The sequence below is a fragment of the Pristis pectinata genome, chromosome 18 (genome assembly GCF_009764475.1).
Source record: "Pristis pectinata isolate sPriPec2 chromosome 18, sPriPec2.1.pri, whole genome shotgun sequence".
NCBI classification, from domain to species: domain Eukaryota; kingdom Metazoa; phylum Chordata; class Chondrichthyes; order Rhinopristiformes; family Pristidae; genus Pristis; species Pristis pectinata.
Window position 1 is genome coordinate 8378254 of NC_067422.1, and position 576716 is coordinate 8954969.

At 41.1% G+C, this 576716-nt stretch overlaps 3 protein-coding genes and 1 non-coding gene across 4 annotated transcripts; 2 read left to right on the top strand and 2 right to left on the bottom strand.

Annotated features, from left to right (window-relative positions):
- Positions 1-235: 235 nt before the first annotated feature.
- Positions 236-33266, bottom strand: chmp6b (charged multivesicular body protein 6b). Its single transcript, XM_052032798.1, has 8 exons — positions 33001-33266; positions 13529-13638; positions 11993-12080; positions 10163-10249; positions 9953-10018; positions 9760-9840; positions 5004-5067; positions 236-2172 (listed from the first exon to the last, which is right to left on the bottom strand). Exons 1-8 carry the CDS (start codon positions 33220-33222, stop codon positions 2120-2122), a joined length of 771 nt encoding a protein of 256 aa, XP_051888758.1. The 5' UTR covers positions 33223-33266; the 3' UTR covers positions 236-2119.
- Positions 33267-99284: 66018 nt separating this feature from the next.
- On the bottom strand, positions 99285-445097 carry rptor (regulatory associated protein of MTOR, complex 1). The gene is given in 36 exon segments (XM_052032980.1): positions 99285-100099; positions 102427-102556; positions 107999-108115; positions 108520-108606; positions 110718-110845; positions 114379-114485; positions 137788-137892; positions 142454-142578; positions 142676-142790; positions 148639-148744; positions 170604-170714; positions 175571-175757; positions 182925-183028; positions 199428-199546; positions 224055-224212; positions 231250-231366; positions 231368-231392; positions 232829-232949; positions 234413-234553; positions 239654-239845; positions 242045-242074; positions 242076-242111; positions 243638-243712; positions 263590-263700; positions 265724-265807; positions 271780-271881; positions 275342-275417; positions 282256-282400; positions 283101-283201; positions 318246-318305; positions 334138-334313; positions 350381-350527; positions 356875-357033; positions 404575-404657; positions 418456-418558; positions 444617-445097. Coding segments are annotated over 36 exon segments (4005 nt in total). The 5' UTR covers positions 444770-445097; the 3' UTR covers positions 99285-100030.
- Positions 445098-461346: 16249 nt separating this feature from the next.
- Positions 461347-461440, top strand: trnai-uau (transfer RNA isoleucine (anticodon UAU)). Its single transcript has 2 exons — positions 461347-461384; positions 461405-461440. It is a non-coding gene; the product is annotated as a tRNA-Ile (tRNA).
- Positions 461441-493964: 32524 nt separating this feature from the next.
- On the top strand, positions 493965-500324 carry LOC127580108 (neuronal pentraxin-1-like). Its single transcript, XM_052033320.1, is given in 6 exon segments — positions 493965-495045; positions 495453-495536; positions 495539-495665; positions 496660-496904; positions 497894-498073; positions 499069-500324. Coding segments are annotated over 6 exon segments (1308 nt in total). The 5' UTR covers positions 493965-494595; the 3' UTR covers positions 499291-500324.
- Positions 500325-576716: the final 76392 nt, after the last annotated feature.

Below are 576716 nucleotides of genomic sequence, written 5' to 3' on the forward strand. Positions count from 1 at the left end.
AGTTAGAGTACATCAGTAATTTGAAGAACATTAGCCTTACATTTTCCCTCATTTCAATTCTGACAGCAATTTCCACAACTTTCTCTGAAAATATAATAATGTTGCTTTGAACAGCAGTGGATGCAAGAACATCATTTCACCTTCCAACTGAATGTGCCCTGCACTGAATGACTAAAGCAAAGGAGTGCTTAATCTTTTATTTGAGAGAACACATTTAATTGTAAGAAATAAAAAATCATGGTTAAATTCTTTTATTCTACTTTGCAATATCAAAGACAATTTGTAGAAATTACAGAGGTCAAAGGGGTTTGCATCTGAACATTTTAAAGCACGGTAGAAGAAAAAGTCATAACACCCAAATAAGGCATTTGCCACAGGTGTTAAAATCAACCTTGATAGAAATTTACATTTTGATCTGCAAAGTTCAGCTGGAGCACAACTCAAAAAGATCCTTTCCATACACGAGATCAAGTAGGTATACTGCTGAATACATGCCCAGTTTATAAGTTGGGTGCTGTGACAATTTTCATTCAAACTATGATATTCAAAATTTGTATAAAGAAAAGATTTTTGGTATGAAAGCAAGCTTACCTCATCGACTACAGAATTAAAAAATATAGAAGTAATTTTACCAATTTGTGTCTCAGTTTGTAATGATCACCTTTCACCATATGCGCCAGTGAGGCACACACCCGGCACTTTGACCATGATAACCTCCAGCTGCCTTCCATAGGGACAGCTTGCTTCATGTTATCTACCTCACATCCACTTATGGCTCATGCATGATTATGTGCCTCAATGGTGCCGTTTCATCTGGTGTTTGCCATTTAGCCAATTACAATTTTACCTCCATTTAAAGGCTTATTTAATGGCAGGACAAAATATTTAGCAATAAGACATTATGCACAAAGGGAATTTGAACACTTAGGGCAAAATTGAATGACATCATTTCGGGAGGTAGTTTTTTTTGAATAGATTCTCCAAGTGAAAAAATTGAACTGAGAATACTGATCAATGCAGAAAGTACAAGTCAAGAAACAATCTATCCACGAGATACAAAACTATTCCGTTTGGTGCTCAAGGAAATCAAGTTAAAATAAAATGTTTAGTTTTTAAACATGATTATGAAACGGAACATTGACAGCTTGGCTAGCAGCTCAAAAAAAAATCATTATCTGTTTTTTTAAATAAATATAAATCCTTCCAAATCCAGGACCACTGAGCGATTTTGTTTTAAAAAAGGAAAGTACATGATGGAATTGCACTGTAGATCCAAGGTATGCATGTGAGTGATTCTTTGTTAAATGGATAACTACAGTGGAAACCATATGAAAACTCGATTAAGTTTTGTAACTGTTATTTCAATTCCTTCCATTTAGAAATCTATAATTACACTTAGCCCAAAGTAATATATGGAGAGGATTTCATTACAATGCTCCAGGATGTTCAATTTAGGCTCTTGTATGGAGATTCTGGAGACAACAGCATTTTGCAATTCTGCTCAAGTCCCATAAATTAAAAATCTTCGGTACAAGCCATCTTAAATATAAGTCAAACTGTTTCATGTCAGAGAATGTTAAAAGGACAATATTTACAGTAATCATACCATCAATGCCGAATCTGCTGCATCTCCAGCAACTCTACCGAGTGAACTCTTCTCAGGGGCTGTTTTCCTTTCTGTTCTACTCAACAGAATTATTGAAATATTCAAAAAATTCATGTTTTATAGGCAGATGTTTGTCACCTTACTTATTCACTACATTACTATATCAGTGCAGACTTAAACCATTCCAAATATTAGACATGAGCAGGTACCAAAGAATTGCATGCCGGCTTTGATTGACAAGAGATCCCATTTAGGAATGCTGATTATGGATTCTGATTCTTCAAGTTCTGAAGCACTACTCATTTTTGGAATTTTTTTAAAAATACAAATGTAAAAGGAAGTAAACATGGAGCCTGCATTTTTAAAAAGTAAATAATTCCACGAGAATAAAAAAAGGTTCTTCTTATAAGTGTGTAGAGCTGAACTTTCCAACCCTCAAAACGGGATTGTGAATCATGATCAACTCTAGAAAACACATTGAAGACATACGTCACTGAAGAGTACAAATTTCAGTTACGAAGCTGCCACCATCACTTGTTTCTGCAGGTTTTTAACTGGTTCTTTGTCTGTTTGAGAAACAAATAAAATGTTAAGTCCTCAATAAAATGATTTATGAAGGAACACAAATATTTTAAACTCTACATCTACTGACCCTGAACTTTTAAATCCTAGGTCAATACTAACTTCTCCTAGTTGAAGACCAGGAAACAGCTCCTTACCACCGTATAGCAAAGGGACATGCTCCAATCGTAAAAGCATTCTGTCCTGCATCAACGTATCAGTTCCAACTCCTGTCCCAGCAATCCAGTGAATTAAAACCCAGTGTTCAAGTATTTCTTGGTAGAACTACACATATTTAGTAATATACCAAGCCATATTTATGTAGTGGAATTTAACAATCAAAAATTGACAAATATTCAACAATCTTCATTGATTATTTTGAAGCGCTGAGAGTTATGAGCCTACTTGTGGAAAACCGTACACACTAAAAGTTAACTCAACATTACAAGCAGAGAATAGAGTCAAGTATTTTATGTTATACAATTTCTGTGTAAATTTACATTTAATTTGCTTTTGTCATCTTTGGTCACTCAAGTTACTGATCCATTATTGTTCTTTCTTCCGGAGATGCATTGTAAAGAAGTTGAGAAACTCAATCTACCTCACACTGCACTGAGTTAACACATTAAAAAAAACCTTCTGCTCCTCTTAAACCAAAAATAGATTACTATTAGATCTCACAAAAGCTTATCGACTGAACCCATGCATGTGACAACTTCCTAATTTCACTTGAAAAAGGAACATACTGGGTTCTGGGGTACTATTCACTTACCAACCTTGGTTATTTAAAAGCTGGCATCCAAAATCAGATCTCACGAAATGGCACTGTTCACTCAATAGTTCCTACGAGATGTATTTTGTCCACATAAAAGTGGGTAATATTTCAGATAAACGTTGGCCATTAAGGCAGGGAACTTAATTGGCTGTTGCACAGCTGCTTTTCAAGTTTAACGCACAAGCTGATAATATTGGTAGCAATGGAAACAGAGCACCTCCAGCAGAATGAAGGACAGAGAAATGAACATTGCAAAAGATGGAGGAAGTACAAAGTAAGAGTGGGCAAATTGATTAAAAGAAGAAATAAATGGTGTGGTGGCTTTGCTGCTTTATGGACACGTTAAGGTTGTTGAGGAGGTGATCAATAGCATTTACTGAGGAATACATATCTACCAAAGCAATGGTAAATGGCAAAACTGTCAGAACACTGGAAGGAGACAAAAATAAAGAGGTACCAGAATGGACCAACAGTATTACATGTACTGTAGTTCCACATTCACCCAGACATGCATCCCAAGAAGTGAAGGAAAGGAAGGATAGAAATCTGCAGATTTGCTGACCAAAATCTGGTACCTTTATCATATAACAGAATGATAACAAAAGCCTAAGGGAATGCAATTATACTCTGAAGAAAAAAAAATAAGCCAGTTAATTTAACATTAGTTGTTGGAAGCTTTTTGAAAATAATAACATAAAATTGAAGAGTCAGTTAGATTAATGAAGGAGAACAAAAGATTTTAACAAGTTTGACTGACTCAATTTGGGCGGCACAGTAGTAAAGGTAGTAGAGCTGCTTCCTCAACTCTAACAATCCCAGCCTCTGGTGCTGCCTGTGTGGAGTTTGCAGGTGACCATGTAGCTTTCTCCCACTTCTCAAAGATGTGCCTTTTGGTAGGCTAACGAGCCAATGGAAATTGCCTCTGGCAGTAATAGCGTAGGGGCGTGGGTGGGGGTGAAGTTGATGGGAACATGGAGAGAATAGATTGCAGGGAAAATTAGTGCTGAATAGGTTTGCTGAGAGCTGCCATAGACTCAGTGGGCTGAAATAGCCATCTTCTATGTCTCAAGGAAAAATGGAAATATGGATTTAGTTTATCTGTCAAGATACCAGATGGCGGATGACAACAATGTCATAGATGTATGACATCTTTCAAATGATCATTTTCAATTTTCAAATCATCACTTTCAAATGATGGATACAGATTAAACAGTTTTCTAAAGAAAATTAGATAAATACTTGAGAGAAAAAATTAAGGATATTTGTGAAGAAATATGTGAAGTGAAACTTAATTATCCTGTGAAAGAGCTGGTGCAAACTTGATGGGCTGAATGGCTTCTTCCTGCACTGTAGTACAATACTATAAAAATATTGGACTGAGAGATGAAAAAGGTTGAAATCTGAATAAATGATGCCACACTTTGAATAATTAGACTAATGAAGGAGAACCACTGACAATAATTAACATTATGAAAAGTTACTTAAATTAGAATGCACATGATTTGCTTCTGTGGTAAGCAGAGCTTTCTTCAGTTCAAATGCAGAAGATTCATGGAATTAAATGCCTTTCAAATGGTGTGGTAGCAGGGTGGTAATACCACAAAGCAAATGGCAAGCAATACATTTCTGCCAGCAACAATGGTTCATGAGTTTAACAACACTATCTGCCCCTGGCCTGATGATGTTGAACTGTTTGTACATAAAGATCTCAGTGTGGCACTACACTATTACTTTAATATATTATAGTCTATTCAAATAGTCACAACAGAATACAACAAGAAAACAAAATCAGGCAGTTTCCAGAACTACAGCTACAACTATATTTAGAGCCACAATAAATTTAAAAGGATGTTAGATATAAAGCCAAGTTACATCAATTTTCTATCAGAATATTACACACAACTAAATACATTTGCTGGTCATATAACTTTCATTGTATACCTAAAACAAAAAACCTACCGTTTAAGATATCCAAACAAACCACTGAAGGTTTCTAAAAGTCAGAGTGTGGAATGACTTCTTATAAACAGAATTTAGTTTGGTTAGAAATCTCAAGGGTACCTTTTTCACTTGCAGGAATACTTGGTAGTGCTTCTGCAGGAACTTCTGGAAGTTCGATGGCTTCCTGAAAAGGTGAAACAGAAGAACGTAAGAGTTTGGAGCAGGAAGAGCCTGCTTTTCCATTCATCAACTCATGGGTGATCTTCTGCCCTAGCACCCTCTTCCTGCACCATCTCCATAACCCTCGATTCCCTTAATATCCAGAAATTCATTGATCTCAGTTTTTAATGAATTCAATGCCCGAGTCTCCACAGCCCTCTGGGGTGGAGAATTCTAAAGAATCCTCATCCTCTGAATGAAGAAATTTCTCCTCACCTCAGCTCTGAACAGCCTGCCCTTAATTCTGAGACTGCCATCCTTGGTTCTAAACACCTGAGCCAGGGGAATCATCCTGCCTGCATCTAGCCTATCAAACCCTGTAAGAATTTTGTAAGTTCCAATTAAATCTCCCCTCTTTCTTCAAAACTCTAGAGATTACAGGCCTAGCCTACTCAATCTTTCCCCATGTGGCAAACCACCATCCCTGGAACCAGTGAAGTGGATCTTTCCCTCTGCAGCAAACACATTTGGCATGGAGGCCAAAACTGTGTGCCAAACTCAAGGTCTGGTCTTAAGCAACTGCAGTGAGATTTCCTTACTTTCGTATTCAAACCCTCTCATAATAAAGGTGAACATATAATTTGCCCTCCTGAACATCTGTTGCACCTACAAACTGGCTTTCAATCACTTATGTATAAGCACGCCCAAGTCCATTTGAATATTTATATTACCTAAACTCTCACCTTTTTAAAAATACCCTACCTTTCTGTTTTATACATTGAAGTGTATGACCTCATTTTTCCACTTGTAGAGTCATAAGAGTTATAGAGCATGGAAACAGGCCTGTCAGCCCACACATCCATCCTGACCAAGATATATGTTTGAACTAGTTTCATTTGCCTGCATTTGGCCCATATCTCTCATGACTTTTTCTAATCACAACCTGTCCAAACGTCTTTTAAACATTGTAATTGTACCCGCCTCTACAGCTTCCTCTGGAAGCTTGTTACATATACGCACCACCCTCTGTATGAAAAAGTTGCCCCTTGGGTCTCTCTTAAATTTTTCCCCCTCACCTGAAATCCACATCCTCTAGTTTCAGAGTCCCCTACCAGGGAAAAAAAGACCATGATCATCTACTTTATTCACTCCCCTTATGATTTAATATACCTCTACAAGGTCACCCATCAACCACCTGCACTCCAGGGAAAGAAGTCCCAGCCTACTGAGCCTCTCCTTGTAACTCAAGCCCTCCAGTTCCAGTAATATCCTTGTGAATCTTTTCTGTTATAATATTCAACAGATGGAACATAAGGTAGAAAAATCTGAGGTCACCTATTCATTCAGCATGTCCCTATCCCCTGAAGCCTCTTTACATTCTCGTCCACACTCACAATCTTGCAGTTTAAAATTCTACAGCTAAATGTGAATTTGGTCCAATGAGCCAAATCATTGCTATAGATTGTGAACAGCAGGAGCCCACGCTCTGCAGTACTCCACTAGTCACAGCCTGCCAACCTGAGAAGGACCCTTTATTCCCACTCTTTGCTTTCTGGCCTTTAACCAAATCCAAATATTATATCACGTGCTCTAACCTTGTTGCTCCAACCTCCTGTGTGGAACCATATCGAAAACCTTCTGAGAGTCCAAATACATTTCATCTACTGTGTCCTCCTTATCTCTTCAACTAACCACATCCTCAAAGAACTCTAGCAGATTAGTCAAATGTGAAAATCTCTTCATAAATCCATGCTAACTATGCTCAATCCTATTAATCTTTTCAAGGTGTTCTACTATATTCTTCATGATAGATTCCAGCATTTTCCCTAGTACTGACATTAGCCTCACAGGTTGGTCTGTCCGTCTCTCTCCCTTCTTACAAAGTGAGAGTCATATTTGGTACCCTCCAACACAGGAACAATTCCAGATTCTGTAGAATTTTGGAGAATGACAACCAGAGCATCCTCTATCTCTACAACCACCTTTTTCAAAATTTTGGGATATAGAGCTTCAGGTCCATGGCATTTACTGGTTTTCAAGTTTACCAACTTTTCTCGCACTTTTTTTTTTGACTAATAATTATTTCTTTCATTTCCTCATTCTCATTGGAGCCTTGGTCCTCTCATCCTTCTAGCAGGACTATTGGTTTTCTCCCATGAAGTCAGGCAACATTTAATCCATTTCATTACTCCCCATCATAAATTAAACCATCTGTCTATAGGGGACCCACATTTACATACAGGCACAGTAGTGCTGGGGCAGGCACAGTAGTGTTGGTAGCGGTTAGCATGGTGCTATTACAGCACCAGCGACCCGGGTACAATTCTGGCCACTGTCTGTAAGGAGTTTGTATGTTCTCCACGTGACTGCGTGTGTTTCCTCCAGGTGCTCTGGTTTCCTCCCACATTCCATAAAGACATACGGGTTAGGAGTTATGGGCGTGCTATGTTGGTGCCAGAAGTGTGGCGACACTTGCGGGCTGCTCCCAGAACACTCTACGCAAAAGATGCATTTCACTGTGTTTTGACGTACATGTGACTAATAAAGGTATCTTATCTTACAGATGCACTAACTGTCCATGTTTATGTCTCTCACCAATCTTTTCCGAGATTCTATCTTGCCTTCTTTTAAAATCAATTTCTTGATCCTCCTTTGTCAAGTTCTAAAATGCTCCCAATTCTTGTGCTGTTATTTCTGGCAACTTCCTTTCAGTTTATGTCATCTTTAATTCCTGATGTTGGCTTCATGGAGGAATTGTTTTCTCTTTTGGGTTTTTGTGCCCCAAAGGATTTACTTCTGCAATTTTTGCATTATTCTTCTAGCCATTGCCCGTCTACCATCAAACCTTTCAATACATTTTCCCAATCAACCACAGCCAACTCTCCTCTCATACCTTCACAGATCCCCTGTTACATTTTAAGACCCTAGTTTCAGTTTGAATTACATCACTTTTAAACTCAATGTAAACCTGTTGTAATGTTATGGTCACTCTTTCATAAAGATCCCTTCACAACAACTTTATCAATTAACCCTCTTGCATTGCACAAAACAAGATCTAAAACAGCCTTCTCCCTAGTCATTTCCTCAACAGTCTCATCTAGAGCCCATCTTGCATACATTCTACAAATTTGGCCTGAAGCTCATTAATTTGACTTAACCAATCTATATGTAGATTAGACCCCTTATGATTACTGCTTTACCCCTGGTACACACAATTCTGCTTCCCCAATTTATACCATGCCCACTATTTGGTGGTATACACACAACTCCTTCCAATATTTTCTGCACTTTGCTATTTCTTAGCTTGAATCAAATTGATTCCAATTCTACATTATGATCTGGCAAGCCAAGATCATTACTCATCACTGCACTGATCTCCTAACTAATTAATAACACTACACCACCTTATCCTTTTTGTTTGTCCTTCCCAAACCCAAACACCTTTGAACATTCAGCTCCCAGTTTTGGTCACCCTGTGGACACACTTCCATTTTGCCAATTAGACCATGCCTACTTATTTCTATGTGCTTCACTAATTCATTTAACTTGTTGCAAATGCCTCAATTAGATATACCACCTTTAATTTAGCCATTTAATTTTTTTTTGCACTTTGACCCATTTGCTGCTTGCTTTCCTTTCTGCTGCCTGCTTGCTATTTTTCTAACTTCCACTTCCTGCTTTGTCTCTCCTCTTCCTGAATTCCCTATGAGGTTCCAATCCTTCCCGATAGCCCCAACATTATTTTCTATTAGAAACAGATGTCAGAGCACTGTTTTGAAATTCAAATGTTTACTGCAAAGAATTAATAAAATCACTGATATTTTTCTAACAGAGCAACTCTCATTTGAAGGGAGACAAAGTTAGAAAGGAAAGTGTGAAACTATTGTGGTCTGGAGGAAATGAACAGTGCTGTTCAATATGTTTACAGCTGCCCAAACCTTGGAAGGTATAAAACAGCTAACTACCCATTATTGGGAAGTCTGATCCTTTGGGGCTCCCTAAAGCAGATCTGTGGTGTGTCGGCAGGAAACAACAGCATGCCTGCTCAACCTGATTGAAGAATCCGCGACATAAAGTAGGAAGTTCAATTGGTTGTAAAATTATGTATAGGAAGTGACAAAGTGACACACCAAGAAAGTAACAAAATATACACATCACACAGAAACAAGAACAGGAAAAATTTACAACATTGAATTCTGAAAGATCAAAAATTAAACCAAAGGAATTGAACAAAATACAACAGGAGAAGCAGAGACAGAGTTGGAAAATACCTGTGCCAGAACAGTTATGTGACATAAGATTTAAGGCTATTGAAAAATCCACTTGCACTTGAATATGCTAGGCCTACCTTTCTCTGGTGGATTTAATGGGTAGCTAGTGGGCAAGAATGCAACTACATTCTCTCACACACGTACCAATTCCAGTTCTTTTAGCAAGGTCCCAGATAAACATTGTTTGTAGATTTCCACATTCACCTCATGTGCTCTGGGAATGGCTGTTAGCCTCACCGTTATTCAGACACAAAATCTAGATCAATATCTTGGGTTAACCTTAATTTCAGTGTGAACTTCAGTATTGAATATTAACAATTCATCATTTAAGTGTCCATTTACTAAGAATAAATTAATGAAAATTAGAGGAAGGCAGGTTCTGTGGTGAAAGAATGCCAATCTTCAGATGTTACTCATTGAATAATTAGATAAATTATTGTCCTCACCTGAGTGATGGCATCTAACTCCGCCAGAATGGCATCTTCATCATCTTGAGACAAACCACCAGCTAAAATTTCATCAATTTGCTGAAATAAGAACAAGCCATGTTGTTCAGAGCACATTTGATAACCTTAGATTGTTTTTGTTTTAGTTCTATATATTCATGCATTAATATAGTTTTGGCAGCATATTTCTCACCCGCTGGTATTCAACAGCTTCTTGGGTTTCATCCATTATTCGTTCTACTTCTTCAATAGACATAACCTAAAATAGGAACAAATTCAATAACTGTGGTTGGAGCCAGTTTTGGAACTTGTACATTATTGCTACCCAAAAAAGGCAATTATTTTTAGTGCCTCCAAGAAATTTAAAATTCACCAATTAGAACAATAATTTCAACATACATACCTCATGCATTTTCTTAAGACAATCATTTCCAATTTTCAGACCTTCTATAACTTTCATTTCTATTTGAGCAAATTCAATGTCTTGAACCTTTAAAACAGGAAAAATGCATTACTTTCATACTAAAAATGGGACAGGTTTTATTCATCACAGCTGGATTTGTATTGGAAAAGGCAGAAAAGAGGCAGAAATTAAGTGGGCAGGGAATATCAGCTCACCATCAGACAACTAAAATGGAAAATATTTTTTCCTAACCATCAAGCAACAAATTCAGTTCCAACTTTAAGGACAAACCATCTTTTCTGTTCACATGCTACTGAAGGTGAAGAACATTACTGTTATACAACTTATTTCCAACATTCAGCACCGATATTGAAAAAAAATCAAAAACTGCAGATGCTAGAAATCTGAACTAAAAACAGTAAATGCTAGAAAAACATAGAACATAAAACAGTGCAGGAACAGGCCCATCCACCCACAATGTTGTGCCAACCACTTATGCCAACCTAAACTAATCCTATCTGCCTGCACATCTACATCCGTCCATTCCCTGCATGTCCATGTGCCTGTCTAAATATTGAACACTGCTATTGCATCTGCCTCCACCACTTCCCCTGGCAGTGCATTCCACGCACCTACTGCTCTCTGTGTAAATAAAAACTTGCTTTGTAAATCTTAAAGATTCCCCCCCTCACCTTAAAGCTATGCCCTCTAGTATTTGACATTTCCACCCTGGGAAAATGACTATCTACCCTATCTATGTCTCTCGTTATTTTATATACTTCTATCAGGTCGCCCCTTCAGCCTCTGACACTTCCGAGATAGCAATCAAGTCCGTTTAACACCTTCTCATAGCTAATACTCTCCAATCCAGGCAACATCCTGAAGCTTTTCTGCACCCTCTCCAAATCCTCTACATCCTTCTTGTAATGTGGCAACCAGAACTGCATATAATACTCCAAATGTGGCCTAACCAAAGCCTGCAACATGACACTGTGGTTTTCATAAACATCCTGACCGATGAAGGCAAGTATGCCATACATCTCCCTTACCACCCTATCTGTCTGTGTTGCCCCTTTCAGAGAGCTATGGACTTGCACTCCAAGATCCCTCTGTATATCAATGCTCTTATGGATTCTGCCATTTACTGTATACCTCCCTTGTGCATTTGACCTTCCAAAGTGCAACACATCACACTTGTCTGGATTAAGCTCCACCTGTCATTTCTCTGCCCATATTTCTAGCTGGTCTATGTCCTACGGAATTCTTTGACAAACTTCCTCAAATAACTCCACCAATTTTTATTTAAAGGATCTTGCAGTGCAAGTCAAGACAGCATCTGTGGAAGGAGAAACAGTTAATGTTTCAGGTCAAGTTCTATTGAAGGGTCTTCTACCTGAAACATTAACTCAGTTTCCCTTTTCATAGATATTGCCTGACCTACTGAGTTTTTCCAGCATTTTCTATTATTACTCTTTATTGACATTCCCTGGATAAATCTACATCACAATTTGATGCACTTTCCTGTGTCCTGGGAAAGCATTCTCTCTCCACTGCATTCCAATGAAGTGCTTCACTGCATCAGTGTGACTGTTTTCCATTTCCCATAATAGCCATTCTGAGCAAGTGCCAAATTATGGGTGCTTTTGTATTGGCCCCCTTACTGAATAGGAATAGGATGTATCTACTCATTGTAGAGAAGATATCCCCAGCCAGATTTTAACTACTTAAACCTTACTGTGCTTAAATCAAGAGCACACCAACAAGTTATTTTTACTTTCATGATCTGTTGCATTTATTGCCCGTGTTAATGGAACCAAAAAAATTCCTTACCATTTGTTCAAGATTACTAATCTGAACTTCAGTTTTATCAAGAAGTTGCTCCTGATATCTTTTTTTCTTGAGCAGGAGCTTGGCTTTCCTGAGAAACAAAAGATTTTTTTATGGGCAGCATTCAACTCCAAAATGATGCCAGTTTAGCAGTTTTGACTTTAAATGTGCAACAAAGTAAGTTTGTCATGATCCCTCCCGGCATATTTTTTTAGAAATCTTTACACTTATTGGAACATCTGGATTATGAACTAACTTGTATTGAAAATACATCAACTGAATCCTTATAAGCTCTGACCATTGCTGAGGGTGAATGCTAAAGGTTGCTATTTCCTGGAAGAAGCAACCAGAGTGACTCAGGCATAAAATGTGTGCTAGATTGGGAGAGGGGTGGGGATTCAAAATTCATCATCACAAGTAGCAGCAATACTGACTGAGCTGACAAGTCACATGCACATAGTTTTCAGACATTTGCTGCAGGTGGTGAATGAGCCAACATGAAGGGGAAGACCTACTTGACCTCTAGCTCATCAACCTATTCTACACCTGCCTGGATGAGTGTAGCTCTAACAACTCAGGAAGCTCCACACCATCCTGGACAGGCAACCTGCTTGACTGATACCCCAAACAACAGCCAATAATTTTTACTATCTGTAACGATGAGGGCATCAGTTACATATAAAGGTCACTATCAAAGTTACACATCATCCAATAAAGGATGATCTAAATCAACCAATTAGGCTTCTTTATCTGCACTTATTTTTGAGAAATCAGATACTAAAGCTCAGGAGAGCTCGGCTCACGTACTTTTGAGGACAAATCTTCAAAGGTAAACTGACACAAGCGTTGACCGAGCATATGAACTAACATGAGCTGCTCCAACAAAGCCAGCATGGGTTTGTAAAAGGTACAATGTTCAATGCATCTCAGCTGCTCAAAGTTCTAGGAAGGACTTTGGCTTGAATACTACATTTGGTTGTGTACATTCCATTTGTGATGATGTGGGTCTTGAAAAGAGGTGCACCAGAATAATGCTACAATTCAGAAGGATTAAACTTTGAGAAAATGATGAATAGTCTAAACCTTGACTCCTAATCGCCTACTTTCCAGTGAGTAATCTAAATGCAGTGTTTGAGATCATTAAAGGTTTTGGCAAGGAGTGTCCAGAATAAGGAGCCATAAATCCAAGACTAGAACTTGGCTGTTCAAAGGTGTAGAAGTGCCTCATACAGATCTTAGTATCTCCTCCAAAAACCTGTGAAGGTTAGGTTGAATCAAAAGTTCAAATGGATAGGGGTGGATTTTTTCCAATTCAGGAAGTGAATTGCCTCCTCTTGTTCTTGTGTGAGAAAAGGAATTTAATCAATTTAAAAGGAAGAAATAGTGAAGATTTGCAATCCAAGGATTATAGTATCTTTTCTGAGATAAATATGGTAATAAGCCACCACAAGACTGACGTTAGGCACTGTGAAAAATTACCCAGTTTAATTACTAAATTTTAACAAATAATTAAACTTCTAGAAATCCAGCAATACCCACTCTCTCTTGCCAGCATGTAGCAACTGCCGCGCAAGCTCCCGCTCCTTTTCTAGTTGAATACCAATCCTTTTTTGGTACTGCTTCAGTTTGTCACGTTGTTGTTTTAATTGCTAAAAAAACAAAATAAAATGTAAAGAATTAACAAGAAATAAAGTATTAAAATAAATCTATGTTTCACCAAGCAATTTAAAAGGTGGCAGAATGTAGTTTGGTTTAATTTATTTGATTTCAAAGAGTCCCTGGCTTTAATTTCAGGGCTAGTGGGAGAAGACAGAAGAGTGCAACTAACTGGACTGCTCTTACCTGGAGATGGTTGAACATATATCCAGAGGAAGGAGGCCTTCTAAACTCAACCACTGAGGAAAACAACTTCCACCTACTAATGCATCCATATTAACAAACATACCTGAAACTATGTTACCAATCAAATAGGATATCATGCTCGAAAACCATGGTCTTGTTAATATCAAGTTGGAGAAAAAGCTTGTTGATCCAAGATCCAGTATTAGATGGCAGACATATACCATAGCTGTAGTCACAGTCAAGGATATTATTCAAGGTAGAGTCTATCAAATATACAGAAGCTGACATCATGCCTACCAAGGGCAAACTCAGCACGCAGCTGGGATTAAGCTAGGGCACTGCACTGTTTGTAAACTGAAGTTATGCTGAGTACATTGGCAGGAGTGGAGTCAAGCACTGGTGGCACCATGCAATTGGATTATAAAAGGAACCATGGAGCAAGATGAAAAGGTAATCAAGTCAATCAAATGCCATAGAGGGTAGCTTATTATTCTTACAATCATGTGGGATGTCTCGATTTTGAATGTGGGACTGCAATCAAACTAAAGGCTGAAATCAAACTATAGATTTAAACATGGTATAACAAAATATATAAACACTGCGCTGCATCAAGAAGTTTCAGCAAAGTCTCATTATAGAAAGGATGTGGAAGCATTAGAGAGGGTGCAGAGGAGATTTACCAGGATGCTGCCTGGATTAGAGAACACGTCCAATGAGGAAACGTTGAGCAAGACCAGGCTTTTCTCTTCGGAGCAACACAAGATGAGAGGCGACTTGATAGAGGTGTTAAAGATTATGAGAGGGATAGACAGAGTGGACAGCCAGCACCTTTTTCATGGGGTGGCAATGGCCAATACCAGAGGAAACCGGTTTAAGGTGAGTGAAGGAAAGTTTAGTGAAGATGTCAGAGAGTGGTGGGTGCCTGAAACGCACTGCCGGAGGTGGTGGTAGAGGCTGATACAATAGGAACACTTAAGAGACTCTTGGATAGGCACATGGATGTAAGAAAAATGGAGGGTTATGGGCTGTGTAGGAGGGAAGGGTTAGATTGATTGTGGGTTAGGTTTATATAGGTCGGCATAACATCATGGGCTGAAGGGCTCACACTGTGCTGTACTGTTCTATGTTCAAAGTGGAATCAAACATGGGCATTTTATGGATTGATAGTGGGAACTCCAAGTAGGTCTCAAAAGAGAAATTAAGTGGGAAGTTAGAAAGATACATAACTCACAACTGATAAATGAATAAAGAAATGGAGTTTATTGCTATTGGTTTATTATTGTCACTTGTACCGAAGTACAGTGAAAAACATGTCTTGCATACCGTTCGTACAGATCAATTCATTACACAGTGCATTGAGGTAGTACAGGGTAAAAACAATAAAAGAATACAGAGCAAAGTATCACAGCTACAGGGAAGTGCATTGCAGGTGGACAATAAGGTGCAAGGTCGAACAAGGTAGACTGTGAGGTCAAGAGTCCATCTCATCGTATAAGGGAACTGTTCAATAGTCTTATCACAGTGGGATAGAAGCCATCCTTGAGCCTAGTGGTATGTGCCCTCAGGCTCCTGTACCGTCTGCCTGATGGGAGAGGGGAGAAGAGAGAATGACCCGGGTTGGTGGGGTCTTTGATTATGCTGGCTGCTTCACCAAGGCAGCGAGAGGTATAGACAGAGTCCATGGAGGGAAGGCTGGTTTCCATGACGTGCTGGGCTGTGTCCACAACTTTCTGCAGTTTCTTGCGGTGCCGGGCAGAGCAGTTGCTGTACCAAGCCATGATGCATCCAGATAGGATGCTTTCTGTGGTGCATCAATAAAAGTCGATGACTGTCAGAGGGGACTTGCCAAATTTCTTGAGCCTCTTGAGGAAGTAGAGGCGCTGGTGAGCTTTCTTGGCCGTGGCATCTACATGGTTGGACCAGAACTGGCTATTGGTGATGTTTAAAGTTTAAAGAAAATTAAAGAGACAAGACAGCCAAGTTCAATGCTGGTGATGAAACAATTAGAGATATGAAAAAAAGTAAGCGAGAGATCTTTTGCCTATACAAGTTTCATGTCCTCAGAATGTGCCAGTCTTTTGCTCCCAACTCATTAGTTCTTTTAGAAGACTTGACTATATTGCCAATTTAAACAAAAGTCCAAGATAAGGCAAGATGAATCATCACTTCCTCCTTGAGAGAAAATATTAAAGTACCTGCATTTACACAATGCCTTTTACATCTTCAGGATGTCCTTTATATTTTTTTTAGTGTGATTGCTGGGCAAACATGACAGCAAACTCTGCAACAGTCGCAAAGTCCCACAAACATGAAAGTGATAAATGATCAGTTATGTAATATTAGCTGAAAGATAAGCATTGGCCTGGAGTTGTTTTCCACTACAAACCTTTTATTTCTTCCCAAGCAGGTAAACAGGACCTCAGTTTAATGCTCTTCTGGAACACGACATCTTTATAAATGCAGTACTGCAGTGAATCAGTCTAGCTTACATGCCCAAGTCTCTGGGAAGACATTTGAGCCCACAACTTTTAGCTCAAATTGCCCAAATACAGCATAGAAATTGAATAGAATGATCCATGAACATGGAAACAATGTAAGCTTCTTCACTCATCAACTGTTTGAAACAATCGCAATAGATAATCCTTCAGCCTCCGAGAGAGAAAAAAAGATAAATGTTCAAAATGTAACAAAGTGAGATCTTGAACATTCCAAGGTCAGTTTTGATATTCAGGCTTCGTCTCATGTGCATTTATCTATTTGATTCTACTTGCTGACTGGGTAGATTCACCAAGAATAAAGAGCTACAATCAGCTAGACGTCATTCAGCACAATATCAGAATGCCAACCAGCTCAAAGCCATTTGGATGCAGAGTAGGTTTTTAGTGAAGTCAACAGCATCCCCCAGTGGTAAGAAAGTAAACATACAATTTAAATTGGATCTCCTTATAACACTAAGGAGCACAAAACAAGCATAAATGTGACAATGTTTAATCAAAAAAAGCAAACTACAGATTTCATTTCATAGTACAAAACAATGCTTCAAGTGCAGATATTAACCAGCAGTGAAAATGCACAATGTGTGGTCAAACTTGCAATGCATACCATTCTGGTCACATTACAGGAAAGAGGTGATTCCACTGGAGGGTGCACTGTGATTTGGGTTTGTTGTCACAACTGAAAAATTGTAGCTATGAGGAAAGATTGGCCAAGCAAGGGGCATCTTCTTTGAAATAGAGGTAAACTGAGGTGTACAAAATAGAGTAAATAGGAAGGACCCACTTCCCTTAACAGGATATAGTTTCAAAGTAATCTGGTAGAAGGTTAGAAGAGAGAGGAGGAGAAAAAAAATTCCCAAGAGGTACTAGGGATTTGAAACATTGCCAGAAAGGGCTGTAAAGGCAGAAGCACACATTACATTTAAAATATACTTGGGACATGCACTTTAAGATCCATGACCTGCACTGCTACGGACCTGGTGCTGGATGGTGGGAGTGGACTGGGTAGCACTTTTCCAACCAGTACATGAAGAATGGGCCAAATAGTATCCTTCAGCAGTGTAAATGTTCTACGTTGTTGGGGAAGGGGATAGGGCTTTTAGAGAAATAAGACGGATATTAAAGACAATAAGTCATTGATCACAATGTTATTTGAGAGAGTTTGTTGTGGACAAATTGGCTCCCAGATTTTCTATATTTCACTAGAAAAAGTATCTTTTTCATGTACAGTTCTTCAGAACATGTTTACATAAATATTTTTCTTCTTTTAATATGGTCTGCCCTACATTGTTAAATACGATTAGAAGAATGAATACAATCTTTACATGAAACCAACTAATGGGTTACATGTCTCATCTGAAATATCTCCATGGAAAAAAGCCACATCAAAATTTGAAGTACAAAGGGAAAATAACATTGAGAGAAACAAAGGACCGCAGATGTTGGAATCTAGATGAAAAACACTCTGATGCTAGAGGAACTCAGCAGGCCAGGTAGCATCCGTGGAGAAAAGCAGGTGGTCAACTTTCAGGGTTCTGACCTGAAAGGTTATCACCCGCTTATCTCCACGGATGCTGCCTGGTTTTCCTAACATAGAGAGATCTGTACGAAATGTCTCTTGAATTCATCACCAAATGTTGAACAAGTCAGTTTGGGTCATTTGGCTCCACTTTTGCTCCCAGAAATGATTAGTGCATTAACCCATGGTTGAATCTTAACTGCCCTCTGAATTCCCCTGCAAGTATCATGGTTCAAGGGCTGGGGACACCAGTAATGCCCACACCTTATAACTGAATAAAAAACAATGACATTGAACAAGTTAAGGTACTGGAATAAGAATCAGTTAGGTTTAACAAACACTGAAATTCTAACAAAACTTGCCTGCTTCAATCTGTTCAGTTACTCAAGTCAAATCAACATAAGAGAAACAGAAATGAAGTCTGATATATTTCAGTAAACATGAAATAAGAATGTTTTAACAGTTCAGATTTTGCCACCTCTATTTCCCCAAACTTAGCTTGCCCCAACAGTCCTGGAGTTATGCAGCAGCAGGGCCTCAGATTACATAATGGAGTGACAGGGGTGGACCAGAATGACTCTCATTCACATAATCCCTGACCCACTGGTAGTGTTGTCAGGGCTTTAAAAAATGGAGACACAAGAGACCGTAGATGCTGGAATCTGGAGAAACACAAAAGACACCAGAGGAACTCAGTGGGTCAGAGAGCATCTAGGGAGGGAAATGGACAGTCAACATTTTGTGTCGAGACCCTACATCTGGACTCAAGTGAAGGGTCTTGACCCAAAATGTCGAATGTCCATTTCCCTCCATAGATTCTGCCTGACCTGCCAAGTTCCTCCAGTGTCTTTTGTGTAGAACCTTAAAAAAGTTTCTGAAAGTTTAGCATTCAAAAAATTTCAAAAGCTTAAAAATTAGAGAAATTAAAATTTAATAAAACCATTCAAAAAGTAATTTTAATATGGAATTTACATTATTCTTCCATAAGACCAAGGAGCAGAATTAAGCCATTTGGCCCATCGAGTCTGCTCTGCCATTTGATCATGGCTGATTTATTTTTCCCTCTCAACCCCATTCTCCTGCCTTCTCCACATAACCTTTGATGCCCTTACTAATCAAGAACCCTTCAACCTCTGCTTTAAATATACCCAATGACTTGGCCTCCACAGCTGTCTGTGGCAATGAATTCCACAGATTCACCACCCTCTGGCTTAAGAAATTTCTCCTCGTCTCAGTTCCAAAGGAACATCCTTTTATTCTGAGGCTGTCCTCTGGTCCTAGACTCTCCCATACTGGAAGCATCCTCTCCACATCCACTCCATCCAGGCCTTTCAATATTCAGGAGGTTTCAATGAGATCTCCCTCATTCCTCTGAACTCCAGCGGGTACAGGCCCAGAGCCGTCAAACACTCCTCATATGTTAACCCTTTCGTTCCTGGGATCATTCTTGTAAACCTCCTCTGGACCCTCTCCAACACCAGCACATCCTTCCTTAGAAATTCATAGAATTATAGAAGGTACAGCATAATACAGGCCCTTTGGCCCACCATGTTGTGCCGACCTTTAAACCTTGCCTAAAAACTATCTAACCCCTTCCTCCCACATATCCCTCTATTTTAAATTCCTCCATATGCATATCTAGCAATCTCTTGAATTTGACCTATGTACCTGCCTCCACTACTGCCCCATGCAGCGCATTCCATGCCCCAACCACTCTCTGGGTAAAAAACCTCCCTCTGATATCTCCCTTGAACTTCCCACCCATTACTTTAAAGCCATGCCCTCTTGTATTGAGCATTGGTGCCCTGGGAAAGAGGCATTGGCTGTCTACTCTATCTATTCCTCTTAATATTTTGTATACCTCTATCATGTCTCCTCTCATCCTCCTCCTCTCCAAAGAGTAAAGCCCTAGCTCCCTTAGTCTCTCCTCATAATGCGTACTCTCTAAACCAGGCAGCATCCTGGTAAATCTCCTCCGCACCCTTTCCAACACTTCCACATCCTTCCTATAATGAGGCGACCAGAACTGGACACAGTACTCTAAGTGTGGTCTAACCAGAGTCTTGTAGAGCTGCATCATTACCTCGTGGCTCTTAAACTCGATCCTACTACTTATGAATGCTAACATCTCATGAGCTTTATTAACCACCCTATCCACCTGTCAGGCAACTTTCAGGGATCTGTGGATACGAACCCCCAGATCCCTCTACTCCTCCACACTGCCCAGAATCCTGCCATTAACTTTGTACTCCGCCTTGGAGTTTATCCTTCCAAAGTGTACAACTTCACACTTCTCTGGATTGAACGCCATCTGCCACTTCTCAGCCCAGCTCTGCATCCTATCAATGTCCCTCTGCAATCTTTGACAGTCCTCCACACTATCCACACCACCACCAACCTTTGTGTCGTCTGCAAACTTGCCAACCCACTCTTCTACCCCCTCATCCACGTCATTAATAAAAATCACAAAAAGTAGAGGTCCCAGAACCAATTCTTGTGGGACACTGCTTGTCACAGCCCTCCAATCTGAATGCACTCCCTCCACCACAACCCTCTGCTTTCTACAGGCAAACCAATTCTGAATCCACATGGCCGAGACTCCCTGGATCCAATGCCCTCTGACCTTCCGAAGAAGCCTACCATGTGGAACCTTGTCAAATGCCTTACTAAAATCCATGGAGACCACATCTACTGCACTACCCTCATCAATCTTCCTGGTCACCTCCTCAAAGAACCCTATCAGGCTTGTGAGACATGATCTACCCTTCACAAAGCCATGCTGGCTGTCCCTGATCAGACCATGATTCTCTAAATGCCCGTAGATCCTATCTCTAAGAATCTTTTCCAACAGCTTGCCCACCACAGATGTAAGGCTCACTGGTCTATAATTCCCTGGACTATCCCTACTTCCTTTTTTGAATAAGGGGACAACATTTGCCACCCTCCAATCCTCCAGTACTATTCCCGTGGACAACGAGGACGAAGATCCTAACCAATGGTTCAGCAATCTCCTCCCTCGCCTCACGGAGCACCTGGGGAATATTCCATCAGGCCCCAGGGACTTATCTGTCAAATATTGTCTAACAGCTCCAACACATCCTCCCTCTTGATATCTACATGGAACCTTACCAACACTGTCCTCAGCGTCATCAAGGCCCCTCTCCTTGGTGAATACTGAAGAGAAGTATTCATTGAGGACCTCACTCACTTCCACAGCTTCCAGGCACATCTTCCCACCTTTGTCTCTAATCGGTCCTACCTTCACTCTCGTCATCCTTCTGCTCTTCACATAAGTGAAAAAAGCCTTGGGATTTTCCTTAACCCTACTCGCCAAGGCCTTTTCATGTCCTCTTCTTGCTCTCCTCAGCCCCCTCTGAAGTGCCTTCCTTGCTACCCTATATTCCTCAAGAGACCTACCTGATCCTTGCTTCCTAAACCTTATGTATGCTGCTGCCTTCTTCCTAACTAGTTGTTCCACCTCTCTTGTCACCCATGATTCCTCCACCCTGCCATTCCTTCTCTGCCTCACCGGGACAAATTTATCCCTAACATCCTGCAAGAGATCCCTGAACAACGACCACATCTCCATAGTACATTTCCCTTCAAAAATGACATCCCAATTCACACTCGCAAGTTCTAGCCTTATAGCCTCATAATTTGCCCTTCCCCAATTAAAATATCTTCCTGTCCTCTTTGCTCCTATCCTTGTCCATGACAATGCTAAAGGTTAGGGAGCGGTGGTCACTGTCCCCCAAATGCTCACCCACTGAGAGATGTCACCTGACCCAGTTCTTTACCTAATACTAGATCTAATATGGCATTCCCTCTAGTTGGCCTGTCAACATACTGTGACAGGAATCCATCCTGAACACACTTAACAAACTCTGCCCTGTCTAAACTTTGGTACTAAGCAGGTGCCAATCAATATTTGGGAAGTTGAAGTCTCCCATGATGATAACCCTGTTATTCTTGCACCTTTCCAAAATCTGCATCCCAATCTGCTCCTCAGTATCCTTGCTGCTACCGGGGGGCCTATAGAAGACTCCCAGTAGAGTAACTGCTCCTTTCTTGTTCCTAACTTCCACCCATACTGACTCTAGAGAGGATCCTTCTACATTATCCACCCTTTCTGCAGCTGTAATAGTATCCCTGACCAGTAACGCCACCCCTCCTCCTCTTCTCCCCCTCCTCCCTATCCCTTTTAAAACACTGAAATCCAGGAATATTCAGTATCCATTCCTGCTCTGGTGACAGCCAAGTCTCTGCAAGAGCCACAATATCATAGTTCCACGTATTTATCCAAGCTCTTAGTTCATCATCCTTATTCCTGATACTTCTTGCATTTAAGTAAATGCACTTTAGCTCATCCACCTTTCTACCCTATATTCTGCTTCTCTTTCCTCAAAGCCTCTCTATATGCTAGATCTGACTTTACTCCTTCCACTGACCTACCCCTCCGGTTCCCATCCCCCTTGCAAATTAGCTTAAACACCAGCACATCCTTCCTTAGATATGGGGCCCAAAATTGCTCGCAATGCTCCAAATGTGGTCTGAGCAATGCTTTATAAAGCCTCAGCATTACATCCTTGCTTTTATATTCTAGTCCTCTGGAAATGAAGGCTAACATTGCATTTGCCTTCCTTACTACCGACTCAACCTGCAACTTAACCTTTAGGAAATCCTGCACTAGGACTCCCAAGTCCCTTCGCATCTTCAATTTCTGAATTCTCTCCCATTTAGAAAATAGTCTACGCCTTTATTCCTTCTACCAAAGTGCATGACCATACACTTCCCTACGCTGTATTCCATCTGCCATTTCTTTACCTATTCTCCCAATCTGTTCAAGTCCTTCTGCAGACTCCTTGCTACCTCAACACTGCCCCTTCACCTATCTTTGTATCCTCTGCAAACTTGGCCACAAAGCCATCAATTCCATCATCCAGATCATTAACATATAACCTGAAAAGTAGCAGACCCAACACCAAACCCTGAGGAATACTACTAGTCACCAGCAGCCAACCGAAAAGGTCCCCGTTATTCCCACTCTTTGCCTTCTGCCAGTCAGCCAATCTTCTATCCATGCTAGTACCTTTCCTGTAATACCATGGGCTCCTATCTTGTTTAGCAGCCTCATGTGCGGCACCTCATCAAAGGCCTTCTGAAAATCCAAATGAAGAACATCCACTGACTCTCCTTTGTCTATCCTATCTGTTAGTTCCACAAAGAATTCCAACAGATTTGTCAGGCAAGGTTTCCCCTTAAGGAAATCGTGCTGACTTCGGCCTATTTTATCATGTGCTTCCAAGTACCCTGAAACCTCATCCTTAATAATTGACTTTAACATCTTACCAACCACTGAAGTCAGGCTAACTGGCCTATAAATTCCTGCCTTTTGCCTCCCTCCCTTCTTAAAGGGTGGAGTGACATTTGCAATTTTCCAGTCCTCTGGAACCATTCCTGACTCTAGTGATTCTTGAAAGATCACTACAAATGCCTTCACAATCTCTTCAGCTACCTCTTTCAGAACCCTAGGGTGTAGTCCATCTGGTCCAGGTGACTTATCCACCTTCAGACCTTTCAGCTTCCCAAGCACCTTCCCCTTAGTAATAGTGACTACACTCACCTCTGCCCCCGACTCTCTCAAATTTCTAGCACGTTACTGGTGTCTTCCACAGTGAAGACTGATGCAAAAAACTTATTCAGTTTGTCCGCCATCTCTTTGTTTCCCATTCCTACTACTCCAGCGTCATTTTCCAGTGGTCTGATGTCCACTCTTGCCTCTCTTTTATTCTTTGTATATCTGAAAAAACTTTTGGTATCCACTTTTATATTATTGGCCAGCTTACCTTCATATTTCATCTTTTCTCCCCTTATTGCTTTTTTAGTTGCTTTCTGTTGGTTTTTAAAAGCTTCTCAATCCTCTGGCTTCTAGCTAATTTTTGCAATATTGTATGCCCTCTCTTTTGCTTTTATGCTGTCTTTGACTTCCCTTTTCAGCCATGGTTGCCTCATCCTCCCTTAAGAATGCTTCTACTTCTTTGGGATGAAATGATCCTGCATCTTCCGAATTACTCCCAGAAACTCCTGCCATTGCTGCTCTATTGCCATCCCTGCTAGGGTTTCCTTACAATCAACTTTGGCCAGCTCCTCTCTCATGCCTCTGTAGTTACCATTACTCAACTGTAATACCGATACATCCGATTTTAGCTTCTCCCTCTCAAACTTCAGGGTAAATTCCATCATATTATGATCATTTCCTCCTAAAGGGTTCCTTTACCTTAAGCTCCCTGATTCATTGCACAACACCAAATCCAGAATTTCCTTTTCCCTAGTGGACTGAACCATAAGCTGCTCTTAAAAAGCCATCCCGTAGGCATTCCTTCTCTTGGGATCCAGTGCCAACCTGATTTTCACAATCTACTTGCATATAGAAATATCCCACGAGCACCATAACATTGTCTTTCTTACATGCCTTTTCTGTCTCTGCAAATCTACAATCCATTACAAAGGGGAAGGGAGGGGGGAGCGGGGGAGCGGGGGAAAGGGGGGGAGGGGGGAAGGAGGGGGATTTCAGATTCTGTGCCAATCTAACCTGGTGCAGGACCTCAGAAAAGATTCCATAGCGTAAAAGCAGGAGAATCCCAGCACACTCCTGCTCTGCTACTACATTCCGTGGGCTCAATTGCTTAGGAGGTTCGACAGTCACTGGCATTTACCCAAGAAATGCTAACCATCCTTGCTGAAAGTCAGCATTTACCAGGAAAATCCAGGTCATTATGGCTTTGAACGTAATCCTTTCTTTATTTTTAAATAATGTGAATTCCACTACTCATAGAAGTAGAAAGAACATAGCTGTTTAGAAATCAAATCCACTGATTACACGAGTCTGAATGGACATCAGCTATCACTTTGGATTTCTGATAAAGACAGGAGTCTTGACAATGTGCAGTTCTGAGACAATTAGAAAGCTATTTGGCAAACCAGGACAGATTATCTTTATATTTTGAAATGATGTATTCAAATACACCCTGTTAGTTGAACTCGTATCAAATACATTTTTTTATATATACAGGTGACCTCCACATTCTGGCAGTTCAGGTAACGGAAATTCGCCCTTACAGAATTCACAAATCACTCCCAAAAAATCCAGGACACAGAATAAAAATTCACCTTTAACGAAACTTATGTTTAAAAACAAAGTAAATAAATAAACAAAAAAATTTATTTTCAACCTACGTTTCTTGATGTGCACAGATGACGCAGCTTTCCATTATGGAATATCACTATGTGGACCACTTTCTAGGAATGTAAACCATTCCACCCCCCCCCCCCCCCCCAAAAGAAAACACGGAGATCACCTGTATTCTCTCAGGTTCAGTTTCATTTCTCACTTGCATTCCTTCAGTCTAAGGGATACTAATTTGTAGTCAGTGGTCGCAATACCATTCTCACACTGTATATTAGATCATCCAAAGTATTTCAGTCCAAAGGCAATCCTTATCAAGAGAAATTAGTCTGAACAACTAGCTTTACTTAGACAAAAAAAAAGCACATCAATAATGACCTATATATTTCTTAAGTCTTAGCTTGCTGTTTCCATAAATAAAAATGATGACTGCAAATTCATTTGATCCTTGTGAACAGACTATCCTGGTGAGCAGACTATGCAAAAGCCAGTCAGCAATTTTTCTTGCTGTCGAACTGAAACAGTCTCTGTGCAATCTGTAGCAATACACAAAAAGCTAGAGGAACTCAGCGGGTCAGGCAGCATCAATGGAGGGAAATGGACAGTCAATGTCTCGGGTCAAGACACTTCATCTGTGCAATCTGTAGTTGGTCTCAAATCATCCATCAGAAAACAACTACAGTAAGCAGACAAGATCCCTTCATTACGCACAAATCAAAACTACCATTGCAGCATAAGAGCTGATCAGTTGTCAGATGACAAGTGGCAAGCTACCAGTAACATAGTTGTAATAAAACAAAGTCCTATCAACTACAATGTCAGTTCATCCATTTTAATTAAGCTGTCCAACTTGCAATTGAATATAATGGCTATACTTGATTTTAAGTATCTCAGACAACCTTTGTCTTGGTCATTGAACTTGGGCTTCGCAGAATTCTCAGCCAAAAAGTATCTGGTCAGAAGTAATGGCTTTTTGTAGTACACTGTTTCCCCACTGCTTCCAACAATTGACAGAGACACAAGAAATTCTGCAGATGCTGGAATCTGGAGCAACACACACAAAATGCTGGAGGAACTCAGCAGGTCAGGCAGCATCCATGGAGAGAAATATACAGTCCATGTTTTGGGCCAAGACCCTTTATCAGAACTGGAAGAGGGCAGAAGCCAGAATACGAAGGTGGGGGGAGGGAGAGGAGCACACACAGGCAGGCGATAGGTGAGTCCAGGTGATCGACGAGTCTAGGTGAGAGGGGGAAGGGAGGTGGGTGGGGAGGGGAAAGATGTAATAAACTGAGGTGATAGGTAGAAAAGGGCTGAAGGAGGAGGAATCCGGTAGGAGAGGGCAGTGGACCATGGAATAAAGGATGGAAGAGGGGAGATGGGCAGGTCATCAAGGCAAGGGAAGGAAGCCACAGGAATAAGGAGTGGGGGGGGGGGGGGGGCGGTGGTACTGGAAGTTAGAGAAATCGACGTTGAGGCCATCAGGTTGGAGACTCCCAAAGTGGAATACGAGGTGTTGTTCCTCCAACCTGCATCTGGCCTCAACGATGCAGTGGAGGAGGCCATGGATAGACACATCAAAAGTGGGATGTGGAATTGAAGTGGGTGGCCACTGGGAGTCCTGGCTGTTGCAGTGGACGAAGCGAAGGTGCTCGACGAAGCGGTCACCCAATCTCCGTTGGGTCTCACCGATGTAGAGCAGGCCGCACTGGGAGCACTTTATGCAATAAATGACACCCTTGGACACACAGGCGAAGCGCTGCCTCACCTGGAAGGATTGTCTGGGGCCCTGAATGGTGGTGAGGGAGAAGGTGTTGGGACAGGTGTAGCAATTAGTGCAGTTGCAGGCATAAGTGCCAGGGGGTTATCGGTGGGGAGGGACGAGTGGACAAGCAAGTCGGGGAGAGAGCAGTCCCTGCAGAAAGCAGAGAGGGGGGTGAGGGGAAGAAGTGGTGCTAGGATCCCGCTGGAGGTGGCGGAAGTTGTGGAGAATAATCTGCTGGATGTGGAGGCTCATGGGGTGGTAAATTAGGACAAGGGGAACCCTGGCCCTGTTATGTCGGGGGTGGGGGAGAGGGGAGGGCAGATGTGCGGGCACTGGAGGAGATACGGGTAAGAGCAGCATTGATGGTGATGGAAGGGAAACCCCAGTTACTGAAAAGGACGGACATCTCTGATTTCCAACAATTGGCTCCCAACAATTACCCAAGTTGGGAAGAGATGGGATGAGCAAGCAATTTTTTCCCCTACAAATACATTAACCCACAAACAACTAAGAAAGAATGGACGGAGATTTTCTGCCCTCGTAGCAAGGCCACTCAGTCAAAAAGCAAATGTGCATTCAGTTTGCCAACTAACAGGCTTGAACAAAAGCACTGCAGGGGAAGAGGGACCCTGCCGCCCTCAAAATAAATCTTAAGAACAGATGAAAGCAAATGTTTATTACACTTGTTGTACCTCAATCCTTTAAGTAATGGGTATTTTTTGGTGTTTAACATTAAGTAATGTTAAACACCAAAAAATTGGAGGTAATTTGCTTTCTCCTCTTGGACTAAGCCGACTGTTCCACATATTTCTCCTCTTCGAGAAATAAATTCCTTTCACAAGTTATTTATAGACTTTGGCTAGAACTTGGAACAATAACTGTTAACCAATCTTCTCTAACCTTTGCTTTATTACTTAAATTAATATTTTAAAAAACATTTAAAATGTGTTGTAGTTCAATGCAAATTACTGGTGACACATGTACAAACAAGAACATTTCTTAAAATTGAGAGGCTGAATGTCTATTCCTGCTTTTATTTCCTATGATATTAGGAAAACAGTACATTGGTCTTTACCACAAGAGGATTTCAGTACAAGAGACATTTTGCTTCAATTATACAAAGCTGCAATGAGACCTCATCTGGAATATCATGCACAGGTCTGGTCTCCCTATCAAAAATATATACTTTAGACAGATGAAACACAGAAAAGATTCCTGGGCTGGTAAGTTTATTGTATGTGCGATGAGGCAGACCACGCCAGTACTTTGTCAGTTTTAGAAGAATGAGAGGTGATCTCCTTGAAATAGGGGCTTGACAGGGTAGATAAACAGTTGATGTTTTCCCTGACTGGGATGTCTAGAACCTTATACTTTCAATATAAGGGGTCAGCCATTCAGGACTACGATCAGATTTCTTCACAGAGGAAGGTGAATCTTTGGAATTCACTACCCAATAGGGCTGTGGATGCTCAGTCACTATATATATATATTCAAGACACATTTTAAACAGATTTTAAAAACTGGAATAAAGGGATTATGGGATTAGTGCAGGTAAATGGAGCTGAGATAAGAGATCGGCTGTGATCTCACCGAATGGCGGAGTCGACACAAGGGGCTGAATGGTTTACTCCCATTTCTATTTATGCTTTGTATACTGGAGAGGATGTCTTTTCAGCATTACTTTTCAGGATGTCTATAATACCAATGGAGACATCCTTGTGACTTTCTACTTAAAATTCCTCGTTCACACATTTCCTTTGTCTACCAATGATCAAACTAAATTCAATATACTCAGCAGATCAGGTAGAATCTTAGAAGATAGATAACATGTAAACAAAACAAAGTAAGTTAATGTTTCAGGTTGATGACCTTTCATTGGAACCCCATGACTAAGATGCAACAAACAAATAAAGGGTCAGGGCCAGTGCCTCAACCCGAGTTTGAGTATACTTACAATTAATTCTGAATAAAGATACTGAACTAAGGATCTTGGGCTTTGAGCTCAGGTCACACTGGAAAGAACTGAGTCTTTACAAAAAGTTAGGAAGGAACAATCATTGCGTTTGCTATGAGAATCATTCTTCCTTGGCTCCAAAGTCTAATGGTCTGGTCAAAATGAACAATTTTAGACTCATTTCATGCCTAGTTCACTCATCCTTAGGCACTTCTGAGTTGTAATTAAAGATGGAAATTATGGAAAATTAAAAGGTTTTAGTGGTTCTAATAAGAGGTGGATAAATGGTGGGGCAAAGGAATGAGAGATGCACAAAATGTCAGAATCAAAGTCATCTGGTGAGTGTAAAACTACAGATGATTAGAAATAATTCTACAAATGTTAAGCTGTAGTATAAAGTTCAATAGAAATGCAAGGTGTTGAGATGATAACTGCAAAAGTTTGATATAAATTTGAAACTAAAGCCCAAGTACAAAGTTTCATTTTTAAATGGAAAACTTGGAGGACCAGACAACACAAGTCAGGAGGAGAGAGGATGAGTGACAGTTTGCCAACTTCATGAAGAAAGGAGAGTTTTGGATGAGTTAAAAGGTGAAGATCACACAGTATGGAAAGTGCTATGTCAGGCAGGACTGCAAAGAAATGGGCATGTCTGGGGGTGGCATTGATAGTTTGACACAGGCAATGTTAGTGGTAGGAATCAGAGTCATAGAGCTCTACAGCATGGAAACAGGACCTTCGGTCTAACTCATCCATGCCAACCAAGTTGCCTATCTGAAAAGAAAGCCAGCATGGATTTGTTAAAAGCAAATTATATGTAACTTTTTAAATGATAGAGGGTTCACCAAGAAAGTGCAGTTGATGTGGTATACATAGACATCCAAAAAGTATTTGGTAAAGTGTACAAAATAGACTTGTTATCAAGATTGCAGCCCCAGGAATAAAACGGGCTATAATAGCAGAGATAGAAAGTAAAACTGATAGCAAAAGGCTGCTTTTTGGATTGGAGAAAAGTGTAGCGTTTACCAAGGGTTGGTCCTAGAACCTCTAATCTATTCTGAAGATTTGGATGTATAGGACACAATGACCAAATTTGCAGATGACAAAACAAAACCTGGAGACACTGCGAACCCTGAGAAGGATGACATTAGGCTTCAATAAGACAAAGACAGGCTGCTGGAATGGGCAGATGGGGATGTGACAGATGAAAATTAGCACTGGGAAATGCAAAGTGTCACATTTTGGTAGGAAGAATGAGAAGCAACAAAATAGATAGAACAATTCTAAAAGAGATACAGGAATAGAGAGATGAGGAGGGGGCACACATGCATTGTCTGCTGAAAGTAGCAGGGCAAGTAGTTAAACTAAGCAGCATGCAGGAACCTGAGTTTTATATATAGAGCCATAGAATGCAAGGATAATGAAGTCACAGTGCACCTTCATACAGTATCTGTTCAGCTCTCAATGGAGTATTATATCCAGTTCTGGCACCACACTTTGGAAAGGATGCAAAATGTATTTACTAAATGGATTCCAGGGATGAGGGACTTTATGAGGATAGACTAAAGAAGATGGAATTGTTCTCCTTGGAACAGAATGGTTGCAAGGGGACCTGATAAATATATTTAAAATCAAAAAGGGGATAAACAGTATATAGAGAAATTGGACCTTTTTCGAATCCTCTTCAATAACCTTTGAATATAGAGGAGCGGAGCTGACGACATAAGAATGTGTTTTTTTTAAATCGAAGAAATATCAGTCCAGTTTTTTTTCTTTGAAGTTTTTGGTTTGCTTTTGTTTAATATTATACTTTTTTTTTGATTTGGGGGGTTTTCTCTTTATATAATTAAATTTCTTTTCAATTTTTTTTTCCATCATGTACACTTAGCAAGAGTGCGGGAGGTCTAGATTACATATTTTACTCCTTGTGAGTATAAATATTAACTGTCATTGTTATTCCAATCTCTTTGTATCATATGTATAATTATTAATGTTATGTATATCAATTTGAATTAATTTGAAATTCAATAAAAAGATTGAAAAAGAAAGAAAGAGAAATTTTTCTCATTATTAACAGGGTCAGGAACCAGAAAAAACAGAATGTAGGTGATTGACAAAGTCCAAAGGGACATGAGGGAAAATTTAAAAAAGAGGCTCGAGTGTTCTGTGCATTTCTGATCACTGCACTAAAGGACATGATTGCACTGGAAAGGGTGTAGAGGATATTTAGGATGGGATGGAACATTTCAGTTATGCAGAGAGACTGTATAAACTGGGTTTGATTTCTTCAGGGTGCAGGATGCTAGGCAGAGGGGTTTGCTTGAATGAAGCATACAAAATTATGAAGAGCACAGAAAGCAAAGAAACTTTTCCCCATAGCAGAGGTGTCTAAAACCTGAAGGTATAGGTTTATGGTAATGGGTAGGAGGTTTAGACATGACCAAGGAATAATTATTTTCAGCCAGAGAATGGTTGGAATCTGGAACACACCGCTCGAGGGAATGGTGGAGGCAGGGTCTCTCACAAGATTTAAGTATTTATTCAAGCACTTGAAATACCAAGACACAGAAAGCTATAGATCAAATGCTAGAAAATGGGTGTAGAAAACAAATAAAACTGAAGATGCTGGAATCTGAAACAAAAACACAAATGCTGGAAGAACTCAGCCAGTCAAGCAGCATCTGTGAAGAGAGAAACCAGTTCTGATGAAGGACCTTTGACCTGAAACATTAATTGGTTTCTCTTTCCACAGATGCTGCTTGACTAGCTGAGTTCTTCCAGCATTTCTGTTTTTGTTATGGTATAAATGGGTATTCGATGGTCGGCTTGGACGTAAGGGCACGTTTCCATGCTATGTGACAATATAAATCAAATGCAGTACTGTGGAGGCAGATTCAATTGCTGCGTGAAATCCTTAGGGAAAAATTTGCAGGGCTGTTGAGAAAGAGACTGGCAGGACTGCTGTTACATGGAGTCAGTGGGGACTCAATGGGCCAAATAACCTGTAAACCATGCAGTGATTCAAAAGTGCTTCACCACTTGTAAGGAGCTGAGGCATGACTGACAGGTGTAAATGCCAGACCCTAAGTCAGTAGGGGCCTCGGAGAGAGGATAAGCAAGGGGAGGGGGGGGGGGAGGGGGGGGGGAGGGGGAGAGGGGGGGGGAGGGGGAGAGGGGGGGGGAGGGGGGGGGGAGGGGGGGGAGGGGGGGGAGGGGGGGGGGGGGGGGAGGGGGGGGATGGGAGGGGGGGGAGGGGGAGGGGGAGGGGAGGGGAGGGGGGGAGGGGAGGGGGGGAGAGGGGGAGAGGTGGGAGGGGGAGGGGGGGAGAGGGGGAGAGGGGGGAGGGGGGAGGGGGGGAGAGGGGGAGAGGGGGAGGGGGGGAGAGGGGGGAGAGGGGGGAGAGGGGGGAGAGGGGGAGGGGGGAGGGGGGAGGGGGGAGGGGGGAGGGGGGAGGGGGGAGGGGGGAGGGGGAGAGGGGGGAGGGGAGGAGGGGAGAGGGAGGGAGGGGAGGGAGGGGGAGGGAGGGGGAGGGAGGGGGAGGGAGGGGAGGGGGAGGGAGGGGGAGGGAGGGGGAGGGAGGGGAGGGGAGGGGAGGGGGAGGGAGGGGAGGAGGGGGAGGGAGGGGGAGGGGGAGGGAGGGGGAGGGGAGGGAGGGGGAGGGAGAGGGAGGGGAGGGGGAGGGGAGGGAGGGGGGAGGGGGGAGGGAGGGGGGGAGGGGGAGGGGGGAGGGGGAGGGGGGAGGGGGAGGGGGGGGAGGAGTGGAGGGGAAGGAGGGGGGAGGAGTGGAGGGGAAGGAGGGGGGGAGGAGTGGAGGGGAAGGAGGGGGGGAGGAGTGGAGGGGAAGGAGGGGGGGGAGGAGTGGAGGGGAAGGAGGGGGGGGAGGAGTGGAGGGGAAGGAGGGGGGGGAGGAGTGGAGGGGAAGGAGGGGGGAGGGAGGAGTGGAGGGGAAGGAGGGGGGAGGGAGGAGTGGAGGGGAAGGAGGGGGGAGGGAGGAGTGGAGGGGAAGGAGGGGGGAGGGAGGAGTGGAGGGGAAGGAGGGGGGAGGGAGGAGTGGAGGGGAAGGAGGGGGGAGGGAGGAGTGGAGGGGAAGGAAGGAAGGAAGGAGTGGAGGGGAGGGAAGAAGAAACGAAGGAACGGAGGAGGCCCGGCGGCTGAAGGACGGAGAGGGGCGGAACACCCGGGCGGGCGCCTCATTCCCCCACACCCAGGCCCCCGACAGTCCCGGGCCGCCTCCCCTCCCCTCCGCTCACCAGCACGGCCTTATCCTGCTCGGTCACTCGGGACCGCTTCTTCTTGCCGAACAAGTTTCCCATTTGCGCTGCGTCAGGCCCGAGCCCAGCCACATCCCCGTCCCAAGGAGAGCTCAGCTCCGGCTTGGAAAAGTCGCCAAACGCCCGGCGGCTCGACCCAGGCCGCACCGTCCCCCCGGTAACCACGCCCGGGCTCCGGCTACGGGGAGCTGCCAAGGACATGGCGCACGGCGCGCCGTCAAAATTCGAAATCCCGCTCCTACTCCAATCACAGAATTCATTAACCAAGACTCAGTATATTAACGATAATAGTGATTTATGCAGCTGTGGGTTACTTTTTTAAGAAATAAGAGAAAGGATTACGAATGGGAACAATTGCAATTACACAAAACTTTGCTTTTTTGACTTTCTGAAAAAGACCAACAATTTGCATGGGATTACACAGGAATACAACCCAAAATAGGCTTTTCAGTATAACCATCCTATGCTGGTGTTTATGCTCCACTCCAACACAACCCTCTAATCCTTTCTCTCACATATGCTTGTCCAGCCCTCCCTCGAATGCATTCACACTTTTCACTGCAACCTCTTCCGTTGTGAGTGCGAGTTTCACATTTTCATCACTCTTTGTTTAAGGAAGTTTCATCTGCACTGCCTTATTTCTCAGATTCCAGCATCTGCCCCTTCCTTCCTCCCTTCTTATCTGCTTCTTCCTATCTCCCAACCCCATTACTCCCCCACCTGGCTCCATCAGCCCCTGCCTCACCCCTTCCTCTCATCTCTTTATACTGCTTATCTCCCCTCTATACTCTCAATCCTGATGCAGGGTCTCAGCCCGAAACTTCTACCATCTCTCTGTCTCCACAGACGCTGCTTGACCTGCTGAGTTCCTCCAGCAGTTTGTTATTTGCTCCAGATTCCAGCATCTACAGTCTCTCGTGTCTCCTGAGCTCCCTATTTGAATTTCTTGTCTTATTTTGATGGCCTCTAGCTTACTTGCGTGTCTTTTCTCTATCTACCCATTTTTTGTTTCTGTTTACAACTCACCTGGTTATTGGATTTCTAAAATGTTTTATTCGCACTGAAAGCAAATCAGTTACAGCTTAAATAATTTCCTCTGTGTATAATGGATCTTTAACTGCACTGGAGATAGAAGCAACTTCCTATTTGGAAACTTACAGAATCTCTGACAGTGAAGCAGAGTCTAGGTGATTGTGCTGGAACATTAGCCTTGATTGTGCTCAAGTCAGTGAAGTGCATTGTGAACCCCAAACCTTTTGAGTCTAGAGTGCTGCAACTGAACTACAGTTAAGTGGTATGGTAGCACACCAGCAGCACTGTCAATCCGACAGCTCACACAAATGATCTGAAGACCACAGCAGCTTAGTGGCACGGCTAGAAAAGCTGCTACCTCATAGCACCAAAGACATGGGTTCAATCTCTACTTCAGATGTTGTCTGTGCTGAGTTTGCACACCCTCCCTGTGACCACATGGGTTTCCTCCGGGTGCTCCGGTTTCCTCCCACATTCCAAAGACGTGCCGGTTAATTGGTCACTGTTAATTGCTCCTATAGCGTACTTGAGGACCAGAATCTGGGGGAAGATGACGCGAATGTGTGAAGAATAAATAAAAAGAAAATGGGATTAATGTGGGATTAGTGTAAATGGATAGTTGATGGTCAGCACAGTCTTGGTGAGCCGATGGGCCTGTTTCCATGCTGTATGACTCTGTGACTTTAACGCAGACATATAAAGCTGAAGCCAGGTGAACTGTAGCTTTCCCCAAGGCCACTGTTGAGACCTCTCCTTTTATTTGATAAAGATAGGTAACTCGGATTTTGATATAACCCTTGGCTATTGAGTCTGTAAGTGTCAATAAAAGTAATTCAGTTGGTCTACTCTGCCATCTCTACAAAGACAGCAAACTCTTTCTCTTCAGACTCTTATGTTTTTTTTGTCAGCTTATTTTTGGTTCTTTTGCCGATCACCATCATTCCATGCCTCTTACACCAACGGGAACAGCTTCTCTTTTGTCCATACCTTCCATGATTTTCAATAGTTCTATCAGATCCCCTTGCAAGTTCTGTTTCAGGGAGAACAATCCAATCTTCTCCAGTCTGTCCACATAACCAATGTCCCTTACCCCTGGAATAATTCTTGTAAATTTCTTTTGCATTTTCTCCAGAGCCATTGCATCTTTCCTAAGTTAGGCATCCAGAAGTGGATGCAATGCTTCTATTGTGACTGAACCAGTGTTTGATGAAGGTTCATCATGATTACCTTGCTCTTGATATCTGTGCTTTTGTTAGAAGTACCCAGGATCCTGCTTTTTTAAGCACCTTTACAACCTGCATTGTCACTTTCAACACACTGTGGACATATACCCCTAGATCTCTCTATTCTTGCACCCCTTTTGTTCCCTCTAGCTTTTAAACCCAAGTGTATATTAGTATATATTAAACAAATTAATGGTCCTCATACCAACTCCAGGGAACTCCATGGTGTACTTCCCTTTTGTATGAAATACAGTTTTTCATTACTACTGTTTATTTTTTGTAATTTGGCAAATTTCCTGTTCCCTGGCCCCATTTATTCATAGAACCATAAAACACTACAGCACAGAAAACAGGCCATTCGGCCCTTCTAGTCTGTGCCAAAACTTTATTCCGCTAGTCCCATTGACCTGCATCTGGTCCATAACCATCCAGACTCTCCCATCCATGTATCTATCCAATTTATTCTTAAAACTTAAGAGTGAGCCCGCATTTACCACGTCAGATGGCAGCCCGTTCCACACTCCCACCACTTACTGAGTGAAGAAGTTCCCCCTAATGATCCCCCTAAATCTTTCCCCTTTCACCCTAAAGCCATGTCCTCTCGTACTTATCTCTCCTAATCTAGGTGGAAAGAGCCTACTTGCATTTATTCTGTCTATACCCCTCATAATTTCGTAAACCTGTATCAAATCTCCCCTCATTCTTCTACACTCCAAGGAATAAAGTCCCAACCTGTTCAATCTTTCCCTGCAACTCAAATCCTGAAGACCCAGCAACATTCTAGTAAATCTTCTCTGCACTCTTTCAATCTTACTGATATCCTTCCTATAGTTAGGTGACCAGAACTGCACACAATACTCCAAATTTGGCCTCACCAATGACTTATATAACCTCACCATAACATCCCAACTCCTATACTCAATACTTTGATTTATGAATGCCAGGATGCCAAAAGCCTTCTTTACGACCCTGTCTACCTGTGTTCCATTGCCTTCAATCTTGATGACATACCTATCATGTAGCACTTTATCAAGCGTCTTCTGGAAGTCCATTTTACTCATCGACCCTCTCCACTACTTCTGAAAATACTATTGACTGAGTTACATGAGATTTATCTGTAACAAATCCATTCTGGCTTTCTTTAATCATTCCACACTTGTCCAAATGATTGTTAATTCAAATTTTCAAAGTTGCAAGGTCGAGGTTATTGTCATATGCGCAAGTACCTGTGTGCACAGGTGCAATGAAAAACTTACTTGCGGCAGCATCACAGGCGCATAGGATCAGATAAGCAGCATTCACAATAAAAACATAAATTAAACATACATTGTACACAATTTTTACAATTGGAACAAAAAAAACAAAGTCCATTTTAGTGCAAAGTGATCAAAGTGATCATGGTTTTGCTAAATTGTAGTGATTAGGGTTTTGCTGGTTGGTTCAAGAACTGAATGGTTGAAGGGAAGTAGCTGCTCTTGAACTTGGTGGTGTGGGACTTCAGGCTTCTGTACCTCCTGCCCGATGGCAGCTGCAAAAAAATGGCATGGCCCGGTTGGTGGGGATCTTTGATGATGGATGTTGCCTTCTTGAGGCAGCACCTCCTGTAGATACTACCGATGGTGGGGAGGGATGATTCTGTCCCTGATGATTGATTTTAGAACTTTCCCACCACCAAGGTTAAATTGACTGATCTATGGTCATTGGGTTTATCCCTATACCCCTGTGTGAGTAACATTTGCAATTTTCCATCAGGCACCATTCTCAAATCTATAGACATTCCTGTTTCTATATTTCTATTAAGACCATGTATAAATTTTTCAGACATTCTTCAAGGAGAAACCACAAGATGGCACTAAAGGATTTGTGTTTGAGTGTTTTTTCATTCACTGACATGCTGTGCAAATGCACAACTTTTTTCAAGTTGAACTTAAAACGTAGAACGCTCCAATTTCATATAATTCCAAAATATGAAACCATGTTAATGAATGTTGTTATGGACTCAGTGAAAGTCCCTTTAAGATAGAGAGTGTGTGTGTATGTGTGTGTGGGGCGTGCTTACGTCAATAGAAGATAAAGGACGTAAGGACGTTGTTGAAGAAGTAAGAAGAAGAAGAAAGAGAGAGAGAGAAGGGAGAGAGACACCAGCCTGCTTGTTTTCTCTATCGATGGATGAGAAACAATAACTGTGTTTGCCACTGAAATCCATGTATGGAAGTTGGAAGTAATCCGGTGGAGTTCACTTTGTTGCTGACCTGTAGAAGGAAACAGGTATTTGTGTGTGGACGACCACGGTTCGGATGCTTTTCGGGGTGAGGAAGTCACTACCGAGTAAACACTGAAGTGTCGTTTGGGTTCCATCGTGGAACATTTGGATTTCGTATGTACTCTCTCTATGTTTTTCTACATCTACACTTATCTTCAGACAACGGTGGTTGTTGAAGAAGCCCTTGCTCATGTTTCACCTTATGGCTTGCGGAACTGAACTTTAAGAACCATTCAGGAACTGGGAGTTTTGGACTTTGTCACACACACACACGACGAGTTTAGTTTTGGGGTTAACGTTCGAGGTTTAACATTCTTGAATTCTAACATACTAACATTTTTACTTTTATTTTACGTATTATCATAAGTAGTGATTAATAAAATAGTTTTTAACACTGAATCATGCTCAGTGTGTTTCTTTTGTTGCTGGTTTGTGACAAAATTGGGGGCTCGTCCGGGATAGTTCCCAAGATTAACGAGTGTCGTCTGGGATCGTTCCCCAGATTGACGAGATTTGTTCGGGATTCAATCCAAATTCTTTTTAATTGGCTTGTGTGTGTGGAAACCAGCAGCAATGGATATTAAGGCATTTTTGGAGTCACCAACCCAAAAGGGATTGGAGGTGGCGAAAAAGGATGATTTGATAAAGATTGCTACAAGGCTAAACCTTACAGAAGTAAAGCAGTCTATGAGAAAGGCAGATATTCAGAGACTGATAGCTGGCCATTATGTGGAAAAGAAAGTGTTTGAGAAGGAAGTGTTAAAACAGTTTCCTGGCAGTGAAATAGCAATTTCTGAGGCACAGGTGCAGCTGGCAAAGATAGAGGCTGAACGAGAACAAAATAGATTAGAGGCCGAACGAGAGCAAACCCAGTTAAAGATAGAAGCTGAACGCGAGCAAACCCAGTTAAAGATAGAAGCTGAACGAGAGGAAAAGAGATTAGAGGCCGAACAAAAGAAATTAGAGGCCGAACGAGAGATAACTCGGATGAAGTTAGAGGCGGAACGGGAACTAATTCGGTTAAAGTTTGAGGCAGAGGAGAAGGAAAAACAGAGGCAGCATGAGTTACAAATGAAGCGTAGGAGTTCGGAGTCTGATTCTGATGATGGTTTTTCAGCCAGCAGGGAGGTTCGATTAGTCCCTCCTTTTGAGGAAGATCAGGTTGATCAGTATTTCCAACATTTTGAAAAGGTTGCTGTGAGTTCAAACTGGCCAAGGAAAGGATGGGCTCTTATGGTACAGAGTGTGATTAAAGGTAAAGCTCAAAAAGCTTATTCTGCTTTGTCTGTTGAGGATGCAGCTGATTATACCAAGGTAAAACAAGCTATTTTGAAGGCCTATGAATTGGTCCCTGAGGCTTATAGACAAAAATTCAGAGACTTGAGGAAATCTGCAGATCAGACTTATATGGAATTTGCCAATGGAAAGAGAATATGTTTTGAACGATGGTACATGGCTAAAAATGTAGATGGGGATTTTGATAAATTGAAAGAATTGATACTAGTGGAAGACTTTAAAAGATGTGTTCCAGCTGAATTAACAACATATTTAAATGAAAAGGCAGTGGAAACTTTACAAGAAACTGCTAGGTTGGCAGATGATTATGCTTTAACCCATAAATCCAAATGGGGACAACCTAAAACCTTTCAAAAGAGTTACAAAGACAATCCAGGTAAACCGGAGATTAAATTGGGAGGTAATCAAAAAGGAAAAGATGAAAAGAAGCCAGGGCTGGAGAAACCTGTTGAGCGTACTTGTTATTACTGTAGGAAACCTGGCCACGTGATATCTAATTGTGCCCTTTTGAAGAAAAAGAAGGAAGCTGGGCCCAATGCTTGCTTTCAGGCAATTAAAAATCAAAAAGGTTTAGGAGATGCTGTTAAAGATCAGTCCTTGCAAGAGGGAAAAGCGGAAAAGTTGGAGGAGGTGAGAAAAGAATTCCGTTCGTATGTATCAGAGGGTTTTGTTTCACTGAATGATGAGTCACCCCAGGTGCCAGTGAAAATTCTTAGAGATACTGGGGCTAGTCAATCTCTCTTGCTGGACAGTGTTTTAAATTTTGGTGAAGAAAGTGACACTGGTGAAGTAAATCTAGTACGAGGCGTTACAGGTGAGACCATGTCTGTCCCTTTTCACAGGGTGATTTTAAAGTCAAAGTTCGTAGAAGGACCAGTCGAGATAGGGATAAGACCTAGTTTGCCAGTGGAAGGAGTTTCTTTGTTATTGGGAAATGACCTTGCAGATGGAGAAAGTGATCCTGTGGTACGGTTAACAACCAAACCAAGGATTGATGAGTCTGAGGATGATTCAGATGTTTACCCATCATGTGCGGTGACTCGAGCTAGAGCTAAAGAATTAGCCAAGACAGACAGTCCGGTGCAGTCTGATGTAGTTCCTTGTGACAGTCCTAAACAGGAAGAAAATTTTGATGCCTTATCTGAGACTTTTCTGTCTTCACTGGAGGATCAACATCCTTACAGTGAGCCTGAATTTAAAGATTTGTCTTTGTCAAGGAAGGATTTTATGGTCGAACAGACAAAGGACCCTGAGTTGACAGAATTGAAAGAAAAAGCTCTCTCATGTGAGGAGATTGAAAAAGTGCCAACTGGATACTATGTCAAAAATGGAGTGTTAATGAGGAAATGGAGACCTCCTCATGTTCCTGTTACTGAGGAATGGGAAGTTATTCATCAGGTTGTTGTTCCAAAAGTTTATAGGGATGAGATTTTAAACCTGGCCCATAGTATGCCTTTGGGTGGTCATTTTGGTGTGAATAAAACTGTAGGGAAGATCTTGAAACAATTCTATTGGCCTGGTTTGAGAAAAGATGTGGTGATGTTTTGTCGAACCTGCCACACATGTCAGATGGTAGGTAAACCAAATCAAAAACCCCCTGTGGCTCCTTTGAAACCAATTCCTGCTTTTGGTGAACCCTTTTCGAAGGTGATTGTGGACTGTGTTGGCCCCTTACCAAAGTCTAAGACTGGAAATCAGTATTTGTTAACCATCATGTGTGCCACTTCTAGATTTCCAGAGGCAATACCCCTTAGAAATATTAAGGCCAAGACGGTGTCAAAGGCTCTTATAAAATTTTTTACCTTGTTTGGTTTGCCAAAAGAAATCCAATCTGATCAAGGTAGTAATTTTATGTCAAAAATTTTTCAACAAATAGTCTATGAGCTGGGAGCAAAGCAGATTGTATCATCTGCATATCACCCAGAATCTCAAGGAGCTCTGGAGAGATTTCATTCTACTCTCAAAAATATGCTGAAGACTTATTGCTTTGAAAACACCAAGGATTGGGACGAAGGTATCCATTTACTTTTGTTTGCTGTTAGAGAATCGATCCAGGAGTCAATCGGATTTAGTCCGTTTGAGCTTGTGTTTGGACATAGGGTGAGAGGACCTTTGGAGTTGTTAAAAGAGCAATGGGTTAATGAGGAAGTTCACTTGAGTCTGTTGGACTATGTCCAAAAATTTAAAACTCGGTTGGAGAGAGTCTGCCAGCTAGCGAGAGAGAATCTGAAAACAAGCCAGATAAGAATGAAGACATATTTTGATAGACGTGCTCGGCCTAGGACATTCGCAGTGGGGCAAAAGGTGTTGGTATTTTTCCCTAGCCAAAATAATCCCTTGCAAGCTCGTTTTTCTGGACCCTATGTTATTGAATCTCGAGTGACTGATCTAACATATATAATCAAAACACCAGATAGACGCAAGAAAACACAACTCTGTCACGTAAACATGCTAAAACCTTATTATGAGAGGGATTCAGTTGTGGCCTTGGTGGATGGTGAAAAGGTTGTTTCTAGAATGCCTGATGTTGATGTTGAGGAAGGCCAATTTAGACCAAATATTGTTCCATCGAAACTGAAAAACCAAAATATCATGGAGAACCTTGAAACGAAGTTGGACCATTTACAAGTTTCACAAAAACAGATGACAGAATTAATTTTAAAATTTAAAAATCTGTTCCCAGATGTTCCAAACAGAACATCGATAATTACCCATGATGTTGATGTTGGGGATGCAAAACCAATCAAACAACACCCATATCGAATGAATGTGGAAAAAAGTAAACTTGTTGATCAGGAAATAAAATACATGTTGGAAAATGATATTATTAGACATTCTAGTTCAAATTGGAGTTCGCCCTGTGTTATTGTACCTAAACCTGATGGAACTGTTAGATTTTGCACAGATTACAGGAAAGTGAATGCTGTAACAAAGTCAGATGCTTACCCTATTCCTAGGGTGGATGATTGCATAGACAGAGTGGGAAAGGCAAAATTTCTTACAAAGATTGACCTATTAAAAGGGTACTGGTGTGTTCCATTAACAGATAGAGGACGAGAGATTTCAGCCTTTGTAACCCCTTCTGGATTGTATGAATACAATGTTTTGCCATTTGGAATGAAAAATGCTCCGGCAACATTTCAAAGAATGATTAATTCAGTGATTCATGGGTTAAAACATACAGATGCCTACATTGACGACTTAGTGACTGGGAATGATACATGGGAGGATCACATCTCTGCGTTAGAAAGGTTGTTTGAAAGACTTTCCAAGGCTAACCTTACAGTTAACTTGGCTAAAAGTGAATTTGGCCATGCCACTGTGACGTATCTTGGTTATGTTGTAGGTCAAGGCAAGCAAGCTCCTGTTCAGGCAAAAGTTCAAGCAATATCTGAGTTCCCTATTCCCACAGGTACGAGGACTGTTAGAAGATTTTTGGGAATGGTTGGATATTATCGAAAATTTTGTAAAAATTTTGCTGATATTGCTCTTCCCCTAACTAATCTTCAGAAGAAGGGAGTAAAGTTTGTTTGGACAGATTCTTGTCAAGAAGCATTTGAGAAGCTGAAAGCCATTTTATGCTACCATCCTGTGCTCAGAACACCTGACTTTGAAAAGCCATTTTCATTAGCAGTAGATGCCAGTGATGAAGCTGCAGGAGCTGTGTTGTTGCAGAAGGGTGACCTTGATGATATTGACCATCCTGTAGCTTACTTTTCAAAGAAATTTAATGAGCATCAAAAGAATTATTCCACCATAGAGAAAGAATTACTGTCGCTTGTTTTAGCCTTGCAACATTTCAGTGTATATGTTTGCACCGCTCAGAAACCATTGACTGTGTATACAGATCATAACCCATTGGTGTTTCTGAGCCGAGTCAAAAACAAGAACAGAAGGCTGTTAAACTGGAGTTTAATTTTGCAAGAGTTTGATCTCATGATAACTCACATTAAAGGCAAAGATAATGTGATTGCTGATTGTCTTTCCCGATGTTAAATGGGAAACATGTATCTGTACTAATCTGATAGTCTGTAGTTGTGTAGCGTGATAATTATTAACATTACTAACTCTATGCGCGGTTAAAATTTTCTTGGGAAAATTTTTTTTTAGGTGGGAGGTGTTATGGACTCAGTGAAAGTCCCTTTAAGATAGAGAGTGTGTGTGTATGTGTGTGTGGGGCGTGCTTACGTCAATAGAAGATAAAGGACGTAAGGACGTTGTTGAAGAAGTAAGAAGAAGAAGAAAGAGAGAGAGAGAAGGGAGAGAGACACCAGCCTGCTTGTTTTCTCTATCGATGGATGAGAAACAATAACTGTGTTTGCCACTGAAATCCATGTATGGAAGTTGGAAGTAATCCGGTGGAGTTCACTTTGTTGCTGACCTGTAGAAGGAAACAGGTATTTGTGTGTGGACGACCACGGTTCGGATGCTTTTCGGGGTGAGGAAGTCACTACCGAGTAAACACTGAAGTGTCGTTTGGGTTCCATCGTGGAACATTTGGATTTCGTATGTACTCTCTCTATGTTTTTCTACATCTACACTTATCTTCAGACAACGGTGGTTGTTGAAGAAGCCCTTGCTCATGTTTCACCTTATGGCTTGCGGAACTGAACTTTAAGAACCATTCAGGAACTGGGAGTTTTGGACTTTGTCACACACACACACGACGAGTTTAGTTTTGGGGTTAACGTTCGAGGTTTAACATTCTTGAATTCTAACATACTAACATTTTTACTTTTATTTTACGTATTATCATAAGTAGTGATTAATAAAATAGTTTTTAACACTGAATCATGCTCAGTGTGTTTCTTTTGTTGCTGGTTTGTGACAATGTGTCAAAACCTGAAGCATTTGCCATTATTCTGATCACAAGCCTGGGTTGGGTACACTGACCAAATGGGAAACCAAGGAAAATAACAGTGATGTTCAAACATGGAGACGGCACCTGGCTGCACGGTGGGGCTCCAAAGAGTGCAGGCATTCTTATAGCTCATCCTGGGCAAGGTGGTGACAGGCACTCAACACCTCCCTGGGAACCTCCTGCCATGAACACCAGACTTTCTCCAGTTTTATATTCATTTCTGATTTGATGAACGTGAAAAAACTTCCCTTTTTGCTGAACTTCTTCTGGCACTTCCAGCCATTTCCTGTTGAGGGGTACATGCTTAGATGTGGTGATTGGGATCTTGCTTTTGGTCAGTTCACCCAAACTCTGTTTGGTGGCAGCAAGAGTGGTGTGTCAAATAACACTCAGTTTGAGCCTTCAATGTTAATAACATTTGTTTTCTTCTGCAGGAGAACAGACCCAATAATGGTTCAGACCAACGTAGTTGAAAATCTTACCCGAAATGACTTTTAGCCAAAAAGACTATCTATCGTATCTATGCTCCTTATAATTATTTGTACCTCTATAAAATAAGATAAGATATTTTTATTAGTCACATGTACATTGAAACACACAGTGAAATGCACCTTTTTGCTTAGAGTGTTCTGGGAGCAGCCTGCAAGTGTCGCCATGCTTCCGGCGCCAACATAGCATGCCCACAACTTCCTAACCTGTACGTCTTTGGAATGTGGGAGGAAACTGGAGCACCCGGAGGAAATGCACGCAGACACGGGGAGAACGTACAAACTCCTTACAGACAGTGGCCGGAATTGAACCTGGGTCTCTGGTGCTGTAAAGCGTTATGCTAACCGACACCTCAGCCTCCTATCTTCCAGCAAGAATAAACCCAGCCTATCCAATCTCTCCTGATAACTACAGATCTCAAACTACAGATCTATTGAATCCCTTCTGCACTCTCTTTATTGCGATTGCATCCTTCCTGTAGAACAGCCACCAGAACAATACATGATACTCCAAATGTGGTCTCAGAGTCATAGAGAGATACAGCAAAAAAAAAGGTCCTTTGGCCCACCAAGTCCGCACCAACCATCAACCAACCCTAAGTCCATAAAATCATAAGACATAGGAGCAGGAGGAGGCCATTCGGCCCATCAAGTTTCCTGTAGTCTACCCTATCTATAACCAATGTTTTGTACAGCTGCAACATGACGTACCAACTTTTAATTCCCCAGCACATGAGGGCAGGCAACCCAAAATGCCTTCTTCACTATTCTATCTACCCATGTCACCACTTTTAGCGAGCTATGGACTTGCACCCCAAGGCCACCCTGTACATCAATGCTCCTAAGGTCCCTGCCATTTACTCTGTGTGCCTCACCAGAATTTGACATCCAAAAGTGCATCACCTCACACTTGTCTGGATTAAATTCCATCTGCCACTGCTCTGCTCAACTTTCCAGTTTATCCAGATAAGATATTTATTTATTAGTCACATGTACATCAAAACACACAGTGAAATACTTCTTTCTGCATTGCTAAGAATGTGCTGGGGGCAGCCTGCAAGTGTCGCCACTATTCCGGCGCCAACATAGCATGCCCGCAGCTCCTAACCTGTACGCCTTTGGAATGTGGGAGGAAACCTGAGCACCCAGAGGAAACCCAAGCAGACACAGGGAGAACGTACAAACTCCTTACAGGAGGCAGCGGGAATTGAACCCAGGTCGCTGGTGCTGTAATAGCGCCACGCTAACCGCTATGCTACCGTGCCTCGCTGTATCCTGAGATAACCTTCTTTATTATCTATGACCCCACCAAATTTCATGTTGTTTGCAAACTTGCTAATAAGGTGACCTAAATTCTCATCCAGTCCATTTATATATATTACAAACAACAAAGGTCCCAACACTGATCCCTGTGGTACACCACTTGTTACAGATTTCCAGTCAGAAAAGCACCCATCCACCTCCCCATCACTCAGCCGCTGTTGGACCCCGTTTGCCAACGCACCTCAGATCCCTTGTGCCTTAACCTTCCGGACCAGCCTACCATGTGGAACCTTATCCAAAGCCTTACTTAAGTCCACGTACACCACGGCTAGCACACCACCTTCATCAATTTTCTTCATAAACGTCTCAAAAAGCCCAATCAGATTTGTAGGACATGATCTCCCCTGCACAAAACCATGCTGACTCCTCCTAATCAGTCCCTGCCTTTCCTGTCCTCCGGCATCTTGTCCAACAACTGCCCTACCTCTGATGTAAGGCTCACTGACCTGTGGTTTCCAGGATTACCCCTACTGCCCTTTTTGAATAAGAGGATAACCTCAGCTAGCCTCCAGTCTGATGGTATTGGTATTGGTTTATTATTGTCACTTGTACCGAGGTACAGTGAAAAACTTGTCTTGCATACCGATCGTACAGGTCAATTCATTACACAGTGCAGTTACATTGGGTTAGTACAGAGTGCATTGATGTAGTACAGGTAAAAACAATACAATACAGAGTAAAGTGTCACAGCTACAGAGAAAGTGCAGTGCAATAAGGTGCAAGGTCACAACAAGGTAGATCATGAGGTCATAGTCCATCTCATCGTATAAGGGAACTGTTCAATAGTCTTATCACAGTGGGGTAGAAGCTGTCCTTAGGTGCTTTGCCTATGGCGAACAAAGAAGCAAAAAGCTCCATCAGGGTCCCGTGCAGAAAGAAATCTACTGTCCTTACCCATGACCCACGAATGAATAAATAGAGGTTCTCTCTAGTGCTCTAGCCAACGTTTATCCCTCAAATGTGCTCAGAAATGGATTAGCTGGTCAAGTTCACATTGTTGTTAGAGGAAGTTTAAACGTAGCACATAGAACAGTACAGCACAGAACAGGCCCTTCGGCCCACAATGTTGTGCTGACATAGCTAATCCCTCCTACCTACAGAATGGCCATATCCCTCCATTTTCCTCTCATTCATGTGCCCATCCAAGCCCCTCTTAAAAGCCCCACCACCCTATCTGGCAATGCTGTGCATGAATTAGCTGTTGGGTTTCCTAATGTGGCTTAATAGTAGTTGTTAGGTTAATTGCCCTAAGTGTGGTTGGCTGGTGGGGGCGAGGAGGGTGGGATGGGGCTTTAGTGGGCAGGTGTGGAAATGAGAATAGGATTGATCTGAGAGCCAGCATAGACTCCATGGGCCACATAGCCTCCTGCTGTTTTGTAAGGAAATATGAAAAATGTAATTATGACTGCACTTCAAAAGTTGGGCCTCCTAGATTTTGTAAAGGCAAGAGCGTAAACAAACACATGTTCCTTCGTTGCCAGCCAGTCAAGTAATAAGCAGCTATACACAAATGTGTATTGTAGAGATTGTAATTTCACAACAGTGCCAATCCTAAGGATTAATAGGAGATAGAGTACTGCTAGTTTTATAGCAGAACTGCCATATGGAATTGCAAGAATTATACATCAGTTGTAAAACCAAAAAAAAATTCAGTCCCTCGAGCCTGTTCTGCCATCAAAAAGTCATGGCTGATCTAACTGTCCTCAATAAAATCAGAAAATACTGGAAACATTCAGCGAGTCAGGCAGCATCTGTGATCAGGGAAACAGGGTTAATGGTTCAGGTCAAAGACCCTTTGTCAGAACTGGGAAAGAGAGAAAACAAGTTAATTTTAAGTTGCAGAGGCGATCAGGAGAGATGCATATAAGTAAATATCTCTGACAGGTTGAGTATGTTCTACACAGCTTGCCTTTCTCCCTATCATACACAAATATGGTTATAGTACATTTACTCCCTTTAACTTATAAATGTATGTTTTAAATAGTTGCAGTCCTAGGGCTGATTTCTGCGACTAGTTACAGGTTGATAACCTAAAAATGGCCCCCTCATTCCCACTTGCTATTCCCCGCTAGTTAGCCAATATTCTATCTGTGCCAATATATTACCTCCAATGACATGAGTTCTTACCCAGTTCTTACCCTGTGTGCCACTTTTTCAAATGCATTATCAAAATCCAAATATATTACATCGACTGGCTCCCCTCTGGCTGATCCTTCCTTAAAGGACTCAAATAAATTTGCCAGATATGATTCCCTTTCTTGAAGCCACGCTGACTTCGCATGATCAGATTATGACTTTCCAATTTTTTTGTTGTTACATCCTTATTAATTCTCTAACATTTTCCATTAATAGATGCAAGACCAGCCCGCATATAGCTGTCCATCTTTTTGCCTCCCATCCTTCTTTGAATAAGGTTTTCACAAGATCACAAGACAAGGGAGCAAAAGCAGGCTATTCGGCCCATCGAGTCTGCTCCAAGGAAAAGGGAAAAAAGAAAAAGAAATGAGAAATGGGGGGGGGAGAAAAAAAAACTATTCTAATTCCAATTTCCGGCCTTATCCCCATATCCCTTGATACCCCAACTATTTAGATATCTATCTATCTCTTCCTTAAATGCCTCCAATGATCTGGCCTCCACTGCTGTACCTGGCAAGGAATCACCATAAATTAACCACCCTCTGGCTAAAGAAATTTCTCCTCATCTCTGTTTTAAACCTGTGCCCTCTAATTCTAAGATTGTGCCCTCTGGTCCTGGACTCACCCACCAAGGGAAACAGCCTAGCCACATCTACTCTGTCCAGTCCTTTCAACATTTTAAATGTCTCTATGAGGTCCCCTCTCATTCTTCTGTACTCCAGTGAGTACAGTCCAAGAGCCGACAAACGCTCATCATATGTAAGCCCTTTCATTCCGGAAATCATCCTCGTAAATCTCCTCTGAACCCTCTCCAACATCAGCACATCCTTCCTAAGATATGGGGCCAAAAACCATGCACAGTATTCCAAATGAGGCCTCACTAGTGCATTTCTTCAACCCTTCAGTATCTCTCCAGAGTCTAAGGATTTTTGGAATATTACCTCCCAATGCATCCACTATCTCTGCAATCCTTCTCCTGTAGGGTGTAAACAATCAGGTCCAGGGGACCTATCAACCTTTAGCCCCACTAGATTGCATGAAGACTAAAGTCTCCCTTAATTAGTCCACCATTCTTTATACATGCCCCCATTATTTCTCGATCCATTCTCTTCCCTACAGTGTGTCTACTGTTTGAGGGCCTGTACACTATTCCTACAACTAATTTCTTTCCCTTGATATTTTTAACGTCACGCAGATGATCCTACATCTTCTGAGCCCAGACTGTCTCTCGCCATGGCACTTATTTCATTTCTTATTAACAGAGCTACCCCACCCCAGTAAGCATGGAGTCCCCAGCTTTGATTTCCTTGCACCATGTCTCCGTAATGGTGATCAGACACGTTTATCTCTCATACAATGTTTACAGTCTGGGTGTCTGAAAATGGTGGTCAGAACATCCAACAATGTACATTAAAGCTAAGCAAGTTTCCACTGAGCTTAAATAATACAATACAGATTACAATGCTTAGAGAGATATTGTGGTGCTAATACAATTTTCTCAAGAAGCCTATTTGACAGTATTAGTTGGCCAGCTGTTTTCCGAACACCAGTTTATTTCCCTTGTGTTCTGTGAAAGGGAAGTGAGAGTGAAGCTAACAAAATGTAGCACCAATCCCAAAAAATTAAGATGAGATAAGGTAAAATATCTTTATTAGTCACATGTACATCGAAACACACAGTGAAATGTATCTTTTGCGTAGAGTGTTCTGGGGGCAGCCTGTAAGTGTCGCTGCACTTCCAGCGCCAACATAGCACGCCCACAACTTCCTAACCCGTACGTCTTTGGAATGTGGGAGGAAACCGCAGCACCCGGAAGAAACCCACGCAGACACAAGGAGAACGTACAAACTCCTTACAGACAGCGGCTGGAATTGAACCTAGGTCACTGGCGCTGGAATAGCGTTACGCTAACCGCTACACTACCGTGCCTGTCCACAAGGGTGATCCTGATTGGCCCTGAATCAGCAGCACAGGAAAAGTCCATTTAGCCCACTGAACACTGGTACAATTGTCCACTATGGTGTACCTTCCCCATTCCCCAACATTTTTCCATTCCAAGTATTTATCCCACTGCAAGATACAAAGAGAGAACTGTCTGCTTCCAAGTAAATAGCTTATGCTTCTGTCAGACTTTGTGGGTCTCTATCCAATTCTTTCCCTTATTTACTGTATTGCTCCCATTTCTGCTATCATACGTGACAATACCGCTCCGTGTTAGAAAGCCCTTCTGCAAGGAAAATTTGCCAGAAGTCATATTTGATTCCTCCTTGGTATGTGCAAAAGTGTATAACACAAAATGGTGTTAATCTGGAATGTGGGAATGTTTTGAGAAAGTAAAAGAGTACCAGTCCACAGCCTTGAGAGTAGATAATGATGAAAACATGCTCGTCTAGGAAAGGAAAATGATGTGCAGGTACCACCTGGTACCTACCATGGGAAAGTACTAGGGTAAGGGGTTTTAAGGGTATAAAAAGGGGTTACTTCTTTGTGTAGGGTACTCTCATTTTAGGCTGGAGTCACAACCAGACCAACAGGGCAGACTTACGGGGAGGTGGTGGGGGGGGGGGGGGGGGGAGCTAGAGAGAGAAAGAGAGAGAGAGAGAGAGAGAGAGAGAGAGTGAGGGGGGGGAGGGTGAGGAGGAGGGGGAGGGAGAGGGAGAGAGTATTCTATCGTACAGTTTTTGAAGTGGTTAATGAGTAGTTTTCGTATCATCCTAATAAAAAGTGTCTTTATAACCTTTAACACGTGTGCAGTATCTCTTTTGTTTTGTGAACACCTCTTGCTGCTGAAGCAGAAAAGAACAAAGGATGAAATATATTTGTTACACCAGCATGACAATTTAATCTAGGCTGCTGAGAACTCAAATAATTTGCAGTTCCACAGGAAGGAAGGAAGCTCACAAAATCTGTAGGGAACGCCCAATAAACATCTATTTTTGTCAACAGAACACATTGCCATGACGATTGCTGCATTGACTCTATGGAGGGAAATGGACAGTCAACGTTTCAGGTCAGATATCCCAATGAAGGGTCTTGACCCAACTGTCTGTTCCCCTCCACAGATGCTGCCTGACCTGCTGAGTTCCTCTAGCACTTTGTATGTTGCTCCAGATTCCAGCATCTGAAGTCTCTTGTGTCTCCAGGTGTGATTCTCCTCCTGATCTACATCTGTAGAGCCAGCTTCAATCTGAGGGCCAACTTAATTCAACGTTCTCAGCAGCTGCAGGAGAAATGCTCCAAGGTTCTATGTATGTATAGTAGTTCTAGGCTGTGAAAAATGAAGTCATCACAAAATCATCCTCACTTGTGTGTCTAATGTTATCATTACGAAGAACAAACATTCTATGATTTGTGTGATAATTTACACTGAGAATGCAGCATGAATTGAAGATTTGCTCATCCGTTATGGAACTAATTCCCCAAAGGTGGAGAGAATGTTCACTAATCATCACTCCAATCTAGCTGCTTTTAGTTTAAATCTGAGTCTCTGTTTACAGAGCCCTGATTCTGCAGTCTCCCAATTGTTTTTCTCGTCGAACTATTCAGGTTTTTTAACCAAATGGTGCAGCGAACAGCAACCTTTCTCAACTGCATCTTGTTGAGAAACACGCTCAGACTCTATGTAGGAGCATTATCAAAACGAAAAGATTGAGCCATACATGAGGAATTAGCACAGATGATCAAAAGCTTGCTCAGAGAACCAGTTTGTAAAGAAGCACCTTAAAGGAGGAAAGAGAGGTACATTGATGTGCCTGTGTCCATCTCCGTCAGTGTAATGGTGAAACATCGCATTCAATATTTATGTATTCCTCTTTGCTTGGATGTATCCCATATCTGTGTAGAGGGATTGTAATAATCACAAGGGATTTTACTCATCTTGTAGATTGGATAAGCCAAATTGGCAAGGATTGCCTTGAGGATTAGTTCATGGAATGTACTTGGGATGGTTTTTTAGACCAATATGTTGAGGAACCAACCAGGGAACGAGCTATTTTAGATTTGGTATTATGTGAGCAAATAGGATTAATTAATGATTGCACAATAAATGACAGAGACACAAGAGACTGCAGATGCTGGAATCTGGAGCAAAAAACAAACTGCTGGAGGAGCTCAGCAGGTCGAGCAGCATCTGTGGAGAGGAAGGAGTTGCTGGCACTCTCAGTCCTAAAGCAGGGTTATGACCCGAAACAATTCCCCCCCCCCCCCCCCCCACAGATGCTGCTCGATCCGCTGAGTTCCTTCAGCAGTTTGTTTTTTCCCTCATGATAAGGATCCCGAGGGAAAGAGTGATCATAGCACGGTAGAATTTCCAGTTTAGTTTGAGGATGAGAAACCTGGGACAAAAGCTACTCTTAAATTCAGGGCAATTCACTGTTGTAATGAAATGGTCTGTATGGATGGCACACAAGACAAGTTTTTCACTGTAGCTTAGTACATGTGATTTTTTTTTATTTAAAGCGTGGTAACAGGCCCTTCCGCCCCAATGAGTCCACGCCGCCCATTTTAAACCCAAATTAACCTACCCGTACATCTTTGGAATGTGGGAGGAAACCGGAGCACCAGGAGGAAACCCACGCAGACACGGGAGAACGTACAAACTCCTTACAGACAGCGGCGGGAATCGAACCCCGATCGCTGGCGCTGTAATAACGTCGCGCTAACCGCTACACTACTGATAATAATAAACCAATCTACCAATGAATATAAGGAAAGTAGATGAAGGGGTTAGACAGTAGATCAGCAGTGGCAGATGTTTAAGGAATATTTTATAAATCTCAACAAAGATATATGCCAGTGAGAAAGAAAGGCTCTATGGAAAGAAATAATGGATGGAATCAAATTGGTAGACAGTGTTGTGAAAATTCGTGATAAGCCAGAGGATTAGTAGATTTTTAGAAACCAGCTAAGAATGATTAAAGAATTATTAAGAGGATGAAGGCTGAGTATGAGAGAAAATAGCAAGTAGTATAAAAACAGACAGTAAGAGCTTCTACAGGAGTATAAGAGGAGAAAAATTAAGTAAACGTTAACCCCTCAGCAGCTGAGATTGGGGAATCATAATGGGAATTGGGAAATGGCAGGGGTTCTAAATGACATTTTTGGATCAGCTTTCACAGCAGAAGATGCTAAAATTGTCCCAATAATATAAGATAATCAAGGGGGCTACGTTTAGTGAGGGAGAAGTTGGAAACATGATAGAGATTGTTTCCAACTTCTCCCTCACTAAACGTAGCCCCCTTGATTATCTTATATTATTGGGACAATTTTAGCATCGGTTTGACTCATACTTCTTTTCTCATGATAGAGATTAAGAAGTATGAGTCAAATCGATGTGGGGCAAAAGGCCGATGTCCCCCAGACCTGATGACCTGCATCACAGGGTCTTAAGGAAAGAGGCTGCAGAGATTGTGGATGCATTGGTTGTTAGCTCCTAAGGTTCTCTAGATTCACAGGAATCCAAGAGAACTGGAAAATTGCAAATGTAATTCCACCATTAACAAAAGGCAGAAGACAGAAATCTTGAAACTGTAGCCTGTCATTGGGAAAATGCTGGAATCCATTACTGAGGATGGAATAGCAGGACATTTAGAAAATCATAAGACTACTAAGCAGAATCACATGGTTTATGATTTGACAAATTTTCTAGAGTTCTCTGAGGACCTAACAGGCTGGATAACGGGGAACCAGTAGATGTAGTGTATTTGGATTACTAAAGTTACTGCATAAGGTAAAGCACACAGGGTTGGGGTAGAGGATGGATAGGGAGGTGACTAACTAACAGAAAGCAGAGTTGGGATAAATGGGTCATTTTCGGATTAGCAGCGTGATACTGGTTTGAACCCTGCTGACTGTGGCCACCTGATTTGAATAGCTGGGCTCACCCTCACAAGCTGAAGTAAGTCCTGTACTTATAAGTACAGGCTGCGAGTCTGAGATTTATGGTCACTAGGCCTGGCTGCTGTATTCCCCAGTGATGACCCTCCATATTATTGGGACTGCCCAGCATTACAAAGGGGAGTTGCCACTTGGATCGTGCTCCTCTCAGACCTGGTGTAGGCTCTGAGATCCCACTGATGTCAATTGGCATTCAAGACCTGCCGATAAGGAGGCAAAAATTACTTTTAACATTTTGCTTTAATTTAATTACTTTGAAGTGTTTTTAGTTTACCTTAAAAGAACACAAACTTTCAACAATATTTGGTTCCACGTTAATAGCTTTTAAATATATAATTGTCAGAAACTGTGTTAAAGTCAATGACAGCTTTGACTGGATACCAAGCTCTGTCCCAGCTTTGCCCTGTCACAGGCTGTCAGAGGTGTCCTGGGGGCAAAGCCTCACCAAGGTGCCCACTGCCCATTCACTGACTGACTACCTGACTCGAGGGGCGGAATGGGCACTCTGCATCCAGTCCAGAGTGTGCAGATCCACGGAGTTTTACTGTATATTGATTGTAGATGTCAGTGACCTCATTCAAGTGAACGGCGCTGCATTGGGTGTGCGGGATACTGCTGGTGTAACACTGAGGTGACAGATACACAGCTCAGTGCATCACGGAACCGTTGCTGGACTCAGCGTGGATTTGTGGCAATGCATCTGGTCTCCACTGTGTTCTGTGCAGTGCGCGCGCGTGCGCGCACACACACACACACACATCTGAAACATGCGGACGCACTCAGCTGGCTAGAACTCTGTGCAGAACTTTGTGAAGAGGTAGTCAGGCATTACATTTCCTTTCTGATGCCAACAACACTGGCAAGTTTGGTATTGCCATGAGGGGGCAGCAGTTTTATATTATTTATTTTCACAATCTGGGCATTGCTGGCAAGGCCAACATTTATTGCCATCCTTCGTTGTCCTGGCCGAGTTATTTCAGAGGGAATAAAACGTCGTAATTGTATCTGATTCCACTACCTCCTCTGGCAGTGCATTCCAGACATCAACCACTCTGTGTAACTAAATAGGGCGCACGGTAGTGTAGCAGTTAGCATAAGGCTATTACAGCGCCAGCGACCCAGGTTCAATTCCGCCCTCTGTCTGTAAGGAGTTTGTATGTTCTCCCCGTGTCTGCATGGGTTTCCTTCGGGTGCTCCGGTTTCCTCCCACATTCCAAAGGCGTATGGGTTAGGAGCTGTGGGACTCTATGTTGGCGCTGGAAGAGTGGTGACACTTGTGGGCTGCCCCCAGCACATTCTCAGTAATGCAAAAAGATGTACTTCACTGTGTGTTTCGATGTATCGGTATTGGTTTATTATTGTCACTTGAACCGAGGTACAGTGAAAAGCTTGTCTTACAAACCGATTGTACAAGTCAATTCATTACACAGTGCAGTTACATAGAGTTAGTACAAAGTGCATTGATGTAGTACAGGTAAAAACAGTAACAGTACAGAGTAAAGTGTCACAGCTACAGAGAACGTGCAGTGCAATAAGGTGCAAGGTCACAACAGGTAGATCGTGAGGTACATGTGACTAATAAATAAATATCATCTTATCACTTACTCCTAAGATCCTGTTTAAACCTTCTTCCTCTCACCTTAAGACCTCCTCCTCTGAAGGACATTGGGGAGAGCAACCTTCCAGCTTCCTGGAGACACAGCAGTCCTGATACAGGGTTCCGACTCCAAACATGGACCATTCCTTTCCTCCTGCAGATGCTACTCCGCCCATTGAGTTCCTCCAGCAGATTGTTCATTGTTCCAGTGTGTTGGGCCCATTCAGATAAAAATTAACACATAGATGCAGACTGGGTAAGAACAGCAGTGCTTCTTCCTCCATGTGAACTAATTGGGATTTTACGACAATCCAATATCTTCACAGCCGTGCCCATTGACACCAGCTTCGTACTTGTTTTAAAACCCCAAATTCCAATTCTCCAAGTGACCTTGCGAGAACTCAACCCGGACACATGGGATTATTAGTTTGCAATATCTGATCACCAGTCCCAGCAACAGCACCAACACACCACTGTGCAATCAGCCACCAATTTATTGAGCAGTAACATCAACTACACTAGTTAAGGTGATCCTTTAACAAAGAGAAAGAAGTCTGACGTCCAATTAACGAGTAATTATAACCGTAGGGAGCTTACTTTAAGAGAACGAAACCTGCTTTCTCAAAGTGACACCTGACTGCAATGAATGGCAAAATAGATTAAGTGCTGCCTAATAAAATGCCCCTGTCCTTAATAATGGGTTATGTGAGTGACTCACAGTGACAGCACCTGTCCATATTAAATCATGATGACTTACTCTGAGAATGCAGAGGAAGACATACTAATTTACATATGTAATCAGGCCTTACTCCTCTGCAAACTCAGTGAGGACAAGGATTTCAGGTTATAATAATTTATTAAAGGCAGCAAGTGCACTGAGGATATTTAGTCAGCTAGAGGTGAATTAAGTGCAGAGCTACTGAGCTCAAGTTTGCTCTTCTGTTTAAACTGATAACACATCCAAAGACTTCTTAACAAATTCCTCTCACATCAGTGACAAGGCCTTAATTAATATGGACACTAGTTATTAGAATCATGAAGTCAAAGAGTTATACAGTACAGAAACAGGCCCTTCGGCCCAACTCATCCATGCCAACCAAGAAGCCTTCCTGAGCTAGTCCCAGGCTATGTTGGCGCCGTGGCGACACTTGCAGGCTGTGCAAAGATGCATTTCACTGTGTGTTTCGATGTACATGTGACTAATAAAAGATAAAAGATATCTTATTTGCCTTTGTTTGGCCCATCTCTCTCTAAACCTTTCCTATCCATGTACCTGGATACGTCTAGGGGTGGGGGAAAAGGGTGGGGGGTCCAGTGTGGTCTGGGGGAGTGGGTGGCTGGCATCAACATAACACGAAAGGTGCACAAATGGTCCCAAAACATTGCAAGTTGTTATGGGTAAAGTACGCTGCCCGGAAATGAATCCAAATGGAAAGCTGTCAGCTGGATTGGCCTAGAACAAGACCTGGAATACACGGCTGATTCAAACTAGTCTGAGAGCCTCCAGAGTGAACATTTGCAAAGGGACCTGTCTTTTACACATTGTAATTGTACCCGCCTCTTAGCACTTCCTCTGGCAGCTTGTTCCACATACCCACCATCCCATGTGAAAAACTTGCCCCTCAGGTCCCTTTTAAATATTTCCCCTCTCACCTTAAACCCATGACCTCTAGTTTTAGGCTCCCCTAAACTGGGACCGTCCACTTTGTTTATGCCCCTCATGATTTTATAAACCTCTGTCAGGTCACCCTTCAGCCTCCTTCACTCCAGGGAAAACAGTCCCAGCTTGTCCAGCTTCTCCTTATAACTCAAGCCCTCCAGTCCCGGTAACACCCCTGTGAATCTTTGCTGCACCCTCTCCAGCATAATCCCATCTTTCCCAAAGTACGGTGACCAGAACTGCACACAATATTCCAAGGGTGGTCTCACCCCACTGTCTTGCAGCTGTAACATGACATCCCAACTCTCGTACTCAACCAGAGCCAATAACCCAAGGAGTTAACGTTCTGCAAGGGAAATCCCTCTTAAAACGTCTCAGTAACATTCAACAGTACAGATTTCAAAACCATTTTGATAAGACATGCCTGAGAAAGCAGCAAATCTTTTGCTTCAGTTTTTGAGTAAGCAGGCACCTTCCGGTAAAAGAACCACACTGAACACAATTCACATAGTCCAGCGGTTAGCGTAACCCAATTTTCAATTCTGGGTTCAATTCCAGCCGCTGTCTGTAAGGAGTTTGTACGTTCTCCCCGTGTCTGCGTGGGTTTCCTCCGGGTGCTCCGGTTTCCTCCCACATTCCAAACATGTACGGGTTAGGAAGTTGCGGGCGTGCTATGTTGGCGCCGGAAGCGTGGCGACACTTGCGGGCTGCCCCCAGAACACTCCACGCAAAAGGTGCATTTTGCTGTGTGTTTCAATGTACATGTGACTAATAAAGAAATCTTGTCTTGTCTTATCTCTTACTTCAAGTCGTTGGATCTGCACAGGTATTTAAATATACTAGCTTTTGGTGTGTGTTTTTATGGGCTGTGGGAGAGCAACAGCCCAGTGGTTGGGAGGGAATGTGAACTTATCTTTGGCGATAGAGCAAGCCTGTTCTTTGATGGGATAGGAATGTGCCCTTGGCAGGGTGTGCAATGTCTAGGGGTGGGGGAAAAGGGTGGGGGGTCCAGTGTGGTCTGGGGGAGTGGGTGGCTGGCATCAACATAACACGAAAGGTGCACAAATGGTCCCAAAACATTGCAAGTTGTTATGGGTAAAGTACGCTGCCCGGAAATGAATCCAAATGGAAAGCTGTCAGCTGGATTGGCCTAGAACAAGACCTGGAATACACGGCTGATTCAAACTAGTCTGAGAGCCTCCAGAGTGAACATTTGCAAAGGGACCTGTCTTTTACACATTGTAATTGTACCCGCCTCTTAGCACTTCCTCTGGCAGCTTGTTCCACATACCCACCATCCCATGTGAAAAACTTGCCCCTCAGGTCCCTTTTAAATATTTCCCCTCTCACCTTAAACCCATGACCTCTAGTTTTAGGCTCCCCTAAACTGGGACCGTCCACTTTGTTTATGCCCCTCATGATTTTATAAACCTCTGTCAGGTCACCCTTCAGCCTCCTTCACTCCAGGGAAAACAGTCCCAGCTTGTCCAGCTTCTCCTTATAACTCAAGCCCTCCAGTCCCGGTAACACCCCTGTGAATCTTTGCTGCACCCTCTCCAGCATATTCCCATCTTTCCCAAAGTACGGTGACCAGAACTGCACACAATATTCCAAGGGTGGTCTCACCCCACTGTCTTGCAGCTGTAACATGACATCCCAACTCTCGTACTCAACCAGAGCCAATAACCCAAGGAGTTAACGTTCTGCAAGGGAAATCCCTCTTAAAACGTCTCAGTAACATTCAACAGTACAGATTTCAAAACCATTTTGATAAGACATGCCTGAGAAAGCAGCAAATCTTTTGCTTCAGTTTTTGAGTAAGCAGGCACCTTCCGGTAAAAGAACCACACTGAACACAATTCACATAGTCCAGCGGTTAGCGTAACCCAATTTTCAATTCTGGGTTCAATTCCAGCCGCTGTCTGTAAGGAGTTTGTACGTTCTCCCCGTGTCTGCGTGGGTTTCCTCCGGGTGCTCCGGTTTCCTCCCACATTCCAAACATGTACGGGTTAGGAAGTTGCGGGCGTGCTATGTTGGCGCCGGAAGCGTGGCGACACTTGCGGGCTGCCCCCAGAACACTCCACGCAAAAGGTGCATTTTGCTGTGTGTTTCAATGTACATGTGACTAATAAAGAAATCTTGTCTTGTCTTATCTCTTACTTCAAGTCGTTGGATCTGCACAGGTATTTAAATATACTAGCTTTTGGTGTGTGTTTTTATGGGCTGTGGGAGAGCAACAGCCCAGTGGTTGGGAGGGAATGTGAACTTATCTTTGGCGATAGAGCAAGCCTGTTCTTTGATGGGATAGGAATGTGCCCTTGGCAGGGTGTGCAATGTCTAGGGGTGGGGGAAAAGGGTGGGGGGTCCAGTGTGGTCTGGGGGAGTGGGTGGCTGGCATCAACATAACACGAAAGGTGCACAAATGGTCCCAAAACATTGCAAGTTGTTATGGGTAAAGTACGCTGCCCGGAAATGAATCCAAATGGAAAGCTGTCAGCTGGATTGGCCTAGAACAAGACCTGGAATACACGGCTGATTCAAACTAGTCCGAGAGCCTCCAGAGTGAACATTTGCAAAGGGAAGCAAGTACCTGGTCAGGAAACACAGAGCCATGTATTTCATGTGTGATATCACTGTATGGCTGCAAGTTGCATCTGCTGGAACCTCTTGAACTCCTGATCTGGGCTGATGGGGAGATCATCAGATAACCTGGGCTGTTCTCGCTCTGGTTCAGCTGGAGAACTGGAGCTAGTCACTCTCTGATCGTTGGACCAGTACAGAATGTGGACTCACAGCATCATGGAGTCATACAACACAGAAACAGCCCCTTCAGCCACTATATCCACACCAGCCATCTATCAACCATCCCATTCGCCAGCCCTAGGTTCAAAAACTTCTGCACATTGTTGATTCGAGTGCTCGTCCAGATGTTTCAGAAGTGTTGTGAGAGTGCCTGCCCCCAACACCTACATGGGCAGTGTGTTTCAGATTACAGCCACTCTCTGGGTGAAAACCACATCAGATGCTGGAGGAACTCAGCAAGTCAACTGTTCATTTCCCTCCACAGATGCTGCCTGACCCGTTGAGTTCCTCCAGCATCTTGTGTGTTGCTTCAGATTCTAGCATCTGCAGTCTCTCATGTCTCTGGGTGAAAAAGTTCTTCCTCGGGTCCCCTCTAAATCTCTTACCTTAAGTGTATGCCTTCTAGTTTTAAGATAAGGTAAGGTATCTTGATTAGTCACATGTACATTGAAACACACAGTGAAATGCACCTTTTGCGTAGAGTGTGCTGGGGGCAGCCTGCGAGTGTCGCCACGCTTCCGGCACCAACATAGCACGCCCGCAACTTCCTAACCCCTATATCTTTGGAATGTGGGAGGAAACCGGAGCACCCGGAGGAAACTCCTTACAGACAGCGGCTGGAATTGAACCCAGGTCGCTGGAACTGTAAAGCGTTACGCTAACTGCTACATTGTTGGGGAAAACTATACAAGGAACTGTGTAAGATCTTCTACAATGGACATTTGATTAATTGTTGCACTTTTGTATGTTACATATGTTAAAGGACAGTGTTTTAACCCCAGTGCTATGTAAATGCAGCCCAAAATCCGACTATCCTTTCTTTTGTCATTCAGTTCCACCACCCTTCACAGATATTTTTATCCTCCTGCTGCTCATTTCCCAGTCTCAGTGCCTGCAAATAGACTGTTAAACTTCTTCCCATCGATCTGGAACATTAACGACCTCTCTGCAGATACTATCAGGGCATTTCCAGCATTTACTTCAGAGTACAGAGAATTAGGTTTCGGTGGTGAAGCTTTGGTTCTGGATGCCAGAACCTACCCATTGAGTCCTCACTCTCTTCAGTGCAAGATTGCCCTCTGTTTGCCCTTTCACTCTGGATTTTCCACCAGAAAATTAGAGAATTTATGCAAAGTTGGCATTGGTATGAAGCCTTGCTTTCCCAACCATGGGCAGCACGGTAGTGTAGCGTAATGCTATTACAGCACCAGCGACCCAGGTTCAATTCCCAGGTACATTCTCCCCGTGTCTGCATTGGTTTCCTCCGGGTGCTCCGGTTTCCTCCCACATTCCAAAGACGTAGAGGTTAGGAAGTTGTGGGCGTGCTATGTTGGCGCCGGAAGTGTGGCGACACTTGCGGGCTGCCCCCAGAACACTTTACGCAAAAGATGCATTTCACTGTGTGTTTCGATGTACATGTGACTAATAAAGATATCTTATCTCTTATCTCAGTGTAATGTGAAAATATCAGGAGATTTTAACACAGCAAATCCATTGGGTGGCAGCAAAGCCACAAGCAGCAAAAAAATCAAATGAGACCAGAAACATTGCAGATCACCAAGAAAATTAGACCATTGTTATTTACTTTGAACATACTAAGAGCAGTCTATTGTCCACCTGATCTCCTCTCAGCATGTCTCATCTGTAATTGTCCATGACCCTGTTGAATGGAAGAGTCATTGTTCAGTTCTCGAGGAGATGCAGTCCTGCCTTCAGAGACATCATACCATGCAGCACCAGCTCCCTGCGGAGGGGTGATGGACTCAGAGCTGATCTAGCAGCTCAACGTCTGCCTGTGAGGAGCTTGTACGTTCTCCCCGTGTCTGCGTGGGTTTCCTCCAAGTGCCCTCAGAACATTCTACGCAAAAGATGCATTTCACTGTGTGTTTCGATGTACATGTGATGAATAGCGATATCTTGTCTTATCCACAAAGTGATGTAGAAGCAGAACCACATGGTACCTCATGGCCTAGCACATCCTGGACTCTGCCATTAACAGTCGACAAAAGGACCAGCCCAGGCTCCGTGTGGAGAGAGGAAGTGCGAAGCCGGATGGCACCAGGTGTAGGTAAAACTGAGGTGGCAGCTTGCTGAAGATATGACACAGGACGATGTCCACGCCAAATGGTGTGGACAGCTGATGCAGTGAGAAGGCTCCATAGTCACCTCCTCAGTCACGGCTGAGCCCAGCAGATGACAGCACAAGACAAAGCTGAAGGTTTGTTAAGCCCACTTGCTCCTCTTCAGGTAAGACCTCATTTCTGTACCACAACCATTTAAACTTGAGGCCAGTGAATATCTGATGCTCATTTCTGCAGAGGTTCCAGTACTCATACATTGTAAACTGAGAGCCAGGTGAAGCCACTTTCTCCATCTGCATCACGTGTTAGCTCTGGCTCACTGGGTACCATTCCTGTCCGAGTCTGGGTCCTGAGTTCAAAATCAGACACTCGAGCCCAAACAAATCAATGCTGACTCTCCACTACAGTACTGAGGGGATGCAGCCCTGTCACAGGTGCTGTGCTTTGGACACAAAATTAACACAAAGCTTTTCTCTGCTGTCTCGGTTGGACATAAAACACCCTGAGGTACTGTTCAGAAGAACAGAAGGGAAATTATCCCTGGTGACCTGACCAATATATATCCCTTAATCAATAACATTAACAACACATGCTTCTTGTGGAACTTAATGTACATAAATTGACTGTCACATCTCCTTTCACTCGCCAGTGACTAGACTTCAGAAGTACTTACTTTAATAGTTGTGAAGCACTTTGGAACATCTTGGAAAGTCTTACACAAAACCTAGTTTGTATTTTGATGCATAAAAGAGATTAAAATTTATTGTCATGGAAAATGTCATTAGAATATGGGATGTATTATTACAAATGTCATCAAATCTGATTTGAGCATGGTATTTAACAGGGAATTAGAAGGATATTTAAAGAAGGAAAATATGAAACAGTGCTTTCAGATTCCAAGAAATGTTTTCACACAATTGGTTATCTAAAATGGAAAAAGAAGTGATCACCCAGGCAGATTCATCATTAAATTGGTAAATTGGCTTATTATTGTCACATGTACCGAGGCACAGTGAAAACTTTTGCATGTCATCCATACACATAATTTCATCACATCAGTGCATTGAGGTAATACAAGGGAAAACAATAACAGAGTGCAGAATAAAGTGTAACAGTTACAGAGAAAGTGCAGTGCAAGCAGACAATAAGGTACAAGGTCACAACATGGTAGATTGTGAGGGCAAGAGTCCATCTTATTTTACTAGGGGACCATTCAGTGGTCTCATAGCAGTGGGGTAGAAGCTGTCCTTGAGTCTGATGGTATGTGCTTCCAGGCTTTTGTATCTTCTGCCTGATGGGAGGGGGAGAAGAGAGAATGTCTGGGATAGAAAATATAACATTACAGCACAGTACAGGCTCTTCAGCCCACAATGTTGTGCCGACATTTTATCCTAGAGTATCTATCCAACCCTTCCCTCCAACATAGCCCTCCATTCCTCTATCATTCATGTGTCTTTCTAAGAGTCTCTTAGATGTCCCTAATGTATCTGCCCCCACAACCTCTGCCGGTAGTGTGTTCCATGCACCCACCACTCTCTGTGTAAAAAACTTACCCCTGACATCCCCCTTACACCTTCCTCCAATCACCTTAAAATTATATCCCCTCGTGTTAGCCATTGACGCTCTGAGAAAAAGTCTCTGACTGTCCACTCAATCTATGCCTCTTATCATCTTGTACACCTCTATCAAGTCACCTCTCATCCTCCTTTCCTCCAAAGAGAAAAGCCCTAGCTCACTCAAGCTATCCTCATAAGACATGCTCTCCAATCCAGGCAGCATCCTGGTAAATCTCCTCTGCACCCTCTCTAAAGCGTCCACATCATTCCTATAATGAGGCGACCAGAACTGAACACAATACTCCAAGTGTGGTCTAACCAGCTGGAACATTACTTTGCAGCTCTAGAACACAGTACCCCGACTAATGAAAGCCAACACACCACACGCCTTCTTAACAACCCAATCGATCTGCGCGGCAACCTTGAGGGGTGTGTGGGGTCTTTGATTATGACGGCATTAAAGAGAATTAGGGAAAAATTAAGAATATTGTAGTCAAGGGATAATGTAAATAAACAAGGAAGTTATCCCGCAATATAAATATTATACTTATCCTCCAAAATATACATATGAATTTTCAGATGGCAGTGTGTGCAGTTCTGGTCACACTATGGGAAGGATGTGATTGTGCTGAAGAGGGTGCAGAGGGGATTCACCTGGACTTTACCTAGATTGGAGAGCTTCAGTTATAGGGAGAGATTGGACAGGTGTGTTTTCCCTGGAGCAAAGGAGACTGATGGATGACCTGATAGAGGTGTATAAAATTATAAGAGGCACAGATAGGGTAGATGGTCAAAATTTTTTTTCTCAGGGTAGCGGTATCAAAAACAAGAGGGCATGGGTTTAAGGTGAGAAGAATGAGCTTTAAAGGGGGATTTGAGGGGAAAGTTTTGAGGATGGTTGATATCCAGAGGAGGTGGTGGAGTCAAATACAATCACTATATTTAGACCATAAGACAAAGGAGCAGAAGTCGGCCATTTGGCCCATCGAGTCTGCTCCGCCATTCTATCATGAGCTGATCCATTCTCCCATTTAGCCCCACCCCCCCGTCTTCTCACCATAACCTTTGATGCCCTGGCTACTCAGATACCTATCAATCTCTGCCTTAAATACACCCAATGACTTTGCCTCCACAGCTGCCCGTGGCAACAAATTCCACAGATTCACCACTGTCTGGCTAAAGAAATTTCTCCGCATCTCTGTTCTGAATGGGCGCCCTTCAATCCTGAAGTCGTGCCCTCTTGTACTAGACTCCCCTAACAGACGTTTAGACAGGCACTTAACAGGCATTTAGACAGGCACTTGAAGAGGCGAGGCATAAAGGGATAGGGACATAATGTGGGTAAATGAGATTAGTGTAGGTGAGCTAAATCCTTGACATGGAGGTGGTGGGGTGAAGGGCTGCTATTGTGCTGCACAACTCGATGACTCTAATTGAGATAAAAACATCTTTGTGTGAGATCCTTGGGTAGTCTTTCTTTTATGCAGAATTGCAAAAAGGTTGATTGAAAATTGGCAGCTTACACAACACCTCTCCTGATTGTTTTTAATTGCATTTAATTTGAATTCATTCCTTTTAGCCATTGCACATTTTAACCTCATGCTCTGCTAGTGCATTGGCCCACGTGGAGGGCGTAGTAATGATATTCTTATACAGGGAGGGTAGAATAGCACATTCTATTCCCCTCAAGCCTTGGGGAGGTCAGGGCTACAAAGCACAGAGTGATCATGCTAAGCTAATGATGTCAGCAACGACAGATCACAAGCTCATATCCAATTGATTGGCTCTGTGCTGATATTTGTGTGCTCAGAGATTCAGCCCTCACAATGTTGTTTGCCTGGGCCCTGTTCTCAGAAGCTTTTAGACCATCCGTGTGAATTACTTTGTCCCAACAAAGGTGTTTGAACATTCAGAGGTGTCTCCCATTGTAGATATAAGATAAGATTTCTTTATTACTCACATGTACATCAAAACACACAGTGAAATACGTCTTTTGCATCGAATGTCCTGGGGGCAGCCTGCAAGTGTCGCCACCATAGCATGCCCACAACTTCCTAACCCATACATCTTTGGAATGTGGGAGGAAACTGGGAGCACCCAGAGGAAACCCATGCAGTCATGGGGAGAACGTACAAACTCCTTACAGACAGCGGCCAGAATTGAACCGGGGTCGCTGGCGCTGTAATAGCATTACGCTAACCGCTACACTACCGTGCCTGCCCTATGTAACCCAATGGAAGCATTGTGAGGCTCAAAATATTGAAGTAAATGATGCCATCGTAACTATTGAAATTGTATTGAATCACCTGCTGTTACCTTTGATCTTAAGGGTATAAAAAGGTGATGCACTTTGAGTTTGGGAGACTCTACTGAGAGGGTCTCAAGGAGAACGTCTCTCCGGTGACTCAGATCGCAGTCACCACGGACGAGATGCCTCAGACTGACTCTCACTTCCTTGTGTTATGCTGGAATCCAAACCAAACCAGCTAAATGAAACCCACCTTTCCCAGTGCCTGCAAAACCCCAGGTTCGAGCAGTTTAGTGGCTTAAACCTGGAGCCTGAGTCACAGCTCAAATGTGACCACAGCTGACCACAGGGTAAGAGATTTGCAAACCTTCACTAAGAGGCCACAGAAGGTGGGTGGGACTTGCAAATGGATCCATTTCACACCAACCCTGGTCTACTTTGAGATTAAAACTTATAATTGCTATTTCTCTGCCAGTTCAGAGAGACGGTTGCGATGGATCTTCAATGTCCAGCAGTGCCGTGGCCACTCCAGGAGTAACTGATACTAGAGCAAAAAACAACCAGCTGGAGAAACTCAGCAGGTCAGGCAGCATCTGTGGGGATGAGGGGGCGAAGGAACTGTCGACGTTTCGGGTCGAGACCCTGCATCAGGACCGTAACTGGCGCTAAGAGGATTTAATATCTATTCTCAACCCTTCAAAGGCCTTTGGGGTTGATCAGTTGAGGAAAAAAAATACATTCCTTTGGCTCACTCACACCTGTTTCAAAATCAAATGTGAACAAGACGGGGTTTGGCTGAGAGAAAACATCATAGGCTCATATCACTGCCTGACATGTAATATTGGGAGGCCTGCCGTGATCTTAAAGCAAGAGTAGAAAGTGCTGGGGATACCCAACAGGTCAGACAGCGTCCGTGAGGAGAGAAGCAGTTGATGTTTCAGGTCAATGATCCTCCATCAGTGTTTTTATTTCAGATTTCCAAGACCTGCAGTTCATTGGTTTTCAATATTCTTAAATCAAGAATCTTTCCCTCAATGTCAGCAAAACAAAAGAGCTGGTCATTGACTTCAGGAAAGGGGGTGGTGTGCATGCACCTGTCTACATCAATGGTGCTGAGGTCGAGCGGGTTGAGAGCTTCAAGTTCCTAGGAGTGAAGATCACCAATAGCCTGACCTGGTGCAACCACGTAGGCACCACAGCCAAGAAAGCTCACCAGCGCCTCTACTTCCTCAGGAGGCTAAAGAAATTTGGCATGTCCCCTTTGACACTCACCAACTTTTATCGATGCACCACAGAAAGCATCCTATCTGGATGCATCATGGCTTGGTACGGCAACTGCTCTACCCAGGACCGCAAGAAACTGCAGAGAGCTGTGGACACAGCTCAGCGGGTCATGGAAACCAGCCTCCCCTCCATGGACTCTGTCTATACCTCTCGCTGCCTTGGTGAAGCAGCCAGCATAATCAAAGACCCCACCCACCCGGGTCATTCTCTCTTCTCTCCTCTCCCATCAGGCAGAAGATACAGGATCCTGAGGGCACGTACCACCAGGCTCAAGGACAGCTTCTATCCCACTGTGATAAGACTATTGAATGGTTCGCTGTAGCCGTGACACTTTACTCTGTACTCTGTTATTGCTTTTACCTGCGCTACCTCAATGCACTCTGTACTAACTCAATGTCTCTGCACTGGGTAATGAATTGACCTGCACGATCGGTATGCAAGACAAGTTTTTCACTGTACCTCAGTACAAGTGACAATAATAAACCGATACCAATAATTATTGCTCTGGAGGAAGGTATCTTTTATGAACAACATAAATTATAGCTGGGAAACAGTTCTACTTCCTTTGCCAGCCTCTAATGCTCATGGACTTACTGCCTGTCATGATTACCAGAGGGAAGGAGTTTAACTGGTTCCATGTTCATGGTCTAGGGGGAGATTTGGGTTCCCCACCCTCTGAACAAGTTAAGCAGCACCGGCAGGTATCCACAATGAGCTGTCAATAGGAATGTGTTGAAGTTTACCATGGAACGATTTTGAGAGTAACAGAATCTCAATGATTTTACTTTGTTACACAGGTTAGGTAGTGCAGCGGTTAGTGCTGGGTGCCTCACTGCTCCAGGAACCCCTGTTCAAACCTGACCTCGAGCGCTGTCTGTGTCAAGTTTGCAGGTTCTCTTGTGACTGCAGGGGTTTTCTTTGAGTGCTCCAAGTTTCTTCCCACAGATGTGTGCATTGGGAGGTCAATTGGCCACTGTAAAATGCCCCCATCATGTAGGCAAGGGGCAAAAGAGTCAAGTGGGACTTGAGCATGTGAGAGAGAGTAAATTGCAGGAGTCAATGTTCAAGAGGTGACTTGATAGAGGTGTACAAGATGATAAGAGGCATAGATCGAGTGGACAGTCAGAGACTTTTCCCAGGGCAAAAATGGCTCACATGAAGGGGGATAATTTTGATTGGAGGAAGGTATAAGGGGGATGTCAGACGTAAGTATTTTTTACACAGAGAGTGGTGGGTGTTTGGAATGCACTGCTGGCAGAGGTTGTGGGGACAGATACATTAGGGACATTTAAGAGACTCTTAGACACATGAATGATAGAGAAATGGGAGGGAAGGGTTAGATAGATCTTAGAGCAGGATAAAATGTCGGCACAACATTGTGGGCCGAAGAGCCTGTACTGTGCTGTAGGGTCCTCTGTTCTAGGGCTAAAGGGTATAAAGGAGAGGGGAATGGGATAACTCTGATGGGAGCCATCATGGACATGATGGGCCAAATGGCCTCCTTTTGTGTCATAGCAAGTCTGGGCCCCAGTGTAATTCTGCACAGTCCATTGACAGGAACACTCTGATGATGTGGTTTTATGTGGTACTGGGCTTGTCAGTGAAATCTATAACTGTTGTGTTCACTAATCTGAAGTGAAGAGTTAAGTCAGTACATGGTTAAAGCTTTAGAGTGATTACCACAGCACAAAGAGATTACTCAGGATGCCAATCACATTGCAAGGCAATGTTCTTTCTGTACAACCTGACAACGGCTCTTGGAAGCAGTGGGAATGTAGATTCAAGACTGTTGACTTTGCACATCCAACAAGGAGACATGACTGAAGGAGGGATACTAAATCACATTTAGTTCGGCCTCCAGTCTTCCAACTCGATGACACATTTTAATAAAGAAGTGAAAGACTAAGAAAGGGTACAGAGGAAGGTACAAGGGGTGAAGAGGTGCTGGAAAAGTTTGGACCATTCTCCTCGGATCAGAGGAGGATAAGAGATGATCCAACTGAGGGCTACAGGAGTCTTCAGAAGCGATGACTGGGTCAATAACGATTGGTCAAAATCATTGGCAGAAGGTACAGAGGCCAGGTGAGAAGAACGTTTTTCATGGAGAATTATTGGGACCTCAGGCCCCCTGATAAAATGCACAAGCTGATTCCAAAAAAAATATTAATAAGTGGGACACACACTGTGGGACAAGGAAATTATGGGGTTATGTTCAGAGTGCAATGCACAGGGGGTGGTGTTACTGAGCACAACTATACGTCACTCAGTGATCCAGTTAGCCACCAGGATTGGTCACTCAGTGAACCCCTGGCATGGTAGTGACAAACTGAATAGTCCCCTTCCATTTCACCCACAAATATATTTGTGTGTTGGTTGTCGACAAAAGCCAGCAGCAGTGGAGAATGAAACCTACGTAGACGAGATGACGAAGGCATGCTCAGTTTGAGTGCGGCTTTTCCACAGTAAAAATGGATATCAAGTTAACCTGTGGTCTGATTTATGCCCTGAGCAGAAGCTTAATTACTGAGACCCGCAGGTCTCAGAACAAGCCTGTGATTCCATCGCTTTCACAAGGGGATCAGCACTTAAGGAAAGGAAATGGGGAGAGAGAAGTGGCACATATTTTGTCACTGCTGGAAGTGCAGATGACAATTTATAAACGCAAGCCTCACCCATGACTCCACAAACTGCTCTGCAATGTATCAGTGATTCACAGCACAAAGCAAGGGCTCAAATGATTAAGACACTTAGCTACAGCACAAGCTCCACTCAGCCTCCAGAAACGTTTTGACATGTTTGATATTCTTGTGAAACCGTAGCAAAAATATCCATCAGTCTTGTCAAATTCTTAGCAACAACATCACCATAGTTTCCAGCATCCAAATGCAAGAAGCGTCACTAGAACCACCTCTGCAGGCAGATCAGGAAGCTGGCATGTAAATCCGACAGACTTAATCTCTTCAGAGATAATATTTATTCAACCCAAAACTTCTGAGCCTTAAGGCAGTCTATTAAAAGGAAGACTGTAACACTTAATTGGTTAACAACCGATGGAGAAGTAAAACAGATGAGGAATCTGCTTCCATCAGCTGTCAGCCTCTATGGAAGTTATGGGGAATTCATGGACCAGGGCTTTCCTCAAAACGATTCTGAGTGGGATGGGTCAGGGACCAGTTCATTCTGGACAGACAGATTGGTCATTCGGCACATGGATTGACCAATCAGGGAAGCAGTAAATTCTAGGCCGACAGATTGGTCATTCGGCACATGGATTGACCAATCAGGGAAGCAGTTAATTCTAGGCCGACAGACTGGTCATTCGGCACATGGATTGACCAATCAGGGAAGCAGTTAATTCTGGGCCGACAGACTGGTCATTCGGCACGTGGATTGACCAATCAGGGAAGCAGTTAATTCTGGGCCGACAGACTGGTCATTCGGCACGTGGATTGACCAATCAGGGAAGCAGTAAATTCTAGGCTGACCGATTGGTCATTCGGCACGTGGATTGACCAATCAGGGAAGCAGTTAATTCTGGGCCGACAGATTGGTCATTCGGCACGTGGATTGACCAATCAGGGAAGCAGTTAATTCTGGGCCGACAGATTGGTCATTCGGCACGTGGATTGACCAATCAGGGAAGCAGTAAATTCTGGGCCGACAGATTGGTCATTCGGCACGTGGATTGACCAATCAGGGAAGCAGTAAATTCTGGGCCGACAGATTGGTCATTCGGCACGTGGATTGACCAATCAGGGAAGCAGTAAATTCTGGGCCGACAGATTGGTCATTCGGCACGTGGATTGACCAATCAGGGAAGCAGTAAATTCTGGGCCGACAGATTGGTCATTCGGCACGTGGATTGACCAATCAGGGAAGCAGTAAATTCTAGGCCGACAGATTGGTCATTCGGCACGTGGATTGACCAATCAGGGAAGCAGTAAATTCTGGGCCGACAGACTGGTCATTCGGCACGTGGATTGACCAATCAGGGAAGCAGTTAATTCTGGGCCGACAGACTGGTCATTCGGCACATGGATTGACCAATCAGGGAAGCAGTTAATTCTGGGCCGACAGACTGGTCATTCGGCACATGGATTGACCAATCAGGGAAGCAGTTAATTCTGGGCCGACAGATTGGTCATTCGGCACATGGATTGACCAATCAGGGAAGCAGTAAATTCTGGGCCGACAGATTGGTCATTCGGCACATGGATTGACCAATCAGGGAAGCAGTAAATTCTGGGCCGACAGATTGGTCATTCGGCACATGGATTGACCAATCAGGGAAGCAGTTAATTCTGGGCCGACAGATTGGTCATTCGGCACATGGATTGACCAATCAGGGAAGCAGTAAATTCTGGGCCGACAGATTGGTCATTCGGCACATGGATTGACCAATCAGGGAAGCAGTTAATTCTGGGCCGACAGATTGGTGACTCAGTCACCTCCTGTCCTTGCAGACAACTGCAAAAAGATTGTAAAACTGTCAGCATCTTGGGGTTCAACAGTCTAAAACCACATTCTGGGAATCCTACATGACACCAGTTTGTTGTTCATTAGGGTGAGAATATCCAGTAATGACTTCTATTTACATTAAACTAACAGTTGTTGTTCTTGGACAGCATTTCACAAAACACTTACTCACGATTTGACATCAAGATACCAGTTGTGGCCCTTTGTCACCTCCACCTATCATCTCCCAGCTTCTGGTGCTATTTCCATCTCCCCTCCTCCATCTGCCTATCACCTGGATCCACCTATCACCTGCCAGCCCTTGCTCCACCCCTTCCCTCCACCTTTTATACCGGCTATTTATGTCTTTACGTCTCGCACTGTACTGCTGCTGCAAGACAACACATTTCACAACACGTCATTGATAATAAACCTGATTCCGATTTGTCCATTTCCCTCCACCGATGCTGCCTGATCCTCTGAGTTCCTCCAGCATCTTGTGTGTTGCTCCAGATTCCAGCATCTACAGTCTCGTGTGTCTCCATTAGAGATAGTAGGACAGATGATCAAACCTCGACACAGAGGTAGATTTTAAGGAGCAAATTAAAGCAGATGGGGAGAAACTTGGGAACAGAATTCCAGAAGTTAGGACTGTGGGGGCTGAAGGTCTGGCCACCGACTGATTAGTGGTGAAATTTGGAGACATGACAAGTGTAGAATTGGAGGTGTTTGGGTTGTTCGAAGGTTGAGGATTGGAAGAGGCCAATGCCCTCTCTGTGAGGGCAGAGGCAGGGATAAACTGGAAAATAGGGACGAGAATTTTAAGATTGAGTTTCTGCTGGACTGGGAGCCTTCAGAGCATTCAGAGCTTGGTCACATGTAGAGCTATATGGCACAGAAACAGGCCCTTCAGACCAACTTGGCCATGTTGACCAAGGTGCCTACCTGAGCTGGTCCCATTTGCCTGTGTTTGGCCCATGTCCCTCTAAGCCTTTCCTATCCATGACTTTGTGCAAATGTCTTTTAAACATTGTTTTAACCACCCCTATCACCTCTGGTAGCCAGGCACAGTAATGTAGCCGTTAACATAATGCTATTACAGTGCCAGCAACCCGGGTTCAATTCTGGCCGCTGTCTGTAAGGAGTTTGTACGTTCTCCCTGTGACTGCGTGGGTTTCCTCCGGGCACTCTGGTTTCCTCCCACATTCCAAAGACGTACGGGTTAGGAAGTTGTGGGCATGCTATGTTGGCACCGGAAGCGTGGCGACTCTTGCGGGCTGCCCCTAGAACACTCGACACAAAAGTTGCATTTCACTGTGTGTTTCGATGTACACCTGACTAATAAAGTTCTTATCTTATCTTATCTTACCCTCTGCTTTAAAATCTTTCCCCTCTCACCTTAAACCTATGCCCCCCAGTTTTGGACTCCCCTACCCTGGGGAAAACACTGTGACCATCCACCTTATCAATGCCCCTCATGGTTTTACAAACCTCTATAAGGTCACCCCTCAGCCTCCTTCACTCCAGGGAAAACAGTCTCAGCCTATCCAGTCTCTTCCTTTAACCAAATAAGATGGACTAACCGAATAACCGATGAGATGGACTCTTGACCCCTCAATCTACCTCGTTATGACCTTGCACCTTATTGTCTGCCTGCACTTTGCTTTCTCCGTAGCTATGACATTTTACTCTGCATTCTGTATTGTTTTACCTTGTACTGCCTCAATGCACTGTGTAATGAGTTGATCTGTACGATCGGTATGCAAGACAAGTTTTTCACTGTATCTCCGTACCAGTGACAATAATAAACCAATTCCAATTCCAAAGCTCTCAAGTCCCGGCAACAACCTTGTGAATCTTTTCTGCACCCCCTTGAGCTTAATCACATTCTTCCTATAGTACGACGGCCAGAAGTGCACACATTCTCACATTATATTTCAATTAAACATACAGTATTCACAGTCAGTCAATGCAACATTCCTTCATTTGTTAGAGAAAATTACATTTAATGTTGAGAGCACTTTACAATTATTTATCATTTTATCCAACAATAAAAGCTTCTTCTGTACGTTTCCAACTCATTTATTACCCAGGAAACATTATCAGCAATAACAATGATGGAAGAGGTCCAGACTGATTGTCCGCTCTGTGGAATGGATCAAGTGCCAAGCGACACAAGGACTGAGCAGCAGGAGGACTGTCAACCACATAAAAACGCAAAGAGCTGCAGAACATGTTAACCACTGCATGTTAACCACTGCAGTGGACACTTGAAATGGACCCTAAGTACGATTGGGTACATTGCAAAAGGAAGGAATGACCTGACAGGAAGTATAACATGAAGGCAGGCTTGAGAGTCAGGAAGGGAATTAGTTGGAGCAAACAACCTTTATTCATTTCTTACAAACCTGTATTCCTTGTTCTGCATTTCCAGGACATCTCCTGTACCTAAAGGAACCACTTTGGAGGAGGAGGGAATGGGCAGAGGCATGATTGATAACAAAAAAAAGCATTTCTATAGTGTCTTTCACATCCCTTTTAGAGTGCTGCAAAATGCCTTAAAGGCAATTAAGTACTTTTGATGTATTGTCACGTAGAAACCACAACAGCCAGTCTGAGCACAGCAACACTCCCAAATATCTGAATTATTATCACTGACATATGACATGAAATTTGTTGTTCTGTGGCAGCAGTAGAGTACAAAGGTATAAAATTACCATAAATCACAAAAATAAATAACTAGTGCAAAAAAAAGGAATAACAAGGTAGTGTTCATGGACCACTCTGAAATCTGATGGCGGAGGGGAAGGAGCTGTTCCGAAATCGTTGAGTGTGGGTCTTCAGGCTCCTGTACCTCCTCCCTGATGGTAGTGACGACAAGAGGGCATGTCCCTGATGGTGAGAGTCCTGAGTGATAGATGCTGCCTTCTTGAGGCACCGCCTCTTGAAGATGTCCTCGATGGTGGGGAGTGTTGTGCCCATGATGGAGTTGGCTGAGTCTACAACACACTGCAGCCTCTTGCGATCCTGTGCATTGGAGCCTCCATACCAGGTGGTGATGCAACCAGTCAGAATGCTCTCCGCCGTACATCTATGGAAATTTTGTAAGAATCTTTGCTGACATACCGAATCTCCTCAAACTCCTAATGAAGCAGACTGCTGGCGTGCCTTCTTCATGATTGCAATGTGTTGGGACCAGGATAGATCCTCCGAGATGTTGACGCCCAGGAACTTGAAGCTGCTGACCCCTCAATGTGATAATGAGCAGATAATCTGGTTTTTAGTGATGCTGGTTGGTCAGGACTCTGGCAATAACTCCACTGCGGACACTGGATTTTTCCTTTACATTCAGCTCAGAGCTCAGATGGAGTCTCACTCTAGAAAGGCAGAAGCCACGGCAGTGTGGTACTCCATCTGTACTGCACCCAAGCATCAGCCTGGATGCTTATGCTCCAGTCTCTGGAATGGGACAAAAACTCACAACCTTCTGACTTAGAAACATGAGTGCTGCCTGACCCTGGACAAAGTCATCGCCCCACTCCACTACCCACGCGCACCAACCCCCCTCCCCCCCCACCCACCACCACCACCACCACCAGAGCACTCCCTGGCTTCGGAGGGAGATTAGAGAGGTTGTGGCAGGCTTATTCTTGTGGCCATGAACAAAGTATACAAGCAAGATCCTCCATGCAGGGACCGGCAGATCAGCACAATGTATCATCCACAGTGTGAAGCAAAGGGAGACCTTTCTAAATATTTTATCTTAGACTATAGAACATCGAACAGTACAGCACAGGAACAGGCCCTTCGGCCCGCAACGTCTGTGCCGAACATGATGCCAAATTAAACTAAATCTCTTCTGCCTGCACATGATCCACATCCCTCCATTCCCTGCATATTCATGTGTCTAACTAAAAGCCTCTTAAATGCTACTATCGTATCTGCTTCCACCCCCACCCCTGGCAGCCCGTTCCAGGCACCCACCACTCTCTGTGTAAAAAAAACTTGCCCCACACATCTCCTTTAAACTCTCCCCCTCTCACCTTAAATGTACATCCTCTAATATTTGACATTTCTACCCTGGGTATAAAATTCTGACTGTCTACCCTATCTATGCCTCTCATAATTTTATAAACTTCTATCTGGTCTCCCCTCAGCCTTTGTTGCTCCAGAGAAAACAACCCAAGCCCTGACCAAATAACTCCAGAGAAAACAGCTCAAATGACTATAACAGTTATTTGGTCAGTGCCAATACCGTAAACGTAGTTAATAATTCTCAGGCATCTCATACTGACTTAATGAGAATCTTTACAAAATATTACCAGCTGCAGAGAAAAAACATTTGAAAACATGAGACAATTTAGGACTGCTGTGAGCAATACACTGATAACAGATACAATACATAGTTGGGAAATGTCAAAGTGTTAAAGTGAGTAATGCTGCCATTTAAATTTCTCGCCAACTTCACTAATTCACGATCATTCTGTGAATGAGGCACTTTATTTTGAGTGGATCTATCAAACAACATCACAATAATTACTGGGATAAAATAAATAGACAGTGACTGAAATAAACACAGGGCATTTTTTAACATGCAGATAAATAAAACAAAACACCCCATACATGGTCATTCATACTTTCCCATTATCACTTGCAAAGAAATAATGAGTTCATGGGGGGATTCTCTCATTTCAGTCAGAATTTTTGGCACAGAAATTCGGAGTTGGATGTCTGAGGGTTTAAATCCCACTCTAGAGACCAAGGAAGAAACTCCAGCCTGATATTAAACCAAGTCTGCCCTCCCTGAAGGAGATAAAAGATCCTGTGCATGATTTCAGTTTGGAACAGGGGAGCTCTTCCAGTGTCTCAGCCAACACCTATTGTTCAATGGCCAACCTGCTCATTGTCACGTTGCTGTCTGTGTGAGCTTGCTGTGCATAGACTGGTGCTGCTTTTCCAACATCACAAGAGTGACCACACAATGAAAGTGGATTGCAATGCTGTGGCACATCCTGATATTGCAAAACCACAATGGTTGCATTATATAAGATTTCTTTATTAGTCACATGTACATCGAAGCAGTGAAATGCATCTTTTGCATAGAGTGCTCTGGGGGCAGCCCGCAAGCGTCGCCACGCTTCCGGCGCCAACATAGCATGTCCACAACTTCCTAACCCGTACGTCTTTGGAATGTGGGAGGTAACTGGAGCACCTGCAGGAAACCCACGCAGACACGGGGAGAACGTACAAACTCCTTACAGACAGCGGCCGGAATTGAACCCAGGTCTCTGGCGCTGTAATAGCGTTACACTAACTGCTACGCTACCGTGCCTGCCAACTATTTCTGTTGCCATGTATTGCAATAAATAACCACTGTGTGGGGATCTGGCACAATAACTGGGAGCTGCATGTGACCCCACATGCTGAACTCAATCGCCAGCAATCAGGATCAAAAATCCAGATAGATTAGGCAAAGATCTACCAAAAAATCTCTGGCCTATTGACCTCTTCGTGCAGATCATTGATGTAAATTTTAGATGGCTGAGGCTCAAAGTCAATCCCTGCAATGACCCACTAGTCACAGGCTCCCAAACCGAAATTGGCCCATTTATTCCTTCTGTGTTCTGTCTGCCAACCAGCCCAGAGGTCCCACTGATTTTAACCTAAGCCACCTGGTAGGAATCCAATTCGGTTAACCTACCAATCTGCACATCTTTGGGGAAGTGGCAGGGAACAAAAATTCCTGGGGGACACCCATGGGGTCACAGGGAGAACGTGCAAACTCCACACAGATATCACCAGAGATCAGGATTGAACCACATCGCTGGAGCTGAGGCAGTGGCTGTACTAGCTGCACCGCTGTGTCACTCTGCTTCTTTGGATTTTCTTGTATTTCAACCTGCAAGTATTTCTTCCGTACTTTAAAACATAAGGAATAGGAACAGGAGTAGGTTATTCAGCATCCCCTCGCCTGCACAGCTATCGAGGCTGATTGTTTACTTCACCACCACCTCCCTGCACTAACCCATATTCCCTTCATATTAAAAATTCTATTGATTTGTATCTCAAACATGTTCATCACTTGAGCCTCTGCACACTTCTTGGGGAGAGAATTCTTAAGTTGACTATGTATTGGGTGAAGAAATTTCCTTCATCTCTGTCATGAAAGGCTGACCCCTTTACTTTGAGACTGTGACCCCTGGTGCCAGACTCCACAGCCAGGGAAAAAATAGTCCATTCATCTCTCCTATCAAGATCAATTATGAGAGAACCTCCATGTCATCCAAACAAGAATGTAGGCCAAGTCTGCTCTCTGTCTCCTCAAAAGGCAAATTTGCCATTCTGGGAATCAATCTGGTGAACATTTGCTCCACTCTTCCTATTACAAGTGTAGCCTTTCTTATGTAGGGAAACTAGATCTACACACAAAGCTCCAGACTCAGTCTGACCAAGGCTCTATATACTCAGAGCAAGACTTCTCAACTCTCATAATCCTTTTGCAATAAAGTCCAAAATATCATTTGCCTACCCAATTGGTTACTGTATCCCCATGTTAACTTTGGGATTCATGCACAAAGATCCCAAGTCCTTTTGAACACCAGTACCTCTCAATCACACGTCATTTGAAAAATACACCTACTTTTTTCTCCCAAAGTGGATAAGCTCATTCTTTTCCACATTATATTCCATCTGTCATGTCCCTATCCATTCATTTAGCCCGGCTATACCCCTTGAGGTCTCTGCATTCTCCTCAAAGCCCACACTGTCATCCAGCTTTGTACTGTCAGCGAACCTGGATGTATTATATTGACCTCTCTGCCCAAATCATTGATGTCAATTTTGGACGGCTGAAGCTCAAAGTCAATCCCTGCAATGACCCACTAATCACAGGCTCCCAAACCGAAACTGGCCCATTTAATCCTTCTGTCTGCCAACCAATCCACATATTTCTCCCAATACTGTGTTTTGTTTAATGATCTCTCGTCAAAGGCCTTCTCACAGTTCAAACACATAATATCAACTGGTTTCCTGGTATCTATTCTGCTCGTTACAACCTCAGAAACTACAACAGATTTTTCAAACAAGATTTCTCTTTCATAACTGCATGTCAAACCTGACCAATCCTTACATTATTCTCTCAGTGACCCTGTCACCACTCCCTGAATAATAGATTCCTGCTTATTCCCTCCTACTGCCATCAGGTTATTTGGTCTATACTTCTCTCCCTCTTTGCTTAAATGGTAGGGTCATATTTGCTATCCTCCCCTAGCTGTTACACCAACTTTATCCGAGTTAGTTTATGACAATTGAAGTCTTCCAATATTTCTGTTGTACTGCTTCAGTGCTTGGCAGAACTTTCCCAAGAATACACTTCCATCTCTCCTGGACTGTCTAACAGCTTATAGTACATCCCCAACAGTGTGAGAGGCCCTTATCTGTGTTTTAGTTCGATCCATATAGCTTATGATGTTCCTCCCAACACACCATCCCTTCTCACAGCTGTGAGTTGCATTGACATCGAAAGGCTGAGACACAGGTCAAGTGGATGGACAGGATCTGTTCCCTATTGATTTTTCATCTACAATGTGAAGTTAAGAGAAACTCTGACTGGTTGCATCATGGTCTGGTACAGCAATTTGAATGCACAGGAACACAAGAAGCTGCAGAGAGTAGTGGACTCAGCCCAATACATCATGGGCACATCCCTCTCCATCATCGGTAGTATCTACAGGAGGTGCTGCCTCAGGAAGGCAACAACTATCATCAAGGATCCCCACCATCCGGGCCATGCCATCTTCTCGCAGCTACCATCAGGGAGGAGGTACAGATGCCTGAAGTCCCTATCCACCAGGTTCAGGAACAGCTACTTCCCTTCAACCATATGGTTCTTGAACCAGCCTCGTTATTCCTCTTTTGCATCGTTTACTTATTTTTGTAACTTCCTGTAATTTTTATGTCTTGCACTGTACTGCTGCTGCAAAACAACAAATTGTAGCAGCTAGCTACACACTACTAAATCGAGACACAGAGTCGCTGGTTTCGAAATTGAAGGTCTAATGCCGACCGGGGCGCGGTGCGCCTTTAGTAGCTGAGCAATTCCCGCGCTACAGTTCCTGCGCTGATGTCACGCGCATGTCACCTGACTTTCCTGCGCGCGGGCTTTCCCAGCCCAATGCTGGGGAAGGAGGAGGGCCCCGTGCCATCTTGGATCGGGGCCTCCGATGACATCGCGACGTTGGGAGCCGGTTCGATGAGTTGCTACAAAATAATAAACCTGATTCTGAACAACCCTAATCACTACCTAAATATAGCAACACTATGACCACTTTACACTACAATGGACTTTGTTTTCTTTGTTCAAATTGTGTTCCGTCTGTAAAAATTGTGTATAATTCATGTTTAATTTATGTTTTTCTTGTGAATGTTGTGTATCTGATGCTATGTGCCTGTGATGCTGCTGTAAGTTTTTCATTGCACCTGTACACACATGGACTTGTGCAGATGAGAATAAACTCGACTTTGACTTTAACTAATCAACCTAGTCTTCTAACACAGTATTGATTCCAAAGGGCCTTATTGCTCAATAAATTTACACCAGTTCTCCAGCCAAACCATGTGGACTATGTCTCATTGGGTTTCTCTGCACAACCCAACATTGCAAGTTCCAGACCCACTCCGGGGATTCGAACACAAAATCAAGGCCGTGACTTCAGGGCAGCACCGAGGATGCACGGCGTTGTCAGATGTGCCATCATTCTATGAGACATTAAACCGAGGCTCTGAAGGTGAAAGATCCCATTGCATTATCATGAAGAGCAGGCATCCTGACCAGCAACTGAGGACACTCACGAGACTGCGGCTGCTGGAATCTGCAGCAAGAAACAAAACTGCTGGAAGAAATCAAAAGGTCGAGCAGCATCTGTGGGGGGAAAGGAATTGTCGACGATTTGGGTTGAAACCCTGCATCAGGACTCAATTATTCAATTGACGTCACTTATAAAAAGCTGGCAGCTTCTGGAAGTACTAAGCAGCTCAGGCAAAATGTGCCACAGACCACATCCCTTCATTCTTTCCTCGCCTGCTCCTTTTACCTGCCCCTGGACCGAGTGAAAATCTGATACATGCCCAACATGTTCCAGTTCTGATAAAAGGTCACCGATTTCAAACATTAAATGATTTAGTCTCCACAGATACCGCTTGACCTACTAAGTAGTTTTTTTTCATGCTCTACTTAAGAACCAATACATTATCTGGCAGGTATCCTGATTCTAATGGTGGGACCTTGTTATGCTAAAATCAAAAAACAATTCCCTATATTTACAACAATGACTGCACTGCAGCAATGCCTCACTAGTGCAGAATTCTTTTTAAATGCAGGCCTTTTCTTCTTTCAGGTGCAGTGAATGGTTTGTCCATGTAGTTCCCACCACACAGACATTATTTATACTACATGACTGGGGGTTCCAGACAATGCACAAGGTCAAGGTTTGGTTCATTGCAACTGCACCTGCCCTCTGAGGGTGACCCTTGTACTGAGAATGAAGGAAATGTCTTTGGAAGGATCACAACACTCATCTTCAGCTCCTTCCGTCTCTCCTGACCTGGCTCCCATCTACGCGACCTTCCAGGGGCAGCACAGAGGTGCAGCTCATGGTGCAGATGCCTCACAGCACCAGAGACCCCTGGTTCAATCCTGACCTAGGATGCTGTCTGTGTGGAGTTTGGAAGTTCTCCCTGTGACCTCTTGAATTTCCTCTGGTTTCCTCCCACATTTCCAATACATGTAGGTCGGGAGGTTAATCAGCCGGTGTAAATTGCCCCTAGTGTGTAGGTGAGTGGTAGAATCCGGGGGAGCTAATGAGAACGTGGGGAGAATAAAATAGTTAAGGATTAATGTAGGATTAGTGTAAACAGGTGGTTGACGGCCAGTGTGGACTCGATGGGCCGAAAGGCCTGTTCCCATGCTGTATCTCTCCATGATTCTTGCTAACTCCATCACAATCCATGGACATGTTATGCTCTTCTTGTTCCAACCCAGTCCACTGCATCAGTACAGTTTCTCCTCTGTCAGCTCACACTGATGGATTCCAGAGTTCTAAGTTTGCCCTTTCCTGTTCACTATTTAATTTAGTCTCAACTGCATTCATTACCACATGGTTTCCTATGTTAATTAGCTTCAAGACTGTCACAATATTTGCTTTTGAATCTCTGTTGAACATCATATTATGGATGAGCCAACCTGCTTACATCCAGTGCCAGCAAAAGGAACGTCAGATTGATCAGCATTTTTATTGCTTCATGGATATCAGCATCAGGATAATGGGTATTCCAGCCTCCCTTGAGGAGAGTTGTAAACAAGGTATTAATAAATTGGATATGGCAAGGTAGAAAGGTGGTTAGTTCATTGACCTTGTATCCAGAGGCCTGAGCTATTGATTCAGATTCACAAGTTCAAATCCAGCTCTTGAATTTGGATAATAAATCTGGAATAAAAAGCTTGTGTCATTAATGATGACCATGAAATTAGCAAATTGTCATAGAAACCCTTCTGCATCACCAATGCCCTTTAACGGAGGAAATCAACTGCCCTTTTCAGTCAGGTTTATTTGTGACTGCAGTTGCACCATTGTTAACCAGCTACTCAATCGGGTGCAACAAGGAATGGACAATAAACGTTGGCCTTGCCAATCATGTCCATACTTTATTGATGAATAAAAAAAATGGTTATTATTTGACATTAACCCAGATGTTTTACCATTGCTGATAGCTCGATATTTAATTAACTGAATTAAGATTCTTCAGCTGTCTTGGAGGGACTTGAATTTGTGCCTCTGGGACACTTGGTCTAGCCTCTGGATTACGAGAATCAGAATCAGGTTTATTATCACCCAATTACATGCCAGTTCAATTCCGGCCGCTGTCTGTAAGGAGTTTGTACATTCTCCCCATGTCTGCATGGGTTTCCTCCGGGTGCTCCGGTTTCCTCCCACATTCCAAAGACGTATAGGTTAGGAAGTTGTGGGCATGCCATGTTGGCGCCGGAAGCGTGGCGACACTTGTGGGCTGCCCCCAGAACACTCTACGCAAAAAGTTGCATTTCACTGTGTGTTTTGATGTACATGTGACTAATAAAGATATCTCATCTTAAAATTTGTTGTTTTGCGGCAGCAGGTCAGTGCAAAGCCACAAATTACTATAAATTACAAAATAAATAAACAGTGCAAAAACAAAAGGAATAACGAAGCAGTGTTCACGGGTTCATGGACCGTTCAGAAACCTGATGGCGGAGGGGAAGAAGCTGTTCCTGAATTGTTGAGTGTGGGTCTTCAGGCTCCTGTACCTCCTCCCTGATGGTAGTAACGAGACGAGGGCATGCCCCAGATGGTGAGGATCCTTAGTGATGGATGTCACCCACTAGAGGCACTGCCTCTTAAAGATATCCTGGATGGTGGGGAGGGTTGAGTCTACAACCCTCTGCAGCCTCTTGCGATCCTGCACATTGGAGCCTCCATAACAGGCTGTGATGCAACCAGTCAGAATGCTCTCCACCGTATAGAAATTTGCAAGAGTCTTTGGTGACATGCCAAATCTCCTCAAACTCCTAACACAATCATTGTGCCACAGTAACCCATTTCATTTGGTGGCATCCACAGGGGCTGGTGTCCAGGAACCTCCCAATTGTCCTGTCATCCGACATCTAGCCCGACACCAAAGCTGCTCCTCCCTCTGGTTTCTACTGATTTCTGCCCCTCCAACTCATAAGGCTTCACTTTTCTCTTCTCATCACTCTTACTTTTACACCTTTCCACATGTAGCTTATATCTTTTCTGGTCCCAGCTGAGATCTGCTCCTTCACGACATCCAGAATCACAACATAGGTCATCTAACAACCAACTTCTTAATTCATTGTCACTTATGTACTGTTTCTATATTTATAACTGTATGTGCATCAGTGAACACAAGTATCAGTGGTAGGGACTGAGTCACTGATTCTTCCCCTGCCTCTTCCGTATTGTCCTATGTAATGGGAGCACTTGTAATAGAAATGAGTCAACACTGACATTCCTTCAACTTCCTACTTGCAGTAAATTACCAATTGTTTCAGTGGACCAGACACCAAATTTCTCCCTCCACCACCACATTAAACTTGGAGAAAGGAATGCCTAACTTTTCAATCCAAGGCCAGTAATTTGGTTAGGGAAATCTCAGGTCAGGTCTGCCCACTGGCTGGGCTTCATAGCACAGACCTGGGCAGAAAATAACTGCTGATCATAACAGAGGCTTGGATCTATGGCCTTGGTCATTACTGGAGCCCCTACCATTAAATTCAGAATGGAGCACTGGGAGTTAGTGAGTGGCTCCTTCTGTATCTCTGGCATGGCTACGATGGGCTAATGTTGACTACAGATGTTTGCATTGTTTTTGCCTCTTCAGGGACATTCCACAGGCACCAATATGGGGCTCTCCGTCTCCTTTTGAAACCTTTCATGGTATAGGCATCTCTCAGAGAAAAGCTCAGAATAAGCCCACTGTCAGTATCTGCTGGATCACTGCAGTGGTGCTGGTTTATAGAAGACACACCAGCCAAACCTCAGTTGCAGATGGGGTGATACAGCATAGAAACAGGTCCTTTCACCACCAAGCTCGAGCCAACCTTCAAACACCCACTTCAACTAATCCCATTTTATTTTCTCCACATTCCCATCGATTCCCCCCGGATTCTACTACTCATCTACAACCACCAATTCAATTTTGATCAATGCACATCAAGATCAATATTTTCCTGAAAATCCAATATAGTTTTGAGTCAATGGAGACAAAGATGTATGGGGGGGGGGGGTTGCCCCACACTTAACCTTCCATAATGTGGGTGTCCAGGGTCAGATGTTCAACAGATGATGTGACCTAGAGGCAGATGGCTCTGACAGATTGCATGTAACGAATAGACTCGAGGCTGTCTCATAATTGTCACCCTCAGGATAGAATTGACAAATGCCATTTTCATTCAGAGCGCCTGCCTACTCCTGCCAATAATCACACTGCATACGACAGTAGCAGCAAGCCTGTTTTTCTGACCTCACTGCTTGCAACACAATTAACATTTTCAGAAACTATAATTCAATGCAGGAATCATAATTTTCATTGGCTTCATGATCATCCTGAGGTCAACTTTGCTATATAAATGAACACCTTAGTTAGATTCAGATCAGTTTATAGTCACATACACCAGGGTGCAATGGAATTTCTTGCTTGCGTGAAGCTCACAGTATACATGGTAATAATAAATCCAACAATAAGTACGGCAATGAGCGTAAAAATAACAGAATGGTGCACTGTGCAAACTCAGGTAATGCAAAAAGAAATGCTCAGGTGACGATAATGGAGGAGGTAGAATTAAAGACTCAAGAACAGGGCAGCAGAGGATCTGAAAGAGGTGGAGTCACAAGGGACTGAAGATGCTGGAGGAACTCAGCGGGTCAGGCAGCATTGATGGAGGGAAATGGACAGCTGATGTTTTTGGTCTAGACCCTTCATCTGGACCCAGCGCAGATGAAGGGTATCGACCCAAAACATCTACTGTCCATTCCCCTCCATAGATGCTGCCTGACCCGCTAAGTTCCTCCAGCATTTTGTGTGATATGAAAGAGGTGATTGGTTCAGGAGTCTGATAGCAGTGGGAAAGCTGTTCTTGAGTCTGGATGTCTGGGCTTCCAAGCTCCTATATCTTCTCCTAGATGGTTACCAATTCAAATTGCTTCCACCTGCCTCACCAGACAATTTTTCAGTGCATGCCCTGATTTAAGAGCCCTGATAGTGACTTTCTACTTTCAAGTAAAGAGAAGTAAGCATGCATCCCAACAATCAAGTAACCCACAGGCAAAAAGGCACATTTCACTGTGTGTTTCGATGTACATGTGACTAATAAATAAATGTCTTATCTTATCTTCACTGCCTAAACTAATCCTTTTTGCCTGCACAAGTCCATATTCCACCATTCTGTGGGAGATGGATGTGGGAGAGAACAAGATTCAGATTAGTTTGTCATACACACCGAGGTGAAATGGAATTCCTTGCTCACATGAAGATCCCAGAGTAAACAGTATACGTGGTAATAATAAATGTGACAATGAATACACTACAAGTGCAAAAGAACAGAACGGTGCAAAGACTGTAGTGCAATCTGAAGTAGTGCAAAATGAAATGCTAAAGTGTCAATAATGAAATAATAGAGAGGCAGAATTAAGTGTCTGAGAACATCACGGGGAAGGGGATGTGAAAATGTGCTGAATATTTTTATATTAAGTTGTTCAAAGACAGAGGTTATATCACACAACCTGATTTAAGTGATTCAGTGAACAGGGGGTTCCTTTCTGTCTTCTGCCTTCTTCCTTTCCAGTCCTGATGAAGGGTCTCCACCTGAAACGTCGACTGTTTATTTCCCTCCATAGATGCTGCCTGACCTGCTGAGTTCCTCCAGCAATTTGTGTGTTGCTCCAGATTCCAGCATCTGCAGAATCTCTTATGGCTTCTTTCTGTAGCTTGATTGCTAATCTACTTTGGGTCAATCAATTGCATTTATATAGTGCTTATTGTGACTTCAAGGACATTCAAAAGCATTTTGCAGCCAATTGAATATATTTTTTTGAACTTTTATAATCCAAGTCAGGCTATTTGCATTCAGCATCTCCAACAGAGACTGAAGTGATGAGATAATAATAGGGTAACTTGTTCAGAGGTACTGGTTGAGGGTTAAATATTGGCTGAACCACTGGAGAGTTTGAACATCGGTTGGGAATGCCTGCTTGTTCTTTCCAGCTGATGCCAGCCCAGCTGTTTCCATTGAACAGCTGCGTGCCTTTTAACGTTGGCAATGTGAAGATACCGGTGGCAAGAGACTCTTCCACTTGGAGCAGAAACACCCACAAAACAGTATAGGCAACTGATCTCAGTTCAGAAAGATCAGTGCTGGATCTAATTGGTGACACTCCCACTCCAGCCCTGTGACGATCTGGGCAAAGATTCCCAAAGTTCTCACTCCAGGCCCTGATTACAAATGCAAAATACCACAGATGGTGGAAAGCTGAAATAAAAAACCTGTGGAGACAGAAACAAAGTCAATGTTTCAAGTCAATGACTTTTCATCAGCATTGATCAATGAAAATGCATTAGATTAGATTTCTTTATTAGTCACATGTACATCGAAACACACAGTGAAATGCATCTTCTTGCATAGAGTGTTCTCGGGGCAGCCCACAAGTGTCGCCACGCTTCTGGCGCCAACGTAGCATGCCCACAACTTCCTAACCCATACATCTTTTCTGGAAAGTGGGAAGAAACTGGAGCACCTAGAGAAAACCCACGCAGACACAGGGAGAACGTACAAACTCCTTACAGACAGTTGAACCCGGGTCTCTTGCACTGTAATAGCGTTATGCTAACCGCTACACTACCGTGCCTGAAAGATTAATTCTGGAAGATCAACCTGAAAGATTGTTTCTTTCATCACAGAATCTGCCTGACCTGCTGAGTATTTGCAGCATTTCCTTCATTTATTTCTGGCCTGGAAGTCCTGGGGTGCCCTTCATCCTTTCTTGGGATGACATTATACTGAGATACTTGAACAGGAATAAATACAACATCCAAGTGCAGAGGCAGCATGACCTGTTAATGACATCAGCCTACACTGGGAACAGAGGTGCCAAGAATTATTCTCAGCGATGTTTCTCAGAGTGCACAGATTTAATGTCAGGGACTGTGGCCAATTTGGGGCGGGGTGTGGGAGTGGGAAGCTTGTTGACATTTCACTTCAAAAGGAAACTCAATGGTCTGATCCTTCCTTTGACTTTTCCAGGGCGCTCACAGCTGTGCCCAAGACATGATGTCACAGACCTCTTTCCAGTTTTTATTTTTATTTCAAATCAATACCATTGCCAATTTTACATAAAAATTCTATTTTCTACATTCCCATTAAAACCTATAGACTCCCACTCTTGCACAAGGCCCAATGAGGATTTTTTTTAACGAACCACAGAATTGAGCTGGCTGTGATTTCTCACTCTTGCATTGGGCTTATGAATATTTAAGAACACAGGAAAATTTCAACAGTAAAACTCAGATAATCTGGTATCTAATTGTTCACAAGTCCCAATGGTTGGGCATCCAATTCACTCATTAATCCAGAGTGTGAGCCAGGGGTCTGGACTGTGTGCTGGGAGTGCAGTGGGGTCTGGGGTTATGGTCGGGAACACCAGGGGAATAAGGGTAGGGTTGACAAGCTGAAATCTACAAGCTGAAACCCCCTGGGTCATATTTCCTGCTCCCTTTGAACTCACTAGAGTTCAGTTTCCAACTCTCTTTTAAACTCACTTGGTTCACTTGAAAATTTATACTACTGTGTAAAAAATGATAGCAGTAAATTGGTAAACTGGTTTATTATTGTCACATCTACTGAGGTACAGTGAAAAACTTTGTGGATTGTTTCATCACATCAGTGCATTGAGGTAGTACAAGGGAAAACAATAACAGAATGCAGAATAAAGTGTTGCAGTTACAGAGAAAGTGTAGTGCAGGCAGACAATAAGGTGTAAGGCCATAATGAGGTAGATTGTGAGGTCAAGAGTCCATCTTATAGCATTAGGGAACCGTTCAATAGTCTTTTAACAGCGGGATAGAAGCTGTCCTTGAGCCTGGTGGTACGTGCTTTCAGGCTTTTGTATATTCTGCCCGATTTTGGGGGGGGGGGGGGGGGGGGAGGACAGAATGTCTGGGGTGGGAGGGGTCTTTGGTTATGTTGGCTGCTGTCCCAAGGCAGTAAGAAGTATAGACAGAGTCCATGGAGGGGAGGCTGGTTTCCGTGATGTGCCGAGTTGTGTCCACAACTCTCCGCAGTTTCTTGCGGTCGGGGCAGAGCAGTTGCCGTACCAAGCTGTGGTGCATGCTGATAGGATGCTTTCTGTGGTGCATCTATAAAAACTGGTGAGAGCCAAAGGGGACATGCTGAATTTCTTAAGCCTCCTGAGGAAGTAGAGTCACTGGTAGAGTAACATCCAATAGTCTGGAAAATCTGTTACTCTGGTGCCACAAAAGTCCTGAGGGTGCCAGATTATCTATTGTATTGGAAACAGGAGACCAGTTGGATACTGAAACATGTCCAATGGGATTTTTTTTCTTCCATACATAGGATTTGGGTGCCACTGGCTCAGCCAGCGTTTGTTGACCATCTATCCCGTGCTTGGCCAATTTCAGGGGACAGTGAAGGGTCAACCACATTCTGGGGTCACACTTAAGCCAGACCAGGGCAAGGACAGCAGATACTTTTAGAGAGACGCAAGTGGCTGCAGATGCTGCAATCTGCAGCAGTAAAACAAACTGCTGGAGGAACTTGGTGGGTCGAGCAGCATCTCAGATACATTTACCCCTGAAGGTCATGAGAAGGGCTTTTTACAATAATGCTGGTTTCAACACTAACGTTACTAAAACTAGATCTTAATTCCTTACCTATTTAAACAATTGAACACATTCTCGAGCTGCAATGTCGGGATTTGAACTCATGCTCCCAGATCAATACACTTGTAACTTGATCACTATGCTACCATACCATGTATGATCTGGACGATCTTCATATCTATTAATACAAAATAACGTATTAATGCAATGCCTCCAAGGTAATGAAACGTACTGAAGTACAAAAATCTGTTGACAACACTGGGTTCTCCACAAACATTTCAAACAATTCTATCTTTGCTGGGTAGAAGATCTTGTCTCAACTAAAATCACAGCTAGATCTCGTGGCCCAGGGTTTCAGCAAGCAGGAGACTGGTTTGAGATCCCTGTCATCCCACCAATGAGTCTCGTATGGTAATACTGAACACTGCATGGTGACTGGAATAAGCTGGAAGTGCAACAAGATGGTAACTAAAAGAAACCCATTGTTATTGAGTAACACAAGTATGCATTCTAAAATAGCAAACTATATTATGTACATTGGAATGATTAGTTAATATAAAAGGCCAAATCCATCTTGCTTGTCTTCAATCACGCTGGTTACATGATACAGTAATGGAACTGTTGTCTAGTAACAGCAATCAATTACAATCAGGTAGCCTTGAACAGACCTACCTAATGATGGAATCATACATTCATGTCGGTCACTGCTCCCAAGTAAACCACACTTACCAAAGGTCACAAATAACTTGTATGCATCTCAAAATCCTATTTGAAAGAAATCTAATTTACAATGGAATAAAATCAATGCTATCTGCTTGTACTGTCTCTCCAGGGAGCCCAGTCCACTGATTTGGCAAATTGCAATATTGTTTCCATGTATTAGTCTTGAAGGATTTGTGCAGCAATGTTAAGCACTTTGCATTTTTTATCTCAGATTTCATCTGTCACTTGTTTATCCAAGTATATTCAAATCACCTTGCAGCTTATACCGTTCAGTTTTGAAGTCCTCCATCGCCAGCCTGGGCAAAGTCAGCTACTGTGCTTCTGACTCTCAGTTCCAGATCATGGTGCAGACGTGAAGCAAAAGGCCAGCAAGTAAGTTCCCATAGGATCCCAGTGGTAACATCCATCCTGGTTGCTGAGGGTTCCTCTACCACTGCAGTTTGTCATTTGTAAGATTCCAGGAATACCTCAAGAAAGAAATTTCACCATCATTGAGCGCTTTGAGGGTTTCGATTTATTGTCGGGAGACACAAGAGATGCTGGAATCTGGAGCGAAACACAAAAAGTAGATGAAGGGTCTCGACCTAAAACATTGACAGTCCATTTCCCCATAGATGTTGCCCAAGTTCCTCCAGCGTTTTGTCTGTTGTTTTGATCTATCGTCACTGATCAAATCTCATTCATTCCCCTTTCCCTTATCGTCTCTCCACTTAATAATGAGTCCCTGAATTTTCTTTGTGTTCAATAAGTGGCAAATAAAAAAACTGAAACTATAATTTTGTTGGACAAGTTCAAAAGCAATCGCAGGATAACACAAACAGCTTATTTATTGAATAGTACCCCAGGAAGCCATTTTGTTTCAAGAAGTTTCTTCAAGAAAGTTAAATGTTAGCCATTGCCAGGAGTTCACCATCTGCTTCTGCGGGTGAGGATTCCTGCTCTAAGTAAGTCTTCTTTCACTTAGAGCAATGTGATCAGTTTTCCTGCTTTAGTGTGAGCGGGCAAGACCAAGTCAAGATGACCCCCTCACACACTGCAAGGGGTCCAATGCGTTCCACAAGTGCACGATTTCAGTAAACGACTGAGTAACAAGATTCGGCAGCAAGGTAAAGACTGTCACACTAAGCGGATCAATTGTGTACCTAACCATCCAACCACTGTACTCCTGGCATCAGAGTTTTAAATACTCCAAGCATGCCCCAGTCAAAGTAACTACCACTGGTCTAGAGATCATTAAGCACTGGTACTGTCCGATCGAGTGTCATTTATTTGCCCCATGACTTGCACCTTTATTTATCATTTTCCCTCCTGCTTTCCATCTTAACCCAGAAGCTGCCTTTCTTTCTCCCCTCCCTCTTCCTCTACACTTGCTTAATACCTTACACTTCTGCTTTCATCCAGTCCATCAACCTGAAATGTTAACTCTATTTCTCTTTCCATTGATGGTGTCTGAACATTTCCAGCATTGTATTAATCTTATTCCTCAGTTCATCCTTTCCACTTCTTCTATGTCAGTTATAATTTCCTTCCACCAAATCTTAATTCTTTCAGGACTTGGAGCAGCGCTCCAGAATCTGGAGAGGATCCAGCAACTTTCACGCACTATTGGACAGGATCAAAGGATAAAACCGCTGCACCAACTTCTGTACAATAGCTGTGCTGCTGGACTACTCCTGCACCGAAATCAAGACCCGTCACTCCACAGAGCCAGAGTACAGCAGAGGAAGATGCCTTTCGACCTGTGGAGTCCGTCTCCTACACCTTCCTTCCCCATGGCCAATACAGCAGACCTCACTTTCTCAGTCATGCATTCTAAGCTAGCTGCCTAGATGCTGAGGTCAAGGTCCTACATGCAGCCTGAGAAAACTACTGATGCAAAATGTCTTCTTGCAGAACCCCTTGAGGAAAGTGTACAAACCCATTGCTGGTCAAACTGGATTACTGAGGCGTCTGCTGACTTTCTACTGCAGTTGCTTATAGGGGACACAAGGGGCAGAAAAGTAGGTCGCTAGCCCCTCAAGCCTGCCCTGCTATTCAATGATTGCAGCCGACCTCTGCTTTCAACTTCTCTTCTCTGCTATCTCCCTATAGCCCTCAATTGCTCCATCTTTTAAATGTTTATCTATCTCCATCTTGCATATTTCTAATGATCTAGTCCACACCACCCTATGGGGCAGAGAATTCAGAAGATTAACTATCCTCAGAGAAGAAATTTCTATGCACCTCAGTTTTAGATGGCCTGGCCCTCACTTTACAACTATGTTGTATGGGACAGAGGCAGATGGTCCCCATTGGAGACTAAATGGGGGCACACAATGTCAAAAAGAATGAATGTGAATCATCCAGAGACTTCAGCACTCAAGCTCAGCATCTCACAATAATCATTCCCGACTCACCTTTCAGCTTGGTGGTGCTCCATAGGATGTGCCTTCATTGCCCACCTTCCCCTAAAACCAGCTCTAAAGGAGGGGTTTTTAGCTGAGCCTGATTGGGATGGAATACCAGGATCTGTGTTCAGCTTCATATCTGAAAGGTTTGTAGGCTGATTGGGTTGCAGTCTTCAGCAATTTATGTAGGCCGCCTCATAAGTCTACAAGGTATTCTCCTCAGACTGAAGTCTGAGTTTTAGCTTCATTGTTGGTGCTGTGTTTCACGGACAGGATTCAATTACCGATCAAAGCAGAAAATGAACTTGCATTCTCCCTGCTCACAGGTTATGGGCCTCTGTTAATGACTTCAAACGAGGAATGTTAGTGGAGACATTCAGTGAAGAGTGGCAGATCATGGACAGCAAGGCCAAACAGAGGGCACAAGTCACCGCATCCAACAACATGCCTCCCCTCAATTCATAAGAAATCTGTGAACTGAAACAAATACGACTTTAGTAATCATCTGTCTTCGTTTACCAATTGGGAAAGAATGCAAAGGTGGGCTTGTCTTCTCTTGGTGAAGAAAAACCTTGGGGAGTGGCCTGATAGAAAACAGAATATTATGAAAGGATTTGATAGAGAAAGAGTGAAATGAAAAGAGAGACACAAGAGACTACAGATGCTGGAATCTGGAGCAACACACAAAAAGCTGGAGGAACTCAGCGGGTCAGGTAGCATCTGTGGAGGGAAATGGACAGTGACGTTTCATCAGGAGTGGAAAGAGGGGAGATAGCCAGTATAAAAAGGTGGGGTGAAGGGGTGGAGCAAGAGGGATCTTGACCCGAAACGTCGACTGTAGATTTCCCTCCAAAGATGCTGCCTGACCTGCTGAGTTCCTCCAGTTCCTTCGTATGAAATAAAGAGAGACACTGGTCCCATTTGTCAAAATAGCAAACCCAGAGGCCATAAATGCACATTAAGAAATGAAGTAGAACATGTAGAAGGTCTTTACTCAGAGAATGTGACAGTGAATCTCCAAATGCAGCATGCAAGACAAACAGTATAGACGAGTTTCAGGGAGGTGCAAGGGAATACTGATGGATGAGGAGGCTATGAGTTCAACATACTTCAATGTTTGGTTCTGAAAGGTGTGATGCCTTCTTTTACTTTTCCATCCTCATGCACTCAGCTGACAGCATGGGTGAGCATGTTGCTCTCAGCTGTGGGAGTGGCAGATTGATAGCCACAGCTTTCCACGGGGAAGTGATTGCCCTTCATTTGGTGTCTTTCCCTCCGCACATAATGGTGACTGGGGAGTCATCAGGGGAAGGGTAGCAGTCACCCTGACAAAACATCTCCACTGAAACAGAAACATCTTCTTGTACTAATTAGCAATTTCCACCCAGCCACAAATCCCCCATGCATCTCAAGCAATGGTTGAGAAGGACAGAAGAAGTTTAATGATCTCTCCAAATGAGTTTAATGATTCTTGTCTGGTAATTGGATAACAGCCACATCGAATCATGTTTCAGCTCGTAATATAATTGAAAACAAAATCAATTAGAGCTTAAAACAGAAATCAGAGCCTCCAATTAATTAGTGCTAAAGCCTCTTTCCCCATCCCAAAATATGAAGAGGCTGAGTTTCATCTCTGATTAACGACTGGGATGCAACTTGTTTGAGGGTCTTGTGTGTTGGATGTGGAAACAAAATTAGGGCCTTCATCAGTCAGGGCATTGAGTATAGGAGTAGGGAGGTGATGTTGCAGTTGTGCAAAACATTGGCGAGGCTGCACCTGGAGTACTGTGTACAGTTTTGGTTATTCTATTATAGGAAAGATGTCATTAAGCTGGAAAGAGTACAAAGAAGATTTACAAGAATGTTGCCAGGACTGGAGGGCCTGAGATACAGGGAGAGGGCTGGGTAGGCTAGGATTCTATTCCTTGCAGCTTAGGAGACCAGGGCCAGGGGGTGGGGGGTAGTGTTGTGAGACAAGTTCAAGTTCTCGAAGGACAAGGACTCTAAATACAGTCTTAGAATTAAATGATTTATTCACAAAGGTAAACGCGGGGAAAAGGTAACGGGGCGACACACACGCGCGCACCGGTGATAACGAGTGTGAGAAAATTGCAACAAGGGTAAAATACACACACACACTCACACAACGAACTGGGTACAAACAATCAAGGAAAAGCAATACGCTACCCGCCACCCCTTGACTCAGTGCTGGCACAGCTCCACGCCACCGGGAATCCTAACTTCGGATACTTCTAACCCTGTCGAAGTGCACAGCTTACCAGTGGTCTCTCCAGCGTTGTTTCACGATTCCTCCGGGACAACAAAGAGGCAGAACCAGCACATGGGGCACTCTTTATAGTGCTGGAAGGTTGGGGGTGGTCCAGCCCAGGTAGTTCAAAAGGGCCAATGGCCCGGTGCCAGCAAGAACTAATTGATCACCGGAGACCAATGGCCTGGGGCCAGGTACAAAGGTGCTTAAAGAGGCCAATCGTCAGGTGTGCACTGATGGGTGGGGTGGAGCCAGGCCTTGATTGACAGTGGTGTACCTTTCGACCAGGTGCTGGGCCGTGCTGTCATGTGACAGTGCCAGCCCTTCACAATATAGCCAGTGACCTTATAGAGATGTATGAAATCATAAGGGCCTCAGATGAGATGAATGCAGTGTCTTTTTTTCCAGGGAAAGGGGATACACATGGAAGCAGGTCTTCACTGCAGGGATACACACGGGAGCAGGTCTCCACTGCAGGGACACACACGGGAGGTGGTCTCCACTGTAGGGACACACGGGAGGTGGTCTCCACTGTAGGGACACACACGGGAGGTGGTCTCCACTGTAGGGACACACACGGGAGGTGGTCTCCACTGCAGGGATACACACAGGAGCAGGTCTTCACTGCAGGGACACACACGGTAGCAGGTCTTCACAGGGCATTCAAAAACTGCTAAAACTGAAGTAGAATATTAAAAAGTTAACAAATACACCTAAAAAGACTTATGAATGATTAAAACCATAAAACTGATGATAATTAAAGAGTAACTTCCCCTTCGTTGCTAATCTACAGCCCTACAATCCCAATTGATACAAGACACGGTAGTGTAGCGGTTAGCATAATGCTATTACATCCCCAGCGACCCGGGTTCAATTCCGGCCACTGTCTGTAAGGAGTCTGTACGTCCCCCCCGTGTCTGTGTGGGTTTCCTCCGGGTGCTCCGGTTTCATCCCACATTCCAAAGACGTACGGGTTAGGAAGTTGTGGGCATGCTATGTTGGTGCCGGAAGCGTGGAGACACTTGCGGGCTGCCCCTCAGAACACTCTACGCAAAAGATGCATTTCACTGTGTGTTTCGATATACATGTGACTAATAAAGAAATCTTATCTTATCAATAACTCCACAACTTCCACACTTGGCAGCACTTGCTCTGAAGTATCAGACTCATTTGCATCCAAATGCTGGTGGACCCATTAGGAACCACAGGCATTAAGCCAGCAAGATCCAGTCCAGTGTACTCTTTTGTGCTAGAGGCTTTGCCGGTTTCATTTTTCCCTCCATACACCAGCACCCTTCACCACAACCTCCCCTCCCCACAGACTCATTGGCTACCAGCAGAGGGGGAAACCGAAGCAGGGGAATGAAATAAACCCAGAAATCTTAACAGGGCTTGTGAGTTAAACGATAAGGTTTCTTCCAACAAACACAGTTTAGCACAACTCAGTCAGAGACCAATACAAGTCCCAACTGCTGCCCGTATGCGTGCGAGAGAGAGAGCGGGTTTCTGAATGGGCCAGGCAGGGAGGATACAACTCAGTCAGAGACCAATACAAGTCCCAACTGCTGCCCATATGCGTGCGAGAGAGAGCGGGTTTCTGAATGGGCCAGGCAAGGAGGATAAATCCAACATAGATCACAGCACAAGGGGGTACTATTTTGGATATGTATCTTGAAGCACACTGGTGTAACAAAGCACAGATGCAAACAAAAAATGGTTTTATCTCCTGCACTGGCATATTTCACCAGTAAAAGACAATATAAAAAAAAGCAAAACAAAATCTTTTAAATAAAAAAGGCACATCAATAAAAACTGAACCAATGTCACAGATATGATTGGCTTCATGTACTGTACATGGATTATACATGACACATTCTATGAAAAAGTCACAGCTACTCACCACTTAAGCAGATTTGCAGGAAGAAAGCTTCTAACGAATCTCTTTACACAAAACCAATCGCATGTAAAATTATAAATCTTTAGCTGATCATCTTCCAGTAATCACCCAAAAGCTGCAACCTGTATCAATCTGAGATGTCACAGCTGGTGCTGTTGTTAACTGGATTATATTCATGGGCAAACTGCAGTTGAATGTAACAAAAAGAAATAGGAACCACAATGCAACAAAGTTATTAAATTTTACTTCAACAGCAGGTTATTGATGACAAATGGGAGCTTACTTTTATTAAAAGACCTAAATGTAACTGTTGATAGGAACTACAACTTCCTCCCTTCGCTTTCCAGAACATACTCCATTTCCAATCCAGAAACTCAATTAAAATTCTCAAGTTGAAGAAGATACAGACCCAGATATATTTGATTTATTTGCCAATATAGTTTTAATTGTGAATTTTCATCTAAAAAGCAGACATTCAAAACAATGGTTCATGAGGTATTACATCAATATATCCTCCCTCAATGAATTAATACCCAGCATATGAACTCCATATGCAATCAATAGACAGTAACAAGTGGACGAAATGAACATTCTAACAGAAACTAAATAGATCACACAAAATCAAGGTTAGTGAGTTCAAAACATCTATACACGTTCATGTTAGCTTCATCTGAGTGAGGTATTCAAAAGGGAAAGGATTGATGCATTTGTAAGCTTGCCTTATGACCAAACCCATTTTGTTAAATTCTACTTTTTTTCCCCCCTCCACCAAGGCAAAATAACCATTTGAGTTACAGTTTGGAATAATCTATTCAGTTGTTTCTAGGGAGGTCTTCAACAGAATGCAGCTCTGATTCTCAGAAAAAGATTCCCCTAAAAGGCAGACAATCAAAGTGAAAATGTCCCATATTAGTATAAGGCAAACTGACATGCACCTAAAAAGCTAGTCATTTTTAAACAAACTCGCAAGTTTATAAAGAATCACTTATTAGTAAGAGGTGAGGTGCCAAATTGTAACAGGAGTGTTCTTAACCACCAATTATCCTCATTAGGAAGAATTACACACTTGTAGTAGAGGTTTGATAAGAGTAACCCTTGACTGTGGATTTCTAATGCAAATAATTGAATGTGGAAGAAGCTAAATGCTGAAAAATTGGAAGAGTTACTGTAGTTACATCCTTAATTCACAACAATACATTCTCATCAGTGTGTATATGCATACACATTTGAAAAAAAATACAACTTTCAACTTGACAGTGACTCATAATTTGTTTCCCTAGTTACTAATATATTTAAACAGAACTTATGGGAATTTTGCTCCAATATGGACAATCTAATTCCATTCTTTTTTGTGAATTTCATTGTTCCACATCAGGTTACAAAGCGAAGCACTGCTAGATGAGGTCTGCCTGTGAACTGTCACCTAATCCTGAATACATATCATTCTGTTTCAACCATGAAAATTACTTTAACATGCTCACAACAGGGTCTTTTGGGATAACAACTATTAGTTTAAAAAAACCTCCAACTAAGGTACATTTATTTAAAAGCAGGAGGGATGCCCAAACTGTGCCTGAGTCAGCTGTGGACCCTAAAAATCTAATGATCCAGTTCCTAAATGCCATGTAACACAACTTGTATCTGGGCTTACATTATTTATTAGCTAATTGATCTTATTTGTACCTCCTTGGACTAAAGTCTTGGGAAAGTCTGTGGTTGCAACTGCTATCTCTGTAGTACATGGCATTAAAATCAAGCCATAACCCAAGTATACAAGTTAGTGGGAGCATTGGTTTTAACTCCTGGACATTACTTGACGTGCTTTGCAATGCACATTTTCCAGAAACCTTAAGTGTGCTGTTATAACTTGTACCATTTTTAATGGATCAAAAAAGTAGCAAAACTACGAGAATTACAAAAATGTTGTGCGAGGTGTTGCAGTTTCAGTTTAATTATTAGTGACTAATAATAAGAAAAATTACTTTGAATAACCCCAAGAGCTTCTTTTATAAATGTTCAGCCTCTAAAGATTTCATTCTTGCTTGCATTCCAATATATTTGTACTTAAGTAACTTCAATGTACAAAGGCTTTATCAAACTTTAGATTTCCTTCAATTCTAAAAATACGTATCAATTTTGATAAAGATGTTCAGGATTCCAGTTACAATTTTGTCTGCTCTCTGGAGTTTAGAAGAATGAAATTCTGAAGGGACTTGGCTGGGTAAATACTGTGAAAATGTTTTCCAAGGAGCCTAAACAGGAGGAGATAATTGCAGGGTAAGGGGTTGGCCATATTAGACAGAGGTGAGGTCAAACTTCTTGCAGAAGACTTAGAATCTTTGGACTTTCTCCCCCAGAGGGCTGAGGATGCTGAATCATCGAGTATATTCAAAGCTGAGACCGATACTTGGACCACAGGGGAAACAAGGGTTAATAGGAATTGGGCAGGAAAATGGAGTTGAGACAAAGATCAGATCAGTCATAATTTTATTGAATGGAAGAGGAGGACTGAGGAACCACTGCTAACTGCTTCTCTGTCTTCCTATGATCCTCAGCTAATTTTATTCTTATGGTTCTTATTATAAGAAAATGCTGCACAAGATGGCTTTATTTCAGAACTAAACATGCTACTGAACTGTAGCTAGTCAGCACATTTGGCTTAATTGCGTAAACAAAAAGCTTTTATTTTTAACTATTCAGTACTGAGTTCACAAGGGACAAAAATGGACCTCTGTTTCTACTAATCAGCCCACATTCAAGTCTTCTCAATGTAGCTGGTCAGCTGAGAAACAGCGGCTAATGCAACATAGTAATGGGGTTGGATAACTTGGAATTTACACCGTTTCCATTAAAGGAAAATTCTAATTCAGTATGGATTGAAAAAAAAAGTAAGGCACCCTGATCTATGCGTAATCTTTAGTCCATGAATGCAAAAAATACTGAATTACATGTTTAACAAAAAAACTCCCATTAAGAGATGGCAACATAAAACCCAATACTGCAAACTGATTGAAAAGCATTAAAAAATAGTCAACTTTCCAATTTACTATTCATTTGTGTTCAGCAACTACTTAGCTACTAGTGTATTATTATTGCCTGGGATTAAACAAAAGACAGTGTTAAATTTGTTTAAAGTTGTACATAATAAAATAATACTGTATTTAATTCACAACATAGCTTAATAAATGTCAGATCATAACATGCATGTTGCATCAGCTTTATATTAAAAATAAAGACAAATAAACAACAGTATCTCATAACTCTCGGCTTTTGCAGATCCAACTGGTTTACAAGTCTGAAGATTGGAAGCATTAATATCACTAGGAAAACAATCACAGATCAGTTTCCAGTTCCTTTAATGGTTTCATTTACATTCAACAACAGATAAGAGTGTATCACTCAGGTCCTGCTCAGGTCTCTTGTCCCATCATTGGTTATTTGTACGAGTTGATTGGAGTTTCCTATTACAACCAGCAATTATTGAGCAAAATTAAATCACAAAAGAAAAACAAATTGGGAAGAACACCCTGTACAATATTTCAGAATAACATGATTTTCCTACTGTGGGCCTGCTATAGTCTATGGATAAAATAACGCTCACAAAAGCAACACCACATTAAAGATGTGAGCTTTTTAACAGTCCTTCGGAGCAGCTACTAGTAACGTAATATGGGTGGTGAACCATCAGTCTTCAACATTTTTTTTAACTGAGGAAGCTGAGAGGATTTGTGATTTATATACAGTTGTTAGGCCATCTGAGGCAGTCACTACATGGTAAATTATATTAATCTGAATTCTAAAATCTAGTTCACAAAAGAGAAAAAAAACATTTTGAAGGTTTAGACAAGTCTTCGAATAAAAGTTTGGCAGCCATGTTCTTACAAGACAAATCGTGGCTGCTGCCGTGAATTGTGCTACAGCAGCTGAAATATATAATGGAAAATTTGTTCAAGTCATGACTTGCAGCAGCTGTCACCAGACGTTCAAGTAAATAATTCGATATGTACATTTGAAGTAATATACAGCATCCGACTATACAGTCAGAATCTCCATAAAGTGGATATGCAGGGCTGCGTGATTCTGTGTTATCTGATACGTTTCTCGGCTGAATATATAGACATGTAGTAGTCATTGCTTCCAACTGCTAAGTGAGGCTGTTGAGAAAAGCACAAAATAATCAATGGTCACTAATTAGAATGTATGAAAAGATGAGGCAGTAGTAAGAAATAATTATCAGTAGCAGAAAACAATTGAACTTAAAAGACCTACCTACCCTAGTTTATGATGTCCATTACACAGACAGCAGAACAGAAATCAAAGTAAATAACAAGTAGGCTTATAGTTGGGAACAATGAGATTTTTCCTCACAGAATTTTATTACATTATATTAATGACCTGCAGGACCTTTGAAATAAAGAATATTGCTTATTAAATAGAAAAAAAATCACTTAAATTGAGATCATATTGGCAAGAGACGGCCTGGCTTGGGAATACAGGGGAGGAAAAGCTGGCCTACTACAGGACAATACAACCTACAATGGTTTCTGAGGCAATGTGAAAGGGTTCAAATAATTTCAATGTTCTTGGAGGTATTCATCTTTGAAAATGTGGATTTTTAAAATTTCCTTCAATTGCTATGATTTTGAACTACAGCAAACTCACAGTAAAAGGACATTAGCTTCATTTGGGCCAGGTATGAGATAAAGTACAATGTACACCAGGACTCAAGATAGATTAGTTGCAGCAAGGAAGCAATGAAAGTGCAAAGAGTAGGATTATTTAGTGTTTCTAGAGAACCATTTCGAGTTGCCAGGCAGGATGACAGAGGATGATAAGCTCTGGCAAGAAGAAGAGTGACAGTTTACAGCTATAGCATCAAGTTACCACACTAAAGCCTGTCTGGTTTAGGAACTCTGCACAAAAATCAAGACATGCAAGCCTTAAAAGTCACTTCAATGCACTTTGTAAATCATTGATTTTAAAAGTTTATGCTTTGAGGAAGAAACTGAATATTGAAGGATACTTCACACAAAATGCTGGAGGAACTCAGCAGGTCAGGCAGCATCTATGGAGGAAAATAAACCGTCGATGTTTCGGGTCGAGACCCTTCATCATTTCCCTCCTGATCTGGTGAGTTCCTCCAGCATTTTGTGTGTGTTGCTCCAGATTCCAGCATCTGCAGAATCTCTTGTCTCCATCGAAGGACAATTAGTCACTTAATATGTAGAAAAGAGAATCTGCAATTCCTTTGAGGTTTTGAGGAAAGGAGCAAAGAATTTAGGTATGCTGAGTGAATAAGGTAGAATGGATCCCAAAATCTGCCAAACCCGCATCTCCCACTCGGTGACACTTCTGTTTGGTCGGATGACTTTTAGACAATTTCACACAGGATAACATTGATGTCATTTGCAGGCTTTAATATTTTATCAGAAGATGGGAGGCTTCCTGCTGTATGCAACGATCTGAGTTTTTCATTGAAAACAAAATGCCAGGCTTCCCTGTATCTGTCTGAACATTTGCTCTTCCTAAACATAATGCAGAGTTTAGCTGGAGTAGGCAATAGGCCAAGCAGCAAGAAAAGTAAAATCCATTTCTACCATCTTTACAGTTCCTTTTAAATTCACATTGCACGTAACATATACCAACAAGAGAAGTGTGAAATTAGTCTCCATTCTTCCAGACAGCACAAAACACAAACCAGTGTTGACTTTCCAATATATCCAGAACAGTACAGCAAAAGAGAATATTTTCTTTGATTCTCTAATATGGAGATTAAATTCATCTTTGGTAAATCCAGTTCTGAGAAAATATTTATGCATAATCCATCATTGTAGGGGAGATGGTAACAGGAATTATGGACAGAATTGACGCAGTTCCTGCTAACTTCACTAAAACTATGGATCTTTAGATTGTAAAATCCCTCTGTATTATCCTCCAAAACTGTAATGCTTTACAGCACCAGCAACCCGGGTTCAATTCTGGCTGCTGTCTGTAAGGAGTTTGTATGTCCTCCCCGTGTCTGCGTGGGTTTCCTCTGGGTGCTCCGGTTTCCGCCCACATTCCAAAGATGTGTGGGTTAGGCAGTTGTGGGCGTGCTATGTTGGCGCCGGAAGCGTGGTGACACTTGTGGGCTGCCCCCAGAACATTCAACACAAAGGTGCATTTCACTGTGTGTTTCGATGTACATGACTAATAAAAATATCTTATAAAAAAAATCATTGAAATAATTTATTTTCTCAAGATCACTAATAACTTTCTGAGAGCTATTGAAAATTGATTAGACAGGGAGAGGGCACTTAGTTACTGATTCATTAGACCATGATAATATAGTTAGAACTACTACTTATGAAGAGAGGTGGCAACTTTGACCTTGTTTGTGTCTGTGCCATGACATGCTGCACATGCTGAAAGGTAATAGTTATGTTAAAAGGACAATGGATCAGGAACTGCACGGACGGAACAGCTCCGAAAAATGACTTACCCAATATGGGTGGAAAGCCAGACAGCTAATTGCTCCAATCCTCTGCCCCATAAACCCGTCATAGTATTTAATATTGCTTATCACTTCTCCGCTTGCATTATATACAGCAATGAACTGGTTCATAGAGCCACTGAAAGATGAAGAACACATTTATAATTTGGCATTATGTGAAATGTTTTGGATGATAGAACACTGAATGTATGCACTTTCACTACACAACCATGCAGTTAAATAGTAATGCTGTCCCGGGAACAGGACTAACGTGAATTTAACAATTTACTAAGAAAAAGACTGCCGCTGTAGTAGCCTAACCACTGAACTAAAGCAGAAGAATACCTGAAGGCTTACTTTGAAATTACAGGAATAGCACCCGACTTCATTTATTGACTGTATTGTTGGACTGAACTGCACCTCTTTACATTATATACATGTTATTTACATATATGATTGACAAGAGTTGAAACGTTAATTTTTTTCTCTTTCCACAGATGCTGCCTGACTTGCCAAGTGTTTCCAGCATTTTCTGTTTTTATGACATTACAGTATTGGGGCAGCAGAGTGACCAGAGCTGGGAGCTGAATGTTCAAGGATACTTGACGTTTAGGAAGGGCAAACAAAAAGAAAAAAGAGCAATGCAGAACTATTGATAAGAGAGGAGGAGGGTGTTCTGGTAAGAAATGATCTTGGTTTGGTACATCATGAGATAGAATTAGAATGAATTTGGTTCAAGCTATGTAAAACCATTGGTATAAGTTACTCATGGTATTTATAATACTGGGCATGGCATAAATCAGGAATTAAGAGGTGTGGGCAACAGGGGTAAAACAGTAATAATGAGGGACCTTAACCTACATACAGATTGAACAAGTCAAATTCGAAGCACTACGATGAAGGACAATTTCTGGAACATATGCAAAATTGGTTTCCAGATAAATATGTTAGGTAGAAGTCTACCTTAAATTTTGCACAGTGAGAAAGGATTGAATGATAACCTTGTTGTAAAGTGACCATAAGGAAAAGTGACCATAACATGACAGAGTTTTGCATTGAGTTTGGAAGTGATGCAGTTCAAACTGAAAATAGGGCCTTAACAAAGGAAAGTAGGAGGGTAAAAGGGGAGAGTTTGCTGCGATTGATGAGAAGATACTTTCTTAGGTTTGACAGTGGGCGAGCAATGGCTAGTATTCGAAAACATAATGTATAAAAGTAATTCCTTTAGGGCACAAAATCCCAAAAGAAAAAGTGATTCATCCATGGCTGACAAAAGAAATTAAAGATAGTATAAATTGAAAGGAAGTGGCTTACGGAAAATTGCCAGAAATATCAGTAGACTTGAGGATTGGGAGCATTTTAGAACTCAGCAAAGGAGGACTAAGAACTTGATTAAAAAAATGGCAAGGTAGAATATGAGACTAAACTATTGAAAAACATACAACTGACTGTAAGAGCTTCTAATATATGTAAAATGGAAAAGATTAGCAAGGTGATTTGGTTAATATGATATCTGATATGCCCTTGTGGTTTTTTAACAATGTTAGGCTGTCTCTGTAATACTGCGCTGACCCTGACAACAAAGCAAGACCTCATAGATCTGACGAAGCAAGGGTGATGGCCTCTAGATCAGTAGTACAAGATGTTACAATGTGGATATTTAGCCAATGAAATATATCAGAATGTTAGATTCTTTGGTACACTTCCAGTTACTAAACAAGAGAAGCCAGAACTCTTGTCTTTTTATTAAAAAAAACACTGCTTCTGGTTTTGTACATAACAATAACTTTGCTGAAGTAAATATTGATTTTCTTGGATACTCTAAGGGGAAGAAAATGTTGCTATCGAGTGCTGTCATTTCTCCCTGCTACAGAACCAGACTTTCTTTGCTAAGTTTGGGATGTTGAGTGCCAACTGGTGTTAAAGAAGTTGCTGTTTCATTGAATGGTTGAGCTTCTTTGGTCTTTGAGAGAATGTGCATGATGCAAAGGTATTTGAAATAATCTTTTCATTCCTATGCAAAATGCTGAATTTAATAAGAGGTGTCGAGAACCAATGCAAAGTTACTTGTGCTGCCCAAAAAAAATCAACTGCTTGAAGAGGAGCATAGTCTGAGACATTGCCTCCTACAGCACAGATATAATTAAAGCAAGGTCAGAGAAACGAGGCCTCCGAGTAGAGGACTTCATAACAGAACCAATTTTCTATGTACTGGATAATTTTACCCTCTCTCCCACACACAAAAAGACCCAAAGAAGTAACAAAACAGAATGGAGCCTGGCATTAACCTAGTGTAATCCTTTCGACTGATATGTCAGTTATATGGCTACTCCCAAGTTATCATGTCATTTCAGGTTAACTTTGCAATAGAAAGTGTATGTTTTAAGCTGTTATGTTTGCTTACACAAATGGGAATACTGGTGTCAGCGTGTGGGAAGAAAAGATCAAAGTCAACCACAGCAATGACGTGAGGAAGGTCAGAAATCATTAGACTTACAAAATCATGAAGGCTTACAGTTGTTATGGAAATGAAAATGGACAAGGAACAATCAAATGTGAAAATATTTAACCGGAGGAGATCTAATTTCAGCACGTTGAGAGGGGATTGAGCGAACTGCAATCTAGACCCTACGGGTAAAACAGTAATTGAGGAATGGGAGTCTTCCAAACAAGAGTGGTCAGGATACAGATGAGACACATTCTTGTGAGAGGGGAAGGGACAGCAACCTAAACTAGAGTTCACGGGATGATTAAAGATAAAACAATTAGAACAGAAAAGGAAAATATTACAGAAAGTACAGATAACTGGAAAAGAAATTGCTAGTAAGAATACAATGGGCAGATGGGACTAGCTTGCTGGGCAACACAGTCGGCATGGATGAGTTCAGATGAAGGGCCTGTTTCCGTGACTCTAATAGATTACAAAGCAACATTAAAGGAAGAACGAAAATCTTCCTACATACATCTGAAATGCTGGCAACATCCAAGGTAGAAATGTCACCTGATCTGAATGGAATGCATCTAAAGTTACGGAGGGAAAAAGGAATGGCAGCCTTCCAATCATCCTTAGATATGGGAGAGCTGCCATGACATTGGAGTGTGGTAAATGCTACAAGTCCTGATTACAACTGGACCAAGGGGTAAACCTGGCAACTATAGCCCAGTTAGGATAACATTGATGATGGGGAAACACTACATATGGCTGCAGAGTCTCTCAAACCGGTGCTACCATCTACTAGAATCATAGCTGGTCCTGTGAGAAGCCCACATTCTTAGGTCACTCCCCATATCTTCTGATTCCCTCAAAGTACATAACCTTTCTCACTCTTGAATATATTTAACAAATGAATATCCACAGCCTACGGAGGTAGAAAGCTCCAACGGTTCACAATCCTTTGCATAATTTGTCCTTATCACACTTCAAAATGATTGTTTTCCTTACCCTGAAGTTGTGCCCCCTAGTTCTAGACTACTCAGGCTGAGGAAGTCTTCTCATCTCCCATGTCAGGCCCTCATGAATCTTGTATGTACTAATAAAATTATTTTGTCTTCTTCTAAACTTCTTCTGAATTCCAGTGAATACAGGTCAGGCTTACTCAAACCCTCTTTATAGGAGAAAGCTCTCTGAGGAATCAATCTCAAATGTACACTGCACCAACTCAAAGTATATCTTCTTTTGATATGAAAAGAAAAACTGTATTCCAAATTTCTATACAACCTCAGCAAGTGTTTTTTTAAATAAAAGCAGAAAATACTGGAAATACCTAGCAGGTCTGATAGCACCTAGGGATAGGAAAAGTGTGTTCCTGCTTCAGGTCAATGATCCAAAATGTTAACCCTGTTTCACTTTTTACCAAACACTTTGTTTTTATTTTACATTTCCAACATCTGCATTCTTTTGCTATTGGCTTGGAGAGAATAGTACAAGACAAAATGAAACGTTACAGGAAAAAAGATGGGGAGCAAATTATAACCTATCAAGGAGATACCGAAGTTAACTTTAAATGCATTTTTCGATGAATTGATGGGAGAGAGTTGATGATGGTAATATGGTTGATGTGTAAATGGATCTTCAAAGGCCATTGAATAAAGCACCATATGAAAAATCCGGCAAAATTGAAGTCCTTGGGGGTTAAAGGTCTACGTAGGTGTGAACTCAAAATTGTCTGCAGAACAGAAAGCACTGAGAATTGTAGTGTTGAAATTATTTTTCAGACAGAAGAGAATTAAACAGTGGTATTTCCCAGAGGCTGATATTTTATTAATGACTTGATTTTGAGATACACTGTAATGTCAATGAATGTGGAAATGTAGCAAACTGAGAAGGATACAAATAGGTTTCAAGCAATGATGAAATGGCTAACGGATGACAGAGAGGATGTTTTGCCAGGTTTGGTTTGAGGTCTAAAACAAGGGAGCAAAACCTGAGGATCAGGGGTCAACAACTTATCATGGTAATGAGGAGGGACTTCTTCCCTTGGGGGATATGAACCTCTGGAGTTTTCCATATCAGAGAACTGTTGAAGATCAGCCAATGAGTACATGTAAGGTTGAGATTTTTAGAATGTAGGGGAATTCAGGGTTCTGTGTATTGAACAGGAAAAAAGAATTGAAACCAAAGATCTGGTCAGCCATGTTACTGAATGACAGAGCAGTTGGAAGGGCCATGAGAACAACAACTGTCCTTACTGCTTCTGTTCTTAGATGAAATATAACACAGTTTGTGCACTGGCAGATCAAATAAGTGACACAATTTCAAATGGGTCATAGGAACCAAGGACAGATCTCTACAAATCATTGACAGTGAGAGCACAAAGGTGAAAAAGTTGTCAAAAAGGAATACAGGGCTATTGGCTTTATAAACTGAAGAGTATAAATGCAAGGAAATGATACAAAACCTTCAGAAATCACACTACACTTCAGGAAGGATGTTAAAGTCCGAGACAAAGTATATGGAAGTTTTAATCGAGATGTACAAAATCTACAAGATCGTTACCCATTGTGACAAGTTGTGGGAGTTGCTGAAAAGGCAGTAGTCATTGCCTACACTAAGTGCCAGTAAACTGAATGAATTCCTAGGCTGCTTCAGAGAGCTTGGGTCTGAGTCACCAGGCAGATTAATGAATGTCCTTTAGGAAAGGGCAAGAAATGAAGGGGAGATGAAGAGGATTTGTTTTAAGGCAGTGAGTTATGATTAGGAATGCAATGAGTTCAGTTTGTGTTCATGGAGAAAGAGCAGAGAGGAGGACAAACTAGATGGGTCTTCCAAAGAGGCACAGTATGCATTAGGATTCAAATTCAGTTGCAAGATGAAAAAACAATTCAATGAACAAACACCACTCAGTCTTTGGACTAGTCAGACTCATGGCGATGACAGAGGAACTCAGAGTGAAAATATAGCATGCTGTTTGAGGTAGGTAATGAGGGTAATTGGAGGTTAGGTCAGAATTATAGTTAATACCACCAATCTCTATTAATATTTATTCTTTTTAAATGGCAAATGAATAATGCCCCTATCTGTTAATTCACCTCGTATAAATGGAAATAAAATTAGCTATGTTGACCATTTGAATTCACTTACCAAGCAAACAGATTAGCTTGGGGATGGAAGTCCAACGCTGTCAGTCCTTTTACAGTCTGAATAACATTCAATGACTCTGGCATCCGTGGGTCAAAGAACCGCACATCTCCATTTACACTTAGTAATTGAACAAGGGAGAGGACATTAAGTGTCACTAATTTCTTTGAGAAGGACCACATGCAAGAAACAGATTGTAGTTGATCAGTATAACAACTGGAATCCTGTTAATATTTCACTGACTTTACCCATTCAATGAAAGATTTATAAACGAGTTTCCCATGTGATGACAGTGCTCAAACACTACACTGCTGCAAAATTAAATTAAAAAACAAAGCTCCTGTCTCTCTTAATTAAAAAAAAAGCTAGAGATCTTTAATTAACAATTAGCCTCATCTCAAGTTAAATAATTCACAACATATTGCAAGCTCATTATAGATGTAATTATACACATTTGAAGTACCTTTGGAAGTTCAAATAGTCACTACAACAAATTTAAGAAAGTAACAGCAATCTTACGTTACCTCACAGTGATGATACTGCCTTCTGAGGACTTCTGTAAATAAGTTTTTACTACCCATGCAGTATGTTCCCTGTATGTCATTACACGGCTGTGGAAACAAGCACAATGACAACAGCCAGATTGTCATTCCAGTACAGAACACATTATATTAAGGATATTGTGCTCATCAAGTGTGGGGAGAGTCAATGCTGACACTGAGAAACCTCACCAGCTGTGCTCATTATTTGCATTAATTATACTCAGGTCAGACCCAGCACTTCTTGGATGCAGGGTCAAACTCCTACCAAATATCCCAAGATTCATCTCAAATCCAATTGATTTCTTTCTCAGCTAGGAAGGTATTTCCATTTTTCATCAAGAACCATAGAAATCTATGGACCAAATGCAGGTGAATGGGATTAGCGTAGATAAGTACAATGGTTGGCTGAAGGGCCTGTTTCTGTGCTGTAAGACTCCATGACTATTTAGTACTACATTATGGAATTGTTTCTAATAGCAATTGAATTAAACTGTGGCTAATCATTTTCACCCAATGGCCCACCAAATGCCAGTGAAATGGCTTGTTCCTGTGTCATCTTCACCTTAAATCAGATGAAAGAGCAATGCTGTAATCAGTTATGTTAGAAAAAAGATTAATGTTTAGGAATAAAAATTAGCAGGTTAATAAAGTTCTCAAATACAAATAATTAATTTCTGAGGGAGTTTAGCAGAAGTTATTTCAATTTATAAGAATGGAAATCTTACACTAAGTTTAATTTATCACTTAGTCACTGGCCCAGGTCAGCGCTAACTCTGAGTTCTCACAGATCTTGGATTTGAGTGTGAAGCATAGGACGACTAGTGCAGTATAGAAGGTTCTGATAAAGGACCATTGACCTGAAATATTAACTGTTTCTCTCTCCCTAGATGCTGCCTGACCTGCTGAGTATCCCCAGCAGTTTCTGTTGTCACTCAGGAGGAACATACATTGTCACAGGTGGTGACATTTAGAGAAGATTTAAAGCCAAGACTCCATCTAGTTGTTCAGCTGTATTCAAAAAGGAGTAGGGGTATTCTCCATGCGAAACAGATTAAGTGCTCATTAATTTCATCCTTGTGTATAAGTTGGCTGAGGTGATACCCTACATAAGTCACCAATCTTCAGATATAATTATCTGACTTTGAAGCATTTTGATTATTCTGCAGATGTAAAAAAAAATCTTTTAGCTATTATGAATCATGATTTGGATGATATCTGACTCCAGACCACCAATGGGGTAGGCTTCTAAAACTGGCCTCTGAAATAGCCGAGCAAGTCACTCAATTCTGGGTGCAATAGTTGCTAGCCTTGCCAGTGACATCCATATCACAGGAAAGAATAAAGTTGACTTCACCCTCTTTATTGTTTGGAAGTAAACTGAAATTGTACTAAATGTGATTCATCTCACAGAACAGATATGAAACCTAAATAATGTATGGACTTTATTAAGTATATTTGAAAATAATGCATGTGCTTGGGTAACAAAACTAAATAAGAGAAGAATGGAAGCTCACTTCTAGCTTTTGAGTGGGGAACAAACTGAATTTTGCACTGAATCATATCACAATAAAAAACATCCAATCAACTGAATTGTCCCATGGCAACAGTACCTTTCCAGACCATTATCTGCTTAATTCTGTTTCTTAAACAGAAGCTAATTTTCAGTTCAAATAAGTAGTAGAATTACTGCATATTCTTCATAACATTTAGAAAAAAGAAACCAGAGAAACACTGCTTGGAGTAAAAATGCCTAAATTTAAAGGAATTAGTGCCATATTTATATTGCAATATATATTCCTGTAGCAGGCAATGCCCTGTCCATTATAAAACTGGATAACAATGTTCCTAAGCAAGTCCCACAGCTGGCAAGAGCATCCAAGAGAAAGGTGACTATGTCAGAATAGTTTGGGACTAGAAATCAGAGTTGCGCATTTTCTCCAGTAGCTCGCACAAGTCATTTGAGGCTCCCCAACCACCGAGGGCAGAACACATGCCTCCTCTAATCTCAAAATCAGTTCAATGTAATGATCAGGAATGGCTCTGCCTCTTGAACTGCGATTGGACTGACATCAGCTGCAGTGCAGTAAGTGGGTGGTTGCCTGAGTAGAGTTAAATTTCAAACACTTGGCTCTGCTGTACTATATGAGTGGAAGATTAAAACAAAAGTAATGTGAACCTACCATTCATTAGGAGCCATTCTCTTGTCATAGATACGAACTGAACCATCACCAAGGCCACCCACAATCAGGGAACGATTAGAATCGCAGGAAAGACTGGTCACACAACTGTCTGCCCCAGTTGGAATGTCCTACAAAAGAAACAAAAAAGGGTGATGCTGGAACAAAATAGAAAGAAGAAAATATTTCTATGTATACAGAGCTTTCCACCTTCTTGGGAAACTCCACAGGTAATGAATTACTTTTAAGTGAGGTTACTCTTATTCTAGAAGTAAAAGTGGCCGTCAGTTCGTATCAAGTCTCACAAATAGCAACTCTGATGAATGACCAGCTACTCTTTATTTGGAGATGTTGACTGAGGAAGGACTGAAAGCCAGGATGCTGAAGTTAATTCCTACTGAGTTGACATTTGCACTAGATCTTCAATAGGAATAAACTCACTACATTACTTCTGCTCAAGGGAAAACATGGCAACTGAGAAATCGGTGCACTCAGTGCGCACTATCCACGTCACTGACAGATGGTTACATTCAAGTTTACCAATGCTTTAATCATATAAGCCAAGAACAAATGAGCATGAGCCTTAAATGGTGGGGGAGATGAAACAAAAGGAAATACAAAGACCTGATCATTCTGAACTTTTAATTGCATTCAAGTGAAGGTAGCAGCTCACTTACTAACCAACAGAGCAGATCAGCACAGTTGAAACATCTGAGAATATCCTCTGGTTGTGAAAGGTATTACATGAACTCTCTCTTTCATTCTCGAGAAAATCACACCTAAAAATGGATTCATCCCTAGAAAGACTTTTACACCTGACTGAGTAATTATGGATTTCCAGTTCCTGAATCTCACTGTATCTAATGTTGAAGTAAAATTGATTCACATTGTACTGTGCATGGCAGTCAAATCAATTGTGTTAGAATTTCAATAGTCACACATTTTATTTTAATTTTGTATTTTGGATACGAGAATAAGATTTCAACTTCTTGCCATTCAGAGTTCTGTTATTCAGAGTATAGACTGTCTACCCACTTAAGTCTGATGGAACATGACTAAAATGGCTGGGTTTGAGTTGGGTATGAAAAATATTACTCGCCCATGGGTTGAGTCAGCTGTGCAGACTTAGGATTTCACAGCTTTGTGGTGAGTACTCTGTCACCACACAGGCATCTTCTCTTGGAGTGGATACATCCAACCAGGTGCTGGGCAAAGAGGCAGAGATTTTGGAGGTGACTCAGACTTGAGAGGTTTCCTGGACAGAGAGATAGTGAGTGGAAGAGGAGATAGAAAAGGAAGTCTTTGAACTTGGGATGGCTTTGGATTTGCATTGGCTGCAGTCCAGTTGAATGTTTATTTTATTTGCAGGCAAATCACTAATACAGACAGGCAGAGAACTGCTAAGTACTCCAGCAATGTTTTGTCAGATTCACTTTTTTCAGCAAACATATAATACAGAAAGCACAGATATTTTCCTGTTCTATTTATACCTGCAAAAACTTACTTTGGTTGAAATATACAATAAGATATTGCAAAGCTTTTTCCCCTGTCAAATTTGGAAAGGTTGAATTAAAATAATTCAGCATAAATATCATGAAAATAAAGTTAACATTACTGAGATTTCTTTAAACCAAACACTGGCATAATGAACTGGTATTTGAACAAGTCTATGTGAGCAGAGCTTTGTATGAAATGACCCAAGGTGTATTCTCCAAAATTTGGGAATGCTACCTGAAGCAAACTGTTAATGAATTGACAAGTAGTTCAACCCACGTTCAACTCACTGACTTAATCTGGATGCTGCATCAGTTAGCTAAAGGTTATACATATCTGCATAATCCACAGATGAACCAACAAAATGGTATTATGCCTCTTCTATTAAGTGTATCCTTATCCCTGTTGTGACTCCAGGTCCGTAAAATGTAGCAACGTCCTCAATTCAGTTATTATGGTAACATGAAGGATATCCAAATGACAAACAATGACCTATGGAAACATGGGTTGAGCCGCTGAGATCTCTGACCTACAATCCTTCATAAAATGGAAATCAAAGTGATAAAATAGCACTTTGTGTTAGCTATAATTCCAGCAATATTTTTGCGTAACCTGGTTGCAGTAATACAATAAAAAGTGAAGAGATTTCCATCATCCAGGACACGATGATGATAAAACTTCAGTTATGCTTCATGTGTGCTTTGATTACCCATAGCCAAACAGGCCATCAATTGTAGTGTTAAATCTCCATCTAGCAGAAGAGCAACTGAAAACTATTGCAGCTTTAAATCAAGTTTCCTTTTCCTTGGCAAGGCATTTACCAGCACCAGCTTTGAGAATGAGGCAAGTGCAGACTGTGGACATGATCTATTACCGTAGGGTTATGAAATGAAGTCATGCATCGATGTAATATCAGACACAACATTGCTTTTCAGAAGTCTCATTAGTAGACATCACAGTAAGAACCAGGAACCTGCACCTTTCAAATCAAAGGTGTCCCAAGTATGGAAGAAAGACCAATATTTGCAAAGTTGAACCTCAAACATTTTAAGTAGTTTGAGAAGTGGCAGATTACTGTTATAATCTTGAAACCACACACATACTTAATTACATCTCCCGATCTGTCATCAGTTACCAAAATGTGATACACAACTGCACAATGCACGGATTGTCAAGCAAAATGGGCAACTGCTGTCTTAATTATGTTTCTTCCATTAAGTGCATTATTAGTTCCACTGAGATTCCAGGTAATGAAATGGTTTTAAAAAAAAAAGGAACAACTCCAAACCAGCAATTATAGTGTTATTGAGGAAAACCAACTGCCAAACAGCAACTAAAATGTAGGCTGAGCCTCTGAGATCTCTGGCCTGTGGTTTAAAATCACCCGTAAAAGGAGCTCTGCTTCTTAACTTCAACCGCTGTGTCATCAAACTCTTAACAATGATCCAAAGGAAAATGTTTCAGATAAAGGAAATCTGAAAATAAACCAGAAAGTATTGGCGACACACAGCAGAACAAGTAATGTCCATGGAGAGATAAACAGAATTAACATCTCAGATTCTGATGAGAGGTCATGGATCTAAAATGTTAATTCTATTTTTCCCTCCACAGATACTGCCTCACCTGCTGAGCAGTTCCAACATTTTCTGCTTTTATTTCTTTAACATTCTGCAGTGTACTTATCAGAGAAGTTAGCTTTGTTCTACCAGATCCTATACTGTTTCATGCCAAGTACATTTCTCTGCTGTAGAATCCATAGCTGCACGATGCCCTCGAAGACCATCCAAGTGTGTGTGAAACTCAACCTTGAGGGACTCAGAGCTTACTTTGTACTCTTGTGTAGTTAAGCATATATGTCCCTCATCAGTCACAAGGGTTTCTTTAACTGGTCTGTAAATTGACCACTTCAAGCAGCAAACCAAGTCACTACTAACATCGATTTCTGAAGTTCCTTTTTCTCGGGCATCTGCTGCACTTTTGCATAGATCAATGTCCTGGGTTCGTGAGACATATATGGAACAGCACAACATATAAGGAGTGCATCTCAACAATAGTAACCTAGCAAGCTGTGTAAGGGAAAAAAGCATCCCGTCAGTAATAGCTTGTCATATAATACCACATTGTCTGTCAAATTAAAATACATGATAATTACACAAAGAATAGATTTTACCTGTACTTTCATTTCTCGGTCTGTGTCCCAGATTCGAATAATGCGAACATCTCCAGAAGTCATTAAGAGACCAGTTTCCTGCTCCCAGTCCACCACCATTCCAGCACCTGAACAGAAAGCAAGGCCTTCACTGGGTGAACAGCACACAAACTGCAAGGAAGTTTAGAATAAACCACTGGATTTTATTTTTCGTTGTCACCACATCTTAAATAGCATCAAAGTAAATCACAAAACTGCAGATGCTGGACATCTGAAATAAAAACAGAAAGTACTGGAAAACTTACGCAAGTCAGACAGCATCTGTGGAGCGAGAAATAGAAATAATATTTCATGGTTGAAGACCCTTCATCAGAATTAGGAAAGTGAGAAATAAGTTGGTTTTAAGTTACAGAGAGGGTAGGGTGGGGTGGGGAGTGGATGAATGGATAGGACAAAGGGAATATCTCTGATAGGGTGGGGGCAGGATTGCAGTGGTGATAAACTGTTGAAGAAGTCATCTGGTTAATAAGTTAATGAGGGCAGTTACAGAGGGAGAATAAAAGGGGCACATAAAGGCCGTGAAATGCAGGTCGGAGCTGTAGGAAATGCCCAGCAGATCATGGAGAGAAATAAATAGTGTTAATATTGCGATTTCCTCCAGCTTTAGTGAAAATCCACCACTGATTTCCCTTTGTCCTATAAATCCCACCCTACCTTTTCATCAATTTAAAACTAACTTGTTTTCTCCCTTCCACAGTTCTAAAGATGGTCTTCCATGTGAAACGTTCATTCTGTTTCCCTTTCCACAGATGTTGCCTAAGCTGCTAAATAGAATCTGAATACTTAAATGCACTTTTCTAACTTTAACTTTTGACAAAGTATCTTAACCTTGCAGGTTATTTTATTTTTTTATAGAAATATTTAACTTAATCTCTGCTTAAAAGAAAAAAGTCTATACTAACACAGCAAAAGTAACTGTGAATTTTGCATGACTTTTTACACGTCACATCTGCATTGATGACCTCAACTTTATATTTTAAGGGAAGTGATCCAATACACACTTGTAACACAAAGAAAGTTACAGAAATAAGTATTCTACTACTCAAGCTTCTTTTTAATCAAAATGGTCTGTTGCATTTCTTTATATCAGAAATATGATTGAGATGATTCAAACATGACACAAGCACGATAATTCCGTCCTGTTTTTCATTTCATTTATGAATACCTGCCATGAATTCAATTTCAAATATTTTTAAGCCCGTTGATACAGAATTAAAGTCAGCATCACGTGACGATGCAAAGCTAGATGAAAAACACTATGATGCTGGAGGAACTCAGCAGGCCAGGCAGCATCTGTGGAGAAAAGCAGGCGGTCAACGTTTCGAGTCAGGACCCTTCTTTTCTCCATGAATGCTGCCTGGCCTGCTGAGTTCCTCCAGTATTATCATGCTTTTCACCTAGATTCCAGCATCTACAGTCCTTTGTTTCTCTACAATGCAAAGCTAGTAGGGAAAGTGAGCTGTGAGGCGGACACAAGGACACTGCAGAGATTTAGACAGGTCCTCCAACTGGACAAGGTGGCAGATGGAATGCAAGTGTGGGGAAGCATGTGATGTTATTCACATTGCTGGGATGAGGAGAAAAGGGAATTTTTTTTAAACTTTAAATAACAAACATTGGAAGCATTAATGATCAGAGGAATTTTGGTATGCTAGATTTTGAAATGGGAGGTAAACAGGATGGAAAATGATATTTGTCTTTAAATGATGAGGGTTGGAGGACAGGAGTTGCTGCAAAGGGAGAGGGTTTTGGTGGGATTACACTCGGGGTATTTTATGCAATTTTGATCTCCAAACCTCTATAAGAGGATATATTTAATGTGGAGGTGGTAAACTGTGGATTCACTAGGGACGAAGTACAGGAGCCCAAAGACCCACACTCAACAGGAACAGCTTCTTCCCCTCCACCATCAGACTTCTGAATGGTCCATGAACACTACCTCATTATTCCTCTATTACACTATTTATTTATTTTTGTAACTTATAGTAATTTTTATGTCTTTATGTCTTGCACTGTACTGCTGCCGCAAAGCAACTAATTTCACGACATATGTCAGCGATAATAAACCTGATTCTGATTCTAATTCCCAGGATGAGGAGGGTGACCTATGAAGGGAGACTGATGAAGACTGGTCCATGTTTACTGGAGTTTAGAGAAACGAGAGGTAATCTTTGAGGCATACAAGGGTGAGAGGGAACCTCAGGGTAGGTGTTGGAAATCCTACAGCCTGGAGAACCCAGAAATAGTGGGCCTTGGCTCAGGATATGGGGGCAGCCATCTAGCCCCGAGAAGGCAGCAAATGTCTTACTCAGAGGGTTGGAACGCTTTGGATTTTTCTACCACCATAAGCTGTTGATGCTCAGTCTTTGAGTATGTTCAAGGCTGTGTTCAATAGAATAAGAAATCATGTCCTAAGGGAATCAGGACCAGTGATATTGAGCAGAAAAGTGGAAGGGTAGATCACCACCCATGATACTGAATGAATGACTGGCCAGAGTGGTGGGCTGTGATCTGCTATTTTTTATGCCTAGATTAAGAACATATTGAACATAATTAACTCCTGAAATTACTAAATACAAGAAACCAGAAGAAAATAGGTTTACTTTGAAAACAGCCAATGATAGATAAATATTTTAAAGCATGTCACTATCACAAATATCTTCCACTTGCTTTACATAATATTGATTTCACAGATTTTTTCCCTCTCCTCCAAGTGTTATCAAAGTCAATTTCTTTTGTTCTTTTAGAAGGCATACCTACACCTAGATAACATCCAGAGAGAGAGGGAGGGGGGGGGGAGAGAGGGGGGGGAGAGAGAGACGGAGGGGAAAGAGAGGGAGAGGGAGGGGAGAGAGAGGGAATGTTTGCAATGTGGACTCATTTTCCCTATTTTCTTTCCTGAAGACAAGGGGTTGATTGAAATCTGGAAGTCCTTTCAATAATGGCAGAGAACTGTATCCCTACCCCATCATTGCAGTGCAGCATACATCATAAGCACATTAATGTCTTGCACCCCAGAGCATTTAGTATTTAATAGAAATACAAACTAAAAAGAAATGTAAAGAAATGCACTATTTAAAATTCCTTAGGGCATCCTACTCATGATGCATGCAGAGTGTGGGCGGGCAGTGTGCTGAAGACTGGGGAATCCCTGTAGTACTCCTGCAGATGAGTATGAGCTCTGTGTTGTAACTGATTAATTCGTACAGCACCACTAACCACCCACACAAAATAAAAGGTTTTAAGAGCCAGAGCAGAGCTCCTACACTATTCATGATGCATTGCCTTGGCAGATTTATCTATCCAGCCATTGAGCTATTTACTACATTGCTTTAGATTTGGACTCTCAGAGTTAAGGCTACCACAATTAAATATGCCTATTCAAGAAAAAGAGTGCCATTTGTTGGTAGCTATTCCAGTAATAGAACACAAAACTACAGCAGCATTGCTTAAAAATTAATTTAAATAACTAAAATGGCACATCTATACTTGAAAGGGGATTTATCACAACTGCAACATTTCACGGCAACTGGCTTGCTTGGAAACAACAGCATCAAATAAATGTTTTATGCCACCTTCAACAAGCATGTTATCAATTCGGTCTTTTTTAGCTCATGTAACACCACAAACAGAACAAAGCCACAGAACTAAACCATCTCCACAGTTTGTCTTCTTGCTGTTTCTCTTCCCATAATGCTGGCCTTTGAGGAGTTGCAGCCTCAGGCTCTATAGAGATTTCCAAATGACAAACCACAAGCATTCGTGTCCCCTTTCCTTCACGTTTTCAATTCTATACCTTTCAGTTCTGACCAAGAGTCCACATCCAACAATCTTCTCAGGAACTAGTTTATCCGTCAGTGTACTTACAGCCATTTGCTTTTATTAATAACTGTTAATTGGTGCTCTATTCAGAATAGTTTTATTACTGGATGGAGGAAATCCACTTCATGAACTAGTCTACGTGAGTACATTGAGATGATAATGTTTGTAGTGCAGATGTCATCACCTGTTAAACTGGGCGAGTTTAACTACTGCCAACTGAGGGACGGCCCATGTCCAACATGTTCAATCTACTTACTGTTCGACAGTTCAAGTGTTCACTTATACCATATATAACTCCTTGCATTAATATGCACTGCATTTAAAAATGTGGTCCATATTATTAAAGAATGAAGGTTTTCTTTGGGCTTTCACTATATTCAAACTCAAATTTGAGTGAAGAAATTAGTAAATTTCTCTGGAGTGGTGGAGGCTGAGAGGTGATCTGTTGGAAGTGTATAAAATTATGAGGGGCATAGATAGGGTGGACAAACAATATCTTTTTCCCATTACTGAGCGATCCAATACCAGAGGGCATGCATTTAAGGTTAGAGGGGGTAGGTTCAGAACAGACGTGAAGGGTACGTATTTTTACTGAGAGAGTGGTGGCTGCCTGGAATGCGTTGCCTGATGGGGTGGTGGAGGCAAATTCATTGGGGGCTTTTAAGAGGGGCTTGGATGGGCACCTGAATGAATGGAAAATAGAGGGGTATAGGCATTCTGTAGGTAGGAGGGATTAGCTATGTCGACACAACATTGTGGGCCAAAGGGCCTGTTCTGTGCTGTACTGTTCTATGTTCTAAATTGGTTTATTATTGTTACAGGTACCGAGCTACAGTGAAAAACTTTGTTTATTATCCCATCCATACAGATCACTCCATCACATCAGTATATTGAGGTAGTACAAGGGAAAACAATAACAGAATGCAGAATAGTGTTACAGTTACAGAGAAAGTGCAGTGCAGGCAGACAAGGTGCAAGGTGACAACAAGGTAGATTGTGAGGTCAAGAGTCCAGCTTATTGCACCAGGGGACTGGTCAATGGCAGGATAGAAGCTGTCCTTGAGCTCGGTGGTATGTGCTTTCAGGCTTGTGTATCTTCTGGGAAGGGGGAGAAGAGAGAATGTCTGGGGTGATGATTGATTATGTAAGGCCTTGAGAAGTGTAGATAGAGTGCAGAAAGGATGACACTCTAACTATGCACCACTCACACTTAAATACTTGCTTTGTTTTTCATAGCAATGCAACATCTTGCACCCTATTGAAGACAATTAACCTAGACAGGCCACAAATCATTCTCTGGTTGTTGGCATTCACCATCATCTCAGGGATTAGAATAAGCAGCCAGATCACAGCTTGGTTAGCTCTCATTATGTGACCCTCCATTAAAATGTCATGTCATATCAAAAATTTTCAACGAGTTGTCATTTAAGTCACAAGGTGCAAAACAAGGTGCTAACAACAGTGTGGATAATGAGATCGTACTCTTCAGACCCTTTTGCTATTTTGTTTCTATCTCAACCAGTTGCGCCTTGAATCCTAATAAACTATGGTAAAGGCTAGAGACTATCCCCAACAATGTACCTCATCCTCTGTAAGTAGTCACAGAGTCATACTGCACAGAAACAGCCCAACCTGCCCATGTTGACCATCAAGTGCCCATTTACCAGCATCTGGTCTTGGCGATTCAAGTGCTCAACTGGATACTTCTTAAATGCCGCGCGCGTCTCTGCCTCTACCACACTCTCAGGCAGTGCACTCCAAACTCCAAACACCCTCGGGATGAAAAAGATTTTTTGTTTTAACCCCTCTAAACCTCTCGTTCCTTAACTTAAAACCATCTGGCTAGACAGCTTTGCAATAGGGAAACATTAAAAATTGGCCTTATAATTTTGTACACCTCCATCAGGTCGTCCCTCAGCCTCCTATGCTCCAAGGGAAAAAAAAGTCTACCTGGTTTCCTCATAAATCCCAGCAAGCATCCTCTGCACCCTCTCCAGAGGGCATTCTGGTATGTAAATCTCAGTACAATCAGCAAATCTTGAGAAGTAACAACTTTAGATTCTTGTTGACAATTAGATGTTCCTACTTGCAAATAAATATTGCCTCAACAACTTGCTCTTAACAACTATATCTTTAACTAAACATTCTCAGGCACTTCACAGGAGTGACAGCAAGCAGAATATGACAATGTGCCACATAGGACATTTTAGGAAAGGCTTGGTAAAAGGCTTGAGGAGCATTTTAGAGAGAGAGATAGAGACATTTAAGAAAATAATTCCAGAGCTGCAGGCCTTCTATGGTTGTCAATGAAAATTAATGATGAGCAAGAGGTGTAATTGTTGTAGAACAGATATCTTAGGAGGATGGAGGGTTTTGGAAAATAAGAACCTTGAAGATACATTTAATACAACGTCTAACTCTTCCTTCTTCTGATGAAAGATTATAGATCTGAAATATTAACTCCTTTTCTCCCTTTACAGTTGCTGCCTGACCTGCTGAATATTTCCAGCATTCTCTGGTTGTACCCTAAATCGTACCATTCTTATCAGCTTATACCTGCAGTGGAAAGATCGTTAGTCTGGCAAAATATTTTAAGATCGAGGCTTACATACATTTGTTTCACCGGATGAAAGTCATTTCTATTTCCAGACAAGCCAATTAAGGGTGGGAATAGGAGGCAAAAGAACGCATCATCAGTCTACCCATTGGGTTTGATGCAAATTTGCCGAAATATCTATTGAAGCTGCTTAAAGAGAAAGAGGGAATGGATCTTTAATTATGCATAATTAATCTAATTTTCAAAAGATCCAAATATGATTACAAACAGAAAGTGGCAGACTTCCAAGTATTCTTAAGATTAACAGACTGACAGTATGATGCAGTCATCCACCTTTAATTTCAACACAACATCTTTTGTGAAGGCACAGATAAAGGCTGAAGGCTGCAGACTTGATATGTACACTGCGCATAAAAACATTGCTGAAAAATACTGCTTAGGAAATAAATATTTGTTTGAAGAGATAGTCATTGTAGAAATTCCTAAACAATGGAAGAGTGTATTTCTATAGATGTGCAGTGGAGAGCATTCCAACTGGTTGCATCACTGCCTGGTATGGAGGCTCCATCGCACAGGATCACAAAAGGCTGCAGAGGGTTGTAGACTCAGCCAGCTCCATCACAGGCACAACCCTCCCCACCATCGAGGACGTCTTCAAGATGTGATGCCTCATCCACCACTAAGGACCCTCACCATCCGGGACATACCTTCTTGTTACCACCATCAGGGAGGAGGTACAGGAGCCTGAAGACCCATACTCAATAATTCAGAAACAGCTTCTTCCCCTCCGTCTTCAGATTTCTGAATGGTGCATGAACCCATAAACACTAGCTTGTTATTGCTTTTTTTTGCACTACTTAGTTTTGTAATTTATAGTGATTTTCTGTCTTCACACTGTATTGGTGCTGCAAACCAACAAATTTCATGTCACTGAGGTCAGTGATAGTAAATCTAACTCTGATTTCGATGAGAAAAGCTGAACACAATTAATTTGTGCAATTGTTTGCTTGCTACTTCCTGACTGGGTAAGGGCTCATCAGACATAATTGACATGGAGACAATTTCACAAGGTTTTCAAATAAATTACCCAATGTAGAAATAAAAACATGGCATGACTGACTTTCAAAAGGCAATTTTATGGAACACTTAAAAACCTTATCTGACTATGATATTAAAGATGAAATGAACAGGAAATAGTTTAAAGTTAGAAAATTCAGAATAGGAACATATAATAAGCAATGATGTGGTTTTGATCCAATGGCCATGATGAAACCTTTCTTATTTACATAAATGATTTGGCGATAGTTCAGATAGATCAACATCAAGATTTGCACTTGGGCACTATGGTAATCTATCAGAATCCACAGGAAGACAGGTAGAGTAAGGAAGTGGTAGGTATGACAAATGGAATTTAAAATGGATATGTATGCTGCAGTACATTTTAAGGGAGAAAAATAGAATAGAATTGGAGTATAACCAAAACAGTACAACTCTCAGTAGAATGAAGAGAAAGAAAAACCTTGCTTTACAGATGTAGCTACCTTTTTAAGCTTGATTAATGATAGGTAATCCATTAAAGTTAATTGGGATTCTGCTTTGGCTTTGAATAATCACATATTGTTTACAACACAAAAACAGGCTACTCAGATATTCATATTTAACATGAGCTCTATCTAATCCTATCACCAAATCCTTCTATTCATTTTCCCCTTTTGTGATTACCTAGACCTTCTTGAATCTATGTGTGCAGAAACTGTACAAGATATTGATTAGGCAACTGATGGAGATGTGTGTCCACTTCTGAGGACCACAAAGTAGGTCACTAAAACCATGCAAAATCTGATAATGGATAGGTTAAGAAGAGAGACTTGAAAAACTAGGGATGTATGAATTACAGCAGAGAAGATAATTTTTCAAGGAGGTGAAACTGCGAAATTAATTTTAAGATTGCTAAAAATTTAAAGAACTCCATTAGAATAACTTATTCATGCAAAGATTTTTTTCCAACACTGCAGTAGCCCATGAAGCTGAACCAACCTCATGTTTTAATAAGGAATTACATAAACATTTCTGTCAAAAAAAAAAGGAGAAAAGGCAGGGAAATGGGATACAGGGAGGAAATTCTTATGCCATTGCTCATTGCATATCAAGTGCAGAGCAGTGCCTTGCTGAATCTCCATGAATCTATGATCTTACATTGTCAAATGTAAATAAGGTAGACATCATTCACCATTACTGAGTCAGACACACCCAAGATTTGAGTTGACAAACTATTAAATTCCTGTTGAGCATTAATATTCACTGGTATGCATTTCCTATAATGCTCTCTGGAAACTATGGGGCTGTTAAAAGCTTTTAACATCCGATTCAATTCTTCTAACACTTCTTTTCCATTCCCTTTTCTTCCCACAGCATGTCACCTCTGGTTAAAAGCAAAACACTCAGTCCATTACATAACAAATCATCTCAGTTCAATACCATTATACTATTCACTACTCAGTATGTTGAGTTACCATCAAGCTTCTTCAAAAATACTAATAGGTTGAGTAAAAATGAAACTTAATTGATTTCTAGTTTCTTCTGTCAGCTTCATATTAATTAACTTTCTCCAATTGCCTCATTGCCCACAACATTCACTACGAACACAGTTATAAAAGTTTTTTTGCTTCAGCTTAGTGAAGGCCTGAATTCTGCACACAATACCAACTATGCAGATTTTACCAGCTAAAGATGCCTGAGAGAGCGGGAAGCAGTTTGAAAAGGCAGGCCCGTTGTTGTTCTTGCTGCTGTGGCGAGTTGATAGGCCTGTTGGTTAGCTAATTAGCCAATAAAAAGTCAGGGTCAAGCGGAACAGCCATTGTTGGAGTGGACAGTGTTAGAGTAGGGAGCTGAGGCTCTGGCGAAAGAGGCTTTGGCGTGAAGAGGTGGAGTAGGTAAGTGGAGGCTTCTGGTAGGTTCTCTTTCTTTCGCTGTTATTTGTAATTTTCTTTGTATAGAACAGTGGGAATGGCAGTCAGGGCAGAAGTATGCTCCTCTTGTAGGATGTGGGAGATCAGGGAGATCTCCTGATGACTGCACTTACAGGAAGTGCGTCCAGCTGCAGCTCCTTACAGACCACGTTAGGGATTGCTGCCAATCCAGATCTCTGGATTGCTGCCTGTGCCACTCACCAGGGAGGGAAAGAATAGAAAGATACAGCAGACTAATGAGTGGCTGAAGAGTTGGAGCAGGGGGCAGGGGTTCAGATTTGTGGATCATTGGGATCTCTTCTGGGGTAGGTGATACCTGTATAAAAGAGATGGGTTATACCTGAACTGGAGAGGGACTACTGTCCTTGCAGGCAGGTTTGCTGGAGCTGTTGGGGAGGGTTTAAACTAGCTTGGTACGGGGATGAGAACTGGATTGTCAGAATTGGCAGGGGATGGGGCATAAATGCAATCAGTTAGATGGGTTGAAATGTGTTTACCTTAATGAGAGAAATGTTAATAATAAGGGTGATGAACTTAGAGCATGAATCAAGTAGGGTTAAGGAAAACCCTAAGGTGTTCTACACATATATGAGGAACAAGAGGATGACTAGGGTGAGGGTAAGACCCCTCAGGGATAATGGGGGAAAAATGTGTCTGGAGGCAAAGGAGGTAGGGGAGGTCCTAAATGAATATATTGCTTCAGTGTTCACCAGGGAGAGAGACTTAGATGAATGTGATGTTAGTATAGAACAGGCAAATGTGTTGGAGCATGTCGAGGTTAAGAAAGAAGCAGTGTTAAAGCTACTAAAAAGCATTAGGATAGATAAGTCCCCGGGTTCGGACAGGATATACCCCATGTTACTATGGGAAGCGAGGAAAGAGATTGCTGGAGCATTAACACTGATCTTTGAGTCATCCCTGGCCACAGGAGTAGTACTGGCGGATCGGAGGACGGCAATGTTGTTTCCATTGTTCATGAAAGGTAAAAGGGATAATCCCGGGAATTATAAGACCAGTGAGTCTTACGTCAGTGGTGGGCAAACTATTGGAGAGGATTCCTAGGGACAGGACTTATGAGCATTTGGAGAAGCATAGTCTTATTAGGGATAGTCAACATGGCTTTGTGAAGGGCAGGTCATCCTTCACGAGCTTAATAGTTTTTTTTGAGGAAGTCACAAGACAAATTGATGAAGGTAGTGCGATGGATGTGATATTTATGGATTTTAGCAAGGCGTTTCACAAGGTTCCCCATGGTAGGCCCATTCACAAAGTCATGAGGTATTGGATCCATGGAAAATTGGCTGTGTGGATTGGAAATTGGCTTGCCCACAGAAGGCAGAGGGTGGATGTAGAAGGGGAGTATTTGACCTGGAGGTCGGTGACTAGTGGTGTTCCACAGGGATCTGTTCTGGGACCCCGGCTCTTTGTGATTTTTATAAATGATTTGGATGAGGAAGTGGGGGGATGGGTTAGCAAGTTTGCAGATGACATGAAGGTTGGTGGTGCAGTAGATAGTACAGAAGGTTGTTACTAGTTTGCAACGGGATATAGACAGAATGCAGAGCTGGGTGGAGAAGTGGCAGATGGAGTTCAATCTGGAGAAGTGTGAAGTGATACACTTTGGAAGAACGAACTTGAAGGCGGAGTACACGGTTAATGGCAGGATTCTTAGCAGTGTGGAGAAACAGAGGGATCTTGGGGTCCAGGTACATAGATCCCTCAAAGTTGCCACACAAGTGGATAGGGCGGTTAAGAAGGTGTATGGTGTGCTGGCCTTCATTAGGTGGGGGATTGAGTTCAAGAGCCGAGAGGTAATATTGCAGCTGTACAAGACTCTGGTTAGACCACACTTGGAATATAGTGTTCAGTTCTGGTCACCACATTATAGGAAGGATGTGGAAGCTTTGCATAGGGTGTAGAGATTTACAAAGATGCTACCTGGGTTGGAGAGCATGTCTTATGAGGAGAGGTTGGGCGAGATAGGGCTTTTCTCTTTGGAGAGGTGGAGGAAAGTTCAGGATAGATGTCAGAGGTAGGTTTTTTGTTTACACAGAGAGTGCTGGGTGCCTGGAATGCACTGCTGGGGATGGTGGTAAGGGCCGATACAATGGGGTCATTTAAGAGACTATTAGATCGACACATGGACGAAAGAAAAATAGGGGGCTATGGGAGATGAAGTAGAGAGTGGGATAGATTGAACAGGGATAGGGTTTATATAGGTCGGCACAACATCGTGGGCGGAAGGGCCTGTACTGTGCAGTACTGTTCTATATTCTAAAAACCCAAGTACACTCTTCACTGTCTGTATTAAATTCCCTTGGCATCACTTGCTCATTAATTCTTCAGGATGATTCATTATTTCCAGTTTATACACAAGATGCTGGAAAGTAAAAGGAATTTCCTCTCTAATGTACTACTTGCTAAATCAATAATATATGCTCAGGGCCCCCTCACTCAACTAGGCAGGCTTTTATGTACTTTCCTCTTAGATCGTGCAAACTTTCAGCTATCTCAGGACCAATATCTTTACTAGAGTTACTAGACTGAGTTTAGTCACGATTGCCATGGGTGACTTCAACTTCCTTAATATTGATTGGCACCCCCTTAGAGCAAAAGGTTTAGATGGGGCAGTACTGTTCTATATTCATGCCTCAAATTTCCCTCCGGCAGATGGAGTCATAGAATTATGAAGCACAGATGTACTGCTGCATCAACCCACTCTCAATCATCAGCCAAGTGACGGAAGGTGTTATTGACAGTGTTATCAAGCACCACTTACTTATCAATGACATGCTCATCATTGCTCAGTTTGCATTCTGCCAGGACTACTTGGACCAGCTTCACAGTATTGGTCCAAGCTTCAGACGCGAGGTGAGTGAACATCCTTGATGTCAAAGCAGCATTTGATTGTACATGGGATCAAAGATCCATGGAACTCAATGAAAATTAAAAGGAAAACTCTCCGATGGATTTGTATCGAGCTCAAAGCGAGATGTCCAGCATCGGTGGAGGATAATAATCAATCCATTAGGGCTCAGTTTCAGGAGTTACTTAGCATAGTGCTCTGGGCCCAACCACCTTCAGTTACGTTATTAATGATCTGCTCACCGCTATGGCAAGGGGAGGGATGTTTGATGATGATCGTAGCATGTTCAGTTCCATTCAGAGCTCCTCAAACAATGAACCCACACACACACATTTGGTGTGGGCTGATATAGCACCAATCACACAAAATAAATGCAAGGTAATGACAGCCTAACTCCCCACGAAATTCATTGGCATAACTACCAAGGTTACAGGAGCTGGTCAGAAATAGGTCTCTTGAAACAACTGACTCAACTGATTCCCTGGAATTGTTCAACTATCTACAAGGCTAGAGTGCGGTTGAATCTTCTCTACTTACCTGGATGAATGCAACCTGAACAACCCCTAAAACCTCATCATCATCCAGGTCAAAGCAACCCACTTGACAGGCAATGTGTCCATAACTCTGAATATTCACTCCCTCCACCATGGTTGCAGTGTACGTCACTTACAAAATGCACTTCAGCAACTCCCCCAAGCTTTTTTGACTGCACCTCTCAAACCCACAACCTACACCACCTAGAAAGATGAGAGCAGCTAGTGCCATGGAACACCATCATCTGCAAGGTGCCTTTCAGGTCATTCACCATCCTGACTTGGAACGTCTTACCCAACAGTGTCTTATGGGCAATACAGGAATGAGGTGGCAATAAAGGCTGGGATGACCACGTTGCATGAGAAAATTAAAAATAAACAAGAGAAGCTAATTCCTCAAGTGATTACAAATTTGAGTAAAACAATGAACAGCATGCCAGAGCTCTCAAAATAATAATTTGTCCATAATGACATCAGGTCCCAGCTGAGAAAACTTTTCCGACACTGACTCAACTTGGGAAGAATTAGAAGAAATAAATAATGTATTGAAGCCTCTTTGGCTATGCAGATAGAAACCTTGCCTTCCACATCCAGCACATTACCCGTGATGTTACAACCAATGAAGAGCACACTAGTATTTTTAACATGTATTTAATATTATAAACTAAATTATTTACTTTTGAATGTGCTTTTCAAGTTATTGCCCATATACTAATAAACAAGCTTAATTATACAAGACAAATTGGTGCTATTTTGTCATTTGAAAACATCAATATTTCTTGGTTACGCCATCTGCATTGGATATAAACCATCTACCAATGGTTACAAATTTTTGTTCTTTTCATAAACCTAAAGCTTCAGATCAAATGAAGGAGCTCAAAGATCATGTAAGTGTGTAGTGGGGTAGAACAGGCAAGGGCCAAGTTTGGAGAAGCTTTTTGCTTTGGGAAAAACAACAACATAGGCTTCATTTCCATTCACTTCTTGTTTGGCAAAAGCCGAAAGCATTGTAATACATGATGAACAGCATAAGCATGGGGATAAACATGTGCACCAAAGGAAAATTAATTTCTTGACGGTAATATATTCCTTCTCAATAAATAATCTAGTCAAATATTAGTAATTATGTCTGTGCTTCTAGTCTCTCTTTGTGAATTGCATAATACAGAGGCTGGCTGAGAAAACCTCAACATCCATTTGTGGAAGAGATTTAGAAGATCCAAAATCAAAAGGCATAAACAAAAGAAAGTGGTGCTGATCTTGGCTTGGACATAGAGAAACACAGGACATTTTCCTTCAAAGGCCTTGAGGGGTTTCGATATCTGGTCTTATGAGCAAACACACTGGGCATAATAGATGTATTATGTTGGCTTTCCCCTCTCTGAATGAAAAACTGGACTTTTGCATGGTAATATATTGCATAAACTTGCCTGCTGGGGATCTACAAGTACAAGTTCTAATCATTCTAGTTTCTGAAACAACATGTAGGCACACAAACAAACCAATGGAATATCAATGGAGACACAAGAGACTGCAGATGCTGGAATCTGGAGCAATAAACAAAATGCTGGAGGTACTTAGTGGGTCAGGCAGCATCTATGGAGGTAGGGGGGATGGCTGACGTTTTGGGTTGAGACCCTGCATCAGGACTCTGTGTACATGACCCTGATGCAGGGTCTTGACCCGAAATGTTGACCATCCCTCTGACTGACCCGCTGAGTTCCTCCAGCATTATGTTTTTTCCTGCAATATCAATGCTTCTTTAGCTTTGCTGGAAGGAGCATTGTTAAGATAGACTACTTATTTTGAAGTGCATCAGAAAACTTAAAATCCCAACGAAAATACCACCTTATGCAGCATTTACGGATCCCCACAGAAATAAGTTTGTGAATGAAACTAATTGCCTGATTCATAGAAGACCGACAATACAAATGACATTTAAAATTATATTCAACATTAAAGCTATTAAAGTGGCAGTTCTTTGTTAACCTGCATAAACGCAACTTTCATTTTGAATCTGTGCAGAAGTGACTTCCCTTCTGATAAAAAATTATATCAAGTGAAGTGAAATTTCTTTAATTTATTCATGTGACTGCTCACTCATGACCAAAGCCTTAATTTTATTTGGAAGATGCCCGGGTGGGTGGAGATGAAAGGGTGATGAAAATGAGCATCCAGTCCCTAGAAATTATATTTCTTTTCTTCCACTATTCAAAGACCTTAATGAGATCAGTTAGCTATGAGAAAGTTCAAAATAAAAGGCCATCATTTTCAAGCAATATTGCTTGGAATCAGCTTGGTAGAATCTGATAGATAAATTACTATGGGGAAAATTCTCTTGATGATATTTACCCTTTTCCATACAGAATTTTAAATCAGTTAACTACTTTCCTTTATCTTTAATAGTAACGTGGGGAGGGGGGGGGAATGCGATTAGATTGTTCAACTACAACACTGCAGAGCACTTATAGAGCAATCAAATAAAAAATTAAATAGTAGGCTTGATGCTGCAATTAGATTACACTGGTAGAGCAGTTTTGCAATGATTTTTGGCACAATTTGATTTTCAGCTATATCTTTCGTATACAGAGCAATCTTAAAAAGAATCACTAGAGTTTTGCTGGACAGCTCTGGAGAGAGAAAAATCAGAAAGTTGGTTTTTAAATTTGGCAAAATATACCTGTAATACGTAATATGTAAAATTGCACATATTACTTTTAATTTTAAAAAATGTTAAGAGGCAATTATATAACTTTTCAATTAGTTATAGCCTCATAATAAGCTGCACCATTTGAACTACAACATGGTGCATCTGTTCTAATGACTACATACAGATCGATGGAAGCATTCACCGATTACTTTGTATAAAAGCATTTACTTGCTTCCATTTACTCTGTGCTGAATAGGTATTAATAATGGCAAAATTTGGAAATCTGCATATGACATTAAATGATAATTGAGACTTTAGTATTAGGAGGTTAAACATATTAGCTCAAGGTAAGTCATGAATACCTCAATTTTCTCTCCTTCCTTGACCAAGGCAGACATACAGAGGGAGTGCACAAGTGTAGAAAAGAGTCATCTTCATTAACATACAAAAATCCCATAGAAACTCACAACCCCTCACTTCCTGAATAATAATCTTCATTAACATTTGGATCATTCCCTGCAGTGCAAAATGTTGCAGAAACACATTCACACTGAAATATTTAATCCTATCATTGGGACAGGTTTGCAGGAGTTTGCGGTGTGCAAATTGGTTGCACCTTTTCATACATTACTACAGCAGTGCATTTTGACAGTACTTCATTGGCTGAAAGGCACCTTGACTCAAGGCTGTGAACAGCAGAAAATAAAAAGTGGTTTCTCTTTGTTTAAATGCATTTAGAAGGTGCTGTAATCAGACTGAGCCATCATGAAATAGTGTTATTACAAATCAACATGCATGGTCTGAAGATAAATCCTGGTTAGTGTAAGAATCATAGTTATTGAGATTGTCTTGAGATTTTATGTAAAAAGCTGGTGTGAATAACAGGTTAACAAAAAGGTTACCATTATGCATTATAAAGCATGTTGAAAACTCGTTTCACCAACACCAGCCTCCAAATTTCAAGTTAATTGCAAATTATATCCATGCAATAATTATTTCCATAAGAATAAATCTACATTTACATACTTTTATTAGTATGTGCAAGTTTTCACACGCGCTACAAGGTTCTAATTGACAGAAGTCACAGTGTTAACAGTATGGAAGGGATAATACATGAGTAATTAAAATAGAGTGAAATTGTTTTATGTAAATTTGATTAGGTTAATTAGGTTCACCAATGCATTATTATTGAGGGGAGAAGCAGGGAAAAAAGAACATTAATTATTGCTTTAAACTTTTGCTGACCTTTGAGTTATTGCACAGTAAAGTATGTGTGCAATCTTAACTACAATATACAGGAAATGAATTTGTGGTAAACATGCAAAACCACTCAAAGAAGCCAAGATTTTAGTTGTAATTACTGAAGCTATTGCTAAGTTGTGAAAATAGAATTATGAAAAAAAAAGAAACATAACCAAATTCAAATACAAATTTACATTATTACAATTGGGAGTGAATACCTGCCTGGAAAACCATAATAATAAAACAACAGTCTGCAGAAATTCTCCAAGAAATCTTCGCACTAAGATCTGGTTATGTGGAGGGTAATCACTAATATGGATTGATTGGGCTGAATGGCCTGTTTCTGTGTTGCATTTTAAATGTAATTCTATGTAATAATTCAAAAGGAAACCAGTTGGTACCCAGATTGAATGAGACATGGAGTAGAAACAGGTTTAATTACAACTTCTTGTTCAGTTAGAGCACATTTAATGTAAAAATTAAATGATAAATAACCACAGCATCAAGTTCCTGCTTTGGTACAGTAAGTACTTGACAAAGTGTAAGTTTTTCAAACTCGTTATCAAAATAGAAAATTATGAACTCTCATGAATCTTTTACCTGAGGTGAATAAGAATTTTAATTCTGAGTGCATGAAGTGGAAAGTAGCTCAGCTCCCAGCCTTAGAGAATACCCAATAAACCAAGAAAAATATGCCTGGTTTGCATTATAATTCTTCAGTTTACAAGAAGCCATCCTCTAAAAAAAGATACTCCCACAAGGAGCTGGGTGGATATACCAGCAGAGGGACCCTTTACTGTACTGTCAGTAAGTCAAGGTAGCAGGTGATACTGGACAGCACTGATATTTTCTCATATTTAGATTTTATTTCATATTTCTACATGTCAAGTCTGTCCTTGCAAGTCTGCACCTCACATTGCCCTCTTCTAATGAGCTGCTGCACAGTAATCAGATGGTTCTAAAAGATTACTAAAAACTATTCTGCACATTTAATTGGCACCAATGACAGTCAATAAAATAAAGCTCCAAATATTTCTTCCACATAAATTATAAGGTATAGTGGTTATGTACCCACTTAATAATGCAGAGCTAGAACTAATGAACTGGAAACTACCATTTGCACCAATCCCAGCACAGTAGGTGGGGAATTAAAATTTAATTAGTTAAATAGACTTAGAAAACAATCTAGTTCTGCTAATGGTGACCATGAAACCATTGGATTGCCATAAAAATTCAACAAGTTCACTACTTTATGGATGAAAACTTGTTTTTACCCTGTGAGTCTATATGTGACTCCAGTCTTAAAACTATATGGTTGACTTCTCCCTGCACCATGAACAAGCAAACTGTAATGTTGACTTAGAACATCTACATGTTGCGGTAGCACCTTCTTCACATGGACTCAACGGGATCAAGAAGGTGTCTTGCCACCTGCTCAAGGGGGAAGGAAATAAGGGCAGGCCTCACCTGCAGTGCCCATAAACATAAATAGATCTTCGGAGTACTACCTCAAGGCAAGTCATAAACTAAAACAGAATTCAATAAGGAAGCATATTAATCCTAACTTCAAATTAGTTTGGAACCATTATGGAATAAGTGGAGGCCATTCAATACACTTCAGTTCCTTGTAGAACAATCAGCTACAAAGATGAGGTTACTGCTTTCAAGTGGCTTATTGGAGAGTTTCCTTTCACCCGAAGAACTGGTTCCAGGATACCTGGTATGTGGAACCATTACATTTGCAGTGGATTGCTTGGATACCTGCAAACCCCGCTATGCAGTGTTTGTTCTTTGCTCACCAATCACTAAAACAGGATGGCAACCGGCAGTTACTTCAATAAATAAGGTAAACTGAAAATTTCTCCTGATTCTTCTGCACACTTCCCATCATTTAGCTTCAGAGTGACATCAGTGGAAGCTGGTTGCTGATCCACAGGCAATGAATGTACTTGATACAGCTTTACTGAAAGGGGGTGACTATTAAAACCAAGAAGCCCCAGATCCCAGGGAAAGCAATGACTCCTCGAGGCGGCTGATGAGCAGCACAAGCAACTCCAATTAACTGAGATCTGTGGAACTACCCATAGAAACAAGATTGTCAGATGTGTGCACATATAACAAATCCTTCAAAATGCAGGATGTCAAAGCTGGTGAAACAATTAATATTTAAAATCCCTTTCTATGCCTTGTTTAATGAATGAATCATTCAACAGCAAAAGATATTGTGGTTTACATGTTAGACATGTTGTACAGTGATAGCAGTTCAGTACACAAAGGTCCATTGATTTCCAAGGCACTATAAACTTCCCATGAGATGAGCAGCACACAAGATGCTGGAGGAACTCAGCGGGTCAGGCTGCATCATTGGAGGGAAATGGACAGGTCCAGACCCTTCACCTGGACTTCAGAAACATCGACTGTCCATCTCCCTCCATAGATCCTGCCTGACCCAGAGAGTTCCTTCAGCACCTTGTGTGTTGCTCCAGATTCCAGCACCTGTAGTCTCTTGTGTCTCCACTCTAAAATTCCCAATATTCTCACAAACATTCTGTGTGAAAGGCAATGGGTAGTTTGCTTTTCAGTTTTTCTTTTGCATAGGGTCAGTTTTCAGAATTAACAATCATTTGTCATCATTCTACATAACTGAGCTTCGTCTTAATTCACTAAATCAGAAATCTCCAACACTGAAGAGGGCAGATGGCCAATTGTACCAATGCCAGCCAAAAATGGTCAATGGGCTAAGTGCCACTTCCCAGCTCTTAATTTGTAGCCCTGCTGGTTAGGTCTCTTCAAGTGTTCACCCAAGTAGTTTTTGAATGTAGTGAGTGTTTCTGCCTCCACCACCCTTACCGGTGGAGAGTTCCGAACTCTCAGACTTCCACCACTCGAGTGAAATCATTTTTATCCTCAGTTCTATTTGACGAGACCAAGTGACGGGGGAAAGGCCATCATTCAGGCCACAACCCAGGCTGAAAGGAAAAGTGAAGGGAAAGGGGATAATAAAGCCTGGAACTTTAGAAAGGCTTTTTTTTTGTAACATGTACTGATTTTGGCTGGGAGTTTCAAAGGTTTTTAAGCCCTGGGGAAAAAAAAAAGTCAATTTTAACAGAGTAAGAATGTGCGAAGATCAGGAAATACAGCATTTTTCCTGAGGCACAGCAAGTAAGGAGCGTTCTGGGAATCTGAGGGGACTCCTTTAAACCCAGAGAATGGCAGGTACCTGGAATACACTGCTCGAGAGAGTGCTGGAGGCAGAGTCACTGACAGCTTTTAAGAAGTGTCTCGACGAGCACTTGGATCGCCCAGGCATAGAAGGCTGCAGGCCAAGTGCTGGAAGATGGGATTAATACAGATGGTCAGCATGGACGTGGAGGACCCAGTGGCCTGTTTCCATGCTGCATCACTCTATGACTCTAAGAACAACGAGCAGGGTGCTTTTAATCATTGTTTTTGACTTTTTAATTAAGGGATAAATAAAATGTGCACAAAATATTTCACAGCACTTCAAGCTTTATGACAAGTTATTAATATACGAAATAGGAGCAGGGGTACCTCATGTGGCACTGCCATTTAATAAAACCATGCATATCTGACTGCAACATCCAATCGCTGATCATGCTCAGTCAAGCTCTTTAAGAGTTGAAATGAGCAGAACAGGTTAGTACTATGTCCCACAATGGTGCACAGGTGTAGTACAGACCAACAAAGCCAGGGTTGAGATTGCAGATTTCAGCTAAACATCAGTTCATTCTGCTGTTCTATGGCCACTGAGGAGAATTGGCCAAAACACTTGTTGCTAATACCAGAAGGCGTACACATGAACAGATGAAGGGTGAATTCAGCTGTTGTCACCATGTGTGTATCCTCCGTATATCAGCACCTATGACAGCTGGGTGATGAGATTATTCAGAAGCTGGTAGATCATGTGTTAACAAGAAAATTTATGAATTAAGCGTTACAGGAGTCTGGAATCGTCAAGGAAATGGGTAGAAAATTAGATCTGACTCTCAGATATTTTTAGGAGCTCCTGAACACTTATCTCAACACTCAAAAATTATACAGAAGTTCAGCAGATGCAATGTTAAAAAAATGCAACAGAATTTTGAGGAATGTTGTTGCAGTTCTCACTCAGAATGTTACAAGTGAATTGAAAGTTGAGCATCTAGCAACTAGAGATCTGTATTCTCCTCTTTCGGTTTCTCCCAGCGTGAACTACCTTGGTTGGAAGTAATTTTTATCAACCAGTGAGACAATTCAGAGCAATCTCTCTAATCAGTGGGCATGTGAGTCACATATAGCTACATTGATAAACCTCGGAGGGAAAAAAAGTGGGTGATAAAAGTCACTTTGTAATATTTCAGATGAGTCATTCACAGAACAAGAGGAGCTTTAAAACATATATTTCTATCCTGCCACAATATGACAGGATGGGTTGGAGGAGAAAGACAACATTAATTTATAAGATCCTTTGGAGACAAAATCTTCTAACAAAAAAGCAGCAGCATAAGTTTAATAGCTAGTAGGAGGATCCAAGATCAATTGAACCTAATTAAAGCAATTTTTAATAATAGGTGAGAAGAACAAAGGCAATACAAGATTAAGGATTTAGAAAAAAATAATACATTATGCAAAAATTGTTAAGATTTGTTGATATAATCTCAACCTTTTGGAAACGACTGAAAAGCAAACTAGTTGGCGCGTACCATTTCAACTCCCTTCCTACCTTGACCAATCTCTACTTTAAATCAGCCAAGGTGACAGACTTGAAAGTTGTCGTGTCTGCATGAGATGTAGTACTAAAATGCACGTTTACTTTGGGAGAAAGTTGGGGGTGAGGAGAGAAACAAGTAGCCAGAAATATGTACATTTAAGCTTAACGTTAAAATTCTTAAAGCAGACTACTGGCAATAAAAGTGCTAATATTGCAATTTAAATGGTGTCATCAGTGAGCTCTTACTGATATTGCTTCCAACCTTTTGCTGCGTAAAACAATAATTGCTTAGGTTTAAAACATCCTATGCAAAAGATGCCATTTTCAGTCAACAGTGAATTTTTGTACTTGATTAATGCAGATATGCTGATGAAAATTTTAAAGTAAATACAATGGCACACAACATACAACAGTTTTCCAGTTCACTTGCCGACTAGATACTCTCTGGAGATAGTCACATCAAGTACTTGACAAACACAATTTGTTGTGAGTGAGTCAATGCTTTGAGGCTACTCTCTTGAGGCAGTAATTCTGTGACTTTCATTGTGGAAAAAGCTATTTAAAAAATTGGGGAAACTAATCTCAACACAAGGCATGCCATTTACAAGAAACTAGGACCAAACAAAGCAGTTTCAACACAACTAATTATGCATGCTTCCCTGAATTACATGGGTCAACCTTGATGTCATATTCTCCAAAACAATTCTCTTTCTGTGCCACAGAGCACAATCTTTCAGTTACTGCCATGCCAAAACTGCCAAGTAAATTCAACTGTTAAAACTTGCTTTTCAACCATAAGAACAATTATGCTGAAGTCTCTATTACAAACCAGATCTACTGGTGGATTAAATGCATTTTCCTTGGTTAAAATGTGGGCAATGCATAAATTGTCCAAAAGCCTTTGTTCTGGTACATACAAATAAGCGTGTTCACATGAAACAGCAGTAAGCAGAGAGATATTTAGCTTACAATGCCAAGTTAAATCAGCCATACAATTTAATTAATTACCGCCTAGCTTCCTTTCCATCAGAGTGTAGCGTAGGTATATGGAAGATAATCTTAGGAAGGTTGCTACACTCAATCTATTACTCAATCTGTGATCATTAAGTCTATGGAGTAAACAGACCCTGTGGATCTCAAAGCTTAGCCTTCCAGTCCACACCCTAACATTAGCATCATACAGCTCTCCAATCTTTAAAAATTGCATAATACTTCATCTCTAGCTTGCATTAGCAATTTACAAGAACCAAATGTAGTACAAATCCATTCAAAATGGCATAATTCAAGAACTTGTTTCATGGCTTCTACGAGGAATGAATTGTAGTCTGGTCGAAACACGACTCTAATGCATGACATGTTAATGTATTTTTTCCTAGGCAGTTAAACTCAATATTTTTCCAACAAAATAAATTTCTATTAAATTTCTCCCATGATTTATTAAACCTTTTAAGTTATATTTCAGGGGAATTTAAATACATTTCCATAATAGATGCATTTTAAGCTAAATTTATCAATGTGATGAGACATAACAGAATTCTGCTGCTCTTTTTATTTGTCTTAAATGTGACACAGCAGCATTTAGATAAAATTCTAAACATTTGGGCCTTCCTCAAATTCTGGGAAATCTACACAGGGAACAACAGATAAAATGTTGAAGGATCACCAGGCAAATAGCATATTCAGGAAGATAATACCCAGGAAGTTAATACCCAGGAAGTTCAGCTGTTCTTTACTTACATCGTATAACAACAAAATACTCCTAGACCATGTTGGTACTTTATCAACTGTTTAATTTTAGTACATTTAACTATGGCACATTGTAATCATAATAAAATTAAACATTAGAACATTTAAAAAAAAGATAATATTGTAGTCTGTGAAGTTGATGTCTAACTCCCAGTAATCCAGAGAGCCTGGGAAAAGCCTTTGCTATATTCAACTGAGGAACAGTGCAACACGTCCGGTTGTATGAAGGAATTACAATAAAATGACAGAACCCATTACAATGTGGCAAACTAACCTCTGGTGGTCGGTAGCATATCAGATAATCCTTGCCATGCAGTCACCATCTCAGGATTCTTTTCCAAATCTGCAAAGTTCTTCCAAACTCGGATAGCCCCATCATCTAAAAAAAAATGAAATTAATAATTCTGAATACTTTGGTTAAAAAACAAATGCAACAAAATATTTGCTCATCGCTAAAATGGGTCAACCTAAATTGGCAGTGTTTAACGAGTGCTTGCTACTTATTCATAGGGAATAAATACATTAGGTAAGATAAGGTAAGATATCTTTATTAGTCACATGTACATCGAAACACACAGTGAAATGCATCTTTTGCGTAGAGTGTTCTGGGGGCAGCCTGCAAGTGTCGCCACGCTTCTGGCACCAACATAGCATGCCCACAACTTCCTAACCCGTATGTCTTTTGGAATGTGGGAGGAAACCGGAGCACCCGGAGGAAACCCACATAGACACGGGGAGCATGTACAGACAGTGGCTGGAATTGAACCTGGGTCACTGGCGCTGTAATAGCGTTACGCTAACAGCTACACTACCGTGCCTGCATTACATAGTGTGGACTAAGATTTCAGGACTTAAGTTCAATTCCTGGACCTTGGTGTGCAAGGCAACTGCAGACAAGTTGAAGTTGAAATACCAACCAGCTTCATATAAACCTGCATTGGTTTACCTGTATATCGTGATCTAATGTCACTAAAGTAACCCAATTGCAAAGTAAACTCCATATAGAAACTAAACAGATTTCTAAAACTTGTAAGGGGATTCTGAATAAGTTCAAGAGCTAAATTTGTTCAAATCTTCTTAAGTTCACAGCTAGCTCTCAGATGTCAAGAGATTATAATTGCTGCTGAGATGCAAGTTTATTAATAGCAGTTAAAACATTTCACTCTCAATTCAACTATCACAACCCACTCAAAACTACACTTCAAGCACTCTTTCCAATGGTATCTTTGGTAACTTTTCAAGCAAGTACATGTTTTCACTCTGACGAGTGACAACATCGGGGGAACTGACAGGGAAGGGTCTCTGAACACAAAAGTGAAATCCCTTTTCAAGTTTTACCAATCTGATCACATTTCTGTTATAATGCAGCACTTTATGCATACAGATGCATTATTGGCTATCAAGTACTATCAGTATCACCAACAGTGATACCAGATCCATTTAGGAATGTGGTGCTTTTAGAAGCAAGCTAAGTGCTGATTGCACCTCATAAATGTGTTTACTAGGCCTGGAGTTGGTAGGGATCTATAGTTTCTCTTTGATGGTTGATCAGTTATTGATAGTCAGGTTTTATATGGTTTACACTGAAAACATTTAATTTTTCAAATAATAATTGTGAGCTTTTCTCTTTAAAACACAAATTAACTGGATGTAGATAATGCTAGTTCTGTTTGTATACTGGGGAAACCTGTGAACCTGCAAATTCCACCACCAAAGTGGCCTAGGGCAGCAGACGCATTACAGCATCACAACCTGCAGGTTCCCCTCCAAGCTGGGCACCATCCTGACTGGAAATATTCCGCTTTTCCTTCACGTTGCTGGGCATAAGTCTTAGAATTCGGCACCTAAGAGTACTGACAGTACTTTCACAACAAGGACTGCAGCAGTTCAAGATGGCTTACCAGTACCTTCTCAAGGGCAACTTGGCCTGGAAATAATGTTGGCTTTGTCATCTGGATAAATGAATAATTGAGAAAAAAAAGACTGGTCCAAAGAAATATGGATCTTGATTTTTCAACTGTGTTAAAACACTTACCAGTAAGAATCTTGATTCAGTTTGGAACTATCACACAGCTAATTTGCTATTCTTTATTGTACAATTGCTGAATACAAGTTTATGATTTTAAATCTTTCACATAACATTTGGAAGCTAAATGATACTTGTCAATTTTAAGTTCAAATTTATTGCCATAGGCAGACATACCCAGGGTATAAATGCCATAAGAATTAGCTTCTTGCAGCAACAGCACAGTGCATTACAAACATAAGTTAACATAAACTTAAATTAACATGAATTATACTAACTTATATGATAAAATAAACTTAGCAATGTTAGTGCAAGTTGAGAGAGAGAGAAAAAAAATAGTCTGAGGTAGCGTTAGGGTTTTTCAGGTCAGTTTAAGAACCTGATTGGCAGTGGGGAAGACTTGAGTATATTCAGGACCAAAATATACATCTGGGGAAGTTGAATGAACAGACAGGAAAGTGGAGCTGAGGACAATATTAAATCAGCCATGATCAGCTCCTGCTCCCATTTCATGTACAGTCAAAACTTAAATTTCATGGAGAGAACTTAAATTACACAGGTGAAACAAGAAAATGGAAAGGTATTTCAATTACCAGAAAATTCTGCTCAGAAATAATTTTAGATAATCATAATTACATTTATCAGATCAAACTCAACAATAACAAATATTACATTAGTGGCTGGTAATAGGAACTAATGCCTTTTCTTTAAAAAAAAGTAAACTTAAAAGCCATTAACCAATATAGGAGTACAAAGCTTAAATCCGCAGTTATTTTTAACTGTATATGAAATGGGAGCAGGAGTTGGTCTCGAGTCTGCCACACCATTCAATCAAATCACGGCTGATTTGATATTGTCCTCAGCTCCACTTTCTTATCTGTTCGTTCAACGTCCCTGTGGACAAAATGTATATTTCGGTCTTGAATATACTCAGTGATTCAGTCCCTGCAGCTCTCTGTGACAGACAGTCCCAAAGATTCAAAACATGAAATTCCTCATCTCCACTATAAATGGACAACCTTGTTTTCTGAAACCATTCCCTCTAGTTTTAGATTCCCTAATGAGACAAAACATCCTCTTGGCATTCTCAAGCTCCCTCAAAATCTTGTACATTTGGGTAAGATCCCTTTTCATTTTTCTAAGCTCCAGTGACAATGCAATAACATGTAACAGTAAAATAATATAACTGTCCCTAACTTTTCAAGGATTACTCCAGGGTGCTCCAGAAAAACCGTTTCCCATCTGAAGACTGCAACTGTGAACAGCCTTGAGTGATTTTGATCCTTCCTTCTGCAATTTCAAATCTCTGTGGAAGATTTGTGCCTGCCAGGTTCCTTTACACCATACACTCAAAACATATGCAGGAGTATAACATGTTCATCTTTCAATTAATTGGGACTTAGTTAGCAAGCAAAAAAGAAAGAAACAACTTTCTCCACAGACGGTAGAGTGGGAACTAACTCCTAGACAGCTGAATTAAAATCTTTGAATAGATTGATTCTTGCGTATGTTGACTGACCCCAAGATGGATTAGAGGAGGAAGTGTACCATTACAAATGGAAGCATTACGGTACTCCACTGGCTACCTCCTCCCAGCTTGGAAAAGACCAACTGTGTCTTCTATGCCATAATCAATCTTCAATCCATGCCAACACACGTCCCTAATGCCATGTGTTCTTATCTTGTGCACCTTGTCAAATGACTTCTCGAAATCCAAATACACTACATCTACAGGTCCCCCCCATCAACTCTGCTTGTTACATCCTGAAGAAAAACCAAGCGCTCAATGAACAGTACTGACCAGAGAAATATTCTAGGAACCCTATATTTTGAAATCTCTTTCTAATTATACATGAAATGTAGAAGGGAAAGTGAGAAACCTGCATTTCCACCACAGAAGAAAACTTAATAAAATGGTGAAATACAATGATTAAAAATATGTAATTCTGAAAAGGACGATTAATTATTATTTTAAAAACGGAGTCTTGGTAACGTCAAGTTAAGAGGCACACACATTGATAATGATGTCAGGAAGGTTAATGCAATAAATCTTGCGCTCTGCGTTGGTGGGTCCATCTTCAAATTACACTAATCTTAAAATCAGAAGCATAAAAGAGCCATAATCTCCATCTGTCAACACTGGGCATTTCAGTGGTTTAACAATCAAACCTGGTATAGTTATTAAACAAAATCAAAAAATGAATTACCGACTTAGCATGAAATAAACAAAACAAGTTCCATTCTGAAAATAAATGCTATTTAACAATTTAGTTTCATTTGTCTGCACAAGAACACTTGAACAAACCGTAATCTTTTGACGTCAAGCCCTTAAGAGTAGATTGCAAATAAACAATGCCCAATTCAGAAATTTCCAGTAATTTTCTGATGTGCTTAAAGAGAAAAGAAAATCAATCTACTTCATTAAAGCAGGCTTTTGTGCGTCATTCTTCAGGTCAAAGTAAGATTGTGCAAAAGTGAATCATCCTTTTTAATTGTAGGAAACAAACAGAGAAAGAAAAAAATCTCTCTCATCTTGAAATAAAAGGACAAAACAAAAGCATGATGGGAATCCTGTGGTGATATTCTGAAAGCGGATTCCTAGAAATGGGAAGACATGTGAGAACACTCACGTTGTCAGTACTGATCACAATAGCTATTGCATAAGGACTCAAAAAGTGTTTGCAAATAGTCAAAGTTACAAGCAAAATGGTGAACACCCAACAGCAAATATGTTTCAGGTTCGTATTAAGGCTGTAGGCATCTGAAAACATTGAGTCTTATGTTGGAAGTTTTAGTCTGAGCTATCCTAGCAAATACCTAAATTCACATGAAGTTGTGACAAAATCAACAGATTATCTCCTGTGCAATTTATGCAAATTTTTCATATGACAATGTTTCATTAAATTTACTTCACCTGTGGCTGAGAGGAGCAGAGAGAAATCCTGCCCATTCAGGTATTCCATAGCAGTAATCCTTGTGTACCGGGGATTTCCATTGTGAAAATAGTCAAGCTTTTCTCCTTTCTCCCAATCCCAAAAACTTCAAAAGACATAACAAAACAGAACAGAATGTTGAACAAAAGCTGGAATAACTTGTGCATTTGAAATTATTTGCTGTAGATTTAAGTTGGAGTTACCATATACTGTCTTTATCAGCCACTGCTATACAGGGAGTAAATGGATGGAACTTCACGACGGAAGGTACGCCTGGATTTCTGTTGATAAAGATTTGGTCATCTAGTCTTGTAATACCTAGGTCAGGGAGAATAAAAAAAAGGTAAAATGACATTTTGGAAAGAAATAGCAACACACAAAGCGCTGGAGGAACTCAGCAGGTTAGGCAGCATCTATGGAGGGAAGTGGACAGTCAACTTTTTGGGTCGAAACCCTTCATCTGGACTGAAACGGGGAGATAGCCAGTACGTAAAGGTGGAGGGAAGGGGTGCAGCACGAGCTGGCAGGTGATAGGTGGATCCAGGTCAGGGGGTGATAGGCAGATGAGGGAGGGAGGAGATTGGGAATGACGTCAGAAGCTGGAAGGTGATAGGTGGAAGTGATAAAGGGCTGAAGATGATGGAGACCAATAGGAGAGGAAGGTGGAGCCTGGAATTAAGGGTGGGAGCTGGGGACGAGAACCAATAGGAGGAGTATGGGGGTGATGGGCAGATGGAGAGGGCAGGGGAGGGGGAAAGAGAGGCTGATGGGGGTCAGGTGGATCAAGAGGAAAGGGAAAAGGGACAGAGGGGGAATGGTTACTGGAAGTTTGAGAATTCGACGTTCATGCTGCCAGGTTGGAGACTTGCCCAGGCGGAATACGAGGTGTTGTTCCTCTAATCTGTGTTTAGCCTCAACTTGCCCTTCTCAAGGCCGAGGACAGGCAGTCGGTGTGGGAATGGGGAGTGGAATTAAAATGGCTGGCCACTGGGAGATCCCAGCTGGCAGGGCAAATGGAGCAAAGGTACTCGACGAAGCGATCCCCCAAGTCTGCGTCCGGTCTCACCGATGTAGAGGAGGCCACAAAAGGAGCACCGGATGCAATAAATAACACCACGGTATTCACATGAGAAAGACTGCCTCACCTGGAAGGGCTGTTGAGGGCCCTGGATGTGGTGGGGGAGGTGGTAAAGGGGCAGGTGCAACATTTTTTGCAGTAGAATGCCTGGGGAGGGATAAACAGACAAGGGAGTCATGGAGAGAGTGATCCCTGCATGAAAGGGATGGAAGGAATCAAAAAAATCTTCATAGTAATGTTCCCATCTCCTCCTAAATCACAATGTCTCCAGGAGCACCAAATGTTTCAGAGAATCAATCAAGAGATTGTCATCACACCTCAAGAATCATTGCTCCCTTCTATTCCCTCAGTCAATCACCTTGAGTTGTTCAGAAATGTCTATTTTAAAATATTTCCCCATCTTCTTGATGCTGAGGTTTGTTCCAACATAGCAGTAATACTCGTCAATGCATTGTCATACTTGAACATAACTTTTCCACCAGTTATCCATTCTCAGTGATGTACTTGCTCTCATCCTCTAATTTACTCTCTTTGCCAAAGATTAATTTATTTTCTTTTCTGTTTCAGACTGAATGAATTTACATTGTTTTCCATTTCTAATTGGATTCACTTCTACTCTCTGTAGTTCGTGCTCCTCAAAACAAATTCCAAAAATTAATCACTTATGCAAATTTATATTTTCTCCTGAACAAACTCACATTATAAATTCCCAGCCTACTGCCTGAAAGGCTGTGTCCTCAGCCACCTACTCTACTCTCTATACACTCATGACTGTGTGGTCAGATTCTGCTCTAACTCCATCTACAAGTTTGCAGATGACATCACCGTGGTGGGCCAAATCTCAAATAACGATGAGTTGGAGTACAAGGAGGAGATAGAGAGGCAAGTGGTATGGTTTCATGACAACAACCTTTCCCTCAATGTCAGCAAAACAAAAGAGCTGGTCATTGACTTCAGGAAGGGGGCGGTGCACATGCTCTTGTTTACATCAATGATGCTGAGGTCGAGAGGGTTGAGAGCTTCAAGTTCCTAGGAGTGAACATCACCAATAGCCTGTCCTCGTCCAACCACGTAGACGCCACGGCCAACTCACCAGCGCCTCTACTTCCTCAGGAGGCTCAAGAAATTTGGCATGTCCCCTTCGACCCTCACCAATTTTTATCGATGCAGCACAGAAAGCATGCCATCCGAATGTATCACGACTTGGTATGGAAACTGCTCTGCCTGTGACCGCAAGAAACTGCAGAGAGTTGTGGAAACCAGCCTCCTCTCCGTGGACTCCATCTACACTTCTTGCTGCCTCGGTAAAGCAGCCAGCGTAATCAAGGACAGAATCAGAAGATGTCCTTGAACACTCCAGCCAGTTGGTCGGCACAGATTTTCAGTACCCTGCCGGGTACAGAGTCGGGACCTGACGCCTTGCAAGAGTTCACCCTCTTGAAGGATGTTCTGATGTCAGCCTCCAAGACAGAGATCACAGGGTCGCCAGATGCTGTGGGGATTCGCACAGGTGTAGCATTATTCTCCCTTTCAAAGTGTGCATAAAAGGCATTGAGCTCATCAGGTAGTGAAGCATCACGGCCATTTATGCTGTTAGGTTTCGCCTGAAAGGAAGTAATGGCATGCAAACCCTGCCACAGCTGTCGTGAATCGGATTGTGTCTCTAACTTCACATGGAATTGCCTTTTCGCTCTCACAATGGCCTTCTGTAGGTTGTACCTGGACTTCTTGTAGGGTACTGGATCACCGGTCTTGAATGCCACAGGTCTAGCCCTCAGCAGACTGCGAATCTCCTGGTTTATCCAGGACTTCTGGCTTGGGAAAACTCAGTACGTTCTCAACGGCGCACATTCATACACACAGGTCTTGATGAAGTTGGTGACGGCCATGGCATATTCATTCAGATTCGAAGAGCAATCCCTGAATATGGTCCAGTCCACCGATTCAAAGCAGTCCTGTAAACGTTCCTCCGCTTCCCTTGACCAGACCTTCGCTGTCCTCACCACTGGCGCTGTGGTCTTCAGTCTCTGCCTACATGTAGGGAGTAGAAGTACAGCCAGGTGGTCAGAGTTGCCAAAGTGTGGGCGCAGGATGGCACGGTAAGCGTTCTTGATGGTGGTGTAGCAGCGATGAGTGTGTTGACTCCTCTGATTCCGCAGGTGACATGTTGGTGGTAGCTTGTCAGAGACTTCTTCGAGCTGGCCTGGTTGAAGTCCCCCATGATGATCGGGAAGGCGTCAGGGTGCGCTGTCTTGTGACTGTTGACCACGGTGCTCAGCTCCCACCCACCCCTGACATTCTCTCTTCTCCCCCCTCCCATTGGGCAGAAGATAGAAAAGCCTAAAGGCACGTACCACCAGGCTCAAGGACAGATTCTAACCTGCTGGTATAAGACTATTGAACGGTCCCCTAGTACAATAAGGTGGACTCTTGACCTCGCAATCTACCTCGTTATGACCTTGCACCTTATTGTCTGCCTGCAATGTGCTTTCTCTGTAGCTATGACACTTTATTCTGCATTTTACCCTTGTACTACCTCGATGCACTGTTGTAATGAAATGATCTGCATGGATAGCATGCAAAACAAAGTTTTTCACTGTACCTCGGTACATGCAACAATAATAAACCAATTTAATCAACCTCCTTCCAAACCTTTCCTTCTCCCTATCTCAATCGACTTTCCATTTCTTATTCTCTTCCACTCCTAAATCTGGTCTCTTTCCTCTCAACTATTGTTTTCTATTCTTTCCTCAAGCATCTGAGTAAGCTTAACAAAACATATTCATCTTCCACACCTTTCCTACAAGCACACCACTTTCTTATTATTTGGTGGCTCAGTTTTTAAACAACAAAGCCTCCCCCTCACTTTGAGGAAGGTTATAGGAGATCTGTTCGAGGCTATAGAAATCTGACTGTTAATTTCACTATATGTACAACTGTGGAACAAATGTAAAGTCAGATTTGGAAGGGATGTCTGTGTGCATGTCTGTGTGCGCACACGTATACCTGTGTTTTTAGAAAATAAGGACAGATGGTGTTGGTGGCAATGCACTCTGGTGAGGTTTACACACCAGTGTGAAAAGCGAATAAATTAGTCCTGTTAGGTCTAGAAGAATTAGACATTGACTTTTCAAAACATTACTTGCTGGTGCATGGCTTTTCAAGTTTGTTCATATTTTTCTTAACTTGAAGAAACGAGACAGGAAAGTATAACAGTTCAAAAAATAGTGTTTCAAAGCCAGAATTGATTTTTCTATTCATAATTAACCTAATATGCTAAAAGGGAAAAGGTAAATATATTTTAGATTGAAGAAAAATGTTTTTCTAAAACAGAAGTCCCAAAAGGGAGAGTGACTTAAACAATGATTTTTTTTTAAATTGGACAAAAAGTCGCAGGGTATGGATGCCACTGGGATTTATAGTCAGTGCTGAATTATCCTATTGTCATGGTGGAGGCCAAATCTGTAACTGCTGGCATGCAGGACAATGATACCATCTCAGGGTTGTCAATTAGGGAGTTTGCAACTGAGTCGGATAATTGTTTGATACAACTGAAAAGTGCACAAGAGTCAAACACATAGCACAGACCGGTTGAGGACAACGTGTTTCCTTCTCTGAAGTACATTAGGGAATGAACCAAATTATGTGTAAATAATTACAAGTGTTTTGAAGCATTAAAAAAAATTTAAAAGACACTTGGACAGGTGCACAGTAGGAAAGGTTTAGAGTGATATGGGCCAAATGTGGGCAAATGGGACTAGCTTAAAGGGACACCTTGGATGGCATAGACTAGTTAGGCTGAAGGGCCTGTTTCCATGCTGTATGACTCTATGACACCATTATTCATAAAGTGCTAGACTTATCATATGGATAATTACTTAAAAAGTGCAATTATGTTCACACTCAGTTACTTTTTCTTTGAGAGACTGAGTTATTGTCGCTGACTAATTTAAAATGTAATCTGTAAAATCAAATACAAACCATCAGCTAGATCATGTTCACCTGTGGCTGGCAGTTCCATTGAGAGCTGCCAACTTCATGGTCCTTGCAGGTCAGCTCACTGCCACTGATGTATTTGCTGCATCCAGGGACACAGCAATGAACTGAGGAGCTGGACCCACTTCACATTTGGCCCTTCAGCTTTATGCAAGGAATAGTTGGTGCAAGTACTGAAACCCTGTTTATTTGTTTGGTAAGTGGTTTACTTTTATTTTACTTATCCTTTTTAAAACTAATTTACAGAGCTTACTTTTAATTAAATTTATTAGAGCAAAGTGCCCTCAATACACACACCCTCATCATTTGCAGGTCAGTTGTTCCAGAGGCCTGGCTGCTGTGCAAATGGCAACTAGGCTTTAGGTAGTGAATCCCAAATCCCTGCCCCAGGCTTTCCTAATGACCTTTGGAACGGTTTTTAAATGTCCATGTTCAGGGACATTTAAAAACCGTTCCAAAGGTTATAAATAAATAAAAAATATAAAATAAGAACTTTACTTCAAGCTCACTCAAATAATAAGTTGATTAAAAAGTTATATAAAATGTATCTGCACTTTCTTTTCAATTAAAAACAGGTGACCCCATTCAGATGAATGAGGTCAAACTACATATGACAGCCAGATATGATTTAAGATTATTTGAACTGCAAAGGTTTGAGGCTTAGTCTCTGCCTGCACACTGCCATGCTTCATGGGATGATTCAGCCAGGCAGCCTTCAGTATCCTGATCAGGTTAGTGTGGCAGGGCATAAACAGTCCAGCCCATTATATCCTGTTGCTGTTCAGATGAAAGGTGGCTTTACTTAATGAAATGGGTTTTCCTTATCGCATCTTACAGATTCACATTAAAATCTCCTAAAATATGTGATATATTTGTGATATATTAAAGTAATTCTGGTCATTGCACATTAGCTGCCCTAGTCATAAAGCTAGGTGATAAAGCACCAATGTTGTGTTTCTGAAATTTGGCACTTGATATAAAATCAGGACAACGATCCTTAATGTACATGTTTATTTAAAAAAATAGATCCCATCTCAATGCATCTTAATTGAAAGCAATGGCTGGATTAATTACAACCAGTAGATGACTCACCCTTTTCCATGATCACTGCTGCACGTTTTCTAACCAACCCGTTACGCAAGAATCTCCATTCTCGCTCCTTGCGAACCAGGCTCTCGACATCATGCTCTTCAGGAATCTGTACAGAATCATTGCATTATCAGCATTCATTAGGTCAAAAGCTTTGCATCATCACAACTTAAACTGGAACCTGGTCTATTTCTACATAATTATATTAATAGGATTGTCAAACAATTAAAAAAATGTCACGATTAAAATTTCAGTTTTAATGATATTTTAACTTTAACTGGCAAGTCACGTTAATTTTCACAATTACCAGAGCAAATATTAGGTACACATTTAAATTAAAACTTCAAAATAAGAAAAATTATACATTAGGCTTTGCATGTCTTAGAACAACTTCTGAAAATTGTCTAAAAACATATGGACCACGGACAATGGTTGTTAAGGATCCAATGCAGAAAAGTTAATACATCTTTTGCAGATGTTCAGGAAGGTTCAACTATTTGATGAGAGTAACAAGTGCACATCGAGAGATATTACGCAGACAGTGGTTTAGTGTGCTTTTGCTAAAATTAGGAAACATAATTGAGATCTATGGATTAAATGCATCCCTCGTTTCTACTAAAACTTCCCGACTGTACTCTTCCCAATCTAATTAGGTTTGTGCCTCCTCAGTAGCAAAGGTAAAGCGTCTACTCAATAAAGAGGAAGACAAACAACACATAACCTTGCTGCAATGTAAAAGACTTCAGCAGTATGTTACTCGTTGGCATCTCACTTAATCAATTTTAATTAGATTCTTGATCAATAATTATTGAGAATAGCAGAAGATTGAAAAAGTTAAATTGCATGTCTTTGAGCATTCTCCTGACAGATACTTTGGAGAGTCCATACAAAAAAATCACATGGCATGAAAATTGGTACAAATAAAAGGAGGACAACTACATCTTCAATTAAAATTCGCTACATGTATAAGCACAGAGTAAGTGTAGTGGCCAGGTCATCGACTGAGAAGTTCAAATCCCATCGTGATTGCTGGGGAACTTAAATTCACATAATTATATAACCCAAAATAAGTAATGGTAATCATGGAACTTAAAATAAAATCAAGTCTTAATGCTCATCACTAATGTCCTTCAGGGAAGGAAATTTGTCATCCTTACCCAGTCTAGTCTATATGCGACTCCAGACCACTCACAACTACTTCCCATTAGTGGGTAATTAAAGCTGAATTACCAGTTCAATTTCTATCCCTTGAACAGATAAATGCGTAAATGCTCACTGGAAGTGCAGTGATCAAATTGGTAAATTGGTTTATTACTGTCACATTTACCGAGGTACAGTGAAAACTTTGTTTTGCATGCCGTCCATACAGATCGTTTCATCACATCAGTACATCAAGGTAGTACAAGGGAAAATAATAACAGAATGCAGAACATTATGTTACAGTTACAGAGAAAGTGCAGTGCAGGCAGACAATAAGGAGCAAGACCATAATGAGGCAGATTGTGAGGTCAAGAGTCCATCTTATCGTACAAGAGGTCTGTTCAATAGTATTATAACAGCAGGATAGAAGCTACGCTTGAGCCCAGTGGTATGGGCTTTCAGTCCTTTATATCTTGATCAGATACCAAATTAAAATTTAAAAAAATGCAAAAACTGGAAATCTGAAATAAAAATAGAGAATGCTGGAAACACTCAGTGGGTCAGGCAGCATCTGTGGAAAGAAAATCAGAGTTAATATTTCAGGTTTCCAGCATTTTATGTTTTTATAAAACAAGGAATTAGATCAGCTTTATACTTTCCTTCCACTATATTGTTCTGAAGATTTCTAAAGAACATTGTGTGCTTGTAAGAACTAAATTGTATCTGCTTTGATCTAAAAGATTAAAGGACATTTGTTGTACAATATCTTTATTACAATCTAATTGGTATTGGTTTATTATTGTCACTTGTACCGAGGTACAGTGAAAAGCTTGTCTTACAAACTGATCGTACAGGTCAATTCATTACACAGTGCAGTTACATTGAGTTAGTACAAAGTGCATTGATGTAGTACAGGTAAAAACAGTAACAGTACAGAGTAAAGTGTCACAGCTACAGAGAAAGTGCAGTGCAATAAGGTGCAAGGTCACAACAAGGTAGATCGTGAGGTCATAGTCCATCTCACTGTATAAGGGAACCGTTCAATAGTCTTATCACAGTGGGGTAGAAGCTGTCCTTAAGTCTGGTGGTAAGTGCCCTCAGGCTCCTATATCTTCTACCCGATGGAAGAGGAGAGAAGGGAGAATGTCCTAGGTGGGTGGGGTCTTTGATTATGCTGACTGCTTCACCAAGACAGTGAGAGGTAAAGACAGAGTCCAAGGAGGGGAGGCTGGTGTCCGTTATGCGCTGCGCTGTGTCCATAACTCTCTGCAGCTTCTTGTGGTCCTGGGCAGAGCAGCTGCCGTACCAAGCCGTGATACATCCAGATAGGATGCTTTCTATGGTGCATAGGAAAAGTTGGTGAGAGTCAAAGGAGGAAGTGAGGAAGATGGTAGCTGCAGTTTTTTTTTACTTCCTAATGAGTGCTTTACATAACTGAACTCAATCCCAATATTGGAGGGAAGAGAAATTTGCATGAGAAAGTATAATTCCAATGCCCGGTAGCAATAGCATTCAATCCAATCACCAGGGCAATGGATAAAGCTTTAAACTAAATAGTTGGTGGCAGGGAGGAATCTGGATGAGGGGAAATATATTGAAAGTTAATGAGGACAATAGAACAGGGTAGTGACAGGGGTGATGATAACCAGGATATGGTTGGAAGGGCAAGCAAACTTTACAGTGGAGCTGGAAGTAGAGTCAGTATAGGAAAAAAATGGTAAAATGACTAAATTGAAGGCTCTTTATTTGAACTTCTGCAGGATTCGTAATGAGGTGGATGAATTAAGTACAAACTTTAAATAAATGGGATTGAAATGTTGCAAAGAGACTATGGATTGAAAATGAATTTTACAGGGCATCTGGCATTTTGAAAGGAAACGAAGGTAGGGTAGCTATGTTAATAAAGGAGTGAGAAATGATATTAACTAAAGATCAAGACGTAGTTTGGATTGGGATAAGAAATAGTAAGGAAAAGGAGTCACGAGTGGCAGGCATTTATAGACACCAACCAACAGTGGTTGCACTAGAGGACAGCATAAATCAAGAAATAATGGAGGCTTGGAATGCTCATGGGTGACGTTATTCTTCATATAGGTTGGGCACATCAAGTCAGCAAAAGGAGCTTTGAGGACAAGTTCATTAGAACAATACCTTGTGAAACCTTGTTCAACCAACCAGCAACAAGGCTATTTTTTGATCTGGTCACATGACAGGATTAAGTAGTAATCTCATTGTGATGGATCCTGCATTTCATTTTCAGTTTCTGAGTGAGAAACTTAAAGCTGGTGGCTTAAACTTCAAAGTAATTGCAAAGGTATGAAGGTAATGTTGACTAAACTGGATTGGGAAAATAGATTTAAAAATACAATGATAAATAAGCAATGGCAGACATTTAAAGAGATGTTTAAAACTCTCACCTAAAAAATAAAAAAAAACTCTGAGAAAGATAAACCAAATGCGGGTTAAGTAAGTCAAGGATGGGATCAAATTGGAAGAAATGTCACATAATGTTGTGAGCAAAAGTGGCAGGGCAGAAGATTGGGAAGGGATGATTTAAAAAAAGTTATGAGAGAGAAAATATTTCTTATGAGAATAAACTAGCATGAAATATAAAAACAAACAGAAAGGGCTTCTACATAAAAGGAATTGGATAGCAAAAATAAACACTGACAACTCAGAGGATGAGATTGAGGAGTAATAGGAAGGAAGTAGCAGAGACTTGGAACAAATGTTTCACACCTGTCTTCAGTGTAAAAGGCACTAAATACATCTCCGTGATAATTGTAAATCATGGGGGTGGGGGCAAGAAGGGGATGAACTTAAAATAAATATCACTGGACAAACTAATGGGACAAAAGGCTGACAAATCCCCTGGATCTGACAGCCTGCATCTAAGGGTCTTAAAAGAAATGGCTGCAGATACAGTCATGGTTTCCCAAAACTTCCCAGATTCTGTAAGGATGCCAGTTGATTGGAAAAATGCAAAAATCTAACACTCTTAATCAAAAAGACAGACAGAATTCAGGAAACTGTAGGCCAGTGAGTCTAACATGCTTCATTGGGAAAACATTGGAATCTATTACTAAGGCAGGAGCAGTAGTGCATTTAGAAAATCAAATACAATAGAGTCAACATGGGTTTCCTGAAGGATTTTAGTTAAGATGCTACATGAAATGTTACTTACAAACCAAGGAGTCACAGCAGTGGGACTAATATATGAACATGGAAAGAGGACTTCTTAGCAAACAAGAAAGAGTGAGGATAAAGAGGTCAATTTCAGGCTGGCAAGCTGGAAGTAGTGGGGCGCCACAGTAATCAATGCCGCATCAAATATTTACAATCATTAGAAATAACTTGGATGAAAAAAATGGGTGCATTATAGCTAAATTTGCCCAAGAAACAAAGATATGTGGAAAAGCAAGTGCAAGGGGAAAAAAGGGTTTGCAAAAGGGATACAGACAAGTGGTCAAAATTTTGCAGAGAATAATGTGGGGAAATGTGAGATTATCCACTGTGATGAGAATAAAAGAAAAGCAAAACATTGTTTAAATGGGGAGACTACAAAATGAAGGAAGTAATTAAGATAAACTGAATGCTGTCCATGATTGCAAAAAGAATGGAGTATAAAAACAGGAAAGTCTTCCTACAACTGTACTGGCACTAGTAGAAGACACCTAGAGTATGGCATAGTTTGCATTTCCTTATTTAAGGAGCAATTGTTGGGAGTTCAGGAAAGATTCACTAGGTTGATTCCCAAGATGAGGGAATTGTTTATGAGGAGTTGAACTGATACTTCTCAGGGGGAAGTAACCCTTTAGAAATTCACTATCCCAGAGGCTGAGATGAGGTAAATGGAGTCAAAGGTTGTGGTGAACTGTGAGGAAAGTGGAGTTGAGCCCAATCAAATCAGCCATCATCTTATTGTTGGGCTTAGCAAGCTCATGGGACCATATGACCTAATCCTCATTTTACTTTGCTATGTTCAAAGGTCTTGAGAAACTTCACTTTTAAAAAATGACTAAAGCACATAGAAATAATTTTAAAAAGCATTAAGGAACTTATAACAACGTAACTTACTTTACCCTTTATCTCCCAAAATCTATTCTCTCAAATCCCATTGAAACCCTTGAGATCTCAAGTGTTACATCAGGCCTGACCTAGTTTAGGATTCTAGTAGCAACTCCATGTAAACTGGTAAATCTCAGCAAGTCTGCACTTCAGAAAGTTATCAATAGTTCCTGCACTTCTGCCATTCATTGTGTGCACAAAAAGCAAGGATTTACCTTAGGTTGAATGCTAGCACTTCTTCTTGGAACCACAGCCAGCATGATTCAGCCCCTTTGTCCTACAAGGCTGTGTGTTATCTCCACTGGCAATTGGTGGCAAGAAAAGTGGGATTACTGTTGGAGATCCTGTTTCTCTCTATTATTTGAGCATCACATGTGTATTTTGTGGCATCAAAAGCCATCAAGGTGAATTTCTATTCAACTCTAATCTCTGGTCTCACACCAGCATCATTAGAGAGAATAACCTAATTCAGAAAAACACTGCAATTGTGGACAATGCACAAATTATTTGGGGGTAGATGCTTAAGGTGGGAAAGAGGTAGTAATATCGAAGAAATCAAACTGGAAGAACCAGTCTGCTAATTTGACCAATTTCCTATATTTGAAGTACTGTGGTCCAAAGTCAATACTGAGAGCGTTTCCAGTGCTGCACCTTCTAAAGAAAGCAACTTACCAATAGAAATTGGGTTTTTTTTTGTGTGATCACTGAGGTGCTAAAGGAAGATTTAGATGCACAAATAGGAACGCTAAAGAATTGCGGGGTTTCTCACAACATATGTGATTATAAAAAAATGTTGAAGTGCTCAGCCATGTAACTGTGGCTGACCATTTTAGTCAGGATTAGGAAAAATTTCTTGCAATTCCTGCACTGCCATGAATGATTTAATAGTTACATAAATTTGTACAATGTCATACCACGGAGACACTCCATTGACCACTTATTAAAATATTATGATAATCTACAATAATTATAATTTATCAGCTCTTGGTGGATTACAAGAGTCAGTATTTTTCCTTCCAATCCACATTTTTTCTCAGAATATTTTATGAGCGCTTCATTTTGTAACCAGCTGCATCTCCTAACAAACTCTGAAAGGTCTAGGCTAACATCTCTGTCACATCAACTTATTCAAAGATTATGCTGATAAATGAAGGATTCTTTGCTTAAAAGTCCTTTGTATTATTTTCTCTGCAGGATAAGATTCTCCAAGTTTCAAAGGACTAGCAGTAAAGATTTGTAAACATCAGCTGCAAGATCATCTAGTCACTGAAGAACATGAGGAGAGCAAGGCTTACTGCTTCCCAAGGTGATGCAGGGGTTGCTTTTCTACATTCATTCCACACTCCAGCTGTGTATTCAATTACTCAGTACATTGGTACAGACTTACAAGATCGAATTATGAACCAGAAAACAGAAAATTCACAATCTCACCCAGAGTTGGATGGGAAGTGGGCAAAACTGAGAAGGTTTATTGATGGAATAGTGCAGGATTTAGTTCAATTTCCCTTCCATCTACATGGTTGAGTTGAGAAACCATCCTTACTGAGCCCATTTTAAGAAAGAGCTCCCAGTTTCCAGTAGACAGTATGAGACTGTATAGCTGAGCATCATTTTCGCTCAGAGGAAAATTTTTGATGGAAAGTCACTGACCTGAAATTTTATTTCTTGTTTTTCTCTCTCTCTCTCTACAGGTGATGGTGGAGCTTTTATGTTACTTTTCCAGCATCTTTTTTCAAAGGGGATATTTTCCATTCCATGCATCAATATTCTGACATTGAGCGTATGAAATGGCACTTCAGCAGACTGTGTTTTACTTTTGTTCAAGCCATACTAACTGTGCAAGGATTCAACAACGAATATTGAAGACATTCCATTTGTGAACAATGGACACAATTCTTTGATGCATAATTATCAAGGACTCAATCCAAAATAGGAGTAATCAAAATAATTCTGAAATTAGAACCTTGAATTGAAACAAAGCCAATTAGGGAGTATTAGGAAAGGGATGGCTGAGGTTGATTAAAAAAATTAGAGGATAATTCATACTTCTCAATACATATACATTCATGTGAAAAATGAAAACCTCCCTAGTACAGTCACAGCATACTAATATTAAATTAAAAGAAACTAACAATTTTGCCAGAATGTAATAGATCTGTGGATTAGTTTTATACATCAGCAAAGGGTGACCAGAACCAAGAGAAAATAGCACGAGTATAAACTACTAAGAAATTTGAACAAATTGCATGTGGTTTTGTAAGCAGATAAAAAGGAAGAGAACAAATAGCATTCACGCCACAGAAGTCCCAGGCAATGGCCACCTCCAGTAAGAGCAGCTCTTCCTAACTTCTAAGTTTCAAGTGATCAATGTTGACCAAACATAAACAACAACAGTACAGCACGGGAGCAGGCCCTTCGGTCCATGATACCTGTGCCAACCATGATGCAGATTGAAACTAAACATCTGCCTGCACGTGGTCCATATCCCTCAATTCTCTGCCTGCTCATGTGTCTGTCTAAATGCCTCTTAAACGTTGCTATCATATCTGCTTCTATCACTTCCCCTGGCAGCGCATCCTAAACACCTACCACTCTGTGTTAAAAACAAAACTTGCCATGTACATCCCCTCACCTTAAAGCTATGTCCTCTAGTATCTGACATTTTAACCCTGGGGGAAAAAAAACATCTACTATCTGACTATGACTATCTAAGAACTTTTCACCGTATCTCAGTATATGTGACAAAAATAAACCAATTACCCTCTCTGTGCTTCTCATAATTTCATACGCTTCTATCAGGTCACCCCCTCAGGCTCCAACGCTCCAGAGAAAACAATCCAAGTTTGTCCAACCCCTCCCTGTAGCTAATACACTCCAATCCAGGCAACATCCTGGTGAATCTCTTCTGCACTTTTTCCAAAGACTCCACATCCTTCCTGCCATACAGCAACCAGAACTGTGCACAATACTCCAATGCAGCCTAACTAAAGTTGCAGCTGCAACATGACTTCTCAATTTTTATACTCAACATCCTGACTGATGAAGGCAAGCATGCTGTACACTTTTCTTTCCCCACTCTATCTACTTGTATTGCCACATTCAGAGAGCTATGGACTTGGACTCCAAGATCCCTCTGTACATCAATGCTCCGATGGGTCCTGCCATTTACTATATATTTTCCTCTTACGTTTAACCTCCCAAAGTGCAACACCTCACACGTGTCCAGATTAACCCGCATCTGCCACCTCTTTGCTCACATTTCCAACTGGTCTAAATCCTGCTGAATCCGTTGATAACCTTCCTCACTATCCAGAACTCTGCCAATTTTTGTGTCATCTGCAAGCTTACTAATCAGCCCACCTACATTTTCATCCTAGTGATGAAATCTACCAAGATCAAATGACAGCTTTCAAGATTAGATCTACCAAGTCTCCACGGATCCCACGGTTTTCTGGATCAGCCGATCATGAGAGACCTTGTCAACTGCTTTATTAAAGTCCATGTATACAACACCCACTGCCCTCATGAATCATCTTCATTACCTCACCAAAAAACTCAAATCAAGTTTGTAAGACATAACCTCCCCTGCACAAAGCCATGCTGACTCTGCTTTCCCAAATGTGAGTAGATCCCATCCCTAAGGATCTTCTCCAAAAAATTTCCCTATCACTGACGCAAGGCTCACCAGCATATAATTTCCTGTTTTTTCCTCTACCACCCTTCTTAAAAAAAGGAACAACACTGGCTATTCTCCAGTCCTCTGAGACCTCACCTGTGGCTAGAAGATACAAAGATCTCTGTCAAGGAGCTCAGTCACTGTATTTTTGAATAATCATATTGAAATAGGTGAAAAAAATTTGTTGGAAGGCTTAACAGGGTAAGATTGCATAAATACTGTTTTCCCCAGTTGGGAAGTCTAGAATTAGAATTGGGGGGGGATACTTGGGTTACGGAGTTGGCAAATGAGGACTGTAACAAGGATAGTTTTGTTACCTAGAAAGGAAAGTGTGTGCTCGTGTTGATGAGTACATTCAAGGTTGAGAATAAGCATGAGAAATATTTGACCACTAAGGGAGTCAAGAAACATGGGCACAGGGTGGAGAGTGAAATTGATTTAGGAAATTTGTCTTAATCTTATTAATGTACTGCATAGACTACTTTGCTTTTTTTATGTTCTTGCACCCATCAATTTCTAATGTATTAAAACAGATTAAGACAGACACATAGAAGCACTTAAATACATATCACTCCTGTATCCTAGATGTTATGAAATGTTAGAAAAGCTCTTTATCCTAGAATTTTTTTTCTTCGTGTCCACATTAAAAATCTCCACAATTATCAACAAGTAGGACATTTTTTTTTAAATCTGCATTTAAACAGTGGAATGTTTTCATATTAAATTTGAAAGAAAGTGGTAATCAACATGAAATAACATAAAACCATCCAACAGAAAAAAAACACTGCCAGTGGTCACCTCCGCAAGGAATAAAGATCTGTAACCACAGAAAGAGGATTCGATTTGATTTACTGCTGTTGGCCGCTAATAGTCACATTAAGTGGCCATTATTCGTCAAGAGATACACCATAGTCATAAAAGTTGATGAGCTGAGTGTCTGGATAGAAGCTGTTCTGCAGTAAATTATACATGCTCGGCAAGACATTTGCAGCAAACTGCAGTCTTGGGGAAAGATCCTCACTGACCCCTCTTACCAAAGATTAGCTGGCAGCATGCTTGCCTGAGACAGAAGGTTATGTGTTCAATACCACCCTAGACCTGAACTCACAAGTTTAGCCTGAAGCTCCAGTGAAGTACTGATGGACTGCTACACTGGCAGAAGTGCCAACCTTTGAATAAGGCGTTGACCTCAGGTGGACACAAAAGATTCCCTGCCACCTTTTCAAACAACAGCAGCAACAACTCTGTGACCCAGCCAATAATCACAATTTCATTCAACATCACTAAACGAGATTATTAGATTGATGTTCCTTACCGTGTGTAAATTAGGTTCCATATTTCTGACATTATAACAGTGACTACATGACAAAGAGGACTTTATTGTTTATTTAGCACTTTGGTGTTTCATGGCAGTGGTCGGAGTGGATGGGAAGCTCAAAAATTCAAGTTGTTTTCATTTTCCCACCTGCTCAGAATTGCCAACATCCTGTACTGAATCAGCTAAAATTTCCTCCAGCAAAATACCAGTAAGAAGAAGGTCAATGCCTCCTTCACAAAGTTCTTGCCCTACTGACCATACATGCCCTGACAATTGGCTGAAATGGAGTGCTCACAACTCGAGTGTCATATTTAATCCTTAAGTGAGCTTTGGACCACACCATCATCCACACACTGATTTTCACCTCTGTGACACCCACCAACTCCACCACTCAGTTTATCTGCTGCTGAAACTCTCATTCATGCCTTTGATTCTGTTGGACTTGACCCTTGCCAAGGCTTTGACTTTAAGCATATCATTTTCAATACTCTTGGTGACATAGCTCTTTCCTCTAAACTCCTCCAGTCTTATAACTCTCTAAGACATTTGCACTCCTCTAATTCTGTCCACGAATTTAATCACTTTATCATTGGTGTCCTTGTCTTCAGCCCTACGCTCTGCATTACTCTCCTTGATCCTCTCTCCTTCTTAAACCAACCTTTTCAACCAAGCCTTCGGTCACTACTCTAATAACTCTGTCTGACACACTGTCAATATTTGTTTGATAAAATTCCAGTGAAGCATCTTGAGTCATGTTGGGTCATGAGATCTGATGGGCAGGTTTTTCCCCCACACAGAGGGTGGTGAATATCTGGAATGAGATGCTTGGAGGGAGGAGGTGGTGGAGGCAGACATAATTACAACATTTGAAGGACAAGTACTTGGATAGGAAGGGCACAGGGGGATACAGGCCTAATGCAGGCCAAAAGGGGCATCACAGTCAGCATGGAAGAGGTGGGCTGAAAGGGCCTGTTTCTGTGCTGTACGTTTTTGACTGATAGATGCTATAAAAATACAAAAAGTTACTGCTATAATGAATATAGAATGAATGCAGTATTCTACTGTTAAACACACAGCTGGATTCATATAACCCAATATAGCTTCAGTGTTGGCATGGATTCAGTCAGAGTTAAGGTACTTGCTGGGATAAGCACTTTTGCTACATTACTGAACCGAGGCACTGTTTCATTGCACCTTCACAGGCAGATTAGGTTACTCATTATCAAAATTTCCTCACTGCAATTTGTTTTTTTGCCGGTGCACTACAGTAACCTATAGGCACTGTATTTTGGACAGAATTCTTGCACGTACAAGTCACCTGTTTCTGTAAAGACAAAAGGGCACCAGTTATCCCCAAGACACTTTCCACACCAAGCCAAATGATTAACTTCCAAAAAAGTCTTTCTTAATCTGTCTTGCATCTATTCAGAATGTTAACTGCTTCTTGCATATAACTTGGATGAAAAATGTCTGGGACCTGGCTGAGAAACAACACGTACGAGCTTTTAAAATTCCATACTTCATTTCATCCTTCTGTTTTACGCCAATAAAAAGCTAGGTTCCTGCAATAGTCATTTATTCATAGGGAAGACATGTACACTTAAAACTTTGGAAATACCTCACCTGCTGTGATTTAATTAAATTTGTATCCAGAGTTATGCAAAACTGTTCCCACTACACCAGATTTCACAGCTTCAAAGTTCACTGCAATGCTAATTATGAAAACCACCAAATGGTCAGATCAAAATAATAACCGTAGCCTTTTTTCCTCCTTCACCACCATTCCTCCCCCAACCACCCATCTTCAAAACCTCCTTCCAGTAAACAGAGTTGCGTGTGAACCCTTGAGGCGATGTGGGTGTTGAAGTACTGTTACATGATTAGGATCATGAAACACCACAGATTTCTCACATCTTCTATCTCCCACTCAGCCAGAACCAGATCAGTGTTTTACTCCTTCAGTTTGTTGAGGAAAAGACAATTAACTCGTCTGGTTTAACTCTCTGAGCACTGTAACCACTGCTTAACATGGAAAATGAGAATAGCTCAGAGTACCCTTGCGTAGTTGGTGTAGGTAAAAATGATAGTTCAGAAGGCCAAGTGTTCTAGTTATGCTGTTTATAATCCCTGCTCCAATAATCATCCTTTCCTTACATAGTCCCTCAGTTTCAAGAATTATTGTCACATGTACTGAGATACAGTGAAAAGCTTTTGTTTGAGTGCCATCCAGGCAGATCGTGCCACACACAAGTACATCGAGGTCGTAAAAGGAAAAACAGAATGCAGGATATAGTGTTTCAGCTACAGAGGAAGTGCACAGAAATTAAATGATTCTGCCTGGGTTTTGAGAGTTCTGACATGACTGAAGAAGCCAGTGTGAGAACTGCAGACCCTTTTGCAGATGGGCAGGAGGTGCCTGATTGAGGTGGGCAGGCGGGTAGTTTGTGAGGTACCGTGTTGCCTCTACTGCTAATGCAGAGGTGACAACATTCCCATTTGAGTTTGCCCCACCAGAAGGAAATGTACCCCTGCCTTATTCTTTGAACTGGCCATCTCCTGCCAATTATGTCTCACTCAGTACTGTGATGTTAACGTCAAAGTTCCTGAGCTGTGATAGCAGAGTGGTGTTCTGGTCTGTCACTACTGGGAGAGTCCATGAGACAGTCCAGGTCCCAGACTTCAGGTTACAGGGTGGAAGTTGCCTTTGAGCTGTTTCTTTTAAGGCAGGATAGCCATTGCGCACCACTAGGACAGAACGAGGTCTTGATCCAGTGGCAAGAGGACCAAGATGACTGAAGACCAGGCTCTACTCACTGCTGCTGGATGGCTATGAAACTTTGTTTAAGATTAAAACTTAAATGTGAATTTTGAAACTTTTGAAAAGTTAAATTACTAGCTTCAACAAGAATTTAGAACATAGAACATTACAGCACCGTACAGACCCTTCGGCCCACAATGTTGTGCCGACATTTTATCCTGCTCTAAGATCTATCTAACCCTTCCCTCCCACATAGCCCTCCATTTCTTTATCATTCATATGTCTATCTAAGAGCCTCTTAAATGTCCCTAATGTATCTGCCCCACAACCTCTGTCAGCAGTGTGTTCCACACACCCACCACTCTGTGTAAAAATTTACATACCAGATTCAGAAAATTCTCTATCTTGAGAACACAATGCTTTCCAGGAACTGAAAGTAATCTACTTCACACCTTGTAAACTCTCCCAAATGACAACCTGAGACTTTCCTCCATTTCCAAACTGGGGATCACGTGTAGCAAGTATGTATCCTTGAACTATTTGAAGATAGGAAGTTTGAGCACACTGCACAAGATACAAAATATTCTAGGTTTACTGTACGTCTGAGCAATTCCTGTCCACACCTCAAGGTACATTTCTCTTGCTGAGATGGTGAGAGAAGAAGTCTGTCTCATGGGAAACACCACAAGGTATTGGACAATCAATAAATCAAACACACTCTTCATACATGTCAAATAAAAGTTAAAAAAAAATATCTTTAAGGGCATGCTATGTTGGCGCCAGAAATGTGGCGACACTTGCAGGCTGCCCCCAGAACACTGCGCAAAAAGATGTATTTCACTGTGTGTTTCGATGTACCTGTGACTAATAAAGAGATATCTTATCTTAAGCTTCATCTGCCATTTCTCCACCCATATCTGTAACTGATCTATATCCTTATGTATCCTTTGATGACCTTCTTCACTGTCCACAGCTCCACCAATCTTTGTGTTGCTTGCAAACATACTAACCCACTCATCTACATTTTCATCCAAGTCATTTATATATATCACAAACAACAGAGGTCCCAGCACTGATCCCTGTGGAACACCACTGGTCACGGACCTCCAGCCAAAATAACTCCCTTCCACCACTGCCCCATCTTCTATAGACAAGCCAATTCTGAATCCAAACTACCAAGTCACCATAGGTCCCACGCATCTTAATCTTCTAGATCAGCCTACCACGAGGGACCTTGTCAAATGCGTTACTGAAGTCCATGGAGACAACATCCACTGCTCTACCTTCATCAATCACCTTCGTCACTCCTCAGAATACTTAATCAAGTTTGTAAGACATGACCTGCCCTGCACAAAGCCATGCTGACTATCCCTAATCAGGCCATGCTTTTCCAAATGTGTGCAATCCTATCCCTTAGAATCCTCTCCAATAGCTTCCCTACTGCTGATGTGAGGCTCACTGGCCTATAATTTCTTGGATTATCCCTATTTCCCTCCTTGAACAAAGGAACAACATTTGCTACTCTCCAGTCCTCAAGACCTTGCCTGTTGCTAGTGAGGATACAAAGATCTTGGTCAAGGCCCCAGCAGTCTCCTCTCTTGCCTCTTTCAATAACCTGGGACATATCCCATCAAGTCCTGGGGACCTATTCACCTTGATGCTTTTTAAGAGACCCAGCACCGTCCCCTTCTTAAATGCCCTAGCATGTTAGCATACTCCACACTGCTCTCACTATCTTCCACGTGCAATAGGACATAGTTATTAAAATACTGTCGGAATGAATGCACCATAAACACCAGATAAGTTTCTTCAACTGCACATCATGAAGTATTAATGTTATTCAAAGTGGAATCAGCAAAGAACCTCCTTTGCGAGTGAGTAGAAGAGTGTTGTGGGGAGAAAATAAACTAGTGCCACAGCCCATGCAGCTGCCTACATATCAGCTGGGACAGAAAGATCCATTGTAAAGACATCTTGTTACATCCAGGGAGGATGGTTTAATGAATCAGAATCACTGAGAGTGTAATTCTCGACATCTGAAGCCCACCTCAATACTGGCTGGATTTACTTCAGGAGTTGTTACTTGTTCCTTAATAAACCTTAACACATTATTCTTCTGTTGGTATAATGCTAGACCATGCATCATTCACTAAGAACGGCTCACAGTAAGTAATATTTCTTTCTTAAAGATGATTTAGAATCATAGAAATTTAAAGCATAGAAGGATGCCACTTGGCCCATTGTACCCATGTTGGGTCAAACCAGGTACTTTTTAAGCCTGATGATTGTTTTTGCTCTCATCACATTTCCCAGAGTGAAGTGGCTGGGACACCCGAGACCTTGAAAGATGCTTCATAAATGCTAGTCTCGCTCTTCCATCAGAAAAGATTTTCATTTCCCCTTTGATACATAATTTTTCCTGACACAGAAGACATCTGTCTTGGAAAGGTAGAGAATGAGAAATTCAGTAAGTAGTATTTATGATGTGCTTTAAAAGAAATATTTACTGCCTTAATGACTGTTAACTTCTATTTGAAACTCAGGTTATCTCTCTTCATTTAGAGAGGTTACAAATTCTGAATTGAAAATCTTGTAGTACACCAGTCAATGGAAAAATACATTTACACATGCTAAATTTTCCCCACATAAGTAGATGAAAATATTAACTTCAGGAATTCAGTATATGATTTGTGATTATTTCCATTAACAAATCATAGACCAAAGTATGAAAGATCAGAAAAACATTTATTCCTGTTTAATAAAGTTTTAAATCTTTGACTTCAATAGAGAAGGAAAAAACATACAAATATGTTCAATGAAAAAAAATCACTATTCACAAGACGGTCAATACAAAATTTGTATTAAAATGTTTATCAGTGACACCACACAGGAAACGTCCACCTCAGTGAAATGTCACATTGTTCTCAAAGGCTTTACATTATTGGTTATTTTGATTTAAGATCATTCAATAAAATTGTGTCAAGAAATGCAACTGTCAGCTCAAACATTGGCAAGGAAATCAGTTGTTGATTACCACCTACCATCCTTCCTCCCAGATGAATCAGCACTCCCCCATGTTGAGGAAGCACTGAAGTTAACAAGAACATAATATGTACTTCAGATGGGGGACTTCAATGTCCATTATCAAGAGTGTTGGGCAACACCACCACTTCCGAAGCCTCAAGGGCATAGCTGTCATTGGCTTTGCACCAAGTGTAGGAGAACCAATAGAAAGGATAAACAAACTTGACCTGATCTTTAACTATCTACCGATTGCTAATAAATCTTTCCATGACCGTACAGGTAGCAGTGACTGCCAGAATTCTCACGGAAGCAAAGCCCTGCTCTCATACTGAGGACAAGTCCGAGCAGTACATACAAAATAAAAGAAATTAAGAATAAACTTAGCAGCTCAAAATTGGGTATCCATGAAGTGTTGTTAGACTTCAGCTGCAGCAGAAATGCATTCTACCAGAATCTGTAACCTGCAAACCACAACCAACTGTTACAGACTGGCACATTCCAAGGTACAGGACGACTTGCTATGGAACAAAGGCTCTGGGGGAATGACCACGAAGACTCTAGCAACAAGTTGAGAGGCTGGAACCTGTGTAAAAACCTCTCAATTTATTGCTAATGGAACATTTATCAAAGAAAATTGATTCCATGTTGACATAATGTAATAATATGCTAGGTATCGTGAATGAATGAAATGGAAAAAAAAGCAGTGCTGGACACAGCGAAGGCTATGGGACTGTAGTGCTAAAACCTTGTACTTTCCTCCAGCCAGGCTGTTCCAGTGCAGTTAGACACAGGCATGCATCACACATTACTCAGGTAGTTCTAATCATAAATGGCAGGAGAAGTGCAACCCAGCTAATTTACAGTCTCACCTGGCTACTCTCAATTATCAGCAAAATGCTGCAAGATGTGAACAACACTGCTACTGAGTGCTCATTAATGTTCACTTTGGATACCTGGAGGGCCATTCAGCTCCAAATGTCCTTGTAGTCTCGGTCCAAATGCAGATAAAAGATGCGAATATCAAAGATGAGGTCAAAGCGACTGCTCTTGACATCAAGGTAGCAAATGATGAAATGAAGCATCAAGGAGTCCAAGGAAAACTTGCGTCAAAAGTTTTCACCTGCCTAAGTGATATCATGCACAAAAGGAAGATGGTAGTTGCTGGAGTGCATTCAGCTCAGCTCTTCGCTGTGGCGATTCCTATGCCAACCATTTATAACTGCTTTGTCAATGGCTTTCCTTCCACTATAAAGTCAGGAGCAAAATGTTTGCTGATAACTAGCTCCCCAGTTCCATTCACAACTCATCAGGCCTGTCCCTGGACAACATGCAAACCTGGCTGGTAAGTGTAAAGTTACATCTTTGCCACACAAGTACCAAGCAAGGACAACTCCAACAAGAGAGAGCGTAACCAGACATTCAACAGATTTATCATTGCTGAACACCTTACTATCATTAACTTTATCGGAGTAGTCATACAAATACCATGGTTGCAAGAACAGCTCAGACGCTAAGTATTCTGCAGTATGAGACATCTCCCAACTCCTCAAAATCTCTCCAGCAGTGATGCACATTTTCCATTAATGAAATAAAAGATTGTGACACAACAGGGACTAGGAGAATGCCAGGTGTATAGTCTTGAGGAACAAATAATGACTTCAGCTCTTTTTCTTAAGGTGTAATCACTGTATTTTTCTGATATGCTAGCATCAAGGACTTAGGTGATAAATATAAAGACTTTAAAGACTTGAGGATTTAACAGTTCACATCTTGGTAAAAATGGAAGAAAACTGGGTCCTGCTCTGCAATTAGTCAACAGCTTATTAAATCAAAAGATCACACTGTTTTTAAATGTTTGATTTAAGAGAACGCCAACTTGTTAGTGACACTGAAGGAGAAATAACTAATCATGATGCACTTACAAACAGGATACTGTAATGCTTCTCCTGTAGCTTAATCGAATTCAATTAACCAGGGTAAGTTAAGTTTGATAATTTAGCTGTGGAACTGTTGCTGAAAAAATCTGAACATCAATAGAGAAAAAATCCCAATTAGCTATAAGGCTCCAAAATGGTAATAAGCACAGAAGCTGAGCAGGGAGAGTCACATTTGCATAAGCGGAGCAGCAAATTTGTGTAGGAAAGGGGAGTGCAGACCAAGGAAGATGTCCACTATTGCTTGCACTTCATAGTTAGTTGACAGAAGTAACTGAGAAACAAAGGACTGCAGATGCTGGAAACTAGATGATGCTGGAGGAACTCAGCAGGCCAGGCAGCATCCATGGAGAAAAGCAGGTGGTCAATGTTTCGGGTCAGGACCCTTCTTCAGGAAGTAACTGGTTGTGCAAACAGAATTAGCACTAAGATGATAGGTTATAGATCTTTGGGTGTTGGTTGCCCATGGCACAACCACTTGAGTCCAATGAGCTTATCACAGTGGGAGACATTACAGACACAAACAAACCTTATGAAAATTGACATGCACCAATCCACAACAGGAGTTGTTGGATAGAGATCCAATTTTGGTTGTCCAAACCTACCTGTGGAATCCTATTGCAAGAGTCACTATCCCTATCACTATAGTGATGTGGATTGATCAGGTATTGAATCAAAAACATTCTTGTTACACCAGTTAATTTTGCAAACTATTTTTATACCTGATTAATCTAAATTGTTAGTTCTAATTCATCAAGGAGTATGCTGAAGGATAAGGGCAAAAGATATTGATATTGCTAACATGACCATAATTCATTAATAAACATCAAAACATCTGATTAGTTCCAAACGACTTAATAGGGATCAATGGGGAATGATATTCCTAAGCTACAGTTTTATACTGACCTGGAAATATTTTGCAAATTGCATTTTATAATTATATGAAACTATGTTTCACTCTCACATAATACAGAAAACCAACAAGAAACAAAGATCAAATCTGAAAGTTGAGTGCAACTAATAGTTAAGTGTAAATATACTTCTGGCAATTCAATCACTTGAAACAATGCAATTTGACAAAGTGCTTTTGAAACCATCTTATGTTATACAAATTACCATGTCCATTCTCCATACACTTAATCTAACCTTTACAAAATCTAAAATAAAGCAAAGCATTACACACTTTCCCCCACCACGAATTAGGGTGCGGTATAAAATTTAATTCATCAGTAATCACCTGGGAGGTCAGGGGAGGGGACTGGAAGGTTGGAACTTGCAGGGAATATTTCTCTACACAGTTGTTTTTGCACAGAAATCTTTCTTCCTTGAGGAGGGAGTGGGCAGAGTGTTAGGAATGGGAATCAGTAATGCGTGAGCTCTGTTCTATTGGGAATCAAAATATAGCATCTATAATATTTCATCTTACATCAGCACGAAATGTAGTTTGCACACTGGTTTGGTGGTACCAGTGTAGAACTGCATGTAATTGTTTTAGATTTCTAAGCACCTGATGCAATGAGCAGCTAGTGTCTATCAATACAAATACAGGTTAAGTTTATCCTGAACACAATGGAAAGAAGATGAGGCACAGCACATCCCTTCCAATGTTCTGTTCACCAATTAACACACTGGTTAAATGAATATTGGGTGAGTGTATTAAATCTTTTCTTTGTTACTTCTTCTCGTAGGGTAGGTCCTTTGTACTTTACATTCACAATATTTTGTCCTCAAATGGAACTAAATCAACAATTTTAATGAATTGGGAGGCTATTTGGGTTGAAACAAATACATCCACTAGTAGAGATCAGATCCCATAATTCACAAAGACACCAAGGAGATTTATTTGGCACTTTCCATCATTTTGAGGAACTTGCCAACCCTGATGAACATTTAGTGGACTGAAAATATGCCGATATTGAAGGCTATATTAAAAAAGGATTGCTAATCAGAAATGATCCCATTAGTCTGCTTGCATTTATTGTAAAACCATGAGTCATGCTGTAGGTTTTCTTTATTAAGATAGTAAATTATAATGAAAGCAGTGGCCTGTAAGGTCACCTTGAGAGTCTTTGGGGTTCATAAGAAAGTTGCCCTTTACACTGAAGATTGCCACTCAAGTGATCTCACCAATTTATCATGGAGACACAAGAGAGTGCAGTTGCTGGAATATGGAGCAACAAACATCCCACTCGATCCACTAAGTTCCTCCAGCAGATTGTTTGTTGGTCACCAATTTATAATCCCAGATTCTGGTCAAAGGTACAGTTATAACTCAGCTTCAGTTAGCACTGATTTAACACACTACATGAATTTCCTGTACAGCCACTACTAGTAATTCTGTTACATAATTCATTCAATTTAAGATTTTCCAGTTAACTGCTAAGTACATACAGGCATGTCCATTAACCAATATTAAGCACAAATTACAATTTATAACAGAAGTACTTATTGCATAAGCTGTGGTCTGGGTTCTTTGCTGAAAACTTGGCAGGACTCAATTCACTTAATTAGAAGTTGAATTGTAACCTTGATGAAGGCTAGTAAATTAAATTAATATTGACCAGAACAAGTGAGCCCAAGATAGATTGTCAGGACTCATTCATCACTCAATCACAGTCAATTCCATAGCAAAGAGGGAATTCAAGGTTTCTATAGCTTCTTGAGATCTCTCTTTCATTCGGGATGATGTACTGAAGCCCAGGCCTTTTACAACCAGAGTCAGCAAAGAAAAAGATACCTTCATCTAAACTAGGAAAAACTGTTGAAGGCGCAAATTGGAAATTAGAAAATGTAGAAAATACTCTGCAGGCCAGATAGCACTTGCAGGGAAAGAAAAAGATATGGTAATATTTCAGGCTGATAACCTTTATGCATTATACCATGACCTCCTAAAGACATGGGACAAGGTTCCAAATGAATAGCTTCTGGCTGAAATCAAACATGCGGGCCTCAGGAAAGCTCTGCAGATAACGGCTAAAGAACACTAAAGCATGTGGACTTGTGTTCAGATGGCAGAGATTGCATTATTTTAGGGAATGACGAGAGTTCAACATTTATACAAGGGACACATTCAAACATGAGAGAAAGTGCAGAGAACAGCCACAAAGCTGATCCCGGTTTTCCGAAGGCTAAGATAGAATGAAAGGTTTATAGATTGGAAAATATATACTGGAGAAAAGATCTTGGAGAAAAGGGGGTGGGAAAGGTAAATACAGAATATTACCTTAATTAAATTAGGAGCAGATTCAGGGAAGGAAACGGTAAACGGAGATGATAGATCTTTTCATGCTGAGTTATTGACATATATAAAGAAGAAATCCTGGGAAATTTTAAGGATGAAGGACAACTCATGTTGAACTGAGGATCTATTGGAGCATTCCAGAATCATAAGTGACCCACTGGTGTCACAAAGATCCTGTGATCATGCAAGCCAAAGGGGATAGGGTCATATTTTTCTCCATACTGGAGAAGGAACCCATGAGAAGTTATTAAGCATGAACAATGGACAGTGGAATGGACTAGGAGGCAGTCTTCACACACCAGCTATCAATCTTTTGACCAGGAATCAATTGCTTTGCCACTTCAGCCAAAAGGCATTTCTAGCTTTAGCGCCAGATGCCTTCATTACAATGTGGAAGTGGATTGGTCCTGGATTTCCCCATATAACTTCACTCTTTGTATCTTACTGGTGTGAAGGACACAAACCATTTGAGGCAGTTTTCTAAAATTGTTTTCAAGATTCTAACATGAGGACGTAATTCAGAGGGAAAAAAAATCACCACAGCAGGAGTTCAGCAATGTATCACAGTAAATTCTGAGATAATGTAATTGGACTAATTGATTACAAGGTGTTAATGGACCTAAATTAAGCTCCAAGGTTTTCAAGGTTACTAGAATACAAGTATCAGAAAGGAAAGAAGCTCTTCTGTTACTCTGCTAGCTTGATGGGACTTTTCACCAGAAATTCGTTCACTCCGGGATTACAATAGCTCATTTGATTTGCTAACAGGTAAATCAGAAACCATTATTAATCAGTAAGTGGTTAAGTACCTTCATCACTGGTTGTGCGAAATATTTTGCGCTCCAATCACAGAACCCCGTTTGCATAGTTGTGGATATGAAACTTTTGTGTCCAACCCCATCCTCTGAATCTTCAACAGTCTGAAACGCAAAACAAGTTTTAATACCGTTCTACACTTGCAGTAATAGGTTTAATATTTGTCCTGTGAAACAACTGCTGATTTTGGATTTTGTCTTCCTCATTTTGACAAGTTATGTTCATCTTTGAACTGCTGGCACTCATCAGTCAATCTGCTTCAAAACTCTCTAGTTTTAAGTGGGCCAAGTCCATTCTCCTCAAATGACAAAAAACAAATTTACTAATTTCAGATCTCTCAGAAGCACAGTTTGCTGATCTAAACACGGTGCACATCCCTGCAGCAATTTTGGCTTTAAAAGATCTTGTTATCATATTTAATAAAAGGGCAAATTTATGTCTTAAGTTGAAATCAAAGCAAGAGTCCAAAGTAATAGAATTTGGGAGTCACAAAATCACCTCATCACGTTAAAACTAAAACAGAAAATTATAAACTGAAGCATAATAGAAACTTACTAATGAATATATAAAAACATAGAATCTACAATGGATCAATCAGTCCGATGGACAGAGAAAGGTTAGCATTGTGGATAGGACTCTTCATGAAATGCTTCCGATACTAATTGTCCACATTTTTCCCCAGTATTGTTTGTTATTCTTTGCAAGATAATTCATTCCCCTTATGAATCCAACAGCCACTTTGGAAGCTATTCCAAATACACTGTACCATTCAAAAAAGTTTGGTAGTGTACATCCTGGAATTTATAGCATTTTCTTCTAGGATTGACAAACATTGTTAGCTCTTTTGTCTTATACCAATGTATAACATTTCCTAGGTGCAATCCAGTCTGCAAATTGTGCAGTTTTTGATGAAGAGAGTATAATAGTTTGCATAAAGTCACTAAATGGCACAGGAACAAAGAACCCAGAGACTTGTGTGTTTATCCCATGGAACTCAATTGCAAATGTCTAGACTCATATTAACTTATGCTTCAAAAATATAGTATGAGCTTGATAGGAAGAATATACCAAAGTTTGCTACCTTCCAACAGTAAAGCAAATCTTTTTGAACTATGAAGGCTGGAGTAAAAGGCATCAGATTGGCTCAGAGGTAGAACTGTTGCCTCTGAGGCAGAAGATCATGAATTCAGACTGAAGTGCAAAGATCTGAGTAAATGATCTTGTTTGCTACCTCTTCTCACTGCTGTTTGTGAGAAGTAGAGCTTCCTCCCCTCCGCTTCATCAAACAAGGCCTCCAAATCTTTTGGAAAATCAGGGTGCCCACTCTCAATTGTGCGTAGCCAGACTTCCAATAAACTCCAATGACTGGGTGGTATGACTTTCACCTCTGGATGCAGCCAAAATGCTTCCTTTTTCAGCATGGTTCTAATCGGTCCTCAATAGCTTCAACAGATGTGAGGGACTTGCAGTTAGGTCCTGCAGTTAAGCAGCAAAGCACAAACTGCACAATTTGTTGCTGACTGGTTATTGGAATTATGGTAATGAACTTACCACAGGAACTCTGTGTGTGGCCTTCCTTAGGTTAAGTGGGTACAATTTAGTCATGCTAAGCAATTCCAGCGCCATTCAATTTAGCCCCCTTTATCTGCATTTATCTAAGACAACACAGATGTCTCTAATATAGTGTATTATCAGGTTCCTGGTTCATTGTATTGTGGAGTGCCTGACCTTACTTAATGGAGAACCTGAATTCCTACTCCCATCATTTGTTGGAATGAACAGTTACACATGTTGTGTACATGAACTCTTGTGACTTGCCAGTCCCTCCAACAGCATTTCCCAAACCTGTGATCTCTACCTCCAAGGGTGCCAGCATTAGCTGGCACATGGAAATACCACCACACGTAGGCTCCTGTCTGTACTCACTGGAGTTTAGAAGGATGAGGGGAGATCTCATTGAAACCTACCGAATACTGAAAGGCCTGGATAGAGTGGATGTGGAGAAGATGTTTCCAGTAGTGGGAGAGTCTGAAACCAGAGGGCACAGCCTCAGAATAGAAGGACATCCCTTTAGAACAGAGATGAGGAGGAATTTCTTTAGCCAGGGGCTGGTGAATCTGTGGAATTCATTGGGTCAGACAGCTGTGGAGGCCAAGTCATTGGGTATATTTAAAGCAGAGGTTGATAGGTTCTTGTAAGGGTGTCAAAGGTTATGGGGAGAAGGCAGGAGAATGGGGTTGAGAGGGAAAAATAAATCAGCCATGATTGAATGGCGGAGCAGACTCAATGGGCCGAATGGCCTAATTCCACTCCTATGTCTTATGCTTCCCTTTCTAGTCTCAGACCATCCAGACTTGGAAGTATGCTGCTATTCCTTCATCATTGGTTCTAAATCCTGGAGCTCTCTACCCAGCACATTATGGGAGTACCATCAGCAGAAAGATTTCAATGGTCCAAGAAAGTGACTCACCATTACATCACGGGCAATTAGGGATGGGCAAGAAATGCTGGCCTTACCAGCAACTCCCACATTCTGTAAAATAATGGATTTCCTACATTTGAAAATAATACATATATAAGGCCAGAATGCTAGTCGGAGGAGAAAAACCCCTTCACAACTCGAGTTATAATGTTTTACAGGCATCAGTAATATGGTGTCCTGATGACCATCTGTAGCTCAAAGAAGCTAATGAATTTACTGTTGCTACGAACTGGGTTACTGTAGGTGAATGTCCCTTTAAGATAGAGCACAGTGGTGTGTGTGTTGGCGTGATGACGACAACAGAAGATAAAGGATGTAATGACATTTTTGAAGCAGTCAGTCGGAATCAGTCGGGGGGGGGGGGGAGAGAGAGAGAGAGAGAGAGAGCCCAGCTTGCTAGTTTCTCGATCGTTGGATGAGAAACAATAATTGTGTCTGTCACTACAATCCACGTATGGATTTTTGGAGTAATCCGGTGGAGTTCACTTTGTCGTTAACCTGTAGAGGGAAACAGGTATTTGTGTGCACGGCCATGATTCGAGAGCCTTTCGGGGTGAGGAAGATGCGGTGGAGTGGTCACTGCTGAGTAAACACTGAGATGTTGTATGGGTTCCATCGTGGAACATTTGGATTTCATAATTACTCTCTATTTTCTCTCTACATCTACGTTTTATCTTCAGTCAACGGTGGTCTTGAAGAAGCCTTTGCGCACATTTCACCTTATGGTTTGCTGAAATGAACTTTGAAAACTATTCCTGGACTTGGAGTTTGGGAATTTGCCACACACATACTTCAAGTTTAGTCTTTGAGGTTAATGTTTAAGATCTAACATTTTTACTTCTAACATTTTAACATTTTTACTTTTATTTTTCTTATTATCGTAAGTAGTTACTAATAAAATAGTTTTTAACACTTATACATGACTCAGTGTGTTTCTTTTGTTGCTGGTTCATAACACTGTCTTAATACATATTCAGTGTCCCTGATTACATAGGAATCACAGTTTTGAGCACAATCAACCGTCTTTCAGAGAAATTTGCTTGCAATCCTTAATTTTATTTTAATTATACCAATCTTTCTTAGTAAACAGTTGGAAGCTGTAATGGTAAATTTGGAAGTTTTGAAACAGTGCTGAATTTAATAATTAGGATAGAAAATAAATTTTGAAGATAGGAAGAATACCAATTATGTTACCAAATTAGGGTAAAAAACATTTGTATAGCCATGCGATATGTGCTGCGTCATAGGTTTTTCTACAAGTTATTTTTTAAGGGAAAGCATGCTTTTTCATCAGAGCAGACCCTCACAAACTTCCCTTTCGACTTAATTGGAACCACATGCACAATGGCAGATAGCTGTCAAGTAATTTGATTTACAAAATATTCTGTACTGCTGTCAGTTTAAAAACAAAAATCACATGACGACACAAAGTGAAAGGTTGTAAGATTGTCTCAGCTGAAGGAATATAAAAATTGATTCAGAGGTGCTGCTTGCTCTCAACAGGAGCACAGTGCTGAACCACTAAAGGGAGAAATATATGGGGGCAGCCGGCATTACTGATAGTGATTTCAAGTCACACTTTTCATTTATATTGAAATTTCACAGTACTCAAAAGGTGCCACAAAGACAGATCTGGAATTTACTAATGATCCAGACTTTCACTTACTTCAATTGCTGTAACATTACCCAGCTTTTCCCTTGGCTCAGCCCATCTGTTCTTGTTACGCACAGACTCAGCTATTCCAAGATTGCCTGCCTCCAATTTTCTATAAGCTCGAACTAGTCCAATATGTTGCTATTCTTACCAAAACCTGCACCATATCTAGATCATCTCATGTTCATTGCCCTGTGTTGGATCCACCACCATGGCCCTTCCAAGAACATGTTCCTCTGATGCTGGTCTCCATGAATCCTGCACTCTCTTCTTCAAATCAATGGTGCTTGGAAGTGAATTCCCTTTCATTCTGCCATTTCAGCTCTTTCTCCTTCAAAGAGCTTCCTGAAAATGCATGTCTTTAACCAAGCCTTATGCATGTCTTTAACCAAGCCTTAATATCTCTCCCACTAATATTTCTCTCTTTGGCAGTTCCATTTCATTAAAAGACAAATTATTTAGCATTTTGAATTTTGTAATCTCTTCCTGCACCACAAGCCTTTCAGATTGCTTCTCCAAATTTGACGTCTTGAGCACTTCTCATTTTAACTACATCACCAATGACTTGTCTAAAGCTCTGCAAGTCCCTTTCTAAAATTCTCAGCCTCTCTATATTTGCATTTTAAGATGCTCCTTAAAACTACACTCTGACCAAACCTTTGATCATCTACCCCAGCCTTTTTAATCACAGTTTGCTGTCAAATTTGTCAATTTTTTGATTGGTAATAATCTGGTTAAGTGTTCTGGAACATTTCATTGGAAATTCCACATATAAGAAAAGAGCAGCAGCATGTGTGTTATTTTCTATTCAACCGATTTCTTACCTGATCTGGCCCCTTATCAAACATTTTTCGTGTTCTGGAAAACTGGTGAGAATGTGGAGTGTATGGCACACCTACGGTGGGAACAATTCCTTGCCTTGATGATGATGAGATATCTCTGGGTCCTGCCTGTTTACTCACATCATTGGTTAGGCTTGAACTACTTGTGCTGGGTATGGGAGGTGAACCCCTGGGACAGAAAATCAAATGTAAAGTTCAGATAGAATTTTCCACAAAATGATAATATTTACTTTCATATTAATACCCTTACTACTTGGAAAGAAACGATAACTCTTTATAAAAGAGTTTAAAAAGGAAGAGAAAAACCGTAATTAACAAGCCAATTAGTTACAGTTGGATGGGGCAAATTATTGGAATCAATTTTGCAAAATAAAACTTTCATTTAGAAGCTACAGAATAATCGGAGATAATCAGCATAAGGGAAGGTTGTATCTGTTGAACAAATGATTTTTCTTTTTGCGGGGGTGGGAACAAGGAATGTCGATGAGGGCAGTGCAGTTGATTTAGCCCATCTGAATTCTAGCAAGGCTTTTGTGGTAAACTGGTCATAAAGGTAGAACCTGTTTAATCCAAGGGAGAATGGCGAATTGATCTGAAATTACCTTAGTGGGAGTAAGCAAAGGGTAGGTGCGCTTGTCAACACATGCCTTTGTACACTGTCCCTTGCTTTTGTGGTATGTACCAATAATTGAGACATAAATGCAGAGGGCACGATAAAGAAGTTTGCAGGTGATTCAGAAGTGTTGATAATGAAGAGGAAAGTTTTGGATGATATAGAGCGCCTCCTCATTTGGACAGAGAGGTAACTAGTGCAATTTAATCCAGAGTAGTATGAGGTAATACAATGAGAGACTGGAAGTTGTGGAGAAACAGAGGGACTTTTGAGTATATGTCCACAGATTCTTAAAGGAACCAGTACAGCTTAATAAAGTGGTCAAAAAGACATACAGGATGCTTTTCCTTGTGTTGTTACATTCTACATGTCAGCTAAGATATAATGCTAGAAATAAATACATCAGTTATATCACAGCTTGACTACTGCATATAGTTCTGGTCACCACATTACAGGAAAGAGGTATTTGCATAGGAGAGGATGCAGAAGAGATTTACAAGGATCTTGCCAGGACTAGAAAAATTGAGCTATGATAAATGATTGGATAGGCTGAGGTTGTCTGTTCAAACAGAGAAGACTGAGGGAAGACTTAATTGAGTTGCAGAAAATTATGACCGGGCTAGATAGAGAGATTCTTAGATAGGCACATGAATGTGCAGGGAATGGAGGGATACGGATAATGTGCAGGCAGAAGTGATTAGGTGCCATTAGCTTAATTAGTTTGCATCACATTGCAGGTCAAAGGGCCTGTTCCTGTGCTGTACAGTTCTATGTAAGTAGGAAGGACCTATTTCCCTTCGCTGAGGGATCAAAATTCAGGAGCAGCAAATTACAGGAATGGGTAAGAAATAAGGACTTTTTTTTCCCCCACCCAGAGGGTGATAAGGGTCTGGAACTCATTGCTTAACAAGGTGACTGAGGCAGAAATTCTCATCACAGTTAAACAATACCTGGATGTGCAGTTAACAACAGAATCATTATGACTTAGGAGGAAACCAATCAGCCCACTGAGACCCTGATACTAAATTCAGGCCTGACCCAAATATTAACTGGGATTGCCTTAGTGTAAAAGGCTCAGAGGACGCAACATTCCTGAGGTATGTCCAGGAGACCTTTTTGACACAGTATGTAGGTAGACCAATGAAGAAAGGAGCATTACTGGATTTTTCCTTGGGGAATGTAGCTGGTCAGGTGGAGGGAGTGTTAGTGGGGGAGCATTTTGGAAACCTTTTATTCCTGGTCTTTTCCTACCTTTTTCCACAACTCAGTATATAGAAGAAGACAGGGAAAGACCAGGAATAAAGGTCTAACTTGCAGGAAGGCCAATTTCATTAAAATTCAACAGAACTTGGCAGAGGTAGACCGGGAGTATTAACTTTCAGGTAAGTCTACATCTGCACGGTGGGAGGCATTCAAAGGAGAAATTGTGAGAGTTCAGGGTCAACATGCCCTGAACATGAAAGGCAAGGGTAACAAGTACAGGGAACCCTGGATGTCGAGGGATATCAAGGATTGGTCAAAGAGAAAAAAATACATAAAGCAGAACTAAGATGCGGGAGGCCCATCAAGAGTATAAAAAATGTAGGGAGAAGTTTATAAAAGAAATTAGGAAGGCAAAGAGGTGTCACAAAATAAATCCTTAATCATGTCTACCAGTGACATTTTGTAAGTGTATTAAGGACAAAAGAATAACCAGGGAAATAGTAGGGCCTCTTTAGAGACAACAGGGGCAATATGGGCATGGAGCCATAAGGTTTATGATGGTTCTACATGGATACTTTTCATCGATATTCACAAAGAAAATGGACTTTGTAGTTGGTGGACCCAGGGAAGGGGAAGGTGAAATTCTAGTGCAAGTTTCCATAAATAAAGAGAAGTTACTTGATGCCTTGGCAGGCGTAAAGGTGGATAAATCCCCAGGGCTGCACAAGTTTCAACCCTGACCAGGGAAGAGATTGCCGAGGCTCTGGCTGAGATTTTTAAATCTACACTGGCCACTAGGGAGGTACCAGATGATTGGAGGATGGCAAATATGGTTGCCCTTTTCCAGAAGGGCAGCTGGGAAAAGTCTGGCCTGTGAGATGAAAATCAGGAGTAGGGAAGTTACAGGAAAAAAAATTCTGAGGAACAGGATTAACAATCACTTGAAAAGACAGAGACTGATCAGAGATAGCCAGCATGGCTTTGTCAAGGGCACATCTTGTCTGACCAATGTAATTGAATTTTTTCAGGAGGTAAAGTGCATTGATGAGGGCAGTGCAGTAGATGTGGTTCACATGGGCTTCATTAAGGCCTTCAACAAGGTCCCAAATAGTTCAGGCCCATGGGATCCAGGACAAGTTGACAAACTGGATCCAAAATTGGCTTGGCAATAGGAGACAGAGGGCTGATTTTGTAATAGGATGCCTGTGACTAGCAGTATTCCACTGGGATTGGTGCTGGAACCCTTGCTGCTTGTAATATACATTGATGATTTGAATGTGGATGTAGGAGGCATGCCGAGTAGGTTTGGAGATGACACGAAGATTGGTGGAGTTGTTGACAGTGTAGAGGGTAGTCTTAGGCTACAGTGTGATATCAATAAGTTGGTGAAATGGGCTGAGAAATGGCAATGGAGCATAATCCTGAAAAATGTTAGGTGATGTACCTTGGGAGTACTAATGAGGCTAGGACATACACCATGAACGATAAAGTTTTAGGGAGCACTGAGGAACAGAGGGGCCTTGGTGTGCAAGTCCAAAGATCCTTGAAGGTGGTAGTGCAGAGAGATAATGTGGTTAAGACAGCATATAAGATTCTTGCCTTCATAAGGTGGGGTATTGAATACAAGAGCAGGCAGGTTATGCTCCAACTTTATAAAACAATGGCCAGACCTCAGCTGGAATACTGTGTGCAGTTCCAGTCACCACACAATGGGAAAGATATGATCGTGTTGGAGAGGGTGCAGAGGAGGTTCACCAGGAAGTTGCCTAGGATGGAGCATTTCAGTTACCAGGAGAGACTCGAGATACTGGGTCTATTTTCCCTGGAGCAGAGCAGGTTAACAGGGAACATGACTGAAGTGTATACAATTACGGGAGGGTATAGAGAGGGTAGACTGCAAGAAGCTAATCCCCATATTGGAGGTAGATAAACTGAAAGGACATAGAATTAGGGTAAGGGGTAAGAAATACAGAGGGGGTCTGAGGGGAATGTTTTTCAACCAGACAGAGAGTGGTGAGAACCTGGAATACACTGCCAGAGAGAGTGGGTGGAAGCAGAATCACTAACAGCAGTTAAGAGGTGTCTAGACAAGCACTTAAACGGCCCAGGCATAGAAAGCTACAGGCCAAGTGCTGGAAGATGGGATTAATACGGATGGGTGCCTACTGGTTGACATGAATGTGATGGGTTGAATGGCCTGTTTCAGTGCTGTATAACTCCATGACAGCTGTTTGTCGAGCAGCCGTCAGTCCATTCCTCAAATCCTTCTCTGTTGCCCTGCAAATCAGTTTTTCTCAAATGCACCTCCAATTCCTTTTTGCTTCCTCCACCTTTATTAAAGGTAGTTACTTCTATAACACATTCATCCTCTGTGAAATAAGACTTTCCTCACATCCCCTGTAACTTATAGATTCAAAGAACTGAAACAATGCCTTTCCATGGTGGGTTGAGACTGCATGCCCATTTCGCACAGGGCTTCTATAGCAAGTGACCAAAGAAAATGTTTACCCCATTTATGTGAATTGGATGTGAAGCTAGGTGCTCACAGTGCAAGGGTAGTGTGTGAGCAAACAGCATGAATTAGAGCTCTATAAAAGTTTATTGTACAGGAAAGTTTGGTTAGTTATGCTGTCAGTCTTGAATATTTTACAATTTTAACAGTCATTTCATGTAACTAAAACTTGAAGACATGAAACAGACCTTTCAAACTTTAGAAATTACATTCAAGTCAGTGAACAAAGGAGCTATTTATATTATATACATGGGACAAATGATTCTTGGGAACAAAACTAATATGGCATTGCTTGGATAAAAGCTGATGGAAGAATTACACCAACAAAAGATTTGATGCATTTTATAGTTCCTCAATCATATTTATTTCAAAGAGCCTCACATGCATTATATATTTTGAAGTGGAATGATTGCTGTGTTGGCAACTGAAACATTATATGAAAATCAAAAAGCTGTAGATGCTGGAATTCTGAAACAAAAACAAAGTACTGGGTTCTGAAGAAAAATCTTTGACAAGAAATGTTAACTCTGTTTCCCTTTCCACAGATGCTGCCTGACCTGCTGAGTGTTTCCAGCATTTTCTGCTTTTGAAACGTTACTGAATTTGGTTCAAGGATGGTATGCTTCAAATTTATCCCAACTGGGGGCTGCTTTAGAGTCTTTTTCATTCAATTGTACTACAGTAATATGCAAATCATTCAACACCACCCAATGAATCCCTGCAGATTTTAATGCGGTGGGCACATGCTTAATAAACTACATCGAAATTGCTACAGGTCAGACAAGAGTAGATTCTCTCCAAAATGGAGTACAATATACATCAAATAACAATTCCAAAGCAAGGGCAGGGTGTCCAAGTAATGATCAACGGTTACTATGTTCTCCAGGAATCCAGCACATTAATTTCACCAACTCATGATTTCATAATTTTCACAGGTCTTATGGCTTAACTGTCTAGACTCAAATATAAATCCTGGTCCTAAGTTATTTAATTAGTGGCACTATACCCAGTTGCTATTGATCACCTTTTCCCTTGATATCTGGCCTGAAGGAGCTAAATTGGTTCTGCATTTATGGGACCAGCAATATTCATTTTTACTTTAAACATATGAAAATGGTGTAACATTGAAGGCTCATTTCTTGAAGGGTGATTGAGTGTAGAACAAGGGAATACAGATGATTTTTCCAGAAGGCTTTTGGTAAGATGCCTTTGTAAGAGGACTGGTGGAAAAAGGCATGTGCACAGAAGGATGGGAAGTTAGTGGACATACAGAGAGCAACGAGATGTGGCAGATGGAGTGCACTACAGGGCCCACTTTTGGTCTATAAAGGTGATTTGAACTTGGGAACACAGCAAACTTGACAATTCTTCATTCCTTGAGGAAATAGTGAGTACAGTCATCAAGGGTTGAATCACACCTTTTGTTTCATCCTAACTGATGTTCAGTATTATAGATTATGATGGTAAGCTCTTCATTTTGTTAAACTTCGTAAAATAGTTCATACCTATTGCAACCCATTCCTATTTTCTTATAAACTGCAGAATATAATGAAAATAATTTGTCATAATTGCACAATTTTCACCTGAAATAATAAAGGAACCATTTCAGCACTGAATAATAATGGGACACCCGGACAAGAAGACAGGGACCGCCATAATTGCTCTTAAAATGAAATATACCCTAGGGTTGTAATTAAGTTAAATTAATAAGCAGTCATTTACTTTATTTTACTATCAGTCATTCTGCCCACATAGTGTCAGATTAATAAAACTATTTGGCTAAGCCAAGTAATTTTTCATATGCTTAGAATCAGAGGAGAATTAATGAAAAAAGAAAATAGTACTCTTTAGAAAAATATTAATTCATCAAGTACCGATACAATCCCTCTTCAACATGGCAACAGTTACTGAACTTAGCCCAAAGTGGAAAATCCTCTTTTGGGAATTTTTGCTCTCAACATACAATCTTGATTCAATGGCCAACATTGTCATACAGACTGACTGCATCACAATCTACATTTAATATCAGTGGATCTCCTATTATGTGGCCCAAGGAAAGTTAAACAGAAAGCCTCAGCCTACCAATTACTTACTGACTGAGCTTTGCTGCTGCTCTTACAATTATCCGTTCTCCACCCATTTTCCTTTCTGTTTTCCGGGTCGGACTTGGCACAGTGTGGAGTGATGAAGTGAAAAGGCTTGAAACCTCCCTGTCTCCATGTTGCCCACGCAAAGGCGTGCCTTCTGTGCCATCCTCTTTGCCCCAGCGAAAATGACAGAAGGTCAAGAAGCCAAACAAAAGGCATCAGACTGTGGTCCAGACTTGGCAGGAGCGGTGACTAGATATGCTGGGGTTTGAGGAATAGCTTGGGATGCAAGATGGATGAGGACTAGGAGGCTACAATGGCTGGCAATCTAGACTATGCAGAAAGACAGGAAGAAACCAAGAGATAATGGTGGAGGTATGAAAGCATGGGGTGAAACCTTACCAGCCTCATAGAACAGGTAGCAATGATGGGAGAAGGCAGAATAGGGGAGGGGGAAATGGGGTAGTGCTGGAAGGGAGAAAATCTGAATTTAAATATCTATTAGCAGAGGTAGTTTAGACTGACAGACACTTCAGGCAGGTGCAACTGCACTGTGTATCTAGAAAACTAAAAGTTTTATTTTGCAAAACTCTGCTGATAACATTAATGGTGACTCACAGCATTTGTATGTAAATGGAATACATACAACACTGCAAGTATGTTAATGGAACTGAATGCCATGAGTAAAAACAACAATACAGACCTCTGAAAGTCAAGGGTAAACAAAACGAGACCTTTCTTAGACTACAAGAAGGGATTAAATTTCCATTGTATCTTGACATGGTTATGCATACACCTATGTGCAAAATTTCATTTGTTGCAAACTCTGGAAAAAACTAAATACAACAGTCTTGGCATGTACAACTCGCTGCAAGAATGTACCATCTCAGAGAAGTATTTCACCCCACCTCAGTGACTTACCCAACTTGATGAATGTGTGCTCCCTTACTGGTAGGGCTGGCTGGTGCTGACTGTGTAAGGTTTGTGGAGTCCAGGATGCGCTGTGGTCGGGCATTAACTGTAGCCTGCAGGGAAGGAGCCAGAAAAAGAGTCACATTTTAATAGAGTGATGAATTCATACACCAAATATTAAAATATTAATTGGTACTAATTGCTTTCGTTTAGCTATTCCATTTTACTGGAAAAGGGCTGAAGACTCCAAACTTTAGAAAGAAACAAGTCCAATTATTTTGGAATAATATGCTACCTATGAAAACTGAAACAAACAACAAAGTGAACTAAAAAAAGTATCTGTTCTGAAAAATGTTCCTGCAAGGCAAAATTCAAAACATTAAGTAAAAAGGCTTCAATTCCACCATCTGGCAGTTCTGAGCCATGAGGTAGACTGATGGATGAACTGACACAAACTTTCCTTATCCACAGCTATTTTGGGATCCTGCAAAACACAAGAGCTAATAATGGGACGAAAACATATCTAGTCTGCATTCATGAACCACTTGGGCCATCTTGATTGCTGAATGTCAACAGACCAAGTCTTCTTCATTATTACCATGACAAGTCAGCAGTATTAGTCATAAGTTAACAAATTTATGCAGAAGTACTCTGCAAGTTACATTTTGGGTTCCTTCAAGATCACTATCTCGGAGTCAAGCAGAACATTCCTCAACATCCGTTCCCTGTTAGAATGATACAGCACACAAACAGACCCTTCAGCATCCCGAGTCATCAAGCACCACTTTAGATTAATCCTACATTAACCCTTTATTTTCACCATATTCCCATTAAGTTCCCCCTACCACTCACCTGCACAGTAGGGGCAATTTACAAGTGGCCAATTTACCTACCAACCTGCACATCTTCGGGATGTGGGAGGAAATCAGAGCACCTGGAGGAAACCCACAGATCACAGGGAGAATGTGCATACTCCATACAGATAGCACCTGAGGACTGTACCTGGGTTGCTGGAGCTGTGAGGCAGCAGCCCTACTTGCTGTAAAACTGTTCCTTCTGAAAACCAGGAAATCTTATAAAAAGCTATCTACAAACAAACCAGGGAACAAATTCTTGGGAGACTCCATTGTCTTAATTCTAACCATTATCAGCACCTCTCCACGTTGGCCAACAATATGTTATTTTATCCAGATGATTTTCTAGTTTAGCTGGCAATCTCTAAAGAGAAAATTAAAGCATAGTTTCTGAAAGCAAGTATTTAACTTAATCATATCAATCTCAGTAACCAAAGATCACTTCTTGTATCAATAGTTGTCTCAGTTGATATGGAGTGCAATAGTTTGGAAAGAAAAGGAATCCAATTGATGGACAGCGATCAACTAAACCAGGGTGCTATCATCTGCTCTTTCTACTCTCATAACAATTAGAATCAGTCTTTGGAGTGCCTAATTTTTAAGATATTTAACATTATTTTTAAAATAATACATTGCTGGAATATCTATATTCATTTCATAACCAATTTGTTTGACATAACTGTACCATGTAGATAGCTAATTTTAGAATTTAACCTCCCTTCTATAAATCTAGTTTGTAACACTAAATTCAAATGTAAATCCTGTAAATGAGTTTCTGACAGAATAATTAAGAATACTTCAATTTTTTTTCTGTACCATGAATCTCAATATTTGGGCATTAGGAATAACTGGATTAAGCCACTATTAAAACTTGCATAAGCAAACACATGAATGCAATAAAGACAGCATGAAGCTGAATTTAAAGATGCAGTAAAATGACAAAACACAAATTGCTTGCATCTTAAGAGACATTCTCATATTTTTTGCCCATCAGTAAACATCACCTATTTGATAAGAGCACAATTTCACAGAACCAATGTTGATTTCCATTGCAAGGAAAAAAGAACATCTCTATAATGATTTAAAAATCTATTGTATGTGCACTACAATTGTGGTCAATAAAGGTGTAGCTCCTACAAAAAAAGCCACAATTTACACTGCCATATTTCCTTCTCTTAATGGAGTACAACGTTCTGCAGTGCTTTGTTACTTGACAATAAGTTTCATTGTAATTTTTCTCCTCATTAGATATCTGGAGGAGGAATATACAGGCAGCTGGTCAGCACTACCTGCCAAGTTTGTACTTCTCATTTGTATTTTTCATAGAAGGTGTCTGTCTCCAGACACCGAAATAAAGTGCAGATTTGTATACATTCATGATTCATGAAGTAGTTTGCCGTTTTTCTTCATTAGTTTTTAATTTACTATATTTTTCAAACTTAAAATTGCTGAAATTTTAAAAATGCCTCATGATATAGAACATTACAGCACAGTACAGGCCCTTCAGCCCACAATGTTGTGCCGACATTTTATCCTGCTATAAGATCTATCTAACCCTTCCCTCCCTCATAGCCCTCCATTTCTCTATCATTCATGAGTCTATCTACGAGTCTCTTAAATGTCCCTAATGTATCTGCCCCACAACCTCTGCCGGCAGTGCATTCCAGGCACCCACCACTCTCTGTGTAAGAAAACTTACCCCTGACATCCCCCCATACCTTCCTCCAATCACCTTAAAATTATGTCCCCTCGTGTTAGCCATTGTCGCCCTGGGAGAAAGTCTTTGACTGTCCACTTGATCTATGCCTCTTATCATCTTGTACACCTCTATCAAGTCACCTCTCATTCTCCTCCTCTCCAAAAAGAAAAGCCCTAGTTCACTCAATCTATCCTCATAAGACATGCTCTCCAATCCAGGCAGCATCCTGGTAAATCTCCTCTGCACCCTCTCTAAAGCTTCCACATCCTTCCTATAATGAGGTGACCAGAACTGATCACAATACTCCAAGTGTGGTCAAACCAGAGTTCTATAGAGCTACGACATTACCTCGCGGCTGCTTCACTATAACAAAAGAGGCCATTCAGCCATCAGGTTCACATTGGTTGCAAACAGACCTATCCATCAATCACATTCCCTTGCACTTTATTTTGCCTGTAGCTCTGCAACTTATTCTCTTTCATGTACCTTTAATTCTCTACTTAATCCTTCTACCACTTACCTAACTAAGGGGTATCTTACAGTGGTCAATCAACTAAGTAGCACATCTTTGTGACATGGAAGGACCAGAATATCTAATGGAAATCCAGAGTACAGGGAGAACGTGCAAACTTCAAACAGACAGTACCCAGTGCCAGGACTGAAACTTGGAACCATGAATCAGAATCAGGTTTATCATCACTGACATACAGTACGTCGTGAAATTTGTTGTTTTGTGGCAGCAGTAAGTGGAAGACATAAAGACAAAAAAATTACTACAAGTTACAAAAATAAATAAATAGTGCAAGAGGAATAATGAGGTAGTGTTCGTGGGTTCATGGACCATTCAGAAACCTGATGGTGGAGGGGAAGAAGCTGTTCCTGAAATGTTGAGTGTGGGTTGTCAAGCTCTGTACCTCCTCCCTGATGGTAGTAACGTGAAGAGGGTGAAATGTTGAGTGTGGGTTGTCAAGCTCTGTACCTCCTCCCTGATGGTAGTAATGTGAAGAAGGCATGTCCTGGGTGGTGAGGGTCCTTAATGATGGATGCTGCCTTCTTGAGGTACTGCCTCTTGAAGATGTCCTTGATGGCGGGGAGGGTTGTGCCCATGATGGGGCTGGCTGAGTCTACAACCCTCTGCAGCCTCTTTCAATCCTGTGCATTGGCACCTCCATACCAGGCGGTGATGCAACCAGTCAGAATGCTCTCCACCGTATATCTGTAGAAATTTGCAAGAATCTCTCATGACATACCAAATCTCCTCAAACTCCTAATGAAGTAGAGCCACTGGTTGTGCCTTCTTCATGACTGCATCAATGTGTTGGGCCAAAGATTGACCCTCTGAGATGTTGATGCCCAGGAACTTGAAGCTGCTCACCCTTTCCACCGCTGACTCCTCAATGACGACTGGTGTGTGTTCTCCCGACTTCCCCTTCCTGAAGTCCACAATCAACTCCTTGGTCTTGCTGACGTTGAGTGTGAGGTTGTTGTTGTGACATCACTCAACCAGCCGATTTAATCGCACTCCTGTACATCTCCTCAACACCATCTGAGATTCTGCCAACAACAGTGGTGTCATCAGCAAATTTATAGATGGCGTTTGAGCTGTGCCTAGCTACACAGTCATGAATGTAGGGACAGTAGAGCAGTACTAACTGCTGTGCCACTGGAATGCCCCTTTTGATTTTAACTCAAGATTTAATAATTTTTTAATTAATTAGACACGTCACCCTGGGAATGAAACGCTTTGAGTATCCAACCATTCTCAGGCCATTTATTGCATTAATTAGGTGGATCACAAAGTTTCTGTTCTGCCAAACAATAGGGCTCAACTCAAGTCTGAGTCACACTGAATGTGAAGCACATCAAAGATTAAAAAAAGTGCTACACATATGCAAGTTCTTTCTTTCATGTGTACTGGCTTTGAATTCAAATTTATGAGGTGTCAAAACATACTAACCCACTGATCTTGGCCAGCCTCTGCTTTTTCTATTATAAGTGATAACCTTTTCTGAAGTAAATGTCTGGGAGTTAAAACATTTGCCCAATACACTGCACTGAAATATATCAGTCTCATTCAATGTTATAAAATCAATGTTAAAAGGGTGATTAGATAGTTTTACACTATATTTTAACCTGTATATTTTGAAATCCTATTTTACCTGCAAAACAAAGGTACATGGCCAAGCCCCATTGTGCAAGTCATCAAAAGAAAAAATGAAGTTAATAAGTTCCTTGAAGATGCCCAAGCTTCTCTTTAAACAGCCCAAGGATTACAAATAGACAGATGGGACGGGAGGGGCAAATAGCATCCAGAACCACATTCTGTGCAATAGGAGCAAGAGATGAAACTCTGCCATTATTTCAAAGACACAACAGGACTGTTGTTTTATGATGTGGGTGCCACCACTTTCTCTTAAGTGGCAAATTATGCCGTGGTTTCTGACTCCTAATGTTTGGTGCATTTCACAATGAAGCAGAATTTAATTTTACCAAATGAGTTTGGTCCAAAAACAAAACTTACACATAACAACAAAATATTGCTGCACTCACAATAATACTGGTCAATTTTTCAACCTGCAGTGGATATGGGCACAGCAAGAGGTCAGAGATTAGCTGGCAACATGGGAAGATGAGCCCAGAGAGGGAGGCTGGTGTAAGAGTTGAAGGGAGGGAATCTGAGAGAGAGTGGAAGGAGGTAGGGACAGAGGGTTTGACACTTGAAGACAAGGGGTCCAGGGACAGGGGGAACTGAGGGTGTGAAGGTTCAAGGGGAGGTTGGGTGAGGGAAGTGAGGGAGGAGGCAGTGGGCAAGGACATATGTGCCTTAGCCCATATACATTAGAGTCGAGACCCATGCAGCAAGTTCTAGTCTCTAGTCATCTTAGTCCCCTTGTTACCAGGTCAAGATCTCAACGTATTTTAACTGGTGAGCAATGGCACACGCAAGCAACTTCCACTCAATGGACAATGCCTAGCGTCAGGCATCGCAAACTATGTTAACACCACAGACACGTCACAAATGTGGTCCTAAACTTTTAACAAAGGACTTCCAAAAAGAGTACATCCTTCTTGATTTCTCATGGCGGCTGAAGCAATATTGCTCATAACCCTTGAACAATAAGCACCAGGCTGCTGAACAAAGTAAGAGTGCATTCCAAGTGTTTCAATTTCTTTTTGTGAAGCAAAATACAGATAATGATTACATTCATGCGTGGGAAACTGCAAGTCAAACAAAGGAATGAGATACTTGATATTAGCTGTGATGTTCACATTGTTCATAACTGTCTACAGACAGTAGCTGACTGTCCTCCACTTGGAGTACTTTAATGCTCATGTAGAAGAACTGAGGGACTTCTGTCAGCTTGTGAGCCTTGACTATTCTAGATTGCTAGTACAGGAATACATGGTTCCTATCTCATGGACCAGCTCTGGGCAGAACTTTGTTGATTTTTGAGGGACTGAAAGGCTATTTCTTATTACATGGAAACATTAAAAAAAACTTCAATGACTGTAGCTTGCATTTGCTGGTAAATAAATAGCCATAAGTTTGTAGAGGCTGTGGAGAAAATTAATCACTAGGACTGTGCACTGCAGACTCATGTTCTTCAAGAAAATCTAGCACAGGTGCTTAGAGAAAGGTTTGTCACATCAGAGACAAATATAATCTAATATATCTATTATATTTTCTCATATTTTCATACAACTCGGGAGGCCACTATTCGATCCATCGAGTCAATGCCAGCTCTCAGAGCATTGTCATCATTTCAATTCACCCATTTAGTTTCCCTGTAAACTATTCTTCCTCACAAGCCCATCAACACTGCTCTGATTCTTGCATCACCAACCTACACTGGGAGTTATTTAAAGTGGCCAATTAACTTACCAACCAACATGTCCTTGGGGTGTGGAGGAAACTGGAGCATCCAGAGAGTCATATGGAGAATGGGCAACACAAACAACACCAGAGGTCAGGATTGAACCCAGGTCAATGGCGCCATGAGACACCAGCACTATCTGCTGCGCCACCCATGGTCGAGGATGTGAAAGGGGATTCTATAATGCAGTCGAGAACTTTTTCCCAACAGCACCCCGAGTTACCTGACCCTTACACCTTGCCAGATGGATTGGAATGAGATATAAAGCAGCCTTGGTACCTGCCAGTCTAAAATTAATAGATGAGAATTGTCTTTTTGATGAATGGGTAAGTGCAAACCCAATAATCTCCTGGCTGGTGCCTGAATGGACCGCACAGAATATACCAGTTCCTGAAAGATGGTGCAATGTTTTTCAGGGAGTGGACAGAGATGTGATGAAATACTCAAACATGGCAAAGACAACTGAGTTCATATCGTCCACCTGGCAGTACAGCCGAGTCTTTTCCACACTGAACACAGTTGTCACCTAAAAAGTCTCGTCTCAGTATTTCGATAAAGGTTAATTTGTTTGTGGAAGTAAATTTTGACCTTGACTACATGGCCTTCTATGATAAATCGATGAATAGCAAACAAATCCTATAAAAGGTTTCTTCAAAAGAGAAATACAACACACAGGAAGCTTTGCACTGCATACAGCATGGTGACGAGAGGGTGCCCCTTTTAAAAATCAATAGCTGCTTAGTTTTAATATTAGCAGAGATTTTTTTCTTTCAGGATTTTGATATTGGATGGAAGGTTTGGGTTTCGTTTTTGCATTTTTTCCAACAATTATTACAATGCTGATGTGAGCAGTGGAGCTAGGAGGTATGGTTGGGTATTTAGTCAGGATAATCTTTCTCAATTTTCAAATATTGGTGCCCCGTACTAAAACAGTGGAAAGTTGGTCATCCTAAGGGCAGGACAAGAGCAAGATGGTAAGAGCAAGATGGTGTGAGCAAGTGGGAGGAGGAGCAGAGAGCAACAAAGCCAGAGCAAGAGCACAAGGAGAATAGACAGGAATGACTGTGAAGTTGAAGAATGAAGTGGAAGCTGGAGGCAAGAAGTGACAAGACTAAAATCATGTTATATACTATCCAATATCACAGGAGGGGTCCAGGCAAATCTTTATTGACATGGGAACAGTGGTCAAGTCTGGATGACATTGGGTTTTAGAACATGTTATTTTCTAAAAAAAATTACAAGGGGAAAAGAGTTTGCATTAATGGAATTAAGTTTGTGTTTCCTGATAGCGATAAAATAAATTTGTATTTCAGAAGCAGACCAAGAGTGACTTCCAAGTTACTTTACACAGGGTATACTTGCAACAGAAATCCCAAAAGGTCATCTTGCCTGTACAACAGCTATAGCAAAGCAACATCTAAACTATCAGTGTGTCACTTTTGGTGAATCCGCACTGTCAGTTGCCTCCCATTTCCTGCAGGCTCACTTGATGTAGTTGTGGCCTGTTGCCCATTACTGCAACACTGCTAAATACAGGATTTCTGTCTTTAGTTTTAGATCAAACACTAAGGATTAAATGAACTGAGAAAAAACATTGAGGACTAAATGCGGCAGAGATTTACAAGGATGCTGCCTGGACTAGAGGGCCTGAGTAAGAGTGAGAGATTGGCCACACTGGATGTTTATTCCTTGGAGTGTAGGAAAATGAGGAGTGACCTGGTAGAAGTTTATAAAATCAGGAGGGGTATGGATAAGGTGGATGGTCATAGTCTTTTCCCCAGGGTTGGGGAGTCCATAACTAGAGGGCACAGATACAAGGTAAGAGGGGAGAGATTTAAAAGAGACCCGAGAGATAACTTCTTCACTCAGAGGATGGTGAGTACCTAGAATGAGATGCCAGAGGAAGTGGTTGAGGGAGGTACAACTGCAACACTGAAGAAGCATCTGGATAGGTACATGGAGGAGAGGGACTTGGAGGGTTATGGGCCGAACATGGGCAACTGGGACTAGCAGGGAGGATGCTGTGGTTGGCTTGGACCAGTTGGGCTGAAGGGCCTGTTTCTGTGCTGTATTACTATATGACTTATGACTCTATGAATTAATTGCAAAATGGAAGATAGCAGCGTAAGCTCTCACTTCTGTTGATCAGAAATCAAGGTTCCCCACTTAACATGTAATTGAACTTGATGCTACAAAGGCCATAAAAGCTATGTATAACTCTTACAACATCATCACATTCTAACTTTGATCATAACATTGACTCTGCTGTTCAAAAAGGAAAGGCATTAAGATGCCTTTCTCTGAACTGGACACTATTGCTCTTCCTTCTGTCCCAACTATGTTGCTTCCTGATATAATCTTCAGGTCTTTAAAACTGGGGAAGGGGTATGTAAACTGAAGCCCAACTGTTCGGCAGCAAATGGCCATCGTGTTGCCATTTTACATCAAGCTTATTTTAGAGCATGGCTTTAATAAAGATTTGAAGTTGCAGCCACTTTAGTTTTGCAAGTCACAGATAACAGTTCATTGGTCAGATTTTGTAATATACAGCCTTGGCTGAATTTAACTTTCCTTGAGTTTCCTTCCCTCAACAAACTGGTTGCCCTGAACTTCTCCCTCAATCTTCACTGAGGGTTTGATGGTCCCATTGACAATCAACCACTGGATACTGCTTTTGTAGTTCATGATATGACAGGGAAAATGGAGAAAAAGCATCAGCAGTCAGGGCAACAAAGTAGACATAGCAGAGTTGGATCAGTGATTCAGATTGCTCAAGGGATGCTTTTCCTACAAAGTACGCAAGCTTCTCTTAAGTAGACGGGAAAAAAAATTGCCCTTTTCAAGGATGAAAGGTGGCTGAAGTTTTATTTTAAATAAAACTTCAGAAAACAGTTGGGAGATATCAATGATCCTTAAAGCTGAGTCCCAACTGTTCTTGATATATCAATAAAGGAGTCAAATGAAATATGGTCAACAACAACAGAAGCAGTTCCCTGGAATTAAGGATGATCTGGTTCCAGTTCAGTTCTGTAGGCTCTGAGGTGGCTGATGAGACTAATGTGGGACTTGGTGACTCTGCTATAGGTGGAGAAGGGGCCTGATGGACGAGTAGGTAAGTAGCTTGGGAGGTGGTACACTTCTGCCATTTACACTGGGCTTCTGTGTGTTCCCGATGAATGGTCAACGATTTCAATGCCATCCTGAATCCTCCTACTCTACAGACCAAGGATTCCCATGAGCTGTGGGGAATGTTACATTTTTTCCAAGGCGGCTTTGAGAACATCTACAAAACCTTTCCTCTGTCCACCCAGTAATCTCTTACAGCAGTGGTGCTCAGAATAGAGTGTGTGTTTCTGCAGCTGACCTAGTGCAATTAGGCCCTCAATGTAAATACCACACAGTTAGCAATGTCACAAGAGTGATGGTGAAGACTTGCAGTCAGCATCTGTGGACAGAACAGACCAGTTATCACTTCAGATGTGAAGAGAACCAAGATTTGCTGATTTGGGGTTGGTGGCAGAAAGGAGGAAAGGTCAAGTTCAAATCATCCCCACGTGTGAAAAAAATGGAATGACGTGTGCATGTGAAGGAAACTAAGAGTGACGCAAATCTGTAAAAGGAAATTCACATCAAATAGTGAGAAGCAAGCGAATTATACACTGAGGTGCCTTTCAATTTTGTGACTCCAGACCGACTCCTGGCTGCCCTCTGAACTGACCAAAGCAACCACTCAGTTCAAGGACAAGTTGAGATGGGCAATAAATGCTGGCAGAGCCAACAACGCAAACGCCCCATGAATGAATAAATAAAAACAATTAACAGCCAGAACTTGACCTTTAAAAGTACAACTTGACTTTTAAAAATAGAACATGCATTAACAAGTTTTTCGCCTACAAATGCCATTAACAGCCAAGTCTAATCTCATTTTGTTCAGATATTTACATGCAGGAACTTTGCAGCATGTGTGCCTGGACTGCAAATGTGACTCCACAGGCTAGTCTTCCCCTGGCTGCTGCCAGTACAGTGTTCCTGCTACCAGAGGCCACTGATAACAAGAGTGCAGAGCAGTGATTGAATCCCGGACATTGTTTGTTCAGATGTGTACCACTTCATTTACATGTGAAGCTATTAAGCAATTCCGGATTATATTGTTTAGCAGGAGAAAAGGAAGGGAACACTTGCCAGTACCTTCCTTCACTGCTTGGGAAAAATGGTAGGATTTAGTATCCTCAGGAAAACAAAGAATAGCAGCCGAGAAATTTTTAAGTGCTATTTTCTGGGCATTAGAATTACGTTTACAATGCTCTCTAACACTGTGGTAAAAAACTCTTACAAAGATTGCAAAACTCATCTGTGCCAATTAAAAAACAGACCCCCTTATGTGAAGCTACTCTGTTTCAGGAACAATGGGCCAGTGGTGGAACTGCTTGCTCTTGCTTGCACTTAGACACACAGCTGAGGGCTCTTTGGCCAATCCTTAAAGGCACAAGCACATTAAACTTCTAGTATTCTTCCAGCCAGTGGAGAATGGTGTTCACTTCACCCTGGCTGCTCCAGTCACTCAGGAGGGCAGGAGCATTTTACTCTGCTTACTTACAGGGATCTCAAGAGACTAAGAGGTTAAGTCACATGCAGGAGGGAGGTCCTTTGTTCAAAGGAGCCATTCTGACAGAGAAACACCAAGTACTTTGCACAACAATGAACTGTTTTTTTTTGTTCTAATTGTGTTGTTTCTTGTAACAACTGTGTGTAATTTATGTTTTTCTTGTGAATGTTGCGTACCTGACGCTTTGTGCCTGTGATGGTGCTGCAAGTAAGTTTTTCATTGCACCTGTACATATATGTATATGACAATAAACTCAACTTTAACTTTAAGGATACAATCAGCTGCTCATGGCTGGAAGTTGCTAGGGATGTCTCTTGGATGCAATGAAGTATTTGAGAGGTGGCAGGATTGGAGGTGAGTGTAAGCAAGCTGTGAATGTGGTATATAGAAGTCTGACTATGAATGCTGGTTTATAGTCAGTTCAGTATGAGTCTTCAATGTTACTAAGAGTTGGGTCTTCTGTGGGTAAAAACACCTATCATTTTTTTTTGATACCAATATGATTGAAAATCTTGCTGCAGATGAATTTTGGGTGTTGCAGTACTGTTATCAAGCTGGATGCTGAAAACCAGCAGTAAAGAATAAGAAAATCTTACAGCAAAATTACCACGAGGCACTAACACACCTAGGGACATGTGCAAAATTGAAAAATATGCCATTAACATGACTTTCAATCTTGCAAAACTTGCTTTTTCCAGGATTTCATAGATAAATTTCTAGGTCAACATTCCTGTTATATTACTTGCTAGTGCATACTGAAAATATTCAGAAACTTTTCAATATTCTAGTTGAAATGAATAAACTACACAATAATAATTTTCAGATGTGAAATATTTCCCTGACAAAAACTTCCATTTTAATGATTCATTGGCTGCAGAATTTCAACTTTATCTGTACAAGCAAAGAAAGACAGATGAGTAAAACCACTTGCAGCTTGCCACAGCTCTGAATTTTGAAAATAGTTCTGATCTTCTCCTCAGTACCACAGGAGACAGCTTCTCCACTTTCAAAGAGGTGGCAGAGATTTCTAGAGCTTCAGGTGTATGAGTGTGCACAAACATATATTCAACATGGGACTCTTGCACTGCACAGTTCACTTATCATTGTCTTATTCAAAACAGACAGGCACATTCATCCAGTACAAGATCTTTCACAAGGCCAGAATCTACTGAACCAATAGTCCCCACTCAAGTCTCTAGCCACAGGCGAGGTCCCAGAGGACTGAAGAGTAGCCAATGTTGTCTCTTTATTTAAGATGGTCCACAGTGATAATTCAGCAATTTCTAGGTTAGTGAACCTTACATCAGTGGTAGGGAAGCTATTTGTGAGGATTCTTAGGGATAGGATCTACTTGCATTTGGAAAAGCACAGGCTTATTAGGGATAGTCAGGATAGCTTTGTGTGGGGCGGAGATGATGAAGATGATTGATGAGAGTAGGGCAATGGGTGTTGTCTATATGGACATTTGACAAGGTCCTTCATGGCAGGCTGATTCAGAAGATTAAGACAAATGGGATCCATGGAGACTTGGTAGATTGGATTCAAAATTGGTTTGGCCATGGAAGATAGAATGTAGTGGTGGAGGGGTGTTTCTCCAACTGTATGTTTGTGACCAGTGGTGCTCTGCAGGGACTGGTGCTGGTACCTCTGTTGTTTGTGAAATATACAAATGATTTGAGTTTGCAAATGACACAAAAATTGTGCCTCGTGAAGAGGGCTGTCATAAGGATACAGCAGGATATAAATCAGTTGGAGATATGGGTACAAAAATGGCAGATGGAGTTTAATCCAGACAAGTGTGAGGTGTTGCTCTATGGGAGGTCAAATGGAAGGGTAAGGTATATAGCAAATGGCAGGACCCTTCAGTGCATTGATGTACAGAACAATCTCGGGGTCCAAGTCTATAACTCCCTGAAAATGGCAACAGAAGTGGATTGGGTGGTAAAGAAGGCATATGGCATGCTTGTCTTCACTGGTCGGGGCAGAGAGTATTGGTATTGGTCTATTATTGCCATTTGTACCGAGGCACAGTGAAAAATTTGTACAGATCAATTCATTACACAGTGCATTGAGATAGTACAGAGTAAATTGTCACAGCTACAGAGGAAATGCAGTGCAGGTAGCAAGGTCATAACAAGGTAGATTGTGAGGTCAAGAGTTCATCTCATCGTATAAGGGAACCGTTCAGTAGTCTTATAACAGTGAACGGTTCCCTTGTATGATGAGATGGACTCTTGGAATTCACATTGCAGCTGTATAAAACTTTGGTTTGGCCACATTTGGAGTATTGCATGTGGTTCTGGTTGTTGCAATACAGGAAGGATGTGGGGGCTTTGGTGAGGGTGCAGAAGAGGTTTCACCAGGATGTTGCCTGGATTAGAGACTATTAGCTACGTATAAGGAGATGTTGGACAAACTTGGTTTTCTCTGGAGTGTTGGAGGCTGAGGCGAGACCTGACAGAAGTTTCTAAAATTATGAGAGGCACAGATTGGGGAGATGGTCAGAGTCTTTTTCCCAGGGTGGTACTGTCAAATACTAGAGGGTAGAGCTTTAAGGTGAGAGGGGGAAAGTTTAAAGGAGATGTGCAAGCTAAGTTTTTATACACTGCTGGAAGCAGATACTATGGTGATACTAAGAGGCATAGTGGCATTTAGGCAGGCACATGAACATGCAGGGAATGGTTGGATATCAATCATGGGCAGGCAGTAGGGATTAGTTTAATTTGGCATCGCGATTAGCGCAAACATTGTGGGCCGAAGGGCCTGTTCCTGTGCTGTACTGTTCTATGCTCTAAGACGTCAGTTTAGTCCCATCAGACCGTCAGGTTTATGATTACGCTCTCAGAATGGTGGTCTTAGTGATGTGGGGGAAGATGGTTGTGAAACAACATAAGGCGTTACTATAGAACTAAGCCCTGTCCTCAAATGGGCTGACAGATTCAAATTAGGATTCTCTCATGACAGCTGAACCACCACAGTGGAGACAATGAGAGATAGCTTAACATTCTAGTGATCCTTCACACTTTTGCTACTATGACAAATCCGTCAATAGAACTCAGCAGGGTTTTTTTGTCAGATCTGCTGGCGGATTTAGCTCTCAGATGGGATAGTCAGTTAGACGGTAAGCAAATGCTGAAGGCAGGAAGAATGCACAGGCTTAAGGCCAGCACTCGGGTCCCACCGGCCAACGGCTGAATTTTGAAAATAGAAATAAAATAGTCTATCAATGTCAAATTGATAAACAAGTTCATTATTTTCCTAAAGTACGGAAAGCTAAGTAAAGCCAAGTGGGATAAAGAATTTTGATTATGACCGGCACTCTCTACATCCACATGCTGTGAAATAAAGCAGTCAGTTGATTCAGATCTTGTCTCACCTCACCAAGCATTTAGTCCATCAACCTTAGGAGATATTATGGAAGCATTCATGCAGGAGACACATTTACCCAGCGGCAATCACAGAGGGGCATTATTGTTACAACCACGGGTTATGCTATGGTATGAATTGAAACAGTTCATCGAGGCACAAGCCCTTCGGCCCATTGAGTCCGCACTAACCATCAAGGCCCATCTAACCTCATTTTGTTATTCTCCCCATATTGCACTACTCACCAGGGGCAATTTACAGAGCTTAATTAATCCAGCAGCCTGTACTTCTTTGGCATGTGGGAGGAAATGGAGCACCCAAAGGAAACCCACGCAGTCACAGGGAGAGCATACAAACTTCACACACATACAGTACCAGAGGTCAGGATCACTAGAGCTGTGAGGCTATTCCACCGCTCTATGACTCCAGCGTTTCTGCTGTCACCCACTACAACCGTCCACTTGTTATTTTTTTAAATAAAAGTTGAAAGCCTTCTGCTCTAGACTCAGAATTTATTTTATTGGAACAAGTCAAATACTGACAGTAACTGGAAAACTCTAGTGAACAGATTGTGGGAGGATATTCAGCTTTAAGAATAGATGTGTGTTTAAGTGTAACCTTTTCTCGCAAGACAGAATTAGTGCTCTCATGACTGATGAGTCATAAAAACTAACTGCATCTTGCAAGCATCATCGTAAAAGCAATTAAAATTGTGAGGGATACACATACATGTGCATAAGAACATGCAAATTATTGAGTAGATGCATCTTTTGGCACAACTCAGAAGCCAGGTCTTAGAAAGGGAATGGGTGGGCTGGCTTGTGAGGAATGGTTGGACAAGTGAGGCTTGTATTGCTGGAGTTTAAAACACAGGGGAGGATTGAAACATACAAGATCCTGAGGAGTCTGACAGGGTGCAACTGGAGAGGATGTGGGAAAATCTAGAACTAAAAGTCACTGCTTAAAAATAAGGGGTCACCCATACGAAACAGATGAGGCATTTTTTTTCAAAGGGTGATGAGCATTCAGAATTTTCTTCCTTAAAAGGGCAGAGATAGAGATTCTTTGGATATTTTTAAGTTTGAAGTAAGTAAATACTTCATAAGAGGGTGAAAAGTTGTGGACGGGAGTGCTGAGTAGTGAGAGTTGCTGGGTTAATTAAGCACTGTAAATTGCCCCTGGTGAGTACTGCAATATGGGGAGAACAACAAAATGAGGTTAGATGAGCCTTGATGGTTAGTACAGATTCAGTGGGCTGAAGGGCTTGTTTCTGTGCTGTATGACTGTATAAGATGCTACACTTGCAGTGAGGAAATATGTCAAGGCTGCACCAACTATTAATACTTGAGGTGTTCTGTAAATACCACCTTGTGTTCAGTGGTGCCAGTCACTTCTGCACACAGTCTCAAGAGTATTATCTTTATATGAATTGTGCCTCAATGAACTGTTTCAATTCATACCATAGCATAACCCATGGTTGTAACAATAATGCCCCTCTGTGACTGCCGCTGGGTAAATGTGCCTCCTGCAGGAATGCTTCCATAATATCTCCTAAGGCTGATGGACTAAATGCTTGGTGAGGTGAGACAAGATCTGAATCAACTGACTGCTTTATTTCACTGCATGCGGACGGGAGTGCAAAGCGGACATCACGATCAGCTCAGCTACCATCTTATGAAATGGCAGAGCAGGCTCGAGGGACTGACTAACTACTCTTGCTGCTAATTGATATGTTCATATGAACTAGAGAAACATGCTTCTTGATCATAAACTGTAGATTAGAAAGAGAAACCTTGTATTCTGAAGGGCAGACAATTTTGTACATAAAGCTAACTGCCCAGTTTTTACGTAATGTCATGACATCCTTTCACATTCACCTGAACCAAAAGAACAGGCAGAGGATCATCATCTAACATCGCATCCTGAGGATAATGTAGTACTTCTTCAGATTTATATCTTTAAATGTCAGCCCAGGTTATGTACTTGGGAATGCAGCCTGAACACGTAATTTCTGGTTCAGCTGGAAACTGAAAATTGGGTACTTAATGGGAATCCAATATGACACTTTATAGTCATGGTATTTGATTTCAATGCCATTAAAGACCACCATACCTTATAAGCAGTGTTGTTGAGCACCTTCATAGCAAGGTCAGAGACTTCTGGGAAAGGATCCGCTGCCAGGTGAAGCAGAACACGCCAAATCTGAGTGTAGACACTGTTAAATGACACGCCTTTGAAAAAGAAAATGGTAATTTTTTTTAACCAATTAGTGATAGTAAATTCACAAGTCATTCACACATCAACATAACGTAGCAAAATCGAACTCTTGTAGAAATTCATCCTTTATGTTATAGGGTTACACTAACATGTTGAGGTTTGCTTTTGAACTTATGAAACACTGAAGTCAATGGAACGAAATCCCTGAAGCAGACTTTACAGTGTAGTAGTTATTGTTTGGCATGTTTAGCACAAACACTTTGAGAGGGGCTGTGAGGTGGAAGTGCTGCTCTTTTGTCCAAGTGCAGGCTTCTGTGAACGTCAGCTTCAGTAAGGAGGGTCAGGAGTGAGCAGGTAAGGTTTTTTTTCTTCTTCTCTTCGCAGTAGGGACTTGGGATACAGGGCAGTGGTTGGAGGCACAGGGTAGTAGTGGAAGGACCTTTTTCAGATCGTTAGCCTGTAATCACTAGTTTACCATAGGGATTGGTGCTGGAACCCCTGTTTGTTGTATATACTAATGACTTGGATGTGAACCTAGGAGGTACAATGAGTAAGTTTGCAGATGACACTAAAGTTGTTGTTGTGGATAACAAGGAAGATTGCCAAAGGCTACAGCAGGATATAGATCAGATAGAAATTTGGATGGAGTGTTGGCAGATGGAACTTAATCCTGATAAGTGCGAGATGATTCATTTTCTGAAGTCAAATAGGGGTAGAACATATACAATACATGTTCAGGCGCTAAGGAGTGTTGGCGAGCAGAGGAACTTTGGGGTTCGTCCATAGTTCCCCTGAAAGTGGCAACACAGGTAGATAGGGTGGTGAAGGTGGCACATGGCACATTTACCTTCATAGGGTGAGGCACAGAATATAAAAGTTGAGATGTTCCATTGCAACTTTACAAAACACTGGCTAGTCAGCAATTGAGAGTATTGTGTGTAGTTCTGCTTGTCACACTATAGGAATGATGTGGTTATGCTGCAGAGAGTGCAGAGGAGGTTCATTAGGATTGTGCCTGGATTGGAGACTTTATGGGGAAAGACTGGACAGGCTGGGCTTGTTTTCCCTGGAGTGAAGGAGGCTGAGGGGTGACCTGATAGAAGTACATAAAATTATGTGAGGCATAGAGTAGATAGCCAGAATCTTTTCCCACACAGTAGGGGTATCAAAAATAATAAGGTATTGGTTTAAGGTGAGAGGAAAGTTTTAAAGGGTATTTGAGGGGAAAGATTTTTTTTAAAACACAAAGAGTGGTTGATATTTGGAATTTGTTGCCAGAGGAGGTGGTAGAATCAGATGCAAGCACTAAGTTCAAGAAACATTTAGACAGGCACTTAAACAGACAGGCACAGAAGGATATGAACCTAAAGCAGGCAAATGGGATGAGTGTAGATGGGCAAGTTAGTTGGCAAGGGCCTGATGTGTTGTAAAACTCTACGACTCTAAACAGTAGAGGATGAATTTAGCACCACTCAAATACGTCTCCTTAATTGCCAATTATCTTTGTATTAGTTTAGTAGCTAATACTTGATGTGCCAACTTATAACTTTATTCTCAAATGCACTTCTCAGCAGAACTTCCAGTTTTAAAATGCCGTGTACAAGAAATGTCACCAATTCCCCCCAAATTTCTGACAAACCTTACCAGTGAAGTAATTAATGAAGCGTAATGTTACAAAGACCACCAATACCTTTATTCTACACTTTTATGGAACTCATTAGTTGAGCGCTTAGAGCCAATTCTCTCCTAACCCAGTAATAACACAGATTCTAACCTAATACATCACTTGCAGCACTAAGAACACATAATTATTTTCATGCTGTAGGATATATATATAAATAATTCAGCAGCCAAGCAATTGATAATGAAGCTGCAACAATCCTTGTGCTGTGAAGAATTTAATAACTAAGGGTGTTGCAGAGTCGAATGTATTAAAATTACACACCAATAAACAACCATTTAGGAATGGATATTAAAATTCAATTATAAATAAGTTTGTCAACACTTGACACTGAGATGACCAAAACAAATACTCATCTGAGATATTGCACTATTTATAAAGAAAAGCAATTTGGTGCACATCATCAAGGGATTGTTTGGGATGCAAGTGAAAGAGTTTTAATGGCACAAGCCAATGAGTTGAAGGGGGAGAGGGGGTATGATTCACTGCAGTCTGTTACAAAGTCAATTTACTCCAAAAAGAGAGAGTTTATTTAAAGAGCAGAAGAAACAAACTGCAGCAACCTTTTCCAATTAAAGCAGGACAATTTCTGCAGGCACCTGGGTAGCAAATCACATCAAACACTTTATGCATTTTAATTTTGTGGGGTGGACTGCATGGATGAAGGTGGTACCAGCAGCATGGACGTTGGTTAAAAACACAAAGGAGGTTAGGTGAACAGTTTGCTTTCAGATTGGAAGAAAGCACAGTGCCTCTCAGGGATTAACATTAGGACTACTGCATATTTTGGTATTTATTAATGACTCAGTCACTGGTAAAAGGTTATAATTTCAACATTTTTACTACAGTAAACAGCGGCAGACTTTAGAAGAACACAGAGTGGATCGGCTGGTGAAATGGATTAGATGTACGAGGATCTAATGCAGAAAAGTGTGGAGAAAAGAATGAGAGTCAGTACTGAATAAATGGCATAATTTTAATGGGGAGTTGCATGAAGAGACTTGGAAGTGTATATGCATAGATATTAGAAGGCAAGAGATCAAGCTGTAAAAAGCATACAATATTATTGTTTTTAATCACCAGCACCATGGAACACAAAAGCAAGGGCATTATGCTAAACACTTTATTAATATTACTGGGTAGACTGCAGATAAAATACTTGTGTTTTATTTCAATAAGGATGTCAAGGCCATGAAAATTCTGTGGAGGAGAATTACCAGAACAATACAAGGGTGATGGGAAAACTAGAACTGTTGTACTTGGAGCACATTGGGTTAACCTATGATATAATGTTGGTGTTCCAAAATATGCTTGGTTTTCCTAGATTAAATCAAGAGAAACCGCTTTCACATGAGGGTCACCAGGGGACCAAATGTATGATCATTAACAAAAGAATCAGAAGGGTGATAACAGAACTTGATTTTTCTACATAGCAAGTCAATCGGATCTGGAATGCACGGCTCTAAGTGTGGTGGAAACAGATTTAATAATAACGTAAAAGGAAATTGGAAATAAAAAAGACTGGATGCTGGGAATCTGGAATAAAAACAAAAAATGCTTTGACATGTAACATTAACACTTTCTCCTTCCACAGATGCTGCCTGACCTGCTGAGTGGTTCCAGCAAGTTTTGTTTTATATTAAAAGATAGAGAATAAAGTATGTTCAGAGCTATATAAAAGAGTAATTCAGAGAGATTTCCCTAAACAATGAGAAGAAAGGCTATTTTACTAACATAAAGGCACAATCCTATCAGTCTAAGTTATGCCAAACCAACAAGTGGCAGCTTTTATGAACGAGTCTCACTGTTGGATAAGCAGAAGTGGTGGAATAGCAAAATGTTATAATATTTTAAAAGTAAATTAATACTCAGATAACAGCAGAATAAAATATGCTGTGCATTCTCCCCGCATACGAAATAGGAGCAGGACGTGGTTATCCAGCTGTTCAAGCCCACTCTGCCATTTGTTAAGATCACGGGAGATCATTTATATAACCCAATGACTGAACATAATAGCTCCCTGGGGTAGGGAATTCCAAGCTTTACTACCCTTAATGAAGACATTTATCTGGATCTTAAGAACAAAAATGGTCAACCATATATTTTGAGATTGTGAACCACTATCACCCGCCATGTACCCATGGTTATAGATTTCCCCATCCAGGTGAAGCGTCCATCCACATCTATCATTTCAAGGCCTATACTCCAATCCCTTTCCAAGGCTCAAACATCATTTGCTAACCTTATTGCTAGCTGTATCTACACATTAACTTTCAGATGTTATTCATCTAAAGGTCACCTAAACCCAACCGAATGTCAGCATTTCCTGGTCTCTCTCTCATGAGAATATATCCTACTCTAATTTTTCTTAATAATGATATTTCCCTGCATAATAGTCTACCTGCCACATTGCAACCTATACTTTTTTACAGATCCTTTCACATCCTCTTTACAGCTCACTTTCCTACCAAGCTTCATTTCTTCAGTAAGCTTTGATACATTACACTCTGCCCTCTTGTTTAAGTCATTGATATATACTGTAATTAGCTGAGATGAAGACCCAGCCCTCGGAGTACCTGACTTGTTGGTGCATATCAACCTGAAAACAGCCTGTTTTTTCTGCTATTTTCTGCTTTCTGTATATTAGTTGAAACTTTAGGCATGCTAATATACCATCCCAACTGCATGAGCCCAAATTTTCTGCAATAGTTATATGATGAGAGGATTGTCCTATCAAGAGATGTTAAACAGGTTGGGACTGTATTCTTTGGAGTTCAGAAGAATATGGGTAACTTTATTGAGACATACAAGATCCTGAGGGGGTATGACAGGGTGGACATGGAGATGTTTTCACTCGTGGGACAGTCTCAAATGAGGGGACACAGCTCCAAGTTAGGGGGCCGGGCACATAAAATGGAAGTGCATAGGAATTTCTTCTTGCAGAGGGTGGTGATTCTCTGGAATTCTCCACCCAGAGGGTTATGGAAGCTAGCTCTTTAGGAGTATTTAAGGTGGAGGTAGATACATTTTTGGAAGATCAGGGAATAAACCGTGGTCACAGGCCATCCACAAGCCTCCCACCATTAAGCTACCTGATTGTTATTTCCAATGAGTATAAGGGCAAACTACCTTATATTACAGTGACAAGGTCTGGAGATTAGGTTAAATCATGGATCAAATAAACTCAGTAGGAACCAGCCTAATCAACAATCACAAAGTTAAACTCAGTAAACCAAGGAGATGACTATTTAAAAAGATCAATCTGAACATGGCGGTGGATAGATGATCTTCCCAAATGGTCCATTGGGAGCATTTTTCCAGCAAAAGATTTAGGGGAAAATCACAAGATTTTGCCATTAATCAGAAAGTTTTTGCAATCAAATTTACAAGTCTGTGGATGTGAGAATGTCAGACTACTGGGAAGGCAGCCAAGTTAGTGTCCATTGTAACCACATGACAAATATAAATGATTACATTTTCTTCAGAAAAAAAGGCAAGGTTAAAACGGGCTGATAACTGTGTATATAAGATTTCTGGTAGTTATTATTTATAACCACAGGTTCAAATCTAGTATATTTTTAATATTCGTTAAGTAGCGATACTTTATAGACTTGCTCATCTTTAAAAGGATCTGCAAAGCCCACTCCCGTCATCAAGAGCTTTATCATCAATTAAAATTTCTGTGGAATGGAGAGAGAACATTGAGTGAAGGGAGTGTCTGATCAGAGTGCTGAATATATGCCAATCTTACTTCTGCAGGAAATGATAAGCTGCCAAGACACCTTTAAAAGTTAGTGTAATCGAGTTGTAAGTAGTTGATTATACCAAATTCAGGTAGGATATATGAAAATACAGATAGAATTGGTTGGTATATAGACCAAAGCCTGCCTCAGGTGTGATTTGGAGCAATCATTGTAGATTTGTCTAGGAATTAGTATTGCAAAAAACCCTCTGGAACTTTTTGACACTTACATGTATCTCTATTTTTTACAAGGTGTTTGAGATAATATAACAGTTACAGAAAGGAGAATAGGTCTCATGGAATTAGTTAAAGGAGAGAGGTGAAGGAAAGGGGAGTTAGAGGGAGTAACAAAGTCTTCAAATTTATCAAGGCCCAACAGAGAGATGACGTGATCAGCAAGAAATGAATCGCAGAGTGGCCAATGCAGTTAGCTGGTAGTCAAACTCCCCTCACTCTTTTAGAATTGAGTTGTCTGTGTAACCTGACCCAAGACTGCATCACTACAAATGAATTACAGAACTTCCATTCCAACTCTTGAGATTTTTTTTCAAGAAGGCATACACAGGAATAATTTGAACGAAGCACACTTAAGTGGGCATATCACCAGGGTTCAACTTGCCTCTGCCTTTAAAGTATTTTCCAATACTGGAGCAGTAGTCTCTTCTATTTGTAGTAAATCCCAGAAACTTCAACACCTATTTTCTACCTATATGTTTTAAATTAGGTATCAGTTAGAATTCTTTTGCACCAACTCCCAAGCCTGGATATCCTAACTCGCACTTCAATGACCAAAGTAAAATTGCACAGCAATTGGGAACGTTGTCCGCAGTCAAAACTCATCCTTCAGATGTGGGCATCAGGAAACTAACTGCAGTGCCATCTTAACACAGCACCTGCACAGGGTTATTTTTCTGGAAGTGGATAGTGAAATCTCGCAACTTTTTTTGTTCCTTCTTGACCTAGGGACAAGTTAATTACAGTGGATTGCCATTGTTTGGCTAAAGTTTGCTGACACAACACTGACCTTCAGGGCTTAGAACATATTATTTTACCAGGTTCAGAACTGTGGCCTCAGGTTGAGTGAATGTAAGTTTTAATGCTGAAGTCCAATGCAAATCAACATTAAGATACCAAGAGTTGTAAATACAAGTTGAGAGTGCTTCAAGACTTCAATTTGATGGTTTACTTTCACATGGATGACCAACGCATGACTTTTATAAATAAAAAATCAGGAGTCAATGCAGAAGAACAGGATGGCCAGTGGTGTCCATGAGAGTTTAATTTGGATCCAGTAACTCCTGAGATGAGATGAAACCTGCAGAATGCACTAGATCTTCGCATATTGCAAAAAAAAGGCTGGGAAATGAGTGGCAGTTATACAACTGCTAGCACTGCAATGTCACAAAATTCAACTGGCACAGAGTAATGCAGCACACAGCAGAATTTCTGAAATACTAATCCATATTCAACCGGCTGCCAATCAATCATACCTATTATCATAAATGTATCAACTTTCGTCTGTCTAGAGGAAAAGCAATTAGATTCATTATTGTACTGAGCAGGGAGAAAGCAGCTTACACCCCTGCATATGAATATTTAGCAAAAGCGTCTTATTTACATGATGGTTGGCTTGTTAAGTGTGAAAGATTGTCAAAATGATGAATTATGCAGTTTTTAGGTTTCCCATGGTGTAGTAACTGAATATTTAAAACAGTTACATAATGTAAAAATGAAAGATTTCTGTTTGATAATGCAGTGTGTTTACATAATAAAGGCACAAGGCAGTTTAATGTTATGCCCTTGTAAACTTCACAGTCCTATGTCAAAGAATGTAGGTTTTCAGAGTGTAGTATCGCCAGCTTGACACAAATTTGCATCTACGGTGTCCTACAACTCTTATTCATTTCTAAGACTGCCATGTGTGGTCTTGGAAATTCATCCTGATCTGAAGAAAGCGAGTCTTCACAAATGAAAGGACTAACACAGGATCAGCATGGAACTGCAGCAGTGGTTTGCGGTCTCAATATACATTTTTGCCGACACTCTCTCTAGACTCTCTACAAAAAAAATAAAAAGACAACTTCAGATAAAATAGTTCTAACCCAGCATAACTTGTCCAGTCCAACTGCTGAAAAAGTTGACATCAACTAGCTTCACTGCCACTGTAAGGGACCCCATGCAAATGGCAACCTCATCTGAAAACTCTGACAATGGGCCCATCACTATTGAGTTTGATCTTCTCATCTGATAATTGAGGCAGATGATGCAGTTATGCTAAATCTTAACAAAATACCTATTAGAACCTAACTGAAGTCCAGTGTTGGGCACCAGCTTTTGGACAGATCAAGATCTTATAAAGGATCAGGATTTGATGAATTTTGGCAGCAGCACCAATGAAAGACTATATCTTTGAGCAAGGGCTTTCTCCAGATTAAAGGTTTAGCAATGGGAATTTGCAAGCACCAAAGCTATGCCTGTCATTTTGTGGGATATGTGGAAATGTCCTTGTTTCACTCCTACTTGGGTCCCCTCCCTCAACTTTTTACGCAGTACATTGACAACCGCACTGGTGCTGCTTCCTGCACTCATACAGAACTCAACAATTTCACTCTTGCTGCCAATTTCAACCCAGATCTCACTTTCACATGGTCCATCTCTGCCTTTTCTCTTCCCTTATTGGATTGCTCTGTCTAAGGGGATAGGTTAGCAACAAACATCCATTGCAAAGCCACAGATTCCCACAGCTATTTCTACTATACCTCCACCCAACCTGCCTCCCGTATGGACTCCATCCCATTCTCCCAGCTCCTCCACCTTCATCGTATCAGCTTCAACAATGAAATCTTCCACACATGTCTCTGACATGTCTTCCCCTCCATCATGGCTAATACAGCCCATGATTGCTTCTCATGCACCTCTGCTCTCATTCCCTTTCCTCCTGGATAAAACAAGGAGATGGTGCTCACCTTGCGATTTCCTTTGCAATTTCCACTACCTTTGACAAGATTCCACCACAAAAAAAACACCATCCCCTTCACTCACCTTTCAACAATCTGAAGGGACTATATTGGTGGTGGGATCCATTAAGTGCAGATGCTGGTGGAAAACCAAGGGAACTATTCTGCCTCCACCCACCATTCCCCCTCCCATTGCAACTGCAGGAGTTGCAACACCTTCCCTTTTATCTCTCTCGATCCCACCATCCAGGGACCCAAACAATTCCAGGTGAAACTGCAAATCACTTGCACTTATTCCAATCTAGTTTATTGTACTTATTGCTCAAGATGCACTCTCCTCCACAAGGAAGAAACCAAAGGAGATTGGGTGATGGCTTTGCAAAACACCTGCTTTCAGTCCTCAGGGGCGACCCTGAGCTTCCAATTGCTTATCACCTTAATTCTCCTTTCCACTACCATGCTGATACGTCAGTGGCCTTCCGCATCGTGCTTTGAGGCCTAACGTAAGCTTAAGGAAGAATGCCTTATCTTTTGTCTAAGCACACAGCAGCCTTTCAGGTTCAGTATCAAATTTAACAATTTGAGGAAACTTGCCTTCTGTTTGTTCTTCTGTTGTAGGTCATGCACCCACAATATTGACCCATTTTTGTCCCTTCATTTACACAGCTTGATCAGCTGGGCATTTTTGACAAACCTGACTTGCATTTCACCATTTTTACATATCCCTTTATTTATTTTCTAACTTCTCCCATTGATCTATCAACTCGATGGCTACATCAACAGCTCATCACCACAGCAACATGGCCTCACCCTATCAGATATTCCCTTTGTTTAATCCATCCTTCCCCCACCCTCTCTGCCATTTGGCAACTGCCCTGCCCATGACTGCAAGAAACTGCAGAGAGATGTGAACACAGCTCAGCACATCATGGAAACCAGCCTTCCCTCCATGGACTCTGTCTATACCTCACTGCCTTGGTAAAGCAGCCAACATAACCAAAGACCCCACCCATCCCGGACACTCTCTCTTCTCCCCTCTCCCATCGGGCAGAAGATACAAAAGCTTGAAAGCACGCAGAACCAGATTCAACAGCAGCTTCTATCCCACTGTTATAAAACTATTAGTACGATAAGATAGACTCTTGACCTCACAATCTACCTCATTATGACCTTGCACCTTACTGTCTACCTGCACTGCACTTTCCCTGTAGCTGATACACTTTATTCGGCATTCTGTATTGTTTTACCTTGTACCACCTCAATGCACTGTGTAACGAATTGATCTGTATGAACAGTATGCAAGACAAATTTTTCACTGCACCTCAGTATAAGTGGCGATAATAAACCAATACCAAATGTAAACCAATACCAATTTAAAACCAACTTGTTTTCTTTCTTTCCCATTAGAACATAATAGGAGCAGGAATAGACCACCAGCCCCACAAGTCTGCTCTGCCATTCAATATGGTCATGGCTGATCTGCCCCAGGCTTCAACTCCTCTTTTGTGCCAGTTCCCATAGCCCTCAATTCCCCAATCTTTCAGAACTTTATTCACTTCTTCTTTAAATACCTCTAGTGATTTAGCCGCGACGTTACAGGGTAGAGAATTTCAGAGATCAATCACTTTCTGTAAGAAGAAATTTCAACCACCCCAGTTTTATATGATCACCCCTTTATCTTGTAACTACATCCCCTTGTTTCAGACTCTCCCTTTAGTGGAAACACGCAGCTTGCATTACAATAAGATTAAGGATCCAACTTTTTTAACTGTTCGTGACAGAACCCTCTTGTACCAGGAATTAGTCAAATGAATTTATTCTGAACTGCCTCCAATGCTGGTATATCCTTTCTTAAACAGAGGAACTACAATTATACACAGTATTCAAGGTGTGGCCTCATCAACATCCTGTACAAATGCAACAATACTTCCCTATTTCTAACTTCCAATCCCCAAGCAATAAAGGCCAACGTACCATTTGCCTTCCGAACCACTGGCCTGCTAAATTTTGATTCATGCACAAGAGTCCCTGGATCCCCAGGTACTACATTGATCTGCAATTGCTCCCTATTTAGATCAGTCTGTTTTCTGATTCCTCCAACCAGGATGCATGCCCTCACACTTTCCCAGTTCTGAAGAAAGGTTGTTGATCTGAAACATTAACTCTGCTTCTCTTTCCACAGATGCTGCCTGAGCTGCTGAGTGCCTCCAGTTTTTCTGTTCAGATTTCCAGAATCCGCAATTTTTTTTGATTTTCAAGGTTAAAGGATGATTTGATAGAGATCTTCAAAACCCTGAAAGGTATCGATAGATACATATGGAGAAACAGTTTCCAGTGGCATATGGGTGAGTAACAGGAGGACAAAGATTTAAGGAATTAGTAAAAGAAACCGATGTGAGATGAAGAATTATGTTTTATGCAGCAAGTTGTCACGATCTGGAATGCACCAGTTGAAAGGGTGGTGGAAATTTGATAAGTACTCGAGAAGTACAAATTTAATGAGCTATGGGGAAATGGAGTTAACACAGGCAATAATGAGACAAATGGCCTCTTTCTAAGCTGCTATCCTTTTGTGACTCTAGAAATGTAAGCATGCCAGCAAGAGCCAAAGGTGATCAAAAGCTGAGAACCTGCCCATTCCCCCCCCACTTTCTATCTCTGGCTGAGATCAGCTAACTCAGTACAGGTTCAAATGTGGAAGTTTTCCCAACCTGCACTTGAAACTTAAGTTGACAACAGTCAATTTAAATTTCAAGCTAAAATCAGGAAGTCAGAATGAAGCTGAAATGGAGGTTGACATTAAATGCATTGCTCAAGTGAGCTGCCATTCCATCCTTGCTCTTAGGAACTTTATATTCAATTGTAACACGTCAAAAGGTCTGTGTGACAATTATTTAATTCATATTAATCAAACCTTACACAGGAAACCATATATCCTGCAACATTAAAAATATCTTGCAAACTACATTCATGTCAATCAGTTCAATTAAAAAGCTTGTTAACTTGGTCAACAGTTCTAAATTAGATTATCTGGGCATTATCACACTGCTGTCCGAAAAAAAACAAATAGAGTAATTCAGCATGGAAGCAGGCTGTTTGAACCACCTAGTCCAGCCTGACCATCTAACATTCATGTACACTAATCCTATGCTAATTCCATTTTACTCTCCCTACAGCTCCCTCACCTTCCCCAGATTCTATAGCTCACTGACATATAGGAGCAACAGCAGTTACTGGATTAAAATTAACCCCACGTGGACAGTGGAAAATCAATTTATCAACCTGCCTATCTTTGGGAGGTGGGAGGAAACCAGAGCACCGATATGAGACCCCCATGGCCACAGGGAGAACGTGCGAACTTCAGACAGACAGCACCGGAGGTCAGGATTGAACCCAGGTTGCGGGAGCTGTGAGGCAATAACGCTCCCAACTGTCCACTGTACCACCCCTATGGCTTAAGTAAAGCTACGAAAAGGTTTGAGATAGAAAAGCCTCTTCACTTTTAAAGCTCAGGTGCTCTTTGTGCACTGTCCTGGACCACTCCACTGTCCTGGCACAGTTCTCCTTGTCAAATAATTAACCTGACATATTGCCTGGGCTCACAATAAAAATAATACTTTTACTTAGGCAGAAGTTGGTTCTGACAATATTTCAATAGAAGGTGGCAATGCAGATTCCTGGCAAGAGATGAAGGAGGTTGCAGAAGTCAAAGAGAAATCATTCGTCAGCATTGAGCTCCCTTTGAAAGCTTGGAAGCTATATAATCTAGAAAGACAGCAAGATCAATGTCGCTGGAAGACACTCTCTGGAAAGGCCAGGTGGCAAGATATGCAGCTCCTGAATCCAGCTACTGCCAAATTCACTGATATGAAATGACCGGAGAATTTGGAATGAAAAACAAACTTCAGGATAGAAGTATTCATGCTGGCTAATCAAAGCAGAGCTTGGGCAAAGCCTGAACCTCTGACAAAAACCTATAATTAAGCATAACCTAAATAATATAAAGACAAAAGATTACCTGGTATCTAATCATGATAATTAAGGAAGATAAAACCAAACTGAAAGCAACAAATTTGTTCTCAGTGATAGCCAAAAGTCACAGATTTAAAGGTAATCGATAAATTACCAGAAACAACAGGAGGAAACTTTTCTCTTATATAAATACTGTGATACAGAATGCACAATTTGAAAGGATGGAGGAGGCAGATTCACCAATAACATTCAAAGCAGAACTGGATAAGTACAAAAATATTATAGGGCTGGATAGCTGGGTAATGGAATTAATTGGATAGTTCTACCAAAGTGCTGACACAGGCATGATGGGTCGAATGGCCTCTTCCTCTGGTGTATGATTTGAAGTAATGGGAAACCAACATGAAACTGCTGCTGACAGGAGAAAACAAACGTTGCTCTTCTGGACAACCAGGGAGTCATTGAGACACTCTGAACATTTTTGTCAGCAATGGCATACCAGGAGCACCCCTGACTCTAGAGTTAGGAAGTCATTGTTTAACTGCTCTAACATAAAAAAAACAGGTTGACAGACCAGTGCACTTTTCATTACTTATAAATAGACTGCATTTGTATGGCAAGACTAGCGTTTATGGAACACCTTTAAGAGCTGGTGGCGAACTGTCATTGAACTGCTACAGTATTTATGGTGAAGGTTCCTCCTACAAGGCCGTAAATAAGCAAATTCTAAGAACTTGCCCCAGCAACTATGAAGGAAACGTGATTCATATCCAAGCAAGATGCCCTGTGATTTGGAGGGATTTTGCAGCTTTGTGAGGTATTCTTGCAAAAGCCTTGGTGAATTGCATCATTTAGGTGGTACACATGTGCAACCATGATATACTGGAAGTGCAGTGGGTAACAGTGAAGCAGGCTGCTTTGTCTTGAGTTCTCTCAAGCTTCTCAGGCTTTGTTGAAGCTACTGTCATCCAAGCAAGCAGAGAAAGTATTCCATCACCATCCCTCTAGTTTATACATACAGAAAAGCTGTTGAAGACTTGGGGTTCAGGGTGGAGGTGTGGTGATGTGATCAGGACATGAGTTAGTCAACACGCACTGCCCAACTCTGGCATGTTCTTGTATCTCCAGTATTTAAAAGGCTGGACTGATTAGTTCAGTTATGATTGCCTCATTACAGGAAAGATGTGGAGGCTTTGGAGAGGAAGCAGAAGAGGTTCAACCAGGAAGTTGCCTGGATTGGAGAGTATTAGTGCTGAGGAGAGGTTGGACAAACTTGAGAAACAAAGGACTGCAGATTCTGGAATCTAGATGAAAAACACAATGATGCTGGAGGAACTCAGCAGGCCAGGCAGCATCCGTGGAGAAAAGCAGGTGGTCAACATTTCGGGTCAGGACCCTCCTTCAGGACTGAAGATAGGACAAGGGGAAGCCCAATATATAGGAGGGAAAAGTAGAGCAGTGATGGGTGGACAAAAGAGGGGAGGTGGGGCGGGCACAGGGAGGTGATAGGTAGATGCAGGTAAGAGATAGTGATAGGCAGGTGCAGGGGAGGGGAGAGCAGATCCCCCGTGGGATGGGTAAAAGCTAGGAAAGGGAAGAAGAGAAGAAGAATGGTGGGGGACAAACTTGGATTGTTTCCTCTGCGGTGCTGGAGGCTGAGGGGCGACCTGGTAGAAGTATACGAAATTATAAGAGGCATAGATAGGGTAGAAAGTCCGAGTCTCTTTCCCAGGGGAGAAATGTCAAATACTAAGAAGTTGTCAAGATTATGAGAGTCGTAGATAGAGTGGACAGCCAGCACCTTTTTCCCAGGGCAGCAATGACCAATACCAGAGGACATTTGTTTAAAGTGAGTGGAGAAAAGTTTAGGGGAGATGTCGGAGGTTGGTCTTCTTTTTACACAGAGTGGTGGGTGCCTGGAACGAACTGCCGGGGTGGTGGTAGAGGCTGATACATTAGGGACATTTAAAAGACTCTTAGATAGGCACATGGATGTAAGAAAAATGGAGGGTTATGGGCTGTGTAGGAGGGAATGGTCAGATTGATCATGGAGTAGGTTTACATAGGTTGGCACAACATTGTGGGCTGAAGGGCCCGTACTGTGCTGTACTGGACTATCTTCTATGTAAAGGGTTCAGCTTAAACGTGAGAAGGGGAATGTTTAAATGAGATTTACAAGGCAAGTTTTTTTTTACACAGAGTGTGCTAGAAGCTTGGAATGCACTGCCAGAGCAGTTGGTGGAAGCACAATCCCACAATGTTTAAGAAGATTTTAGACAGGCACCTGAACAAGCTGGGAATGGGGGGGGGGGGGGGGGGGGGGTGCGGGGATATAGACCACATGCTGACAGATGGGATTAGTTTAATTAGGCATCATGGTCAGCACAGACATAGTGGGCTGAAGGGCCTGTTCCCTTGCTATGTTCTACATTTTGTCAACATTGATCACTTGGCAGATGTTGTTGTAGATTTCATGGATGGTAATCTCATCGAATGTTAAGAGAGCATCTCCTTTTGGAGGTGGCCATTGCCTGGCACTTCTGTGGCATGAACAGTATTTGGCACATTCTAGCTCAAGCATGATATTTCCCAGAGTCCTATAGCAAGCCAGATGGCCTGTTTTATTATCTGGAATTGAACACTGCGCAATTAACATTGCCACTTTTGATGGTCATTGATGAAAGAGCTGAAGATAGCTGTGTCATCCACTTTTTGATCCAAGTCATTAATTTAGAAACAGCAGTACCCGCATTAAAGGGACCTGAATTACCCCACTCAGCATTTCCTTTCCACCCCATACAATGCCCTTGAGTACTCACTGGCTGCCATCCTTCTGTCAAACTTGTGGCCATTTCGAAGGCTTACCCTGAATCCCTAAAGGCTCTATGTTTAACTAATAGTTTAATCAAATGTTTTTCTGAAAAAATCTCAAAACAGCTTGTCTAATGTACTTGCACAGTTCCCTTCTCAGAAGTCAGGGAGGTTAGATGGTCAGAATCTTCCTCTTCCAATTCCTGACTGCTTATTTAACAGGTTATTATTGTATGAATATTCCTCAGGTTCACTCCGATTGTATCATCAGATTGATAGTGAGAATTATGGATTGGGAATTATCATTTTATGAAAGATTATTACATTTCTTCACCTGCAATCTGCTACTACTCCAACAAGCACTAAATAAGAACAAACTTGCATCATACGGGACCTGCCTTGACTTTGTAGCATTTCAATTGCCATAGGGAAAGACAATTTTTTTTTCAGTGCAGTCACTGTTGTAAGATTGGGAAATGAGTTAGTCAATTCACATATTACATAGACCCACAATGAAACAAATTGCATGATCACAGGCGAACTGAGGGGAAAGTGCTGAAGATGACAGGAGAACTCTCCTGCTCATCTGATCTCCAGAGGATCTTTAACATCCATTTTAGAGAGTGGATGGTCCTTGGTTTAATGTTTTATTGGATGGCATGCCTGACAATGCCTCATATTCCCTTAGCACTGGCTGGGTTATGTAGATAAGATATCTTTATTAGTCACACGTACATCGAAACACACAGTGAAATGCATCTTTGCGTGGAGTGTTCTGGGGGTAGCCCACAAGTGTTGCCACGCTTCCAGCGCCAACATAGCATGCCCACAACTTCCTAACCCGTTCGTCTTTGGAATATGGGAGCACCCGGAGGAACCCCATGTAGACACGGGGAGAACGTATAAACTCCTTACAGACAGCGGCCAGAATTGAACAAAGGTCGCTGGCGCTGTAATAGCGTCACGCTAACTGCTACACTACTGTGCCTGCCAGTGCTCGAGTCTCTGAAGTGTGTCAATCCCCCAGCTTCCCGACTCAAAGGCAAGTGTGTTACCACCGAGCCAAAGCTGACCTGACACAGTGGCTCTCAGCTCCTCACAAGTTACACTCCCAGTTTTGCTCAGTACTCTTGGATAAAATATCATTTGCCTCGGGGAAATTTATTCGTCGAGCCCTTTTGGGCTGTCTCGGAATTTCAAAAGTATTACTCTTAATTGAGTACTCATTGTTGACTGTGGACAGTCTTTATGAAAAGATGGGGAAATTAATCAGTCACTTATTATGAATACTGACTACTTTGAGCTCAGTCTTAATTAATGGTCAGTTTCTAGCCTCTATAGTTTTCAGTTAATCAAGATGTGCTCTGGCATCTTAGCTGTGTTTAGCTAAGCTCCTCTTTTCCTCTCGGATCGTCTTTTTAAAGGTGAGGGACAATGATTCTATAAATGAATAGTTTCATGTGGTTCTGGAACCCGGGACAAGAAGAATTGGCTATTTTCCCTACCACGATGCTTACCATTGGCTAATAAATAATCTTTAATTTCCTGAAAACCACGGTCTCCTTCCAGCACGTTTCAGAGGAAGTTCATCAGTTTAACATTCAGGAAACCGAACAGCAAAATGATAAAAATACAGGGGCATCCAGAAAAGCTAGGATTGTCTCCATGATCCAAGATGACATCACCATCAGTTTTTTTTAAAAAGATGCACAGAATCATAAATATTCACATCCTTCTGTTACTCTGCATCTCTGCTTCAAAAATATTTTCATGAAACAGAGAACTGATGACATCAGAGGACAGAGTTGGAAAAGTTACTGAACTCCACAGAATGGAATTAAAATCAGCAGTGGGTAAGACTTGGGAAACCATCAATTTTAAAAATGTTTTATGTTTCTCATTCATTGTACATCTCCAGATTGCCATCACACTGTGTTTCACTCCATGTAGAGATGTTATTATACAACAATTCTTGGAGAATTTAATTTTAAAAAGCTGAAAACTGCCATTCACTGTCGAGTAATCCTATCTTGATCTTTGTATCAATTTGTTTACGTACAAACCTTTTGTGAAATCATGACTATTCACAATTTTAAAGTTATGACAAATATAAATTTTAAATGAAGAGCAGTCTGATTACTGCAGACACATCCCATAATATTACTTGTTCTGCAACAGTGGGCGAGACAGCTGGCTCTCCCCCATAAACACAGCATAAGATTAACTGTTAGGTCTTAGCTCGGCACTACTGGGAGCACTCATGTTAATGAGTCAGGCAACTGTGGGTTCAAATTCTACTCCAGAGACTCGAGTGCAAGATCCAGGCTGACACTTCCGTACAGTACTGATGGACCTTGGGGTGTCAGAGGTGCTGATTCCCAAGCATGGTGTTGCATCAAGGTCCTGTCTACCCTCATAGGTCGAGGTTAGTTCATACAAGTTGCTGTATTCTAAGTGCCCTGGCCAGTAGTTTTTGCTCAATCAACAGCCCTAAAACAGAATATTTGCTGATGTTCGTAGGGTCATGCTGCATGCTTACATATACTCTGAGTAAGCCTGGACCTATGCTGATGGAAGAAGAGAACTGAAGCACGTGGTGAGGAGCAGGTGAGATGTAACATAGAACTGTACAGAACAGGAACAGGCCCTTCAGCCCACAATGTCTGTGCCAACCACGATGCCAAATTAAACTAAATCTACCTGCCTGCATATGATCCATATCCCTCCATTCCCTGCGTGTTCATGTGCCCACCTAAATGCCTCTCAAATGCCATTATTGTGTCTGCTGCCACCACTGCTGCTGGCAGTACATTCCAGGCACCTACCACTCTGTGTAAAAAAAAACTTGACCCACACATCTCCTTTAAACTTTCCCCCTATGTCCTCTAGTATTTGACATTTCCACCCTGGGAAAAAGACTATCTTATTCTTTGTATCTCATAATTCTATACACTTCTATCAGGTCTCCCCTCAGCCTCCAACACTCCAGAGAAAACAATCCAAGTTTGTCCAACCTCCCCCTGTAGCTAATACACTCCAATTCAGGCAACATCCTGGTGAACCTATTCAGCACTCTCTTCAAAGCCTCCACATACTTCCTGCAATACAGCAACCAGAACTGCGCACAATACTCCAATGCAGCCTAACTACCAACGTGACTCCCCAAATTTTATACTCAACATCCTGATTGATGAAAATTACAGCAGTACCTTCAGCGTTTTGATCGGCGGCGAGAGCCAGTAATTAATGGAGTGCGAGTGTTTTTTTGTCCTTAGCGTTCGGGATAGTGGCGAGTGACTGCACAGGCGCGTGACGTCACTCGAAAGCACGTGGGCTATTTAAAAAGACTGCCATATCCAGCAGGGACCGTCGGAGCGGGCAGCAGAGTGAGAGGGAGCAGAGTGGTTGCGCTTTGGCTCAACGGGCTTCGGCGAGACCGGGTAAGAGGCGAGATTTATAGAGCAGGTGTAAGTCACTGGTTTATTTATCTCAGTAGTATAGTATTGGACAGTGCCATAGCAGTATGCATCTGGGATTAGTCTTATGTTTGGAGTGCCAGATGTGGGGACCCTGGGAGACTACCAGCCTCCCCGATGACTACATCTGCACAAAGTGCATCGAGATGCGGCTCCTCAAGGAACGTGTTGAGAGTCTGGAGCAGCAGCTTGATGACCTTCGGCTGATTAGGGAGAGTGAGCAGGAAATAGACAGAAGTTATAAAGAGTTTGTAGAGAGTACCTCTGTGGCAGTCCCCCTCGAAAATCGGTATCTCATTTTAGATTCTGTTGGAGAGGATGACTCGACAAAGGAAGACCACAGCAACCGGAACTTTGGCACTGTGCCTGGTGCTGTGGTCCAGTGGGGAAGGAGTAATGCAGTGGTTATTGGGGATTCTATAGTGAGGGGAACAGATAAGAGATTCTGTGAACCCGACAATGAATCCTGGATGGAGTGTTGCCTCCCTGGTGCCAGGGTATGGGATGTCACGGACCGGGTCCAGAACATTCTGAGGGGAGAGGGTGATCAGCCAGAAGTCTTGGTACATGTAGGTACCAATGACATGGGTAGAAAAAGAGAAGGGGTCCTGAAGGAAGATTACAAGGAGTTAGGAAGAAGGTTGAGAAGTAGGACCTCTAAGGTAGTAATTTCAGGATTACTACCTGTGCCACATGCTAATGGATCATTGGGACCTTTTTTGGGGGAGGCATGACCTACTCACTAAGGATGGGTTACACCTAAACTCCAAGGGGGTCCAATTATCCTGGAGGGAATATTTAATTTAGCTGTTGGGGAGGGTTTAAACTAATCTGGCAGGGGGATGGAAACCAAGATGTTAGGATAGAGGAGGAGGTTTATAGAAACAAGTCCAAGATAGTGTGCAGTGAGGATGGTAAGAAGGACAGGCAGGTGAAAAGTCAGGATAATTTGCTGAACAATAGAAGTACAACAAAATCAGTAGCAGATACTGGCCTAAATGTACTATATTTAAATGCACGTAGCATTAGGAATAAAGTGGATGACCTAGTGGCACAACTACAGATTAATAAATACGACATTGTGGCAATCACCGAGTCATGGCTTTATGACGGATGTGATTGGGAACTGAATGTCCGGGGTACACAGTGTATAGGAAGGATAGGCAGGTAGGCAGAGGGGGTGGTGTGGCCCTGATGGTTAGTAATGATATAAAATCAATAGAAAGGAAGGACATTGGGTCAGAAGAAGTGGAATCTTTATGGGTGGAGCTAAGAAATAGTAAGGGTAAAAGGACAATAATAGCAGTTATATATAGGCCCCCTAATAGCAGTCAGGATGTGGACTATAAGTTACAGTTAGAAAAAGCAATGTCAGAGTGACAATGTTAAGATAATTATGGGGGATTTTAACATGAAGGTGGATTGGGAAATCCAGCAAGGCAGTGGATCTCAGGAGAGTGAGTTTGTGGAATGTCTAGGGGACGGCTTTTTGGAGCAACTTGTTGATGAGCCCACCAGGGGATCGGCTGTTTTGGATTGGGTGCTGTGTAACGAACTGGAGGTGATTCGGGAACTAAAGGTAAAGGAACCATTAGGAACTAGTGATCACAATATGACTGAGTTCAGTTTCAAATTTGAGAAGGAGAAGCTGATAACTGGTGTATCGATATTTCAGTGGAACAAAGGAAATTACAGTGGCATGAGAGAGGAGCTGGCCCAAATTGATTGGAGGAGTAAGCTAGCTGGAGGGATGGCAGAGCAGAAATGGGTAGAATTTCTACAAGAAATAAGGAAAATGCAGGATAGATATATTCCAAGAAAAAAGGTTTTGAATGGAAAAAAGGCACAAATGTGGATAACAAGAGAGGTTAAGGCTAAAATAAGAGCAAAAGGAAGGGCATACAAGGAAGCAAGAATTAGTGGGAAAACAGAAGACTGGTAAACTTTTTAAAACCTGCAGAAAGAAACTAAGAAGGTCATTAGGAAAGAAAAGATGAATTATGAAAGGAAGTTGGCAGATAATATTCAAAAGGATACTAAGAGTTTTTTTAAATATATGAAGAGTAAAAGAGAGACACGGGTTGATATAGGGCCAATCGAAAACAGTGCGGGAGAGATTATACTGGATGATAAAGAGATGGCAGAGGAACTAAATGAGTATTTTGCATCGGTCTTCACTGTGGAGGACATCAGCAATATACCGGATAGTCAGGGGTCTCAAGGGATGGAACTGAGTTCAGTTAAGATTATTAGAGAGAAGGTGCTAGGAAAGCTAAATGGACTAAAGACAGATAAGTCTCCTGGACTGGATGAGGTGCATCCCCAGGTTCTGATGGAGGTGGCTTTAGAGATTGCGGAGGCACTGGTGATAATTTTCCAGGAATCGATAGACTCCGGCATGGTTCCGGAGGACTGGAGGCTCGCAAATGTAGTTCCGCTGTATAGGACAGGTGGGAGGCAGCATAAAGGAAGTTACAGACCTATTAGTCTGACATTGGTGGTGGGAAAGTTATTGGAATCAATCCTCAAGGATGAGGTTATGGAATACCTAGAGGTGCAAGACAAAATAGGTCCAAGTCAGCACAGTTTCGTGAAGGGAAGATCCTGCCTGACCAACCTATTGGAGTTTTTTGAGGAAATCTCAGGTAGGGTGGATAAGGGAGAGGCGGTAGATGTTGTGTATTTAGACTCTCAAAAGGCCTTCAACAAGGTGCCGCACAAGAGGCTGATTAATAAAATGAGAGGTCATGGAATTACAGGTAGGATAGTAGAATGGGTGGAGCATTGGCTAGTTGGCAGAAAGCAAAGGGTGGGAATAGAAGGATCCTGTTCTGGTTGGCTACCGGTTACTAGTGGTGTTCCACAGGGGTCGGTGTTGGGGCTGCTTCTTCTTACTTTGTACATTAACGATTTGGATGATGGAGTAAATGGTTTTGTGGCTAAGTTTGCAGATGACACCAAGATAGGTGGAGGAGTACAGAGTATTGAGGAGACAGGTAGGTTGCAGAGAGACCTAGATAGTTTAGGAGAATGGGCAAGGAAATGGCAGATGAGATTCAATGTTGAGAAATGTGCCGTTGTACACTTTGGAAAAATAAATAAATGGGCAGATTATTATCTAGAAGGGGAGAACATTCAAAGTACAGAAGTACAAAGAGACTTGGGGGTACTCGTGCAGGATACCCTAAAGGTTAACCACCAGGTCAGATCGGCACTAAGAAAAGCGAATGCTATGTTGGCATTCATTTCGAGAGGTATAGTGTATAAAAGTAGATTAGTGTTGATGAGGCTCTACGGGGCACTAGTGAGGCCTCATTTGGAATACTGTGTGCAGTTTTGGGCCCCATATCTTAGGAAGGATGTGCTGATGTTGGAGAGGGTTCAAAGGAGATTTACGAGGATGATTCCTGGAATGAAAGGGCTTACATATGATAAGCGTTTGTCGGCTGTACTCACTGGAGTACAGAAGAATGAGAGGGGACCTCATAGAAACATATAGAATGTTGAAAGGACTGGACAGAGTAGATGTGGCTAAGCTGTTTCCCTTGGTTGGTGAGTCCAGGACCAGAGGGAACAATCTTAGAATTAGAGGGTACAGGTTTAAAACAGAGATGAGGAGAAATTTCCTTAGCCAGAGGGTAGTGAATTTATGGAATTCTTTGCCACGTACGGCAGTGGAGGCCCGATCATTGGAGGCGTTTCAGGAGGAGATAGATAGGTATCTGATTAGTCAAAGTATCAAGGGATATGGGGATAAGGCCGGAAATTGGGGCTAGAAAGGAATAGTTTTTTTTCCATTTCTTTTCCCCCTTTCTTTTTTTGTTTTCCTTTAGCTCTTGGAGCAGACTCGATGGGCTGAATGGCCTATTTCTGCTCTCTTGTCTTGTGATCTTGTGAAAGCAAGCACGCTGTACACCTTTTCCCCCACCCTATCTACTATGTTGCCACTTTCAGGGAACTATGGACTTGAACTCCAAGATCCCTCTGTACATCAATGCTCCAAAGGGTTCTGTCATTTACTGTATACTTGCCTCTTACATTTGACATCCCACTAGTGCAATACCTCACACTTGTCCGGATTAAACTCCATCTGCCATTTCTTTGCCCATATCTGTAACTGATCTATATCCCGCTGTATCCTTTGACGACCTTCTTCACTATCACCAACTCCACTAAATTTTGCGTCATCCGCAAACTTACTCTGTATCCTGTTATTGTTTTTACACTGTACTACCTCAATGCTTTCTGTACTACCTCAATGCACTGTGTAATGAATTGATCTGTCAGAACAGTATGCAAAGCAAGTTTTTCACTGTACCTCAGTACAAGTCACAATAATAAACCAATACCAATATTAATAAGCCTATCTATAGTTTTGTCCAAGTTATTCATATATATCACAAACAGAGGTCCCAGCACTGATCCCTACTGGTCACAGACCTCCAGTCATAATAACAGGCCCCCACCACTACCCTCTGTCTTCTATGGCCAAGTCAATTTTGAATCCAATTTATCAACTTTCCATGGATCCCATGCATCTTAATCTTCTGGATCAAAAGGACACTAATGTTAAACAAAGGCAGAGTTTCAAAAATGAATAAACATCAGATAAATAAAAAGATGCAACAAAACCGAAGGAAGTGAGAGGATGACTCAATAAAAACAATTGGTGAGTAAAGGTGTAATGGAACAGCATGACATGAAGGATCGTCATTCAAAAAGGGCAGACCAATACCTTTGCTTATTTCGACCTAAGCAGCTTTTCCAATTTTAGTAAACTAATCAATTTTCTAATTGATTAGATGAGAGATCAACTGGCTTGAAAATAACAAGCAAACTGTCCAGTAACAGCAAGTTACAGACAGCTGGCATCAAAATGTACAAAAAACTATAATACTCCCCACTAATAAGTTATGTATTTCTCTAAAAAAGATGCTGCTTTAAATAAATTCTATGAACAAGTTCAGTATCTCCCATTGGCTTTGTGTCTTTTCTCTGTTAAAAGCATTATATAAATGTGAGTTGCTCTCATTACAACTATGCATGAGCTTACCCTCAGTAGTGTCCATAGGTATCCTGCCTTATCAAGGGACACAGACGTCAATTGCAGTAATCATGTGGTCAGAAACCCTGACCACACAACTGACCCTCGTTTAATTGATCCTTCACATCTTGAGTATAAAAATGTTTTACTTTAGCACAGCGACCTACGTGATGACTGTGAATTGGTCGTGCATCAAATATTCGCCTGGCACAATAGGAGATCTTTATCACCATTATTGAACTTAAGTCAGGTAAAGCAGGCCCTTAAGTAGGCTATTAAAATATTCTGCTAGATGTCATGATAGTAGCAATGAATAATGAATAATGATGCTCACTGCAGGATAAAAGAAAACCTGCCGAGGAAGGATGCGATACTAAACCCTTTATTTTGAGAAAGATACACATATTGCATTCTGCACATCTCCTAAATAAAGTCTTTGTCTTCCTGAGTCTGCTTGGCTACATGAGACCCCCCAGCTGATATACAGTAACCAACATGAAATATAAATCACATGAGGAAGAAAAGCAACTGCATTGCTTACTCTTGCAGCAGCCAACTATTGGAGACATTAAATAACATGGAAAGCTGAAAGAATTGAATTTATTCACAGATAAAACATGTCTCAGATTTTCTCAAGGGGCAAAACCAAATAATGCTTCCCAAGGTCTACAATGAAGAGTGAGGTATTGGTCAAATTTGATAACTGCTCTCTGACTTTAATCTTGGTAAAAAAAAATTCCTGCTATAAAGATGACAGGAATTCAGAATTCATTTGGCCCCTTAAAGAATGAATAACATTGAAAAGCAATCCTGTTAGAAACTGAAATTCGAAGTCTTACCTATCAATGAGTTCAAGGAGCTGTAGGAACTGACTCTCCTCATTTTATCTATAGTTTCAAATGAAAGGATGTACTCGTCATTGTCAGGGCTTCCTAGGGTACTGCTGGCACTACTGCTGGTGCTTAGATACCCAGGGGAGAAGGGGTTTGAACGCCAGCTGAAAAAGAATCAAGATGAAGAACTAAACACCTTTTGTAACATAAATTTACTTGCATCATTTCTTAACTCTAAATCAATGAAAAAATATTTACTTGAGAAGTACAAATCAATTCATCAGAAGCTGTGAACATAACTTCAAATTTGTAATATAAAAGGCTTTTATTCTCTTATTAATTTCCAATATTCTTTTCTCTACAATGCTCAGGAAATTGTTCTCCTCTTCCTTCATTTCCTTCCCTGGCAATTTACTCCTTCAAGCAGCACACACTCCACAAACTGCCCGAGTTTTCATAAGACAACCTAGATACAGAATTCATTACAAGATTTTTAGTTCCCCATCAGCAGCCAAGAGGTTGGGCAAGTGTCCTGTTCCCATGTCTCAGCCTACATTACTCTGCACCATGCTGTCATAATCAACTTTAATTCATAAGTTTTATTCAGAGACACATGATGGTGACCAGTGTAATTTCATTTTCTCCTGGCAGAGAAGCATTTAGATGGTTCCTTTAGAAACAATTTAGAAACAAGATTAGTTTCTTGTTATCTACACCGGGGTGCAATGAAATTCCTTGATCACACGAAGCTCACAGAGTAAACAGTGTACATGGTAAAAAATAAATACAACGATAAATATGACCAACGGGCACAGAACAGCAGAATGGAGCAAAGACTGTAGTGCAATTTAAAGTAGTGTAAAAAGAAATGCTAAAGTGACAATACGGAATAACCAAGAGAGGTTAAGAGTCCAAGAACATGGCAGGGTCACCAGGAAGGGGATGTGAAAGACGTGATTGTTTTACAATCTGATAGGAGTGGGGAAGAAGCTGTCTGGACATCCGGGCTTTCAAGCTCCTATATCTTCTCCCACAGGGTAGAAGAGTAGAAAAGGGAATGGCCAGGGTGGCAGGCATCCACTACTAGCCTTCCTGAAGCAACGCACTAGGAAGATGGGAAGTCGATGGAAGGAAGTGATGAGCCTTTGATGGACTGGGCTGTGTTTACCACTCACTGCAGGTTCCACTGGTCAAGGGCAGGACAGTTCTAATTAATGTCTCTTGCACTGAATCTTGGAAAGGCAAAACACCCCATCCCTAACTTGTCTGTTCAGGCCATGTTCCAACAATTAAATGTAGGAATGGGGAATTAACATGAACTTAGTTGATACTTAGTCATTTTATATATTAATTTGGAAAACATTAATATAGAAAAACTTGCATTAATATAGTACCTTTTCTGATCTCTGCCATTCCAAAGCACTTCACAAATTTTTTTTTGAAATGTGGTCACTTTATATAAGATAGAAATGTTGGCAACATAGTAAGCTCTACTATTGGCAGTAATCTAAGAACGTGCCATTATTTTAACAATGTCACAGCACCAAAGAGGGTTCACAGAAGATTTACGAGGACGTAGCCTCAGATGGAGAAGTTCAAATTTATGAGGAAAGTGGTATAAGTTTTCTGATTCCACAGCACATGATTACATAGTTAGTTAGTACTCAAACTTTGCCAGGATTGTTGGTAAAATGCCAAAGCAAAAGCTTAAATCTTTACAGTAAACAAGGAAAAAATAATTCAAAGCAGAACATTTAGGCTTTTTCTACGTAACATAGCACTTATGCCTGGGGAAACGTACAATTCCCTGACAGAAATTTTCAGAGGAGTATTTACATCCCCCTTCAGTATCACTTGCCTTTAAACTGAAGAGATGTCACTTTACAATTATCTAATGAGAGCAATCACAACTGAATGACACTTTAGAAAAATTGAAGTGACAGCTTCATTTGGAGCAGGTTGAAGATGTCGGGCTTGTCTGCAGTTGCACTAATTGTGATAATATCCACCTTCAGAGATGAATACACTGCGTTGGATGAATGAATATTCATAAGGTGGTTTGAGATTTCAATTGCAATATTACTTATTGCAGTGGTATAATTTGGCACATTGGCAGCATTAATAAGAAACTACTGCATTACTAAACTAATTCCTTTTATAGCTAGTATTACATTTGAATTGATCAAGCACCAATTGACAATCAAAGGAAAACATCAGATATTACAGTCCCCTGTTGAACATTGGGCAGAATCATACTTACTGGCAGCCAGGAAATTGCTGCTGCCAGATCTTTGATGTTCAGTATATTTCAAACTTCCATTGAAAAGTGGATGTCTGAGACAAGCAGAGTTCAGGTGCCGCTGCATCTGAGTGTCTGCCCTGCTGCTGGACTAACCAATGCACTTTGCATCCAACCCCTCAGTCTTATGCTAGGGAAGGTTGGCAAACAAATTGAAACCTCACTCTGAATCGGTCAAGGACCCTATGGGAAAAGGCAAGTGCAATTAATCGGACAAGCTATTTCACTGCTTTTGTTAATATTTTGTGTCTTTAAGTTATTTATTTTTTAATTTTAACATGTGCATTTTTAAAATTCTTTTCACATTTAAATCTATTTGAATAGTTTTCAAATCCCTCTGGAGGCCAAAGACAATTGGAAACACATTGCCAGTTTTTCCTCAGATCCAGCATCTTCCTAAATAGGTTGGAATTCAAGGCCATTCAATTGAGGCTGACAGTTGAATTAATTTGTGCCGGGTGCCAGAGAACAATTTTGTTTTCTTAGTGCAAGAAAATTTGTATGTAATATAAATTTTCAAAGTTAATTTGGATTTGTGTTATTAATTAAGTTATGGTGACAATTCTGGTTTTCACATTTAAAAAATGGTGCAAATGGTGAATCCTTTCGGCTGTACATTGAAGAATAAGCCAATTATTTAAACAAGAGTAATACATTGTGTGGGATATTGGTTCATTCAGGTTTGGACATCTGATGATGTGAAGAACTAATGGTGTCATAGAGTCATACAGCATGGCAACGGGCCCTTTGGCCCAGCTTGTCCATTCTGATAGTGTTGCCCACCGAGCTAGTCCCATCTCCTGTGTTTGGCCCATAGCCCTTCAAACCTCTCCTATCCATGTACTTATCTAAATGGATTTTAAATGTTGCTGATGTGCCCGCCTCAACCACTACTTCTGGCAGCTTATTTCAAATACGTGAAGAAGTTGTCCTTGTTGTCCCTTTTAAATCTCTCAGCTCTGATCTTAAACCTATGCCCTCTTGCCTTTAGCACCCCTCCCCAGGAAAAAGACTCCCTGGGAAAAAGAAACATAAAATGATAGGTGGGTAGATAAAATTTCAACTACTTTGGTCAGTTTAAAATTAACTGAGAAGCCATGTTTGCATCCAAATTAAGATGCTTAATATCTAGTCAATAGAGATGCAAGAGTAAAACAATAGTTGGAATTGTTGGTTTCTTACAAGCATGCCATAATTTAATTGACAAGAGTTACTTGCTCTTTTCCCAGGATTTTTTAGGAATCCAGTAAGTGACTTTTAGCAAACTGGCTACAGATAAGACACACTCATTTCCTTGTAGATTCATCAGCTACAATCTGGCCAGTGCCCTATCTGACCAACGATATGCTTATGTGTGTGTTACTAAGTACAAGATAGATGGCAGGGATTAAGAAGCCATGATTAAATCCTAGGCTGTGCAATAAGACATCGAATTCTAGTTGAAAGCTGTAAGACAGCATGATGTGCAACAATCCATCGACAATTGTGATCAGAACTCCTACTGATCTTACAAGGATGAAACATCAACTGAGAAATGGTTGTCAATAGCCAATCTTCTACAGCTCAGATTGTCCGCATTCAATCTATCTGTGTTAGGAAGCTGATCATTCTGCCTCATGATTTCCATTACTACTATAAAGCTTTTCAGAAGGAACAAAAATAAAATAAAACTGCAGATGCTGGAAATCTGAAACAAAAACAGAAATGCTGCAAATATTCAGGACAGGCAGCATCTACGGAAAGAGAAATGGTCAATGTTTCAAGTTAAAGTCCCTTCGTGAAAAGGAACATGTAATGTACCATGAGATATCCAGATTTATTATTTCTTTTTTAAAAAATTTTGATTCAGTTTTAGATATGTTCAAACTAAAATTAATATATGAGATATTAAATCCCTGGCATGTTCAAGATTTATTGTTTACTCTAAACTGCAATTTGTCTGAAGCAATTTGACTCAGAACTGTGAAAGATAAAGGTCAGTATTAATATTATGCCACTAGATGATAATATATTGCAAAAACAGGACTAGTCATGTATACTACAAAAAATTATGATTAATAAATCATATATCAACATGTATTTATAATAGAGTAGAACATTCTAAGGATTAACATACAAAATTAGCAGTTATTTTTAAGCAAAATTTGGCACTGGACCACACAGAGATTAGGATTGGTGTAGAACTATGTTTTAAGGAATGTCTTTGTAAAGGAGGGAAAAGTCGAGAAGTAGTGAGATCTAGGAAGGAATGGCAGAGTTGAGGACTTTGGCTGCCAGAGACCTGGTTCTGAAAGTGGAGCTAAGAAAATTGGGAACGTGCAAGAAACCACACTTGGAGGTGCGCAGAAATCTTGGGTTGCTGTGGGATTGGAGAATGTTACCACTATAACCAGGGATAAAGACATAGAAGCATTTGAAAATAAGGATAAGAATTTTAAAACAGAACCAATATAAATATCTAAACACAGGGTTGATGAGTCAATGAGACTTTGTACACAGAAGCTTGAATGAGCTCAAGTTAAAATAAAGTTTGCAAGTAGGAGGCGGCTAAAATAACACTGAGTGGAGAAGAAACAAGGGAGTACAAGTAGGGTTACGTTACAAAGATATAAATGGGAGTTCTTGTTGAAGTTAAGGACATGGAGTTGGAAGCTCAGGGCTTAGGACTTCAAGATTGTGGAGCAGTCAGGTCCAGCCCATACAGTGTTTGGGGAAGGAGTTTGTCACAGAAACCAAAGACAATGACTTTGCTTACTGCAGTATTTAACTGGAGGAAATTTATGCTCATCAGATAATGGATGTTGAAAAAACAGCGCAATGTGTCAATAATACTGAAGGGGTAGAGAAGGGCAGAGATGTAGAGCTATGTACCATTAGTCTGCACTGGAGCCTGATGTCCTCTTTGGATTGTGTCAATCCATATAAAGAACAGACAGAAGTGGGGCAAAGTCCTTGGAGTGAAGGAGGCTGAGGGGTGACCTTATAGAGGTTTATAAATCAAAAGGGCATAGATAATGGATGGTCATGTCATTTTCCTAGATTAGGGTAGTCTAAACATGTAGGGCACAGATTCAAGGTGAGAAGGGAGAGATGTAAGGGGGATCTGAGGGCAGGTTTTTCCACACAGATGGTGGTGGGTATGTGAAACAAGCAGCCAGTGGAAGTGGTAGAGGTGGGTACAATTACAACGAGTAAAAGATATTGGACAAGTACATGGAGAGGAAAGGCTTAGAAGGATACAAACCAAATGCAAGCAAATGGGACTAAATCAGGTAGGCAATTGGTTGGCACGGATAAGTTTTGGGCTGAAGGGCCTGCTTCCACGCTGTATAACTCTATGACAAGAGCTAACAGTGTGAGAGCATGAATAGAACCTAATGTTGGTTATTCTTTGTTCACAGTTGACTAGGCAAGAGTCAAACTAGGTAAATGCAAAGTGTATAAACAGAAGAGACACAAGCAGGGAATGGTAAGGATCAAGAACAGAAAAGGTGAGTACAGATTTGGGAGAATACATTCAGGAAACTGAAGAGGAAAAAGAAGATTGGAGACAGGCACTTTGAAAAGACATAGGGTTCAAAGTTGCAATTTTTGATGTCTGGGGAGATCAATGCAAATTTGAAGGTGAAGGCTGTAGCAGCCAAACAAATGGAATCATACTGGTATCAGATAGCGCAGGAATCGGGAAGGAAAGCTTGATTGCTGGCAATTTGGTGGGTAGTAGTGCTGCAGGACAGGTGGTAGGTTGCATGAGCAAGGTGAGCCAGGAGAGAACACAAGGGGAGATAGGAGAGAACACAAACCTAAAAGATACGAGGTTGGAGCGGGGGCAAGTGACTTGGGGAAGCTTGGCTTGTGAGCTAGAGGAAGGAGGGGAAGAGGCAACTAAATCAGCAGTGAGACTGACAGGGTAGTCCAAGAGCTCCTGGCACTTGTTTTGGGAAGTGAAGGTAGAAGACACAGAAAAAAAGGTCAAGAAGGGAACTCTGGTATAAAAAGAATCAGAGGTTAATTCTGCTGTTTGGGATTATCCTGATATAGGTGAGCAATTTTGGGCAGAGGCAAAAGGGGTTCATGTGACCCTGCCAATCAAATGATCATTTTGACCACCATAAACATTTGGGTTTAGATCCCTTGGATTGGACAACTGACAAGATCCTATATTAATCTAATTTTATTCTCCACACATTCCCATTAACTTCTCCCCAGTTTCTCCCACTCACGTATACATTTAGGTCAATTTACCTACTAACCAACACATCTTTGGGATGTGCGATGAAACCAGAGCACCCGGAGGAAACCCACGCAGTCATAGGGAGAACGTGTAAACAGCAAAGAAGTCAGTTTGAACTCGGATTGCTGGAGCTGTGAGGCAGAAGCTCTGCTAGCTCCACCATCGTACTAACCCTGTATTGACCCAAGCAGCATCATCCAGCTTGGTTTAGGCAGCTGTACCAGCTTCAATTGCATCTGTAAAGAGAATGAACCTTTCCTATAAACATAAAGCTCAAATATAACTGATAACAAGTTTCAGGTGAAATAATGGACCATTCTCTGATTTAAGGAAAGCCATGATCACTGCTAAGTATGATGCTCAGTTTAGTTAGCTGAAACATCTTGGGAGAAGGAGATACTGAGCCATGGAAATTGAAATGTTAGAACATTGAACATTTTTCCAATCTTTTTTATTACTGGTAAAGCAAACAAAGTTGATGCCTTTTTGTGGAGAACAGATTCAGTTTACCTTACAATTTGTCAGTATTGTACCCGGTGGGTTTTTCAGTCAAGTTCAGCATGACAAAATTGTAATTAGACTGTCCTATAACAAGTTCTGAACACATAGGAACTTGCATATTCATTATCTTCCCATTTATATCTGTTTATCACCTTCTCTAGTCAAACTTACTTTCTTCGTTTAAATTAAGATTTTGGAGAGACTTGTTCAAGTTCCGAACTGAAGTGGCTGCACGGATATTCCCATAGGAACTCACGGTACGAAGTCTCGGGACAGCTGGCCATCACGTACTGTGTGAAGTTCCCAGGTTCTGCAAGTCCAATAACGCAATAAATTAGTACAATAAAGAGATGACAGTTAAAAGTAGTTATCACATCTGTTTAATTTAGATTTTCCTGCTAAATATTCTTAACATATTTGGGGGGTGGGGGGGGGGTTGGTGAAGGAAGAGGGAGGAAAAAATCAGAGCCAGACAGAGCAAAACAAAAGCAAAATGAAATTAAAAGTTGTCACACTTTTACTCATTGGCTTGTGGATTCCTAATGGGCTGGACTTTCAAAAGTAGGGGAATTCATATCTTTTTCTGTCCTCTGCCCAAAGTACAGTGTCTGGTACAGGGGAGAGACCAGCAATCAAGCCATAATGTTTTTGAGGGTACAGCAACCTCTGAAATGGCAACCAGAAAATTTGCATCTCATTACAAGGTAAATAAAACCTGCGGGATATTTGAAAAACAATCTAAAATGCAAAGAACACACAGCATCAGTGAAAAGAGATCATGCCTGTCCTGCTGAGCAATTCTTGCACTAACTGTTTTTATTTGAGATTTCCAGGATTTGCATTTTGTTTTATTCTTGCAATGACATGGTTATATTAATTAAATATGGTAAAGTTAGTGGAAACAAGTTAGTAATTGGACTACTAGGTTTTCTTTCACAGCTTTTAAACCTTCTGTGGTTTTAGCACTTTATTTAATGGACAAAGGAGTTAGTTTGTTAAGTAAGATATGAAACATGCTATATAGATGGAATAGTGGGACAATGATAGTAAAAAGTTAAGGCCATGGTAACTTATGAGAATGAATGGCTTGTGAAAATTTCTTATGGTAACTAAAAAAAAGTTTGGAAGATTTTTGAGACTCTTCATCATTCAAGATCATCTCTGCGAAGTTTTTTTTCAATGAAGGGTGTTCTGGATTAAGTTTGACAATGCTTATCACAAAGCATTTCTGAAATTTTGCTTTTATTATAAATCTGTCCTGTGCCAGTAGAAGGACAACTATAACACTATACTGGATGGATGTGTTCCCTATCTGTATAAAAACAAAATTTAGTTTTGGGGACTCATGGAAAAAAAAATCCTTTCAACCATGGCTACAATGACTTTGTCCTGTTTAAGGACCTGTGCATACTGACAACAATCATAATGTTGGTCTAAAGTCCCTTCAGGAAAAAGAAGTTGTTAATATGTCCAACTTTATCCAGTCCAGTCCATCACTTATGCTGTGGACTCTTTGACAATGAAGTGAAAAATTCCAGTGCGAGGGGATAAACAACAGCCGTGTTAACAGAGTCTACGTCTGAAAATGAAGCAAGAGTGATTCCTTAATATTATCAACTTTCTTGACAAGCTATATTCATTTCACTCAAATAAGGGGAGCTTAATTTACTATATACCTGAAAATAACATTTCTGTATCACACTGACTTTCACGTTAAGCTCAGAAGAACATGTTGAAAAGATCTACCTATTACACTAGCGGGGGAGGGAAGTGGGTAGTTCTTCTCTTCTTCCATGAACTGCAATGCCACCGTGCAGAAATTGCTTTCATACTGAACGACAAGATGACTGAATGCCACAACCAATTCCTGCCAATTAAAAAAAATAAACCTGTCAGCTGAATAAATTAATCATGGAATAACTTCAACAATATAACTTGGGTTTATGTCTTTGCCCAAGAAATGAGTGATAGCAGCAACTTTTAAGAAAGGCATCAAGGAGCACAAACCCAAATAAACCACTACTACCACAGTAAGTCCATGCAAGAAAAAGATCAGAAATCATTTACATCCTTTTGTCAACATCATCATCATGCAGCAGGGCCACAATTAAATGACACAAACTCAGTCCTCACTTGAAATACCAGAGCATGAAGGTGCAATTACCTATCATATAAAGAGGAACACCGATAGGGAAAATAAAAAAATTGGAAGTATCTAAAGGGGAACAGTCTATGGAGTTCAATGATGTTAATAAATCTAAGACTTTTACATGAAGACATTGAGTCCTGATGCAGGGTTTTAACCTGAAACGTTGATTTACACTTTTTGCCACCACAGGCACTGATTGATCCACTGAGTTCTCCCAGAGTCCTGCTTTTTGTTTAAATCAAAGCTCTTTGAATTCTGTTTACAGCTTTTTCAAGTGAGGTCCTTTCAAAAGGACAGGTAATATCATTTCTCAACAGACTTTAAACTTTGTAAAACTTATGTGAGAGAGAGCTTCTAAAGCATCCTTTACCAGCAAGAGAACCTCTCCAAAATGCTCAATTCTTATAAGGAAAGCTGTAACAGGTCAATCAAACCAAGGTGAACTTTGGCGATCCTGCAAATATACACTTCAGTTTTATGATGTGACATACTTTCAACTCACAGCCTTTTCATGCATGGTTCAGATTATCTATAGCCTCATTTAGGTTAGACAACCTTTTCCTCACAGCCTGAAGATATATTTACTCACTGTCAGTGGGATACTGCGGCAATTGAGCAAATATCTCAAGAGAGACAATGCTGACTTTCAAAGGACGTGTTTAAAACAACTAAAAACCACAAAAACAGAAACAAAAGGACAAAAACCCCACTTGGGTCAAATCAATCAATGCTTTACTTAACCATATCAAAACCAACAGCAACAGTTCTGACAAAGGATCTTGGACCTGAAATGTTGCTCTTTCCACAGGTGCTGCCTGACCTGTTGTGTGTGTGTTTTTTTTACGCCACAGCATTTCATGTTTTTATTATTGTGATAAATCAGTGTTAAATGAGCATGTACATCCTCCACATCCTAAAGACACAAAGACCACATCTTATAATAAAAAAATATACAAAAACAAAAGGAACTTGTACATTTCTGGTTGGATTCCTGGAACGTGGTTGTCTTTATTGTATGCTAACAATGGTAGGAACCCTGCTGTGCATATGCCGTGAGTTAATACTCTCGATATCAAAGTGTTGCAAGTTTCTGAAATGGTCGACAGTAGATATCTGGCTGTAGAATAATTTTTATCCAATAACTCAGAAACAGTGAGAAAACCAAAAAGCTCAAAACCCACCTTCCTAACGACAGGACTTCCATCATTTATTAACTGGGCTAACATCATAGCTACATTGTGATCAATTGTTGTGGAATGGTCAGTTCTCTCTGCTGAGTTACCCACGAATGTGCCCAAGGCAAAGACAGCAGAACATCGCACCTGGAAAAAAGTTAATGAAAACTCTGAGAAATAAAAAACTTAAGAGTTTGCAATCTTAGAATCACCTTTAAAGGCCACAGGATTTCATAGTTCTTGTTTCGATGAATCATACTCATACAGCATGGAAACAGGCCCTTTGGCCCAACTTGTCCATGCCGACTGTGTTGTCCAACGAACTAGTCCCATCTGTCTGCGTTTGGCCCATAGCCCTCTAAACCTCTCCTATCCATGTATTTATCTAGATGGCTTTTAAGTGCTGGTAATGTGCCTGTCTAAATCACTATTTCTGGCAGCTCATTCCAAATACACATCACCCTTTGCGTGAATAACATCTGTCCTATAACAGGGAGACCAAAACTGCACACAATACTCCAAGTGCGGCCTCACCAACGTTTTATATAATGGATTATAAAATGGTTGTTTTCATTTTGCCAAAGTATCTGAACAATTTGTAACTATTCAATGATGCTGCAGGAAAAAAATATCTAGAAATCCTATGTGTCTAAACATCAAATGCAGTAAATACACAAGATTCACAAAAGTACGTTGTTATTGACGGGGCAATCACAATAGTTTAAAAAGGGTTTCAGCAACAATACTCAAGTTGTAATGTTGTGGCTATAGTATTAGACTGACACCTCAAAAACGACATTAAATCTCACTGTAACAAATTGCAAAACTAAATGCAGTCAGTCAGCACCAGCAAAATGCCACATTGTCAATAAATCCCAGTTGGTGCACTATTTGCTACTCTCATCTGGTCAGGTAGATAGGTCAATGGTCTCAGTTGTAAAAATAATTAAGAAGCGTGTAGACACTTTCTTTGACAATACATCTCAAGAACATAACTTTAAATGGTTTACAACTGTAGCATGTAACAAGTTTAAACAAATGCACTCCAGAAATCAGAGAAATGTCAATGAATAACCAGGACTTCTAATTTGGTTGAAACATGAATCTCATTCCACAAAGAATCCAAATTTTAACCACTGATCCCAAAGGGTTTTCTTAGGAAGGGTTTAACTTTATCAAATCTTTACTTCTGCAGGTAACTTTAATAGACTTCAGTAAGTTTTCTGTTCAATCAAAGTGACCAATTGTAAAGAAGTATTTCATCCGTTTTAAAATCCTCCAGTGAAATATCTTTTCATATTTGTGATTCAGAAAGGTTCAGAACTGAGTTCTTTCTTTCGTGAATCCGTACAAACAATTCAAATCTCATTTTCCAAAGGTCCTAAGGTTGACAATGTCTGTCTCAGAGAGATGAGTTAGATTCATTGTACGTAAATGCTATGTGCATTAATTTTAATCCAGAAATGTAAACAAAGAATTTAGGTTGGGATACCATTTTTCTTTGCAATCTTGGAACATCTCAAATCATTCTTACAGCCAATGAAGTATCTTTGAAGCTGCTGTTGTGACATGGAAGCCCATTTGCCCACAGCAGGCTCCCACAAAGATCAATGTTCATACAATCTATCTGTTAGTGATATGAATGGGGAATAAATATTGACTAGGACATTGGGAGAACTCCTTAGTTCCTCTTCAAAATACTGCCATGAGATCGTTCACAACCGTTTGGGTGACACAGTGGTGCAGCTAGTAGAGCCACTGTTCCGCAGTGCCAGAGACCCGGGTTCAATCCTGACCTCAGGTACTGTCTGCATGGAGTTTGAATGTTCTTCCTATTATTGTGTGGGTTTCCTCTGGGTGCTCCATTTCCCTCCCACGTCCCAAAGGTTAACTGGCCACTATAAATTGTCCCTGGTGTGATGGTGAGTGGTAGAATCTGGAGGAAGTTGATGGGAATGTGGGAAGAATAAAAACTGGGCTTAATGTAGGATTAGTGTAAAGTGGGGGTTGGTGGTCAGCATGGACGGTGAGCCATAAGGCCTATTTCCATGCTGCATTTCTCTATGACAGGGCAAATAGATTTGGAATCTCTTCCAAAAGACAATAACACCTCCCTTGGTACTGCACTGCAGTGTCTGAGAGGCAAATATCCTACCAACTGAGTCACAACTGGCATTTGCCGTTCCAAAGGAATATCAGATTCATGAGCTAGTTTCTTGAGTGCTATAAGGAAATAACTGATGCTGAGTGCAAAGCTTAATAAATATGTATTTATAACATAGAATTTATTAATGTATTATTAGTTACATGAACTTCAGTTTTTTTCTGTGTGACAAACAATTGGCTTGTTTTTCTCAACTGTCGGTGCCGAGTCCTGACTCAGTGGAGGCACTCTTGTCTGCCAGTCAAATGCTTAAGGGATAAGAGTCATTTAAAAGCTGAGCACATAATCTATCGTAACATTTCCCTTCAAGTGCCGACCTTTGATTAAGCAATGGACCATGACCCCATAAACGATGAGAAAGGAAATTTTCCAAGCAACCAAAAGTCCTGACCAACATTTGTTCTTTAATCAACAAAATATTTTAACTAGCCATTTATATTGTTGCTGCTTGTGGGGTTTTGCTGCATAACCAAACTGCATTATTTCTCTACATTATAGAAGTACAATATATTTCACTGCCTGAAATCCTGAGGTCACGAAACTCCACGGAAATGCAAGGATTTCCTTTCCTTGTCATTCCATTGCCTCAGCGTGCCAAGGGATGAAAGGAAAAGCAAGCCTTCAGTCAGACTTCCATTGTTAATCAGCAGTGATTACATGGGATTGTTTTGGCTGTGATCCTATCAACAGTTGACAATATTCACAGGACTTACAGCAGAACAGGCACTTAGGTGATATGTCACAGGATGGCTGCCACCAGTGGGAGCCATACCCACCATAATAAGGAAGTAAGACAAAAGGAACAGGGAAAAATTGCATTATTATGCCATATTAAACTGTTGAAAATTAAGCACCTATAACCATAATCTTACACTTAATCTAGAAAACTGATTTATACGGTGTTTGGGGAAAATAGGAATCCTGAAGTACATGATACATGCGAGTTTTAAAGTCCACTTGTTACATTCTGTCAAAGGCCAGAAATCCTATGGGAAATACAATGAATCAGCAGCAACTACCACAATAGGTTCAATACACTGGCCATGAACTAATGTCCCTCTTCAGGTCCAATTTAATGCAACCTAAAGCTGGTACCTAATTCAATTAATAAAGGACTAAATAATTATCATAACACTGAGCTTTGTTGACACTTTGTTTTGCAAAGACTTCAATTTTTAATACACCATGTTGTCTCTATATCAGCAACTTTTCAAAAGATATATTTTATCACATTTGGGATATATGAATTGATTCATGTCAAGCTTACTATGGAAACAGCTACATAAACATTAGCAAAATTAGGCAAATGTGATCTCTCCCGGTAAATTATGCATGACAAGTAACCACTTAGTTGCACTTAAGTGGCAATTAATAGAGTCACAGAGTCACACAGCAAGGTAACAGGCCATTTGGCCCACCACGTTCACACTGACCAGTGGGCACCCATCCATATTAAGCCCCTCTTCCAGCACTTGGCCCATAGCCTTCAATGCCCAAATGATTCTAGTGGTACCTAGAAACCTCTTAAATGCTGTGTTAGCTACTCTGTTTCCATTGCTCTCTCCAGCAGTGCATTCCAGGTACTCTCCACATTCAGGGTGAAAAGAGGGTCCATGGTCTAAATGTCTAAAACCACAGTCAGCACGGATCGTTAACAACATCTCTTCATCACTGACAATCAACACAGGCCCACCTCAAGTATGTGTGCTCAGCCCACTGCTCTACACTCACAACTGTGTGGCTAGGCACAGCTCAAATGCCATCTATAAATTTGCCAATGACACCCCTGTTCTTAGTAGAATCTCAGATGGCGATGAGGAGGTGTACAGGAGTGAGATACATCGGCTGGTTGAGTGGTGTTGCAACCAACAACCTCACACTCAAACGTCAGCAAGAGCAAGGAATGGAATGTGGACTTTACGAAAGGGGGGTCAGGAGAAAATACGTCACTGTATACTATCTATACCATATACTGAAGTCAGGAGAAAACACGTCAGTCCTCACTGAGGGGTCAGGAGCAGAAAGGGTGAGCAGCTTCAAGTTCCCGGGCGTCAACATCTTGGAGGATCTATCCTGTACCCAACACATTGATGCAATCACGAAGAAGGCATGCCAACGGCTCTACTTCATTAGGAGCTTGAGGAGATTTGGTACGTCACCAAAGACTCTTGCAAATTTCTATAAATGTACGGTGGAGAGCATTCTGACTGGTTGCATCACCGCCTGGTGCAGAGGATCCAAAGCACAGGATTGCAAGAGGCTGCAGAGAGTTGTAGACTCAGCCAGCTCCATCACGGGCACAACTATCCCACCATCAAGGACATCTTCAAGAGGCGGTGCCTCAAGAAGGTGGCATCCATCACTCAGGGCCCTCACCAACTGGGACACACCCTCTTCTCATTACTACCATTGGGGAGGAGGTACAGGAGCCTGAAGACCCTACACTCGACGTTTCAGGAACAGCTTCTTTCCCTCTGCCAGATTTCTGAATGGTCCATGAGCACTACCTCATTATTCTTTTTCTATGCACTATTTATTTATATTGTACTTTATAGTAATTTTGTGTCTTTGCACTGTACTGTTGCCGCCAAAACAACAAATTTCACAACTATGTCAGTGATAATAAACCTGATCCTGATCCCAAACCAATGAGCAAACAAAACCCTTTTAAATTCTGCCATGGAACAAAATGCACACACCTACCAGCAATTATATTAGAGAAACAAAGGACTGCAGATGCTAGAATCTAGATGAAAAACACTTTGATGCTGGAGGAACTCAGCAGGCCAGGCAGCATCCATGAAGGAAAAGGGTCCTGACCCGAAACATTGACCACCTGCTTTTCTCCACAGATGCTGCCTGGCCTGCTGAGTTCCTCCAGCATCATAGTGTTTCCCACCAGCAATTATTTTGTTTTGATAAGGTGTGTGAGCCTTATATAAAATTCTGATACAATACTTGAAAATGGAAATCAAGATACAAATTATATTTACATACCAATATAGTCTCACTCAAATTTTTTTCCTGATTTTGTCATTGTTACTCAACACACTGGAAGCAGCAACAAGTTTAGAGTATTTTACCTCGGGTATTGGATCTGAGAGAAGACTGTACAATTTCTCATGTGCAATGTCTCTTACGCCACACCAGCGAGCAGCGTCAAAGTTCTGCCAGATACGACCCAAGCAAATGGCCACCCACTGCCGCAGTAGAGGATGAGGATCATTCAACTGCTCCAGGCAGATGGCAATCAGATTACCTTGTAAACAGGCTTCCTGCAAAAAGAAAGTGGAAAAATGTCTAGTTAGCTGGCAACTTGGTGTATTTTGTTAGTTTTTACGGTTCACATAATTGTTATCTGGATTTCTGCTTGTTCACGTGAAAGCAACAGTACTTTTTTGCTTTCTCAGTTTCAGAAATGGCATTGCCAAAGACCATCGTACACAAATGCCAAAGAACATTGTAAACAAATGTGTGCGAGCTGGGCTGTGAGATCCAGCATTTTACAAAGGACCTTTGACTTCTGTGTTGTTAGCATAAATCTACTTTGGATGGTTTTTAAGTAAAATGTTCATTTAAAAAAATCCTCCCTGCTAATCAAAATGTGCTGGGCAAAAACTGAATGAGGGCCATTGAATAAGGAAATTATAGAATTTCCACAATTCACTCTGCAACAGATACCCAAAACTTGAGAACCATACTGCTGGAAGGACCCAAAATAAAACAAAATGTTTGCCCTGGGAATTTGCAAGAAACAAATCTAATTTAGAGTGGGATCAGGTAAGAGTGCGTGCCTCTTGTTTTAACAAAAATTTAATCTGGGGTAATAGAAACCAGAATTATAATAAAACCAAAAGGGGACATGATTACAATACATTCAATAATCGATGACTCACAGTGAGAAACTGGGGGACGTGCATCTACAAAACTGGAAATAGAAACTACAAGCTCCAGGTACAACAGCACATAGGGCAATGACACGTAGACTTGCAGAGATCTCACCATCTTTCTCCATTCAGGGAGACTCGCTTCAGACGAAAGGGGGATTGGACATCAATGTAATTTGAGCCATGGTCAAGCAGACTCATGGGGCCACATGGTTAGCCCTTGCTTCATCCTGATGTAACAAGGCATTGTGGTAGCAAAGGAACGAAACAAGCCACAGAAATCATACTGCAAAATCATGAGCTAAAAGCACGTGAAAATGTAGAGAGAATGTGATGCTGATTCCTCTACATGTTTACAAGAGCTCTGTTGTTTTGCTTCTCTGAATTTTGGGCTTGCATTTAAGACAAGCAAATATGCAATTACTTATATTCATGTAAGAGCAGTTATAATGGAGTTTTTTTATAAGTTAGATAAAATTCTGAAGGGAGTGTTTTTATAAGTTAGATAAAATTCCAAAGGATAAACTTTAGGGGGCAAAACAATGTAACAGTTTCAGGGGTAGTTCTATTAGAAAGTAGCTGAGTTAATACAAATTCTCCCTTGATATTCATAAGAGAAGTATGTTCTTGATTTGGAAATGGGCAAGTGTCCTGAATATTAATATAGAAGATGCATCATGCTGTAAATAGGGTCAGGGGAGAGGTGGCAACCAAAACAAAAATATTTTTAATGGATTTTTACTGGGCAACTTTTATTTTCAAGCTTTTTGGAGAAACTGTCAAGAATTCCATGTCTTACCATAAAACTTATAAATTAACTCAGGAGCGCATAAGAATATGAGAATTCTTTGAGATTAAAATAGAAAATCACCAAAATCGCTCAGAGTAAAGAAAAAACATACATTTGGTTAACATTCCTCGCAATGGTTAATAGCTACTATGGCATATATTTTATAAATACATAAATAACTTTGTCTTTGTGGCTTAGTCAGTTGCACTTGGTCAGAAGGTTATGGGTTCCAATCTCACTTCAGAGAATCAGAACAAAATTCTGGACTGACAGATCAATGCATTACCAATGGAGGTGTTGCGCTGCTAGAGTGTCGATATTTTGGGAAAAAAAATGTAGAACTGCACTGTCCAGGTACTCACCACTCTCTGGGTGAAAAAGAGTCCATGGGCTAAAGCCCAAACCATGTAACAACCAAGCTCCTTTAAATTCTGCCACGGAACAAAATGCACACACCCACCAGCAATCATTTGTTTCGATAAGATGCGTCTCAGCTTTATACAAAACGAACCTACACTGTCCGATCATTGAAACATGGCATTGTTTCTAGAAAAAGCAGGGGAGATATCATCTGTAATCTTGCAAGTATTTCTCTCTCAATGAATATCATTAAAATAGATTATCACTGCTTTGAATGGGAACTTGCCATGCAGAAATGAACTGCCATATTTCTTGATGGTAACAGTGACAAATCTTCAAAAATATTTCACTGGCTATAAAAAAACACAAGGATGCCCCAAAGTCAATAAGCATAAAATAAATGCAAGGGTTTTTATTAAATTTAGGCTATCACTTACCTGTCCCGTATTATAGCTATTGACAATTACGGGCTAAAATAAAAGCTGCCATTGTTCTGTGCTCAGCCTAAACAAAAAGAAACTTAAATTAGCACAGCCATATATATAAGCAATTGTGAAATCCATTATTTGCAACATACAAAATAAAGTGAGAACCAAGAAGAAAATGGGCCTTTAGCCTGTTCCCATCCTTCAATACGACTGTCAATCTTCTGTGTCAAGTTGCATTCCAGTAGTAAGAGGCTGAAACATGGCACCTGAATGAACTTGATGACCAAACTTTTTATTATACTGTTTTCATCTTTTTGGCACACTTTTGTTTGACATTCTAAAATCCCAAGAATTGAACTGCCTACAAAGTTACACAAGTTTACACAATTCTGCCAGCAGAAACATGGTAGCATACTGTATCTGTCAATTCTGCGTTCCAAATTACAACACATCTTGTTGCTTCACAATACAACAATGGTACTGAAAGACTTAGCTCAGGCAGCAATTGGGAAAGTCATTGACTTGATATCTGTTTCACTTTCTGTAGATGCTGGTTGACCTGTGATCAGATTTTTCCTTCTGTTTCAGATTTCAAGCATCTGCAGTATTCTGCTGCTGTATGGAATGATTGTACAACCTTGGCTCAGCGTTATCCTTCTCACTTCAAAACAGAAAATCTTAGATGATATGAAAAATAAGGTCGGAACAGGATGAGGCCAGTCAGTTTTTTGAGCTGGATATTCAATCAGGTATGGAAAATAGGTGGCCATACAACATGAAACCATGATCTTAGTGAAGCAGGCTCAAGGGGAACAATCTGCGGCGTCGAGACGTGGATGATGTGCAAAACCAGGACTCCATCTATCCTCTCGAAACATTCCATGGCACAACTGGAAGAGCAGCAAAGGATTCTCCCAGTGCCCTTCATAATATCTAAAGCCCAACAAACATCACCAAAACAGATTAATGTACAGTTTATTCCACTGCTCTCTATGGAGTTTGATCCGTGCAAGTTTGCCTGCCATTTAGGTTTAGGTAACAGCAATTACATTTGTGTGTTGAGATTGTACGTTTCCCCCGTGACTGTATGGGTTTCCTCTGGATGCTCTGGTTTGCTCCCGGGTGTCAAAATGTACTGGTTGGTAGGTTAATTGGCTGCTGGAAATTGCCCCTATAGGAGGCGGTAGGATAATTGGGGGCAGTTGATTGGAATGAGAGAGAAAAACTGGGATTAAAAGTAAAATGGGTGCTTGATGGTCAGCATGAAGGCGATGTGCTTGTTTCTGTGCTGTACAGCTCCATGACTCTAAAATTAATTTGTTAAGAGCTTTGGGCCAAACTGAAACTGTGAAAAGATGCTGAACAAATTTAACTTTCTACTTATTTATTGCTAACCTTTCATTTATTCATCTATTTAAATGCATAGCTGATGCCTCATTTACAACAGTCGTTATAAGGCAAATTACTATTTCCTTGCCCTGCACAACAGAGGTAAGACTTAAATAAGAGTCTTCACTTGCTTTAAAGTACAGGCTGTTGTTCCCTTGAGAGCTTGTTTAAAAAATAGTGTTGGCATACAGAATTAAGGGAAAGGAAACTTACCGGCATATATGGGTCTGCCAGAACAGAGAGGAAGTACTTGTGACCATTGTCTTTTACCAGATCAGCTTGGCAAGACTGAAAAAATAAAAGAAAACAGCAATACATGTTATTAGGTAAAGACACAAACAATTCTAGAGTAGATTTGCCTGTCAATGAAATTATAACAATAAAGGTTATCAAGATCTCCTCTCCTCTGGAATGGGTGTGCAACATACCGACTATTGAATAGTCTTCTACCCAGGTGAAAAGCCTTCTCTAAGGATGACTGCTTGTTTTAGAAGTCAATTGACAAATTTCATGTCCCATCAATAACAATGTAACTTCAAAGACATACTATACTCAAAATCCCTAATGTCTATGAAATAATCTACATAACTAATTGCCATGATATAGAAAGTTGGAAGTACAATTGCGTTTCCATAGACATAAATATAGAATAATGTTTATCTGGACAGTCACTCCAGACTAATTAGACAATTAATCAGTTGCTTCCTCAGAATTTTAAAATCACTTGCTAGCAGCTATTAAGCACTGAGTTATAAAAGGTTCAAATCAGTCAAAAATAGGCATAATAAATAACTCAACTTATTTAAGAGAGACACGAGAGACTGCAGATACTGGAATCTGAAGTAAATCACGTAACTCACTGAGGGTCTATACATCTTGGATGTACATATTTCAAATGTGACAAAAAGTATCACAATATTGAAAATATGAAGCTAAGACATTGAGGAGTAAGGTAATTTAAATTGCAATAGTCCACATCATTGCATATTGAAAACAGTAATAAAACCAGAGGCCATAAACAAGATAGTGCAGTAGATGATCCTCGAGTGTGTATTGATTTTTCACTTCATAGTTAAATTTGTACTTAACTGGCTTCAATAGATAAATAAGCTCATACGGCAAACTTTGATTGGCTTCATTACAGTAATAGAATTCTCATAATAGCACAATAGAAGCAGTAGTAAGCCAGGCTATCCTTAGAGTTTGCTCTGCTGTTCAATTAGATCATGGATGATCCTGCACCTCAAGGTCACTTTCCCATTTGATGCCAATATCCTCCAATTCCCTTAACGTCCAAAAATCTTGAATATACTCAGAGACTGAGCATCCCATTGCTTCCTGAGGCAAAGATTTACAAAACTGTGTAAAGAAATTTCTCATCTGTCCTAGTGGCTACCTCTTATCCTGTGACGATGCCATTTTAGACTCTCCATCCTGACGAAACACATCTTAGCATCCAGCCTCTCAAAATCTTGTGGTGCCTGATTGAGCTTAGGCAATCTTACTCACTTGCTCTTCATTAGATAACCCCTCAACACAGGAATCTATACTCCACTGACAGTAATACAAGTGTACTTTTGTATGAAAGGTTAGAACAAAGGAAATGATTAAGTACAAAATCAGATTGCAAACCATGAAAATAAGCAACTTTTTGTGCACAACTTTATGCATAAGCTGTGCTGTTGCTATAGAGGTCAACGGCATAGATTATAGTTGTACAGTGTGTGCGTAGGCTTGAATGCCTGCCTGATGTTCAGAAGAGTTAGATAACTATTAAGATCAAAGAGATAAAGATATAAATGATTTAAGATGTTCACTCTCCCATTCCAAGCTGACAATACACTGCACTCTCCCACTTTACAGTATTATCCCACCTAACAATTTTATTTCATGTACATATTAAATAAGAACTCATTAAACTAACTGCTGCCACCAGATTGGTACTAAAGCAGACACATAGTGGCACGGGAGATATATTGGCAGAAGTTTCAACAAGCTCATATTCAGGAGGTGGCTGTAAGTGCAAGGCCAACCTTTATTGCCCACCCATAAGTAGCAGTGAGGCATCTTCTTGCACTGCTGCTCCCAAAATGTTGTGGAGGAAGTTCCAGGAATTATATTCAGCAATGATGAAGGACCAGCTATACATTCCCAGGTCTGGATACGTGCGACTGTAGGCGACAGCATTCCCATGTACCCCTCTGTAATCAGCAGAGGTCGTAGGCTTGGAAGGTGCTATCCATGTCATGTTGGTGAGTAACAGCAATGCCTTTTATAGATGGCATATACTGCAGCTACTGTTCATCAGTAGTAAAGGAATTAACATCTGAGGTGGTGGATGGGGTGTCAATCAAATGTGCTGCTTTATACTGGATAACATTGAGCCTTTTGAGTGTTGAATGCACTCATTCAACCAGATGAAGAGTACTCCATCATGTTAACAGAGTGATGTCTTGTAGATGGTGGAAGGGTCTTGGATGTCAAGAGGGCAACCGCTCGCCAATGGATACTCTGCTTCTGATGTGGTCTCTTTGCCGCAACATTGGTGTGGTTGCTTCCAGTTGAATTTCTAGTTCCTGGAGGCTCACCCTCACCTCCCAGTATATTGATGGTGGGAAACCTGCCAACCGCAATGCTATTAAAGGTCAAGGCTGTTCAAAGGTTATTGTGGAAAATAAACACCCATGGTATAGGTGGTAGCATATTGACATGGGTTGGCCAGCTAACAAGAAGAGTAGACATAAATAGGTCTTTTTGACTTGTATGTAAACAGAAAATGCTGAGCAGGTTAGGCTGCATCTGTGGGAAAAGAAACAGAGATAACATCTCAGGTTGGAGACCCTTCATCTGGAGTAAGTAATCATGCATCACTAGGCTTAGTGCTGCTGCCTCAAATGTTTTACAATTTATCCAAATGACATGGATGAAGACACCAACAACATGGCTCCTAAATTTACTGATGACACAAAGATAGGTAGGAATGCAAGTTGTCAAGAGGACATAAAGAGACTTGATTCAGATAGGTTAATTGATTGCACAATGATTAGGCATATGTAGAAAATGTGGGAAAAATTGAAATTGTCCTTTTTAGCAGGAAGAATATAAAAGAATCACATCAGAATCAGGTTTATTATCACTGACATACGTCATGAAATTTGTTGTTTTGCAGCAGCAGTACAGTACAAGACATAAAAATTACAAAAATAAATAAATAGTGCAAAAGAGGAATAATGAGGTAGTGTTCATGGACTGTTCAGAAATCTGATGGCGGAGGGGAAGAAGATGTTCCTGAACGTTGAGTGTGGGTCTTCAGGCTCCTGTACCTCCTCCCCGATGGCAGTAACGTGAAGAGGGCATGTCCCAGCTGGCGAGGGTCTTCAATGATGGATGCCGCCTCCTTGAGGCGCTGCCTCTTGAAGATGTCCTCAACGGCGGGAGGACTGTCCCAGTGATGGAGCTGGCTGAGTCTACAACCCTCTGCAGCCTCTTTCAATCCTGCACATTGGAGCCTCCATACCAGGCGGTGGATGCAACCAGTCAGAATGCTCTCCACTGTACAAATGTAGAAAATTTGCAGGAGTCTTTGGTGACGTACCGAATCTCCTGAAACTCCTAATGAAGTAGAGCTGCTGGTGTGCCTTCTTATGATTGCATCAATGTGTTGGGCCCAAGATAGATCCTCTGAGATGTTGACACCAGGAACTTGAAGCTGCTCACTCTTCCCACTGCTAACCCCTCAATGAGGACTGGTGTGTGTTCTCCTGACTTCCCCTTCCTGAAGTCCACAATCAATTCCTTGGTCTTGCTGACGTTGAGTGCGAGGTTGTTGTTGCTGCTACACCACTCAACCAGCCGATCTATCTCACTCCTGTACGCCTCCTCATCGCCATCTGAGATTCTGCCAACAACAGTGGTGGCATCAGCAAATTTATAGATGCATTTGAGCTGTGCCTAGCCACCCGGTCATGAGTGTAGAGAGAGTAGAGCAGCGGGCTAAGCACGTATCCTTGACGTGCGCCTGTGCTAATTGTCAGCGAGGAGATGTTATTACTGATCTGCACTGACTGTGGTCTCCAATAAGGAAGTTGAGGATACAGTTGCAGAGGGAGGTACAGACGCCCAGGTTTTGAAGCTTGTTGATTAGTACTGAGAGGATGATGTTGAACCCGAGCTGTAATCGAGCAACAGCAGCCTGATGTATGTATTGCTGTTGTTGAGGTGCTCCAGAGCCAATGGAGATCCAGTGAGACTGCGTCCGCTGTAGACCTGCTGTGGCGGCAGGCAAATTGCAGTGGGTCCAGGTCCTTACTCAGGCAAAATTAACTCTAGCCATCACCAACCTCTCAAAGAACTTCATCACAGTAGGTGTGAGTGCTACTGGGTTGACAGTCGTTGAGGTAGCTCACCATGCTCTTGTTGGGCACCAGTATGATCGACGCCCTTTTGAAGCAGGTGGGAACCTCTGACTGCAGCAGTGAGAGGTTGAAGATGTCCTTAAACAAGCCAACTAGTGGTCAGCACAGATTTTCAGTACCCTGCCAGGTACACCATCGGGGCCTGACAACTTGCGAGGGTTCACCCTCTTGAAGTATGTTCTGACGTCGGCCTCTGAGACAGAGATCACAGGGTCACCAGATGCTGTAGGGATTTGCACAGGTGTAGTGTTATTCTCCCTTTCAAAGTGTACGTAAAAGGTGTTGAGTGCTTTGGGGAGTGAAGCATCACTGCCATTTATGCTGTTAGGTTTCACCTTATAGGGAAGTAATGACCAATGCAAACCCTGCCACAGCTGTCGTGCATCCAATTGTCTAACTTCACACGGAATTGCCTTTTGACTCCCACAATGATATAATCTAAATTGTTTAAAATTGCACTACTCTGAGAAGCAGAAGGATCTGCATGCCCTGGTGAATGATTCACAAAAAGTTAATATGCAGATACTGCAAATAATTAGGATAACAGAACGTTATCACTTATTGTTGGGGAATTCAACACAAAAGTAGGGAGATTATGCTTCAGTTAAATAGGGCATTGGTGAGGCCACTTGTGGAGCACAATGCATAGTTATCGGTATCCTTATCGGGAAGGATTTTAATGCTTTGGAAGTAGCTTACTAGACTATTTCTTGGCATGTCTACTAAGCTACTATTGTGGTCTGCTGGGGACCAGAAGAATGAGAGGCGATTTTACAAAAAAACAAGATCCTGAAGGGTCTTACACAGATTAGGTCTTAATATGGAGAGGGAATTTTCTTCATGGGGGAGAACCTGAAACTTTAATCTTTATAACTGAATCTTAAAAATAAGAAGTTGCGAGCTAAGAGAGAGGAGGTGAAATATTTTCAGAACATTGAGGGTCTGGAACTTCCTTCCTCGAAAGGTTGTAGAAGCAGAGTCATAGTGTCATAGAGTTGTACAGAGTGGAAACAGGCCCTTCAGCTCCACTCGTCCATGTTGACCAAGATGCCTACCCATGCCAATTCCATTTGCATGCATTTGGTACATGTCCTTCTGCCTTTCCTATCAGGTACCTGTCAAAATGCTTTTTAAAAACATTGTGATTGTACCCGCATCTACCACCTCCTCTGGCAGCTTGTTCCATGTACCCACCACCCTCTACGTGGAAAACCTGCCCTTCAGATCTCCTTTCACTCTTTCCCCTCTCACCTTAAAACTATGTCCCTCCAGTTTTATACTCCCCTACTTTTAGAAAAAGACTGTGACCATCTAATCTATCTATGCCCCTCATAATTTTATAAACTTCCTGTGATCCAGTGAGAACAATCCCAGCCTGTCCAATCTCTCCTTTGTAACTAAAGCCCTCCATTCCAGGTAACATCCTGGAGAATCTCTTCCGCACTCTTTGAATAGCTTTCGGGGGGAGGTAGAGAGATTCACAATAAGGGCAAAAGGTTAGTGTGGGTAGACAGGAATGCAGAGTTGAGGTTGCAGTCAGATCAACCGTGACCTTATTAAATGGCAAAGCAAGCTTGAGGTGCCAACTGGCCTACCCTACTTCTAACCTGTATGTTTGCATGTTCTCTGTGGCAGCTTTGCCAGGTACCCCTGCTGCTACCAGCATGCCCTTCTGTATTCCTTATGGAACCAAGGATAATCCTCTGGAGGTGAAAATATTATATTATAGTGCCAGTGATCAGATGTAGATCTGCTAGCAGTTTTGAGGAGAAAATATAACAAATTTCAATCTTATGAAAAAGACTGCCCTAAGAATCTAACATGTCCCACATTTCAAAAACATTAGAATAACATTAGATTTTAATAATTAAATAAATTATATGAAATGATCATTGTACATAAAAACAGAAAATGCTGGAAATATTCTTTGTTTCTCCTTCCGTAGATGCCACCTAATCCAGAGTTAAATGTTTCAGGTCAAGACTTTTCAGCAATGAAGATACTTCCAAGGGAAGAGGCCAACTGAATACCACTTCAGTTTTTCCAAGCATCTCTATATTTCCAGAATGCATGAGACATGTTAGCTTACATTAAAAGCACAAGCATCAAGGTGATTTGAAGCTCATGAGTCTGTGCTGACAAAAACTTGATTTATAATGGCAGTGAAGATATTTCTAAGTGAAGAGGACCTAAAATGAGTATTAGCAGCAATTTCTGTTTCAATTTAGACTGTAATAACTGCAGTTTTTTTGCTTGACCATAATTTATTTCAGTTCTTTTCTCATTCACAGAGGAACTTATGTCAAACAGTGTACATCTGCAATTGATAGTAAAAGATAAATATTTGATTCAGTTCAAAATTGAGATCAAAAAAAGATGCAGATATAAATAATGACTTTAAAGTAAAGGATCCAACCCTTTTATATATTGTGGCTGCATATTTGTTTGTGTATTATCTAACACCTTCTCTATCTACAACTTTTACATTTATTTCCCCCCAACACCAAAACCCCAGCTTCTACAAAACAAAAACCAAAACTTCTCGACCAAAGCCAGAAGAGATTCAACGTTCCTTTGTGGTTTCTCAGCAGGCTGATTATTTTGCTCAAGTAACTCTGGTTTTGTAAATGGATTTTTGCCTTAAATCTTCTGTCCCCAATTTCATGAGACATGGTTCATTTGCTGTTACGAACCTGCACTTGTAAAAAAATAACTCAAAATCTAGAAAAACAAATACCATTCTGTGAGGTTGGAAGGTTCTGCTTTCAAGTAAATCCTGATGATTAACTTGTGCTGAGACAAAATACCTTCCATTGTGATCCTTAATGGTAACATTTACTTGCATCTGAAAACTTTATAAAGGACTACATTTGAAATTGAAAATCTCAAGGATAAGGTGAAAATGGAATCATACTGAATTCTAGAGGCTACCTTTGGAGTCCCTCATGACAAGGATCACTTGGACAGCCTTCAAGTTTTATGCAAGAAAAATATGCAGAGCTTGAGCCAATATTGATTAAAGAATGGAGCAAGCCTACTCTTGCTGGTGAAAGATATGAATTTTCTGAATACCATTCCAGTTTTTCCCAACACCTCTATATTTCCAGAATGCATCAGACATGTTAGCTTACACTCAAAAGCACAAGCATCAAGGTGATTCGAAGCTCATGATTCTGTGCTGACAGAAACTTGATTTACAATAACAGTGAAGATATTTCCAAGTGAATAGGCCAATTCAGGGCCATTTCAAGGGCTCTGTAAAATTACCTGGGACTTGACCTCTCTCCTTCACAGCTATTCCTCTCCAGTGAAATAAATGGAGTTATCAGAATCAGGTTTATTATCACTGACAAATGTTGTTGCTTTGCGGCAGCAGTACAGTGCAAGACATAAAGATATAAAAATCACTAAGTTACAAAAGTAAATAAATAGTGCAAGAGAGGAATAATGAGGTAGTGTTCATGGACTGTTCAGAAATCTGATGGTGGAGGGGAAGAAGCTGCTCCTGAAATGTTGAGTGTGGGTCTACAGGCTCCTGTATCTCCTCCCCAATGGTAGTAATGTAAAGAGGGCATGTCCTGGGTGATGGATGTTGCCTTCCTGAGCTGTGTCTAGCCATAGAGTCGTGAGTGTAGAGAGAGTAGAGCAGTGGGCTAACCACACATCCTTGAGATGGGCCTGTGTTGATTGTCAGCGAGTTATCAAATCTCCATCGACCAGGTTCAATCTCTACTTGTCTGGATGAGTGCAGCTTCAACAACTCGTGGAACTTGACACCATACAGGACACAGCAGTCCGCTTGATAGGCCCACAACCATTTACTCACTCCACCGCTGATGCACAGTAGATGCAGTTTGCACCATCTATAGGATGCACTGCAGCAACTCACCAAGACTCCTTAGACAGTACCATCCAAACCCACGACCTCTACCAGCTAGAAGGACAAGGGCAGCAAAAGCATGGGGACACCACCACCTGGAAGTTGCCCTCCAAGCCACACACCATCCTGACTTGGAAATACATCACTATTCCTTCACTGTTTGTAGAGTCAAAATCCTGGAACTCTCTCCCAAACCGCATTGTGGGAATACCCACACCTCAAGGACTGCCGGCTCAGTCTGCAAAGCCCTCATCCCTTGAATGAATAAAAACAAAACCTGACATTCATTCAGTAAGCAGTTTTCTGTGCTGTGCGTGTGCTGGGAAACTGAAGGAAGCTGAAATTCTGCTGCCAATCTTAGATGACAGTCGATTTTGTAGCAGTTTTAACCTGTTAGGAAGTTCAAGACTGCACATTTGTGCACTCTTGCACATTAGACAGTTAGAAGAGGATTCCTACACCCTGCACCCTGATGTTTTTAATGTTCCATTGTCTGCAATTTTTTAAACAAGTTATAATCTTTTATAGCATGATTAGTGTTCAGTGATTTTGAGTATTTGTGAACAGAGATTCTGACAAATATTCAAGCTGTTTGGTAGCTTCGATGGCCATTTCAACCTGGGGTCAAGCAGCATATGTGGAGGGAAAGGGATGGTCGGCATTTTGGGTGAAGACCATTTGATGCAGGGGCTTGACTCAAAATATAGACCATCCTCTTCCCTCCACAGATGCTTCTCTACCTGCTGAGTTCCTCCAGCAGTTTGTATTTTGCTCCAGATTCCAGCATTTAATATAAGATGCAAACTGCTTACAAAATACAACAGTTTACATGTAAATGAATAAAACAGTGGATAATAGTACATTAGTGGACATTAGCATTAGATACCATTGGGCGTTATAGACACAAGAGACTGCAGATGCCTGAATGTGGAGTAAAAAGTAAAATGCTGGAGGAACTCAGTAGGCTAGGCAGCATCTGTGGAGGGAAATGGACAGTTGACGTTTTGGGTCGAAACCCTTTATCTGCACTGAAAGAGTAGAGGGGAGATGACCAGAATAAAGTGGTGAGGAGGAGGGGTGTAGCAAGAGCTGGCAAGCAATAGGTGGATCCAGGTGAGGAAGGATTGATTGGCAGATGGAGTCAGGTGGGGGAGGGAAGGGTGGGGATGGCGACAGAGGATGGAAGGGGCATCAGCCTTGCCTCACTGGAGAAGGGGCAGAGTTCAATTCTCCTGTAGAAATAGACCTTAAGGCTGCTAAGGGAAATGCTGCATTCCATTCGCTTTATTGGAAATGTATGCATTTTCCCCCCAAAAATGGGGTTAATAATTTTGTACATGCTCAAATGTACCAAAACCAAATGATCCAATTCTTGCTTGAGTTTCACACTAACTACCAAGTTGAGTAGAGGTGAAAGCTTTATTTTGATAGGGTCTATACATACGATTAGACATTCCAGAATTCATCACTAATTTTAACTTAAATTAGGAATTCAAACCTGCTGCTTCCACTCTTAATTTTAAAAACTGGCCTTTGGGCACTAGGGGGATATTGTGGAAGACAGATCTTAGCTTCAGATTGATAACTGCAGCTGAAACGAGCCATGAGCAAGACACATTGACCTAACTAATTGTGAACTTGCAGTTGTGAACTAAATTTGCAAAACACATACATATCCAAACCCGTCAAGGTTTCAAGCAGCATTTAATTAGCATTGGAATTTATTTAAAAATTTTATTCTTTTTACAGGATGTTGGCATTGCCATCAAGGCCAACATTCATTGTCCAACCTTAAAGACCTTGAGAAGGCGACGGTCAGCTACCACTTTGAACTACTGCGGTTCCCCTGATAGAGGTACTCCCACAGTACTGTTGGGTCAGGAGGTTCAGAGTTAGAATGATGAAGGAATGATGACTATATTCCGAAGTCAAGGTCGTGCACGATGTCACAGAATCATACAAAGATTACAGCATGAAACGAGCCCTTTGGCTCACCCAAGTCTTCCAGGTTCAAAGAAAGAACAATTCAACTCCCTTGCCCTCTCCTGTAGCCCTGTAAATTTTTAACTTTCATAAATCTACAAAGACTCCTCCTGAATACCATACTTGAACTTTCCTCCACTAGTTCCACCATTAGCTCACCACAACCCTCCCTTCGCATGGTTCTTTAGGTCCTAACCAAGCACTGCGTAAAATAAAGCCACTGTGTCATTCTTTTTCCAACTATCTTCATTTTATGTCCTGATTCTTGTCCCTTCCATCAATGGAAGTTTGTGTGTTTAACCTGTGATTCATCCCAAAGTCACACCGGTTGTTAGTTAAATTGATGACTGTAAATTACCCCTGGCAATAGTGGCTGTTGAGAGAATCAGGGAGGTGTTAATTGGAGATCAAATGTGTGAAAGAACAGGTTACAAGGAAATAAGTAGAGGAATGTGATGAATGGTAATGCTTCCAGCATGGACTTGATGGTCGAAATCACTCTCTCCTCTGCTCTAAGAAAATATGAGAAACACCTTGACACAGTGCCATTTTCCTCAGCTAAATCACACCTCAACTAAACGGTCAATACCTACAGCCTAATGCGTCCTTTGCTCCTTAACCAGCTTAGACATGCACCAAGTTTTTTTAATTAAGCATGATTTTCTCTGAAGAAATTTATATCCCATTGCCAAATCCTTTGACGCCAGAAAAAAAATTGCAGAAGCACATCTGTCTTACTATTCCATGTGCCAGCACAGGCAATTTGTTTGGGAGTATATAACATTTGTTGATTGAATCATGTGGAGTTCATTCAGTGCAACTTTTAAAAGTTAAGGGAAGAAAAGACAGTTGTTTGGAAAGGCTTAAAAATGGCAACATTATTAATTCCCTAAACAGATGTCTACATATGTAGCAACAAGCAATCTTAAATAATAGTTTAATGACACATGGTTTATAGCATTTCCTAAAGATAACATTCGTTCCACTGTAACAGATTGCACAAGTTAGTGATTACAGCAACAAATTAGTAACTGGAAACCTGGTTATATATCAGGATAGGAATTATATTTGTCCTGTAAAGCCATTCCTTTCTCAAATTGGTGGCAATAAAATTCCTCATTTGTAAACTAAGTGAAAAATGCAACATCAAAGGTCACTGTGACAATCTGCATAAATTCCAGGTTCTGCAACAGACAAATATATTGAACTCTCTTTACTATCCCCCTGACATGCAGAGTAATTGTATTAAAAATAAACATGCAAATGTCACATTTTTTCACATTTATAACTGATTTTTAAGAAATTTTTTGTTTTTATAATTAATAGAATTTGACATAAAATCTCTGCTGCAACTACACAAAATACACAAGATTTACATGAATGGTGACAGGCACTTATCGACTTATATCCACACACACAGTACCACTGCATGATTTTTCTAAACAATGCACTTTTATTACGTGTTTGACTATATTACCCAGGAAAATGTATTGACAGATCAAACGAAAAGTAAATGACAACTTGACCTTTAATTTTGCAGCCCACATTGGCATACAATAGAAATAAGTCAACTACTCAGTGTAATTTTCACTAATAATTAAATATTGTAGATATTGACCTAAAAATGCTGACACTGCTATGTCACAGTAGTTCACACACAAGATGATTATATAAAAATAAATCCTGAAACCAGTGTTCAAGTGTTAGGACAATGTGCTAATTCTGACAAAATAAATCTGTTATCACTCCATGAAATTATTTTGGTTGATTTAAAGTATTTTAAACATCATCTCCTCTACACTGATCGAAAAATAAAATTGATGGTATTTTATTATTAAGTGCATTAAAAAAAGTGGTAATGCAAAATATGGCTATGAGGCTCAAAAGGAAGAGCATTTTGAGATCATGGTTTTTTTAAAATCTTGTATGTAGGTGAGAACGAGTTACAATGGAGGGCTGTGGTATCTTCTTGCACGTATAGTAGTTTTATCTTATCCAGACTAGTTTTAATTACAAATTTGCCATATTTATATTTCCCTGATGACAAACTGTACATCAAAATGAAGTGACACAATGTCACACAATTTCAACTACAGTGACATTAAATTTTCACTATATAATTTGCACATATTGTCCTGAATTAGCAGCGATAACTGAAAAGAAGCCAGATCCACTCATTTTAAATGCCTTTCACCAATGTTAATTCATTGATTTTGAGTAGTCAGGTTTACTTTCTGGCGTTCAAAAGTAGAATACGACTGGATAAATTAAAACAACAAAACTATAAATGTTAATCTTTAAGTGCAGAGCAATTTTTTCAGAGCAAGAATCTTTAAGCAGCTGCCAAAGTCAAACTTCTTTAAGTTGAGCTGGCAACAAAAAATATAAATAATATACCACCTGACCAGATCCCCTATAATGTGAGGCTCTAATGGACATTAATCTGTTAAATAATAGATGAACACAAAAGAGTCAAGACATTCATCAGCTTTGTTTCAATTTAGTCTTAAAATATTACTTTTAAACTCTGTAAGGGCAAATAACTGAAGGGAATTTCACTCCATCAGAGATGCAAGTTTTGACCAATATCATTTCCATAATGAATTTTCTTTCCTAAGATTATCTAAATGGCTACCCCTGATCGATATGGACATCTGTAATAAACAATTCGACCAATGGTAAAGATTGTGATGTTTTATGGAGTCATAAGAACAATGAAGGTGAATCTATCTTTTTTAAAACTGTTTTGAAATGTTTTCACATTAACCTGGGCTTTTTTTTTTGTTAGCTAAGCAGTGAAAGATGCAAAGCGAACAGATCCACTGGTAAAGTGTTTTAAATCGAAGAGATAAGATGGTGACTACATAACAAAGTACTTCCTCACTTTAGAGCTGTATTCAGACACTTTCATTCGGCATAGGGAACAATTGACAATAATTGCATTAAAAGAATGCAAACCCTTAATGGAATCTGGAGCAAATGTGGATCTATATTTGATCTAAAATGCTAGTTCCAGTATAGTGAGACTAATAAACAACTCATAATAGATGTTTATTTAATGAAAATATGAGCATGATTCAGTTTTCAATTTTAAGTGCAGAGGAAGAAAAAATCCACATGTTCTGGGTGAAGTAATTTTAGGTCATGCCACAACTGGTTCCATTACTCTCCACCTTCACCCGCCACCACCCATCCCTACGAAAATTCTAAAATTCAACAGTCTGTAGTCTTTATCTGAATCTCTCTTTGTAATGGGGAATAATTGTCAGGAGGTTGGCTAATTACATAGAGGATGGAAATGCCATAAGGTCATGTTAGATGTCTCAGAGAATGACACGTGAAGAGGGAAGGGGGTGGAGGCTGCATAAGGAATAAACATTTGGGGAATTCGAGAAATACGGCTATTGTCGGGTCGGTATGGAGTCGAGACAGTGCTGTAGCAGCAAAGAAATGCAACGGGTGGCACAATAGAAATAAATGACTGCTGTGAGTTTAAGGGTCAAGTAGGTACAAGAGGTCATGTTCACAGAGCACAACTTGAATGACTTTGGCCCAGGTGACCTTGTTTCTACATATTGTATGAAAACACAACCAAAATGCTGTAGGCAGGGAATTTTGAAAAAAAAACAAGGGATGAATCAGATGTATAATGAGGTATGTCCGTCACACACTTCAAGGAAATTCAAGAATTATCCTTAAGATCTTTCTGCAAAGATAAACCATAAGTATTCCTACATGCAAAAGCATTCACTGCCAGTGTGCTCTGCAAAAAGTTCAAAAAAGAAAATGTCAAAGCAGTAAGTGAAGGATGTCAGTTCTTTGTTCCCCCATAGTGCAGATTAATTATCATGAAACTCTGAAGCCACTATACCAAAATTGTCTTAAGAAAAATACTCAGCAAGGAAGAATATCCTGAGAAATAGATCTTCTTCTAAGGATTCATTTATTTAGGCCATCAAGGTTGTTGTGAAATCTTTCAAAATAAAAAATAGAATTGTCTCTGAATTTGAAATTATGCTTCACCAGTTAAATCCTTCTTTCCAAAAGGGCAATTTTTGTCCAAAAGTACCATAAAATTCATCTCTATATCTCTGTATCCAAATCATTTGCCTGAGCGTTCAGATACATATGGATTTTGCCAATCAATTCTTTTTGGCTAATCCATTTTTCTGCATTATAAAAAAAAATCCCATGTGTATTGACTTCAATGACCCAGTTGTGTTTAAACTAATCAAAATCCCATAAAAGATAACTACATTTCTCTTTGCCTATCAGAACTACTATATGAATTATACAGTACAGACAGGTCATTCAGCTTACCTAGTCTATGGAATATTCACTCACTATTTGAGCCACTTATTTTATTTCACTCTCAATTCTTTTTATCCCTCATATACATTTGTAGCTTCCCCTTAGTTCCTTCCATTCTACTGTTCTCAACCACTCTCCTTCACGACTTGGGGATACCCCAAGGCTTCATAGAGCCAACAGAGTAGTTTTGAACTGTAGTCATTGATGTAACATAGAAAAATCATATGTTCCCCAAAGCAGCATTGATGATGCTGACTGGAAAAACTGGAAACCCAAGAGACTACTGATGCTGGAATCTGGAGCAACACAAAAGAGGCAGTGGAGGTACTCAGTGGGTCAAGCAACATCTATAGAGGGAAATGGACAATTGACATTTTGGGTAGAGACCCTTCATCTGGACTCAGATGACTGGAAAAACTGTTTTAGTGATGCTGAAGAGATGATAATTCTTTACTTTGTAGTACCTTGGAAACTTTTACACCTACCTGAAAATGCAGATTGGGATAACAAGCTTCATATTTCACTCCCCAGGTAAAGAGATTCTTTAGTATTCCAGTCTTAATTTCTTAAATTTATGTGCTCTGATGGAAACTCATTCTGTATCTTCACAACTTCCACCACCTTCAACAAAATTCCACAAGCCAGCATGTCCTCCCCTCTCCTTCCAGCATTCCAAGGGGACTGGTTCCCTTCTTTACTCTCTGATCCACTCTCCTACCTCACCAACCACAACTGCAGGTGATGCAACACCCATCATTTTACCCCTTTCCGCCCTCGATGAACCCAAACAGCCCTTCCAAGTTTTTGACTTGCATTTCTTCTAATCTAATGTATTGTATTCAGTGTCCACAATATAGTCTCCTCGACTTTGGAGAAGCCAGATGCAGATTGGGTGACTGCTCTGTGAACCACTAGCTTTCAGTCTAGAGGTAGTCACTTTAATTCTCTATCCTACTTTCGCTCTGACATTACATCAGTCTGTGGCCTCCTGCACTGTTAGAAAAAGGTCTAACGCAAGTTTGAGGCACAACAGCTCATCTTCCCACCAAGCACATTGCAGCATTCTGCACTCGATATCAAAATCAACAACTGAATATTTCTGTTTGTTCTGCTGCAGGTCAGTCATCTGCAACACTGACACTTTTTCCCTCTTCAGCAGCATGGCCTGACCTTCTGGGCATTTCTTATAGGTCCATAATTCATAGCTTTTACATGATCCCTTGTGGGTGTCCTCTCTAACAGCCTACATTAACCCATGAGCCAGAGGGGTTCAATCAACAGCTTATCACCACGGCAACCCTAGCTTCTCCCTCTTACAGAGATATTCCATGTCCTATCCATCCTTCCCCCTCTTACTCTGCAACTTAAAATTTTGTTTTTTTTTATTTTTCCTAGTTCTGATGGTGTCGAACCTGAAACATTAACTTTATTTTTCCTTCCACACATGCTGCCTGACCTGCTGAGTATTTCCATCATTTTCTGCTTGTATTTCTCTACTTCTTAATCCTATCCATCGAGAAGCAAGTCCTGTAAGGGACTGTGCACCCAATAGGACCAATACATGGAGTTAAAACATCTTTTGGGTGAGAATGCACTTCAACCCTTGTTAATGTGATTCAAGGCAGGTGCACGTCTGAGAATAAGAGTGAACAAGGCAATATAGGTCAATGGGGGTGACTGTAACGTGATTAACTGAAATTAAAAAGGATGTTGTTGTAGAATGTTTTATTTGGCTTGTAGTCCAGTCATCAAAAAGGAAAACATGGGGGTATTTAACTTTATACAGCAGGCAAAATTTGACAGTTAAAACCATGCAATGTTAGAGCTGTATGTGCGTGGATAACTTGTTTGAGGTAACAAGACAGTTCAGCAAGAAAGCTGTACCACACCTAAGTGCGTGGTTAGCCTTTTGAATGATCTCCTAATGGTGATGTGTGTAAATTTGAGTTTCTCTTGATCCTCTACGTTCCAATTTGTGACTTCATTTTACTTAAACAAAATGTAGTATCTTAAACTTGTATGCTGAAATTCTAATTCAGCAATTATTAATTCCCATTCTGCAAAGTTGATGTCTTCGAATATGCTGCTGTCATCTGCAACATCGGTCATTTCTGCACCCAACCCAACTTTGCTGTCATCAACAAATTTATAAACTGTGTTAAACTGCAAAGTCTAAATCATTCAAATAATTTGTGAACACTGTTGACAGTTTCCACCTATTGCCACTCTGAGTAGATATCTTCATTGAGTCTCTGCTTTCTGTCATGAAATTAGTTATCCATTCTACTAGTCTCATTCTCCCATCACACTCCACCTGATCAGAGAGCTTTTGAAAACGTGTAAATTATGTTTACTCATTTAACCTTTTCAACATCCTCTATTAATTCTACAGAGTTCAAAGACATTGATCAACAAGAGTTTCAATTTGGAGACATTTCAGTATTTGCTCTATTACCAATGTTAAGTGACTGCTCAATAGTGCTCAAAACATAGTAGATATCATTTCTCAAGTAAACTTAATGTTAACTATCTGTCTATCCACCAGCACTAATGGATTAGTACATCTGTTTTTTCTGCAGATTTTTTAAAATAATGTTTGGATGTAGTATGCCCAGGCCATGAGTTTGCACCTCGGCATTTTGTTTATTTTCATTTTAAATGGTTAGCTCAATTCCAGGGCATGTCATGATTTCATTCTCACATCCATCTCTCGGGTGGGACTAAGAAAAAATGATTACTTCTACCATTCTGTTATTGTTGTCTATGATTTTACATTCAGCATCTGGCCCTGGTCCCAACTCAGCCTGAAGAGTATTTTACTAGTTTAAGTTCCATGATAACCTATTTCATCAATTCTCTATGCGTTCCTTCTTTCCTAGTCTGTATCTGCTGCCCATGCACTTAGTGCACATATTCCTTTCACTCAATTTATCCCTTTAGTGTAAGTTATTCAGACTGTCTCATTAGCTAAATTTGTTCCGGTTTTTAGCATAATATATAATTTGTAAGCTCCATTGAACATCATTTTAACTGCTTTGCATTGCAGCTCCACGTCAGCAGTTGGCAGTTTTGCTCATTGTTTTCTTTCCTCATTTTCTCACCTTAGCTGATCAGTATCAGCTTTTCTCCACTCCATTCTTCATCACGCACGCGTCTTTCTCAATTATTATTTGAAAGTGAAATGGATTATGGTGATTGTTTTGCTAAATGTTCTCCCACTCTTATCTCATCTCATCTATCCTAAAGACACAAGAAGTCTGTGAATGCTGAAATCTGGAGCAACAAACAATCTGCTGGAGGAACTCAGTGAGTCAAGGTAGCATCTGTCGAGGAAACTTCCTTCTACAGATGCTGTTCGACTTGCTGAGTTCCTCCAGCAGATTGATGCTCATTTATTTTACATTGCTGGACCTACTAATGATTTCCTCCTTTGTTGAGTTTTAACGCTAGGTTACAAAGGAATCTTGTACAGGTTTCAGAAAAGCAATCTGGAGGAACACACTAGAGGAACTATGTCCCTTTAACATCTTATCTCCCAATGTCAGGGTAGCCAATAGAATCTCCCATACTATCATTGTTTTCAATTCACTTTCCTAATTTATTTGTACATTTCCTTCTCCACATCTCTTCCATTATTAGATGGTCTAGAAAATATCCTTAACAGTGACGTTGATTCCTACTTGGCTAAGATTTGTGGTCAGTGTTTACATTAGCTGTTAAAGTTTGAGCAAAGTTTGGTCTTATCTTGAGTTTCCCCAAGAGGAATCTGCAGTCTGCAACCTGTTTTGATTTTTTTTTGAACATTCTTCTCCATTAAAGCTTACTTATTTTTTCTGACAGGAGAGTGTTCCTACTCTGCTTCAAGTAGATATCACCCCATTTGTTCAACTCCTTCCTTGCTCGGGACTGGTGTCCAGTGAGAAAGAACAGTGGCTCAGCTGGTAGAATCGGCACAGTGGGCAGTTAGTAGAACCACTGCCTCACAGCGTCAGAGACCCAGGTTCAGCTCTGACCTCAGGTGCTGTCTGTGTGGAGCTTGTGCTTTCTTCCTAGGAACACGAGGGTTTCCTCCGACATCACAAAGACGTGCGGGTTAGTAGTTTAATCGGCCATAGCAAATTGCCCCTAGTGTGCAAGTGAATGGTAGAATCTGGGGAGTTGATAGAATGGGATTAGCGTAAAAGGGTGGTTGATGGTTGATGCGGATTCTGTGGACCAAAGGGCCTGTTTCCGTGCTGCATCTCTCTACGAATCTATGAAAGCTTCTTTCCCACCCCGGCCACTTAGTTGTATTAATTCTGCTAATATCTCTTTCTGTGGCAACTTGCAAAAATTCAGAAAGCATCCAACTATTATCCATCTTTCTAATTTAACCCTCAAACTGCACCTTGCTATAAAAAAGATTAGAATGGGGACCAGATTTGCTCTCCATGCCATTTTTGGTAAAATTCTTAATGGCAATAAATAGCATGACCACCCCAATGTTCATTTACAAATCAAAGAATATCAGACATGGTGGTGAAGAACAAAATAAATAAAATTTTAAAGAATAAGGGAAAAAAATATTAAAGGAAATATTTGCCAGGCGATCTGAAAGAAAAAGGAGTAGTGGGATTCATTGGATTTTACAAGGAGCAAGACCAGACTCAATGACCTGAATCACCTTCCTTGTTGCATTCATTCTATAATTTTGTGAAAGTTTTAAGAAAAAAGATGTAGGAAAAATAGCAGGAAAATGTTAAACAAATGGTGTTTACAACAACTTTACTTAGTAAATTGTTTTAGTTAGTCCAATGAGTAAACCCATGGGTAAGACTTTACTTCAAGTAGTAAATACCTTCTAGTTAGCAGCTGATTTTTATGACTGGTCAGAACAAAGTACACGGAAGCCTTTCAGATTTTAGGGACAGTCAAGCAGAATAGCTTCAGTTTAGCCAACAATGAGTTGTGTAAACTTACTCACGCAGCACTCAATGTCACACCCAGTGGTACATCAGAGCTGGCGTGGTGAAGGGTGCAGAGAGGAGGAGTAAATTAGAATGTGTGGAAACTGACCCCACATTTGCAAAGGGAGTTATCCAGGAGCAGATGGCAAATGATGTCGAGCTGACATAGCGCATTAGAGCAAAGATTGACTCAGCGAAACATGGAAGCAAACAGCACAGCTGAGAGGTCAACAACATTAAAAGAAAGATTCAGGATGATACAAAGGCATTGAATCACAGAATGGGTCACGGTTCACGGATAAGAAAGCTAATGTCCTGCTGCTTCAATCTCCTCATTCCTTTTCTTATAATTCCACAGCTTCTACTATATTCCTAATATTAAATAAAAGCAGTATGTTGAACAATACTGTTGAGCTTCCGACTTGCAAGCTTTGGAGGGCTCAGGACAGCATCCAAGACAGGCAGCTACATAAACGTGTGGCAGAACAGAATTTGTACTGAAAAACCTAATTTTGCACAGATAAATTGCAGTTGCTGAGAAATCAAAACAAAAGCCGCAAACTTTGCCCACATCCCACATGGAATGTTTTTCAAGCTTTTCCTTCAAAGTGAAGCAACTACATTACTCACGCTATCCACAGCCAAGATCTTGGCCCAGATGAAAACAAGAAGAGGCCTCAATTCCCGGGCTGAACTCTGAAGTAGTTTCAAAACATATGGAAAAATACCGACGGATAATGCCTGTCAAAAAAAATACAAGTGTCAACTTTGCTAACAATAATATTTTATGTTCACATTTAAAAATTGGACCTGATTTCCAGTATATTAACCAACTTGCTATGCCCTTCCCCAAGTACTGACTGCTAAATTCCTCAAAATGGATTCCAATAACTTTTCCGTTTATTTTCATTTGTGGAAGTTCAAGGTCCCTGGCAAGACTAGCATTTATTAATTGCCCTTTGAACTGAGTAGCTTCCCAGAGCATTGCAGAGGATAATTAAGAGTCAATTCCACCAATGACCGAATTAGGACATCCTTCTCTGAAAGATATAAATTAATCAGATTGGTTTTTATACCATTTCAACAGTTTCATAGTCAGCATTACTCTGACATTAGCTTTTTAATTTCAATTTTATTTAATTATTTGATTAAATTCCTCAGTTGCCACAGTAGGCTTTGAACTCTTGTATCCTGATCAAAGTTATAACATCTGAACTACAATGCCACCATACTCTTATGATGATTAGGGATAGTCAGCATGCCTGTGTATGGGAAATCGTCTCTCACAAATTTGGCTGAGTTTTTTTTTTGAAGAGGTGATCAAGAGGACTGACGAGGGCAGGCAGTAGACATTGTCAAAAGCCTGACTGAAGTCCATGTAGAAAATGTCCTACAATGGTAGGCTGGCCTGGAAGATGAGATCACATGGGATCCAGGATACAAAATTGGCTTGGTGGTAGGAGTCAGAGGGTGGTGGTGGAGGGTTATTTTTCAGACTGGAGGCCTATGACCAGTGGTGTGCTGCAGGGATCAGTGTTGGGCCCCTTGCTGTTTTATTATATATACACCAATGATTTGGATGAGAATGCATATGGCATAAATTGTAAGTTTCCAATTGCACCAAAAATGGTTGTGAGGAGGACAGTGAAGAAGGTTGTCTAAGGTTACAACAGGATCTAGATCAAGTGGGAAAGTGAGCAAAGGAATGGCTGATGGAATTTAACTCAGACAAATGTGAAGTGATGCTATTTGGGAAATTAAGCCTGGGCAGCACATTTGCAGGGTCCTGGGGAATACTGTAGAACAGAGAGACCTTGGGGTATAAGCACGTAGTTCCCTGAAAGTGGCGACACAGTTAGACAAGGTAATGAAGGAGGAGTATGGCATGCTTGCCTTCATTGGACAAGGCATTGAGACATCATGTTGCAACTATAAAAGATGCTGGGGAGACCTCCCCTGGAATATTGTGCGCAGTTGTGGTTGCCACACTATAGGAAGGATGTCATTAATCTAGAGTGGGGACAGAAGAGTTTCACAAGGAGTTGTCAGAACTGGAGGGCTTGAACTAGAAGGAACTTATATAGCTGAAGGTGACCTTGTAGAGCTATATAAAATCATGAGGGACATAGATAAGGTGGATGGTCATGGTCTTTTTCCCAGGGAAGGGAAGTCTAAAGCTAAAGGACATAGGTTTAAAGTGAGAAGCAAAAGATTTAGAAGGAATCTGAGGCATCAGTTTTTCCACACAGAGGGTAGTGGATATATGGAACGAGCTGCCAGAGGAAGTGGTACAGGCGGGTACAATTACAACATTTAAAAGATATTTGGACAGTTTCATGAATAGGAAAGGTTTAGGTGGATTTGGGGCCAATTGCAGGCAAACTAGCTCAGGAAGGCACCTTGGTCGGCTTGGATGAGTTAGGCCAAAGGGCCTGTTTCTGTGCTGTATGACTCTATAACTCCATGATTACACTTTAAAATTAAACAAAAATGACACAGGACTAAGACTGAACTGACCTTCTAGAGATCAGGATGTCACAAATTGTACCTTGTTTAAATTTATCCTTTTTAATCGTGAAAAGGCAAGGGGATATAACTTAGCAAAGTACATAGCTTAGAATACTAGTGAGACTTACTATGTTTAAAAATCAAATATCAGTATAAGAGAGCCAGAAAAGCAAATGAACTCAGAAGAATCATCATATTCCCAAACTGAGGGGTAAATGAGACAGTTGAAACACTTATAATAGAATTGGATACATACTAGACTCACGGCCCAGGGACCTAAGTCCAAAAACCTTCCCAGTAAATCCAGTGCTCGCAGACGATGGACTTGGCTAAGCAACACCTAACAGAGACAAATGATAGGAAATAATTAACAGAAAAAACTGTGTTTCAATGGAGCATTGGGTACAGGGAGCTTCTAGCATCATCCATTTTATAGAAGCAAAGCAGCAAACTGGAGAGAAAAGATGTCAAAACCATGGAATACATTTCTTTACATTTTGAACCCAAGATCTAACAAGCAACCTTAACACTTATGCTAAATAACAACAACACAAATACATTCATTTAGAACTACAAGGTTTACAAGGAACAGGGTAAAGCCACTCACCCCTCAGGCCAGCCCTGCATTCAGTAAGATCATGGTTATTTGCTGAACTCCATTTGACTATCTTTGCTCCATTTCTCAGAATACCTTCACCTAATACAAATCTATCATTCGTTCTTGAAAACTTCAATTGACACATTACTCTGGCCATTTTGGGAGTGGGAAAATTTCTACTACTGTTTCAGACCTATGATCTTTCATCAGAACTATGAAAGGTTCTGATGAAACGTCACTGATCAAAAACATTAACTCTGTCTCTTCCTTCCTCAAAGCTACTTGAACTGCTGAGTATTTCCATCATTTTCTGCATTACTTCAGATTTCAAGCACCTGCATCATTTTTCATTTTAATTATAATTCTGAATGTTTTCTTGTGTCCAGACTTATTTTATTCTTCATGAATTATGTATGTTATTGGATTAGGTCACCATGATTTCTGTGCATTTCGTGACTACTTCTTGCAACAACTCGTTAGAAATAATCTTATCATCCTCCTACAGAATGAGCTGGCAGAGGAAAAAGATGCCAAGATCCCAATTTGGAAGTTAAGCGGGAATTAGGAATAATGAAGGAGATGCAAGATGATTTAAATTAAATAATGTGAACTTAAAACTCCTATAACAATTAGAGTAGAAATGGCAGCACAGAAAGAGACAGTACTGCTCTGCTCGGTGAAGATGTTAGTTAAGCTACATCAAGGCACAGTGATAGAAGATTACTATGGTAGGTTACAGCAGCAGACCTGGAGTTATACCTGCATTTTCCAACAAAGATTATTCTCATTCAGTACCTCAGAATTAGAGATGGAGTTAACTTCACACATCTCACAAGGAGAGAGAGAGGGAGACTTTAGGAACAAATGTTTGAAAAACAAAAACCACTGGCACGGAAAAGGAGAGAAGACTAGCTGTAGATCAGGAGAAATGTGGCATTTTCTGTATCATAGAACAGTACAGGAACAGGCCCTTAGGCCCACAATGTTGTGTCGTGCCAATTACATCAGTAATTAAAATGCCCAACTAAACTAATCCCTTCTGCCTGCACGATGTCTGTATCCTACCGTTTCCCTCACATTCATGTGCCTATCTAAGAGCTTCTTGAACACCTCTATTGTATTTGCCTCCACAACCACCCCTGGCAGCACATTCCAGGAACCCACCACTCTGTGCAAAAAAACTTGCACCGTACATTTCCTTTGAACTTAACCGTCTCACCTTAAATGCATGCCCTCTGGTATTAGACCCTTCAATCCTGGAGAAAAGATACTGGCTATCTACTTTATCTATGCCTCTAATAATCTTATAAACCTCTATTAGATCTCCCCTCAGCCTCCACTGCTCCAGAGAGAACAACCCAAGTTCGTCCAACTTCTCCTTATAGCACATGCCCTCTAATCCAGGCAGCATCCTGGTAAACCTCTTCTGCACCCTCTCCAAAGTCTTGACATCCTTCCTATAATGGGGTGACCAGAACTGAATGCAATACTCCAGATGCGGCCTAAAGTTTTATAAAGCTGCAGCACAACTTCCAGATTCTTGAACTCAGTGCCTCGACTAATGAAGGCAAGCATTCCATATGCCTTCTTTACTGCCCCATCAACCTGTACAACCACTTTCAGGGAGCTATGGACTTGGACCTAAGATCCCTCTGTTCATCAACACTGTTAAGGGTCTTGCCAGTAACAGTATACAGTCTCTTAACATTTGATCTCCCAGGGTGCAACACTTCACATTTGGCCAGGTTGAACTCCATCTGCCATTTCTCCGCCCATACCTGCAAGTGATCTGTATCCCGCTGTATCCTTTGCCAGTCTTCTACACTATCCACAATACCACCAATCTTTATGTAATCTGCAAACTTACTAACCCACCCTGGACCCTTATCCAGGTCATTTATATACGCATCACAAACAGCAGAGGTCCCAGTACCGATCCCTGCAGGACGCCACTAGTCACAGACCTCCAGCCGGAATAAGTCTCATCGACCACTACCCTCTGTCTTCTACGGGCAAGCCAGTTCTGAATCCAAATGGCCAATTCACCATGGATTCTATGCATCTTCATCTTCTGGGTGAGCCTCCCATGAGGAACCCTATCAAATGCCTTACTAAAATCCATGTAGACAACATTCACAGTTCTACCTTCATCAATCACTCTCGTCACCTTGTCAAAAAACTCAATCAAGTTAGTAAGGCACAACTTGCCCTGCACAAAGCCATGCTGACTGTCCCTAATTAGGCTGCGGTTTTCTAAATGCTCACAAATCCTATCCCAAAGAGTCCTCTCCAGTAACTTCCCTACCACTGAAGTGAGACTGACCAGTCTATAGTTACTAGGATTATCCATGCTTCCCTTCTTGAATAATGGAACAACATTAGCTACTCGCCAATCCTCCGGGACCTCGCCTGTGACTGGAGAGGACATGAAGATCTTGGTCAAGGCCCCGGCAATCTCATCTCTTGCCTCTCTCAATAACCTGGGATACATCCCATCAGGCCCTGGGGACTTATTCACCTTAATGCTCTTTAAGAGACCCAACACTGCCTCCTCATCTCATCTCGAAATGCCCTAGCATATTACATGCTCCACACGGATCTCCCTATCCTCCACATCCTTCTCCTTGGTGAATACTGATGCAAAGTACTCATTAAGGATCTGACGCATCTTTCAGACATCTCCCCACTGACACTGCTTGATCTGGACCTCATCTTCCACCTGGGTACACTTCAGCCATCAGGATCTAATACTGAATTTAGCAATTTCAGGTAATTGCATTTATTTCTCCTCTCTCTTTTCCTCCATAGATGACTGTACATTTTTCTTTCAACTTGTTTCTTTTGTGTCTTCAACTGTTGATTCTTGACACCCTGGGTTTACATCCTATCACAGACATTCTCCACCCTCCCCCTCTCCAAAACTTAAAACACACTTGTTTTCTCATTTTCCAATTCTAATGAAGGCTTCCTGATTCAAAAAGTTGACTCTGTTTCTCTCCCCACTGACGCTGCCTGATCTGTTCTGTGCTTCCAGCATATTTTGATTTTTTCAGATTTCCAGCATTTTTTTTGCTCCTGATCAAATAAATAGTTTTGTTTTACTCATGCCTATTCCATCATAACATTAGAAATCGTTCTTCATACAGTCCCTGCAAATTCTCTCAAACATCCTTCTTGGCTTCTCCCTTTACCTCAATCTAAATGTAACCCCTGTATGCAGTAGCCTCGGCAGACACGGTTCGGCCTTCCACATGCATGCTAACAACCATAATGTCTACAACCCGAACAGCCCTTTATCTCCTCCACTGTTACCAAATAACTGGTGTGAAGTCCCAGCCTCAACAAGGTACAACATCCTGTAGTTAAAGACCAGAAAGACAGGAGATATTAACTTCATCTCTTCCTACCGTTTACACATTTCTTTTCAACCTCTCACAATAAAACATGTCAACAACGATCTCCGTAACTTCACTTGTCACAACTCCTGCCATTGAAATCTTCTTCAAAGTGCCTCCAAAGTTCGCCAAGCCCATTCTCAACTGAAGACTCTCGAGCTGAATCTTCAGTCTCTCAAACCTGCTGCACCATTTAATAAGATCACGACTGATCTGACGACAACCCTAACTCCACATTGCCATCCACTGTGGTAACCTTTCACCCCCTTCCCAATCAAGCGTTTATCCAGCTCGGTCATAAAAATATTCAACAACTCTGCTTCCACTGTCCTTTGAGGAAGAGAGTGCAAAAGGCTCATGATTAGTAAGTTTACAGATAGCATGAAAATGGTTAGAGTCGCAGATAACGAAGGTCATCCAAGGATACAACAGGACATAAATAAGCTAGGAAGCTATGTGGAGGGGTAGTAGATGGAATTTAATCCAGACAAGTATGAGGTGATGCACTTTGGGAAGTCAAATTCTGCTAGGACAGTTCAAGCTAATAACAGCATTGATGTACAGAGGGACCTTGGGATGCAAGTCCATAGCCTTCTGAAAGTGGTGACACAGATGGATAGGGTAGTGAAGGTATTTGTAATGCTTGCCTTCATAGGCCAAGGCAATGAATTTAAGAGTTGGGACAAAATATTGGTTAGACCGCACGTGGGAGTAGTGTGTACAGTTCTGGTTGCCACACTACAGGAAGGATGTGGTAGCAATAGAGAGAGTGCAGAAGAGATTCACCAGCATGTGCTGCCTGGTATGGAGGGCTGTATTTATAAGGAGAGATTGGATAGGCTGGGATTATTCTCACTGGAATATGGAAGGCTGAGGGGTGACCTTATAGAGGCTTATAAAATTATGAGGGGCATAGACAGGATAGATAATCAGTCTTTATTCCAAGGGGAGTCCAGAACCAGAGGGAACAGATTTAAAGTGAGAGGGGAGAAGTCCAAAAGGAGATCTGAGGGGTATAGTTTTCAATACAGAGGGTGGTGGTTATCTGGAATAAGCTGCCAGAGGAGATGGTAGAGACCTTTACAACATTTAAAAGACACTTACAACATTTAAAAGACATTTAGACAGGTACTTAAATAGGAAAAGCGTAGCGGGATAATGCAGGTAAATGGCATTAGCATAGATAGGCAACATGGCTGGCATGGACGAGGTGGGCCGACAGGGCCCACTTGTGCTCCGTATGATTCTTTCGCTTAGCATGCACTAGTACACTCACATCCCTCTGAATCTCAGAGCTCTGCAATCTCTCACTAATTAGATAATATCATTTTGTTATTTCTCCCTGGCAAAATGAACAATTTCACCTTTTCCCATATCATACTCCATTTGCTAGATCTTTGGTCAGCCATACAACTGTCTACATCCCTTTGTGTCCTCGTCAATACTTAATTTCCTATCTACCTTTGCACCTTCAGAAAACTTAGCTTCAGTGTCTTCATCTAGATCATTTATATAAATTGTAAATAGCTGAGGCTCTAGCACTTATTCCCGTGGCACATCTTGGCAACCAGAAAAATAACTTATTACCTACTCTCTGTTCCCCATTAGCTGGCCCATCATTTATCCAACCCATGTTGCCTCCTTTTATTTTCCACAATAACCTTGGATGCTTAATCATCTCCAGGAAGCAGGGAGGGCAAAGAGATGTGAAGCAGTGAACGCATCATTTGCATTAAGAAAATTTAAGCAGATTACATCCACCAGCACAGCACATTCTTCCATGTGTTGTGTATTCATATTCAACTACAGTGCTTCACTAGGAGCAATCAATTAACCAAATCCTCCAAGTTATATCTTTCATATATAGATACATTATACATCAATGATGCATTTCTCAGCAAACTCATTGCAGAATTATACTAAAATTAGTAACATTTCAAACTAAGTCAAAAATTGTTTTGAGGGCTTGTGCCACAACCACATTTGACCCATTAGTTAAGGGAAACTTCTTCATTTCTCATCACATGTCCAAGGATAAAGCATACCCCAAATGGTGAACACTGATCCTTCTTGCAATTATATTAAGCAGTTATTGAACTAAAGTTTTAAAATTAAAACTCAAATAATTATAGCAAGTGTAACAGACTATTGCACTTTTTTGGTGTATGCATTTGTCTTGTGCAAGTTAGACAATGTATTTTATTTTGAGCCATCCACATGTCAGTTCAAAAACAAAATTAATCCACAATCTTTCAGAGTTGATCTAACAACTTTCTGTTCTGCCAGAGACTTTCCTCCTAATACACATTTTAAGCTCACCTGTAGAACAATTGGCAACTGCTCTGGAGGATTCCTGTTCTCAACACCCATTGTCAGCCACACCTGGAATGCTGTCAGCTGCTCGGCAAAAAATGGACTGTGCTGGAAAAGGTAATTGATGACAATAGGCATCATTGTAAAGATTCATCCAATACTTAATTCTGCAAGTGCTTTCTAAGACCTCATCTACTGAAAATCATTTGATCTTCAAACATTTTAGAATATATTCACTTCTTCCCTTTGAAAATGGGCAGGCTATGATGAATTAACTGGTGGGGAACTGAAAGCTCTAAGACGTTTAAACGACACACTATGAAAAAGCTATTTCAATAAAAGCTTGTTCCTTCTGCAGATATAGTAAAATCTGATTACTATAGATTCTACTCTACATAAAAACACAAGTCTTATGAACACAGTATAGATTTAGGAATAAGCGTTTAACTTCAGATATACTGTTATTTTAATACATTGCTGAACTAAAATCAACAATAGATAACAAAAATAAAGTGACTGTCAGGAATAATCAAGATGGAGACTACAGATGCTGGAATCTGGAGCAGCAAACAAGATGCTGGAGGAACTCAGAGGGTCAGGTAGCATCTGTAGAGGGAAATGGACAGTCAATGTTACAGGTCAAGATCCTTCATCTGTACAAAGGGTCTCAACCTGAAATGTCGACTGTCCATTTCCCTCCACAGATGTTGCCTGAACAGTTGAATTCCTTCAGCATCTTGTTTGTTGTATTAGAATAATTAATCCTTTCAGACTGAGCTGCTTTCCACCAACACTAAACTTGTAGTGTAAGGATATCTGGGCTCCATTTATTTGACAGATGAAAAGAATTTCAGGTTTTACTTGCACTGCAAATGTTCCATAAATTGGAAGTGATCCCTTGAGACCAGTACAGTTCATCCCAACTATCTGACACTAAAAAATGTGGTAGTTTTCCTGACAAATAATAAATTTGTCCCAAAGGGAAGAAGAGTCTTATATGCCAGTGACTTGGTATACTCAGTCATAAAGTGTTATTCAGACACTTCTTACAGAAGAATTTTTTCCTCACTCACTGCTTCACATTTCTTCACCCTCCCCATATCCTGGAGATGATTAAACATCATGCCTTTTGCCACAGCTCGCAAGGACAGAGTTTGATTAGATGCTCTGATGGATAAAGTTTTCTGCATTTCAAGACCCTGGATGAAACTGGTGCAAATGATTTGAGAAGGATGGTTTGATGATCAGGCACTGCATACATTCAGGTGGAAGGGAAGAGGGTTAGTTGTGCAGTTCCTAATTAATAAATTAAAAAGTGCAGATATTTTTTCCCCCCTCTTCAAGTGCCCATCTTAATTTAAAAACAGAAAGGGGGAGAGGGGCAAGTGAAGAGCATGCCCAACAGTAAACAAAACATGGTAGAACACACTTCAGGCAAGATTGAAACTAGCTTTGTGATTATGCTTTAGTACAGATCAAAAGGTTATGATTTTTAAAAGGCAGTGTTTGACAAGTTGCAACTTTAATCCATCTCGGTAGAAATAGTGAGGAATCACCACGTTAATTCTAATGTTCTCTTCAACTTGAGCTACTGCTTTTTAAAAAGCATGCAAATATTATCTAGGGAATGGGTTTTAATCCAGTCAGTGCTGGCAACCATATTTGCAATATCAATTTACAACATCAATAACACAGAAAACCACACCAAGGCATATTGAGGTATAAGGAAAATAATGGATATCAAGTCAAGTAGAAAAATATGTGGAGGTGTTACCAAGACCTTGGTTGAAGAGGTACATTCCATGAAGGATATGATAGAAATGCATTTAAAAATTAAAGGCACCAGGGAACCAAACTAAATCAGTAAGGTAGGATCGTCGAGCGGGTGGAATGTGGCAGCTTCGGATCATAGAGTAAAAGTTTTTGGTGAAGTTAATGCAGAGTGAAAGAATCAAAGATGATAAATGGCATTGGGGTAACAGATGACACTAGAATGGAGGCATACAGCAGTAGAAAAGTCAAAGCAGGAGTGTAGTTAAATGAATGGCAATAAAATAGTCAGTGTCAGACACAGACTGAGAGGAAAGAGACGTCCGCGAGAACACAAACTTTGTGGTACGGTTGCAATCCCTGGCTATAGGTTTTCCATATTGCTAACAGGAAGCGTGTATGTCTTTGGAAACAGCACCATCAAAATAAATTCTCTATGCCTGCAATATTATGACTGCTATTCAGAAATAATGTTTCAGGTTGATGACCTTTCATCAGAAATAGGAAAATTTAGAAATCAAATTTGTTTTTAAGCAGAGCAGAGGGGAGGATGGAGAGAACAAATGGAAAGTCTGATAGGGTGTAGCAAAAGAAAACTTCAATATTTTATCGAAAGATAAATGATTTAAAAAAAGCTAAGCTAACTTGCAGTAACTGCAGCAATGCTTTCTTCGTTGCTTTAAAAATAGGTTAACAAGAAAAATTGCTGCAAAATGCTGGATTCCAGAAATCGGAACTATAAGACACAGGATGGTCAGCATCTGCAAAAAAAGGCTAATTTAAGTGAACCATTGCTTTCCATATTACAAGTAAAACTGCTCTAAAGCCTTCTAATATACAAAAACTATGAACGCATGCAATTTCAAAGGAATTTTGTAATTTATTGGAGGGTGACTGGCTGGAGGAGGTTTGGTTTAGTGGGGAAAGAGGGGAGTTGGAACACAGATAACACACCGATTTGAAATGAGTTCTGTTGCTGTAACTACCAGGGCAGGGCAAATTTCTCACATCTCCTCTCAGACACCCTGCCATCTTGGATGAAGTGTACACAGTAAAGATTTAGACCTTTAATTATTTGTCTTCTTTGTTTGGTCCTAATCCCTTTACCTTGCCCTTGGCGTGGCAAAATTAGTTTGAGAACACTACACAATGGAAGCCTTCTAATGACCATCAGTAATCCAAACTATTCCTACTTACCGGTCACGCTAGCTGAATTACATACTGGATTCACCTTATGCGCCAAAAACAGACATTGAATTTAGATCACTAAGGTGGGACAGTCATTTTAATGACAGACTCAGTAAAATTGAGCCTTCGTCTCTTTCAAGTGGGGGAGTACATAGGTATTGGAATTACATTAGATTGGCTGAAGTATGCATTGGGCCCCACACACAGTTCCTTTCATGCCCTCAGGCTATCACAGCCAATAAGGCATTTGAGTGCAGTCGGTGTTGAGGAAACAAGCAAGATGAAGCACCAGAAGCTGGAAATTAGGCAAGATTGCTTTTTCTTCAACCAGCATGGGTACAATGGGTAAGTGGCTTTTTTTCATGAATATTATTGAAACTCCATGGGTGCTAACATAATTTAACATGTCATTCAGTAAACCTATGAGGTAAGTGTGCTCCCACCTAACAACCAATGACAAGTATTTATAGCTCAGTTGAAGTTATCACTTCAATTATTCCAGATTATATTAACCAGAACAACAATTGCAGGATATATTCTATTAAAGATTTTCCATTGTCAGAATAGCAGATTATGACGACTTTTTTTTAAAATAAGACAGTCAACTCACCCTGAAAGCAGTTCCCTCTTCTATAATGGTGGGAAGTTGGGAAAGGCAAATATCCACTGCGAGATCCCAAGCTTGCCTGCAAAGTGATTTACAAATTCAAACATTGAAAAATTGAGACATGCATATTATTCTAGTTTCTTTCTCAGGTGTCCCTACTGCCCCCTTCAAGGACCCAGCTTCTGTTCCCTTAACTCCATTCCCACTAAATTTCTGGCCAATTTATTTCACTTCTTGGTGCCATTCTCTTCCGACACTGTAAATGATTCCAGTTCTTCGGGTACTGTCTTCCTCTTTTAAATCGCCATCAGTAAGCCTTCTTCAAAATAGATCTGTACTTATTACTGTCCTTTCTCACACCCAAGTTCTTCAGCACACTGTAAACTCTGAAATCCATGCCTGGGTCGACAGCAACTACACAAGAGCACAAAATAGAACTAGCAGCAACCACTACAGCCCATTGCATCTCCTTTCACTGGCAAATTCACTGACATTCACTAACAAATGTCAAGCTGGCACTGAAGGAGCTGAGCACCCTGATCAACAGTCATGAGACAGCACACCCTGATGTCTTCCCGATCATCACAGGAGACTTCAACCAGGCTAGCTTGAAGAAGTCTGACAAACTACCTCTAACATATTACCTGTGGAACCAGAGGAGTCAACACACTTGATCATTGTTACAACTCCATCAAGAACATTTATTGTACCATCCCACGTCTGCACTTTGGCAAGTCCAATCACCTGGCTGATCTACTCCCGACACATTGGCAGAGACTGAAGACCGCAGCACCAGTGGTGAGGACTGCGAAGGTCTGGTCAAGTGAGGCAGAGGAGCGTTTACAGGACTACTTTGAATTGGTGGACTGGGCCATATTCAGGGATTCATCTTTAGATCTGAATGAATGTGCCACAGCTGTCACTGATTCCATCAAGACCTGCATGGATGGGTGTGTGTTGTTGAGAACAGAGTTTTCTCAAAACCAGAAGCCCTGGGTGAACAAGGAAATTCGCAGTCTGCTGAGGGCTAGATCTGTGGTGTACAAGACCGATGATCCAGTAACCTATAAGTCCAGGTACGACCTACGGGAGGCCATCGTGAGAGCGAAAAAGCAATTCCGTGAGAAACTCTTTTTTAAAAAAAACTTTTAAAACTTTATTTATACCACATGGTAACAGGCCCTTCCGGCCCAATGAGCCCACGCCACCCAATTACACCCATGTTAACCTACTAACCCGTACGTCTTTGGAATGTGGGAGGAAACCCACACAGTCACGGGGAGAATGTACAAGCTCCTTACAGCGTGAAGTTAGAGACATAATCGGATGCACGACAGCTGCGGCAGGGTTTGCGTGCCATTACTTCCTATAAAGCAAAACGTAACAGTATAAATGGCAGTGATGATTCACTATCTGATGAGCTCAACGCCTTTTAAGCATGCTTTGAAAGGAAGAATAACATGACACCTGTGCGAATCCCCACAGCATCTGGTGACCGTGATCTGTGTCTCGGAGGCCGACGTCAGAACATCCTTCAAAAGAGTGAACTGCCCTCTTCACATTACTACCATTGGGGAGGAGGTACAGGAACCTGAAGACCCACACTCAACATTTCAGGAACAGCTTCTTCCCCTCTGCTATCAGATTACTGAACGGTGCATGAACACTGCCCCATTATTCCTCTTTTGCACTATTTATTTACTTTTGTAACTTAGTGATTTTTATATCTTTATGTCTTGCACTGTACTGCTGCCACAAAACAACAAATTTCACTACATGTCAGTGATAATAAATCTGATTCTCATTCACCATTTCATTCATGACCCATTATCTGCAAAATCACCACTCTCCTAACCATTTACCACATCCCTGCATTTCCTTAGAGTCCAAAGATCTCCATGTTTCATTTTTTTTCAATAAAATATCTGCATTGGCTAACATCCAGGCTTGGACAAGCCCCAAATATCTTCAAACATTGGAATGACTCCCTTGACTCTCTGCCACAAACTTGCGAGTCGACAGTCTGAATCGCAGTACAAGCCGAGGTTAGGTAGGACTGTGTCATTGCACCAAATCTCTTCTCCATGTTGCAGCTCCCCTTACAGCAGCATACTGTATGGGAGACTGTATGCTCCTTCTGCTGTATCACTCTAGGACTCTAATGGGAGCATTTGAAGGCCATATGCAAATGGCAGGGGCATACAGTATCCCAAGCTACCCACCCACTGTGTTGAGCACCATTTGCCCAACCTCTGGCAGAGTTTGTGGATCCTGCCTCTGTCTCCACAGCTATCTCAGTGTACTGAACCCGAATTGAATCAGAATCAGGCTTATCATCACTGACTTATGTTATGAAATGTGTTGTTTTGTGGCAGCAGTACAGTGCAAGACATAAGAATCACTATAAGTTTAACAATAAATAAATAGCGTGAAAGAGGAATAACGAGGTAGTGTTCATGGACCGTTTAGAAATGTGATGGCGGAGGGAAAGAAGCTGTTCCTGAAATGTTGAGTGTGGGTCTTAAGGGTCCTGTACCTCCTCCCCGATGGCAGTAATGAGAAGAGGGCATGTCCCGGTTGGTGAGGGTCCTTAATGATGGATGCCGCCTTCTTGAGGCACCGCATCTTGAAGATGTCCTCGATGGCGGGGAGGGTTGTGCCCATGATAGAACTGGCCGAGTCTACAACCCTCTGCAGCCTCTTTCAATCCTGCACGTTGAAGCCTCCACACCAAGTGGTAATGCAACTAGTCAGAATGTTTACTGTACATCTGCAGAAATTTAAAAGTGTCTTTAGTGACGTACCAAATCTCCTGAAGCTCTTAATGAAGTAGAGCCGCTGGTGTGCCTTCTTCGTGATTGCACCAATGTGATAAATTCTGAGATGTTGACACCCAGGAAACTGCTCACCATTTCCACCGCTGACCCCTCAATTAAGACTGGTGTGTGTTCTTCTGACTTCCCCTTCCTGAAGTCCACAATCAATTCCTTGGTCTCGCTGACATCGAGTGTGAGGTTGTTGTTGCGACATCACTCAACCAGCAGATCTATCTCACTCCTGTACACCTCTTCGTCGCCATCTGAGATTTTGCCAACAACAGTGATGTCATCTGTGAATTTATAGATGACATTTGAACTGTGCTTAGGTCACACAGTCAGGAGTGTAGAGAGAGTAGAGCAGTGGACTAAGCACACATCCTTGAGGTTCGGCTGTGGTGATCGTCAGCGAGGGGGAGATGTTATTACCGATCCACACTGACTGTGGTCTCCCAATGAGGAAGTCAAGGATCCAGTTGCAGAGGAAGGTACAGAGGTCCAGGTTTTGAAGCTCATTGATTAGTACTGAGGGGATGATGGCATTGAATGCCAAACCGTAATCGATGAACTGCAGCCTGACACATGTATTGCTGTTGTCTAGGTGCTTCAAAGCCGAGTGAAGAGACGATGAGATTGCATCCACTGTAGACCTGTTGCGGCAGTAGGCAAATTGCAGCGGGTCTAAATCCTTGTTCAGGCAGGAGTTAATTCTAGCCATGACCAACCTGTCAAAGCACTTTATCACAGCAGATGTGAGTGCTACTGGGTGATAGTCTTTGAAGCAGCTAACCCTGCTCTTGTTGGGCAATGGTATGATCGATGCCCTTTTGAAGCAGGTGGGAACCTCTGACTGCAGCAGTGAGAGGTTGAAGATGTCCTTGGACACTCCAGCCAGTTGGTTTATCTGCCTTAGATCAGAATTCAGGAACCTAAACTTCACATCCTTCTCATCTCTATGATTCAGTGCCTTAGTCTTCAGAGAGCCAACCTATCATTTTGGTGGCCTGCAATTGGAATGAACGAAGAAGGTACTTCATGGAAAAATAAAAAAAACACTTATAATTCAAACTCAGGTGATGAGGAGGATTGAAATCACCACACTATCTGCTAAACAAACACACCAAAGTCAGCCATAGTATCTCATTTGATATTAAAATTCAGTAGAGATTTTTTAAGCTTTAATAATCCAACAGTTTTTCTTTTAAAATTCTTGGGATCCTATACCAAAGAAAATTCAAAGAAGTTTTCATAGTCAGATTTCAAAATCAGAGTCAGTTTCCACACAACAGGTTCTCCATGTCTGCCTCACACATCTGATGCTGATATCTTCAACCATACCTTGTTACCTCCATTTGACTGATCCAAAGCACCCTGCTAGTTAGCTCCACATAAATTTGAGGTCAACCACAAATGTCATAATTCACATGAGTCAATCACTTACGTGCTTGGGAAACTACATTTAAACCCAGTTCAGCAATGCCTTGAGTTTAAATTCTCTTCATTGATGTCTTGCCCCTTCCCATCTCTGTAATTTCATGGAGTACTACAACCATTCATGATTTCTGCACATCTCCAATTCTGGCCTCCAGATCACCCTTCACTGATCACCATGGTTTCAGCTGCCAAGGCCCCTAGCCCAAATTCCATTTGAGAATCTCCCCATCTCTTTTCTCTCCTTTAAAGACTTAAAATTACCTTTTTTTACCAAGCTCCTGATTATCAAACCTAATACTCCTTTATGTAGCTCCATGCCAATTATTTTGTTTTAATAATGCTCCAACAAACATTCTTTATGTTCAAGGTGCTGTGCAAGTATGAGCTGTGCTTGAAAGGAAATGCATCATTGGGACATCAAGCTGGCCAATGCATTTTAAATTTGTTCCATTTGACCGGACAAACAGTTCTTCCTGCTACTTACTACATTTGTGTAGAGAATGTAACTGCAGCACAAGTGCACTATAAATCCTAATAACATAAAACCTTTTAAATATCAAACATTTCTTAGAGGATTGCTTTGCTTGTTGCAAGCATAAAAATGCAGATAATTCAAATGCTTTAAGCTTGGTCATGAATGACATGACTGTCAGAGTGAACAGTGCGACATTGAACAAGAGGAAAAAACTGCCAATTTGCGTCACATATCCGTCTGGTCTTTTCCATTAAATTCAAATAAACAAAATACCATAACATGAATCCTTCAACGTGAATGGCCCACTTATAATTACAAGGACATTTTAATATTAATTCTTGAGGACAGAAAACTGGATTTTCTGAGGATTAGGAAACCGTGGCTTAGAATCAAATTTTGATTCAGTGCAATTCGTAGATGTGCACAGCTGTACACATGACATTCACTTTTCAAACACCGACTTGGAATTACAGGACATTGCACGTGATTTTACTTAGTAGGAGCCATTCCAAAAATCCTACACGTGGATTTGCTAAATATATACTGAGCATTTAATCAGTCAAAAGTTTCATTCTAAAAATGCTTTTCTAAGACTCTGAAAACTCACAATTGTATCATCAATAATTAAGACCAAGAGGTTTTATAACCAGAACCAGTGAGATTTGTGCTACATCAGTGCTAGCTCTTGGATACATCAACACAAGATTACTTCTGAAGCTCTCCACTGCCACAGCCCTGCATTTGGCTCTGCTTCAAATACAATCACCTTTTCAGGGTACTACACATATTAGGTAAAACGTATTCTACCGTCTCTTTTCACTTTGATCAAGTTAAATTCATAAAATAAAGAAGAAAATGTTACAGATGCTATAAATCTAAAGTGAAAACAGAAAATGCTGGAAATTTTCAGCAAAACAGGCAGCATCTGTGGAAAGAAATTTAACATTTCAGTGTGATGACATTTCATCCCAAACTGGGAAAAGTTAGAAATGAAACAAATGTTAAGCTGCAGAAAAGTTGGGGGTGTAATGGTGGGGGGCTAGTTCTTGGTCAGAGAAAACAAAAAGAAAGATCTGCAATAAGCTGGAAACCAGGAAAGATTGAAGGACAAGAGTGCTGGGTGAAAAAAGGTGGTATAGGTATGTCTGGAGGTGGTGTGAATTAGAAGAGACAAATTAAATGTGACATACCAGGAGAAAGAAAGAAAAAGCTGAATGCTGGTGTTCTGAAAAATAAGAGTAGAATAGTTGATCATTTTAAATCGTTGAATTCAATGTCGAGTCCAAAAGGGCATAATGTGCCAAGCTTGAAGATGAAATGCTCTTCAATAAGTTGTTTTAAGCTTCTTTGGAAGAGTTAGGAAGCCAAAGGAAAAACACTCAGAAGTAGGAATGGGGTGGAAAATTTAAGAGACAGCTGACTAGGAACTTGGGATTATACTTGCAGATTGAACCGAGAAGTTCTGCAAAGTCATAATGTCCTTGTTGCCGACTCTACAACTGGAGGAAAATGCCCTCTGCAATTTGGATGAGGCATGACAGTCGAATTCTCATTCCAGAAACTTAAGACGACAAACTCAGGATGTCATTCCATGTTGTATTATGGGTGCGTAGAACTACTGGAGATGTATCTTTTGAATGATGCATTAAAACAAGGCTTTGTCTGCACTCTCAAATAGACTGAAGCTATTCCGCAACAATATTTTGAAGAGCAGGCATGTTACCCCAGGTGTCCTGGTCAATATTTATTTCTAACACCTACAGATTATCTGATCATTATCACAATGCTGTTTGTGAGAGCTTGCTGTTTTCAGCGTAGTTAGTAAGGTAACCATGGGGTGGACAGGCGTCTTTCCCCACTTGAGTTCTGCCCTAAGGGAGCATTAAAATTCTAAACTCTGAAACAAACAGCCTGTACAGAGCTCTCTTCCAGCTCTGAGCATTCACTTAGAAGCTGAGATTTATACCAATACCCATAAAACCTGAAGGAAATTCAAACCATAACACCTACAGAAAAAAACATGTTGAGTCACCTCTAATATTTTTTAAACATAGCTTGAACCTTAACATTAAGTTTTGTCTCTTGCAGGCTTAACCCATTTAGGTATACAGAAGTTCCCAAATCAATCACTCTCAATTTGGACAGGAGCCTTCCTCGACATTTGTTTTTAGGAGGAGTAGCAGCAAACTCACCACATAGCATGCATGTACGTTGGAGGCAGACGAGGACTACTGACAGGGGTACAGTTGTACGACCTCATGATCCTCTCAGCTAAAAGAAAATTGCGGAATAAACTGGCAACCAGCAGGTCCTGTCTAAATAATTTTTGGAAGAGATCTATGGAAACAAAAAGTTAGCAATTCCTTAAAGTGTATTCACTTAAATGTTTGGAAGAGACAATTGCAGTATCTTAACAACAGATTAAAAAAAGTAAAAAGCAAATCCATAGGCAAACAAATTTTTTTCTACAATTTGACATCGCTATTCTGGACATGTCTGAAAATTATAATCAGATTTTTTTTAAAACTGCAGGAGAATCCAGAAGCTAATTAACTTATTACATATTAATTATGTAGCATGAATAAAAGGGTTTTTATTTCACATGGAGAAATTTCAAGCTGATGACGCCATGTTCTATGACACCATGAGTGGTGATGTTACACTGAAACAATAAACTCTGGGTCTACTTTGCCTGTACATTGTTTGTGAAGTTGAATTAGAACATCATACATGATTGAGGGTTAAGTGAAAGTAACCCTCAACCCTCAAATAGTGATAATGGATACCAGCAACAATAAGACAATAGACAAGCCCTCAACTGGACAAATTTAGAGCAGATGTGAGGCAATGTGCTATTCATGCCTATCCACTGTTAGGTGGGCTGATGGCACTGTGTAAGACTGCAGGGAGAGTGGAGTAAAACAGTAATTATACTCGAGGTAGAAGCAGCTCAAGTTTGAACAAATCTCCTGATGGCAATGAATGAAAAATAAATGACTTATCTGGCCTACCACTGGGAATGGAATAGACTTCTTACCTCTAGGTAATACATTCCATGCTATAGTGTCTGTTATGGCTGTAAAAATCCAATTGAGTTCTCCAAGAGGTGTTCGCCTATCATTCAGTCTTCCCGGAATTCTACATTAAAAAAACAACAGCGAGAATTGAATCAGGAAAGCTCAGAAATGTATCCCCTCACTGCTACTCAGATTAATAAATACAACAGTTGGCTCAGTGAGCCTCTTTCCCTCTATAAACATAACCATGGACACAGTCCTTAAAAATCTAACCATGCCAAAAATCAATACTATATTGCAAATAAGACCGCAGCAGTTCAATAACCTGCTTTCATCTTTATACAAGTACTTGTGTTTCTATGGTTCATAGAATGCATCAAAGCCCCCATTACTTAAAGAAAACAGGCCAAAATTGGTCACTGTGTTTACATAAGAATTGTTTGAATGCCAAAAACCACAGCTTTCTGGGAGACAGAGTCTGAAAAAGAATTCCTGTAGCTCAACACAGGTCATTTATTTTAAAAAAGGGAGGAATAACATTTGGATTGTTTGCTTAAAATTCAGTGCTCTGCAGTAGTTGAGGCTAGAATTTGCTTTCTTAAATTACACTGGTCTGAGAAAAAAAATGAAATATCTTTTTAATATATTTTACTTGTATTTCCATGGGAAATATATTAAAAAGATGTTTCTTTAAAATGTGCTCCAATACAATTTGTTAAACACTTGAACTGTGCAGGAAGAGTACATAGTACATTCTGAAAATTTCTCTCCCAACTACCAGACACTCTTGAAACAAATAAGTGTTGGAAATACTCAGGTCCAACAGGCATATGTGAGAGAGAAAGTACAAGTGACATTTCAGATCAATGACCTTTCATTAGGAACTGCTTCAGGCTTCCAGCATTCTCAATATTTTGCTTTTGGAGTTAAAAATCCCATGATTTCCCAACATTCTTCCCACCGCAGCAATAGTCTATAGAGGTGAGCTAACTGGAGTATCAGAGTGCATTTTTCTATGTCTGAATTCAGCATCAGAAACAGAATTCATCGTCTTTATATTAGTGTACCATCAGTAGCAGGAGATACTATGAATTTCAAACTGCCTAATAGTTCAAGATCAAGACACAGAATGGAAAAAATCTTGGAATTTCTTTTGTAAAAGAAAAGGCTCATATTCCTGGAGAGGTTTTGTGGGCAATCTTGGTGAAACTGTAGTGTTTTAAAATTTGTGATTTACCTTCCAAAGCCAAGGGATAGGGTAGAATTTTAGCTCCAGATTCAGCACATGTATAATGAGGTCCAGCAGCTGAAAAGTGCATTGTATGATGCAGCATTAAACAATCGTTAGGTCAATGCTATCCTGAGCAATCATGTCTGGCAAGCACAAGAGACCAATGAGATTAGTTGGCAGTTAATGAAGTTCAATCCTTCGGTAGGGTCTCTCTTGACTGACTGTGACCCCTGTAGAGTGCACCATTCAGGTGAGGTGGAGCTGCTAATCATTTTCAAGCTTCAAGTTCATTCTGGACAGATCAAATAATTAATCCTAACCATTCAAAGAGCCTCAGAAAGAAATGATCACTTAGTCAAAGTCTCTGAGGTCTTTTGCCATATGCAGAATGGTACTCAGAGGTCGATTAGTAACAAAACGTGCAAGTTAAGGTAATTTCTCTCCACCATCTCGTGCCTACACGGCAGCACCCCAATAACTAGACCGATCAAAATTTACTTAACAAACACCAAAAGAATTTTGACTCTCAGTTCCCTTCTCACCTGATTCCCAGGATAAATATTTTGACCGGTTGTCAAGCAACCAATTATGCTGCAGTTACATCACATGTCTGCATTGCAGCAATACTGTACTGCCTTCACTTTCAAATCAAAAGGCAGTACCTTGCAGTGTTACCATCAGGACTTCTACCAATACAAGGTGATGTTATATTTGGATGGCAGAAACATTACTGGAATAACTTCTGCGCAGAATGACATACATTATTCAGATCAGTAGTTTGAGTAGTCAAGCATGTTTGTGCTAACCTCCTGAGTATGAAATCTCAATGTTGTCCTATGCTGCACTATAGCTCAACCAGGGTAAATGGATAGTACAGCTTTAGGCCGTTTGCCAGATCACATGACTGAAGGTGGGTACCACATTTTTGAAGACAATATAGCTTGCCTTTAACTATCTGTCACATGCTGCCTTTTGCAAGAAAGTCATCAGCAGCTGATTTTGTTAGATTTCATATATATTTTAAATCTTAAGTTGTGTCTGTGTTTCAGAATTGCAGCAAGTTCTCTGGCTTGGAGCATCATGAAAGTAAAAAGAACCTCTTCCAGCCAACACCACAGCAGCTGCTGATCCTGAAAAATCCACTCACACTTGGAATTCCCGAATCGTAATATTTTTAAGCCTGAACTTTGCCAGCAATTTGTTCTGTTTCCAGTGTGCTATAAATCAATCTGCTTCAAATCAATAATATCATAATGCCACTTAGTCATAAAACTGACAAGTGGGGAGCTATGTTATATATAGGCTTGACTGTGTTAGGGAGCATTACAACAGACTTTAAAGAGCACTCAGGCAAATATCTAAAGTTAAATTGCCTTAACCATTCAGCGTGAAGTTCTCAGAGAATATCCAAACAAACTCAAGAAGATTGTGTCCATGTTTTTGTTTTAAAGAAATAATACACTGGGTGATCCTTCAAATATCTTGGCAACAGTTACCTAAATTTAGGTCAAAAAACAAACTGCTGGAGGAAATCAGTGGAGGGAAGTAGACAATCCAGATCAAGGGTCTCAACCTGAAATGTCAACTGACCATTTTCCTCCACAGATGGTTTCCTGACCCTCCAGCAGCTTTTTGCATCTACATCTCGTGTCACCTAATTTAGGTCACTTGAAAAATGGGAGAATAATCCATAGGGATGGGGAATAAGGAAAGTTGAGCTTCTACACAAGTTACTTCCCTGGTTGTCTCTAACCAGCAATTTACCAGTATAATACTTTTGCAAAAACGGGTGGAGTATTTGGTGCTCACTATCTTCCTGCATAATAAGCAGCAATTCAACTGCCACAATTGCTCTGGCAAGAATATGACAATTGAATTCAGTAATCCTGAATTTCAATAAAATAACCATCTCAATCTATGATAGGAACTTTTTGACTAATCAATGGTGTCTCTATTATTATGGTTGCACTGAATGCATACCCTTAAATCTTTCACTAAAAGCCAGTTGCAGTGGGTAAAAGAGTTCTGTTAGGTGCTAGCCATTTGACAGACAGTTCCTGCATGCTCGCAGGCTCAAATTGACCCAGTAGACCTTTTCTGTCAGCGACTTCATCTGAAAAGTGTTGGAGGTGGTACTGCAAGTTTTCATGATGGCTTTTAATGAGTCTTTAAAAGACTTATATTTGTAAATTATGATTCCAAATGGCACAAATAATTCAATTACTGGGTAATGTCAAAGTACAGTGCATCCTTTACACTGTCCTTTAACTAAACATGAGAAAGTTTAGAAATCATAAAATTCCATGAGGCACAACTGACCCACTTATGGATCATATAGCACAGAAACTGGCTCTTCAGCCCATCCACTCCATGCCAACCATCAAGCACCCACTTACAATTATCCTACACTAATCCCATTTTATTCTTCCCACATTCCCATCAATTTGCCCCAAATTCTACCATCTCTCACTCTAGGCACAATTTATAGTAGCCAATTAACTTACTAACCCACACTTTGGGATGTGGAAGGAAACCCATGCAATCACAGGGAGAATGTGCAAACTCTGCACAGACAGTACTGGAGGTCAGGATTGAACCTGGATCGTTTGAGCTGCGAGGCAGGAGCTCTTTTAGCTCTGCCTCTAGTCTTCGTGGATAAAAATACACGTGTTATTTCCTGATCTCTTACAACATTCTATATCAGTTTAGGCAAGCTGAGATCTTGCCCCTCCTTGTTCCTGCTGAAGTGATTCACTTAATTTCTGAGGACAATGAAGTTTAAACCAAGAGCACTAAGTGTTTACTCCCTGGCAATGGGGTGACACTTGCTTAGCCGCTACACTTTCCCTTTAAAGACAGAAGGCTGAGGCCTGAACTCTAGCTCCCTATTTCATCAATAAAATGGTTTCTCTTTTTTTTTGTGTGTATATAATCAGATAGGATGTCATGATTTATTCATTCACAGGCTGGCACTAACCCAGTTTTCAAAACACAGTGAAATTGAAGTCATGGCAGCTTTGCGTGGAATACCCAGGTCCAATAAGTCTCTTTATCTTAATCTGAACAGTTTCCTGCATTTGGAAAATGTGAGCAGATCTGGTAAATGCTCAATGTTGTGACAAAAAGCTGTAACTTAGGATCTGCAACGCTGAGCAGTCGTATCAATGATATGGCAGAAGGGACCAAATGTCATGCTCCCAGCTTTGCTGATACTACACCAGCTGGGATTGTAAGTACAGAGGAAGATGTAGGGTGACTTCAGAGAGGTATGGCCAAGCTGACTGAATGGGTGACAACATGGCAGATGGAATTCAATATGGAAAAATGCTGCACATAACAAATACTCTGCCCTGTCTGTTAAATGAGAAATTAGATATTGATGTTCAAAGGGACCTGTACATAAGTTGCTGAAGGCTAACATGCACGTGAAACAGGTGATTTAGGAAGGCAAATTGTTTGTTATCCTTTATAATAATAATGAGGGCTCGACTGCAGCAATAAAGAAGTCTTGTTACCAATTGTATTGGGCCCTGGTGAGACAGTACCTGGAGTACTGTGTACAGTTGTGGTCTCCTTACCAAAGAAAGGATGTACTTGCCATCGTGGAGTGCAGTAGAGGTTCACTGGACTAGTTACGGGGATGGTGAAGTTGTCATATGAAATGGATTAAGACAATGTTCTTCAGAGTTTAGATGAATGAGGGAAAATCACATTGAAACTTATAAAAGTGTTAAAAAAAATCTGGGCAGGCTAGATGCAGAGAGGATGCTCCCCCTGACTGAGGAGTCTAGGACTGGGGGCACAGTTTGAGAATAAAGGGTTGGCTGTTAGAACAGAAATGGGGAATATTTCTCTACCACAGAGAGCTGTGGAGACTTGGTTTTTGATTTCATTCAAAATAGTGATTAATGGATTTCAAGTGATGAAGGGATATGGTGACAGTGCTAGAAAATGTAAAGGGTCAGATGGCCTAGTCCTATTTCTTGTGTTCTCATGTTCTAATAACAACGTGATAAAAAGGGCATACTCTTGTAGACTCCCCAAGACTTATTCATTCTTGGGACACCTGCTTGAATAGAACTGGGAGCTGAAGAAAACATGCTTTTCTGGCATGATAGAGGTAGTAGCATAGACTGAAAAGAAAGCATCGAAGATGGCAATTCCACTGGTTCTGAAGCAGTTGAAGGAAATGCAGTGCTCTGAAGGATAACTTTCAGTATATTGAGAATCAGGAAATAAAGCATAACAATTACAATGTCTTCAAATCAAATTACACATTCTCCAATGGGATTTTCATCCAACAGTCACAGAGTATCTTCCTATATTTGGACTACCTATAGTAGTCATCGTCTATGTAAAATCCTCCAAATCCACTGGCAAGATAACTGAAGCAACAACAGCATCCTCTCCCAGGGCAACATGCCCAGTGGTGAGGCCCTAATTACATTTGGTCAACTCCTTCCGAAAGAGGCACTGTATTCAGAGCATGATCACGGAGAGAGATTACCAGGTGGACAGAGGATGATTCAAGGTTGTTTTCATAGCCTACTTTAAAAATGCAGAATCACCATAGACTCCTGGACATTACTGCCCAAAGGAATTCCACTGAGAACCATAAATCCATGCATCAGGAGTATGCACAAGCCCACCTCAGACTATCCACCCGCCCAATGTGTCAGGCACCTACTGTGGTAAAATATGCAGTTCCCACATTTGCCTCATCAGCCCCTTGGAACCCAGGGAACTGAAGTGGAAGCAAGTCATCCTCAATCCAGAGGCACTGCCCAAGAAGAAGAATCCTCAATTATTCATCAGCTTAAGCAACAAAATCTGACATTAATATGTATTTTGTGTTTCCAATACAGGAAGACAGATTTTGTCTTCAGATACAGTAAGGTGATCTAGCCAAACATGAAAATCCTATATACATGAAGTTCTATTCCTGACATTCAAAATGTAATCACTTGTGCAGCTTCTGTAGAAAGACAACCAAAAGCCTCAATCTATTTTCATTATCACCTTGACTTTTTGGAATACTTTATCCATAAGTGTCTCATTGTTTATGAAAAGTTACAGAACCATGCTAAGAGTAGTAAAAAGTAGAGAATGCTTGGAACACTGCAATTCAGATCTCTTCTTGGAGGGAAAGGGGAATAGTGATAGGACAGAAACAGAGGGATATTAATTGATCCCAGGGATCACTGAACAAAGCAAAAGAAGACAGATATAATGGGACTGGGAAAGAAACAAAAGATGGACCTGGAGGATAAAAAACAGAACTATTACCTGATTCTAGAGGTTAAATAAAGGGATGGTTCTGATCTCAAGTTGAATTCAATGATAAGGCCAAATCAAAAAATGAGGTCCAGTTCCTCAAGCTTGAATGGTGATGGGCAATAAAACGGCTAACACGAGAAGGAGGGAGCTCCAAGAATACCCTGTAATGGATGATGACAGGAACCAGCAAGTGATTGCTAAGGACAAGGTTGAAGCATTCACTCAATATTCAGGCAGAAGCACCGAGTGGATGAGCAATTTCAGCTTCCTCCCGAGATCCCAACCACCAGATGATCAGTCAATTCAACCCACTCCACACAGGATATCAAGAAATAACTGAAAGCTCTGGTTACTAAGAAGTATCATCTTGGCTAGAGGATTGAAGAGCTTGCTTCCAAACTGGCTGTGTCTCTACTCAAGCTGCCCGATATTTTATAACAGTGGCATCTCATGTACCTGATAATGTGGAAAATTGGCTGGTTATGTACTGCTCTGAAAAAGCAAGACTAAAGCAATCTGGCTAAATCTATGTCCAGAGACAACGCTATCAAGCAGCATTTACCCAGCAACAATGTGCCTTTTGAGTTTTGCTGGGACCATTTGACTCCAAACCTCTTCAGAGCCTTAGTCCAAACCTGGACCAAACAGCTGAATTCCAAAGAGGTGAGAATGACACTGACCTTGTTTTAAATGCACCATTTCACTGAGTGCAGTATCAAGGAGACCCGATCAAACAGGTTAATATCATCAAGGGAAAACAATCCTTTCTGAAATCATATCTTTCACAAAGGAAGATGGTTGCATTTGTTGGAAATCATTTAGCCCAGCCCCAGCTCATTGGAGCTGGAGTTTCTCACAACAATGTCCTTGGCCCATTCACCTTCAGTAACTTCATCAATGACCTCCCTTCCGCCACAAGTCAGAAGTGAGCATACTCATGGGTGTCTGCATACATTCAATTCCATTCCCAACTCCTCAGCAAACAAATTAGTCCATGCCTGCATGCAGCAAGACCTAGATAACATGCAGGCATGAGGTAGAGTGGCAAGTAACATATGCACTGCTAAAGGGCCATCAGTGACTATCTCCACCCAGAGAGTGCAACCACCAATCTTTGGCATTGCTCAAACCCAAGCCATCAACATCTGGGGTTCACCTTTGACCAGAAACTTAACTGGACTAGCCACATAAATACAAAAGAGGCTGTGGCAAGTGACTTACTTCCTCATACCGCAATGTTTCTTCAACATCTATTAGGCACCAGTCAGGAGTGTCAGCACCAAGAGTACTCAAGAAGTTTGACACCATCTATGACAAAGCAGCCTACATGATCCACCATTCCAAGTAGTCATCCCTTCCACCACCATTGCACAGAGTGTGTTCCATCTACAAAATGCACTGCAGTTACTCACCAAGATTGTGTCAACAGCACCTTCCAAACCTGCATATTCTACCACAAAGGATGATAAGGGCAGCAGGCATATTGGAACATTTCATTTGCATGAAAATACAGACTTGAAAATAGTCACTCCTTTATCATCACCGGATCTTAATGCTTCCTCAACAGCACTGTGCGAGTCCCTTCACCAGAAGGACTGCAATGGTTCAGGAAGACACTCCAATGGTTGGACATACCATGCACAAAGGAAGATCACCACCTTCTAAAGGGCAATTAGGAATGGGCAATAGATGCTGACCTTGCTGGCAGCATCCTGATCATAAAAAAATGAAGTACAATTGAACCCTGTAAACATTCACTGATTTTTATGACCTATTCATTTTACAGTGCTTTAACTGTAATGCCCTCTCCCCCAAGTATCAAGGCCGCTAGCCCAATGAAACAGCAGTGCACACAGTGCAAACATCACTAGGTTCTGACATCTTTTGTTACCGACTGAAGTCGAGACTGCTCTAACCCAAACTGCGGTTTCTTGTGTGCTTGACGGTTTTCTATTTTCCCCAGCCACTTACAGAATTCATAACCATTAAAATCCAAGGGCCAAGAGGCGAAGGTAGTGAAGGGACAGAACCTTTAAGCAGAAATTTTGCATCCGCCCCCATACCTGAGGGCACAAAGAAAAACTGGAAGCGGAGGAATAAATTGTTGAATGATTGAGCAAGATTACGTAATTAGGCAAGAAAATGTACAGGAAGAATTAATGGGACTACTAGCTGACAAATCACTTGAATATCATTCCCTGGGGCTTTAAACAAAGCAGTGGATGCATTACTTTCCATTTTCCAGAATTCCCCAGATTCTTGAACAGACCCAGTGGATTGGTAGATAGGAGATGTAACATAATTCAAGAAAGGATATACAGGAAGCTATATGGATAGCCTGATGTTAGTAATACAAATGCTGGAATCCATTAAGGACATGATAACAGGGCGTTTGGAGAATCACAATACAATTAGCTGGAGTCTAATAGTTTTACAAATGGGAAATAGTACTTGGCAAATCTATTTGCGTTTTTGAGGGCATAACCTGCAAGACAGCTGATAAATCGTCTTTGGATATATGGATGTTTGTATTTTCAGCAGGTATTTAATAAGACACAACGTGAGAAGTTGGTGTATAAGTTTAGGCTCATGAGATGCAGTAGCATGGATTAAGGGAAGGCTGACCAGCAAAAGTAGAATAAAGGGGTAATTTTCCAGGAGAGGACTTCGCAAAGTGCCTCAAGGATAACCACTTGGACCTCGGTGATCGAATCTAATGCATCCAAGTTTATTGTTGAATCAAAATTATGTAAAATATGGCTTCAAGGAAGTTGCAAATTAGCTACATAGATGAGAGGGCAAAGTGGTGGTTGATAGAATATGAGGAGATGTGAGATTCTCAACTTTAATAGGAAGGGCACAAAATCAAAAAATGCTTTGAGCCAAAATATTTAGGAAATGCTGGTATCCAGAAGGATTTGAGTGCCAATACATACAAGATATGAAAAGTTAATCTGCAAGTACAGGAAGCAACTGGAAGGCGAAAAGGTAGGGTTCCCTTTATTCCAAGATGCTGCACTATAAAGAAACATCAATTTATACTCAAGGAAAAGTCATTTTTCTCATTCAGTTTCTTTCTTTTAAAGTGTTCTTTACAATGTTCAGTGTAGCTGTTATTTCTGCAGGACCAATTGGTCTCTATTTCTAAGGCTAAATAAAAAAAAAATTGGGTCAATTATCCAACCCTGGATGCCATCAAAGATCTTACTCAGCATCTATGGACAGCTACTTTCTAGCAGAGGTCATAGCTAGCAATCTCGAGACGATTTCTTTGAGCAATTGTCCTCTTGAAGATGGCAGCACTCAGGCCAATTGAAAGGCAAAACTGCTCAATTGAAGACAGTTAATTCAGTACAGATTGGGAGTTTAATCTGGGATTTGTATGATTTCACTGGAATTTAGAAAGTTGAATATAGACATGTAGTGTGGGTACAAAGCAAGCAGGGTATGATTCTGAGTTGTCACCTGTGATTATCAACTGTCTTATATATTGTAAAGCCTAGGTCAAATTTTGAACGTCAACTAACAAAGTTGATTCCCCAAACCAGTTACAAATAATAGTGTGCTCTATAAACCTAGAAGAACCCAGACAGATTACTGTTCTCTACCATACTGAGAGCAGTGGCACCAAATGTGGCTTCACTATGTTCAAGTTCAAGAGACATGAAATCAAAGTTCAACTAAAACTTTCCATTACTCAAAATGAGAATTGATTATGATCACATAGATGAAACATAACTGTGATATATCACAATTAAATGACATTTACAGCCTAGGCTCATCTGTAAAGAAGGGGCACTTTACTGAACTACAAAAACACCTCTACCTTTGTAAAAGCACAGGGCTTTGGAAGAAGTCAAGGACTAGGTAAGAGAGAAAAAAAAGTATCAGGAAAAGTGTGAATTTTCATGCACACAATGTAAACTGAATGCAAGCTTGTGATTAGGATCAACAAACAATCTGCTGGAGGAACTCAGCGGGTGGAGCAGCATCTGTGGGGTGGGGTGGTGGGGGAATGGAATTATTGACGTTGTCCTGATGCAGGGCTTCAACCCCAAACATTGACAACTCCTCTCCCCTCCCCCACATATGCTGATGACCCACTGAATTCCTCCAGCAGATTGTTGCTCCAGATTCCAACATCTGCATTCTCTCACATCTCCTTGTGATTAGGATTGCTGACTTCCAGAAGAAATAATGGATTCCATCAGGCATTCCAAGAGCAATTGGATTGACATCTTCAAGTCCAAAAGCACACAGATATAATGAGAAATAGAAAGAAAAGTTAGATTACACGAGTTCTCTCTCTTCCCTTCACCCCAAGTACAGTAAGAATCATTTCCTGTTACAGTAATTGGGTGCAGCAAACATTGCCAATGATAGAACTTGAAATCAAATTTCCCATATCCTCAAGGCAGGCATGTTAATGTGAAAAGTGGTCTGTTTAAAGATAGAACCTATTTTACAGCACTTTCTTTGGGAAATGGATCAAATAGGGTATAAGCTCTAGCATAGACTGGTTGGGATAAATAGTCTGTTCAATTCAAATTGTACAAAATTTTTAAAATGTGTCAGTCTCTGACTGCCAGAAATTGACCCAGTGCAAATTCATTAATAATTCTGAAAATCAATTCAAAAAAGATCGAGAAAAGTGTAAATTTTGGAAATCAGTGAATTTCAGAAAATTCTAAAAATACTCAGGTGGCTCAGTCAGCATCACTGATAGAAAGATTTTCCTTTCCAGACACTAAATGACTTACTTTACTCTCAGCATTCTCAACTCAGTTATGTGTAGTTAATTCCCCAGCTTTCTACTTAGAGGTCTTGAATGACCAGCTTTAAATAGCACATACAGTCTTATTCAGTTATTACTCCTTGCAGTGGTGAAAAGAATCCTTTCATGATTTGTATTGATTTAACTTCTACCAAAACAACTGAATTAGCAACCTCTTGGCCTAACACTTGATACCAGAATACTTTTACACAACTGATCTATTTTCAAGTAGCTCAGGATATACAGTGGTGGGAAATGGACACCATACAACCAAAGATCAATAGACTGGAGACTGTATGACTACCAATTACACTCAGTTCAAATTACTCGACTTCATCTAGGTGGCATATTAAACAGACCCTCTTTGCTAACTTAATATTCACAGATTACAAGTACAATGAGATTTCTCTCACCTCTAACTTATACACAAGTATACCTTAAGTAATACAATTACGTAAGGATATTCATCTGTTCCATGTGAATTAAAGCAAGATTGACAGCATCATTGACAAAAGATGCAATCACTGTAATGCTGACATTGCAAGCTTGACTTTATAAACTGAGAGTAAGGACGCAGTTTCTGTTATATAGTTGGCATTTAGCAACTAAAAAAAAAGCAAGGCTTAATATTAAAATACAAGAATACGTTCCAGCAAAATATGTTTGCTATTTCAACTGATGCACTTCATTATGTTAATGGGTGGCACGGTAGCGTAGCGGTTAGCGCGATGTTATTACAGTGTCAGCGATCGGGGTTCGATTCGTGTCGCTGTCTGTAAGGAGTTTGTACGTTCTCCCGTGTCTGCATGGGTTTCCTCCCGGTGCTCCGGTTTCCTCCCACATTCCAGAGATGTATGGGTAGGTTAATATGGGTTTAAAATGGGCGGCGTGGACTCATTGGGCCGGAAGGGCCTATTACCACGCTGTAAATAAAATTTTTAAAAAATTTTAGAAAAAAACTTCTGGGAGTATGGTAATGGGACACAAACTTAAAGGAGATTGGATTTCCTGACTTCAGATACATTCAGGAAAAGGCAGATATTTTTCCGTAAATGGAAATGAAAAAGTTAACAGAATGACACCATCCGTTATTGAATGGACCTCAGTGAGCAGCTCTGGAGCACCTTTGCAAATATGAAAAAATCTTTCTTGGCTGCCTGCACAGCAACAGAAAAGGAGACCAAGAATCCTATTCTTTTAATTCCATGTTATCAATAGGAGAGTATAACTTTTCCACAGCAGGCCATAAACACAATCAAATTGACATGAGATGCTTAGAAATTTCAGAGGGAGAAAAGGTTGGCATGGGTTCCATTCAAAATTCAAAGATCAATATTGTTTGCATTTCAGTGTTACTTGTTTCCCAATAGGTATTTACCTCCCCCTTGAAATGGACTCCTTTACTGGGGCCATCTGGCAATTCACCTACATTGTCATTGTTAACTGTGAGCTTAGATAGCAAATGGTGAGTTTCAGTGTCTAACTGCATTTCTATCATCAACTGACACTGTTGGGGCTAGTAACCCCTGTCCAATTTATCCTTTTTGCACTCAATTGCACTACTGAGATAATTTCCCTATTGTAACTAGTGGCAAGATGGTGAATTCACTGCAGAAATAAACCCAGGACCTCCTTGGTTTTGTTTGGTACCATGACTTAATCTCTAAACCATTTGAAGAACAGTTCCAAGCAACTTACAGAATTTTCTGTAAATCAGGTCGACAATTCATGGAAGTGATACATGCATCTCACTTGTTTGCCAGTTGTGAATGATTTCACACAGATCATGACATATTTTCTTTATCCTGCCTCTTGCAAATTTGAACAGAGCTCATCAGTTTCCTTGCAAGTTGTCAGTTATGCATGTAGAAATACATGTCTTTCACGTATGACATAACATGCCTTCCTGTAATTTTGCAACATAACAAAGATATATACAATCAATGGGCACCAACAATATGAGATACAAAAGCAAACTTCATTTTAAGATTAACACATGTCCTGCCACGTGTCATTTCATAATCAGAAAGCACTTTAGTCAATAAATGATCACTATATTACACAGTCGGGCAGAAGATACAAAAGCTGGAGAGCACATGCCACCAGGCTCAAGGACAGGCTTCTAATCCTGCTGTCTATCAGACTCCTGAATGGGCCTCTCGTGTGCTGAGAGATGAACTCGTGATCTCCTCATCTACCCTGTGGTGGCCCTTTGCACTTTGTGTCTACTGCACTTCACTTTCTCTGTAACTGGTTGCACTATATTCTGCCATTGTGTTTTCCTTTTTACTACCTCGATGTATTTACATATGGAATGATCTGTCTGCATGGCACGCAAACAAAAGCTTTTCACTGTATCTCGGTTACGTGGGACAATAATAAACCAATACCAATCTTTGCAGCCACAAAATAATCTGTCAAAACAATGTACATGATATACCTTTGAGGGTTTCTTTAGCATGATAGGGCAAGGAATTGTGGATTAATGTGCACTCCATTGTTAGTATGCAAATAAAAGTGTTTAGGAAGAGTTATTATGGCATTGAGCTTTATTCCTCCATTAGCCTCATTAAAAATGGGAATACACCAAAGTCCAAATGAATACCAAGAAATTGCTAATTTGCTTTGCAAATACTAGTTAAATTCCCAGTAGAAAATCGCAGCTGTTAAATCTTGCAACCAAGGACCATGCAGCAGTGCAATTAATGACCCTGACAGTCAATCGACCTGGGGAGACCCATAAAAGGGAACAAATAAAATTACAGTCTCCCACCTAAATTTTTCCTCTTTTTACATTTTTAATACAATGGAATTCTTCTCATTTATGTTCTCTCCCTCTCTCTAAACCCACCACATTTCCTTCACTTTTAATTTTTTCTTTCTCTGCTCTCTTAGTGTTATGGGAGTCATAGAGAGGTACAAAACTGTAACTGTCTTTTCTCCCCACTGATGGCTTCACTGACATTTTTGCACTAATCCTACCCTACTTATTACTATTATTCTCTCCTGTATTCCTATCACCCCCCAATATTCCAACCCCCCAGATTCTGAAGAACTCAGAAGAAAACCCATGTGGTCACCTGCAAGTGGAGTTCACCTCCATGTGGAACCTACAAACTCCCACACAGACAGCACTCGGAGGTCAGGATTGAACCCAGGTTGCTGGAGCTGTGAGGAAGCGGCTCTACTAGCTGTTGCCACAGTGCCACCCATAGGTGGTCCTTCGATATCAAGGATGATTGCCTTCCATTTTGGCTGGAACCTGCAGACTCCTTCCGTAGACTAGGTTAGGAGATGCTTGACAACTAGTGAGGTGGTGCACTCCTGTTATTTATAATGAGCAGCTGTGTGCTCCTGACACATTAATTTGAGGTTCTGAGGGGCATCTAAATGTTGAGCAATCTTGGCTGCCAGGGATTTCCAGGAAACAGCAAGGGATATTGCATTGTTTCCAAGACCTTGAAGAACATCCTTGAATCTTTCCCTTTGTCCTCCGGGTAATCTTGCCTGATAACAGAGTTTGGAAATAGAGTGCCTGTTTGAGAGTCTGCTGTCATGCATGCAAGCAAACATGTCGTATGAGTGCAATTAAGCCTCAATGCTGAGAAAGTTGGGCTGGTAGAGGATACTTACATGTCTCCACAAAAACCTCCAAATCCACTAGAAGGATAGCACATCCTATTTGGTGGTATCCTTCCAGGGCCTTCAGGTGTATTCTGCAAGCAATCCAATTGAGCAGAAATCATCACCACCTCCATAACTTACTTGATTACCACATTTCCTCCTCTAGCTTCTCTAGCTTAATTTTCATCATTTTGAGGAGGCTAATCACTGGTCCCCATCATCCACAAGATCAAACAACCTTTCGACCTCTACATTTTTACCAAATGACACTTAGGGCAATCTGCCATACCTGGAGCTGAAGGGAAAGGAGTAAAATTCCATTCATGAGACACCAAGAGATAATCGCCTCCAGCAAGTTTTGGGCCATTACTGAAGTAATCCTGAACACATTAAATGTGTTCTGAATATTTAATTTCGGCATGGCAACAGGCAATGTTTTCTGCCCAAAGGATACCACATTTAGATTAAAATGAAAATAATGTTGCGACAACGATCTGCCACATTTTGATAGTATCATGCAATTGTATCTGCATATTTTGAATATCGTTGTTATTAATAGATAATGACCCCAGCAGTACACTGGCTTATTTTTGTTTTTTTTTAAAAGTTCCATCATCATCTAACAATCTATTACAATTGCAAATGAGCTCATTAGGAAGAATTTTATCTCACCTGAACTGTGTAACTGAAACAAAAAAAAACACATAACGTAAAAGTACTTGACATGCTGTTTCTGGTAAAAAGTCCTGAAATTGGTATTTTAAGAGCTTTTACCAATTCCTCCCCTAAAACTTTGACAGGGGGCTCGCTTTATTATAAGCAAGAATTTCTCAAAAATATTACGTACAAACTGAAGATTGCCAAGAAGTGGTTAAAATTAAATAACTACTGAATTACTGGCCAGCTTAATCACCTCCTCAACAATAATCAAAAGCCAATTTTCCCAAGTTTAATGGGTAAAATGCAACTTTTCTAAGATGTAACAAGAAGCTTCATCTAGCAGAAGAGTATTGCTGTGCTAATGCACAATTTACACACAATACTCTTCCTTTTTTCCCTTCGCAATGGAGCATCTAATAGGAGGGATAGGACCCTCAAGGTTGTCTGCCCATTCAGATAGGATCATGGCTAAAATACTACTTCAAATCCACTTTCTTGCAGTCTCCGTGTCATTTGATTCACTTCATGACCAAACATCCATCAATTTTAAACCTGAATGCTTTCTTAATGGGAATTCCAAAGATTCAAAATCTCTCTTTAAGCAGAAAATGATCATCAGGAACACCGATCATGGAAACACAAGAAAAAGGAGCAGGAGTAGGTACCTGACCCTTAAGCCTGCCTCATGTCAGTGAATACCATCAGAGCTGATCTGTTCAGGCCACAACTCCTCTTTTGTGCCAATTTCCCATTGACCTCAATCTTCCAATAATTTATCTATCTCCTCCAATGATCAAGCCTCCACAGTCATCCGGGCAGAGAATTCCAGGAAGTCATCACCCTCTGCACCTCAGTTTCAAAACTACTGCCCTCCTTATCTCTATAAGTATGTGCCCTTGATCAACACTCTTGCACCACTGGAAACATCTCAACATCTATCCTGTCATATCTCCTTAGGAGCATACGTTTTAATAAAATCACACCTTATTCTTCTAAACTTCAAAGATAAAGACGTGACTTGTGGCTCATGAAAGGGCAAATAACTCATCCCAGAAATTAACCTGGTAAGTCTCTTATGGACTTCCTCCAATGCCAGTATATACTTTCTTAAATAAGGAGATCAAAACTGTATTTTACTCCAGGTGTGACCTGGAGTACATCTTGTACAATTATATCCAAGTTCCCTGCTTCTAAACGTCAACCCCCTTGCAATGGGGGCCTTAACGCCATTTGCCTTCCTAACTCCTTGCTGCACCTGCTTGCTAACAGTTACTCAGAGCTATCACAGGGATATGAACAAACACTAGCGTTTAAGTAATTTGCAGGGCAAAGGGGAAACGGGACTGACTAGATTGGTCATGAAGGCATGGGCTTGAAAGGTTTACTGGCCTCCTTGTCAGTAATAATTCTCTGGAAGTCAATAAAAAACTGCAGATATTGAAAATATGAAATAAAAATAGAAAATACTGGAAACACACAGTTAAAGCATCATCTATGAAAAGAAACAGAATTAGCATTTCAAGTTGAAGATGGTTAACACCTTTGCCTAATGTTCACTTTCTGTTGGTGCTGTCTGACCAGCTGACTGTTTCCAACATGGTCTGTTACTATAAAAGTTTTAAACTGATGACCTCTTCTTAAAGAGTTCATCATCCTTAAATGTTGACACCATGTCACTGGAGATAAAGCCCCTTTCAGCATCTACTTCTGTCAAGTTCAAAGAATTTTATTACATTTCATGAGATTGCCTTTGTTTTTCTAAACTCCAGAAAAATATAGGTCTAATTCTCTAGAGCGTAGAACAGCATTCTCAAACTATGAAGGGAACAGATTATAGATGCATTGTCAGCTAGACAAGTCATAAGCAGGAATACAAGTTAAGAGAAAATTACAAGCTATCCCAGATGCTGCCATCCTGTATAATTAAGAACATTTAAGCAAATAAGACTGCTCATTATTCAAATATTCTTCATGGAGCAAGCGGGAGAAATAAGAGTATTTACTGAGGGACCAGTAAGATTTTAAATGGGCAAATGGATTCCAAACTACAGCCAATAAATATTCAAAAATTCACACCATAAAGAATAAAACCCTGCACTTGTAATTACATTAAGATGTCCCAAGGTGCTTCGCAGATGAAAATTAAACAAAATTTGACAGAGTCACATAAGGAGACATGAGGGCAGGTTTTAAGGAAGGTCTCTCGCGAGCAGTGAGAATGCTGGAGTGGTCTAGGCAGAGAATGCCAGAGTTTTGATTGCAATGGTATTACTCTTTAAAAAGTAATAACTTATTTTTCCAAATCACAGGCCAGTTTGGGAACAAGCAGCAGCAGATGCTGTCACTTTCTCCCCAAGACACTGGCTTTAGGGAGAGATTTTTTATGGACTTATTAATGCAACTCCTAGAGGAGCACAAAAGAGTTTAGAATTAGCTGTTTGTCAAAGCGACAAGGCTTGCAGTAAAAGATTCTTTCTTCTACAGGAATCAGAACATTAACTTTGTACAAAACTGTACATTAATGCTTTCAACAGAAAAGGTGCTTAACAGAACAAAATATTGGATTCCTCAAGGGGTGAAGGGAAGAGAGATTGCTCTGAAGTATTATATTTCATCAGAATTACAAAAGTTTAATGAGCATTTACTGGTAAGTAGTACAAGGCCTACGTAAAATTGTTCTCACTAGGAATACATTATTACACTCACAGACAGTAAATTTTAACCTCTCAAACCCATGAAATACGCATTAATGAAACAGCAGAAAACAACTGAAATATTGGCAGTTATTAAATAAATTACTACCTTTCCTGGAATAGAACAGCAAAAGCAACATGGCCAGAATGCTAATTCTAATGTAATAACGATAAAGTCCACAGATTCAATTGAAGCAGAACTCAACAAACACTAACCTTACACTGAGTATCGAACTATTCATGTATTTGGGACAAAGTACATTTTATCATAGTTTTTAAAAATGTATCCCAAAATCAGCATTCTGTTTTAGATCAAGCAAAACATTCCTCTTAATCTGCTGTACAGAGAGTTCTCAACACTCTATTGGTTACTGTCAGTTCCTAAACATAATCCTTAAAAGAAATTCAAGTATGTTTAACATTATATGCAAAACTCTATTAGGCTAACTTTGAAAATTTACAGAAACTTTGAACACATTTGCTTCATGCACATAATACATATGTGCTTGCAAATTTGACATCTATAGTGCCAGCATTCTAACCCTCAAAAGATTTGGTATCTACAGCAAGGTCATTTGGCAGTAAATTTGCTCAACAGTGATAACCAATGTCTACAATAAGGAATGTAAAATGTTTTTTCTTATTCTCCCGGTGCCAAACAAAGTCAGATAAAACAAATTTGATCTAGCAGTTCCCAATAATAGTCATATTATAAGCACCAACCCACTGCCCCCAACCCCTAAATTGCACAAGAAGTTATCGGGGGTACTGTACCACATACCTGCCAAACTTTCAACTGCATGCAGCAAAACTTGCCAAAGTTGTAGGTGGTTTTCTGCTGCAGGCTCACATCTAGTAACAAATGAATTCAAGCTGATGCCCATAGCATATCGGATCCTTAGTGGAGAGACCACATCCTCCACCAGTTTCTGACTTGGGGAATTGAAAGACTTTGTTCTAATTCACTGAAAAGGACTTCTGTTCAATTCATTTGACGATAACGTCCTTTGGGTATTAAGTGCCCAAAGAATTTGTTCTAATTCACTGCATCACTTGACCTCTTCCTTAAAAAACAAACTATGTGCTTAAGGTTTCTTCCAAAGGATGTTTAAAAGATCAATAATCTAAGCCCCTTCATCCTCAAGGTTGGATGGGCACTTCATACCCAAAGGAACAGAAGCCATTTTCAGCATCTTCAGCTATGGAAAATCAAAATGCTCACATCACTGGAGACACAAGAGACTGCAGATGCTGGAACCTGGAGCAACAAACAATCTGCTGTAGGAACTCAGTGGGTCAACCAGCTTCTGTAGGAGGAGAGGAACTGTCAATGCTTCAGGTCAAAACCCTGCATCAGGGCAAGGTCTTGACCCAAAACGTCAACAATTTCCCCCCACTCCCCTGGCAACAGTTGCTTCTTGACCCACTGAGTTCCTTCAGCCAATTGTTTGTTACTTCATGTCACTCACTGAAACTTGAAATAAAAAACAAAAGATGCTCAACAGGTCAGGATGCCTGTGGTGAGAGAAAATCAGAATTAAATGTTGCAGGCCGATAGCCTTTCAACAGAACCAGGAAAGGTTAATAAATCAAATATGCCTTAAGTTGTGGAAAGGGGGAGCTTGGACTGAAAATAAGAGAACATCTGTGGTAGGGTGGTAATCAAGAGAAGGTGAAGCACACAATTGGGTTTGGTGCTGGCTGAGAAGGTGGAGGTTGGCTAATTGCAAGCTGAACTGTCTAAAGTTGGTGTAAACACGAGGACAGGCTAGAAAGTTAAGAATGCTGGAAGTGCTCAGCTATCAGGCAGCATTTGTGGATAGAAAAACTCAATAGCATTATTTGATGACTTCATGTGAGTTCTGATACAAACTGGAATTTAACCGAAATTGTTGAATTCAATGTAGAATCACAAGAGCTCTAATATGATGAGATAAAAGATGAGATACTTAAGCTCACATTGGGCTTTGTTGGAAATAGTATACAGGGCCAAAGTAGGAATGGGATGGAGAGTTAACGAGAGAGGTAACTGAAATCCCGCAGCCCGAATGGAAGAGGTGCTCTGCAAAGTGCTCATCCAAATTGGCACCTTGGTTCTCCAATGCAAGCTTTTTTTCCCCCTCTCTTCTCCATTCCCACTCATGTCCCACTAGGAGGGCCACCCTAGAGAGATCAAATGCAATTAACAGGTCTTCACCACCACAGCCAGCACCAATAACATCTTGGTCCTTTGGTTTCTCTTGGTCTCCATGCTATCAGAGACATCCCCTCCATTCTCTCCCCCTCCACACACTTTCTCTGCAACTTAAAATGTGCTTGCTTTCTGGATTTGCTTAGTTCTGATGAAAGGTCATTGACCTGAAAGAGTCATTTTTGTTTTTCCTTCCACAGACACTGAATGACCTATTGCATATTTTTCTGTTGTTACTTTTGCATGTTATGGTCTACGGATACACTCCAATTGTAATCTATTCTGGAAATTCTTGGGTACATAACCAAGAGGAGACAAATAAAGGACAACTCAAAAAGCCAAAAGGCTCATCCAAGACTGCTTCAGATCCTCTGGAGAACACCCACCCCACCCACCCCCCGCCCCCCCCCAAAAAAAAATCAACATTTACTTGTATGGCAGAAGGATGGAAATATTAAAATAATGGAGTATAATATTTGGATGCTGATAAAATAATTCATTGGACTGTTGTAATTTTTTTTCATTTGATAAGTACTGTATTTGATTTTAAAAAAAGGAATGAATGCTTAATGAATGAGTACACCAAAGTACAAAGCTTCACAAACCACATTCTGCAGAGGCAACAAAAGCTATTAATAAAATGTAGCAGTTACATCATTCACCACCAGTCATGAATAATCTGCTTTTGCAGAACCCAGGTGTCAAAACCCTTTTTTTTAAAATATATGTAGAAAGAGAAACATCCCATGTTCAGTGATGTACTGGTTTACTGAAACAAGTAGCATAAAATAAAACGACTTGAAATTTCCTGGCAAGCTACTACAATAAGGCAGGCTCCTCAAAATGCTAAAAGTCTGGTTATGTAACCAGCTGACTTACAAGTCAGGACATTTTTTCATATTAGTGTGTTAATCAGAATGCAGACATGTTTGTCATGTTATTTTCCTGGGCAAACATGCACCCAACTTTTAATTGCCCATGCAGATTCTTCAAATACGCTGCAGAAAATAATTAGATAAATAGATTTCTCTACATTAATCACTTGGTTCATGGACCCCCAAAGAGCTGTGCATGCAGGTGGATTTATACAAAAGTAAAGTTTAATAAACAAATGTGAATTTCAATGCCCTGCAAGGAAAGATATGCGATACATATGGGAAAAGATTAAAAGGACAAAATGTTCAACTGACACTACATTGCAATCAACATTGCCAATTAGAAATGTTGGATTTCTCACTAAACACAATAGAAATTCAAATTGGATGAGATAATTAAATAATAGTGTTGATCACACTATTCCTTGATTGCTTCATTTGAATTTGCTCACCCAGAAAAGATAAAGATAAGATAAGCAGATTCATGATTGAAAAACAAGATCATAAATTAGAGTACCCAATTACAGAGAGGATGGGGGAAATGGCTGTCAAGCAGACACGGCTAACTCCAGCAGAGATGTACAACAATCAAATAAAAGTAGATCACTGATGAATTATTGTGAAATTGTAAAATCCACATGTAATCATTGTAACACGAATACTATAAATTGCTGGAAGTGGTTTGCGTCAGTGGAGCATCTTTGAGCTCTCAGTCGAAGTGCTCCCCTGTGTACACTGTAACAGGGCCTTAATAAACCGACTTATTCGAGAAACTCACCATTGCTGTATGAGATTTTCTTTGTGCGCTCTCCCCATCTGAACCATAATTAAGAAGGTGGCTGGGTCCCACGTGAAAGCCAGATTCAGGATGCAAGTCAAACGAACAAATCCTTCCTACAGCTGAAAAACTTTGGCAGATCTCAACTGCGACTATACAAGTGATCTGAATATCCTTCACTCCATCCCACAGCAACATACCACCACTTCTGGTCAACAAGTCTTCAAAAAGGCCATGTGCCAACTGAAAAAACAAGGACGGGAGTAGACTGCATCTCTGTGGAAGCTCTAAAGTTTGGTGATGAGGAACTTTAGTAAGATCACCCCCACAGTGCTTTGCAGGCTTGTTATCAGACCAAAATGATGCAAAAGCAAAAAAAAAATGACCTGAATCATCAAGGCTTAGAAGGCTATGGACCTAAAGCAGGTCAATGGGATTACAGATGGGTGCATTAGTCGGCTGACTCTATTGGTTAGATGAACAAATATCTATGTAAAGTACACCATTGTCTTGGTGTAAAAACAAGAATGTGTTTTTTAAACAGAGATGTTGCTTAACTACAGGTCATTATAGCTCAAACACAAGGGGTGATCAACGATACGTTCTTGTTGCAAGTTTGCAAATTGGCTGCAAGTGTTTGAATGGCCTCAGGTTTACAGAGTATGAAATTGGCCTGGCATACAATAGAATTGTCACAACCAGAAATAGCAAGCACGTGGACGAGAGTTGGGGCATTGGTGAGCTGAGGCAGGCCCAAAGTCAAAATAGACAGCAAACTTCTAAGTCCATGGAATTTTGAAATTATTCTGAGGTAATTCAGGACCAGTTGTTGTTTAGCACTAATTGTGGCTTGGAAAATGGTTAAGAACTTGGTTGCAGCATTTTCATATTTTCAATAGATCTTACGAGAAATAACTAATAAGGTGAATTTCACATTAAATCAGCAGTCAGTGATGACCTTTCATTCGAAATGAGGACAGCTAGAAATCAACTATTTTAAATTGAAGACAAAAGTGGGAGCGAGGATTGTGAGAACAAAAGGGAATGACAGGCTGGTGACAAAGGGAGAGGGAATGACACGAAGGTGGTGCTGGCTAAGCAAGGGTGGTGAAAGCTAGTTAACTGTAGTTGATGAGTCTGAAGGAAATAACCAGAGGAAAAGATGAATGAAAACCATTACTTGTGTCGTTTAATCTCCTGGTCTCTCCCCTATCACAGCCACTTTCCTTGTCCTCTCCTCTGCAGCTTAAGATATGTTAGAAATCAAACTTTTCTCAGTTCTGATGAAAGGTCATCAACTTGAAACATTAACTCTGTTTCTCTCTCCAGTGAGATTGCCCGACCTTTAAAACTTTATTTATATCGCATGGTAACAGGCCCTTCCAGCCCAACTAGCCCACGCTGCCCAATTATACCCATGTTAACCTACTAACCCGTACGCCTTTGGAATGTGGGAGGAAACCCACTCAGTCACAGGGAGGACGTACAAATTCCTTACAGACAGCAGTGGGAATTGAACCCCGATCGCTGGTGCTGTAATAGCGTTACGCTAACCGCTACACGACTGTGCCGACCTGTTTTTATTTCAACATTTGCCGTTTGTTTTTTGAACTTTGTTTACAACAGTTTTTCCGACTTCAGGGAATACAGAGGATTAGCTTGGCTCATTTCCCTTAAATTCACAACTTCTGACTGTAAGGCGCAGTTAAGCACAAAATCTATACTGGAACTCTAGTGATATTAAAAGTGCTTTGTTAGCCATCAGCTATAATGGTTGTGAAAAACATGTATACAAAATGCAGATATTTAATACCAAGTTTCATACATATTCTATGTGTATCAATTTCAAAAATCAACAAACCTGACGTGTCATGTATCATACGTTGCTGAGGAGAAAAAGTCTGTGTCACACATACTGGAGAGGGAAACTTAACAAGATGAGAAATGGATGCATTAAGGGCTGAGGTGCAGAAGGTGGAACCAGCTTCCCAGGGAGTAATGACACAATCAACCTTCCTCTACCAATTCAAATCTCAAAATCCAAGAGGGCTTTGGAGGCTAACTCACTCAGAGGATTTAAAGAGGAAGTGGATAATTTTTTGAAAGATCAGAGAATTGAGGGCTACAGGGAACTGGCACAGAAGACATGAGGCAAGGGTAAATCAGCCATAATCAAATTGAACAGTGGGACAGGCTTGAGGACTGAGTGACCTACACCTGCTCCTATTTCCTTATGTTCTTATTTGCTCAAGGTACGTGGCTTTTGCTGGCAATGCCAACATTTTCTGTCCATCCTTAATTGTCCCTGAAGAAAGGAGTTAAGAACCAACCTTATGGGTGGGTCGTCTGGTGTCATCTTTAGACCAGACTGGGTAAAGTTGACAGATTTCCTTCGCTGTGCCTCAAGTGAGTCTTTAATGACAATCCTATCATTTCATAATTACTGTTAGTCAGATTAGCTTTTTGTTTTTATTTCCAGATTTATTTAATTACTTTAAATTTAAATTCCCAGTTGTCATGGTGGGTTTTAGACTCATGCTCCTGAATCATCAATCCAGATTTCTGGCTGCCAGTTCAGTAACTTCACCACCACAATATCAGACCAATGTTGATATCTAATTGAGGTACTGGGAGTACACTTAACATTAATACTATGATACTGTGAGCTGTGTTAGCAGTTTTATCTACATTCTCATTTACTGAATTTCACAAGCAGCAGCGAACTTGCTACATACTTTTTTGCCTGGCACTATAAATATACGATCACTTAGACAAGTTGATACAGGAACATGCCTCTTATTTAACCATTTATTACTTTTCTCAAAGATGATTAAATCAAAATTGTTTCTTTGACAAAAAATAATTCTATGTTTAAAATATAAAAAGAAAATTCTGGAAATACTTAAGATCAGACAGCATCCATGTGAAGAGAAACAAGAGTTCATGCTGCAATTTGGTAAATTTTCATCAGAACTATATTTCTAATGAGAGATCATTAGCTTGGATTGTTAATTGTTTTACTGATCCAAGTATATTTAGCATTTTTATTTCATTTTTTCAATATTTGTAATATTAGAAGGATTTGTTGGTGTCTTCTTATTTGTTTTCCATATAAAGATTGTTAGTTTACCAGAGTGTTCTTACAACATGAAGAAGAGTTGCATAAATATTCATATTCAAGAATCTGTCATGAAATCTGGAACTATTCTAAACATTGTTTAACTAGATACACATCATACTTAGTGTATACAAAAAGCAATAGGATTAAGCCATCTGTTTTCAAACCGTGTTTGAAAGCAACAAATTAGTGGAACACAACTGACAGACCAAATAACAATAGACTTTGACATGTTTACAAAAATGTGCACTTGAAACACGATTTAGAAAGCTAATAAGAAAAAAGCAGGGGAGAAATTGGAAGGCTTTTTGAAAGAGCTAGCACAGACTCAATAGCATAAAGGGTCTCCTCCTATGCTGTATGTTTCTAAGATCACTAACCGTAGAAACTAACCCAAAAGTAATTATTCACCAATAATGAGTGCACTCTAAGATACCAGCTATTTTCTATTCATAAAGAGGGATTGAACTGAATGTGTTTTACTTCCCAAAATATTTTTCCACTTTACTGCAATCCCTGTACCAACAGCAGGAAATGGTGCGAACTAGGAGCTTATGGTCAATAGAAAACCTGTTTGATTAATGCAACTACAGACTATTTGAAGAAGACCAAAGAAATCTATAAGGGAATTCTTAGAAATCATTAAGCTGTGAGTATTTCTACTGATTTCATTATCTTGCATTAAAGACTGTACAGTATAATTTTGTTGCAGTCCAGTAGATAACAGTCTTAAATCCAAGTGTGGTCTATGACCATGCCCAATTTAAACAATGTTACTGTCATGACAATATGGATCCTATAAATGTTACAACATGCTAATTAAGGCACTTTTAAGAACATCTCCTAATTCTATGTGGTCATAGAGCTATAAAGAATGGAAACAGGCCCTTTGGCCCAACTCGTCCATGCCAACCAAGGTGTCTACCCAAGCTAGTCCCACTTGCCCGCATTTGGGCCATATCCCTCTAAACCTTTCCTGTCCACGTGTCTTTTAAACATTGTAATTGTACCTGCCTCAACCACTTCCTCTGGCAGCTCGTTCCATATACCCACTGCCCTGTGTGGAAAAACTTGCCCCTCAAGTCCCCTTTAAATCTTTCCCCTCTCATCTTAAACCCATACCCTCTCCTGCAGACTCCCCTACCCTGGGAAAAAGACCGACCATCCACCTTATCTATGCCCCTCATGATCTTACAAACCCCTATAATGTCATCCCTCACTCCAATGTTCCAGGGGAAAAAGCCCCAGCCATTCCAGTCTCTCATAACATCCAGTCCTAGCAAGATCATTTTGAATCTTTCCTGCAACTTTAATCCTTCCTATAGCTAGCCGACCAGAACTGCACAAAATGCTCCAAGTGCGATCTGACCAAGGTGTTCAGGGTCTTCACTGGTTTTCATGCTGGGCTAGGAATCCTTCCTCAAGCCCAGATAGCTAAAACTGGCAAGTTATTTAAGCATAGGCAGCATCAGCCTTGGAATAGCTGTGGCACTCTTCCAAGTCAAAAGCTCAAGGATTCAAAACACAATCCAGTCAACGGCAAAGTAACAACATTCACCAATGACCTTGAATGGAGCTTCAAGCAATGACCTTGATGGGATACAGCAGTTGTGGTATCATCAATATGATTGAACAACTAATTTAAATAATTATCACAGGCAGTAAACCAAGGTGGTGAGTTTTGTTTTTAATTAACTTGTAAACATCTTACAACACTAATTTAAATTGAAATATCAAACTAATTTAACTTGTTAATATTTTAATATCTATATTTTGAAATATTTGATCGAATTACAATCCACAAATACATAATTAGTTTTCTAAAGATCCCGAGTTTCCAAGGCAGTAATTACACATAATACAGCAGAAAATAAAATTCATTCAGACCTCTTGCAGCACAGCATCACACTTTCAGGGCACATTACACCGAGACTCGGTTGTAAATACCTCAAGTCAGTTCAGTTCAACTGATTTCCCCTGATTCCACAGAGAAAATGGCAAAAAGTACAGCAGCAGGATAATTCTGAATCATTGATAGTAACTTTGGGATTTCTGTGGTGAGCAAAGCATGCATGAAAATCTCAACGCTGCTGTCACAAGATGCAATGACAGCAGATGTCAAAACCTTCACCACCACTGCAAAATTCAGATCATCATCTCTACCGACAGCTGGTGTTGAAGGACTACTAGAAGGACTTTGTTCAAAGATCACATCACAAAAACTAGAAATTAACTCAAGGTTCTATCTATTTTGTCAACGGATGTAAACAATTCAGGAAAGTCTCAGTGGCCTTTGTTTCCAGGCTTAATACACTTCTCTCAATAGTTTTCCCTTGCTCAATGGCAGAGATTTCTGAATGACCCTGTACTGTATTTTTTTGTCCTTAAATCACAGGGCTACCTAGCGTTTACACGGGTTGTGATATGGTAACTCACAAGATGTTTGTTTCATAATTCAACTTTGTTGCATTAGTGGTATTTAGCTCTTAGTAGAGGGCTTTGGGAAGGACATCAAGAGTACTTCCCAATTTAAAACATATTCCGAATAGAAGTTTATAAAATTATGAGAGGCAGAGATAGGGTAGACAGTCAGAATCTTTTTCTCACAGTAGAAATGTCAAATACTAGAGGACATGTATTTGAGGTGAGGGGGCAAAGTTTAAAAGGAGATGTGCGGGGGCAAAATTTTTTTTTAAACACAGAGAGTGGGCCTGGAAGCATACGATAGTGGTGTTTAATAGGCTGTTAGACACATGAACATGCAGGGAATGGAGGGAAATGGATCATGTGCAGGCAGAAGAGATTTAGCTTAATTCGGCATTGTGTTTGGCAAAGGCATTGTGGGCCGAAGGGCCTGTTCCTGTGCTGTACTGCTCTATGTTCTATTTTGTTATCCAATTCAAGAGATTGAATTTGTACCATACATCTTAAAGTGTACCATTACTTAATTGTACTCCACGAAAACAAATTGAATAGATTAGATTGTATTTGCAATGTCCTATATTTTCCAATGAATGTGTTAGCGGGAGCTATTTATGGTTTAAAAACAATAATCCAGGGTTTAATTTTAGATTACTCAAGTAATTTAAATGAACTTATATTAATACATGAATTTATAGATGAACTTACTTAAAAGTTATTTGATCACCTCCCACCATTTTGGGATCATTCATATAAAAGCCACACATAAATTAGCAACAATAAGCTATTCTAACACTGAGCCAAATCGATTCTTTTCAGTTAAGCAGAAGTCTGTAAGCAAATTGCTTGGGTCTTTCAGCAGCTTATTTTCTAATATTGGCTACAAGTGGCGTCATAATGGAATTTAATTGGCAAATAGATTTTTCAAAGTTTCATGGCATTAAGATAGATGGGACAATTACTGATTTGCAATTGTAGTATTAAAAATCAGTATGTCGAGCATAAATTACTCATAAAACTAATTATTGTCCTTAATCACATGCATTTATCTGAATGTACCGGTTACACATTTCAGATTCCGGTTACTTGTGAATAGAGAATGAAAAACCAGGAAAACAAAAAGGAGTTACTAAATGCCAATTTATTGGAATTAAACTGAACATAAATAATGACCAAAACTTTCAAGCAGTCAATGCTGAAGGCAGCCTTCAATCTGCCCTGCCAACTTAATGCTAATTGTTTCCACAGGCGAATCAAAGTACGTACGTCCAACTGTCCACCATTCTTCCTGATTGTAACAACTCTGCAGAAAAAATTCTCATTCCCTCTTTCAATCTTATTTATTTTACATACTTGATCTCTACTTAACAACCCAATTGCCAGAGGAAGCAGTTCCTCTATACTTGCATTACTAAAACCCCTCTATTTTCAACAACATTAGGATTTCCTCAACCTTCTCAGCTACACTGTAAATAATCATGATTTACTTCACCACTTCACAAAACTGGCATCCCTTATTCCATCTTACGTTCCAGATATCTTTCCTGTAAACCTCCTTTGTACCCTCTGAAGTGCTTTGATACGCTTCAGATTTCCAGCATCCAGACTTTGCTTACACCCAATTTTTCCAATCTCTCTGCATATAAACTTAAGTCCGTTCATTTTTTGTACTATTCTGGTATACTTCTCTTGCAACGTGTGATACTGAACTATCTAGAATGCTACAGCTGAGACATGACGTATTAAGATTTAGCTCAACTTTCATGTTTTTGTATGCGTTGCTTTGGATCCACATCATTTTCACTTTGTATCCAAATCCTTGGAGGTAGTAGGACATAAAGCCCTAGGACTTTGTGTTGCTCTACAGCTTTTAAAACTGCATCATTTCATTCTTCTTTCAAATCTTCACACCTTCACACCTCTCCACATAAAATTTCATACATAATCACAGCTTTCCATTTTTCCATTCCCCTGTAATCTGCTGCTGTGCTTCTCAGTGTACATATTTCTAGCTTCTGTATCATTTGAAAATTTTGCTAGTTACTCTTCCTCCCCAAATCTAGGTTATTTATACATATCATAAAGAGCAATGGTCCTATCAAAGATACACAGGGGACACAGCATCTTCACTTAAATTGAAAAAAAAACTGACCATTCACCACTTTTTCGTCTTTTCAGCTATTATTGAATCCATGGTGCCAGTGCCTGATTAATCTCATGATGTCCTTTGTCATTATCCCTGCTTACTCAAGGAAAGAACAAGGCAAGCTCATCTTGATGACTGCATTTGGGGTGCTGGAAATGAATGGACCAGAACTGAAAAATAAAATTTGGCAAAATGAACACATCAGCAATATTGTGCGTTAACGTTGCCAAATATTGCTTCGTTTCCATCTCATTTCCAGCATTTAAATATTGCAGAAATTCAATTCAACCCACAATAGACATCACTGGTTACAAAGCAGACTGAAGGCCAGGTACAGTGGCATGCAAAAGTTTGGGCAGCCCTGGTCAAAATTTCTGTTACTGTGAATAGTTAAGTGAGTAGAAGATGAACTGATCTCCAAAGGTCATAAAGATGAAACTTTCTTTTCAACATTTTAAGCAAGATTAGTGTATTATTTTTGTTTTGTACAATTTTAGTGTGAAAAAAGGAGCACCATGCAAAAGTTTGGGCACCCCAAGAGATTTGAGCTCTCAGACCTTCATTATCTTGTTCAGGCTATGGCTTGTTCACAGTCATCATTAGGAAAGGCCAGGTGATACAAATTTCAAAGCTTTAAATACCCTGACTCCTCAAACCTTGTCCCAACAATCAACAGCCATGGGCTCCTTTAAGCAGCTGTCTAGCACTCTGAAAATTAAAATAAATGATGCACACAAAGCAGAAGAAGGCTATAAGAAGATAGCAAAGCGTTTTCAGGTAGCCATTTCTTCAGCTTGTAATGCAATTAAGAAATGGCAGTTAACAGGAATGGTGGAGGTCAAGTTGAGGTCTGGAAGACCAAGAAAGCTTTCCGAGAGAACTGCTCGTAGAATTGCTAGAAAGGCAAATCAAAACCCCTGTTTGACTGCAAAAGACCTTCGGGAAGATTTAGCAGACTCTGGAGTGGTGGTGCACTGTTCCACTGTGCAGCAACACCTGCACAAATATGACCTTCATGGAAGAGTCATCAAAAGAAAACCTTTCCTGCACCCTCACCACAAAATTCAGCGTCAGTAGTTTGCAAAGGAACATCTAAACAAGCCTGATGCAATTTGGAAACAAGTCCTGTGGACTGAAGTTAAAATAGAACTTTTTGGCCGCAATGAGCAAAGGTATGTTTGGAGAAAAAAGGGTGCAGAATTTCATGAAAAGAACACCTCTTCAACTGTTAAGCACAGGGGTGGATTGATCATGCTTTGGGCTTGTGTTGCAGCCGGTGGCACGGGGAACATTTCACTGGTAGAGGGAAGAATGAATTCAATTAAATACCAGAAAATTCTGGAAGCAAACATCACACCGTCTGTAAAAAAGCTGAAGATGAAAATGGATGGCGTCTACAACAGGATAACGATCCTAAACACACCTCAAAATCCACAATGGACTACGTCAAGAGGCACAAGCTGAAGGTTTTGCCATGGCCCTCACAGTTCCCCGACCTAAACATCATCGAAAATCTGTGGATGGACCTCAAAAGAGCAGTGCGTGCAAGACGGCCCAAGAATCTCACAGAACTTGAAGCCTTTTGCAAGGAAGAATGGGTGAAAATCCCCCAAACAAGAATTGAAAGACTCTTAGCTGGCTACAGAAAGTGTTTACAAGCTGTGATACATGCCAAAGGCAGTATTACTAAGTACTGACCATGCAGGGTGCCCAAACTTTTGCTTTGGGCCCTTTTCCTTTTTTGTTATTTTGAAACTGTAAAAGATGGAAATAAAAAAGTAACCTTGCTTAAAATAAAGAAATGTGTCATCTTTAACTTTATGCCTTTTGGAACTCAGGTCATCTTTTACTCGCTTAGCTATTCACAGTAACAGAAATTTTGACCAGGGATGCCCAAACTTTTGCATGCCACTGTATCCTGCAACAAGTGACTCACTTCCTGATATCCCAAAACATTTTTAGTATCTACGAGTTACATGTCAGGAGTCTGGTGGAGTCCTCTGCACCTCTCTGAAGGAGCACAGCTGCAAGAACATTCAATAATCCAGGCCAAAGCAGCCCACTACTCTTAAGTATTATTGGGGAAGAACAGTAACACAGCTGGTGGAACTGCTGCCTCAGACCTCCAGTGAACACGTTCAATCCTGGCCACCAATGCTATCAGTATGCAGTACATTCTTCTCTTCCATCTGTGTGCTCTGGTTTCCTCCCACATACCAAAGATTTGCTACTTGGTAGGTTAATAGAACAATTAGGTTGGTAAATGGGAGAATCTAGGGGACAGGGGAAGGAGGGGTTGATGAAAATGTGGGGAAGGTAAGATGGAGTTCATGCAGTATCAGAGAAAATGTGCACTTGATGGTCAGCATGGACTCGTTGGGCCAAAGTACCTGTCTCCATATTGTATGACTTTGTGTTATTGTTCTTTCATCTTGACGGAGTCAAAATACTGGAATTCCTTGCCCAGTATTACTGTGGGAGAACCAGCCCTCATACCAATACTACTGTGGGAGTACATGGCTAGAAACAACAGCTCAAGATGGGGGCTCACCCCAAAGCATTTCACTGTGTGTTTCGATGTACATGTGACTAATAAAGATATCTTACCCCCTTAAGGCCAATTAGAAACTGCCAATAAATGCTGGCCTTGCTAGGGACATCCACATCCCATAAACGAATAAACAGGATAAAATGAAAGGTTTCAAAGCGAACTACAACAGTTTAAATTGCTTTCATGCTAATACAGACATTATGAAGTTGTTGCGTTCCTAGAAAACTGACCGTATCGCAATTTTCTGTAACACAACCCCCTTTTACCATTGAATCCCATGTTATAAGCAAAATGCTTTCCTCTAGGATGTTTTTCTCTCATAATCAGCCAAGTTATCAGCAATGACAAAATGGCCTACCTCCATTCTCTAACAGCTGAGGCCAACATGAGACTCAGCGATGGACAAGGCTCGTGTGAAAGCAGCAACAAATTTTGCAAATTTTTAGTCCCTCAATACCACGGGGCAATAAGATTTAGATATGACATCACTGCCTCAAATGGGTTAGCAGTCACAGCCGAGGTCCTCCTTTGACTTGCCCTCTCCAGTCTGACTACATGTGAACAGATGTCTCGGAGTGCAGCGCTCTAGTACTCTTCAACTGCAAGGCATTTTCTCTGACGTACAAGACTCATGGGTTAGGAAAGGATCTAGGAAGTGGGGATATCAAGGAAAGGGATGGGATTCAAGAATAGGGGGATAGGGGTTCATGGGAGAAAGGTGATGCAGGAGGAGTTCAGGGAGGTAATGGGTTAAAGCACCATGACTCACTGGAAGTGGAATGAAGGCCGAGGGATTACTTTAAGGAGCTGGTCATGGTTACTATGGCTCCTCACAATGCAGCACGTCAGAGAAATCGCCTCGTGGATGAAGAGCAGGGCAGTGTTACTCTCTGAAACGTCTGTTCACATGTCCTTGGACTGGTGAAGGCGTGGCAAAGGAGGAATTCAGTTGGGACGTCATATACAATTCTTACTGCTCCACAATATTGAGGGACTAAAAATATAAATTGTCAAAATTCACTGTTATTTCATGTTTATTTATCTTTTCCCTCAGATTCCATAAGACTTTTTTTTTCCCCCCATCTCAAATTTTTGGGTGATGAGTTGTGAATTCTGCAAGGGCAAATTTCTGTTATCGGAACAGCTGTAATGCAGAGATTGCCTGTAAAGTCACAGAATGTAAATTTATTAATTGACACTTTAAAATGCAGAGATTAGTGGACTCTACCTAATACATCATGGGCACATCCACCCCAACCACTGATAGTATCTACAGGAGGCGCTGCCTCAAGAAGACAACATCTATCAAAGATCCCCACCATCCGGGCCATGCCATCTTCTCGCAGCTACCATTGGGCAGGAAGTACCACATCACTAGGTTCAAGAACAACTACTTCCCTTCAACCATTCAGTTCTGAACCAACTGGCACAACCCTAATCACTAGTTTAGCAACACTATGACCACTGATTACTTTGCACTAAAATGAACTTTTTTTTGTTCTAATTGTGTTCTTTCTTGCAAAAGTTGTGCTTAACTGATGTTTAATTTAAGTTTTTCTCATGAATGCTGCTTATATGATGCTATGTGCCTGTGATGCTGCTGCAAGTAAGTTTTTCATTGCACCTGTGCACACATGTACTTGTGCATATGACAATAAACTTGACTTTGATCCTTTCACTGTTTCCACATTCATATGCTTGGAAATAGGAAACATGGTCTGTTTCCTCCAACATTGTGGCAAAATGTGAATACAATGAATTATGATGCAAGTAACCTAAATTTATTAGTTTTCCATAATGCAGTAATGATGATAATAGTGATGCCAAGATGGCAAATTATTGATTATTATAAGGGACGCACAAGGCAGTAGAATTGAAAATACTCTCCATTTGTGATTAATTAAAAAAATCATAGGAGACAGTTAGAAATTAAATATTTTTCCTTTCACCAGGACAAATTATCTCCTGTTGTGTGCCCAGTGTATTTTTTAAAGCCTTGATAAATGTTTCCATTCAAATTTTCTACAGCATTGTAATGATAAGAAAATTGTCACATTAATTGCATGCATGTCTGAACTTATGATTCTAAACTTGTGAAATATGCTGACAGCCTGATTTGACCAATCTTTGTTCACATGCTATTGTTGATAACATGAACTTCACAAAGAAGAGAAAGAGCACAACGTCCTCATTTATCCTCATGATTGAATATTTTAAATAGTACAATGAAATCATAGACATTAGCACTAAATTAAATGCAACGTACTATGTGTGGTATATAAAATGTCAAATTGCGAGCACGTTAAAACAAAAGGACAGCTTCTACCCCACTGTGATAAGACTATTGAACGGTTCCCTCATACAATGAGATGGACTATGACCTCACGATCTAACTTGTTGTGACCTTGCATCTTATTGCACTGCATTTTCTCTGTAGCTGTGACACTTTACTCTGTACTGTTATTGTTTTTACCTGTACTACATAAATGTACTCTGTACTAACTCAATGTAACTGCTCTGTGCAATGAATTGACCTGTACGATCGGTTTGTAAGACAAGCTTTTCACTGTACCTTGGCACAAATGACAATAATAAACCAATACCAAATTTACATAATTGACTGAAGAATTATCAATTCTTTCCACACTTCAGAAGATACCAAACTAAGTCAAATAATACAAAATTTATTGCTGTGGCGTGTGTGCGTGCATGCATGCATGTCTGTCTTCACGAAAGCAAATTTCTGACTTGGTGTTCTTAAATAATACCTTTGAAGAAAAAAAGAAATTGAAAGCTAAGTTAAAATATGACACACAACCAACTTACTTTTCTATCAAGTCCAGTGTAACACCAGGCACCAGTTTGGCACTCCTTTGCATGCAGAACCTGTAAATAAGAAACAGCAAGTTACCAAGTCCGTTGAGGAGACAAGTTGGTAAAAACCTAATCATTCAATGATTTTGAGAGATTATTACTGCAGCTTATTCAAACTTTATCAATTCACATTCTAATCCTTGAATAAACACACACATTCAAGAGGGAGCTGCAGAGAGGAATAGGAATGAGACAATCGTGACATCCAAAGAAACAGATGCTTAAAAAAGATGTTCACCAATACACCTTAACCCATAGGACTACCCTTAGAAGCTCGTGAGAAATTAGCTTGAGGGAAACGAACTGAAAAGGAAGTGATCAGACAGATACATGCAAGGAACCAAATATTCAAAATGAAAAACCCATATAGTTAGAGAGATGTTCATCAATATATGTTAACATACAGGATCACTGTTTGAAATTTTATTCTAAAAAGGGCTTCATACAATTTCAAAGCAACCTCAGGAACATGCACCTCGCCAAAGGTTACAGTCACATTCCATTCCACATTGCTTTTCAAAGTTGGTAGTATTACACTGAAATACCCAGTGGTTACGCTTAAAATTAAAAATGGATCAGGAAATTATATTTGCTTAGGTTAATGCTGTAGTGCTAAAGTTGCAGAGCCAATCAGCATAGCGAATGTCAAAGTGCAAAATGCTTTTTCGTTCTTCCCCCATTCAGATGGAAGCAAATGCATAAATAAGAAATGTGACCACAACAAACAGCTTATGTGATGTTTCTCCAACTGCTCGGGCTTAAACTGTTGAAAGAATCACTAATGCTTCTATTGGAAACAAGCTGACCTTGCAATTTCAGAGGTTTCTATTTATTTTCTATTCAATTTCTTCTAATTTGTCTTAGTCTTCTGTAACAATTCAGGTTGAATGTTTAGACACCCACTTCGAGCGAATCAGAGCTGTACCCAATTTGACACCAAATACACCCAACTCTTCAATGTTCTTCTCAGACTTAGTGCTATTAAAATCTTACAATATTCCAACCTGATTAAGCAGACATGTAGGTGTCTTTCCTGTCCACTCAGGTCTCAAACACTGTTTCCTCACTCTTATTTTTCTTCTTAGGAAGTCTCTCAGGATCAAGAATGACCTGCTTCTGTTCTGCAGTGATTGACAAGGTCAGAATGGAACCTGCACACTGTCTCAGATGGGGCAGGAGGCATTTGACAAGGCAGGCGACTGGATTGTTTGGGAGGTGGTGCACTCCCTCCATTTACGCTGGGCTTCCGTGTACCCCCAAAGCACGGCATGGATGTTTTCACTGCCAAATTAAATTTTCTTTCTCCTCTGAGTGATGCTGGTCCAAGAATTCTCATTATCCCCTCAGTTTTAATCAATAAGCTTCTAAGCACCTTGGCCTCTGTACCTCCCTCTGCAACTGGATCCCTGACTTCCTCATTAGAAGACCACACTCAGTACAGATCAATAATAACATCTCCTCCTTGCTGACAAACAACAGGCGCACCTCAAGGATGCGTGCCTAGCCCATTGCTCTACTCTCTCTACACTCTTGACTGTGTGGCTAAGTACAGTTCAAATGCCATCTATAAATTCACAGATGATACCACTTGTTGGTCACAATCTGAGATTTTACAAGAAGGCATACAGAAGTGGGATAGTTCAGCTGGTTGAGTGGTGTCACAACAACAACCTCGCACTGAAGGTCAGCAAGACCAAGGAATTGATTGTAGACTTCAGGGCACACACCAGTACTCATTGAGGGATCAACAGGGGAAAGGGTGAGCAGGTTCAAGTTCCTGGGCATCAATATCTCGGAGGATCTATCCTGGGTTCAACACATTGATGCCATCGTGAAGAAGGCAGGCCAGTGGCTCTACTTCGTTAGGAGTTTGAGGAGATTTGGTACGGCACCAAAGACCCTTGCAAATTTCTATAGATGTGCGGTGGAGAGCATTCTGACTGATTGCACCACAGCCTAGTATGGAGGCTCCAATGTACAGGATTGCAAGAGGCTGCAGAGGGTTGTAGACTCAGCCAGCTCCATCACGGGCACAACCCTCCCTACCATCAAGGACATCTCCAAGAGGCGGTGCCTCAAGGCAACAGCATTAGAGGTACAGGAGCCTGAAGACCCACACTCAACCATACAGAAACAGCTTCTTCCCCTCCGCCACCAGATTTCTGAACAGTCCACTAATCCATGAACACTACCTCGTTATTCCCTTTTTTGCACTATTTATTTTGTAATTCATAGTAATTTTATGTCTTTGCACTGTACTGCTGCTGCAAAACAACTAATTTCACGTCTTGTAAGGACAGTGATAATAAACCTGATTCTGATAGTCAGTGAGAGCATTGAATTTCCCCCCCCCCCCAAAGGAGGCTTTGAAAAATCCTTTTTTCCTGTCTGCCTGCTAATCTTTTGCAACAGAGTTCCCAAAAGGGTGTCCATTTCAGGAGGATGTTATCTGGCATGCGAATAACATGGCCTGCCCAATAGAGCCGGCTGGGTGCAATTAGGACCTTAGTTCTGGGGATGCTGTCCTGGAAAAGGGTGCTGATATTGATTTACTTTGCCGGTGGATTTAGTGGATATTGTGGTGACAATACTGGTGGATGTCCAGAGTTACAGAGGGGGCAGGGATGCCCAATAGATCATAGGGTTTGTGGTCTTGGCATTCTTTGAAAAAGGATATTTGAAGACAAGAGCTGTGCTTGCACACTAACAGCATTTGTGAATTTCGTTAACAGCATCAGTCTTCACTTAAAGATGGCTTCTGAGATAAAGCTAGTGGCCTACGATTTCCAGAGTCTCATCTTGGACTTTTTTTGCCAGATGACTATGTTAGACAGGTTGATAGCGATGGAAGGCCTATCCTCTTGGATGCTTCGGTGAATGAGTTCATGACGACTAGGAGCTCTGCCTCCAAACATGCCAAATGTTATCTGTACACTGCAGCTCGATTACTGAGCCCAGAGTTATCTTGGCTCTGGAGGTATGAACGCTGCAGGTTGAATTCTTCTTGGTCCAGAGCATTAGTTCCAAAATCTGGAAGCTTGTTGGAGGTGAGGTACAGCATTCAAGAAAGATTGAAAGAAATGTTGGGGCAATGATGTAGCCTGCAGAGAGATTGAGTGGTTGTGGACCCATTATGCTAGGTATCTTCCAACAGTGACAGATATTAATGTTGCTCACAATCATAGACGGGGAACTTAAACACTCTGACATTGCCACCCTGTGCCACACACAATGAGTATGCAACGGCCAGTATCTGTATGAATTTACATAGGCCTGGACCACCAGCAATAGAACTATCATAGTCATTGGCTACTGTCAATTCTATTTTGGTATCTATTAATAAATCTGTAACGTTCAAAGATCTACAGGACTCTTCCACTATGGATGCACCCAAACTCAACAATTAAATCCATCCAGTCAGCAAAGGAAAGTAAACATAAAAAGAGGCAGCTCGTGAGAATAAAACAGAAACAAAGAAAAACAAACTGGTGGGGTAATCATGCTTGACTGATTAAAACCTCTCCTACTTGGGCAGTTCCTCGGGGTTGAAAACGACCTGTTTCCACCAGCTTTGTGGGTTCTGAATTGGCTGATGAGGCCAGTGTAGGATCTCTGAACTCAGCCACCGATGGGGCAGATGATGCTTGATGGAGCAGCTAGGGAATTGGGGATGTTGTGATTCCTTCTACTGCTTGCAAGTATGCTCTCATCATAGAAATTCAAGGTGTTCAGAGGCTTTACCTTCTCCAAGTTGAACAGTCACGGGCCAGGGATTGCCAAGATTTTGAGAGGATAATGCACTTTATCAAGGAGATGGAATACATAGATGAAGAATTATCTGTCAGCCTGGAAAACTACTCTGTTCCATCACAGCAAGAAAGTTTTCATTTCCAAAAGTTCATGTCAGGCATGCAAACAACATCCATATAATCTGGTTACACAGATCAAAACTTTCCCAGGGATGTTGGCCTGGGAAAGGATGTCGGCCTGGGAAAGGATGTCGGCACTGGTTTGCCTATGCTGACAATGAACTGGAGAATTTTGGAAAACAAAGTTGGTGCCACTTCTCCAGATGAAGGTAAGCCAACAGAACGCTTCATGTCAGTAAAGCTTTATCAAGAATGATCCAGTTCCCAGGGGCTAGAGTTGCAAATCATCCAGAAACGGCAATCTGGTGGAAGGTGAATGTAGCAGAACTGTGACTGCTTTGTATTTGGGACTAAATGACCGAATATAAAGTCTATTCTTCTGCAGGACAAGTACAGTCAAATGAACTGGAGGTAAAAAGATGCTAAGAATGGCGATTATAGACGTACATCCAATGCTGCCTAATCCACCAAAAAGGAAAAGTAGGATAATTAGGTTCAACATTGGCTGGAGGATCTACTAGCTGTGCCACTGTGCCGGAGGCTACAAGTTCTTAACAACTGAAGGTCATTTTTTGGACAGGATAAGATTCAAGAAACAATGTCCCCCATTTGAATCAGTGGACACAAAGTTGGGCCAACTGTTGAAGCTGTAATTGGAAAGGATTAAAACTAATTTACACTGTGGAAACACTAACTAATTTAGCCTGTAGCTCACTTGAAGTATCCAAACACTACAGTCAGAAGCCAAATAAAACAGTTAAAGCCCTAAAGTAACACATTAATGTAGTTCTAAAGTGTCGCTGTGGGTACCGGCATAATCAAAGAAATTGTTTTGAATTAGCCTTAGGCAGCAAAGAAGAAATTGGATATTATGCATATTTAAGAAATGGTTTACATCAACTGTGGAAAATAGATCCACTTCAAGAGGTAAATGATTTAGGAATGTTTGAGTGGGTACAGAGAAGGAAGTATAATTTCATTTGCTTAAAAAAAATAACTGCTGTAGAATGTTACTTCTGAATTTTTTTTTAAATTCAACCAAATCAAGCTATTGGACCAGAATTAATCAACAGCACTTGATGCCGAGACGTGTGTGTGCACGCACATATACACACACATGTAAATTTTGACTACTTTTTGACTACTATTTGCGGAAAAAAATGCTTTTAGGCTTGGAATTAAGATATTCCACTCCAACTTCAAGTTGCTTCCCTCTGTTTTGGATTCCCAGGGAAGTAGCATCCAAATATCTGTCCTATCAAAACATTAGGCATTCACAGGGCATCTACTGCAGCCAACCTCCTCTCAGATTCTTCATATTCAGTGAGGATGTTGGGAGATAACTGGATGCTTGGGTTTTGTGTGCTTCCTGTGAAAGTACATTTGGAGAACTAACATCAACATTCTCCCTGTAACCATAATCAGTTTTCAGTGTGAACTCCACTTTCCTCCAACATCCTGAAAAAGTTTTGGTTGTTGCCTTAATTGACTGCTGTAATGTAACCTTTTTGCAGTTAGCTGGTGGGACAATCAGCAGGTTGTTAATAGAAGTGTGTGAAAGAAAAGCATACAGCGGGATAAAGAGCAAGGGAATGCTCCATGAGCTGGCATAGACGTGAAGGACTGAATGGCCTTCTGCCAAGTTCCAAGGAAATAATGAAAAATGAGATAATCCAGCTCACCAAAATTTACATTACTCATTTTACATTACTCATTTTACATTTCATTGCTGGATTTTCAAAAAGCTTTTGACAAGCTTCCACACAACACACAACTTAATGATCAGAAATCTGGGGGACGTGAAGCTTGAATTCAAGCTGGTTGGCTGTACTCTCATTGGTAGAATATAGAAACTAATGTTATTGGTTCTGCATGGACATAGATTACTGGCCCACTCAGTAGTGTCTCTTGTTTAGGAGGCTCAATGTTCACAATATTTATGACCTTGAAGGGTTGAATTGTGAGAAGAAATCATTAACAGGGATAGATTAAAGGGTGATCTGGTTAAGGTCCTAAAGATTTTGAAAGAAATTGAATGGATTGAAATGAACTTTTACTAGTGGTAAAAATCTCAGACAAGGGGACATAGCCTCAAAACCAACCCATTCAGGTGAGAGATGGTCAAAAACAAATATTTCTTCAAAGAATGGTAGAAGGGAGGCACTCCCTACTGCCAGAAGTAGTGTATACCAGATCAATTAACAATTTTATATTGGTCATAATAGATCTTTACAAGCCTAGTGTTTTAAGAGTATGAAGCCTAGAACAACAGATACAATAAGTATGTCAGCTTTTAACTCACAAAACAGATGTGGAGAGCTGAATAGCTTACTCCTGTTTCTATATCCCCAACAGAAAAGAAAACTCTTCCAAAAGCACACTACAAATCTGTGGTAGGTTCAAACATTTGTGCAAGTTTTAGGACCTCCAATCAGAAAAGAGATCCAGTTATGACAGCAAAAGGGCCAACATCTAGCAAGGGTCAGTTAATGTGGAACATCAAGAATCTATACACTGTGCAGATACTGTCTTGAGATGGCTGCAACATTTCTAGTTGTACACTAGAAGTGAACATTTGGGAGATTTGAGAGAACAAAACCTCCGTTATTTTTCTATCTTTAGTCCTGAATGCAGAATTGAATAATCAAATTACAAAGTAAATGGTAAGACGGACCAACAGCTCAATCCTGTTTATCTTGCTAATCATTAGCAAACCCTCCATGTATGGTATTCTAATCTACACATTAACATTTTGGTAAATCTGTACTGAATTGTGCTAATTCAGTACTGTAAAACATCCTCAAGGTCAAAGAGTGGTTAAGATGTACCAACTTGATTATTCATCGTTGTTGACACTGTCCGGTGCACATATTTTCACGACAAAATTGGACAAGGAAGTGTTGTGCTTGCACAAATTTCTTCAGAACTATGAGCTTCAGCAGTTTCACAGTTTTTAAAAAAAATTGCAAACTGAAAAGCTTCACGCTGATACAGCACTGACATTCACTCTAACGCTCATTATACAGGCAATTTAAGGTTTGGAATATTGGATTTCAAGGGGGAGTTAAAAAACCTGTTTAGAAACCACTTAAATCCAATACTGTGTGATGTTTGTGTGGAACTTTTCAAAAAAAAACCTAACCATGTAAAATCAATTTTACACTACACAAAATCTCAATAATATAAATACTTTCTTTCTGTGGGGTTAATACCTTACATGTCAGTTGTGTGACGTTTGCATCTGTGTCAAGAGGCCACAGCTTCAAGTTATGATCCACTGTGTTTTTGAGGACATTTTGTGACTTTGAGCATGGAGATGTACCATCTGTGCTGATGAACATTTTAACAAAATAGGTCAGCTGAATCCCCAAAGTGACTTGAGCACACACCAAAGAAAGTATCCAAAACTTTTTAAGATTGATTTTTCAAACAGGGTAGTGTAGTATTCCCGCAATTACACAGAACAAAAGATATAATTTAGATTTGAGAGTTGCCAAGGCCTTTTTTTTGGTAGCTCCTCTTGCGGGTTTTTGCGATCATTCATTTGCAACAGTTGTCCTGTTCAATGCAAGGCTGAGATTTTGCTGTTCAAATTGACAGATGACCTCACAAAGTAAAAGCACATTCAAGTGAAGTTGTTACATAACCTGTAGGAATACTGGGTGACATAGTGGCACAGCCAGTAAAGTCGCTGCCTAGCCATGTCAGAGATTTGGGCTCAATCATGACCTTGGGAACTGTGTGAAGTGTGCAGGTTCTCCCGATGACCGCAGGGGTTTTCTCTGAGTGCTCCAGTTTACTCCCACATCCCAAAGACATGGGGGTTTGTTAGGTTACTTGGTTGCTATATTTTGCCTGTAATGTGCAGGTGGGTGGTAGAATCTACAGGGGGATAGAAAGAGAATGAGGAGAGAATACAAAATAGGATTAATACAGGATTGGTGTAAAGGGATGGCTGATGTCTAAGTGCCTTTTTCCATGTTGTACATCTCCATGAACCTATTAAAAAGATTAACTGTTATGCATTTAAGACTATTAATATAAGCTGTTAGTGGCTCAACAATTAAAATCAAAATATTTACAGAAAAAGCAAAAGTGAGATTTTGAAATCGAAGATGGTAAAGAGTCAATTCGACAAAGGTTAGAAAAGCCAATCAGATGAGATGCTTTGAGGACATCCTGGCAAACCCAACATAAACTAGTATAAGCTGAGTTGACAACAGGGTATAATTTCAGTTAGATTTATATAGGAAGAGCCTATGGATTTACATCTACGTTTTTATTTAAATCCGTACTAACTATACAGTCATTGTGCTGACTTTATTGAAGTATAAATCCCTTTCAAAGTGGCCTTTGGTAAGAGTCTGGACTAAAATGGCCATCACATTCACCATCTATGGGCACAATGGATCCAAAGGTAGCACACAATAGTATTAGATACAAAATGTTAAATATGTATGGTTTACTGTTGAAGTTATTGCCCCATTGCAATAACCTAGCTAAAAGGTCTTCCTGGATGAACTTAGGCACAATATTAGCACAATGATGTTAAACTGGAAGCAGATATGATAGTGGCATATAAGGAGGCTATTAGATGGACACATGAATATGCAGCAATGAAGGGATAGGGATCACAAGTACAAGCAGAAGAAAGTTTAATTCGGCATAGTGTTTGGCACAGACATCGTGGGCTGAAGGGCCTGTTCCTGTCATGTGCTGTCTATATTCTATGCTCTCAATGCACATTATAAAAAACATGTATAGTCAAAAATCAACAATTTTTATGGCAAATTGCTTCTTTGAAATTGAATTGAAGTAACATTTAAGACCTAAGTTGGCGATTAGATCAAACTGTTGAAAAAGCAGGAAAATGACAAGCTGGCAAATGTTCAGATTAATCCATGAAATCAAATTATAGATACATTTCCTGAAGTTGTATTTGCACACATTATTCCAAGTCTTGATTGGAAAATTACTACATTATCAACAACAATTACTGGTTTTCAACTAAAATTAACGTTTTAAGCACATTGCTCGTCAACATAAATGTATTTACCTTAAATTCTTGATTTAAGCATGAACTACTAAGGTTTTTTTTCTAAATAAATCCAGGAAAGTAACAGCATCCTTTTTAGATCAAAGGTACTTTATTTTTGAGGACAGTTTCATTATCATGAGCAGTGAAATGCTGTTTTGTTTCTGACCCAAGTGATGGCTGCTTTGTAAACATCAGCTGTAAAACCCAAACAAATAATCGAGAACTTAAGTATCAGGATGTTACTTTCAATTATTCCAACAACTGTAAAATGAAACAAGCAACTTAAGAACAAATAGCATGCAAAACAATCAAACTACTTCCATTCATAACAGTTCTTCATGAGTTGCAATACTACTTTCAACACTGTTTAAATCAAAAGTCATTGCTATCTTGCAAGAAACAAATAATAAACCTAGCCATTCAAATATCAAACAAGTCACTATTTACAAATTGGTTTAAGTTCCACTTCTATCAAATCTAAGTACGCCCAAAGATCTTTGCCTTCATAGTCCAAGTCCCTGTGTGACAAAGTTTTAGCTACATTGATTTTTGGTACTTCTAACCTTGTAAAGGATACTTCCTCCAGTCCAAGCCCTCTTTTAATGCAATAAACCTAGCACATCCATCACCATTGTGCCAGTTAAGGGTGTCTCCTGGAGCTGCCTCCATTTTAATCCATTTATTTTGCATGCCTTTAGAGTGCCATTGTGGCAAGGCTGACAGCAAAGCTTGACAAACAAATAAGCAACCAAGCATTCCACAGTATCAGCAATTCTGAGAGTTCCAACTGTTCAGAATTTACTGCTTAGTGACATGGGCTACATCTTCCAGTTGACAGAACTGATTAAATAAAAGCAGCAAAGAAACATGTCACTTCATTGCCACCATTTTGTCCACAAACACACAGATATGCTCAGAAAGAACAGGATTCAGGGCGTTCCCCATTCATGATTGACCAGCAGATTCAGCCTTTCAGGAAAGAAGGTAGAGATGAGAGGTTGGAAAAGGGGAAACATATCATTAAGTGTAGTTACCTGACATCTTAAACTGGGCACAACTATGTGGTTTATCAATGGATTTTCAAGCCTCAAATCAACTTTCACTCACACCTCCTCAATGCTTTGGTAGTCAGAGACTTTTTAGGTCTTCCAATATGCCCCACCCAAAAGATCATCATGCCTATTTCACATATGTTAATAACATGCAACTAACTGCCATGGGAGTCTACTAAACTTGCACTTAAATGTGATTACAAAGTTACACAACTTAAATCTTTTTTGCTCTGTTTAACAAATATAATCTGTAACTGCACACAACCGCATCCATTATAGTTTTGGCTTATCCCAAACCCTACTTCAGAGAATAATTGGTGCAATAGATAGGGTGGACAAGCAATATCTTTTTCCCCCCCCATTATTGAGCGATCCAATACCAGAGGTATTGGGTGAGAGGGGGTAGGTTCAGAACAGACGTGAGGGGTACACTTTTTTTACTCAGTGGTGGATGCCTGGAATGCGTTGCCTGATAGGGTGGTGGAGGCAAATTCGTTGGGGGCTTTGAAGAGGGGCTTGGATGGGCTCATTAATGAGAGGAAAATAGAGGGATATGGGCATTCTGTAGGTAGGAGGGAATAGCAATGTCAGCACAACATCGTGGGCCGAAGGGCCTGTTCTGTGCTGTACTGTTCTATGTTCTAAATGATATGTTACACATTTCTGCAGCTGAAAATTCAGTAAGAGGAAAATACACATTGGGAGAGGATTAAAACCATAACAGCAAGTTTTCACAACAGCGAGGAACAGCAAAATAAAAAGCAAAAGACCAATATTTTAAAAAGATACAAGAAGCTTTCAAGCTGGCCAGGAAAAACTTCTTTGAAGAGTTATGTTCCATTTTAAGTTTGATGTAAGATTTATATTTTACCTCCCATACCCAAAGATGCTCCAAAGCACTTGAAACCCAATTAAGCAGTTTAAGTGTAGCCAATATTGTAACATCAGGACAATAATTTGCACTTGCTAAAGTCAAATCCAATAGCTTTTTAAGTGCTATGAAAACAGAAAATATTGGAAATACTTATCAGATCAGGCTGCATCTATGGAATGAGAAATAGATTTCATAATTTAGGTTGATAACCTTTCATCTCACCTAAAGCATTAGCTCAGTTTCTGATGTGTTGAATATTAACACTTTTTTCTGTTTCACTTTTCATTTCTAGCATCTACACTGTTTTGCCTTTTAGCCACCAAGTCTTATTTATTCAGAAGATCGCAGTCATTTATGCAAAAAGACGATGATCTCTCCTCTGTCATGCCCACACCAATTGATACACTTTCCAGCCATATCCAACCTTTCAGTTCTTGGTCCATTGCCTTGCGGTTAACAGCACTTTAAGTGCTCATTCGAGTACCAATTAAATGCGATGAGATTTTCTTCATACAGATCCTCACTGTGCTTGGTGTGGAAAAAAAAATTCTCCTCACATCACCTCTAATCTGTTTACTGATTACCAGAAATCTATGAACCCTTGTAGATACAATACTCTTCTTGTGGCCCAACCATTGCTTCATACTACTGGGACTTCCCTGTCCTTGTATTCCATTCCTCAATCAATTATAGCAAGTATCCCCTAATCCATCTTAATACCTTAGCTACTAACTTGTTCCCGTTAGGGTTCTAGGAATGCAGACTGCAAAGACTTTGTCCTCTATATTTCTCAGTTTGCCACAGTTTTATCCATAATCCCTTGTCTAGTTTGTTCTCTCCAAATGCATTTTCTGGATTGAATTTCATCTGCCATTTTTCTGCCTATCTGACAAATACATTGATATCTTCCTGCAGTCTACATTTTTCTTCCAGGTTATCAATCACAATTTTGGTATCATCTGCAAACAACTTAAATCTCATCCCTCACATTCAAGTCTAAATCAGGAAAAGCAAAAGAACCTTACAGTAAATTCTGTGGAACTGCAGTGCAATTAGCACCTGATCACAGGAAAACACCCATCAACGCTTACGCTTTGCTTCCTGCTGTTTTTAATAGCCTGGGATACATTTCATCCAAGCTTGGCGATTAATCTTTCAGAAATATTGAACTCTTAACATTTCATCCCAGGGTATTTGTCCCATCCAATATTCCCCCCTTAACTACAATGTCCGTATCACCCTTCCCCTGTGAATACAAGTACAATTAAAATCCAATAATACAGCACTATTGGGACTTTGGTGGTGCCAGACTGACAGACTTTCCAGACTATTGGACGTTACTTTTTTTTATATACACTAACACACTTTTAATTCAGAAGATGAAAGAGACCGCAGATGCTGGAATCTAGAACAAATGTCTTCCTCCTTTCAAAAAATGTGGCTTCCCTTCTGCTGTAATAGAGCCCTCACATACATTTCCTCCATTTCCCCATGTGCTTGCTCTCAGATTAAAAGTTAAATTGAAACTTTCCTATTAACTAATCAAAAGTCACAGAAGGTTGAGGTTGGCTTGGTAGCCAGGGTCATTCAGATTCAATGAGGACACGACAGACTCTTCAAATGATGAACACAAGATTAAGCAGCACAGGAGAGCACAATTTACCTAAGAATAATCAAATCCAGTTTTGCGCAGCGGAAATTGCTCTGGTGGCATTATGTAGAATTGCAACATCTGACTAATGTGATTTAGGTTGACATTGTCATAAAACATTTCAATCACAAAGGTTAAATGGGGAAGACTCTTTGACTGGCAATTCTGTCATATTTCACAACCTAAACTCTCACTTCCTTTTAGTGACTATTTATTAATTGTTACTACATTTGATATATGCTTAGAGGATTTGGAATGGGGTTAAAGTACACATTCTCTGAATGGCTAAAACCTGCAGAGTTGGGGTAAAAACAAACATCTATCATTATGAGACTTGTAATCACTTTAAAACAAAAAGAAGCTTCTGCCGGCTGCTTGCTGATCTGAAGGGCTTGCGAACAATATAAATGAGTCATGTATCCGAGCAGAAATCATGAGCTGTTTTAGGTTAACAACTTTGTTCAACAAAATAAAAGCCTTTAAACTTCTAGACAAAAACCTGCATCTCTGGAAACACATTTTCAGCTCAACTGTGCAGCAGACCCAGCTGGTAGAAGAAACTTCTCGAAAGTTACAGATGTCTGTGCAGCATTATTGAAGTTAGTCTCATTATTGTAAGCAATGCAGAACTTGTTAAATGCTCTGCGAACTATGTATGGAGCGCGAGCGAGATTCTACTCCTAATTGATCCTCATTTTTAATAAAATCTTGATTTGCTGTTTATAGCCACACAGTTCTATAGATAGTTTCAAAAAACTCAAAAGAATCCTTACCACAGTTCAATAGTTATTCAAATCAACATCTGGGCAATGTTATGTCACCAGATATTTTGCTTTTTAAAAATCACTGAACTATCCAAATAATACTCTTATTCATTATGGTGATATACCAAATGAACTCATGTCTCGGCTTTCTAGAAGTCATTGACATCACACTAGACTGGTCCTTCACATGCCAAGTCTTTGGTATCAACAAAGACATCAAGCCCTGTGGCATCCTTATTTGAGTGGCAATGTATGGCCATCCTGATCTTTGCCTCTGCTGCTGAAACACTATGGAAAAATTGGAATGAAAAACTTTAAAGTATATAATGGAATCAGAATCAGGTTTATTATCACCGACATATATCGTGAAATTTGTTGTTTTGCGGCAGCAGGACGGTGCAAGACATCTGTCTCTCAGCTTTTCATACACCATCTTTGGCGTACACAATATGGATGTAACCAACAGCCCTCTCACCTCTTGATACCCAGTATTTAAGAGGAATTAGATAGCTCTCTAAGTTACCTGTTTGTGAACACCAACAAGGTGTAAAAATTGAGCTGACATTCAAAGAAAGCACTGATGACTTGCACAGGAAATTAGCTCAATTGGCAAATGTCCCAAGGCAGCACTGGTAGTGATGTAATATAGTCCACTGATGCTGGCTGGCTGATTGACCCAGCTTCCTTTACGACTTCCAACTGTCACTTTTCCTGCATCACATAACATACATCCCACATTACATGTTCTCTGTATATTCAAGGCAGAGATCAATTTTTAGATACCAAGGCAATCAAACCATATGGATAGTGCAGCCGATTAGTGCTGAGGTTAAAGATCGGCCATGATCTTTTTGAATGGTGAAGCAGGGCTGAGGTGTTGAATGGCCTACTCCTGCTCCTGTGCTCTTACTGGATTCCTAACAGGATGACCTCAGATCCTACACCAGTATTTGTGTTGAAGCAGAATGATTTCTGGGGTGCTGTGGTTGTATAGGAGGCTTTCTGAGTATCATCATCTGCTGCGTGGCTCTAATACAGGCAAAAACTTTCCACAAGCACCCTCAGTTTGTCAATGTCCTTCCAAGAGGATGATTCCACCTTGAAGGCGAGGTCCTGCCAAACATCCCCTTTAAACAGTGGAGTATATTCTCAAGGACAAGGACAGATATCACCTCACCCTAATAAGTCACAGCTGCCACTGATGTGGCTCTCCTTCAAGATCCAGATGGAATTTGTACCAATCCACGTGTCCAGCAGAACCAGGTGCATGTGAACAGTAACGTTCACACAAAGTCAGAATTATCGACACTATCCACTAAAGCCAGAACTTGTGTTGTGTTCTCATATACAAAATCGAAATTGGTGACCATCTTTTACATCATGTTTACAGCATTCATTTTTGCTTGTCCATTCTGTTATCCTGACAACGAGGCCTGTTTTTTTTAAATGGTTCTCCCTCTTTGTTTGCCAAACCCATCAAAGCCGTCTTCAATAAATTTCAAGCATTCCTTGGAGCCAGAGCCAAGTTACTTAGGTATCTTGAGAATAAAATTCAATTCAATGCTACATCCAGGATGTGCAACCTATAGTCCTCCTCCAAATGAGACATATCCAGTTAGTTATTCTGATTTCTGACCATCAACCAATATCCCATCTGCAGTTATATTCCCTCAGACCACAGAGCTGGATTTTCTTACAAGGTTCCAGCAAGTCATCTCACTGGGCTCTTGCTGAAAATCTATATACCCGTGCATTATAGAGATTTACAAAGAAAAGTGATTGGATGTAGCTAGCACAGATATGAAAACTGACAATTTTGCGTCAGAAATCACAACATTACAAACCTCAGAATCATTGTGAAGGTAATTAACCTGGTGAGTGAAATTCTATGTACAAATAAACATTCATGCTCTTAAGGAAAGCCTTTGGCAGTGTTTTATCCAGGAATTAGAGTACATTAATAGAGGCAGAGTTGAACATTGCTTAAAACTGTTGGTTGAGAGCACGGCAGGTTTTCCAAAGTGGTAATGAACAAATGGTGGTGATTAGAGTTCAATTCCAAGCCACTTCTGATTGCTTCCAATGATTTAGGTGTATTCTTTCATTTAAAAGAAATCACACACACAAAAGGCCATTCAGCCCACCAAGTCCAGGCCAACTCCCTGTGAAGTAGTGCAGTCAGACTGATTCTGCCAGACTGCTCCCATAGCCTGCAAATTATTTTTCCTTGTGCCTCCCAATTCCCTTCAACAGCCATGATTCACTCTACCTCCACCTCCTGCATCATAGCATTATCTCATCACTATACTTTGAATCTGTGACCCCTAGTTTGAGAACCCAGTAACCTACCCAACCTCTAGTTTAGTGATTTTGTGTTTTGCAAAGATTCTTTTACTATTTCTAATAACCATCTGACATCCAACTCTAATATACTTTAACTTACAGTTCCACCATTAAAAGCTTAAGTATATTTGACACTTTTCCTTCAGACTCTCAATCAAGTTGCCCAATCTTTTCTTGTTACTTTTTTTTCCTACATTTTTAAAATAAGCAACTGTGCAGAATAAAAAAAATACGTAATTATTACAATACTTACCAGCGCAATGCTATTTTGATAGGTGTGGTAAGGCATGAAGTGAAAAGGTCTGCAGGTAAATCTGGATTCATCGGTAGAAGCTCAGTGGCCTCACAGGCAGCCAGTTGGATGCAGTTCTTCATTGATGGCGGCAATGGCATCTGTGCCAGTGGATGATTTGGATTGATAGCAGCAACCTGAAGGATTAAAGCTGTTACTCAAAAGGTTTCAAATGAAGAACTTGCATTCATTGAATTGAATGCACATTAAAAATCTAGAGGTACTAAGCTTTAATTTACAGAAGGACCATGTCAGTTTACTGGTTCACTAATTATGAATATTGTAATCACAGCATTTTAACACGTACTGTACAAATCTCACATTGAGATTGCAAGAAATCACTGACACAATTTTCAGATGGTAGACATTTAACAAAAAAAGCAGTGACACTTCCATTGTTAATATTAGTGTCAAAATAGATGGTCAGAAACAAAGTATCATAGTAATGCAGTTCATTGTTTAGTATTTGCAGAGAATATATTTTGAATGTAGATGTCTAATGGCTCTTTTTGTCTCCTTTCATTGAGAAGTTGAACCTTGCTGAGGTATGGATCAGTCCAGCCCTACACAAAAGTGGCCATTTTGTGTATGAGACTAGAGGATGAGTGCTAAATATCTGCTCAAGTATAGAGGAACACCACAGACAAGTCTGATTCTGGTCTCTCTGAAACTAAACAGAGAGCACAGGGTAAGTATAACACTTCAAATTTTGCTCGTTCAAAGAATGCATTCATATTTGGCCCAGAGAGGAAACTTCTAAACTTTAAAAAAATGTAAATAGCAGTAACTTCAATACTAACAAATGCAATACTAACGAAGATAGATTTTGTTCAGGCATCACTTGCAAGTGAAGACACCAGCCAAACTTAGTAACCAGAAATAAATATGAAAGCACATCATAGATAGAAAAAAGCTCAATTGAAATACAAGAAACCATTTTTACCATAATAACACTAAACAATGTAGAAAAGACAAAACAAAATTATCTAATGCTTATGGTTTAAAATCTCCTAAACCATAGTAGACAAGTATGACAGTGAATAGAACTGCAAATCATACTGTTCACATGCATGTGCTTCAGCACATATTCAACATTGAACGTGGTGGGATTTCAGACCCATGTGTTCTTCTCAAATAACTCTTCTAACCAGCACTAATGTGGTTCAGACTGAACCATGTGAAACCTTGCCACAATTGTACTACTTGCTGGAACAGAATGAAACATTAAAGAAACCACCCTCAGGTGGTCATGTTTCTGCTAGCAACATGGGGTTTGGGGAGCTGCTGAGGTCAGCACATGATAATTTTGTGACACTGGCAAATTCTGAAATCCAGTCCCAGGAGATACTATAAATAGAAATAAGCTGCATTCTGAATTGAGATTTTGAGGATGACAGGTTGCTTTCTTCATCAACAGCTTTTTTGAATTTCACATAAATGATTCAGTAAAAAGTGATGCTCTGCCCTACTTTCTCTGTGCCTGCAGTAAGCAGATCAGAAGTCAAAAATCCCAGCTGTTTACATTCTTATATTGATCATTCAGTATCCTAAGGCTTATTAATTAAACAGTGTGCTCATTACAGATTGGAAACAATACTTAGAGCATTATACTTCCTAGTTGAATTTTAGCTGTGTCTATCCCAGGACAATATATTTATGTACATACAGGATTGAAAATAAAAATGGTTATCAACAGAAGAGATAACAAAGAGGGATGTTTAACAAGAGGCAGATGTGTGGAATTAACCACAAAAGAGATAAAAAACCACAGAAAAGATGCATCTTCCTATTTTTAGAATGCAAAATGAGGGGCACAGATAAGTTAAATAGCCAAAGTCTTTTCCCCAGGGTAGGGGCATCCAAAAGTAGAGGGAATGGGTTTAAAGAGAGAGGGGAAAGATTTAACATGGACCTGAGGGGCAACTTTTTCACAAAGGGCTCCAAGTACATGGAACAAGCTGCCAGAGGAAGTGGTAGAGACAGGTAGAATTACGACATTTAAAAGGCATTTGGACAGTTACATGAATAGGAAAGCTTTAGAGGGATATGGGCTAAATGCAGACAAATGGAACTAGCTCAGTTAGGCAACTTGGTTGGCATGGACAAGTTGGGCCAAATGGAAGCTGAACAATTTAAATGATTGCAACAAAATAATCATTTTAAAACCAAAAATTTCAAATTAAACAAAATCTACCTTTGCATTATTCATTTGAGATTAATGAGATTGTTTGAATACTCAAACATTTTTATTGCAGCAGTATTGCTGTACATATAATAGATGTGGGCATATTTGCAATTCAGGCACTAAACTTGTTAATCTTCCCTAGAGTATTCATGTACATTTCTGTGAGATGACAAGTGGGTTATTGAGCCTTTAGATGAATGTTTTATCCAAAAGATAGCACCTTTGACAATGCAGCACTCCCACAGTCCTGCACAAAAGCTCTGGTATAGATTATCTGCTCACGTCTCAAGAAATCACAACCTTCTTACCATGACAGAATACTCCCAAAAGTACAAACCTCTGTTTGTACTTTCTACACAGCAATGTTGTGGTCACTGAAATATATAAAACTTTTGAAGATATGATGGCCAGCAATTAATAAAGTGATATTAAACTAACTCAGTGTAATCTTTAGAGTATTCCAGAACTAGCTAGTAATATGTAACAGACAAATATGCTGAACACCTTCTGCATTTCAAATGTGGAATAAAATATTAATCTTTAATTTACATAGGAACTCAATACACTTACTGTAAAACAAGCAGAATTTTGCAACATTACCCTGATCATTATCATATTTCTCACACTGAATATTCTTCTAATACCCAGGTCGTGAGCCTACAACACAGCATCTTCTCATGTCCCCTCAAGGACAAAATTGTTTACTGTTTTAATTTCAGTATCTTTTGCTGTCAGTGGGCCAAGGAATCTTACTGTGCAATCAATCCCCAGAGCAAACAAACTATTATTTCCTGTGCAAAATAAGTTATAATGGGGCAGAAATAAATTCACTTAATTGGGCATACCAGGCTGCTCTGAATAGAGATGCGAAGTGGTTCTTTAGCTTCACAGTGAATTGTGGAAACATGAAGTTTTCTGCTTCACAGCAGAATCCAGCGTGTGTGCATTTTACTTCTAGCAAAGTATTCTCTAAGATTATGAAATATGCATTGCTTCAGTTGGAAACTGCCTCTCAGAAGAAATCATGAGCACTCATGTTTAACCAAAGGCACAATGGAATACCAATCAAAAGCATTCTTCTTCCAGAGGGGAATAAGATGCTTAATGGTAGACTACTAGAACAGCATGAATCATCCATCATTGCTCATTATAGAATTAATCATCCCTACATTTAAAAAATCTCCCTTTATACATTGGGTTTTCAAACAAAAAAATTATTTTGCCCTGTAATCAGACATTTCCTAAAGTTTAGTTCACTCATGAAAGAAATTTTAAAAATGGCCATTTGACCACAACCTCACAATTGAAGTATTTTAAATTCCACAGTCTTTACCACAACCTGCAACTGAACATCCTTAATGCTGGTTTGTCTCTCTGATGTCAGCTATCCTAACATAAACCAAGGACTGAACATATTGTTCTGAGTGCCCCACTCAACCTGTCAAAGCGAAGAACCCATCATTACTCCACAGGGTTACAGGCAGAGTTGTGTCGCAGAATCTTGACTGCAGGTCATGTGAAGAGATTTTAAGAAACGTCAAAAGATTACACCTTAAAATACTAGCCTTTTCCAAGGGCTTAACTGTGTTGGTGATGAAATGAAACTCCAGCTCAGTTTTCAACAGAATACATTTGAAAAAGTACAGGATGGTGATTACAGCAAATGATACACTGGTAAACTGCAGACATTGTAGAAACGTGGAAATCATTAGGAAGCACATAGAAAAGCCGAGGAAACACTGAAATATTGTCCTGGTGAGCCAGATGCCAACTAGGGTGCAGAGTGGCTCGGTTTAATATCATATCCAAAAGTGCAACACTCCCTGAAGTATTCACACCAAAATGTCAACCTTGACGACTTTAAGTCTATGATTTGAATCCATGGCCTTCAGATCCAGAGGCAAAGGACTTGCCACAGAGTAAAGGTTGACACCCTAATGATTTACCACCATCTCAAAGATTCAAGAAAGCTATTGCAACATCACTTCAATTTAATGTTAGAATAATGGCTGATAATCTGTAACTTTGAACTACCTCTATGTGACAGCACGAAAGACATTAATAAGCATCTAGCACAGATCGGCATAGCAAATGTTACTATATTGATTCATGGAAGGCTTACTAAAAAATGTCATATTTGGTTCCAAACTGCTACTTTGTAGAAAATGTACTCAGGAAGATCCATCCAGTCAGAAGTTAAAACATAAGACAGACTATAAAACTGCAAGAAATTAGGTCAGCCAAAGGTTTGAATAATGATCGTGTTCATGATTGGGATGCCTTATTTTGCCCAGCAGAACAAGTTTGCAGGCAAATTTATTTAATTGACATGGGAGCTGTTGATAAGGAAGGCATTTATTGCCCATCCCTATCTGCTTGCAAGGTCCTGCCTTGAGCCGCCGCAGTTCGTGTGACGAAGTACTCCCACGGTGAATTTTGGTGGAGAATTCCAGAGGGAGGAGATCAGAGCACAAAAGGAAGTATTGCTCCAATAAGATAGGGATTTGGTGAATCTGCAACTCACATACAAAGTGCTGGTTTTGACCTCCATATCCAGACAAAACCTTGGCATCTGTAGAACACAGATTCATTGGCCTGATTCCTGGGATGAGATGGTTGCCCCATGCAGTGAGATAAATTAAGATCCATCTATACTCACAGGAGTTTATAAGAATGATTGGTTATCTCATCAATGCAGTGAAAATTCTAAAAGGATTGATGGAGAAAAAGATGAAAAGTCACTTGCTTATTGCTGGAGAATCGAGAACAAGGGGGCAGAGTTTCAGATCACGGGTTGGAAATTTAGTTCTGACAAGAGGGTCAAAAATTTTTGAAATTGTTTACCTCTGAGAACAATGGATGTTCAGCTGTTGAAAATATTCGAGGTATAAAACACATATCTGGATACCAAAAGAATGGAAGTTGCAAACATCACCTGGTGAGCCAGACACCAAACCAGTTTCCAAATGGTCAGGCAGTGGATTATCAGAGTTTTACGGTACATGGATAAGGATTAAAGTAAAATAGAAAAGCAATCAATTTAGAGGACCGAAAGTGCAGTGAATTGAGGTGAAGGCTGAACTAACTTAAGAAAGGTAGACACATACATACACACACACACAGACCAGGGAAGGAAGTCAAACCAGGTATAAATCTTTTGAGTTTGCCATGGAATTTACAATTGCGCAAATATATTAGATGGCCTAATAATTTTTAATCCTGCATACTGAATTAAAGGACACTGATGATGAAACACGATTAATAGCTACCAGCCTACAATTAGGTCTTTACAATTTAAATGCAACTCTCTCCCACTCAGAGCAAATGAAAACATCCATCAAAACCGTTCCTTAGAGCAGTTCTTGATGACACTTCATAGATTATAAACAGTTGAAAAATGTCATGGCTGTTGTACTTTTATCTAAAGGCCAATAAAAGATGGTCATGTGTTTCATTCAGTAATGTGAAAACAAAATCCCTGGACATGTGAAGAATGTATGTCACACTTCTCTTTTATGAGGACAAGAAGAGATGCCATTTGGTGCCAGAGTGCTTAAGGCATATTTGAATGGCTGAATAAATAGAGTACACCATAACTTTTCAGTCCACAATCAATATGAAATGGATAATAAACAAACATGAATTACTTATACTCCTTCAAACAACTCGATTTAAATTTAACTGTTCACCACTCAAGACAAGCAGCAACTAAATAATCTGAAAATGATATTTGACAATTGCACCTGGCAACCTCATATGGACTCCACTAAAATTTTCCTTCACATGTAGCCTGGACCCAATTTAAAATGGTACAGGAAGATGGCCAATTTAGCAAGATTCCAATAGCTTCTTCACAACCACCAAAATACACTAGTGACATGGTTTACTGAATGCAATGAGCAGCTGGATAGAATTGCAATAAAATTAAACCCCGTGTAGTATCAAATAAATCCCTTCATCTTTTATTTGTGAATGGCCATAAAATTGCAACAATAAACTACAATGAACGGTTCAGCTAAATTAAGGGTTAAAGAATTGGGCAACTAGTATGTAAATTACGTGCATGGTGTTGTTTGTGTTAACAGCAAAAAAGTTCTTTGGTTTTGTAATTCTTAGGAGATTCTGCAGTACTGAGACAATGTATGAACATGCCTTCATTAAAGGAGCCTTTTTTTTCCCCAGTAACACAATCAGCTGTGTTTAATGTTTAAGGCTGCAAAATATCTGGGCAAGGGGAATAGCAATCCAATGGCTGAAATGTCATGAGATGCTGACCTGGATAAATTTGAAAGGGTATGGGGACTTAAAGTGACAGTGGTATTTTTGACTACTGGAGCCAATGAAATCAAATGGACTCTTAGGACATAGAACAGTACATCACAGGAACAGGCCCTTCAGCCCACGATGTTGTGCCCAACTAATTAAACTAGTAGTTAAAAGCCTGACTAAACTAATCCCTTCTGCATACACAATGCCCATATCCCTCCATTCCCTGGACATTCATGTGCCATTCTTAGAGCCTCTTGAATGATCTATCGCATTTGCCTCCACCACCACCCCTGGCAGCGCATTCCAGGCACCCACCAGTCTCTGTGTAAAAAACGTGCCCCGCACATCTCCTTTGAACTTACCCCCTCTCACCTTAAATGCATGCCTTCTGGTATTAGACATTTCAACCCTGGAAAAAAAAGATACTCTACGCCCCTCAATCTTGTAAACCTCTATCGCATCTCCCCTCAGCCTCCACCGCTCCAGAAAAAACAACCCAAGTTTGTCCAACCTCTCCTCATAATACATGGCCTCTAATCCAGGCAGCATCCTGATATACCTCTTCTGCATCCTCTCCAAAACCTCCACATGCTTCCTATAATGAATTGAATGCAAAAATCTAGATGCAGCCTAACTGGAGCTTTATAAAGCTGCAACATAACTTCCCGACTCTTGAACTCATTAGAGAAACAAAGGACTGCAGATGCTGGAATCTAGATGAAAAACACTCTGATGCTGGAGGAACTCAGCAGGCCAAGCAGCATCCGTGAAGAAAAGCAGGCAATCAACATTTTGGGTCAGGACCCTTCTTCAGGATTGAAGATAGGAAAAGGGGAAGCCCAATATTGCTCCTCCATTTCTTTCTTGATCAGAGACAGAACCAATCCCCTTCCACTAACACTCTCCTCCATCTGGCTGAACTTGTCCTCACCCTAAACAACTTTATTTTCAATTCGCTGGCTACGTTGAACAGTCTCTGTTCCAACCCTACTCCGGCCCCATTCCTCGACTCTTTCTCTGCTATATCGACGACTGCGTTAATGCCACCTCTTGCACCCGTGCGGAACAGTTTCATAAATTTTGCAAAATTTCACCCTGCTCTCCAATTCACTTGGATTGTCCCTGACACCTCTCTCTCCTTCCTTGACCTTTCCATCTCAGGAGATTCCTTATCCACCAATATCTTCTACAAACCCACTGACGTCCACAGCTACCTCGATTACAGCTCCTCCCACTTTGTCTTTTGCACGACTCCCTAGTTCACTCCTCCCGCCCCTGCCGCCCCCACCACCCCCTCCCCCCCCCATCCATCCCGCTCCCACCTGGGAAGTTTCCACTGCCCTCACCATAGGTGCAACACCTGCCCCTACACCACCTCCATCCGGGGACCCAAACAGTCCTTTCAGGTGAGACAGAGATTCACCTGCACCTCCCTTAATATCATCTACTGCACTCGGTGCTCCAAGTGTGGCCTCCTCTACATTGGCGAGACAAAACACAGACTAAGTGATTGTTTCGCAGAACACCTGCGCCCCGTCCATAACCGCGATCTGCATCTTCCCGTTGCCAATCACTTCAACTCCCCCTCCCACACTATCACTGATGTGTCAGTCCTCAGCCTCCTCCACTGCCACGAGAATTCCAAGCGCAAACTGGAGGAACAGCACTTCATTTTCCGTCTTAGAACCTTGCAACCTAACGGCAAGAACGTTGAATTCTCACATTTTAAAGTAATCCCCACACCCCCCAACCATGCCTTTTCTTTTCTTCCCTTTCCTAGTCTCTTTCTACCCTTTTTTCTCTCCTTACCTTTGACCCATCCCCCCAGTGGATCCGCTCTCCCCTCCTCCCCCACACCTGTCTATCACCATCTCTTACCTGCATTTACCTATCACCACCCTGTGCCCACCCCGCCTCCCCTCTTTTGTCCACCTATCACTGCCCTGCTTTTCCGTCCTACATATTGGGCTTCCTCTTTTTCTATCTTCAGTCCTGAAGGAGGAACCTGACCTGAAACGTCGACCGCCTGCTTTTCTCCATGGATGCTCCATAGTCTGCTGAATTCCTCCAGCATCTTGAACCTGTGACTCAACTAATAAAAGCAAGCATGCCATTCACCTTCTTCGCCACCCTATCAACAGGTGCAGCCACTTTAAAAGCAAAAAAAAACTGCTGGAGGAACCCAGCCGTCAGGTAGCATCTGTGGAGGCAGAAGGATGGTTGATGTTTTAGATAGAGACCCTGCATCAGCACTGAGTGTGGAGAGAAGATAGCCAGTATAAAGAGGTGAGAGGGAGGGCTCAGGCAGCAGCTGGCAGGCGATAGGTGGAACCAGGTGAGGAGGGGGATGACGGGCAGATGCAGCCGGGTGGGGGAGGGGGGAGTTGGGAAATGATGATTGGTGGGTGATAGGTAGAAATAGAGGGAAAAAAGAAAGTCAGATGGAACCCGGTGGGGGGGATGGGATGGTAGAGATAGAGACAGAGGCTGGAAGGTGATTAGTGAAGAACCAAGAGGCTGCAGGTACTGGAATCTGATAAGTAACGAAGGTGATGTGGAATCAGATATGGGAGGGATAATGGGCAGATGGACCCTATTGGGCAGGGGGAGTGGGAACAGGAGGATATCATGCTCAGTAGATTAAATGTGTAGGTGATGAGCAGATAGAACCAGGCAGGGAAGTGGAACGAAACTGGGAACTGGGTAATGAGGGGAAGGTGGTGTTTGACCGGGGGCGGCGAGTGAACCTGGGTGGGTCAGGAGAGAGAAAGGAACACGGGGGTGCTGGTTACCTGAATGTGGAAAATTCAATGTTCATGCCATTGGGTTGTTAACTACCCAGGCGGAATATGACGTGTTATTCTTCTAGTTTGCATTTGGCCTCACCCTGGCAGTGGAGACGGCCAAGGACAGACAGCTCAGTGTGGAATTGGGAAGGAGAATTGAAATGACAGGCAACTGGAAGCTCATGATGGCCATTGAGGACAGAGCACTGGTGCTCTGCAAAACGGTTGCCAAATCGATGCTTGGTCTCACCGATGTAAAGGAGACCACATCACGAGCATTGAATGCAATGGACCAGATAGGAAGAGGTGCACGTGAATCCCTGCCTCATCTGGAAAGGCTGTTTAGGTCCCTGGATGGTGGTGAGGGAGCCCTCATGATCCAGCAACACCACAATTTTTAAATTTTGATTCTTATATCCAAATCCATCCTTGTCCTCGCTTCGCTTGTTCTCTGAGACCCAAGAGATCTCTACTTTTCACTAATGCTGGCCTCTTCCATAACCCCGAGTTCCACTTCAACTGCCCAGGCCTGAAGTTCCAGAGTTTCCTCTCAAGACCTCCTTCTTCTTTTAAGTTATCCCTTAAAACCCATCTCTTCCACTAAACTTTTAGTCACTTGTGCAAGCATCTCTCTGCAGCTCTGTATCAAATTTCATCTGATAAAGCTCCTGTGAAGTACCCTGGTGTGTTTTACTTCCTTAACTATAACATTCCACTTCTTTTAGGTACACTTTAAAGCTCATTTCTCAACAACTTCCAGTCAGCTCCAACTAATACCTCTTCTTCTGCCCCACATCTTAGCTTTTTTTGTACTTATCATCATCTACTTCCTAGCTGTTTTCTTATATTCATTTTCAGAACCTTGGTGCTGCCAGCAGGGCTACATTTAGTGTCTATCCCTAGATGCCCTTGGGAAGATGGTAGTGAGCCACCTTCTTGAACAGTTGCAGTCCTTCAGATGAAGGTGTTAATCCATTACAATGCTATCCAATAGTAAGGTACAAAAAAAATAGGATGGCAGGAAGAAGTCTTATTCGAGAGGATAAAAATCAAAGCTTATCAATTAAGCACAAAGTAATTCCACGTATCAAAAGGTAGCCACTTTACTATCCCAACCTTCTACAACCACCTTACTATACTGGTTTTTATGTATTCCATTTCGCCTCCAATCACCTCAAATGCATTTCACTGTGTGTTTCGATGTACATGTGACTAAGATATCTTATACCCACTGCTTCCCTTCTTCAGCCAATTCTTTATCCACATCCTATCTGCAGTATCCAATTCTTCCAGTTTCTGTATGTCTTTGTGGAACTTTACTGAAAATCTACATAGACAACAGATTTCCTCTGTATTCACAACATGCACCTCATTGCCCCTATTTGCTGAAGGATGTTAGATTTCAGTCTATATAATCCCATCAAAAGCTTCTGCTGCATTAACTTCAAAACTCTACATGATATTTGATGTACTACAAAAGTAGGTGAAATTACTGTTTGGGTAAGAATGGAAGGTTTCCAGAAAACCCCACATATCATCTAGATCCAATACATGAACCCTCATGACTCACATGGTAGAAGGTACCATGAAATAGAAAACAAATTAAACAATGTGTTTTCCATTCCATTGGCATTCATTCTACAGCAAGTGAGGAATTTAAGCCTCCTCAGAAATACAAGGAATTTATAGACTGGATCAAGCCACTGCTATGAAAATCATGTGCAAGGATAGAACACTGAGCCTGCATAACAAGTGGATATTAGCATAATGATATTGAGATTCAATTTATGCAAAGATAATTTTAATCAAAGACTCTCAAGTTTCACAACAAAAGCTGAAACAGTAGAGTCCAATGAATCACATAAACTGTTGTCTGAGTAATAGCATGCATAAAATTGCTACCATATATTACTCCACTATTTCCACAGGGTGTTGTATCCACGTAATATCATTGCCTCCTCAATCTTGTATCTCTCATTCTAATTTCATTCAGATATAATAAACGTAAAAATAGATAGGCAGAATCTTACCTGGCAGGGAAGAGATTGCGATCTGCCAGGGCTTGGATAAATTTTTCTTCAAGAGTCGTTAACGTGGCAGGGAAGAGATTGTAATCGTAATCTGCCATGGCGATGAGAGCTACTTAGCCTGAGTAGAACACCATTTATATTCATGTGTAGTCTGCTGAAGCTACAGCATCTTGGGAAAGAGGAATCTTTGTGAAGAAGTTGTTGCTTGAGGCAAGCAGCTTCAGACCAAAAGAAATCTTTGGACTGAAAGATTTCTCTCATGGTAGGTATTTTGATGAAACCTTTCAAAAAGTAGACAGCTGTTTGAAGATGCTGAATTCCTTCGAGGAGCAGGATATGGAAACACCCTCATCACTGCTGACTGTGAAGGCTCTCTTCCCAATCTTATAAGAAAAAGACGAACACTCATTGTCTACATGCATCTCCCTTTGATGGCCTTGTCTTCCTCGGAAGGTATGTTGAAGGGACAGAAGAAAATAGATTAAGGTTATGCTATTCACATGGACGTTAAAGCTAAACTGAAGGCAGACAGGCTGGCAATGCCATCTGTTGATACAAGTCGCATCCACTAAGGTCAATCCAGAGTGAGCCTACTCTGCAGCAAACCTCTGTTTCCTGCAAAGTAATCATCTGCTGAAATTGTAGAAAGGAAGGTCACAAAACACTACAGTGCCGGGAAGCCAAATGCCGTAACCTGTCTGGTCATCCGTACAAGACCTCCCCAAACCGAAAATGCAGCAATGCCCGGGTAGTCAGATGAAGAAACTCAGAAGTAAAGTGCAGCAGTCACACCTTCTTCCAAAGAAATCACTACTCCTGCCCCAACTGTCACTCAAAAGGCAGCAGTCAGTTGAGGAGGAAGAAAAGGAGAAAGAAGAAAATGCAGAACAAGCAGCATAGAGGAGGTATAGTACAAACTTCCAACAATCACCTCTAAACCCAGTCCAGAGACTGCAGAGCAGATTGAAAGCAATCCACAGCCAGTGGGCTGGTTTACTCAAGGGAGGAAAAGGAAAGCCTGCAAAGTCTAAGGGGGCTAATGTCTTAAAGCCCCACAGTGCAACGGTGGCATCTCCTCTGAAGAGGGGCATGGAGATTGGTTGAAGGAAAGGCACAGCACAGAAGGAAAAGGTGGTGAAATGCACCATAAGGTAAAGACGTGATAGAAGACAAAGCAGCCACGCCAGCCCTCCCCACTTCTACGGCACAGAGAGCAATGACTCCAAAGCGAAGCTCACCGTCCCTGGAAACGAGAGTTAGTGCAGCATTCCCTGCACCCCAGCTCTGGGAAACTGGGAGCAGCAACAAAAAGGATCAAAATGAAACTTCACATATCAATCAAATGGGTTCAACCCCAACAACACTGCCTCCTTTTCCACAGTGGAAATCAGCAGCCAAAGTCTATCAAATCCTGTACCTCAGTCCTGGGCAAGTGCAGCATGCTGTAACAAAGAAACTAATTTTCTGTTATCAATAAAAATGTGTGCAGTGTCAGAACCACCGTTGCAACATTTAGTTATCTCACCAAGATCAAGGCTAAGCATATAAAACGCCCAACGATTCCAGGCAGAGGTGGTACTCAGGTCAAAGCCTCCACAGATGTAGATGAGGTCACTGAATTCCACTCAGACCATCAGTCTGCAGGTTGATGAGCATCCACAACCTGTTCAAACTGGGCTCGGCTGCCAAAGTCAAATGCAGCAAAAGTGAGGCATTTTGATTGCATTTCTTCCAACTGATCTTCTGTTCTCTTCGCTGAAGGGGATTAAGACAAGCCAGGGTAGACATCAAGGACTGGGTGTTTAGAGACAAAGTAAAGATAAAAATGGAATACTGACACAACAGCATTCACCGTCAACCATGTGAAAGACTAGCCATCTGGCCCAAGGGTTCTCGATGTTGCTCTACCTAGCTCAGATACAATCCACACCTACAAACACATTGTAGCATGTATCCAAGTACCTCCTCCATTTCATATGAAGCTCAAAAATGGAGCACAGATCTATAAAACCTCAAAAAGGTGGAAAAATGCATTCAAAGTGGCCGTCATTCTGATGGCTACTTTTGTATGTGGCTGCCTCAAGCTGCACTTAGAAGCTGGGTATACAAACACCTGGGTATGAGATTCTATCTGTCCCCAACATTGTGAAAAATGGTCTGAGCCACGTTGCCTCAGAACATTCCATTTAGCTGGAGAGTTGCTTACCACCCATCCCAAAAGGAACAGTTTATCCAGAAGAACACCCTCAATCACAAATTAGTCAGTGGTGTGCACAAATTATTATTGGAACCTTACAGGAAAAGAAGATGATGGATGCAGTGGAGTCATTTGGAAAAGTCATTTGGCAGAATGCCTCATTAGCAAAGCTTTGAAACAAGCAGTATGACTTTGTTAGATTGATGGTGAGAAAGGGCTCCCCATCAACCACGTATGATTGCCATATTGGCCACAATGTACAGTGACCTCATGACGGCTGCATTTATAATGAGACCATTGCCCATATCCTTAGTGAATGAGTCTTGGTCATGAAAGTTTGGGAAGAGACGCAGAGATATTTCTCAAGGTATGTCTCAAACATCTGCTTGAGCTGTTACTGGAGTCACACACCGAGACAAATATCAACTGCTGGTGGGAAATCATCAAAACCAGTGAAAGCTGCCCCATGGTATAGAGTCACAGAGTAATACAATATGGAAACAGGCCCTTCAGCCCAATTCATCCACACCAACCATGGTGGCCACCTAAGCTAGTCCCACTTGCCCGGTTTTGGACTGTATATGTCAAAATCTGAGATTCACTGGTGTTCTGGAGCAATATGTTGGTAACTAGCATGACTTAAAGTCCAGGACTACGAGCTAAAGGACATGCTGAAGAGCCCACTGCCACAGTTTAGGGTCCTCCTGTCATTTGCACATATCAGTTGAAATCTGAGTTAAACCCCATAAACTATTTGCTTTATGGTTGTAAATTATAACTGATATGTGCTGATGTTAAGAAACCAGAATAACATGTCTATGAAAATATGCCTTGAATATTCTGAATCTTTATGAGAATAATGTACATTTTGGAAAAAAAAACGTGATAGAATCTGGAAACAACAGGGGGTCAACTGAGTTGTACTTGAGTCTGTGGCATGGGACTGGCCCAGAGCTACTAGAAGTGTACAGTGCAATGCTTCAACCTGGCAGCATGCACAAGTCCACAAGGAAAGATATCATCACTCTCATCTACATGCAAAAAGGAGAGAATGAAAAGATCAGGAACTTGTGACCCATTTTAACAACTTAACATAGATTATAAGATTCTGTCCAAGATCATCCCAATCAAGTCTGCTCTGGGAGTGGCGATTCACCCAGATCACAGCTACACTGTACCCGGCAGGAAAATGTCCGATAGCCTTGCACTATTCAAGGATGTAATCACTTATGTGCAGGACAAAAAGGGGGTGGGGACTTGCTTAATCAGCTTGGATAAAGAGAAGGCCTTTGATAGAATATCACCCACATGCATGATGGACAAAAAGGGATTCTGGAGGGACCTGGCAACTGGATATGACTACTCTACATAGATATAGATGTAGCATGTCCAAGTTAATGGTGGGAAATAGAAAGGTTCCCAATGAAATCTGGAGTCATACAAGGCAACCCACTCTCCTCTAAAATAAAAGTAGAAGATGCTGGAAACATTCCGCAGGTCAGGCAGCATCTGTGTAGATAGAAACAGAATTAATGTTTCAGGTCAAAGAACACACTAAAATGTTTCCAGCAATTTCGATTTTTATTTCAGACTTCCAGCATCTGCAGTTATTTTCAATTGCTCCCTCCTTCTCTGCTTGTGTTGAATGGGATGCTTTGCCACATCCATCACAAAGGATTCAGGCATCGAAGGGGTGATGATCTGAGGCAATAGAGGCATTCGAGTTGCCTTCTGCTTGATGAGTATCTATGACCAGTTCAAACTGGCCTCAGGGACAAAAGAAAGGACACATTCATTGGCAAGTGGTCCAACCAATCCTTTCTTCCCTTCACCATCATATCCAATTAACTGAAGGTGCAGGGAACAGAACTGGATGGAGCATACAGGTAAGGCGAAGTAAAAACTATGATTCAGACAACAGTGCTCCCTCTGAATAGTGTACCTCAGGGCTGTGTGCTCTTTGACCAGCCTTAAAATTTGCTGGTCCTTCAACTCCGTGCTGTAAACAACAAAATGCTGCAATCTGGCACACACTATGGTTCAGGACTTTGTGCTAGCATTTGGTATGGCTGCCACAGAGACTATAGGGAAAGACCACGGTTTATGGCCCTCACACCACTTCCTTTGAGTATCCAGAACCTGTACAAAAAGACTGTTTGCCCAAGGAACACATGTAAAAGACAAATGAAGTCATGCTGACACAGTGTTAATGGAACAATACAATTTGTTCTGAGTATTCGATTATATGAATTTACAAATTTTATGAGCAGAGTAAATGTTGCTGGCATAAAAAAAGTTGGCAGAATACTGTGATTTCTTTTGGAATAGCCACAAAAGCCTGAATACATATTCCCTTGACCACCACTGATGGCTACCTGTTAGATTACGTGTGCCTTAGCCTCTTGATTGTTAAATCCCCATGAAAACAATACAGAAGATTTTTTTTAAATTGACATAGGTTGGTTGCTGTGCTTCTTTTTGATACAAATTAGAATAAGATTTGAAACTGAACATTAAAAATGACCGAATATTTTTAAAGATCCAGCAAAAGTAAACTAACTCAATAGTTGAGAATTACTTTTAGTATAATAAAAATAATACTACAAGGGTGAAAATTAAACCCAATTACCCATGTTGTGTGCTTCTTAAGTACATTTAACTATATTTACATTAACTATAACCTTTGCAGTAACACATTCTTTCAGTTGTATGAACATTAAGGAAAAAGCATACGTACCTCTAACTCTTGTTCTCTCTGTAATGCAAACTGCTTAAACGACTTCACTATGATCCCAGCATTTGAGCAGTCATACACAAATATAGAAGGACTGCCCATCCAAGTTTGAAGATCATAAATGGAGAGGGGAATATATTGGGTATAGTTCTGTTACAAAAGGGAAAAAAATTAGTTGTATGGATCTATTAAAGCTTTATAGCAAACATTTCAGTAATTTGCAAGTTGTAACTTTAAAACAAAAGCACATTTATACTGCAGCTACAGTAATGCTCATCAACATACCCGTCTGATATACAAAACTCCCCACATAGTCCTTCTATGAAGGGAAATCAACATACAAGAAATCGATTTTCAATCATACAATTCTGGTTGGAACTTTTAAGACCAGGTGAATAAACTATTTTTAAAGATTAGCGTTAAAATAAATAATTTTATTTCTGAAGTTGTAGATGCCAATCAGAGTGGCTCTCAACATTTGATTGTTTCATTCTGTATTGTGGCTGTCCATGGCAAGGACAGTACCTCCATGATGGAGGAAGTGGATATTCTTCTTGAACCACTCCAGACCACATGGTGTTCTTCTCTGAAGCAGATTTATTCAGGATTGTTGGAGAAAAAGATACAATTCTGGAGACTTCCGACTTACACATATTGGCTACAAGAGAAATGAAGGCCAAGAGAGCTGTATTGCTTAAATGGAAGGAAACTACTCCCCCCCCACTCATGCTCAATGGTTACAGGATGTTATGTCATATCTAAATTTAGAGAAGATCCGTTGCTCTATTTCTGGATCTATTCTGAACTTTCAAATATTATGGGGACCTTTTTTGAACTGCTTTCAAAACCACTGATTTGGTGCTTAAAGTACAGATATTGGCCAATACTACTATGTCTTTAGGATGTTACAAACAGCTTTGGTTCTGGTAGTGGGGTTAGATTTTTTTTATATAATAAAATTATTCCAACTTATCAATATTAATTGTTATTCATCAATCTGAAGCATTGTGATTTCTAGTGTGATTCAATATAATCTATTTTGTAACATTGTTTTTCCCCCCTTTGTTTCATGCACTTTGTATTTTTTATTTGAAATTAATAAAAATATTGAAAAGCAGATTTGATACAAATGAATTGCACATTACACCATTTCTAACTGGGATTGGCATCACAAAGCCCAGGTCAAAATGGGACATAGATTTTCTATTCCTAAAGTCCATTACAGAAATCAGGCAGCTTCATATTCATTAATACTAGATTTTACTTGCATTTCCAGTGTTGTTTAAACTGACTTCATAGCCCCAAAGGTAACTTCTGACTTCATGATCTTTTTGATTTAGGCCTCTGAATACATACCCACAACCTATTGCATGACCAATACCAAAACTGAAATTTTGCCAGCAGACAACAATCAAGATTTTTTTAAAAAAAGTTTACAAGAAAGGGCTGAACTATTGCAAAAACATAACAATTGAATTAATCTGGAGAATTCAAATGCTCAGACCACTTGGAACATTTTAGATGTTATAATGTATATCCAATGAATTCCACTAGATATTACTTGAAGGCTGTAACTAGTCTGAAAAGATAAGAGCACAAACTGCACATGCAGAACTTAACTTCCAGTCTGCATTTTTGTTTTGTCTGTAAACTCACCCAGTGAAATCAGGTCATCTACTGCAGGCAAGAGAATAATAATTTGTGCACACTGCAGTATGATGCAACAGATTTCCTTTTCTCTAGCATATCTACAACAAACCCAATTGCAGAGGTTTTTCAAAGTGGACAATCCAATATGAAACTCCTGCCAGATGAAAAATGCAAAAGAGCAAAATCTTAGAAACTTGATACTTAGTCTAATTGTTATGCCTTGTATTCAACTAAAAGGTCATTGCCCTGTAATATATTTTGTCATTTTACAAAAGGGGTTACATATGGTTCTTTGGAAGTGACCTTAAGTGATCTTAAGTCATTCTGTATAATTATCTAAGTTAAACAGATCTAAACAAGTTTACCAATAAGGTATAAATAATTTTCAAATATTCAAGTAATAGATATCCTTCTAAGGCAAAAAAACCAGGAAATTTTGCCCAGTTGTGTCATCAAGAGAAGGTAGCATTACATCAAAGGAAGAAGCATAGAACATTGCCAGAAAAAAAAAATTTCAAAATTCAGCTGCAGATAAAACATTGCTATGGAAAGGAAAAGTAGAATACAATAGCTGTCTAATGGGAAACAAACTGTGGTAAAAGAGATTAGTATAGCACGGTATCGCTAGTATAGCTGATATCGTGACGCTATTACAGCGCCAGCGATCGGGGTTCGATTCCCATCGCTGTCTGTAAGGAGTTTGTACGTTCTCCCATGTCTGTGTGGGTTTCCTCCGGGTGCTCTGGCTTCCTCCCACATTGCAAAGACGTACGGGTAGGTTAATTGGGTTTAAAATGGGCGGCGGAGACTCGTTGGGCCGGAAGGGCCTGTTACCACGCTGTAAGTAAAATTTAATTTAAAATTTAAATTTAATTACAATGGTCAGCATGGACGTGATGGGCTGAAGGGCCTGGTTTCTGTGTTGCATGACTTTATGACTGTCTATGAAAAAGAGACTAAGAGCTTCAGGAGATCGATAAAAAGGAAAAGATTAGCTAAAGTAATGAGTTCCCTAGAGAATGAGACAGAAGAAATTACATTGGAGAACAAGGAAATGGCAGATAGATTAACCAAATATTTTATATCCATCTTCATGGAATAGGACACAGAAAGCTTCCCAGAAATAGTGGAGAGCTACAGGTCAAGAGTGAATGAGGTCAGAGAATTTGGTATTAGTTAAAAAATAAATATTGCTGAAATTAAATGGGACTAAAAGTTAATAAATTCCCAGGACCTGCTGACCTGCAGAAGGTGGTGGCTATAGAGTTGTTGGTTGACTATTGTTATCTTAACAAAATTCCATGGATTCTAAAATAGTTCTCTCAGATTTGAAAATAGGAAATGTAACCCCACTATTTAAGAAGAGGGAGGGAGAAAATGGGAACTGCAGGCCAGTTAACCTAATAACAGCAGTAGGAAATATACTAGAATATTTTATTAAGAAAATGGCAAAGAGCACCTGGAAAATAATAACTGGACTGGGAAGAGTCTACATAGAATTATGAAAAGGAAGTCCTGTTTGACAAACCTTTCACTTAGCAATATAAACATTTTAAAATTGGGTGGTGATGTGGGTTGCAAGGAGGATGCAGTGAGGCTTCAGGGAATAGAGCTAGAGAAATAGAAGGTCAGAATATATACTTTCAGTGGTAAGAAATTGAAATACGTTAATATTCAGAGGGATCTGGATGTACTTGTACACACATCACTAAGAGATACAGCAAGCAATCGGGAAACAATTGGTAAATTGGCTTTTATTGCAAAACGATTTTAGTACAAGATTCCAGCTCCAATTACACAAATCCCTGATGAGACCACATCTGAAATGTCATGCACAAATACTGTCTACCTGTCCACAGAATGGAGTGTAGCAAAAGTTCACCTGATTCCTGCAATGGCAAGTTTGTCATGTGAGCAAGGATTAAGATAACTGGGCCTAATTAAGAATGAGAGGGGATCTCACTGAAACATGTAATTCTTGAGAGACTAAACAGAGTGGATGCAGAGTTGATATTTCCCCTGTCTGGCATGATTTGAACTAAAGGGGAGCCATTCAATATGGAGGCGAGATGAAATTCCTTCACCTAAAGATTAGTAAATCTTTGAAATTCTCTGTCCATCTGGGTTGTAGAACCTGAATCACTGAGTATATTCAAGTCAACAATGGATTTCATCTCCAGAAGAGAAATGGCTGCTTGTCTGTGACTTTACCAATTTTTTTCAACCAACATTTTGCAGGCACTTGAAAATTATTTGCATTTCTCATTTTTTCTCTGTTTGGATTCTTCAGCTTTAGACTTCAACATCCCTATTTTTCACATTTCACCAAACACTGTGCTTAAAAAATGTTCCATCCATCAAACACCCAAGTCACCTTTAAAAGCTCAAACAAAAATCATCCCTCTTAAGTGCCTTACCCTATCCTATGGCCAAAGCAACTTTGTCAATCATTCTTCGTCAGGTGAGCATTTTGTTTAAAGCTTTCACAAAATGTCAACCAATTGCTTTGATTGAAATTGCTATCCCAAATGCTTCTTAATGGTATTAACAATTCACAGACTGAGCATGTTCCTTAGAAGTGTATGTGGTCAATTAGGTCAAAAAAAACAAACTGATGGAGGAAGTCAGCCAGTCCAGCGACTCTGGATCTGCTGTAAGTTAATCACAATTTTTTTTTTGAAAAAAAAGACAACAAAAAACACTTTTTAAATGTTAAAATCTATCCTATTTTATAACATATACTACAAAATAAATATCTAATCTGGAGCGTCATCTTTGCATTATACTCATTCCAAACACTAACTATACAGATGGCTGCATTTTATAAAACTTTACCATCATCCCTCTTTATAAGCTTTTACATTTCATAAACATACTTCAATCACTTCAGGATTTATCCATTAAGCTTCTCTTCTACCATCTGAATAGATTGAACAGTAGAAAGAGACTTTTAATGGGATGATTTTGGGAAAAGTGTCCAAAATACAGTGGTTGAAGAGAGCATAGAAAATCAAAAATTTCAGTTATATTTTAAGCTCAAACCCAATAACTGCATATCATATTAGTTGGCTTAACTCATTTAAAAGCATACGTGGTTAAAAATGCATGTAATGATTTAAACCTGAACTTGCTACACATTTTACATTCAACAAAACTATGGTGGTGGTGTTGCTGGTGAATGAATTAAATACAGGTGACCCCATATTACAGCAGTTCAAGCAATGGAAATTCACCCTTATAGAATTCACAAATCACCACCAAAAAATCTCAGATACGGAATAAAAATTTGCTCACAGAATTTGTGTGCCAATTTTTATTTTACTTTTAACTCTCATTTCTTGATGCATGCGCATATGATATGGCTTTGCGTTATGGAAAAATCACAAAGCCGGTGGTTTTCAGAGAATGTGGGGTCGCCTGTATGGAGTTCACAAGATCACAAGACAAGGGAGCAGAAGCTAAGATTGTGCCCTCTGGTCCTGGACTCACCCACCAAGGGAAACAGCCTAGCCACATCTACACTGTCTATTCCTTTCAACATTTTAAATGTCGCTATGAGGTCCCCTCTCATTCTTCTGTACTCCAGTGAGTACAGTCCAAGAGCCGACAAACACTCATCATACGTAAGCCCTTTCATTCCTGGAATCATCCTCATAAATCTATTCCTGGAATCATCCTCGTAAATCTTACAATTAAAATTTCTCTATTAACTTTTACAGGACTTCAAACAATAGTATCATGACATTTATGGCTATTAGTTTTAGAGGTCCTTCTTCCATACCATGCATGATTCCATAATACTGGGTGGTAGATAGGCAATCTATTCTGCCTTAAAACTATGAACTACAAACTCTGTTGTTGACCATTAATATCCATTTTATTCTGATTACCAGTCTATCTTAAAGCATTGAGATTATACTCAAAGCAAACCCCGGCAAAAGCTATTATAATAAGTCTGATCACAAAGATGCCCAAAGATCTTTTACAAATACTTGCTTATTGATCTCTTGTTTAAACATGACAGTACATCAATGATTCTGAAGTGGTACCGCACTATGACAAAACCTATAAATGATCCGTCAGTTTCTGAGCAAACCACCTTGAAACCAAACTAGTCCCATACTTGTATGTGGAAAGTAATATTAAAAGAAACTTTATTCTAAAGTTATAAGGACTTGACGAGGGACGAATGCACTATTCATACATGATCACAGGACACCTCCCAGGTTAACTCTATATCTAATTCCAAATTAGATATTAAGTTTAAAATGGTTAGGCAGATGAACAACGTCCTTAACTGTGGATACAGGACAGATTTCACATAGCAGTCACAAACTCTCCTTCCACCAAAACATAGAGAAAATCCTCCAAGCCAGACCTAGTTTATATTTTCAAATACAATCTTTTAAGCAATGTGCCCATTTTATACAAGAATACACACTTTCAACTGTACGTCTCCCCAGACAAGTCAAAGAATTTAAACTTATTTAATAATCAAGTCTCATTCCACAATAGAATTATACAGAAGCTGTGTGATTAACTATACTGTTAACCTGTAAATTCCTTGCTTTATTACATCACACTAATTCTTTCAACAAAAATACAAGCCCTAAAATCACAGAATAATTTAAACTTGAACACAAACTTGATGTTTTACAAAAGTTGAAGGATGAAAAATAAATGAAGTCAGCCATAACCTACTTAACATAAAATTTCTTAATTTATCAATGTTGTCAAATTAATTTAAATGATTAGCTAATATGCAAAATAGAGCCTTGCTGTTCGGACTTAATCCTGGGTATACCAGCTTTCAAAATAGACATGAAGAATACATAGACATTGATTACCTTATTAAATACCCAGATTTCACCATTTACAGTTGGTCTTGGCACTCCATGTCCGTTATAATGGAAAAGCACTCTTTCTTCCTTTGCATTACGTCTAAGGGAGGTGCAGAGTTTCTTAACTTCATCCACTGTTGGATCCAAGCTCTGCTTGTATCTGGCCTGATGAAAGGAAGAGAATATTTATTAACAAGCAGTGCAAAGTTTAGCATGTGAAAATGGGATACGTTTAAAACCCATTTCTTGCTAACCATACTCTGTTTGTGGAGGGGTTGGGGAGATAAAGTATAGAACTGAAATAACATTTTTGTTATGGAAGTACACAAATCATGAACTGAAACTTTATGAAATGCAACATTAAGATCAGAATGCTTCTCTGATTTGGGTGCTGGATTAGCAAATGCACTTTACAACATTGAGCTTTGGTAACAAATAGAGACGAGTCCACTGCATGAAAGTACAAGTCCACTGCATGAAAGTACAACTGCAAGACCCTAGATTGGAATGAAATAAAGTTGCAAACACTTTCACAAGTAATTAGTGGGAAAGGGAGAGGATGGTGAGCAGGGCAGGAAAGTATATTTGGCAGCAACCAAAAGGGAAGGAATGCTGAGAAGGAGAAACAAAAATTCAAATTTCTGATTTGCATCAACATTGCCACTTAATGCTTCTTGCTCTAAATACTGACTGCACAAATCTTGTCTTCCAATGTTTACATGGCGCTTCACATTTTTCATTTCCCTCCAGTCTACTTTTCAGTAATGCCACTGATCAACCCCTACACTGATCAGTTACAGCTGCTATTTGCTTAACTTCCAGTGCTCTATGTAATCACTGCTCATAGTAATTGCATGCAAAAATACAATGATGAAAAGCAGCAAACATTTTTAGCATTGCCCGACAACTTTTAAAAGGGTGTCATCTTCAATCCAGTCCTTTAACATCAAAGTGCTCTCATATTTCTTGTGCCGATAGGGACCTCAATCTTGAAATCATACTACTAACATTATCAGAACATTAATGGGCTTCTAGTGCAAAGCTTTTGAAAGTAGGAAGATACAAGTGCTATTTGGTCATAATTGGGCCAAGTTGCAGCACATCATATTTTCTCATCAATTTTAGATTGTAGGCATCATTAAACTTCCATATTAAGTAACCCTGGCTCCCCAACATCAAATCAGCTAGATGAGCATCAGCATGATACATTCAATTTATTTTACATATTTATTTGTTCACAGGATCTGGACACAGATGTTGCAGACATGACTAGCATTTATCACCCATTCCCCAGAAGCTCCCTGATCCAAGAGATTTGCATGCTATTTCAGATGGGAGCTAAGATTCAAAATTACACAGGGAATTCCTATTAAGATTTGGTGAGATTTCCTCAACTAGAAATTGCCTTTAGCAAGGCTACGTGTCCTTAGAGGTTAAATGGAGCACAATGAGGTTTATGACTCCATTTGCTCTGGTTTTCATTCTACCAAACCTATGCACGATATCTGTGTAACATTTAAAACAACATGCAGTGAACTTAATAAATCTGACTAGAAAGCTAAATATGAACACACTAAAGCACTTTTAAGTTCAAGTTATTCACAATTTCAACTTCCAAGTCCAGGTTAAAGGATTATTTCATTACAATTACCTTAAAATTTAAATTCATGGTTTATAACTAACAATTATGAAAATATTTTAGTACTTATCAAACTCTCATACAAACTGACCTAGAATAGAAGTAAAGGTGGCCAAACCCTTTGAAGTAGTAGGTGGGTCGAAAAGCAGTCATCAATAATACTGGCTTTCAGCGTGATACTACAGCATGTAAGAATGAGCAGTTACTTAAATTTTTGTATCGTGAACTTTAGGTTCACGTGGAGGCTCCAATGCACAGGATCGCAAAAGGCTGCAGAGGCTTGTAGACTCAGCCAGCTCCATCATGGGCACAAACTGACACACCCTCCCCCCCACTCCATCAAGGTCACGTTCAAGAGGCAGTGTCTCAAGGCGGCGGCATCCATCGCCAAGGACCCTCACCATCTGGGATATGCCCTCATCTCTTTACTAACATTGGGGAGGAGGTGAGGTACAGGAGCCTGAAGACCCACACTCAACAATTTAGGAACAGCTTCTTCCCCTCTGCCATCAGATTTCTGAATGGCCCATGAACACTACTTTGGTATTTCTTTTTTTATATTGTTTATTTTATAATTTATAGTAATTTCATGTCTTTGCACTGTACTGCTGCCGCAAAACACAACATATAAATCAGTGATAATAAACCTGATTCTGAGGTACATGTGGCACTCCTCAGTGCGACGTAACAGAATGCTGAGAAAGAAGTACAAATGTCAAAGATACATTATCACCGAGCTTTCTATAAAACCCACAAGAAAGGGTTTAATTATTTATAATGCATTCAGGCAAATTTTAAAGCAAGCTCTGATAATCCAGCATCTGATCATTCAGAAATCTCAATGGTTCAGCATCTGGCTCACCAGGTAATGTTGACTGCGCTCCCTTCTGACTCGACAGGACTCCGGTTCGCATGCACCCTTTTATCTTGCCTGAACCCCATTCTTGCACTCCTTTTGACTCTCCCCGGTTCCAGATTCCCTTCCGATTCACTGGGGGCCCCATTTCCCAGGCTCTCTTCAACCTGACCAGGGTACAGTTTCCCACACTCCCTTTAAATTTACTGGGTTGACTGGGAAATTATAATACAATGCAGCATCTTTAAAAAAAAGTGAATTAAAAATGCATAGATATGGTCATAATGAATAACATCAAATAGTCCAGAAAATGTGTGTCCAGCACCAAAGCCCTAGCGTGCCAGATTAGAGTTTAACTACAATATAGGACGTGGATGTTTACTTCTAAAAAATGACGTTAGAATTTAAATTTGACTAACCTCCCCGAAAAGACAAGTCATATTCTTACATCTGGCCCCTCCAATTCAGTTCACAAGGAACTGCCATGTCTAAATCCAGTATACATATTCTAAAAACATCACCGAACACCACTCTCTCAATGGGGCACTGCCACCTCCTCCAAATCTTCTACACCTTCTCCGTTTTATTCAACCTGGCATTCCGCCTACCCATCCCTTCCTACACTCCCAAATTCAAGCTGATCCTGTATCGCCAATTAATGCTGGTGCTCTTGCATTTCCCTTCCACTCCACTTCAATAGCGCTGATAGCTTCTGCTTCTTCTCCCTCAACTAACTACAATCCATTCCTTCCACTTCCTCCTTCAGTGTCACACAAGACCACATCATTGCTCTTATTCAACACTACATATTACATTATCAATACAAGTCCTGATATTCTTTACTCCCATGCATTGCTGCTATCCCTCCTTTCGGTGATGTCCATCTTCCTCATGGATCTATTTGCTTAAACTGTCTTCCCTTTTCATTCCCCTTTCAATCACATCCACTGACCCAGATATTCTTTCATTGTCATCTGCTGTTTTCCCTTCCCTCCATTGCCACCCACTTTCCTCTTTGATGGGTAAATTGTTGCTTAAAGACAAATGGACAAGTATTTATACAAGGTCACATATTTGTTCTCCAAAAACATTTCCTCTTCATAATTACAAGGCAATAATGCCAGTCTAAACTAAATGTTAACATCTCACATTGCATTAGATCTTTTTCACACAAGGAACAGAACTCGCTCAAGTCAATGACACAAAACACACAAAAATACTGGGAGTCAGCCACATTACACCACAGGAGTCGGTAAAACAGAAATAACTCAAAGATGAACTGAATTCAAAGTCAAGATGGCATCAAAGCTGGCAAACCAACATCCATTTTTTCCTACAGATATGTTCAAAATGTATGCAGAGACAAAGACCACAAATGCTGGAAACCTGCAATAAATTAGACAAATTGAAGCTTCTGAGACAAGGTTAAGCAAAAGTTTAATTCAACTTTAACTTTCCAGATGCTGACAATCCCCAAGTTTCAAAATTTCATCTGCAAATCAGTCAAGCTTGCCACCTCCAATGTTCCAACATCAATTTACCATGCATACCATCCACCGCCGTTGTAATCCACTATACTGCTTCAAGCCATTACAACCCTATCCCTCTCCTAATTATCATTAAGCCTCTTGGACCATGTCCCAAAACTCCTTTCTGCAAATATTGTCTATTTTATCTTCCTTCCGCTACTACAAATGCATTTCTCATGTAGAATGCCTTCAGAAATTCACAAGGTATTATCATAGGTTGAGCAGCATGTGGTAGAGGAAAGGAATTGTCGATGTTTCAGACTGAAATCCTGCATCAGTCCTGATGCAAGGTTTTGACCCAAAACATCAACAATTTCTCTCCCCCCTCCCCACAGATGCTGCTCGACCTGCTGATTTTCTCCAGCAGATTGCTTGTTGCTCTAGATTCCAGCATCTGCAGGTCTCTTGTGTCTCCACTGTACTAGTTATTGACAAGATATGGAAAAGAAATGCTCTTTGAAAAATGATCTTCCAAGAACATATGGTGTTTGTAATTTAGGTATCATTACCTATGACAAATGTGCAAGTGGTGATGTTCCCATATGCTTGCTGGTCTCATCTTACTTGAGGGCAGCAGTTTACAGGATTGAAAAGTGCTATAGCATTAGCCTCAGCAAGTAACTGCAGTGCGCTGGTGGTGGTTCAACCATAATCTTATTTAATGGCACAGCAAGCTTACGGAATCGATGAACTGACTCTTACTCCTGTTGGTTATGTTCTTATGCTCGAGATAGTCCCTGTCTGGCACTTTTGTGTTGCCAATGTTGCTATCCACTTAACCGCCCATACCTGAATTTTGTCTTGGTCCTGCTGGGTTAAGCACGAACTGCTTCATTTGCTGTGGAGTTAAGATTAGTGTATTCTGAGTATCTTAAATAAACAGAAGTAAACAATTCCTGCTTCATATAATTTATGAATTGCTCTTTTTGTGCTCCACTATTTACTTCCAGCAGATATGCCGACACATTAGTTGCACTAAGATAGTGTGAGTGCTACATGAAATCAACTAAATTACAAAAGAAACTAAACATTAATGACACCTGTATATTTTACACTAATTCTCTAAAGCTTATAATGTACGAGAAGATGACAAAAAAATGAATCTTTTAGTTTAACGCTTTAGCTTACAGAGCATTTTCTTTTTAACAGCAGGATACTTCCAATGTTATCCAAGCTCCAACCACAGGGAGTTTTCCCTGAAAGTGTGATACACAGAACAAAAAGGGATTAAGCTCGTTTAGAGGTGATGCATGCTATTTGCTTCACTAAATTCTTAGTGCAGACTTGCTGCTCTCTGATACTGATACCAAATGCATGCAGGGGAACCCTCAAGTTCATTGACAGCCACAAGTTGAAATTCATTACTTATTGATGGGGAGGGTGCAGGGAAAGCTTAGTGTTTCATTATGATATTCATCTGAACACTGAAAATGACGTGTCAATGACAAGATTTCAAAAAAGTTAAATATCTGTTTTGTTTGTTTCAGAAAAATTACAGCAGTATATGACACTGAAATCAATTTATACCATTCTGCAAAATGTCAATTAATACTAATTTCTGTGGCTTTAATGAATATTAGAATTATATCAAAATTGACAGGGATTCTCCCTCAATGCTGAGGAGACTCAGTACTGATTGACCAGGTATAACAAGGACTTTTTGTCTAAGAAACATTAAATTGCTCATTAACTTCCCCTCCCTTTTTAGTTCTGGGTCACTTCCTTCTTTCCTCCAAGTTCAAGCTTGAAGATTTCTCTTTTCCCTGCTAAGAATTTCCAATGCCCATTCCACAACCAACAGTATTGCACAAGCTGCCCGTCTTCTCTCATCCCTTTCCTGGTTCAAAGACTCAGTCTTTCCAACATCGCCTTTCAAATATATCCATTGACCCAGAGACAAGTGCAACTTCATAAAGCTCTTACAAAATCTGGAATTCCCACCCACGCTCTACAACAAGGTTTCATCCCTTTCTAAAGAAGTGTAGTATTAGGTACTAGTGAGAAATAGCAATGGAAGCAGGTTAGGAACTACAGTACAGCAATTTATGTTTATCTTGGCCACCATTTTCAAAATGCAACAAAAACGTTGGTTTGATTCTCTTGACCATACTTGGAGACAGGTCAAATATTCTCTATTTATCCGTTGAATGGGAAATGCGATAAGGAGCACAAAGAACGCAAATCTGCACAATAGGTTATGCATTTACTCTGATGTGTCAATGAATACATATCAACTAATACCTTATTTTACTCTCTCATTGCACATCCAGAGTAGGTGGCTTGAAGGAAAAAAAATTGATTACAACTTTAACATGCCAAGCTTGTCCTCAAATTCTCTTTGGTCATTTTTAAATAATGTCTTACGTGGTGTGACCCAGAATAAATTCTATCACCTAAAGCAGGATTTACTCATCTTAAGCAGCCTCCTGTAGATTAAAATAGAGCAGTGAAATTGGTGAGCACTGTTTGATCATATGCATTTTAGCCTTAGATTTCTCCTGCTGCATTGAGTCAAGGTTACACAAATAATTTCAATACTATTCTTTACTGAATAATATTTGAAAACAGAGCATGTTTATTAAAAGAATACCATAAATTATATCTTATTTTCCTCCATACCATAAATGATATCTCATGTTTCATGTAGAAAGCTAGTACTGAAAGAAAAATTAATCTAATCACCTTTTACCCTCATTTAATCCCAATCTGGAGAATGATCCAAGTACAGATCTATTGCGCTTAAGACACGGTAGTGTAGCAGTTAACGTAACATCATTACAGCGCCAGCGATCGGGGTTCAATTCCTGCGGCTGTCTGCGTTCTCCCCATGCCTGCATGGGTTTCCTCCAGGTGATCCAGTTTCCTCCCACATTCCAAAGACATCTGGGTTAGTAGGTTAACATGGGTGTAATTGGGCAGCGCGGGCCCGTTGGGCCAAAGGGCCTGTTACCGTGCTGTATAAATAAAGTATTTTTATTTTTAAATTAAACAATTAAAGACATAGTGACAGAATATATGCAAGAGGAAGTTCCAAGCCAGTTTATGTACTGCGTAGACCTAGAGTCATGGAACACACAGGCAAGTGCAGATGCTGGAATCTGGAGCAAAAAGCAATCTGCTGGAGGAACTTGGTGGGTTCAGCAGAATCAGTGGGGGTGGGGGGCATGGGGGGGGTGGAGAAAGAGGAGAAAAGAGAAGGAATTGTTGATGTTTCAGGTTGAAACCCTTCATCAGGGAGTGAAGAGAGGACATAGCCAGTAATAAAGAGGAGTGGAAGAGTGGTGAGACATGGGCCAGTAGGTGATTGATGGACCGAGGAGTTCCAGCTGCCTTTTTTTTGTCTGCCTATCATCCACATGCCTGTCTCCCAACTTCATTCCTCCCCCTTCCCTACCTGGCTCAATCTACCCGTCATCCTTCACCTCTCCTCAGTCCACCACTCACCTACTGGCCTGCATCTCATCACGCCCCCTCTCCTCTTTATACTGGGTATCTCCCCTTGCCACTTAGTCCTGATGCAGGGTTTCAGCCTGAAAATGTTGACAATTCCTTCCGCACCCCCCCCCCCCCCCCCCCATAGACCTGTCAAGTTCCTCCAGCATATCGTTTGTTGCTCCAAAGTCATGGAACTGTTTCCTTCAAAGGCTAATCCTTGATGTGGTTCATGAGACAAATAAAATAAAATGTGATCTTCAAAGCAGTCAGATTTCCAAAGCTCTTAGAAACATGCATCTCACTCGCAAGTTGGCATTTAAACTGCAGTGCATCTCAACAAAGAACCCATAAAGCATAAGAATTAAAGAGTTGAGAAATTATACTAACACATTAATGCATACATGGCAGCAATGTAAATGCAAAAGAGCTAAGTGCCAATTTCAAATGTGTCACACCATTCAGCTGCTGTGCAAACCAAAATGTATTTTGTGATTTATAATTCAGGGTTTGTAACAGAACACACACACTTTGCAAGCTAGTTGTAGGTATTAGTGCATTTTATTTCTAAAATTTGATGATAAAGTTTGATTGAAAATCTACTTCAAAAGGACCAGATGGATAAAAAGAAGAACCTGCTGCTCCTCTGGAAGCACTTGTTCTCACAAACCTTTGAGTTACGGAAACACTCCATGTCATAACGTACACTTTGAACAGAGGAAACAGACTGTACCAGCAGCAATACTTTGAGAACATTTTAGCACAAGTTTTCTCCCCCCCCCCCCCCCCCCACTTTCAGGCGAAGCCTTTGAACAAGGTAATAATGATCACATACATGAAGGTTATTGAAAAGTAAAATATTGATGTTGTCAGCATTCCGATGAAAGGTCATTGCCCAGAAATGTTAACTGTGTTCTTTCCCCTTCATTGATGATGCCTGACCTGGTTAGCTCCTGCGATGTTTTCTAATAGTTCACAACAATTAGATTTAATTAGCATACATTTTAGCATTTGTTGATACTTAAAGCTTTCCATTTATAGTTATTTTTGTTACAAAACTTTGGTCTCTATTTGATATTTTGCCAATCCAAATAGTTTGTGATGAAAAGCAAAACACTACAATAACTGCATGAAATCATAGCACGATTTCAACTCGGCCAAGTGTTAAACATAGAGTCCAGGTCATATGCATTCAAGGTAAATAAGGGGCAATTTTGAGCCCAGATGAAAAGATAATTAAGGAAAACTGACCTCAACATCTGTTAAGTCAGGGTTTCACACAAGGTGTGGAATATACAGGTAGATTTGACGAAAAAAAAATGGACCTTGGCACCTCAGGATTTGCACATGCTAGTACGTCACCCTCCCATACTTATACAAACACCAACAGTCTGGCTGGGTAACACATGCTTAGCATTACAGTATAAAACAATGCCCACTGTCCTCTGAATTTATCTAGTCTTAAAGGAGGCTGCTCATGTTTTTTTTCCCCCAAATTACCCATGCTCTAATCAGATATTTAGTGGATTAGTAGAATATGCTACATGTTGTATACAGTGAGTACACTTCAATAGTATTTCCTTGGTGGTAAAATGCTTTCTGACCTACTGAATTTACGAAGAAGTATACAAAGTCTACTTGTTCTTCAGAAATACATTTTAATCTCTCCCAATAACATCATCTGTATTTCCTTCTGGTATTATAATGTTTTCTGTACTGGCCAATGCAAATGAGCCAAAGGATCTGCTTAAGCCTCAATGAAAATCGGCTGTCCTTCAGAGGATGAGCAGCTTACTGCATCCGCAGCTTACTATCACTTAGGGAACTATATCGCAGTGCTTCGATTTTGTTTTGGTTGAAGGCATTGGCATTCTGGCACTTTCTCAAAAGGAGCAAAATCTCGTCTGAAGATACTCATTAGGCTATGAAATGCATATCTAGGTATGTAGAAAGAAAAAATTACCCCAAGCAGTGCAAGGGTTTACAGTGCAACTACTTAGACACATCAGCGAAGTAATAATGCAGTTTGTACGTCACTATCCTCTTGATCACCACTTTTGTGTGGCTGACTCAGAGCAAAATTATAAATCTAGTTTAAGCTACGTTAACCAGACTAATGCTCAATGAAATTAAGTTCATCTCTATCATGTCACCATCAAATTTATGTAGATCACTGAGCTTGTGGTCTGTACTTTGATCGGGGTTGCCACAGTTACTTTCTAATATATCCTTTGCACATCAAGATATTGCAGAGGTCATATCCTATTTGAATTGGATTTAGAGCCTTCCATACTTTATACAGGAGGACAAAATCAACAGTCTCTATCAGAATGAAACTGTCATTTGGAATTTCCAATCTATGTTTTCTTCCAAATTGCTGTGTTGGCTCCACCCCACAAGATAACCCTCTCAGCTGATGGAGCCTTGTACTTTATCACTGACCATATAAAATGTCAAGTGCACTTTAGTACCAAATCTGGGACCAACCATGAGACAAATCCCTCTTTGACCTACAATGCATATAATTCTTTGGCAATTTGATTGCTGACCTAGTTCCAAGGGCTAATTACTGCTGTGGAAATACATCTGGTCTTAAAGGATCACTTTCTAGCATTTTAATGATTTTGAATAAGCCCTTCACACTGTTTGCTTATCAGCTCATTTTTTTTAGGTTATATTTCAATAGTAGGCAATAAGGACGGTAGTTGGAAAGACCACGAGAGTACATGAATAACTTGAAATCCAGTGCAGCTGTCGAGCACAGCACTTGCATTTATTAACAAGTGTGCAGTTTTTAAAATCAGAAGGAATTTTTGCACTCTAAAAAGGCACTCTGATGCTGAAATTTCAAATTAGAATTGAATGGTGTAATTCTAAAACTGGAGGTGCTAGATTACAATGACAGTGAGGGAGGGTGGGGGGGTGGAGGAAAGAACCCAAGGACTAGTCTGTGGGCACAGCTCGAGTACAGCACTTAAGTAAAATAGTACTGACTCTTGTGACATAATAGTAGATTAAGCTCTTAAACATCTTCACCTTCACCTTTGTGCAAGTGAAAAGAGCTTGTTCCAGACATCTTTTTTCCCTAGGAAAATGATCAAGATGCATCTCCCTCCCCACTATTATTTAGCTCACAGTCAGACATGGGAATCATCCCTCCCTCGTCCCTCCTTTCATGAAGATACCACAAATTCACAACCTCTGACTACAGACCATATTACTCTTTATTAAAATGCCTTGATGCCCTGTGGCCCAGCTATACAATTTGCTTCAGTGTGACTTGCAAAGGAAAATTGGGAAAACATGTCCAAAGTTGCTTCAGCATTAAGTCCAGCTCTGCAGTTCTACCACATCTAGTTGTGAACGGCGGTGAACAATTAAACAGCTAACAGGATAAGGTTCCCAGAATATTCCCATTCCCATCGATGGCAGGGTCCAGCATGTGAGTGTTGGAGGCAAAGCAGAAACATTCATAACCAAATCCAGCCAAAAGAGCCAAATACATGATGCATCTCCGCTTCCTCCTGAGATCCCCACATCACAGAAAACAACCTTCAGCCAATTCTATTCAATCCAAGAAATGACCAAGAACAATGGATACAGCAAAGGTTATGGGCCCAGATAACATCCAAGATTTAGGACTGAAGATTGAAGTTCTAGAACTAGCTGCGGTTCTAGTGAGCTGCTCCAGTACAGTTACAATACTGACATCTACTGATAATGGGGAAAATTGAATAGGAATGTCTTGTTCACAAAAAAGCAGGACAAATCCAATCTAACTAATTACTGCCTAGTTTAGCTCAATTATCAGCAAAGTGATGTAAAGTGTTATCTACAATAATGTCAAGTGTCACCTGTTCCACAAATCAGTGTGGATTCCATCTATCTAGAGGCACAGTAAATGTGATCTTCACCTTGCAATAGCTCCAAGTAAAAAAAGCAGAGAGCAGCCACTATACATGGTTTTCTTCAACTTCACTAATGCTTGACTCCATCAGAAGGGACGGTGGAACACTCAGGTTTAGTTGGCCATAGACGTTTGCCTCTATTTTAAGTTTGTTCCACAGCAGCATGCAAGCCATGATACCAATCAATGGGTCAACAATTGAATCAATCTCAGTGAATACTAGTGTCAAACAAGATTGCCATATTGCCCTGACACTTTTCTGAATCAGATTTATCATCACTGACATATGACGTGAAATTTGTTGTTTTGTGGCAGCAGTACAGTGCAAAACAAAGATCTATAAATTACAAAAATAAATAAAGTGTCAAAAAAAAATAATGAGGTAGTGTTCATAGGTCGTTCAGATATCTGATGATGGAGGGAAGGAAGCTGTTTCTGAATTACTGAGCGTGGGTCTTCAGGCTCCTGTAACTCTGTAACTCCTCCCTGATGGTAGTAACAAGAAGAGGCATGTCCCAGATGGTGACGGTCCCTAGTGATGGATGCCGCCTTCTTGAGGCACCGCCTCTTGAAGATGTCCTCAATGGTGGGGAGGGTTGAGCCCATGATGGAGCTGGCTGAGTCTACAACCCTCTGCAGCCTCTTGCAATCCTGTGCATTGGAGCCTCCATACCAGGCAGTGATGCAACCAGCCAGAATGCTCTCCACTGTTCAGCTATAGAAATTTGTAGAAGTCTTCGGTAACACACCAAATCTCCTCAAACTCCTAACGAAGTAGAGCTGCTGGCATGCCTTCTTCGTGATTGCATCAATGTGTTGGGCCCAGGATAGATCCTCTGAGGTGTTGATGCCCAGGATTTTGAAGCTGTTCACCCTTTCCACTGCTGACCCCTCAATGAGGACTGGTGTGTGTTCGCCTGACTTTCCCTTCCTGAAGTCCACAATCAGTTCCTTGGTCTTGCTGATGTCGAGTGCGAGGTTGTTGTTACAATACCACTCAAACTGCCAATCTATCTCACTCCTGTACACTTCCTTGTTGCCATGAGATTCTGCCAATAGTGGTGTCATCGGTGAAGTTATTGATGGTGTTTGAGCTGTGGTTAGCCACGCAGTCATGTGTAGAGAGCGAGCAGTGGGCTAAGCACCCTCTCACTACAATATTGTATATTACCTCCAATAAACTTCAAGAATGGAGCCAACCCTTAGTGAAACTGTTTATCCTATTCCAGATGCAAGGTCACCCACAAAACAGCAGTGGAAGCAAGTCATCCTCATCCCAAGGGACTGCCTAACTCACCAAAAACCTGCTCACCATTTCCAATTTTATTTTGTTTCACCTGCTCACCAATGCCCAGTTGCGTTGAATTTCACTGCGACCATTTGGCTCCTGATCACATCACAACTTTGATTCAAACATGGACCAAACCGCTGAATTCCAAAGGCGAGATTGAAGTGATTGACCTTAACGTCATTTGATGAGACCGCATTTGGTGGACCGTGGCATCAATGACCCCTGGGAAAACAAGTCAAAAGGCATCAGGGGGAAAACACTCCAGTGTTTGAAGTCATCCTTCACGCAAGGGAAGGTGGTTGCAGCTGCTGGATGGCAAATCAGCCTGGCCCCAGGACATTGCCACAGGAATTCCTTCCTTCAGAAGATCACAAGTAGGGATTTTCAATAATGATTGCACAATGTTCAATTTCACTCACAGCTCTTCAGGAAATGAAGCAGTCCATCCCTGCATTCAGCAAGATCTAGACAACATTCAGGTTGATTAGCGGCAAGCAATATTTGTGCCACAACTGTGCCAGGCAATGAACAGCTACAAAGAGAGAGAGTCCAATCACCTATGCTTTCCAACCAAGAATATCACCAATGCCAAGATCCCACCATCAACATTGGGGGGGGGGGGTTCACCACTGACCACAAATTCAACTGGAACAGTGCCACATAAACATCATAGTCAAAAGAGTAGGTCAGAGGCCACCTATCCTTCAGGAAGTGGGTGATCTCCTGGCATCCCAAAGCCTTTTCCACTATCTACAAGGCAGAGGTCAGGAATGTGATGGAACACTCTTCACTAGGCTGGATGAGTGCAGCTCCAATGTCTATCAAGAATTTTGACACCACCCTGGACAAAGGACTACTTGACTGGCACCCTCTCTACCACCAGTGCACAGTGGCTCTAAGATATCCCATCAACAAAATACACTGCAATTGCCTCAGCTATTCCAACAGCACCTTCTGAATCCACAGCCTCTATCACTAATAGGGGGGCAGCAGATACTCAACACCACCACCACCTGCGGGTTCCCCTCCAAGTTGCATGCCATCCTGTCTTGGAAATATAGTACCAATCCATCATTGTGGGTCTAAATTTTGGATATCCCTACCTAACTGCACCATGGAAGTTGCTTCACCCAGAAGGAATGCAGTGGGTCAGGAAGGCAGCTCACCTCATGGAGAATTAGGGATAGTCAATAAATGCTGGCCTTATCAGAACCCAAAAAAATGAATAAAATAATAAATGCACAGAGCAAGAACGACAACAGTGCAGTAGAATAAATGTTTTACTAAGTCAAGTTAACCAAAGTAAACAGACTAAGCAACTTACAGTTGCAGATCAACAAGGCCAGAGACAAAAAGTGCGCGAATCCCTGAAGTCTCGTGCCAGTAACATCCCTCATGTAGGAAAGTGTAATCGCTCTGAGGAGCAAATTGAGTGACAGCAGCGCATGCATGCGTACAGGTGCGCGCATGCATACTTGCCTCGTTCTCGCAATCATCCACTGAGCGATGGACCGACAGGCACACGCATGTGCACAGGTGCACACATGCGCATTCGCCACGTCCTCTGTACAGTTCAAAGCCTACTGCCTATGGAGGGACCATTTTTCATAATCCCATTTCATTTCCCTACAAAACAAGAGATAGATGCACAACAGGACAATAATGAAGATTAAACCTGGTAATATCTAAAGGCGCACTTAATAGATACTTGTGCTTTCCAAGATTAATTGAAATTCGTTTCATGCAAAACTCTTTGCACCAGAGATGTTAAGTTCCCTACCTGCATTATTGCCTGATCCAACTGCCCCTTGAGCTTAAACAGTGTTTAAATGAGTTCTATACATAAGGCTTCAACAGTAAAATGATGCTGCTCAGCGAGTAGATGCATTCTCAGAAAGCCACTGAGTTATGAATCACAGGTTACTGACATGGGAAGGTTATTCCAGCAATTTCTCAAATAGTTATGTTATGAACCAGATCTTTTCAATATGCATTTTATATCCTTTAGTAAGGCTGAAATTCACAGCAAATTACCTCAGTGGATTGGGAACAGGAGAAGAAAATCAAACAAATTTTGCTTCAAGGTTCAACTGTGACCCAATTACTTCAAAACAATAACTGTTTGAAAAGTTTGTAAACTGAATAGCATTATTGATCAACACTAGTTTGACTTTCCAGAACATTAAAACACAACTGTTAACTCTGGAACAATTATTATACTCCCAACAATAGACTGACAAGTACTTATGCTTATCTGCAAAGATAATTTACTCATTCTCAAAAATTAAAAGGCCAAAGAGGGCTTTTTTGTCCCTTAATGTAGCCCTTCCAAAATTACTACTGTTGATAAAGTACCTCACTTCATTAATGATTTTTTTTAATTGGAGCCTCCCATTATTTTCTTTAGTACTTGGGGCTGAGGCACATCAAAAATACCAGTTTCATTCCTGCTACATTGAAGTCCCATTAAAGTGCATTAAAAGGAAACACGAATATAGAATGGTCACAAGTGAAATTTTAGCAAGGAAACAGCGACTCCCTCTGAATGGAAACCAGACAGCCACTCACCTTGACACCTTTGAGATATAAATCCTGTGTCTTTAGCCTTAAAGATGAATAATTCAAATGCTATCTGGAGCAAGTTGGGAACTTAGTAGTTCACTCTTCTTTAGGAAAATGTAGTTATTCATTCACCCCTGTTACTGCATACAAAACCACTAAAAAGCACAAACTAAACATCAAAACTGGTGGCAGATCAGAATAAAAGAAACAAAATCCCTATCAACTCCTAAATTGATAAATTGAGAAAAAATTTCAATTGTTATAGTACAAATTCAAAGACTATTTGCTCTGGGGAAAATATTAATTGATCTCCCTTCTTTTAATCTAGGGAGCATTCCAATAACCATACCAGCATACAACCATTTACTCAGTTACAATCTAAGAATCTTTTGTCACTTTGTAATTAACACACTAACTCAAAATGGCTTCACATAATGAAACGATTCTGGCAAAAGCACATTAGAGCTGAAGTCTAAGCATGCTGCTCAGCATGACATCACATCGAATTTGACTGTTCAGGCTCTATTGCAATGCTGTTAATTTGTACTGGATTCCAGTAAGTTAGAAGCTCTGTGACAGCCTCTGCTCCCCAGTTAACACTACAAAATCCAGTCCACGTGCCCTAACAGCAGAATCATATACCAAGTAGACAGTACAGGAAAAGGAGTGTTGTTCCTTCTTCATTTAATTTTAACCTATATAACCACATATATAGCTGGGACTCAGACTGTAGACAGGAGGTTGGTAATTTGATTGTAGTGGGGAAACAAAATACTTTTTATTTTAGATTTTTAAACTGGAAAAGGAAGGTCTAAAACTCTCTCAATATGGCAGGTTAGTGGTTGAGGTAGAGCACTTCAGTGGAAAAAATTAGGTGAAGAGATTCCATATGAAAACATTAAGCAGTCTTTAACTTTTGAATATTTACAAGCCCATTGCAGTTTTCCTGTCTCACCAGGCAATTTAACTCCTAAACCAATATTCAGCACTATAGCAAGAAAAAGGGAGTAAACAGAATAACTGTTCAGCTACGTGACGAGTAACTCTGGTCATAGAAGTTGCATTAAAAAAATTAATTCCTTTGAGTTAGTTCATTATAGATCAAGTCCATTCTATCACTGACTACAATGCCCTTCATTTTCTTTTTCAGGTCATACTTACAGTAAGTGCAAGTTTGAAACATTATACTCATCAGAAGGCATCTATTTTAAGGCCTATCGATCCATTTAAAAATAACTTAATGCTACATTACCACAGGATGTCTTTTCCTGATCGATAAAGGAATGTATCAGGACACAAACACTAGGAGTGGCCCTACCTGTTCATCTTTTTGCAAAACACAACAGTGGTGGTGGTGTATCAAGTGGTTTAATGCAGCACTAATGCACAATTGGTACTGACACCATGGCAATGTGCTAATTTGGTAAACATTCGCACAAAATGGATTCTAATCCCAAAAAAAAGCTGCAGAAGCTAGCAATCTGAAATAAAATCTAGAAATAGTCGGTCAAGTAGAATCTGTGAAGAGGTAATCTGATTCGACATTTTTAGTCAATGACATGTCATCAAGACACATTTCGGATCTGATGAAAGGTCACTAACCCAAAAATGATCTCCTTCTCTCCACAGATGCCACACGAGCTGTGGACTATTTCCACAATTGCCCGTTTTTAATGCAATGTGGTTTATATTATCCTGACCACTGAAATAACAATTACATTTTAAAATTATTTAGTATTCATACGTAACAAAAATCATAGATGTGCAAGATAGCAAAGGAATGAGAAGCATTGGTCCTTCCTTGCTTCACCAAACGATTACAGGATGAAAGGTGGCCATTCAACCTGTTGAGACCAGAGAAGTTCATGAAAGATCAAACCAGCCAGTCCCATTGCCTTACCCTCTCTACATAGGCCTGCAAGTTCTTTTTTCAGATCCACATCTACTTCCCCTACAAACCTTACAACACTCCACTTTGAAGTGTTCAATTGGTCATACAGATTTGAAAGAGAGAAAACAAAAAGAGTTCCAGATTTCTGTTACCCAAGTGAAATACTTCCTGGCAACAGCTGAGAATAGCTACTCCACCTTTTTCTGAACTCGCCCAAATATATATCCTAACAACAAATTTATTTTAAAGATCTCAATGAGATTTTACTAAATTAATCTATATTTGCAAGACCAGCATTTATCATTCTTCACTAATTGCCCTTAAAGTAGTGAAATCATAGAACTGCATCAGCACAGGAGGCAACCATTTGGCCCATTGCACCAGCTTCAGCTCAAGTCAAGAGGAATCCAGTTAGTCCCATTCCCTGGCTTTTTCACCGTAGCCCTATGATTTTTTTCCTCCCACAAGGATCCACCCAATTCCCTACTGAAACTCACAATTGAATCTGCTTCCACCACCCTTCCAGGCAACAAATTCTTGATCACGACTACTCAATGCATTAAAAAAAACACTTCCTTGTGCTCTCCATCGGTTCTTTTGCTATCACCGAAAATCAGTATCCTCTGCTTCTCAATCTTATGCCCAATGGAAACACATTATTTTAATTCACTTTGTCCAGACCCCTGCTGATTTTGAACACTGTCAATTCATCTCTCAATTTTTCTCTGCTAATACAGTGATCTCAGCTCTCCAGTCTATCCACATAACTGTAGTTCCTCCTTCATGAGACCATTCTTGACCTACTGCAGCCCATGTGGGGAAGGGTAGGGAAATGCATTACTTGGACTCAACAACAATGAAGGAATGGTGATAGATTTCCAGGTTGGGGGGGGGGGGGGGGAGAAGGGGGGTGAATTGGATATAATTCTGCAGGTTGTGTTATTTCCACATGCCTGATGCCCCCCGTGCTTCCAGCTAACAGAAGTCACAGGCTTGGGAGAAGCTTATTTCTTAATCTTCTCCTCTGAAGGGAATACAAACCTAACTTATGCTCTCTTAATTTAACCTTTTTAGCCAGTATTTAGCAATTCAGACTGATTTGTTCTGCTCTGGCCATTATCCCCAACCCAGGCCAATGTGCCCTTCCTAAAGTGTGGTGCCCAAACAAAACATTCAAAATGAGGGCCAGTCAGAGATTTATACAACTAACACAACTTCCACACCTTCACGTCAGAGCCCTTTGGTGATAAGGGCCAACACAAGAGCTTCAAATAGACAAAAAAAGTACTAGAAGTACAATAACCGGCACTTTCTTTAAAGTAGAATTTCTCAGCAGAGGATTCTATGAACAGTAGAGCACTTGAAAGACTGATTACAGGCTCTGCATTCAGATCACATCAACCATAAAGCTTTATTCTCCCAACAGCTAAAATGCAGGGCGATCAAGCATGTTGCATTTTGACAAAGGATAAGGTGTTAATGCACTAACACTGTTGTGGAGCCACATTCACTGTCTTGATTCCCTAGGTCCTTAGCTGGGAACATCTGGCTGTATTAAGCATAATATTGTACCAATCCACATCATTTTTCTGCACTCTCCAGCACCCAATTAGAAAATTGCAGGGGCTTAGGAATAGCTCACCTATCTGCCAGCTTAACTATGCAGGACAGTAGATTTCTCTGTGTTAGTTCCCCAAATTATCAAGTTTACTAACTCTGATTCGGCACAGTTATGATCTGTGGCAGTAATGAAGTAGCCCAGTTGCCTCAGTAATTAGCCAACATCCTAGCTTGGATGACAAGTCATATTTATAATGACATAGCTATCAAGCAATGACTACGTCCAATCACTAGAGTTCATTAACCTGCAATGACATTCATGACATTACCATGAGCAAGTCTCCCACCTTAAGCATTCTGTAAACAAGTTTACACACAAATTACAAGTCAGAGGTTGAGCATTCTGCAGTGAACAGCTTCCCATTAATTCTGAATATTAGCTCCACTCCCACAGAAAGTTTGCTAAAGGCGAGGAAAATTGAGAAAGCTATTGGGCAATGACACAGCCTCTTTTGACACCAAGCTGTAGAACTGTCAGTTAGTAGTATCATGGCTTGCATGTCATCACGGAGCAAGCATAAGATAGAGATGAATTTCTGTGGGCAGCTGAATTTGAGGAAGGCATCATCAAGCACTCAACCTACACTCATCCCATTTTATTCTCCCCACATTCCCATCAACTCCCCCCAACTTCTAAATGCTCACCTCCACACTAGGGCCAACTAACCTGAACAACTTTTGGGGGGGTGGGGGGGGTGAAGTGGGAGGATACGTGGCAAATATTCAGGGGGTATTTGTGTGGAGCTCTGCATAGACATGTTCCGATGAGACAGGGGAGTCACGAGAGGATACAGGAACCGTGGTGTACGAAGACAACAATAAATCTAGTCAAAAGGAAAAGAAAAGCATACAAAAAGGTACAGAGAGCTAGGTAATGTTAGCGATCTGGAAGAGTACAAAGCTAAAAGGAAGGAATTTAAGAAAGAGATTAGGAGAGCCAGAAGGGGACATGAGAAGGCCTTGGCGGGCAGGATTAAGGAAAATCCCAAGGGGTTCTACAAGTATGTGAAGAGTAAGAGGATGAGATGTGAAAGGATAGGGCCTATCAAGTGCAGCAGTGGGAAAGTGTGTATGGATCCAGAAGAAATAGCAGAGGTACTTAATGAATACTTTACGTCAGTATTCACTACGGAAAAAGATCTGGGGGATTGTAGTGGGGACTTGCAACGGCCTGAAAAGCTTGAGCACGTACATTTTAGGAAGGAGGAGGTGCTGAAACTTTTGGAAAGCATCAAGTTAGATAAGTCACCGGGACCGGATGAGATGTACCCCAGGTTGCTGTGGGAGGCGAGGGAGGAGATTGCAGAGCCTCTGATGATGACCTTTGCGTTGTCGATGGAGACAGGAGAGGTTCCGGAAGATTGGAGGGTTGCAGATGTTGTTCCCTTATTCAAGAAGGGGAGTAGGGATAGCCCAGGGAATTATAGACCGGTGAGTCTTACCTCAGTGGTTGGTAAGCTGATGGAGAAAATCCTGAGAGGCAGGATTTATGAACATTTGGAGAGGTATAATATGATTAGGAATAGTCAGCATGGCTTTGTTAAGGGCAGGTCCTGTCTTACGAGCCCGATTGAATTTTTTTTTGAGGATGTGACTACGCACATCGATGAAGGGAGAGTAGTAGATGTAGTGTATATGGATTTCAGCAAGGCGTTTGATAAGGTACCCCATGCGAGGCTTATGGAGAAAGTGAGGAGACATGGGATCCAAGGGGACATTGCAGTGTGGATCCAGAACTGGCTGGACCACAGAAGGCAAAGAGTGGTTGTTGAAGGGTCGTATTCTGCGTGGAGGTCGGTGACCGGTGGTGTACCTCAGGGATCTGTACTGGGACCCTTGCTCTTTGTGATTTTTACAAATGACCTGGATGAGGTGGTGGAGGGGTGGGTTAGTAAGTTTGCAGATGACATGAAGGTTGGGGATGTTGTGGATAGTTTGGAGGGCTGTCAGAGGTTACAGAGGGACATAGATAGGATGCAGAGTTGGGCTGAGAAGTGGCAGATGCAGTTCAACCCAGATAAGTGTGAAGTGGTTCATTTTGGTAGGTCAAATATGTTGGCGGAATATAGTCTTAATGGTAGGACTCTTGGCAGTGTGGAGGATCAGAGGGATCTTGGGGTCCGAGTCCATAGGACGCTCAAAGCGGCTGCGCAGGTTGCCTCTGTGGTTAAGAAGGCATGTGGTGTATTGTCCTTCATCAATCGGGGAATTGAATTTAGGAGCCGGGGAGGTATTGTTGCAGCTATATAGGTCCCTGGTCAGACCCCGCTTGGAGTATTGTGCTCAGTTCTGGTCGCCTCACTACAGGAAAGATGTGGAAACCATAGAGAGGGTGCAGAGGAGATTTACAAGGATGCTGCCTGGAATGCGGAGCATACCTTATGAAAGCAGGTTGAGGGAACTTGGCCTTTTCTCCTTGGAGAGACGGAGGATGAGGGGGGGACCTGATAGAGGTGTATAAGATGAGAGGTATTGATCGGGTGGTTAGTCAGAGGCTTTTCCCCAGGGCTGAAATGGTGGCCACAAGAGGACATAGGTTTAAGGTGCTGGGGAGTAGATATAGAGGAGATGTCAGGGGTAAGTTTTTTTTTTACTCAGAGTGGTGAGTGCATGGAATGGGCTGCCGGAAACGGTGGTGGAGGCGGATACGATAGGGTCTTTCAAGAGACTGTTAGACAGGTACATGGAGCTGAGTAAAATAGAGGGCTATGGGTAAGCCGTGTAGTTTCTAGGGTAGGGACATGTTTGGCACAGCTTTGTGGGCCAAAGGGCCTGAATTGTGCTGTAGTTTTTCTATGTTTCTAGGTGCTGGTATCTGAAACAAAAAACAGAAAATTCTGAAAGAACTCAGCCCATCAAGCAACATTCATGGAGCATCAGTAACATTTTGGGTCAGGGGCACTTCCTCAGAATCTCAGACTTATGAGGAAGACTCACCAACCCAAAATGTTAACTGGTTTCTCTTTGCACTGATGCTGCTTGACTAGCTGAGTTCTTTCAGCACTTTGTTTTCGGTTAACTTCCCCATTTTGATTATCTTTGGAATGCCCAGGAAATGGCAAATGGTTAATCATATCCTTGACCCAATCAGAATATTTGTGGTTGGCAGCAGTGACTCACAGGAGTTATGATCTAGAGCCCTCAATGAATAATAGTGACCATCTCTCTGCACTCAGAATATTCACACAAGCAAAGGAAACTAATAATTAAACCACCCCCCCCTCCATCTTTCCCCACCCAATTTGAAAATGTACAGTATTATCTAACATTTAAGAGTATGAAAATAAAATTAAATGTCAATGTTTTGGCAGAACCTACTGAAAATTGGCTATTATGCTTGCAATATCTTAAAGGTCACACTTCTTTCAACTTCTATTTGGGAACCTAATCAAAAATTGGTAGCACATTGGATAATATCAATAAAACATGAACAAAATACAACCCTTCAACTGAACACTTATTTGCTGTTATAAATTAATTATTTAATAGACTAACTAGAGAAGTGTCAGTTTTCTGCACCTTACAAAAATAAAGCTACTTGGAAAATAATGCCTGGATTCATAAACCCATTTTGAAAATCTCCACATGCAATCTGGAAAGGCAAGGGTTAAAGACAAGACAGTTACACAGTGCTTCAGGTCCATCTACTGGAGTCTGAAGCAAACAGTCCATCATGTTCCTTGAGTGATGGCCAATTAAAAGTACCGACACCATGCAAAGGTTCATGAAATGTTACTGCTCTGGGCACAGTGGCAACAGTTTCTAAAAGCCAAAGCTGAACACCTCATAAATAGAATCTTGTGGGTTGTGGTGGGGGAAGGCAAAGGGAGGAGCAGACTCTACTTAATGATTCCGCCCTCACCAGTGTGCTGATGCAATCAGTTTTTGCATCCTGTTGTCAAATCTTGTAATGCTAGTTTCTTGTTTAATTTGATTTTACACATTTATAAATACAAGGTGATTATTTAGCTTGAACACAGTTGTCTGCCAGTGAATTATTTTGCCTTTCAAAATGACATGAATGCTAAATACCCAATATTTCTAAGGTACGATAAAGTGGAAAAAAAGGAACACTATTAATCCTAAGCAAACCATCCCATCCATAAGATGCAAAAAGGTGCAAGCTTCCTTTTATAAATTATTCAGCCTGCCTCTGGAAACAGTCATTTTGCTGTGAGCATGTTAAAAGTGCTGGGGAGAACACAAATCCCATCCACAAGCATTACACCTTTACATCCATAATAACCAAAGGGGACCGACTACCTGGGGATAAAAGGCTGCATCAGGCTGTGCGTGGAACCGAAGTACATGGGCACCAAGTGTCACTACGTGCCGAGGTTCTACCTGTCCCCGGTGTCGCGAAGGATGGGTCTGGCTCCATTGCCGCGCAACGTCCCAGTCAGCTGGACGTTGCCGTACTACCAGTCCTTCGTGAAAAAGTTCTTCCAGACCAACACCTTCAACCACAAGTCCATCAGGCAGTGGTCAGCACGGAACATCCTGCAGACACTGCAGGAGAAGCCCTGAGCAGACTGTCCAGGCCATCTGGCAGAATGCCTCATCGCCAGAACTCAACAACAAGCACCAACACCTCGCTTGGCTGGCGGTGAGAGGGGCCCTCCCAGTCAGATCCTTCTTGCATGGTCGAAACATAAGTCCCAGCATGCGCTGCCCCCTGGAGGACTGCGCTGGGGACGAGACGGTCACCCACCTCTTTGCGGGCTGTGGGTTTGCGAGGAGGGTGTGGTGAAAGATGCAAGGGTCCTTGTCACGGTTCATCCCCAGCAGCTGCATAACAGAGATTTCTCGGATCTATGGGCCGTTCCCAAGGACACACACAGAGACGGACATCAACTGCTGCTGGAAGGTCATCAACTCGGTGAAAGATGCCCTTTGGTCTGCCTGAAACTTGGTCTCCCAGCGCTGCGAGATGTCCGTAGAGGAATGCTGCCGACTGGCACATTCCAGGCTGCTGGAGTACGTGCTGACGGACGCACTGAAGCTGGGTGCAGCCAATGCAAGTGCTCGGTGGGGAAGGACTAGAGTTTAGGGTTCTTCTGCCACTGGAGAGGGAGGGGTGGGGTCAGGTGAGAAAGCCCCTTAAATATTGTAAATATGGGATTGGGGTAGCACCCCAGGGAGCCACATGAGTGGCAGTGGTGCTGTTTTTTCATATATATAAAAAGGTAACACTAATGATTGATCTGAACACGAATGTAAAGGTTTGCACTGTTTTATTGTTGTATATAGTTTGTTTTTTTATGATGAATAACATTTTTTTTTAAATAAATAAAACCCACAGCAATTAATCAGAATCTCCATGGGTGTAACATCTTTTCAATTTGGGAGAAGAATCTGCAAAAAAGAAAAACTACATACATACTGCTACCAAACAGATTCTGCATGCTGTACATGCCCCCTTCATTCTCATTACTGATTGGTCCCAACCAACCACTCCCCATCTCATGGCACGGACATGCAACACCTGTCCTTTCATTTCTTTCCTCTCTCTCTGTCCACAGACAAATATTGAAGCAGCAATTTACTTGCACTCCTTGCAATCTCATGTACTGGTTTCGGTGTGCACAATGTGGATTCCTCTACGTAGGAGAACCACATGCAGATCAAGTGTTTGCTTTGCATAACACATGCCTTCAAAGCTGCAGATGTGACCCTGAGCTTCCAACTGCCTGCCACCTCTGTCTGGAGCCTCCTGCAGTGTTTCAACAAGGTCCAACACAAGCTTGAGGTTCAGCGCTTCAGCTGAGCACACTGTAACTGTCCAGACTTGATATCAAATTCTCTAATGTCAGGTAACTCGCTCTCTCTCTGTATCAGAACTAGTCATTTCTGCTTTATTTTCGCTCAAATTTCCTTTTTCTCTGCTAGTATCGTCTGGCCTTCTTGGCACCTACAATAACTATGCTATTAACTGTACATTACACAGACAAAGAAACATAATGTGCTTCTAATTACAACTCTACCAGCTACCTTAATTCATTTGGTCTCACCCGATCAGATATTCCCTTTATTCTACCCATCCCCTCCCACCCCACACCTTTGTCTGCTACTGAAAACTAACTTTTCTTCTCTTTCCAAATTATGTCAAAGGGTTTTAAACCTGAAACATCAGCTGTTTCTCTTTCCACCAACATTGCCTAACCTGGCTGTTTCCTGCATGTTCTGTTAAGAGAAAAAGGTTGTAGAAAGGCTCCTACATCTGAACTGCACCTTTCACATCTCTCTCCGCCAACAACAAAAAACTTTTCAAATGTGGTGATTGTTATAAAGTAGGAAACAAGGAAACTGCTACAAGACTGAATCGAATGGCTAAATTTTGAATCCCATGAAAATGTCCTAGGCAGCAAATTGTTTGCTGCTCAGTCCAATGGGAAAAGCAGGTGGAACACTTCCATGTGGAAAAGTAGACAGTGGTGCAGTGAGTAGAGCTCCTGCGCTGTGAATGCAAACAGTTCCTGCAACCCAGGTTCAATCCCAACCTCCCATGCTGCCTGCGTGGAGTCTGCATATTCTGTGACTGCGTGGGTTTCCTCCGGGTTCTCAGTTTTCTCCCGCATCCCAAAGACGTGTGGGATGGTGGGTTAATTGCCCACTGTAGATTGTCCCTGGCGTGTAGGTGAGTAATAGAATCTGGAGGGAGTGATGGGAATGTAGGGAGAATAAAATGCCATTAGTGCTGGATTCATGGGCAGGCACGGTAGTGTAGCAGTTAGTGTAATGCTTTACAGCGCCAGCGACCCAGTTTCAAATCCGGCCACTATCTGTAAAGAGTTTATACATTCTCCCCGTGTCTGTGTGGGTTTCCTCCAGGTGCTCCGGTTTCCTCCCACATTCCAAAGATGTATGGGTTAGGAAGTTGTGGGCATCCTATGTTGCACCAGAAGCGTGGCGATACTTGTGGGCTGCCCCCAGAACACTACGCAAAAGGATGTATTTCACTGTGTGTTTTGATGTACATGTGACTAATAAAGATATCTCATCTTACGTACATGGACACTTGAAGGTCTGCATGGTCTAGCTGGGCTGAAGGACCTGTTGTCATGCTGTATCACTCTGACTAAAAAGCAAGTTACTAGAAAAAAAAAGCATTCTTGCACAAGGTAGGTAACTTCAAGAGTGATTGACCGTGTTTTTGCAAAGAGGAAGATTTGGTGGGGGGGGGAATGGGAAGAGAGAAAAACTGGCAAATTGATAGAGTTACATGAGGCAGTTCATTCCCTCCTGCCTCAAGGCACATTGTGTCCAGGAAGGATCTTCTCAATTTGGCACATTTGAGCTGGAATTCTACTCCACAAGCACTTTGGTTTTAATCCAGCTTCAAGTTCAGGTGACACCTAGACGTTAAGTGAATTAAACTGCCTTTTCAAAGTGTTTTTTGTCACTTGTTTACACCTTCTATTTCTGCTGCGCAAGTGGTAGTGTTATCAATGTTTCATTTTTAATTCTCAAATTCTAGTCCCTCAATTTTTTTCCCCCCAAGAAATTTCAAATAAGAATGCAAGAGGCACTTAGATTCCAATGTGAGCAAAGATTTTAATTAAAACCTACATATCTCCCTGAAAGTTGGTGAAATAAATAGTAGATCTTACTACCTCAACAAAATTGGGGAGAGCTCAAAAAAATTCAGTCTTTTAAAAAGGCAAGAACTTAATCTAATAAAACCTCCGAAAGCAAATTCATTGCTTTACAGTTTTAAAATGTCAGTGTTGAGAAGAAATTCTAAACTTTTAGCATCAAACACACTAAAAAAGTGTTCTTCATCATCTTTAGAAGTATTTTAAGCTGAAAACTAACTTAATGCAGAATCTGCATTTCATTAAATAATTCCTTCTCATTCCAAAGGAGAATGTTCAATTAATCCAATTAACTAATACAACAAAGAGTAAAAAGATTCTGAAGAAAAAAAACTGCTGGAAATCTGAAGTAGAAAAAGACGCCATCTCACCCACTAATTATTTGTATCATTTTCTGTTTTAATTTCTGAACATATCACCACCTCGTATTTTTGTTTTCCTGTGTTACAAAATTTCTTGAAAATTACAGAATCCTTAAGATTTTTAACATGAATTTGGTAATTTGTAAAGGACATTTGTAGATTCTTACTCTTTCCTATCTGGGTGTTAAGCATTGTCTGGCTTAGCATTGAAGTAAAACGGCCAGGAACTGCACACAACCATTACACTCTGATTTTCCCTCCTTTAATTTAAAAGTTCAATCGTCCCTCAGTCAGATTTTCACTTACAAAATAAAAAATAGGTCATGTCAATTTGAGGAAAATGTTAAATACTTCAGGATATTTTCATTCATTATTAAAATGTCTTAAAGAACTGAACTTTCAAAGATCATCACACACTTCAAATAAGTCATGTCATACAAGGCCTCACCTGCATGATAACTAAGAGTGCACCATCTCTGATGTGGGCACAACAGTACTTTATTAGCAATGAAAGTGTACAGAACAGAACAACTGGCTGACCAAGTAAACAACCCATTTACAAGTGCTACCATGGGCAATAAGTAAAGCAATGAATGTACAGACTTGTTTCTAACCCCAATGCTCAAGGCATTGTGCTGAACAAAATAAAAAGGTCTAAGAAAATAATAGGATTTATATCTTATCAACCTTGCATCACACTGCATTGCTGAACACAAATGTTAAAGTATCTTAACGTTTATCACCATTATGCTTTCAAAAACTTGGAAGGCAAGATTTAAGGTCCCCAAAGTTCACATAGTCATGATTATGTGCCCATTATAGTGTCATTTCCATTTGTTAAGACAAAAATGATTAAATACCAAAATAGAAAATTTGCCTTCAGTCGCTTTATCAGACCTAAAAAGTATTCCGTGTTACAATTTCAATTAAATGCTAACGGGTTCTATTAATGCCTGATAGACTGGAGAAAGAAGAGCCCACTGGATTGCAGCTCAAAGTAACACTGCTAAGTTTTAATTAAGAAGTCAAGGAAAAGCACAATAACTTACTCCAATATTTTGATAAATCTGATCAGATAAATAGTTTAAAAGTTCAAATACACAATTCTCATAATAGATTTGTAAAAATGTGTAAATATTTGTACCTGATAGCTCAGTAAATTTATTCATACAACAGAAACTCAAAAACTGGGACTGTCCAAGTTTGCACTCTGATCTCCCAGCAGTTATCAGATCTCACTTATGGCAACATTTCCATCTTGCCTCAGCTTACCTGCTGAAACCTTCATCCATGCCTTTGTTTCTTTGGATACTGGTATTCCAAAGCACTTTTAGATAAACACTGTTATAGATAAAACACTGCTGCCCACATTCTAACTCACACATTTCCATTCAGCCAGTAACCTGTTTGGTGACCCATCCTGGCTCCCAGTTAGGAAACATCTTGAATTTAAATTTTTAGTACTTTATAAATTCCCTTACTCCTTGACCACTCCCCATCTCCAAGATATACCTTCCACTAATTCTGATCCCTTGAGCATCCTAAAATTTTGTCTGGTGACCTCCTGTCTTAAAGCAGCCAGTGCTCTAAAGTCTGGAATTCCCTCTGAACAACTCTACAGCATTCTACCTCCTTTTACATGGCCCAGTAAACCAAGCTTTTTAGTGCAGATGAACACCAGCTTTGTTAACATTCCTCAGTGTGGCTCTGGTTGACTTTTTTTTAAAGATTTAATAAAACCACTATCACAGCTTTACTATGTTTTTGTAAAGTAGAAAGTGTTCTATAAATGTAAGCTGTTGTCAAAGACATACCAAGCAAAGATGAATTATTAAAGTTTAAAAGTAAGCTATTAATTATAATTAGTGTATTTTTCCATCTGGCTGAAATGCATGAGCATGGTCTGTGTGAATGTTTCAGTCTTATTTCAATAAACATGCAGAAGATGTTTTGATTAAGTTTGTTTAACTTGTAGAATTAATTATGCTGGAAAATTTCCTTTGCTCTTCCCCTCTACCAGCCTCTCCCTCACCTTCCTAATCTCTTCAAGTGTTCTCTGGAATTAATCTCCTGTATTAATTTTCATTTTTCAGTTCAAAGTCTGGGGCAGCCAAGGCTTCTACAGAGCACACGTTTGTAAATGATTACTTATTCTTTATGAAGAAACAGTTCCATTCAATTGAGAGTGTAAGCAAGCACTGGAAGCCAACAGGGTTCAATCCCCATTGGATTTGAAGGCAATTTAGAACATTAAGAAATAACCACTTGCTGATTAATAGCTGTGATAAAAGGTTGTGTTGGGACATGAAGGAAGTAGGTCTTTGACCCTTCTCCTCACTTAGATTGCACAGCAGGATGCTGCTTCCAAAGTGGAAAGAATTTTCAGAATCTCCTCAGTCTCCATCATAGTGTCACTCTTGCCCTCTAGTAACACTCTTAAGAATGCAAGCTTCACTTCAGGTGGTGGCACCTTTTGGATGAGACTTTGAATTAAAAGCCTTACTACTTTCTTTCAAGTCAATATAAAAGATCCCGTGGAACTGTCTGAGAAAAAGATGTTGTCTCTAGCGTGCTGACCAACATTCATTCTTCAACCGGCATTGCAAACATACTGTTACTTCATCGCTGTTTGTGAAAGCTTGCTGAATACAAGTTGACTACTGCATTTCCTCCATTGCAAGAGAGTCTATACTTCAGTAGTACTTCATTGGATACATGGTGTTTCGGAGTGCTCGGAGTTCATGCAAATACACTTAGTGGATAGGTTCATAAAGTATGTGGAATGTCAGATTTATTAGAGGCACAAGAATATAAAAGTCATGCTAAACCTATATATAACATTGTTCATTTCTAGGTATTACACCTCAGAGAGGTCACTATGGCTTTGGAGGGATGTTACAGAGCAATTTACTGGAATGTACTGATGAAGGGTCTGAAACAGTAACATTCCAGTAACAGATCTAATCTGCTAAATGTTTGTAGCATTATCCATTTATATTTATTAGAATGGTTCCAAGGAAAGGGATTAAAGTTAGGGTTAGGCAGGAGAAATTGAGGTTAGTCTCCATGGAGCAGAGAAAACTAACAAGTAGATTTGATAAAGTCATGAAGGTTATAGACAGGAACCAAAAAGAAAAACTGTTTCCAACATGGTTGATAGCAAGCAGCTTAGGATATAGGAAAACATTTAGGATTTGGAATGCACTCAATTAGGTGAACAATATACACAAAATGAGTATTTCTGGCATTTTAATTTGGCATTTCTAGCATCTGCAATGTTGTCTTGTAAATTGCGAAGAGACATTCAGAGAATGCTAAACAGGCAAATCGATGTGAACTGGATTATAATGGAAGCACTTACGAGGTCAGCCACATGGGGCCTGAAGAAGATAGAATACATGCCTGAAAATTAGGTTCAACCCATATAAGTGGGCTAAAATGTTACTGCACACGTGGCTAGTAACAATATGTATGCCTCCCCCTCACAAAAATAAAATAAGATCAGTGTGAGTGGGTGCTTGATAGTCAGCATGGACTCTGTCAGCTGAAGGGCCTATTTTCATGGTGTGACTTTATGGAAAATGGGTTGGAGGGGCTGGCACCCACTCAAAGGCCAAAATGGCCACTTCCTGCGGTGTACCACAATTCTAGGTTTTTCTTCACCTGAAAACAGTGCAAAAATATAAAGGCCAGAGGACATTTCCTCTACCTGCCTTCCAGGCAGCATCAGTAGAAAGGGTAAGTTAACGTTTCAAGTCAGAGATAAAATTTGTTATGGAGGGAGATCCATGTCGATATGAAGACAATGATGCACAAAATCCATAGATTACCTTTCAAAAACAGAGTCAGGAAATAGCTGTAAATACAAAGGGAAACCAATGCAAATTATTAGCCCTTTGTTAAAATCTATTTGAATGCCATCTTGGTTTGCTAGCCATCTAAAGTGAGCTATAAATATGACTGCCTATATATAAATTTATAGAATATTCTTGAAACATTTAATAAGTTAACATATGAATGCTGAAAACAGTTTTGAAAGGCTAGAGACTGCTACGGCTATTATTTGAATTGACTGCAAGGGAATGAAAAGATTAGAGCGGGAAAAGATTCAACATTTGAGTGTTTTAAGATAATGGTGATTGGTTAAGCAATAGGAGTTTGTACAATTGTAAACTGCTGGTGCTACTGGATCTTTTCTGGCACAAAAATTTAGATAAATTCTCCAATGCAGTACTGACAGGAACACTGCACCACATACATTGAACTGAAGTTCTACCTACCCTCTCAGATGGGCATAAAAGATTCGCATTGTTTGGAAAAGCCAGGGAGTCATCCAAGCTTCCTGATTTATCCATGCTTATCCCTCATTTTGCATTCTTAAATAGGTCATCGTCAGAGCTTCTTGGGCTTTTTCTCCTGCTCGAACAGTGGCTAAATTGCACTTGTATTTCAATGGCTAGGTAAATACATGACTAGCTTGATTTTTGGAAGCTTCTCTCTATTAAAAGGATGGAATCATTCATATTACCTTACTGATGTGCAATAGCAGACTCTGGCTAGAAGCACTTTTGAGATGATCAGCTGCCAATTTGACTTCAGTTTACCTGGGCATCACTTCAGATATGTTCTGTGCAGAGGTGGTCTCATTTCTGCCTGACTCCCTCAAGTCAGTTTTCAAGGGTTAGAACTTCAAGGGTTAGTAATTTTTTTTTTTGATTTGTGCTTCTTAGCTCCTGGATTTGGGCCAGGTTATCTCAAGAAAATTAATGGTGTCTCTAGATTATTGCCTGCTCCTTCAGAGAAATGTTTCCAAATCTGAGATTCACCCCTACCTACTTATTAAAAATTGTGTATGATTAAATGAATGAGCAAGTTATTCAGACAGGAAAAAGAACAGAACAGGAAAGCAAAATGAATGAAAGGAAAGAACAATGAGAAAACAAATTTGGAAGATATTTAATTCCCTGTATTTAACTAAGAGTCTTGAAATATAGTTATTCTTGAATGAATCTTGGATGGGCCAATTATTCTACTGCAATGCAATATTTATGAAAATGTCCACTTTGTTGTCTTGGAGTTGGTCTTTGATGGTGTTGGTGGATATTGCTGACCTAATTTTTGCCTGAACAATAATCAGTTGAATCTCAATCACCCAGCAGCTAATTTTAACTGTGCTATGGGAAAAAAAAACACACCTAAGCATAAAAGTCACTTCCAGAGAGCCTCCAAAGAAAGCACCATGCTTTAGATTACAGTAAGACCACAAGAAGAATTTCAATGTGATCAAACCTTTCAAGCATCCTGGGTTTGGGAATTTATAACAGAATCACAGTATGTTGAAAGCATCTGCAAATATATTTAAATGCAAATGAAAATGTGTAGTTTTGCCTATTGAAGAGAAACTTAAGCGTACTTAAAAAGCTGAAAAAAAAGGTACTACTATAAAATAGTTCTCTCAACAGTATATTGAAAAATGGAATAGACGGTTCATGACTTAAAAACAAACAAGGTGGCACTGATTTATTTTACAATTAGCTCTTCGGGTGGTGAATCTAATAGAAAATCTGTGAAGACAGCAAATTATGATAATTTGGATAAAATCAATGCTGGAATGATTCAAACAACAAAAAGCTGAAGCTATACCAGCATTTGAACTTAATCGCACTAAACAGGCCAATTTCTTTTCTGATATTCCAGGATTGAAGGCAAATTTTACCACTTCACCAAATGGCTGACTTGACTTAAAAAGATTACAAAGGTTACAACTGGACAAGTCAACTTCCAAAGGGTTTGACCAGAAGTTTGTTCCTCACATCCAGGTTCATCAATGATTGGTGGACTTCTCAAAAATGGCTACACTGCTGTAGGATCTAATGCCTCTTCTCATCCTCAAAACTCGTTTCACATCAGAAACCAATAACACTTTAGTCAAGTGTTTGCTATCAATTCAGGCTTCTCTTACTCCACCTATGGACTGGGGAATGACGACGTATGTTAAAAGTATTTGTTGATCTGGAGGCATAAAGGTGTGTTGCAAAGAAAACTATTTGAAACCTTTTCAGAAAAGTCTAACAATCCACGGGATATTGTTTACAAAGTAGCTATAGAAACCAATCAGGATGATAATGGATCAAAATCTTTCCAGAGGTAAGACATGATAACCACTTGGAAAAAAGGAAGAAATTTCAGCAGGTCTGGAAGAAATTGCGCAGCAGCCAGACAGGTGAAAATATTGAGTAGCAGCTGAACATTAACAGCAATGACACTGAACAGGAGTAGCTTTATACAGTTTGTATGTGTCAAGTGAAAGTGGAGAAGAGGTAGACCAGATTTTGCAGCATTATACTTCTCAGTGCAGCCCTCACCTCTGTAGAGACACTGCTCAAATATATAAAGCAGCAAGACACGACGTACTTAAATGACAAACATTTCAGTTTGCAGCACTGGCAAAGTGGTAGAAAAAGCAAGCTATTCAATAAAAAGTGTACCTGAATATTTTCAAAATATTGTGCACCTCTTAATATATTTTGCAATATCCTTTCTGTTATCTGTGTTTCCAAATTATCCATGAAGGTGCTCACTTCCATTTATCTGGATAATTAAGTGCCAACTGTACCTTGATCAGAACCATTTTGGTACAGTTACAGGAGAAGAAATTTGACTGGATTAATTCAAACAAGGAGCTCCCGGTAAGATTGGCATTAAATTGGGAAGCTACCACAAATGTTCATAGACTAGAAGAGGAAAGGAAGTTTGCAGATGGGATGGAAGGGTAAAGGTTTGACTTTTTTTTATTGACAAGTAGGCGTTAAATCTGGAGGAGAATGTGAATGCAACTAAGAACTGTTAACAACTTTAGCTAATCAAGTGCAGGAAGGTAAGTTGGGTGGGCAGCAGTTTAATGGAAAGGGAGTAGTGATGAGTACTGGTTCTCATTGGCAAGATGAGTCACAGAAGACATGAGGAAATTGGAGAGAGACTGGAGGAGGATGCAAGTTTGGGACTAAGTTAATGGTAGCATTCCAACTTTTGCTGTGAATAAAATGGAGAAGTCTTCCACAGCACCAAGTTGGAAAAAATACTCAACTTTAAGGTTTTTACAAGAATTGGGGAAGACAAAGGTCATACTGACACAGCATTCTACATATTTCCAGATGTTTGCTGCAGCAAAATATTCCCATTAAATACTGGTTACCAGCTCTGTACAATACACCACCTAATCTGGAAGTATCATGTATTTTGATGTGATTTTTTAATTTACTATTTTCAGGACCACTTATGTAATTCTGATACTGGTAAGTCACATTATAAAAGAGACCCCAGTATTTCACTGGTCTGGTCATGTACTTTTCTAACATAATTTCACTCTTTCCTTTTTACCTGTTATGTTGTTTAAAAAATTCATCCATAACTGATTAACTGTGTGATGCATGGAAGACTATTAACATTTATTTGTTTAACTTAAGTGACGAATTTTGTTCTGCAAGCTCCACCCAAAAACAAGATTTAAGCTCGCCCTCCCCCCAAATCCGGGAACAGAAGCCACATATGTATCCCATTCGACAATAAAATCATATGACATTTCAACTCAATTTGTACTAGGATGTAGCAGTCAAAGAGGGTACAAGTTTCAGGGTATAATAGCAGCAAGGCTATATAAAACCACATCTGAAATGTGATCAACACGGAATGGCTTTCCCCTCCCTGTGGTTACTTGCCCCAGCTCACCTACCCCCACCTCATGATAACAATTTTCCCAAAAAAGGGTACAAATATCATGAGTCACCCGCAAAGCTAAAATATTAAAATTGACAAACCAAAATCAAAGAAAGGTTGGAAGTCATCCTGATGTTTCTTTAATGTGGCTTTATGGACTGAAACAGTGAAGAACATGATGAGGTGCCTTCAAAGTTATATTTAGTCATTTCACTAATTGTGTCCAACATCACTTCTGAGACTGGTCTGCTGGATAAACCATCTTCCTTCCCCAATTGGAAATGAAAAAAATATCCACCGAGGTGATACTTCCATAACTGCAGAAGCTGTTCATTTACTGAGTGGTAAATTCTGAAGTATACAGAACTAAGCAACTCAAAATAAGAGAACTTATTTCACATCAGGGAGGAAGTGGTGATACTTAATGCCAAAATGTATGTGCATTTTCATGCAAGAAAAATGGAGGATGAAATTCCACTAAAACCAACTCCTGGAAGATACAGTAAACATCCAGCAATCTGGATTTCATCCACTGAAGGCAAAGAATAATCATCTCGTAAACTAATTTAAATTCTCACTCATCACATCAGTCCTCAAAGAATGAAAACCATTTTCATCATCAATATATTGAAATGTTCAATTGAAATACAAGCCTTTTTTTTGTGGCTGGTAAAAACTTGGAACACCGCACTCCATCTTATGCTAAAGGATTTGACATTTTCTCTTTAAAATAACACATCAAGGTCAAAATCATTGCGTGTATATGGTGATGTGTTGAATGTATTACTTTATGTAACAAGTAAAATTTGTCAAGCTGCACTTGATTGCTTATTGTGGTATCAAAATAGCTTTGACCCTGTTGTTCACACCTCATTTAAACTATTTTTGAAGGTCACTACAATGCAATTTCACAGATTTCTATCCTCTGCATGTGAATAACACTTTATGCAAAGGGGAAAGCTTTTTTTAATATATTCATGTAAAAATAGCTCACCTTCTTTACACTTTTTAAAGAGTCTTCTCAAACTTCATCTTCACCTAACTAAACAAAATTCAATAAATTCTGTGGATAATACTTGTGACATATACACTTACCTGAAGTTAAATCAAGACTAAAACATGAGTAGCAAATGTACCAATCATAAATTTCACTACATTGTTTGATAGCAATACCAAATTTCCCCTCAGATAAACCTACACAATTACTGAGTTAGAAGCAAAAGAGCTTGCTTAGAACTTGACAAAGTGAAATTTAGCTATTTAGAAAGCCGGCTGCCAGATGGACTAATAATTCCATTGCCGCAGGCACATACAGCAAACTACTTCCACTTAATCTGCAGAAATCACTGAAGGTGAACAGTGTGAAAGAGATGTGTCAGTTCTAATGAAGGGTCTTTGACGTGAAGCGTTAACTAGTTTCGCTTTCCACAAATGCTGCTTGACTGGCTGAGTTCTTCCAGCATTTCTGTTTTTGTTTCAGATTCCAACATTGGCAGTTTTATTCATTTCCCATTTAATCTGTGGTCATTTTCAATCATGTGCCTACTCTAAGAGGAATCTGGGATTCAAACCCAATTCAGATCGGCAAGACTGGAGTATTCATGAAAAGGGGCATTCAAAAGTTTAATTGAAATAAATTTTGCTGGGAACAGCAACAGATATTCAAACATTTATAACTTTTGGGCAAAATTTTGGTGTGAAATGCCAACGGTTCCATACAAAACAACATGCATTTGTCTACACATTGATCACCAAATTTGGGATTCTATAATAAACAGGGAAGTCCCAAAATTATTGGAGGCAATTTTCCCAATATGCCATTCTGGGAAATCTGGCTGCGGAACCTATGCTACATTAGGTCAAACCTAAAATTAATACCATCATTTTCATGAAGAACATTAGAACATAATGAACACAAGAATTAGGCACAAGTGGGCCACCTAACCCTTTGACCCTGCTCCTCCATTTATCAAGCTCATGGCTGGTCCTCTATTTTCCAGCAGCATCTGCATATCCATTGATTTCTTTAATATCCAAAGAATCTATCCATCTCAGTTCAGAATGAACTCAATTTCAGTTTGCACAACCCTCCAAGGTAGAAAATTCCAAAGATTTACTATCCTCCACATGAAGACATTTCACCTCAGCTCAGATTGGCTGCGAGGGGCCAAGTAAATGCAAGGTCATTCATATGTTTTTTTTAAGTTGAGTTTAGTTAAATGATATTTAAGGTCTGCAGGTTTGATCCTTTAAAATAAAAATTAAATAGCTTTGCCATATTTTTCAATTCAACTTTTCTGAATGTCAAATATGTTCAGAAACATTCATTTTTTGATAGTTTGGCATCTAGCCAAGTCAGTGGGTATGGCTTCCCCAAATTATTTCATGGGGGGGGGGGGGGGGTTGGAAATATTCTTATTTCTCCCACCTCCTCTCAACCATTCTCCCACATAGCAGCATTGCATTACATGGGACCTTGCTGCCTTGCAAAGCCATTGAGGATACGATCGGGTTCTTGACAACAATGACGACCACAAGTTGACAACAAGCATGCCAATATTTGAAGAATGTTATTTGTTTTAAGTGTAATGTTTCTCAATCCTTTAGAATGGATTACAAAATATTACTGGCAATGTTCAATTGTTTAATATTTTAACCACTGTTACATTGTGGCTGTGAATATTTCCCCCAACATTAGATAATTCAAACAGGCAGGAAATCCTACCAACGATGTGGCCAATGCACTTTTTGCAGTCTGCATTTCCAAAGACTGATGCACTGGTAATTTATGACAATGCATCTGGGAAATCCTTCTTGCATGAACAAAGTTTCACACTTTGTGAATTTTGATTAGCTCAGGTGGAATTATGGAACAATCTACACACCAAATTTCAGTTTATTAGAGATTAAATCCATTGCAGCTTCCAGGAATGTGGACTAGATTCAGACAATTTCATGCCAAAATATTGCTTTGTGCATCCCACAACAGCTGAAACCAGAGGATCATTAAATTCGCCTCCATTTATAGGAGCTCAGCTATCATAAGCCTACACCTAAGCAGGCAGTTTAACTGGTAATTCAACTGGCAAAGCCCACACATGAAGAGCTTGGCAAAGGTCACTCATTGAGCATTCATTGTGTATTCAGCTTCAGTCCAGCTAAGAAAGAATAGAGAAAGGGTCTATGGAAATCCAAAGAGCAAGCCGTAGAGATTGAGAATCCTAAAATGTTAGGCCTGGAAGCTATAACTTGAAATAATACTATACATACAAAGTGTTTGGACATGGAAGTATTTACCTTTTAAGCACCATGGTTGGAGTGCTTATAAACTGACCAAACTTATTTTCTCCATCATAAAACCACAGGGTGACATAGTGGTGCAGCAGGTGATGCTGCTGCCTCACAGCTCCAGTGAGGACAGTTGGATCCTGACCTTGGATGCTGTTTGTGTGGAGTTTGGCCTGTGACCACATGGGTTTCCACTGGATACTCTGGTTTCCTCCCACATTGAACATCTGCACTATTTCTGCAGTTCAATTGGCTAGCATAAATCATGCCTAGTGTAGGTGGCTGGTAGAAGAATCAGGATGGACGATGAACATGTGAGAGACGATAGATCACAGAGAAATGAGTGTGAAAATGCAATTGAAAGGATTGCTCCAAGAGCTTTGACTCAATGGGCAGAACAGCATCCTATTTTGTAATGAATTACGAGATCAACTGCACTGAATAAATTACACTGAATAATGTTTCAGTTTTCCTGACTCACAAAGCAAGACCAGTGGAGATTAATTGCATCTTATATAGTTGTATCATCTCTTTCAAAGAACTAACCATTAGCATCTATCAGTATGCAATATGCAAGGCCTAATCCACAGAAGTTGGTCACCAATGCCATAATTCCACATCTGAACATCATATAGCAGTCCTTCACCATGTGACACATTACACAAAAGCAATGCACTAATTTCAAGATTTCAGTTTGAATAAAATTCAAAATTTCAGTTTGAATAAGTATCAGGCACTATTACTTATTGCCATAATTTACTCCAATTACCTTTCGTATTTAATCTAGAACTTCAAAACTTAATTTGTTCCTCGTAGACTCGGAGAGGTCTAGTTCAAAATCACCTCAATAGTTCAAATAGTTTATAATCACACAAGTATTGAACAGAAACTCCTAAAACTAAATTTTCTATTTTAATAACCCATCTCTGGATGGGAGATTGCCATTAATTCTCTGGTTTCAATTTTCAACCATATTTAAAACAGAAGAAACTTGGTCTGATCTTGGAACATTTCCATTCACTATAAAATGCTGCGGCGGCATTTCTGAAAGAAGAATGGCAGCTCCATTATACCCTGCATAAATAATCTATGTACCTCTCTAAACACATTACTGCATTGAAGTTGAAGGAATGGGAAATCCCGGACAGACACTTAGGATAAAATACTCAGAATAAGAACATTTTAAAGAATTTATTACAAGAAAAGCAACAGGAACACCGTAATACCAATAAAATGGCACCACTCTCTCACAACAGAGCAGGTTCATTTATGTGGGTCAACTGAAACATCTCTTTAAGTTCCACTACATTACAAGGAGGGAAAAAAAACCATCTCAAAAAAAAAAGCACTAAATAATTGAGAACTGCACACATCAGTATCAGAAAAAGACTGAACTCATGATAAAGTTATCATTTCAAATTGGTTTGGATTGCAATGTAAAAGACATGCAGCCTATTTGGCTTCAGCTTTATATTCAAGCAGCAGCATTATTGCTGAGGCTTCAGATTAACCACAAACCCAGGATTTTTTTTTTGTTTTGAGTACCTTCTAGAGATATGGTTTGGGCCTTTTTTTTTCCTACATTAAGTGCTGTATTAAGTGGAAATAATCTCTTTAATTAAAATAATCCATGTGAACTAAGGAAGTTATTGGTCAAGAGATGGGAGTCTTGTGGGTTGAAAAAGGGACTGAGATCTGATTCACAATATGCAACAATAATGGTTTCTCAAGCATTTGTACTGGAGCCTCACGTTTCCACTACATATTAGTAACTTGAATGAAGGGCAGAACAGGGGTGTGAAAGGCAGGAGTTTTCATGTGACATCATGTTTTCATTATTGCATTTATCATTACAATTTATACGGTTTACTCTGCGAGCTTCACGCAAGCAAGTAATTTCATTGTACCCTGGTATGTATGACAATAAGCCTGAAATGCCTCCAACACAAGTCTAAAAATACCCAAATTTTAAACCTTTATCTAATAGGAAATACTCCAGATTACATATGGCATTCCATTAGATAAGGCTTACTGAACAGCATATACTTTGTGAAAAATAACTGAAATAACTACCACTGGGTTAACAGACCATGACTGAACAGTCATAAACATCATCTTTCAACACTGAGGCCATTAACTAAATAGCTACAGTTCCAGCTATTTGCTTAAGAAGGTGGATGAAATTACTCCTGCGAACCACCATGACCTTGACTGTGCTAACTCCCATAACGTCCAAGGATCATAGTTTATTGACCCAGTAAGCAGCTAATACAATTTCCACTCACATTACTGAGAAATTGAAAAACACAAGGTGGCCTTACTGCCTCCTCAACCTATTCTACCATTTAGAACCATAAATGATTATGTACCTCAAATCCACTTTCTCAGCTGATACCCAGATTCTCCATTGAATTTTTCTTGATTCCAGCCTCAAATACATCAAAAGGCTGAACATTCACAAACCCTCTGGGGCAGAAAAAAAATTACAAGCTTTATAAGCCCCTGCCTAAAGGGATTTCTCCCCAGCTGTCTTGAACATAGAACCCCTTATCTCTAGACACCCCTATTGCTCTAGACTCTGCAACTGTTCTGACTGCTCCTGGAATCACAGAAATTGAGTTACGTGAACAAAGGATCCACACCTGAAACATTAACTCATCTGTCCTCTTCAATGGTAATCGCAAGCCCAAGTGTTTCCTGCACTGTATTTTTGAGGTGCATTACAGAAATTTATTTTACTACTGATAGCATGTACACAATGTTGCTTAATGATTTTGGCAATATTATTCCAAAATTTTAATTTCCCTTTTCCTTTCATCACATCACACATCAGCACTAACAGATCTCTGCCATCGTCCAAATGAAACTGCTTATTCCGTGGGCATATTTGCAGAAATTGTGTGTTCTACTCAGTAACTCAACTAAGCACCTTGTTTAAGTTCAGGAAATTATGTGATAATTAAAAATTCTGTTCTACAGATATCAGCCCAAGTCCTTTATAATCATAGCTACGATCAAAGCACAATATAACATTGAAACTTTCACTGAAAGTACAAAAATGTACAGTGCACTCCAGAATGTACAAAAATTAATTCACAGGGGGAAATAGGATAGAGGGTCAACTCTTCCACATGTCAAGACCATAAAGCCAGCCACATATGTGCCTTTCACGCTTTTAAAAAGGACTCCCAAAACATAGTCATTAGACCAATTTCTCATCAGTAACATGTTCTGAATTATTCAAGGAAAAATTTTCCCAAATAAGAACAAAGTGCATCTTGTCTGGCTATGATAGCCACTTCCTTGCAGCAGAATGCAATACTTGCTACTTATTGCAGGTATTTTATATTTCATCATGAATAAGATATATGATTGAAAATAATGCATTGTTTATTTTTCCGATATCCAATCAATGTTCTTAATCATCATTACTAATGAAAGGTGAACTCCCACTCAGCTAGTCAGTATTCAAAGGCTGTACAAACACAAATTTAACAGATTCCAACTGTGCTTTAGATCTAGTATAATGAATGTGTGACTGAAAAATCACACATTCATTATAAAGTAATTTTCTTACAGAAATTATGTTTTTTTTTTAAGTATAGTACCCAGCGAAGAGGTTGGCAATTTAACTTCACCCTAATCCTTCAAAAGGGAAACTAATTTTCTGAAGAAAAACTATGCTGAATCTAAGTTTTTTTCATTTTCAATAGTCTTCTTTTGTTGGTGGTACTCATATCTTTTACAGTGTATACATCTTCTATAAAAAGTCAGGATACTCTAGATCAAGCCCACTTCTGTAGATTAAGATGTTTGCTCCACAATCTGTTTGTACAAATTGAGAGCTTTAATACTATATGAACATTGACATCTGACTCACTAAAAAATTTCACACTAATTAAAAATGTTTCTATTTTCCATTCCAAAGGGTTATTTCCCTCCACTGAACAAAATGTCAAAACCTGAACAGCAAAACTTTTTGTACATTTCCCATTTTAAATTATAAAAATAGAATCTTATCAGTAAGACCCAATTAGAATTTGAAAACTCAAACCACATTTTTTTAAACCTTTGTCCAATCTCTTCCCACCTCCAACCAATGCCTTCATTATTTTAATAATTCTCAAGTTTCCAAAGCCCAACATCTTGATACCCCAAGGGTATCATATCACTCTACACATCCAGCTCCCAGTAGGATGATCTAAGAGTCCACCACTACTTATTCTGAATAGAAGCCTATTCACCTCCCCACCATCCCTTGCCCATCCACACCACAACCTTCCTCTGCCAGGCTGAGGTTATCAAAATAAACAACTTCTCCATTGAGCCCATTCACCTCCCTAGATAAAGAAGTACAGCTTACCTAAATTATGCACATGCCTGCCTCTTAATGGGTCATTTTGGAAAATTTTACATTTGGTCCTTCTCACATCCCCTTCACCTCTCTTCTGATACTCCCTTGATTGTATTGCACCTCTTCCAAACTAGGAAATTACATTAAATTTTATAGTCAATGCAAAGAAATGAATAGTTATTGTTTCAGGTCAAAGACCCTTTGTCATTGGTGGTCTTTATTTTTATTACTTTGGAATTAACACTCTGGCCTTGTCAATTTAGCTGTTCTATTCAAGGAAATGATATTTATTTAATAACTACTGATACTCTAGTTCTCTTCTGCTCTTTTATTAATGCACATTTCATGGCTTTGAGAGATTAAAATTTATTTATTTGTAAAATGTAACAGCATATTCCAAGTGGGAAAAAATACATGGCTCTTGTACTGTTTGCCAATAAATGCTCATTAAACTATGGGAATTCCAGTGAAATACAATGCTTCAGAGCAATTTCTGTTCTCTTCACTACTGGGGATTACATTAATTTCTTTTTCTGTCTGGTGCCTTTTCCACTGAGAGGACTGATGTATAATTTTGGCCAAAACTGCTGTTCTCATTTATGCAAAACAAAGAAAAAAAAACTTTATCTGCGGGCCTTATTGCTTTGCTAATTCTATTCTCTTTGTACTCCTCCAGGAATTGCATTAATAAATCTATAAAAACCTTCCCTATACCCAGAAAGTGATAGGAGCCATTGCTTCTTATTCCCACTCAAACAACAATACCTGGCCTGATAGCTGGAAAAAACAAATATTACTTTCTAAAGAGATTAATACCATTGCAATCAAAGCTCTGGTGTTCTCTCCCTAAACCACTCCACCCCTCTCTTTTAAAGGCCCCCCTTAAAACCAGCCCTCGCGTTTCTTTATGCGAGTCTGTCAATTTTTGTTTAATTTCATCTGTGAAGCACCTTAGGACATTTCAATGTTATTATAAGTGCAGATTTTGTTGTTGACTATTGTTTATGGTATGAATTTTGAGGTTTCTTGGCTGTAGACTGGAATACAGTTCCATTAGTTTGCCCATTTAAAACTTTAGGGTCCCTCAGTAAATACTTTTACTCCCACTTTCTCCATGAACAATATTTGAATAATCAGAAGTCTTCTTTGCTTTAATGTTATTAAGTACTCTGGATGATAGTGTCTGGGAGAGCTTGTAATGAGTTCTTGTGGTCACAGTTATGGTTTTCCAGCCAATATTTCCATAAACTCCCATTGCCTTCAGCATTTGAGAAAGCTGTTCTACCCTCTCGTAGAAATGTACAAAATCCTTAAGGCTTGACAATAGTATATGCTGAGAGGGCTTTATCCCAACTATTAGGCATGATAGTTTCATTAAGAGGTCAACAGCTTAGGACCCTTACACTGAGAGAAAAAGTTCCAATGAAAGCCCTTCAGCCTGAAACATCAACTGCATTTCTCTTTCCACAACTGCTGCCTAACCTGCTGAATGTTTCAGGAATTTTGTTTTTACTTCAGACATCCACCCTCCATAGCTTTTGTGATTTCCAGCATTCCTTCACTTTCACATGGTCCATCATTAACTCTTACCTTCCTCCCTTCACTTTATTCATCTTCATTACTGGTAACAGAACTGATTAATATCCACTACAAGCTCAGTCTCATGCGCCCTGACTGCATTTTATCCTAAACTGCTTCCTATAAGGACTCTATTCCATTTTTTCCCCAGTTTCTTCTTCTCCTCTGTCCTGGCAAAGCTACACTCCATTTCAGTCTATGCACCAGATTTTCCTTTTTCTTCAACCAAGAAAACATTCCTTCATAGTTGATAGAACCTACATCAGTTCTACCCCTTTACCTCCTCTCCGGAACTAAATTAAGGTTCCCTTTCTTGCAAACTTCCTCCAGACTGGCTAAATGGACCTTCTTTCATCATTTCTACCATCTCTGCTGCTACTAAACATCTTCTGTTCCCTTTCAACATTCTGGACAGACACCTCCATGACACTCCACTCTGCTCATCCATCTTCACCAATAATCCCTGCTGCCACACAACCTTTCCACACAAACATCCCACCAATCAGGATACCAAAACACCTTCTAGTTGAAATAGCAATTTACTTGCAGTTTATTCAATGCTCTCAAAGTGGTCTCTGTTGCATAGTGCATGCCAAACTCAGACGAGACAAGCACCCTATGGGCCATATCTGTTCGATTTGCAAGCATCACCCCAATCTTCCAGTCACCTATCCTTTCAATTTTACCACAGGTCCAAGTCTCACTTCTCTGTCCTTGGTCTTGGCCAACACCATGTCATTTTTCAATTAAGCATATTATGATAGTTCAAACTCAAAAATGAGTTCAATAATTTCTGATCATAACCATTTGCCACATTAGTTATTTTCCAATACTGCACCTGCTGGCAATGATTCTCCTAATTTTGTTTATAACTACCCAACATTTGTTTCAACCGTTTCTTGACTTTGAAACTGTCTTCAACCCATTACAAACCCCTCCCTTTTGTTCTTCATCCTTCCTTTCTGTACTTGTTTGAAAACTGTTACATCTCCATCTATCCTACAATTCTGAAAAAAAATTAACATTAATTTCAATATAACAATTTCTTCTCTGTAGATGCTGCCTGATCTGGTGAGCATTTTCTGACTTTTCTCCTCCTTTAATACAAAAGTCTCAAAAAGCTCCCCCCCACCCCCCCAAAAAATTGGTTTAATCAATTATCTTAATCTTTTTGAGGTACCAACTGGAGAATAAGTTAGATTTTGCACCTGCACAACGGACTCAAGTTCAAGCACATAAGTGAGCTATAAATGCGGAGAGTGTGCTCTGAAAAGACTGCTAATGCTAAGAAGTACTAAAATCCAATCAAATGGCAGAATTCCAAACAACCACACAGACATCTACCAAAATTTTATTTAGGAGAAAGGAGTTGCCTTTTGAAATTCATTGAGAAAAGCATAACGTGAAGGTAGCCCACAGGAAAGTATGTATTTCAGTCTAAGTCAAGCACAACTTCATACTACCTTGAAATACTATGCCATAAATAGGTCTTCAAATGTTCAGATAGCCAATTACAAACAACACAATTGAAGTTCAAAAGCATGGAGGTTAAGTTCTAAAATTTGATCCACTGTTCTGCCACCTGAGTGGGTGGTCAGACAACAGACAGTACAAGTCTGAGCATTACAGAACACTTTTACTCCATATGTTCATTTTGTATTTATAGCTGCAAAACAACAAATTTCACGTCATTTCACTTCCTTCATTTTTAAAAGATGTTGCAGTGGTATAATAAATTTTTCCAGCAAACCCGCAAGTTTAAAGTGAGCATTGCTGAGTCAGATGCTGAACCATTGGATTTCCAAACAAAGGGATAGCAGATTATCAGAGGTTTATTGTACAAGTCAACAGATTTTCAGTAATCACTTGACATGTTCTCATTTAGGATGCTTGTTTTGAAATTGGCTGAGATCAATAAATCAGGACTATAGATGTGAACAGCAGTGTCTCTGGGGATCAACGTGAGAGCCACTGCTCTGATACAGATGTGGTCAGGGATCAGAACATTCACATTTTCAGGTGCATAAAAAAAGTGAATTTATGGGTAACTGAGGAGAGGATGGTTCAATACAAGTCGATGGATTATGAAATTCAACATGGAGGTTTTGGATACATTCAAGGAGGAAACAAAACAAGGAAGAAAATTTTCATTAAATGGCAAAGCTCAAGGACACGTTAATAAAATTTTAAAATATTGTACAAAATCCAGAGCAAGTTTGCCAAAGTGTCAGCATTCATAACTGTTTATCTCAACACCATAAAATGAATGCTAAGAAATAAGTGTTTCACAATAATTCATGCAATACTTCGGAACAAAGTATGTCCACCAGAGAAGATTAATCGGCTCTGAACTGATCAGGGAAATCTGATTACCCTATCTAAATCCTTACTAGTCTCAAAAAGAAACAAACCCTTCAAGATTTTGAAAATTGAAGGACTGAATACAAGCCGCATCTGTTTTTACTATTTACCTAATACCACCAATGGATCACATTTTGAAAGTACCACCAACGTACTGAAAGCACCGTTCTGAATTAGTTAGAGAGAAAAAAAAATTGCTGTTGAAAATCAGACACTCATCGAGTCAGATGAAAGAGAAAGACGAACTGATCAAGCATGCAACAAACCAGAGAGAGTCATGTCTCATGTCAAGTCTCTTCTCACCCTCAGTGAGCAGAGCTCTTGCAAAAGAAATTTCCCACCTGGACAGTAAGTAAAATTGTGACAAATGTATCACCAATAAATGAAGATATCTAAATCAGTTCGAGAACATTTGTAGTGGATTGGAATCATATTAACTACTCCAAGAAGATCCACTGCAGCCCACCCAGTATTTCCTAGCTGGATTTCCAACAGCCCAAATACCACAGTAGTGTAGTGGCTAGCATAATGCTATTACAGCGCCAGCGACCTGGGTTCAATTCCACCACTGTAAGGAGTTTCTACGGTCTCCCCATGACTGCGTGGGTTTCCTCCCACATTCCAAAGGATGTACAGGTTAGGAGTTGTAGGCATGCTATGTTGGCGCTGCAAGCATGGCGACATTTGTGGGCTGCCCCCAGCACATTCTCAGACCATGTTGGTTGTTAATGCAAAAAGATGCATTTCACAGTGTGTTTCGATGTACATGTGACTAATAAATAAATACTATTATTATATGCAGGATGACAATTAAATGAGGTGTATCACAAAGATGCCAAGGTGACAAATGAACAAATAAAGGGTCAAACTGAAAGACTGCACAATCTATAGTTCACCATCCTAGTTTCCCCTCCAATTCAATGTACTTGAACAAGAAATTTGAGTATAGTTAGAATACAATTGATCAGCATCTTTGTTGGATCAACAGAAGTCATCCTAAATCCAGCTCCATGTGGTTTGTGCTTTGGACTGGACAGCTGTTGAGGGCCACAAAGCTGAGGGACAATACACAAGCATATTACGATTTTGCAAACCATAAATTGCTCCAGTTGTGACTTAAGTATTTCCCAATTTTCCATTACGTGCAACCAATTGTGCATTATAATTTCACAGGCATTTTTTTTTAAAGCTACAAAACAAGATACGATTGAATAGAAACAAATAGCTGTCTAAGTTGTAAATAATGGAGTGGAGCAAATACTTATGAAAACACAGCACGTAACTACAAAGATGGAAAATGATTTAGAAAGCGAGTTACTGCCATCAGAAAATACATACATTGCAGACTTCTCAAGAACAACATACTCCTGTAACTTTCAGAAGTGCAGAATAGCAAAATCCAAGAAAATACAGTAGTCGCAAGACTCCCTCAATGAAATAATCATTTTCACTTAACAGAATACTACTTTCAATCCTGCACTCTAACATTTAAGTGCACATTTCGTAAAACCATAAATAAATACAGAAAATGCTGTAACCACTCAGGTCAGGCAGGATCGGTAAAAACTGCTCTCTCCACAGATACTGCCTGACCTCCTGAGCATTTCCAAAATTTTTATTTCAGATTTCCAGCATCTGCAGTTTTTTTTTAAATGATTTTCATTGAGTAAATCCATTTTGTTTCAATGCAATTGACTAAATATATTCATAACATTGAAAACTCACCCTTGGCTGCCAATTTTCATACTGTTTCTGTAGGTTGGCGCCAATGCTTTCCAAAGCTTTTTGAGGGCTCATTGATAGCGGATCTGTAAAATTTTAACAACATTAATATTTCAAAAAGTAGCACAAATAACTTATGAACACAAGTGTCAAATTAACATTTCCACCAATTAATATCACTAAATCAGATGATCTGGTCATATTGCATTACTACTTGTAGGATTTTGCTGTGCAGGAATTGCCTCCATTTCCTATGTTGTAACAGTACATGTGGTTATACTTCAAAAATACTTTGTATATAAAACATTTTGGAAGTTTCAAAGGTCTTAAAAGCCATTGCATGAATGCAGATCCTTTTTTAAACTTAAACACCAGCATACATTTTAAATGCAATTAGAGAAGGAAAACTACATTTATGTACTTTGGATCCTGTGAGTAAACTCCAAGTTTAACATTTCATCCGAAAGACATTTCCCTCCAAAACATGCTCTTTCAGTACTTAAATGAAACAGTACCTTTGCTTGGTAGTCAAGGCACTAAAGTGGAGTTTGAACCAATTACCAAACTCGGGGACCAATGTGCTACACCCAAGCTTTGAGGATCATGCTGCATCTTGATGAAAGCTGAGCAATTACTTTGGGTAGGCTCAGAACCTACTTAAAAAGGGGAAAAAGATACAAACAACCAAACTATAACCTTAAGTGATTTTTTTCTAATTGTTTTGACAATTAATACAGAGTAGTGAAAAAAAATTGGCAATACTGGAAATGAAATAGGAAGGTCTATTTTCAAAAATTGCACAAGTAAATGAAAGGGGGAAAAAAAAACTAAGTGGAGATTTCTTATCACAACCCAGGCAAATCATCTACATTTGGTTGCTTGGTTAGTGCTAGTTCCATCTACCCAGCACCAATTGCACAAAGAATAATCACAGTTTGAATGAAGTTGAAAGATAATCTTAAGTTTTCAAGAGTACGAAAAATCATAATTGCACCACTAATTTCTTGTAATTGCTATAGTTAATGAAAGCCTATTTTATAATATGTTTTATGTTTGCATACAAGTGCTAAATTAGCATTTTTTTTAAATGAATGCTTTGTCAAAATCAGTGCATCAACAGAATGAACAAAAGGCTGATCTTTCCTTCATTTACCTTGGTCTCGTCTTTAACTAGCTGCAAATAACACCTCAAATTTGTTCAGTGATCTTTTACCACCTTCCATTAATGTCTCATTTCAATTAAGACTCCAAGTTAACTGTGACCAGTTATTACAAAATCCTTGCATCATTTGAACTGATCTCCCTTTCCCAAATATTAAGCCGCCACAGAAGAATACTTTGGTGTTATACTTCTGAATAAATTGCATGGTTTTCATTGATTGCCAAGACAGTTATAAGATGAGCACTAATTTAAAAACTAAAAGAACAAATCAGGAATAAAACTCCTTGCAGAATTTACAATTAACTTTATTCAACAATGGTTGTAATGGAAAAAATCATTAGCACTTTCAAAGAGAATTGTTCTGTAAAATTAGGAATATTGAGTATGAAGATACTAATGATTAGACCAGAGAATTACAAGCATGGGCTTCATGGCCCTATTATTCCACAAAGAATGTTGGAAATGTAAATTGATAGCAATACAGCAAGAACAACAGGTCATTTGGAACTTGGGTGAACAAGACTAACAATGAATGTTCTTAATCAATGAAATTTAGAGACTGAGAAATAAGCACAGAAGAGTGAATTGCAGCACCTAATCAGGCAGAGAAGGAGAGAAAGGTACAGAAAGACTTAAGAGAACCAAGAAAGGAAGAGAAAGAAAGAATGAGAAAGGGAAAGTGAATGGGAAGGGGGAAGAAAGGCAGAATGGAAAGAAAGGGGGACTTTTTTTTGATTTCCAGCAATTCACAGTAAGAAATAATAGTCCACACTTCTATTGTTTACTTTTCTGGGCAAGATTGGCTGATTAATAATCATTAATAGTTACCATTTTATTATTTATTAACATTGCAGCCAGTTTAGGGATGACATGCTCAAGTAGTACCACTTTGTGAAAATCAATAGGGAGGCAAGTGTGAGGTCCTATTTTTAAAAAGCAAGTGGTGGAACAGTGCAATTTGACCAGCAAACCTGTAGTGAATTATAATTAATGGACTAATCACTTCCTTGCCAAAGGTTGTAGTAATTTATACACCAATAACAATAATAGAAACATGTCTTTCTGGGCAAATTCTGGGCATGTCTTTTCCCAGATGCAGACAAGCCAGATGTGCATTTCTAGTGCTTTGTTTAATTGTGAATACATTACCCCACTTACAGGTATCTCAGAGGAATCAAGATTTAAAAATTAAAGCTATATTAAAAAAAAGTGAGCTAATCTATCTCCATTAATTCACAACTTTAGTCAGATAACATATCCAAAAACTGATTACATTTGTTTCATTCACTGCAGAAACTACCTTCTTAAATCAACAGAAAACTTGGTTTCAAGTCAGCAAAAGGGACACGTCTCCAAAGTTTCTCATTTTCCTTTTCATTGATAATTGAAGGTACAAATCTGAAAAATGTTGAACTGCAAGTATTTGTTTAAAATATATCGAAAAATCCCAAATGCTACATAGTTAAATCACATTTTTAAAGCTTAGATCACCTACAGAAGCAAGGTACTTATTTATCACAATGACAGGTGCATGACTACATGACATATTGCATCATTTGTACTAACAATTCACATTGATCACTTGCACCACAATGCCCTCAGCCATTTAAAGTATTAATTTTAATGCAACTTACTGCAGGACACAAGAGACATTTAATAATGTTCTTAGGGCAAGTTCAGCCATTTTCTCAAGGTGGTAGATTTGAGAAAGTCAAACTTGGACACTCATTGTCACACTTGGACACTCATTGTCACACTTGGAAAAAAGGATCAATTTCAGCAATTCCTCTTCTTTCTTCTAACCAACATGATTGAGAAGTAGCCAAGTTTGAATCAACTGAGATGGAACAGTGCCAATGAAAACAGGGCTCTATTATACTTTTATAGCAACGTTCTAGATTTTTACCTTATGAGTTCAGATGACTCACACAAAAAAAAATCAATTTGATCAGTTTTCAACGGCTTCTTTAACAGCACTGCTTTCTAGGTAGTGAATAAAATAACTTTTCTACGATATATATGTCACATCTACTGAATTATCCTTCACTTTTATTGGATCCCTCACACAACTTCAGTAATACGGAACAGCAAATTCACACTGCTTTGAGTTCAAGTTATTAAGCAAATTTAAAATGAACAAGCTAATAGCATTGATAAACATACAGATGACATATTTTGCATACCTCACTAAATGGAAATCAATATTTAAAAATTCAAGATCTAATGCCGAGCCATTTTTTTTTACTATTGCCTCTTACATTCCCTGCAGTGTGTGGGAATTGTCAGTAGCTCAAACTATTCATTGTATTTCACTGTCATCAAACCACTGTTCATTACAACTAGTGTTCACCCCGTCTCCAACTCAGTAAGCATGCAACATAATTAAACACAGTTCAAGCCCAAACTATCAGCATTACTATCTGTTTAAATTCATTGGAAATTTATTACAAAATAATAGTACTGAAATAATTGAAGTGACAACACCATTGTTCCAGGGAGAAAAGTGGATCTACCCCTCCTTTATTAGAATGCCAATAATAACACAAGATGCAATTATGTGAAAAGAATTTAGCAGGCTGCTTGTTGATTTGCATTTAACACTGCAACCTGTGCTAAACAGTCATGCAACCAAGGGTTGTCTTTAGTGAAACTATTAAACTGTATAGAGATAAATATCCATTTGACCCAATTGATCTGCACCAAGGTCACATTTATCCATCCTGCCTTATTCTCTTATCCTTCATCCATTTATCTAATCTGATCTTGAAAGCTGAATGATTCTAGCTCACCCACTAATCCTAAAAGTGAATTCTACAGTGTAACTACTGCCTGTCCAATGCCCTCTTATAAATATTGATGTCCCCCATTCATAGAACACTCAGTTCAAGTTACCCTATCCTTTCATAAATTTAAATACTTGTCATATTGGCCCATGATCTGCATATCCATCATTAAAAATATTTTTATTCATTCCTTCGCATTCCCTCAACGTCCTCTCTTTACTACGCAACCAAAACGTCACATGGCCTCTTACTAATGTCTTAGTTTTATTGGATTCATCATTACCTCTGGGTTTTGTGTTTTATACCTCATAATAAAACCTAAAACTCCAATTGTTTCCTTTTAAAGGAAAAAAAACAGATTTATCACCATGAAGTGCTGCCTTTATATTCGGTGGCTCTAGCTTTAAGTTCCTTATCTCTTCCAACCACAGAACATTATTCCAGAGAATATCAGAATTTTCTTTCAACAATGGCACAAACTCAGTTTCATCTGCCAGTTTTTAATCCATTCTCGCATCTCATTAGTTCTCTTCGCGATTTCCTTAATTTTTCCATAGAACTAACCATACTCATGATATTACCTGGACTGCCTTCTGGCTTCAGTTTGCTCAGCAACTTCTCTTAGGAATTTTACTAAAAACTTTTTGGAAGTATAGGAACAGTGTCAGAAAGTTTTCTAAAATCTCCTTACATTGACACTTCTTCAAAGAAAACACAAGCATGTTAGATCTTTCTTTTCATATTTTGGTTATCATTTTCCAAAGTGCCACGTTTCAGTACATGGCACTGAACTTTGTTTCTACAGACTTTTTCCATCTTATTTACTTAAGTAGTTAATAATGTAAATCTAATTAACTTTTCTCCATTCAATTTAATTCTAAAAATTGCCACTATATTTCCTTGCTTCCAACCTCTGGAACTGCTCTCATATTTGTTAGGCCAAATCTTACATGCTTCAGTCAGTACTTACAAGGGGAGATACCAACGTTCAACCATTCCCAAGCATGTCCCAGATAATACCCCCTCTTGATCTTTTAAAACCTCTTGGACACTCCCGTCGGGCCTTTTACCCTCTTGACCTTTTAAGATTCTTCTCCCCCATCATGTCCCAGATAAAATAGCTTTTATTTTCTTCCCTAATAATACAGAAAAGTATCTGAAGAGATTCCTCTAATCCAGCAATACTTAAACTATAGGTCATGACCCAAAGTGAACCACAAGTATTTTTCTGGTGGGTCACAGATTTGGGGATGGTTTCATCTTCTGGGTACTGCTCGCCTCACTCAGCCATTACCATGGGTCTGCAGTAAAGAATCTTCTCTATATCCACTATCTACTTGCTGTGCCTGGGTATTGCTCCCTGCTGCTGACACCAGGTGGTATGAGGTGAGCAGCTGGAGCTTCTGGAATGTTCCTCTGCACAAAAACCTGGGAGAGGTCTAGGCATAGTATGGGTGCCAGAACCAGTGGTGGTAAAGAGAGTAGGGAGTCAGTGGGAGACCAGAGGGGGAAGGAGAGAGAAGTAGAGAAGGTAATAGAGAGCTGAAGGAAGGGAGAATGGGTACTGAGGTAGAAGGTTCTTGGGAAGAGCACCCTGTGTGTCCAGGCAGAGTGCATCTGGTTCAGGACCAGACCCATATCAGAACCTTGGTACCAGCTTTTTTTGTCCAAATTTTTTAAAAACACACATTTTTATAATATACAGCTTTCTAATCCTGTTCCTGCTGACCCACAACATCTGCAGGTTCTCAGTCAAGAGTTCTCATATACAAAATAGATTCTTAAATAGAATTATCTCCAGTTGCAGAAAGCAGCTAGGAATGGGAAACCATATCATGGGAAACGAGAAGGCAGTAAATTGTTGTTTGTGGGCTATGAGAAGTTTAATAAACCACATACTAACCCACACAAATCACCAAAAGTCCTTGTAACTCTCGAGTGCTACACTTAACTTCATATATAAATCAATTCAATCCCCTGACCTGCACGATAATAAAGTTTTTCCAAAAGTGATGCTTTTGAAAATAGGATGTTCTAGCGTCTCTATTTCATGGGAATTTCATATAAACTGGGTCAAAACATGCAGAAACACTTGAAAAGCAGAAAACTGCACATGCTGGAAACTTGAAATAAACCCAGAAGATTTTGGAAAGTACTTAGCAGGTCAAGAGGTAGCAGCTGAGAAGTGAACTTTTCAGTTTGAATACCTCTCATTGAAAATGACTAGCTCTGAATCAAACAGGAAAGGCTGGTTAACTGAAATTGTTGGCTTTAATGTTATGTCCTGAGGCCTGTAAGTTTTCTCAGACTCTGGATGAATGCTTTACTGATTAAGCCCTCAAGCACATTCTGCAATGATCTTCTTCATGGTACTAAGAATTCATGGTGGTACTAATCGAGCAAAATCAATTTAACCAATGAATTTCATCCGGAATCACTGGACAAAATTAAGAATGAATGGGAAAGCGAACTCCAGACATCTTCACCTACAGAAACATGGAAGAAAATTCTTCATTTAGTTACTACATCTTCAATGTGCGCCAGACACTCTTTGATACAGTTTGAGGTAGTTCACAGGACCCATATGTCAAAAGATAAGCTAGCTCGTTTTTAATCACCATATAAATCCTATATGTGACAGATGTAAATCAAATGTGGCTTCTTTGACATATGTTTTGGTCCTGTCCTCTTTTGGAAAAATATTGGAAAGACATTTTTAACATTATTTCAAATGTATTGAAGATTGATTTACAACCTCACCCTATCACTGCAATTTTTGGATTGCCAAGGATAGAGTCTGGCCATTTATCTGCTTCTGCTAACTGTATGATTGCCTTTGCTACATTAATGGCCATTTTGCTTAAATGGAAGGATCCAATACCCCCTACTACTTTTCAATGGTTCTCTCGAACTATATCATGTTTAAACTTGGAAAAAATTAGGTGTGGTACTGTTGATCCTTCGCTTAAATTTGAAGATATTTGGAGTCCATTTATTCAATATTTTCACATGATATAGATCCTCTTTCAATAGCTTTCCAACTTAGAGGAACAGAGTTGACAACATAATATTTGCTCTGTTTCTAATGAGAAATTTTAGTCCAGTCTTTTTTTGTTTGTTTTTTTTAAATTTTTCTGTTTAGTTTAGTTTGATATATTGTTTATAATTTTTCTTATTGATTTGGGGATTTTTTCTTTCTTTTCATATATAGAAATATATATATATATATATATATATATACACACACACATACATACATATTTAATAAATCTTTTTCTTTCCTTTCTTTTATATCATATTCATTTACTAAGAGATCGTTGGATCTACAGATTTTATTTATATTTTATTGTTCTTTATGATTATCTATGCCATGATTGTTCTCCTGATCTCTTTGTATTACCTGTACAAACAGTGATGTTATATATTAATCGGGGAGGGGAGGGGAGGATTATAAGGGGGTGTAATACTCATTTTTCCAATATTGCCTGGAATTTTTGAAACAAGAGAAAAAAGATTTATGCCAAATATATCATACTATAGTGCATTTTCACCAAATTCTGGCTTTATGTGGTTATTGGTCCTTCATTTTGCTGTATTCTCTCTTCTCCCAGTTGGAACCAGTTCAACCAAAAAGCCAAATGATCAGAATCCAAAACTTCATTCAAGCTTCTAAAAACCCAAATGAAAAAGGCTCTGGCCCTACCCAGTTCTACTCTGTTCCATATCAGCTCAGTTGAGATCAGGAACACAAGGCAAAGGTGAGTACCCTCATTCTAACAGTACATGCTACCACAAGACCTAGACAAGGAACATAAAAACTAGGAGCAGGAGTAGGCCACTCAACTCTTGAGCCTGTTCTGCCATTCAATAAGATCATGACTGATCTAATTGCAATCTCAATTTCACATACCCGCCTTCCTTCAGTAACTTTTCACCTGATCAAGCCTCTATCTCTGCCTTAAGAATGTTCAAAGACTCCATTTCCACCACCCAAAGACTCTCAATCCTCAGTGAAAACAGTGCTTCATGTGTGTCTTAAATGGGCAACCAATTTTTAAACAATGACCCTTTGTTCTAGATTCTCCCACAGGAGGAAACATCCTTTCCACTGCCACCTTGTCAAGACCCTTCGGGATGTTATACATTTCGATCATCTCCTTTCACTCTTCTAAACTCAGCTGATACAAACTTAACCTGACCACCTTTTACATACAAGTCAACCTGCCTATCCTAGGGATTAATCTTTTAAATTTTCTCTGAATTGGTCCCAGCACAGTTGTGTCCTCCATTAAACACTGAGATGTATACCCTACACAGTACCCAGATGTCATCTAAGCTCTGCTTTTGGAAAACTGAGAAGTGTGGGAACGAAGAGGAATCAGCCTAAAGACCAGGCTGAAGATGTATCGTGGTGGTGTTATACCCTCTGTACTCTATGCTTGAGACATGGACAGCATACATGCCAGACAGCTTAACCACTTTCACGTGACTTATCTGTGCAAAATAATTCACATCAAGTGGCAAGGCAAGATTCCAGACACACAGATTCTGGCCCAACCCTCCCCAGCATTTACACACTGCTGAAAGAATCGCAGATTAGGTGGGCAGGATATGTCAGAAGAATGTTTGATGACAGAGTATCAAAGCAGCTACTTCATGGAGAGCTGACTGAGGGCAAACATCACGCGGTGGACAGAAAAAGAGATTCAAAGACACTTAGAACATCCCTGAAGAGTTTCAACATCGACACATATCACTGGGAACAACGAGCATTGGATCGTCCTGTTTAGTGTATCCATATAAAAAGTGATGTCCGCTCGTGTGGAAGCTAGAATGGAAGAAGCAGACGGAAAGAAAATCTCAAAAATCAAGAACCGTTGATGCTAAAGCATCCCTGCACCTGTGTGAAAGGAACTTTTGAGCAAAGATTGGTCTAATCAACTGTCTCTGTACACAGTGCAACACTTTAGACAACATGTCATTGTCTTACTCAGGAAGAAGTGACGAACAACAATACAATTTAAGATTAAAAAGGTTTCCTAATTACTTGCTATACCTGCATAATAGCCTTTTGCATATCATGCACTAAGAATAGATTGTATCTCTCTCCATCTTAGCGTTCTGCAACCTCTCATCATTTAGATAATATGCTTATTTTCCTACCAAAATAGATAACTTTACCTTTCTTCCCCCACTTGATACTCCATTTGCGCTAAATTTTCTACATCCCTTTGTTATCTCCTTATGTCTTCTTTACAAACTTACTTTCACACCTACTTCTGTATCATCAAATTCAGTGATCTGGAAGGACCCACCTCACTTCAAAGAGGAGTCCAAAAAAAATAGGAAGCACCGATTTAAAATGATTGGGGAAAGCATTACATTGAGATTGGGGGTGGGAGGTCAGTGGAAATCACCCAGAGAATTTTGGCAGTCTGGAATTCTCCGCTACAAGAGTAGAGCCAGGAAACTTCTCACATTTAAGTAGATAAGCAAATGAGAAGTGATATCATACAAGTCAAGAGAACTGTTAAGTAGAAATTGCTTAAATAGCTCTTTTTCCTCTCCCCCCCCCCACCCCCGCATGAGCACGATGGGCCAAATACCCTCCTCCTGTGTTGTAAAATTCAATGATTATTGTGGATGACACTCAAACAAAAAAAAATACAATTCCTTATTATAAATTAATACAAGTTCCCATTTAAGAAATACCAGATTTTATCCCTTAGTACTGGTCAATGAAAGTAGTCAATGTAAAGATGACTGGATATCGCTAAAGCAGAGAAAAAGCAGAGAAAAAGCAGAATCTGAGAGGCATTTAGACAGGCACATGAACAGGCAGGGAATGCAGCGATAAAGACCACGAGCAGGCAGATGCGCAGTTTAAATTGGCATCATGGTCGGCACAGACATCATGAGCCGAAGGGCCTATTCCTGGATTGTATTGCTCTATGTGACAGAGACCTCAAGTATCAATAAAGATACAATAGCAAGTTTGTTCTTCAAAAAGAGTTACCAATGACTGAAATGGTTGCTGAGAAAAACACAAGGCCAGAGTACTGGATATTCATGAACCAACCAACTGCTATATGATAAACTAAATCACAAGTGGGTCATCCTGGTCACTGACTATATCTGTGGCATTGAATGCTGCAGAGATTATTTCATTGATCAAAGTGAATCAAATACTTTTTAATCTCCGACTGTCTAGAAGTTCCACTTATACAGACTGCAACTTAACTGGCTGGAACTTTTCCAATGAACCTATTCAACACCCTTCAGGTTGTGTGTGCTTTCAGTCAACATGAACATTTTTTGCTGCTCCAAAATGTGTTCCCATGCAGCTTGAAGCACGATTTGCCACAAATCAAAGTCATCAAGAACTTAAGAAAATAACACTTTTTGGGGCAATTTAAGCAAAAGAACAATTTTGCAAATACTTCAATAACCTTATTTCCTGATGGGAGAAGAATATGCTTGCCACATTGAGCCCCAGAGGAACTAAATGCAAACCAAGCCAAGGGCTGCAACAGAGAACACACAGCTTTATTATTTGATACTGGCATTTGAGATTCCAAGTGGCTTTCGGCCAAAGCCAATCATACTGACCCTCCAGCTACCAAAACAGTGGCTGAGGACCAAACAAGTGGGCCAAGATAGCGATAAAAATGCTTTTAACTGAATGATTCAAATCCTAATACATGGTGAACTACTGTTCTTAAATTGAGTTAGTGAGATCAGTCAAGACTTTTAGATTTGTTGAGCCACAATATATTTCAGCTCACCAAGTGTGAGACTGTGGCAATGTCTCCTTTAAAAGATGGTGGAAGTCAGGTATTGTTAAAGACCAAAGGCTATCAGCAAGTCATAAACAGTACAGCACAGGAACAACACACACGAAATGCCAAAGGAACTCAGCAGGTCAGGCAGCATCTATTGGAGGGAAATGAACAGTCGACGTTTTGGACCAATCCTGATGAAGGATCTTGGCCTGAAATGTCAACTGTTCATTTCCCTCCATAGATGCTGCCTGACCTGCAGAGTTCCTCCAGCATTGTGTGTGTTGCTCTAGGATTTCCAGCATCTAGTCTTTTTTGTGTCTCCATGACAGCACAGGCCCTGTTTTACCATGGGGGACCATTGGAAATTGAAAAGCAATTAACTTCTTTTGATACTTGTGAACGGATATTTTATTACACAATGTAATATACAGCCTTTAGTATTTTTAGCTTGCAACAAAAAAAAATATACATAGCTATTTAAAGCTTTGTTGTTGCGAGTCAACATTGGAGTGCTTCAGTAGCCTTGGGAACTCACAATATAAATGTATATGAGGGGAGTGTAATACATAAAGGTTTCTAGACAACACAAAGCTTGGTTTCAGCATGGGCTATAAGGCGGACAGTTTTTCAGGATACACACAGGTTAAGTGAATGAGCAAAGGCCTGGTAAATGGAATAAAATGTGGAAAACAGTAAGGTCATCTTTTAAATGGAGAGAGATTGAACAATGTTGTGTTGAGAGTGAGCTGGGTGGCATTGGATAAGGATAACTAAAAGTTAACATGCAGGTACAAAAAGCATTTAGCAAGGTAAATTATATGTTGATCTTTATTACAAAAAGAATTGAATACAAGAGTAGAAGCATCTTTCTCTAAATATATAGGCATCCAGTGAGACTGTACAGGTCTGGACCCTCTATCCAAGGAAAGGTATAATTGTTATACGGGGGTCAGGCTAAGTTTCACCAGATTGATTCACCAGATGGATGGCAAGTTCATCACTGGAGGAGAGAGCAAGCAAACCGTCAGACTGAACCTACACTACCCTGAACTTAAAGGAATGAACGGATCTCCTCACTAAATTCTACAAAATGCTTATGGGGCTTGGCAGGGCAAGTACAAAGCTGATGTTTCCCTTGGCAGTGGTGTCTAGAACCAGGAGTAACAATCACAAAATAAAGGGTTGGCCATTCAGGACAGTGCCGAGATGAAATTCTTCCACCAGCGACTAGTGAACCTTTGGAATTCTCTCTCCAAGAGGTCTGCAGAGGCTCAATCACTCATTACATTCAAGGCACAGATCAACTTTCAGGTTTTTAGATATTAAGAGATTCGCATGATACAAGGTATGTACAGAAAAGGGGTCAGTTAATGAGGAAAAATGGGCACAAGGGTCTGAGAGGCCTACTCCAACTTCTTAACAAAACTGGAGATGATGGGAGGAAGGGTGGAAAACTGAGCCTATAACCAAGGACAAAGTCTTATATCAAATACAGCAAGAAAGATTAAAAAGCTTTATGTGAAATACAGCAAGAAAGCACAACCACGCTGAGACACTGCAGCTGCAGTCAGCTGAGCTATGAAAAACTGTAACACCTCAGATTTGAATCCTGGTTGCCATCGAGTTGATTAAGCTTAGATGGGTTGGTGGCACTAACAATTAATCACTTTGGTCTACTCTGAGGAAAATAAGCAAGTTTCTAAAATGGCCAAGATTCGAGTTCTCATCAGTAATCAGGGACCACTACTGGAATCAGCATATGAACTTTGGTGGAAGGACACAAATCAGCTGTGCCTGTGATGCCTGCAGCAATTAAAACAGACTTTCTGAAGTTGCACAAGAAGCAGATTCACTCTAGGAAGAAATTGTGCTTCAGGAAAGAATCAATAGTCAGAACTGGGAGAACATTTGCAATTTTTTTTCCTCAAAAGAGAGGCTTCAAGGCATTTCTGTCCCTCCCCAAACAATAATGTGTGTGTGTAAGACTGAACAAAATCAAAAACTTCAGCTGGAAAATAGACCTGCACAGAATGCTGGAGGAACTCAGCTGGTCAGGCAGCATCTATGGAGAGAAATAAACAGTTGACGTTTCGGGTCGAGACCCTTCACCAGGACCTGAAAAGGGTCTTGACCTGAAACATCAACTGTTTATTTCTCTCCATAGATGCTGCCTGACCTGCTGAGTTCCTCCAGCATTTTGCATGTGTTGCTCCAGATTCCAGCGTCTGCAGAATCTCGTCTCTCATATGTAACAGACCAAACATCCAATTCTTCACTGACTAATTGTACAAATTTCCCCTTCACCTCCTTCCTTGCAAAACTTCAAACATGTCAACTGTAACTACTGCATCTTGGAAGTTTACAAGAGAAACCTGGATTTCATTTTCCATTTGAAGATCATTCCTCAACAGCAAAGCTTGGACAAGACATTTTGAGGAACTCCAAAAAATACTCTTCCTGTACACCAAGCTGTAGTTGTTTGGTTGAAGTGTCAAAAGTTGAATTCGTAATTAATGAAATAAGATGGATATCAAAAAATATTGTATTATTGTAGTCAGTTCAATGCTGTATCTGAATTCTAAACCACAACAGAAATCTTTTAACATTGGAAATTATACAATGAAAGTAGTCCATGAATGCATCAAGCTAGTCCCTGGAGTCAAAACATCTCTGCCATCCATTTCTTTGTGCCTTAGTGCTTTGTCTTAACTGTGTGCTGAACTAGACCAATAGACAAATCACTAATTGAGTTTTCAAACTCAGTACACTGGGCTTTCTTTTGAAAACACACCCCCTGCCCTCCCAACTACTGCAATTCATCAATTTACAAACATTTGTTTTCCAAATTTTTGCTACAAAACCATCTCTTTGGAGTATGCGATTTAGATATACTAACCTATTTTGCACTTTAATAGTGTGATACTCTGCATGCCCAGGAGTGCCACCAGGCACAACCTAGCAACCGACTTAAATGCAGAAGCTTCCTAAAGGCTTGCAGGCCAAGGGTGCATTGGTATACAAAGGAGCCAGTCTATAAGTTATTAGAATTTATCTATCGTAAATAATAATGCATTCAGAATTCATGAATGGACAGCAACAAAACAATACATTTGTTCAAGAATACATCTTCCAATGAGTATGTGAAGATGTTACTCACCTATCCAACATTCCAAGCGAGCACAGGGAGTAGTTTTCACAACATCAGGGGGATCCACGCCAACATTCAGGCAAAGAACTAAGGCAACACTGACAGTTTTCATCTAAAAAAAACAAAGAAACAAAATAATTTGCAAGCTCCCATTCAACCCTACACTGCAATAAATGATTGCAAGATAAATCGCCTGTTCCTTTTCTCTCAATGTGTGGGAGCAATATTAAACATCACATGCACTGAACAGCGATCATTCATTTTCAGATTGGTGTTAGCTGGGAACAAGTTACACTGCAAATTTTATTTGTGTGGATTTGTGCTTACTGTGACTGACATCAAGGCCTCACTATTGAATGGAAATAATCACCATCAATATTCACATCCATACTATTTAATCCATTCTTTAGCCCATCTTATTTTTGGGATGCAAGTGTCATTGCCAAGCTAGAATTTACAGCCCATCTCTAATGGGATATTAATTATTTGCCAGATTTACAATCTACCAAGTGTTATTTTTAAATATGGACATGAATTTCCTAAAAATTTGAAACAGTTTTAACACTGCACAGTTAACCTACAAAAGGAATTAGTCACCAAACAAAAGAATAGATAGTTAAATTTGAATGTTCCGGTTGCACCACCCACTTACTAAAAAAACCCCGATAATTCTGATATTGCATGATTCATAACCTAGCCAATACATTTGGTCATGTTGTCACTAGCTTTTGAAATTATGGTTTTCTTTAAAGTTTTATCTTGCTGGTCACCTTCACCTCACTCCCATAACCACTTTCTCCCTCTCACCACCACCACAGTGAATGTCAGTGACAGCAAGTTACTTCTTCACCACATTCCTACATGCAAAAATACGTTTAATGACAACTGCCAAGCAATGGCAAAATCTGCCACCGACCATGAATCTAGCCATCTGCCCCAACACTGATAACCCCATCATGTTTCTTCTGCACTTCTATTTTCAACACTTTGCAGTAAGTGTAGCAGCGAACCAGAAGGAACCCAGCCAAGGATTGCAAGTAGTAAAATATGATAGGATGCCTGGATGTATACTTGGCACACAATATAACAGACTGGCATCAATAAAAAAGTGATCAATTATCCATTTATATTCTAAAATCACCACTCTGAGCTTCTTGCCAAAGGCAGCTCTCCCTGACACATCAGATCAGAAATTGCACTTTACCAATTCCCAAGTATTTTGCTTATTTTTTTCTTAGCACAATAGCAATGTCAGCAAGCTTTGTATTCACTGACCACCCCTAATAGCTACAACTAAATGTCTTGCCAGTCTTCTTTATAGGGCAGTTAAGAGTTAAACACACTGATTGCCCTCTCCTTTTCCAATCAGGATGCTGGAACAACTCCGAGATGGCCCTCTAGTGAAACATCAGCTCACCATCTTCTTGAAGATACAGAACCCTGGTCAGAAAGCTCATCATATACTGTTGGCTCGGAGGTAGAACTATCCAATTTGTCCCACTCCCTTGTTGTTTCTGCACAATAACTTAAATTTTCCTTCAATGTTATCCAATGCCCTTTTAAGGATTATAAACAAAATCTGCTTCGATACTTTCCACTATTAAGTCCGGTATTGTGTACATCGTTTTAACCACTTTCTCACTGCTTCTGCACCCGTATTAGAATAGTATCCTTTCATCTACAATGCCTCTCCTCATTCTTCCTACCAAGTGCATCACCTCATATTTCTCTGCATTAAAAACTACCTGCCATGCATCTGCCAATTCCACCAGCCTAGCTACACTCTGCTGCAATTTATTACCATTCCCCTCAAGGTTCACAATACTGCCAAGTTTTGTGACATCTGCAAATTTTGAAACAGTGGTTTACATCACCAAGCTGATTGGCACAAATCTAAAAAGCCCCAAACTGATCACTGGGGAACACCACTATACATTTTCCTCCAGTCCAAAAATCAGCTATTCACCAAGACCCTCTGCTATCCGTTACTTAAATATATTTGTACCCATACAATCAATGAATATTTTACCCCATGTGTTTCAACTTTGCTGATAAGCCTGTTACGTGGCACCTTATCAAGAGCCTTCTGGAAGTCCATATATACCCTCAACAACTTTACCCAGTATCTTATCAAAAAAATTCTATCCTTATGGTTTAAAAACTTTGTCCTTAACAACTTTGTGCTGCCTTGCTTCATTTAATCCATTTCCCTCCAAGTGACTATTAATCCAGTCCTGGATCAATGTTGCTGAAAGCTTTCCCAGCCAAATTAGGATATGTTGGTGAGAGAGAACAAGACTATTCTTGGGCAGCTTACAGCTGTGACAGAAACTGAATGCAAAAAATATTTCCAGAGAATTCCTCAATAGGTATATTTTGATTTACAGGTTTAAATGCATAGGATACTATTCCAATAGGTTAAACTGACTGGCCTGTAGTTGCTGGGCTTATCCTTACTTCTTTTTTTAAAAACAAGACAGTAACACTTGCTATTCTCCCATCCCCAAGCAGCACTCCTGTATCCAAACAGCATTATAATCAGTGGCCCTATAAATTTCTCCCTTCAAAATCCTAAGAGCTATTCATCCAGTCCCAGTAACTTGTCTACTTAAAGTTCAACTGACTTTTTTTTAAAATACCTCCGTGCTATCAATTTTTAAATGTATCCAGAGTCTTAATTATCTTCCATCTGACTACTTCTTTGGAAATACTAAATGAGTACTTTGCAGGGAAAGGTGTATCTTAACAGTACCCCAGCATCCATGTGCAAGTTCCTATATTTGTCATTAATAGGCCCCACTCCTCTAAATACTACTCCTTCATTATTTAAATGTTCCTAGAACACTTTTGGATTCCAATATCTATTGGCAGCCAATCTTTTCTCACACGTTTGCTTTGCCTCTTTCATTTTAATGTTCACTTCCCCTCAGATTCTTTCATAATCAGCCTGTTTCTTACTGGTATTTACAAACTAGAACAAATGAATCTTTTAATATGCTTTACCTTCCTCTGCATCTTTTCCATCATCCAGAGATCTCTGGATCTGTTTGTTCTTCTTTTATCACTCAGGGGAATCTGCCTCAACTGCACCTGAACCATCTCTTCCTTAAAGGCAGCCATTGTTCTGTTACATTGGAACCAAAAGTTGACGGAACAATTTACCTGGGACTCATTCATTCTCATCCCAGTGAATTTGGCCTTCCACCAATTAATTACGTTTTGTGCGCTTTGGATTCTCTGAACTTGTTCTTCAGTAATAAAAAAAAATACAAATGCTTCAAATCTTTAATCAGGTAAATTGATAGAAATACACAGCCCGTCAGCCTCTAATAAAGAGAACCTTCATCAAAATTGCTAATTTGCACTTTGCTTTCCAACTGAGTTATTTAAACACTTGCCTACTTAAATCTAAAACCCAACAAAATGATCAGCTCTGCTTTTAAAGTAATTAGTCCATCTACACCAGGAAGACAAGGAGAGCAAAATGTTAATTTCCAAAATTTATGTGCAAATTCAGAATTCAAAGCATCCGAGATCAAAACATTGTTTGCAGCTTGTTCAAACATAAATCAACTGCCGTCATTTAGAAAGCACTCATCCCAGATAATGAATAGCATGCTCATTCTTTTAGCAATACCAACTACAGAAATTGCTGTTAATCTTACTTATGTCACTCTAATGGCTACATCAGTGTTCCAAGCAATTTAACACTCGACTTAACTATGCTTCTGTAAGATTTCTGGCTCTCTCTTCCAGCTGCTACAGGATTGCATCCAAGCACAATTATACCCATTGGGACATCAGATCAAGTGATACTTATTGACATAGCTTATTTCAGAGTATTTTAAATTCAATGTGGTACAGAAACTAAAATATAGAAAACTGCAGAAAATGTGTGACAATGTCACAAAGATTTCTACAGAAGTTGCAAAAGCCTGATATAGATCCCTTTTCAATAATCTTTGAACTTAGAGGAGCGGAGTTGATGACATAATAATGCTCTTTGTTCATCGAGAAATATCAGTCCAGTTTTTTTTTTCTTTTGAAATTTTTTTTAGTTTGTTTCGTTTTATTACTTATAATTTTTTTTGATTTGGGTTTTTATACAATAAATCTTTTTCTTTCTCTTTTTGATTTTTTTTGTAATATATTTGTTTACTAAGAAACCGTGGGGCCCAGAATTTTTTTTTATTCTTTATGACTATATACGTCATGATTGTCCTCCCGATCTCTTTGTATTACATGTATAATTACCGATGTTATATGTATTAATTTGTATTAATTTGAAAATTAATAAAAAGATTGAAAAAGAAAAAAAGTTGCAAAAGCCAGTTGTAGGTAGTATTTGCCGATCACAGTCCAAAATATATAAGCAAAATATATTCAAGTGGAACAAGGCATATTCCAGGTAAAACCAAAATCATACATTCAGGGAAAAAAAGAGGGCTGTACATTTAAACCTAGAAATCACCAGTTGAGGAATGCAATATTTTTTGCATTCAGTTCCTGGCATGCTGTAACATTCCTGAGAATGGTCCTGTTCTCAACCGCTAACATTCGCATCCTAATTTGGTGGGGTCAAAGTTGTTAAAAAAAGATAGCATCATTATTTGACTATGTAGTTGAAGACAGGAGCACACAAATAATCCACTCAAGAAGAGACAACCAAGCTTATGAAGTGCAACATTTTCATATTCTGCTGTCTAATTAATCATTTATTAATTATTAGATTTTAGTGAAAAACAACGCAGCACAACTGGTAACTAATACATTAGGGGTATTTAGAACAACAGTAGTATTTTTTTTCCACTCAAGCTTTCTGACCTTTCCAGGTTTGCTCTGCAGGAAGTGGAAAGAAACAATTATACAACAACATAAACATTGGAAGTTCAAACCCTGAATCTATGCCTTTATGCACATAATGTTTGCTTACTACATGATACTGTTAATGAAAGCTTTGGGTGTAATTAATGTATGTTTTTAAATGAACTGATGAATCGTCAGAATTTAACAATGTAGATGCTTAATGTTATTTTGTACTTGGAATTACAAATGGTAGCTTCCACTTTCTACAGATGCTGACTGACCTGTCAAGAGTTTTTAGCATTTTCCGTTTTTATTTTAAATTATAATCAGTGGAAGTACAAGAGACTGGAAGAAAAAACAAATTAGCACATTTAATGTTCTTTCAGGACCATTGCAAGGATCAGCTTCTTCTTTTGCTGGTTTTGTCACCAAGTGTTCACTTCTTAGTCCTCGTTGAATTGATTACCTATGCACTGTTTCACAAATACTTCAATTGACATTGAATGGCCCTCACAACTATCCCTGGGAGCGAATTCCAGTCCCTACCGTACATCAAGTTTTGTCCATATGTCACTTTTGCCAATCATCTTCATTCTACATCGCCTATCACATGAACCCTTCTACCAATGGGAATGGTTCCCATCTCCCCTGTCTATACCTTTTGTATGTTAAATGCCTCTACCAGATCCCCTCTATTCCAAGGAAAGCAACCACATTGATCTACCAAACTAAAGTTCCTCATCCCTGGAATCACTTTGCCTAATTTCTTATCTCTCACTGCACCCTCCAAGTCTTTACATCTTTTCTAACTTCAGCACCCAAGACTGGAGGCAATGCATCTATTGTCTCCAAAAAAAAAGTATTTTAAAGAGGTTGCCATGACTTCCTTGTTTTGAATTCTATGAATTAATCCATCAACTTATAACTATCAAGATTCACTTTCTCAAGTGATTAAGATCACTGTCCTGCCACTTTCAATGATCTGTGCACATACACCCCCAGATCTTTATCCTTGGTTACTATTTAAGCAGATGAGATCCCATATTATAAATTCATCCATAACAAAAAGCTCAGCTTCTCCTCCAAGCCAAGCCTTCCCACACTGTCTGCTGATTGTTGTCAGCTCTACAAAATGCACCTTTATCCTATGCAATTAGATTTACATGTCATCGTCACACAATATTAAATATTTGTTCTTTCAACAATCCACGTATATTGATTTGAACCTTGATTACAACATCATGATGCAGGGCCAGAGGGGCAATTGGCCACATCAGTGCTGGGGAATCCCATAAGACTGGGTTCTGCTAGTGGACTCCACATAGGGACTGATAATGATGAATACCAGCCTAAGTCTCATTCGTACAGCAGATCTGCTAAGACAGAAATGTACTCTCTCAGAGGCGGAATGCCAGCAGTTCTGAACCCATGGCCAAGAAGATTAGGCCTATGTCTCAAAATGATACCTGGAACTATTATATAATGAAGTGTTAGAAAATTGATACATTTAGTAGAATAGTAATAGGTGCATTTATAATAGTAAACAAATTTATAATGCCTAAAGAAAATAATGAATTTTTATTTCCTTATTTGCCCAAGGCTCTCCTTAACACTTCCTAGCCACCATTCTGGTCATTCTTTCTCAGATGAAAACGCAAAATTAATGCAAATAACTGCTACATCTTTTTAAATTGTGCCCAACTTGAAAAGAGTGACAGGGATGCTTTAAAATTCCCAAGCATTTTCTTAACAAGAAAGTTCTTTAAATTATTAAAGCAGAGAAGTGTATCATCCAAATCATCCTCCCGATCAATAAACCAGTCAATCCTCTCTAACATGAAAGTGAAGAACACCTCCCTCAGTTTCTTCACACAAGCGTATTCAATACTTTGCAATAAAAATACACCGCAACCTTCATTGCAACTTCGCTACCAGCACTATAGTCATAGAGTACTGCTGCACAGAAACAGGCCTCTCGGCCCATCTAGTCCACGTTGACCTGATCTTCTGCCTAGTCCTATCTACCTGCACCCAGACCATATCCCTCCAAACCTCTCCCATCCACACCTCTCAAATGTTACAATTGAACCCGCATCTACCACTTCCACTGGCAGCTCGTTCCACATTTGCACCAAACTCTGAGTGAAGAAGTTTCCCGAGTCCCCTTAAATATTTCACTTTTCACCCTAAACCTATGACCTCTAGTTCGAGTCTCACCCAACCTGAGGGGACGATGCCTGCATTTCCTCAAAAGACTAATCTTTACAATTAGTGTCTTTTGCACCATTGACCTTTGGATGCTCCTGCATTCATACTGTAAAAATCACTTCACAGATTCTTGAGGTTAGATCAAAAAGACCAGAACTTGCTGAGAGATTCCAGCAGTTCCATTACACAGCAGGAGTGCCAAGATTGGATTCCCACACAATTATGAGTACCCCGGGTTTGCTGGGTGCCCTTTACCACAGATGTACTGGGGAATCTGACTACATGAGATTGGATTGGTCAAAGAAAGTGACTCTGTTCATTTGAATGGAGAGGAACAGGGAGTAGGGTCTGGATAGGCAAAATGCAATTTGGATAATTCTTTAATTGACTTTTCTCTGAATTGTAATTGTCTGATACATTCAGAAACAAAGACTTGGATAGATTTGACAGTTTGCTTAGCCCAAGACTGCAGCTTAACAAATCCAGATCAAGAAGGCCTTGGCCACCAACATCTGGAAAAGGCATATAGATCAGTGGTGAGTGCAGTTTATGGTCCAGGACCTCTTGCCTTTGAAGTCACATGGAATATATAATACAGAAACAGATTGTCAGGCCCGAGTGGTACATGCTTGTGTAAATGTTATTCCTTCCACATTCACAGGATTTCTATTTCTTTCACTTAACCAGCTTTCCCTCAAGGCACCCACACAACCTACCCCATGTGCTGGTGAGCTCCAAATTCCCAGCATCACATCAATAAGCTTCTCATGAATTCCTCATTGAGTTTATGAGTGATCATTTTATATTCATAACACTTATTCTGAAGTCCCCAACAAGTGGAAATATCTCCATAGCAATCACATTGAACCTGAAAGACCACCCACTCCCATCAGGTCATCCCTCTGGCTGCTCTTTCCCAAAGACCTCCAGTCTATCCCCTCTCTTGTGACAGCTACAACTTCTTGGTTCTAAAGATGCTGCAGACCTTCATCAGTGCCTCTCTATCCTTTGTACCTGCTATCGCTCAGCTGTTCACATTCACGCCAGGGTCAGAAGCTTGTGTCCTATTCCAGGAACTTGAGTGCAAAATTTTTAGGCCCAACAAGACAGTACTGAGGAAGTACTGAGAGGTGCAAGAGATTTTAAAGTGACACTCTGCTCTCTCAGATGGACAGCATTCATCCCCTAATCAATGTCACAATAGATGGTTATTATAACATTTCTGTTTATAGGAGGTTGCTATACTTAAATAGTCTACCACATTTCCTGCATTACAACAATAACTACACTTCAGAAAGTACTCTGTCGGCTCTGTACTCGGGGACATGTTGACACCATGATAGACATTATTTTTTGCATACATCCGATCTTCCTCCAAGAAATTTCCTTCATGCCAGAAATTCTGCAACTAAAAATAGTGCACAAAACAAGAACAACTATCTAGATTTTATTTGTACATTTCACATTCAATATGTAGCTTCACCAAACTCATCTGAGGCAATGGAGGAATGGAAGTGGCAACAGATTGAAAGGAGGTCTTCCCTGACATGGTATCGCTATAGTAACTGTTTATCAGCTGATCAATTCCATCCTTGTTAATCATTCGTGCAAGACGGGACCTGCGAGAGGTAGATTGGGAGCAGCTGTTAGAGAAGAAAACAACATCTGATATGTGCGAAACGTTCAAAAGTGACATAGCAAGAGTTCAAAGTCAGCATGTCCCTGTAAGGGTAAGAGGCAAATATGGTAAATTTAGAGAACCTTGGCTGACAAAGGATCTTGAAAGTTTGATCAGGGAAAAGGAAGTGCATGTCAGGTACAAGAAACTGGTATTCAACAAGTCACTTGAGATTTATAGAGGTTACAGAAGAGAAAAGAAATAAGAGAGCAAAAAAGGGGGCCATGGAATGATTTTGGCAAAGAAGATTAAGGAGAATTCTAAAAGCTTTTAAGTATATTAGAAGCAAGAGGAGAGCTAAGGAAGGAATAGATCCCTTGAAAGACCAGAGGGGTAGTCTGTGTGGAGTCAGAGAGTAAGAGCAAGATTATAAATACTTCTCATCCGTATTCACTGGGAGGAGGAAGTGAAGGCTGGGGAGTTAAGGGATGGGTATCCTGATGTTCTGGACCAGGTCTTTATCAGGAAAGATGAATTGCTAGACATATTGGAGCACATTAAGGTGGATAAATCTCCAGGACATGATGCTATCCATCTTGGGACTCAGAGAGACAAGAAAGGGACTCTAATGGAGATTTAGTCATGGATGAGGTACCAGAAGACTGGAGGAAATCTAATGTTGTCCTCATGCTCAAAAGGGAAATCGAGTTAAGTCTGTACAGGCCAGTGAACCTTACACCAATGGTAGAAACAGGATTTACATGCACTTGGAAAAGCAGAGACTGGTGTGCTTAAAACGTCTGAATACAATATGTCCTCATAGGGTTAAATCTGGAGTGCTGCAAAGGATGAGAAGAGCACTGGAAGTTCAACAATTAACACAACTGCTAGGGCTGCATGTAATGGATATTTACTAGAGGAGTGACCATGGTTTTGTCCAGGGGAGATCATGTCTCACAAATACGATCCTTAGTTTTTCTTTTGCGGAATTAACTAAGAAAACTAATTAAGGCAGAATGGTAGACATGGTTTACATGGACCTTAGTAAGGCTTTTGACAAGGTCCCACATGACAAACAGGTTCGGAAGGTTAAGGCACGAGGGATCAAAGATGCATTGGCAAAATGAATCCAAAATTGACTTGGTGATAGGAGGCAGAAGGTAGTGGTGGATGGGTGTTTTTCTGACTGGAAATCTGTACAAGTGCAGGGATCAGTGCTGGGACCTTTGTTGTTTGGAAAATGTATAAGTGACTTGGATGAGAATGTAGGTGGTACAATTAGTAAGTTTGCAGATGACACAAAAGATTGGTGAGTCATAAATAGTGGAGGCTTAATGATACAGCTGGAAAGTTGGGCACAGCAGTGGCAAATGGAATTTAATCCAGACAAGTGTGTGGTAATGCACTTTGGGAGGTCAATTTCTGGTAGGACATAAGGTAAATGGTAGGACCACCAAGAGCACTGATGTACAAAGAGACCCAGGGGTAGAAGTCCATAGCTCCCTAAAAGTGGTGACACAGGTGAATAGAATAGTGAAAAGGGCACTTGGTATGCTTGCCTCATAGGCCAAGGCATTCAGTAAAAGAGTTGAGACATCACGTTGCAATTATATAAAAAAAATCGTTAGATCGCACTTGGAGTATGGTATCAGTTCTGGTCGCCACACTACAGGAAGGATGTGGTAGCAATAATAAAAAAAAGAGAAGAGGTTCATCAGGATGTTGCCTAGAATGGAGGGCTGTAGTTATAAGGAGAGATTGGACAGGCTGGGTTTATTCTCGCTGGAATATAGGAGGCTGAGGGGTGACCTTAGAGGTTATTAAGATTACGATGGGCATAGCTGGAATAGTCAGAATCTTTTTTCCCCAGGGCAGAGAAGTCTAGAACTAGAGGGCACAGGTTTAAGGTGAGAGGAAAAATTTAATAGAGATCCGAGGGGCAGGTTTTTCCACACAGAGGCTGGTGAATATTTAGAAGGCACTGACAGAGGAGTGTCGGAAGCAGATACAATGTTTGGACAGCTACTTGGATAGGAAAGGTATAGAGGGATACAGCTCTAATGTGGGCAAAAAGGATTAGTACACATAGGCGTCATACTTGGCACAAGGTGGACCTGTATGTTCTTATGATTAAAGCTTTGTAATTAGATATTTATTCTCCTTTTATAAAAAAATGGAAATTACAATAAATTGCAGGAATTTCTATCTACCCATTTATCTGTGGATAAATGTATTTTAAGTCTCATGATATCTGATGCACTCTATAACATGACCAGGGGCAGGTAATTCTCCATTGATGGGTATATCACAGTTAGCCCACACAAGCCTACCCAGTGGACAGGACAAAGGATTGCTCTGAATGAATTCCAAGGTCAAAGTAAAGCAGTAAACTGCACTGTGGTTTAAATTCATCATTAGAAGCAAGTGTCAATGAAGATGCCAACTGAGGTCTGAAAACTAAATGAATCAGAAGTAATTTTTTTTAAACTGACAAATCCAACTCGTTCTGGCCCCTGTAGCAGTGCACTTCACGAGAGCTCCAATTAGGAAATTCACACATCTGCAATGCAGCCTGGTATTGAATAATTCATGAGAATATAAATTTCTTTACCCACTGTATCCATTTGATTTCATATGGGCCAGAAATTGAACACACTCTTGCTTCATATTAAATAATGTGAAACTTGTTGCTAAAAAGCCAGAGATTGAAAGAATGATTTCAGATGCAACTTCAGTATTTGCTACCGTACTTGGGTGAGGGGAGAAGAAAATTAGAGCTTTAACACTAGTGTGGGAGTAATAGCTAAACCAGTAACAACTTTGTATGCTTAGTTCAGCGAGGAAAATGCCAGGCTGCCTTTCTGCATTTGACTACTATCCAAGTCATCCCAGTTGATAAGAATGCTAGTTGGTATAAATCGATGCATAATGGATGACCTTCACAGTTAAATTTCCTGCCAACACCTTCAGTGCCATTTCAAAGTTCAACAGTGGCAAACGAGAAGGAAGTATAAAGGGCTACAATAACTTTAGTCTAATTAGTTTAAAACCGTCAGCAGAGGGGATAATAAAAGAATCAAAATTTGTTAGTAAATACAGAATTTTGGGAGTGTTCACAAAGACTACTATACAAATAACCATTTTTCACTACTGTTAAAATTATTTTGTGAACCCCTTTTCAAAGCTCCCTCAAACTGGGGTTATGTACTGGAAATTCTTTACAGAAATTCAAATGAATTAAAACTCAATGACTTAAAAATAATAATAAATGTTATATCCAAAAATTGTGTGCTTGAGCATCTAACAGTATGACCAGAACTATCATTACAATGAAAAAAATGTCGTACAAGTAGAGTCAGTATTTTTAGGGAACACACAAAAAGCATTGCAAACAAATGGAACTGACATTTGCAACGCTGATTATGGGTTTCATATTTGAGATAAGGATAAAGTACTTCCCACCCACCCCAGTTGATATAACACTGTGCAACAAATTCTGTAAATTTAAATCAATGTTTACACACAACCTAAATAAACTTGCCTACAGGTGAACACATTCTCAATTCCAATGTTGAATCCCAAAGTGCATCCATACCAAAACACATACTTCTGAAACTTTCAAGGGGGAACCAATTTTCTCTCCCAAGTTTACATTCCAGACACAAGTGTTGCAAGACAGTTGGAGTTTATGCACCCATGTAGAAACACATCAAGTCACTCTACTCTAAAGACTTTCAATCATCAGAAATCTCAATGCTTAATGCCAATGTTTGCCAGAGTCCAAACAGAGGATCAAAACTCAATTCCAGTTTTAAATGAACATGTTCTGGTTTCCCAAAGGCAACCAGAATAGAAAAAAAAAAGAGGTAAAACTCCCTCTAAAACGATTAAACACATTTCCTGGTGACTCAATCAAGGCACAAGGGACAATTATTACATGCACGACTATTGCATATTTCCAACGGAAGAAAATCTCGTTATTTGTACGTTTTCCCAAGCTTATGTCAACCTTTGCATTGTTTTACTATTTAATGAGAGATAGTAATGCCATCCTTCCATCTACACAAAATGACAGATATAAAGCTATAAAACACTGAAGAGAAAACATTAAGATATATACTATTTGGATTTATACAATTTGGAAGTATAAGATTGCACTCCAAGACTACTGCTTAATAGATTCATCAATTCTGACCTCAGCAAATAAATACTCAGGGAAGAAAGTTCTATTTCCCTGTTTGACACAACTCATAACAGCGGGTTTGGTCCCCCACTATCATTCTATGATGAAGTTGCATTAATTACATCACTTCCAAATGAGGATCACCCATCAGCTGTGATACTAGAATTATGAGAAAGTTAAAGTATATTATGCCATCTATAAATTTGCCAAGGATACCACTGTTGTTGGCAGAAACTTAGATGGCAATGAGGAGGCATACAGGAGTGAGATAGATCAGTTGGTTGAATGGTGTCGCAACAACCTTGCGCTCAACGTCAGCAAGACCAAGGAATTGATTGTGGGCTTCAGGAAGTAGGAAGAGTACACACCAGTCTTCAATGAGGGGTCACCAGTGGAAAGGGTGAGCAGCTTCAAGTTCTTGAGTGTCAGCATCTCAGAGGACCTATCTTGGGCCCAATATATTGATGCAATCACAAAGGCGGCACGCCAGCACCTCTACTTCATTAGGAGTTTGAGGAGATTTGGTATGTCACCAAAGACTCTTGCAAATTTCTATAGATGTATGGTGGAGAGCATTCTGATTGGTTGCACCACCTGGTATGGAGGCTCCAATGCGCAGGATCGAAAGAGGCTGCAGAGGGTTGCAGACTCAGCCAGTTCCATCATAGGCACAACCCTCCCCACCATCCAGGACATCTTCAAGAGGTGGTGCCTCAAGGCAGCAGCGCCTCAAAGCAGTGGCATCCATCATTAAGGACCCTCACCTTCTGGGACATGCCCTCATTTCATTACTACCATCGGGGAGGAGGTACAGGAGCCTGAAGACCCACACTCAATGTTTCAGGAACAGTTTCTTCCACTCCATCAGATTCCACGAACACTACCTCGTTATTCCTCTTTTGCACTATTTATTTTTGTAACTTAATTTTTGTCTTGCACTGTACTGCTGCTGCAAAACAACACATTTCATGACATATGTCAGTGATAATATGTAGATTATCTACTGCTGTAAATTACAACAGTACATTGATAGAATGCAGAGCTGGGCTGAGAAATGGCAGATGGAGTTCAACCTGGATAAGTGTGAAGTGGTACACTTCGGGAGATCAAATCTGAAGGCAGAATACAAGGTTAATAGCAGAACTCTTAGCAGCGTGGAGGAACAGAGGGATCTTGGGGTCCACATCCATAGATCCCTCAAGGTTGCCACGCAGGTCAATAGAGTTGTAAAGAAGGTGTATGGAGTGTTGGCCTTCATTAGTCGAGGTATTGAGTTCAAGAGCCATGAGGTGATGCTGCAGCTCTATAGAAGTCTAGTTAGACCACACTTGGAGTATTGTGTTCAATTCTGGTCGCATCATTATAGGATGTGGAAGCTTTAGAGAGGGTGCAGAGGAGATTTACCAGGATGTTGCCTGGATTAGAGAGTGTGTCTTATGAAGATAGGTTGAGAGCGCTAGGGGTTTTCTCTTTAGAGAGGAGGAGGATGAGACGTGACTTGATAGAGGTGTACAAGATGATAAGAGGCATAGATCGGGTGGACAGTCAGAGACTTTCTCCCCAGGGCGACAATGGCTAACACGAGGGAACATCATTTTAAGGTGATTTGGGGGAAGGTATAAGCGGGATGTCAGGGGTACACAGAGTGGTGGGTGCGTGGAACACACTGCCAGCAGAAGTTGTGGGGGCAGATACATTAGGAACATTTAAGAGACTCTTAGATAGACACATGAATGATAGAAAAATGGAGGGCTATGTGGGAGGGAAGGGTTAGATAGACCTTAGAGCAGGATAAAATGTCAGCACAACATTGTGGGCCGAAGGGCCTGTACTGTACTGTAGTGTTCTATGTTCTATAATAAACTTGATTCTGATACTGAAGGCAAAGGACTTCAAAGTGCTAATCGAAGTTCCACAGAAGACATTAAAAGTTTATATTTTGAGTCACAACAGATACTTCCAGAAAATGTCTTCCAAAAGAACAGTGAGGAAGTTGGAACTGAAACAAGGTTTCAAACTGTCCCTTGTGGAATTGACAAGCATAGTCTCCAGTTAGTTCTGCAGTGGAACTAAAGGTTGGAAATTTTTGAAACAGACCAAAAAGAGGATATTTTCTTGCATTCACATAAATTGCAGATGGTAACTGTTTTAAGTGTGCTTTGGTTCAGCCACCCAGACAAACTGTACCTTCAAAGGCACGACAGCATCAGTGCATCTACGTTCCACATACTGACTGTTATAGGGACACAGTCTTGGGCCTAGCGCATTCATTAAATTTGGTCACACACAAACTGTCACACTTGCATCAGATTGACTTAAATTCTTTGCCTAGACTTGGCATATAGATTGTTTTATCTTTGTTTATTAAAATGCAAAGACAAAGCCCAAAAAGCATTACTATAATCAAGAATCAGCAGTTAAGTGATAAACAAAGAGGGAGTAATCATTTTTGTGATTCACTTATCTTTCTATGAGAAAACTACATTTGTTCACCATGCAGGTCAGGGGTTTATTTGCATCAATCCTTCCCTTTCACTAGAAAATGCCTTTCAACACCAAAGCATGAAACCTATTCAGACTAGAAGCTTGCTCAGTAAAACACCAAACGCATTCATTGTCAAAACGGTACCCAGCTCAGCCCATATACTGAGAATGTTTTCCACACCCAACTATCATTATCCAGAATCCCACCTCAGCCATACAGCACATGCCCACGTCAACCAGCATTGCAGGCCCAAGTAAAGCCTCTATTACGATATAAAGTGTATTTATTTAAAAAAACAATAGTGCATTTATGAAGCCCTAAGGATTAGCACATTTATAAAAGTTGACCAGTTCAATCCAGCCCAAGACAGAGGATTTGCAGTTTTTTTTAATTCAAAACCAACGCCACCCCAAACCTTACATAGTCTGGTCCCAGTGACCTCTGGTCAAGTAACCAAGCTCTAATTCAATCCTGCAAATACAGCAATTTTGTACAAGCCCAACTAAAACACTGTCAATCTTTGTAAAAATAACAAAGAACAGAGAAGAATAATGCAACATATGTAATGTACCTGGGTTTTCAAAAATACTTAGGGTCAGAAAATGTGGTTTTGCAGGATAAGTAACAGTAGATTGCAAGCCAACTGCAAAGTGGAAAACAGACTTTAGTGATTAAAGGTGGTTACTAAGCTGTATGAAAAGATGGGATGTGGTGTTCTGTAGGGACTAGTGATGGAACTGATGTACAGAAATAATTTGGACATACAGATGAGATGTCCAACAGAAAAATCTGCAGAGGGTACAAGCTTTGGGAGGGGCAATATAATTAATTTTAAGACAATGGCAAAATACACATTAATAACAGTGGATATTCATTAGAAAATACATCTTAACCTGGAAGAGTGTGAAAGGATGCATTTTTTGTTGAAGTAATAAGGTAGCATTATTTTTATTCTTTCATGTCTTCTGTACTAAGAAAGTCCTAATGGGGTAGAGGAGCAAATTCACAAACCATTAAAATTAACAATTTCAAGTTAAAAATCCATTCAAATGCAAATAAAAAGCACTCAGGTTAATTTCTAGGGGATATTACGTTAAATTTGAATAAGGCCTTTAGAGTACAATGTGCAGTTATGGTTTTAATTTTGCAAAAATAAAAGGACACTGGAGGAGATTCAGAAAGCTTTTCAAAAAATGATACTATAATTGAAAGACTACGTTATCAGGGAAGATTGAAAAGACTAGTGCACTTTTCTCTGAAGAGAGAAGGGCAAGGTCTGGCATAACAGGAATCTTTAAAATTATGCAAGGATTTGACGTCACAGGCAAAGACATCTTTCCAGCTATTTGCAGTCCAACTCAAGGGACAATAAATAAGATAGTCACTAATAAATCCAATAAGGATACAAAAGTTCTTCACCACCGCAGATGGAGCATGGAATTTGCAAAACGTGAAGTAGTCTGCAAAAATAACAGATGCTTTTACAGGAGGGATAAAAGAATAAAAATAATGTGGGTAAGTTCAGCAATAGGCTGGGAATTCATGCAGAGTAAATAGATCAGTTGGCTTGTTATATTGCAAATTCTATGTGAATAATGGAATTTGAAAGCATCTAATTATTAGCTTTACAGTACGCAGAAATCAGGCACTCAACAGTATCTAATTCCAGCCTCAATCCTCAAAAAAAAAGGCCAGCCTCAAGAGTGCATTAGACACTTGCTCCCAGTTACCAGCCAACAGGAAACTGGTCTAATCCTGGACTTCAGCTCAGATCATGCATCTGATTCGAACAAACACTCCAGTGCCCAAGCCATGCTTCATCAGCATTCTCTAGCCAACCAAATCAGCAACTTCTGGCAAGTTCAACACTGCCCACAAGCACTGCTGTTGATATATAATGCATTTTAAAATTTCTTCTAGCAGCTCAGAGACACAACAGTCAATGTGATAATACAATGAGGCTTCATGCTGTAGAATTTTTGATATGAAAGGTAAAATATTTCCCCACGGGGGGGGGGGGGGGGGGGGGGGGGTTCCCTCTTGCTGAGTGAAAAGTCAAATCCACAGGTGACACACTCATGCATCTTTTAGTAGTCTATTTAGGGCAACTAAAACCTAGACAGGTAATTATCTTGAGCCAACAAAGAACACCAAGTACCATTACAAATTTATGACATGGGAAAAAGAAGCATCTAATTGCATCTAAAACCACAGTACAAATTTTCTATTCTTATTTCATCCTGATTATACAATATATTGCAAGGGTGTGGGAGGTTATGAAATAATGAATGTCATGCCAAGTAGGGTGAATGTTCTACATGTCTTACAACAAACTATTCCCATAAATCCAGGTTAGAAATACAAAGAAGGTGTGGTCATTTTGCACTACTATCTTTCTGATTTGGCAGTGAACACCAAACAAAACTGAACTGTGTTTTCAACAGCTTTCATAACTGTAATTCATAGCTTCTAAAGGATACAGAGTAACCTGCCCTAACAATACAGCTATGAAAAACTCTGTGAAAAGATTCTGGAGACAATTCAGAATTATTAAGATTTTTAAACTTACCTGTTTTGTTGCAAATATAGCTTACTGATTAATTCTTTTCCAAGTCTGCTTAGAAAAGAGCCTGGCTGGCCATCGCACACTTGGTCAGCTTAGGGCTGGCCAAAACACAGCTGGTAATCAAAATTACCCTAAACATGGCAGCTCTTTTTGTAGCTCTTTTATCTTTTAATCAAAATACAAACTTTTCAAAACTCCTTAGCAACTTAGTGGCCACATATTATGATCCAAAATTGCAAACATATGATTAGCTAATACAAAGTAGCAGTCATCCTAACTATTCAACTTATTTATAAGCAGGTTATTCATATCTATTGTGCTCCACTTTAGTCATTGCATCAACATATGTGTTTGCTATTTATTCAGCAGGATCCAGATAAAGTGATCAGATGTGCACAATTCCCAACAACAGTGTAATAGATGGCTGGAGCATGGAAACAGGCCCTTCAGCTCACTAACTCTGCGACGACCGTCAACTACCCATTTACACTAATTCAACATTAATCCCAGTTTTTTTTTTAAATTCTCACCACATTCTCATCAACTCCCCCCAGATTCTACCACTCACCTATACACTCCGGGTAATTTACAGTGGCCAATCAGCCTACCAACCCACGTGTTTGGGGGATATTGGAGAACATGCAAACTCCACACAGAGAGCACTAAACAGGACCGGATTGAATCCAGGCTTCCCAACACTGAGTCAGCAGCTCTACTAACTGCATCACTGCGCTGCCCTGATAACTATAAAATCTTTTAAGGTTATTGTTTTTTTTAAAATAACGAAATAACACATAAAAGCACTGAGCTCAATGATCAAAATTCAAATAGCATTGTGAATATGCTAGGACCTTTATAGCTTGTGGCTCTTAGGATAGAAAAATGCTCTCCATTTAATTGTTTAGGATATTGCTGAGCCCAGTGATTTCATTCATAAGAATCACAAAAGATGAGCAAAGACTCCGGTCGATCATGAATTCTCCATTCACAAAGTCTCTGTCCCCAAGTTCCTACACCCAATTGTATTTTAACTTATTCCTCTATCATATCTGGAAGACTTTTATTATACTGAGAAAAACTTGCAGATGGAAGTCCAAGATGTCTTTTATTTGAGTACTGACAGCCTTCCGAAGTTGTTCAGTAGCCTGCCGGGTCACCTCTCAGGCCCTTCCTTTCCAGACTGGAATTCTAAGAATTTATCATTTGAAACCCAAACACCAGCAATCAGCCTTGGCATGTTTCTCCACATCAGTTCAATATCTCAAAATCTGCTGTTGCAAATTTGGGAGTGTTTGCTGGGTGAAGGGAGGGTGGAAGATTCGAAATCACATTAGGACACAAGGAGGCAGACCTGGACAGAACAACTGTGGGCTTTTGTAGTTGTACTACAGGATTTCTAAACAGACTTTAAAATATATTCATCCATTACCAGTCCATGCAATGAAAACAGTGCACTCCGTCTATCACAGTAGACAAAAAGACATTGCATTTAGTTGCAGAAACCATTTGTAAGCAACAGAACACCGCACGAAATGCTGAAGGAAGGTAGGTCAGGGTGGATCTATGGAGGGAAATGAACAGTTGACGTTTAGGGCCGAGACCCTTCATCAGGACTGGAAAGAAAGAGGGCAGAAGCCAGAATGAAGGGGGGGGGGGGGGGGGGGCGGAGAAACACAAGCTGGCAGGTGATAGGTGAATCCAGGTGGGGGGGGGGGGGGTAAGATAGGTGTGTGCAGGGGTTGGGGGGGGGGGAGAGAGAGTGAGAATGATGTGAGAAGCTGGGAGGTGATAAGTGGAAGAGGCAAAGGGCTGAAGAAGATGGAATCTGATAGGACTGTGGACCATGGAATAGAGGGAAGGAGGTGGGGAACCAGAGGAAAGAAGGTGTGGGTGATGGGCAGGTCATAAGGGTGGGGGAGGGGAAACAGAAGGGGTAATGGGGCCAGAAGGATAAGGGGAATAAGGGAAAGCAAAAAGGGGGAGGGGGGGAAAGAGACACAGGGGAGAGGATACTGTAAGTTAGAGAAATCAATGTTGATGCTGTCAGGCTGGAGACCACCAAGACCATGAGGTGTTGTTCTTCCAATCTGTCTAGCCTCAACTTGGCAGTAGAGGTGGCCAAGGACAGACATATCAGTGTGGGAATGGGAAGTGGAATTAAAATGGTTGGCCACCAGGAAATCCCAGATGTTATGGCAGACGGAGCGAAGGTGCTCGATGAAACGAGTTCCCCCAATCTGCGTCGGGTCTCACTGATGTAGAGAAGCCTGCACCAGGTGGATTCACTGCCTCACCTGAAAGGACTGCTTAGGGCCCTGAATGGTGGTGAGGGAGGAGGTGTAGCAGCAGGTGTAACACTCAGCACAGTTGCAGGGATAAGAGCCTGGAGAGGGATCAGTGGGGAGGGACGAGCAGACAAGGAAGTCTTGGAGAGCGTGATCCCTGCCGAAAGCAGGGAGGGGAAGGGGAAGGGGAAGGGAAGATGTGCCTGGTGGTGGGATCCCGTTGGAGATGGCAGAAGTTGCAGAGAATGATATGTTGGATGCAGAGGCTTGTGGGGTGGTAGGTGAGGATAAGGGGAGGGATGGAGTGAGGGCAGACATGTGGGAAATGGAGATATGGGTGAGGGCTGCATTGATAGCAGTGGAGAGGAAACCCCATTTTCTGGGGGGAGTGAAAAAAGGGCATCTCGGATGTCTGGGAGTGGAAAGCCTCATCGTGAGAATACGCACAGTGCAGAAGGAGGAAGTGAGAGAAGGGAATAGCCTCCTTGCAAGTGATAGGGTGGTAAGAGGTGTAGTCAAGATAACTGTGGGAGTCAGTGGGTTTGTAAAGTATGTCAGAGCTCGTGGGTGGTGGGTGAGAACTACCAACATTCCAGCATTGTGTGTGTAAATGATGGGTCTCGGCCTGAAACTATTCATTTCCCTCCATAGATGAGTTCCTCCAGCATCTTGCACATCCAACATATCATTCTCTGCAATTTCTGCCATCTCCAATGGGATCCCACCACCTGGCACATCTTCCCCTCCGTTTTCCACAGGGATCGCGCTCTCCACTGCTCCCTTGTCCGCTCATCCCTCCCCACCAATCCCCCTCCAGGGACTTCTCCCTGAAACTGTCCCAAATGTTACATCTGCCTCTACACCTCCTCCCTCACCATCATTCAGGGCCCTAAACAGTCCTTGCAGTGAGGAAGTCCTTCACATGAATCCACCAGTGGCATTTATTGCATCCGGTACAGCTTCAGTGAGACCCGATGCATATTGGGAGAAATAGTTTCGGCGAGCATCTTCGCCCGTCCGCCATAATATCCAGGATCTCCTGGTATCCAGCCATTTTAATTCCACTTCTCATTCCCACACCGACATGTCTATCCATGGCCTCCTCTACTGCCAAGTTGAGGCAAAACACAGATTAGAGGATGAACACGTCATATTCCATCTTGGTGGTCTCCAACCTGATGGCATCAACATTGATTTCTCTTAACTTCCAGTAACCACTCACCTGTGTTCTCCCCCCACTCCTTTGTTTTCCCTTATCCCTCTGGCCCCATTACCCCTTCTCTTTCGCCTCCCCCAACTTCACAACCTGCCCATCACCCACACCTTCCTCCCTCTGGTTCCTCACCTCCTTCCCTTTATTCCATGGTCCACTGTCCTCTTCTGTCAGATTCCATCTTCTTCAGCCCTTTGCTTCTTCTACCTATCACCTCCCAGCTTCTCACATCATTCTCACTCTCTCTCCACCACACCACCACACCCCCATCTACCCCTCTCACCTGTTCACCTATCACCCACCAGCTCATGCTCCTTCCCCCCCAACCTTTTATTCTGGCTTCTGCTCTCTTTCCAGTCCTGATGAAGGGTCTCAGCCCGAAAAATCAACTGTTCAGTTCCCTCCATTGATGCTGCCTGACCTGCTGAGTTCCTCCAGCATTTTGTGTGTTGCTCCAGATTGCCAGCATCTGCAGTCTTTCTTATCTCCATTTATAAGTAGCTTCCAAGCTGCAGCATCCATGGCCAGAGAACAACTCAACTAAAAGCAGACACTATTTACTTAAGTTAACTTGCTTGGGCTTTAAAATACCATGTACAATGCACAGAAGACCCATAATTAATAAAAACGCAGAATTGGCTCTCACTGTGGCTACAATAACACCCTGGTTTCCTCTGACATTACCATGATTTAAGCAAAAGTAACAAAGACATTCCCAAATACGATAGGGACACACTGTCTACATATCTCATTGCTTGCATCCTAGAAACATCGGGCACAGGAATGCTGGGCCACAGATTTCTGGAGTTCAGGACTGCTCTGACAACTACAGAATAACAATAGATAGAGTTGATCCCTTCTCAAACAACTGCAAATGCATTTTGTACAAGGAAAAACTTTAGCTATTTTCCAGTCCCTTATTCCACTCCAGACAACCGCTTGAAAGTAGAATCACATTGCAATCCCAATATGGTACATAGATATTAACACATAGAGGAAGAGAAAAAAAGTACACAAGTCAATGCAAATTAAGGTTGTCATACAGCACAGAAACAGGCCCTTCAGTCCATGCCGACCATGTTGGTTCATATGCAACTTACAATGTACTTTTAGTTCATTTGGATTTTAAATCCAATTCTGCTGAAAGACAGTTTGGTTAATTAGAAAAAGATGGTTGATAAAATAGGCAACAGAGTGCACATGCTGGATTAAAACCTCAGTTTATGGAAGATAAATACTATACAAATTGCCTGATTCTTATATTTTCACAACAATTCTCCTACAACCAGTGATAGATTTCTAACTACTAAATCTACCGTTAGACATTTCAAAAATGTTCCTCCATCACAGAAAATCAAACAGCTGAGCTATTATCATGCAAGAGATTTTCTTATTTCATATGAGCATAATTCTATTTTAATGACACTTCTACTTTATTGACATTCTTCACCATTTCACTTTTGTCAAGCTTGTTAGAAGATATAATATTGTTATTGACACAAATGCTATAATTTAGTAAAAGTCAAGCTGTTTGCCAAAAATGCTAAAAAGCAATTCTTTAATGTTGTTGACAGTTAAAAATAAGACACAGCAAGAAATTGCTTCCCCAGCACAGGGAATCACAACAGTTGACACAACAAATATATAACTGAAACGTGTGGGCCAAAGGTGAACTTCATCAAGTATACTCTCTGGATTCTGAAGAGTACCATTCAGTCTGGAGACCTCCAAGCAGATGGCAGAAGTTAGGCCATCCCCTTCCCCAGCACAGTCCACAAACTATGACCACCTCCCTCCCAATTCAAAAATCCAATCACACTAACAAGATCCAGTGTCCCATTAGAGCAGCTGCTCTTCACCAGAGCCACAAAACTCATCAAGCTGCTAAAGCCCAAATAATATAGAGTTTCAATGTGTACCCAAGTCCAAACTTGGCACTGCATTCACCTCCTCAACAACACAACTTCAGAAAATATGCCAAGCATCCTTTTTTTTTTAAAAAGAGCTTTCTTTCACCTTTGAACAATCTGTATTTGACTACAAAACTGCTTGAAATTGCAATTAAAATTTGAAATAGCTAAAGAATCATAAGTAATGTTAACATCTCTCCTTTGTCAGATTTCTGCAACTTGATTTCTTGATGAAGGTCACATAAGTCTCTAAGTAATATTTCTCACTGAACACTTACATTGAACTACATCCAATGACTGCATATTTTGGATACTTTACTCTCTGGAGAGAGACAGCATGGAAACCAGCCTTTCGGCCCAATGAGTCACTGCCAACAATCAACCACCCATTTACACTACTCTCACATCAATCCTGTTTTCTTTATTCTCCCTTTATTCTCATCAACTACCCCCATTTACATACTAAGGGTAATTTACAACAGCCAATTAACCTACCAAAACGTCTTTCGGATGTGGGAAGAAGCTGCAGCACCCACGTGAAACCCACACAGTCACAGGGAGAACATGCAAACTCCGGACAGCATCCGAGGTCAGGACTGAACCTGGGTCTCTGGCACTGAGGCAGTGGCTCTACTAGCTGTGCCACCCTACTCTTCAGGCATTATAAAATCTTCCACAGTTACGCTGCTGGTCAGTTACACAACATTATTGAGATATTTATGTCATACAACCATTATAAGTGTACAAAATCCTTAATAAACCACAGTATGTGGATTCCATAGTTCACCTTCCGTATCAATATTGAATTGCCATACTTTAGAAACTTTGATTATTCAAAAACATACTTGATTCACAAATAATCATTAAAGTTTAAGACAAGGGGCATTCTTAGAAGCCACAATTTGGAAAGTATATCATCGCGATAAAATCTACAAAACTCCACTTATTTCAAAAATGCACTGTTAAATTAAAAGGTCCAGCACAACCTAATTTAATCACAGCAAGACAATGTTGTGATTGTTTTGGTCTAATCTTGGGTCTAGGTCTAATCTTAAACCTAGTCTACCAATATTTACAAGCCAGTTTGACAACACAAAAGGGTCAATGTTGAATGTTATAAAACATAAGACAGAGGAACAGAATTAGGCATTTGGCCCATCAGGTCTGCTCCGCCATTCAATCATGGCTCAGTTTTTTTTTGTCAACCCCATTCTCATACCTTCTCCCCATAACCCTTAATCCCCTTACCAATCAAGAACCTATCAATACATCCAAATGTCTTGACCTCCACAGCCCACTGTGGCAATGAATTCCACATATTCACCAGTCCCTGGCTGAAGAAATTCCTCCTCATCTCAGTTCTAAAGGGACATCCCTTTATTCTGAGGCTGTGCCTCGCGTCCTAGACTCCCCCAATAATGAAAACATCCTCTCCACATCCACTCTATCCAGGCCTTTCAGTATCTGGTAGGTTTCAAGGACATCCCTCTCATTTTCTGAACTCCATCGAGTACAGACCCAGAGACATAAAATGCTCTTCATACATTAAGCCTTTCATTCTTGTGAACTTCCTTGGGACTCTTTCCAGGGCCAGCACATCTTTCCTTAGATACAGGGCCCAAAGTTGCTCACAATATTCCGAATGCGGTCTGACCAATGCCTTATAAAGCCTCTGCAGTACATCCTTGCTTTTATGCTCTAGTCCTCTCGAAATAAGTGCTAACAACGCATTTGCCGTCTTTACTACCAACTCAACCTGCAAGTTAACATTAAGGGAATCGTGAACTAGGACTCCCAAATCCCTTTGGCCCTCTGATTTCAGAATTCTAAATGTTATAAAGACACGGGACTGTGGATGCTGGAAATCTGGAACAACACACAAAGGCACTGGAGGAACTCAGCGGGTCAGGCAGCACATATGGAGGGAAATGGACAGTCGACGATTTGGATTGAGACCCTCCATCTGGACTCTTTTGGTATCCGGTAGGTTTCAATGAGATCCCCTCCTCACCAATCCAATGAAGGATCTCGAACCAAAATATCAGCTATCCATTAAACGTAGCTCTAAGCTAGAAAGTGCATCTATGTTTTCTTTGCTGCTCTGAAAGTTTCGCTGTAGGGATAGGATTTGGGAAGTTTTATTCTGCAAGAAGGCATATGGCATGCTTATCTTTATTAGTCAAGGCATTGAGTTCAAGAGTCAGGAAGTTAAGTTGCAACTTTATAAAACTCTGGTTAGGCCGCATCTGGAATATTGCATTCAATTCTGGTTGCCCCATTATAGAAAGGATCTGGCAGTTTTGGAGAGGGTGCAGAAGAGGTTTACCAGGATGCTGCCTGAATTAGAAGGCACATACTACAAGGAGAGGTTGGACAAACTTGTTTTTTCCCTCTGGATTGGCAGAGGCTGAGGAGAGACCTGATAGAAGTTTATAAGATTATGAGAGGCATAGAGTAGACAGCCAGTATCTTTTTCCCTCAGGGTCGAATTGGCTAATAGTAGGGAGCATGCATTTAAGGCAAGAGGGGGAAAGCTCAAAGGAGATGTGCGGGGCAAGTTTTTGTTTTACGCAAAGAGGGTGACGGCGTCTGGAAAGTACTGCCAGGGATGGTAGTTGAGGCAAGTACAATAAGAGGGGTTGAAGGGGCTCTTTGATGGGCACATGAATGTGCAGGGAATGGAGGGATACAGACATTGTGCAGGCAGCAGGGATTAGTTTAGGCGTTTAGTTAGTTGGACACAACATCGTGGGCTGAGGGGGCCCGTTCCTGGGCTGTTATTGTTCTATGTCCGGCCCTAGCCCCAGAGTGAGTGCAGCTGTAACCTCCAGCAGGTCGGGGGGGGGGGGGGGGTGCAAAACCTGTCCCCAGGGTCAGAGGGAGAGAGTTCATTTACCCGGTCCTTCATGCGCCAGCTCTGCGTGACCGCCTTGGAGCCCTCGATTTTCTCCGAGTGCCGCTTCTTCATGAAGGCCACGGGCAGGTTCCAGTCGGTCATGTCGGCCGACTCCTCCTCCAGCAGCTCCTCCAGCAGGCTGGCCCCGGCCATGCTGCTGCCGCCGCCGCCGCCGGCCCGGCCCGGCCCCGCTGGCTGCCGCCGGAGACCCCCCCCCCCCCGGCAGGGGGTGGAGGGAGGGGAGAACGGCTCCGGCTAAAGGTCGGGCAGGGAGGAGGGGCGGGGGAGCTGCCGGTCTCCGCCGCCGACGGTGAGGTTAGAAGCGGGCGGCGCGGCCGCCTCCAGTCCCCGCTCCCCGGCCGCTCAGCCCACCCGGCCGGAGGACGCCATCTTCACCGAGACCAACAGCCACCGCGTCCCTACGGCAGCGCGACTGGCTCAAACTCGCATCGAGCGCCGGCGAACTCAGCCCGAGGGCAACCTTGACTCTACTGCCCTGTGCACGCTTTCAACCACCCGTGGGATCATTCTGCCTTATCTCGTGGGGTTATCTAATGCTCTAATTATTCATCGCTGATCAGTCAGAATAAATAACGTAATATTGAATATAGCAACACTTTGACCACGACAATGGATTTTTTTTTGTTCTAATTGTGTTCGTTCTGGTATAATTTATGTTTGTTAATTTATGTTTTTCTTGTGAATGTTGTGTATCCGGTGCTATGTTCCTGCAACCAAGTTTTTCATTGCACCTGTGCATGCATGTACTTATGCACATGACAATACACTCAACGTTAATAACTGCGTCCAGAATTTTAGTTGAATATGCAAAGATCATGTATTAAGTACAAAAGTTCAATTATAGTACCTACAGCATGTGTAAATGTATTTTTACACGTATTTACACGTATTTGTACATTTACACGTGCTGTAAGTAATATAATTGAAGTTTTACTGGTGCATTAAACCATTCTGATACAGAACTAATAAAGTATTGAAGAACTTGCATTTCTATAGCACCTTCCACAACTGAGAACATCCGAAATTGTTTGCAACCAATTAAGTACAAGTCTAGTCATTGTAGTACGAAAACTGACAAACAATTTTTACACAAGTCCCCACAAACGGGATGGTTTGTTTGGATGATGCTGATTGACGGGGAAATAATGGCCGGGGGAATCCTTGAAAAGCATCACTGGCTCTTTTGTTTCCACATCGGAGATTAGAAGGGGCCTTGGTTCGATGTTACATGCGAAAGACACCACAATGTAGCTCTCCATCAGTATGCCAGTGGAGTATCAACCTGGATTATGTGCTCAAATCTCTGGATGAGATCTGAGCCAACAAATTTATGATTCAAGGTGAAAGCTAAACCAGCCAAAGCTGGCAAAATGCTGGCTTTAGATATTCTGTTAGATATAGCTGTTAGATACTCTAGCTAATTATACTCAATTTTGTTGCTTTAAAAATATTAATGTTTGTACAATAGTGACCATGGGAGTATGTACCAAAGAAATTGGAGTTTCCCTAGATAACCATGAAGGGCAGTAAATAATTAACCTACTCACCTTAAGCTTTAAATAATTATTGCAGTTTGTTTCTATTTGGCCTTGGGCTGTAAGTATTTCCACAGTTGTTTTAGCTAATTCCAGGAACTTGGTCAGGTGCTGGTGAACAGTGATGGAAGTTGGAAGTTTGACCTGGAAAAGAACTTGATGCTCATGGTGTTCCTCATAATATTACTGCTGTTGTCTTGCTCAGTGGTGGAGGTTGCAGGGAAGGGAGGTACTGTTAAAGTGAGTTGAATAGTCCCAGTGCATTCTTTCAATTGTACACACTGTGGCCACAGTTTGCCAGAAGGTGCTAAAACTGGGTCCAGTCAAATTGGCAGCTCTGTCTGGCACCCCATTGATCTTCTTGAATATTGCCATGGCTGAAATGATCATACATGAGGTCATCATTCTGTTGTACTCCTAACATGATCTGTCAATGGTGGATAGTCTTTGAGAGCTCATGCAATGAACAGCCTATTGAAAAATAGCATTGCAGAATCCTACGACAGAGAAGTAAACTATTTAGGTGATGGTACTTTCAAAAAATCTATTAAATTAGTTTTAACTCCATACCTGTCAAATTTCACCTTTTCATTTATCCAATTTTCTTTTGACAGTAATTATTAAATCTACTTCCACCATCTTTTCAGATCATGACAACTCTGCATAAAAGCAATTATTCTCCTCCCCACTGGTTCTTTTGACAATTAGCTTCAATCTGCACTCGTCAGATACCAACTCCCTGTCACAGAAATTAGTCTTTTCACATTTATTCCATCAAATTGTCTCTATTAAATGTTTTAACCTTCTCTCCTTCAAGGAAAACAATCCTAAATTCTCCAGTTTCTCTGTGTAAAGTCCCTCCATCCCAAGTCCATTCTAATAAATCTCTTCCATACCCTGTACCCTTCCAAGGGTTCAACAGCCTTCTAAAAATATTGTGGTGCACTGTTCACAGGTCAAACTTGCTATTTATAAGGGTTTAACAAAACTTCTCTGTTTTGGTTCTCTGCACCCTGGTTTAGAAAGCCAAGAATCTTATATATTCTTTTCAACAAACATATACTTTTCTCCCAAGCCCAACTATCCCTGCATCCCTACCTCCCTTCACCTTTTAAAACTGGCCCATTTACTCCACTGGTTTTCTGCTGTGGTACCCATGTTGTAGATAAAGCTGATCGAGCTCAGTTTCTGTTCACTAATGGACCCAATAGGGTGTTGATAGTTGGGGACTCTATGAAGGTAGTGCCTTTGAAAGACAAGGAGAGATAACTTTGGTTTCTTCTTCCTAAAATCTATGACAGAGGAAGGTGAGTGATGAACCTGCTAAAGATGATTGGGTAAAGGAATCTCCCCTGAGGGCCTCAGCTGTAAAAGTTGAGTTTATTGTTGTATGCACAGATGTAATGAAAAACTTACTTGCAGCAGCATCACAGGCACATAGCATCAGATAAGCAGCATTCACAAGAAAAACATAAATTATACGCAATTCGTACAGGAAGGAACACAATTACAAGAACACAATTAGAACAAAAAAAAGTCAATTTTAGTGCAAAGTGATCAAAGTGGTCATAGTGTTGCTAAACTGTAGTGATTAGGGTTGTGCCGGTTGGTTCAAGAACCAAATGATTGAAGGGAAGTAGCTGTTCTTGAACCTGGTGGTGTGGGACTTCAGCCTTCAGTACTTCCTGCCCGATGGCAGCTGCGAGAAGATGGCGTGGCCCGGATGGCGGGGATCTTTGATGATGGATGTTGCCTTCTTGAAGCAGCACCTCCTGTAGATACTACCGATTGTGGGGAGGGATGTGCCTGTGATGTACTGGGCTGAGTCCACTACTCTCTGCAGCTTCTTACATTCCTGCGTATTTGAATTGCTGTACCAGACCATGATCCAACCACTTAGGATACTTTCAACACTATATCTGTAGAAGTTTGTTAGAGTGTTCAGTGACAAGGCAAACCTCCTTAACCTCTTAAGTAAAGGTGCTGGAATGCCTTCCTTGTAATGTAATGACCAGGAACTATGTTGGCTGACTGTGGACAAATTATTCTCCCCTTTCTCCCTTAATCTTAGCTTTATTGAGGCTGCTTGGTTTCACACTCATTTGAAAGCTGCCCTGTAATCAAAAGAATCACACCTCTTGTCAGATATTCCAACTAAATACTTTGCATAATTTCCTTGAATGGCTTAGCTTCACTTGATTTTATTATTTGAGTTACTTTTCAATGACACTTTATAACAAGATGAGAAGTTTGACTGAGGAGGGAGATGTTAGGACAATTGTCCAAGAGGTGGCCAGAGAGGTAGGTTTTACTGTAAGCCTTAAAGAAAGCAAGAGCGACAGAGATGACAGAGAGGATTATGGAGAGACTTTTAGAGTCCAAAACCGCTCCCACATCCACCTGTCTATCCTCAGCCACAAACTATCCACAATCTACATCAATGATTTGGCTGAAGGGATCAATTATTTCTCAGTTGGTACAAAACCAGATAAGATTGTGAATAAGGAGGAGGATGTGATGAATCTCCAGGGGGAAACAGACAAATGAAGTGAGTGGGCACGGAAATGGCAGATGCAGTGTAATGTGGAAGAATATGAAGCTACCCACTTTGATGCACAAAACAGAAAAGCGGAGTATTTTTTAAATGGTGAGAAGCTGAGTAATGTAGATGCACAAAGGGACCTAGGTGTCCTTTGTACACAAGTCACTGAATGCCAGCACACATATGCACTAAGTGATTAGGAAGGTAAATATTATGATGACTTTTGCTATGACAGAATTTGAACATAGATGTTTTACTTCAGTTATATAGGGCTTTGGATAGACTGCACCTGGAGCAGGATAAACATGCCACAGAAGGAGTTCACTAAAGATTCACTAGACACGTGTCAAGTATGTCGGGTTCATCACTGAGCAGAGCTTGAGTAGACAAAATCTGAATTTATAGCCTTTAGAAGAATGAGAGGTGATCTCATTGAGATTTACAAAATTCTTATGGGGATGCACACACCAAGAATGCTTCCCCTGGCTAAGGAGTCACAGATCACAATACAGAGTAGGCTGTTCAGGACTGAGATTACGAGAAATTTCTTCACACAGAAGTTGGTGAATATTTGGAATTCTCTACCCTGGTGGACTGTGGAGGCTCAGTCATTGAATTAATTCAAAAAAGAGATCAGTAGATTTCGGGATATTAAAGGAACCAAGGAGTATGCAACCAAGTGCAGGAAAGTGGCTTTAAGATAGAAGTTCAGTTATGATCTTAATCAATTGCGGATCAGTCTTGAAAAGTAAAATGGCCTATTTCTGCACCCTTTTCTGAAAGTAAGACTTCCAATCTTGCAGCAATTAGAATTGGGATCAAACAGCCAGAAATAGAGTGTTTAAACCCAGCTGGGCACACTTATCCACCTTGAAATGTTAACTATATTGTCCTTTAAGATCACATGACTTCCTACTCCCCGTTAAAACACACTGGTCCACGTAAGAAAGGGCCAATCAGAGCCACTGACATCATTGAGGACCTTATTGAAATATACAGTGATAAATATCCATTAGATGCTTTGTAAAGTACTGCCTTAAGGTTGGTGGGTTGTTACTACATTATGAGTGTGTCATGTGGCCACAATCTCCTACATTGTTTGAATCATGTAGACAGCACAGTTAAAATCAGACTGCACTAGCAAAGAATTGTGTTATCTTGATTCAATGAGTCATGGTGACTTGTGTGAAGCTCAACAAAAGAAGATAAGAAGAACCCACAAATACAGTACAAATGTGAAGCATGAGATAAGCAGCAGAAATGGTAATGCTGAAGAATTAGTTTAAGTTCAACCATGATTGTGTAACACGAGGATAAAAGCATAAAATGATAAAAGAAAAGTTCAGGGTTGATATCAGGATCCTGTTCAAATGGAACAGTCAATTCTTAGAATGGTCTGTTAGATGGGATGGTAAACCAAACTGCTGAATTCATTCAAGAGGGCTATGTGCTGCAATAAGAGAACCATGGATCTTGGGCTGAGTGACTGTCCTTATCTGCACTTGTGTTTGTGAAGTTAGTCTTAGGCTAAGAAAGAAAATCATTGATTAAAGTTTGAAGATGTAACCTATTTTTTTCACTTTTAGAGCTTTCAATGTTAGACAACCTCTCGCTGTGATACTTCCAATCATGAGCTCCTTTTCAGCTTAACTGAAAGCACAAGCTCAACTGAAAATACCAAGCTGTGTGCATTACCTCAATCCACAGGAGATCGTCAAGTGGTTCTGGTACACTCTCCCTTTATTAGCTGTGTTTCTTCATCTTCAACCTCTTTTTCCATCCTCTATTTTCTTCATTGCGGAGGAGGAAGAAATAGTTGAGACTAGCGCATGAATGTCTCATGCTCTGTCAGTTATCAGAGGCAAGATTTAATGCTCCTAAACTACCTTACTGGAGGTGTGAAGAGGATCCAGCAGCTAATTTTCACATTATTGGATTAATCCCTGAAAAGGGCACAGCAATATTCTATGTCAACAACACATTTCCTCTCACAGATGATGCCTGAGTCCTTCCAACAGATTGTTTGTTGTTCCAGATTCCAGCATCTGCAGTCTCTTGTGTCCATATTCTATACATTGGCTGGAACATAATTAGTTTGTAATCCAGTAAAATCTCTTTTGATTTAATTCAATTTATTGCCTGAAAATAACATGACTTGCAATAAAAGGAACAGAAGGCCCTCAGGGCAGTCCATGGGTGGGGCCTTTGTTAAAATAAGATGAGATAAGATAAAATTTCTTTATTAGTCACATGTACATCGAAACACACAGTGAAATGCATCTTTTGTGTAGAGCGTTCTGGGGGCAACCCGCAAGTGTCACCACACTTCTGGTGCCAACATAGCATGCCCACAACTTCCTAACCGGTATGTGTTTGGAATGTGGGAAGAAACCAGAGCACCCAGAGGAAACCCACACAGACACGGGGAGAACGTACAAACTCCTTACAGACAGTGGCTGGAATTGAACCTGGGTCGCTGGCGCTGCAATAGCGTCACGTTAACCGCTACACTACCGTGCCTGTCCTAAACTTTATTTAAACAACACAGTAACAGGCCCTTCCAGCCCAATGAGCCCATGCTGCCCAATTACACCAATGTTAACCTATTAACCTGTACGCCTTTGGAATGTGGGAGGAAACTGGAGCACCTGGAGGAAACCCACACAGACTCAAGGAGAACGTACAAACTCCTTACAGACGGAGGTGGGAATTGAACCCCGATCGCTGGAGCTGTAATAACGTTACACTAACTGCTACGCTACCGTGCCACCTTTGGTATTGGTATTGGTTTATTATTGTTACTTGTACCGAGGTACAGAACCGAACGTGCAGGTCAATTCATTACACAGTGCAGTTACATTGAGTTAGTACAAAGTGCATTGATGTAGTACAGGTAAAAACAGTACAGTACAGAGTAAAGTGTCACAGCTACAGAGAAAGTGCAGTGCAATAAGATGCAAGGTCACAACAAGGTAGATCGTGAGGTCATAGTCCATCTCATTGTATAAGGGAACTGTTCAATAGTCTTATTACAGTGGGGTAGAAGCTGTCCTTAAGTCTGGTGGTACGTGCCCTCAGGCACTTGTATCTTCTACCCGATGGAAAAGGAGAGAAGAGAGAATGTTTTCACCACCTGTGGTTTAATTGGCCTTCATACCCTGGTTTGGTCTGCAGAAGGGCTAATGCAGTGACACCAGAGGTGGTGTCTGACAGGTAGAAGTTTTGATTAGGAACCATGCAGTTGTAAAAGTTAAATGCAGCCATAGGGCTAGCCTGAGGGTCAGTGCAAGCCCTAGGCTGTGTCCAGCGAGATCCAGCCAACTCTGCTTCTCTCTCCACTGATACAGCCTGACTTGCTGAGTATTTCCAGCATTTTTCTGTCTCTTGACTTTCTTGAGTTATTGATAGCAGGGAGAAACTTCAGGAAAACATGACGCAATAACCATGCAACTGTTTCATAGCAGCTGTACCATATAAAATATTTCAAGGTATTTCGCACATAAGACAAGAACTGGAAAAGCAGGGGTTGCAAGCAGAAACAGTGGAGTGAATGCCCAAGGTTGCAGCATCAGTGACTTGTTCACAGAAATGTTGTTTGTTTAAATCAATAGGATAAATAGGAAAGTCATCTGACCAACTGTTTATCTGAAATTCAGCTTTATTGGTATTGGTATTGGTTTATTATTGTCACTTGTTCCGAGGTACAGTGAAAAGCTTGTCTTACAAACTGATCATACAGGTCAATTCATTACATAGTGCAGTTACACTGAGTTAGTACAGAGTGCATTGATGTAGTACAGGTAAAAACAATAACAGTACAGAGTAAAGTGTCACAGCTACAGAGAAAGTGCAGTGCAATAAGGTGCAAGGTCACAACAAGGTAGATCGTGAGGTCATAGACCATCTCATTGCATAAGGGAACCGTTCAATAGTCTTATCACAGTGGGGTAGAAGCTGTCCTTAAATCTGGTGGTACGTGTCCTCAGGCACCTGTATCTTCTACCCGATGGAAGAGGAGAGAAGAGAGAATGTCCCGGGTGGATGAGGTCTTTGATTATGCTGGCTGCTTCACCAAGACAACGAGAGGTAAAGACAGAGACCAAGGAGGGGAGGCTGGTGTCCATGATGCACTGGGCTGTGTCCACAATTCTCTGCAGTTTCTTGCCGTTCTGGGCAGAGCAGTTGCCGTACCAAGCCGTGATACATCCAGATAGGATGCTTTCTATGGTGCATCGGTAAAAGTTGGTGAGAGTCAAAGGGGACAAAGCAAATTTCTTTAGCCTCCTAAGGAAGTAGAGGCACTGGTGAGCTTTCTTGGCCGTGGCATCTACGTGATTTGACCAGGACAGGCTGTTGGTGATGTTCACTCCCAGGAACGTAAAGCTCTCAACCCTCTCGACCTATCTATCATTTATGTCAATTCTGATCTACCAATTAACACTACCATCCCGGCACCCCATGACCCACTCCTACACTGAAAAATAAACTAATTCTAGATGTTACCAGCACTGTTTTTATGTGGGATTCACTGGCAGCACCAGCATTTATTGCTCATCCCTAATTGCCCTTGACAAGATGATGGTGGGTCACTTTCTTGAACTGCCGCACTTCTTTTAGTGAAAGTCCTTCTGCACTGCTGGGGCAGTTTGAGAATTTAGACCCCAGAGATAAAAAAAGGAACAGTGATATATTTCCAAGTCAGGATAATGTGTAACTTGGAGGGGAACCTGCAGGTAGTGGTGTTCCTATGAAAGTGCCGCCTTTGTCCTTCTTGTTGGAAAAGATCATGGATTTGTGAGGTGCTATTGATAAAGCCTTGGCAAGTTGCTGCAGAGGATCTAGGAGACAGTAGTCACAGCCACCACAGTGTGCCGGTTCTCGGACTGCTTGTATGTTCAACCTGGTGGCATACGAAGAAACTGGCCCTTCAGACCAGCATGTCCATAGCGACAGCTGCACTCATCTATACTAAATCACATTCATCTTCAATAGCTTCATTGACTTTTATTGAGTTGATTGAAACCCAGTTAAATGTAATGTATATTCAAAACTGAACGTCTTAAGAATGTAAAGACAACACAGTATTTTGCTCTAGGCGGGTTGAGCTTTGTGTAGTGTGTCCAGTTTTACCTCCCAAGGCACAAGTTGAAACAACCACCCAATGATGGGGCAAAGAATCCTGCAACTGATGCTCACTATTGGACGATGGAGATGCGAGAGCATATTTGGCCTTTTCACCCTTGAAAGAAGAGGTTTAATATTATCCTATATATAGTATCTCTATAGAAAGCACTGAATGCTGTAGAATATTAGAAAAAAACAAACAGAGCTACAAACTAATCATAAACAATATAGCAAGCAAGATGCTGAACCCTGTGATAACTGTTCATTGAATAGGATGATAACTAAATCAGATCAGATCAGATCTTTATTAGTCACATATACATCGAAACACACAGTGAAATGCATCTTTTGCGTAGAGTATTCTGGGGACAGCCCGCAAGTTTTGCCACGCTTCCGGCGCCAACATAGCATGTCCACAACTTCCTAACCTGTATGTCTTTGGAATGTGGGAGGAAACTGGAGTACCCAGAGGAAACCCACGCAGACACGGGGAGGATGTACAAACTCCTTACAGACAGTGGCCGGAATTGAACCCGGGTCGCTGGTGCTGTAAAGCATTACGCTAACCGCTACACTACCGTGCCTGCCCATGGATTACATGGGCTACATGTAACTACATAACTACATGGAGTTACAAGAAGGATGGGGGTGAAGGTAGTGGCGAGAGAAACTGTCTAAGAAATATTAAGGTGGCATAACTAATGTTTAACATTTTCTTCTGGATGGATGAGCTGAGATTGACTGAGATGACTTCCTCATCCATATGGATGGCACAGCAGTAGAGCTGCTGCCTTACAGCTCCAATGTCCCAAGTTCGATCCTAACCTCCGGCACTGTCTGTGTGGAGTTTACACATTCTCCCTGTGACTCTGTGGATTTCCCTCACGTGCTCCAGTTTCCTCCCACATCCCAAAGACGTGCAGGTCAGTAGGTTAACCATGATCTGCATCTCCCCGTTGGCAGCCACTTCAACTCCCCCTCCCACATTATCACTGATATGTCAGTCCTCAGCCTCCTCCACTGCCAGGAGAAATCCAAGCACAAACTGGAGGAACAGCACCTCATTTTCCATCTTGGAAACTCGCAGCCTACAGCATGAACATTGAATTCTCCCACTTTAAGTAATCCCCACACCAGCCCCCCCCCCCCACCACGCTTCTTCTCTTCTTCCCTTTCCTAGCCCACCTCTCTTGTTTCTACCCCTTTTTTCTTTCTCTCCTTACCTTTGACCCATACCCCAGTGGATCTGCTCTCCCCTCCTCCCCCGCATCTGCCTATCACTATCTCTTACCTGCATCTACCTATCACCACCTTATACCCACCCCGCCTCCCCTCTTTTGTCCACCTATCACTGCTCTGCTTTCCCCTTTTCCTATCTTCAGTCCTGAAGAAGGGTCCTGACCCGAAACGTTGACCACCTGCTTTTCTCCACGGATGCTGCCTGGCCTGCTGAGTTCCTCCAGCATCATCGTGTTTCTCTGTGGGTTAATTGTCCACTGTAAATTGTCCCGAGTGTGTAGGTTGGTGGTTGAATCTGGGGGGAGTTGATAGGAATGTGGGGAGAATAAGTTACAAGGAAACTAATGTGGAATAGGATTTCTCCATGAATCAACATAGGTTCAGTTGACCGAAATTGCTGCCTTCTATGTCACAAGGAAATATGGAAATATCTGTCCTATGGTCTGTGGTTTGTCAGCAGTCTGAGGGTTAGCTGTCATATCTTTCTATTGAGGAGTCTAATCAATTGTCTTATTAACACTTTTTTCTGATCTTGCATCCCATCGACCAGTTATTAAAGTGCAATGGTCAATCACGCAGTTGTCTGCAAATTTATAATTGCCTAAAACCAAGATTCATTGCACTTGCCTTGGATTCTTTAAAGCAAAGCCACAGCACTGGCACATTTAAATTTATGTGTTATAAACACTGGGCAAGACGTGAGCAATTTGACTTTTCATTTGTGATTACTGATTCGCAGATAAACAAGACAAAGGCAATTAATTTGCCCTTTAATCAAAGCAGTGAATGTATCAAAGGCTTACTTGGTAAATTAGAATCATGAAATACTATTTTAACCTCTGGAGGTGGGTTGCTATGTGGACTTACTTGGTTTTCTTTAACCTTTTTCCATTCTCGTACATAGTTGATTTTAAGAATTGTTGAGACAGTATTTTCAAAGTAAAATGAATGGACTTCCTGTACGATAAAGATGAACTCTTGATCTCTCAGTCTACCTCATCATGGTCCTTGCACCTTATTTGTCTACTTGCACTGCACTTTCTCTGTAATTGTAACTCTATATTCTACATTCTGTTATTGATTTTCCTTTTGTACCACCTTGATGTACGTATGTTTGGAATGATCTGTATGGATGGCATGCAAAACAACGTTTTTTTTAAACTGTATCTCGGTATGTAACTGGATCCTTGACTTTCTAACCAACAGACCGCAATCAGTGAGGATAGGCAGCAATACCTCTGGCACGATTATCCTCAACACTGGTGCCCCACAAGGCTGCGTCCTCAGCTCTCTACTCGACTCCCTATACACTCATGACTGTGTGTCCAGATTCTGCTCTAACTCCATCTAAAAGTTGGCAGATGATACCACCGTTGTAGGCCATATCTCAAACAGCGCTGAGTCAGAGTACAGGAAGGAGATAGAGAGCTTAGTGGAATGGTGTCATGACAACAACCTTTCCCTCAATGTCAACAAAACAAAAGAGCTGGTCATTGACTTCAGGAAAGGGGGCGGTTTACATGCACCTGTCTACATCAATGGTGCTGAGGTCAAGAGGGTTGAGAGCTTCAAGATCCTGGGAGTGAACACCACCAACAGCCTGTCCTGGTCAAATCATGTAGATGCCACGACCAAGAAAGCTCACCAGAGCCTCTACTTCCTCAGGAGGCTAAAGAAATTTAGTTTGTCCCCTTTGACTCTCACCAACTTTTACCGTTGCACCATAGAAAGCATCTTATCTGGATGTATCACAGCTTGATATAGCAACTGCTCTGCCCAGGACCGCAAGAAACTGCTGAGAGTTGTGGACACAGCCCAGCGCATCACAGACACCAACCTCCCTTCCTTGACTCTGTCTTTACCTCTCGTTGTCTTGGTGAAGCAGCCAGCATAATCAAAGACCCCATCCACCTGGGACATTCTCTCTTCTCTCCTCTTCCATCGGGTAGAAGGCACAGGAGCCTGAGGGCACGTACCACCAGACTTAAGGACAGCTTCTACCCCACTGTGATAAGACTATTGAACGGTTCCCTTATACAATGAGATGGACTACGACCTCACGATCTACCTTGTTGTGACCTTGCACCTTATTGCACTGCACTTTCTCTGTAGCTGTGACACTTTACTCTGTACTGTTATTGTTTTTACCTGTACTATATTAATGCACTCTGTACTAACTCAGTGTAACTGCACTGTGTAATGAATTGACCTGTCCGATCGGTATGCAAGACAAGTTTTTCACTGTACCTCGGTACAAGTGACAATAATAAACCAATACCAATTACCAAGTGTTAGAACATAGACCATACCCAAGGAACAGGCCCTTCAGCCCACGATGTCTGTGCTGACCATGATGCTAATTTAAACTGCACATCTGCTTGCAAACAGTCTATATCCCTTCATATTCTGCCCGTTCACGTGTCTGTCTAAATGCCTGCAAGTACCTCTCTCCCACTGTCTTATTTGATAGACAGGGTGGCCCCTGCACACTAGAGTTGGTGTTTCTGTTCACACAAAGATGGGCCTTGTTGGGTTTCTGTGTTCAGTAGTATTTCAGCAAGTCCCCTACACCTTTACCAGCCAGGTGTTGGGATGAAATCAGTTGCAGAATCCAAGCAGGAAGCTGCACTGGAGCTCACCAATGTCAGCATCCAGACCGGGTGCTGATGCCAAGAGGGAGACATCCAAATCAAGAAATTGCACCAAGTGAAGCACACAGATTTATAGAATCATCAAAATTTACCACAGTGAAGGAGGCCGTTCAGTCCATCATATTCATGCTAGTCAAGAATGGGGTTATTTTAGTAATTCCCACCTCCCAGCTCTCCTTGGAGTTTATGGTTCTTTTGATGTTTCAATTGCAATGAGACTTCCTGCTTCCACCAGCCTCTCCGACTTTGAGTTTCCAACCCCCACCTACTCCTTGGATGTAAACTTTTCCTCAACTCCGATCAACCTTCTTCCAGTTGACCCCTATTTAGTGACCTGTCTGCCAAGGGAAACAGTTCCTTGCTGCTCACCCCCTTGAAATTTTGCACGCAATATTACTTTGTGGATTATATTGGGCATCCTCTCACAGCAGAGTGATGGGGCCCAGGTCAGGTATCAATTGGAAGGGTCCCTGTTGAAGTGAAATCACCTTAACTCAATATACCAACACATGCTAGCAAGATAATACAGGGAAAGGAGGCTAATGAGCCCAGCATTTTCACTTTCACATACAGTGGCACAGCTAACCTCCTCAAAGCTGCACATTCTCCCTGTGACCAGGTGTTCCAGTTTTCTCCCCCATCCAAAGACATGCCACTTGGTAGGTTAATTTGCCACTGTAAACAGCCCCTAACATATAGGTGAGTGGTAGAATCTGGGGGTAGTTGATGGGAATGAGGGGAGAATAAATTGGGATTAGTATAGGATTGGTGTGAATGGGTGCTTGATGGTTGGCATGGACTCAATGGGCCAAAGGGCCTGGTTCTAAGCTGTATGACTTTATGATTCACACCCATTCCACCCATTAACCAGTCTTTGTTCCATGATTCTCCTGATAGTAACCCTGAATTCGCACTCCACCGCTCTTTGCTTGTGTCGCTGAGAGGGGCAGAGTGTGGCCCAGGTCCTTCTCTGTGCAGCCAACGTGGAAGTTAAAGTGGATGGAGAAAATCCTTGAGGAGGGAGCGCATGATCATGACAAGGTAGTGAGTTAATAGATTTTATGGGACCAGGAGGAGCATACTGTTTGCACTTGGCTTCACGAAAACACATTTGGAGAGCTATCATTGGACCATGAGAAGCTGGGGTTAAATTACTGAAAGTTTGGCAGCAATACATAAGTCTTGCCTTATGAGTGGAGGTTGAAAAAAAGATCCGAAGAGATGAGGTGGATAAGATAAGATAAGATCTTTATTAGTCACGTGTACAGTACATTGAAACACACAGTGAGATGCATCTTGTGTAGAATGTTCTGGGGGCAGCCCGCAAGTGTCGCCATGCTTCTGACGCCAACATAGTATGCCCACAACTTCCTAACCTGTACCTCTTTGGAATGTGGGAGGAAACCGGAGCACCCAGAGGAAACCCACAAAGACATGGGGAGAACGTACAAACTCCTTACAGACAGCAGTTGAGTTTGATGAATGTAACTTATGGGATACCCAATGAACCAGCCAGAACCAAGATCCAGATGGAGAGGATTGTGAACGTGGGAGATCTGAGTGTCACTAGTGTCTATATCTAATCGCCCTTGAGAAGAAAGTGGAGAACTGCCTTCTTGAACTATTATGGTCCTTCTAGTGAAGGTACTCCCACAGTACGTTTGTGGAGGGATTTCCAGGATTTAGATCCAGCAGTGATGAAGGATCGCTGAAATATTTCCAAGTCTCTAAGGTGTGCAACTTAGAGGAGAATCATATACCTGTCATCCTTAGAGAGTCATCATGTCATATGGCACAGAAACAGATCCTTCAGCCCACCATGTCCATGCTGACCATCAAGTGTTGTGACTGACTAAACTGAGCCACATGGAAGCTGTAACTGGGAGATACAGACAAGATAAGATAAGATTTCTTTATTAGTCACATGTACATCGAAACACAGTGAAATACATCTTTTGCGTCGAGTGTTCTGGAGGCAGCCCGCAAGTGTCACCATTCTTCCGGCGCCAACAAAGCATGCCCACAAGTTCCTAACCCGTATGTTTTTGGAATATGGGAGGGAACCGGAGCACTCAGAGGAAACCCATGCAGACACGGGGAGAACATACAAACTTGCAGACAGTGGCCGGAATTGAACCTGGGTTGCTGGCGCTGTAAAGCTTTTACGCTAACGGCTACACTACCGTACAAGTCTTTATTCACACAGCAGATCTTCTAGAGAGAGAGTCTAAGAGAATCTGCCTCTCCTGATACAATGCTTTTATACTGTTTAAACACAGGTCAAATCACATAGATGCCATGCCCAAGAAAGCTCACCAGTGCCTGTACTTCCTCAGGAGGCTAAAGAAATTGGGTATGTCCCCTTTGACACTCACCAACTTTTATCGATGCACCGTAGAAAGCATCCTATCTGGATGCATCACAGCTTGGTATGGCAACTGCTCTGCCCGGGACCACAAGAAACTGCAGAGAGTTGTGGACACAACCCTGCATTTCATGGAAACCAGCCTCCCCTCCTTGGACTTTGTCTTTATCTCTCGTTGTCTTGGTGAAGCAGCCAGCATAATCAAAGACCCCACCCACCCAGGTCATACTCTCTTCTCTCTTCTCCCATCAGGCAGAAGATACAGGAGCCTGAGGGCACGTACCACCAGGCTCAAGGACAGCTTCTATCCCACTGTGATAAGACTATTGAACAGTTCCCTTATACGATAAGATGGACTCTGACCTCACAATCTACCTTGTTGTGACCTTGCACCTTATTGTCTACCTGCAATGCACTTCCCTGTAGCTGTGACACTTTACTCTGTACTGTTATTGTTTTTACCTGTACTACCTCAATGCACTCTGTACTAACTCAATGTAAACTGCACTGTGTAATGAATTGATCTGTACGATTGGTACGCAAGACAAGTTATTCACTGTACCTCAGTACAAGTGACAATAATAAGCCAATACCAATAAAAACAATGAATGATTAACTACAGTTTCAATGGCTAAAATCACCTACTTAAATTTAATATTTTGAATATAGTCAGGTAACTGTGCAGAGTTACATATTTACAATGGGAGCACATACCAACCCGCAGAACCACTTTGAATATTCAATACCGGTGTCTGTTCTGAAAGCCTCTGAGCACAAACTCCAGACACCCAAAATATTCCTCTGTTGTTACAGTGTTGAGGAATGGCTCCCTGAATATACAACTAGCTAGAATATTAAGTGACAAAACAGACCTGTCCTGAACTGTGCATTAAGTGGCAGGGATATGCATTTAAAAACGTGTTAATGCAGGAGATGGCCACATAATGCCTTCCCTTATTTCATCCTGAAGTTTTCAATGACCACCAAGTAACATGAACATTCATCTATTGTCTTCCCCTGCATAGTTTCAATGGGACAGAATGGGAGTGTCCCACACCCAATGATTGGTTTCAATAGCCTTAAAGTATCAGTTGAAGTTAAATTGTGAATAGGTTTTATTTCCTGAAGACTGGTTCTCATTTTAATCATGCTATCCATAATTTCATAATTCCAGAATAATCCAGAATAAATCCTATTTAACAGTGTTTGGTCCATGGCCTACAATGCTTTGGCAATTCAAGTGCTTGTGCAGAGCTCTAGTGGCGCAATTGGTTAGTGCGTGGTACTTATATGGCAGTACACGGTGGAGAGATGCCAAGACTGTGAGTTTGAACCTCACCTAGAGCACGTGTGGTTTTGGTGGTTGTTTCAGGTGTGACTGGGCGACTCTCAAACTCAGAATTCAACTGAGATGTTACTTTTCCTCTTGGCATGGTAGTGTAGCGGGTTCAATTCCAGCCGCTGTCTGTAAGGAGTTTGTACGTTCTCGTGTGTCTGCGTGGGTTTCCTCTGGGTGCTCCGGTTTCCTCCCACATTCCAAAAAGACGTACAGGTTAGGAAGTTGTGGGCATGCTGTGTTGGCGCCGGATGTGTGGCGACACTTGCGGGCTGCCTCCTGAACACTCTATGCAAAAGATGCATTTCATGTGTGTTAGATGGACATGTGACTAATAAAGATACCTTCTTTTCTCTTCTTAAATGTTGTGAGAGTGCCTGCCTCCATCACCTTCTCAGACAGTGTGTTCTAGATTGCAACCACCCTCTGGGTGAAAAAGATTCTTCCTCAGATCCTTATCCTCAGTGGTAAAGGTTGTGTGTTTAGGTCGCATATCGTGGTGACAAAACTCTCAGTTATATGCTGAAATTTACTGCTCAGATATTCCAAGTTTTGCGTGTGCTGAATAAATTGTAAATATCGTCACCAATCTGGGTCAGCACTAAGCCATTGGGAGATCATTAAAAAAACTAGGCGCAAGAATGATCTCATCTAGAACTCTTCTATTGCTATTGGTTTGACTGTGTTGGCATTGAGTACATAGAGATTCTGTGAGAAACAACAATAGTTAAGTTTCTGCTTGTTCTAAACAGCTGACAACAATCTCTCCCCACAAACTCTTCAGTCTGTAACAGGCACGGTAGTGTAGCAGTTAGCATAACACTATTACAGCACCAGCGATCCGGGTTCAATTCCCGCTGCTGTCTGTAAGAAGTTTGTACGTTCTCCCCGTGTATGTGTGGGTTTCATCTGGGCGCTCCAGTTTCCTCCCACATTCCAAAGACGTACGGGTTAGGAAGTTGTGGGCATGCTATGTTGGCGCCGGAAGCATGGCGACACTTGCGGGCTGCCCCCAGAACACTCTACGCAAAAGATGCATTTCACTGTGTGTTTTGACGTACATGTGACTAATAAAGAAATCTTCTCTTATCAAAAATGGCAGGACACTTAGGAGCATTGATGTACAGAAGGATCTTGGGGTGCAAGTCCATAGCTCCCTGAAAGTGGCAAGACAAGTGGACAGGGTGGTAAAGAAGGCATAAGGTATGCTTGCCTTCATCAGTTGGGGCACTGAGTATAAAAGTTCGAAAGTCATGTTGCAGCTGTATAAAACTTTGGTTGGGCCACATCTGGAGTATTGTTTGTAGTTCTGGTCACCACACTGTAGGAAGGATGTGGAGGCTTTAGAGAGGGTGCTGAAGAGGCTCACTAGGATGTTGCCTGAATTAGAATGCATTCGCTATAAGGAGTGATTGGACAAACTTGGACTGTTTTCTCCAGAGCATCAGAGGCTGAGGGGAGACGTGACAGGAGTATATAAAATTATGAGAGGCACAGATAAGGAAGATAGTCAGAGACTTTCTCCTAGGTGGAAATGTCAAATACTAGAGGGGATATGTTTAAGGTGAGAGGGGGAAAGTTTAAAGGAGATGTGTCAGGCAAGTTTTTTTTTACACGGGAGTGGTGTGTGCCTGGAACGCACTGCCAGGGGAGGTGATGGAAGCAGATACAATAACAACATTTAAGAGGCATTTAGACAGACACATGAATTGACAGGTATGGACCATGTTCAGGCAGATGGGATTAGTTAGATTGATAGCATGCTCAGCACAGACATGGTGGGCTGAAGGGCCTGTTCCTGTGCTGTACTTTTCTATGTTTCTAAAATTTCAATATAACTGTGATTCAGCTACCATTTATATTTGATGAACTATTACATCTAAACCTTCTTCTGGATTCAAACTTCTGCCAACGTACATTTTATCCTGTAACTTTATTTCCAATTTGCTTGACCTCACATTTCTCAATTTTGCAGTTCACTTGTTTGGCCTTAGTAGACATTGTCAAATGTAATTCAGTCTTGAAATTCTATCCCTACACAAAGAGTTGCATGATTTTGAATATTCTAGTTATGATACCCTAATCAAGGTAGGTTATAAATAATATTTACAGCAATGATCCCATAACTGATGCCTGGGGCCACAGATGTCCACTTAAAACCATCGCCATTGGTTGTGATGTGTTTTCCACTGTTATTTGCCCAATTAACTGTCTCCTCTTTACTCAGAGCGTATCTATTTTAACCACAAGTCTCTTGTGGGATGCCTTATCAAGTTACTCGGAAAATGGGATATATGAAGTTCGGAATATCAACATTCAGAAATCCTATTATAGCTTCAACCAATTCCAGTCATTTGTCATATATCACCCAGGTTTCTTAACTTCATGTGGGTTTGAAATTATATTTTATTTGTTAAATTATCTGAAATTGATTATAATTTGTCAATCTAAAAGGCCTGTATTTCCAATTAAAATGGAAATCTCAGGATTAGGTTGCTCACTTATTGGAACATCAGTTATTTCCCAATTGCAACTTCTGCAATGGACTTGTGTCTCCATTTTACCCTGTTCTATCTCACTTGAATCCCTCACAGTTGTTTGATGATCTTAGCCTTGTCCTGTTGCCTTACTAATTTTCCAGGTTTCTACAGCTTTCTCCTGATGTTCTCCCTTTCAATCATGGCAGAATATTTGATTGTGAAGGCGAGTATCATAGTCAACATCGATCTAAAAACACAAAGTCTTGCATTTGCTTTTATGATCTCGGGATGACCCAAAGGGATTTACTACATTTGAAATATAACCACTATTGTAATATAGGGAGTACAGTAACCAATTTTGCACTCAGCTTGGCTCTGCAAACAGCAAAGTGATAAATGACCAGGTAATGTTTTTGTTTAGTGATGTTGGTTGAGAGATAAATTTTAGCCTGGTGAGAAGAAACTTCTTCACCCAAAGAGTAGTGAATCTTTGGAATTATCTTCCCGAGAGGGCTGCGGAGGGTCAGATGCTGAGTATATTTAAGATAAAGACCAATAGATTTTTAGATATTAAGGGAATCAAGGGATATGAGGTTAGTGCAAGAAATTAGCACTGAGATAAAAGATCAGCCATGATCTTATTGAATGATGGAACAGGCATGATGGACTGAATGGCCAACTCCTGCTTCTATTTTTTATGTTCTATGATTCCCTGCTCGTCTTTGTAAAGTGCTGTGGGCTGTTTTACCTTCACAGAGCCTCAGATTAACATCTCACCCTGAAGGGATCAACCTGGATATTAATTTGCACATAGATAGAGTTATAGAGTTATACAGCAGGGAAACAGGCCCTTCAGCCCAACTGGTCCATGCCGACCAAGATGCCCCATCCGAGTTAGTCCCATTTGCCAGCCTTTGGCCCATATCCCTCGAAACCTTTCCTATCCGTGTACCTGTCCATCTGTATTTTAAATGTTGTTGTTGTACCTGCCTCAACCATTTCCTCTGACATCTTGAAGAAACAGTACCATACAGCTGAAAATTTGGGTTGGCTGAGCACAGAACAGTGTTCTGTCCATTTGTATAAGTCTGACCACTTGTCAGGGAATTTGGCTCTTGACTTTTTGATGGGATTTCCATTTATAGCACCTTTTTACCAGAGTAAAACATCCCCAAGTGACATCAATAGAAGCGCAATATGCAGATTCACCTGCATTAAGATTTTCAACCCCACTGATCAATAAAAAATAGCAGTTCTCATTTACTCACAGAACAAGCAGGATTTTTAACCTGATTTCCCCTGAAATGATAGCCAACAACAAACAATGTGCTGGAGGAACTCAGCAGGTCACGCAGCATCTGTGGGAAGAAAGAAGTTGTCGATGTTTCGGGTCGAAACTCTGCATAAGGAGTAGGCATTTAGAGATCCCACTCGTGCCCTTGCAGAGATTTTCCTACCAACTTCCTGCCAGCACTACCTGGATGTATCCCTGACGGGTCTACGTGACTCCCTTGCACGAAAGCCATGCCTTCTGTGGGCATTGTTCTATGCCAACTTGATCTGTTCACATTGACCCTTGGAAGCCTGCTCCCACCCCACTTCCATCATTGCTGTATCCATTTATTCAGGAGCAGCATTCCCCTGCAGTTGGAGCAGTGTTACTTGCATTGTGGAGTGTGTGCCTTTAAGATCTGGCTGCAGAGATCGTACCTGCTGGGGTAAATGCTGGCATGTGAAACGTTGTCAGTTTCAAGAAGGGAAACACATTGAGAGTAGAGAGTCTTAGCATTGTACAAAACAGAAACAAGCCAGTCAGTCCTAAATGTCCATGACAACCTCTTTGCCCATCTACACTAATCCCTCTAGGTCTATTCAAGTGTCTAACTAAATGCTTCTTAAACGTAGTGTTAGTATCTGATTCCACCACCTCCTCTGGCAGCACATTCCAGATGTCAAATCATTCTGCGTAAATAAAAAATTTACCCTCAAATTCCCTTTAAAACTCCTTCCTCTCACCTTAAATCTGTTCCCTCTTGTTTATGTTACCATGAAAGAAAGATTTTAGAACATAGAACAGTACAGCACAGGCCCTTCGGCCCACGATGTTGTGTCCAACTAATTAAATTAATACATAAATAAATGCTTAACTAAACTAGTCCCTTCTGCCTGCACAATGTCCATATTCCTCCATTTTCTGCACATTCATGTGTCTATCTAAGAGCCTCTTGAACGCCTCTATCATATCTGCCTCCACCACCATCCCTGGCAGCGCATTCCAGGCACCCACCATTCGCTGTGTAAAAAAAACTTGACCCACACATCTCCTTTAAACTTTCCCCCTCTCACCTTAAATGTATCCCCTCTAGTATTTGACATTTCAACCTTTGATACCTGCTTTCAACTCTATCTATGCCTCTCATAATCTTATAAACTTCCATTGGGTCTCCCCTCAGCCTCCACCGCTCCAGGGAAAACAATCTCCATGAAATTAGCATCTTAAAACCTCCAGCTTTATGGCACTTTCACAAACAGCTCAAAGGCAACCCTCAGCACTCACTCAACATCATTAATATTTCTAGGCTGGTACCTGTGACAATGTGGCTTACTCTAAGATATGATAAGATAAATTATCTTTATTAGTCACATGTATATCGAAATACACAGTGAAATGCATCTTTGCATAGATTGTTCTTGGGGCAGCCTGCAACGGTCACCACGCTTCTGGCGCCAACATAGCATGCCCACAACTTCCTCACCCATACGTCTTTGGAATGTGGGAAGAAACCAGAACACCCAGAGGAAACCCACGCAGACATGGGGAGAACGTACAAACTCCTTACAGACAGCATCTGGAATTGCACCCGGGTTGCTGGCACTGTAATAGCGTTACGCTAACCGCTACACTACTGTGCCTGCCCAGTGAAGTAATGGGGTGTCATCTGAGATTTTGAGCTTGAGTCGCCAGATTGGGCCTTGAACTCAAAACCTTCTCACTCAGAGGCATCTGAGCCATAGACAACACGTAGGGGAGGAATCCATGAGAAAACAGGCGTCCTCTGTGTCATGAACTTCAATGATTCCATTAATCCATAACAACTTGAACATACATCGATTTGCACAGAAGTCTCTGCATAGCTAACAAGGTCACGTACCCTGGGTAGATTTTTAACTGCTTAACCTGGAAATAATGAGTTCAGTAATCATGTTCCTGTTCAAGTCGACCTTCAGCTGGTGGTTTCTTGTGGGAATTTATGGCTTTCTGCAGGCTGTGTCTCTGCATCATTGCATGGCGCATGTACAACCAGAAGTAAAAGTGCAGCAGATGAGCTGGAGGTCAGATGTTAGAGCATCTGACTGTCTGCTCCACCACGGGACTCATCATTCTAAATGCGGTTGCCAAACCATGCAGAAAGATATGTTAAAGTAAGTTGTTCCTTGCTTTATGTTTTTAATTATTTGCTGGCACTTTAATGTGTGTTTAATGAAATATACTTCCAAAGTAATAATGTGTACTTACTTTTAACTTTATAAACTTTTTCAATTTGAACTTTGTTTATCATAGTGAGTATAACTGGACCAGGCTTGTGCAGATGAACCATGTCCACGTGTGTCAGGTACAAGCAGCAGGCTGGATCCAAAGTGATCCGGCCTTATGTTTCCTGTAATATCTCAACAAAAGCTGGCAAAGCAGACATCAGTCTGAGATTTCGGAGTTCAGCTGGTTCACCAAACCCAGTAGTGCACCTGCCCAGTGAGAATTAAGGACAAATTCACAACCAAATGCAAAATTTTCTCTTCCTTCCAATTTAGCCTTTAGGTTTCAACGTTCATCAATTTAATTCTGGAGCATTAATTGAATAATCACTTTAACTGTATCACGATTCCAAACCTAATTATATTCACTGATACTCCAATATTCCAGCCAGCAAATTTTCCATTTTCAATGCTAAATCAAGTGTTGATTAAAAATAAATCCTGCATCAATGTTCATCTTTCCCAGGCACAATACGTTTTAGCCCTTTGCTCTTTTCATTTAACCTTGCATTTGTTGCTGTGCCATCTCAAGTAGTCTCTCATCACCTGAAAGTTAATGTGGATAAGAACAAGAGCCACAATATGTGGTCAGATGTTTCAGAATCAAAAAATAAAAGATGCAGTGCAGTTAATATTTCAGCTGCATGCAATAGCAAATGAACAGAGAGTCACTGCAGCCAGGCTCACAGAAATACAATTATCTCTTTAATTCCCAGTTTTGTGATCACTGAATTGTGCCAAAGACACATTTAAGTGAGCTGTTAGTGTCCACTTAGTTTCACAAAACTGCACATCTTGCTGTCAAATTGCATTGATTTTGTTTCCAAAGGAATAATGAATTTCAGAATTGCTAATGTAAGGCACACAAATAGAAGTTATCTGGAGGTACTGGTTGGTACCGTGATTCAGAACACAATCCTTTGCCCTCTGGGACCTTGGTGAAAACATGAGCCAGATTGGCAGGAATAAACTCACTAACAAAATGAATTCGGAGCAGAGCTGGAGTCTATTGCTTCATTGGTTCAATGTGCAGATATCCTGCATGGTGTGGCACACTAGGTTGACTTCTGAATTGGTGGTGGTGGCGGCATGGTGGGGGGGGGGGGTGCCGTTGCGGGTAGTGGTGGGGGATGGATGGGGGTGGTGGTGGGGGATGGAATGGGTTGGGTAGGGGTTGTTTACTTCTTAAGAGAGGTAGAGTAGAATTGGCCCTTATTCACTGGTGTTCAGAAGAATGAGGTGGACTCGGACATATAAGATTCTGAGAGGGATTGACAGAGTAGACAGGAAGACGTTGTTTCCTCAGGCTGGAGCCTTAAGAACCAGGGGGCAGAGTCTCAGGATAAGGGAACAGACACTGAAAGATAGATGAGCAGATCTTTCTTTGCAAAGTGGGTTGTAAACTTTGTTATTTTCTACTCCAGACAGTTGAGGACACTCAGTCATTGACTATAGTCAAGACTGAGATTGGCATAGTTTTAGTCATTAAGGGAATCAAAAGATATGTCAATCAGGCAGGAAGTGAACTTGGGGGCTAGGATCAGCTGTGATCTTAGCAGACTTGTGAGGGCATATGGCCATATCCTGCTTCCATTCCTTATGTTCTTGTATGGAAAGCACAAATGTTTAATAATAATTTGTAGTGAATTTACTAACCTTCAGTTAGACGATGGGATCAGACAATTGACCTTAGCATCCATCAGTTAGTGAGATTGAGGAGTGGGAACATGGAGGTTTTCCACACCTGATCACTTGTTAGAAAGTGCAGACGCAAGGAAAAATAACTGAGCTTGGTGTGTGATGTCCCACTTCTGACTCCCCCCTACACATCCACAAATGCTACTGGATCAGTATCCAGGAGCTTGGACTGATATAATATTTTCTCAAATCCATCTTCAATGCATTGGGCAAGATTCAGCACACGGACAATGCTTGATTTGCTTGGCTGGAAACCAACTCATTCAGAATTGAACTGCTCTTTCAAAATCAGTAACTATTGATCTGGGATGAGACATGTATAAAGGAGGCAAAACAATGAGGTAGGTCTGAGGGAGTCCTACCTGGTTTCAAAAGCACAATGGCATATGATTGGTTCTAGAGACTGGGTACATAGTTCATCCTCGAAGAAGAATGTTTGGTACATGACTGGAAACCATGATCTCAATCATAACACTCTCTACTTTGCTTGCTTCTTAAGGCTTTCCATTCTTGCACCCCTGCTTCCACATCATCTTGTATCTTCACTCCCACTCTCTCCTCGTAGATTGTTCCCGTTTGACTCTCATCAACTTTTACTGATGCACCATAGAAAGCATCCTATCTGGATGTATCATGGCTTGGTATGGCAACTGCTCTGCCCAGGACCGCAAGAAGCTGCAGAGAGTTGTGGACATAGCCCAGCGCATCACGGACACCAGCCTCCCCTCCTTGGACTCTGTCTTTACCTCTCGTTGTCTTGGTGAAGCAGCCAGTATAATCAAAGACCCCACCCACCCAGGTCATTCTCTCTTCTCTCCTCTTCCATCGGGTAGAAGATACAGGAGCCTGAAGGCATGTACCACCAGACTTAAGGACAGCTTTTCTACCCCACTGTAATAAGACTATTGAACGGTTCCCTTATACAATGAGATGGACTATGACCTTGTTGTGACCTTGCACCTTACTGCACTGCACTTTCTCTGTAGCTGTGACACTTTGTACTGTTACTGTTTTTACCTGTCCTACATCAATGGACTATGTACTAACTCAATGTAACTGCACTGTGTAATGAATTGACCTGTACGATCGGGTTTGTAAGACAAGCTTTTCACTGTACCTCGGTACAAGTGACAATAATAAACCAATACCAATACCAATAGATGCTATACCCTCTTTCTTGCTGACCCTTTTGAAATCACAAAATTATTTCCTCCGACTTTCCCTCTCTGGATTGTCTGCAAAGCGTTCTGACATGACTGTTTACAGCCTGTCTTGCTGCACTCTGGCTACACTATATTGGACTGATATTAGTAAATTCAGACCTTCTGTGACATCCTTGATAGGATCTTAAGAGCTTTTGAAATGCCTCCACATTGTAATATAGTCCTCTTCTAAAGTAGGCAACTTAATCTGTGCTTGATTCAGTCCATTCAGCAATTATGTAAACAACAGGTATGTAGACACTGAGTTGTTCACCAGAACTCAAGCAGTCTCATTTTCTCCATCAGTAATGTCTATGCCAGACTCAATTGACATTACCTGTCAACAGTATCTTGTGCTGAGCCCTTTGTTTCTCAACATGCTTGTGTACGCTTGTACTGGCACAGCTATTGTTCTGAAACTCATGCGAACTGGCTCTCTCCAACTGTTCAAACATGGATTCTTCCCCCGAACTGTTTGCCATCAAGGTTTGTGTATAGTCCCATTGCCCTGAGATAGTCAAGCAACTTTCCAAATGATGGCTTTGACTCAGACCATAGAACCATAGAACACTACAGCACAGAAAGCAGGCCATTCGGTCCTTCTAGTCTGTGCTGAAACGTTACTCTGCTAGTCCCATTTACCTGCACCCGGTCCATAACCCTCCAGACCTCTCCCGTCCATGTATCTATCCAATTTATTCTTAAAACTCAAGAGTGAGCCACATTTACTACATCAGATGGCAGCCCGTTCCACACTCCCACCACTCTTTGAGTGAAGAAGTTCCTCCTAATGTTCCTCCTAAACCTTTCCCCTTTCACCCTAAAGCCATGTCCTCTCATACTTATCTCTCCTAATCTAGGTGGAAAGAGCCTACTCGCATTAACTCTGTCTTTACCCCTCATAATTTTGTAAACCTCTATCAAATCTCCCCTCATTCTTCTGCGCTCCAAGGAATAAAGTCCTAACCTGTTCAATCTTTCCCTATAACTCAACTCCTGAAGACCCGGCAACATTCTAGTAAATCTCCTCTGCACTCTTTCAATCTTACAAATATCCTTCCTATAGTTAGGTGACCAGAACTGCACACAATACTCCAAATTTGGCCTCACCAATGTCTTATACAACCTCACCAATAACATCCCAACTCCTATACTCAATACCTTGATTTATGAATGCCAAGATGCCAGAAACCTTCTTTACAACCCTGTCTACCTGCAATGCCACTTTCAGGGAATTATGTATCCGAACTCCCAGATCCCTTTGTTCCTCCGCACTCCTCAGTGCCCTACCATTTACTGTGTATGTCCTACCTTGATTTGTCCTTCCAAAATGCAACACCTCACACTTGTCTGCATTAAATTCCATCTGCTATTTTCTGGCCCATTCTTCCAGTTGGTTCAGATCCCTCTGCAAACTTTGAAAGCCTTCCTCGCTGTCCACTACGCCTCCAATCTTAGTATCATCAGCAAACTTGTTGATCCAATTTACCACATTATCATCTAGATCATTGATATAGACAACAAACAACAATGGCTCCAGCACAGATCCCTGAGGCACACCACTAGTCACAGGCCTCCAGTCTGAGAAACAATCCTCCACTACCACTGTCTGTCTTTTCCCACACAGCCAGTTTCGAATCCAGTTTACAACCTTCCCATGGATACCTAGTGTCTGAACCTTCTGAACTAACCTCCCATGTAGGACCTTGTCAAAGGCCTTACTAAAGTCCATGTATGCAACATCCACAGCCTTTCCTTCATCTACTTTCTTGGTAACCTCCTCGAAAAACTCTACAAGATTCGTTAAACATGATCTACCACGCACAAAGCCATGCTGACTATCTTTAATCAGCCCTTGGCTGTACAAATACTTGTATATCCGATCTCTCAGAACACATTCCAATAATTTACCCACTACTGATGTCAGGCTCACTGGCCTGTAATTACCTGGTTTACTTTTAGATCCTTTTTTAAACAACAGAACAACATGAGCTACCCTCCAGTCCTCTGGCACCGCACTGGTGGCTAAGGACATTTTAAATATATCTGCCAGGGCTCCTGCAATTTCTACACTAGTCTCTCTCAATGTCCGAGGAAATATCTTATCAGGCCCGATGGATTTATCTACCTTTATTCACTGTAAGGCAGCAAGCACTTCCTCCTCTTTAATCTCTATATGTTACATGACACTACTGCTTGTTTCTCTTCCTTCCATATCCACTATGCCAGTTCCCTGAGTAAATACTGATGCAAAAAAACTGTTTAAGATCTCCCCCATCTCCTGAGGCTCCACACATAGACGACCACTCTGATCTTCTAGGGGACCAATTTTGTCCCTTACTATCCTTTTACTCTTAGTATACTTGTAGAAAACCTTCAGCTTTACATTCACATTATCTGCCAAAGCAACCTCATGTCTTCTTTTTGCCTTCTTGATTTCCTTTTTTCATATTTTCTTACATTTTCTATACTCTTCAAGTACCTCATTCGTTTCTAGTTGCCTATACTTGCTATACACCTCTCTCCTTTTCTTAACCAGATCGCCAATATCCCTTGAAAACCAAGGTTCCCTATGCTCATTAACTTTGCCTTTAATCCTGGCAGGAACATGCAAACTCTGCACTCTCAAAATTTCGCCTTTGAAGGCCTTCCACTTACTGAGCACATCCTTGCCAGAAAACAACTTATCCCAATCCACTCTTCCTAGATCCTTTCTCATTTCCACAAAATTGGCCTTTCCCCGATTTAGAACCTCAACTCGAGGACCAGACCTATCCTTATCCATAATTAACTTGAAACTAATGACATTATGGTCACTGGACCCAAAATGCTCACCTACACATACTTCTGTCACCTGACCTGTCTGGTTCCCTAATAGGAGATCAAGAATTGCATTCTCTCTCGTTGGTACCTCTATATATTTATTTAGAAAACTTTCCTGAACACATTTGACAAATTCCAAGCCACCCAGCCCTTTCAGTGTGGGAGTCCCAGTCAGTGTGGAAAGTTAAAATCCCCTACTATTACAACTTTCTGTTTCTTACATCGGTCTGCTATCTCTCTACAGATTTGTTCCTCCAATCCTCTCTGACTATTGGGCAGTCTATAATACAACACAATTAGTGCGGCCGCACCTTTCCTGTTCCTCAGCTCCACCCATATGGCCTCTGTAGACGAGCCCTCAGGGCTGTCCTGTCTACGCACAGCTGTGATATTTTCCCTGACTAGTAATGCCACTCCTCCCCCTTTCATCCCTCCCCCTCTACCACATCTGAAACAACGGAACCCCGGAACATTAAGCTGCCAGTTCTGCCCCTCCTGCATCCAAGTCTCACTAATAGCAATAATGTCGTAATCCCCCGTGCCAATCCACGCCCTAAGCTCATCTGCCTTATCTACAATACTTCTTGCATTGAAATAGATGCACCTGAGAACATTTCTATCACGTACAAACCTTTGATTTCTGTCGATACCTGCAGTCCTTGCATGACCTTTTTCCTCCTTCACCTGACACTCTGCTCTAACACTCTGGTTCCCCTCCCCCTGCAAATCTAGTTTAAACCCCCTGGAGCACTTGTGATGGACTGTCTTTCACGGGCATTAGACTAAACCCATCTTCCCCTAAACACTCCACCTTCTCTGGTAGTCTTGTGTTTGCTGTTGGTACTGTGGCTGTTAAAATTGCCAATCACTGGGGCAATTTTATTCAGGCATGTTGCTAGTTCAGGGAATTCAAAATTTCCAGTTGAGTGGTTTGTAGACTGAAAGGGTTGAAATTTCTTTGATGTTGGGGTTTGGCACCTCAATGTCACTGTTGCCACTCAGTGATGTTATCTCAATAGTCACATCTTATTTTACAAAGGTCATGACATTGTATTGTCTATGTGATCCTTGAAGTGCCAGTTTCATCCCAGGGGGTCATTCCTGGTTGCTCCTTTATATGTCTATTGCAGGTTACGTAACCTGACATTTGTTTACTACACATGCATGAGCAAGTATGTATCATTTGACATTGCTGAACCCTCGTTCAGGCATGTTGCTGGTTCAGAGGATTCAAATTTCCAGATGGGTGGTTTGTACAACCTTCAGAAGAGGAAATCTGCCATCCTTACCCTCTGGCCCAGACATGACTCCAGACCCACCAGGTTGGTGGACTGCCCAATGCCCTCTGAAATGGCCAGCACGCCAAGCAGTTGTACCATGTTGAAATGTGACCAGCACTGCAGTAGTTCAAGAGGCCAGCTCATCACAACCATCTCAAGGGCACTTAGAGGTGGGCAATAAATTATGATCTTCCTAGTTATTGAAAATGCATAAAAAAAAGACCCCTTCTGTGAGGACCCTAACATCTCGGTCAACCTTTGGGCATGCTTTGCTCTTGTTGGTTTACTTGGTCACTGGTGTTAGCTGGATCTACAATCATAAAGGCTCTCAAAGCTTTAACATTAATGTTATAGAATCATTGAGTTATACAGTACTTCAGCCCCCAACATCAAGTGCCTCTTTCTACTAATCCAGTTTACCAGCACTTGTTCTGCAGCCTTCTGTGCCTTGGAAATTCAAGTACTTATCTAGATACGCCTTAAAGGTAGTGAGAGTATCTGTCTTCACAACACACTGAGGTAGCCTCTGGTTGAACAAAAATCTTCCTTAAATTCCCTCTAAACCTCTTACCCCTCAGCCTAAATTCATACCTTCTAGTTTTAGACACCTCCTCTTTGGCGAACAATTACCTCATATCTACCCTATCGATGCCCATCATAATTTTGTACATCTCTAGTAGATCTCCCCATCAGCCTCCTCTGCCCCAATGAAATTTTCTGCAGAATCCCCACCTGGAATGGTGATTGAAAGACACGAGTTCATATCTCACCATAGAGTCATAGAGTCATACAGCACGGAAACAGGCCCATCAGCCCAACTGGTCCATGCTGACCAATGTTCCCATCTAAGTTAGTCCCATTTACCTGCATTTGATCCATATTCCTCCAAGCCTTTCCTGTCCCTGCACCTGTCCAAGTTCCTTTTAAATATTGTTGGTGTACCTGCCTCAACCACTTCCTCTGGCAGCTCATTCCATATACTGACCACCCTCTGGGTGAAGAAGTTACCCCTCGAGTTCCTATTAAATCTCTCCCCTCACCCTAAACCTACGTCATCTTGTCCTTGATCCCCAACCCTGGGGAAAAAAACTGAGCATTCACCATATCTAAGGCCCTCAAGGCAACTGGAAACTTAATTGTATACAAAGCTATTATCAGTAAAGTTGATCACGGAACCACCAAATTGTCCTAAAGAACAATCCAGTACACAATTGCCCTTCAGGATGTGTAAGCTGCAATGCTAACTTAGTTTGGCTCATGTGCGATTCTAAATTCATAGCTGACTCTTCACAACAAGTCACTTAAATCAAGGTCAAATAGGGATAGATGATAAATGGTGGCCTCGACAGTCATGCTCAGGTCTCATGAATGAGCAAAAAAGTTGTGTAATCAACTGGCACGGTACCAGCTCACGCGTGCAGATGTTTTTCTGGATCAGGAATTGTTCAGCACCAAACTTGACAGAACTTACCTGGTCGCCTCATTATAGGAAGGATGTGGAAGCTTTACAGAGGGTGCAGAGGAGATTTACCAGGATGCTGCCTGGATTGGAGAGCATGTCTTATGAGGATAGGTTGAGTGAGCTAGGGCTTTTCTCTTTGGAGAGAAGGAGGATGAAAGGTGACTTGATAGAGGTGTACAAGATGATAAGAGGCATAGATCGAGTGGACAATCAGAGACTTCTTCCCAGGGTGACAATGGCTAGCATGAGGGGGCATAATCTTAAGGTGATTGGAGGAAGATATAAGGGGGATGTCAGAGGTAAGTTTTTTTTACACAGAGAGTGGTGGGTGCGTGGAACGCACTGCCGGCAGAGGTTGTGGGAGCAGATACATTAGAGACATTTAAGAGACTCTTAGATAGCCACATGAATGATAGAGGAATGGAGGGCTATGTGCGAGGGAAGTGTTAGATAGATCTTAGAGCAGGATAAAATGTCGGCACAACATTGTGGGCTGAAGGGCCTGTACTGTGCTGTAATGTTCTATGTTCTACGAAACTAAATGAATAAATAAAAGCCACAAATGTCAATGCGTTAAATCCCAGTCAGCATAGATTTGTATTTCATGTTCTGACCCTTGGTGCAGAACAGATTGAGAGCGTTTGTGGTCACATTCCCTAAGTCTGCCCAACGTTATGTTTTAACTGGTCGTTGCTCCTGCTGTGTCATTTTCTTATGTGATGGCATTATATAATGCTAGATTTTACAAGTCAGAACTCCTCATGCAGGGCATCACAGTTTGGGAATGGAACTATTTCCCTATCAGCAATCCAAGGCTGAAAGCTGTGTGGTTTACCGTGAACCTCAGCGACGGATCTCTGATTCACACAAATCTACCCAGTACACACTTTCTTTTGAATAACATTATCATAATTTAAATCAAATGGAAAGTTAAATCATCTCTATTAGTTAGGAATGAAGCTAGACAACGAGGCTGAAGAGCAAAGTTGCAGGCTATAATGGAACACATTCCTTGTAGGTATTAGAACATCAGAAAACAAGATATTTTAATCAAACGTTAAAAATGAATGTTTGTTCTGCTGGCTTCCGCTTTCAGTCCAGGGGGAGTTCCGATCTACTCTGGGCTACAGACCTCTTCACAGCTGCTGTCAATGATATTCTAATCTTTGCTGACAGGAGGTATACTTTTAAGGTTGGCGTTGCCAATTATTTACAATGGCCTGGATTACCCTACTTCTACACAGTGCTCCATCTGTTCATCTGGATGGAGACTGTTAAAATTCACCCAAAAGGACAGGTGCCTATGAATGTCAGGTCAAAACTGTGATTCAAACCGGCTGTGATTAGTTTAATCTTGTTTCCCTGTTTCATTCTTGCAGCGTTGATGTTGGGTCACTATATCTATTTAACATGGCACCAAACATACCAACAATTCAGTTGAGATTACAGAAATGGGATTACTATGAATAACACCAGTGGACAAATATTTCTCATGTTTCCATGTGCATTCCTCTGTCCCCTACTTCAGATGAGGCAATAATCAATTTAAATTAAAAGTGTTGCTGCTTGAATTAAAATGGCAGAAAAATGTCATGTGATGTTAAATGAAAATATGAAGTGTTTCTTTAGCAATGAATAAATTTTTTGACTATCTAGTCCCTCTACTTATCTTTATTTAATGGAATACAGAAATAATTATCTTTAGATTGCAAACTACAATATAAAATAGGTTATTGCATCTAAGATTCCAGTTTCCTTCTGGCATGAAAACAATGGGCTGTATATTTCTATGATTCTATTCATACACTCTTGCCAATATTGGGTGGGTGTTCCTTTTCTCCCCATCTGTTTTTAGGCATGTTTTCTTCGCTGCTCATCTCTTGAGGTGTTTTTGGACCATTCCCTTCTTGTCAGGGGGGCAGACAAGCTGTTCCCAAGTTTCTTCAGTGGCTAACTTTGGCCAGCTGCTGGAAAGGATGCGAGTACCGCACTGAGGGCCAACATTTTGATTTCCCCGTCTTCTCAGTGGGGAATTGCCTGCAACTCATTTGCCGTTCCCCCTTTGCAATATTATTGTCAGTGTGAGATGACACCCTACATGGGAGGAGCTGCCTGCAGCCTTCTGTTCTCATTCAGAGCTTCACTGCGGCGAATTATCCAGATGATGTAATGGGAATTTTAAATACAAAGTATGCAGTTGAAATAACCCTTAGAACCAGTGGCTCCGCCTATTTATTGTGCTCTTCAAGTATAGAAGCAAACCTCTTTGATGCCTGAGCTCATGTATATTGCACACTTTCTCACTTAATTACTTATTTATCTTTGCTAAAAAGTTCAACCTCTCATTCTTCTAAATTCTAGAGAGTCCCAGCTTATTCTCCTCAATCTCTCTTCGTAGAGCCAACCTGCCATCCCTGGGACCAGTCTGGTGAAATCGCTGTACAAGTCCTCCCAGCTTACAAACGCCCGACTTACGTACAGCCCATACATACAAACGAGAGTTTGGGAGACTGGCGGGATGGATTTGCTGGCTGCTGCGGGACTGCAGGCATCTTCTGCCGACTTCACGGCTGCACTTCTGACTTGTGAACTGTTCAGTTTATGAACAGTTCACAGGAACGGAACACTGCAGTGACCTGGGGAAGTGTGCAGGCACGGTAGTGTAGCTGTTAGCGCAATACTATTACAGCGCCAGAGACCCGGGTTCAATTCCAGCCACTGTCTGTAAGGAAGCTTGTATGTTCTCCTTATGTCTGCGTGGGTTTCCTCCGGGTGCTCCGGTTTCCTCCCACATTCCAAAGACGTATGGGTTAGGAAGTTGTGGGCATGCTAAGTTGGCGCTGGAAGTGTGGCAACACTTGCGGGCTGCCCCCAGAACACTCTACGCAAAAGGTGCATTTCACTGTGTGTTTCGATGTGCATGTGACTAATAAAGATCTAAAAAAAACCTTCTCTTTGGCAAGGACATCCTTTCTCAGATAAGGAGACAAAAACTTTCCACAGAACCCCAGGCCCTATATAATTATAGTTAGATACCTCCACTCCTGTACTCAGATACTGTCATAATAAAGACCTTACTAATTATTTGCTGCCAGATTTCAGTGACTTGTGTACAAGGACACCCAGGTCTCTTGGAACATCAGCATTACCCTATAAGTCACCAATGAAAAAAATACTCTGCTTTTTTTGTTTCATGCACCAAATTGGATGACATCTCTTATTTCCATGTTACATTCCATCTGCTATGTTTGTGTTTACTCATTCAGCTGTCTACTGTCTATACCCACTTGAAGCCTTTTTATATCCTCTTCCCTACTGAGAATCCCCAACTACTATTGTATCACAAAATTTGGAAACATGGCATTTTGTCAACTCAGCCAAATTGTTAGTATAGATTGTGAATGGTTGGTACTAATAGCTCAGTATTAATGGTTCAAGCTTGCTGTGACTTCTTAGAGGAGATGTATTCTTTTGGACTACAAGGGCATTTTGAAGTCACCTTGAAAGATGCACAAAATAAATTGCAATTAATCATAATAACAGGCAGAGCTGTGGGAAGATAGTGTGGAAAGATGTGGGAGATATATTATTGGTGGAATGTGGGACACTATTCACTACAGTGAAAAATGCCTTTATAAACTGAAGGCACATATCAAAAGAGTGAGTGACGTTACAGTGAACAGCGACATTACAGTGAAACTTTGTAAATGAGGAATCACTGTATACTATTTAAAACATTTTCATACTCTCTTACTTCCTTCTCCTGATTTAATTTAATATTTAACTTCACTGAAATGCATATGCAATCAACTGCCCAGTTAAGAACATAGAACGTTGGGCCTGTTTCTGTGCTATCACTGGAAAAGGCCCTTCGGTCCATCTTGTCTGCACTGACCATGATGCCAATCTAAACTAAACCCATCTGCCTGCACATGGTCCGTACCCCTCCATTTGTTGCCGGTTCATGTGTCTGTCTAAATGCCTCTTGAACGTTGCCATCGTATCTGCTTCCACCACCTCCCCCGGCAGTGTGTTCCAGGCACCTACCATCTTCTTTGCCTTGCAAATCTCCTTTAAACTTTCTCTCTCTCACCTTAAACCTATGCCCTCTCGTATTTGACATTTTCTCCTTGGGAATAAAGACTCTGACGACCTACCTTGCCTGTGCCTCTCATAATTTTATAAACTTCTATCAGGTTCCATTGGCCCTCAGCCTCCAGCACTCCAGAGAAAACAACCCAAGTTCCAATTCAATAGCTTTCTGAATCTGACTGAATGCCTGATTATTTACAGTTGCATTTTAATTTCCTTGCTCTTAAACTTTTTTTTACTTCAAAAACCATGTCTAATTTATTTATAACAATATCTGCTGATATATTGTTTATAATTTTTCTTATTGATTTGGGGACTTTTTTTCCCTTTCTTTTATATATATAATAAATCTTTTTCTTTCCTTTCTTTTATATTATATTCATTTACTAAGAGATTGTGGGATCTACAGATTTAAAAAAATATTTTATTGTTCTTTATGATTATCTATGCCATGACTGTTCTCCTGATCTCTTTGTATTACATGTACAAATATTGATGTTATATATTAATCTGTATTAATTTGAAAACTAATAAAAAGATTGAAAAAGAAAAAAAACAATATCTGCAGTCATAAGATCAACTGGCAACATTGAACCTTCTCCAAATCCAAGGATATAACACCTGTACATTCACTGTGCCCACCACATCTCTGAACACCAGCAATTGAGTCAACCTGTCATGTAGATTTTCAAAGTGTCTATTTGCAAAATGGCTTAGTCTATTTTCAAGCTGTGTCTTACCGGCAACTCTGCAGTCTAAAGCACTGCAATAATTCTGAAGGATGCAAACCTTTAGATCAGGCACAGGTCATTCAACATATTGGAATTCTTCTGTTATTTTGTTAGCTATTGAAGCAAATTGGCATTTTATTCACAATACTCAGTCCATTGCCCTATCTATTATACATCAATGATAGTGGATGTCCTAAAGACTCTAATGGTCTAACACTGAGAAACGCAGTTTCAAGTGACCAATGATAGCAAAGGGGAGGGGCTTGAGGGGGTTAAGGATGATAGTGAGGGGTGTGGTACTCAACAACCTCATAAGAATAACAATGATCAGCCTTTTAAATAAAAATTGGGCACCCCAACCCCCCCCTCCATTGCTAACTGATCCTGCTCCATATCGGACCCCACGCTCTCCTGATATTCTTATCACAATCTCTGCCCCCATGTCCCCCTCATTCACCAGTGGTGGGTTTTACCATGTCAGAGTTTCACTACTCTCTCACTGACATGAACATAAGACATTGAAGCAGGAGTAGGCCATTTGGTCCCTTAAGCTTATGCTGTCATTCAGCGCTACTTTCTTACACTAACCCCATAATCCCTCAATATCTAAACATTTCTGTCTTGAACAGATTCTGTGACTGAGCCCCCACAGCCCTCTCACACAGAGAATTCCAAACATTCATTTCCCTGTGGGTAAAGAAATTTCTTCTCACCTCTGCCTGAATGACCATGTTCTTAACGTGGTTCTGATTCTGGACACAAAACCCAGGGGAAATCCTATCCCTCCATCTGCTCTGTCAAGCACTGAAGAATGTTGTATGTTTCACTGAGATAACCTCAGGAGAGCACAGACCGAATCTGCTTAATCTCTCCTCTGGACAAACCTCTATCCCAAAAATCGACCTGATAAACATTTCTTGTACTCCCTCCAGAACAAGTATATCCTTCCTTAGGTACGGGAACCAGACCTCTATTTAACGTGCAGTCTCACCAGGACCCTTTATAATTCCAGGAAGAGGTTTTTACCATGTAGTCAAATCCTCTTGCAAAAAATATCAACATAACATTTCCCTTCCTAATTCCTTGCTCCATCTGCATGTTAACTTTCAGTAATCATGTACATGGACATCCAGGTTGCACTGAGCACAACCTCTCACAACCTTATATTTTTTTCTACCAAGATGGATGAGTTTCCATTTGTTCCATTCGCCATGTCCTTGCCCATTCACTACACCTGTATCTATCCCCCTTGAAGCCTTTCTGCACCTTCCTCACAACTCAAATTGCCATCCACACTGTAATCACCAGCAAAGCTGAACATATGACACTTGGTCCCTTCACCCAGATTGTGAACAGATGGGGGCTCCAACACCTCTCCCTGGCAGACCCACGTCACAGCCTCCCAACGTGTTTATCCCTACTCTTTATTCTGTCCATTAATCAATCCCCACTCCACATCAATAAATAACCGAGATGTGCTATAATTCTGCTTAATAACCTCTTGTATAGCTCCTTGTCAAAGGCCTTCTGAATGTCCATGTACATTAAATCCACTTGGTCTGTAGTTACAACCTTAAAAAAAAACTCTAACAGATTTGTCAAACATGATTTCCCTTTCATCAATTCAAGTGGACTCTGCCCAGACCTATTATTCTTTTCCAAGTGTTCCGTTACCACTTCCTTAATAATAGATTGCACCATTTTCCCTTTTACTGATGTCAGGGTAGCTGGTCTGTAGAATGCTGTAATGTGTCCCGTCAGGAGATGAGGTGCTGTTCCTGCTTTAAGGCAGTGTAAAGGGCCCGTGATAGAGAGGTTAGAGTGGGAGTGTGGTGGACAATTAAAGTGATAGGCAGCTTCAGAATCAGAATCAGAATCAGAATCAGAATCAGATTTATTATCACTGACTTGTATGTCATGAAATTTGTTGTTTTGTGGCAGCAAAGACATGAAATTACTATAAATCTCAAAATTAATGAATAAATAGTGCAAAAAAAGGGGAATAACATAGTAGAGTCCATGGGTTCATGGACCATTTGGAAATCTGATGACAGAGGGGAAGAAGCTGTTTCTCAATCATTGAGTGTGGGTCTTCTGGCTCCTGTACCTCCTCCCTGATGTTAGTAATGAGAAGAGGGCATGTCCCAGGTGGTGAGGGTCCATAGTGATGGATGCCGCCGTCTTGATCACCACCTCTTGAAGATGTCCTCCATGGCGGGGAGGGTTGTATCCGTGATGCAATGCAGTCACCCATTCTGCCACTGAAGTGTACTCCAGCATGTTTCTCATATTTCTTATGACCTAGCAGGAGGCTGTTTGCCTCATCAGGTCTATGTCAGCATTTGAGAAGTGGCATAAGCACAAGGGGACCAAATGACACACCCCTGCTTCTGTGTTTTATATTCTTGATTCATGGGCCAAAGACTGACAGATCACTTTTCCCATTCTTTGCACCCATTTCAATGCAGAAAAAATAAACACCAGAGAACAAAAAAAGTAAGATTTAAGGTTAAGATTTAGAAAAACATTTGGAGGTTCCCCATGATGGAGTGAGTAGTCTTCCCCTCAGCCCGTTGACTTGTGCTGAGTTACCTTGGGCAGGTCACTTTAGCATTGCTGAGTCAGAGAGAAGGGAACCTGTTCCAGTGAGCAAACTCTATCCAACGTTTCCTGCTGGAAAGTCTGTGTGTGGGTGGTGGACATGGTTGAAGCTTGGCCTCCAACTTTATTTTTCACCTGTTGTTAGACTTCCCATGGTCAACCCCCACTTGTCCAGGATCTCGCACTAGGAATACCTGATGTCACGGAGGAACTGAGCTTCGTGTGAGTCATGACCAGGGTAGGGGAGAATCAAGTTGGAAGAAGCACAAAACATATTTAGTAAAATGCTTGTATGTTTTCTTTTGCATATGCACAGGGTCAGATTGAACTCAAAGGCCTACTGGTCCATATGGTCAGCACCACATTAGCTACCCACTCAGTCATCAGGAAGCCTGAAGTGATTTCAAAAATAAAACTTAAAAAACTTTCTTTTCTTTTGTGCTATGCTATTTGTTTTTTTTTTGTTGAGAGGGATGCAAACAATGGGAAATGTTATTTTTTATTCAGCTGTACAATTTGGCTTCTGGGTCAAAAGAAAAGTAAGGAAATATTTAGATAAGAATTGTTCCGGCTTCAGTGATAAAAGATCAGCTGGGACTTTTGGCTTTTCCTTTTCACTCTCAGAACCACCGACCTGAAGAAAAAGCTGTGCAAACTGACTGGTGGAGGAGCAATTGTGGAGTGCACTTGAACTGTTACAGTGATATAATGGAGAGAGCAAATGCTGAATAGTTCCATGGTTTCTTATGGAAAGCCACAAATTCCTCTTCCTACAATAAATAAAATCATGTGACCAAACTGGTGGGCATAACTACTCATTTTTAAACAGTTCTGAGTCATGCTCTCAAATCTGAACATGTTCATTAACAACCTAAATAAATTCCTTACTAAGCTCATCGCTAAAGGACAATTGAACCAATATTGTGCAGTCTTCCACAAACAGTGAGGGGAATGAACAAGAAGCTCATGGTAAGACCTGTTAGTTTCGGATAAAGTAAAAGGCAATAGGTGAGGAGTTCCAGCAGAGGATTCACAGGAGAATACAGTGCAGACACTCAAACATATTTCTCATATTTTCTTATGACAGAGAAGGAGGCCATTCAGCCCATCGGGTCTATGTTGGCTACGAGAGCAATCCCATTCCCCACTTATTTCCCTGTATGTCATTCTATGGAACATAGAACAGTATAGCACAGGAACAGACCCTTTGGCCCACAGTGTTGTGCCAAGCTAATTAAACTAGTACTTAAATGCCGAACTCAACCTAACACCTTCTTCCTATACAAAGTCCATATCTCTCCATTCTCTGCACATTCACGGGCCTATCCAAGAGCCTTTATAAGCACCTCTATCATATTTGCCTCCACTACCCGCCTCCCCCCCCCCTTCGGCAGTGCATTGAAGGCATCCACCACTCTCTGTGTAAAAAAACTTGCCCTGCACATCCCCTTTGAATTTACCCCCTTCACCTTAAATGCATGTCCTCTAGTGTTAGACATTTCAACCCTGGGGAAAATGATACCAGCTGTTGACTTTATCTATGCCTCTCATAATCTTATGACCTTCGATCACATCTCCCCTCAGCCTCCGCCGCTCGAGAGAAAACAACCAAAGTTTGTCCAACCTCCCCTAATAGCACATGCCCTCTAATCCAGGCAGCATCCTGGTAAGCCTCTTCTGCACCCTCTCCAAAGCCTCCACATCCATCCTGTAATGCAGCAACCAGAATTGACTCCAATACTCCAGATACGGCCGAACCAGAGTTTTATAAAGCTGCGACATAACTTTCTGACTCTAGAACTCAGTGCCTCAGCTAATAAAGGCAAGCATGCCATCTGCCTTCTTTACCAGCCTACAACTTGAGCAAGTACCTTCAGGGAGCTATGGACTTTGACCCTAAGATCCCTCTGTACATCAACATTCTCTCTCACATGTCCGTTAATTGCCGCACCACCACCGATTCCCCTGCCATCCACTCACAAGGGTAACTTACAGCAGTTAATGTGCTTACTAGCACACCTTTGGGAAGTGGGAAGAAATCAGAACATTCTGGGGAAACCCACCCGGTCACAGGGAGAACATGCAAGCTCCACATAGCAGCACCTGAGGTCAAGATCGAACAGGAGTCCCTGAAGCTATGCTGCAGTAGCACTAACTTCTGTGTCACTGCCCCTCGTGAAAGTTTATTAATTGCATTCATTGACCCAAGAGGACTCTATCCAGATCTGACCATCCAATTCATTCACACTGTCTGAAAGACCAAACTGACAAGCCCTGATAGAGCATGTCTCGAGGCATTCAGACAGTTTTACTGTAGTCAATATTTTACATTCAACTGCAAAGAAAGGTATCTATCATGAGAATCTTAAGATGTGTAAGTGAGTCATGCACCCTCCATATTGCAGTAAAGTTTCAGTCTAGATTAGGAACAGTTTCAGGAACAGCTTCTTCCCCTCCGCCATCAGATTTCTGAATGGGCCATGAACCCATGAACTCTACCTCTTTATTCCTCTTTTGCACTATTTATTTATTTTTGAAACTTGTAGTAATTTTTATGTCTTTGCTGCTGCAAAACAACAAATTTCATGACATATGTCAGTGATAATAAACCTGATTCTGATTCAGAATAAGCAGTCACACCTTAGAGTGAGGTATGACCTCAGGATCTTGGTCTCAGAGGTGTTACCACAGAGACCTGATTCACAATACAACAATTTGACTATATTTATATAGGGACCTTAGTGTAATAAAATGTCAAAGTTACTTCACAGGAATGTGGCAATCTAAATTGACATCACCACACAAGAAGAATTGTTGGATCTGTTGACCGAAAGGGAAAGGTTGCCGACACAAGAACATCTTAAAGGAGGAAAGAGTATTAGAGAGGTGGAGAGGTGGCACTGGCAACCAACTGTGGAGCAATTAAATTTAGGGAATAGAAGTGATTCCAGATACCAGAAGAGGATGAGATCCTGAAGAATTTGAAAACAAAGATGAGAATTAAAAGTTGAGGCATTGCTTAACTAGGAACTATTGTGGATCAATAAGCAATGGGACCTTGGGTGAAAAGGGCTTGATGTGAGCTCAGACACTGGTAGTAGAGTTTTGGATGACTTCAAGTTTACAGAGGGCAGAAAAAAAGAAGTCAGCAGGCCAATATTGCAATAATCTCGTCTGTAGGTAGCAAGGCAGTTTCAGCAGCAGATGAGATGACCCAGAGGAAAAGTCAGGTAATGGTATGAAAGTGGAGACAGGCCAGTTCAGTGATGATGCATACGTGTGGTCCAAAGCTCGTTTCAGGATCAAATGTTGCACCAAAGTTGTGCATCGTCTTGTTCACTTTCAGATTCTTAAGAGAGGCTGTCAATATCTGGGTCTGTAGAAGATAACTTTGAGAACTGTTTGTCAACCTGTTTGATGCTTTCCATGCCTGGGGTCATAAAAACAGAAAATATTTGCAAAGCACAACAGGTAGCTTAAGTTTTAGTAAACTAAAAGGCCACATATGTTGGAGAAGATTAGGACATTCCCCTAACAAAGATGCTGCTGTAAGTGACAATGATTGATGCTTATGCACATAACTTAAATGTGGCCATCCTCCACTCACTGCATTTGCCCTGCTTTTATTGGGGGAAGTTGTTGTAGTTTCAGGTTCGGTGTTCTTTAAATAGACTCTGTTGTCTGATTTTGCTTATTGTAGAACTGACTGTTGTGAGTCAAACGCCTTTCTCTACCTCCCACACATTGGCTGATGCATTGTTGTCAGTAAATAGTTCATAAACAAAAAAAGGCAAAACATTTATAATACATTGGATGTGTGAGCTTCATCAGAATCCATGATTGACCCAGTCAGTAGCAGTCTTCTCTGTGTGTGATCTGTGTGTGCACCAAGCTTTGAGTGCATTAACTTGGCTAACAGTTCAGTGTGACACTAAATGCTGCATTTTCAGGGACCCTGTTTGTTATTCAGATCTCATGCTGCTGCTTAAGAGAAAAAAAGAGGGTTTTGCTGATGTATTGTTCAACATTACTCCCCCAAAAGCAATTTACTGTTTGAAGTGCCTTGAGGTGTTTTGATTATGTGATAAGCTGCTACACAAGAAAATACTTCAATATAAAATAAAAAGCTAGGAGTAGGGCTGCAAAGATATGTACAAGCTTACAGCACATGCTTTTACATGTCAGTCCTCTGTACATAAATAATCTAAATATTTTATAGCCTGTTATTTTGTCTTTAAAAATATATTTCAATTCATATTATTGTGACATAAGGGAATATGATGTGATCATCATATTTTCTATGTCACTGACGTCCATTGATAACCTTTGCCAACAGACTCCTACAGATATCTTGACTATACTTCCTCCCACTCTCCTTCCGGTAAGGACTCCACTCTGTTCCCTCAGTTTCTCCAGCTCTGTTGTATCTGTTCTGATGACAACAGTTTCCACATCAGTACGTCTGAGATGTCTTCTTTTCTGTTAACTAGAGCGTCCCTGCCACTGTAGCTAACAGGGGTCTCAACTGTGACCATTGCATTTCTTCCCCTTGTGTTGTTGTCCCCTGTCCCCCACCCAGAGGTGTCCTCGCCCCTCTCCCTGCCAGCTTCTATAGTCAGTGGATCATCCTCTACAAATTCCACCAGCTTTTGCTGAATGCCAGCATTAGGCACATCTTCCCCTCCCCATTCCCTTTCAAAGGCACCATTCCCTCTGAGACACCATTGGTTCCCTCCTCCATCTCCAGCAGCACCTTTCTCACGGCATCTTCTCCTGCAACCGCAGGAAATGCGCCACCTGCCCCTTTTACCTTTCGCCTTCCCACTGTAACAAATTCCCAAAAGAAATGTTGCTTTTAAATAATCAAGAGCTCAAAGCCATGTCAAATGAACTGATTTTATTGCTACAACTCCCAGTTACTTTGAGGTTACAGATATTACCCAGTCTCGATAGCCAGTCCTCACACTATACAGTGAGCACGTTGATGTTGATAGAAGACCCAATCCTCTAACTTTGAGAGTTTTTGCCCATTTAAGATAATATAAGATATCTTTATTAGTCACATGTAAATTGAAACACACAGTCAAATGCATCTTTTTACGTAGAGTGTTCTGGGGGCAGCCCGCAAGTGTCGTCACGCTTCCGGCGCCAACATAGCATACCCACAACTTCCTAACCCGTACTTCTTTGGAATGTGGGAGGAAACCGGAGCACCTGGAGGAAACCCACGCTGGCATGGGGAAAACGTGCAAACTCCTTACAGACATTGGCTGGAATTGAACCCGGGTCACTGGCACTGTAATAGCGTCATGCTAACCGCTACAGATATTACCCAATCTCGGATAGCCAGTCCTCACACTATACAGTGCACACGTTGATGTTATTTGAAGCCACAGTCCTCTGACTTTTTGACCACTTCTTACCCAGGCTGTTGCAAACAAGGCGATGGGCCCAAGCACTCTCTCTCTCTCTCTCTCTTTCTTTTTATCTCTCTAGCGAGCCCAAGTTTCACACAATTTGCATTCCGCAAGTGCACTAAATGTTTGCTTGTTTCTTCCTTTAAGCAAAGTTGGAGTCCAGCTGGCCACCAGCTGACAAATCCAGTCAGACTAGACCTTTGGTCAGTAAACGTGTCATTTTTATCTTCTCTCAGTACCATTGTTCAGCTCCACAGACTTCACAGTTTGTCTCTCACAACTTCATTACAGTGACCATTCCTTGATTAGGTAACACTGCTCTCAGTAACAAACAATGTGCTGGAGGAAATCAGTGGATCACGCAGCATCTGTGGGAGGAAAGAAACTGCCGATGTTTCAGGTCAAAACCCTGCATTGGGACAATTCCTTCCTCCCACGGATGCTGTGCGACTCACCGAGTTCCTCCAGGACATTGTTGCTCCAGATTCCAGCATCTGCAGTCTCTCGTGTCTCCACTTCTCTCAGTAACTAGGGTTTAACAATCAATGTGAATACCATATTAAACAATACTAACACACTAAAATCACAAGGAAACACAAGAGACTGCAGATGTTGGAATCTAGAGCAAAAGACAAAATGTTGAAGGAACTCAGCAGGTCAGGCAGCAACCATGGAGGGATATGGACAGTTGATGCTTTGGGTCGAGACACTTCATCTGGACCCTTTTGAAGGGTCTCAAACCGTAGTGTTGACTGTCCATTTTCCTCCAGGAAGTCATATCCATGTATGTGGAAATGCTAAATTCTGAATCAGAATCAGATTATCACTGACGTATATGACATGAAATTTATTGTTTTGCAGTAGCAGTACAGTACAAACACATAAAAATATTATAATTTACAAAATAAGTAAATAGTGCAAAAACAACACTAATGTAGCAGTTAGCATAACGCTATTACAGCGTGCAGCGACCTGGGTTCAATCCTGGCCACTATCTGTAAGGAGTTTGTACGTTCTCCCCATGTCTGCGTGGGTTCCCTCCAGGTGCTCCGGTTTCCTCCCACATTCCAAAGACGTACAGGTTAGGAAGTTGTGGGCATGCTATTTTGGTGCCGGAAGCGTGGCGACACCTGCAGGCTGCCCCCCAGAACACTCTGCGCAAAATATGCATTTCACTGTGTGTTTTGATGTACGTGTGACTAATAAAGATATCTTAAAATCTTAAGAGGAATAATGTGGCAGTATTCATGGGTTCGTGGACCATTCAGAAATCTGATGTCAGAGGGGAAGAAGCTGTTCCTGAATTGTTGAGTTTGGGTCTTCAGGCTCCTGTACCTCCTCCCTGATGGTACTAATGAGAAGGTGACATGTCCTGGATGGTGAGGGTCCTCAGAAATGGATGCCACCTTCTTGAGTCACTACCTCTTGAAGATGTCCTCAACAGTGAGGAGGGTCGTGCCTGTGATGAAGCTGGCTGAGTCTACAACCCTCTGCAATCTCTTGTGATGCTGTGCATTAGAGTCTATACCAGGCTGTGATGGAACCACTGTACATCTATAGAAACTTGCAAGAGTCTCTCCACCGTACGATGCTCTCCACCGTACATCTATAGCAATTTGCAAGTCTTTCATGACGTACCAAATCTCCTCAAACTCCTATCCATGTATGTGGATGTGCTAAATACTGCTATATTATCACATCACCATCCAGGGACCCAAGTAACTCTTTACAGGTGCAGCAGTGATTCACTTGAACTTCTTCCAATTTAGTGCCCTGCATTTGGTGCTCATGGGGTGGTCTCTCCTACACTGGAGAAAGCAAATTATGTGCAGAACACCCCTCTCTTCAGTCTGGCAGGGTGGCCCTGAGATTCCACTTGCTCATCAATATTAATTCTCCGTCCCACTCCCACTGTTTCCTCTCTTCCTTTGGCTTCTTACACTGTTCCAATGAAGCCCAGTGTAACATCCAGGAACATCATCTCACCTTCCAACCAGGCATGTTACAGCCTTTAGGACATAACGCTGAAATGACCTTGTTTTAGGTCGAATTAGACAGAAGACAGTTGCCAAATTCCTTTCCTATTCGGTATCTGATGATACCATCTCTCCCTCCCCTCCAGTCCTCGCTGTGAGATGGTGTGTTACAATTCACAGCTTCCACTTCTACTTACTAGTTATCTTGCTATTTGGTTGTGTGCTTATAGCCATCAATTCCTGCTGTGTGGTTTTGTGGCTGGGTCTTTTGCAACGTGTGTAGTCCTTTGATACAAACACATTACACAATATACTGCAGGGAGTGGATATTTTCCACATCAAACAGTTTATATCATTCCCTTCTGTGCTGAGATACCGTGCTCTGTCTAGTGACAATCGCACCCAGGAGTACCTTTCCTCAGCCTCGCCTGTCCCCCGTCCCTCTGAAGTTTTAGCCGGGGCACAAGCAGCACGTTCGATTCCACGCGGAATCAAAGCCTAACATGTCATTCCCATGGATTCTGTGATGTAAACCGATTTCGTGCTCAAATATGAAAGGAAATTCAATCTTGAGTAACCAGCTGGTATCTCCATTTAATACCTTCGGGATTCAAAACTAGCATTTGGTATACATAGACTTTAACGATTCTCCTTCAGGATTTATAAACGCCTTAACTTTAATTGGAAAAGTTGGCTGTTGAGGGAGAGAGGGGGAGACTTCTAATACTAATAGGAGAGTGCTATGAATCATGGCTCATTAATTGAACCCTGATAAACTTAATTCAATGAAACATCCAAAAAAAAACATACAATTAACTAATATTATTGTCCCATCACTTTTCAAATTACACGGATTTGGAAAGATCCTTTCAGGATGCCAAATATATTAAGTTAAAAATTAACCACGGCAAGGCGTGGGAAAGACTGTGGAGTCTATGACGGATTTCTCCGGAGTCCTTCGAGGTATGGGAATGTTGCCTCAGATCACTTCTACACTGTTCAGTGCGAATCCACGCAGACACTATGTCGAGCTGACCCTCCACTCCTTCACCTTTACCCTACGGGATTCTTTAATAAAACGCCGGTGAATAATGAATAGATAGGTACAATGGCATTAACTTGCAATGCGTATCCTGGGGCGGGGCGATGGTGAATAACATTATCATTGTTTTTTTTCGCCATTTGATCTCACCAGGTGCTAAAGTTCATCTGTCCTCTGGACAAACTTCTACACCATCGACCAAGTAATAGAGGAGGCATCGTTCGTAAAGGACATATAAAGCGCCACCTCCCCGGGAGCACTAGGATGAAGCTGGAGACCTTTTTGAAAAGTTAGGACTGGAATTTATTTGGTAGTTTCACGTCACTTTCACAGTGCCCGTGGGTTCATGGGGCACTGATTCTGCTTTACTTGCAGTTCCCATTATACTGTACACAATTCCCCACGAACAGCAATGTTATAGTGGGTGGATATTTACATTTAGAAGTATTGTCTGGGCGATAAAAACTGAGCAGTGCGCTGGCGATAATTCTGTAGCTCCCCCTGAAAATGGCACCTTGGGATCTTGTGCATTTATCGGCGAGAGAAGACGTTAGATGCTAAACTGGGCACCTCGAGCAATAAAGTGCTCATTCAGGACTCGCAGCCGGAGCCGCCTTCTTCAATGGTATCTGGGAAGATTACAATTGTGTAACACCATGCTCATAACTCATTACTTTAATAAAATTATCGCTTGTTCGTTCAATATTCCAACAGGAGTTGGAGAATTTCCCTTTAAATGGATCCACGGGTTCTGTAGACGCCACTCAGTGCCCGCTGTAAGGACCACGTGTTCTTTACGTGAACTGTTGTGGAGCCGCCCACTAACACGATACCGATACTGATGTCCAGCCATTCATGCCCAGCCAAAAGGCCAGCGAACAACTACCGATCTCAGCTACCAGTCTGCGGAACAAGGAGAGGGCCGGCAACACTTAGCCTGCTCTGTTTGCTGAATCTTCCCTCATTGGTCCCATCTGCCCTCCCCATCTCCCCTGTTTCCACGCTCCACCTATCAGATTCCATCATCTGTAGTCCTTCGTCACCCCCACCCCCATCTGCCTATCACCCCTCCTCACCTGGATCCACCTATCGCCTGCCAGCTCTTGCTCCATCCCTTTCCTCCACCTTTGTTATACTGGCCATCTTCCTTCCATCTTTCAGTCCAGATGAAGGGTCTCGACCCAAAACGTCCGCTGCTTGTTGCCCGACCCTCCGAGTTCCTCCGGCTTCTTGTTTGTTGCTTCAATTTAGAAAGAGAGCGTTCGGGAGCTCTACTGTTTTCACAGTTCATTCCCCCCTCTGTATTAGCCAAGCCCCCGACCCAGCTCTCGATGGACCCCGTATCGTTCCTTCAAACAGCTTAACCCAAAATCTGTGGTCATACTTTGTTGGTTGGAATTTTAAAATACCTCTACTCAGGTATTTCAATTCAGCTTTGGACCGAACTGAGGAGATCATTAGAATTGCCCAAGGTGATGTCTGAAGTTGCGGAATGGTGAAGGCTTGGAGGGGAGCGGGAGTAGGCGTACAGTTGTGAAGCTGATGGATGTCGGTGAACAACGCATTAAGTAGCAAGGAGGAAGCTGTTAGGGTTGATGTATGCGTGTGGTGTGTTGCAGGAAATAACTGCAGCTGGTCCGACATCCGAAGCACATGATTACATCGCATGAGTGCCAAAGGTGTTGGCGGGGATGAATATTCACGAGGCGGATGGGAAAAAGCACAACGTGAAAGGCACGTCGTTGATTAATGTTAGAAGCGACAAGGCCGCGAATGTATCAGTCACTACAGGGACCTAGTAAATAGCCCTTTTACCGCCAATGGTTTTAGCTGCCAGTAAATGGATCCTCCGATGAATGAAATAAGATTCACATTCCCAATGTCTTCCTGTCCTACCAATTTAGTATAAATAATTCAATCAGTCGGACCTCTGAATGTCTGGATGACTAATATTTCTAGGCATTTATTATTAACACACAACCCAACAGTTAACGAATCTCGCAGCTTTCCGCTTTTACTCTTTAAAAAGGTGTATTATTCCCCGAAATTGACCTTTCCTTTAAATCGCTCCTCTGCTTTATCTTCTAACTTGTGTCTTGCCATTTCTCCCCACTCTGACCTTCAGACCTAGGTTGGACCTTTATCAACGCAACATATTTAAGGAAAATGGGGGGGGGGGGGTGTGGGGGTGAAGTGGTATACTCGCGTCGGCAGTCAAAAAAAGGACAGAATTGTCAGCTTCGGTGGATAGTGTTGGTTGTCCAAATAGTCGCGGCGAGTGCAGTTTGAAAGCACGCGATTTGTTTTTCAAACTCTTTCATTCCGTCTATCCCGTGGCCACAAAACTGATATTGTCGGTGGAACTGGTCGGTTTTATAAACCGCATCGGTTTCCTTTTTTAAGCCTTCAAAACTGCAATCTTAATGCACTTAAGTCTGCAAAAAAAACTTGCTGGTCCAACGTCAGATTCATAAAGAATTTATATTCCACCGGCAGAGTGCAAATTCCCTCACTTCTGGAGACGTGCACATAGAAACCTCTCTCCTCTCTCGCCCTCTCCGCTGGGACCAAAGCAAAGGCGATGTTAAATGTTGGTACGATTGACGTGGTCGCGAGGCAAGAAATGGAGCATTTAAACTGGGATTCCACCCATTTCTGACGTGGCCGTGTGTTGCGCTCCCTGCTGTATAAAGAGTGGCTGAGCTTTGTGCGCCGCGTCAGTGTCCGTGGACAGCTCCGTGGTGCTGAAGTCGCGTCCCTATAACTCGCCGTCCAGGGCAACGCTTCACTTCTCGTTTCAACCTCCCCGCCCCGACTCTCCTCGGAAGATGTCCCGCGGAACCTTTAGCAGATACTGCGTCCTCTTTTTCCTCGTGGCCAAGGCGGCGGCTCAAGAATTCGCCCAGACGCGTTTTATATGCACTTCTATCCCTCTGGAGATGGAACCCATGTGTTCTGCTCCGATGCAGAACAGCGGTCCGGTGGAGGACATCAAGGGGACCATACTCCAGCTCCGGGAAACCATACTGCAACAGAAAGAGACGATAATGAACCAGAAAGAGACCATCAGAGAGCTTACGGCCAAGCTTAGCAGATGCGAGAGTCAGAGTATGTCAGAGCCCTCGGTGAGTGAAATCAAATCCGGGCAGGGATTCAGCATGGAACAGTCAGGGGGCAGTAGAAATTCCGTGGCAGATCTCTCTCTAGATCAAGCGGACACACTAAATCAATTTGGACAAACTTTACAAACACTCAAAGCACGCCTGGAGAATTTAGAGGTAAATATGTACAAGTAGAAAATAAACTTCTGAGTATCGTCAAACCAAATTAGAAACCAGTTGTTAGCACAACCCAACCGGCGTTAGCTAGCACAGTAGACCAACTCCCACTGTTTATGTGTGTAAGGATTTAAGGAGTAGCTGAAATAAAACAGTAATTGGGACTTAAAATTCGGTCTGATTGTAATAAACATGACCTATTAAACACCATGAAATCATCGGCTCATTGGGAAGGTAGCTGTAGGTGGGTTTTGTAACATACACACTCCAACTCGTGTTGCCTTAGCTGTTTTAGTAGTGCGGGTCGGCGCAATGTTCATAATGCGGTGGTGCTTACTTAAGCCTCGCTTTATTCTCTAATCAGCTTCTCACCCGTTTGTCTTCTTTCTGTGTGCGCCGGAGTACAGCAGTACAACCGCGCCAACACCACGGCTCAGACAAACACCTTGAAAGATCTCCTGCAGAACAAGATAGATGATTTGGAAAGGCAGGGTTCTATCCCCGGGTCAACAGCTTGGAAGAAACCAAAAACCTGGTGAGGAACGACACGACGGAGAGTCGGGGCAAGATTGAGAATGCTCTCAACTCTCTTCACCAAAGGATCAGCGATTTGGAAAAAGGTACGTCCGCGATTGGGAGACTCTGAACTCAAACATCCCAGAGCTTTAACTAACGAATTTGCATTCCGTAAGGAGCAACGAACAGTGGTCGTTATCTTTACTGCTCCCTCGCTGTAACATACCATTAGATCCCCAGATATAATGCGCCATCAGATGGGATAGAAGAGGTGGGAAATAAGGTTGTTTGCCGGTGGGACACGGGTAGGAGAGCGAGGGAGCAGAGGGAACCGGTAATATGTTAGAATTATAGTCAACGAATGATGTCCTAAACCGCTGTAATAATGTCAAACTCTTTGGTTTTCCTGGAAGACAGGGAGATTAGGATGCAGGTTATAAACATTAAGAGACGGTGAAAATGCCAGTCCGGAAACTCAGCTCAACTCCTTCCCAAAATCCGCTAGTTTCTCCCGCATCGCTCCTATATTTAGCGAGCAGTCCGCAGCCGGGTGCTGTGTGTGTGTGGGTGTCGGGGGGTGGGGGGGGGGGGGGGGAGGGGGGGCGGGGGGGGGGGGGGGGGGGGGGGGGGGGGTGGGGGGGGGGGGGGGGGGGGGGGGTGGAAGAGGAGGGGGGTGGGGGAAAGGGCCACGGTCTCCAGTAGCTCTGGAACCCGAGCCACAGGCGCATTACGACAGTGTTCCGGCACCATAAGCTCTTTGCTTCAGAGAAACTTCCTCCGGATGGGCCGAGTGCGGAGACCGCCCCCCACGTCCGCGTTGCTGCAATATGGATTGCGCAGCGGTCTCCCACTATAATGGACTCAGAGAGGGTCCCAGGATGCCGCGCCACATGACTCGGATTATACTGCGGGGTGCGCTGATGGGAATTAATCCGGAGTGGCAGTTATATAAGAAATGGTCCTGATCCAGTATCAGGCACAAAGAAACACACGGGAGAGTGGATCGCCTTAGGTTTACAGGCTCTGCGATTCCACTGTTCAGTCACATTAACATTTGCATCCAATAATGCGAACCTATTATCATTGATTACTTTGTAGGGCAAAAGAATTCCAGGCCGACTGATAAATTCCAGATCACATTCCCTTTGAGAACAAACTACATGTATGCCAAGGTGAAGAAGAGCCTGCCGGAGATGTACGCGATGACAGTCTGCATGTGGCTCAAGTCAAACGCCTCTCCCGGCGTCGGCACTCCGTTCTCCTACGCTGTCCCGGGACAAGCAAACGAGCTGGTGCTCATCGAGTGGGGGAACAATCCAATGGAGATTCTGATCAACGACAAGGTAGAGGAGAGACAGCCAGCGCAGCAACAGGCCATTCGGCCCATCATGTCCATGCCGGCCTTTCTACTTCTCTATACTAGTCCCATTTATCCAGGCCGTCTTTGCCCTGGCGATTCAGATGTTTGTCTAACTGCTTCTTAAGTGTGATGCGAGTTGCTTACACAACTTCTGCAGGCCCTTCGGCCCACCATGTATATGCCCACCAACCAGAACCTATCTATAATGTCATTTATAAGCACTTGGTCCACAGCCTGCTGAGACAGTAAATGATCGGAATAGGAACCCCCTCTCAATTGCCTTCCCCCCCCCCCCCCATCTCGTCTAACCCATGCGCAAAAGTATTCGACTGAAAGTCTGTGCCATGAAGAGAGATCACTTGTTGTACATGGGCTCGGAACCTGAGTTAGAGTTTCTAAGTCCTGATGCAGGGTTTCCACCCGAAACGTCGACAATTCCTCCTCCTCCCCCCACAGATGCTGCTCGACCCGCTGAGTTCCTCCCGCAGATTGTTGCTCCAGATTCCAGCATCTGCAGTCTGAGGCGTCTCTCCTATGGACCCCTGCAGCAGAGGCTCTGCTATAACCAGGCACACGGAAGTGTAAGACAACACAAATGAGTCCCCAATGGTCAGGGGCTGGAGTTAGTCCAAGTACCAACTCTGCTAAACGCAAGGCAAAAGGCTGTCGATGCCGGATATCTGAAATCAAAGTAGAGATTGCTGGAAATACTCATTAGGTCAGGCAGCATCTGTGGAGAGATACTCAAGAGGGAACGTTTCGGATTACAGAAAGCTCATCCCACTGAAACGTTCACTGCTTCTCTCCACGGATGCTGTCCAACCTGCCGAGTGTTTCCAGTATTTTCTATCTTTATTATGGGCCAGTATAGCTCCATTTAATCCCCATGTTCTCCAGCATTAGACACTGACTTCAGCAGTTAAAGGTGTCAATGGGAAAGCAACTCAACAGTTTAAAATGTAATTTTTATAGGTGGCGAAACTCCCTTTCGTTATTAATGACGCGAAGTGGCATCACATCTGCGTTACCTGGTCCACAAGAGATGGAGTCTGGGAGGCGTATCAGGACGGCATGAAGAGAGGGAACGGTGAAAATCTAGCGCCGTGGCATCCCATTAAACCAGGTGGCATCATGGTGCTGGGCCAAGAACAGGTGGGTGGACTGTTGAAAACAACAAACTGGAGGATTAGCCATCCGGATCCACGCTTGCAATGATCTCTTGATGCAAATCTCCAGGCTTCCTAAATGGGTGGCAGGTTCAAGGTCAACCCAGCCACAAAAAGGGCAGTTATCAGCATTGAAAGCAGCAGAATGCCATAAATAAACCAAACGCGAGTCTCTGGGAAGGGTGAGGAGGAGCAGAGCTTGTGTACTGTAAGCCAATGCGATGGCTTCTCAACTCCCAGTGGCGCCAACTGGCTGATTAGTGCGCGCCAGTTGTTCCAAGTCAGTCAGCCAGTCTGTGATCTGAGTGTGAGCTCTGTGCCATTTTACAGGTTAGGCAACTAACCGAGATGTAAATTCTGCCACTGAAGATACTGCTTATTTCTCAATATTACCCATTTTAATAGAATTAATTGATGGAAATGCCTGGGTTCCAGTGGCATTTATAAACTGAGATAATTGGAGTGCTTTATAAATTGAACAAACCGCCAGCTAGCCCCATTTTGTGGCTCTGTGTAGATATGTAAACAGAAATGTCCTCTTGCCCCTGGCGACTGCAGTTGTAGACATAGGGATTTTGTTGTGTAAACTAATTTTCGGTGGTGGAACTTTTCCAGTCACGATTGTTGCAAACAGTAATTACAGCTGTCTTTCTGGTAAATGAACAGATCCTTAGACACTGGAGTAGAAAGGGGGTTTTTAGCATTTTCTCTAACAGCGATTGGGATTCATCATTTTACAATACACCATTAAATGCACATCTCCATGAGCAGATGGGGTATTTTAAGACCATCCCTGAATAATTGACATAGTATTAAGGAGGGGTAGGGTTCTGTACGTAATGTGGAGCAGAAGGCAATAAAAAGTGTGGATGTTGTAAGGCCATTCTTGTGGGGCCCAGGAAGTGCCCTGTGGTCTACGGATTACAGAGGGAGATACGACCTTCCAATTCCTGAATTGTATTTGTTTTCCTTTTAAACTAGGACATGTTAGGAGGTGGGTTTGATGCCACACAGGCCTTTGTGGGCGAGATGTCGCACTTCCACATGTGGGACAGGGTCCTAACTCCTGGAGAAGTCTACAGCCTGGCCAACTGCAGCGCCAAGACCTTGGTGGGCAATGTCATTGCGTGGACTGAAGCCAACGTCGACATCTACGGCGGCGCTACCAAGTGGACATTTGAAGCCTGCCGCCAGATTAATTAATCAGTGAAGGGACTCTCTTTTACGACTCCAAAATCAAATTTCTTTTTTCAGGAATGAAACGTAAAAGAATTTTGTGCAAAAAAATTACTTAAGTTCGTAAAATATTTACAAGACCTTGCCATGACAACTGGATCATGCTTCTCAGGCCTAATATAGAGGGAGTATGGAAAGATTCTCTTCGAACTTCGACTGACGGCAGGCGTCCCGAGGAATGCAATGTGCTTTAAGTATCTGATGGTGTGTTTACTTGATGCCAATTAGCCCGAGTGCCTTTGGCAGGTACAAAATGCAACAAGTAGTTTCTTTTTCTCATTTCCGTTTGCATAAATCAAAACAAAGTCCACATTATTTGAGATAATTGCGTTATAGGAACACGTCTTGTTAAACCAATAAAATGCTATGACTATGTATGCTTTACTTCAAAATACACTGTTGAACATGTACTGGTAAATTGAAGGTGTAGAATAAAGTGAATGTTTTTTTAAGGAACATTCCATCCTTATCACATCATTTGCTTACAGCATGGCAACAATAATATGTGCGTTTATTTCGAAAAGCCGTTCTTCCAGCTGGTGATCGCCAGAGGGAAATAAACAAACGAAATGTCGCGCCCTCTAGCGACAAGTATTTTTTACAAGTCAAGAAATTTTGCAAATGTACGAAGATTTTTATTGAATTTGATGCCTGAATGAGGATCTTTTTCCCAAAAATATTTAGATGATAAAATATTGTTTTTGCCAAACATTGGTTCTTTGCAAGTAAAATATTTATAAATGTAAATATTGTACACTAGGAGGAAGTTCTATATACCAGAATCTATTACACCGAAGCCAAAGCTTTAAATATTCCAAATACAGATTCACAACCAACGGTAAATCTCATTTCTGGATAGTGTAAGATTAGAGACTACATTTTGCAACCATTTCTTAAGAAAGCGCCGTTTTTATGTCATTTATGCTTTTTTTCATTTAATGCAAATGTGACATGTACTGTCAGTTTTATTTTTACACAATAAAGAAAAAGGGAAAAAAAAGTGACTGGAATCAACAGCGATTATTTTATCCGGCAGGGATGTGATTTTACACAAGTTTTAACGTGCCAATTGCATGCCTGCTAAATCCGCCTAGATGTGATACATTTATATCACTTCTCACGCATTACTGTGACTGTTGTACGATTGGCCACACTTGAAGCTGGAATAGTAGCAAATTGTTAACCACATCTTGGATGTCCCATTTCATAAGGCATTCTTACTATTCTGATTTTGGTTTCGGCCGGAAAATGCGGCATCTTTTTTGTTACACACACAAAACATTTTACCTAAAGCAAGTATTTCTTACAATGGAGAAGGTGTTCTTACTGATAGCAGACCGTCAACACTTGCCATCTTCTAATTATGGATGGAGATCTACAGTGGAAATCAGAGGGAAGGTGATCAGGAATGATGGACTTCCAGAAAGTAATTCAATCTCTGATCTAGGGCTGCCACGATTTAAGACCCTGTCTTCCCTTTTAGTTACTTCTCTTTGTGTACATGCACTATATATGTGGCTTTACCCACATTTCTCACATTTCACAACTAGTTTTGTCTCAGGTGTCTTTATTTCTAAGCGGCAGATATCAATCGGCAGCAGAAGTACCAACAAAGAAACAAGTCCGGTGGGAAACAACGCCAATTGTTTATCGATTAGAAAGTTTATCACATTAATTGGTGCTTGCTAATCGGTTACTCTCAAAACAAAATTCTCCACCTAGTGGCCACATTGAGAAGTGATTATATTTTTCTCCAGAAAGTTTACATTATTTAAAATTCTCCATTAGTTAGACAACACTAAAATCTTCTCCTTTGTGACTTAAACAAAGTTCGAAAATTGCCTGGCTCTGTTCAGGTAGGAGACCTTAAAATTAAGCTTACTGAAACATTAACCAGCAGTTTCAGAATTATTTTGCGTTATTTACCAGTTTCAGAATTACTTTGCTTTACTTTACAACTACCTCTATAAATCTATCTGAACTAATGAACAATCGCCCACGGTAAAGAGACAAAGAAAGTAGTTCCTGGTTTTAGTATTCACATAGCGCTCTCTTGTGAAAGAATACTTTATCACAAACGCCTTTATTAAAGCAATGTATAACTTGTAAAGGGAATAGTGTAATGAGAAGCTTCTTTGTATGTACAATGGTATTTTATTATTGTAAATCTAGTTGATTAATTATATATTTCAATGTTTCATCTAAAGACAACAATGAGTAAAACTCTTCTGCTGACCCATATAAGAAGAATATTGCTCACATCAGTCAAACGTTGCAACTTCTGCCTCACACATACATTGCATTAATCCCTGTTAAGTCAATTATCATTTTACTCGTGTCAAAAACAGACATTCAGAGTGAACAGCCACTCACATTTCGAAACAAATGGAGCAATCGAGTGATCATTTTACTGTAATGAAATATTTGTGAAATATATTCCAATTTAGTGTATCGCCAAACTGAATTTAAGTAATATTCAACCGCAGGTCATAATCTGTGGAAAATACAAACAGGAATATTTGTAGATTAGTTTTGTTTTCCTTGTCAATTGATCTTGTTACTCTGCTGGGCTTGTGCTAATGCTTGTAAACACTCATGTACTTATCCCGAGGGACAGGAGGTTTGGGCAGCTCCACAAGTCTTCAGTGTTTAAAAAGGAAGCCAAGACGATGGTAGCGGAAGATGTAGAACTTCAGATTGGAACTTGAACAATGAATATAGTGTGGGTGAGAATCTGAGGCTAAAAATCACCTCAAGGCATCATATTCATAGAAGTGTCTCCGATATTCACAGAGTCGCAGATTTGTAGAGTAATACAGCACGGAAACAGGCCCTTCTGCCCAACTCGTCCATGCTGACCGATGCCTATCGAAACTAGTCCCATTCATGGCTGTAAATCCACAGTCCCTGAAAGTGCTAGTCTTTTAGTTCACACCTAGCTATTACCAGATCAAGAATTCACCTGACACCAATTTCATAATTAAGATGCATTTTGAGACAACATTTTTGGACCATGGTTGTTGAAGTTGCCTACAGTGTAACTAACAGCTGGAGGCTGAATTTCACCAAACATAATGCTAATTTCTAAATGCCAGTGAAGGTGAGACTGTGGCTTCTGCCAAGGTATGTTCCATGTTCCAAGCTTTGGATGTTGCTGAGAAACTGGCTTCCCCATATCTGCATTGTAAATGAGGAGAGAAAGGAAAGAATGTCTTTGGGATATCCTGGGATGTCCCAAAGCACTTTACATCCAACCGAGTCTGTAAACCCAAAATGTAAATTCAAAAAAATATTTTGAACTTTAGATAGCCTTGCAAGGTAGGAGATATAGCAGTCAACTAGCACAGTGCAAACTTTTCTAATCAGCAGTGAGGTCACGAGTAGATAATCAGAGTTTGTGATGGTGCTGCCTGTGACATTGTGCATAGTTCCTGTGTTCCTTCTTTGGAATAGAATTATGGGACCTTTCACCCAAGGGAGCAGATAAGGCTTCAGTTTAACACTTCACCTTAAAGGCAACAATATCGTTGACAATACAACATACCCTCAGCAGTGCACCAGAGCAACTGGCTAGATGTTTGAGGTAAAGTCGCTGGAGTGGGATGAATAAATAAGCTTCTAAATCAGAAGCAAGTGTGTTGTGCACTAAAATACAGCTAACACCAAGATGACCTTGATGGATAGGCCTCTCAATCGTCAGCAGGAATTGGAAGAACAGATATGTAGGCAGATCACACAGGGTGTAGAAGCAAAGGGTTGTAATGGTGGGGGATTTTAACTTTTTACTGGGATTGCCTTAGTGCAAGGGGCTCTGATGGGTAGTGGAGTATTTGGTATACTTCCCTTCATAAGCTAGGGCATTGAGTGTAAGAGTTGAGACGTCATGTTGCTGTTGTACACAGCACTTGTCAGACTGCACTTAGGAGTATTGTGTACAGTTCTGGTCACCACACTACAGGAGGGATGTGGTAGCAATAGAGAAAGGACAGAAGAGATTCACCAGGATGTTGCCTGGAATGGAGGGCTGTAGTTATAAGGAAAGATTGGACAGGCTGGCTTTATTCCCACTGGAATATGGGATGCTGAGGGGTGACCTTATAGAGGCTTCCAAAATTATGAGGTATAGGATAGATAGAGTCTTTTTTCCCAGGGTAGAGGAGTCTAGAGCTAAAGGGTACAGCTGAAGGTGAGAGTGAAGTACAGAGGGTAAAATCTAGCTGTTCCAGTGCATGAATCACAGGAAGGTCCAACAAGTAGTTAAGAAGGCAAACAGCATTTTGGTCTTCACTGCAAAGGGGTTGGAGTTTAAAAAATAGGGAGGTTTTGTTGCAATTGTACAGGGTGTTGGTGAGGCATCACCTGTGTACAGTTTTGGCTCCCTTAACTAAAAATATATATATAGTAACATTGCAGTCGATTCCCCAGGCTAATTCCTGGGGTGAGAGGTTTGTCCTGCCAAGAGAGATTGAAGAGTTTGGGACTGTATTCTTTGGAGTTTAGAAGAGGGTGACCTTATTCAAATATGTAAGATCCTAAGGAGGCTCGACAGGGTAGATGTTGGGATGTCTTCATAAGTGGGAGGGTCTCAAACAAGGGTCATAGTTACAAGATAAGGGACTGGTTATTTAAAACTGAGGTACGTAGAAATCTCTTCTCACAGAGGGTGGTGAATCCCTGGAATTCTCTGCCCTGGATAGTGGTGGAAGCTGGATCGTTAAAGTGGAGGCAGATAAATATTTGATAGATCGAGGAATAGAGGGGTATGGAGAAATAGCAGAGAAGAGGAGTCGAGGGCAGTATAGATCGGCCATGATCTTATTGAATGGCCGGGCAGGTTGAAGGACCCGGTGACCTTCTCCTGCTTCTATTTTCTTGGGGGGTTCTTGTGAAAGGTAAGTTTTTCCATGAAGAGGGTGATGGTTATCCAGAATGAGCTGCCAGAGGAGGTGGTGGAGGCAGGTAAAATTACATTTAAAAGGCATTTGGACAGATACTTAGATAAGGCATAATGGGATATGGGTGTAACGCAGGCAGATGGATTGGCATAGATAGGCACCACATTTGGCATAGATGAGGTGGTCTGAAGGGGCCCTTTTCTGTGCTTTATGATTCCATGATTCCATAAGTCCATAACACCTACTTCTGCAATGTAGTTACTGCTGTAATGTGGGTTCTGAAGTATGGGAGTGAAGCAATAATATTGTTACACACAAGATCAATGTGAGAAGGATACAAGTACACTGGGAGGGAGCGGGCTCAGGACTCTTCAGTGTGAACTGGTTGGAGCTGATGCACAATGGTTTGTCATTATGACTCTACTTCTGATATAATTTATACTGCACTAAAAATATACTTCAGCGTCTGCGTGCGAAGTAGATAGCTGTGTGAGAGTAGCAGGCCAGCTGTAAACTGCTAATCTTCTTGCATGTGGCTGGAATGATAGTTTAAGTGGGTTTGCAGGATCATAAACCCTGGCGTGGCCTTTTCAGAGAGAGAGTGTTTCTTCAAGATACATTATAGGGCACCTTGTGACGAGATGTGATCCATTGATTGATCTGAGTTTGGTTCACCACAAGTGCATTAAATGACCACTAATAGTCTTGTTCCAATTGGACCCACCCACTAATGTTGCCTGAGGTAGGTGTAACCCACCGAGTCCTGCCATTGGGTCTTTGAAGAGTTTCTTTCAGACTCACCAATGGGAAAAGCAGTGGAATTAAAAGGTGAATATAGCAAAGGCTAGTTGGAATCAGTGAACCAGACAGCATAGTTCACTCGACATATCCCTGGTGTAGTTACCAGATTGTAGATTGATGTTTGTGGTTTGGAGAAATAGAGTTAGGAGAGTTTCATAGCACATCATTGGAACTAACGTTGAGTCACAGTTCCAGACAGCCAGTCCTCCAGAAATGACTTGGTGATTGTGCTTTGTAGGTGGAGTGAGCCCTGTCCCAGTATTTTCCTCTCACTTTTAGCCTTTGCCAATAATCAAACCAGCTAATGTTGTCTGGGATTAGAGCCCAGAAGGCGAGAATCTTGTTGTTCTATGTGGTTTGGTGCCTCACAATGGAGAGGAATGGGAGTGAGGTGGGGAAATGCCCCATCTATTTCATTTACCAGTGCGTTGACATATGATCATCCATCCAATGCATTAACTTTACCTTCCTTTCTCCAAAGGTCCTGCCTGTCCTGCTGTTTGCTTCCAGCATGACATATACACATCTGCCCGTTGCTGAGGACTGTTGGAGTGGGCACCATGAATGGCCGGTCAGAATAAAGCAAAGGTAGGCACCTCTTGGGGGATGTAAAAAGTTGAAGAAAACCATGTAGAGGAGCAGTGACGTTACCTCTGGTGTCCTGGCCAACAATCAACCCCTCACTCAACGTCACTAAACCATAACTAGCCTAGAGGTTCATTGGGTTAGTGCTGAGAAATACCCAGCACTCTGCACTAGTACATTTCTTATTTCTGGAGTGGAACACAATTGCAATCATTTCTAGGTTGAATCGCCCCTCTCTGCAAATTCAATGGTTTATTTCTGGTCACAAGTTACTCTTGCCGATGAGACAATTTCTGCTTTATGTGGTCATGGTGTAATTTGCCAGGAAATTAGGTCATGTTTTTCATTGTTTGTCAACAATTCCATTCACACCCAATTTCTGACCCACAGGGTTTTAGACAATTTGCATATGGGTGAGAAAACATGAACTCCCAGCTGCACAGTGCAGACACTTCTATTTTCTCAAGTTTCTGAACCCCTGGACTGTCTAAGTCCAGCTCAGAACCATGGACAGTTCCACTGAGGAACTACAAGGTAATTACAATCTCTCTGATAAGTTTCAGCAAGATACTTGGCTCGGGAAGCACCGTGGACAAGCTGGTCCTGAGATGTATTCTTGGTGTGCACTTATTTTCTAGCAGTGACTATTCTGTAGTAGTCCCACTGATTTCCCCCTGTATCTGGGGAGATAGAGGCCATTCAGCAACACTGATCTCAACACACCTCAGTCACCTTGTCACTGAAGGCTGGAGTGCTTGGACCCTGATGTATTCAGTTCAATGTACTGTTTCAAGTTTCCAACCAGGTCACACCTGGACCTTATGGAGCTAACTCTGCTTCCTCTTCTTGTCTCATTTCACTTCATCTGGAACTCTAAGAGCCTCATACAGCCTCAATCTGAACTCCTATCATCTGCTGTTTTGATCTTGCAGGGCACTTCTGAAATCAATTATGAATGAGTACTGTTCTTGCTCAAAGCGTGATGGGTGATACATATTTGATGCTGCAGCCACAGCAGTGCCTTAAAAGTGTTAACACGGAATTGGACCATAACTTATTGTGTAATTAAATTTATTTTTTCGGGAGCATGAGTTTGGTCTTAGTTGATGAATTGGTGCAGAGGGCTCTTTCACTTTCTGGTTCCAGATTGATTTAGTTCCTCCTGATTGGCAGAAGTGTGAAAACTGTGGTTACATTACTTTGTATTCACCCACCTGTCTGCTGTCAGATACTAAGGCAGAAGTTTGGGTTGGGCACCAAGGTGATTCCCCAAACTCTGACAAATAACAATGCCTCATCTGATAGGGTTTTGAATAAACAGCATTTAATCCTTGCCAGCTGTGGACCTTCAAAAAAACTCAAGCACACATCCGAGGCAGACCAACACTGCCAGGGTGCTGAGGAAGTGCCACACTTTCAGAGACGCTGTTTTTCACACAAGCCCTTGATTATTCCTTCAGATGGATGTAGAACATTCCATACAACTATTCAAAGAAAAGCAAGTCCAGCCGTGTCCTGGTCTTACTTATTCTTCAACTCACGTCACTGGGACATGGACTTGCACTGAGCTGGTGGATTCCAATGGGACATGGCCAACTTTCTCAGATTTCCCAGCTTTCAGGCAATCCTATTAGAGTGAATGGGAAAAATTGCCTTAGGGGAGAGAAGTAAATAGAGCTTTATATTTGATGTAGCTAAGTTGACTTAAATGTTTTTGAATTTGAATTTTAATATTTCAGCAGTATTTTTTTTTAACAGTCAATGTCAATGGCAGCAGCTCTTCAGGATTTTGAATGTTCCTTTTGAATTTCCTCTTAATCTGCTAAACTTTAAGGAGAACAGACCCAGCTTCTCCAGGGTCACCACAGACCTGAAGTCCCTTTTCTCTCTGGAACCAATTCAGCAAACCTTGGACCTCTTCTCTGCCTGCTCCACAAGCTTCATCTCCAACCTGACATATGCTGCCTGAAATGGGACACAAAGTCAAAGTCAAGTTTATTGTCACATGCACACGTACATGTGTGCACAGGTGCAATGAAAAACTTACTTGCAGCAGCATCACAGGCACATAGCGTCAGATAAGCAGCATTCACAAGAAAAACATAAATTAAACATAAATTATACACAAGTTTTACAAGAAAGAACAGAATTAGAACAAATGAAACAAAGTCCATTTCAATGCAAAGTGATCAAAGTGGTCATAGTGTTGCTAAACTGTAGTGATTTTGCCAGTTGGTTCAAGAACCAAATGGAGGGAAGTAGCTGTTCTCCAACCTGGTGATGTGGGACTTCAGGCTTCTGTACCTCCTTCAATAATCCAAGCCAGTGCTATATAAAGTTTCAACTAACTGTCCGACACAAGGATCAGCAGACAGATAAAGCAGATGGTTCACAAATCACGTTGCCACAAAGTGTAAGGCAATCTTTGCCTGAACTCCCATCGCAGCAGAAAATAAAACTCTGCCTCATGACTCCTAATTTATAAAATGACAATAGTTGTTCTGAAAGACCCTTACAAATAAAGGAAGCAAGGGAAAGGTTTAGATTTTGTGGACCCTCTCAGAATATCGAAAAGAACTTTACTGCCAGTGGAACTAAGGTCAATATTGTAATGTAGGAAACACTACAGCCAATTTGGGCATAGCAGACATGGTCTGATTAGGAGATATTGGTGGAGGGACAGGTAATATCCCAGAGAGCCTCTGAACCCTGTCCCTTGAGTAGAAGGAATCAATCTTTTATATCCGCCTGAAAGGAAGGCAAGACCTCAGTCTAATGTTTGATTTGAAAGATTGAACCTATGGCAGTGCAGCATTCCTTTAGTACCAGAGTGCCAGCCTGGTTTATGGGCCCCAGTCTCTTTTTGAAGGCCTTCCTTCATTGCAAATTTCTATCAAATTTGATTTGGGTACAGTGTTACTATTTTCTAAAACCACTGCTAAAACCTTTTGCAATATGAGTGGCTCACAGTGGTGGGTCCTACATTAAGTTAGTGACCACACACTTTGAGAACAATTTATGGACATGAAAGGTACTATAAAAATACCCTGATATTTGACCCACAGGCTGAAAATGTGATTTATTAGTGAAAGTGAACCAACCTGAACAACAATCTATTAACATCCTGAATGGCACCTTGGCTGCAATTAATTGACTTTGAAAATATTGCCAAGATCTATGTAGATAGAAAGAGGTCTATATCTTGTTTCTGTTGAAGTTAACAATTGGCAATCCATTCAGGTTCATGTATCTTTTGTACGCTGTGATTTGAAATGCTCACAATAGCTGAGAAAAGGCATTCAGTGTATTTGGAATGTATACACCCTTCCCAATGCTTTCATTTTCTAACATCAGTCGAACAGACAGAGCATTAACAATATTCAGTGGAAAGTCCTCCAAGGACAGAAATACTCCAGCTCTGACATTTATTGTCAAACTTAATTATTTTGTTGCTGGAGTGCAATGCTACTGGGTGGAATTTTTTTCTATCATAAACATGCCACACACTTCAACAGCAATTGAGAATGAGTGTGTCCCCAACTCAGTGGCTCCTGGTATTCAGTGATCTTCACTCGTGACATTTGCTCTCTACAGTACTCATTGCTTATGACAGCATTGGTTTAATTGCTTGCTTACTTCAGCTGCGTGCGTCTGTGTGTGTGCGTGTGTGTCTTGCGTATGTCTTCATACATAGATTTTTCTGTGTATTGAGATTTGTGTGTATTTCTGTTTTGTGCCTGCTGTTTGTATTCATGTGATTGTGCATGTGCATTTATGTTTGTATTTATTTATGTATGTTCATGTTTGTGAATGTTCGTACGCTTGTATGCCTGTGGTGATGTCTGTGGTATTTCTGTGTCCATGTCAATTTGTGCATGTTTACGTTTGCACATTTGTTTGCTGTTATTTGAGCTTATTGGTACATCTGTGATCCCTGTAAATATGTTTACATTTATTGGTCCATCTCTGTATCTCTGTTTGTGCGTTTGAATTTGCTATTGTATTTGTGTTTAGAAGTGTGCTTGTGTGTATTTGTCTGTGTGTGTGTGTCCATACTTATTTATGCATTTTTCTCCTTTGTGTGTGTGTGCGCGTGCGTGCACGCCTCTGTGTGTGTGTGTGTGTGTGTGTGTGTACGCATGTGCGTGCATGCATGTACACACTATTTCCTTTCAGTGGAAGGAATTGGGTAGTTAGTTTACTTAGTTTAGAGCAAGGATGTTCTGGTAACTTTAGTTTTACATTTATGTTTTAGGGCACAGAGTGAAGGTGGTTGGTAAATGAATCCAAAGTGACATGAGAAGGAACATTTTCATGCCATGAGTAGTGAGGATCTGGAATGCACTGTCAGCAGAGTGGAGGCAGACACAGTGGTGGTTCTCAAAAGGGAACTGGTTAAGTCCTTGAAAGGAAACTCTATCAGGGCTTTGTGGAGAGGCTAGGGACTGGGACTCTTTGGATTATTCTTGCATTGAGTTGGTGTGGTCTCGAATGGCCCCTTGTAACCTCTATGTGATTTTATGATTTATATTCAAGTGTATTTACCTGAATTTTCAGGTCAGTATGAATTAAACATTAAACCAAGGCCCTGATTGCTCTCTCGGGTGTCTATCACATTCCCTCCTGTTTCCTTGACCAATACTTATGCACAACCAACATCACAGAAACAGATGGATCTGCTCATTATACATTGAGGGAGTTTGCTGCTCACAAACTGTTTTCTAGTTTTCCAACATTGTGACAGTGTTTACACTTCAAAAAGTTTTTGGAAAGATTTGGGATGTTCTGAAAAGGTGTTGAATGAATTAATTGCTTAGTTCAAAGGGTCTAAATCAGCTGTAAGTAACAGCAAACTCCACAAAAATGTACCCCATTAAATCCACTGGCTTTCAGGCCTTCAGGAACTTCCTTTATCTCGATGTGCTCTTTGTTCTAAAAATAGTTCGTGGTACTTTGAGGCAGCCAATTATGGCCTGTGTTGGAGGTGGTGGGAAGTGGGATTGGATAGAGGGTCAAGAATATAGGCAGGAGAAGCAGGGAATTGAGAGAGTGGGGCTGTGTTGGAGAGAGGATCGAGACCTGAGGCAGGAGAGTCAGAGAATTTGGGGCAGTGTGGGTGGATTGGGGAGACCATCAAAACCTGAAGACTGGAGCACTGAGAGAGTGGGAGATGGTTGGAGAGAGGACTGAGACTTGGGACACAAGGATCAGAAGCCCGAGAGAGTGGGGTAGGTCAGGAAGAGGATTGAGTGCGGCAGGAAGCCCAGAGGACTGAGGCAGTGAGGGTGGGTCAGAGAGAGGATTGAGATTGGGGAAAGGGGAGGGCAGTGCTCAGGCAGATGATCAGAGGGGTCTGATAGTGTTACTGGGAAGCAGTTTCTAAGGGACTCTATGAAGAAAGATGGATGAGTTAGACTCAGTCCCTGTGACTAAGGTCTCCAGATCAGCTTCAGCATTCAGTTCCTAGACTTCCCGTCAGATAAATAAAAGCTACCTAGTTAAGTACATGGATAGGAGAAGTTTAGAGGGAAGTGGGCCAAAAGTGGGCAGATGGGACTAGCTCACTGGGCAACACAGTCAGCATAAGACATAAGAGCAGAATTAGGCCATTCAGCCCATCAAGTCTGCTCTGCCATTCAATCATGGCTGATTTATTTTTCCCTCTCAATCCCATTCTCCTGCCTTCTCCCCGAAACCTTTGACACCCTTACTAATCAAGAACCTGTCAACCTCCGCTTTAAATATACCCATGGTGAGTTGGGCTGAAGGGCCGGTTTCCATTCTGTGTGACTCTCTGTCTGCCTGTGGGTTTTGTGTAAGTGGTAGAATTTTGGCCAAGTGATGTTCAGCGGGTGTTTTGAGGCATTGGACATCACCGCATGTCTGGTGGCCTCTGTGCTGGTGTATCATTGGTTTGATAATTCTGCCAACAATTGGTCATAGCCTTCACTTCCAATCTCTAAGTGACCTCTTGAGCATAAACGTCTGTTGCTCCTCCACTTTCCCTTGGCGGCTTGGCGCTTGTATTTTGGACTGGAACTATGGCTGGGCTGTGGGAGTGAATGTTACACACAATGGTAAATGCAGCACAAATGAAAGGACCTTTTAATGGTACAAAAACAAACAGTTGGAGGAATTCAGCGGGTCGAGACCCTGCATCAGGAGTGGGAGCGGAGAGGGAAGGTAGCCGGTATAAAGAGGACAGGGGGAGGGGCGAGATGGGGTCCAATAGGTGATAGGTGGGACTGAGGAGAGGTTAAGAATGACGGGCAGATGAAGCCAGGTGGAGGAGAAGGAGGGGTGGAGCTGGGAGACAGAGGCAGGAGGATGATAGGTGGAAGCAGTCAAGGAAAAGAAAGGAAAGGTGGTGGGGGGGGTGTGTGGGATGTAGACATGGAGCCAGGTGGGACGAGGGGAGGGGGCAGGTGGAGGGTGAGAAGCAGGAACACAAAGGCTACCATGTAAGGATAAGTAAGGAAAGTGATAATGGGAACCATTAGGGGAGAGGTGAAGGCTAGATGGAACTGGATGAGGGAGGGGATTTGGTGGGTGAAGTGTGTGGATAGAACCAGGAGGGGGAGGGAGATGGATTTGGCTGTTGGGATGCTGGGAGGGGGTGGTTTATGGGAAAAGGAGCGACAAACAGAGGACCAGGAGTGGATTGGAAGGAGAGAGAGAAAGGGGAACACAGGGGTTAAGGGTGGAATCCTCTGCCTCTGAAGCAACAGCATTAAATCATTAATGAAAACAGCTCTTGTACTGACCCATGACTTACATATTGAGATGACCTGCAGTAGTCCTTATGCCTCTCTTTGTCTCCATGCTAATTATGGACTGGATTTTTCAAGTATCTGCAAATTCGTTAGCATGCTTGTTGTTTCCCCGGTGATCAGGAGTTAAGTCTTGAAGCTGTGAGCTGACCTCAGGAGGAGGCTGACTCCAGTCCAGGACAGGATCAACGTGATGATAGCACTGGAATGGATCATAAGTGTTAGTTGTCCATTGCCCACCAGCTGAGACACCGAACTCAGAGACCGCTCTGAGGATTAATAGGGCTATATCCCTGGCTTCACCACCTCATGCTGAGTTCCTGGAGTATAAAGCAGAAAGGAAATAAATGAATAGGAGACTCCTGAAAGAATTGGCAGCAAATGCAACCATGGGGATTGAAATGAAAGATAAACAATGTGGGAAATATCCATGCAGTTTCAAAACTGAGGCTTTAAAAAGGGTGAGACGTTGTTTGAAGAACTGTGCTTGCCTTAAATCAAACCTCTTGCATGTTTTAGTTCACGGAACATCTCCGTGAAGTACTGGTTTACTGAATGAAATTATCTGTAGCTGACTGGCTAATGCTCCATTACATTAAATGACTTAATATTGCACTGGTTGGCACGGTTACAGAGTTGGCAGGGCTTCTATTCAAAATGGATATCAATGTGAGTGCATTCTGTGAACCTGAGTCATTACCAGGCACATTACAAAACTAACCTCATTCTGGAGCAACAGGCAATTGGCTGAGGGAACTCAGCAGGTAGAGCAGCATCTATGGGGGGGGGGGGAGGAATTGACAAGTTGGCAAGGTCTAGTCTCTACGCACCTCCACTTCCAGAAGAAATGGTCCCACTTCTCAGCTTGTCGAAATAATGTGGTCAACACCCTCATCATCGGGAGGCACTTCACCTTCTCCAGTTTGGCTAACTGCTGGTGTCCTTATTGATGACTCTGTTGTGTAGCCACTGCTGTTTTCTGATCATTATGGCGATGTCAAAGTTACAGTTGCAGTTATAAAAACTGAAAATGCTGGAAACATTCAGGCCAGTCAGACAGCATCTGTGGATAGAGAAATAACATTAGCTTCACTTCTGAAACCCTTTTCCACTTCTGACTTGAAATGTTAACTCCTTCTCTCTCTCCACAGATGCTGCCTGACCTGCCGAGTGTTTCCAGCATTTTCTGTTTTAATTTCTGATTTCCAACATCTGCAGCTTTTGTGATTTTTATTTACTGTTGCATTTAGTGGAATACAATCTGACTCGTAATCTTGATGCAACAAATCTTACTTGATTGTGTATGTTCCTCGCTGGAACCATGCGATCATGTGCACCCATTGATGTTGTGGGCGATCTGAATGAGATAGCATTTGGAACTACACAGCAATTCCCACTTCCATATTAGTTCTTCTTTGGCCTCCCTACACCCTAATTATCAACAAGCCATTTCCAATTTGGACACATTGGATAAGGAAGCCATGTGATATACCTATTTTACAACAATGACAGTATGAGTTAACACTGTGTTACAGTTGTTCTCTCCACCGTTCTAGCATTGTCTGTTTTTGTTACAGAATTCCATTTCTATTTCCCATTTGTTGGGTGGTTGAAAGCTCGCACACAATCAGTGACCTGACATCTTCACTCTTCGGAACCTGCCTTGAAGTAGCTTTTCTGTCAATCCTGTCCCTGTTCCACTCAATCTCAGTAAGATTCAGTTGTACTAAGGTCAACCTTATTCATGATCATCTTTTAATGAGGGATTTTGCAGAGCTTTATGGTCTAGCTCCACATTTTAGCAGAAAATTTGACAAATCAAGTTTCAAGCTGAAAGAGGAAAATCCTTGTCGTAGTTGCTCTTTGACTGCTCTGACAGATCATTCAGTTGGTCTGTGAGATGCAGGGCGATGGGAGATATGGATATTCAATACCATTCCTTCTCACAAAATCATTGAACACCCACAAGTGAAACTGTGATCTGTTGTGAGACAATGTTTTCTTTGATAGACAATGGCGTGCAAAGATTATACTTAGTTCATCCAGAGAAATGTTCTATGGAGGTAGAGGTTCCCAGGGACTTAACTTCCAACCAATAGAAATGACTGCCTAACAAGTGTCAGACGTTGGTGATGTCCTCTTTTAATTATGCTCATTGACAGGATTCTTTTCAGCTGCGTCTGTAGTTACAACATTTGCAATGCCGACAGTACATTGACTCATATTCTCCTCCAAGGCCTCAATCCAAAGATGACCATTGCATAAAACTTCAAGCAGTTGCCTTCACTGATCCCAAATTGTTGTGTCCTGCATGTTACCCCATCTTTAAACATCAGGTGCTACCAATATGTGTCCATTTTGAACCCCTTGATCACAAGTGAACTCATTTTGGAAGATATAACTGGCCCTGGTCCTTCATCTGTGCATTTTCCTAATTCCCACCAGCCCCTAAGAGTTTATTTGTAAGCAGGATTAATAGGGCTGGGTTACTGATAGTACACACAATCTCTTACAGGCTTTCATTCCGATGGGCATCATTCATTGTAATGTAATACAAGATACCAATGACCAGAAGGGGAATATGAAAGGTTAACAGAATCATAGTATTCAGGTAGGGAGTTAATGACTCTCATTGGAAAGGACCAGTCAATGGACATATGAAGAGGACAGAGAGGCCTGAACTCCTCTGGCTGAAAGCTATGATAGAACTTCAAGCTTTGCTTTCACTTGACCAATGCTTCCAAGAGTCAAGAGCTGGAGCTCTGGCTGATTTATTTCCTTACCCTGCCTCAAGGTTGCTGAATCTAAATGTAATATCCTAGCACTTAGTGCAGTGATACAAAAGACCTCAGTCAATTCTGAGAGAGAACCTTTTGCTCTTGCCAATCTCAGTCCCTCACAGAGTGAGCACAATGGTTAGGGACCAAATAATCCACTCGATTATATCACGTCACCAACCTTGCAGGATGGAAAACAGGATCACAATGGACAGATGGGTTTTGGCAGGCATGTCTTTCTGCTTTGGAAGGTAAGGTGTGGAAAATAATTTCAAAGAAAGGACAGATGAATCAATCATTTTGTGGCTTATATATATTTCCCAGACTTTCCAAAAATATTATTACCACTTCATTTCATCTGGAAATGGCATTATTTCATTATTCATGGGGTCTTAAGCATGAGGTTGCAGATCCAATGTTTAATTGTCTTATAAAGAAATGAATGATGCATTAGTAATCTTTCTTATTCTATTTCTGCTTATGGGTATTTTTAAATTCTCAGATAATAGGATAAAAGAAGGTAGAGTGAGTCAAGGGTCAAGGGAGATGGATTCTTCTGTCATCTGGGCAACAACTTCCCAGATGTCTCTGGTGATCAGAGCAACATTCCAAAAGTTTGGATTTACCTTGTTTTACAAAGTCAGATTTCATTGAGGAAGGATAGTTTAAAAAGTTAAGCAATTTCGAAGAAAGGGCAGATGTGTCAATCTCTTCATGGTTTAACAGGTTGGTTATCACAAGTTAGACCTTGGGGGGATAGTGTTGTATTGTCAAATGTTTTTGTTAGTGATGGCTTATGTTTGTGAGTTTTCCATCAGCTTCTAGAGCAGGGTCAGGACTGAATTAGAAGACCCTTCCTTTGAATCTGGCTTCAATGACTGGAAACTTGGGCAGATAATTCAGGCTGAGGTGACACTGTAGTGTTTAGGAAATGATCTAGCCTTCTCCTCACTACCAAGGTCTGATTATTTATCTCCTTGTTGCTCTTGGGATCTTGCTGTGTTGCAAACGTTTTAGGAAACCCAGCAGACTATTTAGCCCCAAAGACATGAGCCAGTATTCAATAATGTCATGGCTGGTCTGTGGCCTAACTCAATTCACTCACTTTTTCTTCATATCTCTTAACACCTTTGGTTATCAAAAATCCCTTGGTCTATGGTTTAAGCTTAACAATTGACCTGGCATCTTTTTTTTATTCAAAGGATCTGGGCTTCACAGGCTGAACCAGCATTTAAGTGCCCATCCCTAATTGTCCTTGAGAAGGTGGGGGTGAGCTGCCTTCTTGAACCACTGCAGTCCTTGAGATGTGGATTTACCCACAATGCGGTTAGGGAGATTATATGTTCCAGGATTTTGACCCAGTGACGGTGAAGAAATAGCAATATATTTCCGAGTCAGGATGGTGTGGGGCCAGGAGGGAACCTTTTGGGTGGTGGTGTCCCCATGCTTTTACTGCCCTTGTCCTTCTAGCTGGTGGAGGTCATGGGTTTGGAAGCTGCCATTTGCAGAAGAGATTTCCAAATTTCTCCCAGCCTTTGTGTCTGGAGCTGTTCTCCAGCTTCAGCTCTGGAAAGTCTGGCCCCAATTTTTAGACTCTGTCCCCTTGTCCCAGGCACCTCAATCACCAGATCCCGTCTCTCATTGTCTACCCTTTAAAGATTTTACAACTTTAGCCGATCACCTCTTAATTGTCCAAATTCTGGATAAAACCACTGCAGTTTGTAAGATTTCTGCTTGTAATTTAATCCTTGTACATCCAGGATCTATTCTGGCTAAGAAGTGACACCCAGTTCTCCTGCCAGTACTAACCAGTACAGTCCAGTTGCCTGAAGTGAACTTAATTGGACTCAACTATATACGTTGGGCTCAGGTTGGTTGAGTGTCTGTTCTGATAAAACATTTGAGTTCAGCTCAGGGCAGGGTGTGTCTGCCCAAATTCACTCTTAGGCCAGGATGGGAGATTATATGTACTGGTGCTTGAGTTGGGTTCAGATTGACTGTGGTTGGGTGGGGTTTTAATTTTATACCATTTAGACCTCTATGACCTGTGCTCTGTCCAGCTGTATCCCAGGTGAGTGAATATATGGGACATATACTTGCATGGTAACACTAGTCACTCCAGTCTAGATGGCTCATCGTAGAACAATGTCATTGCTCCTAGGTTAGTTCAGAGGCTAGAGTGCTCTTTGATGTCTGCTAAGATTGTTTGTGATGAAGGACATTTGTTTAATTGCTTTTTTTCCCCCTTTTCTTAGGCAGTCCCTCGGGACCGAGATGACTTTGCTTCCACCCTGCTTTTGTGTGTTCTGAAGCGACTGAAGAGGCTAATGTAGGAAACACAGAGTCTTCCACAGATGGGGCAGGAGGTGTCTGATGAGGTAGTTTGTATGACTGACAGGCTAGAACTATCTTGGACTCATTATCCCCTGTAAACCCAGCAGAACAAAACTGCTCGGGAAAAGACTGGCAGTGAGTTTATTATGATTTAACATCCAGTAAAATTTAGGTATAGAATGTGCCTGATTTTGCCTTAAATTCTTTTGACCCCACTCACAGAGGTGCCAAAGAGGAAATTCCAGGCCACTACATTCTTCAAGGATTGAGAAGGCCTTTGTACCTCGACTTCAGAACAGAAGTTGGCAACAGCAATGAATATATCTTCAAAGACTTTTCTTGGCAGGAAGGGATGATTTTTCAGAGGTCACATTTCATAAATCACACAAACTATAAAAAAATATAGAAATGAGTAAAGGGGATAGTTATTTCATCCTGTTTCTTATGACCAGAAATTAGACATTTATAACCACCTATCAATCTACAAACTTCACTTATCATTATTAAGCAACTGCAATAAATTGCAGAAATGATAGCAATTAAACCTTGTGCTTTAATGGGACAGGCCAACTAAGGTTTTGCATATCACATCACTCTCCTTGTTATAAAACTACACAAATTGTTTTATTCTATGCAATGCTATTCACCAAAGTAACACAAGAAATAGGAGCGCGGGGGTCAGTTGGAGATCAGAATCAGAATCAGAATCAGGTTTATTTTTCACTAACATATGTTGTGAAATTTGTTGTTTTGCGGCAGCAGTACAGTGCAAGGCATAAAAATTACTATAAGTTACCCAAAAATAAATAAATAAAATTGTGAAAAAGAGGAATAATGAGGTAGAGTTTATGGACTGTTCAGAAATCTCTTGGCAGAGGGGAAGAAGCTGTTCCTGAAACGTTGAGTGTGGGTCTTCAGGCTCCTGTACTCCCTCTCTGATGGTAGTAATGAGAAGTGCACATGTCCTGGATGGTGAGGGTCCTTAGTGATGGATGCCGCCTTCTTGAGGCACCGCCTCTTGAAGATGTCCTCAATGTTGGGGAGGGTTGTGCCCATGATGGAGCTAGCTGAGTCTATAACCCTCTGCAGCCTCTTTCGATCCTGCACATTAAAGCCTTCATACCAGTCAGAATGCTCTCCACTGTGCATCTGTAGAAATTTGCAAGAGTCTGGTGATATACCAAATCTCCTCAAACTCCTAATGAAGTAGAGCCACTGGCGTGCTTCTTCATGATTACATCAATGTGTTGGGCCCAGGATAGATCCTCTGAGATGTTGACACCCAGGAACCTGAATTTGCTCACCCTTTTTGTTCACAGATTTGTTCAGGTATAAAATTAAAACCTGATCCAAACCAGACTTGAGCAGGGGGACTTATAATCTTTTTGATTGTAACACAATCTCAACCCCACACATACTGTTGGATCCTAGGATGCCCTGATCATGTAGCCAGGCTTTAGAATGGGTCAAATGGGTCCTCGAGCCTGTTCTGCCATTGAGTTAGTTCATGACTCATCCTGTGATCCACTTGTGTTTTCCTGGCTGATCTGAACCCTACAGCAGCTTTGAGTATATTCGACAGCTATGTGGTAGAGATTACAGTCATCAGCATGAAGAAATTCTCCTCGACTCAGTCCTGAATGGGGGACCTGTTGGTTCCAATTTAGTTCCCTAGCCCTGGACTCTCCAGTGAGAGGAAGCAACCTCTTAGCATCTATCTATCAATCCCTCTCAGAAACTTGTTTCTATCAATGAGATTATCTCTTATTTTTCTGAACTCCAGTACAGGCAAATATTTCTCAATCTCCCTTCAAAGGACAAAACCCTCATCCAAGGAATCAATGCTGCCTGAATTTTAAGGCAAATATTTCTTTCTTTAGGTATGGAAACCTAAACTGCAAACGTAGTCTCACCAAAGCAAGACTTGCTTACTTTTGCACAGAATCCTCTTAATGGAGCTCAATATGCACTATCATTGTTAGAACCATAGATTACAGGTTATTCAGGAAGTTTCACTAGTTTTAGTTCCTGTGACTTCTCCTTTAGTAATATTAATTATATTAAGTGTATTTGTTTCATGCCTCAGCTGTTTCTCTCTTGTCCCTATGGGATACATATTTATATTTGCTATCCTCTTGTTTGTATCATTGTAGGACCTCTTATTGACTTTTATTTATCTTCCTTGCTAACTTATTCTCATTTTCGATCCTTTTCCTCTTAAACCTTTGCAGCTGCAGGATATGGTGGCTGGTGTGATTGCCAGCATCAACAGTGTCTGCTTTTTGAAGATATTCTCCTTAGAGATGTTGAGTTGGAATCCGAGCTGCAGACATTGCAAAGCATTCAAGAAGGGCAGACTACTTTGATACAGGAGCCAGTCTCACCGCTTTGTTTAGGCAGTAGCTTGAGTTTGGACTTGGATCAGGAAAAGGACATGGTTACAAGTTTGATGGATTTGTGTGACGATGTAGGAACTCAGTCGTTGACTTTGGTACTTGCTATTTCTATGGATGTGAACAAAGGCAGGACAGGTGCCACGGTACAGAAGATCATCCCACTTTTTCGGATGTCCTGAGATTACAAAAGGAGCTATATAAATGCAACTTCTTTCTTTAAACCTATTAGCTGGAGAACTTCAGCTTGAGGTAGGATCTAGCCATTATCTCTGTGGATCTTACTGCATCCTGGTGAGCTACTAATTCAGCACTCCTCTATTATTTATATAAATTTCAGCACATTGTTCTGTTATTAAAACCGACATGAATTGAATGGTGTCAAGCCAGGAATTAATTGATGGTTGAGCTCTTCTCTTGCCACTCTGGCTTATTACATTTCCTCAGCTCGGATAGGCTGCATACCCAAAAGGCACACAGGGCATTTTGCACAGTACTGGCTTCAGTTCTGCACAGAGTTTTATCACCATCATTACATTCCTGCATCAGGCACAGGTACAATAGCTTATTTCATATTTGCATATTTGATAATCATTAAATTACAGGGTTTTAATTAAAAATTTTGGAGTAATTCTATTAGCCTCTGAATTCATAAAATATGTAATGATACTGGTAACCATGGATACATTGAGTAAATATAGTTGGCTAAACACAAGCAAATGCTTCACATGTGAGGAATTTGGTTTAATTATCTTATAAAAATACATTGATAGCAATATACGACACCTTTGTCAGACAGATGCTCATGACTTCATCTGAAATATTCAGCAAAACTTTTATATGATGAGTTATTTTTCAATGCTCTTTACAACTCAGTTAAGATTCTTGCCAAATCATTGTCGTAGGGCATTAACATACATGTCAGCAATGGCTCAGTTGGAAGTATTCTTGCCTCTGAGTCTCTGAGTCATAATGGTATAGATTCAATTCCCAATCCAGTGTCTGCACAGGCATCCAGAACTCACACTCACATGCAGTACTGAGGGAGTGACTGGGGATGACATCAGATGGAGGTGATGTTTTTGTTGCTACTCTGGGTGGTTGTAAAACATCCCATGGGAATGTTCTGAAGAAGACTAATCCTTGGTATCTCGTCTTTAAATCCCTCAATCAGTATCACTACAAAATATCACTGGATTATCTGGTTATTATCATTATGCTGTTTGTGGGAGCTTGCTGTGTGCTAACTGGCAACTGTGCACCTTTCATTACAATACTGGCTACACTTTAAAGGTAATTCATTGGTTGTGAGATATGAGGTACTGGTGGCAATGTGGGAGAACACGTGACTGCCGTCCTCCACTAGTGTTAAAGATGGCAATACTGAATATAATGTTCTGATGTGCATCATGATCTTACCTGGTGGCAATTCACCTTGCTTTTCTCTAGTTAAAACTTAATCCAAGCTTAATTCAGCAAAGACAGTTTCCATGCAGGAGGTGCCTGCAAATCAGTGGTGCTTGCTACATGGTATTTAATTTAGCCTGGCCAGTACCTCTGCTGTTTGTGATGTACATAAATGACCTGGATGAGTATGTTGATGGGTGGGTTAGTAAGTTTGCAGACAATACCGAGATTGGTGGAGTTGTGAATAGTGTAGAAGACTGGCGATGGATACAGCGTGATATAGATCAGTTGCAGATGTGGGCAGAGAAATGGTCGATGGATTTTAACCCGGATAAATGTAAGGTGTTGCACCTTGGTAGGACTAATGTCAAGAGGCAGTACACTCTTCAGGGCAAGACCCTTAACAGTGTTGAAGAGCAGAGAGACCTTGGGGTGCAAGTCCATGACTCATTGAAAGTGGCTACACAGGTAGATCGGGTGGTTAAGATGGATTATGCAATGCTTGCATTTAATAATCGAGGTATTGAGTATAGGAGTCAAGAAGTTATGCTGCATCTCTATAGAACCCTGGTTAGGCCGCATTTAGAGTATTGCATGCAATTCTGGTCACCTCATTACAGGAAGGATATTGAGGCTTTAGAGAGGGTGCAGAGGAGGTTTACTAGGATGCTGCCTGGATTAGAGGGCATGTGCTATCAGGAGAGGCTGGACAAACTTGGGCTCTTTTCTCTGGAGCGGTGGAGGCTGAGAGGTGATCTGTTGGAAGTGTATAAAATTATGAGGGGTATAGATAGGGTGGACAAGCAATATCTTTTTCCCATTATTGAGTGATCCAATACCAGAGGGCATGCATTTAAGGTGAGACGGGGTAGGTTCAGAACAGATGTGAGGGGTATGTTTTTCACTGACAGAGTGGTGGATGCCTGGAATGCGTTGCTTGATAGGGTGGTGGAGGAAAATTCATTGTGGGCTTTTAAGAGGGGCTTGGATGGGCACATGAATGAGAGGAAAATGGAGGGATATGGGCATTCTGTAGGTAGGAGGGATTAGCTATGTTGGCACAACATTGTGGGCTGAAGGGCCTGTTTTGTGATGTACTGCTCTATGTTCTATGTACAAATACCAAGGTTGTTAGGATGCATGGTTGGACATGTGAAGGAATATTGAGGAGCAATATGTACAAGCCACTGACTGTGCCATGTACTCAACAGTCTTTTGAAGTTACTGAAGCATAGAAGGCAAGGGTAGCGGTCGATGGGGCTTATTCTGGCTCATGGTCCGTGACCAGTGGTGTTCCACAGGGACCCGTACTGGGACCTCTGCTGTTTGTGATTTATATAAATGATCTGGATGAAAATGTAGATGGGTGGATTAGTAAATTTGCAGATGATACAAAGATTGGTGGTGTTGTGGATAGTGTAGAAGATTGCCAAAGGATACAGCGGGATACAGATCAGTTGCAAATATGGGCGGAGAAATGGCAGATGGAGCTTAATCCAGCCAAATGTGAGGTGTTGCACTTTGAGAGATCAAATGTAAAAGTACAGTACATTGTTAATGGCAAGACCCTTAACAGTGTTGATGTACAGAGGGATCTCAGGGTCTAAGTCCACAGCTCCCTGAAAGGGCTGCAGAGGTTGATAGGGTGGTAAAGAAGGCATATTGCGTGCTTGCCTTTATTAGACGAGGCATTGAGTTCAAGAGTTGGGAAGTTATGTTGCAGCTTTATAAAACTCTGGTTAGGCTGCATCTGGAGTATTGCATTCGATTCTGGTCGCCCCATTACAGGAAGGATGTGGAGGCTTTGGAGAGGGTGCAGAAGAGGTTTACCAGGATGCTGCCTGGATCAGAGGGCATGTGCTATGAGGAGATCTTAGACAAACTGGGGTTGTTTTCTCTGGAGTGGCAGAGGCTGAGGGGAGACCTGATAGAAGTTTATAAGATTATGAGAGGCATAGATCGAATAGACAGCCGGTATCATTTTCCCAGAATTAAAATATTTAATACTAGAGGGCATGCATATAAGGAGAGAGGGGGAGATGGGCAGGGCAAGCTTTTTTACACAGAGAGTGGTGGGTGCCTGAAATGCGCTGCCAGGGATGGTGGTGGAGGCAGATACAATAGAGGCACTTAAGAGGCTCTTAGATAGGCACATGAAGGTGCAGAGAATGGAGGGATATGGAAATTGTGTAGCTGAAGGGATTGGTTTAGTTAGGCATTTAATTACTAGTTTAATTAGCTCGGCACAAAATTGTGGGCCGAAGGGCCTGTTCCTGTGCTGTACTGTTCTATGGTCTATGTTCTAAGCTGAAACAGAGGTCCTGAAAGCTGACTACAGAACCTACCATCCTCTCTCCAGGAGTGGTAAGCGTAATTCCATTGCTTCATCCCGACTTTTTCCCAAGCTCTCCAAACCTCCGCCAGTGATTTATCTGAGAGATGGAATAGAGGCCTCTGAGAAGCCCAAAAGATTACTGCTCTGTAGCTGCATCCAGAAGCAAAATTGTTAGCAAGCTTACATTACAATAGTGACGAGAATTCATTTCATTGGCTGCAATGTGCTTTGAGACATCGCGAGGTTGTGAAAGATATTGTAGAAATGTAAGTCTTTTCTCTATAAATGAGGCCTGGACGTTAACACAATCTAAGGCCACTGATGAAACCTCCTAGCTGGTTCACCCTTCTATTGCAGTGGATTCCCCTCCTCCAATTCCTCCTGGTATTGGAACTAATCAGTCAGAGAGATGACACCCCGGCTCCGTGTAAACCAACAACATCACAAAGTGCTGCAACTATTGGATGCTAGTTAGAGGATGAGCCAAGCAACAACAGAAAAGAAAAGGGGGTAAATATATTAGAAAGAACATCAAATATATAGGGGCAATTTTAACATCCATCACCATGCAAAATCAATGTTAGTGAACCACAGTATTGGTTGTATTGCTAACATTGCCAATTTAACCCTGTGTAGTGATCGTGCTGCCATTAGTTTTACCTCTGTCTGAGAGACACAGAAAGAATTTTGGAAGCTGCAAACGTTCCCCAAACTCCGGATGAGCAAAAGATGATAAATATTCTGGTTAATTCCATCCTTCAGGTTGGAGGAATACTCTCATCAAAAAAAATTCTAAGGCAACATTCGGGGTTTGCCAAATACGTGAGGGTGAAAGGTTGATAGGACTTAAAGCAACTAAACACCAGGGTGGATGGTTCTTGTCTCAGAGTGGTGAGACAGTGAGGAGATTTGAGAATCACTGGTAATCTTTAAAATAGACATGAATATCAAAAAAACGCAGATGCTGGAAACCTGAAATAAATAAAAAAAACAGAAAATACAGGAAACACTCAACGGTTCAGGTGGCTTCAGAGTAGTTCATGTTTCAAGTGAAAGACCCCTTCATTAGCAATGGAAAGGTAGAAAACCAGTTAGGTTTAAGTTGCAGAGAGGGTGGGGGAGAGATGGATAGAACAAAGGAAATATCTCCGATAGGGAGAGACCAGGACTGCCAAGACTCATTGAAGATATCACTAGACTGGAAATATGTCTGTCCGTTGTCCATCTTTGAAAGAAAATCAGACAACAATACACTTGTTAGTCTTACTTAAATGTCACGTAAAATAATGAAATCCATTACTAGCTTGGTGACTGCATTCAATGTGGCTTTGAATGGGGAAGATGCAGTGTCACCAACCTCCTTGATTCTTGGAAGAGGTAATGTTCCAAGCTGGCCGTGGGGAACTCTGCAAGATTGTGAGTTCATGAGATTGTAAATAGCATTTGATAAAGTAGAGTGGAGGAGATGGAAACCTGGGAATCATTTAAGGCCCAATAATATGCAGGAAAAGCAGAGAGAGTAGCATTGACCACAACAGGTGAATTAAAACAGGCTGATAGCTTTCTTATCTAAAGTTTCTTGTGAATGGGGTCAGTTAAACTTCTAAGAAATTAGTCCTCACATTTTCATCAAGGTTCCTTGCACAGCCTGTCAGAATGTTGTTCCAATCCAGAAGTATTTAAACATTAATCATTATTGTAAAAAGAATTAATATTTGATCCATGAATTGGTGTAAAATTCAGGGACTGCTTGTACTTACTTTTTATTGGTCCTTGTATAATAATTAGATGTAGCATTAACTCAAGGGGAGGAAAGGCAGAGTGATCTGTAATAAAATGACTGTCCACGTTTGTCTCTAATACACCATTCCAGACATTTTCTCTTTGTCCTATATCCAATGCAGTACTGAGGGACTGCTGCTCAGTTGGGGATGCCGTCTTTTGGGTAAGATATTAAAGTGAGATCCTGTCTTGTTTACTGAGGGGCCATAAAAGACCCTGGCTCTATTTCAAAGAAGAGCATTGATGTTACCTCTGGTGTCCTGGACAGAATATACATGCCCGCTGACTGTCTGCTTGTGGGAGCTTGCTGTGCACAAATTGGCTGCTGTGTCCTATATTACAATAGTGACTACATAGAGCCATAGAATTATACAGCATGGAAACAGGCCCATCAGCCCAACTCATCCATGTTGACCATGTTGCCTGCCTGAGCTAGTCCCATTTGCCTGTATGTGGCCCATATCCTTCTAACCCTTTCCTATCCATGTACCTGTCTAAATACTGTAATTGTACCCGCCTCTACCACTTCCTTGGGCTGCTTGTTCCACATACCCACCAGCCTCTGTGTGAAAAAGTTTCCCCTCAGGTTCCTCGGGTACATTTCCAGTCTAGTGATATCTCCAATGAGTCTTGGCAGTCCTGGTCTCTCCCTATCGGGGATATTCCCTTTGTTCTATCCATCTCAAGCCACATGAATGATGGAAAAATGGAGGGCTACGTGGGAGGGAAGGGTTAGATAGATCTTAGGGCAGGATAAAATGTTGGCACAACATTGTGGGCCGAAGGGCCTGTACTGTGTTGTAGTGTTCTATGCTCTATTTTCTATGTTCTATGTAAAAGATAAAAAACACGATATCGGGCCAGACAGCATCCATGGAGAACAGCAGGTGGACAACGTTTCCGGTCAGGACCCTCCTTCTATATTCTATGTCACCTTTAGATCCTTCCCCTCTCACCTTAAATCCATGCCCTCCAGCGTTAGACTCCCTTATCCTTTGAAAACACTTCATAAAGGCACTTTGGAATATTCCAAAAGGTGCTGGAGAAATGTAAATCTTTCTTCTCTCTGTCTTGGACCTCCTAATACTGGTGGCCCTCGATCCTTCCCTCCCACTGAGTGTAAAGCTTCATGCAGACAGGAACAAGTTGATGTGGTTCCCTCAGCTAACTTCAAGAGTGGTAGAAGGAGAGTGTGGCTCCAGCACCATATCCAATTATTTATACATATCACTGTGGGAGACCATTAGCAGCAGAATGGCAATATTATCAGCTGCACCACCATCTGCATCAAAGTAAATAACACTTCTAACACTCAGGTGAATGGTTTCAGCATCATCTGGCAGTTTAATGCTTCAATCTGTTGGCCTCAATTTCTTTAATGCCACACTTGACAGCCAATTAGTGCTTTTCAGCTTACAATCTAATTATTAGACCCAAGGCTGAGTTCTAAATCGTGTGTCCTCATGAATGCTTGGGATGGCTTTGAAATAATGCATATTATGAAGTGATGGCAATCTTGTCACCTACAGCGATACACTGGAAGTATTTGAATGGAGTGAATCTAACCTTCAGTACTCTGTTGGGTTAATCTACGGAAGAATAACACATTAAATTGGAAGGCGTCAAAAAAATTATTTTAATTTCTGAAATCTAGTACCTATTGAGCCTGAAAACACACACTCACACTAACGTTGAATCAGCTAGGCTACAGTAATCACTGTAGTTGGAGAGCTCTTACCTCAGAATGGTAGTTGGCATTATCACAGAATCTCATGCTGTGAATTGATCAGAGTTGGTGGGGACCAACACCCAGGAGAAGACAACAGGCTGACCTCCAGAAAGAGCAATGGGGAAAATCAGTTAACTAATGATTCTCAACCTTGTTTTTTCTGTGCTAAATATGTAACCAATTAAGGAGCGGTGAAGCTGGGTTTCATAACTCCCTTCTCTATGAAAGTGCTTGGCCAGGCCAAACACAGATGCCAGTACTGGAGAAGTGATGTATACCTTGTTCATTACTCCTGCTGCTCATGATATGGGGTGTAAAAATTTATCCATCAGAATTTAATTGCTTTAATTTAATTTAGGCTTGGAGATAATGTTTTCACCTCATCTGTCTCTGCCACTGGGAAAACGGAGACTGTGGATGGATCGAGCCAATCCCCTGCTGGCCTTGTAACATGCAGATCTGTCGAACAGATAGCTCAGTATTTCAATGGGCCCTGACATTCTGTATTCAGAAGGCAGCCTCAGTTGCTGGCTAATCCACTGCTTCTTTCCAATAACTTTATCTCCACAGAGCTCCGCATAGCAGAGGAGAAAGAGGAAAGAATCAATTAAAATCTCTGGAAAACCACCCTAGAAACATACTGGAATTTATACATGGAATGTTAACCTAGGCACAATAGTGTAGCGGTTAGCGTAACACTATTACAGCGCCGGCGACCCGGGTTCAATTCCCATTGCTGTCTGTAAGGAGTTTGTACGTTCTCCCCGTGTCTGCGTGGGTTTCCTCCGGGTGCTCTGGTTTCCTCGCACATTCCAAAGACGTATGGGTTAGGAAGTTGTGGGCATGCTATGTTGGTGCCAGAAGCGTGGTGACACTTGTGGGCTGCCCCCAGAACATGCTACACAAAGATGCATTTCTCTGTGTGTTTCAATGTACATGTGACTAATAAAGAAATCTTATCTTAACTTATCTTATTATGCAGGTTGTGATAACCCTGTTTTGCATTTCTAGTATTCATGGGTTGTGACCTCTCCTCTGATTATAAAGATCATGAATGATTCCAAAACCTTCAGTGCGAAATCCCAGCTGATACCGTGGTGGAGCACCAAGAGAATGTCATAGATTCACAGAGTCATACAGCACGGAAACAGGCCCTTCGGCCCAATTGGTCCATACTAACCAAGATGCCCATCTAAGCTAGTCCCATTTGCCCATGTTTGGCCGATATTCCTTGAAACCTTTCATATCCGTGTACTTATCCAAATGTCTTTTAAATGTTGTTATTGTACCTGCCTCAACCACTTCATCTGGCAGCTTGTTCCATATATGCACCACCCTCTGCATGAAGAAGTTGCTTCTCAGATACCTTTTAAATCTTTCCCCTCTTGCCTTCAACCTACATCCTCTAGTTTTTGATTCCGCTTCCCCGGGAAAAACACTGCACCCTATCTATACCCATCAGGATTTAATACACCTCTATAAGGTCACCCTTCAGTTTTCTACGTTCCAAGGAATAAAGTCCTAGTCTGCCCAACATCTCTCTATAACTCAGGCCCTCGAGTCCTGGCATCATTCTCCGTAAATAAGTGCTGCATAATCAGAGGGCACTGTTACATGAGATGTTAATCCCCTCTCAGGTGGACATAAAAAATGCCATGGTGCTATTTGAAGACATCCAAGGAAGTTCACCATATTGTCCTCACCAATGTTTATCCCTCAAATCACATGACTAAAAAAAAGATTATCCATTCACTTATCTCATTGCCTTATGTGGAATTTGGTCCTCACTGCATTGTATTTAGACTGAAATGCTGGTGGAAAACACAATGATGCCGGAGGAACTCAGCAGGCCAGGCAGCATCCGTGGAGAAAAGCAGCCGATCAACATTTCGGGTCAGGACTGAAGATAGGAAAAGGGGAAGCCCAATATATAGGAGGGAAAAGCAGAGAAGTGATAGGTGGACAAAAGAGGGGAGGTGGGGTGGGCACAGGGTGGTGATAGGTAGATGCAGGTAAGAGATAGTGATAGGAAGGTGCAGGGGAGGAGGGGAGGGCAGATCCACCGGGGGATGGGTCAAAGGTAAGGAGAGAAAGAAAAAAGAAGTGTAGAAAAAAGAGAGATTGGCTAGGAAAGGGAAGAAGAGAAGAAGCGTGGTGGGGGGGGGGGTGTGTGTGGGGAAGGGGGGTGGGGATTGCTTAAAGTGGGAGAATTCAATGTTCATGCCGTTAGGCTGCAAAGTTCCAAGATGGAAAATGAGGTGCTGTTCCTCCAGTTTGTGCTTGGAATTCTCCTGGCAGTGGAGGAGGCTGAGGACTGACATATCAGTGATAGTGTGGGAGGGGGAGTTGAAGTGACTGGCAACGGGGAGATACAGATTGCAGTTACTATTGGAGAGCAGGTGTTCTGCGAGATGGTCACCTAGTCTGTGTTTGGTCTCACCAATGTAGAAGAGGTCCTGTTTTCCTGAAGTGCTGGTGGGTTCTACAGTAACTTTATGGAACACAGGAGATTCAAACAAGGGCACTTAATTTCGTCTAACTCAACAAACAAGGAACTCCTTGCATGTCGTTCTTACATAAGTCCTTGATAATGTTATTATGTCCTCAGATCATATTCCTCTTTTATATAATACATAAATGCACCATATTGGCATATAGAGTCATACAGCATGGAAACAGGCCCTTTAGCCCAACTGGTCCATGCTGACCAAAATGCTCATCCAAGCTAGTCCCATTTGCTAGCATTTGGCCCATAACCTTCTAAACCTTTCCTGTCCATGTACCTGTCCAATTGTATTTTAAAAGTTGCTATTGTACCTGCCTCAACCACTTCCTCTGACAGCTCATTCAATACTACGTAAAAATGTTGCCCCTCTAGCTCCTATTAAATCTTTCCCCTCTCACCTTAAACTAATGACCTTCAGTTCTTGATTCCCCAGCCCTAGGAAAAGACTGTGATCATTCACTCTATCTATGCCCCTCATGATTTTATACACCTCTCTAAGATCACCTCTCAGTCTCCTACGCTCCAAGGAATAAAGTCCTAGTCTGTCCAACCTCTTCCTATAACTCAGTCCCTCAAGTCCTGGCAACATTCTTTTTACATCTTTTCTGCACTCTTTCCAGTTTAATTACATCTTTCCTATAGCAGGGCGACCAAAACTAGACACAATAATCCAAGTGTGGCCTCACAAAAGTCTTGTACAACCGCACTGTGACCTCCCAACCTTTATACTCATTGCCCTGACTGATGAAGGCCAGTGTGCCATAAGCCTTCTTCATCACGCTGTCTACCTGTGACTCCACTTTCAGGGAACCATGTACTTCCATATCCAGCAATATGAGTGGGACCATGTATAACACTGCATCTGATGGCAAGGCTCCATGTTCATGGAGTGTGGAAGGATGCTCCTTCTCCTCTGCACTCCTCCTTTACGCAGGTTTATTTTAAAATCTAACCCTCTGCTGGTTGTTGTCTGCAGTGTTCTTTCTAAGGACCACCTGTCCAGTGTGTGTAGGCTGGATATCCGGAATGTAACGAGCGTCCAGTTTTCCCTGTAAGGGTGTTAAATAGGTCCTTCTTTGCCCACAGCTTGGCTCAGGTCTGGGCAACACTTGCTAGGGCAGGCACAGCAGTGTAGCGGTTAGTGTGACGCCTGTAAGGAGTTTGTACGTTCTCCCCGTGTCTGCATGGGTTTCCTCCGGGTACTCTGGTTTCCTCCCGCATTCCAAAGACGTACGGGTTAGGAAGTTGTGGGCGTGCTATGTTGGCACTGGAAGCGTGGCGACACTTGCAGGCTGCCCCCAGAACACTCTACGCAAAAGATGCATTTCACTGTGTGTTTCGATGTACATGTGACTAATAAAGATCTTATCTTATCTTATCTCATCTTAATTATGTACCAAGCACTCTCCCCCCCGTCCCCTTTTAACAGTGTCCATTGTACTGGGACTTTTTTCATTGAAGCATAGGAGAATGAGGGGTGATTTTATAGAGGTGTATAAAATTATGAGGGGGAAAGATAACATGATTGTGCACAGTCTTTTTCCCAGGATTGGGAATTGAGAACTAGAGGGCATAGGTTTAAGGTGAGAGGGGAGAAATTTAATAGGGACCTGAGGGGCAACTTTTTCACCCAGAGCATGGTCTGTATATGGAATGAGCTGTAAGAGAAAGTGGTTGAGGCAGGTACATTAACAATATTTAAAAGGTACTTGGACAGGTTCATGGATAGGACAAGTTTAGAGGGATATGGTCCAAATGTGGGCAAATGGGACCAGCTTAGATGGGAATCTTGGTCAGCATGGACCAGATGGGCTGAAGGGCCTGTTTCTGTGCTTTATGGCTCTATATGACTCTATTTCCGTTGGAACAGAAGGGATGGAGGGGAGATTTCATCAGGCCTGGGTAGACTGCAGATCGAAGATCTATTTCCCTTCAGAAAGCGGTCAAGGGGAATGGATAGAAGGAAGCAGGAGGAAACCAAGTTCATCCAGAGAGTGGTGTGGGTTGGGTACTCACAGCCTAGCGGGAGGAAGGAAGCAGAAAGCTTCATCGTATCCCAAATGTACCTGGAAGAGCACTTGATGGTACAGGGATTGAGAGCTGGAATGTTGAATGGGCTCCCTCTTGCCTAGTGTGGATACAATGGACATAGTGACTCTGTTTTAGAAGCTTGCCAATCAGTTAATTCAATTATCATTTGGAGGCTTGACTCAGAAAGACATAGCCCTGGAGATGCTTTCTTGCAGTTTAAGGGCTCTTTAGAGTTGTTGGCGGCTCCTTTTGGTTGAGAGACCCTTCTACAAAGTTCAGTCATGCCTGAGACCCAAGGTCCTGACAGCTAGATAGAATAGAACACGACAGCACAGTACAGGCCCTTCAGCCCACAATGTTGTGCTGAAATTTTTTCCTGCTCTAAGATCTATCTAACCCTTCCCTCCCACATAGCCCCCTATTTTTCTATCATTCATATGTCTATCTAAGAGTCTCTTAAATGTCCCTAATGTATCTGGCCCCCAACCTCTGCCAGCAGTGTGTTCCACACACCCACCACTCTCTGTGTAAAAAACTTACCCCTGACATCCCTCTTATACCTTCCTCCACTCACCTTAAAATGATGCCCCCTTGTGTTGGCCATTTTTGCCCTGGGAAAAAGTCTCTTACTGTCCACTCTATGCCTCTTATCATCTTGTACACCTCTATCAAGTCACTTCTCATCCTCCTTCTCTCCAAAGAGCTGCTGATCAACTGTGGCAAAGTTTTCTTTACTCGTTGTGCAGCACACAATGGACAGGTCTGGGACTGGTGCTGGTTTGGATGGTTCAGTGTGGGTTGGGAAAGGTCATTGATTGAGGCAGGGAGTGGCTAGAATTCGGGGGTGGGGGGGGGGTGGGATGAGTTTTGTTCAAAAGGTACAAATAACTTAAAAAACATAAAAGAGACTCATCTAGTTGGTGTTCCTAGCGCTGGTCTGGAACCTGCTCCTGGAGACGCCTTCAAACCACATTGTTATCTGGTCTCCTGAACTTCCCAGCTAATACTCCAAAGGAATGCTTGCACGGAAAATGAAATCGTTCTGTGTGACACTGACATGGAAGCTGTGGTAATGACACCTGGTTGATTTGTGCTTGGTTTAATTTTTGGCTCATTCATCTTGCAAGTGATATTTTGGATGGATATGATGTAACTTCAAGGTCGTATTGCTCGTCTTGTGTCCCAGGGCATGTGGTGAAATGGTTTGCCCCAAAGGACTGCGTTATCCCTGCAAAGGTTCGGACACATTGAGAAGTTTTCAGAGTATCGTGTATATCAACCAAATATCACTCCTTTCTTACTTTGTCAAATGAAGTCAAGTTGAGTTTATTGTCATGTGCACAAGTACGGTGAGGTACAGGTACAATGAAAAAACTTGCTTGCAGCAGCAACACAGGCACGTAGGTTCAGACAACTAGCAAAACAAAACATTAGTGCAAGAAAACACTATCAGAGACAAGTCCATGATAGAGCCAAAGATGGTCCATAGTGTTTCGTCGCTGAGGTAGGGCTTGGGTTGTGCAGGTTGGTTCAAGAAGCTGATGAACTTGATTACCCCTCTTCTGCCAGTCCTAATGGACCCTGATTTCCATGGTAAAACTGAATGGTACTTCGATTGGAATGTAGAGGAGTGCACACAGGAAATTGTGGTGTAAGTACGTATGTAGAGGAGGTCTTAAATTTTAATGGAGTAATAACACAGCCCACCCTGTGGAAATACAGTTCCCTTCTACATCAACTGGCAAGCACTGAGGCAAATTTCAATTGACTTCAGACTAGCTGAAGGCATAAGCATTCCCTAAATAAATTATGATTAATGGTTGTCACTGAGACACTGAAGTTCATGATCGTGTGGCACAGAGAGGAGCCATATGTCGCTGGTGTTCAGGAATGACAGCAAATAGAAAATGGATAATCAGTCTCAAGGAGGATTAGAAAGTCTATTAAACTTTCACTCATGACTCAGAAGGGAGAGATTGGATGTGAAACTAGCAATGAAAGCAGAGTTTGGTAATTTCAACAGACTGCAACAACAAAGCCTTGGATGTATTTGAAGTATATCTCGGTGTGACAGGTTATGGATCTCAACAAAAACTTTGAGAGAGCTTTGTGGGTTTTCCAAGGAGAGGGTCATTATTAATTTGAAGACCGTTACCACGGACACCCTATACTGAGGAAAATGGAATCCAGGCTTGAACAGCAGCTGTGAGCTATATTTGTGGGCTTCTTATTCCATGGTTTTGTGCCATGGGTTGTCAGGACACTGGTCTGTGTGGAGATGCAGGGAGAATCAGAGCTGATCTTTGTCTTGTCCTCCAACCTTCCTCAACCCCAGTCATTAAATTGTGCTTAAAGCTGTGAATTCTGGACATTCTTTCTCTCTCTGCCTTGGGGTGAGTGGTGGAGGAGGTCCCCGACATTGACTGTCGGAGCCCAACAACTGCCTCAGTTGACTTGAGAGTGATTAGGGATAGGGTCTAAGCTGTGTCTGGTCCTCACGGGTCAGTAGCAGGTGAAGTGCCTCTTACCCTTAAGGTGCCATTTATCGAGCCATTGAATACATCATTCAATTTATGAACTGCTCTCCTGACAAAGCTGTATTGATGCACTGGCACTCTGCCAAGTACAAATTACCATATAACGCTGATGAATTCAGATAGAAACACAGCAGGCTACCAACTCTTGCTTCAGGTACTATGTTTCCTCGTTAGACTGTGGGACCAATCCACTGTGCAGTTTTCAGTCTATAGATTATCCTACTTTGTGACCAACTCCCATTCTACCCTGCCCCTCAAGTACCTTGTGGGAGGTGTGTAACGTTGTTTGACGTAGCACTTCATACGTACACACTCAAAACACACACTTGAAACAGAAGTTAATGTACTAAGGATAAATACTGCTTGAGCAAATCTTTAAATGTTGGCCTTGTTTTTTTTCTCCCCTTAGCATTACTGCAAGCTATAGATACTGCTTCATTAAAAGCCACCAGGAGGCAAAATCTTGGGCCAAACATTCCTTTTATTTTGAAGTAGTGTCCCCACTGACACCTGGTACAGGTAGCCTGCTCCATTCTCCCTCTTCCTGAGCCTAGAACCAACAGAGAATGCAACAAGGTTCAGGGCAGGATTTTGACTTCCAACCTCTGCTTTGGTGCTGATGTAAATATATGGGAAACGCTGGCCACCACACCACAACCTTACCGAAGCCTCCACATCAATAGAGTTGGTGGCTTTGGAGGATGACCCAACTGCGTGGTCACACACTCTCCCATCAGACAGCCAGTTATGGGCTCACTCCCTCCTCTAGCGAGCAGGACACCTGTACCATGGATCTGTGTTGTTCCTCCCTACTGTCTTTCCCTGAAATTGCTGGACCACACTTCAAAAATAGGGATGTTTGACTCAAGGTTGTGCCTTTTGGTGGTTTTTAATGAAGAAGCATCTCAGACTTGCAAAGAGACTATCGGGAAAAAAAAAGACAAGGCCTACATTTGAAGATTACTTTGACCGAGGTGTGGGAGCACAATTTATCCTCAGTGCATTAGCTTCAGTGGTACCAGAACACTGTGAGTCTGTGTGCATGTGTGTGTATGTACTGACTTTGTGTGTACAACACTTGTGTTCTTGCATCTGTATGTGTGTATATGACTAAGTGTGTGTCTGTGCACACATTTGTGCCTTTGTGTATGTGTGCAGAAGGACATATAGCAGGAGTAGGAAGAGGTTATTTGGACCTTCAAACATGTCCTGCCATGCAGTAAGATCAAGGCTGCTCTGACTGTGACCCCAACCCGACATTCCTTCAAAGACCCTGTGAAGAAGAGGATTCCAAAGACTCATCATTCTGTGACTGAAAATTTTTTGCCTCAGCTGTATCTTAAGTGGGCACCATTCTAAATTTTCTCACAAGAAGAAATATCCTCTCCACATCCACCCTATCCAGACCCTCAGGGTCTTATATGTTTCAATCAAATCATCTCTCACTCTTCTGGACTCCAGTGGATACCAAAAGGTCTGCTTCCATACTATGAATCTGTGTGTGTGTGTGTGTGTGTGTGTGTGTGTGTGTGTGTGTGTGTGTGTGTGTGTGTGTGTGTGTGTGTGTGTGTGTGTGTGTGTGTGTGTGTGTGTGTGTGTGGTGCAAATGTGTGTGCTTCTATATCTGTGAGTGCCTGTGTGTGTATCTGTGGGTATAGTGTCAGTGTGTGTATGGTGCATGTGTGTGTTTGTGTGCATGTGTGTGTGCGTTTATGTGTGCATGTGTATATGTATGTGTGTATTGGAGATTTAAATTCTCTGCTGACTGACACCAGCTGCAAACTCGTATGAATTATTGCACCCACAAGCTGACATGCATCTGGTTAACCTTTCAAACAAATGCATGGACTACTCTGTAAAGACTCGACATATTAACCAGTTTATGTCAGATGTTGAGAATCTTAACAGAAATGAAAAACTGCTTTTATAATTTACACCACATCATGATTTTTGGTACCACATTCTGCGAGCTTATTAAACTGTGATAGTGAATAATTTAGGATGCTGGAAAGTATTTTGATTATGAATTAAATTATTTACAGCATATTATTCAAGACCATCACTGGGAAACAAGGCACAACATTGCCGCACCATTTTGGCGGCTCCGAGACCCAGACCTCATCTGCAGTCTTGTGTGCAGCGGGTCAATGGCTGCAGGGGGTCATTAAAGGTCTAAACTCCAAAGAAATAAATTGCTGAAGATTGGTCCTTGGCACAAAACCAATCCGAGAGAAGAAAATGGGAAGCTAGAAAACAGCCCTAGGGAACAAATATTGTCAGAATACTTCCACAAATAAATCATTAAAAATAGAATCAATTTCTTGCAGCAGCTTCAGACTGTTGGCTGTTCTATATCAGTTGAATAAAGTTATTTACAGCCGATTTGATTTTTCTCTCAGTTTATTAAGAGCTAAATTGAGACTTAACCAATTCAAAAATATTAACCACTTCAGCCTAGCAGTCCTGTTTAATTTTCTCCCCTCAAGTCTCAAGGTATTTGCAAGTGTTCAGGTTGCCCTGTGGGAACTCACCCAACGGGACAGCTATTTGACTGTGGGAGCATCACAGTTACATAGATTTTCCATCAAAGCTCATTAGATCAGAAGCGGCAATCCAGGCTGATTTCCTTCTCTTTTCCTTCCCAATGACCTTGAGCCCCAATTAGAACATAGAATACAGAACAGTACAGCACAGGAACAGGCCCTTTGGCCCACAATGTTGTGCCGAATTAATTAAATTAGTAATCTAATGCCCAACTAAACTTATCCCTTCTGCTTACACAATGTCCATATCCCTCCATTTCCTGCACATCAATGTGCCTACCTAAGAGCCTCTTGAACACCTGTATCGTATTTGCTTCCACCATCACTGCTGGCAGCACATTCCAGGCACCCACCACCTTCTGTGTAAAAAACTTGCCCCACACATCTCCTTTGAACTTACCCCCACTCACCTTAAATGCATGCCTTCTGGTATTAGACATTTCAACTCTGGGAAAAAGATTCTGGCTGTCTACTTTATCTATGCCTCTCATAATCTTATAAACCTCTTATCAGGCCTCCCCTCAGCTTCTGTTGCTCCAGAGAAAACAACCAAGTTTGTCCAATCTCTCCTTATAGCACCTGCCCTCTAATCCAGGCAGCATCCTGGTAAACCTCTTCCACCCCCTCTCCAAAGCCTCCACATCCTTCCTGTGATGGGGTGACCAGAATTGAATGCAGTACTCCAGATAACTAAGCTCCACAGCATCCCATTTGGACCTCAGCTGTCGTGGGACTGGTTGTGACTGGTCTGATCTTGACTTGTGGCACTGAAACACACATTCCTCTTTGCTCTTGTACCTGACCAGACCCCATCTCAGTGGCTAAGGTCAAAAAAATGAAACACAATCTCACAGCAAGTCCTGAGCAATTTGCCAAATATACTTTTCTTTCTTAAGCTGAGATGTCAGCGGCTGACCCGTCAGCCTCCATCTGATACAATCCCTCAAAGAACATTGAACAACGGTTGCTAAACAACCATTACTGTTGTGATATTTCCCTAAATTGCAACACTGGCTATGCTCCAAAACATTCTTCAGTACTTGTGCAGGGTGAAGAGTGCAATGAACTGCAAAACTTTGCTTTCACTCTTTTGTGGGTTTTGATTGGGTTCCACAAGTCCCCTTTTGAGTGTCTGGGCAGGGAGAATGAGGTCTCACGTCTTGCTTATCCTTCCACTGACAACCTCCATCACAATCTGACTTGACTTTGTAAGTAGAATTCTACACTGTCCCTGAAACAGGGCGGTCATGTTGGAACTGTGTATAACCCTAGGAAGGTCCAGTTCCATTATTTGTTCATGGGATGTGGATTTTGCTGGCAATATTGGCATCTCTCCTCCAATCCCTTATTGCCCCTAAACAGAGGAGGGGGTTGAAAGCCAACTGCATTGGTGGGTCTGGAGTCACACATACGCCGGATCTAGTGGGGATGCCAGATTGCCTTCTCTGAGGGATATCACTCAACCAGATTGTGTCACTACATTACAGGAAGGATGTGTTGGCAGAGTAAAGGTGCAGGGGAGATTTCAAAGGAAGTGGCATAAGATCATAAGACCATAAGATATAGGAGCAGAATTAGGTCATTCGGCCCAGCGAGTCTGCTCTGCCATTCAATCTGATTTTTATTCCTTTCTTCAACTCCACTCTTCTGCGTTCTCCCCATAACCCTAACCCCCCCTTACCAATGAAGAACCTATCAATCTCTGCCTTAAATACACCCAAACACTTGGCCTCCACAGCCCTCTGTAGCAACGAATTCCACAGATTCACCACCCTCTGGCTGAAAAAATTCCTTCTCATCTCAGTTCTAAAGGGACGTCCCTTTATTCTGAGGCAGTATCCATGGATCCTAGACTTCCCTACTAATGGAAACATCCTCTCTATGTTCTCTCTATCCAGGCCTTTCAATATTCAGCAGGTTTCAATGAGATCCCCCCTCATCCTTTGGAACTCCATCGAGGACAGGTCCAGAGGCGTCAAACGTTCCTCATGCATTAAGCCTTTCATTCCTGGGATCATTCTTATGAACCTCCTCTGGACCCTCTCCAGGGCCAGCACATCTTTCCTTTGAATTTGGGCGCAGGTCTGAAGAAGTTTACTTATGAGGAAGGATTGGCTAGGATATGGTTGTTATCTTTTAAGAAGAGGAGAAGTAGAAGCTTAAAGTAAAACTGAGAGGCCAGGGGTAGGGAGAATGGGAAGTTGCTCCTTTAGCAGAGAGGTCAGTAATTCAGGGCAAAGATTTAAGGTAATTGCCAGATGGACTAGAGGGGAGTTGAGGAAAAATATTTTGCCTAAAGAATGGAGTGGCCAAAACTTAATGCTGGAAAAGGTGATGACTCATCACATCCAAATAGTACTTGGTTGAGCCCTTGAAGTTCCATAACCTAAAAGGAGGAGCTTCCACAATGTCATAACCTACAAGGTGAATACCTTGAACCTCCGTAACCTACAAGGTGAACATTTACAGTGGTACAACCTATAAGGTGAGCACATGAAGTTCAGTGACCTACAAGGTGAACATTTACAGTGATACAACCTATAAGGTGAGCACGTGAAGTGCCATAACCTACAAGGTGAGTCTACTGAAGTATGGTGTTTATCAATCCCTGAATATTAGATACTTCTAGCCTTGTCTGTAGTGGTTCCAGATTTCCAACACTAGATACTTTCCTTTTGATCGGTTCCTGTGGCTGAATAAGTCACTGGATGGGCTGGGTACATTCACTGATACCTTTGTCCTAACATTAAAGTAGAAAAGCCCAATAAACTGTTTATAACAAATAAAGCTATGGTTTGGAAAGTTAAAAAACATTTGCTTTGTCAATTTAATACGACAGGAACTGTATCCAGACCGGTGGGACGTGGGGTCTGTGTACAGTTATGTTGGTCCTGAGAAAGAGGCAGCAATATCAATACGTCAAAGTTCATGTCTGCAAGTGTGCATCACAAATGGCTCAAATTAAAACCAAATTATGCCCACTAATAATTTATGACAGATATAAAACTGAATCTATTCAAAAGAAATGATACAGTGTAAGTTGTTCACTCTGTTGATGCCACTCTTTGACTGTCATGACTTTTTTTGGTGTCAGTGAAAATAGCTGCTCACTCAAAACACAAAAGCAGTCAGTGACACTACTATTCAATTACTCTCCATTCATTGTTTCTCTCAGGACATGTTTACTAACAGAGTCAAGGGAGATCGCATACAGAGAGACAAAGGCCAGCAGCCTTGTGCGTGGTGCTCCCCTGCATTCATTGCGTCTCTGCTCTCCAGGTTCTAAGTGGGTCAGGCTACAATGAGTGCAAGCTGGGTCCATGGCAACACGGCGTCATGACAACTACAACGTGTGGTTGGCAGGCTGGGTTATCTGACTAACAGTGAGCTTCAAAGGAAGACGAATTCACTCATATCCTTTCAAATGGGCTTTACAACCAGTGAAGTCTCTTGCTGGAGTGTGGTCACTGTTGTAAGAAATGTGGCAGTCAATATAGGCAGAGCAAGCTCCCTGAAACAGCAATGTGACATGAGCAGTGCTTTGTGTGATATTGAATGAAGGAAAGATTTCGACCAGGACAATGAGGATTATTCCCTTCTTCAAATCTGGCGTCAGGAACACCTGGAATGAAACCTCCTTTTTCCTCATAGGCATTCCGCATTGTGAAGCAGTTGACTGATGAGTGTGACTGGAGGTGTCTGTTGGGACAGGGGCCCCAGCAGGTTCCAGAAACATTTTATTACTCAGGAATGGGGCAGATTCCATATTTCATCTTCATTTCCTTCCCCTCGTCACTGTAAGCACAGATGTGGAATGGTTTCGGGACCGCTTCCATACAACTAACAGAAGGCTGATAGGAGTACTCCCAGATAACGGGCAAGATTTATTTTCCTGCCATGTTTTAATAAGACAACAAACACTGAAACATCTGGCACTTAATAGTATGCGCAAGTCATTAATGTAAAATTTGCCGTCATTCATTTTTATTGATGCATTGAATCAATGTTTCCATTGTAAATAAATGTGTTTCATGTTTACAAATTTTATCCGAACAATAACTGGCAAGTTATAAATCCAACATGAACAACTGTTAAAATGGTAAAGTTGGTGAGGAGTGCAGCACTCTTATGGCAGAGGCAAGGACTCGGTATGGCGAAGCTGGTTAGTTAGGCAAACTCAGCAAGTCCTCACGGTTCAGAGTAGTGAACTGGGTGCCATTGTTAAGGTGGCCCAGAAGAAGTTTGGATTCCTGCCCCGATGTGATCTATTCCTGCCCCTTATAGTGAGCAGCGACCATGTGGATGGTTTGGAAATGAGCAAGTAATGAGATGAAGGAGTAACCACGAGGAGGTGAGGATGGAGGACCCAATGAGAGCCACTGGGCTGTGGGCACTGTGCCCATACTGTGAACATGTAGCTGTATTCAAAAATGATGAGGATTCGTAAGTTGCCTTTTTCTATACTTATCTTCCGTTGCCTTCGAGTTTGATTCCCAATCCCATGCTAATCCAGGTACTGCTCACAATGTTTCCCCAGTCAGGTTTAGTCAGATAGTTGACCAGTCATTTCAATGACTGATTTGCTTTTTCTTAAAACTATCTTATATAACTGCATTCCATTGTGTGGTCTGATGGAAGACTTCAATCCAAGTATACAAGGAGTATCTTCCTCTCCCTGCAATTTATTCTGTTGGCACCCAATGGGCTACATTTTGCTCAAGTCCCAAATGGCATCATGGAAAGAGGATTTGGTATCTTCCCATCAGATTCACTCCTTCTACAGACCAATTCCTGTTGAATCCCATGATGGAGTCCATCTCATCCTCCCAATCCCCCGAGGGTGGGAACTGCAGAGAATACAAAGCAAAGAACTCCAATACCAATTCCAAACTCCAAACCAATACCAATACCAAAGAACTCATTTCTACTGTCCACCTATGATCTGCTACCACATAAAGGACGTTGTTCACCTCCTCTGTGCAACAGAAGCCGATGAATCTCATCATTTAGCCGCCAAGCCTCAGCTGAACCTGGAACCACTCACTTACATTGCTTGACTCCAAGCTCACTCCAAGTAGGATTTGCCACATCCTGTTTTGGAAGCCCAAAGTTTCCCTAAGAGTCTGAGCTCCCTTCTTGATGTTGGTCTGGAAACAGAACATAGAACATGATGCCAATTTAAATTAGTCCTATGGTCTATATCCCTCCATCCTCTGCCCTGTTCAAGTATCTCTTAAATGGTATGACTGTATCTACTACAGCCACCTCCCCTGGCAACACGATCCAGGCACCTACCACTCTCCGTGTAAAAATATTTGCCTCACCAACATCCTTTAAATATTTCCCTTCTCACCTTAAACCTATGCTCTCTAGTATTTGATATTTTCACCCTGGGGAAAATCGATTGACCATATACCCTGTCTATGCCTCTCATAACTTTACATACTTCAACCAGGTAGCCCCTCAGCAATTCAACGCTCCAGAGAAAACAATCCAAGTTTATCCAACCTCTCCTTATAGCTAATATTCTCTAATTCTGGTTACCATTTTGTGCACCCTCTCCAAAGCCTCCACATCTTCCCAAGAGTGTGGTGACCAGAACTGCACACAATATTCCAAATGGGGCCTGACCAAAGTTTTATACAGCTGCCGCCTGACTTACCAAATCTTATATTCAATGCCCCGACCAATAAAGTCAACTATACCGAAAGCCTTCTTTACCAACCTGTCTACTTGTGTTTCATGGAGCTATGGACTTGCACCCCTAGATCCCACTGTACATCAATATTCCTAAGGGTTCTGCCATTGGAGGTTGCTGTCAAATTGCATCTGCCATGGAATAGGGGGAATGAAGAGGAGGTGATTAGTATTGGTATTATATTGGTATTGGTTTATTATTGTCATTTGTACTGAGGTACAGGGAAAAACTTGTCTTGCACACCATTCATACAGATCAATTCATTACACAGTGCATTGAGGTAGTACAGAGTGAAACAATAACAGAATACAGAGTAAAGTGTCACAGCTACAAGGAAGTGCAGTGCAGGTAGACAATAAGGTGCAAGGTCATAACAAGGTAGATTTTGAGGTCAAGAGTCCACCTTATCGTATAAGGGAACCATTCAATAGTATTATCACTGTGGGATAGAAGCTGTCCTTGAGCATGGTGGTATGTGCCCTCAGGCTCCTGTGACTTCTGCCCTATGGGAGAGGGGAGAAGAGAGAATGTTCTGGGTGGGTGGGGTCTTTGATTATGCTGGCTGCTTCACCAAGGCAGCAAGAAGTATAGACAGAGTCAATGGAGGGGAGGCTGTTTTCCATGATGTGTCTTGCTGTGTCCACAACCCTCTGCAGTTTCTTGTGATCCTGGGCAGAGCAGTTGTCATACCAATCTGTGATGCATCCAGATAGGATGCTTTCTATGATGCAAAGATAAAAAGTTGGTGAGTGTCAAAGGGGACATGCCAAATTTCTTTAGACTCCTGAGTAAGTAGAAGCGCTGGTGAGCTTTCTTGACCATGGCGTCTGCATGGTTGGACCAGGACAAGCTATTGGTGATGTTCACTCCTAGGCTCATCACAAACGGTTTCACTTTTCACCTCAGTGCTTGCAACTTTAGTTGTAGTGGTTTCGTTTGTTTCTGTACCGCCACGGTCTCTTCAGCTAATCCTGTTTTATCGTCAACTTCCTCCTCGATCACATCCGAGACTGCTGCCGATATCCACGATGGCAACCGTTCATCAACGCTGCTTTTCATGGCTTCCAAACGAAGCTCTCAACCCTTTCGACCTCAGCACTATTGATATAGACAGGTACGTGTGCACCACCCCCCTTCCTGAAGTCAATGACCAACTCTATTGTTTTGCTGACATTGAGGGAAAGGTTGTTGTCATGACACCATGTCACTAAGCTCTCTACCTTCTTCCTGTACTCCGATTCATTGTTATTTGAGATACGGCCCACTACGGTGGTATCTGCAAACTTGTAGATGGAGTTAGAGCAGAATCTGGCCATGCACTCATGAGTATATAGAGAGTAGAATAGGGGGCTGAGGACACAGCCTTGTGGGGCACCAGTGTTGAGAATAATCGTGCTGGAGGTGTTGAGTTCCAGAGTTTGGTGATGAGTTTGCTTGAAATTATAGTATTGAAGGTGGTGCTGTAGTCAATAAACAATAGTCTAACGTAGGTGTCTTTACTGTTCAGATGCTCCAGAGATGAATATAGGGCCAGGGAGATGGTGTCCTCTGTAGACCTGTTTCAGTGGTAGGCAAATTGCAGTGGGTTGAAGTTGTCTGGGAGGCTGGCGTTCATGTGCGCCATGACCAGCCTCTCGAAGCACTTCACGATGGTGGATGTCAGAGCCACCAGTCGGTAGCCATTAAGGCATGTTACCTTGTCTTTCTTAGGTACTGGGATGACAGTGGTCTTCTTAAAACAGGTGGGAACCTCAGATTGAAGCAGGGGGAGGATAAATATGTCTGCAAATACCCCCGCCAGCTGATCTGAGGACACATCCAGGGACACCATCTGGGCCAGATGCTTTCAGTGCGTTCACTCTCCGGAAGACTGATCTTACGTCCTCAATGATGACCATGGGTTCAAGTGCATTGGAGGCTGTCAGGGGGGGGTGTGGTGGTGACATTCCAATCCTGTGGTGATAGTGGAGAGTGGGGTGTGACTGGCTCAACTGCAGCAGCAGCACTGGGGCAAATTAATTCATTGAAATGCTGCAACTGTAAGTGGCTTGGTCAGAGCTGGAAGTGAGGTTGGAAGGGTGTGGGGAGGTGATGAGGGATACAAAGAAGTGATCAATAATACCTGTGATCAGGACCATGGAAGTAAAGGGATCAGGTGAGGTTCACATCCGAGAACTCCCTGGCTTTATCATAGAATCCGCAAAAGGGACTGGGGGAAAATGGGAAGATGAAACTTAGTAACATGAGAGACTAAGGCCAGGAAGAACGGACCTAATCAGTGTTGTCCACTCAGCCTGAAGAATTCTCACTAAAATGGCCCCATTATATATGGGATTTCATTACATGCAACAAACGATTCCCACCACAAATGCAACAGAAAATTTCAAGGTGGTTTAAGACTATTCGTTGAAAATCATAAAATGATAGAAACACTCTGCAGGTCAGGCAGCATCTATGGAAAGGGGAACAGAATTAACATTTCAGATTGAAGATCCTTTGTCAGAATTTTTCCCCAGTTCTGACAAAGGGTCCTTGACCTGAAACATTAACTCTGTTTCTCGTTTCACAGATGCTGCCCGACCTGCTGACTATTTACAGCATTTTCTGCTTTCACTTCAGACTTCCAACATCTGCAGTTTTTTATTTTGATTTTCATTTGTTAAAGATGAATAACAATATGTTAAAAATCGTCCCTGATTAATGGTAAGTCATTGTCTAAAAGAAACACATCCGTTAAGTCTTACAGAGTGCCCAGAATTTTATTCCCCAATCCACGACAAAAAAGTTTGCCAAGATTACAGAAACAGTAATGTAGTTGGATCGAAAAGGCAGCTGGTTTGATGCTGATGTGGTTCAGTTGCATCTGCCAAAACTACAGACGTTGCAACCATATTGTCTGCAAATTAAAAATATGTGGAACTCATAAAATTCTCAGACTTTTAATTCCAATTTGAGCCCTGGATTAATTATCCTGAAACAGGAGTTTAAATCCCATCAAAACTGTTAGGTAATTAAAATTCAGCTTATTTGAAGGAGCATCTTCACCACATGGATTGCAGTAACTCTAGACAACCACACACGATTATCTTCTTAAGGTACAACTGGAGGTGGAAGATAAACATCCTCTAACATTCACATCCCATGATCACCAATTAACTTATCTCATTTTTTTTCCTGCCATCAAAAAAACTGCAGATGCTTGAAATCTGCAAAAAAATACTGGGAATTCTGGCCAGCTGAATGCTTCCAGCATTTATTTTCGTTTCTCTCCTATCATCTTAATTTTTCAGTTAATGAAATTGGTAGTGTTATAAGAAGATCAAAAGGTATTTAATTCCAAAGTCACTTAAGATTGTGTGCTCTGTCATCTCAACCCTAACGTGCGCTAAATAATTGGCTTCCTTGTCTGAAAAGAGCATGCAAAATTCACAAACCCATCTACCTAATACAGTAACATGATGAATACTGACGTTTTGCTGATCCTTAAATATCAGAGGGCACATGCAGTAGTCCATTCATAAGGTTATCTGAAAATTAATTGATAGGGTAGTATTTAATTGTAACCACAAGGGAGAAATTTGCCCTTGGTTGTGAGCACTAAATATGTTGAAGTCTGTCCAGCTGCAGAACATGCTTACATCCAACACTTAGTTTCATTAACTCCAATGGAGCCATGTATGTGGAGCTGAGTACAACTGGTGGTTCAGATTCTTTTATACCTTAAGTGTTTGTGATCAAACTGTAAGTTCTCTACCTAAGTGACACACACGTATGAAAATGACAAGCACAATGAAATGGGTGTTCTGGCAGCTGTTGGTACCTAATGGTAACAACAACTGCCTCCATTTTCCTTCACATGCAATGTAATCTGATTAAATACCCTCACAGGTTAATGCTTCCTCCCCAGTCTAGGGAATGAAATAGAAATGACCTCCAGATCTAGACTTATAAGAAACTAAAGCGGCAAAATCAAAGCTTCTCTTTGGGACACAGATATGCTGCATCGTGCAATATTGGAGCACTAATTGATGTTGAAGCTTCATTAAATAGTCATAGGTCATGCAATTATCAGTGAAAGGCATCATCATTGAAACTGATCCTGGGACTTCCCTGGGCTTCACTTCCAGCACTGCAGTGAAATTTCTACTAGAACTCTTTTGCACTAACATTTGTACCACTGGAAACTTTTTTTTGCAAAACTTTAATGGACAAAAGTTAACAAAAAGTTAGCACACTTGTCAACGTTTAGTGATTGATCAGCCAGTGCATTGTGTAGGTTTGGATCTGATGGTAAAACCTTTGGAATTGTCATTCCCATGTGATGGAAAGGCTGCGAACATTGAAGGTTTCATGTAATCCTTCTCCATAACATGGCCTACATTAAAGGATTTATTTGTTCTTTGGATGAGTGAATTCAATAGCTCCTTACTCAGAAGAAGCTTATGAGCTTCCAGTCAACATCAGGACATTAGTTCAGGATGCAATGCTTTAAGGTTGCAAACTTAAAAAACTTTCCCAGTCATTTTTTATTAAATTAATTTAGTATGCCATCATAAGCAGTTGTTATTTGAAAACTGGCCTGCCTGAATTTGGGATTAGGCTGTGTTGTTCTATTGCTGGTGAAAAAAGTGTTTAACACGCTGGCTTTCATCAGTCAGGGCACTGAGTACAGAAGTTGGGACATTATGTTGCTGTTGTATAAGTCATTGGTGAGGCTGCACTTGGTATAATTTTGGTCACCCTGTTATAGGAAACACATGGCTAAACTGGAAAGACTGTAGAAAATATTTATGAGGATTTTGCCAGGAATAGAGGGCCTGAGTTATAGGGAGAGGTTGGCCAGGCTAGTTCTTTATTCCTTGGAATGCAGGAGAATAAGGGCCAACCTTATAGAAGTGTTTAAAATTATGAGAGGCATAGATGAGGTGGACGGTAACAGTCTTTTCCCCAGGGTAGAGGAGTCCAAAACTAGGGGGCATAGGTTTAGGGTGAGAGGGGAAAGATTTAAAAGGGACCCGAGGGGCAACTCTTTTACGCAGAGGGTGGTGAGTATATGGAACAACCTGCCAGAAGAAGTGGTTGAGGCAGGTACAACGGTATCATTTAAGAGGCACTAGGATAGGTACATGGAGGGACATCGATGAAGGGATATTGGCTGAATGCAGGAAATTGGGACTAGGTGGTCGGCATGGGCTGGTTGGGCCGAAGGGCCTGTATCTGTGCTGTATTGCTCTATCACTCTCTGACTCTATGCTCTTTCACTGCACAAATTACAGTGGTCAGTGTTACTATTCATTTCATCTTGCACCCCAGCACACTCCACACCACTCAGAACTTCCACTCTTATTGCAGGCAGGTTTTCTGTTGGCCAAAGAACAAAAACCATCAGCATTAATGTCAAATTCTTTGGAGCAGAAGTTGACCACATCCCCTTTGAGCCGATTCAGTAAGATCATGGCCAATCCATGACTTACCTCTTTGGTCCAACTAAAGTCTATCAATTACAGATTGAACATTGAACAATTGACCCAGCTGCAGTTTGCAGGAGAAAGTTCCAGATTTCGACCATCCCCCTCCACACGGAGGAATTCCCAACTTTACTGTGGCTCTACTATTTAAACCCTGACCTCTGATCCTAGACAAAATCCATAGCCCCCCATTTTTCCCAACCAAAGGAATTAACCCCTCTCTATCACTCCCCTTTAGTATCTAAAATACTTCAACCTGTTTTCATTGCTGTGTTGCATTAATATTAAGCAAATACTATTGTATGTTCAATCTCATTCTTCATGGAACCAAGGTGCACGGTATGCTATAAGGATCATGAATTAGTGAATAAGTAACATTTCATTGCAGGCTTAATTCCCTTTTGTGAACTTATATTGGTTTAATCCTTGCAGAATGAGAATGAAGAAATTTTTTGCCCAATGTTAATGGAAGACAGCTGTTAAAAACGGTTGAATTGTCCAAGGTGTTAAAGGGAACCGATAGAGAGAGACTAATTCCTCAGCTTGGGAGAGTAGGACAATGGGAACTTTGCCTAGGACTAGGGGACATAGGTTAAATGTCAGAATAGGCACATAATCGCATGAATAAGCACAATCTTCCCTTGCCATTGCTATGGTGTAGGAAGGCAGCTTGTCATCCGCTTAGATATACCGTGAAAGTAACTTCAATCAGATTTCAATGTCTAGTTGTCAGCTGAGATTTCTCTTCAGCTGCCTCAATTATGGCAAAATGTTCAATTTTTTCCGTGTAGGTTTATTTTAATTATTTCTTTCCCAAAACATATCCCTGGGAATCAATGCCTCTCTCTACGTGTGAACAGTGTGGCGTAACCATGTCACATTGCTGATAACGCCCAACTTCGAAGGGTGTAGGAAGGTTTGCACTTAGCTCTTTCCATGAGTTGGATTTCTCACCACTATCTTGTTTGAAGGTCGTGTGGCAAAGCAGTGCGAGAAAAGGGTGAAATCAGAAAACCAGACTTCTATAATCTTAATTAATTATCTTCTGCTGGGAATGTTGCTTCCCACCAGTGAATCTCGACCATCTGCTCCCACTCTGGAGAAAGGTGGCATTATCCTGAAAGTATCCTGGCTGGCTGTATCATGATGTAGTACAGCAATATGAATGCGCAGGAACGTAAGAAGCTGCAGAGAGTAGTGGACTCAGCCCAATACGTCACTGGCACATCCCTCACCACCATCAGCAGTGTCTACATGAGGTGCTGCCTCACAAAGGCAACATCAATCATCAAAGATCCCCACCATCTGGGCCATGCCATCTTCTCGCAGCTACCATCGGGCAGGAGGTACTGAAGGCTGAAGTCCCACATCACCAGGTTCAAGAGCAGCTACTTCCCTTCAACCATTTAGTTCTTGAACCAACCGGCACAACCCTAATTACTACAGTACAGCAACGCCATGATCACTTTGATTACTTTGCACTCAAATGGACTTTGTTTTCTTTTGTTCTAATTGTGTTGTTTCTTGTAAAAAATGTGTATAATTTATGTTTAATTTATGTTTTTCTTGTGGATGCTGCTTATCTGATGCTCTGTGCCTGTGATGCTGCTGCAAGTAAATTTTTCATTGCCCCTGTGCACACATGGACTTCTGCATGTGACAATAAACTCAACTTAATAAAGTCTGAGAGATCGAAGCAAGATCAGGAGAAAGGGGAGGATCTAATGGTGGTCAACTAAGAACAGAAGAAGTAACAGGAATAGGCCGCGTGCTGTGAGTCTTTCTGTTATCAGGTATTATGAATAATCTTCTACCTCCACCCCACTATTGATGCTACCCCCATTTCCCCAATCCACAAATCTCCAAACCCTCTTGAATGTCAGTCTTGAACTTACTCAATGACTCTGCATCCACTGATCTCTGAGAGGGAATCTCAAAGCTTCACGGTTCTCCAAGGGAAGAAGTGTTTGTGTATCTAAATGACTGAGCCTTTGGTCTTTGTGGATCACAGTCTTGGGTGAGATTTCAAGAACTTCCATTTGAGATTCTTCTCAAATTTCCTTTGTGGCTTTTAGGATTTTTTTTCTCCCAGTTCTTTGGATTGACTCAGTTGTGTCTCAGTGAGTAGTACTCTCACCTCTGAAGTTCTAAGTTCATGTCCTACTCCAGAGACTTGAGCACAACAATCCATGCTGAAGGCGTGTGCCACTTCACCTTTTGGATGAAGTGCCACAGCAAAGCTTTGTCTGCTCTCCCAGCTGGATGACCATATTCCAAAGGACAGGAGGGGGAGTTATCCCAGCAAGATTACTCCCTTACCTAATATCACCAAAAAAGTAGATTATTGCTGTCTTTGGAATCTTGCTGCGCACAAAATGTCTGCTGCATCTTCACACTATGACAGCTCTGCATTTTAAAAATACTTAGTTGGCTGAAATCTAGGTGTGCCCTGTAAGGGGTATGCAGGCCATTATATGGATGCATATTGATGCTACGTAAATGGATAGAAATCCTTCTCATCCCCCTCCCTCCTCCATTTTCCACCTGAGTAACAATTGGTGCTGGACGTGCAACCAGGTGCTCTAGTCTCATATTACTTCCTACTCCTTATGAGATAGAAGAAGGCTATTCGGCCCACTGAGTCCATGCTAGCTCTCAGAGCAATCCCATAAATCTCATTCCCTCTTTCTGTTCCTGTACAACCCGTTCTCTTTCTGCCCACTCTCCTACACCAAGGGGAAATTTCTGTTAGCCAGTTAACCTACCAAGCAGTATGTCTTTGGATTGATGGAGGAAACTGGAGCAACTAGAAGAAGCTTGAATGGTCACAGGGAGAACGTGCAAACTCTACACAGAGGTCAGGATCAAACCTGGGTCTCTGAAGCTCTGAGGCAGCAGCACTACCTGCTGCGCCACTGAGGCACAGTGTCACCTTGCATTGCCCAATCGATCTCAGGAAATGGGCCTGCATTGGATCAGAAGGATGGGCAAAACTACAGAGTCATTGACTGGACCTCAAACAAGATGTCCATGTCCCTATCTCAATTGCTATTTGGGTACAGTTGTCATTTGTGGTAGTGTCTTCTGTTACCCCTCAGTTAATCTCACAGCGAATCTTTAATTACAAATATCATCCTCGGCAATTCTGCTCTGAGTTAAAAGATAGCTTGCAGCACAGAGTACGGGGGAATATATACACCAACAGCTCATCATTTCTCACAGTAGGAGGCTGGTGCAGCTTAATCCCTCTCGGGAGTTGAATGTGGTAATTATTCCACGAAGGATCAGAGTGAAATATTACTCACAGCCATCTAATTTAAAAGAGATATGGAATTTTTCCTCAAGGTGCCATTCGGTGGTCACCCACCTTTTTGACAATGCCTTTTCAGTTTCTTAAGAAACTTACTTTTGACTGTCCTGTAAATGAGTGGGTTAAGTGAGTGGGAAAAGAATTGGCAGGTGGAATTGGGAAATGTGAGGGGAAAATAGAAAAGCAGAATATTGCTTAAATGGAGAGAGACTGTAGAATGCTGAAACTCAGAGGAACCAAAGTGTCCTATTTTGCATGGGTAACAATACAAATCAAAAGTCTGTTTTTAATGATTAATTCCTGTGGTTATGGTCACTCATTGTGGCCCAACATTTGTGTTGATGATGAAGGCAAAATTCTTGCTGTTTGTTGTCATTTACACCCAAAACTGACAGCAGCTTTGGAATTCATGCATAGCTGTAGTTTAGCACTGAAGGGGGAGGTATTAAAGGGGGAGGGGTGGCATTAGTCATTAGGGAAAACGTCACGGCAGTGCTCAGAGAGGACATAATGGAGGGCTCGACTACCAAGGCAATTTGGGTGGAACTGAGGAATAAAAAAGGGACGACCACGTTAATGGGACTATATTATAGACCTCCCAATAGTCAGCGGTATTTAGAGGAGCAAATTTGTAGAGAGGTAGCAGACAGTTGCAGGAAATTTAAAGATGTGATAGAAGGTGATTTTAACTTTCCACATATTGACTGGGACTCCCATACTGTAAAGGGACTGGACGGAATCGAGTTTGTCAAATGTGTTCAAGAAAGTTTTCTTAATCAATACGTAGCGGTCCCAACTAGAGAGAGCATGATACTGGATCTCCTCTTGGGGAACGAGACAAGGCAGGTGACAGAAGTGAGTGTAGGGGAACACTTTAGATCTAGTGATCATAATTCCATTAGTTTGATGATAATTATGGGAAAGGATAGGACTAGTCCTAGGGTTAAGATTCTAAACTGGAGGAAGGCCAATTTTGATGGCATCAGAAGGGATCTAGCAGGTGTGGATTGGGATATGTTGTTCCAGCAAAGAGATGCTTGGTAAGTGGGAGGCCTTCAAGAGTGAAATATTGAGAATACAGAATCTGTATGTTCCTGTTAGGATAAAAGGCAAGGCTAACAGGTTTAGGGAACCTTGGTTATCAAGGGATATTGAGGCCCTGGTAAAGAAAAAGGAGGTGCATATTAGGTATAGGCAGTTAGAATCAAATGAGGCACTTGAGGAATATAAGAAATGTAAGAGAATACTTAAGAGAGAAATCAGGAGGGCTCAAAGAGGACATAAGGTTGCTCTGGCAGACAAGATGAAAGAGAGAACAAAGGGTTTCTATAGCTATATAAAGAACAAAAGGATAGCAAGGGACAAAATTGGTCCTTTTGAAGATCAGTGTGGTCATCAATGCGTGGAGCTGAAAGGGATTTTTTGCATCTGTGTTTACTCAATAAAGAGACACAGAGTCTATAGAACTGAAGAAAGAGAGTAGTGAGGTCATGGACCATATCTGGATTATGGAAGAGGAGGTGCTTGCTGTCTTGAGGCGAATTAGGGTGGATAAATCCCCAGGGCCTAACGAGATGTCCCCTCGGACCTTGTGGGAGGCGTGCAGAAATTGTAGGGGCCCTGGCAAAGATATTTAAAACAGGAGTGAGGTGCTGGAGGACTGGAGGATAGCTAATGTTGTTCCGTTGTTTAAGAAAGGCTCTAAGAATAAGCCGGGAAATTATAGGCAGGTGAGCCTGACATCAGTCGTGGGTAAATTATTGGAAGGTATTCTGAGGGACAGGATATATAAGTATTTGTATAGGCAGGGCCTGATTAGGGATTGTCAACATGGCTTTGTGTGTGGTAGGTCATGTCTAACCAATCTTATAGAGTTTTTCGAGGAGGTTACCGGGAAGGTTGATGAAGGGAAGGGGATGGACATTGTCTGAATGGACTTTAGCAAGGCCTTTGACAAATTCCCGCATGGGAGGCTGCTCCAGAAGGTTAAGTCGTTCAGCATTCAGGATGAAGTAGTCAATTGGATTCAACGTTGGCTTAGCGGGAGAAGCCAGAGAGTGGTAGTAGATGGTTATCTCTCTGACTGGAGGCCTGTGACTAGTGGTGTGCCACAGGGATTGGTGCTGGGTCCATGGTTGTTTATCATCTATATTAATGATTCCGATGATAATGTTGTAAACTAGATCAGCAAATTTCGGGATGACACTGAGATTGGGGGTGCAGTGGACAGCGAGGAAGGCTATCAAAGCTTGCAAAGTGATCTGGACCAGCTGGGAAAATGGGCTGAAAAATGGCAGATGGAATTTAATACAGACAAGCGTGAGGTGATGCACTTTGGGAGGACAAACCAGGGTAAGACTTACACAGTGAATGGTAGGGCTCTGAGGTGTGAGGTAGAACAAAGGGAGCTGGGAATACAGATCCATAATTCCTTGAAAGTGACATTGCAGGCAGATAGGGTCATAAAGAGAGCTTTTGGCACATTGGCCTTCATAAACCAGGGCACTGACTATGGGAGTTAGGATGTTATGTTGAAGTTGTATAAGACGTTGGTGAAGCCGAATTTAGAGTATTGTGTGCAGTTCTTTTCACCTACCTACAAGAAAGATATCAATAAGCTTGAAAGAGTGCAGAGAAAACTTGCAAGGATGTTGCTAGGACTTGAGAACCTGAGTTATAGGGAAAGGTTGAATAGGTTCGGACTTTATTCCCTGGAGAGCAGGAGAATGAGGGGAGATCTTATAGAAATATACAAAATTATGAGGGGTATAGATAGGGTGAATGCATGCAGGCTTTTTCCCCTCGGGTTGGATGAGGCTAGAACTAGAGGTCATAGGTTTAGGGTGAAAGGTGAAATATTTAAGGGGAATCTGAGGGGGAACTACTTCACTCAGAGGGTGGTGCGAGTGTGGAATGAGCTGCCAGTGGAAGTGGTGGATGGGGGTTCAGTTGTAACATTTAAGAGAAGTTTGGATAGGTACATGGATGGGAGAGGTATGGCTATAGTCCGGGTGCAGGTAGATGGGACTAGGCAGAACACTAGGCCAGCATGGACTAGATGGGCTGAAGGGCCTGTTTCTGTGCTGTAGTACTCAATATGAAGTCTTAAATTCATTGTTGTACCACAGCTGACCTGTTTTGGAGCTTTCTCCAATGGAATCAAGAGGAAAAAAATGAATGCAAAAGCATTTGCAAACTAATCTTGCTATAAAGTAACTAGAAAATGTTATGCTTTGCTTTATAAGGCCCAAATAAGCTTCTAATTCTTTTTTAACCCATATTTACTGCTCAACGAACTCTTAACAAATAAATAGAAGCAGAGGTAGGCCATCAAAGCCTTCAAGCCTACCCAGCTGTTTAAGATGATCAAGGCTGATCCATGCTGGTCTCAACTCCTCCTCTGTGCCATTTTTTCATACCCCTCTATTCCTCGAACTATCAAATGTTTATCCACCTCCACTTTAAATACTTCTAATGATCCAGCTTCCACCACCCGCTGGGGCAGAGAATTCCAGAGATTCACCACCCTCTTGAGAAGAAACTTCTATGTACCTCAGTTTTAAATGACCGGTCCCTTATCATGTATTAATGTTTCCTTGTCCAAGATCAATGCCAGTTCTCAGAACATTTCCATCAGTCCCATTCCCCAATTTATTTTCCTGTAAACTATTCTCTCTTACATACCCATCAGCTCCATCTTTAATTCTCCCACCACTCATCTACACTAGGGACAACTTACTGTAACCTTTTAAGCTATTTTGGCATGTGGGAGGAAACTGGAGCACCTTTGGGAAGTCCATATGGTCGCAGGGTGTATGTGCAAATTCCATACAATCAGCACCTGAGGACAGGGTTGAACCCGGATCTCTAGAGTTGAGAGGCAGCAACATTGTCTTCCACCGTTGTGAGAAATATCCTCCAAAGCAGGATTTGTAATGGGTTTCCAAGCTGCAAAAGTTCTCCCAGATAATCCTGCTCCTAAGGCATTCAACACTGACCTACTACATATTACAGATGCTATTTTCCCAGTCTAGATGTAATTTTCTCCTGGTTTGATGGCCTTTATTTACCCATTTATCCAAAATCTGAAAGAGATGTTCTGAGCATTTTTCATGCTATAGTTTTTGGGAACTTGCTATATACATACTCACTGCCTCATTGCCTGCATTTTTGCAGTGGTTATATTTCCAAACTAAACTACTTGGCTTTAAATGCCCTGGGATTGCTTGAGATTGAGAAAGGCTTAATAGACACACAACTTATTTCTTTCTTTAAGAGGGTGACTTTATTCTAATCACTTATTTTGACTGAGTCTTGAGAAATTTACGCCCTGTTAACTTGCTCAACATTAGCAATTTTAGCTCAGTAGCTTTGCTTGTAGTTCATTAGCCACCCTCTAATCATTTAAAGATTTGGTTCATACCCTTCGTTCTGGTCTTCAATGCAGACAAATTCAGTTCTGTGTCTCGTCATAAAATAGAGGGCCCAAGAGTGATCCCTATCAGTCCAGACATCTTTAATGTCCGATTAATGCTACAGTGGTTAGAAAATCTCTGCATTATTCCAAATGTAACCTTAACAACCAGTTGCACAGAACAGTATGACCTGTTTTAATTACAACCGTATGTCCTCTGGACCTTTTCTAGATGAGGTGGCTTTGTTGACAACTTCACAGTGACTGACTACTTCTAAGCAATCACAGTAATTACACTTAAAATGTGAATCCTTTTTATAAGCATTGCTGAATGCAGTCATTCATTATGTCTACAATACTTAGACCTGGATCTAGGCACTGCCATTTGTATTTTCCTGTATATAGACCCGTAATTTCCTACATAAGATGCACTCCCTTTTACGTGCATGTAAATGGCTACCAAAGAACATGTTTTAATTATCGTACGTTTTTGAATTATTTGAGCTTGATTACTGTTTAAAAACAATTAAAATATCTAAGTATGTTGATTGTTTTTCTAAATATTTTAATGATTTTACTTAAATTAATTTTTGACTTTATAATAGCTTTTCCATGTTTTTATTGTCAGGGACATTCAAAAACATTCATAGTCATCAAGGAATGGCTGCCAGCTAAGCCAGGGATGTGGGAGAGCCACCTCTCAGCATTCCTCTGGCTTCCCTCACTTTACAGCTGAAAGGTCTACTGTGGCTCAGGTCCTTGCTACTAAGGTTAGAACCAGATATTGCAAGCATATTTACAATGCAGAAAAGGTCAGTGGGAAGTCAGGTTGGAGATCAGAGGTGAATGTGGACACCTCACCACCAACTGCAAACACCAGACCTTCATATTTCCTTTATCATTCTACATTATCCAGATTTAGTACTGAGATTTAGAATGACTCCATTGTTTATGCTGAGCTATCCCATTGATGCAGTCTGGTTAGGCATGACTTTTGATGAAAAGTCTATGAAATCTGAGGTCAGGTCCCAAGAGTCCCACTCTAAAGGAGCAACCAATGGAACAATTGAACAGATCATGTAAAATCCATCAGGTCACTCTACAATCATAAGAAAAATCATTTGTCACAACCCTTCCTGTGTCTCCATAAAGCTTACAGAAGTTACAAACCATGCACCAGGAAGGCTGTGCCCCATTAAACTGGGGATTGCAGAAGAAATGATTAAAACAGTATAGAATGGTCTGAATTGATTTAACAGCAAACCTAGTTCTGTCTGTGTTTCTTCTTGGACATTACGTGTGCACATATTATGTGAAATATGCACCAGGGCTTTGGAATTAATTCATGGTTCTGCTAGATTATGTAAATATTAGCCTGTATGTATTATCTAGATAGATGGCAGAGTGTGATTTTATTTCGAAAGTCTGGCAATTATTGCAAGGAAACTCATGAAAATCAATGCTCCCTGCATGCCAACTTAACACATGGTGAGAGGATTATTTAGCATGTCCTTTGTCATCTTCTCTTATTGCCAAAATTGAGACTGAATGGTGTCCAATGTTACTGAGGGTGGCAAAAAGACAGAATGCAAGCATATTTACTTCACTGGTGAAATGCCTTCTGCACAGCACAAGTCATGAGTATAATGCTATAGTTGCTACATACCTGCAAGAATGCAGCTCCAAGAACATTAGAAACAGAAGTGGGAGCAGGCTTTTCACCGCCCTGCTCCTGCTCCAGTACTCAATTAGTTATTAGCTGGCCTTACATTTCAGCACCACTTTCCTGCACTATCCCACAGATCTGGACACCCTTAATGTCCAATGATCTATCGATCTCTGTCTTGAATATACCCAGTGACTGAACATAGAACATAGAACATAGAAACACTACAGCACAGTACAGGCCCTTCGGCCCACGATGTTGTGCCGACATTTTATCCTGCTCTAAGATCTATCTAACCCTTCCCTCCCACATAGCCCCCCATTTTTCTATCATTCATGTGTCTATCTAAGAGTCTCTTAAATGTCCCTAATGTATCTGCCCCCACAACCTCTGCCGGCAGTGCGTTCCATGCACCCGCCTCTCTCTGTGCAAAAAACTTACCCCTGACATCCCTGTTATACCTTCCTCCAATCACCTTAAAATTATGTCTCCTCGTGTTAGCTATTGTTGATTGGGTAGAGAATTCCAGAGATTCATGGGCCTTTGGTGGGAGAACGTTCCCTGACCTCTGCCCCGAAGGGCCAACCCCTTATTTTAGACTGTGGCCACTGATTCTAAATATTCCAGCCAGGCAAAACATCACCTGCACATCTACCCTGTAAGAATTTTGAATGTTTCTTTAATATCACCTTTCTTCTAAATTCAAGTCAGTAAAGTCCCAATCTGCTTGGCTTCCTTCATATAGCACCCCATCCCATCAATCAATCTGGTGAACATTCATTGCACTCCCTCTATCTTAGATATATCCTTCTCAGCATAGTGAGACCAGACCTGCAGACTTTTTTCCAGGCACAGTCTCACCAGGATCCCATCTAATTCCAGTATGATGCTTTCATACTTGTCTTCAAATCTTCATTAAGGTCATTTGCTTTTCTAATTGCTTGCTATACCTGCATGTTATTTTTTCATGTACCACATGTAATTCCAGAACCTTTGAATGCCAAACACCTTTCGTTTAAAAAATACTTTGCCATCATATGTTTTTACCAACGTGTATGACCCCACATTTTTCTACCTTAAATTTTATTTGCACTAGCCTCAACTATTGACTTAGTCTCTATTTCTTTGAAGCCCCTCTGCATCTTCCTTACCTTCCACGCTGCCATCCAGCTTAGTAACTATATTACTGTCAGCCCCATCAAACAATCATTCGTATAGATTGTGAACACTGGAGCCCAGTACTGATCCCTGCATCACCTCAGTAGTCACAGCCCTTCAACCTGAAAATAGTGTATTTGTTCATACACTGTTTTCTATCCATTAACCAATCCTCAATCTACATCTGTTTTTTTTAAATGTGGACAGTTTGCTCATTTCCCCTGCAGTCTCTGTCCTTGTCTTTCAAGAATTATGTACTTGTTGGACCATACGAGCTTCTGCAGTGTTGTCATCTGGATTAGCATACTCGCCTCACTTGTAGTCTTGTCCTTCTTGACTGACCAGTTGTACAGTGCTAAATTGAATTAGTGTGACTACTTTCTGGAACAATACGTCCAGCAATAGCAACTGTGGAATTTAAATCCAAGTTATTAAATAAGTTTGGAATTTAAAACAAAATAGTCTCAGTCACAGAAACCATGAAATTACATTTGCCATAAAAAACCTTTCCTGTTTCTAATATCATTCAGGGAAATATTACTTTCCCTGAGATCACTCTGCTTTACTTATCTGATCAGGTGAGTATGTGACTCCAGACCCAAAATGGGATGGAATTTTAATTGCCCCCTTTGAGCAGACCCAGGTATGGTTGGGCAATAAGTGGCCACACTGCCAGTGACATTCATATCCCATGAATAAATAATTTTTTAAGAATCTGTCTTTCTAAGAGTAACATCATGGAATAATGCAGAGCATGTATCAGGTAGAGATTTTATTAAGCATTGGCTTAATAAAATCATTCAGGGGACTTTAGCTGGCACAGGTACCTAAAGCAGAATATGTAAAGTCAACACAAAGATAGAAATGGAGTGTGGTATGCAGTCTCTGTGCAATTCTACGTGTGGGATTCCCTGTTATGGAATGGGGGACACAGTGTCTATGTGATTTTACCCGGTGGGATTCCCTCTGTCAGAACAAATTCTTGTTGATGTGAAAGCTTCTTGTTTTATTTTTAACTCAGTGAAAGTACTAAACAGGCCTCAAAACCAGGTCAACACATCAGAAACATTTACAGATTTTTATAAATCTCTTGCACTTTTCTAAGTTATAAAGCATGACTGACATGAGACCTAGCACTGAATATAATTCTGACACTGGCTTTACTGAAGCATGGTGACTGTCCATTAGGAATACTAACATCAGTTTTACTGATCTCTGTTCCATGACCCATTCCCCTACAACTGTGCTTCTACCCAAGTGTCAGAATGTTTTGAGCTGAATTGGCTATTTGTGTGAGTGTCCTTCCTGGGTGATGGATTGACAACAACTTTTGCAGACCTTTGCGTGCTTTTTGTTCTTCTTTCTCCTTGCTGAGGCTGGGGAGAATAAATAACCAATGCTGAGAAATTCATCCCCAGTTGGAAGCACTAAATCTGGTAAAAGGTGGCATCAGAGTGACATACTTCACCTCCAAAATTCATTCCACTTACTTCACTGCAAACTTCACCTTTTTTCTTGGAGGAATCACCTGCTCCCACTTGTAACCCTCTAGGAAAAAATGTGAGGATATGGATGCATGCTAGTTTCATATTATTAAGAACGTGTCCCTTTAAAAGCTTGAAATTTGTGTTCTGACCTTGGTTGAAAGTTACTATAATATCAACCTGTATTTGCAACCGGAACCCTGAACTCTTCAAGCTATTAGCCTCATTCAGAAGTCCCTGTACTCTAAGCAGCCCATGCTCACCAAGCTGGTTACACACTCAGGCTTCTCTGTTAATAGTAGCTGAAAAAGAGTTTTTATTCCATGGTGTCCAGGTGTGTTAGGTAGCCATGATCACATTAACCTAGCAGCAATAACCTGTACCTGCACTGACCAAAGTCAAGTAAAACTGCTGGTACAAGTCTGTTCCAACTGCCTTGGTAAAGCAGCCAACATAATCAAAGACACCACCCACCCCGGATATTCCCTCTTCTCCCCTCTCCCATCAGGCAGAAGATACAAAAGCCTGAAAACACGTACCACCAGTCTCAAAGACAGCTTCTATCCCACTGTTATAAGACTATTCAATGGTTCCCTAGTACGATAAGATGGACTCTTACAATCTATCTCATAATGGCCTTGCACCTTACTGTCTGCCTGCGCTGCACTTTCTCTGTAACTGTAACACTTTATTTTGCATTCTGTTATTGTTTTCCCTTGTACTACCTCAATGCACTGTTGTAATGAAATGATCTGTAATGGCATGCAAAACAAAGTTTTTCACTGTACTTCAGTACATGTGACAAAAATAAACCAATTTGCAAACCAATTAACAATAATAATAAACCAACCAAATCAGTATGGATTATGTCCAGTCCTGGACAGGGTCTCGACCTGAAATGTTGACCATTCCTTTCCCTCCACAGATGCTGCCTGACCCGCTGAGTTCCTCCAGTAGTTTGTTTTTTGCTCCAGATTCCAGCATCTGCAGCCTCTTGTGTCTCCAGATTATGTCATCAACTGAATGTACCCGTGTGTCTTCAACTGACTTTCACTAATTTATTTTTCAGGATTTGCGCATTGCTGGCAAGACCAGTATTTATTGCTTGTCCTTAATTGCCTTTATAAAGGTGGTGGTGAGCCACCTTCTTGAATCACCGCAGTGCTTCTGCTGCGAGTGCTGTTGGGTGAGGATTTCCAGGATCTATCCCCAGTCACCATAAAGTAACCTCAATATACTTCCAAGTCAGCATGATGTGTGAAATGGAGGGGAACCTGCAGATAATGAAGTTCCCGTGTGCCTCTTATCCTGGCCTTTTAGGTTGTAAGGGCCACAGGTTTGGGATATGCTGTTGACGAGTAACTGCAGTACATTTTGTAGATGACACCCACTGCAACTATTGTGCACTGGTGGTGGAGAGAACATAGATCTTGGTTGGTGGATGGGGTGCTAATTGAACAGACTGCTTTGTCCTGAATGGTGTCAAGCTTTCTGAGTGCCATGGGTCTACACTTATCCAGGGAAGTGGAGAGTATTCTGTCACACTGCTGATTTATGTGTTATACATTGTGGAAAAACAGTGTGGTATCAGGAGGTCAATCACTGGATGCAGTCTCTGACCTGCTCTTATAGCCATGGTATTGATGCTGCTGGTCCAAATGAGTCAATGTCAGTAGTGACTCCCAGGGTATTGATGTTGGGCACTCGATGATAAGATAAGATTTCTTTATTAGTCACACGTACATCGAAACACACAGTGAAATGCATCTTTTGCGTAGAGTGTTCTGGGGGCAGCCCGCAAGTGTCGCCACGCTTCCGGCGCCAACATAGCACGCCCACAACTTCCTAACCTGTATGTCTTCGAAATGTGGGAGGAAACCGGAGGAAACACACGCAGACACAGGGAGAACGTACAAACTCCTTACAGACAGTGGCCGCACCAATCAAGAAATTAACCCAGCTGCTTCTAAACACCATTCACCTTAACATGATTGATATTTGCCCGGTGTTCATCACACACCTAATGACATCACAGGTGTTTCCTCCACTGCTGGGATAAACTGCAGCTCTTGGGTGCAACCTACAACCTTCGGTGTTTCCTCACAGAAAATCAGGAGCACTTTGCACAATCGAAGAGTCTCCACTTGGTCTCGCACGCAGCATCTGCCAGCCTCACTGGTCAGGATCATGGAGTCCGCATCACTGGTTGGTCCTTCACTATCCCGCACAGATCTCATCTGAGCTGAAAACAAACTACTGGTGAAACTCAGTGGGTCAGGCAACAACATACCATGCCCACAACTTCCTAACCTGTATGTCTTTGGAATGTGGGAAGAAACCAGAGCACCCAGATGAAACCTACGCAGGCACACGGGGAGAACGTACAAAGTCCTTACAGACAGCAGCCGGAATTGAACCCCGATCGCTGACGCCGTAATAGCGTTACGCTAACCGCTACGCTACCGTGATGGTAATCTCATTGAATGTGATGGGTGGGTTGTTAGATTCTCTCTTGTTGGAGATGTTCATTGTCTGACACTTTTGCGGCATGAGGATTACTTGCCACTTATTTGCCCCTGATCGAATGTTGTCTAGGTCATGCTGCATGCAGGTATGGACTTGTTCACTTGCTGAGGAGTTACGAATGAAATTGAACATTGCTCATCTCACTTATGAAGGAAGGCCATTGATGAAGCAGCTGAAGATGGTTGAGCTGAGGCACCAGCAGTGACGTCCTGGCATTGGGATGGTTGACCTCCAGCAACCACAACCACCTTCCTATTTGAGACGTATGATTTTGACCTTTGGAGTGTTCTTCACCTTGATGCCCGTTGGTTTCACTTTTACCAGGGTGCCATTATGCCACGCTTGGTCAAATATTGCCTTGGTGTCAAGTACAGTCAAGCTCATCTCACCTGTGGAATTCCATGTTTGGACCCAGGCTGTAATGAGATCTGGACTTGAGTGGTCAAGTTATTGGTTATTAAAGGCTGCAATTCTTTTCCTGCATCCCTATATTTCTGCAACCTCTGTAACTTTATTTTCTCCTGAACCTTATAAAACTCTGAGATCTCTGTACCCCGCTAATTCTGATCCCTTTGGCATCCCTGAATTTTATCGCTCCTCCAACGGTGGCCGTGCCTTCCAATGCTGAGTCCAAAGTCTGAAGTTCCTGTTCTAAATTTCTCTGCTCCTCCAGCTCCCTTTCCTGCTTTATGATGGTCTTCAACGCTCATGTTTTATCCAGCTTTTGCCCTAATGTCTACCTTTGTGATGATGTTCAGTGTGAAAATGTTGCTGTGAAGCTCCTTGGCACAGTTTTGCTTTGTTAAACGGGTTATACAGATGAAATTTTTTGTCTGTAATATCCTCCCTTTCCAGCCGATCCACCTACAATGTCATTGTTCAAAGCTTCCAAATGAAAATAGGAACATTCCATGGGAAGGGCAGTGTCATCTGGAGATGTCCCAACCCCTGATGTTCAAACTCAGCACTTGTCGTGACAAATCCATGGGCAGTTTGCCCTTATCCAGAGATAGGGATTAATCAATGCAGTCAGTAGAGTAAAGGCTATGGGCATACTCTGCACCGAAGCTATGTAGCCTTAACTTTGAGTATTATTTATGCATTCAAACAAAATACTGATGGGATTTAAGAGTTTGATGCATGTCCGTGTTAATCCACTTACAATGGTAAACAGCCAACACCATCGGCACTTCTGTCTCTCTTGGTCTCCACCCTACCGCAGACGTTCCAATTAACTCTTCACTTTCTCTGCAACCAACAACATATTTGATTTCTATGTTTCCACCATTCTGATGAAAGATTAATTGCTTCTCTCTTCATAGAGGGTGCCTGGCCTGCTGGGTATTTCTGGCAGTGTCTGTTTTTATGCCTAACAGGTTATTGAATACAAATTCAAAAGGAGCCTTGGAAAGAGAATTAAATAAATACTTTAAGGAGATAAAATTATGATGGTAGAGCAGGGGAGTGGGATTAATAGGATTGCTCATTGAAAAGAGCTAGCACAGACTTGATGGGATGAATGGCTTTCATCTTTACTGTTCTACTTTATTATACCCTGTTCTATGATCCTCTCACAGCATGGTGAATTTGATTATAACTAGGTGGCTTCTGCTGTATGAAGAAAATAATTACTGTCAAGTCAGTTTTGATTGCTTTTTATTTATTTCAGTGCATTTCATGCATTTTTAATTTACAAGAAGAGCTGGAAAGGCAGTGGAACAGGTAGCAATAAAAATCTGCATCTGCTACTGGGATAAGAGGAAGAGCAACAGTGATTTAATGGATTTGCACTGTGGAAACCTGCCTTCATTTTAAGACTGAGTCTAGCTTCCTCTCCTCCATCCACACACTGACGGTAGGCTCGCGAATTGCTCACACACTTACACTGCAATGCTGCTTTTCAAAGAGTCCCCATTGTATCTACATACAGAACTTTTACAATTAAGCTCTTCTGTTTGTTTCCATGATGCTGCTGCCAGAATCCGATATTGCCAGCTTGGGTGCACTGTGCACAGAGACTGGTACCTATATAGCACCTTTTGCATCTCTTTCGAGATGTCCCAGTGAAATTCACAGCCGATGAAGTCCTTTGGAAATGCTATCACTGTTATAGTGTGGGAAGTTCAGCAGGCAATTTGTGCAGAGCAAGCTCCCATAGGTAGTGATCTAATGACCAGATAAAACCAATTTTCTTTGATGTTGACTTAGGATAAATATTGCCCAGGACAACAGGAATAAATGTTCTGCTATATTACAGACTAGAAGGCCAGATAGAAACTCAGTTTAACGTCTCATCTGAAAAACAGCACCTTTAACAATGCAGCACTCCCCCAACATCACATCAATCATCAGCTTGAGTTTTGTGTTCAAGTCTCTGAGGCAGGATTTGAACCCGCAACCCGCAAATTTGTTCCTGAGAGAGAGATTACTACTCAATAGGCTACTGAGTAACACCAGGGGACAAGCTTCCCCATGCTCCCTAATCCCTGTTGCAACAATATGATTTTGACTCTTTGTGGTCTGTGTGTGAGTGTGCGAGGCTGGTGGTTGAGTGTGGAGCTACATGCTGTGGGGAAACCCTGGTCTTATATGGAAAAGAATAGATAGATGCCCCCCACACCCAGTCTCATTCCTTATTGCTCCCTGACAGAATGAACATACTCAGCTTGAAAAGCATTAGGGAGACCCAAGATAATTCTCTCCCTGATTTCCCTTCCATCTGTAGGAAGAATAGTCAACTCATCCTTAATAGAATTCTAGAATGACACAGCACATCCGGCCTGCTGCATCCATGCCTGTTCTTTGAAGGACCTCTCCACAAAGTTCCTCCAGACTGTCTTTTCACCGCAGGTCTGCAAACATTTCCCCATCAGGTACTTACCCAGTTCCCTTAAGAAAATTATAATTGAATCTGCGATCACCAACCTTTCAGGCAGGCAGCCCGGTTTATAATGACTCGCTGTGGAAAAATACTCTCTTCATCTCCCCTCTGATTCTTTTGCCAATTACATTAAATCTGTGACCTTGAGCCCTCAACATGAACTTTTCATGTGGGAATAATATAAGCAGAACATTCTCAACATGATTAAATAAACAAAGCCGTGTAGAACTACTGAACGCTAATGGAAGCGGTGAATGAAATTCATCAGTGCAATATTTTAGAGAATATGGCATTAAGATTTTATTAAAAATAGCACAGCAGGAAATTTCAATCATTTACTGCTTCTGGAATAATCTTCAACAAACCACCAAGTAATTGTCACTATAAACTATTTCATCATGAGTGTTGCTGTCAGTCTAACTGTGGAGGTGCTGTTTAACAATCTCATTCTGATTGATACTGTAGGGGACAACAGGGCTTTTAATTCATTCATTTACAGGATGCGGGAAATGCCAGTATTTACTTTTCATTCCTCATCCCCCTGAGAAGAGGGTAATGAGCCACCTTCTTGAACAATTGCATTCCTTTTCGTGAAGGTGCCTCCTTGGAACTGTGGAATAGGGATTTCAGATTTAGACTTAAGAGTGATGGAGGAATGTCAATACATTTCCAAGTCAGGACTTCGTCTGACAGAGGAGATGGTGCCTCCATGAAGCCTTTTCCCTTCCTGGTTGTAGAAACACATTGGTAAGTTGCTAAATTGATTTATTATTGTCACACGTACCAAGGTAGAGTGAAAAGCTTTGTTTTGCATGCCATTCATACAGATCATTTCACCACATCAGTGCATTGAGGTAGTACAAGGGAAAAGCAATAACAGAATGCAGAATAAAGTGTTACAGTTACAGAGAAAGTCAGTGCAGGCAGACAATAAGATGCAAGGCCATGATGAGGTAGATTGTGAGGTCAAGAGTCCATCTTATCGCACTAGGGGACCGTTGAATAGTCTTATAACGGTGAGATAGAAGCTGTCCTTGAGCCTGGTGATACGTGCTTTCAGGCTTTTGTATCTTCTGCCCGATGAGAGAGGGGAGAAGAGAGAATGTCCGGGGTGGGAGGGGTCTTTGATTATGTTGGCTGCTTTACTGAGGCAGGGAGAAGTGTAGACAGAGTCTATGGAAGGGGAGGCTGCTTTTTGTGACGTGCTGAGCTGTGTCCACAACCCTCTGCAGTTAGGCAAGTAAGTGCAGTAGATTTCGCACACTGCAGCTGGGGGAAGGAGTGAATACTCAGGGTGGTGGGTGGGATGTCAAGCAAATGGGCTGCTTTGTCCGAGCTGATCAAGATTCTTGAGTGTTGTTAGAGCTGCACTCATTCAAGCAGTTGGAGAGTATTCCACCATCCTGCAGACCTCTGTCTTGTATTTGGTGGAAAGGCAGAGGGTGTTTAGGATACCCTGCACCTGGCTTATTCTTGTAGTCACAGTGGTAATGATCCAGCTAGGTTTGGATGTCATGTTCCAGCTGTACAAGACGTTGGTGAGCCCCCACCCAGAATATCATAAGCAGTTCTGGTCGCCACACTGTAGGAAGGATGTGATTAAGCTGGAGGGGGTGCAGAAAAGGTTGACAAGGATGTTGCTGGGAGTGGAGGGCTGGTGTTATAAGGAGAGGTGAAGTAGGCTGGGACTATTTTCCCTGGAGTGAAGGAGGCTGAGGGATGACCTTATGCAGGTTTATAAAATCATGAAGGGCATAGACAAGATGGATTGTCAGTCTTTTTCCCAGGGTAGGGTGTCTAAAACTAGAGGGCATTTGTTTAAGGTAAGATGGCAAAGATTCAAAGGGGACCCGAGGGGCAACTTCACCACACAGAAGGTGGGTGGGTATATGGATTGAGGAAGTGGTCGAGGCAGGTACAATTACAATGACTAAAAGATATTTGGTAAACGGATAGGAACGGTTTAGAGGGATGAGCCAAACACAGGCAAATGGGACGAGCTCAGGAAGGTACCGTGGTTGGCTTGGATGAGTTTGGCCGAAGGGCCTGTTTCCATTCTGTATAACTCTATGATTCTATGAGGTTCTAGGTAGTAATGACTCCCACTCTGTTGATGATGGGGTCTTGGTGATGCAGCTTGAGAGTTGGGGTCATGGAATAGACCACCAAGAGCTGACCAGGACTTGAAGGGAGGGAGCCATAGAATTGTGGAGGACCAGGGCAAGGAAGGGTTAGTCACAGAATGTTTAAATTAGACCCATGTGCGGCAAGGACGACAGAGACCCATTTATTGACCTGTGCCAAGAGTGCAGAAAATTGTGGGGTCAGCTGTTCTGATAATGTTTACTTTCACAAATCCTTATCCGACAGCTGCAATGCAGGGAGAAAAGAAGCTGCTTGTTCTATCAGGGAAATGGGACTTGTCTATAAGTGCCAGAACATTTATAATGATTGACAGGAAGGCCAGCGACTCACAGAGTGACTGGTGATGCCCCTCCTCTCCGACACTGTCTAAGACTGAAGAAAAGTAGCAGCTTCAAGGTGCATTCCCTGTTCTGTCAATTAGGCTGGAAGATTGTCACTGATGCATTCAGTATTTTTGCTTTTGTTTGAGAATCATTTGCTTGTGTTTGACAATTTCTTAGGCATTCAAGATCGTCCGGGAAGTGATGGAATAGGTGAAACTTGATCTTACTAGATTTAATTAGCAAGATGGGGCGAGTCAGTGGTACAAGGTTGAAATGGTAACATTGAGACCATGCTTTACAGGGGGTTCACTATGGATAAACAGTAAAACTCCCGATAATCAGGGATCTGATTGTTCAACATCTGGCCCACTCATTAGGGCTCAAAGTCCTAGTTATCCGTGGACTCACTATCCATGGATTGTGACTTGCAACCACGTTAGACTGGATAGGTTCTCCCTGAAGCACAGAAGGCTGAGGGGTGAGCTTATAGAGGCAGGGCTAGGTTAGATTGTTGCAGTCTTTTCCCAGGGTGTGGGAGTCTAAATCTAGGGGGCATAGGTTAAGGTGAGAGGAGAAAGATTTAAAGGGGATATCAAGGGCAAGTTTTTATCATAGAGGGCGGTCGGTATAGAGAATGAGCTGCCAGAGGAAATGTTTAAAAAACATTTAGGCAGGTTCATGGATAGGACAGGTTTAGAGGGATATGGGCCAAATGCAGGCAAATGGGATTAGCTTAGATAGGCATCTTGGTCGGCAGGGACAAGTTGGTCAAAGGGCCCGTTTCTGTGCTCTATGACTCTATGTATGACTGTGTGCAGTGAGAGCTGGGATCAAGGTTCAGGCAGAGGTTAGGAATGTGAGAAGGTTTGTGGCTGGAGCCAGTGTAAAAAATGTGGGCTGGTGTAATATAAGTAACATTCAATAATCTGGAAAATCTGCTAGTCACACACCAGCAAAGTCCCAAGAGAGTTGGCGTATCGGAATATTACTGTAGTTCCTACCATTCATGCTGATACATACTCCTCATCACCTTGAAGCTGAAAGATATCCCTTTTAGAACCACCAGACAGATGTTCAATGGTGCTGGCATCTCCCTATAACTGCAATGTCCTTAATGTGACAATTCTCAGTTTTCTGGGTAACTTTTCCATGCAGTAATGTTTCACGGGAGCGTTTGCACTGTCAAATTGCATCTTGCAGTTTTGGCAATGTATGTTGAAGGAGCTTTGGTTTGCTTCACTCAGTAAGGACATCATCCTCATCCCTACCATTGCACTGGTCCTCAGATCTCCAATGTATTGAATCTTCTTATTCTAATTTCCAAATCCTTCCACAGTCTCCCTGTTGCCCTCCACTCTCAGTCCCCTCAGTCTACCATTGCTACACTAATTCTAATATTATGGCTTCCAGTTTGCCCACCTCTGATGTTTGTGTTTTTAAACTGCCTCGGCTTTCAAAGCACAAACTGGAACTATCTGCTTTAAATCCTCCCCTCCTTGTTTCCCTTCCATTTCTGTAAAACCTACTCAAAGTCCATCTTTGCATCCAAAGAAGTTGCCCCTCAGGTTCCTATTAAGTCTCTCCCCTCTCACCTTAAACTGATGCCCTCTAGTTCTTGATTCCCCAACCCTGTGTGCACTCACCCTATCTGTGTCCCTCATGATTTTATACATCTCTATAAGATCACCCCTCATTCTCCTACAGTCCAATTAAAAGAAGTCCCAACCTGCTCAACCTCTCTCCATCGAGTCCCAGCAAAATCCATATAAATCTCCTCTGCACTCTTTCCAGCATAATGGCATCTTTCCTACGACAGGGTGACCAAAACCGAACAAATGCAGCCTCACCAACATCTTGTACAACTGCAACATAACATTTCAACTTCTATACTCAATATATCTGTGATATAAAATTTGAGCCTCACTGCTCTGTGACCTCGTTCGCAGACTGCCGCAAAGCTTGTCGAAGCTTCCAGTGTGAGTTTTCAGAAAATAATCATTAAGTAAACCAGGTGTAAGCTTCAATTGTAATAAATGAGATGTGAGCTGCAGCCAATATTGTGGGGAAGGGCGGCGAGGGGAGGTTCAAAGGAAGCCTCGGATTATTGGGAAGGTTGTATAGTTTTATTAACGTTGCTGTTGCTCATCAGCAGCCTTGTAAATTAATAGTGAAAGGCTCTGTGATGCAAAGAGACCCCTGAGCCCAGGCGATGGTTTGGCACTGCATATGAAACAGCTGGGGGACAACACAAGGAAATACAGCTGTAATGACAGCAGAATTAAAACATCGGCTCTGCTGTAGCTCCTGCTCAATACTTGGGTGATTAATTTCTTGGTGATTTACAGAAACTCCAGGGGACAGGAAATAACCTGTCATGAATGATATAGCCCAGCAATCATGGTGCAGTCTGGAGACTGGCTGGTGGTGGGGTGGGTGGGCAGGCTGTTGTGTTGGTGGGGTTCTGGGGAGTGGGGAGATGGCAAACAGCAGCCACAACCGCCCTGCTGCACCGGCCTCCGAATTTCACAGAAGCCCAGTGAGACCTGTTATCTTGCCAGTCATTGCTTTATATTTTATTGAACACTCTGCAGCACTGGGCACTTTCTTCAGGGTTGTGAGGCTTAACATTTAAATGGCTGAGTAAACTTCTTGGAGAATCACAACCCATGGAATCTCACACACACACAGACACACAGACTGGCACCAAACTCTGCCATTGGGACGGACACACAATCTAAACTCAGACACAGAAAGGCACATACATCCCGAACATTTCTCTCTCTCTCGCTCTCTCTCACACACACACACACACACACACAAACACGCATGCATGCACACACACAAACACTCACACACGCATACACACACATGCACGCTTGTGCACACGCACACACACACAAACACACACATGTGCACGCATGCACACACACAAACACTCACAACCAAATCCTCTCTCACACCTATTTATGGATAGGCACCTACATGCTTGCACACTCACTCTAACTCACACTCAAAATTACCAACACTCACATACATTTGTACTCAGATAGACTGGCAGAGGCACATGTATACAGTCATAAACAAAGGCTTAATAACAGAAATTGCTTCAAACACTCAGCAGGTCAGGTCAGCAGCTCCTGTGGAGAGAGAAGCAAATAACATTTCAGGTCAATGACTTTTCATTGAAACTGAGATTCCAAGGCCGGAGACAGATAAAACCACAAATACATGCAGACAGATGAACACGCACGCACAGAGAGTCAGACACAGACAGGCAGAGAGGCAGAAGACTGGGGAGATTGAGGAAGAGAAAGAGATACAGAGAAAGAGACAAAGTCATGGACACACACACACTGAGCAGACTCAGGCAAACAAAGAAACAGGCTAGGAGGCAGACTGAGAAAGAACCAGAAACACAGAGAGGGAAATACACACAGACACCCACACACACACACACAGTCACACACACACAGTCACACCCACACACACACACACACACACATACACACAGTCACACACACACACACACACACAAAGTTAGACACACACACAGAGTCAGACACACACAGAGTCATACACACACACAGAATTAGACACACACACACACAGACACACACAGAGTCATACACACACACACACACAATTAGACACACACACAGAGTCAGACACAAACAGATAAAGAGATCGAGGATGGGAAACAGTGAGGACATCAGAAACAGAGAGACACAGGGGGGCAGAGACACATACAGACACACAGATTCTCCGACAGAATCAGTGCAGATGGTCCCCAGTATTTCACACGTTGCTGCAATGCAGACAGAGGCTTTGCAGACTTTATCTGCGTCTCTGAGATTTCATCTCCACTGCAGGGAGATTTTAAAAAATCTAAAGTTCTAACAAACCAGCAAATGGAACTAATTCTCCCTATTAAACATGTTACTGAAAGACTGATTTTTTTTTATCCTGAAGGGGATGGGGTTGATTTTTGAGCTTCAGCGAGTTTTGGTTTCAGGAACGGCGAGGGTTAAAAATGCTGGCACTTGTGCTTTAATCAAAGTACACCGCGGTGAAGGGACATCTCCCCACGCGGGGGACTCCTCCTTTTCACTGCCTCCGCAGCTCGCTCGTGTCACGTTGATGCAGCGAGCTGGGTGAAGGAAACCTCCAGAAACCAGTCCATCAGCTGCAGTGAAACACATCACAAAAGCCGAGTGATTGAGATGGATTAACAGCCAGACGGCAGCTGCCGGCTCTACACAACCTGCAACTCAGTATTCGGTGTGTCTTAATCTGTGTGCGCGCTGCGCCCCTTCTTTGCAGTGTTAAGTAGGTCAATGGTCAGCGAGCAGGACTCCTGGGCTCCAGGTTTGGAGCCGAGCCACAGACAGGTGCTGCCTCACTGCCGCAGCAGGTATGCAGCAGACAGGATGCGGAAAGTTAATTAACTCAGCTCCAACTGCAGTCTCTCCCTTCACTAACATACCAGAGTTGTTGGTCCTAGTTTGTTATTGGTATTGGCTTATTATTGTCACTTGTACCGAGGTACTGTGAAAAACTTGTCTTGCATACCGTTCCTACAGGTCAATTCATTACAAGGTGCAGTTACATTGAGTTAGTACAGAGTGAATTGAGGTAGTGCAGGTAAAACAGTGACAGTACAGAGCAAAGTGTCACAGCTACAGAGAAAGTGCAGTGCAGTAAGGTGCAAGGTCACAACAAGGTAGATCGTGAGGTCAGAGTCCATCTCATCATAAGGGAACTGTTCAATAGTCTTATCACAGTGGGGTAGAAGCTGTCCTTAAGCCTGGTGGTATGTGCCCTCAGGCTCGTGTATCTTCCAAAGTTCTTTCTGAAGGCAATAACCATGCTCTCCTATCTGTGATCAGACTGGGGCTACAGAGAAAACACGTCTGCCTCAACGTCCCTAAGGCTTTTGCAGCTAGATTAGCCACTCTTCTTCTTAGGTAGTCCTTTGGGGTCTAGATATCTTGTTTCCACTCCAGTTCTGAGTGACGGCTGTGTACCTTAACGTGGGGTGATCATTATACATCAGCTACATTATAATACATCAGGATGTTGATAAAGCGAGGTCTGAGACCTATGCTGAAAGGTGCAAGGTTACTGGAGAGCAGAGTGAAATTGGCTCTCAAGTGTATGCCGACGCGCACAGACATCTGAACATGCTCTGAGCCCCACACACTGGTCACACTTGCGGACACAAGCACATAGACTTTCGTCCACACCTGCGTTTGAACTGCTCCTATGTGGAGAAACCTGGTGACACTCCCTGAGCTGTGTGAAGAGGAAAGCAGGGGTGCTCCAGAGATAGCAGCTGGAGGGATTCTACTTCCTGGCATGGATTGCAAAAACAGTGCATCAACTAGACTTTATTTTTTATTAAAAAATAAGTTTAGTGTGCTTCAGCACAATTTGAGCACAGATAGATGGTTTGTACTTGGTGAAAGCTGGCAGCAATGCTAAACTCAGAGTACAGAGAGGTCAGAGGGTTAATGGTTGAAAGAAAAAGGATGTTTCAGATACTTTTTCTCTTTGGTGCAAATGTTTGCAGCTTAAAAGAGATTGTTTGCTTATAACAGCAAACTTGTCACCATTGTTATGTGGGGAAACACAGCTCCCACAGACACCAGGGTGATAATGAGCAGATAATCTTTTTTACTGAGCAACACACAAAATGCTGGAGGAACTCAGTGGGTCAGGCAGCATCTATGGAGGAAGATGGACAGTCGACATTTTGGGTCAAGACCCTTCATCTGGAATGGAGAGTTGTTGATCCAAAACATCGACTGTCCACTTCCCTCTACAGCTGCTGCCTGATCCGCTGAGTTCCTCCAGCGTTTTGTGTGTAGCTCCAGACTCCAGCGTCTGCAGTTTCTTCTGTCTCCATCTCTTTTAATGATGCTAATTGAGAGGTAAATATCAGTGGTGGAAGAAGGGGGAACTCCCCACTCTCCTGAGGGTTTTCTTTTACAATCCAGCTGAGACAGTCGATGGGGCCTTGGTTGAACATCTCATCCAAAAGCCAGCCCTTCAACATACCTTCAGCTGTACTAGATGTTCTTGCTCAAGTTTCATGAATAGGACTTGAACCCGCAGCTTTCTGTCTCAAAAGCAAGAGTTCTGGTCCACTGAGCCACGGCTGCAAGAGGAAATTACTCCCCACAAGAAAACCTGCTCCCTCTGTGCGGTGGCAGAACTGTGGAGCTCCAGTTCCAAGGGTCCATGCAAGAAACTGCAGCGAGTTGTGGACACAGCCCAGCGCATCACAGAAACCAGCCTCCCCTCCATGGACTCTGTCTTGGTGCCTTGGTGAAGCAGCCAGCATAATCAAAGACCCCACCCACCCAGGTCATTCTCTCTTCTCTCCTCTCCCATCAGGTAGAAGATACAGGAGCCTGAGGGCACATACCACCAGGCTCAAGGACAGCTTCTATCCCACTGTGATAAGACTATTGAACGGTTCCCTTATACGATGAGATGGACTCTGACCTCACAATCTACCTTGTTGTGACCTTGCACCTTATTGCACTGCACTTTCTCTGTAGCTGTGACACTTTTCTCTGTACTGTTATTGTTTTTACCTGTACTACGTCAATGCACTTTCTACTAACTCTATGTAACTGCACCTTGTAATGAATTGACCTGTACGATCGGTATGCAAGACAAGTTTTGCACTGTACCTCGGTACAAGTGACAATAATAAACCAATACCAATACCATGGCACAGTACATGGAGACAGAGGGAGTCACTGATATCTGTACTGTGTCACACGACTAGAGCACCTCTATTGATTTGTTTTGTATTGGAATGTTTTGACGTGCCATAAGCATAGCTTCTCACTCTTCTCCTCTGATGTTATCTCCCCAGTGTAGGAAAGGTGTTTATCTCTGGCCAGTTATTTAAGGCATTTTCAAAATCCGCAAGTTCACACACAAACTCACACAGATGTACAGAGGCAGGCAGACTCACAATGTCTTCACATACACTGTACAAAGACACACACAAAATGGGACTTACAGAGACATACTAACACACACACACACACACACACACACACACACACACAAACACACACATATACAAAACATGGGAACTGAACATACAGGAGGCTATAAAATGTTGGAAATACGGGGAGAGAGACAGAGTTAATGTATCATTTGATGACCATTCATAATTACAGAAGTTAGAGATGTTGTAGGCTTTCAGATGCAGAGGTAAGGAGGAAGGGGATTAAAGATGACCTGTGAGAAGGTGGAAAGCAGGAGAGATTAAGGACAGAAATTGGGATGGTGTCTGTTAATAGTTGATTCAGTTCCTGTGGCCTCTAATGTTGCCTGACCTTCTGACCACTTCCATGACTTTCTGTTCTTAGCTCAGAGTCCCAGCATTGCGGTGATGTTCTCGTTTATTTACTGATGCTGGTAAAACAAGCTCTCACATGGAGGTCATCCGAGAGCAATTAACTTGTGACAACAAGGGAACAGAGAAACGAGGACCTTTTGAACAAGTCTCTAATGCCAAGGAGAGCACATACAGGCCTTAGGCTACTCTGGAAATTTTTCAAAACACTAACTGTAACTTTTTTGAACTTTACATCAAAGAGCAGAGCTCTGTAATGTGTTAATACTATTCAGAGCTTCCACCTTCAGATCAGTCTTTTATTAGCACATTGCAGTGTAGCTTTAAGTATTTCCCTGTGAGCTGTCAAAAAAGCTGAAACACAACATAAAGAAGGTGGGGAAATGTTGCAAAGGCGCAGCTAAATTAGAAATCTGGTGTTTCATAACCAGTTGTCATTTGGACTTAAAAATAATCTTCCACCTAATCCTACGCACAAACTGACAAACCCGAATCATCAAAGGCTTTGACGAGATCTCCTGAAGCAGAGTACATTTTAAAGAGTTTTGGTCCCAATAATATCCAGGTGACTACAATCCTGTAGCATTGCATGATACTTCAACCACAATCCTAGCTCGAGAGGTCATGTTCCTGTATAACTTGTTTCCTTCCAGTTAGCTGTGCCTTATTTTTGTTTTATTTCCATGATATTTAAAAATTATTCTCCATTTCTCAGTACCTTCTCAAAAATAAATTCATCCCACTTCTTTCCACACCATTCAAAGCCCTAAAAAAGTTTTATACTGAGATGTAAAAGTGAGATGGGTAATAAATGCGAGGAAGTGCTCAGTAATGTTAAGTTTTCTCTCCGGCTTTGCTCTGCACTGCAGCAGGAGCTTTCCCTTCTCTGGCTGTTCCCTTTCTCCTTTGAGGTTCACAGTGAAATGAATTGACTTGGCCTTCTTCTTCTATCAGCAAAGCATTTATACTCTGGGTAAAATGCAGCCACAATGCAGCAGAACCATCTTTGTTTCAGTCAAGGTTAAAATAACATAGGTATACAGAGAGGTATACACATAGGTATACATCTATTTTTTTCAGGCAGGGAGAGGTAGGTGCCTGGAACAGACTGCCAGGAGTAGTAAAGGAAGCAGATACCATAGTGGTGCCCAAAGGGTTTTGAGATAGGCACATGAATGTGCAGGGAATGGAGGGATATGGATTGTGTGCAGGCGGAAGGAATTAATTTGGCATCATGTTTGGTGCAGACATCATGGGTTCCTGTGCTTACTGTTCTATGTATATTAATGTTCAAAAGCCACAGTCTCAATGACCAAATGGCCTCCTATGTGCTCTAGGACAAAATGAAGCTTATGATCCCTCCATGAAGATAAAATGGGACTTTCTGAGTGGTGACCACTGCCATTCATGTTCTGCTTTAATGCACGCACCACACTTAACCATTCTTTATAAATTAGAGAGGGCCCCTGCGTAGTTAATCAAAGATTACCAAAAAGAAATAGTAACTTCCTCTGACA

Coding starts and splice junctions, on each gene's coding strand:
- chmp6b (XM_052032798.1), bottom strand. CDS start 33,222: ATGTCCTTGGCAGCTCCCCGTAGCCGGAGCCCGGGCGTGGTTACCGGG. Junction 13,639..33,000: donor AGCAGGATAAGGCCGTGCTG/GTGAGCGGAGGG, acceptor TTGTTTTTTTAG/CAATTAAAACAACAACGTGA. Junction 9,841..9,952: donor AAGCTGTTGAATACCAGCGG/GTGAGAAATATG, acceptor TTCTTATTTCAG/CAAATTGATGAAATTTTAGC.